This window comes from Colletotrichum lupini, chromosome 9 (assembly GCF_023278565.1).
Source record: "Colletotrichum lupini chromosome 9, complete sequence".
In the NCBI taxonomy this organism is placed as follows: domain Eukaryota; kingdom Fungi; phylum Ascomycota; class Sordariomycetes; order Glomerellales; family Glomerellaceae; genus Colletotrichum; species Colletotrichum lupini.
The window spans coordinates 15,113-557,047 of record NC_064682.1 but is presented as its reverse complement, the minus strand read 5'-3'; the positions used below and the strand labels follow the sequence as shown (position 1 = coordinate 557,047).

Here is a 541,935-nt window from a genome sequence, read left to right as displayed (position 1 = left end):
AGCTTCTTAGCTAAAGCATCACATCGCCCCCAGCTTCCAGTACTTCAATCAATCTGCAGCCCTAAAGTATCGCGCGATCCTCATGAACCTGGATCCGGCAAGCATTCCGTCCTCAACCTCTGACGTCCTCGACAAGACCTCAACCCCGTGTCTGAACCATTCAACGCCCTCCGCCTCCCACGAGTGGCACCAAGAAGGCTAAGCCTAGTCCCTTCCATGAGCACTGATTCGCCGGCGTGTATCTCACGGGTACCGCATTCGAGGCCCGCCGACTTCATGCGGTTCGAAGCAAGGCTGAGTTAGGAGGGGCGGCGGACAGTTCTGAATCTTTCCCAAACTTCGGGCTCGGTTTCGGCGTCGGTTTCGGCGACTATCTCGGCCAACGGCCCCCGAGTGCGCCTCGATGCGGAGTTCTGCCGTCTCCTCGCGACGACAATAACAACGGACTACTCCGCCCCCCTTCCGTCCCGGTAGAGTAGACACGGGGGAGGCTCGCCTTTGATGACCACGACGCCATCGTCGCCCATGTATCTATCTTGTCGGATACCCGGGACGAGACCATCACTCTTTCGACTTTGGTCAGCGGACTTTAGAGACGGAGCTCATGCTAAGACCGTGGCCAGTCAGAGGACGTCAAGGATTCGAATAGTCTGCTGCAGCATTCATAGCCAGCTCCGCCATTGTTGACAGTATGTCAGATCAGGCTAGTAGAAGGCATCTACAGCTCGATAACCCAGCGTCTGGCCGGCAAAGTGTGCCTCCGACAACAACGCCCCCGAGACCGATCCTTGCGAAGACGAGTCGACCACGAGGCTCGACGTAGCGTGAGGACTTCCGCAAGCCATCCAACGCTATACGACATACCGAAGAAGCATTCTAGGGCACTTCGTCAGCAACATGGAGATCACCAGGGATCAGCGCGGAGGAGGATGAAGATGCGGAAACATCTTTCGGGCACCAGAATCTGACATGATGCCAGCCCAGATGCGCGTCTCCGGATTGGACAACATACGGCTCATCTCAACATTTGACAGCTGAGCCAACAAACCTTCACACCCACAAAAGAGACACGCCTGATAGCATCCCGCCGCATCGAACTCACCCTACCCTCCCATCCCACCTACCGACAGCCCATCGAACACTAGTCTCCGACGCATGTAGCCAGCCCTGTGCCGCAGGAAAGCACGATCAACCACGTGAAGTCGAGATCCCCGATGTTCATCACCAACTACACAGCCCACCGGACCGCGTCACGCAACATTCGGGAAGAGGGGGGCTGACTGAGCACCACCCTCGACAGAGATGGCGGATCAAGGAAATGTGACGCCGTCCCTCTGACTTTCAGGAACCGTCATCATCGTCAGCATTCTGCGACGCTTACATCAGGTCTTGGGGATGCAACCCTAAGCAACTTGACTAAAATCATGGTCAGATCGATTCGAAAGAGCTTCTCCCACACGTCTACTGGCTATCGCCAAGTCCCATTTACGAACCCTCATTTTCGTCTCTGGTCCACCGTCCACTGGCCAGCCTTGCTGTCCACACGGGGCTCTTCACAGTCAGCAACCCCCGAAACACCTCGGAATTCCGCATCTTCCTCGCATCCCGTCTCTTGCGTGGTCCGACCATAGAGTAAGCCCAATCACATCGCCAATGGTCTCAGCCTAAGCCAAGCCAAATGAGAGACGGCGTAGAATAAGCTCCCTCTCAAGCGCTAGTTCAGACTGTCAGGCTGCCAGACAATTCCAAAGTCCCAATATCAAATGAACCAAAAAAAAAAAAGTGCCGGAGTTCCACCAACGCATCCCAACCTTCTAGACCAAATGCCTCTCACCCTTCACCCCGCAAAAACAAGAGCCTAGAATCAACACTAAACGCTCATATGATGGGTCTAGAGCGACTATAATCGGATCCGGACCCTACGGCCTTGGTCTCTCCCACATCACCCGTTAGGGCTGGAATGCCCGGCGCCACCAATCTCCAACATCAAGTCTCTATCCCTCTCCTGTTCCAAACCCACATCAAAAGTTTTGCATGATGACGACGTCCGCTACGGCCATAACATCCATAACCAAACAACAAACCCGTCCGCATCTGACAATAAACGTGCCTCCCTCCGCCCAACCACCGGACCCCCCCCCCCCCCCCCCCCCCCCCCCCCCACGGGGGGGGCACGGCCCCCCGAGCGGCACCCGCGGCACCAAACCCCCCCCCCCCCCACCCCCCCCCCCACCCCCCCCACCCCCCCCCCCCCCCCCCCCCCCCTTCCCCGTTCAGAACGGGGTGAGTGAAGATGTGGACCCGGTGTAGTCCCATAGCGCAAGAACACACGCCCACCATGTGAACGCATCAAAACGACCCAAAGACCACCGCCCTTCCGCACACCCTCCCCCCTTCACAGCCCAGTTGCGATGTCCCAGGTGCTAGTACGGGCCCCATCGCCCCATCGGAGATTATTTACGTAGAGTAGACTGGGCAGCAGGGCAGAATCAGGGCCAGGGCACCAGGCGAGCAGGAAGGAATACAGGACGCTCAAGGGTTGAAGGGGGTGCGGTGGCATGGACCGCATGGTAGGGCAAGGCGGCGAGGACGGTAAGGATTCTTTGGCTCAAGGGGGAAGGGGGTTCACTTTTTGCGCCCATCTTCATGATGAAGAGCCTTAGGGCGCAGGGTAAAGATGGGACATGGGGAACAAAGTTCGAGCCGTCCGTCCCATCGCCTACGCGCTCGAAACTTAAGCCGCGGTTGTAATGCGCTGGGGTGGTTCCGGGGGAGTGAATAGTGCCAAGAGGAAAGGGGGGCGCATCCTCTTCTTTCGCCGCAGTGTCGGACCAAAACATTATTGACCCCAGCACCAGGGCGAAGGAGAGATTGCCAAGACATTTTCATTTTCACCTCCAACGTCAACCATGGGAACGAACCCCTAACTTACGGAGTATGGAGGACCCAGTAGGCGATTGCGTACGCACGCTGCTTTGATATCGACGAGATAGTTTACATAGCAATCGGGGCTAGTGTTAGTCACGCGTGGGAAGGTAGTAGCGGCAGTAGGAAAGTTTAGCTTGGTGAGATTGATGTGCGGCGATTTGTCTAGGATGAACCAGGCCGAGAAGGGGGCCATCCCGATGAATAAATCGCGAAAATCGCAAATTGTCACCCTTTGAACGGCACTAGCAAACGGCACTACTGCTTCACACTACACTACATCCGAGACGAACCTCCGTTCCTGGTCCCGTCGTTAGAAGATCCCCATTTTCCCAGCATCTGGCTAGTTTTCTTGATTCCTCATGGCATCAAGTTAGCGGGAAAAGTACCCCTTCCCCGTTCCCTTGGATGCCTCCCTGCAAGATGCAGGATTGCAGTGGCAGGTTTGACAGGTTTACACGTACCATTGAGATAATGAGTGATACGCAGCCTAGTTATTACGGACCCGCGATATCTGACTCAAATGGCGAGCGTCATCGATCCCTATCGGTAAATGCTTACTTTCTATGAAGAAATACCGAACCACCCCACCCGCGCGCACCAAGAAAGAGTGGAACGTGATGTGAGTGACAAGTATCAGTAACATACGGATGCAAAGCAGTTTACAGATACATGACAAAGTCGACTGTTACGCAAGACGAACACGAGGTTGTACGAATCAATCGCTCTCTCTCTCTCTCATGCCCATAGACGAACCACGGTTGCACGACCTCATGGCAGGAGATGGAAAGGTTCCCGCAGTGGAACCTTCATTCCTCTTTTCCCTTTCGGAACTTCCGTCCGTGCCATGAATGATCAATAGAGACAGGCTACAAAGTCACACAGAGAGAGATGGAAAAGCCGGACAGAATATGACAGAGAGTTGTGAGAGTCAATTCTCTGTAAAAGTTGGGACGATTACACCCCCTCCGGAGCCATCTTACGAACCGTTGACAAAGCATTGTCGTTTGGAGGCTCCTGGTCAATGGAGCAGAGCAAAAGTAACAAAAGTAAGTAGTGTCCCCGAATAGCAATAAACACCCCCCAAATGGCAGCGGAGCAACCGCAAGTATCCAGCAAGGCTGCAACTCCACGGCACTGCCTTTTCGCAACCCGACCCAGAAAAGATGCACTCGCCTTACTCATTAACCCAAATCTACCCGCCCCCCTTCCACTCTGACAGGCACACGAACAGCGCTTGATAACGACCCACTCGACCCTCCCCCCTACCCCAGGCGGGTTGGATGCTCCTTGACCACCAGCTATACTTTTTCCCTGCCCTGAGAGTATCCGTACGGATTACCTGGGTCTTTTCTCTACCACCTTCCCTGAATGTTCGGTTAATGCCGAACAGAAATATTGGAACATCGCCAGATACGGCTCCTCTTCTGCCAATCTGCCCCTGGGGAATATGGCCCAAATGCAGACAGAGTAGGCGCAGCAAAGGAACCCCCCCGGTGGTATATCTCCTTCTTTAGGCAGAGATTTACATTCAAGTCCCGAGCCGATCGTAATGACGACACATACTCTTGATCCACAACCTCACATAGGAAATGGGGACGAGAAGAAGAAAAGATTGCAAAGGGGGAAGAGAGGGGATGGAAGACAGCGTAGACTGGAGAGAGGACAGAAGTCCCATTGTCAAATCAAATCGTCTCCATTAGACGGAATTTGCTCCGGACCAGGGCCAATTTACGGATACCCAGTTGAGCAGGAACTCAAGAGAGGCCAAGCCCATGCAGGACCCGTGAATGACAGGCTTCGGCATAATGCAGCCCCAGTAGTATCCTCAAGGTCATGTCCGGACTTCTTCAATAGTATTGAAAATGGTTCAATGCATGTCTTTTGACTGACGGCGGACGACCACCTGACATGGACTGAGCGGAGCTGACGAGAGCAAAAGCCAAAGGACAGATGGCCCAACAAGTAAATTCGATGAGGCCATGCCTGAACCTAGTCGTAGATGACTTGAAAGGGATGATCAAAGAACAACGAAGAATGTCGATAATGAACTGTCCCGTTGCTAAGTCGGATGCTTTGCACCGGCGAAAACGACATGCATCGAGAACTTGCCCGCCCAACGTAACGAGCCCCAAGCAGAAAGATTCGATGCCTCTCAAGAAGAGCGAATTCCGTATCATCTAAAGACAGAACGATCTGACAGGAAAATGCCTCTATTCAGTCTTAGATGCGAAGCCATCGTCACCGGAGTAGATCGCCAGCTCATTAAACACTACTTATCCGCTCCTATAAGCCTTTCACGATAGAGCCTAACCAGTCGATAACATTCAATGACCAAAACTTATCAGTAAGGTAAAAACAAAATCGGAGATCTAGAAAGCCACCTCCCATCGTGCGATGTGGCCGTTATCAAAACCGAGCCAGGGGAAACAGTATACTAGACTCGAGACGAACAAAGATCGACCTCGATCAATCAACAAAACTCACCAAATCGTCGCAAGCCGTGGGGGCCATCGCCGGGAAAACACTTTCTGGTCCGTGTCGTCGCGGTCATCGTGGTTTTGGTCTTAGTGTAAAAGCTTCAGAAAAACGTGTGCCGTGCGAATGGTTGATGAGACGGATAGTAAGTACCACACCATGTCCGATCTGAATCTTTCCACCCAGGGTCCGGCGGGCAGGGCTGTGTGGTTCTAGTGTACTTCATAGTGTAGAATCTAGATACCGTCTTAGCGTCCTTCTTACTTTGCGGCCTGCCTCATTGAACCTCGGCGATTCTTTGCCTGACTTGCCAAAAGTGCGGTGTGAGAGAGTTTTTTGTCGTAAGCAATGCCACTACTCGCGCTTCTTTTTTGCCATATTACACGCCGTCGCGGGCGGCATCTTCCGCAAGGAACATCCCCCTTGAGAGAATGCATGCCAGAGAATGCATGCCAGAGCCTAAAGAACAGTCAGCAGTAACAGGACCTGCAATGCACAGTACTTGTTAGGCCCTTGTGACGTAACACTCAGGATCAAGAACTTGAGCCCATTTGGGTAGTTTGTCCATTTCGCAAAGTCCTTATTACACATCTTGCACCAAGGGTCAGCGGTCAGCCAAACGGTGATTACCCTTTTTTGAACCCCGTATATCCCCGTGGGCCGTGGCTCCCGTGGCTCCGGAGATGCAAATTCGCGGAGAACCGTACTAATCGTCAAAAAAGAGACGGATGCTGAAGAATGTGGAGACTTATGGCTCCAATGCTCCATTCATCCTGAAAAAGGGCCGAGCATGCTTGCTTCTCAAATCTTTGAAAAAAAAAAAAGAGGCTTGAGAATCTGACGGTATCCTCCGTGTTACCAGCAGTCTAACACTGCACAGTAAGCTTGTCGCACCGCTGATCGCTGCGTGAAGTGTATGTAGTGTAAGTATCTCTGAACCTCTGAACAAGCCCGGGCCCCAAGGTAGAGAAAGGAAGCTTGTCCGTAAAAGGCGTTTCATCCTCATCACCAGCATACGGGATCATCGCCCTACGGATACGCAGGTTGCAGGCGCACTACATGTATGCCGGGACCGCGTTGCGCAACGGGACACCCCTTCGCCTGCTACGCTAGGGCGGTTCGTACTCGTTATCGTCGTTGCCCATTACCATGGACCATCGCATGGCATGGCATGGTATGGGAAGCGTGTATTCGTACGTCTGACCGGGTTCTCTTCCCCCTCCGTAGGGACTTAATCACCGTCTCTCCTGCGTCCCTCAGGCCTGCAGAAAGTGCAGAACTTCAGTCCTTCAGTCCGTCTCCCCTTGCCCATGTCCCGGACGAACCCTGCGGCCCTGCCTTGCCTTGCCTTACCCTGCCAGCCTGCCCTGCCCTGCCCTGCCCGTAACCTCGTTGAACTTGGCCCCCAAACTGCAACATCCACAGGGCGCAAACTCCAAAAGAGTGCAAGACCCCTTGGTTGATCCATCCGTATGTATCCCCGACGTGGGAACGGGGTTTTTGATGGAGCAGCAAGCCGTACCTCCGGACTGCTGCGTACGCACCCGGCCGGGACAGGCACCACGGACAGAGCCCAGGTCCAAGGTGAAGGCGAGGGAAAGAAAAGAAATGGCGCGGCGGCGGCAGCCCTCTCCCTCTCCCTATCCTATCCGATCCCGTCACCCGTGTCCGTACTCCAAGGATCAAGTCGAGATTTTCGCCGATTGATTACCTCTCGGCCCCCTCCCCGGTCGCCCCCAGAGCGTTCTATCCGTGTCCGTATCTTTACTCTCTAGACCGGACTGAACCATACTTACACCCACCCCTATGCGTGTTATGGCATCGGGCAGAATCAGCCTTGGTCAGAATCTGATATACACACTTCCGCAGGGTTCAGGTCTCCGGGCGCAGGTTTCGCTGACATGCCCTGACGATGGAGTAGTGTAACAGTGTGGAAAAAAAGCAGATTTGACAGCGGACGATACACTACACATGGGGAATAGTTCGTGATTTGGTCGTGTTCCGACTCCCCATGAGAGTTGAGCTGTGATGTTGCATCGGAGAATGTAATGATGGGAAGAACCCCGCGCGTAACGCTGCCTTGCTTCTCTTGTGCCGGCACTGGCCAGAGAAATGCTTACAGGATGCCAGTCGCCAAATGGTCAGCAGCAATTGTTTGGCCCTAAGCACCCCGTTTGGAATGGGCCTGTCTCTTGCTCCTGGGGGCGAGGCCCTTCAAGCCAGCTGAATCACGGATATTGCCTCGTCTTTGGCATTTCTTGTCCCCAGGCTCTGGTGGTCGACCCCTCGTGACCACCCCCCTTGGAGTCCGAGACTAGTTCGCATATACGACCTTCTCGTGTTCTTCCAGAAGACGTCTAGCAAAACCTCGTACAACCGATACAGGTTAAGTAAGCAACAGCACACAAAAACCGAGAACGGGTGGTGGACACTGGGCACTGGTCCCCGTGTCCGTCCCCCCGTTCAGCCGAACCTTGACCTGCTGCCGCTGCTGCTGCCTCTCCTCGTCATGTGGGGACCTTGGACGCTTGGGAAACCTGAAGGTTTGTGCTTTGCCAAAAAGCGTAGGCCTTCCGCCCTGCGCGGCCCTACAGGCGAAACGTGTGACATGTTCCCAACTGGAGGGTTAGCGCACTGCCCTAGCGGCAGACGGACCCTTGGCGTTGTGTCCCAGGCAGAGGAGTTACCTAGCTGTGCGGCGTGCCTGTGGCCGGTAGGGCGGAAAGTGCGGGATCATTGATCAGCGCGTCGTGGTTGTTGACGCTGCCAGAAGGTTGAAGCCTTTCCCAAACAAGAGGGCATCCCCGTCCTCGACCTCGGCATGTCAGGGACTGGCTGGGAAGAGCCGGGCAGAGAAGAAAGGGGGGCGTCAAAGGGGAGGAGGAGGGGGTGGGAAAAGGGGAGTTTTTTCTCAACTTCGCGATTTAGCGCAAGCTGTGAGAGAGAGGGACCAGGTCTATACCATGGTGTGTAAACCCAGGCCAGGAGTCGTGGTTAGTCGCCGACCGTCCCCCCTGGCTCTTGACCAGCCTGCGAGCGATCAATCGCTTCAGGTCAGTGACATCGTCGCCTTGCCGAATTGGGTTATAGATTCGGGACAGGGAAATGAGTTGCTATCGCGGCCTCTCAACCCCTCATTTTGCAGCTTCATTATCGCCGTTCTAAAGCTGTCAAGGAATGAGGTCCCAGGTACCAGATGGGAGGTTCTGCCGAGATTGAACTCAAAAATAAGCACATGAAACCCCGCCGTAGCTAAGCGCATTCAAAGCTTTCCCTCGACCGGGTAGTGGTCCAGAAAGGAGAAAGAAAGCGTGTGTGTGCCTGTCAGAAAGGCAAAAACAAGAAAAGGTTTATCAAATAGCGATACATCATAAAGGGAGCCCTCGCAATGCCAGGTTGGAGGTTCTACCAAAGGCTGAATATGACTCGTCGAGAACGCTCGCAACCTCCTGGACATTGCTTCTTGCACTGCCACACTCGTGCCGGTGATCCAATGTCGAATTCAGAGTAGAGGTATCCACAAACAGGGCCGGCCGGTCGGGGACAGAGAGGGGGCCACCGGGGGGACAGGGCCATGATGCCAATCTCCCTAAAACGGGGGCGTCGCGGGATTTTATGTAGTACCCAGCAGGAAGGGAACAGTTTAACAGCTAATACCTGTGCAATCCGTGGGAGAGGTCGTCGTCCAAGGATGGGGGCTGCAAGGATAGACGAAGGAGATGATGGTTAGGGCTTCCGGCAGTCGAGACGCCGGTGACGGGACTCCAAGAGAGCAATACCTCCGGCCGGGGCACCGCCGGCTATTGGCTGTGGCCCGGCGAGGAGCACGCGTAACCCATGGAACGCACACGGAGGCCCAGGGGCGGATGGGCAGCGCTTGTCCGTCTGGGCGGCCATCGACGAGCCGTTGCCCACCTGGTGCGACGCCATTGCGAACCCAATGCCGTGAGCGTGGTGCCTGCAAGGGGGACCATAAGGCTAAACTCTCCTCAGTCAGGAATTGTCCTTGTTGGATGAGGATGACTACTGAAATCTTGCTGTTGACAGAAACTTGCTTCATCATGGGCAGCTTGGTATGTATCCCATAGACCTGCCTGCCCCTTCGAAAGGGGCCCAGGGGGCTGCTGCTTTTGCAACTTTGTCAATGCTCCGTGTGTGTCCCCGCCGCCACTCTACCGTTACCTCCGTGGACCGCGTAAGCACCGAACGCCAGCCGGGAAAGCGACGAATGGACAATGAAGCAGTACGACAACTTCCCGGCCGTTCACAACAAGTGTCCGGACAGGTCCAGGAAACATGCGCGTCGCAAGTTGATCTCTGCTTGCCTGCGTTGTTGCACTCGCGCCGATGGGAGGTTCCATCCCGGGTGTTACTGCTCCGGCATGGCTGATCGCTGGGCGCAGCTCGTTTGAACTGGAGATCTCAGGGGTGGGTTCGGTTGGCATGGGACAAAGACCGATACTCCTTGACGACTGGCTCCCCTCTGCCATGCTTCCATGCCGCCGTGCCTCTCGATCGTCGCTTGATGTGAACCACCTTGGCCAGAAGAATGACACTCTGATGATCTCGGTTGACCGGAGACACCCATAGTGTGGCCGATGGGGGCACTAGTGTCTAGCCAGCCCAACTGGCCCATCTCCATCATCCCTAGGCGGCTGAAAAAAAAATAGTATAGGTGGTGTAAGTAGAGGCAGCCGCAGCCAAGATGAAATCTAGGTTTCCAAGACGCCACCACCACCGCCTGTTCGGCGCAATTACACACTTCAGAACCCGAGGCATGGCCCTGTTCGGTTTTTGTCCTAGTCATGCCCCTCGCCCGGTGCTACCGCGGCGCCCTTTGGGCTTTGGGGCCAGGACGGCAGATCATCGCCGTCGATCCAACCAAAAGTCTCCTACTGAGGACCACCGTCGACGCGCCTGTCGTGCCCAATAAGGCTTCTCGACAGCGAGTCAAACTGCGCGACCTTGTCATGCAACGTCGTAGACTTCATATACGGCTAGTCATTCTTGGGCCTCTGTACTCGTATACCCACTTTGTGGTACGTGATGGTGGCACGACGTCTCGCGCAACTTGGAAGCGATCTTGTTCAACTCCACGCAGGTTAAGCGTCGAGAGCTGAAAAAGCCGGTAACTAAATGCTGACTGGAAGGGATCACCGACATGAGCTGATGACAGGCAGCCAGGCGGGTAGGCCACGCAAACTTCCGAAATCCTTCTAGACCGCTTCCATGCGCTTGCCGAATGGGGCACTCCCTCCGTCCTCGCTCCGTGTCCCGATGAAGAAGCCATGCCGATTTTTAATTTTTCTTCACAATGCTGACAATTTGAGTGTAACGACCCTCGACTTCGCACAACGCCATGCGGGTTACACGCAGTGGCCAGGCTTCAGCCGCGGATCTAGATGCAGCAGAGCCCCGGAACTATTGGAAATGCTGGTAAAGACGTGCTGATGCCTATCCTCAAGACACGAGAATGACGAAACTCTTTGGACTTTGGAAAGTTATCCTCTTTGGTAGTGAAGTGGGGGCCCATATCCAAACCAGGTCCCATTCACCGGGAGTTCGTGCCGTTGTACCCAAGGCCACTGATGCTGCGAAATCCTCAACCCGTACTCCGTACTTGTTATGTAGGCTCTTGCGACTGTCAAGGTGGGCTTGATGTCGGATGTTGAGTGAGTAAGTGACGCAGCATTCCCAAATAGTCGTCTGTTGCTGAGGAAATGACTGATCGAGACAACGGGGGTGGCGATGCTGATAGGATGGGTCCGAAAGGCAGCAGATCAGCTTCAAGTAAAGAGTAACAACTCGGAAAGAGTCAAATCGACCAAGCTATCAGCCCTGTCAGGACCAAGTGGTATCACTCCGCGTGCCAGTTTGAAGTTCCGAACGCCTGCCCCCGTGCCCGCTAAAACCGACACCTCGGTACGGGCCCCGCTTCGCCCGGCGGACGACCGACTGATTCGGAAGCCTGACCGGCCACAAGATTAGCTTCACCTCCGTACGGACCTTGGCATCGTCTCGTGTTCCGGAGGCTCTGTTGTGAATCTACCGGACAACCATACGGCCGACACACCGCTTCCTCGATGCCTGTCTCTCATCACAGCGTGTATTCGCCTTTAGGTCACAAGGTGTGTACGAAATATGCCCGGTCAACAGTTGATATTCCCTGCTATAGCCCCTATCCGATGTAAGCTTCGCTACAGCGACGAAAGAGCCTTTCAGCACGAGGCGTAGCAAGCCGGATCGCTTGTGTGGCAGGTTGCGTGGGGAGGACGTCAATGTCCGAGGGCCGTTGGAGAGAGCGAACCAACCGTGCAGATCTTAGTAGACGCAAGGCTGATATGAGTGAGGCGCCTCTATCGTAGCTTGTAGCATTGAATAATGGCTTCAATGATGCCGGTGGAATTAGGACCCTAAGATAAGCTGCAGATTTTGCTACTATACTACAAGGATCTGACTCTGATGCGCATGAAGTGCAGAGTAGGAGTTCGCAGCTGGCCGTCACGGAGCAAGCCATGTGCCATCTGACAGATTCGAAAACCGATAAACGCCGTGGGCCATTCCATCGAGTTCCGGAGGGAGCTGCAGTCGATGTTGTCGAACCGCCTATACGTTGGCTGCGGATTCTGGCCACTCAAAACGTTTCCCCTCAATGCTAGTCCACGGAAGGACTGAGTTCCTCATCTTTTCGTTGGTCCAAATACGCACCAAGACGAATAAAGGATCTTGTGGACACGTCTATTGTACCGTAATCGATGCTGCACCTGAACGGCACAGTTCCTGCTGAGTGACAGCTGAGAGGGGTACGGAGCGGGGAGATATGCTGTCAGGCCTTAGCGGCCGCATCCCAAGGGAGACGGGTAGGTAGGTACGTAGGTAGGCCTAAGCAATGCGAAGATTCCCTCGCGATTCTCGTGCTGTTATGTCTGACTTCCTCGCATAATATGGCCAAGTGAGCGAATGGTGGCTGGGGTTATGATCTTGCAACTGGATCAAGTGTGAGTCAGATGAGAGGGGAGGGGGAATCGACGGGCGTCTGCATGCGCCGCAAGAGATATTGGCGTATTGACAATGGGAGCATTTATGCCGTGCCTTAGAGTTGCGAGACCTTGGGCTTCAAAATCGTGACGACGCGCATGGGTTAGTCTTCACGGCGCAACCTGAGTCGTAGCAATTGCGAATGCAGGTTGCCTCGGCCTTGCAGGCCATGTTGGGACGTTGGTGTTTTCGCGGCCAAGGCTGCAATTCTTCACCGCCAGCTGTTTGCCTGATATTATCCCAGTAAACAAAGGATGCTTCGAAGATGACAGCTTATAATCCTGGCAACTATCAATTGTACGCCTTTGAGTCATATGACCGCCGTAGGCAGCAGAAGAGGTCATAATGGAGGGGAGGTGGTTCGTGAAGGAAGTTGAAGTTACCGACACAGCGGGCATGGCCCCGCCCCTTGCTCGCCGGCCGTCTTGCAGACTGCGTAGACCAACTAGATGTCATGACAAGTCGGCCTGCTGTACATGTGGTGCCAGTAGCTCTGCTGAGCAGCGGCGTAGAATGCATCAGGGAATGGGGCATACAAAGAGAAAGAAAGGAATACCTAGACCGTTAGTGTTAAGGCGTCTGAGACATGGATACAAGCAACGGTGCGCCTTCATCCTTCTCAGCACGCCACTTTGATGGTACTCGTGGTACTCTACATACTTCAAAGTCGAGCCTTGCCGGCCGGCTTAGTCCACAATGTGCTGCCGTCGCATTGTCTCGTGTCAGCATGTGTATGCATGTCGCCGGAAAGGGCAACGCCACATCCATACCCGGCGATATCTGGTCGCTGTCTGTTCAGCCCTGTATCCGTAGGTACTCGCGGCTGCTTGCAGGTCTTCGGTCCCAGGATGAGACCGTAGCGCCCGGTCACCGCAGGGCGCGCATGTCTTGTATTTCATCGGGCTGACTACCAACCGGCATTGTTTGGGATTCCGATAAGCTGCCTGGACTTGTGGAATTGAGATGATCGTGCATGCCTACGTTTTCGCGTTCTCCGCTGCAACAGTACGACGTTGCGGGAGTCCTATTCATGGAGATATAGGTAATTCGGCTATCAGATGGGACACAGAGTGAGACTGGACCTGGCTTAGGTACAACGATGCCTCGGTGGGCTGAGAGTGTAATGAGTCGGTTCGGATTACCTCTTGTCTCAGCTAGGTATTGCCCGCGGCAATTTCCCTTTACTCGCAGGGCTTTAGCTAGATGTCGCGTGGCTTGTCGTGGCGGCCTAGACTGACATGTTGTGTACTTAGTGATGTATGTACAGAGGCGCCGACGAAGCAAGTTGATTGGGACTGCCTGGCAGCTTTGGTGGGCGATTGGATAATCGGCGAACCTCTTACAAGACGGACAGATACTGTAAACCAGGGGCCCAAGACATCGAAATCGCAGGGCTACCGTGTTCGTCCAAGTGGATGGTGTTTATCAGTTCGACAATGGCAACCAAACCGGCAGGGAAAGGCTCGATAGTCCTCGTCGAACTGCCAACACCCTTTAGCAGTGCTCTGTTATTGCCTCTCTTCCGCACCCTCCATAGCAAAAACCATGGAGCAGAAACCATGACCATCCTGGCGGGCACGACGGGTTAGAGATTAAGCTTTAGCACCGCCCCACGGGACTGTCCCTTCCTGTTGTCGATGACTCTGCTCGCTGGAATGACAGCCAGTCAAAGGAGGATGACGACGCCGGCACGGCGTATCGGGAACGCTGTCCAAACGCCACGCAGCCAGGTGATTGATTACCTGGGGACCTGAAAACTTCTCCGGAAGGATGGTGATGTAAATACAGGACCCTCTTCCGCGCCCGCACCCACCTTCCGAGATGTCGTCCGGGTTGCTCTTCAACCTGATGCGGGCGTGCCGGTTTTCAGCAACCCCAAGCCATCATGCGAACGGACCAGGCCGGAGGTGAATGGGACGTCCGCACACATCTGGACCTGCGACCGATCGATGGGCAGCTAGACATCGCAGGGAAACACTGCCCTCTTTCCATTGCCTGAGCTATGCCGCGACATTTGACATCCAAGTGTAGGTGAGTTGAAGACCAGGTTCAAAGTAGGATATTGGAAGCAGTGCCCAAAGAATTGGGCCCTTGGCATGGTCGCTAAACGACTAGAGCACTCGCTCTGAAATCAGCAGTCATGAACCAACAGTCCTGAAGCCCAACCCTCACTTTGCAGTCCGCGCCACAGTCGTCACCAGCCCTTGAACGTCATCGCCGTTGAAGAAAATTTGATCTTGGGCACGCGGCCCTGTCTTCGATCGAGGCATCGTGGCCATGACATCTAGCTACCTGTGCCACCCAGCTCCCAGCTCCCAGCTCCCAGCGATGTGGTGACAAACCACTCGAGTACTTAGTCAGGTGCTAGCTGGAAAGGTGAATCGTGGTCTTGGCTTGGTAACTTGACTTGAGACGGCTGTAGCCTTTGATGGCATGTAGTGATTATGGCGCCTAGTGAGCGTAACGCGAACGATACGGCCGAGAATGATGGTTGTGTGGATAACCAGCGTGCCTGTTCTGTTTCTCCCCCGCAATAGAGTTGTGCTTCTCCGATACCTCCAGAGGCAGTCATTTTTTGATTGGCTTCTGCCACAACTTGAGCTTAGGAGAAGCGCAGTTCGGGAGGCAGATTTGAAATTGTTCCCGAGGGATAGCGTCCTGCAGCCTGCTTACTGTCCATGGCAGTGGAGTCGATCGTTGCACTAAGATGCCCACGCTATTCTAGGCGTCCGTATCCATAGAACTGTTACTCGAGACAGCACCGGAGCACATTGTGTTTCTCAAGTCCACATTGCTTGCGCTGCACCACTCACATAGGGAATGGACCGTTGCTAAGAACAGCACTGGTGCCGCCTTCTCTTCGCTCAGCATCCTTAGCATCGTCCGTCTGAAGTTCTGCCTCTCCATCATTGGATCGCTTCAAGGTGAAGAGGGTGTAGACACCGCACGCGCTCTCGAGCAATCTGAGCTTGGCCGCTAGAATGGCAGATCTTGTTCGGCCCACAGCAAAGATCGGCGGGGGGTCTGATGCCCTACGGACATTGGGATTGTTGATTCCCATTGCTTGTCTTGGATCCTTAGCTGGGGCTTGCAAGACCTGGAAGTTTGAACCGTTAAACCTCGACTCTCTTTTGCGTTATAGGATTGACTGTTGAGATTTCGATATCGTGTCAGCACACCGTGAGAGCAGAAAACGGAAATTCTCCATGGATAGAGTCGACGTGGGTAAGAAGACCCGTTGGCGTGCAAGGAGGCACAGAGAGGTATGGAGTAGAGATGAGCTTCGTTCTCACCGAGGTGAGTTTTTTTTCTTTCGGTGTGCTTATGTTCTACAGGAGCTTTGGGCACCAAAGCCATCTACTCTGTATCCGTACGGATAGTGGTTCTGACTCGGCTGATCCCATGCCTAGTGACTCGTCTCGAATACGGATCGAAAGCCATGGTACCATAGAAACTCACGCCGTTCGAACTTGCGTTAGCCCGTGCCAACCCTGCTAGTGTTCCGTACCTAGCCCTTTCGGGAGGTCAATTTTCGTGATTTTTCAGCAGCGCTATACCCAATATAGAAGGCGGTAAAGGGTCATTTTTTAATTTTCCACTCCTTCCCAATTACCTTGCCTCGACGGCAAGCTCTCATTGGTCCGATTACCTGAGATGTTGGCTTACGCCAAAATTACGTGGCGGCTGCATTTGCCCAAATTGGGCAGTATTACTGTTCTGCCAAACCGCTAGCAGGGTTGGCACGGGCTAACGCAAGTTCGAACGGCGACAGTATCTACGGTAGGTAGGTATTGAGGTAGGTGTAGCGGGCATCGAGCCTTGCGGAGAGGCTAGCGGCTGCACTCACACCCCGTGGCTGAGAAGCTGTGGCGCGAATTTCAATGGCCTATTGAAGTGTCATGGAGGCCCCAGTCTGAGGAAGACATGCTTAGCCTATGGCGTGTGACTAAAATGGGCGATCTCAGCGTACGTAGGTATTCGTTCGCAATCAAGTGTACAAGTAGCTCATGCCGTCTGAACGTCGTGGTCCCCTTCGTTGAGTTGTAGGGAAGTCATGCGCCTAAACGCCAATTGCGAGGCTTCGGCAGTTGCAGCCTTTAAGGGGTAAGGCATAGCCAAGCTCCATTTTGTTGCCAGTTGAGTGAATGGGTGTGCCAGGCTCCCCCCGCGGGTGTCCGGGTACTGAATCAAGACAGGTGCCATGGGACTCATGGGAGGATACACTAGATCACAGGAGACGGACTGGAGCTTTTGGGTGGTCGAATCGTACGCTATGTGTGCAGTGCAGTAGACGAAAGCTTGGGCTTCCGGGGATGGCTGCATGGGTTGGCGAGCCTGGCAATGTTTCATGCCATTCTGGTCGTGGATGGCCCATTGGATGACGGGACTCGGGGGTCGCTCCAATACGGAAGCCATCGCCTTGTCGCCCATCGGAGCGACTCCATCAAGCTCCATTACACTGCGCTGCACAGCCTTCTTCCATTCTCCAGTTCTCCCCCAATCTCCAGTTATCAGGACGTCCGAACCCACAGGCCCCTAGGATTTGGGTCTGAATGTGCCGAGGCATGGAATTCCAGCTGTCCAAGGTCCGGCCCCTTTGCCTTGCATCTCCAACGGTGTCACACCATGATAATGGCCAATGAGGCCCCTTGAAAAGGCACAGGGCGGACAGGGAGGCCTTGAAAGGCTTCGAGTTGAGATACCAGAAGTAGCAAAGAGCCTCATTGTTGATTCTTCATACTCGGTAGGATTCTGAGTTCTGACAATGGGGTAAGCGTTGCTGCCTTCCAAGTCTGATAGGATTAGGAGGTGTGTTTCCGCCCGTGATCTCGGTGCTCTCGGTGGAAATGTGGAGATGCTCAATATGAGTCGCGGGCTCTGGTGACGTGCAGTCTGTGAGGGGCGATGAAGCACTGGCGTCTGGCGGCGGCGGTTTGAGGTTCAGTGGCGACGCTCTGGGGTTCTCGAGATGGCTGGTCTGGGGTCGTTGTCCTCCTTGGGCCTTTCAATCGGCATCCCGGTTCGTTCAGTACCTGCCATTGTCCATATGTCCCATTTGCATTGAATTTGCAATCGTATCCGTACGCACTTCATCACTTCGGACACGCAGTGATGGTTCACGAGATTCGTCCAAAGTGCCTCCCAGAAAGCTTCCCGAGTGTAGCCTGCGGTAATGTTGATTCAGAACATGTAGGCGCTGCGTGTCCTTAGCAAGAGCTTTTCTGCCATCGCGCACAGTGGTGCAATCCGGCTCGGTCAGTTCAAGAGGCCAAGCCTCCAACTCGATATCGTTGCTCGAATAGCTACAAACTTGTATAAGCCTCGCTGAAGGTTAACGTATTTTTGCAATGTTTTCCAAATCGTCGAAATTATGCTGGTTACGTCCGTGGTAGCCCCGTAATGCGGCGCCAATCTGGCGGCGCTATCTTCATGTATCCCGGCGGCGTATGTCTATTCTGCCCAGCGAACGCCATTCGCAAGTCGACCTGGATTCGAACTAGACCCTCTCATTAGAGCAGAACGCACAGAAGTAGCCGGACCATCGGCGTCCTCGCGGCCGTGAGTGCTAGATCGACGTGAGGTAGGCTTTGGAAACGTCAGTCCGAGTTTCGAAGCTTTCTTGACGTACAAAGTATGAGTAGAGCTGTCTCGTTCCTGGTCGAAAATGCAACCATACCTCCAGGATCCGAGTACCTATTCTCTAGTCACTTTCGAATGGCAATGAGCCTGCAGGAAGTTCTATTGCTGCAGCATTTTGCTTCGACATTGGTGAAATCCGTGTTCACGGCCTTGTCCGGGTCCTGACTAAGTATTCCGTACAGATACATGTTGAACCCACGCAAGCGTGTTGGAGTGGCTCGTGCGAGCAGGATCTACGCCCTATCTCCGCTTGGGGCACGAGGGAGTACGGATACCCCTGTCGACAGGCCGACAGACAGACGCCAAGTTGGAGGCACGAAGCTAAGCAAGCCGCGGCAGCGAGGCCCAAACGGTGTAGGGCTGAGGAGGTGGCTTTGGGGTTGGATTTCCGCCATCATACCGTCCTAGTCTATCCAAAGGCAGACGGGCTCTTGCCAACATTCCGCACCCAACCAGTAGGTATTCGTCCTTCTTGGATTGGCAAGCGCGCCAGAGCTGTCTTGTTGTGGCTGATGAATGTTCCAACAATGTCCATCCGTATGTGGTTTGCATGTGATGAGGGTTCGAGTCGTTGCATGACTCGTCAGATGAACCATCACCCACGTGCGCTAAGGACATGTCCTGTCTTCAGAGTCCAACCTCGTTGACCGTTTGTTGTTGTTGTTGTTGTTGTTGTTGTTGTTGGATCGTTGATTGACATGATCAGGGTATGGAGCATTGGAGCTGCAGCGTGGAGATTTGAACTGCAGGGCAGCAGGGAAACCCTCATCGAAGCCGATTGGCCCCGTTCTACCCCCACCTTGCCGATGCTCCAAAATCAAACCGCCTACGGTGCGGGGTATTCGTACTCGATTCGTTCCGAAACGCTCCAGGACGACTCTGCCTGGGCATCAACAGACTATCGACGGACGCGGCGCAGTCGTTGATAAGTGGTGCACCGAAGAAAGCCACTATCCACTGAAGGGAAGGGCTTTGAGCGTGCGAGCATGAGCTTTTGTCATGCTTACCGTACATGGCCAACTGCCACAAGTCTCGCGCCAGTCAGGGCTAGTGAAAGCGCAAGATTCCGAAAACTCAAATGTCACTCTCCCCTTTCGCGGAATTGCGAGGTGGTCTTCGGAGAAGACTCCGCAGCAAGTAGGGTCAGACGCCTCCCTTCAGTGGCGGACAACGGGTGGCTGGCTTTGCGTAGCGTAAATGTGACCGTAAGCAAAGTCTGGTTGATTGCTAGCCTGCACGATTCTAAGCGAGCTGAATGGAAGCGACGCTGGCTTCTATTAACGCGTCTCCCGGTTTGGAATCATTCTTCATGATTGGCGAATAGCATGTTCCAGTGCATGTCACAGGCCACACTTTGCCAGATCACAGCGTCTGGGGAGCCTCTTCGCCGCCGTGACTAACTTATCCGCGGACAAAAGCGAACTCGGCCTCGTTGGCGAGATTCGGTATTACCACGATTGCATCTGTAGGCATAGCGGTAGTGTCCGATGAAGACACAGGACCTGGCAGAATCACCATATTTGGTCGTCACACGCCGAACTGCGTGGGTTGTAAGGTGATCAGTACTGCGCACCCAGAATTGGGCACTCGAGTTCAGACGGGGATGGCCTAGATCGCTCGCGGCCGCCGGTGTCTTGGGCCTGCCGATGGGCCAGAAAGGGAACTGACAACGCACGCTGTAAACCTCGCTGCAAAGCCCGGACCACGACCCTCCCCGCTCTGTCAAGGGTGGTGGTGTGTGTGTGTATCCGTACGTACGAACGTTTAAGAAGGAAATGCGCAGGGAGCCAACGTCCAGGCCTGGACTTCCTCGATGGCCGTCTGCTAGGAAAGCATGCCTCTTCCCTTTAACAACAAGCAGACGTTATCCTTGGCGTGGCTGTTTCTTCTTGTCCATCTATCGCAACCTTAGTACTTTCGTATCTCGTTAATATAACACTCGGTTGTACCATTCAATACCCAGGGAGCTTGGTGGCGAACTGGGCTGCCCGGCGTCTTGGGTAAGGCGCACCAGCCTCCAGGTACGGAGATAGACGTCAGCCTGCCAGCCTGATAGGGCCAGGAGATACTGCTGGTCTGCCTGAGAGGGTTTACGGTACTCTCCTGCAAAACGTGGGCATGCAGGGCTGCCCTAAAAGTCTCTGTGGGAAATGCTACTAGCTCCCCGGACCCTCGGCGGTCTTGCCTTTCACGGAGGGTAGGGCCGTTTGTCTGACAATACTTTGGTGCCGGTACCAGCACGGTTCGGAAAATGCATCATTGTCAGCCCTAAATGACGGAACGGGGAATGGAACTCGCAAACACTTGGTATCCAAAGCCATGGCCAGAACCCAAGGCGGCAGAAGGTGCGAAGGCTTTCAGCCATGCGCCGGCGGGGGGCTGTAGGCGCTTAGTCAAAAGATGGAATGTGGTCCGAAAAGACTGACGCTGTCGGTGCTTCAGCGTTGCCAACAAGGGGCAGCTGGCGGCTCGTCAAACTTGGGGCCTTACGCCCTACTTTCCAGTAGCGGGAGAGAAATCCAAATAGCGTCGAATACTTCGGATCTCGACAGGGGCCACCCTTCCAAACGGAGCAAACCGAGGCCTGTACGAAGTCCGGGCAAGCTATCCGTACGTCTTAGCTCGTTCTAACGGACTCTTGGGTGTCCTAGTTTGAAGAGTAATGATGTGATACTCATCACCTGATCGCAGAAAGAGCGTGAAAGAATGACCCGAACCGACAGGTGAATACCGAGAACTGAATAGCCCTCCGCAAGGCAAGTCAGCGGAAGTTGGCTTGGACCAAAAGGACGTCGCGTGTTGAAGACCAATGGCAAGACAGCTATTCCTTGGTGACAGAGTTATGCTCTGTCGTCGTTGTCGTGGTCGTCGCAAGAGGAGAAGGCTGACGCAATTTTGAGCGTCAAGATTGGCCAAGGATCCGCTCGTAAACACAGTCATCCTGAACCAAGGGGTGCGTTTGTATCGCTGTGGGTGTGCCGTGCTCAGTCGGGCGACAAGCGGGCCTTGACTGACTGATTGGCATGAACATGCAAACGGTGAGCTGCAGCGCAACGGCGGAATGAGAGGAGGGTTTGGCGGCGAAATCCCCGACGCTCTTCGTTCCCATGATTGGCTGCTAGGACTAAGTGCCGACGTGCACAGCCCAGTCAAGAGATGGCCGGCCTGGCAGGCTGACCGCGCATCTGAACCCCGAGACTGAAGGTGCTAAAAGCGACCACGGATTTGAGATCTTTCGCGTAGGCGGGCTTGCTTGGCAGACTGAGCGGCTGCGGGAAGATCGATGTGGTTAGATCGAGATGCGAAAAGCAGCAGCAGTAGCAGCGCCGCAACCTGGAGATCGTCGAGTTAGCCAAACCCGGCCGGAGGCTTTAGACCGTGGAAATTGCGTTTTGCCATATTGAAGCTTCTGTAGTAGAGAATAAGGCACTGCCATTGTGAGCTTGTCAGTACGCAAGCCGAGTTGCCCTTCGGTGGTTGTCCACTCATTGTTTGGAGAGCTATTCCGTTGTCAAAGATTGTTGCGGTGCCTATCGATATCTGATTGTGAATACGCTGTGGAGAGGTTGTAACAAACAAGTGCACATAAATAAGCTTGCTCGGCGAGACGGCGCCAATATTCGGCATTGGCACCGTAGCTCTCTGCCTGCTTGGCTAAAGTGGGAGGGACTTTGGAAATAGTGGCATCAAGGGCCCTCAATTTTGCACCTGTTCCGTAGGCATTTGATCAGAAATCTGCGGGGATTGAGTGAGTGGGTTCAGATTATCGGTAAGCACCTATAGCAATTCTGAACAAGAGACAGGGCAGGATACCGACCCAAAAACGACATTTGCAATCAATGATAGTGACCAAAAGAGGCGACGATGGCGGTTGGAACTGCTTCTTGCCAATGTCGGACATAAAGAAAAACCACATGGAGCCGATTGCCTTGTGTTGTCGGACATACAGAGTGCAGGGATTTTGAGTATGTTCGTTCGCAGCGTAGACACATAGTGTAGGTACGTACGGTGGTGAGTGTACTTGTATGAGGTTAGGAAGACAAGATGGGTGCGGCGTGGAGTACCCTGGTGTCTGATGGCAGTGATTGGCGGTGGGGTAACTGGAGGGAGGGGTACGAATGGTTCGAGATCCATGCCTGTGTGGAGGCGGTTCGAGTCGAGGAGGTCATTGATAGATGCGGTGAGGTCGAAGTTAATGGCGTGGGCAGCAGTGCCGCAGACAACAGGTGATGGCTGGGAACAATGCCAATGTCTGCGTTAATGAGACCGAGCATCGTTGATGGTGTTTGCTTTGCTGTGCCTGGAGTGAAGAGTGGCAAGGCAGCTCCAAGATAGCATCGTGATGGTGGAACGACCCAAAGTAGCGGCGGTTGAACGCCGGACTGGGGAGTCAGTCTGTCGGCCTGTCTGTGGCGGGGAGGCAAGGTCGTACAAGCGTTGTCCCAGGATGAGGCGGGATTGGGCTGGATGGGAGGGGGGTCTGGAGTTGACAGCGAAGGTGCAGCAAGGCGTAGGGTTGGAACTTGGAACCTTGGAATTTGCCTCGATAGGGTGCAGTCATTACGGTGCGCCGCGGTGCGGTGCGGATAGTGTAGACTGCGGTCAAACGGTGTGAGGCAGAGAGGTGAGGTTGTGGAGAGGTGCCACTCCGGGTCTTGAACCATCGTTTGGCCGAATGAGACGAGAAGATGGGAGGACAGGCACTGCAGCGCAATGACACTGACATGCCGCACGACGACGACGACAATTTCGACATGGTCGGAACGGTGCACAGGAAGGTGATGTAGTGTAGGGAGGTGGATTGTAACCTGAATGCAACAGCAACCCAATGGAAGGCAAAAGCCAGAAGAAGTGATGAATGATGCAACTATTCTGTTAGGTAAGGCGAGGTAAGGTAAGGTACCCTCACCCAAAATGCCCATGTACCAGTGTATCCTTCGTGCCTACCTTCCCTTTCCTTAGCTAATGGTGCTCTCTTTTCTATTCTAGTCAACCAAGGAACCGCGGAAGGTGAGGTTCCCTCTGCACACCTTCCCTGTACGTCGTTGTTACTATCCTGTCTCAGAGGCAGGTTGGCGTAGTACCATATGTTGGAGCTGGGAACCTGCCCTACCTTACCTTACTACCTTGGCCCCTTAGTAACCTTACAGGAAGCTGCTGACTGAGATGGATGGGAAAGAGTGGTGAGTGCGTACTTGTCTTTCTAAATTTGTCGGATGCCATCTGTAGGTGTGTGTGCTGCAGACCAAGGTACCTTTTTTGCCTGGGTATCTCTATGCCGCCTGAGGTGGTCTCTATGTACGACGGGAGTCTGCACTTTGTAGTTCGTCTCCCATTGGGTTACGTTAGGTTCAACCTGAGGTCCGAGGCAAGGTACGTATCGGAGCGATCCATTCTCCTTGGTCCATCAGGTTCCCCAGTGCCAATCCCACCCTCGCTCCTGCCTTCCCGTGTGTGGGAGGTAGGCGCAGGGCCAGCAGGGCCAGCAGGGCTCAATTCTACACCCTCATTTTTCCTTCCATACCCCTTGCTCTGTTGGATGCTGGGGTGTGTGCATAGTAGCCATCCGCTTAGCGCACGCCCTGAGGTCTGTATGCCTGGGCAGAGAACATGATCCTGAAAGTGCTCACCCCTTTCACCCTTTCACCCCCCCGTCCCAAGTTCCTTCCCCATGCCCTCAGGGCCTTCCAGTCTTCCACTCAATCTTCTTCTTCTTCTTCTTCTTCTTCCTCCTCCTCCTTGCCTTACCGAGCAGCCCTTGTCTCCAGACTCTGACTCTTTTTTCCATCCAAATACCTCACACTGACGCTCTATCCGAACGGCTGCAGAGAAGGCCTCTCTGCGGGTAAGAGTACCGAGGAAATGAGACTCAAGATACCTCGCCGAAATAGTATCTAAACGCGTAATGCGCTTCTTGGCTGCAAAGAACAAACGAGCAGACAGAATGGAACGCCAGGATTGTATCTCGAGGGACTTACCTTAGCTTGGGCAGTGGACTTGTTGATGATACTTGGGATATTTGTTTGGAAGGAAGCACGAGAAGGTCGAGAGAGCCGTGGTCCTTGCCCTGCTCTCGGAGACCCTTGCGCCTGCCTTGTCTGCTCTCTCTCCCCTCCCACGGGCCACCATGCGGTGCTACCCCGTCGTCGTGGACCCGCGCTAATCCTGATCGGATACCCCTGATCTTTGCAGCCTCGACACTGGACTGCGGGAGGGACGCACCGGGAGTGCGCAGCAAATGGAATGATTCAACGGAACCCGCTTTCTGCCCTGTTCTGCCCTGTGTCGCCTTGGACTTGCATCTTTGGAGCACACTGCACACGCATTCCTCTTTTCAACGGAGAGACGGACGGAATCACGACGTGAGCCTGTGAGGGACCACAAGCAGGTAGCGCAATGCGGTACGTTTCTTACCTTATGGTTGATATCTGTCCCCTCGGTCGTGTTTTCTTGGGTGAGATGGGCAAGACCTGATGAAGTACGGAGTACGGAGTACCTACGGTTCTCAAGGACCCCACCCAGCTTATCTAAGCACTTGTTCAAGAGTCCAAGAGACCGTTGCGAGATCCTTTCACCCCGCTGCCTCAAGATGCTTGTGGCACTTGAGATATGCACTATGTGTGTTTCTTCTACACCTGCAACTTCTATGCCTGCAATGAGGCATGCAAGGCAAGGTCATCCATTGCCTCTTTTGCATCAGCATCAGCATCAGCATCAGTATGAGCCCAGCATCAGACCCCATCTAAGCCCGACCGACCTTACTTTTCATTGCTTACCCAGGCAGGCAACTCGGGCAACCCAAATGTGCCTTAGTCTTAGGTAGCTTTCTTTAAGTGAAGCCCAAAGGCTGCAAGATGCAAAAGCGAGATGCAAATCCACCAAAGTCCCGTTTCGCATCATTTCCCCTCTTGCTTTTCCTGACTCCTCCAGTTCCTCCTTGGCCTTGGCGCCAACCTGAATGTTCGTGCCTGCTGTATCCGTACGGAGTACTTGCCTCACCGACGTGTCTACCTACGGAAGGGAAGTTACGCCAAAGGTATCCAAGGTACCTATCTTAGCTAAGGTATGGATCTGTGCTCATCGCTTCGTGCGGTACCTCTTTCATTGTCGATGCGCATCGTTCCTGCCTTGCGGATAGTTCTCACGCCTACCCACTTCGTGATGCATGTGGCTTCGTCAACGGGGATTTGCGTTGATTTGGGAAGGAGAAAGGGGAGGTGGACATGTAACGATGAGGAGGGCAAGAGGCAGCAGCACTTCTGCCTGTCCTCTTCCCTTGAGATGATGCGTGTAATGTAATTCTTCGTATCAATTCGCATGGAAGGTACCTACCAAATCGTGCCTACCTACCTTACCTACCTTAGGTAGGTACCTTACCTGATGACTTAGTCAGACAGGAACATGCAGGTAGCAAACAAATGCTCCAACAGCCGAACAGCTCACCTCACGCTGCTTGGTCATCGTCCTCGGCTTCGGGATGATTTCCCAACTTCCATCTCATCAGTCGGACCACGAAACCTCAAATGCGCTGCATTCCCGCCTTGGTCTTTCTTCACACGCCATTCCATCTCGCGCACGGAGCGAGCGTCGAAGCAGTCTTCATCACACCTTACTTTACCTCAAAGTACCTACCTACCTAGGTATCTTAGGTATTCATCTACCTGAACGCAAGGTACTTTGACTGCCTTGCTTTCTCTCACCTACAACTCGTACCTTTTTTTGTCAGGTTCTGTGCTGATTCTTACTCAGGTGCCTCCGCGTCTCTGCTGAATCGAGCGAGGTTCCGTCGCGACACCTGCCAGACCGCCCGGACACAATCCCATTCTCGACTTCTTTTGTTCTACATTCCATTGTTGCGCTCCCCCGGCCCTCGTCCGGACGGACCCAGACCTGCGGATTCCCTTGGCTCATAAGGCATATTACTATTGATTACCTACGAATACCGTATTCGTACGTCAGGAGACTAGCACCGGGCAAAGGACACGACCCGGGCGCCGTCTAGACTCCACGGCTCGCCGCACACCGCACGCCGCACGCCATCACCGCCGTCTTATTACCCACACCTCTCCGAATATCACCAAGGAAGACAAATTACTGCATTTCTCACCCCGCCGTCCTTGACGCACTCCGATTCCTCCAACAACTCGATCCGACTCGGATGCTTCCTTGAGCCTTCTAGATCCATCGCCTCACCTTGCCCATTCAAGGTAGCCCACGCACGCGGCTAGTAACAGCACGGCATACACACCACACACACACACATATACGCACATATACACCTTGAGCTATCTATGCTTATATCGCCTGGGTGGCCTTGGTCGCATCAACATCAACGCACCTCATTCCGTCACCCCCATGAGTCTCCGTCCCCAGCCCTCCTTCTCTCTGCCATTTCCCCTCGAACGCTCGATCCGAGCAACAACCCCCTTCCCTACAACCATTACCGCTACGAATACCTAGTCTACACCACCTTGCCTACCTTACCTTAGGTGCTACCCACACCCCGACGCAGCGTGAAGGAAGGGCGACAAGAAGTTGACAGACAGGGCTGCATTGCTGCTTATGTGCTTGCATGGCACTAACTCAACGGGTTACAAGAAACAGCCACACGCCCAACGTCGTACTCGTGGTTCCCTGGTGTATGACTAGCCAGTCCCCATCCGCATCCTATTCCTTTTAGGGCTGCTCGCCGAACAAGCGTCCCGCTACTCTACCCGTCAACGAGAGAGATCCACCCCCCCCCCCCTCTCTTCCTTATCACCACTCCCCTTCTACTGAGTACATTCACTCCCTCTTCCAAAGCTACCCATCAAATCATTCCCGTCACCCCTCCCTTCTTGTCTTCCATTCGGCCTTCCTCTTCTCCACTTCCTCTTCTTCTGCCCTGCCCTGTAAGGCCCTGGGCTAAGGATACCTCAGGACCTAGTGTATCCGTTCACAGTAGGCGTGCTAAGCTAGGGTATCAGGTATTCTCTCTCTCAGTCAGGTCTCTTCTCTGCCTGGGCTGTCCTCTGTCTCTCAGTATCCCCTGCTACTGCCCCTGCTGGGGGCAAAAAGGAACCACCCGGGGGCTTCTTCTCCAATCCACGTTACGCCGAAGTTGGAGGTTTGGATGTGCCTCCATCTGGGTCCCTGGGCCGCTACCGCTACGAATACCGCTACCTACGGATACCGCTACTGCTGCCGCTGGAGCTTCGCTTGACGCTGCCGACAGCTTCCCTGGGCTCCCCCTCCACCCCCTTCTCCTCTCCTCTCCTTGACCAGGTCTGTCTCCTCCACTCGACTCGTTCTCCCGCCTTTGTTTTTAATAAGTACTAGTCGCCTCTTTCGCCTTGCCATACCTGGGGGTATCGATTTTATTTTATTTTTATTTATACAGCAGCTGGCGTCGTCACACAATCGCCTCTTATTTCAGCTGTCGTCTCCCCCCCACGACCTGACCTGACTTACGGATGTAAACTCTACCCACCCCAGCTCCGGCCACTCTGCTTCCTCCGACAACATTTGCTCCTCGCATTCCTCGACGCCGTCCGGACCTGATCTGTTTCTGCTTGTCCCGCGATTAGACCGCCGGACTCAACAATTGTACATCCAGTCCAACCACATCGACGTCTGCTACTTTTCCCTCTTCCACGTTACGACTCGCGCCGCTTTGCTCGATTCCGTCTAGTCTTGTCTTTCCTTTTTCAGTCTCCTCTCGGCCCCGACCGCTGCGTGACGCAAGAGAGAGAGACCGACAGAGACAGCCATTCTCGGCTTGCATTGGCCCCCGTTCTCAACCAACGGCGAACCCGACTGCCATCGCCACCCACGGCCTCCAAGACGACCGCCTTGGCCTCGGACGCTTCTCGTATCCCACCGCGATCAGAACCCTAGATATTTCCCGGCCCATCACTCATGACGCCCGTGCTTCCGTCACTATAAACCTTAGTGGCGCCGCTTCAGCTGGAATTGTCAATCCTCAGCCAGCAACTGCACAGATACAAGCCGACATCATGGAGGCACCTTCGAGATACAGGGAGCCTGCGGGTCTTCCCAGCATATTTATAGACTCAAACCCAAGAGACTCAAACCGCTTCGACTCTAGCAGTTACTCCTCCTCTGTCGCCATCCCAGGTTCCGGAGACAGAATCAACGCACCGCCGCCCTTACCACCACCACGACTTCCCTTTGACGATCCTCACATGCATCACCAGGAGCCCAGACAACACTACCGCGATCCCTCATCATACAGCCCTAGAGAACATAGTTACCACGACAGCTTGGGAAGTTTGGATGACAGGCCACACTACATGAGGTCCGGTTACAGGCACGATGAGGGTTATGCCAGCATGGGTTCGTCTTCAGCTTCGGCTTCCACAAGGTAGGAAATCCCCAACCTTTCAATCGGGCCTAGTTTGGTTCTAGAAGAAAAGAACTTGAGAGTGTCGAGATTTTGGGTGCCCATCTAACATTTTCACCTTGATAGATCTGAATGTTCCTTGCCGAGCATCTCGGCCGGGTTTGGTCTGCACCACAACCAGTTCCAGTTCCAGTCTGGCGCCGACGCTTTCACCGACATGAAGAAGAAGCTCGCTCCCCTAAAGACGTTCGATAACAAGCCGCCTGGCTCACTCCTCAGTGCGTCAAGCACATCATCAACTAGCGACCCTTTCTCGAGGAGGCTTTCTGGCGACATGCGGGTACCGCCGCTCTCCGTGCCCACCAGTCTTCCGTTGCACCTCAAGACGTCAAACCTACTAGACTCTCCCGACAGATACACGCAGACTCCTCACTCTGCCCTCTCACCTTCCCCTAGGAGCCAGCCATTCCATCTCGGCCAGGACTATAGGTCACCTCGGTCCGTCTCCGACCTCGACAGGTCACCGCCTACTCGCACCAGAAGGAATAACAGCGACGATGCATCATCGCACAGCTACGAAGTGGAGGAGATGGAAATGGAGGAGACCAATTCTATGAAGAGATTGCGGATAGAGGATCCCATGAGAGCACACTACGATGGTGCTGGGGCGAAGCGCCGTGCATCCGCTGATCCCGACGACAGCGTACCACTTGGTTTCACCACCCAGAGTGACTTGCTACGCCGTCGCGATGGAAACCAAAGAGGATCCCCCACGCCTCGACTGAGTGTCATCCCTCAAGGATCAATCTCTTCGCCATCCGGTCGCGCAGGGTCTTACAGCTCTAACCTATCACTACTCACCGGGAGCATTACCAGCATGGGCTCGTCGTCGTTTGGCCGAGTCTCTCCAGGGGGCCTTTCCCCAGGTGGAATTTCGCCCGGCGGAACCGACCCCAGCTGCAGCTCTCCCTACAGTGCATCAATGTCGCTCAACCCCTCGCCTCGCGGTTCCCTTTCCAGGGCACCCCACCAGCGGACCATTAGCGAAAGCCGGCCTCTCGCTTCTCCCCGCAAGCTTACGGAGGTGAGCAAGCCTGGTGGAACCAAAATTTCGGGATTCTTCATGTGCGATTGTTGCCCGAAGAAACCCAAGAAATTTGAGTCGGCTGAGGAGTTGGCGTAAGTACCGACCCTGCAAATATCATAAGCTTTTCGCTAACCGTCAACAGGTCTCATGAAGCCGAGAAGCAGTATGAATGTTCTTTCTGCGGAAATCGATTCAAGAACAAGAATGAGGCCGAACGCCACCAGAATAGTCTTCATGTTCGCAGACACAGCTGGTGTTGCTCAGCCCTGAATGGCTATGATCGTGCGTTCCACGACAGTACCAATCGCCCCGGTGAAGCAGACTCTTGTGGCTACTGTGGTGAGGAGTTTCCTAGAAACGGGAGAGGCCCTGGTGCTTCCGCACCGCGACACGCTACCGACCAGGATTGGGAAGAGCGCATTCGCCATCTCCAAGAAGTACACAAGTTCAGGGAGTGCAACAGCAGCAAGAAGTTTTTCCGCGCAGATCACTTTCGGCAGCATCTTAAGCATAGCCACGCAGGCACAAGCGGCAAATGGACGAACATGCTGGAAAATGCTTGCATGCTGGATGAAGATCCTACTCCGAGATGAGCATAAGCCAAGCTCCCAAGCTCGACTTACCGATGATTCGTTGGAGACCATGGCATTGGTTAACTGGCCATTCATTGAACGCAAATCTCCGGGGCGCGTAGCGCGACATCACTCGGATGCGTCCAACTAATACACCGAATGCGAGCGAACGATTGAGACTGGACAATCAGTCAAGATGAAGACGGCCGTTGACGCACGGGGCCGAGTGGAACATGTCGAGAAAAATCCAACGCCACGGTCTGGTTAGCAATTCCCTTGCCAGTGCCATGCGCCGTACAAAAAAGAAAAAATCAAAAGCATTTTGTTGAAGCATGTGGGCAGCATCCTCGGGTTTGATGGGCTGGCCATTTGGAAGCACCCATATTTTGGGGCCGTTGGAGTATAGGTGGTTGCCATGAGGGGCTTTCAGGCACCAGAAACATATCTGCAAGCTGTCTGTTGCGCGCATTCCATTTGGAGGAAATACCAGGCATGATCGGGCCAGTCAGTGGTGGGGAGGTGATACGATGAAATGATATTGGTATTAGAAGAGATGCAGCACATACTTCAGCCAGACTGAAGAGTTCAAGCTAGCAATGTATTTTGTAGGGTCAGGGCACACAGGTTGGACAATAGTGAGAAAAGAATAAAAAGCTACCAAATCTCGAACAAGTTACTGTTTCCCTCCATAACATGTCTCTGGCTTAGATTTGCTTTCTCGTAATTATGTGGTTGAGTACTTGGTTTCCGAATTGGCATGATGGGATCAAGAGGAAGGTAGTCTGACAGTCAATGGAGACTTGATCAGATCCACAGCTGGCTAAAGCCTACGAGTAGCTACAGTACGGAGTACCCCATGTTGGTGTCTGTTGAGCAAGGAACAAACGCATGCTCTGGTACCTTGTACGGCAGACTATAAGAGGCACTCCGCTAAAACCGTTCTTTCTAATAGACCTACGGCTACCATAAATTTAAAGCATTAATAGCGCGACTTTCTCATATATATAAATAAATATTATAATAAATCCCGTATATTATTATAAAGAATTACTTATAACTATAAGTAATAATAATTACGTAAGGGTAGTTACGCTACTTAGCGAAAATAGGGTAGCTAGGGGGCATATCCTCCCTATTAATTTTTATTACTAATCAATTTCCCTTTTTTTTTAACTAACTTAATATTTTTTAAATAAGGTAAGTAATCTACTTACGCCCCTATAGTTACTTATTAATAACTATATTTTGCTTTATTATACTTTATACCCTTTTCTATTTTACTTTTATTACTATTACTTAATTATATACGTAATTATAAGTATAACATTTGCGATTTACTAATTAGAAATATTAATTAGGTATAATTAGGCAATTTTATACGTAATTACTAGTATAATTTATACTAATTAGTAATTATACTTCTTCTTAGGCTAATATATACGCAATTATAAGTATAATTACGCATATATACCTATTCACAATTTAATTCTTTTTATTTACTTTTTTCTTTAGTATTAACTATTTATATATATATATTAATAATTTCGTATAGGATACTCTTTTTTTTAATAATTACGTACGCTATATAATACTTATAATAAGTGCTTAATATAGCGTTCCGGCCCGTATTAAGGGTATATAGCTCTTAATAATCCCTATATACTAACTTACGTAGTACCCTAATAACCTTACGTCTTATAAAATAACCTCTTACCTCCTTATTAATATATATACTTCTATATAATAGCTTCTTTATTATATAGATTTTTATATTATTTATAAGCTCTTTATTTTCCTTTTTAAAAACTTTTTATTAAATTTATAACCTTAGTATTATATAAGTTAGTATATACTACCCTATATTATCTAATATTACTATATTAACCTATATAATTTAGCCCTAGCGTTAGATTAAGCTTAACCCTAAAATTACTAAGAATAGCCGTTATATACCCCTAAATATCGCCATAACTCGTACTTAGGCTACTAATACTATTTAAATAACCGTATATAATAACGCTAAGACTAATACTAAGTCGTATACCTATTATAAAGCTAATAAAAGCATTTTTACTAATTACGTTACTTTTATAGGTAAGGGTTACTTTAATTATAACTATATATTTATTATATACGAGTATACGCTCGTTATACCTCTCGTTATTACTTATACGTTACTTTATATTACCTTATATTTATTTATAATTTACTAACGGTTCGTACTAGCTTATAATACGCTTATTAAGGTTATTAAGTATAGTCGTAATTATAAGGGTCGTAATAAAGTCCGTATTAGCGCTCTATTTAAGTTTTTAAATACTATTCTTATTATATACTTTTATATAATAATAAAAGCCTTTAAATAAGTAGTTAAATAGGCTAAAAATAATAAAAAGGGTATATATAATAGTATATAGGATTATAAAAAGTATTACTAACTTATATAAACTCTAAGTAAGAAGTAATTAATTTGATATTCTTATATAGTATAGTATAGGAGTTTATATAGGTATATATTAAAATATAGTACGGTTAAGCTTAATACTTAGGTAGTAAGGCCCCTACGGAGTTATAAAGTACTTATTAACTATAAATTAGAATATATGCGCTTAGTTTAGCTTATAAAAAGCCGTAACTAATTATATAAAAGCTCCCCCTAAAGTTTAACGTTTTTAATAAAATTATAGAACTTTTATTTATCGTATATTATCGTTATATACGTTTTTATCTTTTTTAGTATTATAAATCCTTATAAGCGTCTATATTTCTATATATATACTTATAAAACCTTATAAATAAAAGAATACCCCTATATATTGCTATAATTATATATAAACATTTACCCCTTATTTAAAATTTCTTTTTTAATTTCTTACTTTATATATTATTATTTTCTTAGAATAGTATAACTACGTATTAATTTTTTATTATATTAAACGATAATTATTATAAAGTTAGAGAGTAATTAAACTTATAATATAATTATTATATATATCTTTATAGTTTTTAGTACTAGAATTATAAAGCGAACTTTTAAACGTTAATTTACGAAATAGGACTTATAATAAGAAGAGCGTACGGTCTTTTTTAAGGATCTATTAATTCGTATTTAAGAATTATTTTTTTAATAATACTTAAATAATAAAGATATCCTTTTTTAATTCTAGTCTAAAGGATTTATAATTACGGCTATAGGATTATTATACCTTCGTTAATAAAATTAGCTTTAGTAATAATAAATACTAAAATAGCTCGTAATTATATAATAACGATTAGAAAAGTTCTTTTTTAGTATACTAAAGGTTACTTATTATACTAAAGGGTATAGTAAAGAGTATTTTTATATATAGGTTCGCTAATAAGCTTATATTATTAACCGAGATAAACTTTACTTTATATATTATAAAACCTTTTTATAATAAGTTTAAGATTAGTTAAGTAAAATAAGGTACTATTATAAAGGGCTTATAACTCTTAGACTAAATTATATTTAGTCTTTAAATACGTATAATAAGCTTTTACTATTTAGATTTAAAATCTATACTAATATTAATATTTATTTACGGTTTATTATATAGTTCTATATAAGGGTTTCTACTTATACGTCCCGGAATATATTTATATAATATTTTATTATTATTTAATAACGGGGATTTATGCTATTATGAGTTCGTTTAGATTAAGAAAAAGAAACCGTTCTTATATTTAGTATTTATTATTACTTTTTATAATACCGTTTAATAATAAAAAGTCTAATTATATTCTATAATTACTAAATCTTTAGTAAAAGTATCTATAACGTTAAGATTAAGAGTTAGTAAAATCGTTTTTATTAAAATAAATTGGTATATTAGTAAGTAAGTAATATATATCTTAGTATATATAAATATACTTACGTTTATAAAAATACTTCTAATTACTTAAGTTCTAAGGGCTATTTTATATAAATATACTCTCTAACTAGATTATACTTCTATTTATATATATATTACTAATTCGTTCTAATTTTATTAACTTTATATAAATTTAGAACTCTTATTAAATTCGTTATTAAAAAGGTCGCCCTTATATTATTTTTAATTAGCTATAATAATTATATTATTAACTTACGTTATGAACCGTATAAGACTTTATATAGCTAATTAATTAAAACTAAGTTTAATAACTATTAAATACTATTTAAAATAATAATAATCTAGACGTATATCTTTTTTAAACTACTTTATAAATTTATATTTTAATTATTAAGGGCTCCCTAACTATATTAGTTAAAAGTACGAAGTTTAGTAAGGCTAATTATCCTTATTTTAAAGCGTATTAATATTTTCGTATTTATTTAAAGTAGTATATACGTAATAAGCTCTAATTAGAAATTACTTTACTTAGTAAACTATAGGGCGGTATTATATAAGTTAAGTAGAGATTAAAAGACTTTAAAATTAATCTTAGAATATTAAATAGCTTCGTAATTACGAGCAATACTAAGGACGAAAAAGAATTATAAATATAATTATAGTTTATTTTAAACTATTTATTAACGAGAATGCTCGTTTTTATTTTTATAATATACTAAGTTATTTATTATTATAAACTTTATCTTCTTATTAAACTATTATAATCTCGTTTTTCCTATCGTTTTTATCCTTTTTAACCTTTTTCTTAGCCTTTACCTCCTTCTTAACGATCTCCTTTTCCTACTTAATTAATAATTCTTTTTTAATCTTTATTATTAATTTGATATTAATACTTATTAAAAGCCGTGTTTTTAGAATATTTTTATACGTCGTTTTACTTAAAGTTTTAGTTATAATTAGCTTTATATAACCTTTTCCCTTTTTTATTAGTTAAGGTTTAATAATTAGTAACTTAATTCTAGTTTAAGAAATAATAGAAAGTTAGTAATTATCTTTTTTATATAAAATCGTAGCTTTAGAAAGGAATCTCTTTAAACTTATAGCTTCGTACGCTATTTTACGGTATTTTAAAATATTATAAAAATTCTTTATATTAATTAGAAATACTATTTACTTTATTAAAAGAATTTATTAGTTTATTATAAAATATAAAATAATAGATCGTATTATATTTTAATATAAAGTAAACGTCGAGAAGTAATTAAACTAAACTTTTTTAATAAACTTCTTAATAACTTAAATATTAATATAAGTCGTTACTTAAAAACTATTAAGTTCGTTTTTAAAAAAGGATATATTATATAATATAATAAAGATATTAATTATTAATAATTACTTCAACTCCTTTTTCGTTTATTAAATACTTCGTTCCCGCTCTTTTAAGCTCATAAAAAAAGATTTTATTAATATCAAAGCTTATACGTTTATACGTTCTTATTATATAAAAAGGGTAGAGCTTATATAAATATTATTATTAATTAGTCGTTTTAAAATAGTTTTATAAGGAGGTATTATAAAGTCGATTAGTTTAGTAACGTCTTATATAAAAACTAGAAATTATTATAAATTTATATTATAATATTTATAAGCGAGCTATTAGTTTAATAATTTAAATAAAAAGTGATTTTTACTTATAAAAGGGTAAAAAGTAATAGTTATTTTTATAATAAAGTTATAAAAAGAAAAAAAACTTTTATATTAAAGTACGATATTATACGATTTTATATACTACCGTACGGTTTAATATATTACGAAATTAAAGTATTTATTAAGCCGTAAATCTCTATAACCCCTATTTATAAGTTATTATACTAGTCTAGACCCTATCCTAGGTAGTAGGGTAACCGTAAAATACGATTTCTGCTTTAACACATAAAAAAAGTGTTTTAGCGGAGTGCCTCTTGCAGTCTGCCGTACCTTGCTCTGTGTAAACGCCAAGTCGCTATAAGGCTTTATCAACGGCAATTCGGCATGCCACGGTGAGGCCGCCGGTTGACAAAAGGTCACATGATCTCAGCCCTATGAGCCACAGAGAGATGTGGCGGTGGCGCATGGCTTTTTCCTGTCTTTACCCAATATGCCAATGTACCCTACCTTAGTAACAATAAATAGTAGGCATGGGAAAGTGCCCTGAGGGGAAGGGGCAAATGACCTGGACCTGAGGCGGGGGAAAGGGGGGCCACACCGCGGGCACGAGGGAACAGGACGCCGGACATTTCTTTCCACCACACGGCCGAGTGGCAGGAGCCAAGAGCACGAGGGAACGAGGGTACGTACAACACAACGACTGAGGCGACGAAAACAAAGGTGGAGGCTTGGCTCTTTTCGGCAACGGCAGTATTCTGGGAAACAAAGCTAGAGCAACTTCAGGCCGAGCCACAAGCACAACTGCGTCATTCTCGTCACCACCACCCAACCACTACCACCAGCGTTCGTCGCATCCTGAGATTGGCACGCGAGAGGGGTCTGTCTTTCTGGTAGCTCTTGGGCTTGGGACACCGACATTGACTCTTTCGTTTCCCCCTTCTCCCTTTTCTCTCTTGGTCACACACCAATATCCGTAGACAGCAGGGAAACTTACACCGTCATACACTACCATACTACGCTCATGTATCTTGTGCCAAGCTGCCCTTTGAACCCTTCTTCGATAAAGCCACTCGCATGGTCCGTGGCCACATTTCAACCGAGGACGTGACGAAGCGATTGAAAGAGATCGAGTCAAGCTTGACGACCACGACCACGACCACGACGGCATTGCAGGACGCGGCGCAGGTGCTACCCCCCAAGGAAAAAGAAGCGCCGACCAATACGTTAGAGATCTACACAGGCGAGCCTGAAGGGAGCGAGGAAACTGAAGCTTTACACCGACTTTTGAAGAAGAGCTGCGTCGAAATGGCGATGAACCGTATCGATGGCAAGGAGGAGCTCTATGTCGGCGGGTGAGACACATTATCTCCGTCGTCATCTTCACTGTGAGGCTCACTAACGTTATTTACCAGCATATGGGCTTTGCGCCGCCCTTCAGCACTGAAGGAGCGCAACATCACCCACATTCTGTCCGTGCTGCGATTCGACCCGGCCGGTCTCAAGAGCGAGACCGACACCTGGGAGAACTACGGAAAGAGCTACAAGCACATGGTCATCGACATCGACGATGTCGAGGATGAGGACCTGCTCGTTCACCTGCCCAAGGCCGTCCGTTTCATCGAGGATGCGCTGTACCCCGGCAGCAGCAAGAAGAGCGTCACGGATGGGCCTGAAGAGGAGACCCAGAAGGGCAAGAGCTTTGAGGAGAAGGCCAAGCGCTTGAAGGCGGCTGTGGCCAAGGATTTGGAGACCGAGTCTGAGTCTGAGACGGAGGCTGCCTCGGCTAAAGCGGCGGCGGCAGAGGCGAAGCCCACAGATCCGGATGCCATCCTCCCCGCCCCCCTATTCGAGCAGCTGGATCTCAGTTCTGACGGGGAGAAGCCGGACCCCAATGCCCCAGGCGGCGTCTATGTCCACTGTGCCATGGGCAAGTCCCGTTCCGTCTCTGCCATCGTTGCCTACCTCCTCTGGAAACACCCCTCCCGCTTCGGCAGGTCCGCGGCCTCGACGGCCGCCGCGCAGAACGGAGCATCAGGAGGGGCGCCCAAGTCCGCTGAGGAAGCCGCAGCAGCGCAAGAGAGGGCTGCAGCCGCCGTCGCCGCCGCCGTGAAGTGGGTTCGCAATACGCGAGAGATTGCGGAGCCGAACCCGGGCTTCATAAAGCAACTCGAGATGTGGTGGATCATGGGGTGCCCTGAAGACGTGGCGTCGCACCCCATTTACAAGCGGTGGGAGTTCCAGAGGGAGATTGACGAGAGCCTTGCCGCGGGTCAGGCACCGACAAAGCTGCGGTTTGAGGACGAGGAAACGAGCAAGGAAGAGGCGGAGAGCGTCAAGGGCATGGAGGTGCGGTGCAAAAAGTGTCGCAAGACGCTGGCTACGCCGCGCTTCGTACTCGATCACGAGCCCGATGCCCCTAGGGACCAGCGGCAGCAACAGCAGCCGTGCGGACACGTCTTTGTGGAGCCGCTGGGGTGGATGAGGGAGGAGCTGGAGAAGGGGACGTTGGAGGGACGGCTGTCGTGCCCGAATCAGAAGTGCGGCGCCGCCGTGGGCAGGTACAGCTGGCGGGGATTCCGGTGCAGTTGCGGCGGGTGGGTTACACCCGGGTTCAGTCTGCAAAAGGGGCGTGTGGACGAGGTTGCTGCGAGGGTTCCTGGGGCTGGGGGTGCGGCGGCGATGGGGATTCGGATGCCGCCTGGTTCGGGGAGGTTGTAGATGCATAAGCGTTTAGTTCGCTCAGAGCTTGCGGTTTAGAGCTAGAGCTAGATGTAGATGGTGAGAATACATGGTGGGAGAATGTGCATTTGGCAAGGCGTTGGAAGAGGGGGCTTTGGCCTGGAGTTGGGTGGGAGAGGGAAGGATCGCATGACATATACGGTTGCATCAGCCTGGAACAGGGGAGACGGGAGGGTATTCCTAGATGGCATGGAGACTCGTTCTAGATGATCCTCGCTGACTGCAGACTCTTGAATTGCACGTACATCTGGCCCCATCAATGGTTTCTTACATGTGAATGGCTGGATACCTTGCCTATCTTTATGGTTGCCTTGGATCAAGGTATTGCCGTACGGATACTTATCCACGCTTAGTGTGCCCAAGGAGATTGTTGATGAATGTGACCTCGCTTCGACGCTGGCCATGAAGAAGTTTACTCGTCCCAGTAGTCACTGATGTTAGTCTCTATTCGTTGAATATGTTTACTTACTGACTGTGTAAGGTTCGCTTCAAACCAAACGCTCTTTCAGCGTACGACTAGCGACGATTCCTACTCCCAGAGTGCGCATGTATGCTCGCGTGCTCCCCTTGAAGCTTACTCCGAGCCGTTGCAGCGAGAGAGGGAAACTTGACTTTACCTTATCCCGAGCTTCGTACACCTAGGTACATGAGTGGATCGGACCACAGACGCAGGTTGCTATCGAAGCACTGTAAAGACACCCTGTCTCTTTTCCAAGATCATCTTCCTTTCTTGGGGCGTTGTATTGCTTCGACCCGTTTTTGACGCATGTACAGTTGGAGCCAGACTGGGATGCTTCTTGCTTGCAGAGGGGGTAAGAACGAGATGGAGATTTTCTAGGAGGTAAGATTGCTGCCTGGATGCACGAGATAGAAGAGCCGAGGCAGGAAAGGTGAGGTGAGGCGTGGTAGGTGATCCATATCCGTACAGTCGAGGCAGGCCAAACCCATCGACTGCTAGTGTTCTGAACGGCAGTTGGTCTCTTCTGTCAGAGTGTGGGGCGGAACCAGACGCACTTTGGATTCTAGAAGGAGGTGAAAATGCTGCCTGCAGTGAGCTAGATGCGCGAGATCTAATGTAGGCGCGAGGCAGCGTGAACAACTATCCGTAATATCCCGCGGAAAGAACGTTAGGCAGGCGAATTCTGGATGTTCGAGGGGGCAACGGAGATGATGCTGATTGTCTGCTTGGGGGTGTGGTAATGGTGCCGGAGGTTTGCCAAGTTGGTGTTGCCTACGTCTAGCTCTCGGCGAACGATGTTTTCCGTGGGGTCGATGGGAGGGGGTAGAGGTTGAATGAAGATCCCAGCCCCTGTTCTAGATCGCAGAGGAATCGTCGTAAGACTGGGAAGAGTGAAGAGCATTGTCATCACCCGCGAAACGGCGGACCCAAGGCTGATGAATTTCTTTCTGTTTCTTCCTGGTCTAGATGGAGCACTGTGAGCCCAGCATGATGGTTGTTGCCTTCTCGCCTCTGTCGATGTCGGGGAAGTGAAGGGCGCTTCACCCTGCTTTCGCTTACGGAAGGAGTTGGGAGTTGGGAGGCTGTACTGGGTCTCAGGGGTGGGCCCTTCTAGTCGGAGTCTGGAGATTTTGCGAAGACATGGAGTCTACGATGATGATGATAATCACTTCTGCGGCGCCGTTGCATTGTAAGGCTATGTTGGAAATTATTTCGACGTTCGGAGAAGAAGTGGCCACGGTTAGATTAAGAGAAGTTCTCCTAGGCGTGGTACGCATGGAAAGCGGAAGGGTCGATGAGCGGGACGAAGATCAGGACGACATCACGATGACACCCCTGAATGGCACTCTTCCAGAGGCAGTCATCCAGAGCGCGATAGAAATGCAATAAGGCCCTGTAGCTCGGATCTGTCTCGCGCGGCCTTGTACACGCCTTCTGGTCTCTTGACAATCTCATTCGAATTCTCGTTTACTAAAATCCAGCTTTCTACTGAATGGCTTGGTGTTGCTGATTATTCTTCAATAAGTGAGCGGATAACCCTGAAGACGATAGCAGGCGAGGTACAGAACTGAATGTCGCGAATCGTTATAAATTTGACCGTAAAGCAACCCGCCAACATACATTTGACATGTTTTTCATGCTCAAGCGAGCATTCTCATATCCTCCTCGATGTTCAACGTTGACTGCGTGAAAGAGTCACTGGGTTAGGCAGCAAGCCGCAGTATCCTCCCTTTGCGACCGCCTGCGGGTCTTTGAATGTGGACTGTTAGGTGTAAGTGTACGCCAAGCTCTACTCACAAAACGAGCGGAACAAGGTTTTGAGACTCTGACCAGCTCAAAAGCCAGACCAGGCTACATATCCGCAAATAACCAGCTACCTCCTGTCCTTAAGACTTCCCCTTCCGGATCTTCGCCCGTCCGCTGAGATTGAGGGCAAAACTACACATCAATCCATAGTAGGCCCCCTAGAGCTCACTAATCTCGACATCGATTGAGATCCCTCCTTGCTACATCCAACGGGCATATACTTGCTAGTGTTGGTCAATGAGGCGCAGCAGCGGCCAGCATACTGATGCTCCTACGCCGGATACCCAGCGGAACCTCCGCCGTACAGAGGACACATGAGCTCGCTACCTACTGTCCACACCATGCTCGACCGACGACGGGCCTGCAGTGGTGCAATCCTACGCTTGTAAGGTAGAGGGGGTGGGAAAGAAAACGCATATCGTAAGACGAGTCTAGCCTGTCACGATGCCGTTGGGAGCGAAGGAGCAAGGGGAGAGAAGGAGGGGGTATGATTTCTCTGAATGCTAGTGCTCTCTGGCGTACGGGGTTCTTCTTACCTGCCGCTCTAAGCGTCTGTGTATGCAAGGTATCTCCTCTCCATGTCCCTGTTGTATTCCTTCGACTAAGGGGGGGGGTATACTATGTAGTTCGTGGGCCTCTCGTAGGAGTCGAGGCAGATTTTGGGCTGATGGCGAAAGAAATAGCTCCAAGGCTGCAGTGAGGGTGTACGATCATCTTTCCCCTTCTCTCAGCTTGGTGTCCTTCTCTCAATCTCACAACGGGTATCCGTGCTCACGAGCGTCCGTGTGCGTGGGGGCTTCATTGTGGATGGATTCTCGGGCATGGATGAAGTTCCTCCATGTCGGTATGGTTGCTTTCATCTTGACCCTCAGCCGGGTATACTACATAGAGGAGCTGACAGTATTGCCCATTATAGATGCATCTGTCAGAGTGCTGCCGAAAGAAGATCTATTCCCTTACGGAAAGTAAGCGGTTTCGTTCGCGATGTTGGCGCACCAGTTCCTTCTTTCCCCAAAACGTTGACCCCTATTCTGCCATCCTTTTTTCGCAGCTCGAAGGATCACCATCCCGGCACGGACTCGGGCTCCGAAGACCAGAAACGCCGCCTAGCAAATTTCTTGGGAAGAAAGACCGCCCCGCGCGCGCACGCCCCGCCTTCTATTTCCAAGCTAGAGCGAGTCGGGACGGGAGGGGGTTGTTTGCTATCTTCCTCTATCACTCTCCCTGTTTCCCTTTGCTTGCTGGGACTGCGGTCTGTCCCGGCTAACGGCACTTCCGAGGCTGTGCAAGGAAAAGAATATTGGAGCCTGTAGGGCTGGAGGGACCCTCTTTCTGTTTGCTGAAGAGAATCGAGGTGGTCGTGGTGTGAGCATAAAGACCTGATGCCAGCGGGTGTGAGACTTTGAAAGGATTTATCTAGTGAGAAAAACTGATGCCTAAGTGTTTTAAGATCCCTTGAGACGAAAATGCCAAGTTCGTGACCATAGTGGCGCTTTATGTGTATATCTAGGCAGTGATTGGACAAATTAGGCCTATGGCTCTTAACAAAACGACCCATCTTGTAACCTTGTCCAACGAGCGTTTTCTTCCGAGAGGTGCGATATCTTCGGCTGTCGGCATTGCTTTGGCGCTTTTCAGCATTAGACGACACTCATTTGCTTCTTGCGGGGTCTTTATTTCGGCCAAGACTGGGTCGTAAGTATTTGTTAATAGAAAACAACCTTTGTAATTGTCTCCGCTTCGATACGCAGCTCCAGGCAGCAGCATTTCTCAAACAGTGACAAAAAGCAACTTGTAAGAGAAACGTACACGGTTGTGTCATAATTGGCAATACGAGGTTTGTAGAGGTGGCGCTTTTTGACTTTATGCGGAACTTCGATGTTGTGGTTTTCTAATATTTACAGTCAGAAGCATATTGCCGTAGCCGTTTGAATACCTTACTTGGAAGAGCACATGAAATTTAGAGTGTGAAGTAATAGGGCATCGTGCTTAGTTTGGTCAAATACTACGGATAGTGATTTGTGAATGATTCATCATATGGCATCAGTTGTATAGCAAGCATACGTTGAAGACTCTATCAATACTTACGAAGAAGGCGGCTAGACTTGACATGTAGCATAATGGTATAAATAGCTGTGGACCGCATGTCTAGAAGATGAGAACAACATTGTAGGTCTTAGGTGTTCTACAACTATTACCAACTCAAGCCGGAAAGGTTCCAGGCACGGTTAATGTAAACATGTTTCGAGGCACAACTTCGTATGACCCGAAATTCGTGAAGTCTGCCATGAAAATTGAAAGTTGACTTGTCTTAGACCTGGCTCCAATTTGCAACAAGAGGCTTTGATTGAGACGCACTGTTGAGACTATTGACAGAGCCTTACTGCAAGTCTGCTTCTGTATTCTGACAATTTCTGGGAAACGCACGAAATAGGTAAATGCCCAACTTGCTTTTGATCTCGTACCGAAGATCTCTTGATAGAATCGCGAAGGACCGCATTTCTTGACTTCTGATGATTGAACAATTACACAAGTCGTTGTGAGGTTGATACAGAGTAGTACAACACCAATATGTCTTACTACGCCGCCAACCACGTCGCATTGGCAGCAACTCCAATGCTAGATGTCTTGGCATGCCGCATCATTCTCCTGTACTCCTCAATCTTGGAAAGCCCAACCATGACAACTTCCTCGACAGCCTCCTGTCCAATATTCTTCTTCCAGACAGAAATCACACCATTGACTTGATGATCGTCAATCGTGACAGACAAAATCATCTCCGTCTCATTCCTCAGCTCCCACGACGCCCGTCCATACGCCTTCATACCCGTCGCCTTCCAATGCACATTGCCCAGCTCGCCTGACTCGTACTTTCCATCGCTCTCTTTGATATCGATCTTGAGCGCACGTTGCGAGAATTGGATCTCGGCCTGGGCAGGCAGGGTGTGGAAATCGATCACGGCCACTTCTTGGCCTCCATTCGAGGGTGATGTGACATAGCACTTGTCTCCCCAGGCTGCGAGGACTGCTTGCCGTTTTACTTCGTATCGCGGTATTGTGTCGCCCTTTACGCCGAGGACGCGGCGATGATCTTTGAGCGCGGTGTAGCGGATTTCCAGAGCAGGTGTCTCTTCGGTGCGGCGTTTGTCTGGGGTGGCGTCTACGCGGACGATGAACTTTTCAAGCCAGCCGGGAGCCATTGTGATAATTTTGACAGGAGGTAATCTGTGCAGTGAGAAGGTTATCTGGGTATGCCAAGGCTTCTGCGTATCGGTCAAATCTTTCGTCTTTCGACTTATGCTAGCAGGTGTCGGGTCACAGGGCTCATAGATATCAGCTTCATGGCTGTTGCCTAAATGACTCCATCGTACGAGGAATCATAGTGTTAATACCTCTGAAGTGGGACGTCTCAGCCCAGCTGGGCAAAGCGAGACTGGGTGTTGTTGAGGTCCCCATCATTGTCATGGGCATACTATTCCGATGGCGGAGTTGGCGGAGGAGTTTCCCGGGTAGAGATCCACTGTCAGAGCTTTAGGAGCCTTGTTGTCTATCTCAAAGTAGACGAAACGGTGGAAAGTGGGGGTTCTCCGGCTCAGACCCGTGATTTCGGGCCCCAATATCGTCTTCAGGGTCCATTATTGGTCCTTTCGGGCTCCATTTGTAGGGAAATTGAACAGAGCCTCAGGGTCCGAGGTCATCTAATGGTAGCCAAGCACCTGGTCGTCGGGAGAACGGCATACTTGAACTTGCGGTGGTTCTCCTCGTGCCTTATTACCTCCCCTTTGGGCCTGAATTCATGCAATATGAACACCAAGGCACGAGAATTGAATGATTCAAGTCCTATCGAGAACTTGAGGGAAGGTAGCTTGCCTAAGGTACGTCACAGATACATGCAACTCAGGGGAGCTCCTATACATGGTTTGGCTACTACTGTTTATTCCAGAACTACTCGGCTCTTATTGATCAAGCGGAAGCTTGGAAAGGCGTGCGCAGACATAATGAGAAAAGCCACTCGGAAGTTGGGATTAAAAGTTCATGATGATGGATGATGGATCAACAGCGCTGCGATATGCGTCAATTCCTTTTGGGTGAAAACTCTGGGAACTAAAGATGGGTCCTAATTGACAGCATGGTACATCGTTTGGTTTCTATTATCACAAAAGCATTGTAGTAAGTGAAGCAGACATGGGCGCCGGCAACACCTGAGCGGGCCAGCGCCGCTACGGCATCGTCCATAGCGCCGTCGGAAACCCGGGCCCGGCCGGTGTCACTCGGTCCGGCCGGTCACCAATTCGACGTTACGCCATCCGATCAGCTCTGCAAATGTGAAAGTCGAGAAGGAGACTATCTCTTCGGACAGCACGGGCATTGCCAAGATGTTGTCCAAGAACACTTGCAATTTCCGCCTCATTCGCATCGGTTATTTAGGCTCATTACCGGATGCGACGCTGATCTCCACCCCCTCAATTGGTGGAAACTCTGCTCCCCCAGTAGAGACTCATGAATGTTCACTTAAATGTCGAGAGTTCGGATTCGGGCGCAGGGTCACGGAGTAGCCCGGGCACAAAGTGTCCAGAGAACTCAACTTTGGACACATGTTTCCATCTTAAATTTTCACCTCCATGGATATCACTCTGGGTCAATGTGGCGTGATGCAGGGCTGCAGAAGCGACATGAGATAAGCATTTCGGATGCCACCTACAAACTGCACATGGCTCAACAGCTCTATCGGCTGAGACATCTTCTCAAGGTAATATTTTGATCGTTTATATTAATCACACCTTTTACCTTTCGGATGACAACATTGCGCGACTTTAAACTTGAATGGCGGGACTCGGGAGTTGCCCCTCTCAGCTTAGCTCGGCGCACCTGTCAACCTCCCGGTTCTCCACTCCCGGGGGAACACCCCGGACTCGGGAATCTCGGTGCAGCATCACTCCGCTCCAAGATGCAAACTTTACTGCCGCGCTTGAGACGATATGACCGGTCTTCTATTCCGTGCAGCTACAAAACATCTCATATATCCACCGGAGCTGCTCCAATGTGACCTTTGTGATCCTCATTGTCACTCTAGCTTAGAGCATGCCCTTGAGGTTCCTCAAAAGATCAGCATCCAAGCCCCCGGGTCGAAATCATCACATAAGTCATCAAGCTCTCAAACTTCTGCTCTCCTCCTCTTAACCATCCACCATGCGTATTCTCGCCGCACTCCTCGCCCTAGCCACCTCGACTATGGCAGAGACACTCCTATACAGCAACCCGCTGAACTCAACCGCCGACGTCGCAACCTGGGTGGCAGAGGGCCCCCTCACCGTAGCAGCCGTCAACGATACCCTCGAGCTCTCGGGCGGCGGCAACCCAGACGACTACTTCGTCTACTGGGTCCCCGAAGTCTTCCCCGACGGCATCCGCATCACTTGGGAATTCTCCCCGCGCAACGAACCCGGCCTGGCCATGTTCTTCTTCGGCGCCGCCACCGTCGCCGACGACGGCAAGGGGTCCATCTTTGACCCGTCCCTCAAGTCCAGGAACGGGAGCTACCCGCAGTACCACTCCTCCGACATACGCACGCTGCATGCGTCCTACTTCCGCAGGCGCTGGCCCGAAGAGAGGGCGTTCCATCTGGCGAACCTGCGCAAGTCACCTGGATTCCACCTTGTTTCTCAAGGCGCGGACCCCTTGCCCCCCGTCCCTGATGCCGCTGGTGCGTTTTACAAGATTGAGGTCATCAAGGACAAGCGCGAGGTGAAGTTCCGCATCAACGACTTGCCCATCTTTGAGTTTTACGACGACAAGTCCACGGGACCTATTATCCGGGACGGAAGAATTGGGTTCAGACAGATGCAACCTCTTGTTGCGAGATATCGTAAACTTCAGGTATGGAAGCTTTGAAGAAAGGACGATGACGGACATGGATAGATGTATTATGATGCCTTTATGTAATAAATAGTGAGCCACCACTACTACGGCCGCACTTCTCCAGCCTCCTTTAATCATCATGCTCCTGAACCCCATTCCGTAGCCTTGATCTCCATCGAATGGGTCGGCCCAGATCAGCCGACAACTTGGGCACAACCTCGCTCGTCACAGACCCCTCGTCGCCAATCTTATCCAGCTCCTCGATCAAATCAGCAACATCCGGCGGTGGCGCCGTATCGAACACGGCCTGGATGTCACCGTGCGGCGAAAATCCCGAAAGCTGCCACCCCAAGAACCTTCGGCGGCCACCGCCACCATTCATCTTCTTCCTCATCCGGCGCGAGAATTGTCGCCTCTCGTATAGACTGATGAGCAGCAGGGTCGGCAAATTCAGCGCGCGGATCAGCGCCACGTTGACCCTGTGAAACGTCTCGGCTGACACGGCGAACCGTAATGGCAGCAGCGTCGCAAGCGCAAAGATGTTGAAAGGCGGCGGGTACGCGAAAATGGCATCGCTTTTGACACCCTCGAAAGTCAGCACCGCGCGGCGGAAGCGCACCTCGGCCGCCTCGTCGGCAATGATGTTGGAAAAGGTGTTTGTCAGAACGGCGACGAGGATCGTCAGGAACAGCGTGTTGCCGAGGAACGCGAAGCCGACCATGAGCGCCGGGCCGAGAATGATGTGGAACTGCGTCGACTCCTGGATGCCGGTGCCGTCGAGACCGAACCAGATCCAGAGCATCCACTTGCAAATGGCGAACCACGAAGGCGTCTCGTTGAGGTTATCGTTGGAGTCGATGAGCCACTGCAGCGCAAGGAGGAAACCCATGAAGCACCAGCACGCGAGGAACGACAGCAGCAAGAAATCCTTCATCATGGCGTGCAGGGAGATGAGGACGATGTTGTCGGGTGCGATGTTGAAGGCGACGCGGGTGAGGAGGATCGGCGCCGCGAGCGGGAGGATGTGTAGGCCATGGCCGTCGGGGAAGTGTCCTGCGCCTACGTCGTAGATGCGCGCGAGGACGTATACAGCGTAGATTGCGGAAAAGGTGACGTCAAGCCAGGACCAGAGGTTTTGCGCGTGGACCTCCCAGCCATGTTCCGCGACGGCGGCAACTTCGTCGAGGACCCAGCCGGCGGCGTAGATGCAGAAGAGGAACTCGAAGACCTCGTTGCTGCTGCGACGGTAGAGCATAGCGAGGAAGTAGAGCATCATTAGGATGAGGAACTGAACGAATTCTATGGAATTACGGGAGCGCGGGACGATGAGGCGGTAGTGGTTCAGGAGGGGTGCTTTCCGCGGGTCGTAGAGGGAGATGGGGCGGTACTCGTAGTGGTCGGGCAAGATGTCGACAAAAGAGAGCGGGGTGTAGACGACGCGGCCCTCGTAGACGGCGTTGATGACGCGCTGGCACCCGGGCGAGGAGATAAAGGTCTTGCTCTCGGAGAGGATGGCCAGCTCGAGGGCGGTGAGTTTGCGTTCGAGACCACCGCGTTCCTGGGGTGCCCACTGCCGACGGCCTTCGAATTCCACAGCTTCGGGGGCGCCCTCAAACGGATCGAAGCCGCCGACGAGGAGGCGCGAGAGGAAGAGGAGGCCTTGGGAGCCCGGGTTGGCTTCGTGGAAGCGGCGGAGGACGCGGGCTGCTACGAGTTCGCAGAGCGTTGCACGGGCTACGTTGACGGGTTGATGGACTGAAGTTGCCTGCTGGCGGAGGAAGTAGAGGCGGTTGGCAAGGAGGCAGTAAACTTGTTTTGGTGTTAGTCATGAGTAGTACTGAAGAGAAGGGGGATCACATACCTATGGTGATGTCGTTGGGATGATACAGACGCTCAACCAGAGGCCGGACGATGAGAATGTTCATCCTGGGGTCACTCAACTGGCTCAGTGTGTATGGATCATCTAGATCTCAGTGTGAGTACACTTGTTTCCTGACATTGAAAGTTGGTCCTTACCTATACTTGCATTGATGAGCCGGCGGACGCTATCTCAAGGTCAGCATCTTGCTATCCCAATTTGACTGAGCATTAGATATTCCGAGCTTTGATGGACGTACCGATGCATTGAAACATAGATGGGCAGCTCAGAAACTGAAGACGGAATCCCTGGTTTCTCTTCATCGTCACCATCACCAAGACAAGCCTCAGTCTCGGAGCCGCCAGCGACACCAGGACCTTCGTCGTCCTCCTCCTCGTCACCACGACACCTCTGCCGACCCGTCCACAACTTGGCCTCTTCCGCCATCTCCTCCGTCGGCGACCGTCTCATCTCCAGCTTCTCACAGGTCGGTGTGGTCCGTCTGCGTCGCAAATACATTCACTTTTGCTATGGGATACATCAAGAGGCAAATGGTGACGGCACACAGATCAAAGGGCCGTGGACAATCGGAGAAACAAGCACCTGTCCTTATTGTCCACTGACGAATCATCCCCTTAAAAAGGACAATACGGAACAGCTGGGGTAAAGGGGCCCTGTTTTTAGTCATGGAATCTTGGCGATTCATTACAAGACACCAGCCGCGATGCCCAGGATTTGGGAGGAAACCATTATGTAAGTGCGAGTCGCTGCGCACGCGCGTAGCCGGCAACCCCTGACAAGGCGCCAAACACCGGAGCCGTGCTAAACGAGCCTCCCGGTGGAAGCAAATAACGAGGGACGAGGAGTCTAGAGAAAGAACAGAAGCTTGAGCTTCAGATGGGATCTTCAGCGAAAGCTCCGTGTGAGGCAGGAATGCATGTAGAAGGCACAGGGGCAAAACGGAGTAGCAATATATCCATTACATTTATCCCGAATTGAAGGCAATAACTCTGAAGGCTTTGGACCAGAGCAGACTGGTTGTGGGAGGAAGCATCCGACCCGAAGAGAGAGACAAAAAAGAGTTCACCGCCGGTATAGCTACACCTCTTGATGCTCATGGAATTTGCGCCCGGGAACTCTTAGCCTTCATATTCCAGGCTTGTTCGTGGACTTGAGCACTCCACCTTCCAGTCACTTCTGTCCCGATTGCAGAGTTTGATAGAATGTGACGAGGTCATCAGATATAGACTGGCAATCTGGAGACCGTTGAACAGCGGATATCCGGGCTTCAGCACTGTCTCCGCCAAGCCGGGCATGGCAAGAGTAAGGTAAGGGAGGTCGCGTTCGCGAATCCGGGGTCCACCGAGACCAAGCCTCTCGGAGCACCGGCCTTACATTTCTCCCCTTCGCCCAGCGCCTCAGCGGGGGCCTGCCCAACCACCCGCAACCACCACCCCGACCGCGGGGTCCTATCGATAACCGTCACCCAGCTTCATCACCACGCAACGTCATCCAGGCAACGACACAGACGCCCACCACAACCCAAAGATACTCACAACCTCACCAGGCTCACCACGCCTCCTCTCCGACACCCCAAGAGACAAAGGTACCCTCCCCCACGAACCTCAGCAACACACACAAATCACCAGCAGCCATGAACCGCCTCTTCGGCGCAGCCCCCAAGGGCCCAAAACCAACCCTAAACAGCGCAATCACAAACATCGACGACCGCATCTCCTCAATCGACGTGAAACTCTCCGCCCTCACCGCGGAACTAAACACCTACCAACAAAAACTCTCCAAGATGCGCGACGGCCCCGGCAAAAACGCGATAAAGCAAAAGGCGCTAAAGGTCCTCCAGCGCCGCAAAATGTACGAGTCCCAGCGCGACCAGCTCCAGTCCCAGGTCTGGAACATGGAGCAGGCGCAGACGATGCAGGATAACCTGAAAAATACCATGGCCACCGTCGACGCGCTCAAGACGACCAATAAAGAACTCAAGAAGCAGTACGGGAAGGTGGACATCGACAAGATTGAAAGGTTGCAGGATGAGATGGCGGATTTGATGGATATTGGAAACGATATCCAGGAGAGTCTGGCGAGGTCGTATGATGTGCCCGAGGACGTGGACGAGGCGGAGCTGGATGCCGAGTTGGAGGCGTTGGGGATGGAGGCTGAGTTGGAGCCCGAGATGGGCGCTATGCCGAGTTTCTTGCAGGAGGAGTTGCCCGAGTTTGTGGATGAGGAGCCGGCCAAGGAGGGTGCCAAGCTCAAGGAGGCTGCTGGCTAATATGCTTGCAGAGTGTCGCGTAGGAAATGAGATAAAGACTAGATGGGAGAGCAAAGGCAAGCTTTTGGAGAGTTTCGTATTTCGGCGTAATGGCATACCTCATATCCACTTCATCACAAGTGCCAGGCACTGTGGCTATTCATGTTCACAACTCGAATTCACTTCTTATTGTTCCGAAACTCCTCTTTTTCCCAAAAATAAAACCAACGAGCCCTCCCTCTGCCGATACGATTCGCTATGCCAGTGAGATGCTGCTACTACTACTACTGCTATTGCAACACGCCACGTCGTCCGCCTCTAGTCCACTGTCCCAAAGAACCGCGCAACCTCCTCCAGCTCCGGGTCATTGTTGCAAAAGTCCCAGCCCACAATGACACTCGTCTGACTACAACAAATGATCCTGCGGGCATCGTATTGCAACTTAAACACCCTTGCAGGGCCGTTGTCGCCGTTGGCAATGTGCGGGTGGTGCGCCGCGTCCGGCACAGGGTTTTGCGCACCTTGTACCGGCACCGGCGTCGCCTGAGTCTGAACAGGCGCTCCCGGCTGCGTCGGCTGTGCTTGATTCTGAGCTTGTCCCTGGATGTGTAAATGTCCTTGCACCTGGGGCGTCGCAGGTCCGGCGGCGGGTGTAGCGGCGGTGGCGGCGGCAGCTTCTTGTTCTTGAGCGTGTCGCTGGCGCACAACTTCCATATGAAATCTGGTAATAGTCGGCTGCTGAACCTGTGTGCTTGACGACGGAGCGAATCCATTCAAAGGTGGCAGCGATGGCGGATCAATTGTTTGCGTCTCGCGGTTCGCCATAAGACGGCGCGACTGGTTGAGTTGCGTCTCCAAAAGAGCAGCGTTGAGCACATTGCGGAGGTCGGCTCTGATGCGCGGGTTTGGCTCTCTGCTAATAGCAGCCTGAATGTGTGAATTGTACACCAACATTGTCGGGTAATGATGCAAAGCCTGGCGCAGCTGTGTCGGTCCCCGGGGCACAACCGCGTCAATCAGGTTCATAAAAGCCTGTGCCGAATCGGGCGTAATGGTGGCAATAATGGGATTGTCGACGGTCGTCCTGGGAGAAGATCCCCGAGTGCCGCGCGCCGTGGATGAGGAGCTTGACTCCAAGTTTGCCAGCATCTCTTGTGCGGTGAGCTGTGAAGCCGCTCTTGCCGCAGCTTGAGCTTGGCTTTGCGCTGCCGCGGCTCCCTCTTCCTGACGCAGATGTTGCGTGTCCTTCCAGACGCCCTCCTTATCACGGCGCCAGATGATGATACTCTGGTCGTAGGAGCCAGACACGATCCGAGCGTATTTGCCGCCACCGCCGCCGGGGGGAAGAATGGCACCATACGCCGTAATGTCCTCCGGTCGTTGACTACCCGCGTTACGGGCCTGGGCACGACCACGGCGACTGCCATGATCGCTAAAGGGGCTGACGACTCCATCAGCTACCGCCTTAAAGTAGAGCTCGTCAATCCTCTTGGCCTCAGCCTTATCCTCTTCAGCGCTGTAAGGAAGATCGCCGAAACCAGCCTGGACCGTTCGCACAAGGTTCGTGTGCGCGCGCAGACTGGCGACTTCGAGACCCGTGAACCTGTCAAACACCTTGACCTCGTTGTCACTGCTGCCGCTAACAATCCTCCGACCGTCGTACTGCACGCAGGCAATGCCCTTGCTATGGCCAACGACTGTCCGGATACAGACCTGCTTTGTCCAGTCCCAGACCTTGATGTTTCTGTCACCGCTGGCTGACACCACTTCGTTGCCATGGATCTGCACGGCGTTGACAGCCGCGCCATGTCCGTCCAGAGAACCAATAAGGCTATACGCAGGCTTGAGGGGCAGGTCGTCCATGGGATTGCCGTATCCGTAGTCTCTGACGCGTTTCGGGGCGTTGAAGACGACATCGCCATCACCGTAGCCGGGGTCACCGTATTTGAGGGGACGGCGGTTGAAAATCTTGATGGTCTTGTCCTTTGAGCACGTGACCAGAATCCTCTTGTCAAATTTGATGTTGAGAACCGACTCGGAGTGAGCATTCTTGAGCCTTTGAATCATCTGTCCTGTCGAAAACTTCCACAGAATGACGTTGGAGTCACTGCTTCCAGAGACGATCAAATCTTCTTCCTTGTCCGCATCGAACTGCAAGCAGAGCACAGATCCAGTATGGCCTTCCAGGGGCGGCCTCAACAATCGCTGGGTGTGCAGACTCCAGATACGAAGGGTCTTGTCACGACTACCGCTAACGAGGTATTCGCTGTCGAATTGCAGACTGTATATGCACTCTTGGTGGCCTTCTTGCGGGTGGTCCGGGTGGGGCAGCTGGAAGTTGGTGAACTTCCCAAGCTCCCAGTTTTGCTCCAGGCGGTAGCGCATCGTATATAGATACTTCCAGTCGAGCCTGTACCGTCGGCTAGGTGCGTCCCAGGACCATAGTGACGACCGCGAGATTCTGCCGAGAGCGTCGGTAGACATTATGGGCGGCAGCGAGTCTTCCTTGACAAGAGCGGCGCGCAACATCGGCGACGCTTTACCCTTGCCCTTGGTGTCGACGCCGAAATTTCTCTCTGTACTTCGACGTGTGGACCCCGAAGCCGACCTGTCCAGATCCATATCTCCATGTTGCGGCGTAGCTGAACTCCGAGAGAAGCCGAATGACGAGGCAGGGCTGCCAAAGATGCTGTTGCCCATGATCGAGTTCATCGAATCTTCCCTGGTGACCGAAGCCCCGGCGTCCGTCATCTCGAGATCGTTGTCTTCGGATATCGCACGCTTCTTGTGCGTGTGGCCGTCCTCGCATGATCGAACCCTGTGGAGAGAGCTGGGGGATTGGTTCTGAGGTTTGTTCGCATCTTCTTCCCACTTGTTGACTTCCGAGTAGATGGCCTTCCAGCCCTCCATATTGTACAGCTTCTCCCATAGCTTGCGGTCGAGGGCCAGTTCGTGCCAGGCGTGGCAAGCCTTGGCGACGTGGATGAGAGAGAGGGGATCGAGGTATCCGAGAATCTTCAGGCAAACTTCTGTCGGCAAGTAGTGAACGAAGTTGATGTACATGCGAGGATGTAGACGCTCGACTATTTCGACGATGGTCGATGTGGGTAGCTGGTCGAGAAGAGCAATAGCAAGCTCTGTACATTTGGCAAAGCGTCGTGTCAGTTGTTACCCCAAGGACTTTGAGCAAGCAGAGCAAACGTCTGCCCTGCTGCAGCTGCATCACAGGGCAAGGTAAACGTACCAGTCTTTTCAGAGGTGGACAGGCCGGGGAGATGCTGGGCGAGCCAGGCGGGCAGGTCTGCAGGTGGACGCGAGGCCGAGACATCCTGAGTGCCGCTGAAGCTAGGGTTCAGAGGGTCTTCGGAGTAGCCCTCGTCGGGCTGTTGTGAGGTAAAGGCAGACATGTCTGGCGAGAGTGTGTAGTTCGAGAGGTTATGGAGATGTCGCGCAGGACTTGGTCTCTACGGCTCTTCTCTAATGGCAAGGTATGCGCAGTCGCGGGCCATGCGTGCGAGGGGCAGAAGGGGTTCGTGCTCGGTCGCGGGGTGGACTACGGTCGATTGGCTTCTCTGGAATGCTTTGTGGTGGTGGCGGTGGTCGTCGTCGTCGTCTTCCTGGCCGAGAGTATGCAGCGGGAGAGAGAGGCAAGTGAGACTATGGGCGGACTGATATCCAGGGAAGTCTTTGGGCGACGTGATGCAAGTCGGCTAGGGTTCCTTTGATGGGCGTGGTTACGTATTGGTGGTGATGCAATGGTAGTGTAGAATGTTGTCTTAGTTGTGTCGCATCCAGAAAATAAAGCAAGGAATGGGTGCGGCTTGAAAGCTGCGAGTGTCGATGCAACAGCAGAAGCAAGGCAGGCAAAGAGAAGAGGAGATGGGACAGGGTGTGGGGTGGGAAAATGGTTGGATTGAGATTTTGGGATTGAGATGGAGAGTTGGATTGGGGAAAGGAAGGGTTGGTTGGATGATGTTGAACGGCGGGTTGAATGTTTGGATGTTTGGATGCTGGGCTGACCGGGGGCGGCAGGGCGGGTGGAAATGCAGCGGGAGCGCTTGGCCGTTGTTGGTTGAAGATGCCTGGATGTCGCCGTGAGGTAAGCAGGCAGGGCAATAATTACGGATGCAGGTAAGCGATCCAGACCTGCCGGATAATTAGGTGACAGTTCAGGTGAGCAAGGTGAACACAAGGCAATGGAAGGCAAGACGAGGCAGCGGAGTGCGGAAGGGCGAGAGGCGGCGGCGGGCGGTAAGAAGACGGGAACCTTAGGGAAGCCAAGTGGGCACTGGGCGGGGATTGCTTTGCAGCCTGGAAAGCCTGGTTTTTGGTCCCTGGGAATCACCTCAACCTGGAAAATTGGTGATTGGGATAGGAGAGGGGAACCGAGGGAACCATGGAACATGGAAACACATGAACACAGCACCACAGCATCACAACAAGTTGACCGCTGAGCAACCACGGTACTATGCATACGGATCCACGGATACCTCATGCAAACCAGTTTTTGACAGACTGAAAGAGGGCGGAGGTGGCGGGATGAGATGGGGATGATGGAGCAATAACAGACGGGTCCGGCGATTATCACTTATCCTTGTTCTCTTGTCTGAAGACATTGCTCCTCACACTTCTATTGCTATTTACTCCCCTCAGTCTCCATGTCTGTTGATCAGAGCAATTGACCAATATCATCATCGCATCGCATCCCCTTATCCCCTCGGCATCCTCTCGCGATGCCCATCTCCAACCTCTCATCCTCATCCCCCCATCGACCCCCTCTGATATCCATACTGAGTGCGGATCCCAGACCAAGTCAGTGACAAGAGGTGTGGACATGCAACAGACAAAGTAGGCAAGGACCGGCAGGCAAAAAATAAGCCGCAAGAACAAGGGGGCCGCCCAAGCAATGCGGAGCGACCACCGGCCGCGGGAGTCTGCCGCCACGTCCGTCCACCGCCCCGCATTCCACTCACTCACTCTGCGTTACTCCTAGAAAGCTTTCCAGCACTCACTTTACATGGTGCGGGCAAGGCATAGGGTCAGACCATACGCCAAAGCCGCCGCGTCCTCAGACAGCAGATTCTCCCAAACGCCTCCTGGAAGAAGAACGGCTTCCGGGAAGAATGTGAAAGGAAGCAAAAGATACTAAAGCATCATCCAGCCCTCTCACTCCCATCTACTTTCAAGTTGCCATACTCCTCAAATTACAACTTCCCCCCTCCCGCTTGTGCCTGCCGCTTCACTGCACGAAATACATACATACATACAATACCTAGGCTTCGCAAAAGACCCGCAAATGAGCAGCAACGGGTGGCAAAAATGCGGGAGGGGCTTTGAGTGGAGTTGAATTCAGAACGTGCCAGCAGAAAGCAAGATTCAAAAGTGAAAAAAGACCTCACCTCAAGCTTATGGGGAATCCTAAGTTTACTGACTATGGTTGGGCAAGAGTGTGGTATGACACATGTGTGCCTATCCAAATTTAGACACACCCGCTGCCGGCCGACGACTTGTCTTGCATTTTGTATATCCCCACGAGCGCAAGATGAGATCTTGTCTTTTGGAGAGTTCGTGATCTCAGATACTCGCATAGTACATGAGACACATATCTAGATCTTACAACTACCCAGAGATCCCAGGTTAGAAATGACCTTGATCTCATCCCCCTCAGCTTACTTGAAACATAATCACCATAATACCCATCCATATCATGAGCCGTAGCGTTCCCTCACATATACCTCATACCCGCAGATACACCTCCCTTCCCAATTTAAGCTTACAACTCAATCGGCCAAGAAAGTTTATATTTCTTCTCAGTGAATCCCCTTCTGTCTTGTTTGACTACCTACACCTACACATAAATAACATTCACGATTCCCCTCCTCTCCGGCGCCGACTTGTCCATCGGACAGCAAAGCCCATGTTCCCTCTTTTACCACTCCCATCGGGCTGCCGAGACTAGTATGGTTCATCGCAACATAAAATGCTAATTATGTGCCCAGACTCGGCTCTAGCTCTTAGGTTCCTGTATGTTACCTTCCAAGTTGTTTCCCATGCATCTTGGCTTTCATCACTGGCCGGTGCCATAGGACGCTTTTTTGATACTGGCCCATTCTACTTATTTAAGGCTGGTTGTACTTATTGTTGACTGCTTCATTATTCACTACTTAAGTAAAAGAAAAGAAAAAATTAGGTGAGGCAAATAATATAGACATTTTCTCGCCACCTACCTTCATGGTTCCCCTTGCGCCTACGAGCTGCTGTCGAGAGATCCGACAAAACGGAAAGCCGAATGATAAGTCAGACATACCTGTCACTGACACGTGTACGGTGCAGATCGGCGGCGGCGAACGTCCCGCCCTGATCAATAGTTTCCCCTTTCTCTTCTCTCATTCGTGATTTGAAATGGCCAATTCTCGGCCCTCCCATGAAAGTAGGTGGACATGATCGCTCTGCCGATTCATCCGGCTTCAGCCATGAGCCGACACCAGGTGCTTCTGCCCTCCCCGGTGAGCCTCCGAAAAGTGACAACGCCCGGTCCGGGTATCCGCATGACTGCGCCTACCTCTCAGGTACTGAAAGCGCGGCAAGAAGTTCAGGAGGCTCACTAGGACAAACACGAGGGATCCCTCATCGTGATCTCTAAGGGACTCTCCTGACAGATGCAGGTCGAGCACGAACAGAGGCGGCGGGAACGACGTCGCACATGACAGAAAACTCCAATGAGGAAGCCGGCTTGGCTTCAATGGCTTTCCCATCCGCCCGCAGTCATGTCGCACGAAACTTTTCTTGTGCGCGCGCTGTCCGGAGCTGACCTTGCCATTCTCCAGACAACCTCCGGGTGAGTTTCTTGGGTGTTCGCCTCTTCTGCACGTCAGCCCGGGACTCCCCTCTCTGAATGCTTGCCTCCGAAGGGGGTATGACGTTCTTTCTCTATTAGAGGTTGCTCGTGTGAGTGCAGGCGTGTCATTGCCGGGCGCATCGAGTCGCGCACAAGATCACGAGGCGACGCTCAATAATCAGATTGTTTCCCGAACTGCGATGAGTCAAGGCAAGCTGTGTCCGTAAAAGCACAGGCTCTGGATGAGTGCTCTCAGAATGGAACGCCTGTTTGTGACAATGGACAATCAGAATGAGGCGAAATAATCCCCGAGCTTCGTCAGTCCACTCCGTGAACAATCGGCCTAAAGTGATTTTCCGGGGTACTTCGGCTTTTGCGTGGATCCACCACGAGTCCTACGGTCCCTATTCGTATCCGTGAGGTCTAGTCCTACCAGTTAAGGGATGGGCCGCGAGAGATGCCGTGGTTTGCGTGGGTGCATGCACGAGAGATTTGTCCCGATAGACTATCCCCAGTTTGTCCGTCCTGTGTGAGCCTCAGCCCAATGGTGACATCTTGGCATCCTCTGCAAAATACCATTGGTGAAAACCTCATGCTATCATAGACTCTCACCTGTCTTTGTGATGTCTCGTCCTCAAACAATTTTCTGGAGGAAAACAAACAACGGGCAAAGAAAGACCGGGTGCCGCGGCTGATCTCCATGCTCTTTGACGGCGTCTGCTAAACTGCGAATGGCATAAACTGTGCAGCTCAGGCGCATCGCATCGGTCTTGAACTATCCAGCGGCCGCCGAGTCTCAACCATGCCGCCTTGAGACGGGGCCGGTACTCATCATCAAGCCACCGAAAACGCCTCTCGCTCCGAGCAGCTCGCACCACCGCCCCAGCCCGGACCGCCCAGGCCGAGAGTGAGACGCACCGTTGAAGCCTCCAAGCCTGGGGCTGAGGTGGCCAGCTGCGATACTGGACTTGCATAGGTAATTCTCTTTGCAGGATATGTACACGGGAAGAAACAAGGACCAGCGCCATGTTTGGCATCGACAGCCCATCCTACAATCCAGCACAGGCACAAGAGGTAATCTGAAGCACATTGCAGCGCATCCTGAAGGGTGAGAACATTTGCTCGGGACGTCCTTCGTTCGGAGTGGATTCCGCTCGCCTTTCTGGAGGCTAGCCGTCGTGACCCATGTCGGCCATCCCATGTTAGGCGTTGGTTGAGTGGTCCAGAAAATCCCAAAATAAATTCGTCATGTGAGGCTCCCATTGTTTCCTAGACCTTGTGGGACAGCCTACCAGGTGCATGAAGATGGTGTTTCAACGTCTTTGACGTGTTTTGGTCAGCCCATGGAGGGTGGCTTACCGGGACTTGATCCGCGGCTGTGGATTGGATATCCAGCCAGGACTTAGTTCGCAGGGAATTAGGTTTTATGGCCATAGAGCTAGACATGACGGTATGTACCTATGCCCTTCAACGGGCGGTCGGTAGCCGTGTGCCCGGACAGACTGACAGCGACAGTTGCAGGGTGAGCGTCGTCCTTGATAGCGGTGTGTGGGCGCAAGAGACCCTGAAGAGACTCGACAGCAGAGTCAGAAGAGACCGGGATGGCAGTGCGAGGCTGCACGGCGCATGTCCTGTCTGCGGCGTGAGAGCAGGGTAGTTCCGTGCATTGGAGCATCGAAACAACAGACGGATGGGAGACGCTCATGCGGTTGTCTGAGAACCCATCCACCGATCTCGTCTGCGTATGTGGGTGAGTGAGTCTGTCGGTCGGGCGGCTTGAATTGCTGACGGGCAGCATAGCACAGTGGTGTCTGGAGAGCGAGGGGGGCATATGTTTGTATCCCTCCTAGCAGCCGGCAGCGCAAGATGTGGTCAAAGTTTGCTAAGAGAAGACGCCTTGCGATATGTGCAGCAGGATATACGGCGGGCGAAGGGGGGAAGGCCCGAAGAGTGCAGACACGACCGGATGGCTGTGCTTGAAGGCGCCTGGCGCACCGTTAGTTTCAATGTTGGGAGGAGACCAACCGCGATGGACTGATTGCGACTGCAGCGGCAGTTGTCGATTGATGCAGGCCGGTCAGGTCTTGTTCGGGTCTTGGCCGAGATGGCGATGCGCATCGAGGTCAGTTTGTCGAATGCAACCCCCAAGATAGGGAATATGCGGCATCAAGTACGGACTGCGGAGGATGTAAAAGGGTTGGTCAGGATGTCTTTGCTCAGAGGGCAGGAGGGGGTCATGGAGATTTTGGCTTTGAGAGCGCAGGAAGGAACCCTTCTTTCTTGGTGCCTTCCCGAGACTCCCCAAGTGTCTTATCGGAGCACAGGCCGGTGCGTTAGCTGAGCCGAGATGGCTTATCTGTACCTTCTCAGGTCCCAATGTGCTCCGTACCTTCCTCACCTTACCTACCTACCTAAGGTACCTTACGCTGAAGTTGTTTCCAGATTCCCTTAATGTAAGGTGCCTACCTCTCCAGCTTGTTTTATTTTCTTTTTTGAAAGATATCAAGGTGCTCTGCAGTCCATCTTGACTGATTACCTAACTTGCCGAACAGCTCACCGTATGATATTGCCATCTCCGTGTCTCCTGCTGAACTTGACTGAGCAATACGAATCATGTTGGGCGCAAGTGGCCTGAGGGGTTTGGACCATCAAGTGGGCAGTCGGCTCATTGTGCAGAGCAACCATGGATGATCGATTTCTACAGCGGGGGAACAAAGGGCCCGGCAGGCATGTCGTGCAACGAGTACCTTGCAGACGCAATGGGGGCATGGCAATCAACCCGACACCGGCTTGAAGGCGCTCGAGCATATGAATACTGTGTAATTTCAGATACAGCTTGATGGTTGTGATTTGTTGGCTTGAAGATGTCTGTAATCGGCTCAAGACAGCGTTGGATTACGACTTCTGTACGGTATAGACTGCGGAGTACCTTATATCGTTGATACGATGCTTGTTAGTGGATGATGTACTTGCCCGTCCCCAGGAAAGGCCCGTTTCCTCCATGCTCGTCATCCAGGGCATAACAATGACAGCCGTCGGAAAACAAGACGCAGGATGCGGGACACGGGACGGGCAGAATGGAGGATCTGCTCAAGACAGTAGTTAGTCAACAATCCTCCTCAATCCGTATAGTTTGGATAGTGAGTTTTCAGGAAAATGTGTATCATTGAGTCTGCATGTGCTAGAGTCTGCCCCCGGTCTATCCGTACCCTCCATTACAAGTTTCCCCTATCTTTGTTCCATCAACCTTCTCGAACAATGCAGTGCCGGCCAAGTAGATTTACGGATGTGTCCAGGTCTTGTGTTCCTCTGCCTCGCGCTCGATAAACCCCCTCCTCTTTGTCAGTCCGAGTGCCCTCCTTCTTGTATGCCTCAAGACTTGTCCACTCCTTGTCTCCAAGGATCTACGTGTGTGGACGGTCGCTCTGTCCGTGATAGAGATCTCGATATTCCTCTGTGATGCTGCAGAGTTGTTGAGAGCACAGATGCTGATTCCTGATAGAGGTCTTCCTGGCCAGTGACGCACTCAAGATGTCCCCATTCCCATCCTAATCAATTGTTCCTTCCTTCCCCATCGAGGCTTGCCCTGCAATACGTATGTACGTACTCTCGCGCCTGAAGGCTGAAGGCTGATGGGATCGCAATACGTACCGGGCGCGCACCACGAGGGCAGGTTCAATCAATGGGAGACGTGAGTCTGTCCACTGCGACGGGAGACCAAGCCCAATCTGGACTAGCGCAATCACCCGCTAATTTGAAACGCCCAAAACCTCCATCAGATCAATGCGGCCAACCTGAGGCCGCCTCTCCACCACAGTACCGCGCAGTTGTACCTCCGCTCCCACTTGTGCCTCTTTCTCTCTCTCTTTTCGCCGGGCGTCTCTCTGCCTTTCCTTCACCGCGGTAGGCTCAAAGACTCAAAGGACGTGGTTCCGAATCTGTCATCCTCAGACCTCTCAGCCCAACCAACCCGTTCCCACTCACACAACATCCGCCCACCACCACTATCCCACTATCCCACCATTCGTACCCATCACCCCCTTGCTCCTGCTGCCAATACCTTACTCTAGGGGCCCAGGCAATCAGCAGAGCACGGGCGACGAGACACTGCACCACATTGGACCGCAACAGCAACTGGAGCTAGGAACTGGGGACTGGAAACCCGACCTGGCTGGCCTGACCTGGATCTTTCCCAAGCACCCAAGCAAGTTGAAGCAACCACAGAGACTCAGGCGCTTCCACACTCTGTATCCTCAGATCCTAAGGGTACGGATAGTCTCCCCCCCCCCCCCCCCTTCTGTCTTTGCCTTTGCGGCTTGCCTGTGCCTGTGCCTCTCGCCTTACCCCCTAAACCTTTGCTTTACGTTCCCCCATGCTGCCGTTCACTACCTAGTACCTAACCCAGCCCCCCTCCAGGTTGAATCAAGACACACCCTCATGCACGCCAACTGCATCAGCCTGCGTCCTGCAACAGCGTCCCCAAATCCAGCAACAACCTCGACTTGCAATTCTCTGTCGGCAACCTAGCACTCCTCAACCGACACTCCCAAACGATATCCATTTCGCAATACCTCTTGGCCCACGAAGGCTTGTTCGAGATACACGCTATCGCCCACCACTAGTGACACCTAATAGGAGGATCAAGGACCGGACAGGGGTCAAAAAGGCAACTTGTTTCGCCCCGATAGCCCGCATCGCTCCGCACCGCTCCGCAACTTCGACTCGTCGACTCGAAAAACAGACCCGCCCAACCAGCCCAACCTCCCTCCTCCACCGACTCTCGGCGCCGGCACTTCTGTCTCACACACACATACTGCCTTCTATCTCTCTCTCTCGCATACGCACACGCAAACCCCGTACACGAAGACGTCCCTATTCCTCCTCGTTATCCGCCTGTTCCAAGTCCGGCAAAACACATAGAGGGGGGCCCTATTCGATCACCACAAGGGGGGGAAATACTAGAGTCCGAACGCCCATCGCTCAAACCCCTTGTTCTCATTTTCGCCCTCCAAGAACAAACATACCCTTCTCCCGACGACGCCCATCGCCCACGAGAACCTTCCCCGACGCCCACCGCTACATTGTCGCTGCTCCGCCCAAGCACCGATATCCTGAACCCGAGTCCACTCGACCAGACCGACTCTCGAGAACCCCGGTGCCGAATGACGTGACCCTGTCTTCGACATAGGACCACGAACCGCTTCATCGATCCTCCACCGCCTCGCCCCTCGGTCCTCGCACGATCCCCGATCCTCTTCGTTGCCGTCGTCGTTGTAGTCGACCGTCGTGTCCTTCCATCCTCTCCCCTCCATTCACCGGATGGGTTAGGACGTCATGGCTCATGCTCCTCTCCTAAGAACAAACACGGCTCCTGTATTCCAGCAATCCAACGGAATCGGCGGCCTACCCAATACCATGAGTAATGCGCCCCGCGCCAGCCAGCTTTCCGGCTCGACAGCGTACACATCCTCTGGCTCTTTCGCCTCCTTCAACAGCGCATCCACGGTGACGCCCCCGCAAAATGGAGGTCCCGTTCAGGCTACGGCCAACATCATCAACCAAAAGGCCGATGCCTCGCGGTCCCTTTACCAGATTTGCATGTCGTTGAAGCAGCGATTATCACAGGTACCTGGCTTCGACCCCTATCTGCAAGAGCTCGACCCCAACGACCCTGTCGAATCACTGTGGGCCCTGTTCCGCACCGGTTATCCGCTACTCGACATTTACAACGCCCTGCAACCAGAGAAGCCCCTCGAGATCGAAGGCGCAAACGCCAGTGCCAGCGACAGCAAAAAGGCAAAAATTGCCCTCTTCAAATTCATTCAGGCGTGTCTAAAGGATTTGGGTATACCCTCGGCGGAATGCTTCGTCATCAGCGACGTACTAGGAAATGACACGACTGGTTTTGTCAAGGTATGCGACACGACTGCTGTCTCTCCTCCACGGTGACCTCTGATTCAAGATCACCATCAATCATGTAAATTGAAAATGACCAAATCTGACCTCGTCCTAGACAACTCAAGTCGTCAACTACGTTCTCGACATCGCTGAGCAACGGGGTCTCTTGTTGCAACTCCAGCCTTATCCCGAAGATGATCTTCCTATGGAACCAGGCTCCAAGCTGAGCTACCGGGATCATATCGTGAAGGAACTGGTAGACACGGAGCGAAAATACGTCCAAGATTTGGAGAACCTCTACGACCTGAAAAGTAGCTTGGAGACTAAGGGAATAATCACTGGCGACACCATTCATCAGATTTTCCTCAACATCAACGCTATCCTGGATTTCCAACGCCGTTTCCTGATCCGTGTCGAGACGACAAACTCCATGCCCAAGACTGTACAGCATTGGGGTGCTCCATTTGTCACATACGAAGATGCATTCGACATCTACCGTCCCTTCATCGCCAATCAGCGCAAAGCAGCCCAAGTCGCCAATCAAGTCTTTGACCAGATCAAAGCGAGCGGGCATCCCGTGGCCGCAGACTTCAACACTTTGGATGGCTTCCTCCTCAAGCCCATGCAGCGTCTCGTCAAGTACCCTCTGTTGTTGAAGGACTTGATGAAAAAGAGCGAGGACGAGGATATTAAGGCCGATCTGGCAGGCGGTATCGAGTCCGCAGAACGAGTTTTGTCAAAGGCCAACGAAGAAGTCAACCGAGATCTGTTGGACGAGGCTCTGGACGACTTGCGAAACCGCGTCGACGACTGGAAGAATCATCGCGTGGAGCAGTTCGGCAGGCTGCTGATGCATGGTGTTTACACTGTCGTCACAGGGAAGAGCGAGCAAGAAAAGGACGTAAGTTTTGCTCTACAAATTTGCCATCCCCAACCAGGACCAAACACTGATTTTCGTAGTACGAGATTTATCTCTTCGAATGCATACTACTCTGCTGCAAGGAAATTTCGGCGAACAAGAGCAGGGACAAGAAGGACAAGACTAGGTCTACAGGGCCCAAGATCAGGAACAAGAATGCGAGACTTCAATTGAAGGGCAGGATCTTCATGACGAACGTTACTGACATCGTCTCCCTCGCAAAGCCTGGTATGGAAAGGAAGTAACCCTAGTCCTAACCCTCGATTGCTAACCAATCCACAGGATCCTACATTGTCCAAATCTGGTGGAAAGGCGATCCTGGCGTGGAGAACTTCATGATCAAGTACACCAATGAGGAGCAGATGAAGAAATGGGCAGTCGCCCTTGAGGCGCAACGTAAGGAGAACACGCCCAACAAATCTGCTACGAGTCCCGACTCGGCGGCACCCGACTTTGCCTGGACACGAGAAAACGCTGGCAAGCTCGAGAACCCGTATCTTAACCAGCAAGACGATGACGATGACGAGGAACTGTGGCCACCAGCCTCTGCCCCTGCCCAGTTTCCCATGCCGACTCAGTCTACAGGAGGCAGCATGTTGCCTCGCAACGCATCGAGCACAAGCCTGCGGCAACGCGCCGCAACTAATGAGAGCCTTGCCGGTATGGTGAGGGCTCCGCCTCCTAGATTCCCTCTGCCGCAACCACCGGCGCCTCTCAGTCTTTCGACCCAGGTGCCTGCTCCGGGTGCCTCTTCACCTGGTGCCCGCGGCGGCGACTCTTACTTTTCACCCGTAGCCGATTCGCCTGCTTCCTCGCGCACGAGCACCGCCAGCAATATGTTCCCTAATCCAGCATATCAATTCCCCAAGTCGCTGACCCCTCAGCCTGGGTGGGAAGATCCCAATCAGAGATACACGGCCCCCGCAATGCCTCGAGCTCCTTCGAGAGATGGTTCTTCGCAGCACAGGAATCCTCGCGGGCCGTCTTTGCCGGCAATGGCTTCCAACAGTCAGACTGCAGCACAGCAGCAGCGCAGCAGATCGTACAGCACTCCTGATATCAACGCCCCCGGGAACATTCGTCGCACTCAAGGGGGCACTCCTGTTCCGGCGGTGCCTGGCATCCCGGCGCATCTACACCCAGCCCACGACCAGAATATCCCGCGGTCGCAGACCGGCTCGCCCAGGGTAAATGACGTTCCCATCAGATCAAACACGCAGAGCCCGGGCGCTCAGCGAGAACGCCAGTACGGCCACCAGCAATCTGGAAGTTACGGTGGCACCATGTCCCAGTTCCCCGCTCAGCCAATCTATCCCCGCCAGGGAACGCCAAACTCTGTCCATGACCGGCAGCTCAGCATTGATGCGGCTGCGTCTATGAATGCCATGTTGTCTCCTCCCCTTGGCACTGGCGGGATCAGCGGATCTCAGTCAAACCCGCTTGCCAGCCCCGACCTACCGATTCCCACGCAGTTGAAGGTCAAGGTGAACTTTGTCGACAGCGGCAACTACGTCACACTGGTTGTTGCATTCAACATCACATACCAGTCTTTAATCGACCGCATCGACGCCAAACTTGCGCGGTTCACCAACAGTAGTATCAGCAAGGGCATGCTTAAGCTCCGATACCAGGACGAGGATGGCGACTTTGTCACTATTGCCAGTGACGATGACATTCAGATCGCCTTTATCGAATGGCGCGAGGGAGCCCGCGCCACTGCGCCGGGAGGGGTAGGCGAGATTGAGCTGTTCTGCGTTGGAGAAACGGCCTAAGCGCCTCATTTCTATGTCGAAGTAGGTCTTTTGGGAGAACATTGGGACTCTCCCAGGCGCATCATACCCATATACCCACCGGAGGGCATTTCTTTGCATACATGGCGTCCGGAGCAGTTTATTTCACCTCATTTTATATCTCTCAGCATCGCATCAACAAGCACGTGGCTGCTAGACTACCATACATCACGGGGTTCGTAGCGGCAGCCATTTGCGGTTAAGAAGCATTCGGACTCGCGCACGAGAATTTAGACGGTTCCATCACGACCACATATTTCCTTGCCCTCAAGGACACGGTCCCCTATGCGGGGGTTGTATCCAAAGGCACTCATTCACCGGATCGCTCCTTTTCTTCTTTTTGGAAATACTTGACATCAAACTACCCTGGGCGACTCTGGATGTTGCTTGCATACGTCTCTATGGGGTTCTTCGATATCGAACTCTTCAGGGCAGATACATCCAGGGCTCCCATCATTTCACTTTCACTTCTTCTCTTGGTTGATTACTCTTTATGGGATGACTAACCTACTTTCAATCGTTACGACTTTGATGATGGGGGACGAATTGCGATATTTGGCTTTTGCCTAAATGGTTGGGTGCGGTTTGGCTGGGTGGCAACTGAGCTGCCATCAGCCAGGAGGGAATGAGAATGCCTGCCATGTCGCTCGTTACAGTTTTGGGGATCGGGTTCTTGACTGACGCTAGCTAAAGGTTATTCGAACAATGAACAGGCGTTACTGTTCCTTCATGATGATGTCGAGCCTCCCTTGCTTGGTGACGTTTGTTTGCTTGTCTTCCATCGTCATTACTAGGTGTTGAAATCTGTGAAATCTGTGATTTGTGATGTGTGGTTTGATATACTTCATGGACGATGATGATCCCAGCTTACGTGGTCCACACAAATTAGCGACGCTTAGAAAGAGATATCTGCCTGCTTGTGTAGTGATTGTTGATGTTTGGCTCGATTGTTTTCAATTCCTCCCCTGGTTGTCATGGCTAACCATTATCTTTTCTGCATGTCCTTGTCACGCAAGAAAACTTGGTGGACCTCTAGTTCCTTGGATGGAGGAGTCTATAAATTCTAGTGCCCTGATGTGATTCATGATGGATTGGTCGATCGTCTTCTCCAGGTCGTGGCATGGTGCTTCTGTACATGTTCATAGAATAGACCCCTGGAAGGGATAGTTGCACCATGTTGCACTATCAACAACCTTTTTCTCTCGCATTATTTTCTTGGGTTGACGAAAATAAGATGTCTTCTGCGATCGCACTCCTACCATCCGCGGTGTGGCCTGATCAAGTCTGCATATGATCTGTGTTTGTTTACATATCGCCTCGTGACGGGGGCGAAGACCACAATGACCCGGACATCCTGATCTGTAGGTACCTCAGGTTTCTTGAGGGTACGGCGAGGGGACAAGGAGAATGGGGAAACAAGATACAGCCTCTCCGTAGGGAGTTGAGCAAAAGTATAATTTAGCAATAGTTTAACGACAGCGCGAGGAAAAGTAGGACTCTTCCTAGTAGCCGGTCCTTTCACGACTAAGTCCAATAAGTACCTTACTAGAGAATACCTCAGAATAGGAAAGAGGGGGGTCACTGGACGCTCCTACCCGGGCCAGAGCAGCGTGTCCCTCAGCCAACCCGGGCATCTTTGAGGGCGAGAGAGTAGGTACTTATGTGCCTCCTTCTTCATTCCTATCACTCAAGTGATTCGGGTCAGTTGGTCGAGGGGTTCTTGGGGGAAGACCCGAGTGTGGATCTCAGTCCTCTTGGCTACTGATACGACACTTGAGCTTTTTGTTCGATTCTTCATAGAGGAGGTCTTCTTTTTTCCCCTTTTATATTTGCGGGCTTCCTAATCTTACCTGCCTCCTTCCCTCCTTCTGGCATATTCATTTGGGAGAACGCTGACCGCCCGCGGTCCGCGGTCACCTGACCTTTCACCTTCTCACCTCCCGCTGGGCAACCTAGAAGGTATATATTACTACTAAATGGTCATCCTGTCACTTGAGTGATTCGGGTGAGGTGGTCGAGGGGTTCATGGGGGAAGACCCGAGTGTGGATCTCAGTCCCCTCGACCATTGATCTGACACTCAAGTTTTTGGTTCGATTCCTCGTGGAGAACTTTTTCTTTTGTATTTTTTGGGCTTCATTAATGGCCTCCCTGGCATCACCTAAGGGCGTGGCGTTTCCTCTTCTTCTATCTCTCCTTTCGCCAAACCGTTCGATAGAAGGCGCCCATCCACGACTTCTGGTCACTTGGTTGTCCTTTGTCTGCCGTAGACAGCAGAGCTTACATATAGGACCTCCAATAATGTGCCTTCTACCACCACAGCAGCGCCTGTTGGGGTTGGGTCAAACGGTTTGCGAGGTGGTTGAGTGGTTGATGTAACAGATTAGTCAGTGAATCCCGCAGGCGTATCGAATATATGGAAGGTTGGTGCTTTAATTGGCTAGTTTGGGTGTTTTCTCCTCATGACTTGGGAACTTCCCATGGTAGCACGCGTGTAATGTCAAGGTTTTGTGTCTATGGAATGGAATAATCGCCCTCGCCATTTGGTTAAGCAGTGGCATATCAGCCTCATGACGGTAGTACCTACTTAATGGACTCCCTTACAGAGTGTTCTGATCAAACTACCTTCGCGTGTCCAAAGGCCTTTGGTATCTGAGTGCTTCATGAATTAAATCACAGCAAGTGATGGCGCTCTTTGTTGCGTTATGAAGGATACTGGTGTCGAAAGCGAGGCTGTGACGATAAACTCATGATTCTGATGCGGGCATGCTTTGGACAGAGGTATCAAGGCCCTCGTTGTACGCGTTCCTATGTATTGCGAGAGATTCGAGGTTGAGAGACGGGAATGCAGGCTCTTGGTATTGACGGATATCCGTAAATGTCTTTCCACACCGATTGACTACGTTGAGTACCTTCAAAGATCCCTGGCAAAAATTGCCACGTCTCAGAGATGCCAGTCACGAGGATTATGCAAACGATGTACAACTGCTCCGGCTATACATCAGGTTAGGTCATGATCCACGGCTGGTCGTCGAGTTAGTTCTGCCCGGCGAGTGGAAGTAAGGGTGGCCGAAAACCGTCGACTCATCAGATCAGGTCACAGATGAAGGGAGTCTGCAGGAATTGAAACGTGAAGGTAGCGAGTATTCTTTTTTATCCGCCTTGTATGGTACATAGTATACAACGTCGATCCTCTTGAACGCCAAATTCCGTGTGTAATAGTATGGTTGTACATCTCATATGCCACAAGCTGTGCTCGATTCACCACTTCCAGACGGATCAGATAACCGTCATCGGCCGAATCCGCCTCTGCTGCTGCCATGGTCGGTTCAGCTGTCGTGAACGTAGCGCCATCGCCCTCGCGGTCTTTCCCGGAATGTGCCATTCGGGGAAGACCTCCATCTCCATATGGTTGCCCTGGTCGCCCCCTCCATATTTGCAATAAGTTCGGTGTATGAGCTCCGTCTCCGCCGCGCGACCTGCTTTATTTGCCCTTGGAGTGTGGAATCATCTTGTCGTACATACGGCCGAGGTGGTAGTTGACGGTGGACGAAGGCTCCTTGGGCTTCTTGGGCTGATCCATGCAGCCGCGCAGGGCGTTCTCGAGGGCGGCGCAGCCAGAGGTGTTGTACCCTGCTGAGGCCCAGCATGCTGTAGGAGAAGAAGTGTCAGTCCATGTAGCGCAAGGGGTATGATGATGAAGACGCTGCGATGCCGTCCAGGGGTTGTTCATCTGGTGGCTGGGATGAGGCAATTCCATCGAGACAGGAGAATATGCCAGAGAGGAAATTGACGAGCGAACACAGGGTAGGTAGAATTACCAAGAACTGAGGTCATGACCTGCATGCAAGGCTGCTCTACCTTGCCGTTGGGGTTACGAACACGGAGGACCTTGACAGGTGGCAGGCGCATCGGTTTTTGCGGCATGATGGGCAATGTGCGTGTATCTTGAACGGTCAATTATGTCGTCGGGTCGTTTTGAAAGCTGTGCAAGCTATGCACCTGTCGTTGAATCGTCGGATTCGGTTGTCGAGTGGTGGATCTTTGCGTCCGTCGTCATACACCTCTACCAGGAAAGCTCCCCGATGCTTCGCAAATGGACGCCATCGCGAAAGCTTTGATGCGAGCCCCCCCGGAACTTTTTTTCACCAATCACGTGTCTTCAGCCTCGTTGATCCCTTGTAATGTTGCTGATTGGCCAAAAACGCGCTGTGGCGTCTGTATGGTGGGGCAAGGCACGGTAGCAGACAGCCGTGCCACCGTGCACAGCGCGCCTGGGATGCCCCCAGAGCTGTGACTGCAAGCGGCACTTCAATTGTGTGAGGGTGTGTGAGGGCCTCGGGAGCTCCCGATTGGCTGCCTTGCCTCGAATGTAAACAAAGGGCGACCTCGAAAGCGTCCCTTCTCTGCGTTGCCCGTTGCCAGCCCACCACACCGATTTTCACTTAATGGTCCCCTTCCTGCGCAATATCTGCCCTCCTACTCCCCCTTCCCGGTTCTCGATTTAGAAACCTGGAGGTACCTTGAACCTTTTTTTCTTCTTTCCCCAATCCATCCTCCAATTTCCGCGCCCAGGAACCACAACCCAATCGCGACACAAGCCGATACCTCACCCAATTCAGGGTATCGTACTCTGAAAACCCACGACACAGTCAACACTGCACTACAATCGTCATTCGGATTCTTCTGAGCCGTTTCCTGGCTTTTCAATCCGGTGGTTGTTCTGCATCCCATCTCTCCCCCCCCCCCCCCCCCCCTGCGCAGTCGCGCTTTGTTTATCTTCTTTTTTCCGCCCCCAAATCGCATCGCGCCTCCGCGGCCACTTTTCCCACGATCACGTCCGAGAGCCTTCTCCGCGCCGCGTCGCATTGAAGCCATAGCTCCCGCGCTAGATCCCTCCAACACACTTTAACCTCGTCATCCGGTCATCTGGTCAATGTCTCGCAGTCGCCGCCACTATACGGATACGCGATGAATTTTCCAAAGTTGACCTTTAACCCGCCCTCGGGCAACCTCACACCCTCCCCTACCGCGCGCTCCTCCCGCGACCGCACCGCCAGCCCTAAGAGGGCGCCGGCCGGTTTCTCGAATCTTGAGCCCACTCAGGACCGTACCGCTAATGTCGATATGGCCTTCTCTAACTTCGACTTCACCACGCCAACCAAGGGAGGCGGCGCACCCATTTCCGCGGCCACAACACAGCCCGCAAGATTCGCTCCGATGTCTTTCACTTCGCCAGTCAAGAAGTTCAGCACAGCTGAGACCCCGAGACTGAAGGCCGGCGCTTCAAGACTTTCATCGACAATGCCGCTAGATGCCCCGACCAAGACTCCATCCCCGAAGAAGGTGTCATTTGCCGACGCCAGTTTCCAATCCTTAACTGCGTCGACTCCCAAGCTCGCTCGCAATCTCTCTCCGAAGTCGAGTCCTTCGAAGCCTGCCGTCTCCGACTACTCAGTCATGTCAATTACCTCTCCCACAGCATCCCTCGTCTCCAACGATCGGTCCCCGCGCAGCGATTCCGATTCGAATCAACAGCAGGCCGAGTCCGCGGCAGAGGAGGAGGGACATGAGGACGACGATGAGGAGGAGTCTCAAACAAGCAGCAGGCCCGGCCAGTCGCCCCCAAGAGGTGTAGAGGAGGCTGGCGGGTTCGAGTCCCCTTCAAAGCTCGACATCACCATGGCCGATATCACCATGGTTTCTGACTTCGCCCCGTCGCCCAAGAAGTCTCAGCAGCCGTACACGTTCGCCACCATCGAACTTTCGGAAGCTGCAAAGGAGTTCTCGTATGCCTACCGCCTTCCCATTTGTACACTCCCTCACTGACTGACTTGCTCTCTCTAGTACCCCCTTCGACCCCGAGAGCTACGCCGATTTCGATATCATGTCTGCGCTCACCCCAGTGCCCAGCTTCGCCCGGCAACGGGCCCGTATTCCCCTCACAAAGCACCGGAAGCCCAGGGGCATTGTGTTCGAGAAGGCCATCGCAAGACAAGTTGCCGAGTCCCTCGCCATGGAAGAGCTCGAGGCCGCCGCCAGCTTCCGGCACATTGCCATGAAGGGCGGTCTGGCGTATGCCCTCTGTCCTCGAAAGAGGCAGAGGGTGGCCGAGCCCACGGCAGAGGACGACTCGGAGCCGTACTGGCTGGAGGATGTGGACGAAAGCGGCGTGATTAACATGATCGAAGCTCGCCGCGTCCTGCGCAACGACCTGAAGGCGCTTCCTGCCGGCCTCTCTGTTCACGAACAGCGCCGTCAATACCACGAAGAGGTGGAGAAGTACGGCGAACCCATCGTGCCGACCTGTGGGAAGAGGAACTATGACGGTGAGAAGAAGCGAGCCTATAACAATGGCCTGCTGACTCACACCATCATGGCGCCTCTTCTTGCGTTCCCGATGCCAGAGCTGAGCTTCGACTGGGTGCTTGAGACTGCCATTCGCGAATCCAATAGGGTTCATGGTCGCGAGCAGCCCAAGCATCGCAACGTCAGGCAGCCCATTGCCATCTTTGGAGAGTCTGACTTCTCAGTCATTGAAGAAGAGGAGGAGCCTCAAAGCCCGACCGCTAAGCTCCCTCACTTCCCGTCGACGGCGACACACCACTCGAGCTCAAGCCGAAAGACCAGGCTCGCTAGAGGCGCTGCCAATCTGGAGGCTAAGCTCGCCACGCTCCAATCTGTTATGGAAGAAAGGTCGCCTTCACCTTTGTCATCCCCCGTCCGACCCGGCTTCACCTTTGCAATGCCCTCATTTGTATCGACTCTCGAGGTCACCGAGACGGACCACGAGGCAACTGAGGTTGAACACGAGGATGAGCCCGCTGCCGTCGAAGTCGCGAGTCCAATGGTCTTCTTCAAGAACCGCAACGAGACTTCGCCCTTCAAGAAGCGCAAGTCATTGCCTGCTGCACGTCGTCTTTCCTTTTCCGCCCCTCTCCGCCGAGCATCTCTTCCTGCTGCCGGCTCCGCCCAGCTTCCTGTGGTGCAGGATCTTCAAGATCCAGCATCCGGGTCGCTGGTGGGTGCTCCCGATTCGTCGGTTGAGCTCCACGCGGTGCAGAATCCCCTCGAGGTTGATTCAGCATCTGCGGCAGCTGCCCAAGCTACTCCAGAGAGAACCCCGCCACCATCTCCTTTGCCAGTCGTTGTCGATGCCAGAGAGAACCCGGACATCTTTGGCTCCTTCCAGGACCACTCTGGATCCCCGATCCAGGCGCTTGCATCTCTCGCTCGCGTGTTTGAGGAGGCCAAGAAGACGGATATGGATGGAAAGGTTGTTGTCAGCAGAGAGGGAGGCCGTCTGATTGTCCGATTTAAGGTTTCGGACGAACATGCTGCCCTCTTCGCCCAAGAGCAAGAACCCGTCGAAGAGCTTGTCGACGCTGTTGACCCTGCCACCGAGCCGGCCACTGCTACCGCGTTATCGCCTATTCGCCTGACCACTGAGGCAGAGGATAAGAAGAAGACAGCAGAGGAAGCCAAGATCGAAGCGGATGAAGAGGAGGTGGCGCATGTGCCTTCGCAGGCGCCCGCCCCGGTTGAGGAAGACGACGATTCTATGGTCTTACTTAGGGGTTTTTTGACCAGACACAACGCTAGGAAAGCTGCTATGGCTTCTCTCCCCGTGCCCGTCGAGCCCGCCGAACCCGCGGTTCTTTCTCCCACTCCAGCGGTTGAACCAGTTGCTGCACACTCTTCGCCGGACCCTCTTGTATCCGCTCCAATCCTTCTGGCGGCCACTCCAGAGCGCAACCAAAGCATCTGGGCCGATACACCGGCGTTCTCGATCACGTCGTCGGCAGATCGTTCTCGTCCTCGTAGAAGGGCTTCTCCAGCTGTGTCAACCGGACGCCAGCCTCTTGGATCGCTCGACGTTAACAGCCCGAGCCCCAAGAAAGCCAAGCGCAAAGCTGAGGAAGTTGACGAACGAGAGGCATCGCCAGAAAAGCCGCAGCCGCCGAAACGCCAGCGCAGGGCCAAGGCTGACGTTCCAGACGCGAAGAAGGCCGCAGGCAAGGCCAGCGACAATTCCGCCGATGAGGATGAAGTTGCGCCTGTCACGAATGTGCGCACCAGACGTCAGCTCGCCGTCGCGCGTGGAGAGGCTCCGGCAGTTACCAAGATCCCGGTTAGAAACAAGGGAATGAGCAACATTAGAGCTGGGGAGAAGGACCTTGCGGCTTTGACTCGCCAGAATACTCGCAACAATAAGGGAGATGCGATTTCTGCTGAGGAGATGCTCGAGGCGATCAAGACTGCGCCGCCCAAGATAGAGACTCGGGCGGCCGCTGCTGCTGCTAAGAAGAACAGTAAGAGTGTTCAGTGGGCAGCTCAGCTGGCTAGAAGCCAGTCCGAAGACCCGTCTACGGCTCCAATTGATTCTGACGAGGCAAGCTCTAGCTCTGCTGAGCTCAGCCCCGATGAGGAGAAGCAGGTCGGAAAGGCGAGAAAGGTCAGGGCTTCTACAAGTAAGATCGCTACGACCAAGGCTTCAACCGCCAAAGCTTCGACCTCCAAGGCTGCGACTACGAAGACTGCGACGACCAAGACCGCGCCTGCCAAAGCGACCGCAGCCAAGGCAACCAAGGCAAGCCAGTCCAAGTTGGCTACTGCCCCCAAGACGGAGGGCGCGAAGGTGTCGAAGACTGCGAAGAAGCCCACTGCCGCGGCGAAGAAGGAGCTGGGCCTGAGTGCCAACGGTACTCCTGCCAAGCGTAGTGCTCGTACCACGAAGAAGTGAGCACTTGCCGAATGAGCATAATTGGCTTCGCCGTTTGAAGGAAAGAATCATGGATGGAGGAATTGCATGGAAGGGGAGGAACGAACGGCATTCGCATCGCATGGGGGACTTCAAAAAGTAAAGCATAGCTATGGGCGTTTGGGACTGTTTGATATTTTTTATTGGTCTTTTCTTGACCTTTGTTTGCATCATGGCCGCCCGGCGAGGCGAGTGTTTCGATTCTTGTTCTACTCCTGTTCTATACCCTATTGCTTCGTTGCGGACAGAGGCGGATGGGACTTTTATTATTATGAATGATGATGATGAACTTGAAATAATTCTAGAATCACTCGTGTTGTGTATTTATGTGACGCGCATTGGGGTGTTTACTGACACACCGCATGTGGTCGCAAACGTCGCCTTGACTCCGAATGTGGTGTCTGCTCTGCGATACCGTCGACCGGGAACTCGGATCAGGGCCCAAACGGGTCAAGACCCTTATTCACTGTGCAGGGGGAAAAGAGGGGTAGCAACGCCGAACATGCGTGGCAATGCCGGTCCCAAGTTCCATTGGACTGTTTTCTACGCATTTTGCTGGAAACGCTGGGTTATCTCGGCGGATGCCCTGCAATTCGATGTGAGCGGTGGGAAAACGGGATGCGGGCTAGCGAATCCCACGGGAGGACGTTTGACTCTTCTGCATCCGGGCGGTTTGTCGGGTCTGTAAGACTGGCTGCGGTCCATTTAGGCCTGCCATGCTTGTCCTTTGGTCCAAGTACGGATAAGGTTCCCTGCTGTAAGATGAACCCCTCAGCAAGCCACACATTGGCAGAGACATGGAAGGGAAGGGGGACCTGGAAACGGGCAGATACAAAAACTGGAGCTCCCCTACCTTACCTCTCAGACGGAGGAAGCCCAGTCTGATTGATCTTGCGCGTAGTCACGATTTATCTGCCTTGCTTAGAACAGTGATTCCGCGAAACACGGGAGACTGCGAGCAGCGGCGCGATTCACTAGTGTTATTCTCAACGTTTTCACATACCTACACTCATTTCATACCCGTGAGACGAAAAAGGCGCACATCATGGCTGAAGCACCGGGCACACCGCCTCCCACAACCGCACCCGCAGCCGGTGTCGCATCCGCAGACCCGGCACCGACGACGAGTCCATCGCGAGTCGTTCCGGCGGTGGCTATTGAACCAGCTCAGCAGGATGACCCCGTTGAAGCCGATGAGGGATTTGCAGTGCGTCGCAGCCCAGTTTCCCTTCTTGTAGATTGATCGGTGGTTTAGTAATACTTCCGGTGTAGAGCGATAACGACTCTTCGATTGATGATAGAATGTAATGGCTTTCTGAGATTCCCACCACCCCATCTCATTCATTGCGCCTTTTTGTTCCTGACCCAGATGAACGAGATAGTTCGAGTTACACCGCGTCCCTATCATCCAGCGTCATCGACTACCCGGAAGAATATGGCCGTCGCTATCATGCATTCAGGCCGGGTTGTGAGTCTTCCTTTCCTGCAGCATTATGATGGGAATGGAGGGAGACAGCCCATGTTCAGTCCACTGACGCTTCAATGTAGCGTATTCGTTCCCGAACGACGAGGTCGAAATGGAGCGCCTCGACATGGCTCATGCCATGATGGTGAGGGCGATTGGAAGCAGGCTCTGGCTGGCCCCGCTGGCCAAGGAGAAGGTCCATCGTATCCTGGATATCGGTACGGGTACTGGAATCTGTACGTCCCATCGCGCAACTTAGTGATCGTCGAAGCCATGCATTGCTAATCGCTTGCGGGCCGTAGGGGCCGTTGAGATTGGTGACATTTTTGAGAACGCCGAGGTGAGTTCGTGATAAGTGAGATTGGTGATGATTCGCTTTGCTAAGAGATGGGCAGGTTATTGGGAATGATCTGAGTGCTATCCAACCTGAATGGTGCGTCAAGTCTCGGCATGAATCCCTCTCTGATGATTCCAAAGCTCACTCTTCTTCTCTGGACTCTAGGGTACCCCCGAACGTCAAGTTTGAGATTGACGATGTCGAGAGCGAATGGGTCGGCGTTAAAAAGTACGACTTCATCATGTGCCGCTACATGGCCGCCTCCATCCAGGACTGGCCGAAGCTGATCGCCAACATTTACGAGTACGTAACCCTGTCCCCATTCCCTCTAACTTGTCCCATCTTCATTCTCATGACCCCCTCCACAGCAACCTCAACCCAGGAGGCTGGGCCGAGTTCCAAGATATGAGCACAGAATACTACTCCGACGACGGCAGCTACAAACCCGAACACGCAACCTACGAATGGAATCAGACCTTTGTCGAAACCCTCGACAAGATCGGGCGCGATCCCCGGCCCGGACCGAAGCTCGAGGGCTGGGTGCGCGGGCACGGCGGGTTCGAGCACGTGGCGCACCACAAGTTCAAGACGCCCATCGGGCCGTGGGCGCGGCACCGGCATTTCAAGGACCAGGGGTTGCTGAACTTGGCGCAGATTCTTGAGGGGTTGGAAGGGTTCTCGTTGAAGCTGCTGTGCGGTGTTTTGGGGAGGAGTAAGGAGGAGGTGTTGGTGCAGCTTGCGGAGGTGAGGAGGGAGTTGAAGACGGGGGTTTTTCATGCTTTGTTGGATTTGTGAGTTGTTATCCTTTCCTTGTTTCCCCTTTCATTGTTCACTGTGGACGGTGGCTCGAAGATTGATTGTGGCTAACAAGCTTTGTGCGCGTAGGCATGTGGTGTATGGGCAGAAACCTGCTCTACCGGCTGCTACAGCGGGGACTGAGTAAGTGTGGAAGTGTCGTCTGACATTGGGATGTGTAGCATCTCCATGTATGGCACTTAGGCCTGCAAAGTAGACTCCGTTCTTCATGGCTCATAGTATAGCGATGTGGCATTTTGATGTAAAGGCTTGAATCCTGCGCAGATGACGTTGTGTTTGACCTGACTGGCTCAAGCGTGTATTGATTATGCTGGAGCTGGTCCAAGTATGACCTCTCGCCCGCTCATCTCATTTCATCTTTCAAGGATTTGACTCTCACTCGGGTTCCTCTCATTTGAGTTCCTCACAAGTGATCATCGGCTGGGTGAATGAATGAGCGAGTGAGCGCACAGTCTTCAGCCCTATGAGATGAACGGGTGGTCCCGAGTGCCAAGTTCGGACGACGCAATGGAAGCGAGTAAACGTGGAGACGGTCAAACCATCAAGATGGAACCTGGAAGCGACCAGAAAAAGCCCAGAAAAATACCCGCCATCAGCGTTCCGATCTGCCGAAACAAACGGGCAGAAAGCCAATCTGACGTGCAGTCGCACCTGCAGCCCAAGGAATCCCATTACGAATCGCCCGTCACACGGCGCGCACCTTCTTTCCCTCAGGCGCAATTCGATCCCGTCGGGAGGCCCCCTTATTTTCTGACCTCAGCCATTTTCTTTTTTTCTTTTTCTTTTTTTGCCCCCTACGGCCCAACTCACCTCACCTCCCTGACCTTGGTCACTTGACCCCGCGACGACACGTCAAATCCCCCGCCAACCACGTGCAATTCTCTCTCATCCCTCCAACTCCCAACTGTCACTACCGAAAGAAAGAGAAGAAACACAACAGCCTGGAGTGAAAAAAAATGTCGCTCTTTGGCAACTTTGACGTCGCCAAGCTGGCATCACAGCTGGGCAACTTCAAGATCCCCGACGACCCAGAGATCATCAACCAAGGTGAGTGAGCGAAATGAGATACTTTGCGACAATCCTCCAACCTCAATCTGCTCTCGGCCCCTCATAATTTCGCAAGACCCCCACCTTCCTTATCTCCAAAAGCATCACAACAACGATTCCTAACCACACATCACAGGCCACCAGGACTACGGGTACAGCAACTACGGTTCCCACAGCCAAGGCTACGATAGCAGACCACCCGCGGGATACGCCGGTGGTCCGCAGAATGGCGCCGAGGAGTACAAGCGCGAGCACCCCGCCGCCTTCGGCTCCAGTGACCCCACGCGCTCCGCCTACTCCGACCCCGTCTCCGAGGGAAGTGCCATGTCGTCCGTCGCCGCTGGCGTAGCTGCCAGCGCCGCCGCGGGTGCTTACGGTACCGCGCCGCAGTATCCCACTCCACATCCCGGTAGGTATGGTGATTCCACATCATCTAGCCCATATCCTCAGCAGCAGCAACAACAGCAAAGCTTTGGACGACCTCCTTCACCGGGCTATGGAAGGCCCCCTTCTCCTGGTTACGGCAGGCCCCCTTCACCTGGCTACGGAAGACCGCCTTCGCCGCGACTGCCAGAGGGATGGGTCAAGCGGTTTGATGACAACAGCAGAAGATGGTACTACGTCAATCAAGCAACTGGCTCTTCTCAGTGGGAGGCTCCTCCGCCACCGTCGGCCATGTCTCCCCCGCCAATGTCGCCGCCAGGCCATGGAGTGTATGGGGAATCATCTCGATATGGCGGACACTCGCCACAGCCGGGATACTCGCCTCAACCTGGCTATGGAGGACATTCACCACAGCCCGGACACGGAGGCCCACCGCCTCAGCCGGGATATGGCGGACCCTCTCCACAACCTGGGTACGGAGGCCATTCTCCACAGCCCGGATACGGAGCCTATGCGGGCGGTGCCGCTGCGGCAGCTGCGGGAGCCGGGGCTGGGTACTATGCAGGACAGCAATACGGACAGAGCCAGCCCCATGGGGGGTACGAGCAGCCTCAACAGTACGGCCAACAGCCACCACAGCAGTACGGCCAGCCCTACGGACAGCAGCCTCAACAGCAGTATGGACAGCAGTATGAACAGGGATACGGCAGCGAAGAGAAGAAGAAAAAGAAGAAGAGCGGGAACAGCAACATGTTCCTCGGCGTGGCGGGTGGCCTCGCGGTGGGTGCGCTAGGAGGCGCGCTTATCGCCAATGTTTTAGGTAACGATCAATTACCTCTCCCGGGCCACGATCTGGACGATTATTGACCGCGAAAACTGACAATTTCCGCAGATTCCGATTCAGACTCTGATCATCACGAGCACCACTACGAGCGTCGTTCTTCGTCTGGGTCCTCGGACCATTATCGCGGTCGTGATGATAGCGATCGGGGGTCTGATAGGGGGGATTATGAGGAGGGCGGCGACTACTATGATGATTAGGTTGATCAAGTACCGCCGTCTGGGGCTCAACCGTTCCTGGACGAAGGAGATGAGCAAGAGGTCCAGGAGCAGACTTACAGGGGTCCAGAGGAGTATCGGGACGATGGCGGCGTTGATCATCTCGTGCACACCACCGGGTAAGACTCCACCCCACACGACGGATCACCCCCTACGACAGATCACCCAATTCGGCCAGATTCAGCCAAAACCGCTATTCCATATATATATGGATAATTAAAAAATAAATATTTTAAAAAATACACAAGCTATAAGAAAATATAATTAGTATAGAAAAATATTTAAAAGAAATTATTTTATATTATATTATATAACAATATTAGATTTAAAATATGCTTTTAAATGTTAGTATTTACTAATAGTTTTTATATAAACACTAACATTATACTATGTTATATAACTCTTTTATTTATTAGAAAAAATAAAATTTTAAAGTTGATTATTTTTAAAAGATTTAAATTAAACTTATATAAATAGTCTTTTATTAGTAATATAAGTATTATTATATAGAAATATTAAGTTATATTATAATAAGTAGTATTTATAAAAACTTGAATTTCCTAAGCTTATGTAATTAGTATAATGCTAAAAAAAGTATATTTAAGCTAAGAAAAATATTTGAAAAATTATAGTATTTTAAAATATTTAGGTTTATTTATTTTTCATAAAGTTAGAAATCGTATTTTTATATAGTAAAAAACGTTATATTTAATTTGATAATATCTTGATTATTATAATAGATTATAATTTATAAAAATTATTTTAGTAGGAAAACTATATATTCTATATCCAAAAGTAATTTTTATATATTTTTTATATTATAAAATGAAGTAGGTAGAATTAGTGGTTTTTGACTGAATTGTACCGAATTGGGTGATCTGTCGTAGGGGGTGATCCGTCGTGTGGGGTGGGGTCTTATGGCGAGGTTGTTTATGATGATATGCAGGGCGCTGAAGATGCCGGCATCGACGTCGACTGTGGTATCATGCACACCACCGGACATGCTGAAGTCATTTACGATGATGAGCCGGGTGCCTACGGGGACAGTATGGTGCACACCACCGGATATGGCGAGGTTATTCATGATGATGAGCCGGGTGCTGACGAGGTTCACAACATCGATAACTATGCTGGTAACACCTTTGATGACGGCTATGTTGATGACGGGTATGATGATGGAGGCGACGACCATAGCGGCAATGACTGTGGCGGCGATGACTATGGCGATGACTACGTTGATGAGTATGGCCACGACTATTATGACAATTAGGTTGGCCGAGAATGTATCTTGACTGAGAGTTGCCTTCCATCTGGAACAATCCTGAAGCGTTTGCTACGGACCATACATCTTACATCCTAGGCTTCGACAAATGGCATGAGATGAAGTTCTTCCATCCCCCTATGCATGTACATCTCGACCCTGAACAGTGCTAAACTCTATATGGCAATGGGTTTGGTCGGGTGATATCATCCGGTCTTCTGATTGTGAAAGCAAGAGATAGCAGAGAGCGACTGACAGCTTGGCAATCTCTTTTCTAGAATTGAAGCAAACCCGGCGGAGTCAGTCTGTCCTGGGCCCCGGCGCACTCATTTCGTTGCCGTCCTGACTGGGATGTGAATGGTGCACGCTCTCCAAGACGGCCTGCCCTGCCGCGTCTCGCAAGCATCACGGACCATAGAGCAGTATTTTACTCAGTAGCGTCGCGAGGCGTAGGAAGTGAGAAAGAGTATCGGCAACCAGTCCCCGACGGGAATATAAATCCACTGAGGGATGAATCTGAGTATTTGTACTCTGGAAGGCTCCACAGGCCGGGATAATGCTCGCAGAGTACTACTCTCGGCGGCGTTGAACGCAAACCGCCGGCAGTTGTAACCTACGGGGGCGAGCCCTGAAGCCGTGCGTCCCGCGGGATCGGACGGCACAGGGCATTATTGACTATGCTCATTGTGTGTTGGGCACTCGCCCCGTCTGATAATTGTTGCTGGGATAAACTCATCAATTAGAGTTTGAATAACACGTAGAACCGTGAACGTGCCCCCCAAGCCTCGTTGCGCGCGACTCAGTACAGAGTTTCCCGTTGTAGCTGGTTTCGGGTACGCGGCTTGTCCGTTGTCAAAGATCGTCACAACGGAGTACCCCATAATCATTCTTGATACTTATAGCTGGTCCGTCATCTTTCTGTGCACGCCTTGTTGTTGGAGTATTCCTCAACTGCTGTCAGTCTCTACCTTATATAACATCCTGTCGCAAATACCCTTCTAGCGATTGATTCTGGTACACAACTACGCAAAGCAAACATGAAGTTCCAAGCCGTTCTCTTCGTCAGCTTCCTTCCCTCAGTACTGGGATGGTGGGTATGTTGAAACCTCGAAGGAGTCTGATGACGCACTGTAGCTGACGGATGGGTATAGAACTGCAGAATTCCTAAGGGAGGTGACCTCGGTACATGCCTGTGGGATGGCGACCTGAAGACGGAATTGACTTGTGGCCAGGTAAAGCTCTCTCTTCTACTTTTGGACATGATTCTCACCATCTTTGTCCGGTTTGAACGGGTCAAGTTGCTAATTTGTTTGTGTAACAGGGCCACCCGTGCAAGACACTTGGCAACGGATGTATTCCTATCGGTTCGGGAATTGCGAACTGCTCGTAGACAAACAGAGGGTGTGCACTTTTGGATACGGAACTACCTTAGGTCCAAGAGGTGCTGCTGGATACTGCATGTGGTCTTAGATTATTACGGTGATATTTTGGAAAAGATTCCCTCCTAAGTTCTTACTTGGATTCGGCTGCAACATTGACTTCATTGATACTCAATCAATAACCCAAGTATGTAGCGAAGACAACAACAAAATATCTATTGCCAGAGACTTCGAACTCATTTCTAACTCCTACGGTATCGGTACACTTCCAAGATCAACCCAGTCATCCCCGCTCAGCATGACTTCTCTCACCAAACCACCTCAATAGATGGAATCAAGTACAATTGGTAAACGTTGAAGTATCAAAATTTCGAGTGAGGGTATTCGCAGGAATTCGAGCGATAGGTTCTGGGTGGAATCCGAACGTTGGCAGTCATTAGAGCTTTCTTCCTCTCATGTTTTCGAAAATGATAACAGAATCTAGAGGAGTCTGCACTTCAAGACGCTGAAGTAGAGAAGTAACTAGCAAAACAACGCCAGCCTCAAAACATGTCGAAACGTTGCTTCCTTCTGAGCCAATCAGCCCGATGACACCCTAAGAGTGCATTGGCTATAAGTAGCCAAGGCCGCAAGCTTTAATCATGAGCACAAATAGTAATGGCTCAAATAAACCACATGAGGTCTCCCTGATTCGGTATTTGCTGCAGGGAGCTGACCATACTTGTGCAACGCGGCAGCTGTCACCAATGACAGGTTAGAATGCCGCGACATCACGCTTAGTATGACATGGGAACAGACATTTCACACGTTCCTCTATCACTTTCGCGAGAGATCGTAGGTACTTGACCCTTGACGTATATGAATGTATCGCCTTGTACCGTCAATGCACACTTATGTATTACTAGAATTCTCTATATGTGGCCATTGGCCGTAATTCCGTCGCAGGAAGTGGGATTGGGACTGACAGATACCCCAACCACCTTATGCGATATATCATGCCAAGGCAACATCGCCTTTCCATTGTTGCTAAAAACACTTTCTAAGCAGAATTCGTGTTCGTATTGACAGGTTCTGCAGATATTTTACCGCAATTTGCCAATCAAGTGGCGGCTAATGAATATACCTGCGTGTACAGCCAGCTTTGTCCACCTCCATCTTCAGAGCCTGCCGCACGGCACAGCTTGTGAATGACAGCCTGCATAACTATTGAGAGCTTCGTCCACTCGTGACGTCACAATTGCCAGGCATACTCTCGAAGTGGAATAATAATCTTGTCTTGTGAATTTGTGTCGTGAGGCGTATGAAATTGCAGCATGAATGCTGGCCGGAACCTGCTGCTTAGCTATAAAGGGCCCAGAGAACAGCTGGTTTGCCCGAGTGCAGACTGATTGTATACATACATGTACACTCGAAATTCTCCTAAAAACGCTACCTTCCCATGGATTATCACGTCATAGGGCATCTTAACACAATTCTCCCACTACGGCGGACATTCTTAGTCGCACGGCAACATGGTTAATTGCGAAGATGATGCCAAGAATCTGACCGACCCTGATATCATGGGGTTTGGGGTAAGCCTTTATCTTTCAAGGGGTTTGTCTCAGTACTAACGCGAATAAGGTCCTGCTATCCTTCGTTTTCCCAGTCCTAGCATCTCATGTCATCATGACCATGGCCTACGTCACTCGCAGGGCGAACCCTGAAGGCTTTACACATATGGACACCATGATACACAATAGGCTAGGGGCATACGAATCGAAGATTTCTCGCTTGCGTAGCGTGAAATACGAGCATCTTCTCTTGACCATCAGCGATCAGCTTTCAGTCACTAGCTTCGCACTTCTGGTCGCGTTATACTCCCAGATACTCACGATATCGTCCTTTTCGTTTTCTGTGGGCGTATCACTTGCCTTTATATCTTTCGGTGTTCATACAAATTGCCTAATTGGTCTAGCACTGTTAGTATCCCTATTATAGGGTAGTTAGTTCGAACCGTAGTTAACGAAGAGATTAATTAAACTATCTGAATATCTGCGTAATAGGTGTAAAAAAGAGGTTCTAACTATAAGTTAGGCTAGCTATGATAATTATAAATAGGGCCCCTAATTAGCCCCTATATAGTCGGCTATATACCGCAATCGAATTAGACTTCTAATTCGATACTAACTTTCTCTTTTTTTTATTAATTTAATTATTATAATTAGAGGTATAATTCGACCTCGGGCCCGTTTATTAAATCGTCTCCTTTTTCCCCTTTTCTTTACTTTTTTTATATAACCTATCCTTTTATTTATATAATAACTTTTTTATTACTTATAAATTACTTTAATCCCTTATTTAATACTACTTTTATAAAAACGTTTATAAAGTTATTTTTATTATTAATTTAACAAATCTTAAGTATTTCGCACTTTTTATACGATTACTTAAGGGCTATAATATTAATTATAAGCCTCTTTTCTTTTATTATTCTTAATTTAATAAAGTATTTATATAGTAAATAAGAATCGGTATATATAACTATTAAAATAAGTAAAAGGCTAATTCGATTAGTAATCTTTTTTAGCGTTATTAAAATTATATAGGAGAGGTTAACGCCGTTAATTATATTATAAACCTCTAACGTTAATATACTTTTTATTACTTATTTATTTTTAGTTAATAAGTAGTAGATTATATTACTATATATAGTAAATTCGCTCTTATTTATACTGTCGTTAGCTAGGATAATAATATACTCTAATTATAAAATAAGGTCTTTATTATTTATAAATAACCTATTAATAAAGATATAGAGCTTATTAATTATAAGGTCGATTAGGTAATAAACAAGACTTTAATTAAGATTTGTTTATTACTACTTAAGCCGCTTATTAAGTACCTTAACGTTTTATTTAGTTAGATTTATAGCTTATACTACTCTAGCGTAATTAAAAGTTATTTTAAGTTAATAAATACTTATAATATATACCCCTTATACGAGCTTAGCCTTATACTACTTCTTAATATTAGTTATATTTAGATTTACGAAGTTAATCTTCTCGCCCTACCCCTTTTATTAAAAAACGATAGTTTTCTTTTTAATTATAAAAATCCCGCTATTAAATACTAAGGGGGTATTTATTATAAGGACCTCTTTTAGCTTTATTATAAAGCCCGCTTTTTAAAGCTCTTTATCCTCCTTTTTTATAAAGTTAATATCGAATAGGCCTAATATATCGTTAGTTTATATTCTAACGATTTTAAATTAATTACCTTCGTACTCCGTAACTAATAAGTACGGGTTGTACGTAGAGGTAACTATTAATAATTAATTAATATAAAAATCGTAATAAATAGCCTATTAATAAGTACTTAATTTTGCGAGCCTATATAATAGCTTAAGTATTTTAATAATCGTACTTTTTAGGTACTTACTAACTATTTCTTTTAGTAAATAGGCTAGGATTTTCTTTATAAGCCCTATAGCCAATTGAGTATAGGCCTAGGTAATATTACGGCTCTAAATCTCGTATCCCTTCTTCTATAGTAATACTATTAGTACTATTATTAATCGTTAGCTATAGCGCTATATAATAAGCAATTATATAAGTAGTATTGCTTTTTTAACGTTACTATACCCCTAAATTACGTATTTAAACTTCTTATACGGCTAGGGTGTTCCTTTTTTTTTAATCTTATGAACTATTTATAATTTAAATATATAAAGGTTTATATATTTTTCTAAGTTATATAGGATAAATCGATAGACCCCTCGATTACGAAAAGTGTTTATTTTAATAAGATCTAATCCCTTATACGGCTTTTTAATAGTTATAATTACGCCTTTTTTATATAGTTTAATTACTAGCTCGAAATCGGCTTTCTTTTTTATTATATAAAAAGTATTAATTACCTCGTTATTAGTAATAAATTACCGTATTAAGGCTTACTATTATAGTCTTTTATAACGTCTCGCTAGTAGTATTAGTGCTCTTTTAATAATTTCCTCTTCTTCGTCGTTTATTAGTACTACTATAACGATTTTATTAAGGATAATTTCCTATACCTCTGCTATAAGTTATATAGTTTCCCCTAGCTCTTCTTCTTTTTATAAGTTAAAAATTACCTTATTAAGATCTATATAGTACGGTCTAACTATTATAATTAATACTTCGAGTAGCTAATTACGATCTCTTATAACTATATAAGAGCGCTCGTTAATAAAAATTAACTTATATAGCCTAGCCTATTATTAAGTATTTTTGTGCTATATTTATATATCCGAATTTAGTAGTATATTTAGATTATCCCCTATATCGGGCCTATTACGTATAATAATTACCTCGTTAACTTACTTTTTTATACTTACTTTATATAATACTTATATTATTTTTTTAACTACTTAGGCTTATTAGCTTATACTTAGTAATAGTAGCGAGGCTAAGGTTATTCTTAAATATACTCTAAATATTAATAGCGTTAATATAAGTCCGTTAAGCCTTATAATATCGTTATAGTATTTAAGTACTAACTAAAGGCATTTGTCGTTAGTAAAATCCGGATTTTCCTCTTTAATAATTTTAAACGCCCTTTTTAACTACTAATATACCCTTTTTACTTTTTTAATATTATAGTACGCTTTAACGAGTACGACTTTTAGCTATATATTATAAGCCGTTATATTATCCCTAAATTTTATTAACTTAAAGCTAGTACTAGCGTCGGTTTTAATACTATTTAATAGTCCTTAGTATATATCGATCTAGCTTTTTTATAAGGCTACTTATACTATCTTTACTTATAAATCCTAAAGGAATTGCCTTATTTAAAAAGATATAGTTACGTCGATTATATATAATACTAGCTAACTATTTAAATAGAAAATGTTAACGACGATTTCTTAGTTAAAGTTAAGCTTATTACGCAATTTAAACTTAAATTTACGTAGGCTTTGCGTATTTATTTAGTATTAGTAATATACTTTCGTTAACTACTCTAGCGCCCCTATTTTAATATTATTATTATTTAATTACTTTAAGAGGTTATATAGCCTCGTAACTAACGGGTACCTAAATCTTTAGTATAGTTTTTTAAGCTTACTTTCCGTTAAGTAATTAATTAACTTTATATTATTAATAAGCTTTATAAACGTATGCCCCTATTGTTATTTAATTATTTTAAAGTACTTATTACTAGAGATTTTGTTCTTTATATTATTAAATATAATACTTAGTCGATCTATATCTTTTAGATATAAGAGAAATAGGGTATTAATAGGTAAAATATAAAAAGTTATCGTTCTAAAGTATATCTCTATTTTTATTATACTTAGGGCGACGATTTCCTTACTTAGGCCGAAACTAATCCTTATAATACTCGCTATTAACGTATTAAGCATTACTAGCGCGATTTTTTATAATACTTAGAATTACTTTTTTCTTCTAGTTAATTATTATAATACCCTAGTATTTAAGATAATCCTATAAAAATCGTCTAGGCCGTACTTTTTACTTATATAAAATATTTATACGAGTTTAGTATTTAAAAAATCTAAGTAGTATAAAAAGGACCCCTCTAGCTACCCCTAGATTTACTTAGTACTACGTTCTTTTTTTTTAAATATTAAAAAAAATAGCGTTTTCTCCTTAATTATTAAGAAAATAGGCTTTGGCCCTATTAGATTCGCCCTTTTAACTACCTCTATATTTATTATTTAAAGGACCTTCCTTTACTATTTATAAATAAAAGCTTACTTATTAAGAGCTTTTATTATTTTTTATTTATTTAGCCTCGTATATCCTCTAGAGGCTAACGGGGTAAAAAAAGAGTAGTTAATATTATCGATTTTATCGTAATTTAATTCGTTAATATAGGGGGTAAGATCTTTTTTATTTTCTAAATCTCTTATAGGGAGTATATACTTTAAGCCGCTACTTTAGCTACCGTTACTAAGTTCTATACCCCTAGATCTACCCTTATATATAACGAGGAATTAATTAAACTAACGAGGGCTAGTTTTACTATCTATTACCCTCGACTTTTTATATTATTTATACGATTTAGTACGCTCTTCTTTAAAATAGTTACTTAACTAATATTTTTTTTTTTTATAAATATAATATTACTTTTTTTATTACCCTATTCGTAAGTTAAATCTCTACTTATTTAATAAATCTAAGCCTCCTTATTAATAATTACTATATCTAGCCTCTTTTCCTTTTTTATTATATATTTAATTAATTTAATATTATTAATAAGGGCCGTCGTGTATTTAAAAGTAAGTTTAGTATAATATTCTTATTTTAATATTAAAGCTAGATTTTAGCCTCGAGTAGAGTGTTTCGTAGTTTTTAAGTACTTAGTATAAGGTTATTTTTATTTTTAATATACGCTAGATTACGGTATAAAAATATCCGACTTTCCGCTCGTTTATCCCTTTATTTAGCTAGGTTTTTACTAGCTTATTAATTCGATTAATAAGCTTTTTAAGGATCTCTATTTACGATGTACCCTTTATTATCTTAGTTATAAATACGAAAAAAATCGCTTATAGCTTAAATAAGAGCTTTAAGTTCTTATTATAAGTCTTAAAGCGGCTTTAAATTACGTTAATTATATTAAAAAAGTCGTTTTAATCGAAATTACGTACCGCTTTATAGTAATAATTAGAGGCTTTACTTACGAGTACGATATTAATTACTAAATAGTACTAATATTCCCTAATTCTAACTTTTTCGTAATAATTATAAAACATCGTTAGGGTTTTTTATAAGACCTTATACTTCCCTTTAGAATATAATTTCTCTTTTAAAAAGATCTTTTTAAGGTTTATAAATTGCTTCGTATTTATTATTAAATTTTTAGTATTTATATACGATCCCTACGTCGCTATATATTATTAATAACTTCGGGTCGTCTACTTCCTTTTTTATTAGCCGATCGGTACTAAATTTCGTATTAATAATAGTAACGAGTTATAGATCGAAATAGGTAGAATTATTAATTATCGTATTTTTAGTGCTATATTTTGCCCCGGTATATCCTTTTATAATAATAGATTTTTATTAATAATTATAGAGAGGAAATCTAGGTCGTTTACTCTTTTTTTAAATTCGTTAAAGCGATTATACGCTTTATTAACTTATACTTAGTTTTATAATACGAATTCCTCCTCTATAATTATTACTATTAATATTTCGTATAGCTTTTATAATTATAATTACGCTAGTAATACCCCTCGCCCATAAAGGAATTTATTAACTACTTTTATAATTCTTAAGCTTACGCTCGCGAACTATTTATTTAGTTAGTAGTTAAGGTCGTTTACGATTTTATAAAATAGGGGTTACCCCTATAGCCCCTTTTTTTTATAAACCTTAGTTAAATAGATTAATACTACGTTAATTTACTTACCGTTAAGCTAATCTGTAATTCTATATATTTACGTTCTTTAATAATCCGGGTTAATATTTACCTATTTATAAGGGATTAGGATTCTATTTAAAATCGGGTTTTATCCCCTTTTTCTTTACCCTAACTTACTAAGGGTCGTACTTTAGCTTATACTTATATTAATAGTCGCTAGCGTATTTAATTTTAATAAGGATATATTTAATCTACGTATTAGTTATAGTAAATCCGTGCTTTTATTACTTAATAAATTTATTAGGGTCTAGGAGATTCTCGCTTTTTCTCGCTATTTTATTATTACTCTTATTTTTATTATTTTTAATTATTATTACTACCTTTTTAAATCGCTAGCTATTATACTTACTAAGATCTTCTTTTTCGTTTAATATAAAAGGGTAGGTTTTAGTAGTTCTTTTTAATAATAATAGCGGTAAACGTTTATATTATTATAAAAAAATATAGTAATTAGTCTTAGGATCTTTATTAGTTATTAATTTCTATTATCCTATATACTTTTAGCTTCTTAAGCCTTATACTCTTTATAATTTTTAAATAGCTTCTTTAGTTAATTTCTTAAAATTAGTAATTTTGTATTAAGAACTAGTATAAAAAAGAAGCCCTTTAGTAGCCCTTTAGAAAATTCTTTTCTTTTCTTTTTAAATCCTCATCTTTTTAGCCTTTTTTAAGCTAATAATAACTTTAATAAGAGGTTATAGGACTACTTTAGAATAGCCGCTTTTTTTTTAAGTTAATTTCTGAGATCCGTAATACTCTTAGCTCGATATTATTAAAACCTTTAAATCCCCTCTTCTTTTATTAAACCGTCCTTTATATTATATTTTTAAATAATACTTAGGGGGTAATTAAAAGAGCTACGAAGAGGTTATTTAAATCGCAGGCTTAAAGTTATATTTATAAAATCCTTATAATAATAAACTTTTTTATATATTATAAATCTCTTAGTTTAATAACTCCTATAAGGTTATTTTTATTACTAAATAAGAATATTTATATTTAAAAATCCCTTTTTTTAATTACATAGTACTTTTTTATATTATATTATTAAGCTCGTTCGTTATACTAATTAATTAAGTAGGTAGTTATTACGTAAGTATTTCTTTTTACTAATTTAACTAGTTAATTTCTAATCGCGGGCTAGCTATAGAAAAGTCGTTTAATAAAAAAGCTACTCGGGGCGATAATAAAAAGCTAGTTACTTAAGTAGTTTTATTAATTAATATAGTTTAACGTAGTAAACGTCGACCTTTTATAAGTAATAAAGGGCTATAATTACTTAATTCCGTGCGGTATTTAAAAATCGCTTCTTTTTTTATCTATTTTTATAAGGTTAATTAGTATAAATCTCTTATTCCGTATAGTATTAAGAGGTCGTCTTTTTTATATAGCGAGATACCTTACTAATCTATAATAATAGAATTTAATTACTAATTAGTATTAGTATTCTTATTATAAAGTAGTTAGTTCGAACCGTAGTTAATAAAGAGATTAATTAAACTATCTAAATATTTACGTAATAAGTATAAAAAGGAGGTTTTAACTATAGGTTAGGCTAGTTATAATAATCGTAAATAGGGCCCCTAATTGGCCCCTGCGCAGTCGGCTATATGCCGCGGTCGAATTAGACTTCTAATCCGACAGGCACCATATTTAAGACTACATAAGAGGCAGGCAAAGTTACGTATAAATTTCCTGACATTACTAGTCAGCTGTCTTCTCGTCAGCAGCATCCTTGATAACTTATTCACCCCCGTAAGCTTAAAGCAAGTTGCCGCTTGCACAATAAGAGGTTCGGGAACCACTGATACGTCAATTCTCGCTGCAGTTGCACTTATCTGGATATTTGGCAAAAGTTACTACGACGCTATTGCCCGGCTTTACTTATTGCTTCCTCTACAAGACAACATTTTGCGCCTTCTGTGCTTCACCGAGGAGTCTAGAAAATACTTCAGGATTCTTTATCAGCAAAAGACACGAAAAGAAATCCAAAAGACCAAAGCAATGCTCCGGAAATTGTCTGACAAGCACACCAACCATTTCCAGACTATAAGACTAGCGACCCCTGTCTTAGTCGAAGACATGTTAGATTCTATATTTTGGAGTCTCTTCCAAGACATGTCATTTACGGTGTATCTACTTTACGACCTAGTCTCTATGATTGCTTTGGCGGGGAAGGAAGAAATCGAATCGTTGTTAGAACCTAAGTTTGGTCAGATTTTGCCTCTACTCCTCCTCATCGTCTTTATCATCAACGTGTTTGACGCCAAAGGTGAGTTACGTCTGTCTCTCTCTCTCTCAAAAGTGAATTTAGTAACAATAGGCTGACTGACAAATATGTAGAAGAAATAGAATACAGCAGAGTAGCATCGACAATTGAGATACCCGAGAGCCCTGAGAATTTCATGGAGAGCGATGTAGCACTTCACGCCGCTACCCCTTCGACAACAGAAGAGGCCATTCCAATGAGCGAAACGTCAAATACGACCACTTCAGCGGATTTCCAACGCCAACCGCACACACATGTCACGCTACCATTGCCAACTCGCATCACGGGGCGTTCGAATACTGCAATTAGACAGGTAGACGGTGTAGATCAGGAAGAGATGAACATGACAGGGCGATACAACCTTACCGGTCGGCAGGACTCCGGACTTTCGACACCCAACAGATCAAGGACCCCCTTGATGGAGTCAGGGGCTACTGTGAGTCTATTCTGTCTTTCCCCTATCTTTCACTTTCTCTTGTTTCGGAAAATCCTGTGTGAGAGCTATAGGACATCCATGTTGACCTGGCGATGCTCCATCTTGTAGTCCATCAGCTTTGACTTGCAGGATGAATATGAGGAAGATCTCAAAGCAGCACTAAAGATGAGAAATCTCAGACTTCAGCTGGCGGAAAAAACAGCAGAAAAGGTACCGTGGTGTGCGTGGGTGGTTCTGTGGAGCGCGGTGGCGATGCTCGCAGGCTTTTTGGCGCTGTTGGTGATTTATGGTGTGTGGGTGGCATTGTCCATTTTCGCTTTTGCTGTTATCATGTTGTTTGGTTCCATTTTGCGGGGGCTCTGGGAGATACGCAGAATCAGGGCCAGCGCCAAAGCGATGGAAACTCCAAAGGAGGGCAGACCGAATAGGCAGGAGAGATGAGTTGACAAAGTATCGTGAAGCCAGTGCATCGCGATGGACATGGAACTTTCATCAGATACAATGAATTGAACAGCGACTCACTGAGCGCGATAGTACTTCATGTATTCTTAATGTCTTGATAGATGAAGCCTTGAGCTCGCATCGTGTCAGTAGCTATTTAATGTCCGATGCGAGCGTAACTATCGGATTGGAAGTCCAATTTAACCGCGGCATACAGCCGACTGCGCAGGGGCCAATTAGGGGCCCTATTTACGATTATCATAGCCAGCCTAACCTACGGTTAGAACCTCCTTTTTATACCTACTACGTAAATATTTATATAATTTAATTAATCTTTTCGTTAACTACGGTTCGAACTAACTACTTTATAATAGGGATATTAATATTAATTAATAATTAAATTTTATTATTATAGATTAGTAAGGTATCTCGCTACGTAAAAAAGACGACCTCTTAATATTATATAGGATAAGAGATTTATACTAATTAACTTTATAAAAATAAATAAAAAAAGGGGTAATTCTTAAATACTATACGGAATTAAGTAATCGTAGCCCTTTATTACTTATAAAAGGTCGATATTTATTACGTTAAATTACGTTAATTAATAAAACTACTTAAATAACTAGCTTTTTATTATTACCCCGAGTAGCTTTTTTACTAAATAACTTTTTTATAGCCGGCCCGTAATTAGAAATTAACTAGTTAAATTAGTAAAAAAAAATACTTACGTAATAACTACTTACTTAATTAATTAATATAACGAACGAGCTTAATAATATAATATAAAAGAGTACTATATAATTAAAAAAGGGGATTTTTAAATATAAATATTCTTATTTAATAATAAAAGTAATTTTATAAGAGTTATTAAGTTAAAAAATCTATAATATATAGAAAAGTTTATTATTATAAGGATTTTATAAATACGACTTTAAGCCTATAACTTAAATAACCTCTTCGTAGTTCCCTTAACTACCCCCTAGGTATTATTTAAAAATATAATATAAAAGACGGTTTAATAAAAGAGGAGGGGATTTAGAGGTCTTAATAATATTAAGTTAAGAGTATTACGGATTTCGGAAATTAATTTAAAAAAAAAGTAGCTATTTTAAAGTAGTCTTACGACCTCTTATTAAAGTTATTATTAGCTTAAAAAAAGGCTAAAAAAATAAGGATCTAAGGGGGAAAAAAAAGAATTTTTTAGAGGGCTATTAAAGGGCTTCTTTTTATATTAGCTCTTAATACGAGATTACTAATTTTAAAAACTTAATTAAGTAATAAAAGGGATTATTAATAAGTAATAATTACTTAATTATAATTAAGTTATAAAAAAGACTACTTAAAAGATATAAAATAAGGTACTAAGAGGCTATAAAAAATAAAATCTCTAAGTATTTAACCTTATTATATATAAGTAATAAGTAAGTATTTTTTAATAAGTTTTTAAAATCTATAATTTTATAAAAAAAAGGGCTTAACTTCGTTAACTATACTTAACGGTCTATACGGTTCTTAATAACTTATATAGCTCTTTTACGAGCTACTTAGCGTTTATTTTTAATTATTTTTATAAAATACTACCCTAAAAGAGGTAGGTTAAGGAAAGAAGTTATTTAGAAATTATAAAGAGTACGAGGCTTAAGAAGCTAGAAGTATATAAGATAGCAGAAATCGGTAACTAATAAAGATCCCGAGACTAATTATTATATCTTTTTATAATAATATAAACGTCTACTACTATTATTATAAAAAAGAACTACTAAAACCTACCTTTTTATATTAAATAAAAAAGAGGATCTTAGTAAGTACGATAGTTAGCGATTTAAAAAAGTAATAGTAATTACTAAAAATAGTAAAAACGAGAGTAGTAATAAAATAATAAGAGGAAGCGGGAATCTCTTAAACTTTAATAAATTTATTAAGTAATAAAAGTACGGATTTATTATAACTAGCGCGCGGATTAAATATATTTTTATTAAGATTAAATATATTAATAATTATTAATATAAGTATAAGCTAGAATACGACCCTTAGCGAGTTAGGGTAAAGAAGAAGAGGACGAAACCCGATCTTAAATAGAATTCTAATCTTTTATAAGTAAGTAAATATTAACCCGGACTATTAGGGGACGTAAATATACTAAATTACGAATTAGCTTAACGGTAAGTAAATTAACGTAGTATTAATCTATTTAACTAAGGTTTATAAAAAAAAAGGGGCTATAGGGGTAACCCCTATTTTACGAGATTATAAATAACCTTAGTTATTAGCTAGATAAATAGTTCGTAAGCGCAAGCCTAGGAATTATAAAAGTAGTTAATAAATTCCTTTACGAGCGAGGGGTATTATTAGCGCAATTATAATTATAAAAGCTATATAAAATACTAATAATAATAATTATAAAAAAGGAATTCGTATTATAGAACTAAATATAGGTTAATAAAGCGTATAATTACTTTAATAAATTTAAAAAAAGGGTAAATAACTTAAATTTCTTCTCTATAATTACTAACAAAAATCTATCGTTATAAAAGGATATACCGGGGTAAAATATAATATTAGAAATATAATAATTAATAATTTTACTTATTTCGATTTATAACTCGTTACTACTATTAATACGAAATTCGGCGCTAATTAGTTAATAAAGAAGGAGGTAAATAACCCGAAGTTATTAATAATACGTAGCGACGCAGGGATTATATATAAATACTAAAAATCTAATAATAAATACGAAGTAATTTATAGACCTTAAAAAGATCTTTTTAAAAGAGAAATTATATTCTAAAGGGAAGTATAAGGTCTTATAAAAAACCCTAACGATATTTTATAATTATTATAAAAAAGTCGGAATTAGGGAATATTAGTACTATTTAGTAATTAATATTATACTCGTAAGTAAAGCCTCTAATTATTATTATAAAGTAGTACGTAATCTCGATTAAAACAACTTTTTTAGTATAATTAACGTAATCTAAAGCCGCTTTAAGACCTATAATAAGAACCTAAAGCTCTTATTTAAGCTACGAGCGATTTCTTTTATATTTATAGCTAGGATAATAAAAGGTAAATTACGAGTAAAGATCCTTAAAAAGCTTATTAATTAAATTAATAAGCTAGTAAAAACCTAGCTAAATAAGGGGATAAACGAGTAAAAAGTCGGATATTTTTATATTATAATTTAGCGTATATTAAAAATAAAAATAACCCTATACTAAGTACTTAAAAACTACGAGACGCTCTACTCGAGGCTAAAATCTAGTTTTAATATTAAAATAAGAATACTACGCTAAACCTATTTTTAAATATACGACGGCCCTTATTAATAATATTAAGTTAATTAAACGTATAATAAGAAAGGAAAAGAGGCTAGATATAGTAATTATTAATAAAGAGGCCTAGATTCGTTAAATAAGTAGAGATTTAATTTATAAATAAGGTAATAAAAGAAATAATATTATATTTATAAAAAAAATAGATATTAGTTAAGTAACTACTTTAAAAAAGAGCGTACTAAATTATATAAATAGTATAAAAAGTCGAGGGTAGTAAATAGTAAAACTAGCCCTTATTAATTTAACTAATTCCTTATTATATATAAGGGTAGATCTAGGGGTATAAAACTTAGTAATAATAGTTAAAGTAGTAGCTTAAAATATATATCCCTTATAAGAGATTTAGAAAATAAAGAAGATCTTACCCCCTATACTAACGAATTAAATTATAACGAAATTAATAATATTAACTACTCTTTTTTTACCCCGTTAGTTTTTAGAAAATATACGAGGCTAAATAAATAGAGGGTAGTTAAAGCTCTTAATAAATAAGCTTTTATTTATAAATAGTAAGGAAAGGTCCTTTAAATAACGAATATAAAGGTAGCTAAAAGGGCGAATTTAATAGGGCCGAAGCCTATTTTCTTAATAATTAAAGAGAAGACGCTATTTCTCTTAATATTTAAAAAGAAAGAATATAATACTAAGTAAATTTAGGGGTAGCTAAAGGGGTCCTTTTTATACTACTTAGATCCCTTAAATACTAAGCTCGTATAAGTATTTTATATAAGTAAAAGGTACGGCCTAGATAATTTCTATAAAATTATTTTAAATACTAAGGTATTGTAATAGTTAACTAGAGGAAAAGGGCAATTCTAGGCACTATAAAAAATCGCGCTAGTAATACTTAATACGTTAATAGCGAGTATTATAAGGATTAGTTTTAGCTTAGGTAAGGAAATTATCGCCCTAAGTATAATAAAAATAGAGACGTACTTCGGAACGATAACTTTTTATATTTTACCTATTAATACCCTATTTCTCTTATATTTAAAAAATATAAATCGACTAGGAATTATATTTAATAATACGAAGAATAGAATCTTTAGTAATAAGTACTTCGAAATAGTCGAACGACGATAGGGGTATACGTTTATAAAGTTTATTAATAATACGAAGTTAATTAATTATTTAATAAAAAGTAAGCTTAGAAGATTATACTAAAGATTCGGGTACCCGTTAGTTACGAGGCTATATAACTTCTTAAAGTAATTAAGTAATAATAATATTAAAATAGGAGTACTAAAATAGTTAACGAAAGTATATTATTAATACTAAATAAATATATAAAGCCTATATAAATTTAAGTTTAAATTATATAATAAGCTTAACTTTAACTAAGAAATCGTTATCAATATTTTATATTTAAATAGTCGGCTAGTACTATATATAATTAATATAACTATATCTTTTTAAATAGGGCAATTCCTCTAGGATTTATAAGTAAAGATAATATAAATAGCCTTACGAAAAAGCTAAATTAATATATATTAAGGACTGCTAAACGGTATTAGAACCGACGCTAGTACTAGCTTTAAGTTAGTAGAATTTAAAAATAATACGACGGCCTACGGTATATAGTTAAAAGTCGTACCCGTTAAAGCGTATTATAGTATTAAAAAGGTAAAAAGGGTATATTAATAATTAAAAAGGGCGTTTAGAATTATTAAAAAAGAAAATCCGGATTTTACTAACGACGAATACTTCTAAATAGTACTTAAATACTATAACGATATTATAGGGCCTAACGGACTTATACTAATGCTATTAGTATTTAGAGTATATTTAAGAACGACCTTAGCCTCGTTATTATTACTAAGTATAAGTTAATAAGCTCGAGTAGTTAAAAAAGTAATACGGGTACTACGCAAAGTAAGTATAAAAAAATAAGTTAATAAAATAATTACTATACGCAATAGGCCTAATATAGGGGGTAATTTAAATATATTACTAAATTTAGATATACGAGTATAGCGCGAAATTACTTAATAATAAGCTAGGCTATATAAGTTAATTTTTATTAACGAGCGCTCTTATATAATTATAAGAAATCGTAACTAGTTACTTAAAGTATTAATTATAATAGTTAGACTATATTATATAAATCTCAACGAAGTGATTTCTAACTTATAAAAAGAAAAAGAGCTAGGGGAAACTATATAACCCGTAAAAGAGGTATAAGAAATTATCCTTAATAAAATCGTCGTAATAATATTAATAAATAATAAAGAAGAGGAAATTACTAAAAGGGCACTAATATTACTAATAAAACGTCGTAAAAAACTACGATAATAAGCCCTGATATAGTAATTTATTACTAGCGACGAGGTAATTAATACCTTTTATATAATAAAAGAAAAAGCCGATTTCGAGCTAGTAATTAAACTACGTAAAAAAAGCGTAATTATAACTATTAAAAAGCCGTATAAGGGATTAGATCTTATTAAAATAAATACTCTTTATAATCGAGGGGTCTATCGATTTATTTTATATAACTTAAAAAAATATATAAACCTCTATATATTTAAATTATAAATAGTTCGTAAGATTAAAGGAAAAAGAAAATCCTAGCCGTATAAGAAGTTTAGATACGTAATTTAGGGGTACGGCGATATTAAAAAAGCAACGCTACTTATATAATTACTTATTATATAGTGCTATAGCTAATAATTAATAATAGTACTAATAGCATCGCTATAAAAAAAGGGATACGAGATTTAGAGCTATAATATTACCTAGGCCTATACCTAATTAGCTATAGGGCTTATAAAAAAAATCCTAGCCTATTTATTGAAGGAAATAGTTAGTAAGTACTTAGAAAGTACGATTATTAAAGTGCTTAAGCTATTATATAAGCTTATAAAATCGGGTACTTATTAATAGGCTACTTATTACGATTTTTATATTAATTAATTATTAATAGTTACTTTTACGTACGACCCGTGCTTATTAATTATAAAGTATAAAGGCGACTAATTTAGGATCGTTAGAATATAAACTAATAATATATTAAGCTTATTTAATATTAATTTTATAAAAAAAAAGGATAAAAAGCTTTAAAAAGCGGGCTTTATAATAAAGCTAAAAGAGGTCCTTATAATAAATATACCCTTAGTATTTAATAGTAGGATTTTTATAATCGAAGGGGAAACTATTATTTTTTAATAAAAGGAGTAGGGCGAGAAGATTAACCTTATTAATCCGAATATAACTAACGTTAAGAAGCGGTATAAGGCTAAGCTCGTATAAGGGGTATATATTATAAGTATTTATTAGCCCGAGGTAACTTTTAATTATATTAGGGTAGTATAAGTTATAAATCTAACTAAATAAGACGTCGAGGTACTTAATAAGCGGCTTAAGTAATAAAAAATAAATCTTAATTAAGGTCTCGTTTATTACTTAATTAACCTTATAATTAATAAGCTTTACGTCTTTATTAATAAGTTATTTACGAATAATAACGACCTTATTTTATAATTAAAGTATATTATTATCCTAGTTAATAAGAGTATAAGTAAGAGCGAATTTACTATATATAGTAATATAATTTACTACTTATTAACTAAAAATAAGTAAGTAATAAAAAGTATACTAACGTTAAAGGTTTATAATATAATTAATAATATTAACCTCTCTTATACGATTTTAATAACGCTAAAAAAGATTACCGATCGAATTAGCTTTTTATTTATTCTAACGGTTATTTATACTAATTCTTATTTACTATATAAATACTTTATTACATTAAGAACGACGAAAGAAAAGAGGCTTATAATTAATATTATAGCCCTTAGGTAATCGTACGAAAGGCGCAAGATACTTAAAATTTATTAAATTAATAATAAAAATAACTTTATAAACGCTTTTATAAAAGTAGTACTAAATAAGGGATTAGAGTAATTTATAAATAATAAAAAAGTTATTATATAAATAGAGGGATAGGTTATATAAAAAAAGTAAAGAAAAGGGGGAAAAGGAGATAATTTAGTAAACGGGCCCGAGGTCGAATTATACCTCTAATTATAGTAGTTAAATTAATAAAAAAAAAAGAAAGTTAGTATTAAATTAGAAATTTAATTTAATTATAGTATATAGCCGACTATATAGGGGCTAATTAGGGGCCCTATTTATAATTATCGTAGCTAGCCTAACTTATAGTTAGAACCTCTTTTTTATACTTATTACGTAGATATTTATATAATTCAATTAATCTCTTTATTAACTACGGTTCGAACTAACTACCCTGTAATAGGGATACTAATAGTAACCCGAAGTAAGGTAAGCACGGTTGGGCTAATGATGGGCAGTATGGTTTGCGTACAAATTTCATCCTTCTTTATTATAGACAATAGCCGGTGGATTAATGATCTTTAAGGTGGCGATGGTTCGTTTGCGTTGTGGAAGGATTGAAGGCAGTGTAGTGTTATATCCCACGGGGGCATGTCAGATTCATACATGATCTTTTTTATTCATCAACAATGTTCGTCATTTTTTTCAACCTTTGATTGCATATAGCAATCGATGAAGGATATGGCGATTTCAAATGATATTGAATTGTTTTCACTGCTAGTCCACAGAAGCTCAAAGCACCGAATAGTCTGGCTCCAAGTTAACGTCATGGGCAACTATTGAAGCTTTGCTTGTCTCCTGTTGTCGTAAATGATGACAGAATCGAGAAGTGTCTGCGCCCCCAAAGCACTGAATCACGCCAACCTTTAGTACAGAACTCCTTGCCTTTCGAATACGATCATGACTTACCAATCCTCCGGACTGCAATACTCTTCTGGATGATGACTGATACCGTCTTTGCAGGGTACAAATATCATCGTTGTTGGACAATGCTTGCTCGTATTCACACTATCGTGTGTCGCGCCGCTCGTCATACGAAGCCAGCCATCGTATCCCACGATACCGTTCGCTGCTGTTTCGACAGCCCACACACAGTCCTCATCAAAAGTGGTGGCGGGGGAGTCCACATCGATGCTCCAGCTCAGCTCCACGCCGTTTTCGCGGCAAATCTCCTGGAAAGAGGCGAGACATTGATCCTGGACCTCAGAGATGGTCTTATCATCTGGATGGCGAATATCCAGTGTGAACGTTGCCTGCGAAGCAACTGCATTGGTCGACGATCCCGGAGGAACTTTGATGATTCCTGTGGTCACGAAAGCCCCAGATGTCTGGGCCAGTTCATTCGAGGCCGCAATCATCTTCGCCGCAGCTAATAGCGGATCTTTCCTCGCTGAATAAGGCGTCGTACCCGAGTGAGCACTCCGGCCGGCTACGGCAAAAGTGAGCCATCTGCAGGCTTGTACGCCTCGAACAACTCCGATCTTTCTCCCTCTGGATTCCAACAAAGGACCTTGTTCGATATGTAGTTCAAAGTGCGCCCCTACCGGGTAACCTTGAGTTGCCGAACACGAAGTGTTCCCTAAGTATCCGTGTCTCTCGAGTTCTGACTTCATTGTGATGGAGGGATCTGAAACATCTCTCAGGTCCCAAGCCTTTTGTATTGGTATTTCTCCTGCCCAGACTTTGGAGGAGACTGTTGTGCCAGGAAACCTGGCGCCCTCTTCACTATGGGGCCAAGTCAGCGAATCTAAATCCATGAGGGGCTCGACGGGCGGAAGCTGGATTTGCGTACTTTGTCCAATTGATGACCCCAATATCGAATTTAGAGTGATAGCCATTCTCTTTCATCGTTCTAAGTGCTTCGATACCAGCAACGACCCCTAGTATGCCATCGTACCTACCGCCTTGGGGCTGAGTATCCAAATGGCTGCCCATCGCAGTCATGGGCAGTTTTGAGCCCAGTGATCCTCTTTGCCTAGCAAAGATGTTGCCCATCTGATCAACTTTAACATCGCAACCCAATCTCTGCGTCTCTTCTATGAACCATCGTCTCGCGGTGGCATCTTCATCTGAGAGAGTCAGCCGGGCCATGCCAGTTTCATTTGGGCCTCTGGTGAGTTGTCAGCGATTTAGGAGGCTCCCTCAGAAGGATGACTAGGCTTACCTGCCATATCGATGAGCCGCTCCCCATTGGCAAGTATGGTGAATTGTTTCTTGAAGACGATCGGCGTTGATCTTAAGACCTGACAAGCCTCGGGAAAAGGTCGACGACCGGCGCACGAAGTAGAATGCCTGAGGCGCTGATGGCCTTCTTGGGAACATCCTGTCGCGATGATTTGATATGCGACTTTGCCATATGTTCAATTCTGTAGACAAAGCATGCCGTTTTGTGGTTTGGACGACGATCATTGGGCTACCACTCGGGTAAAAGCCGTTATCTCGGAAGCAGTGCCGACAATCTGAGTGAGGGGTAGGTATCATGCCTCCCGGCAGTGGATTTCGGTGACAGCTTCACCGATTGACACGATAGCAGACATTGGGCAATAACAGAATACATGGGTAGAGTTACCGAGTTCATTCTCTCGATCCATTTTCAAAAAGTTTATTCAGTCTTGCCGACGTAATAATCTTTGATGGCACGGGAAACATGCGTGTTCCTCTTTTTTGACCATTAGTAACTTCAAGTCTAGCCAACCTGTCAAGCAGCATCGTAACAAAGGATACGTCCTTTATGCAAAAACAGTGATTGAAAGATTCTATAAAGATTGTTCTAAATTTGCGTTAGTTGCATTGGCGTAGATGTTGAGCTTGCATGCGTGCATACAGTTAATCAAGCATCAGCGGAGTATTTGCCTTGAGCCTTGCATATCGATGAGGCTTCCTTATTGGACGGTCTCTTTCGGTTCCTTCTGGCTGGAATGTCACGAAGAAGGCTACTATTTATTACATACTTCAACTTGGCTTTATACCCATCCTTGGTGGGCATTTCCAGTCCTCTCAACGCAACATCAACCTGCTTCTGGCTTTGGTTCATGCCCGAAACGGCCATTCTGGGCCTTTAACATACCAACAACAAATCAAAGCCAATTGAACTAGATGTGTCAGCAATGCCAGTTGGCCAGGTTCTCTCTCTTTGCCTGAATTGAGAGGAAAAAAAACAAAATTCTAACCATCCGCGTGATGCATCCGCCGGTAATCGAAACCGGGTCCCTTGCTATTCCGAACAAGAATGGAAGGCAAGGATGATAACCACTACACTACAGATGCGGATGTGGTGATGATCCACTCACCATTTTTAGTACCCATGTACCGACAGCGGTACCGATGACCGCCGAAGTGCGTCTCACGAGCGGCTGTATGCTACAGACGCGATTTTGAATCATTGGAGTTTACGAGACCTTCAAATCTCGCACCGTATCGCGTCAAACTTGGACGCGTTTTGGACGCGTTAGCCCGGTTTTGGCTCTTGAGTGCGCTCTTTAACAAGGTGCCTGCACGAAGGGTTACTGAACTAGAATTATCTTCAGGCCATCTTAACACGAAGCCAATAAAAGCATAAGGTGTTCTTCTCAGTTAGTTAATCCAACAGTGGGTGATGGTGCTTGTCCATTCTGCTTACAGAGTATCCTTGGCGTTTAGGCAGACATACTTCTTTATCGCTTACTATGGTCTGATTTCTCCCCCAAACCCATACCCTATCACAATTTGCAACGATCACCATCAGTCCGAGGGCACCCAAATCGGCGCATCTGAGCAGATCACCACCTTCAAAATGGGTCTGACGGACACGCCTCCCCCTCACGTCCCCTCGTGGGTCGTGCCAGCCTCCGGAGCCCTTCTCATCACAGGCGCCATCTTCTGGGACATGTGCTATGTACTCATGTCAATCCGCTCCCACAGAACAAAATCATACGGCATGCCCCTCTTCGCCCTTGCGCTGAACCTCTCCTGGGAACTCATCTACGCAGCTCGCGTCGCTGAACACCCTCTCGAACGTCTCGGCTTCCTTGTCTGGCTACTTCTTGACGTACCGCTCGTCTACACGACCCTCAAGAACGCGAAACACGAGTGGAGCCACGCGCCGCTTGTCGCGAAGAATATCGGCGCTATCCTTGCGATTATGGTAGCCCTTGGTTGCGCGGCGAACTACGCTGTCGCGGAATGGTGGCTGTCGGCGCCCGGTACCGGGTACGGAGACAAGAGTGGCAAGTGGTGGGCCGGACGGGAGGGATTCGATTGTACGGAGCTCGCGTTCTGGACGGCTGGTCTGGCGCAGTTCGCCCTTGGGACGGGATGTCTTGCCATGTTGCTCGTCAGGGGTCACTCTGGGGGCGCGAGTTATGCGATCTGGTGAGTGTTTTCCGTTTGTCTGGGCCTCCTTCGCTGTTTTTGCCTCATCCGATCGGTGGGCGGGTTGGCTTCTCTCGTCTCATGAGAAAACATCCATACGTGATGAGGGTCACCGACGTGTTGGGTCAGAATATCTCACTGTATGCCGTGTTTGCGTCGTCTCCCCTGCCACCGGTGTGCGATATACTCACACCCGCTCCTTTTCTCATCCTCGAAACGTGTCATCTTGACGCGTGTTGATGCCATTCCAAAAGAGCTATCCGCAGGTCATGGGTTCGAATGCTGTGCCGCTGGAGTTGCTTCGATGTGTGGGGTCTCTTTCCCGGTTCTCGTTTTCATCGTTCTTTTCATTCTGTCGTATTTGGACGGCCATGTTTGCTCAGTCAGGATAAGCACCCGCTGCGTTCGGTGAGAGGGGGTTTCGGGTCATATGAGCACACATCTTATGCTGATCACTTGTTCGAAAGGCTTTGTAGGGCACTTGGCACCCTCACCGGTTGGATTGGCTCAACCGGTCTGCTCTGGTGGTACTGGCCAGAGGCCCATGGTTTCTTCGTCAATCTCATGGGCATCTTTCTCATGACGACGTGTTTGGCTTGCGACACCGCGTATCCGTTCATTCTCGCAGGAGTGCGGAGAAGTGAGCAAGTCCTCCCGGACGGCAGGCTCGTTTCTGGAATATCGGTCAAGAAGTCAGCCGCGCCAATAACAAAGAAAAGGTTATGATCTCGGGAATAACAGGGAGGATCGCGATCCTCGTCGATGAAGAGTTCTTGGCCCGGGTTTCCGGCAGGCCGCATCACTTACTCAACGTCTGCCACTCCGATAGACTAGGACCCCTTGATCAAGACGGCGATAGAAATTTGGTAGAACCGTAGAAATTTGGAGATGGCTTAGGGATATTCGAGACCTCTCGTAGCCCGATCGAGGTAGCGTCGGCCGCCGAGACTTCAGACGCCCGTTATCTGTCACCGATGCAGATCTACTGGCCGGCTTGTAAACCGCGATGAGCACCAACAACATGGTGTGTGCCACGCAACTCTAGACCCGGGGTCCTGGAAACTGGCTCAACCACCATTGGAGGAAACCAAGATATGACGGCTTGGCTGTGAGGAGAAAATGTACAGAAGCTCTGTGATAGATTGCGGAAACTGTGTGATTTTAGCAGGGGTCTTTGCGTTTTGGTGGCTGCAAAATAATCCATCTCATCGTTGGGCTTTGGATGATTGCTGTGTTGGTTGTTGGTTGGTGGCACTTACATGAGATGAGCGGGATAATGTCTGTATTAAGACGATGACCGCAGCGGAACGAGGTGACATCGGGGAGTCGGTCAAAGGTCCGAACCTTTTCCATACTCAGATGGGAATTTATTGGATTCCCCAATTTCATGTGCCTCTTGATCGTCAACGATTCCCGTCACCCCCTGGGTCGTGTCAGCATCGTGATCTCATCGGAGCATAATTTAGCACATGCATCGGATCAACCAACAGTCTACCTTGCGGGCGTGTGCAGGTATGACTCCACATCAACAAAAAATGACGGTGTGTTCGTACGATAGATGCAGCAACCTGGACTGCAGACTTGTCAAGCTTGCATAAATACTAGAGCAAAACAGACAGCGGCTTGCAGCGAACCACCTGCAGAGCGCACCTTCTATCACGTCACACAAGCCAGTTATCACAAAACGCATCGAATCAAATGATGTTGGAGACCAAATTCTGCATGGATCTCCCGGGCTCCTAGCAATCAGCTCGTCTAGACAGCCAACAGGAGACAGCGCAAGTGAGCTTCACGGCTGTATTCAACGCCAAGTGACCGAGAAGCAAGCGCCCAGCCAGCCAATCTCATAATGCCATTTCCGCCTTTGTGTGGCTGTTATCTGGCTGGATGGGCTGAATTAGCCTGCATATGCTGGGAACGAACGATTCGTATCATGTTCGCTTCGAATAAACCTTCGTTCTCTTAGATTTGTATACCTCGCTCGTCTGAAGACGTGGGTATAGCCTGGACCAGTGGGGGTGTTAGAATAGAAAATGAACAACCAATATGAGTTTGCACCTCACAGATAGTCATGGGCGGTCGTCCCAGATAAAAGACTGGAGAGGAACCCAACTGCTGTATCTCATGAATGACCTGCAATTCAGATGCCCTAGCAAGTTTGGTCAGAAAGCGGACCCAGCTCGACGATGTCCAATTAACCAAATCTATGGATACATAAAGCAATGTACGTGTGAAACAGTATCAACACGATGTCGGTCTTGCTCTTGCGCAAAGTCGTGCCCTTTACACTATTTCCCCATTCACGATGCCGCTGGCGGAGCGGGATGTTGTTCCATTTCGGCCCCGTGCTCTAGGGCTGGATGCGCCGGTCGGTCCGGCTCGCCGTCCGGGCAAAATTGACTCTTCGGCTATGAGGCAGGCTGCATGATTTGGGTTTCAAGGGCCTTTAACGCTGGGGAATCGGGATTGGGAGTCCATGACAGCCGCAGGCCCACGCATTGAAGGAATTAACCCTCACCTGTCGACCCTTTTCCTTCAGTCAGTAATAAACACCTTCAGTAATTGACGGTAAGCCACGTTGAATATCAAAGCCAGCGAGAGTGAGGTGGAAGCTGATACACCTGATCCTTGTCCATTGTTCTTGAGCACTGTGCAAGGTCACGATATTTGGGCTGTACGGTTACTTTGCATGCACGAATACATTCGTCCTTAGCCAGGGGCGCCTCTATTGCATATCCTTCCGGACGTGTCAAAGATAGGAGGAGTCTGGCAGGGCTGGGAGACCCAGTACGGCCCTTTTCAAAAGCTCCCTTCAATCTGGAAAGTGGAGGACGGGGGCAATGGGCATATCCGTATCCATAGACAAGTGGCAGGATTGACGCCCAAACACCCACCCAAAACGTGCAAACTCTATATGTAGCATCCTGGCCGGAACTCGTCACATGAGCAATGACACCTGCGTGTCGCTCTGCGGAGACCGTTTCTCGAATGCAACGAGGAAACTCGTTGTTTGTCCCCGTTGCATTCGGTGCGGCCTCGACGTTGCGGCCCCCCTAGCAGAGTAGGCAGGATCAGCATATTGGACAGGGTGCTCTGAGCGGGTCGAACGGGGGGTTTGAGTCACATCAGCAATATCCAGGACCCTCCTGACAGCTGCAAGACATCAATTCAGGGCAGTCAAGGCCCCTAAAGCGGTTTTTGATGACCGGGGGAAACGGAGGCCATGGCGGTTCAGCGACGAAGAGCAGTGGGCGAGGCCTCGGGGATGAGGGGTTCTATGAAGCAGAATTAGTTACGCTTGGGCGTTGGAGATGGAAAGTGAATGAGGTTGAGCGGGAGTCTCCGACTGTCGAGCGGTCGAGCCCCGGTGGATTGCTGTCAGTTGGAGCCCACTCGTATCGGCTGCCCTGGCGTGCCTGGATCAGATTTGGGTGAGTACCGCGTAGGCTTGCAAAAGTTCCGGCTGTGCTATACTCAATTGGACCCGTAAAGTTTGAGGAGATTTGCTCGCTGGGCAGGGATAAGAAAAGGCTTGCCTGTAGCAGTGTCAAAGCCTTTGATGCTTGGTGATGAATTGAGGCAGAGCAGACCGCCCCTCAATATCTGGCTGGATGGCTGGTTCATTTGGGGCCCAACGTTGGTGCAAGGAAGCCAGGTGCCATTTGTGCATTATGCTGAGATGCATTTTGTGTACTCCGTAGTGCTTCCCCAAGTTGGGGATTTCAACAGGCATTGTACCGCTCTGATACGGATGGTCTATTCACGCATTCAGTCATACGGGCACTCTCTTCTCATCACCGTGAATAGCGTGTTCGGTCTCACCGCCAGCCGGACCCTCCTCCTGGCCGCCTGAGCGTCAACTTGAGAGGCACGCGGCGGTCGTATTGCTCATTTTCCAAGTTCGACACGTCATCTCCCTCACCGACTACCACCAACTTTGCTGCTGGCGGATTGCCGATCTCCATGCCTCAGCTGCTGCTGCGCCAGTCCAAGGGTAGAACATCAACCGCACGCAGTATTGGGGTACTCATGAAGTGGCAGAAGTATAAATGCACAAACGAGACCTTTATCCGCACGTACACATATATGGATACAGGGTAATATTAATAACCTCCAGTTGCCATTGTGGAGCAACGAGACAACAATGCAATGGCCCCTGGCATCCCCGTTTGTTAATTGAACCGTTTCTTCGCTGCCAGTACATAGTCGCCGGAAGAGCCACCGTGCGCTTGTGAGAATCTTAAATCCTCCCGGAGACCGATCCATGTTAGGGGACCATGATTGGCACTTGCCCTGGACTTAAGGGACTAACTGAGTTGAAGTAACCAAAGTACAGATACATAACACTCGGGCGAGCTCCGGTCACGTGTTTCTGTCTGTTGATGGATGTTGTAGGGGCACGTTTGCATAACAGACTCAACAGGGTGGTCGAACTATGGCAACATCTGCGGCGACGGCTCCGTGCCCGCCGCGCTCGGTACCAAGGCCTGCCCGTCTCAAATTTCCGCGGGATGGCCGGGCTACAGCAGACGATTCCCTTTCGAAGAGCTTTGCGTACATGCGGCGTATCGCTCGCCGAAGTTAGGTGACGGAAGATGACAAATGAATGTCGTCCATCTGTGGGTTTGGAACTCGCAGAGCCGCCGTCAAACTGTACGGAGTACCTAGGAAGGACATCTTGGGAGGGTGTGCAGAGCTAGGTTCGTTACTCCTGGGATGGGTGCAGCTCGTTGACGGTCGTACAGGTTCAGCGGGCATGAATGAGCGTGGCCGACATTCCCCTAGTTGACATTCACCCGGATCAGTACACCTCACCTGGCCTGGCTTGTCCAATTTTTGGATGGTTTGGAGCAGCCCGGAATTAGAGGGATGGCTCGGTGAGCAAGCTTTGCCAGTGGAAACCCTCCATGTTCTCATGCTACCCCTCATCAACGATGCTTCGACAAGTCAAATATCTTAGACCGAAGCGCTGCTAATATAGACCCCGGTTCTTCGAAGACTCGGTCGGTCGTAAAGTCCTTCTGAAGAAGGTCGGAATGGCCTTACGTCAACCCCTAAGAAGCCAGAGTCCGGAAACAAGATGAAGCTCAAATTCTTGATTCCGTAACTAGCACCTAGGTATCCCATCCTTTCGCATGTGTCGGCAACTAGGGTACTGTGGCCCCCAATAGAGATGGGGCTCCCGGTACGTTTTGAGTGATAGCTATCCACTGAACGTTTTGTCTGCAACACCGCGCGACGGGGCGTCTCGGGATGTGGATGTCGCTGGCGACATGCGGCTTGTCTGGCTCGTCACTTTGGAAATTTGCAGAAATATCCGTAGGTCGGATAACTAAAACCGCATTGCCCACTAACATTTCGGCAACAGTGGAGACCTGGGGTTCGGAGGCAACAGACCGTTGAGGAAGCTCGGCACGACGACAATATGACGAAGGGTCGATCAGCCAGCTCGGGATCGTTCTTCTCCAGTCAGAATATCTGCGGGGGTTTGTGGGTTTGCGGTCTTGGACGCTTGTACAGACCGACAGAGCCTTGCCATCTAATAAGCGGTCTGCAATGATGGACCATAGAAATCCTGTCTCAAGTTGGCGGCCACCTTGAACCGAACTACATTTCAAATACACAGTGACACAAGTGCTTCAAAGGCCCCGCACCGGTCAATCAAACGAGTGCTGGGAAGAACTTGAGAAGGGGAGGGGTCAAGAGTGAGGATGAGGGCGAGGGGGGAACGAAGTCCAGGGATGCCGATGAGCGAGTGTCCAGTCCAGAAAGCTTGCCCGTCGCAACCTTTTCGGGGGTGGCTTGCTGGTTTGCATTTCGGCCTAGATGGCGCAGCCAAAGTCAATCAGGTGACGGGCGACCACAGGAATCGTTTCAATGGGGAGGATTCCGCGCAAAACCACCAAATGCAGAGCCCGGGACGAGACACGCCGAAACCAGTCGAGGTGCAAAGGACCATCTCACACTCTCTCTCCCTTGGCAGATTGTTATCGCGGCCAGGTCAGAGGAAAGATGCTGTCACGACATGCCACTCAAGATACCACCAGTCTGATGATATCGACTTTGCCCGGCTAATCTTATCATAATTATCTTCAGCAATTAGGCGCATCCGGAGACGCTCTGTTCATCTTTGGGGGGGGGCTTTACCCTTCGAGAAGGTGACAAGAAGGCTGGTGACGGCAGATAAGCAGCCTTCAGATCTACTAGGGGATATGATATGTGACAGGCGCGGAGAGCAAGCAGGCCACCACGGGGAAAGAGGTAGAGAGAGGGGGGCAGATGCGACATTCTCGGCCTGTGAGGGTTACCCCTCGAGCTCTTCATCGGTTGCACACATGGCTAAGTTGCCATAGGCTATGACTGAGGGACAAACTCTTTCCAACGGCCCAAGCATCCAGATGAAGGACGACATCCCTGAAATTTTTGAACGAAACCACTCATCATCCCGAGTCACTGACTTTGCTTGCGTGTTTGCGAGTTGCGACATGTAAGCTTTTCATTTGTTGCGCCTGTATCCGTACCGGTCAATTTCTGACGACAAGATGACAGTCTTACCCCGGCATCTCATCTTACTTTAACTGCCGTTGCGACGTGAATGTGGGATGGGATGGGATGCAACGGCCCTGTCCGTCCAATGGCCATAGCTCCATGCAGCAGCGCATTCTCCGGGAAGGGTGTGAAGAGCTTCAGCAGTCTGGAAGTCAGTTTCCTCAGCTCAACCGGCGGAAACCGAGCATCGAGTACGGGAACACAGCAGGTTTGGGTATCTTGAGTTGCACCCTACCCTCCTCTCAACCCCACGATATCCGGTAGTGCTTGACTGCTACGTGAGCTCGTGTGCTTGGAAAGACACGAATCAGTGTATTCTACCTAAGCTTTCGAAGAAGGTGCCACTAGCTTTTGCCCTACAGATGTGCAATGCACTGTTGATCCGGCGCGAATGCAATCAGAATGCGGCCTCAAGAACTGGCCAACAACCATGAATGTACTTCACACAGTCTTACAATAATGGCAAACACCCCATTTTCGGCCCACCCTTTCTTTCATTCACTCTGGGGGGCCGATGATGCCTCATGACGACCGAGTTGCAGCACCAAAAAAAAAAAAAAAAAAAAGCCGTTTGCTTGCTGCGACGCGCAGCTTCTTTGACACCCGCATGCTGCTTGACAACGGATTTATCCAGCGTAGCCGGCTTGGCGTCGAATCAATCTGCAAACGATGAAGAGGGTGAGAGACTTCTCTGTACGGAGGGAGGAGACAAGATCCACACCTTCACCGGTCACCCAAGTTGAGCAGGTTGCGATATTGATCGCCCGGCGTGGCAGTTAGAACGTGGGCTAGGCTAGATTGCCATGTCTTTGAGTGCCATGTGCTTCACCTCTGCGGGCTACGCCGGACGGCGCCGTTGGGCCAACCGATGAAGCCTTTCATTGCCAATGTCGCTTGGCTGAAGGCCGTTAGAGTGGCCCGAACCGGCGTGTACTGCCAGAAGTTCACAACCCAACTTGACAGAGGTCATCTTGGAAAGGCCGAGTATTTCGTACAGTCCCGAGAGACTAGACTGGAAATCGGGACGAAGCGTGTGTTAGTGTTGATGCCCCATCGTCATGAGTGGGCATACCGAATGTTTCAATGCTCAGGCTCACTCTCACTGTCAGTCTCATGCTCATACTCATAGTGAGCGAGCTCACATGCACACTTTCCTGTACAACATACAGACTCTCACCCCTCACCCCCCTAAACACTTCTTCTCACATATCCCACGCAGACACACGCGCGCGCCTCACATGTACCTCGAATCATTGATGTGCCATGCCGACGCCCAAGACATTTTCGAAAGCCCTGCACCAAACGCCCCGTGGCTCATAAGACAGCTTAACGAGAGCGCCAGAGACAACATATAGTGTCGCACAGAGCCCAACAGGTACGCCAATGAGGGGCCCGTCGTGCCTGATGGGCTCTCGCATTTGCGTCGCAGCGCATCATCAAATGTAGGTATCCTTACATGACGTGTAGCCAGATATATCATTATCGTATCTGTAATGCTTCTGCTCTGCTGTACAATTGCGCTGGACGGTGCCCGACCCATTTTCTCTCATCAGCTGAGCTGCGATACGATGCACGGCATCCCAACTCCCAGCAGCCGCATTTACTTGAATGAGAGGCAGCCCATTGTCCCATGGTCCTGTGTGCCCAACTTGGTCTCTGGCGTGAAATCGCCAATGCCCACTTACACCCCACGACGCAAAACCTCACCTCACACCGTCCATCAATGTCGTTGACGGGGGCCAGCGCGCGGGAGGCACTTCGAAACACCTTCAGATGACCATCTGGTATACCCCGTCGTGCATACTAACTGCCACTAGCCCCCACCCCCCTCCCTCTCCCTTCTTGATCCCACGTTCTCCCACGTCGGGCAGGTCGAGCTGTTCCAAGTTCCGAAGCACCAAAAGACAGCCACCACGCTACTGCTCGAGAAAGGCGTGGTGGCTTGCGGGACCCTAGATGCCCAAATACGTGCCACGAGCCAACCTGGATTCGGTATCTATAGACGGGGAGGGGAGGGCTTCTTTTCTGTGACGGAATGGACAAATCTGAAGGGTCCCACGAAACGTTCTCTCACCCCACGCCAACAACCCCGTCTGATGCCGTGGGAGTCGCTCCTTCGTCCGGGACCCTGGCACTCCCACTCGTTCTACACCTGATCCCTCACCGAGGACGTCTAGTCTGTAATACCGGTCAGTCCAGAGTGGGCGGCATCGGGCCGCAAAGGGATGGCTGACGGCCGTCAGTGTCATGTATCGTTTGCGTGGTGTGTGTGCCATTGATTTCATCACCACCCGCTCAAAAGAAAACTGCCCGCCGCTTGTTTCTTAGCAACCCAAATTCGACCCGTTTGCTCACGGTCAAACGCAAGGCCCGGACAGCGTAACAGAACCCAAAATTGCCCGACATCACCATCTCGCTATCCTGATTCCCCTATCACTTGCCTCATTTCCCACCGGTCCCATTGTTCATAAGCTCGGTCTGCCTTTCTCACGCTTTGCTCGGCACATCTCGTAACACGACGACCAACGAGAGGACGGCGGGCCACTGCAGTGCAGCTTCACCGGTCAATCCTCCTCGCGCGTACATGCCTCCCCTCCCCTTGCACACACATGCAGACGGACAGACACACACACACTCTCTCTCTCAGTCGCTCACTCACACACACCCTCGCTCCTCTCTCTGGTCCCTCCCACACGTTACAGCACTAAGCACATCAAGCACCAACCCTGTGACGTGTGTGTACTTCGTAGTGGTCGAGCTAACCAGAAAAGCCCCTCTCCACTCTTCCCTGTCAAGCCCTGTCGTGTCTCGCCTTGCAATGAATGGTAAATGGCCCATGGAGGTACCTATTAGTCCAGTCCCACTTGAATCATCCCCTCCTAATTAGCACGCTTTATTTCACGAACCATGTAACCCTCGTTGCGTGTACCAAAGCGGTAAAATTTGCCCAGTCAGTGTTGCTCGGTATATGGAGACCCTGTTTTGCTCGAGTTCCTCTCTGGCCCGGGCGTGTTTGGCCGTGTCATCTCATGTTCGAGGATGGATTTCGGAGAGGGACGGCTATGGAGAGTTACTGGGTGGGCTAGATGAAATGGCGTCGGGGGTGGATGTACGTGTGTATACTTGCGAAGGTATGTATGTGTGCAGGGCGGTTGAACGCTGCAGAATGTCGGCTACTGCACGCACTTTGAACCTTTTCCTGCGCTTTCTTCCGTAGTGTGAAATCCCTCGAAAAGTATCACGGAAACCCACATTCTGCGAGGTACGAAGCCGCGCCTTGGGAAGCATTCGGGGCACATGAACACGAGAGACGTGAGCTTTCGCTAAAAGAGGCAAGGGTTTGATGAGGAGTGAACACGCAAGTAGTGTAAAGTAGGTATCTAAGTTTTCTCAAATCTCTTTTTTTTCTGGTATCAGCGCTACTGCGCCGTTTGTGCTGTGCTGCCAAAGTGCATCCATCTGTTTGGTGAAAAATGTGTGACGAGGTATTGGTGGGTATGTAAGTACAGGAAAATTGTTTGCGCTCTCTTCCCTCTACACCATCCGAAATGGTGATGGGTGGAGGGAACTGTAAGAGGCCATAAGCAAAAGTAACTAGAAAAGATGTGTATGCAAACTCCCGTTACCCAGTCCGCCGTGTGGTAGCAGGACAAACGATGAAAAACATGCTGGTGCCTTATCCCAAACTCCAATTCACTTTCCCTTGCTTTCCAATCAGAAACACGCCGAAATCAGGAACATAATGAATCATCGCCGGATGAAAATGCTGCCAAGTGTCTGCGGTTGAAAACCGTTGAGTGCTTTTATCGCAACACGTGTGAGTGAGAGTGAGAGTGAAGTAGGTGTGTGGAGGTGATAAAAGTCGGGAGCCGAGACAAACGCGGGCCACGTCGGCTAATGCACGACCTGACCGACCATGAGCAGACAGAGGAAAGACTGAGCGAGAGATGCCGTGATGGAGGGTAGACGGTCTCGTCTCGTCTTGCTTGACCGGGGAGAGCCGCCGCTAGCCCGGTGCCGTGGTCGGCGTAGGCGCCCGAATAAAGTTGAATAGTCCGCGACGCCGTCTCTTCTTCTGCTTCCCACCCTTGCGGACCCTCCCGTCCAAGTAACCCATGATTCCGCACTTTCTCCGCGTGCTGCTGATCCTCGTGTCCACACAAAGTTGCTGTTGCTGGCTGTGTGTGGCGGTTTGTTTCTCTGTGTTGTTTTCCCGCCTGTTGGTGCCTTTCCTCCTGCTACTCAGAATAATGAAGGAAATTGTTGAAATGCTCGTTTCCGTGTCAGCGCCGTAACTTCCTGTCCGCAATGCTCGAATTCGCAAACGCCGTGAGTGAGATGCAGGTTTGCACCTTGCTGTGTTTTCTTTTTTCCGAAAAAATCTCCCTCTTCCCTCCCCTCTTTCAATGATGATAAAATATTCCTCCTCTTACAGCGTGAGCCATGTAAATGTGTTGCTTGGCTCATCATGTGGGATCAGCATGGTCGAGACCCCTCATCCGTCCCCCTCTTACTGCGTGTGTGCAGCCATCATCCCTCCATCGGTCCCGTCGAAGCCATGCAGACGGGAATTCAAATTGGAGACGGCGTCGGTTTCTTGGTAAAAGGGCCCGTCCGTATGGACAAAATGTCGCGGAAGGCTGCCTTAGCGCGATGCAGCATCGTCGATGTGCCCAAGCCAAGGTTGGTGATGGCCCCGGAGCCAAATACACCGGTACCGTGTAATTGTCGTCTCTCGAACCTGGCCACCGCTCCCTTTGACTAGGGCCATGCTTGGCGTATTGTTTGTGTGGCTATGTGACGCGGCGCTTGCTCGAGGTTGCCAAGTATCAAACAATCGTTGAAGATGAAAAAAAAAAAAAAAAATTGGTATAGGCGATAGCTTTGACGAAATTGTCTTGCACAATCCTTCTCTCATCCCATCTCTTTGGTGTTGTACTTTGTCCCAAAAGGCTGGAGGGACAGAGCCAAAGCGGTCGAGGGAGAATGTGAGATGTGATAGAGAGGACGTGCTGCAGACTGGATCTGCACCCCGGGCGTGGGCCTTTCTGGATCGGAATGTTGTCTAAAAAATGGTGGATGAAGGGAATGATGAAAAAGGGTCTCGTCGGTTTGGTTCGACGATGACCTTATAATCCGACTGGCGTGTTATTGCGTCTGATCATGCTCTCCCACACGATCGGTGCTGAAGGCTTGCATTCGCCTACGATGAGACACATGTTAGCTCCAAAGTCTAGAACGGAAGTGCAGGGTAGTAAAGGCAAAAGAGAAAAGAAAGCTGAGAGAATAACCGCATCAACCGCCACATGGGAGAAGGGTTGCTGCTGCTGCTGTGTCTGTGATCGATGCTTTGGCTTGCTCTATGCTCTCTGGCTCTGAGAGGAGAGGGTGAACAGGGAGACTGGGCGGGCCAAATTTCCTTGCCATACACCCCCATGCCAGTCCCAATTCCAGGTGCTTGGAGTTAGAGTGGAGTTGGAGACACAATCCCATTTCCGTGGCAGCAGACAGACACAGCAGAAGCACGCACCCCTGCCCGGCGTGGATGAATGGGCGATGATCGACTCTCCAAGAGCAAAGGAAGGATAGAGGACGGCGTTGCCGTGGAGAGAGGACATACCACAAACTTCATCGCCCCTATTTTTGATGCACGTCAGTACATTGTCCAAGAGAAGAGTCAGAGAGGAAGGGCGAGGAAGAATGACTCGGTTTCATCCGTCAAGATCTGCAAGAGGGCGCCATGGTGAAGGGAAAAAGAAACGACAGCGGACGTACCTATACTCGAAATGTGTCACGCACGGGGGGCAGCGTCGTTGTGTGCGAGTGTAGACTGGGCACCACCGCGAGACGATCCAGCGGACGTGGCCGCAGTGAAATTCTCTCTGTGAGGCACCAAAATGTTAATCCAAAGTCCTGGCGTAAATAGCAAATATCCATCATCGTCGGGAAGATGCGTTGTTTGTTGGTCGAGACGTACTTGAGTGTAGTTGCACATTGCTGCTGCTTTCTGGGTGTTGTGTTTTTCGTGGGACGTGGTGACCGGAGGTAGATCCGAAGGGACAAGGAAAAAACCCAGGCGGCGGGTATTAGTCGAAATGGGTTGAGTACGGTGTAAACCAGTGGCGGCGGGGATCCGAGTCGTACAGTCAGGGGTGTGTGGTGGCCAGCAGATACGGGCTTTGGCGAGAAAGGTTCAAGAGTTGGTAGACGAAAACAACAAGGAGGGAGAAGTTCTGGTGGGAAAAGATCGATACAGAGCTGGAAATACGGTGAAGCCGTCGTCAAAGTCGAGAAAAGGGTGGGCGCGTTTGTATTTAAAGGTCGGGGCGAAGTATTGTCAAGAGTGTGGATTCGGATGGGGAACAAGGCGAGGAGTGTGAAGAGCGTGTGAGAGAGGTGCTTGGAGGTTCTGTATATAGATGGCCTGGGCGACGACGCTCAGGGAAATCCACGCAAAGAATGTAGCTGGGATTGTCATGCAAGGTCAGGGCCATACAAGTACCGCTACGTCGGAGGTATATGTAAGGTAAACGAGACGAAGGGGGGTGAGTGGGAGGGCCAGACCAAAGAGACAGACAGACTGAGGGAGAAGGAAGAGGGCAAGGCAAGTGAGAGTATCCGTAGGAAGAGACACAAACACGCTCCCACTGATGTACCTGAGTCCTAGTTAGCCAGCCAGAGCCGGCGGGGGGCAGACCAGACTGACGGGCAGCAAGCATCATGGTCCCAGAACAATGATTGCCCCCTTGGCCCTTGCTCTTTGGCTCCAGAAAGGTTAGAAACCCAGACCGTGGGCCACTGGAACTTGGTGCCATAGAGGTGGCTTGTGAGTGAGTGGGAGAAGAGAATGGACGGACGGATCGGGCAGAAAGATACAATTGATGCGGCAAGCCGAACAGGAAGGGTGCGCGCAGTGTTCAGGCTCTTGCTCGTCGCCATTTGGAGCACAATCCCTCAGGCTCAGGCCCGGTCCGAGGGGGTGTGCCTAGGTTTTTGGGCCGTCCTGGGGGGAGTGTGGTGCCTGAGTCTCCCCTCCTCCTCGTAGGAATAGTACATCTGTATGGATACATACATGGACGCACAGTTCGAGTCGCACACGCTGCCGCTGCACAGCACTGGATATGTTGTCTACGCAGTATCTGTTCGTCAGTCATACGTATGGGGTAGGTAAACTGACCCAAAGCCCAAGCAAGGAACCTACACAGCGAGAGACATGGGCGACTTCCCACCATCCCAGGTACGCATACCAGACCGGCGCCGCGCAGTCCCTACGTAACGATCCCTGGTTCCTCGACTCTTGTGGCTCCGTTTTCTCATCGGTTGCTCGGCCTGGTCTCGTTTGGTTTGGTGGCCAAAGGTCTTCCCTCCGCGCCAGTGTGCGTACGTGCTGCTTTGCAATCTTTGCCCTCATGCCGCCAGCCATTGATGCTCTCAGCGTCATGGTTTGTGGGAAAAGTAAAAGGGGACGGAAAACCCACTGGATGGACCCGTGCTATTCTACTGGTGGCTGGCCGGGCACCACGGGTAGCCAAACAAACCATAACGACGCTTGAGTTGGCTTTCCACGCCAGACGTACATGGCTTGCCATAGGGCAGTTTTGCCCCAAATTGGCTCTCGAGACTAATTGGCGCCAGGGGTGATCCTTCTTCACGGACGGCAACACGACCAGAGATAGCGAAACAGGCACCGGCTCGTCCCCAAAAACTACGTTGCCCTCCTCGAGCTTCTATTCGGCGAAGGCGCAAGATTTGAGGAGGAGGGCCACGCAAAACGGGGAATGTACTGGGGGCGATGGAGGACCAGCGAGCCAGAAGACAGCTGTTGAGCTGCTTGAAGTGTGCACTTTGGACGGTTGGTGATCCTTGGCCACCATCAAAGTAGCTGACGCTAAACACCAAGCCATACCAGAAGTAGGAGGGTAGAGAAAGAGAGTTTTCTCACAGTGAGTAAACTAACCATCTTGGGAGATTTGGTCGGGATGTTGCACGCTAGTGCGTCTTCACAGCTCTTCTCTCTCGACAAGGTGCCTTGCCTGGCGATGGGCTGGCTGTTGCCTCTCTACGGAGTGCGGATACGCTCTTTCTCTGTCGTCTCCTTGACCAGGTCTCTCTTCACCAATTACGAATCAGAAATAGGTCCCCAGACACATGACTTTCGAGCTCCCGGCAGGGATTATGGAAGCAAGAGAACGTGCGCTTCTCACTGCGTGCCATCAGTGACCAAGGCCCGGAAACCGTGGGACATCCACCGGGGACCCTCCCCCTTGTGCAAGGGGTCTGGGTGTGAGTCGTCACTGGACGTGGTAGAGCTGAGAAACGAGACGATCAAGGGGTGCGGAGGAGGGCAAGAACGCGTTCACTCAGAGACGAAAGCCAGATTGAAATGTAACTGAGGGGGGCAACAATGCAGCTTCCCTGATCTTATTCTCGTCACCTGGGCTGGGAACTTTAGGACCTTCGATGCTACAGAGCCGGACAGGGGCAATGACGAGACCCAAAGGTTAAGGGTACGGTCCTCTTGTGCATGGCCCTAGAGTCCGGTACATTGTACATTTGACAAGACAACTCCCCGCACTCGCGTCGAGGACGTGAAAGAAGGAGGCAGTTCTGACAGAGAAAGAGAAAGCGATGCAGCACAGCAAGGGTAGATGCAGAACGCAATGCTGGCGCAGCCGCGCGGTGCCGACGCAGGGCTTGGCTTCACGCACGAACGGTACTGACAAGAACGGTTCGACAGTCGACGTCGAGCAACGGGCAGTTCAGACATATTCCCTGGCGGAATCCGTACGGATAGGTGCCGGAGGTGGTGTAATGCGCTACTCGAGTCAAGGCAGCGTTTCCCACGTCTAATGAGACTCTGGAGTCTATCCGTAGAGCCCAGTCCTCTCTGCAACGGGCATCATGGCTGCAGTGTGACAGCTGAACGCTTTCCGAGAACGACTTAGTGACTCTGGGGCAGGCATTCAAGCTAGTTGCCTCACTTTCACCACGATGAGATGAGAGAGAGAGAAGTTCATTTAAGGATTTCAGTTGCAAAACAGACGTTGTTCTTGGCTTGGCTGAGGTCAAGAAATATTCCGCAAAATGTAACAAGAAGCGCGGGAACTCGAAAGTATCTGCCCAGACCACCCAGTCTCTGGATCTCGCACCGTCGCATGCAATGGGCATATACCGGGGTTCAAACTTATGCATGTCTTTGTGCGTCCGCAGTTCTGGCAGGGCCTGGGGGGCATAAGTACATCCCCATCCACATTATGCCTCGGCAGTCCACACGTCCAAGGCTCGAGGGCGTGCGGCGTGCCAGCCTACCAGGCCATGTCAGGTCACTTTTTCTCATGTATTCATTTATTTCATTTCTTCAACCAGATCGATGGGCGAGAGTTTGGGACACAGCCCATCGGTCTGCACGTGGCCCAGCCCCTGTCTTGCGGAGATCATTCAGAAATCGTTTGTCAAGGCGAAACGACGGAGAGGCGCATCCCAATGCCATTTCGTACCATATTACTCGCCCTGACCAGCCAGCACTCAAAGCAGTCTGCAGTGACTGTACATCAAGTGCGTGAGCCTTGTCTTTTCCCGAGCTCCAGCTACCTCTCAAGGTGCCGACGCTAGTGAGAACCTGGATCTTCCGATGCAGAGGCCATCATTTCCGACGAGATTGATAAGGTCACCGCTTCTTTTATGTGACTGCACTGACGACATCTTCCTAGCAAATATGTGCTGTTTTCTTTGGTTTAATATCGTATCCATCTTTTCGTCTCCGTTTTCCCCATCCAGGGTCTTTTGAGAGCCAGCGGTCAGTAGTTACAACTCGCAACTTGCAGCTGTTCGCGTGGCGTCGTCCACCCACTTCATGCCCATATTAGAGAACTTCTAGTTGATGAAGTGGCTCTACGTGGCTCTCCACTGCGGACATGGACTCCCCGCTAGGCGTTCCCAGACGGGTTGACTATCGTCCCATTCTCGGGGACGTTTCAAATTCGCCTTGTCTTTGTGTGTGTGTGTGTGTGCTCGTCTTCGCTCCGCAGCCTCCGCAAGCTGGCGTTTTCCCGACGGGGCTATCCTTTCACCACGTGGAAAATGTCATTCGATTCAACGGGGGAGCCACTGGTCGACGGTTTCTCCCCTTCCACTACTCATCAACCGGCGCAGCCCTTTCCGTCAGCCCCGGCCGCTTGCCGCCCGGCCCCGTCACCGGTAGTATCGCGGATGGATGGTAGCGCCTCGTGTTTAGCAAGGAGCTCGCCCGTTCAAACCCGTTGAGAACGTGATGGGTGTTCCCTTTCGCCAGACCGATGAAGATAGTTTGACGTCTGACCCACCACCGGTCAACAAGTTGAATGAAGGCAAAGGGGGGAACGACCAGTCGTTCTCTTTACATCCCACAGCAACCTAATTATCGCTTGGCCCTTCGAGTTCGTCTCGAGAAGTCTCGACTCTTGATAGATTTGCGGGAGAGTGATGCACTTGACTCATCATACCTGTCACCGGTTGATGCCGGCCTTGCTGAAGGCATCCATCCGTACGGGATAACAATTTGGGAGGGAAGCAATATTAGGTGACTATTTTGCCCATGTTCCATCCACCCTGGACCGGATCGACCGTGCGCTGCCTGCCAAATGCTGCAATGGAAATCTCCAACGATCCAAACCACCACCCCCTTCCCCTTCCTTCACCCTTACCCTCACTCATCCCCCTCGCAAAGCTTGAGCCCGCAGCAAGTTAACCTCATTATGCTTTTTGACTTTTTCGGCGATCTCGCCGATGCCGCAAAGAAGACGACAGCACGACGTCAGTTTGCCTGCCCCGAGAGCAAAAGAGCCATGTTAGCCAAGTGTCGGCAAGAGCTCAATGCTGCGGTCCGGGTCGGGGCCCATGGTTTTCCGCCTGCGTTGCTTCCTCGGGAACGACGATACTTTGGTGTTCTGGTCTTGGCTGGAGATGTACTCCAAGATCAATGACAGAGAGCCGCGGCTCGACATACCTGCTGCGCTGCGTTTCTCCGACGGTGTCTTCTCCGAGCGGATCCGACGTTTCTCTAAGCGCCAAATCCATACCAAGAGTTTTCTATCAGGATCGACAATGGGCAGTGCTTCACGTGAGACGTAGGTCTCAGTATGGCCCGGGTGCGTTTTTCGCTTTGACCTGAGCATGAACTTTGTGCCTCACTGACATGACGATGCCCGCAAACTCATCTCTGCTGCACGTCAACGCTTTGATGTTATGACATATTCGTACCCCCAACGTCGCTTCTTTGTCTTGTAATCGGTAGGCGACAGTCTCGACAGAGGAGGTGAGGCGGGAAAAAGTCAGCTGTTCTCTCGGCATGTCGGACGAATAGCTTCTAGTCGTCGCCCGATGATGAGATCGAATGTTAGTGACTTCAAGCTACGACCGATATGTATGACCGGTGTGCCGTAAACGCCCAGAACCCGATGTCTTGTGTGATAACTTCAGTAAGCTCATATGCGAGGAAACCGTTCTTTTCCATATGTCCGAGCCAACCGGTGAAATTCAAGAAGCCTTCCAGAGTACAAGACCACTAAGCATTCAACGGCTGAGTGAAGATAGCAGGCCCTTGGGCCTATCCCCGGCCCCTGGGCAGTTTAAACTTTCGAGGGGACCAGTGGTGCGGGCGTCTTGCAAATCCTCTTGACCGCAAAGAGGACTCGATGAAGGCCCTACTCCACACCGGTGAAGCTACGTCCAGGGGTTTGTGGCCCGCTAAAGATTGTCACGAGCGTGGCCCTGTCGGGGACGCAGGTTGTGAGATTGACCGCTGGACGAGTCAGGCGAGGGAAGGCCCTTGTCCTGACCTTCTGAAGAACTTGACATCCCAGGCAGAGGTTTCTAGCTCGCTTCTAGCGCGTGGGAGGAGCGGGTTGAAGAACCAAAGACACGAAAGACCTGGTTACCCTACGTTACTGATGTGTAAGGGTAGCAAAATCCTGTCCTTAATCATAATCAAACCCATCCTGTGATGCAGATATCCTGCCGGCATCACACTACTGCACAATAGACAGGGCGGGATAGTCCAAAATAGCCGACGCTGCTATCAAAGTATCGAACCAAACTTTTTGATAATTTTGAAACATGCTCCCACTGGCACGCAGGGAGACATTTTCGCCCTCATACCGCGCTCTGCGATGGCCTCATCGGTGGCCTCCTCCTTTCCTTTCCGATAGCTCGGTGCTGATCCAGCGGTCAACTCCGGGGTGGGACTCGAAGCAGCCGATCATTCGTTCTGCTCACTTTGGGCTGCCGGAGGGCGTAACCGTACAGATTCACCATCATGCTACTATTTTCAAATGGGTTGCGTATGTGACGGTGTGTCCATTCTCTCTGCCTATGGTGCCCTGCCTGAGCGTGGATTTCGCTTGATGAGTAGCGCCGTGGATCACGACCGGCGGTTCCGTCCCTCTGGTGCAGAGTTTTCTCTCTCCTCCTCTCTCAGCTGGCAGCCGGCGATGGCGTCCGTCATCTGGGTCAAGACTCGGAAGTGAGCAGGGAATCAGCGCCATTCGTCATCTCGTCCCTACAGAATACCCATTCAATCCCCCCCTCGTAGAAACTCCACGTCAGGGTCAAATCTCGCCTGCCGCCCCGGCAGCTATATCCAGGGCAGCAAAAAGTCCCAGCAGCCTGGCTCGGCTGGCATATGTGGCTGACGCCAGTACCGTTCTATCCCAGTGCTCCGAGCCGCTAGGCCAATCAACGCGTGATCCGCTGGGCTGTCTCGGGGGTTCCCAATGGCATGGTTCCGGAATCTGATTCGTAAAAGAATTGCAGGCTCTATTTCCGATATGGGTTCTTTTTGGCCCTGGGGGTGGAATGGGAGCGGGCTCTCATCAAACACCATAGCCGGGCTCCATTCCTGTGCGGTCGCTGTACTCCGTAACGTGGAATGATCGGGGTGCGACGTTGGCTTCATCTTGTTCTTTTGCTGAGGGGGCAAAGAGGTCGAGCGAGAATGGGGCGGTGACTGCAATGGAGATTTGACGTGGCCGATCGCGATGTGGATGTGCGTCAACACATCAGTCACTCCTTGACCCGCTGGCCTCGAGATGTGCAGTGCTGTTCGATGGAACATATGCCACGGATGGCTGAGGTATGCGGGAGATGCAGTCCAAACTCCACGCGCGCTAGAAACAAGTTTTCTTTCCCCTGGTCAGGCTCCTCGCGTCGCTACGCCAGCTAGGCTAGATCGTTAGAATCTATGTTCTTTTCAAGGAGCTGGCCCGGGAGTTTCGACCGTTCCTCGTTCGGGCCTATCCCGACGTCCTCCGTTTAGAAGACCGTGTGTTCGGAAGCAAATAAGCAGCGAGTTTGCGACTGTACAGAGTACGGATGCTCGTACATCGTCCCACCGCGCTGTGTGATAGAAAAGACGGCTTTGTGACTCGACCGAATTGCCGTCAACCGAGTCATTGCACAGCAAGCCCAGCCGGGAAAAAAGAAACCGTGTATGCGGGTTGATTATCCGTACTTTCCCATCTCTCGCTTTCGCGCCGGCACGCTGGTTCGCCTGAACGGTTCGTCCCACCGCCCGTTGCCGTCCGCATCTGTCTGGTCTGCCACTGTGGGGAGAGCTATCTAGAAAGAGAAGAGTGTGTGTGACTCTATGATCATTAATGACACCGCCCGGCGGGAATATTGCCCCAGATGTGCCATTCTGCCGGCAGGATACATCATTCACACACCCTTGAACAGGCCGCTGAAACGCTGTCCTCGTACCGAAGCTGCGAGAGAGGCGGACCTCTCCGATGTGTGCCTCGCCGCTGTCTCCGTTGATTGGTGACTTTGGTTATGCACGAATATACGTCGGGATCATATGGACCGACGCATCAAAGCTGATTGGTTTTGACCGGGTGCATTGCACCGAGATCGTCGTTTCGATCCTGTCGGTACCCAGGCGATGCAGACTGCAGCTTGCTGAAGAATGACAAGGGCTTAAGGGGTGGGTAAGGTAGGAGTACGAATCCTACCGTCCTCTGGCCTAGACTTTGAGGCCTCGACCGGTGATGCAGCAACGAGACCTCGGTAGACTTCTAACATGCCATAATATACCACTATCGGGCTCCGAGTATTGTCGAGGGTGTGCTCAAGGTCGCCCCAAAGACTAAGGGGAATTTCCCGTTCTAGATCGTTGAGGGATGCAGCCGCCCCGGCACGGCACAACTTCTCGGGTATCTCTACGTCTCCTCGACCAAGTTCTTGTGATTGAAGCATTCGCGCACCACCCCGTTTGTGATCCACGGCAGTCGAACGGCACTCATTGTCTTCTCGCCAGGTTTCTCCACCGTATCCCTCGGCTGAAGGATCGACCCACGCTGCCTTACGTTCGGGTCGCAGCTCCATTCAAGGCAGATACAGCAATGATAGGCGGTATCTACACCACACTAGAGCAAGTCTGCTACAACATGCGGGCAACACGCCTCCGCTTGCTAAGACTTTTGTGTAGCTCAAAGTCCCTGAAGATCTCTCAGCTCCACAGCCAGATAGATGGGGGCCCGAAGCTTGAAAATGGAGTAGTGATGCCCAACGTCTTTGGGCTGAGGAGACGTGAATCAGAAAGCTGGAGACGGCGAGATTGAAAGACCCATCTTTGAGGCGAATTCCCTATGTCTGATTGCAAGAGCAAGACGGGGTTTCTGGAATCATGGGCACAAGATGGAATTCTCCTATCCTGTGGAGGCTATGCTGTTTGACATGTTCCATCTTTGTCTGAAGATCGGGTCCAGGGTTGGGTAGCTCTCACAGCCTAAGCTCTTAAATGTGCATGCGATATAAGTAGGACTTTGTAATAATCTTTGTGCACATGCCGCATCTTGCATTCGACCTCATTCCAGATGAAGCGAAAAGGTTGAGTTCGGTCCCTCATCGCCCTGATAGGTGACTGTTGGAGAGGTTGGGTTGTGATGTCTCCGGGCCGATGCCTAGGCCGCCGTTTTCCGATTCGTAGCGACTCGTGTCAAGTCTTGTCCGATTAAGAGATGATTACTCCGTACATACAGATCGAGACATCTGAGAAGATAGTTGGCTTTACTCGGTCTCGTGTGTATTGTGTCATCTGGATCGTGAGTTTGGGTTTTGCAAAAAGGGGCTCCCGGTGCGCTCGCCGAACCGGCGAGGACGCCGACATGAACCAAACGAGATGACAATCACAAGACCTGTCCCAACTGAACAAGGAACCTAAAGTCCGGGATACCTAATTTGTTAATACGATGGTGTGCGATAGAATCAACCATTGCAACCCTCCCGCCGGAAGCAAATATCGGCAGTATTCTAAGCCTCATTTATCGGCCTCAACTCCGGCGGACTTTCAGCCATTTTCAAGCCCCGTTCATCCTGGCTTCGATGTTCTCACCCCAGACGATTCAGTGTATGCCGATAAAGAGTTTGGTGTCACGACACACCATATTCAGTAACCGTTATCTCTAGACTCAGGAGGAGGTCTATTTGAACACTGACCGTTGGAAACCAGCTCCCAAGACTCGTCAGAATGCATGCAGCCCTCGGCCGCGGATTTCAAGGTCATGAGATTCAGTGCGAGGCCTGTCGTGTCCTCAACCAGATAGAGAGCACTTCCCTCTTCGCATCCAGTCCCATGTCGAGCTTTCCTAAGCGTCTCGTTTAGCAACTGTTCGCTTGAATAAGCCCATTGTGAAGCCCCGCAAAGAAAGACGTGCAGAAACTCAATACCAGAGACAGCGCTAGAGATGAAGACGTTGGACAGTCAGACGCGGGTCTTGACGAAATGGATTCTTTTTGGTTTAGACCTCAAGACTGCACAACATCGACCGAGCCCTTCTGTCTAGCTCCCGTTGGCAGATCTTCTGAGCCGGTTAAATCTTATTTCCGCAGCCGCCAAACAAAGGAGGCTGGACACGGGAGGGCATCAGTCGACCGTGATTTTGTCTTCCCCCTCATCCAAAATGAGTCATCTTGACTAGAGCGACGAAACTTCTCGACGCCGAAGTCCATCCCGAGTATGACCACACATTCGGTGTCAATACTCATGTAAAGCTGGGCGATCCGTTACGGATGCTATTAAGCCATTTCATCCAATCTGGATATTCGTTCATTGGACGAAGTCTTCTTGGGCGTCCCTCGTTGGCTAGGGACTCTTACAGCGATAGTGCATACAAACGCCTTGCGAGAACTTGCTCTTAACATGATGAGGACGATGTGCCCAATAACCCCGAGACTAGGAGTCACATGCTGCCGGATGATGACCTTAAATAGCAGGGGAAACTGATCCTGTTCGATGAGTAGGTGCAAGCCGAAGCCAAGGTCCGCGGCTAGGGCCAGGGCAAACAGTGCGTATCATAGTGATGGACCTTTGAACGAGACACTGGTGGAAATAAGTCATGGCTTGAGGAGATTAAGCGTGATACTAATCTCTCTTTCTCCCAGATCAGCAATGTGCTAGACAATAAGCATCACCGTAGTCTGCTAGCTTATGTCGAAAAGACTCACATCGGCCTACCTAGCTGGCAAGTGCTTCGCAGTTCTTCCTATAGGGCTTTTTCATGGACGCAATTGGCAAAACCTGTTCTTCATCTTGTTTACACGGACGCCTCGAGGTTCTAGGCGGGCTGTTATGCCCTCGTAACTAAACTCGGCAATACGTTATTGTTCCGGCTAAAGGACTTTACTTTACTGATAAAACCCCTCCCGAATTTAGATTACTTACATGGAGAGTTCAATCAAATTATCTTGGCCCGTGGATATGAGGCTCTCAAGACTCGATAATTGCCACCATGCTACAGCCCTATCGTTCCTCGTCATTTACCCAGCATATCACATTCTCTACTGAAACCCGCCCAACACATCTGGCCCATGCCAAACCATCAGTATCTGATTTATCTGTTCCATATCATAACTGATTTTCACTGACTTCGATCCACTGCAGGAGACCAAAGGGCGTAATTGACGAGCGAAGAGACCTGGCCTAGGTACGTAGTGCTACCGATCCTTGACATGTAGACAGTGATCTAAGATGTGGTTCGACTATGGCCCGTGAACAGGATATGTAAGGCCCTTGTAGGGCGCGGTGAGTTGGTCTCTGGTTTTGGCTTTATCTACAGAGCTAGGAAGAAACCGCGAGAAACTGTCTCGATCATCACGTAGTTTGTTCTTCCCAAGATCGGGTACTGGTTTTTTGAGCCATAGCCAACGCAGCTTTAGCATGGCCTCATCTACCAGACACGGCCATAACTTGAGCAGCATGTTCCTCACTTAGAGTTCAGACAGCCTCGTAGACATATACATGGCTCCGTTGAGAGGGTTGTGGTAGTAAGGAGATGTTTCTTTGAATCCCTCCGATACATACAGTCTAACTGCAGTTGCATCTTGGCTAGGGTGTCGAGCAGAACCTCGTCGTAACCTTGCTCCTCCGCGCGCCGCAGTACCTCACAGACCAAAAGTCTGGCCACTTGCTTGCCTCTCGCCTCTGGGTAAACGAAAAATCGTTTGATTTCGCAGTATCGAGCGTCAGGTCGGCGGTTCAGGAGATAACGTGACTCGAGATGCAGAGGTCGCATCGCAATGCACCCAAGGATGTTTCTGCTTGTCGAGTCTACGGCAAGAAGTAGTGCGCCGGATGGAGGTGAGTATTTTCCAGGTAGATCTTTGAGCTCTTCGGCATAATTTTGGAAAGAGATATCTTCGTCCAGCCATTCCGTGTACGCTTCAAAGCATTTCCTGGCGGCAGTCATATCAGCTGCGCCTGTCGCTTGTCGAGCAATAACCGGCGTCGGTACATCTTGTATGGCAGGATTCCGCATTATGGCTGGAGGATCTGGCATCTTTTGGTAGTGAAAGGCACACAGTGTTAGCTGATGACAGGTGTTGACCTTAGCATCAAGGATTCAAAGGGTTTGTCGACCCTTTTGTCCTGTCATAGCAGGCTTATCTTAACGATTGCTATTGCGCAAAGACGACCAAACAGTAGTGGGCCGGGGCATATGCATTGCCGATGTGAACCGCTAGAATAATCTAGACAGCTCTGGCACTGGCTGACGGCCCATGTTACATGAAAGCGGAATGCTTCTTGGTCTATGCGGAACGTACATGTACGCTGACGACTCTAGTCCGACATCGGTCCTCCAGGCAGGAAATCGGCTAATACTTCCCAAGCGCTGCGGCTCATCTACGCAATGCGCCCTTGTTGTCGATCCAATTCTAAGATTGAATCAACTGGAAATTTCTTGTAAACATAACGGATGTAGTGATTTTTAGAGACAATTGTAACCCAAACACAACGCAATATTACGAGGCGAGCGAAACAATCGTGGAGGCTATCAAGTGTGCTGTGTGGAACAAGACATTCCGGTACCCAGGTTATAGACATCATCGTCATTGCGATAAATGATAGGCGGGTTGAGCGCATGTTACGACAAGAATCTTGGCTAGCTACTTTTAGGTATCTTCGATGGCCATGATTTTATTAGCTACTCTAAAGCTGCCTGCGAGCCACTAGTCCCCACGATATTCGCTCCCGTCTCGCCACCCATGATATGTATGTAAGCTACATTGGTGTGCAGCCATGTTTATACGAACCTCCAGACAGTGGCAAGGGCACTTACTTATGGATTGTACCATATTGTCCATAGATTTCTGCGGAACAGGCGTCAGACTTAGAAGTTTTTCAGCCAGCTATTTTCCGTCTCTCAAAGGTCAGATGATCTGAAGACGGAATAACATCTTTCTCGAGCTTCTTTCAGCGACATCATGATGAAAAGTTTTCCACTTTCGAATGAACCCTGGACATTCTATTAAACGAATTGACATTTTCCTAAATGCTTGAGGGTTAATCCTTCTTGTGTTTCTATATGGATAACGCGCCTATCAGGTAGCAAAGTCTGGTGAATGGGTACTAGTAGACTTAACAACTACCTTATGTAATAATCTGATCGGATTTGAATCACTTGACATATAATTTAGGTCCAAATATTAAAAGATTGCAATTCTAGATGTGGTGCCTCCTTTATGATACCTTTATCACTGTAAGACCTTGCTCGAACCGTTAATGTTCTTAGAAGGGTCCTACCTACGCCTTTCGGCTTCAACACAACCGAAAGGTCGGCTCTTGCTGACGTGTGTACTAACAGCACTGTCCCGCAAGACCAAGTTCAAGATTCAACTCAGTAGTTGAAGAGAGCGGTAATATGTAATTTGATTTCCGAGGTGGTCTGAGGCCGCTTCGCTCTACGGCCTAGCCAGTACCAAAGTCGGTTCGACATGTGGAACGAACAATTTGGCCTCAAAATAGACCTAGGGAGGACGGCAAAGGCCACAATTCAAGTATCAGGTACATCAATATTATTAATGAGATCTTCATGAGCTCGGCCGGAACGTTCGGACGTCGGTAGAATGAATGTGATGGAGATGTAAAGACGGAGCCTAGAGCCACCCGGTCGGCTGTGAGACAGTACCGAGATCTACGTTATGTTGTTAATAGCGCCCGCGTCTCGGGCCCGGCCGAGCTGGGAGTAAAACAATCTCCACTTAGTATTGCACCTACTCTAGGATGACTTTGGCCTTAAGTACGGCAGACTGCAAGAGGCACTCTGCCAAAACACTTTTTTCATGTGTCAAAGCAGAAATCGTATTTTACAATTACCCTACTACCTAGGATAGGGTCTAGACTAGTATAATAACTTATAAATAGGGGTTATAGAGATTTATAGCTTAAGAAATATTTTAATTTTATAATATATTAAACCGTACGGCGGTATATAAAATCGCGTAATATTATACCCTAACGTAAAAGTTTTTCTTTTTTTTATAACTTTATTATAAACATAACTACTACTTTTTACCCTCTTATAAACAAAAATTACTTTTTATTTAAGTTATTAAACTAATAACTCGCTTATAAATATTATAATATAGATCTATAATAACTTCTAATCTCTATATAAGACGTTACTAAACTAATTAACTTTATAATACCTCTTTATAAAGCTATTCTAAAACGACTAATTAATAATAATACTTATATAAGCTCTACCCTTTTTATATAATAAGAATATATAAATATATAAGCCTCGATATTAATAAAATCTCTTTTTATAGGCTTAAAAGAGCGGGAATAAAGTATTTAATAAATAAAAAAAGAACTAAAGTAATTATTAATAATTAATATCTTTATTATATTATATAATATATCCTTTTTTAAGAACGAACTTAACGGTTTCTAAGTAACGACTTATACTAATATCTAAGTTATTAAGAAGTTTATTAAAAAAGTTTAGTTTAATCGCTTCTTAACGTTTACTTTATATTAAAATATAATACGATTTATTATTTTATATTTTATAATAAACTAATAAATTCTTTTAATAGAGTAAATAGTATTTCTAATTAATATAAAGAATCCTTACGATATCTTAGAGTATTATAAAGTAACGTACGAAGCTATAAGTTTAAAAAGATTCCTTTCTAAAACTACGATCTTATATAAAAAAGATAATTACTAACTTTTTATTATTTTTTAAACTAGAATTAAGTTACTAGTTATTAAACCTTAGCTAGTAAAAAAGGGAAAAGGTTATATAAAGCTAATTATAACTAAAACTTTAAGCAAAACGACGTATAAAAATGTTTTAAAAACACGGCTTTTAATAAGTATTAGTATTAAATTAACGATAAAAATTAAAAAGGAATTATTAATTAAATAAGAAAAGAAGATCGTTAAAAAGGAAATAAAGGCTAAGAAAAAGGTTAAAAAGGATAAAAACGATAGGAAAGACGAGATTATAGTAGTTCAATAAGAAAATAAAGTTTATAATAATAAATAACTTAGTATACTATAAAAATAAAAACGAGTATTTTTATTAGTAAATAGTTTAAAATAAACTATAATTATATTTATAATTCCTCTTTATCCTTAGTATTACTCGTAGATATAAAGCTATTTAATATTCTAAGATTAATTCTAAAGTTTTTTAATCTTTATTTAACTTATATAATACTGCCCTATAGTTTACTAAGTAAAATAACTTCTAGTTAGAGCTTATTATATATATACTACTTTAGACAAATACGAAGATATTAATACGCTTTAAAATAAAGATAATTAGCCTTACTAAACTTCGTACTTTTAGCTAATATAATTAAGGAGCCCTTAATAATTAAAATATAAATTTATAAAGTAGCTTAAGGAAGATATACGTCTAGATTATTACTATTCTAAATAATGTTTAATAATTATTAAACTTAGTCTTAGTTAATTAGTTATATAAAGTCTTATATAGTTCGTAACGTAGGTTAATAATATAGTTACTATAGCTAATTAGAAATAATATAAGGGCGACCTTTTTAATAACGAATTCGATAAGAGTTCTAAATTTATACGAAGTTAATAAAATTAGAACGAATTAGTAGTATATACGTAAATAGAAGTATAATTTAGTTAGAGAGTATATTTATATAGAATAGCCTTTAGAACTTAAGTAGTTAGAAGTATTTTTTATAAACGTAAGTATACTTATATATACTAAGATATATATTACTTACTTATTAATATACTAATTTATTTTAATAAAGACGATTTTACTAACTCTTAATCTTAACGTTATAAATACTTTTATTAAAGATCTAGTAATTACGGAATATAATTAGACTTTTTATTATTAAATAGTATTATAAAAGGTAGTAATAAATATTAAATATAAGAACGGTTTTTTTCTCTCGGTCTAAACGAACTCGTAATAATATAAATCCCCGTTATTAAATAATAGTAAGATATTATATAAGTATATTCTGGGACGTATAAGTAAAAACCCTTATATAGAACTATATAATAAACTGCGAATAAGTATTAATACTAGTATAGATTTTAAATTTAAATAGTAAAAGCTTATTATACGTATTTAAAAACTAAATATAATTTAGTTTAGGAGTTATAAACCCTTTACGACGGTACCTTATTTTACTTAACTAATCTTAAACTTATTATAAAAAGGTTTTATAATATATAAGGTATAGTTTATCTTAGCTAATAATATAAGCTTATTAGTAAACTTATATATAAAAATACTCTTTATTATACCCTTTAATACGGTAAATAACTTTTAATATATTAAAAAAGAACTCTTCTAATCGTTATTATATAATTACGAGCTATTTTAGTATTTATTATTACTAAAGCTAATTTTATTAACGAAGTATTAATAATCCTATAGCCGTAATTATAAATCCTTTAAACTAGAGTTAAAAAAGGATATCTTTATTATTTAAATATTATTAAAAGAATAATTCTTAGATACGAATTAATAGATCTTTAAAAAAGACCGTACGCTCTTCTCGTTATAAGTCCTATTTTATAAGTTAACGTTCGAAAGTTCGCTTTATAATTTTAATATTAAAAACTATAAAAATATATATAATAATTATATTATAAGTCTAATTACTCTTTAACTTTATAATAATTATCGTTTAATATAATAAAAGATTAATACGTAGTCGTACTATTTTAAAAAAGTAGTAATATATAAAATAAGAAACTAAGAAAGAAATTTTAAGTAAGGGGTAAATATTTATATATAATTATAGCGATATATAAGGGTATCCTTTTGCTTATAAAGTTTTATAAGTATATATATAAAAATATAAACGCTTATAGGGATCTATAACGCTAAAAAGGATAGAAAAATATATAACGATAATATATAATAAATAAAAGTTCTATAATTTTATTAAAAACGTTGAACTTTAGGGGGAGCTTTTATATAATTAATTACTGCCTCTTATAGGCTAAACTAAGTATATATACTCTAGTTTATAGCTAGTAAGTGCCCTACGACTCCATAGGGGCTTTACTATCTAGGTATTAAGCCTAATTATATTATATCTTAATATATATTTATATAAACTCTTATACTATACTATATAAGAATATTAAATTAATTACTTTTTACTCGGAGTCTATATAAGTTAGTAACGCTCTTTATAATCTTATATACTATTATATATACCCTTTTTATTATTTTTAGCTTACTTAGCTACTTATTTAAGGGCTTCTATTATTATATAGAGGTATATAGTAAGGATAATACTTAGAGACTTAAGTAGAGCGCCGATACGGACTTTACTACGGCCCTTATAGTTATAACTACGCTTAATAACTTTAATAAGCGTATTATAAGCTAATACGAACCGTTAATAAACTATAAATAAATATAAAGTAGTATAGGGTAACGTACGAGTAATAACGGGAGGTATAACGAGCGTATACTCGTATATAATAAATATATAGTTATAACTAGAGTAGCCCTTACTTATAAAAATAATATAATTAATAAAAATGCCTTTACCGGCCTTATAACGGGCGCACGACTTAGTACTAATTTTAGTATTACTATATATAATTATTTAAATAGTATTGGTAACCTAAGTACGAGTTATAGTAATATTTAGGGGTATATAACGGCTATTTTTAGTAATCTTAGGGTTAAGCTTAATTTAACGCTAAGGCTAGATTATACGGGTTAATATAGTAATATTAAATAGTATAAGGTAGTATATACTAACTTATATAATACTAAGGTTATAGATTTAATAAAAAGTCTTTAAAAGGGAAGATAAAGAGCTTATAAATAATATAAAAATCCGTATAATAAAGAAGCTATTATATAGAGGTATATGTATTAATAAGGAAGTAAGAGGTTATTTTATAAGACGTAAGGTCGTTAGGGTACTGCGTAGGTTAGTATATAGGGACTATCGGGAGCTATATACTTTTAATATAGGCCGGAATACTATATTAAGCGCTTATTATAAGTATTATATAGCGTATACGATTATTAAGAAAGGGAGTATCTTATACGAAATTATTAGTATATATATATAAATAGTTAATACTAAAGAAAAAAGTAAATAAAAAGAATTAAATTATAAATAGGTATATACGCGTAATTATACTTATAATTACGTATATATTAGCCTAAGAAGAAGCATAATTGCTAATTAGTAAAAATTATATTAGTAATTACGTATAAAATTACCTAATTATACCTAATTAATATTTTTAATTAGTAAATCGCGAATATTATACTTATAATTACGTATATAATTAGGTAATAGTAATAAAAATAAAGTAGAAAAGGGTATAAAGTATAATAAGGTAAAATATAATTACTAATAAGTAACTATAGGGGTATAAGCGGATTACTTACTTTACTTAAGGAATATTAGGTTAGTTAAGAGAAAAGGGAAATTAATTAGTAATAGAAATTAATAGGGAGAATATACCCCCTAGCTACCCTACTTTCGCTAGGCGGCATAACCGCCCTTATATAACTACTACTACCTATAGTTATAAGTAATTCCTTATAATAATATACGGGATTTATTATAATATTTATTTATATATATAAGAAAGTCGCGCTATTAATGCTTAAAATTTACGGTAGCCGTAGGTCTATTGGAAAGAACGGTTTTGGCGGAGTGCCTCTTGTAGTCTGCCGTATTAAGCCCTCTAAGACGGCGGAGAGATCACTCAAAACCTTCATAGACTTAATGCTACCTCACATTAGGCTTCTAAAAAATACTTCAAAAACATACAAGAAGCAAACAACTCGTGAAAGAAAGAGGCGTCTTCCGTGAGCCTTCTACGTCAGTTGATGCCGTTGAGGGTGCTGGTGAACACCCGTACCGTACGGAGCGGAGGATCCATTGACCTCCGGAAGGCCGACGGACTTTTCGCTTGCGGTGCCGGCGTCCCGGATGACACACAAACTTGCTGCAACCCGCTCCGCACGGCTTACGCAGTCCAGTTAGTGTCCCTCAAGCTAGCCAGTCAAGCCAGTACCGCCCGCTCCCCATTCAGCCCTACACGAAAGCTTGTCGCGCGGGAAAGAAAGCTTGAGGCCTTTTTTTTTTTGCCACCGCGACGCGAGATGAACTCGTTAGTCTGGGGCCCGTTAGATGGGAGGCATGGTCATCGGCCGCGCGCGCCTTACTTTCTAATGCCGAGCGCGGCGCAGCGAGACGAGACGAGACAAGGGGTGGTTTAGGCTTGCTTACTACGCAAAAGACTGCATGCTCAGCGTCTCGCAGTGGCGCCGCCGCTAAGTGTCTAAGTGTGTAAGACGGGTACTTGAGTAGGACTATGTATGTCGAGGTAACTTGCCGGCCCTGGAATGTTGAACGATGCGGTTGGTTACAATGTTTGTCTGGCTTTCTTTGTTTAACTGTCGAATAGTATATAACTGTCTCGGTCCCAGACATCGTCTCAACTTTTCTAAACCCTCAAGTCAGTATTTAAGCAGCGCATTACCAACTTTGTCTTCTTCATCAAACAATCTCGGTCAAGTCCATCGATCACACCCATACACAATGCACGCAGCCCTCGTCAACACCTGGGGCTCACCCCCGACCTACACAACCGTCCCGGACCTCCCAGAACCATCCCCAACACAAATCCGCCTCCGCGTCCTCGCAACAGGCGTCCACCGCCTCGTTCTCTCCCGCGCCTCGGGCAAACACTACACCGCTTCCACACTCCCTCACCTCCCCGGTGCAGACGGCGTAGGCGAGGACCCGACCACCGGTCAACGCTACTTCTTCGCCGCCCTCGCGACAGGCACCTTTGCGGAATTCGTCAACGTTGACCGAGCCGCTGTATCACCGCTTCCAGAGGGCGCGGACGCTGCTGTCGTCGCTGCTTACATGAATCCCGTCATGAGTAGCTGGATGGCGCTGTCTGCGCGCGCGGCACCGCAGCAGAAAGGCTTCTCTGTCGCGATCTTGGGTGTGACAAGTGCTAGCGGGCGCGTGGCTGTTGATGTTGCTCGTGCCAAGGGTGCCGGTCGGATTGTCGGTATCGCGAGGAATGCTACTGCCATGGAGGAGATCCCGATCGACGAGCGCATCATTCTCAATGGCGAGGAGACGGACTGGTCAAAGCTGGGCGAAGTGGATGTTGTACTGGATTACGTCTATGGAAGCCCTGTGGTGGAACTGCTCAAGGCCTTGCCCAAGTCGGAGAGGGAGGTGCAGTATGTACACATTGGCTCCGTTTCTGGCGACGGGGACATCACTCTCCCTGGAGCTATCTTGCGAGGGAAGAGGGTCGCGCTCCGTGGTGCTGGACCGGGCAGCTGGCTCATGAGGGAGTATGCGAGCGAACTTGGTGGGATGATTGGTGTGACTGCTGGGTTGAAGGGCAAGGAAGTCAAGGTGATTGCAATGAAGGATGTTGAGAAGGGATGGAGCGAGGCGGGACTGGGCAAGACGCGTGTTGTTTTTGTGAGTGATGATCTTGTGAAGTCGTCTTGATCCTTGATGGACTATGAGCACCGAGATGGAGTTTAAGATACCTTACCTAGATTGTCAAGTTGAGATCATTATGTTAGCCAGGATATTCAAAACGCGTCACAAATTTGGGCAGTTCTCATCGCATTCGGTGCAGCTTAAATTTACTATCTACACAACTACCGTCCCTGCCAGCTACACAAAGCCAAGCCCAATCATGCTGCGTCTTTCGTCAGAACACAAGCACGTAATGCCGTTAAAGGGGAAAACTCACAAGTAAACCACGGCGAACCTACAGCCGCCGCAACAGCCTGCGCCACAAGCTTCTGGATCTGCACGCCAGGGTGGTAGTCGTTGAACCACAGGCAACTAACGCCATCAGCATTGTAGCACGTGGCGTCAGGAGCGCCGTAGGCGGTCGGGTTGTTAATGGCCTTGTCGAACGCGGGAGTGGTATCGACGACCCAGGATGTGATGCCCGAGTTCTTGGCCTTGAAGGCGGCGAGGTTGCTGGTGATAAGGTCGTTGTACTGCTTGATGGCAGCGGCGAGCTGGGCGTTGGAGTCGGCGCCGTTGGCGAGCATAAGGGGAGTCTTTTGGGTTGCTGTGCAGATGAGGTTGTTAGTTTGATATGTGGTCTCTGCGAGTGGTGCTTCGTATGACCAGCCATGTCGGACTTTCTGATCATCCTTCCAAATGGAGGGGACAGGAAAACGGGAAAAAGCTCACGCGGAACACCAAGCAACACAAACTTTCTAACCCCAGCATCATACAAGATCTGCAACTGATCAAAATACCTTCCCAAAACCTGAACCAACAATGTCTCCCGATTCGAAAGCCAAAACGCGTTTCCCACATCGTTGACGCCCATCCACACGCCCACCAAGGTATTATCCGCCGTCCAAGGCGCCCAGCTCGGCTTGGACGCCAGACTGCGCGAGAACTCAGCCACCTGGTCGATGAAGCTGAGCACCGTGGTGGCGTAGGGCGCGATGAGGCTCGCGTCCGTGGTGGCGCCGCCGTAGGCTAGGTTGTAGGAGTAGGTCAGGGAAGCGTTGAACTGGGTGACCATGAAGCCGACCCAGTCGAGGCCGCCTGAGGCGGTCCAGCCGGGCAGGTCTGGGTTGCCGAGGGGGTTTTGGGGGTTGGGTTTTGTGGAGTTGATGTTGAAGCCAGTCTGGGAGTAGGAGTCTCCGCTGTTTGTCTTGGTGAGCTTCGTTTCTCTTACTGTGGAGTATGTATGCGGTGTGACTTACAAGGTGATGAAGTACTTTGGCCCGGATGGAGACGGGACGGAGGTGGCCGTTGACGCCGGGGCGCGGGAGGAAGAGGTGGTGCGGACGGAGGTGGTGGTTGTCACGGCGCGGGTGGTCGAGGCCGGGACGCTGGTGGCTTTGGTAGAGGAAACGGCCGGCGCCGTCCCGGGAACACATTGGTCTACAGCCAGTCAACCCTAGGTGTCCAACATTCTCTCCTCTCCCAACGCGGAATTTACTCACAATACCAAGCATTCTGGGAGGAGCAATATGCTCCCGAAGCGCAGCTAGTCGAGCCTGTCCATCCTGTGCCGCCACACTGTCCCCAGACGGGAGCTTGCGCGTTGGCGGTGAGGGCCAAGCCGGCGGCGACGAGGACGGATGCCGTGATGCGAGCCATTGTCGTTGTGGATTGTGATTCCAGAGGGAACAGACCAACCTAGCAAATTCAAAGACCCAAGGGATGGGCAACAAGGCAGGTCGTCTTTATATAGACGCGAAATTTACTTCTTCTCTCTTGGCTGCTACATCACCCCATCCCGCTTTCAATATCTCTAGTGGGAACCTCCATCCGTGAACCCAATCCTAACCGGGAAGTTGATCGAGCGATGCTTCCGAAGCCACGAGCTCTCAAAAACTCGTCTGAACCCGAGGGGGTTCCCTACAGTCATTGGCGGGAAAAGGATCGACAGTATCTGGGGGACCCCTTCCCTCTGTCCCCGTTCGTGCGGAGATTCATCTCGTGCCTGGGAAGAAACGGCAAGCTCGCAGGACCCAGGTCCGCGGTTCGCTTTGGTAAACAACCAGACCATACGAGCAAACTGCCAAACATTGAAAGAAGGAGGGGAAGAAAAGCTTGAGAAGCACACTTGACAAGATGAAAGTGGATCATGGTGGGCCGGCAGGCCGGGTGGTAGCGTGGTTGTTGATGCGGGGACGCGGAGGGAGGGCATCCCCGACCCCAAAGAGGCAACGGGCGGGATCCACATTGGATGTCACGGCCGGATGAGCGGGATCTTCTAGGAAGTTGGGGTTTGGACGGTCGTCTTGTCAGGTGTCTAGCCCGAATGGTTGTATTGCAATATGTGGGTTTGGAAAGCTTAAGAGTTTGGGGGATGAAATGTTTTGATTCTTGATTCACCTTGGTGGGCTATTCCCGGTCCGTTTCCAAACATTCAATACCCGATTATTTATGGATATCCTGTGAAGAACGCCTCGTGTAGAATAGGTAGACTTCTTGTATGAGAATTAGAAAAACTCATCACGACTTCAAGATGGGGGAACGTCAAGGTCAAGAACAAAAGTCTTTCGAGTGACGCTAACTGACAGCTATGGATAATCGTAGGGACAGTGGTATATCTCAAAAACCAAATAACCAAACCAAGCATGAAGCAAAAACAAACGACTTGACGTGGCAAGTCACCGACCGAAAATCCAGTAGATCTCAACCCCAAAGTTTTTTTCCCATCCAATGTCGAGAAAGCCTTCCTTCCCGCCCAATACACCAAATCATACAAACAAATACAAAAAGATATCATGGCTAAAACAGACTTGACGAAGGAACACAAGATTTTTCCCCAACCGCGTCATCAAATTCATCCATCCACCGACACCCAAGCTGAAATGCAATAAAAAAAAGCAGAAAAAGCATACGTAAATGCAGCGCAGACATGATGGTACATAACATATGCTCAGAGGAGGTATCGTAAGAAGATTTTACAGCCCTTCTTGGTTCCCCTCTCACTCTCGGGTCTAGCCCGTAGAGTATAGTATCGGCATTTTATGCCTTGTTCTTCTCCTTGATGTAGCCGTCGGCAACCTCAAGACACACTAGGAACGAAAAGTCAGTCAAAGCCCAGAGAAAAGCAAAGGGGAAGAGAAAAAACTCACACTTTGCAACACTCGCGCTGCCCAGGATCTTCATTACAGAAACATCCCGCTCAATCACCTTCCAAAACCATCCCCTCACCTCCACAGCAACAAGCGAGTCCATACCCAGCTCGCCTACGCTGTGCTCCCCCTTGACGCTGCCCTCGCCCTGTCCGAGTACGACCTCGAGGTACCGCGCAAAGCCCTCGGTTAGTACGGCCGCAATTTCTTCGGCACCGCCCTCGACGGCCTTGATCTTCTCCTTGAGACTCTGCTTGCCCTGGCCCTCACCCTCGGCGCCCTCATCATCCTCTTCAAAGGTGAAGTGCGAGAAGCGTGGGTCAATCTGCCAGTGCAGCTTATCCTCGCGGTTGGCGTTGTACCGGCTGAGACCAGTCGTGATGTCGTAGATCTGGCCGTCGAGGGGGCGGCCCGCGACGATGGCCTCGAGGAACATGTGGTGGATGTCGCGCTCCGAGATGGGCGGGTAGCCATCCTTCTCTAGGAACGCGTAGATGTCAGTGCGCTCGCGATGGAGGAGACCGAGGCCGTAGATAACACCAATATTGAGGACCGAGCCAGCCAGGCCGCGGATGCGACGGTTGGCGGCGAGGCCGTTCATGTACATATTGGCTGCCGCGTAGTTGGATTGTCCGCCGTGGCCACCAGGCGCCGCGAACGACGAAGTCATGATGAAGAACTCCATGTCAGCCTCGCAGAAGATCTCATCAAGGTTGCTTGATCCAACAGTCTTAGGACGCATAACCCTGTTCCAGGTCTCGACATCCATCTGCGCGAACACGCGGTCGTCGAGAACCATGGCGCCATTGATGACACCAGCAACAGGCGGCATCTCCTGTGCCAGCCTTTGCTTGAACGCCCGCACGCTCTCGATGCTGGTGACATCGAGCCTCTCGATGCGTACCTCGCACCCCTTGGCGCTAAGGTCGTCGATCCACTGAGGCTGCATATTGGGGTTGCGGCTGGCGAGGACGACGTGGCGCGCGCCGTGCTCGAAGAAGAGGTTGCACAGACTCTGACCCATGTCGCGTGTCAAGCCGACGAGGACGTAGGTCTTGTACGGGCGGAGGAGCTGCGTGCCAAAGAGGGGCTTGGCAATGTGCTGCACCTCGCGCTCAGCGCGCCAGTCGAGGATCTGGAAGGGCTCGCTGCCGCCGGTGTGGTCGAGGAGCTGAGGGACGGAGATGGATTCCAGAGCCGGGAAGCCGATGCGGCTGTTCATGCTTCTGACGTTGGTGATTGCCTTTCCGATGGCTGTCTCCCAGAGGTGCTCAATGTCCATGGAGTCACCGAGGGCGACAACGTGCTCCGAGGTCAGCAGAGAGAAGCGAGAGTGGTACTCGCAGTTCTCGGGAAGGCAGTCAAGGATGGTCTCGGATAGCTCACTGCCCTCGGGCAGGAAGTCAATGACGGAAGCACCATGGGCAGGGAAGAGTGCCTTGAGCTCGCGGTTGCTGGCGTAAGGGTGAATATAGCGTTGATCAAAGGACTTGCGCTTTGATCCGTTTGTGGTGCAAGCAATGACACTCGCACCCTTTGCCTCAAAGACCTCCTTCATGCACTCCAAGAGAGCGGCATCGGGCTCTAGGAGAAGCACAGTTTGCTCCATCATGTCTTCGGCGACGGACAGGGCCACAAGGTATCTCAGGACGAGACCCAGGAGAAGCTTGGGCTCAATGTTGCTACTGCTGAGCTGGAAGACGCAAGAGTTGGGAACGGTGACGTAGGACGAGTTCGACTTGGTCATAGCAAGGCACAGCTCGCCTGATGTGACCTCCTTGCCAATGCAGATATGAGAGGCGTACTTGAGTCCAAAGTTGATGACTTCGACTGAGCTGTACTTGACTTGGATGACGCTCTGGTCGGGAATTGCCACGGCGTCATCAATGTCGGTCTCCTCGACGATGTTGGCAGTGTAGACGGCAGAGCCATCGCCAGACTGTGTAGAGATAACCTCGACGCATTGCTTCAGAGTGTTGACCTCGTCAGCGACAAGGCGGCGAGGGCAGTTGACACGATCATTACCTTCCTTCCAGGGAAGAAGACGAGGGATGAGCCTCTTGCCGTGTTCCATGAAGATCTCATTCTCGTGAGACCACAGCAACTTGCCATCCTGAGCAGCGCTGCGCAGCGTCTTCATGCTGAGACGGAGGAAGGTCTCGGCGACGAGGTCGCTCGAGTCCCGACGGGAGTCGAGGTCGAGCATCTGCAGCTTCAGGCTGGGGATCTCAGCAAGCATGGAGCGACAGAAGCCGAAAGTGGCCGCGTGCTCAGGGTTGCCAGCGCGCGAGTTCATGGTGACCCAGAGGACAACCTTCTCAGGCGCCATCAGGGCACGGAATAGATCAAGACGCTCGGGCGTCATGGAACTCATCATGGGCTCATCCAAATCCGCAAGGAAGATGACGGAGCTGATCTCGTTAAAGATGGCAGGCTGAAGAGAGTCCAAGTCGGCGATGATGTCAATGCTGCTGCACAACGGGTCCAGCTTCTGATGCACCTCGGCAGACAGGTCGGCCGTGTTCTCCTGGGCACCGATGATGAGGGTGTGGCCCGTAACCTTGGGAGCAGAGCTGTTGAGGGGGCTCAGAGCAGCCTGCTTGATGTCCGACTCGGCCTGTCTGACGATGAGGGAGAAGTCAGGAGCGAAGAATTGCTCGGCATTCTTGGAGACGCGCGCAAAGCCGCACTCGTCGAGAAGGTCAGGCCACTCGGGAGGAGTAAGCGGCAGATCAGCCTGCCTCCTCACTCCAAAAGCACGACGAAGTCTGTCACGAAGGGGGCTCATCGACTCATGGATGAGGATGAGGAAACCACCAGGCTTCATGAGGCTCTGGACCTGCTTGAGCTTGGAACGCTGCTCAGCACCCTTGACAATCGAGGTTGTCAGAACGACCATGTCAAACGGCTGGAGAGATGAGTTGTCTTCGTTGTCAAGGATTTTGGTGTGCTCGGTGTCAATTTTTTTCTTGATCGCATCGGATGAGAATCTTGCCATCAGGTCCGGCTCAGTCTCGTTGCCCAACGTGTAGGAAACGAATGAGCCCTTGAAGCCGTCAATGACGTGCTTTGTGAGCGCGGTCTCAGGGTCAGTCAAACCAAGCACTCGCATGCGAGGGTATCGGTGAGCGAGCTGGGAGACGACACGGCTGACATGGGAGCGGAAGCGATGAAGCTGCTTGGCTTCCTGGATGATGGTCGAGAGCATCGCAGGGAGCACATCGGGGATGTTTTCACCGAGCAGCCGGATGAAGCTGAGGGCGTGCTGGAAGGGAGACTGCAGGATGTATGCATCTAGTGTCTCGGCAGTGTCCTGTTGCCAAGGGCTGAGAGCAGCCTCGGACGGTCTAGCCTTGGGAGGCGACATGGGAGTGGCCGGCGGGGTGAAGAAATTGGGCGACGACGAGAGTTCCTTGAGCGAGTCGTCGTGGATGTAGAAGCGCGCGACTCTCTCGCAGGCCTCGAGCAAGATGCGCTCCGTAGCAACGTCCTCTTGGCTAAGGTCGGCAGCAATGATCTCGTGCTCAGGGTCCAGGTCGCACACGGTGGTGAGATAGAGTTCCTTGTCATCCTCGGGCTTGGAGTTGGCAAAGGAAGCAACCATGAGGCCCTCAACCTGGATCTCCATCTCGCCATCGGGGTTGTAGATGCTCATGTCACCCACAAACTTTGTCGTCGCGGTCTTGGTGCGAGGAATCTCCTGGGTGATGACCGAGTCGACAACGAGGGATGCATTGTCTGCAGGCTTGCCATCGCAGAGCGCGAGATTGAAGCGAATCTTCTCAATGCTCCTGGGGAGGAAAGAAGTCCAGAGAGACTTGTCACCGGGCGAAGCCACAGCGGCAAAGACGGAGTGGAAGCAGCTGTCCAGGGTGGCAGGGCTGACGCCGAGTCCAGTAGTATCGGTGTTGTGGAACTTCTGGAGCGTAGCCGAGCAGAAGTTGTATCTGCGATCAATGCTTTGCAGAGCGCGGAAGGGGCCAGTGTAATCCAAGCCGATGTCCAACATCATCTGATAGAAGGAGTCGGTGTCGGCAGGAAGAGTTTCAGCCATTGAGGGATCGCGTGTGGGGAGGGCATCTTCTGATGGCTCGCCGAGGTAGATGCGAAGGTTACCAGTGAAGTTCTTCTGCATAGGAGTGACACCATCAGCGTAGCATGATGTGATGGTGAAGACACCCTCAATAATCTTGCCAGCCAAGCGGCCCTTGGTGGAAGGGGGCGCGATGCTCAATGACACCAAGATTTCGACACCGTAAGTATTGGCCTCCAGGGAGATACCACTCATGAACTCGAGATCCGTGAGCTCAACAACCGAAGCCTCATGGCCATTGAGAACAGCCTTTGCAGCATCCAGTGCAAGCACGCAGTAGGCAGAGGCAGGAAGCAGAGCCTGGCCCTGGAACTTGTGGTGCTGGATCCAAGGGACAGTCTCAAGCTTAAGGATGTTGCGCCATCTCAGCTCAAACTCCGTGTCATCGCGAGTACGGACACCGAGAAGCTCATGAGGTCCCTTCTCACGGAACTGATACTGGTGGGCGATGCGAGACTCACGAAAATGCATTTGGCTGTGGTCCCAGGGATAGGAAGGCAGCTCGATTCTCGAAGACAAGAGACCAGGCTGGGAAGACTGTGCAACGAGAAGCTTCCAGTCGATGGCGTCGGTGCCAAAGTAGTTCCAGGTGAAGCCCAGGAACTCGGCGAAGGCGTGTCTGTCGTCCTTCTTGCGGTCAAGCAGGCCGGCATACGACAGAGCGCCACCAGTGGCAGCTTTGACGGTCTGCTGGACGGGACCCTTGAGCGCGGGGTGAGGACCGACCTCGACGGCACTGGCAAAGGGACCCTGGGAGCTGAGAGCAAGATCAATGGCCTCGTAGAAGGAGACGGCCTTGACCATGTTATCCTTCCAGTAAGGGCCCTTGAGCTCCTCGATGCTTGGCTCTGTGCCATCAGCATACACACTGGAGATCCAGACGGTCGAATTGCGCTGTCTCGGCTCAATGCCGCAACCAGCCAAGTCTTCCATGTACTGAGCCGCCGGTCTCTCCATGTGAGCAGAGTGGTAAGCAGTGTCGACGACGAGAAGACGAGCGAACTTCTTCTCCTCAGTCAACTCAACCTGAAGCGCCTTGACCGCGTCCACATCTCCAGAGAGAGTAACACTGGTCGGCGCATTGCTGGCAGCGACCCAGATACGACCCTTGATGTCGTCCCGGACGCAGAGAGCCGACGCCTCAGCGCGGGTCATACCGACAGCCATCATCATGCCCTTCTGGCCATCCTTGCCGCCGGCAAGGTGAGCAGACATACCCCTGTAGTAGGAGATGAGCATGGCATCGCGAGCGCTAAGCACGCCGGCGGCATAGGCAGCACTGATCTCGCCGGATGAGTGGCCGACAACAGTGTGGAAGGAGACATTGATACTGCCAAGTAGGTCGATGAGAGCAATCTGCACCGCAGTGCAAAGGGGCTGGGAGAGTGCGGCAATGTTGATGCGGGAGGCATCATCCTGATGGATGAGCTCCTCAACGAGGGACCACGTGGGCGGGTGGGGGCAAGACTTGAGAACCTTCTCGAGGTTCTCAATGGTGTTCCTATAGACGCTGCTGGAGTGGAAGAGCTTACGGCCCATGCCGGACCACTGCGCTCCCTGACCAGTGAAGATACCGAGAATCTTGACTTCGCCGCCGTCGAGCTTGGCGCGAACACCAAGCTCAGGGTTGGAAGGAGACCCAGCTTTGGAGAGAAGGTTGTCGAGGGCGGCAATGACTCCATCGCGGGAGTCCGCGCTGATGGCGGTGCGGTAGGTCAGGGCCGAACGATGGGCGTACAGGTTGTAAGCGACCTCGTCGGCCGACTTGTCAGTCGACGCCATGAAGTCACGAAGGGCCTGGGCCACAGCAACAAGAGACTTCTGTGACTTGGCAGAGATGACTAGAGGAAGGCCGACAGCGGGAGCTTCGGCGTCATAGGGTGTGGTGGTGAGCGACGAGACTGGTGCCTCCAGTGCTGGAGCGAAGTGCTTCGCGACTTCATCGTGGATGCTAGGCTCGTACTTCTCGAGGATGGCATGGGAGTTGGTGCCGCCGAAGCCGAAAGAGTTGACGCTTCCTCGGAGGGGCTGTCCAGTCGGGGCCTGGGGCCAAGGGACGATATCGACAGGGATTCGGAGGTGTCCGTAGAACGGCTTCACGCTAGGGTTGAGGGTGTTGAGATGCAGGTTGGGTGGAATGCAGTTGTTGATCATGGAGTGGGCCACCTTAAGTAGGCCAGCTAGACCCGCGGCGCCTTCCGTGTGGCCGATGACCGTCTTGATGGATCCGACTACAAGCTTCGTATCGTCACTCTCGGCAGTAGTCTTGGCCTCGTTGCCGAAGAATGCCGTTGAAATGGCCTCGGCCTCCCTGGGATCTCCGGCCTGGGTGCCAGTTCCGTGAGCTTCGAAGTATTGGGGTCTATCACTGGGATTCTGTGAGTCCAGGCCGGATCTACGGTACGTGTCCCGAATCAACTCGGCTTGGGCGAGGGGGCTGGGCATGGTGATACCCTGAGTGCGTCCGTCCGAGTTCACACCAGTCTCTCTCACGATGCTGATGATGGAGTCGCCGTCTCTCAAAGCCTGAGACAGTGGCTTGATGAACAGAGCCGCAAAGCCTTCACCGCGGGCGTATCCGTCTGCACTCACATCCCACATCTTTGATGTGCCTGTAGGGCTGAGCATATGCAGACTGGCCTCGCTGATGAATTGCTCGGGGGTGATCATCAAGTTGGCACCGGCGACACAGGCCATCTCGCACTCACCGGACCGGAGACTCAAGACGGCCTGGTGAAGAGCGACGAGACTTGATGAGCATGCTGTATCAATGGTCATCGAGGGACCACGGAAGTTGAAGAAATATGAGATTCGGTTAGAGAGAATAGCCCGTGAGTTGCCTGTTGCGAAGTATTGATTCGATGTAATGTCGTCTCTTTGGCATAATGAGTCGTAGTCTGCTGTCATGAGCCCTGCGTATACGGCAACCTTCTTGCCAGCGTATTTCTCGAGTGTATATCCGGCCGATTCCAAGGCTTCGTAGACGACTTCGAGGATGATGCGTTGTTGAGGGTCGATGGCCTCGGCCTCCTTGGGTGTGATGTTGAAGAATCCTGCGTCCCATACACGGTGATCTTCCTCGAGAAAGTAGCCCTGTGTTGCGTTGGTTGCTCCATGGTATTCGCCGTCTGGGTGGTAGAAGCCTTGGGCGTTAAACCGGTTGCTCGGGACCTCTTGTGATAATTGTCTGGGGTTGGTGAGAAGATCCCAGAGTTTTGTTGTTGATGTTACGTCGCCAGCGAATCGACAACCTGTGCCAACAATGGCTATAGGCTCTGACTGGGGTTTCTTGTAGGTAGACATTGCTGTCAGGGGTATTTCTAGGATAATTAGGTATTATGGGGGGGTTGGAGAGAGAAAAGAGAAGAGTATAAAACTCCGTGTAAGTCGTCGACACGTGGGCTGAATTGTCCGATGCGTGAAGATGGAGGTAAGAGGTATAACAATAGGGAAGAATGGGAAGGGCTGTGGTGATCAAGGGAAAGACATCATACTGGACGGTGCGATATGAAGGGATATATAGACAATCAGTTGATGGCAGCAACAATATCAAACCTCGCGATGGTTCCTCCCTGGCGGACAGTGTCGATTACATGACGCCTGTGCCCCCATGTCAAAAAAGTAAGGGGGCAAACCGCCTTACTCCGCCTAGACCCAAGCACCCAGAAACCCAAGACCCAAGATCCCAGATCCCCCACGGTACGGGGGTGTGCTGAAGAGGAACTGGGGGGGATCTGGGAAGGGGAGGGGCGTAGGGGGCGTGTGGGAGTGTGGGATGGAAGTTGAGTTGAGGTTCGGCGATGGTTTGTCTGTTGGTGGATCAAAAGGGGTGGTTCGGAGTTCCGTGGCCGAAGAATGTCTCGAACGGTCGCCGGGATTATTTGGCGTGCACGTTCGGCGTTGACTATTTTAGTTGCCAGCAAACAAACGGGATTCCGACTATTATTTAGTCAGCCAGTCTCTCGATCTCGGTCTCGCAGACGCCATCGGCCGCCCGGGAGGCTTGATAAGACGGCGCCTCTTCTTCAACGACGGCTCATCCAGCGTGTGTAAAAGTGACTTACGTCTGTTTCGGCGCTGGGAGCAACCGATGTCATCAGAGACTCAAGCAAGAGAGACCTAACGACGAAAACGGTCCTGTACTCAAGAATTTCGGAAGCGCGATCCGTTCCGTAGTGACTTTTAACTTTCACAAAGTCAATGTATCAACGTGCATATCTTCCTCGTGGAGAATATGGGGTACTTGCACATGAAAGACGTTTCTTTGTCCCGCGTGGTTCAGATTGAGGCTGTCTTGGCTCCTCATGTCTAAAAGTGACTCCATCCGATCCTATGAACTCCATGACACAACTCCATCCGTCGTCCAATTCTCCACACTAAGCATATTGAGCAGCAAACCGAGGCCATCAATACAGCAATTTGCACTATCTAACATGATTACACTCCTTGGCTTCGTCTTCATCCGTCGAGAGAAGTCTCCATTGCCTTCCGTAGATCCTTTAGTTCCTTGCCTAGGCTTTCTTCTTGCCTCTTCAGTGCCTGAAATGAGACATCGACTACTCCAGAGAACATTGAGGCTGCATCAGGGGCCTTTCCCGCTGGTGAACCATCCGATCGCAGAGTCGGATCGAGTGATGCAGATGCTCGCCGCATCTGTAAAAGAAACTCTTCCGCTAACTGAATCGTGAGAGACATCTGGAGGGACGGCGCCGAGTCGACGGCAAAGGAGCCCACGGTGACGCCAGGAAGTTTCCATGACTGAAACAGGTGACCCGACTCAAGCTGATTTAGCTCTGAGTGAATGCAGCTGAAGACCTTCTGGTACATGTCTAGAAGCCGAACATACGTCGAGAGGACGAAGAGACAGGTCGCCGGATCCGACAAGGAGTTGAGTCCTTTGGCTAGTACAGAGTTCCCGCCATCGCTTGCGGGAGAAGCGGCCTCCATCGGTGGAGACATTTCCGCAAGAAGGTCAGCAAAGTGTCGAGAGAGTTTGAACATCTCATCAACTGGGAAAGGCGCCGAGGTAGAGCTTCCGTCATCGGGCGTTGAGGCTATGCTGGATCGGCCGGGCTCCTCGGATGAGTCGATGTGCGCGGGTAGGTTTGACGAGAGCTCAAAGAGCCTGGAGTTGACTTCGGTGATGCGCGGCATCCACTCTCCAGTCGATGGTCCTTGGCCAGCAGCGTACGGCCGGAGCATGATCTGCCTTGTTCTTTGCTTGACACGCTTCCTTGCTCGCCGCGGTGGAGTAAAGTCATGCGGCTTACTCGATCTTGAAGAAGATTGCCTTTGCAACGCAGGGCTTCCGAGATAGACCCGGCCGACCTGGTCTGCTTGCGGTGCCATGGGTGAGGTGAATGCCGAGTCTGAAGTTGCCGAGTGGACTGGGCTCCACGGATGGGTAATGGAATCTCCATGTCCTGACATCAGATCGTCCATGGCTCCGGTGAAAGTCTGGGGTAATTGTTGTTGGTTTGTGCTGGGTTGATAGAGGCCGGCAGAGTTGCCGAAGCCAAAGTCGAAATCGACCATGTCAAGCATGGCCTCAGGTGAAACGACAGCATTGTCTCCGAATGCCGTGTTACCACAGACGGGACCACCATGTTGGGTCTTGACGATAACTACACGAGGCAAGAATCATCAGTAAAGGGAGGATTATTCTAGACAAGTCAAAGACAACTAAGACTCACCTTGATCGGACTGTGTGACTTGGGCGGCCCCGCTCTCTGTACGCTGCCGCTTGGGAGTCGGGATGGCTCTTCGTACAACCTCTCCTGTTGAGCCGTATTGGTGGTGGTTGTGGTTGTGGTGGTGGTGCTGCTGCTGCTGCTGACTGTGTTGCTTGCGATACCGCAGAGAAGGGCTCGAAGTGCACTCTTCCTTGAGTCTGATACAGCGCTCACAAGCTTCATCGCCGACGCGCTTACAGCTGAGCTTCTGCCTATGGCACCGATCGCAGGCCTTCCGAATCGGACCGTCAGCCATTGTCACTGCCATAGTTCGGCGTTTGCAAAACAAGAACAATTTGCGAGGGAATTCCAGAGAGTCGGGGGTGAGGGGAGGTGTGTAGTCAAATAGGCCTGGATCCATTCGACCAAGAAGTGGGCTGCTCCGATCCCTAGTCAATGAGACAGCTACACATGAATGCTTTTCTCTCGACCGGGGACAAGAGTACCGTTGATGAGGTGCAGGGCAAAAAGAGAGAGATCCAGCGAGCAGGCGAGGTACCGAAGAGCATCGACTACGATACGACCCGAGCTGATCCATTCCTCGCCGCAACCATAGCCCGCTCGGTCGAAAAAGCACTGGATGTGCCGGGCTACCTTGATTGGACAGTCATCGGCTAGCCTTGGAGCGAGATAGTAAAACATGGCGAATATGGGCGAGGATGCTGGACCTTGTCCTCTCGGACTGGAAAGAAATAGCATCTGGGCTAACCTCTCCAGAACTACGGACCGGGATATGGGAAAGGTATCCGTACCTCTGGCATGGAAGGTAGCCTGCCTGGTAGGTGTCCGTAGGAAAAAAAAGGACGACGAGGAGGGAGTGAAAGGGGGTGTACAGAACAACTACAGACAAGACTCAAGTCTCCTCCATCCAGTCAGTCCATCCAGTCTGGTTCGTTCGAATCGAGCAGACAACAGCACCACTTGCTCGCCTGGACAACCAATAGGCACTTCCCCGGCGGCCCAGCACCACGGTACAGACCTTGCCTGACTTCAGCGATCCGATGTTCATTACTAGACAGTATGAGAGCACGATGCCTGAAAGAAGAAACCTGCTCCACTAGCTCGCAGACAGAAAGACAGAGAGACAGAGAGAGATACACGTCTCCAGTCCCCCAGTCTCTAGTTCTCCTCTCTTCAATCTGCACACTGCACAGAGCTGCACTAACCAGCCCAGGATCACTTGCAAGGGGCCGGAAGATCCACCAGGGTCCCTGTCTGTGGAGACGATGAAACATGCAAAAACGAAGTGTCAGAACTCAGAAAAGGTTTGGACAGATGTGGCATGGAAAAAGGACAAAGAAAGCTCTCTCCAGAGAGAGAAAACATAAAGAGCTTTTTTTTCCCACCATGACGGGCCACCATCCGCCAGGCGTGGCGTCTGTCTGAGTCTCTTACCCACCGTCGAGTCGAGTCGAGCCGATGTTCCTAGGTACCAAGGTAACTCACCACTCCAATCCGCTCCCCCACCACCGCGCGGCATGGCCTTGGACCACTTGGTCTCCCATCGTCTCCTGTGGTCTCCTATGGTCGACAGGGACCGCAAGAGCATGCAGAACGTGGCTGAAAGGGCGGGTCCCCGAGTTTGTGTGCCAAGGAATGGCCTAGGGGCAAGTGGTGATCCTGCTTCGACGGCGTCGTCGATGGACGTCACATTTAGCACCCATCTTCTTCAGGAAAACGGTGCAGCGCGGCGCAGGCACCAGATGCTGTGCAACCTGTGATCGCGATTCGAGCTTTTCGACGCCTAGCCTCGGGTTCGAGTTGGATCGCTTGCCTCATATGTCAGATGTCACAGGGTGGCAGAGACAACGGCGAAGCCTTCCCCGCCGCCTCTGCCTCGTCCCATCGAGCCTTCTGGCCAAGATCCATCGAGCTATCAAGCAGCTTCGGGAAGCTCTTCAACGACCCAGCCGACCACGTAAGTAGACTCCACGACGGCTTGGATTAGTCTCCTAGTCTCCGTAGTCGCCGTGATTCTCGCAACGTAGCCAATGGAGAGAGCCGTCTTGGCTCGAGTAGAGTCCAGATTCAGTTCGATTACCAACTTGGTGAGCCGGCGGGCTCGGGGATGGGATGGACGACACGACCTGACACGACGACACGACACCGGGCAAGCGGGATGAAGCCAAGCCGATGTTGCTTAGCCGATGGATGGAGCAATTTCAGTCAAGACCCAGAAATCAAGCCGCAAAATAAAACTGTCTAACGGTTTCGTAGACATGTTTGCTCGTTATGCGTGGAAATTGTCAGGATTCGAGGGTTGTTTGCTTCCTTTGCTGGGCTGGCTTGCGTGGTTGTTTGTTACCAAATATTTGTTGGTGGCTGCGAACCCGGCAATCTGGATTTTCGACCAGGGTACCCCGTGTTTGCGCCGCAGTGTACCAGACGAGATGGGAGCCCCCAAGTGATCGATGCAATCTGGAATCCCACGATTGTCACAGTGCGTTACTGCCAGGGGCGGGGGGCACTGATGCCGTGCCGTGATGACCTCAGGCACGATGACCAGCTAAAACGAGAGGGGAGGCATCCCGCACCACCCGGGCGAAGCACACCTGCAGCTGGACTTCTGTGCCTCCTTTTGCCTCGCTCGGTGAAGCTCGGAGTCAGCGCCGGGGGCAACCAGGGCCGAAGTTGAAGATTGGGAGGCCCAGTGACAACATCTTCATCGGGGAAAAAAAGTAATGCCGTAGTCGACTAACGAAGTTATGGTGGGAAGTTGTTGTGGACTAGGAGACAGCCTTGCGACGAGAGGCCGTTGAGTAGGGCCCGTTGTGGGTTTAAGCAGGTTAGATCGGTAAGGATACGGCCGAGAAGGTGGCAGGAAGGCGCCGTCTCTTTGTCGTGCGGGAAGGCCAAGTAAGCGCTGTAGGCGGGCAGTTGGCGGGCGCGGTTGGATGGCAAGCGGGAGACGATGTCGATGATGAGCAGAGCATGAGAGTTCCTAGGCTGGCGCGCCGTCGACGGTGAGTAACGTGCATTCCCTTAGAGCTGCGTGCCGGATTGGGGAGAATGCAGTTTTAGTGCGCGATATCGAGGAGCTCCAAAGTGTGGGTGGCTTGATTGCTAGCAAGGATCACCGACACTACCCCTCAAGACGGACCCTTGCAAGCTTCTGGTATCCGCCGTGCCATGGTCAAATCCGGACGTCAGAGGGCGACCCGACGTGATGGCGCAAATAGCTTAAGGAAAGCTAGTGATCTAAGTACCTTGTTATCGAAGAAAGTTAATTCTTTCTGAGTCACAAGTACAAGAATACAGTTTTAATAAAACAGTGTAGTGCCCACCCAGCACTTGAATTGAGATGCTTTTTCAAGCTTGCCATGAGAGAAAGATGACTGTACTGCGAAAGCTAGTGATCTGGCACAGCTAAGAGTTGTTGTTTGGGTTGTCAGACCCTTGCCATTCGATAGGAACGGCGGGATCCCGTGCGGAGTATCCTACGGAGTACGGAGTAGAGGAGGATAATACGACGGACGATTGATACAGTCGAGAATTCCCGGGCCAAAGGTGCCCGTGTCTGCCCTGGCTAGAGACAAAACTGGAATCTCTTTTTGTGTCAAGGGAGGCTTTTGAGGGACACAACGAGACACGAAAAAAGGTACGAGAAACCGAGGTGCGTTGCACAAGGTGTGAAAGGCGGAAGAGGCCGCGTCGCCCAGCCTTCGACTCGTGGCAGCCCAGTCTCCATGACCACTCTGGGACTCTGGGGGATCACCAAGAAGTCAGTCAGCGGCGTCACCACACCAGTCTGTGAGACAGGACAGAGTGGGATGTTGTGATTGGGCACCGCGTAGCCCCGGGTTACGGGTAACGTCGAGGCTGGTTTGGAAGCCGATCAGAGTATGACGCCTTCCACCGTCTTGTCAATGCGATTGTTGTTTGATGTTCCTGCTTCAAAGAATAAGATTCTTTGTTTTAGTTGGTGCGGATTGCGATTGTTCAGGCGACTGCGGCCGAAACGAAATGACAAAAATTGGGTCGGATGAACTGGTGTTCCAGGTGGTCCAGACAGTGCCATGAGCAGTGCCGGCACGATGCAGCCAGCAGCTTAGCATAATAGTCGGCGGTCGCAGTGCCAGGTGCGCGAATGCGGGCCGTTCCACGGAATGAGGCATCAGATCATGCAACTGCCCGTGCTGTTGAACCACGACTCGCGTAGGTATGTTGACAGCTCAGCTCGAGTCCCATCTTCCACCACACTAGGCATTATCGCAGCGCCTCGGCCATCCGTCAGAACCGGTAGCATGGCATGGCATGGCATGACGGGGTTGCTTTGATTTTGCGGTTTGGTGCATTATGACAGCTGCCCTCCCTTTCGGACTTGGCTTGTCGTCTGTCGGGTCCTTACATGGCGGGATGCGCGCTCCCGCGGAAAATTTCTTCAGCTTCTCGGCAGAGACGAGAACTCTAGGCCAGTGCACTGCGACATCAGGTGAACGATATTGGCACCGAGGTGCAATATTGACGGGGGAGGGACCCAAAAGAGGTTCTTGGGCGGCTTTGGGGCCGGCTGGACGCGTTGGAATAATGGAGAGAGGCGCGCTGAAGGACCCTCACGCAGCGTGGGGTGCTAGATAGTCTGCCAATCCAGAGCCCAAATTCAAGTTCCGCGAGGCACACTATTCCATCGCCGAGGGGCGACATCCGGGCAGCAGCGGTTCTCGACCACGGAAGCCGTTGGTCCATAAACTCTAGAACAGGCGGAGGGTCGGTTGGAGACTGGTCATTGGAGAGACCCCATGCGGTACACGAATAATGTTGAGCTCCAGGCAGCCCCAGCTTCAGGTAGTTCTACCAAGTATACGAACAGCTCGCAGCTTCCAGGTGTCCCGTGATTGGGGGGGGGGACTGAAGAGGTGTGACCAAGATGCGCGGATAGAGTTTGAGTACCGGCATTCCACAGTGGCCATCCTTGTGATTCGTGTCCCCTGAGAGGGCGATGGGTTTCGGCTGGTCGCAGGATCTTGGGTGGCAGGACAGGGCGAGAGTGGGCATCACGACGGAATGCAGCTGACTCTTCCAGAACTCTGGCCCTTAGGCCCGTCAGGATTCCACTCGATGATTTCTTCCCGAGGCCCCTGGAATGACGACGATGGGTGAAAAAATGATCAATGTGAGTGAGATCATTGGACATGGGGGCCTGGCAATGCCGGGACAGTTCCGGAGATCCATCGATCCATCGAGCGAGATGCCTGGGTCGATGTGAGCAGTGAGCAGTCGAATATGACCGTGGTCGAGGCCATACCATGAGAGATTTAGCGCAGGCGATTGACTAGGAGAATAAGAGGTGGGAGGCGATAAATCTGATCGTCGGGACGGGCGATGGAGCCGAGTGAATGGCAAAGAGAGGAAGGGGAAGAGAAAGAAGAAAGATGATTGAGAAAGGAAAAGATTAGTGGTGCCAGATGGATGGGAATTGAGCCCCTGTCATGTCGGCGGGCCCCCTGTCCTGACGCAGGGAAGCAAGAATGGGCGAAAGAGATGGAGAAGCGGCGCCCAAGGGTACGACTGCACGCGCTCAGCCACGTATCGTACGGAATCTCTAGTGTGAGTTGAACATTCCAAAGGGAAAAACGGCAGTCTCGTCGACAAGTGGGCGGGAGGATGTTGGTGTTGGAATTGGGGCTTGGTGTTGGTGAGAAGTGGAAATGATTGAGGTGGCAGCGTTGAGCGGGAGGGAGACAGCACGCAAGATGGGAGGAAGGCACACCCGACCCGGATGGCAGCACAAAGTACGTACCTGTTTCCGGCCGACGGATCCGGGGACGGCGACGGCAGGCGGGGACTTGCCCGGAGGCCGAGGGCGGCAGGTGCAGCTTCCGTCTCCCACCTCAGTACTCCTCCACTGCCCTCGCAACTTCCTCCTCAGGCTCTAAGGTATTCTACCTCGAAGTTAAGGCAAGCAGGTACCTTACTTCTGTACAGCCGCGTACCTCTTGCCTCCCATTCCCAGAATAACGTGACCTGGCCGTACCTGGGCCACTGGTTTTGCCTGTTTTATTCTTAGCGCTCGGCACCGGAGCCCCGACTCCCCGGGCACGTGGTCTCACCAATCACGGCCGAACTGAACCCCTGGGCCGATCCAGTGAGGTCTTGCCTCGAGATGTAAGTCACTTACCGCGGTAAGGTACGGACAATCCTCACAGGTCTCGACGCCTCTCCATCTATTGGCCGCAAATTCTTTACTCTGACCTCACATCCATCATCTGAATCTCGCCCACCTCGCCCACCTCTCCCGTCTCGTTCATCAGCTCCATCAGCTCCATCTTAGGTCCCTCAAGACTCAGACATTGGAGACATATTCTACCATACTAGCATGACCCTTGATCCGGATCTATCGCCAGCCGCCTCGGCTCCTGCTCCCTTCAGGTCTACCGTCAAGTAGACTGGCTTTTCAGCCTATCTTTCTGGGTATATCTTCTTCTACACCCCTCCCACCCCTGCGCCGACGTTCATCGCATCTCACATTGGATCCGAAATCCCATCAAGGCGGACCCTGATGAACGGGGAATATGCAGCTGGCCTCCTCCTGACTATCCATGTCGATCCGATGCTCCATGGGTAGCTGCTGGATCGTTGGGTCGCTGCATCGCAGATCGACGGACCCAAAGCCATGATTCCGCCTCCCTGCTGGTCCCAATTCCATTAGCTGCCCTCCCGGATCGCACCCGCTCCCGCGCAAGCTCCCGCTCGGGGAGCCATCCCGCCTGCAAGCCGTGTCTCGAGGCCTGGTCCTGGCATCCATCGTCACGATGCACAACTTGGGCGCCAGAGCCAAGTTACTCGTCACTTTTCTGTGCTGAGAAAAAGCAAAGTATACCGGGAATACGACTTTTCTCTGTGTCACCCAACCCATTTTTTCTGGTTTCGTCCAGTCTTCCCTTCGTGAACGCCGCGAGCCTCGTCCGCACACCCTTCCGCCTTAACCTATGGACCATGGACGAAGGCTTCATCCCAACGGCGGGCTGCTTACTTGATGCATTATAGCAATGGCACGAACGAGTCGCTTGGCTGCTACACCGTAACGCCCAAGCTCAGAACCTCAAACTCTGGTTCACCAGCGGACCGTCCCGATTCGATGCAGTGCCTAGCCGATAGAGGGCGTATTATCAACAACGATCGTTGTTCGATGTCAATATCAACTTCATCTTCTGAATCTCATCAACTTGCTACATCCCAAGATTCGACTCGGCGTCTAGAAGCCTCATTTTTCAGCCTGTGCGCAAGATCGTGTCAAATTCTACACGTCAGAAAATTTTCGCAAAACCCATCGCCTCGAAACAGCGCAGCTGGGAAAAAGAAAAACTTGGACTCGCACGGCCGAGGGAGGACCAAGTCACGAAAAAAGGACACAAGGCAAAAAAGTAACGAACTCTCGACACACAACTTGTCGTTCACAATGACAAAATTGTTTGAAAATTTCAGAGAGGTATCTATCTATCAATACAATTACAATTCAAGCAAGGTGCGCGCGAGGAAAAGAACCTCTTTCAGTTCGATACCAAAACTTGTCGCCCCGCCCAATCATCCCTTCGCAAGATCCCAGCCAAATCTTTTTCTTTCCTTCTTTCTTTCTTCCTTTTCTCCCTCTCTCTCAGCCCTGTCTAATCTGATACTCAAATCACTGCTGTTGACTGACTACTGCTCGACGTCACCAGTTGCGAATAGCTCCAGCTTCACTCTCTCCCTCTCGACGCCCAAACCTTCCAACACAAGTCTCACCTTGAGCATCCAATCTCTCGGCCCGCAGACGTAGTACTCGGTTCTCTTATCGGCGAGGCCGAGCTCTTCTTCCGGCAATTGCTTCAGGTCGAGTTGCTGCTCGTAATCGTACTCCTGCCCCTTCTCGTCTCCTGGCTTGACCTCATTGAGGAAGATATGCGCGCTGACGTTCTCTCGCTCCCGCGTCAGGTTCCGGATGTGCTTGGCAAATACCAAGTTGCTGCTGTTGCGTGCGGCGTGCACCCACTTGATCGGCCGGTTCGGCGTCTTGGACTCCGGGCTCAGCACCGTGTTGAGGATCGACATGAGCGGCGTTGCACCGACACCTGCCGAGAGAAGCACCAACGGAACGTCCGCCTTTTCGGATTCTTTCGCATCCAGGAAGAAGTCTCCTTGCGGGTGCGACACATCGATCTCGTCGCCAACCTGGTAGCCGTCGTGCAACAGGTTGGAGATGAGGCCGGGAACCAGGCCCTTCTTCAGGTCATCTTCCGGCGCGTCCACCACTGTCGCCTCACGCTTGACACTGATGCGGTAGTACTCTCCTTGTGTCGCCGCGTCGCTGAGACTGTATTGTCTGGGCTGAGTGATGCCGCCGAGTTGCGGTACTGGGACCTGCACGGAGATGTACTGGCCGGGTAGATACTTGGGCAGGGGGAGCTTGCCGTCTGAGGGTGCGAGGTAGAAGCTGGTGACGGAGTCGGACTCGTCGATGCGGCGGATGATCTTGAACTTGCGCCAATTTGTCCAGGTGCCTGCTTCCTGGTACATCTCCTTCTCGCGGCGGATGAAAACCTGCGCAAGCTGCCCGTATGCTAGTGTCCAAGCCTCGGCGATCTCGGGTGTAAGTGCGTCGCCCAAGACTTCCCCAATCGCCTTCATAAGGTGGTGGCCGACAATGTCGTAGTGCTCGGGGCGAATGTACAGCGACGCATGCTTATGAGCGATGCGCTCAACGGCGGATTTGAGCTTGGGCAAATCGTCGATATACGTGGCATAGGCGAGAACAGACTGGGCGAGTGCCCGGGGCTGCTCACCGGAGGCCTGGTTGCGAAGACTGAAGATGTTCTTGAGTTCGGGATGAGTGTCAATCATGTCCTTGTAGAAGAGGGTCGTGATGGTCTCGCCGTGCACCTTGAGCACGGGCGCCGTCGACTTGACGATGTTGATTTGGTCTTGCGTGAGGCCCATTCTGGCGGATGAGATGGAGAATGCTCGGGCAAGGTTGTTTGTGGGGCGAGCCAAAGTTGGCAAAAGACGAATGGTCTTGAAGAGGGAGAACATCTACCAAGGGTGGTAAGTCGGAGGTGATGTTGAGGCTGACGGTGACGATGATGATGATGATGTGCTGCAGCCAGTGCTCAGCAGTCTGAAGTCTGAAATTTCTTATTGTCTGTGTGACGAAAGTCTGAAGTCTGATGTCTGGATAGGTAGTGATACTTCCTCTCTTCTCTCTTCCGTTTCAGAAGCGGGAGACTCGGGCAGTATTTATTTCCTAGGACAAAGGTGCACCATTTCCACGGGACGACGTTTACAATTGACAAATATCAGGCTTCTCAATGGTCGACGATGTGTGCGGACCGCTCATGGCCGCTGGCCTCCACAGAAAAACCGGGCGTCCCGTAACATGGCTCACTGCCGGTGGCCTGACATTCGGGTCGGAGTTCCACATGTCGTTGAATCTTGCATCTCCGCGGCGCGCACCCGTTCAATGGGCCACAACGTCGGCAACGGGATCCATTTCCCAGGACGGCCGGGGGTCACCCCTGACCAGAGGACCATGGACCACGCCGACGAGGGCGGAATCGTCAGCGGCCGCTTTCGCGTGGCTCGTCAGAGCTGCCGACTGGATTACAGGGTTGCAAATGCTAATCCGCGGAGAGTAAGTCTGGACCTTGGGGTTGTTTTTGGCATTTACTTTGCAGTTGCGTCACTTTTGGATCGCCATAGCGACACTGAGTCGTTACATCGTGGACACTCATTGATGAAGGAACCCACTGTGGATGAAGCGGCGACAGACTTGTTGCGTAGATTCGGTGAGAGCCGCCGACTTCAAAGGCCTCATTCACGTGCTACTCGTCACTGCGTAATGGCACTGACCTCTCTGCCCTGCCGGTAACAGCCGGTGGCAGCATGCAAGCTGCAAGATGGATCGAGAACCGCCCTCGGAGTCTCCAAGGTCTGAGATGTTGCAGACGCGCACTCTCTTCTGTCAAAGTTGTCACGAGCGCGGCGCGCGGCGGCCAAGCGTCCGAGTTCCAGAGGAGCCAGAAACATCAAACCTCTTTGGTGGCGTAGGTGGTTCCTGGCACTAACTCAATTAGCAACGCTGCCTCCCTCGCCTGTCAAAGCCTAATTCTGCAGGCGAAAACCAGCTGTGGCGTGTGTTGGAGCAGGGTACATGGGATGCTAGACACTGGTTTCTCTTTTTTCCTCTCAGTCGATTACAGTGGCGTCCCCAGCTATCGATTCTGTGCCTGGAATTGAGTCTTGACAGATGGTGAGGAAAGGGACGGTGGAACATGGAGGGTGAGGTGTACCGAGTGGCCGACGCCTCACACTCACCAGAGTTAAGAGTCAAGAGTCAAGAGTCAAGAGTTCAACAGGCGAGAAACATGGTTTTCAGAGACGAGAGACAACAATGTCGCACCGCCACTCCCGTTTTGAGTGGCTTGTAATTAGATCTGTTTGTATTTCGTCCGTACGGGTACAGCTAGGCATTTGCGTCACATTTCATGGGAATCACCGTCCTGCTAGTTTCGCTGAATATCGTTCGAAGCCTTAGTGGACGCCCATTTGTGGGTAGACTATAGCAAATATGACGAGAAAGGAGCACTGGGTTTTCCTGCTGACTCGATTCGGAAGCAAATTGATTTTTCTTGGACAACAAACAAATACGGATACTGTGGCTGGAAAAAGATCACCGCGAGGGTGCCCAGTTTCCAGTTCCCAGTTCCAACTCTCCCCGAGCCGACGGGATGAAAGTCTCCATCGGGACTCATCCCAGGTGCTGAATTCCTGTGCGATGGATGAGCCTCTATGACTTGATCAAGACTTTGAATCCGATATTCCTCGTGCCTTAAGCTATCCCATGACCATTAACCAACGAACCCCAACGGCGCCTATCCCCAGCCCGGCCACAACGCCAAGAAAATAATCCCGCTGCGCTCTCCCGCATCCCGCCGCCACATCAGTGCAGCTTTGCGCCGCCAGCTGACGCGCTGGGAGCAATTACCTAATACCTCGCGAGATTTCCCGGGATGACTTTGTAAGAAACAGGAAACGCACAAACGCGGAACCGCAGTGAGAATCCAATGCCCAAAGAAATGTCGTGGTTCCACGATCCCTCCCGATGATCCCACAGGGCTAGCGGAGGGGCCCATGACCTGGGACCTGGGGAAACCTTCTCCGCGGACCGGGTCGCGTAGGGCGTGATGCGTGTTCAGGGAAGAGGGCGGTGGGGATAGATCGTGGGTCGTGGCTGTGAGCATTATGGTACCCTTGATTTGGACGAGTGTGACTGCGTGTAAATGTTCTAGAACTATGCATGCCGTGGACGAAGACCAATCTTGCTTTTCTCATTGACGAGCGCAGAGAGTTTCGAGGTCGAGTATGGTTCGATAGAGTAGGTATTCTCAGCACGAAAACAAGTACCAGCACCCAGTTCACGTCTCCTACCTTTGGCTTTGGCGCAAGAAGCCCCAAACCGGCAGTGTAAACTCATGATACGCAGTAAAGACGTGCTTGCTGAAGGCACCGTTACCCCAATCTTGGCATGATTCCACTCTACCGCAGCTGCCTTGGTGCGTTTGGCACGTTTACGTCGTTACGCAGTATGCGCTGAGTCGTGACCTCGCAGATCTCGCTATTGCGAAATGTCCGAGGTGCGAGCTTTGTGGGACCATTTTTTCGGGTGAGCATGACCAACGCGACGACACACGACGTCAACCGTGGGTTGACTGGGTCTAGATTTGGATCTTGGGATGGAGATTCATGGGATTTGGAATTTTGATGATTTGGTTTTGAATTTTGCATCTCCTCGGTGAAGGATCTTATTTTTGAGATGGTTGAGGCGGAGGTTTATTTGCGGAAGTAGATTGAGGCCGAAAGTCCACCAGGTCAATGAGATGTCAGTATATTGTGTTCTTGCAAATGCCAACTCGACGTTGAATCTACGTGAATCCTTCGCAGTAGTGTGGCAATTGTCGTGGCACATCGCCTGTCGAGGGTTTTGCTGTGATCGGGATATCAACCTGATAGTTTGCTGCCATCTCATCCTTCATCACCACCAAATCGATCCCAAGAGGCGGCTCAACGGGAAGAAAACGCCGACGTTTGGATTGAAGGGACCAATTAACATGCTGTCACTCACGCCCTTCCGATATATCACCATCGCGAGAGTCCCATTGAGGCGAAATATGGCCACCTTGAGAACCTGCTCTGTTGGTAGATGTCAACCCGGGAAGTCAGGTGTCCATGGTGAACGAGCAGAATCTTAGATCGTTAGAGCTTCTCTGGGTCAAGTGACATTCACGTTTGTATGTTTCTCAAGCCGCGGTCGTCGTCGCCGCTGAGTGGCCATAAGAACAAGACGAAGACGAACAAGAGAAAGATCGCCTGTCCTGGCTAGGCTGGCATCACGAATTTCGTATACGAAATCGAGCATTGAATATAATAAAAAGAAACACACTGCCCTCGTCATGAAGAGCAGATGTACTGGCTAATTTAATCTGGTCAAGTGGTGCGTGATGCCCATTATCTGTCTCTTCACTTCAACAGCCTTATAACAATTTCTAGAAAGTTCACGAAAAGTCATTCCTCGATGTGGAATCGAACAAAAACCATGCGTCAGATCCGGTGGTCGAAGGGACTGAGATCCACACTCGGGTCTTCCCCCATGAACCCCTCGACCAACTTACCCGAAGCGCTTGGTGACAGGAACGAAGAGAAAGGTATTCAAGTATCCTGCCTCGTCGAGGTGAATACACATCACCGGCGTCGTATTCACTCTCCAGCAAAAGGTCCAAAACCAGCACGTATCAGAATCTCGATATAGAAGCGAGCTAGAATCTAGGAAACATCTCAATCCAGGACAAAACATCAAGGAAATCTACCCGCCCCTCCTATTCTATCTACATCACCACCCTCAAGGCCTAGGCTCCCACTCCCAATACCCCTTCCCAGTACCCCGTCGCCCATCCCTGCCCGCCAACGAACTGCGGTTATGACAGCTCGGATGGAAGTGATCCTCCTCCAGCCCAAAAGGCCACATGGCAATGAAGCAAATCTCCCCGACGTCGCACCCAGGCCTACACTTCTTCCACGCGCTCCACCCGAGATCCTCCTTCAGCGCCTGAATCACCTTGCGGCCCTTTGTCACCGCACCCTCGAGCTTCTTGCCGTCGTCCCCGTGACTGTCGTCGACCGCGCGCCGGACCTCCGCCTCGGAAACGGCCCCGACCAACGCCGGTAACGCCTGTAGAACGAGACCCCGGACATCAAAGAGATCTCCGCAGAGCCTCTGGACGACAGCCTCGACAGCAATGTACATCATCCCGTCCTCGGGCGTCCACTCGGCCTTCCAAACCGTCGCCGGCGTCAAAAAGTGCTTCACGCACCGCTCCCGCGCCTCCCTCACGTACCCATCCTCCTCCTCCCCCTTCTGCTCCTTCGCAACAACAGCAGAATCATCCGCATCCCTCGGATAATCCACAAACGTATTCGTAACAGTCAAAACCTGCGCCACAAACCCCTCATCCCCCCCATCAGCCCCCTCATCCGCCAACGTCTCAATCCGATCCCCATGCCTCGTAACAATCATATCAACAACGCCCTGCCAATCAACCCTCCCATCCTCCCACCCCGCCCCCTTCACAATCTCCCCAACCCGTCCGAGCATAACCCCCCTCTCCGCCTCCGTCAACCGTCCCAGGCGCGGCATATCGACCCTCCCATTCGGATTGCTCACATTCAAAGGATACCACAACCCGCTCACCATCCCCCCAAACCCAAGCCTCACCCGCCCGCCGCCGATGCCATCATACCGCTGCCCGACGGCCCTCGCCCACTCAAACATGTCGATACCGCCCCCTGCCTCGGGGACATCGTTCCACGGCCGCCGCAGCACGCTCTCGAGCGCAAGTCCGTCGTGGAAGTCGCAGTAAATCGCCTCGAAGCCGATTTCCATCCTAATCACACCGTCCAGACCCCACGCCTCGACGACATCACATATATCCGCGGCCCGGTCCCACTCCCCGAACCCGGGCGCCTCCTTGAGACCGCGCAGCAGGAAATCCTGTGTGTCGAGCGTGCCCATGCCGGTTTTACCGGCCGCCATGCCGTCGAGGTACAGCAGCTTCAGATCCCTCTTCGCGCGGTAGGTGTGGAAGTATCCCCGGACGGGCTTCCCGTCACCGCCGCCGGGTCCACCAGGTCCCTTCGGAGGAGGCTTCTTTCTGTCATCATCGTCGTCGACATCCGCCCCAATAGGCCGTTGACTTCCCTCCTGTCCCATCATGAGAATAGGCTCCGAGCCATGCGGTCCTTCAGGTGGTCCACCGCCACCACTACCCGGCGGACCCCCAGGACCCTTACCCTTCCCAGGCGGCCTCGGAGGCGGCGACCCCCTCCCGCCCCGGAAACTCCTCGCGAACCCCTCCGAGTGCTCCATCTCGAACGCGAGCCACTCGAAGCTGTCGGGGGTACTGTTCGACCTCGTGCCGTGATACAGCAGCGTGCCCTTGGGCACCGTGGCGGGAATGAGACCCAGCCCGTTGTGATGCAGCGAGGAACCCCATTGCCGCATGGCAGAGTGGACGGCGTTGAAGATGTGCACCGCATTCTCTCGCGCATGATCCGCGCTCGGCGCGAAGTCGACTGACGACGATGATGTCGTTGAAGGTGGTGATTGATGATTAGGCGGTCGCGGCGCCGAAATGGGCTCGGCCGAGACGAGAGCCGTCGCTGGAGATAAACCCAGGCCAGCAGATAGCGCCAAGACGGCGGCGGCCGAGACGAGGTGAACCATAATGTTCACCTTGGGACAAAGTTAAGGTACGGATTTGGAAAAGGAACACACCAGATCTAGAAACACTGTTGAGCCATGTTCAGTCGAGATTAAACGAAACGAAAAGATAAAAGATAAAAAAAAGACGCGCAGCTCGGGAGGTGGCAGCTTATGGCTGCGGCTTAGCTTATCAATCGGAAGGATCAGCTCCCAGAAAGGCCCTGGTTCGCAGCCCGGTGCGTTGGGTACGCGCGGCTGGCCGCGACAACTGACTGATTCAAGTGATTCGCGGTGAGACTGGAGATGTAGCAATCGGAAATCCGACCGGGGCTTGCGGCTTGCGCGGCGCTCTCGGCCGTCCGCCAGCTAAACCTGTCACCTGGTGTCGTCTGGGATCACCCCAACACAATTGTCCTCGTCGAAACATTTCATCCCCCAGCTTCACACCATCTCTCTGATCATCTCTCGCCTCTCGCCATCAGTTAAAGATAACATCTGCAGTTTCACAAACTAAAGTCGTACTAAAGTGGGGATATCAATTCGAGTACTGACGAAGAAAGCCATCTAGCAACCATACATCTCAGTTTATGAAAGACCCCGAGAACCGCCGTTTTTTCTTTCCACGATACCATGATTTCTTAGTGCCTCAAGTCCGAGCCGCAACATGCCACAACCTCATAATACGTTCATTCGCAGGAAATCAGCCCCAGACATTTAGTGGCCATCGTCACCGTTCTGGCCATTAGTCTTTCCAGAGACGACGGGAATCTCCTTCTTCTCAGTAAAGTGACGAGGTAGACGGTTCTCGCTGTCGCTGTAAGGCTTGCCGGCCTCCTCGCGAGCCATGTCATTGACCCAGCGCTCATTGCCGCGCAGACCAGGCTTGACGCCGACTTCGGCCCACTTGGCGGCAAGGTAGAACCAGCCCAGAGCATTGCCGACAGTGCCGACCTCATCGCTCACACCAGTGGCGGCGGCGTGGCTCATCTTCTTGTGCAGGTCAGCATCGGTGAAGAGGTTCAACAGATGACCTGCAACGGCCTTGTAGTCGCCGGGCTTGACCAAGAAGCCGTTGACGTTATCCTTGACCTGAAGCGGAATACCGCCAGCAAGAGTCGCAATGACTGGACGGCCAGCGTGCAGCGCCTCCGAGACCTTGACCTCAAAACCCTCGCGGGTAGAGAGCTGAAGGACAACGTGAGCGTTGGCAATGACGGTGTTGAGGAGCTGGTCATTGGGCTCGAGGCGCATGATGCTGCAGTCCTTGACGAGGTGAGGATAATGCTTCTCGAGCTGATTCATAGTCTGATCGTAGATCATGCTCGCGTCAGGGTCATCGACTGAGCCATTGCCACAGACAACGAGCTGAGGGATGTCCGTCTCGCCCTTCTCCTCCAACAAACGCCGGAATTCGGCATAGGAGTCAATCACGGTGGGGATTCCCTTGGACGGGTCGAAGCGAGCCACCTGGATGATGTACTTGCGCGCAGGCCACTCCAGCTCAGTCATTCCCTGGTTACGGCAGGCAGTATTGTAGATGTGGCCATAGTAGCCAGTATCCCACTTGTTAAGAGGCTTGTTTAGACCATCGAGCCAATCAGTGGTGGCCGGGAGGTAGACCACCTTCTCGCGAGGCACGTTGTGCGGAACGAAGATGGGAATGGGATGGCTGATGAACATGTCGGCATGCTGAATGTTGCTCCACAGGAAGTTCCAGATGTCCTCCTGAGGGGAGCCAGCCTTTCCAGTGAGGTCGCTGCGAATCTGGATGTGGGATCTATAGAGGACAGGACGATCCGGTGTAATCTTCTTGATTAGGGGAATCAAGCCAGGCATTTGCGGGTCATCAATCTGGATGGGGCATACAATGTTAGCAGCCGTCCATGATCGTAGCTGGGATGTGATGCAGTGGTGTCCTGTCAAGCAGTAGAGGGGTGGGGCGAACCCGACGAGCGAGCTCCTGTGGAGATGATTCCACATTGGATGCATCCGTGGAGGGGTAGCTGTGCAAGTGGGGGGAGGGGTAGCAAAACTTGGGGATAGCAGCTAGCTGCATCAAGCGGGGGGACACTGGGTTTGGGGAAATCTCACCATGACAACGTCGGCTCCGCCCTCTTCGGGGGGTCGCAGAGGACCTCCCTCGGAAAGCCAGTAACGGTTGGCATTGTCCGTGATCCAGTCGATAATGGACTGCTTCTCCTCAGCCGAGATGCGCTGATCGGGGTGGCTGACGCCCTGGAGGATGTTGTGGATATTCTTGGTCACCCTGAAGACGCCAGGCCTTGGCTTGGGCACTAGCTATGATGTCAGATCCGTACGATTCTCCAACAGCAACGTGGTCTCGGTCCAATGCGGAAAACAACATACCATACCAGGTCAGGTCGACACCAATAGTTCGAGCAAACCTAACGAGAGCATGTCGCATCAACGCGACTCCTCCACCTTGAGGGGTACTGCTGAAGAAGGCAATCTTGGTCTTGTTCTCGCGAAGCAGCTTGGCAAAGAACATGGTGGCATCCCAAGTCGGAGCACCGCAGGTATCCTTGTGGTTCTGGATAGTGTTGAGCTGCACACGGAAGCCCGCGTCGGTCTGGACGACACCTCTCCAGCCAACCTGGAGAAGAGGAACGAGGGAAGGTCCAAAATTCCTGCAATATTTCGTCAGTCACAAAGCACATGAGGCAACAAAAAAGTCGGTCTTACATGATGCACTTGCGGGCCATGGAATCGGCCTGCTCGTCAACGCGCTTGATGTCCCAGAAGCTCTTCTCCTTGTGCTCATCGTCAGGGCGCAAGACAACGGGGACGATGTCGAGCTCGAGCCAAAGACGGGAGCACAGAGTCTGGCTCATGTACTTGAGGGTCATGGGCAGACCAGCGCCAATGAACTTGGAGAAGTTGGCATGCTCATAGTCTTCAAGAGTATTGATGACATAGTCGGCAATGGCATCGTTGCCGGTCTGGGAGCTATCGTCAAGGTTGATATGCTTGACCGTGAAGTCCAAGAGGTAGACAGTGTCATGGATCGCAAGGGCAACCACAGCAGTGTGGGAGTCGGCGAAAACGGCAGAGATACCGCAGTAGAGGGTCTGTAACAGTATTGTCAGTGAAGTTCCTTTTTTCGTTCAAAAGCTGCACAGCAAGCAACTAAAGGAACACAGCGACGAAGTGAACTGAGTTAACAAACAACCAGGACAGAAATTCATCAATTGAGCGGAAGCTTCGGTTCATTGTCTCACAAAATGGGTGAAATGGACGCATCAGACCATGAAAGTGAGACATGCGGGGAAAGGCGATGGATATCGTGAATAGGCGGGAGGGGTTAACTCACAGTCAAAGCTGGACCAAAATGATTGCCTTGCTCGTGCATGTTACTCATCTGTCTCCTGCGGTGAGCGGAAGCTCCCAGTGAGAACTGGCGACCCGGCTGCTTAGGGTTCACCATGATGGGCGGTGTTTGGCGAGATTGAGCTTTGGGATCTAGTATTGAGTAGGTAAGGGAAGTGTCGCTGATGGAATCGATGCCTCTCGCAGGGCAGAGTCTGAGGTGTGCTGAGCACAATCGTCTACCTTACTGAGCGGTAGACTTGAGAGATGGATTGTTGACGGAGAGAAGAAGTGAAGCAGGGGGAGAAATTTTCGATGCGAGGGGAGGGAAGAGTTTTGTGATGAGGCAGGCTGGAGTAAGGTAGGTATGGGAGCGAAGGAGGTAACGTGGGCAGACACGGTCAAAAATGAGGCATGGCAAGCGTGGCAAGCGTGGCAGGCGTGGGAGGCGTGTCAGGCAGGCTGGGGGAAGGAGGGGGGCAGACGGGACGCGGGATGCTGGTAGGCGGACGAACATCAATGGGAAGGATCAATTGGGAAGCAGCTGCCGGACTAGGAAACAACTGAAGCGAACAGCAATATGGAAAGGCACGACAAGACGACCTCAGGAGGGTGGAAAGGCAGGAGGAGGTCAGGTTGCTAAAGAGGTTGACCGGGTTGGGGAAGCCACCATGGGACGATTCCTGCCGTATCTGCGCCTTCGGACAGGAGAAGACGTTGTCAGAGAAGGAGCGGTTGTAGGTCACCTCACCTGCCCTCACCTAGCATTTTGCGTTGGACTTGGATGTGTTTTGGGCCGTACCGACCGTACCGACCGTACCTGCTGCAGGCACAGGTTTAACATGCGGTATCGAGTGCCATGTAACAAGCGAGTAGAACGAGAGGCACAGTCATGCGAATGGCAGAGTACCTTATGGTATCAAGAGAAGGAAGGAGAAGGAGGGTGCCCTGCATGAATAGGTACCTACCTAAGCACAAAAGGTGACATGGAAGGTAAGGTAGGACCAGGAAGGAGCATGCAGTGGCTCTTCCCCGACCGGTACGTTCGGACGGGTAGCGGCCAAGTGGGGCCGTCCGCGAACGGTCACCGTGAGGTCACGCAACGTCAGGCCAGATTCGGTACGTATTTAAAGTAAGGTGCCTTAAGAAGGTACTCGACTTCCAGTTTCTTCCTCAAGCAGGTATGGGGAGACACCGAAGGACACCATCTCAAAATCTCAACTCGCAGGTGATGCATGAAGACAGGGGCGACACCCCGCGTGGGAGAAAGCACGTTGACATGGGTAAGATGCCCTGGCTGTGGGGGGAAACACCCACCCTGTCGTCTACCTCAAGATACCTTCCTGTTGTAAAGGGAATTTAGCATGACGGGGCTTACCAGCTAGACTTTACGTCCCTGCCTTCTTGTCAACCTCTATTCAAAGTGGCTTACTTGGTGCCTCGTCCGTTTACCGTATTTTCCTCTTGAAGTGCCGTTTGGTACTCCACGTTGAAAGCCACAGTTACACCACTTCTCTCACCTCCGAGTACTGCAGCACCTAGCGTTACCTAAGGTACCTTACCTAACATTAGGTACAGTAAGGTAGGTAAGGCAAGGCACATGAGCATGTTACCAGAAGTCCGAGGCGTAGGCTTGTTCAACGTTCAAACCATAGCCTTGCTCTTGTATTTGAACTATCGAGCCCTCATGGTTAATTCCTCCGCTTACTTCGACACTGCATCTGTACCTTTCAATATCTCCCCAAGCTGGTGAGAGTTGAAGTGCCTGGGAGACTTGGTGATACCTCCTCCCCGTCTTAGGTTGGCTGATGCAAGTACGTACTGTCCGATACCTTACGCCACTGTGCCACCACCCCACTTGCTGTTACCTTAACTTTCAGGTTCACGGAGATGCTTCCTCAAGTGCAATGTCAACACCGCCAACCTCCACCACCTGATCTGATCTCGATGAACACTTGAGTGAGTACCTTACTCCAAACACCAAAGGTGTATGTTTCTCCTACAACCTTCTCTTTCATATGCAAAAATAACAGCAGCGAGAACAACAAACGCCGCGTGAAGCAACAAACCCATGGCACGCCAATAGTACACCACCATGGCGACACGAGCCACCACGGCGGGACACACCTCCCACAAGCAGCACCACCACACCGCATCTCATCTCATACATCCTCAAAATCATCGCTGCAATCCAAGCGCTGCCTCGCCCACGGACATAAATAGTCGGTGAGCATATAGCCATCTTCAAACCACTGAAGTTCGACTTTATCAGCCGTGGGGGGCGCCGTCATCGAGTTACGAGGAATCTAGGAACTCATTCCTACTGGGCTATACCACCCACCAACATTGAGCTGGAAGAACAGACAGTTGAAAGGTAGAAATGACCACGCGCCTCGTACAGATTTTTCATCTTACATGAAGCCGACATGCGGCTGCCAGCAGCCATTTCGACCAAGCACACCCTCTTCCTTCTGCCAATCCGAGATTGACGAGAAGCAGATGAACATCACCGATACCTGCCACAGTCCGACACCGGAATTGCCCCTCTTCGGGGAACAGCGTCATGGAGAACGACAGAGAGTCCCTTGGCTGTGGTCGACATGACATGCCCTTCTGGCTAGCTACCCTACTAAGTTCTGCGACTTTGGCCATCAAGTCGATGAATTACAGTACTATTTTCAAGCGCCATCTCTTCCATTGACCATGTCAAACGTTGCAATAATAGACACCTTATTCCAGCACACCGAGGTGGAGAATGATGCGAGGGCCAGCTTAACTCGACCCCAACCTGTACCCCAATCGTTAGCTTGCCCATGCCAAACAGACCACGGCCCACGACGCTATTCTCGGCGCCCCGTCAAGTTTGGAAGCGGCTAGTTTTGGCTCCCAGGTATAACGGGTACAAGGGCCACGGTGGTTGCGGGGGTCATGCAGGTCGTTTAGAGGTCTCGCAGGAGTTCCTCCTTGAATTCGTGTCGACGACATCAGAGAACCGCATCAAAAGCCTTACAAATCATTGATCAAGTTGATCTATCATCGCCGACAGATTCTCTCATGGCGTTCGGGAATTTGAGGACTCCCTGGCCTTTGGAAAGCATGGCACGACGCCTTGAAGATGGTTCTTCAAGTACCCCAGACATGGGACACCTGGGTTCCACCGCCAGCGTGCTATTCCTGCCCCGGGCAACTTTCGCAACGGTTCTCCATCCCATCGACCCCGCGATCCGCTGTCGCAAGTGCTTATTAGGGAAGTTGAGAGGATCTCTCGACTTTTCCGATCTTTCTGACTGCCCTTGCGTGACGTTTATTCTGCTCAAAATCACGGTGAGAGAGATATTTTCAGACAGGTCTTATGCTGCTAGATCCACAGCAGCGTCATCACCGCGATGTACCGGACCAAGTTTCGCATGGTTTATGGTGCAGACTTCAGGGCTCACTGTTCTCAGGATCATACGATTGATGCGCACCTAGGTGACGAATCATCTGGGCTAAAGCAACACGAGGTTCCGATTTTTTCTCAGATCATGTCGTCCATCAATTTCGCTCCGTGCCCTGCTCTTTGCGTCGATGTTCTAGAACGTCCATGCCAGGGCACTCAAGTGGTGCGGGATTGACAGCGCGACGGCTCGGCCCCCATCTATGCATCACAAGCCAAGATTCGGGCGTCTTTGTCAAGAGCTTGAGTTGGCCCTTTGCGATGGGATACGTCAGCGCCAGCTACAACTAGAGTACCGCCCTTTCCAAGTCATGGTAACGATCTTTGGTCATCCTTACAGTGTTTTCGCCTTTCAACTTTTGTTAACTTTCCCACGAAAAGCTGGTACGTATAAGGGAGGTGGTTTGCAGGCGTTTCCATGCTGCAACATGAGCAAGAAAGGCCCACTACCGATCAGTGATGAAAATACCGGTATGCCTCTATTTTGGCTTCATTGGCCGAAACATCTGGGTCAAGGAATGTTTCTTGGTAGCGCTAATCATATAACGAGAACTTTTCGATCGAGCGGGTTCTCGGTGTTTGAAATGGAGACAATCAATGCGCTGTCTGGACCAAACCCGATAGACTTAAGAGAGCGCAGATTCCCAATGGCCTTGCCGACTGTCTATGAAAGCATCCGGTTAGGTGTACGTCAGGGATTTTGGGTATCCGAATTAGCCATGGCTAGTCACAATTCGATATTCAAACTGTAAGTCAGTGGAAACATACTTAGATCAGAGTCTTAATTTTCAAGGCGGCTTCTAGATTCTACGAGAATAGTGAATAGTTCATCCTATGCTTCGACACGACCAATGGTTCATCATCTGTACCACTGGATTGAGCGTATCATTGTGTTCGCACATGGGAACGGCCAAGCCGGCGCGTAAATTTGAAGATACCTTATCAAGGAGGCATGTGTGATATCCTACTTGTTTCGTGTATGTCGTGTTTTTCTTCAAAAGTACCTTGAAGATTGTTCATCCCATTCACCCATTCACGTCACACCAAACAAAGTCAACAACACACCAGAGCGCCATGCCATCCTCTTTTGAAGCACTCTCTCCTAGCACACAGACTTCAATGCTTCCCAAAGTCATCACCCTGTCCACCACCGTCACCAATCGCCAAAGACGCCGCCCCCTCCATCGCAAACCCAAACACACGCGCATACCACCCTTGAGACCAATAACTCATCTCGATATTATGCGGCGCCCCCGGAATCACGCTCCCCTCCACTCTTCGACTCTTCCTAAACGCCGCAGCATACTCCCTCACATCCTCCTCCCTCGACAACCACAGCCCGTCCCGCCCCGCAAGCCCGATCAACACCGGCACCGTAATCCGCCCCGCAAACTTTTCCTCCCAGTTCGCCAGCCACTTCCCGCGCAAATCCGCCATCTCGCGGTACGGCATCGGGCGGTCCAGGCGCGCCGTGTGCGTCAGCATCGCCGGGTCCGCCGTACCCGGCGGGAACATGAGCGCATCCTTGGCCGCTTGCGGGAAGTGCACGTGTGACGGAGGGGGATCATCTACCGGCGTGAAGTCCCCTGTGCGGCAGTTTTTGACTGCGTTGCCGAAGCCTGAGATGGTGAGGGCGGCGAGTGGGTAGGCGGGGGATGTCTCTTCGGACCAGAGCGCCGCTGCGACGCACGCGCCTGGCGCACCGAGGGAGTGGCAGTGCAGCGCGATGGAGGTGCATCCGTTCGGCACGGCGAATTTATCCCAGAGGGCCGGGAGGATGTCGCGGTGGAGCGTGGTGCCCCATTCCTCGTAAAAGGAGGAGGACGAGGGGATGTGCTCGCCGACGGGGGAGGTATCGTTGTACCCCTGGCGGTCGAGGGCGACGAAGGGCACGCCAGTCGCTGCGCTGGTGTGGCGGGCGGTGTAGGTGTCGTCGACGTCGAAGTAGGCACCCGAGTAGGTGCCGCCGTGGAGGCCGACGATGAGGGGAGGGTGAGCCGGGCGGAGCGGGTTGGAGGCCGTGGGGGACGGGATGCTGTGGAGCCCGGAGACGGTCTTGCCGTCCGAGAGGGTGAGTTTGAAGGCTTCCATTGTGCTGCTGTGCGGCTCCGTACAGGTACGGATACGAGAAGGAGACAACTCATGCAGGGAAACTTAAAGGGATTGATGCAGGGAGCATTTAGATTTATGTTCTACCTTACTCTACACTCAACGACCTTACGTCGCATCGTCTCTGGGCTAGCTTCATCATTCACGGTGAAGACTGGTGGGGGTTAGTGCCCCTGGGCTTTCCTCGGCTGTTAATGGCGGCGACATGGTTGTCTGGTTTCGGCATTTATGATTCGATTGTAAAGAAAAAGTAGTGGGCGATGGCGCCAGTAGTCTGCCCCCTCGAGACCTCAAAGACCCCGTCCACGGTCTCCAAGGGCGTCCAAGTTTGCAACCGCAGACTCCCGTCTATTCCGGATCGAGGCCCATTAACAAGACCATATGCTTACTTATAAGCTATCCATACCGTAGTAAAGGTATCCGCGGTTCTCCTCGGTCTAGTTCCCCCCGCCTCGGGGATTACCCATGCGTCCATTCCACAGTTTCTCAGAAGCTCCTCCCGAGCTCCCTTCCATTGACGCATCTCACGCCATCTCAACTCACCGTCTTCCTTTCGCGCTTTGTGGTTGAAGAACTGCAGAGTTCTACCGCAAGACAATGGCAGACAGCCCAGCCGCATCAGCGGCACCCAAAGACGCCTCGGATCCCTCCCCTGCGATATCAACACCAGCGCAACCGCCAGCAACATCTTCAACAACAGGTACTGCACCCGCCGCACCCGCCGCACCCACCGCGCCCCCCACTGCATCGCACCCTCACGATGCTCACAGCTCCACCACAACATCAGCACCAGCACCAGCATCAGCAGCCCCTGGTACCCCGATCCCAGCCGACGATCACCTCACCCCAGCCCCAGAACTAACCCCCGACCCGACCTCGCCAGGCCCAGACGACGGCTACGCAAGCGGGACCGAGTCCGGCTCCTCGCGGGCGTCGACGTCGCTGGCCTCCCACGTGCGCGACTACAGCTTCGAGAACCGGCGGCGGTACCACCGCTACAAGGAGGGCCAGTACCACTTCCCCAATGACGATGACGAGCAGGAGCGCGAGGACATGAAGCATACCATGGTCGTCCACCTCTGCGGCGGGCAGCTGCACAGCGCGCCGCTGAAGAATCCGCAGCGGATTATCGATGTTGGGACGGGGACGGGGATATGGGCTATTGATAGTGCGTACCGCTCACTCTCGTCACATCTCTTCCGTGGGTGGAGGTGATCTCGGGCAGCAGAATGACGGACTAATGCATATGAATAGTGGGCGACGAGTACCCCGAGGCCGAAATCATCGGCGTGGACCTGAGCCCGATCCAGCCCGAGTTCGTGCCGCCCAACGTCCGGTTCATGGTCGACGACGCCGAGGTGGAATGGGTCTACCCGGACAACCACTTTGACTTTGTCCACCTCCGCAACATGGCCCCCTCCATCAAAAAGTGGCCGGAGCTGTTCGCCGAAGCATACCGGTAAGCCCTAGCCGTCTCCAACGGATGGCCCGTGACGATGCCCCGGTCTACCGGACATACCAAACACAAACACGGAATAAGCAGATACTCTCTCACATGGACTAACACCCACCAGCGTCACAAAACCAGGCGGATGGATCGAACTCCAAGAAATGCGCTGGGTCTACGGGTGCGACGACAACACCATGCCCCCAACCTTTGCCCCCGTAAAAATGGTCGCCAACATCAAAGAAGCACTCGCCAAGCTCGATGTCAAGATGAACGCGGCCGAACTATACCCCGCGCACGTCGCGGCCGCGGGCTTCGTCAACCTGGCGCACGAGGTGAAGAAGGTGCCCGTTGGGCCCTGGGCGAAGGACGACGACCTGAAGAAGATTGGGGAGTACTGCCGCGCGGCGATCTATGATGGGTTGCACGCTATTACGATTGGGCCGTTTACGAGGGGTCTGGGGTGGACGCCTGAGGAGGTGGAGGTTTTTCTGATTGAGGTGAGGAGGGATTTGTTGGATCGGAGTGTGCATTCGTATGTGCATTTTCATACTCTTGCTGCGCAGAAGCCGCTTGATGGGTGATGATAGTGTGGGTATGGGTCGTGGGATGAGTGAAATGTTCTCGTAGGTTCTGGGTGTGGTATTAAGGCTGTGTATGATATCCCGAGTTATGGCGGGAAAGGGTCCAGAACGAAGAAGGGAAGACATCAGAGAGATTGGGGATAGCATAAGCCTTGTTTTGAATCTTAGTTACCTTTCGTGGGATTGTCATCAAGTACGAAGGAACGATGACGGGCGTAACACTAGGCAAATGATCCTCAACCAGAAGCCTCTACAATTTGCGTATGAAAGCTGCGAGGCTGGGGTTCTCTTAGACCTCAGCTACACTACTTGGCGAGCACTTTTGTCGCCTGTTCTACCAGTACGACATCAGCCTTGCTTGCTCCGAAGATCGGCAAGCTCATGGGGTATGAATCTAGATGAGTCTCTGGAGTGGAAATGCAACACCCAAGGCTGACCACACTACCGGACTACGTATAGTCATCAACGACATGACCCATCTCACCAACACCAGTGTGTGCCGTTGATGAAGGTTTGTCCAGCGCAACCATCAGACGAACGATACGCAGGGATGGCCGTACGGACCTGCGTCTCTTCATCGCTGGTCCCATGTCAGAGAAAGCCACATCATTCGATGGGAAACGGCTGATCGTCGATCCCCACCGATTTTCCCTCTCTATTGACGCCACTATGACTAGTGTCCAAGTTCTCGGTGAGGAACACTTTACCTGACCTCACACACCCCCACCTTCACCGAGCTTTTCATTTTTGAACCCCGCACACACCGGGGACCCTTACGCCGAAGCTGAAGAAAACGCCCAAAAAAAAAGTCTGAACGTGAACCACACACACCAGCACACCATTTGCCTGCCCGATGATTGAGAACCAGTCAATCTAATCTGCTGAAGAACGAGCTAACTCAAGAAGGGTCCAGAGTTCCAAGATCTGTGCCTTGAGCTTAGGCCCGGACATCGAATTACTCGCATTGCCGGCGCCAAAAACGTGAAGAGGCTATTTTAGCTCACACCCTGTCACTATCACGTTCACTCTCACAAACTCATTCGTTCACATCTTCACTCTCATCCACACAATCACACTCACACACTCATACTCATACAAAAAGCTATTCACTCACTCACATCTCCACTCACCCCCTCCACGTGCACACCAAGCCTGCCCAGCCAGCCACGATGGATGAGCTAGTCGGCTGGGCAAAGTCTCACGGAGCCGCCCTCCACCCGTCAGTCGACGTCTACAACGACCCCAACACCGGAAACTCCTTCCGCGTCTCCCCCGACGGCGCCGGCGTCAACCCGGGCGACACCGTCGTCACCTGTCCCCTGGCCCTGACCCTCTCCTACCTCAACGCCACCACCACACCCAACCCAGGCTTCCATCACGACTCTCACTCCCAAGCATTCCCTTCCTCGTTCCTCGAATCCGTCCCACCGCACGTCATCAGCCGCTTCTTCCTCATCAAGCAATACCTTCAAGGCCCATCCTCCTTCTGGCACCCCTACATCAAGACCCTCCCCCAGCCAACGAACCTCGCCGCCTGGGCCCTACCGCCCCTCTGGCCCACAGACGACATCGAGCTCCTCGAAGACACAAACGCCCACGTCGCCATCGCCGAGATCAAGTCCCGCCTCAAGGCCGAACACAAACACGCCCTCGCCGCCTTCGGCGACCACCCGGCCAGGCACGACTACACCCGCCTCCTCTACAACTGGGCCTACTGCATCTTCACCAGTCGGAGCTTCCGCCCGTCCCTCGTCATCCCCGCCCACAGGCAGCACACCCTCTCGCTGCCGGAGGGCTGCGCCGTCGATGACTTTTCTCTGCTGATGCCCCTGTTTGACGTGGGGAACCATAGCCCGACTGCCAGGATCGCGTGGGAGACGTCCGATGACGCTGTGAGGGATGAGGAGGCTACGGTCGGCCTGCGCACGCTGGACACGTACGCCCCCGGCGCACAAGTTTTCAATAACTACGGCACCACCAAGACCAACGCCGAACTCATGCTGGCGTACGGCTTCACCATCCCCGAATCGGAGGTCTTGCACAACGACTACGTCCATGTCCAGAAGCGCGGTGGCGGCGCCGAGGCTGCGGCGGAGAAAGGTGGTGATGGCGCCGGGGCAGCAGCATCCGGGATCAACAAGACCAAGGATTATTTGATTTCTCTGAGGCCCGTGTCTGATCCGAGCTCTGTGGCCGCGCGATATGGACAACTGCTTAGCGATGTCGATGGGGACGCGATCTTGCCTCCGTTTCGGCATGTGCAGGATGTCATGGTGTGGGAGCTGGTTCTCGCGCAGACGACGGCTGAGCAGCGGAGCGAGATGATTCCGGTGCCGGAGGGTAGTAATGACGACGATGGGAGCGAGGCAGATCTGGAGAGGTTGAGGATGATCTTGACTGGACGGGTCCCCGCGGCCACGCAGCCCTTGCTGTTCCAGACGATCGGCATCATACAGCACAAAGTGCTGCAGGAGCTCGAACGGCTGGACCAGTCCGAGTTCGAGATGGAGGAGGCCGAGGCGACGAGGAATCAGATTATGGCGTATCGCTATAGAAGGCAGTGCAGGAAGGTTTTGGAGAGTGTACTCGAGTCTATGGAGATGCCCGACGAGGCTGCCTCATGATACGAATCGCAGGTACTTCTGGCATAGTGCATAGACCTGGCATCACAAGCCTACGATCTCTTGAGAAGCTCGCCGTAGACAGCCCGCTCCAAATCATCATACAGCCTCGTCACAACCGGATCAGCATGAGGCTGCGACTGAACAAGAAGCACCCCAGCAACGCCCGTCTCCGGATCCAACCACCAGTGACTGTTACACATGCCGCTCCATTGCAGACTCCCCTTCTTGCGCTTCCCGGGCACGTCACGCATGTTGATACACCCAACCAGCCCGTGATTCAGCTCCATATCCAGCTCAAACTCCACCGCCAGCGATCCGCCCCATTCAGCCGTGAGCTTCTCGAATTGTCTCGCCTGTCGCTCGTCAAGCTGCGGCCGGAACATCTCGTCCACCGTCTCCTTCTTCACAAGCGTGTTATTTAGCAAAGCAGAGAGGAAGATGCTGTAGTCCTGCGCTGTAGTCCATAGACCTGCGCCGCCGCTATCAATTGCGTTGGGACCGACGTTGCGCGGACTAGATCCCGGACTAAGAGACGATCCGTCGCTGCCGCGGATCTGGAATGCGGCGGTCCGTTCGGCGACGTGGGGCATCTTGTCCGGCCAGAAACCCGTGTCTTTCATACCGAGCGGGCCAAAAATGTGCTCGGCGAGGTAGGCGCCCAAGGATGTGCCTGTGACGCGCTCCAAGGCCTGGCCTGCCCAGTCGGTAGCCGTGCCGTAGTACCACCCTTCTCCTGGGACGAAGAAGAGGGGTGTTTTGAAGCCTTCGAGCGTACCTGAGAGGTTTGTCACGGTGCGGCCGATGGATTTGGACCATTTCTGGAGTTCTGGCATCAAGTCGTAGCCCAGGCCCACGGTGTGGGTTAGAAGCATTCTGGGCGGTCTACGTCAGTATGTCACCCAGAGCAGTCAAGTGGCATTTTCCAATGATCCTGGTACCTGAGTGTGATAGGCGTGATGTTGTCCTCTAGGATAGGCTTCTCGTCTTCGTCGAAGCCGCGGAGGATCTGCATGTCTCCTAGCTCAGGTACAATCTTGCGCATGTCGTCGTCGAGCCGGAGCTTGCCCTGCTCGACTAGCTGCATGACGGCGGTGGAAGTGATGGCCTTGGTGAGTGATGCTACGTAGGTGAACGTGTTGAGTTCCCAAGGGCGCGCCTCGGTGGGAAAATCAAGGCGACCTGCTGCGTTGCTATATAGGGTTTCTGTGGCTGTCATCAGATGGGGAGGTCTGAGGAACACGACCGGAAGAAGTCTGACCATCTTTGTTAATGACGATGAATGAGGCGCCCAGCAGCTTGTCGTTTGTGTCTTGGCCAGAGGCGGTGTACTTGGCGAGGACGGCGTCTAGAGCAGCGGCCATGATGTCTGTAGTGTTGGGTTGAGAAGGAAGCAGTTGATATTCCGCTGAGCGATCCGAGCCAGGCACCTACAGTGATGGGCCAGCTGGTATTTATCGTAGTGCTCGAGATAGAAAGAAGACAAAAGCACAGAATGTGAGGGTCAACAAGAGAGGTCGCAAATGACACCCGAAGGACACGGTAGCAGGCCACGTTGTTGGGAAAGAAGACAGTTGACCGGGGGAAGTTGCGCTGGGCTCGGGCTGCCGAGTCCGGGGGCAAGTGAGACGGGCGGATTCGGTTGCCCCGCACCTGTGAACCCCGGCGTTCCGCCCACCAGACCTTAGTGCGCCTGGAAGGACAGTTTGCGTGAGCTGGCATTGGAGAGTAAGCAGTAACATCAACGTTCCACTTGGCCTGCAGATTACTCATAATGACACCGGCAGTATCGTTCTGCATGTCCATCATTGGCCTGTTTGGTCGATCGCGTTGAGTTAACTGTTTCGATCACACATCTCTTGGTGGTCCCCTTTGCACATGACTGAATAACATTGGTAAATTTGGACGCCTAGTCCTTATCATGCCAAGATGTCTCAATCTATTCACACTTGTGGTGTTTGAAAGGCAATTTAAATACGTTTCCATTGGAATGAGAAAAAAAAAGAAATGAGTTGAGTGAGACGTCGATGAGATGAGAAAACACGCGATGAGAGCCCTGTCGCAGGCTCAGGGTGAAAGATGCGAGGGTAGTTGAAAGTAAGCATAACTTGCTAAGTTCAGATGAACAAAGCCTGGGATAATGTGCCGTTCTCAAAATTCTCCGCCACAGACAGCCGCTGCCTCAAGACTGGGATTGCTACAATACATACAGTGTTCATTTCTTGAACCCTTGCCGTATTGCCCGCCGGGGTTAGGCGCGGTGTTCCCGAGTCCCGGCCCTCACTACGGCCCCACTCGGACCCTGCCCTCTCCGGAATCAGTCATATCGCGCACGAGTCAAACTTGCAATGAGAGCGGTTTCTAATCGTATGGGCTCCCAGTAACGACACCCTGTCGGTAGGACATACGAGCTGCCTCCCAGAGCCTGAGAGGTGCGGTCGTCTATTGCCATGAGACCATCCAGCATTTCTGAGGCTCTTATGTCACCATTCACCACGTATAAGTAGTTTCTCATATCTCGTTCCATTGAGTACCTTGGCGTAGATTACGACATCTCCATCAACATCTGCCGCTACCACATGTACCGGAAAGTTACGGCTCGATCACCCTGTCCAGACAGCTCCTCTGCAGTAAACTTGCTGTCCTCCCCAGCCGCCATCTTCCGGTCGCGCTTCTTGTTAATGCCAATGTAGCTGAAGATGAGAATCAGTGCTGCGATGATACCGACCGATATGAACCCGAGCTCGAGGGCGTGGCCTAGGATATATCGTGGGCCATCCTTTTGGCGGTAAAAGTTGGATGCCATGGCCTCCTCAAAGTTAGCACTTTTGCTCTCATCAATCCATACATCATATTGAGACGGGAGTATCTTACGCCACCGAGGTTTCCCACGCCGATCTGGAGCGCCATTCCTGCGCTTCGTTTGTAACTACCGGCGAGGTTGTTCGAGAGCCAGCTGATGACTCCTGGGAAGGCGGGGTAGATGGAACAAGCAGCTATGAAGACGCCTCCATAGACCACTTTGGGGTTCGAGCTTGATATGCACCTGCGTAGTGGGTTGGTCAGTCATGAAGCTCTCTGAGAAGAACACGATAGGCTACTAACATCGAGAATCCAACAATCATCATGCACAAGAATCCGACGATGAAGGGGCTTCTCTTGCCCACCCTGTCTGATATATACGCCACAATAACGGCGAGAATTGCAGCCGTGATATAAATCGGTACAGTCATCAGCTGCGCCGTGCTGGACGTGTAGTTTAGGTTTCGGATGATGGTCGGGAGGAATAGGCTGATTCCGTAGAGCGGGCATACAATCTAGTACCCAATGTCAGCATCCATACATCGGTGATAGTGGTCAAAGGAAGCCTTACACCCCAGTACACAAAGATGTTGATCCAAATCTGCCAATCAGTAAACGCGTCCACGACGTATTTCCACTTAAACTCCTCCGCTTCGGCAACTTGCACGCGGTTTTCCTGCTTGCTCTGCACCTGGCCCTGGTATTTCAGTCGGAAGACAATAAACGCTCGCTCCTCCTCAGTCAAGAACTTGGCCGTCTCAGGGAAGTCGTGGAGTGCAAAGAACGCCATGACGGCAACGAGGACGGTCACGATACCCTCAAGGATGAAGATCCAGCGCCATCCCTCCAGCCCACCGATGCCGTCCATCTTGGAAATCGCGAACGCGAGGAGACCGCTAAAGGCACCAGCGATGGAAGCCGCCGAGAAGAACATGGCTTGGCGAAGCTGGATTTCGTGGCGGCAGTACCACATCGTCAAGTAGTACTAATCATATATCAGCTAACACTGTCACTCGCGCCGACCGAAATGATAATTGATAGAAACATGTAACATAGAGAATACTTACTGCGACACCGGGAAATAGTCCGGCCTCCGTCACTCCGAGAAAGATGCGAGCTATCAATAGGCCGTGGTAGTTCTTCACGATGCCCATCAAGGTCATGACGAGGCCCCACGCGACCATGATGGTCGGCAGCCACACGCTCGGGCGGAGCTTCTTCAGCAACAGGTTGCTCGGGACCTCGAACGCGGCGTAGGTGAAGAAGAAGACGGTGAGGCACCAGTTGTATTGATCGGCCGTCATTCCCAAATCTTCTTGGAGTCCTTCGATCTTGGCGTTTCCGATGTTTCCACCTGGCCGGGCTGTCAGTCATAAGTCTCAAAAGGAAAGGAAGGATGGAAACTTGCGATCCAGGAATGAGAGTAGGTAGAGTAAAGCCAGCATCGGGATGAGTCGAATGTCCATCTGGAAGTTCAACAGTCAGTCTCCATGCATTGACGATGGTAATGGGAATGAGACCCTCACCTTTCGCAGGATCTTCTTTTCATCCAGATGCGCAAAGGAAGCTAGCGTTGTGCCTTGCGCCGTAGCTATTGCATCGATCCGCTCAATCTCCCCCTTCTTCGTGACAGTCTCATGCTCTCCATTTTCGAGCTCTGAGATTTCAAGTTTCTCGTGGCGCGAAGCGTACGAGGAGTCCATCGTGGCAATGCTGGATCGCCTTCTGTGTTGGCCTTGAGCTAGGTGTCGGAGGGTGCCAACATTCACTAGAGCTTCAGGCTCCGCAAGTCGATGAAGGTTGAAAGTTGGTCGAGTGCAATCACAATCACAATCACATGGAACGAGTGCGATCAACCTCCATTTTCGCGCCCTATGACCTGAATATAAACCTTCGGGTATCTCTCCGTGGTTCGGACGCAGCCCACACAACCCAAACAGGTTGCCAAAGGTTCCCGTCGTCAGCGGCTGGGGTACGTGTGAGTGTAAGCCCCATCGGCGAAGAAGCTCGGCAGATTGAAACATCCAATGGAGAGGAGGGGGTGCGGCTACTCTCCGTTCCGGAAAACGTCCGCAAGGTCAAATATCCATGCCCGAGGGCGGGAGTCTACCTACCCCGCGTTGCTTATTTCGACCAAGGTGAGCGGAACGTTGGCCGCACTGACAACGGACCCACGTGGTGATGTGAGGGAAGTTCTGGGATTGGGTAGCATTTGCCTTGATTGCAGTAGATCAATGTGTTGAGGGATCGGCGGAGCGGAGAAAAGACGGATTGTTTGCTTGGTTCGTCTTGGTTTGTCTTGGTTGGGATCGTGATGTCACTTGGAGAATGCGGGGGAGGAGGACGATGCTCGGCCCGCGGCCTGAAGCTCTCCTCACTTAGCTGCGTGCGGCGACGGCATTGCATTCCGTTGACTTGCATTGGGGTAGCTCAACGGGCTCAAGATCTGGGCTCCGAGAGAGGATGGGAGAAGAGCTGGTGAGACTAAGGTACTTGTAGGTAGGTCGAAGTCGGGCTATCAAACTAGCGAGTTGCAACTAGTAGCCGAGGTGAACAAATTCTCAACTTGATGTACAGAGTTCAGAAGTCTAAAGGAGTATCATCAAAGCGCCAATAATCCCTATCCCATGCCTTGCGCCAGCATAATCTCACAATCAGATTGGAAACAAAGCAATCCCAAAGTCTTTAAACGCTTGAATCCAATCAAACGTATCAACGCCCGCTTGCTCTAGTTCATCCCGTCTCTCCCACAAACGCTGAACCACCTTCCACTGCGTCCGGCTGTTGGCGACCCGGTAGCACTTGATCCTCTCCCACCAGTGCTCCCACGGTCCGCGATCGCTGGCGTCGCACGAAGCTACAAAGGCAGGCCACGTTATGGGCGCCATGAAGTTGGTCTTTGTGGACTTCGACCGCGTTTTGATGTCCTCGACGGCGTGCATGTGTTCGGCGATTTCGGCGAGGAGCTGCTGGTGGTTTTCACTGTGACATTTTTGGATGCGTCGGTGGTAGTAAATGACTGCAGCCAAGTGCCACGCATCAGCGTGGTGTTGAAAGATTTCCAGGGTTTCGGCGTCCTGGTTCATTGCTTGGCGGACGTCTTCGAGGTCTAGAGACCAGTTGCATAATCGATCGCCAAGACTCTCGCAGGCCTCGAGCAGTCCCTCTGGGATGGGCTCTTCGGTGCCTTCGTACCAGAGGAGATACTCCGCCAGTCGGCAGGTCTCCTCGATATCCACAGCGATGGCGGGTGTGATCCCGTACATGTAACCGAAGCAGCTGTCGGGCTCTGCCTGCGAGGCGATTGGTTCGTCTATATCCTCTGCGTCCTCTGATGGCCAAGGCCCTGGCGTGAAGGAGAATGAGACCGTGCGAGTGAGGAGGTAGAGAAAGTCGCTAATTTCATTCAGTTGCCGCGTGGCTCTGCTGATGACTTTCCATCGCCTTCGCGTTTTCCGCAGCTGTTTTGTGCCTTGAAGGTGGACCACAAAGTCGGCATCACTGCCTGTCGTGAACTGTGTGATAAAGCTCAGCATACTTCACACATCACATTTGGGGAATGGAATAAGGAACTCACGTTGCTAATGGTCACCATTGATAACATGGCCACCATGAGAAGCTTGTATTCCGATGTTGCCATGGCGGGGTTGATGGCGGACTGTAAGCAATGCAGCGCTACTTGGCGATGCTGTGACCCGAGGGCAAGGTATTTCGCCTGCTCGGGACCACAATTGCCGAGATGGAAAGCAGATGATGCTATAAGGGAGTGAAAAATGACTGAAGAAACGGTAGGTGTGGCCATTTTTGCTTTCGGCAGCCATTCCGATATTGCCTGGAGAGCTGCCGGGACGTAGAGCTTTCGATAAGGATTCTGGGGATGTGGAATGGGCTGGAGTAGGCTCGCGATGTTCTCCACGTAGTGATGCATAAGTCTATCGATGACTGCGTCGCCTGATATGCTGGTAGATATTCGTCTCGGTAGTCTCATGGATGAAATGTTATTTTGCGGCTGCATCGGCAACAACTCGACTGAGTCTTCTAATAGGTCTGCAATGTCGCCCAGCGAAGAGTTGAACTCTTCCTGGAGCTGGAATTCTGGTGTGGCATGGTCATCCTCCGAGGTTCTGATGAGCTCCACATCGAGCCCAATCTGATTTGGAGATCCGTCCTCTCGTGCTGTCGAGAATGAAGGACTTGAGCTTGCGCAGTCAGTGTAGATAGGTGAGGTCGTTGCGTCCTTCTGGGACCGTGTTGATTCTGAGCTGTGATGAGCATTGGTGACCAATGAGCAGTCCGAGGCTGCAATATCGGGACTTCCTAAGTCGTGACTCTGGCCAGATTCGTGACTACCGTCATGGGCTTGAAAAAGAGAGAAAGGACCTTCTTGTATGATGCCCTTTGAGTTTGGTGCTTCTTCAAGGGATGCCAAGAAGGAGTCAATGTCTCTCATCTGATATTCTGGCCCTGTATCACGGCCTGTAAAGGGCCCCAAATGTGCATCAGCCACTAATACCAGGACATGGGGGCAGAAAGGGTAAGTAATGGGATGAGAATCCTACCAATCCGTATTCTCCCTCTGCCATTACTGCTACTGCCAGGCTTCTCCTGCTCAAGAAATGGGTTCGAAACGTTGATCCACTGAAGCCTAATGCCGTAGCCTTCGCAAGGGATCTTCATCTTCTCGCAGTTCCCACAACCAGAAGACCTCTCATCACACTTCACCTTGCGCCTCTTGCAGGTCCAGCACCTGTTGTCGCCCAATGAATCGCGCACAAGTCAGTCCACACCCATGTCAAAGTGGTCCGAGACATTCTCCAAAACGTACCCGGTAAAGGTCATCGACCGCTGTCCCGATTTAGGCGGCGGCATCGTGGGGTCATGCTCGGAAGCGGATCGCCGGTGGCTGGCTCGGACGGGCTCCTCATCAAGGCGCCTGCGGTAGAAATTCCGGGGTAATGCCCACCCGTGAATGCAAGGTCAGCACTCGGAGACTTTGATTGAATGTGAGGAGAAGTTGGGCATGGCGCAGATGGCATACCGGGAATTTGCGGCAAGACACCACACCTTTCTCGGACCGTGTCGAGATAAGCAGGGCCTCTTGATGGATACGGTGTTATCACGGAAAGCTTACCCCGCTAAGCACTGTTTAGGTACGTGTTCAAGGTGAAGGTTTGCGCGAATTTGTGTTCCGAACACAGTGCGGTCCTTAAACCTTGTTGCAAGCTAGGTGACTAATGATCGCGATCACCTCATCCGGATTAGACTACGACGAGGCAAGGTGTCGCCTGATTCCGAGAAGAGAAAAAATACCGCGCAAAGGAGCGCCGTGAAGATTAAAGAACCTATGATAAGAAATCTTATTCTTATGACATATCATACACAATTTTCTCTTCCAATACCGGACTTCACAGATATTTTATTGCTGAAGAGCTTCACTCTCTAGTCCTTTAGAACTAGAATACGCGTAGCTATTGCCTACTCAGCCTCTGTTGGATACGACTCAGGAGTATCGTTAACTTGAACACCCCCTCTTTTAGCATACCGACTATCAGCAAACGGCAATGGCCATCCGCCCTCCTCTTCTGAGGTAGCAAGCCAAAGTCTCTGTAACCAGCGTTTCTTCGTGACATCGTTATCATCCTTGTACGTAGATCGCGCATGAAGGTTATGAGTGTTGGCGACAAATTGGATATCGCCCTGCTGCAGCGTCATTTCCAACGATAGTCGGCGGCACATCTCCTCCATCACCTGGATCGCCTCACGCTGGGCATCTGTGTACTGTGGAAGAAGCCCAGCATCCCAGAAGCGTTGTAGCGCTCCGACATAGTAAGAGTCCCACTTCATGCTGAGCTTCTCCTTGTAATAGTAATAGCACGGAGTACGCATCCACCCCTTTTCTCCCTCGCTCGTCTCCCCCTTTCTATCATAGAACCAGTGTGGCAGGCATAATTGGCGTAGCACATCTGGTCTTTCTCGTCTGAGAGTGTTGTAGATGCTGTGGCTGGAGACTACCTGTGACTCTCCGCCTTCCATCGCTTGGTGAAGGCAAAGCAGACCCACGATGTCGCTGTCATCCGTGTGATACGTCTGAGCTTTCTGCGTACGGTAGATTCTGCCTTCCCCGTTGACTTCTTTGCCTTCAGAAAGGTCTTTGATATGTCCGAGCATGTGTCCCTGACGATTTTGGCTCAATCGGCGGCCGATGTAGGAACCGATGCCTAGGTACGCGATCGAGGCTTGTCGGGTTGTCCAAGATTCGACGGGAAGACCACGTAGCACGACGAAGCCGATCCCGTTGATCAGTCGGTCTCGGATTCTGTATAGAAAGTCCACAAAGGGGCTAGGGAGCTCGAAGGTTGCCTTGTCGACTTCAGAGAGTTGAAAGCCTCGGTTTTCGATATTGCGGACGGCAGCAATGATGTGTTCTACCTGATCTTCGGTAAAACGATAAAGCCAGCGCCCACTATTTTGACTCAGCTCCTCCTTTACCCATACGGTTGAACCAGATATCTCCTCTGGCATGGCTTCGAAGGGCTGCAAGAGATTGTAGTCGGGTTCCCGTTGTCCGGAGCAGAGTCCAAGACCACGGCCCAAGGGGCCTTGGGTTGAAGCAGCTGTAGGCGTGATGCAGAATGTAGACATGATGTAGCTGAAAGATGGAGTATAAAGATAAAAAGTTTAGATGTATCCAAGTGACCGTGGTGACGATGCGCTGTGCCGTGCCAGCCCCAGCAGATGGACTGGCGAGGAAAGCATTGTGTCCGAGGAAACCGTCGATTTGTATTCGAATGCAAAGAAGAGTCGCTGGACAGATCCCGTCTCTTCTGTAATGGTACTGTCTTCGTCGTTTCCTTCCCTATAGGGACGACGTCTCAAGATGACCGAAGGAACAAATCACATCTTGCGATGGCGTTGTCTAATCTCGACTAACTTCTCAATGCTATTACGCTCATGTACCTACAGCTAAAGTAAGAATACAAGATACGAGATTGACTGGGACAATGAGCAGACAAGTGTTGAGTAATTCCGAAGTTGTCAATCATTGTTTCGCGCTGCGATAAGACAACGCCCGCAAGAATGTCATGGGGAAAGAGACTCCGACAGGATCCACCTTAGCCAATTTGGGCTGAAGATGGCGTCAAGATAGGGCGTCGCTGTCAGCTGCCCGGGCTAGTAGTTCCAGGTGGCTGGAATGATTCGGGATCTCTTGCAGTGATGCGCAGGGCAAATGTCTTGCATGGTTCCAGCTGGTCGGTTCGCCTCCCTGGGTTCGGATTTTGGGGGATCGCAACGGTAGTTGGAGCCCCTGACATGGTGCTTTCACAAGAGGCCCAGAACGATATCAGGATCGATCCAGTCGGTGTCACAGCTGTCTCGAAATTGACGATTTCTCAGTCAAACTATACAGAATTGAATTCATAACACTTCCAATATTCAGAGGAGTCAAATCTTTTGCCTTGAACATATTGAAAATGGCTACAACTACCACCGTATTGCAGTCCATCCAAACGCGAGCCTCGGTAACAGAACATCGAGGCACCGAGATGCAAGCACTCCGCCCAAGGGTCGAAGACACATTCATGGATGGCTTGTCAACTATTGATGGAACCGGTGCAACCATTGGCAGAAGTGCTCCTATCAAGGGCATTCCCAAATTCCCAGATCCGTATCAAGAACGCAAATGGATGCTGGAACGTATGGCCGGTGCCTTTCGAGTGATCGCTCGCAAGGGATATGTTGAAGGTACGGCGGGTCACATCTCGATTCGTGACCCGGTCGACCCTGAAACTTTTTGGATCAACCCGTAAGTTGCACCATTCTCAGCGACCTACAACACAGCTTTCTTACCATGTTTTGATGTTTCTAGTCTTGCTCGCCATTTTGGTCTGATGAAAGCGAGTGACATGGTCCATGTCAATATGAAGGGAGAAATTATTGGTGGAAATTACGTGAGTCCAGATTATCGTACCTTTGTCGTCCCGGAATTCGCGGATCAGCCAACTAACGTCGTCGGTTCTTGTAGGCATGTATTAACAACGCAGGTTTCAACATCCTGTCGGATTAGAAGTCTAATTCGACCGCGGCATACAGCCGACTGCGCAGGGGCCAATTAGGGGCCCTATTTACGATTATCGTAGCTAGCCTAACCTACGGTTAGAACCTCCTTTTTATACTTACTACGCAGATATTTATATAGTTTAATTAATCTCTTTATTAATTACGGTTCGAACTAACTACCCTATAATAAGGATACTAATACTAATTAGTAATTAAACTTTATTATTATAGATCGGTAAGGTATCTCGCTATATAAAAGAGACGACCTCTTAATACTATACGGGATAAGAGATTTATACTAATTAACCTTATAGAAATAGATAAAAAAGGAGGTAATTCTCGAATACTATACGGAATTAAGTAATTATAGCCCTTTATTACTTACGAGAGGTCGACGTTTATTACGTTAAACTACGTTAATTAACGGAACTACTTAAGTAACTAGCCTTTTACTATTGCCCCGAGTAGCTTTTTTATTAAACGATTTTTTTATAGCCGGCCTGCGATTAGAAATTAACTAGTTAAATTAGTAAAAGTACGGTATAAAAGAGTACCGTGCGATTAAAAAAGGGGATCTCTAAACGTAAATATTCTTATTTAGTAGCGAAGGTAACCTTATAAAAGTTATTAAGCTAAGAGATCTATAGTATATAAAAAAGTCTATTACTACGAGGATTTTATAGGTACGACCTTAAGCCCGCGATCTAAATAACCTCCTTATAGCTCTCTTAACTACCCCCTAGGTATTATTTAGGAATATAGTATAAGGGACGGTTTAATAAGGGAGGAGGGGATTTAGAGGTCCTAACGGTATCGAGCTAAGAGAATTACGGATCTCGGAAATTAAATAAGGAAGCTATTTAGAGATTATAAAAAGCACGAGGCTTAGGAGGCTAGAAGTATACGGGATAGCGGAAATTAGTAACTAATAAAGATCCTAAGACTAATTACTATATCTTTTTATAATAATATAAACGTCTACCGCTACTATTATTAAAAGGAACTACTAAAACCTACCCTTTTTTACTAAACAAAAAGGAGGATCTTAGTAAGTACGATAGTTAATAATCTAAAAGAGTAGTAATAATCGCTAGAAATAGTAAAAACGAAAGTAATAGTAAGACGGCAAGAGGAAGTAAGAATCTCCTAGACCTTAATAAATTCGTTAAGTAGTAAAAGTACGGATTTACTATAACCTACGCGCGGATTAAATATATCCCCGTTAAGATTAAATATATTAGCGATTACTAATATGGGCATAAGCTAGAGCACGACCCTTAGCGAGTTAGGGTAAAAAAGAAGAGGACGGAACCCGATCCTAAATAGAATCCTAATCCCTTATAAATAAGTAAATATTAACTTAGACTATTAGGGGACGTAAATATATAGAATCGCGGATTAGCCTAACGGTAAGTAAATTAACGTAGCATTAATCTATTTAACTAAGGTTTACGAAAAAAAGGGGCTATAGGGGCAACCCCTATTCTACGAGATCGTAAATAACCTTAACTACTAGCTAAATAAATAGTTCGCGAGCGCAAGCTTAGGAATCGCAAAAGTAGTTAATAAATTCTTTTATAAGTAAGGGGTATTACTAACGTAATTATAATTATAAGAGCTATATAAAATACTAATAGTAATAATTATAAAAGAGGAATTCGTACTATAGAACTAGGCATAGGTCGATAGAGCGTATAATCGCTTTAACGAATTTAAAAAAAAAGTAAACGACCTAGATTTCCTCCCTATAATTACTAACGGAAATCTATCGTTACAAAAGGATATACCGGGGCAAAATATAGTACTAAAAATACGATAATCGATAATTCTGCCTATTTCGATTTATAACTTATTATTACTACTAATGCGAAATTCGGCGCTAATTAGCTAATAAAAAAGGAAGTAAACGACCCGAAGTTATTAATAGTACGTAGCGACGCAGGGTTTATATATAGATACTAAAAATCTAGTAGCGAATATAAGGTAATTTATAGACCTTAAAAAGATCTTCTTAAAAAAGAAATTGTACTCTAGGGGGAAGTATAAGGTCTTATAAAAAACCCTAACGATATTTTATAATTACTACGAAAAAGTCGGAATTAGGGAATACTAGTATTATTCGGTAATTAATATCGTACTCATAAGCAAAGCCTCTAATTACTACTACGAAGCGGTACGTAATCTCGATTAAAACGACTTTCTTAGTATAATTAACGTAATCCGAAGCTACTTCGAGACTTATAATAAGAACCTAGAGCTCCTATCTAAGCTACGAGTAATTTCTTTTATATCTATAGCTAGGATAATAGAGGGCAAATCGTAAGTAGAGATCCTCGAAGAGCTTATTAATTAAATCGATAAGCTAGTAAAAGCCTAGCTAAATAAGGGGATAAACGAGCGGAAAGTTAGATATCTTTATACTATAGTTTAGTATATACTAAAAGTAAAGATTACCCTATACTAAGTACCCAAAGACTACGAGACGCTCTACTTAAGGCTAAGATCTAGCTTTAATATTAAAATAAGAATGCCGTACTAAACCTATCTCTAAGCATATAACGGCCCTTATTAATAATATTAAGTTAATTAAACGTATAATAAGAAAAGAAAAGAGGCTAGATATAGTAATTGCTAATAAGGAGGCCCAGATTCGTTAAATAGGTAGAGATTTAACTTATAAATAGGGTAATAAAAAAAGTAATACTATATTTATAAAAAAGATAGATATTAGTTAAGTAACTACTCTGAGGAAGAGCGTACTAAATTATACGAATAATATAAAAAGTCGAGGGTAGTAAATAGTAAAACTAGCCCTCGTCGGTTTAACTAATTCTTTATTATATATAAGGGCAGATCCGGGGGTATAGAACCTAGCGATAGTAGCTAAAGTAGTAGCCTAAAGTATATACCCCCTATAGGAGATTCGGAAGATAAGGAAGATCTTACCCCCTATATTAATAAATTAGATTATAACGAAATCGACGATATTAACTACTCTTTTTTTGCCCCGTTAGCCTCTAGAGGATATACGAGGCTAAATAAATAGAGGGTAACGGAAGCTCTTAATAAGTAGGCTTTTATTTATAAATAATAAGAGAAGGTCCCTTAGATAACGGATAGAGAGGCGGCTAAAAGGGTAAATTTAATAAGGCCGAAGCCTATTTTTTTAATAATTAAGGAGAAGACGCTATCTCTCTTAATATTTAAAGAAAAGGAACATAGTACTAAATAAATCTAGGGGTAGCTAGAGGGGTCCTTTTTATACTACCTAGATCCCTTAAATACTAAGCTCGTATAAGTATTCTATACGAGCAAAAGGTACGGCCTAGATAATTTCTATAGGATTATCCTAAATACTAAGGTATCGTAATAGTTAACTAGAGGAAAAGGGCAATTCTAGGCGCTATAAAAGATCGCACTAGTAACGCTTAATATATTAACAGTGGGTATTATAAAGATTAGTTTTAGCCTAGGTAAGGAAATCGTCGCCCTAGGTATAGTAGAAATAGAGACGTACTTCGGAACGATAACGTTTTATATTTTACTTATTAATACCCTATTTCTCCTATATCTAAAAAATATAGATCGACTAGGTATTATATTTAATAATATGAGGAACAGAATCTCTAATAATAAGTACTTCGAGGTAGTCGAACGACGATAGGGGTATGCGTTTATAAAGCTTACTAATAATACGAAGTCGATTAATTACTTAACGGAAAGTGAGCTTAGAAGACTATACTAGAGATTCGGGTACCCGTCGGTCACGAGGCTATATAACCTCTTAAAGTAATTAAGTAATAATAATATCGAAATAGGGGCGCTAGAGTAGTTAATAAAAGTATATTATTAATACTAAATAAATGCGCAGAGCCCACGCAGATTTAAGTTTAAATTACGTAATAAGCTTAACTTTAACTAGGAAATCGTCGTTAATATTTTCTACTTAAATAGTCGGCTAGTACTATATATAATCGACGTAGTTATATCTTTTTAAGTAGGGCAATTTTTCTAGGATCTATAAGTAAAGATAGTATAGGTAGCCCTATAAAAAAGCTAGATCGATATATACTAGGGACCGCTAAATAGTATTAGAACCGACGCTAGTACTAGCTTTAAGTTAGTAAAATTTAGGGATAATACGACGGCCTATAGTATATAGCTAAAAGTCGTACCTATTAAAGCGTACTATAGTATTAGAAAGGTAGAGAGGGCATACTAGTAGTTAAAAAGGGCGTTTAGAATTATTAAAGAGGAAAATCCGGATTTTACTAACGACGAATACCTCTAAATAGCACTTAAATACTATAATAATACTATAAGGCCTAACGGACTTATACTAACGCTATTAGTATTTAGAGTATATTTAAGAACGACCTTAGCCTCGCTACCGTTACTAAGTATAAGCTAACGAGCCCGAGTAGTTAAAAAAGTAATACGGGTACTGCGCAAAGTAAATATAAAAAGGTAAGTTAACGAGGTAATTATTACGCGCAATAGGCCCAATATAGGGGATAATTTAGATATATTATTAAATTTAGATATACGAGTATAGCGCGAAATTACTTAATAGTAAACTAGGCTATATAAGTTAATTTCCGTTAACGAGCGCTCTTATATAGTTATAAGAAATCGTAACTAATTACTCAAAATGTTAATTATAGTAGTTAGACCGTACTATATAGATCTTAACGAGGTGATTTCTAACTTATAAAAAGAAAAAGAGCTAGGGGAAACTATATAACCCGCAGCAGAGGCATAAGAAATTATCCTTAACGAAATCGTCGTAGTAGTATTAATAGACGACGAGGAAGAGGATATTACTAAAAGGGCACTAATACTACCGGTAAGACGTCGCAAAAAACTACGATAGTAAGCCCTAATGCGGCAATTTATTATTAGTAACGAGGTAATTAATACCTTTTATATAATAAAAGAGAAAGCCGATTTCGAGCTAGCGGTTAAACTATATAAAAAAGGCGTAATTATAACTATTAAAAAGCCGTATAAGGGATTAGATCTTATTAAAATAGACACTCTTCGTAATCGAGGGGTCTATCGATTTATCCTATACGACTTAGAAAAATATACAAACCTCCGCATATTTAAATTACGAATAGTTCGTAAAATTAAAGGGAAAGGAACACCCTAGCTATATAAGAAGTCTAGATACGTAATTTAGGGGTACGGTAACGTTAAAAAGGCGACGCTACTTATATAATTGCCTATTATATAGCGCTATAGTTAACGATTAATAATAGTACTAATAGTATTACTATAGAAGAAGGGATACGAGATTTAGAGCCGTAATATTACCTAGGCCTATACCTAATCGGCTATAGGGCTCATAAGGAAAATCATAGCCTATTTACTAAAGGAAATAGCTAATAAGTACTTAGAAGGCACGATTATTAAAGTGCTTAAGCTATTATATAGGCTCGTAGAATCGGGTACCTATTAGTAAGCTACTTATTATAATTTTTATATTAATTAATTATTAATAGTTACTTCTACGTACGACCCGTGCTTATTAGTCGCGGAGTACGAAGGTAACTAATTTAGGATCGTTAGAATATAGACCGACGATATATTAAGCCTATTTAATATTAACTTTATAAAGAAGGAGGATAAGGAGCTTTAGAAAGCGGGCTTCGTAGCGAAGCTAAAAAAGGTCTTTATAATAAATACCCCCCTAGTATTTAACGGCGGGATTTTTATAATTAAAGGGGAAACCGTCGTTTTTTAATAAAAGGGGTAGGGCGAGAAGATTAACCTCGTTAATCTAAACGTAATTAACGTTAAGAAGTAGTATAAAGCTAAGCTTACGTAAGGGGTATATATTATAAATATTTATTAGCCCGAGGCGACTTTTAATTACGCTAGGGTAGTATAGGCTATAGATCTAACTAAATAAGACGTCGAGGTACTTAATAAGCGGCTTAAGTAGTAATAAACAAATTTTAATCGAGGTCTCGTCTACTACCCGATTAACCTTATAATTAATAAGCTCTACGTCTTTATTAATAAGTTATTTATAAATAATAACGACCTTACTTCGTAATTAGGGTATATTATTATCCTAGCTAACGAGAGTATAAGTAAGAGCGAATTTACTATATATAATAATATAATCTACTACTCGTTAACTAAAAGTAAGCGGGTAACGAGAAGTATATTAGTGTTAAAGGTCTATAATATAGTTAATAGCGTTAACCTTTCTTACGTAATTTTAATAACGCTAAAGAAAATTACCGATCGAATTAGCCTTCTACTTATTCTAATAGTTATTTATATAGATTCTTACTCGCTATATAAATACCTCGTTAAATTAGGAACGACGAAGGAAAAGAGGCTTATAATCGATATTATAGCCCTTAAATAATCGTACGAAAGGCGCAAGATACTCGAGATCCGTTAGATTAATAATGCAAATAACCTTATAAACGCTTTTATAAAAGTAATATTAAACAAGGGATTAGAGCAATTCGTAAGTAATAAAAAAGTTATTATACGAATAGAGGGATAGGTTATATAAAAAGAGTAGAGAAAAGGGGAAAAAGGAGACGACTTAGTAAACGGGCCCGAGGTCGAATTATACCTCTAACCGTAGCGGTTAAATCGATAAAAGAAAGAGAAAGTTAGTATCGGATTAGAAGTCTAATTTAACTGCGGTATATAGCCGACTACGTAGGGGCTAATTAGGGGCCCTATTTACGATTATCATAGCTAGCCTAACCTACGGTTAGAACCTCCTTTTTACACCTACTACGCAGATATTCATATAGTTCAATTGATCTCTTCGTCAACTACGGTTCGAACTAACTACCCTATAATAGGGATACCAACACATCCACTCCGCCCTTCACGAAGCCCGACCCGACGTCAATGCAGCATGCCACTTCCACAGCATCCACGGCAAGGCATGGTCAGCCTTCGGGAGACCACTGGAAATGCTCAACCAAGACGCGTGCACATTCTTCAAAGATCATGCCGTTCACGACATGTTTGGCGGCATTGCATTCGAAACCTCGGAAGGAGAGAGGATAGCTACGGCTCTAGGCAACAAAAGGTGTGCCATCTTGAAGAACCATGGTCTCTTGACGACAGGGAAGACCGTCGATGAGGCGGCGTTCCTGTATACCCTGATGGAAAACTCCTGTCGCATACAGCTTCTTGCAGAGGCTGCTGTAGCATCGGGGATCGAGAAGCACCTTTGTCCTGATGCCGAAGCTGAGTATACATACCGTTTGACTACACCTGAGGCCATGTGGTTGGAGTTCCAGCCGGATTACGAATATGAACTGGCCATGTCAGGCGGAGACTTTCTCTCGTGAACTTGGCTTTGAAGAGGACTTTGGGGGAAGATCTAATTCCGTTGCATTGCATGACTTTCGGAGGCACACCAGCGACTTTCAACGTCTACTTACTGTTAGAAACACGTGCAAGCTACAGATAGTTTCTCGGTAGCCTCTCTAGCTTCGAAAATCGGATTAAGAATTTATTATAAAAAAAAGACGGGGAGTTTCTTCAATATAGTGAGCCCGAAGTTGCCATGATTGAAAGCGCACGGTTTGACGATTTGTGAATGTAGGCACAATATAGCGGGGCAGGTAGGGCATTTGTGCAGTCAAATGTCACCAAGTGCTATCAGTCAACATCGATTTTCTACACAAGGCAGATCGTAAATAGATAAATTCTGGCGAGGTGAAAGGGGCCTATGAATCATTAGATAAACCCTGCCTGCCAAGCCCTGAGGTTGACTATGTTTAATTCCAACGAACTCTGGGCGTAAGCTTCAGGTTGGACTTTTGGCCCCCAAATCAGAACGATTGGTTCGGATTGATGACTTTGATGCAAGCCGTCTCACATGCTGCAAAACGGACGAATAGATGCGCGAGATGCCATGATGGTGTGTAGCACAGTCTCTGCGCCTAATTTCAGCCTGCTTGATCCTCACAGCCCAGTGAGACATGTGCGCAGCTCTGGTTGGATCCCTGGTCTCCGACTTCCACAAATGTCGAGAGAGTACCAATGACCGCAAGATCCTTCGAGATCCTGTGTCTCCTTGTAAGTGAATGAGATACTACATAAGCCATCCCTTGCTGTTTGAGCGGCGTCAGTTTGCTTAACATGCGCTTTTCCTGTTTCTTCTTGCTCTTCTCCTCTTCTTCCCGGATGACGTTCGAGAACAAAGTCCATGCCTTTCCTTCATCCTGAATACAGAAGTTCCAGTACATGATGGACTCTTCCGGCCCCGAGACGTACGTTCCTCATATTTCCCACAAACAAGTAGTTCCCGAACAACCGCGGCAACATGAATCATCGTACTATGCGCCGACCACGCCTGAAACTTATTCATCGATTCCCGTCAAGAAAGAACGTACTATTTGCGGACTGAGGCCAGCGACATTTGTTCTTAGTGTTTTATTGGCTACAGTAATAGTGATAGCCGCTGTTGGTGGTGGCGTTGGGGGTTCACTGGCGGTCCAAAAAGCGAGAGAGTATGATCCAATGCCAATTCCCTTCCGCCACAAATTTCTGATGATTGGTTCTCAGCGATGCAATGTCGTCCGTAGCATCGCCAACTACAGTTGTCACGACCACAGTCACCGCGCTGGTCCCTGCATCGACGGACAGCGATAGCCCGATAGTAGTTCCAACACAAGGGAAAATCCAGCTTCCCTGTCCCGCCATGGAGGGCGAAACGAGAACAATTGCACTTTCTGATGTTGATGCCAAATTCGTTATGCATTGTGGCATGAGTTTTGGATCAAAAGGAGCTCTAGACATTGTTGCCGTTGTAGTCTATTCGTACTTGGACTGCCTCCGGGCTTGTGCATCATACAATCGCAACTCAGGGTCGAGAACATGCGTCGCGGCGACCTTCAATGCGAATCTGGGTAATGTTGGCCCAAACAATGGGAATTGTTGGCTCAAGAATGCGACTAGTCCCCGGTCGATATCTGATAATTCTGCTGTGGGTGGCATCCTGGACTGAGCATTTAGTCCCCTCCTCTTGTAAATATTATGATCGCTACACCTGAGTAGACCATTAGTTCTTACTCGGATAGAACCAAGGACTTCTACAGTTTATAAGCAACAGGCATCTGTTGACCTTCATACAACATAGTCGATAGGCTTTACTTACAAACAGTTCTGATCCTCCTTGTCACTCGTAGAAATGAAGGTTTGTCCTGCTGTATAGCGCAAAAGAGAGTGCGATGGAGTCACCCAGACTTTGAGGTTTTGACGTGCCTTGCGATGGTCGCTGCCTTTAAATAAGGTATCAATCTGCTGACGCAGTTTTCTCTAACATAGCGTGCGGACCTCGGCCCCTTCCAGTCCACCTCACCAAGTCGTGCAGGCCAACCCACTTCCGACTACAAACAAAACATGGACTTACTCGGCCTCCTTCGTCTCTAGAAGCGTGACAGGAATCATGGGGACCACCAATGAAACATCCCTATAGGTATGATGTACCAGCCGCCGGCAAGCGACTCGTCTGGACACACGCTCAGCGGCCATCTAGAGAGGTGAGCGTAACTCTCGCTCAACTACACCGGAATTCATGTGGATGATGTTTTTGCCGGACTATGGGTATGAACTGGCTTTATTACCCATCTAGGAGATTTCTATGTTGTTAACTAAGGTATGCCCCCGAATTATCATTGACTTCCCTTGTGGGTTTAAGATACGCACATAGGTTCACATCCCTTTGCTTATTAAGCCTCGCCGGTCAGGCCTCGTCGGTTAAGGGATAGCTTAGGGGGGCATAAAGAGGGGGACTAAGTAACAAAGGAGTAGCTTAGGCATATATAGAGCGCTAGTAATATACCTCGAGGGAAGGGCAGATTTTAATAATTCCTTTTTTAGACCCTAATAGTAGTTAGCCTCTATAAGCTTCTTCCTTATATTATATACCTATTAATAATCTAAAATCTCTATTTATAAAAGGGACTAGGCCGGAAGCTTAAAATACTAGTAAGAACGAGACGTAACGAGAGAGCGCAGTCGGCGCTATAATAATAAGAAAAAAACGACTTTTTTCTATCGGACCCCCTAGAGTTACCTCCCCCCTAGTAAATAATATAAAAACGAAGCGTAGCAGAACTATTAATATAGCGGCGACGTAAAAGGACCGTATTACTAAGAGTATTAACGAATTTCGAATAAAATAGCGAACCTCTTACCCTTATTTACTAATACCTAAACCGAACGATAAGTAATAAGCTAGTAGAACTATAGGAATAAGAACAATAATTAAAAGAAGAAATCCTTATTATAACGTATAAAGAGCGCCTACGCAGAAGATAAGTAGATTTAGAATGCTTATAGAGCTTTTTAAATAGCCCGGCCCCTGCGCTAAGGGCTACGGTCTTAGCTATAGTAGCCTCGGACGTTAACTTTAATATAAATAGAAACGTAAACCCCCAGACTAAGGATAGTTTAATAAGTAAAGCCGTACTTAAAGCGCCGCTCGAGCAATAATAAAGCGACGAGTTTATATTACCTAAGCCCCTATTTACTAGCTCCCTCCTAACTTAAATAAGCGCCGTAAATAGAACGTCTATATTTAGACTACTATCCCTCCTTAACTTATTATACGCTAATAAATTAGTACGGGATCTATAGAGCTTCTTTTTTAACTATTATTATCGCTTCGACTTATAGGCTTAATAAATAAGAATAGACCGTAATAAAGTGGCGTATACGGTTAGCTACCTAAATAGCGGCATAAAAACCTCCTAAATATACTATATTTTTAACTACTAAAGGACCCCCAGTTTTATAATAAACTAGGTTATATAAGAAGAACTAGAGACCTTTTTATAAAATAACCTATCCGATTCCGCTAGCTAAGGAATAGTAGCGAGTATATAACTAAATAGCGCCTCGCAAGGCTAGAAAGAGAAAGTTAACGAGTTCGTTAGCCGCATTAATAAGCTCGAGATAGAATTAGAATATATCCTAATAAAGAAATAGAGGATCTCTATACTAATAAGCAAGCTACGGCCCGAACTATACCTCGTAATAGTATTATAAATAGAACTTCTATAGACTTACCTATAGCTAGTATTACTAATAAGACGTATTAAATAATCCTCGCTATTAATAGGGAGCTTATAAACGTCCCCTAGGCAATATTCTAATTTAAACTCGAACGAGCTAGTGGGAAGATACTGGGGCGCTAATAAGTCGAATACGTAAGGAATACGCTATAACTTGCTTAGTAAGGATACTACGTACTATAATTATAAAGAGACTAGCTATATTATAAGGGATTACCCGCGACTGCGGGAGTAGTATTAGTAGTACTATAACTATAATAAAACCGGGCACCTTATTAATAACTACCCGAGCGTTATATACTATAGATATAACTAAAAGGGGCACAAGGCCGCTAGTTATTAATTAGACCTCGCCCTAGTTAAGTAGCGCGGACTAATAACGAGCTCGAATACTATTTTAGTAAGAAGAGTAGCTAGCGATTAATAAGGGCGGCGCTTAGACATCCCGACCTATATATACCTAAACTGCGCATAAGAGAAACTAAGCGCCCTTATTAATTTAGGAATAAAAGGGAACGTAGTTAGTATCGGGCTATTTAATAGCTTTAACGCTAATTTACGAATTTACCTATTGCCATAGCTAGTAAACGTCGAGGGTAAATAGATAGAGACGCTAAGAAGCTACTACTTACGGCTTCGAATTACTAATAGCGACTATATAATAGATATATAGCTATATCGCTTCGTAATAGCTAATATTATAGTACCTACGCTTATCCTCGGTTTCCCCTAGCTAGAGGATATTAACCCGCTAATTAGTTAGAAATAAAAGAAGTAGTAGTATTTAATCTACGAACGACATATCCGCTTAGACGCCCTAAAAAAGAGGTTACTAGATAACTTAGTTTCGGTAATACTTGTGTATATTATAATTAACTTAGCTATAAATAGCGACGTAGTACTAGCGAGCGTAGCCGAGGACTAGAAGCTACGTTACTAGGATTTTAATAACTTATTCTTAGAAAAGAAGGCTATTTTATTACTAAATAGAGCACTATATAACTACTATATTAAGCTAGATAACGCGGCGCCTATCCCCTAGGGACCTATCTACCCGTTATTAAACTATAAGCTCGAGATCCTACGCGACTATTTAATAAAAACAGAGGCTAAGGGCTAGATACGCCCCTTTATAAGCCCGGTAAGAGCACCTATCCTCTTTATACTTAAGAAAAGAGGAGAGCTACGACTTTACGTTAACTATAGAACGATTAATAAGATTATATAAAAAGATAGAACGCCGCTACTACTAATTAAAAAGATATTAAATAGACTATCTAATGCCTCTATTTTTACGAAGCTAGACCTTAAGAACGCGTACTACCGTATACGTATAGCTAAGGGCGATAAGTAAAAGACGGCTTTTTATACTAAATACGGGTAGTTCGAGTACTTAGTTATACCTTTCGGGCTAACTAACGCGCCCGCGACTTTTTAAGCGTATATTAATAACGTTCTAAGCGGCCTAGTTAATACTATTTATATCGTATACTTAGATAATATCCTAATATATAGTAACGACTACGTAGTATATAAAGAGTACGTACGTAGCGTATTATAGAGACTATAGTAATAAAACTTATATCTAAATAGTAGTAAATACGAGTTTTATATATTACGTATAGGATTCTTAGGGTATATCGTATTTAATAAAGGCGTAGAAATAGAACCCGCGCGTACTAAAGCTATAGCGAATTAGCTACTTCCGAGGAGTATTAAAGATATATAGACGTTCCTTAGATTTACGGGGTTCTATTATAGATTTATTAATAACTATACTAAGATAATAGCACTTCTAACAGACTTACTAAGGAAGGTAAAACCGGGATAATTAGAGCTACTAATACTAGCCGTAGAGTCGTTTAAGAAGCTATTAGTAATATTTATTAATGCGCTAATGCTACGATATTTTAACCCTACCCTACCCATACGGTTATAAATAGACGCTTTGGCTCGAGCTATTAGCTTAGTAATTACGTAATTATTTAAGGGTAATTAGTACCTAATTGCTTATAAGTTGAGGAAATTAACGGATACGGAGAGCTATTATAGTATAGGAGACGCGGAGCTACTAACTATTATAGACATACTAAGGAACTAGCGATACTACTTCGCTTATAGCCGAGATTAGGTCGTAGTATTTATAAATTATTTTAACCTATAGTTCTTAGATATAAAAAGGAGACTAAACGGGAGATAGCTACGCTAGCTAGACGAACTTATAGCGTTTAATATCGAGATTAGGTTTAAGCTGGGTATAAAGAACCTAGCGGATGGACTATTATAAAGACCTAATTATAGTAAAAGTAGTAACGATAGTAGAGCGGAGGAGCTACTATTAAAAATAAAAGAAGACCTCTATAACGCTAGAAATATATAGGAGCCCCTTAGAGTTATAATAATAAAGTATATAAAGACGAGCCGCGGGAGCGGCTCTTAAATAGAAAAGATAGTAAGTATTTTAGAAGCAGAACTAGTAATAATATAGAAAAGTAAGTAAAGGAGGTTAGGAGCTCCGGCTTAAGGGAACTCTAAGGAGTACCTCGAGAGGCGTAACGGGGCTACGAGCTTAGGGTATTAAAGTTATAGTATAGTACTTAGAGAGCTACTTAAGCTTATTATTAGAACTATAGATCGCGAGCTACTCGTTTTATAGAACTCTAATATAATAGGAGTACTTAAAATAGTATTTAGCGAGGAGGGGTTATTAATAATAAGTTAACTACGGGCTGCTTAATAAGAGGACGCTTTTATAAGGGATAGGTAGTGGACTAAGAAGAACTAACGGCCTTGCTTAGCTAAGAAAAAGTAATAATAGAACTAGGTATATGACTTTAGAGGGCTATTATACTACGGCGGCCGTGCTTATATATTACTATATAAGGGGCTAAGGAGGGAGGTTATTAAAGTATATTACGATATACCTATAGTAGGATATTATAATATAAAGCGGACGATAGCGCTACTAAAACGCTACTATTATTAAAATAGAGTAAGTAAGGATATAAAAAGTTATATTAATATTTATATAGTATACTAGCGGACGAAGCCTTATTATTATAAGCCGTATAGCTTACTACGCCCCCTGCCTACCCTAATTAGGCTATAGTAAGAGATATTATTAGACTTTATTATAAGCTTATTTATATCGACTACGCTAATTAGGAGGCGCCCCTGCGACGCGGTACTCGTTATAATAAACCGATTTATAAAGTATAGCGTTTATATTATTACGAGGACGACCCTTATAGCCTAGGGATTCGCAGACCTCCTATTTATAAAGATCTTTACTAAGTTTAGAATACCTAAAGGGATCGTCTTTAATAGGGGGTCGTTATTTATAAGTAAGTTTTAGACTTATTTTTACTACCTTTTAGTAATAAAGAGGCGTCTTAGTACTGCGTTCTATTTATAGACGGACGGTTAGATAGAACGGCAGAACTAATACTTAGAGTAGTACTTTTATTATTTTTATACCTAGGACTAATTAGATTAGGCATAGCGTCTTTACCTAGCCGAGTTTATATATAATAACGCCTAGTACTTAGTAATTTATAAAGCGCTTACTAAGGCCCTACTCGGGTTCCTATTTACGTACCCTATATTAATCTTAACGGGGACTCGAGATAGTATATAAAATATCTTGGCTAAGGAGCGTACGGCCTAACTACGAGCTAACTAAGAAGCTCTACGACTTTTTATATAAAAAGTATACGAGACGTATAAGCGATAAGCTAATAAAGCTAGGATAAATATATTATATAAAGTAGGTAACTAAGTATTACTATTAAGAAAGAATATTAGGAGGTAGCGTCCTAGCTAGAAGTTAGCTAATAAGTATCTAGGCCTATTCGAAGTTAAATTAATAGTTAGAACGGCGGGGGTCGCTTATTAACTAAACGTACTAACGTAGTATAGAATATACGATATATTCTATATATCCTTACTTAAGCTATATTAACACCGCAAGGAAGCCCCTTAGAAGCCCTTACTTATTAAGGATATAAATAGGGAGCCACTTTATAAAATAGAAAATATTATATAATATAGAGGGCCGAAAAGGAGGTAATAATACCTAATTTAGTAAAAGGGATATAGTAGTAACGAAGATACGTAGGAGCTAGCTAGGTATATTAAAAACGTAGCGTTAATTAGTATATATAAAAAACGAGTTTTAATTAGGCAGCGTGCCTTAGCTCTTAAGGAGCCTAATAACGTAGCGAACTAGTTATTAATAAAAAAAAAAAGGGGCTACGTAGCTATAACTAAGTAATATAAACGCGCTAATTACTAACCGTTTCCTTAATCCTTATAACGCGCGGAAGGACCGCCCTTATTTATAGAGGGACCGCCCTTATGTATAGAAGGGCCGCCCTAGCTATCGTCCTAGGGGTCGTTATAAAAAAAATAATCTTCTTACTATTAGCAAATCTATAAATAATTAGCTACGAATACGGAGCGTAGGCGGGGCGACTATATACTAATTAGAATATTATTAAAGCGGCGCACTTCGTTATAAATAATACGAAATAGTATAATTATAGCGTCGTTATAAAATAAAAACATAGCGCGGGAGGAGCTCGTAGCTATTTTATTATTATTATTATTAATAACGGGGGTCGAGCGGGCCTCTTTATTAGCGCGCTTAAGCGCCCTTTGCGTATTACTAGCGGCGATTCGGTAGGTTTATTAGAGCTATAGAGTAATATTAATAACCCGAGTAATAATAATAATAGAGCGATAATAGAGCAATAAACTTCTAAATTATAGACGTCGTTATTAAAAACGAGTATAGTACTCTAAAAGGTTCGTACTATAGATTCTACGGACTTAGGGACTTAAGACGTTATTAATATAATACTCAGGAGAAGTAATAAAATAGTAATAGCGCTAAGCGCTTACTATATTTTTATAAGAATAGTCCTGCGTAGTATATTTAATATAATATACGTTAGATCCTAAAAAAGTATTAGATAAAGGAGCGAACTAGGGGCTATAAATTACCGACCTAGCTAATTATAATACTCGGCTTTTAGATTAAGTGCTTTATATATAACGTAAGCGGGGTAAGGGAGCGGGCATACTTAGCCGACCCCGATCTTCTTAGTATTTACTTTCTTCTTTTTCTTAATAAGAGTTTATAATAATTAGTATAAGTAGCGTATAAGTAATAATATACGTACGAGGTTAAGGCGAGTAAAGGGGATATTAGGCTTTTTAAATAGACTATTACTACGGCTATTACTAAGTATACCCGTAGCGCTAACGACCGTTCTATTACTAATAATAATAACGCTACGATTAGGGGCTATAGTTATATTAGAACGAGTTAGTAGTAACTACGGAACGACTTTAAAAAAGACTTATTTAGGCGCGGGGAGTATATAAGAATAGGGATCTAGGAGATATTTATTAGCTATAATATCTACGTAATAAGGGAGTAGCGTAGACGCTAATAAAAGTAAGAGACTATATATAGAAAGGATAATTATAAATAAAAAAAAAGAAAAAAGGAATTCGGAATTATAATAGCTTAGAAGGGGGTTAATATTAGCGAATAAAAGTGGGGCGACGACTACCTAGGTACTAGCGGTTATAAGGACGGCCTATAGGTAGGAGCGACCTAGGTATAGAATTATGGGGCTATTATCCGGAGTAAGGGGTCTATACTTAGGCCGACGGGCGCCGCTTATACCTGCCCTCGTACTATATATCTAAGGACTTCTTAGGTAAGGGATTAATATAGTATATACGAACTATAAGCGGGCTTTAGGACGAAGCCTAGGGAAGGGAGCACCCTATTAGGCCTTATTAATTAGGCCTCGTTAGTTAAGGGATAGCTTAGGGGGGTATAAAGAGGGGGACTAAGTAATAAAAGAGTAGCTTAGGTATATATAGAGTGCTAGTAGTATACCTCGAGGGAAGGGTAGATTTTAGTAATTCCTCTTTTAGACCCTAATAGTAGTTAGCCTCTGTGAGCTTCTTCCCTGTGTCGTATACCTATTAACATTGCTATATAATTAATAGTTTGATATCGATAATAGCTGACGCGAACTAACACACAAGTATTGTTTAACTTGATGTTCCAGGATTGAGTATATCTTAGAATTACTGAGGTTTGTCGCACCACATCCGACTACTGAACGTTCTTTGTCTAGCGGGTGGTGTTTACTTCTCTATATTTAACAAATGTTTGAGGTATAAAGTATCGTTGTGTATCACATCCGGAATTTCTCTTATCTCCGCTTTCACGTTGCGACCTTGACTCTAAAACTTATGCGAGATCATTGGTTTGCTAGAATTCGCACATTGTAATTCAAATGCTCAGTTTTGTTTGATTCGATAAACGATTTTGACGCAAAATGGCCTGACACGCTGTCCAACTGATTGACGGTCAACGCGTACAAAGAACGATACACTGTGTAGTACAGCCCTAGCATTCAAGCCTAGCCGGCCTGATTCTCTTAGCACAGTCAGACATGTACAAGACTCTCTCCGAGCTTCAGGTGCTTGTACTTCCCCAAGTAAGCAATGCGCTACAGTAAGTGTGTTAGACTTCAGTCTCTTTGACGGTATGTCGTACACTTAGTTACACATAAGGGCAGTCCAGGTTGTACGAGCGATCATCAGGCCTCTCTGAAGGTCAGCAATGTTTCAAACCCCACGAATTAGTCGAGAAATTGTTAGCTCTTGATTTCCCAGGACACAAAGACTACACAGTACTGTGTGAATAACCAGCCGATATTGACACCATTGAGTTCATTATTAGCTCAATGCTTGGTCGTTGGTTCCCTCTATTCCATCCCTCCTATTTCTTCTATCGGTTCACTTTCCATTGACACCAATATCTGCTCCTATCTTCTTTTATGACTGAGAGTCTGAGACTTCATGCGCTGCTTTATTTAGGGGTACAAGAGCACATGATGGACTCTACCGGCCCTGAGGCTTACATTCCGGATGACCCCGAGGCCTGTTCTCCTGACAAAACCCATAAGCAAGTGTGTTAGTATCCCTATTACAGGGTAGTTAGTTCGAACCGTAGTTAACGAAGAGATTAATTGAACTATATAAATACCTGCGTAGTAGGTATAAAAAAGAGGTTCTAACTATAGGTTAGGCTAGCTATAATAATTATAAATAGGGCCCCTAATTAGCCCCTATATAGTCGGCTATATACCGTAGTTAAGTTAGACTTCTAATTTAATACTAACTTTCTCTTTTTTTTATTAATTTAATTATTATAATTAGAAGTATAATTTAACCTCGGGCCCGTTTACTAAGTCGTCTCCTTTTCCCCTTTTTCTCTACTCTTTTTATATAACTTATCTTTTTATTTATATAATAGCTTTTTTACTATTTATAAATTACTCTAATCCCTTGTTTAGTATTACTTTTATAAAAGCGTTTGTGAGGTTATTTTTATTATTAATCTAACGGATCTCGAGTATTTCGCGCCTTTTATATAATTACTTAAGGGCTATAATATCGATTATAAGCTTCTTTTTTATTATTATTTTTAATTTAATAAGGTATTCGTATAGTGAGTAGGAATTAGTATAAATAACCGTTAGAATAGGTAGAAGGCTAATTTAATTAGTAATCTTCCTTAGCGTTATTAAAATTATATAAAAGAGGTTAACGCTATTAACTATACTATATACTTCTAACGCTAATATACTTCTCGTTACTTACTTATTTTTAGTTAATAAATAATAGATTATATTACCGTATATAGTAAATTCGCTCTTACTTATACTCTTATTAACTAAGATAATAATATACCTTAATTATAAAATAAGGTCGTTATTATTTATAAATAACCTATTAATAAAGACGTAGAGCTTACTAATTATAAGGTTAATTAGGTAATAAATAAGACCTCGATCAAGATTTATTTACTATTATTTAAGCCGCTTATTAAGTACCTCGATATTTTATTTAGTTAGATCTATAGCCTACGCTACTTTAATAAAATTAAAAACTACCTCGGGCTAATAAATACTTATAATATATACTCCTTATATAAGCTTAGCCTTATACTATTTTTTAATATTAGTTACGTTTAGATTAACGAGGTTAATCTTCTTACCCTACCCCTTTTATTAAAAAACGACGGTTTCCTTTTTAATTATAAAAATCCTATTATTAAATACTAAGGGGGTATTTATTATAAGGACCTCTTTTAGTTTTATTATAAAGCCCGCTTTCTAAAGCTCCTTATCCTCTTTCTTTATAAAGTTAATATTAAATAGGCTTAATATATCGTTAGTCTATATTTTAATAATCCTAAATTAGTCGCTTTCGTACTCCGTAACTAGTAGGTACGGGTCGTACGTAGAGGTAATTATTAATAGTTAATTAATATAAAAATTATAATAAGTAGCCCCCTAATAAGTACCTAATTTTACGAGCCTATATAGTGGCTTAAGTACTTTAATAATCGTGCTTTTTAAGTACTTACTAACTATTTCTTTTAGTAAATAGGCTAGGATTTTCCTTATGAGCCCTATGGCTAATTAGGTATAGGCCTAGGTAATATTACGGCTCTAAATCTCGTATCCTTTCTTCTGTAATAATATTATTAATATTATTATTAATTATTAGTTATAGTGCTATATAGTAAGTAATTATATAAGTAGCGTTACCTTTTTAATATCGCCGTACCCCTAAATTACGTATTTAAACTTCTTATATAGCTAGGGTATTCTTTTCTTTTTAATCTTATAAACTATTTATAATTTAAATATATAGAGGTTTATATATTTTTCTAAGTTATATAAAATAAATCGATAGACCCCTCGATTACGAAAAGTATTTACTTTAATAAGATCTAATCCCTTATACGGCTTTTTAGTAATTATAATTATACCTTCTTTACGTAATTTAACCGCTAGCTCGAAATCGGCTTTCTCTTTTATTATATAAAAGGTATTAATTACCTCGTTACTAATAATAAATTGCCGCGTTAGGGCTTACTATTATAGTTTTTTATAACGTCTCGCTAGTAATATTAGTACCCTTTTAGCAATTTCCTCTTCTTTGTCGTTTATTAATACTATTATAATAATTTCGTTAAGGATAATTTCTTATACCTCTACCGCGGGTTATATAGTTTCCCCTAGCTCTTTTTCTTTTTATAAGTTAAAAATTACCTCGTTAAAATTTATATAATACGGTCTAATTACTATAATCAATACTTTAAGTAGCTAGTTGCGATTTTTTATAACTATATAAGAGCGCTCGTTAACGGAAATTAACTTATATAGCCTAGCTTATTATTAGGTAATTTTGTACTATACTTATATATCTAAATTTAGTAATATATGTAGATTATCCCCTATATTAGACCTATTACGTATAGTAATTACTTTATTAACTTATTTTTCTATATTTATTTTACGTAATACCCGTATTACTTTTTTAATTACTTAGGCTCGTTAGTTTATATTTAGTAATAGTAGCGAGGCTAAGGTCGTTCTTAAATATACTCTAAATATTAATAGCGTTAGTATAAGTCCGTTAGGCCTTATAATATCGTTATAGTATTTAAATACTATCTAGAGGTATTCGTTATTAGTAAAATCCGGATTTTCTTCTTTAATAATTCTAAACGCCCTTTTTAATTATTAATATACTCTCTTTACCTTTTTAATATTATAGTACGCTTTAATAAGTACGATTTTTAGCTATATACTATAGGCCGTCGTATTATCCTTAAATTCTACTAACTTAAAGCTAATACTAGCGTCGGTTTTAATACTATTTAGTAATCCTTAGTATATATCGATCTAGCTTTTTTATAGGGCTACTTATACTATTTTTATTTATAAATCCCGGAGGAATTACCCTATTTAAAAAGATATAACTACGTTAATTATATATAATACTAGCCGACTATTTAAATAGAAAATATCGATAACGATTTCCTAGTTAAAGTTAAGCTTATTACGTAATTTAAACTTAAATTTATATAAGCTCTACGTATTTATTTAGTATTAGTAATATACTTTTATTAACTACTCTAGCGCCCCTATTTTAATATTATTATTATTTAATTACTTTAAAAGGTTATATAGCCTCATAACTAACGGGTACTTAAATCTCTAATATAATTTTCTAAGCTCACTTTTTATTAAATAATTAATTAATTTCGTATTATTAATAAGCTTTATAAATACATACCCCCATCGTCGTTTAACTATTTTAAAATACTTACCGCTAGAGATTTTATTCTTTATATTATTAAATATAATACCTAGTCGATCTATATTTTTTAGATATAAGAGAAATAGGGTATTAATAAGTAAAATATAAAAAGTTATCGTTCCGAAGTACGTCTCTACTTTTACTATACCTAGGGTACCGATTTCCTTACCTAAGCCGAAACTAATCCTCGTAATACTTATTATTAATATATTAAGTATTACTAGCGCGATCTTTTATAGCGCTTAGAATTACCCTTTTTTTTTAATTAATTATTATAATACCTTAGTATTTAGGATAATCCTATAGAAATTATTTAGGCCGTACCTTTTACTCGTATAGAATACTTATATAAGCTTAGTATTTAAGGGATTTAAGTAGTATAAAAAGGACCCCTTTAGCTACCCCTAGATATACTTAGTACTATATTCCTTTTTTTTAAATATTAAGAGAGATAGCGTTTTTTTTTTAATTATTAAGAGAATAGGCTTTAGCCCTATTAAATTCGCCTTTTTAGCTACTTCCGTATTCGTTATCTAAAGGACCTTCCCTTACTATTTATAAATAAAAGCTTACTTATTAAGAGCTTTTATTACTTTCTATTTATTTAGCCTCGTATATCCTCTAAAAGCTAATAAGGTAAAAAAAGAGTAGTTAATATTATCGATTTTATTATAATCTAATTCGTTAATATAGGGGGTAAGATTTTCCTTATTTTCTAAATCTCTTATAAGGGGTATATATTTTAAGCTACTACTTTAACTACCGTTACTAAGTTCCGTACCCCTAGATCTACTTTTATATATAATAAAGAATTAATTAAACTAACGAGGGCTAGTTTTACTATTTACTACTCTCAACTTTTTATACTATTCGTACAATTTAGTACGCTCTTTTTTAAAATAGTTACTTAATTAATATCTATCTTTTTTATAAATATAATATTACCTTTTCTATTACCTTATTTATAAGTTAAATCTCTACCTATTTAACGTATTTAGGCCTCTTTATTAGCGATTACTATATCTAGCCTCTTTTCTTTTCCTATTATACGTTTAATTAACTTAATATTATTAATAAGGGCCGTTATATACTTAGAAATAGGTTTAGCGCAGTATTCTTATTTTAATATTAAAGCTAGATCTTAGCTTCGAGTAGAGCGTCTCGTAGTCTTTAGGTACTTAGTATAGGGTTATTTTTATTTTTCATATATACTAAACTACGGTATAAAAATATCTAACTTTCTACTTATTTATCCCCTTATTTAGCTAGGTTTTCGCTAGCTTATTAATTTAATTAATAAGCTCTTTAAGTATTTCTACTCGCAATTTACTTTCTATTATCCTAGCTATAAATATAAAAGAAATTGCTCGTAGCTTAGATAGGAGCTCTAGGTTCTTATTATAAGTCTTAAAGTAGCTTCGGATTACGTTAATTATATTAAAAAAGTCGTTTTAATTAAAATTACGTACCGCTTTATAATAATAATTAAAGGCTTTGCTTACGAGTATAATATTAATTACTAAATAATACTAATATTCCCTAATTCCCACTTTTTCGTAATAATTATAACATATTATTAGGGTTTTTTATAAAACCTTATACTTCCCCCCAGAATATAATTTCTCTTTTAGGAAGATCTTTTTAAAGTTTATAAATTACCTCGTATTTATTACTAAATTTTTAATATTTATATACGATCCTTACGTCGCTATGTATTATTAATAACTTTAGGTCGTTTACTTCCTTTCTTATTAGCTAATCGGTGCCGAATTTCGTATTAGTAGCGGTAATAAATTATAAATCGAAATAAGCAGAATTATTAATTATCGTACTTTTAATACTATATTTTATCTCGGTATATCCTTTTATAACAATAGATTTCCGTTAGTAATTATAAAAAAGAAATCTAAGTTATTTACTCTTTTTTTAAATTCGTTAAAGCGATTATATACTTTATTAACCTATACCTAGTTCTATAGTACGAATTCCTCTTTTATAATTATTATTATTAATATTTTATATAGCTCTCGCGATTATAATTACGCTAATAATACCCCTTGCTTATAAAAGAATTTATTAATTACTTTTATAATTCTTAAGCTTATGCTCGCGAACTATTTATTTAGTTAGTAACTAAGGTCGTTTACGATCTCGTAAAATAGGGGTTACCCCTATAGCCCCTTTTTTTTATAAACCTTAGTTAAATAGATTAATACTACGTTAATTTACTTATTATTAAGCTAATCCGTAATTTTATATATTTATGTCCCCTAATAATCTAAGTTAATATTTACTTATTTATAAGAGATTAAGATTTTATTTAAAATCGGGTTTTATCCTCTTCTTCTTTACCCTAACTTACTAAGGGTCGTACTCTAGCTTATATCCATATTAATAATTACTAGCGTGTTTAATTTTAATAAGGATATATTTAATCTGCGCGCTAGTTATAATAAATCCGTACTTTCGCTACTTAACGAATTTATTAAGGTTTAAGAGATTCTTACTTCCTCTCGTTATTTTACTATTACTCTCGTTTTTATTATTTTTAATAATTACTACTACCTTTTTAAATTACTAGCTATTATACTTACTAAGATCCTCCTTTTTATTTAATATAAAAGGGTAGGTTTTAATAGTTCCTTTTTATAATAGTAATAATAAACGTTTATATTACTATAAAAAAATATAATTATTAGTCTTAGGATCTTTGCTAGTTACCGATTTTTATTATCCTATATATTTTTAGCTTCCTAAGCCTCGTGCTCTTTATAATTTCTAAATAGCTTCCTTTTTTAACTTATTTCTTTTAGAGTAGTATTTTATAAAAATAGTTAAAAATAAATACTAAATAGCTTATAAAAAAGCTATATAAGCTATTAAAAACTATATAAGCCGTTAAGTATAGTTAATAAAATTAAGCCCTCTTTTTTATAAAATCGTATATTTTAAGGACTTATTAAAAATACTTACTTATTATTTATACGTAGTAGGGTTAGATACCTTAGAGATCTTATTTTTTATAGCCTCTCGGTACCCTATTTTATATCTTTTAAGTAGTCTTTTTTATAACTTAATTATAATTAAGTAATTATCGCTTACTAATAATCCTTTTTATTACTTAGTTAATTTTTTAAAATTAATAATCTCGTATTAAGAGCTAATATAAAAAAAAGCCCTTAAGTAGCCCTTTAGAAGATTCTTTTCTTTTCCCCTTAGATCTTCGTCTTTTTAACCTTTTCTTAGGTTAATAATAACTTTAGTAAGAGGTCGTAGGACTACTTTAGAATAGCCGCCTTCTTCTTAAGTTAATTTCTAAAATCCGTAATACTCTTAATTTAATATTATTAAGACTTTTAAATCCCCTCCTCTTTTATTAAACCGTCCCCTATATTATATTCTTAAATAATACTTAGGGGGTAGTAAAGAGAGCTATAAAGAGGTTATTTAAATTATAAGCTTAAGGTCGTACTTATAAAATCCTTATAATAATAGACTTTTTTATATACTATAAATTTCTTAGCTTAATAACTCCTATAAGGTTACCTTTATTACTAAATAAAAATATTTACGTTTAAAAATCCCCTTTTTTAATCGCGCGGTACTTTTTTATATTATATTATTAAGCTCGTTTATTATATTAATTAATTAAGTAAGTAGTCGTCGTATAGATATTTTCTTTTACTAATTTAACTAATTAATTTCTAATTATAGGCCGGCTATAAAAAAGTCGTTTAGTAAAAAAGCTACTCGGGGTAATAATAAAAGGCTAGTTACTCAAGTAGTTCCGTTAATTAATATAATTTAATATAATAAACATTAACCTCTTATAAGTAATAAAAAGCTATAATTACTTAATTCTATACGGTATTTAAGAATTGCCTCTTTTTTTATTTATCTTTATAAGGTTAATTAGTATAAATCTCCTATCCTATATAATATTAAGAGGTCGTTTTTTTTATATAGTAAAACACCTTACTAATTTATAATAATAGAATTTAACTATTAATTAATATTAATATCCTTATTATAAAATAGTTAGTTCGAACCGTAGTTAACGAAGAGATTAATTAAACTATATAAATATTTACGTAGTAGGTATAAAAAGGAGGTTCTAACCGTAAGTTAGGCTAGCTATAATAATTATAAATAGGGCCCCTAATTAGCCCCTGCGCAGTCGGCTATATGCCGCGGTCGAATTGGACTTCTAATCCGACAAAGTGGCTCTTGTATGTGATCATCCGGTTCAGCATGTTCTGGAATCGAAAATCCCAGACTCTTCGACAAAAAAGCGTGCAATCCTCGGATTGAGGCCAGCGACGTTCGTTCTTAGTGTTTTGCTGGTCGTGGTTTTGGTGACAGCAGCTATTGGCGGTGGTGTGGGTGGCACGTTGGCTGTGAAAAAAGCGAGAGAGTATGACTTCCTTTTCATAAAGTTGACAAGTGATGAGACGTCCAATAGACTAATGATCAACGACCAGGTCTGTCTTGTCCTCAACCACCGGAAACTCATCAGAGGTGCCAACACAACACATAGAGATACTCGACCCTCACTGCTCCAACATAGACGGCAGATCAGAAACAATAAAACTATGCGACGAAGAGGCAAAGTTTACGGTTCATTGCGGGACGAATTACGGACCAGGGGAAACGAACGACATAGTAGCCATTGTGGCCCACTCGTATTTAGATTGTTTGAGGGCTTGTGCGTCATACAATCGATATAGGGGGTCCAGAGTGTGCCTTGCAGCAGTTTTCAATCGAAATCTGGACACCACAGGGGGGTATAATGGGAATTGCTGGCTTAAGAAATCCTTGAAGACCCGCGAAAATGCTGTTGGGCTGTTGGGTGGCCTTCTAGAGTAGAAAGAGTTAAAATGTATCAGGGTTTTGGATTGTCACCGGTTATCTCTTAAAGTCCAGCATCAAACCACTTCTATCCAACTCTTACGTTCTTCTGGGGAATAAATAACATAGGAAGTGTACTTCGCTTGTTTTATGTACTTTTGGACTCTGTGAAGAGCTTACCTGGCCCCGCACTGGAAGGTTCTTGAGAGGGTTCCTCGCAGTCAGAACTGAGGGGAACAACTTGAAAAGTATCACGCTTCGGACCGTTTCAGCGGGTCCTTTCGCCCTATGCCTCTAAAAGCCAATTCCCCGCCCTGGACCTGCTTATTTCAACAAGTGCTGATACACCGCCACTGGGTCGTGCCGAGACCCATTCAACTTAATCTATGCCACCCGAGCGAGCCTATGGGAAACCTGCCGAGATCTCGGATTGCGGGTGCCTAAGTAAGATCCTCGCGTTCAATTGCGAGATGTCCAATTGGGCTCTTTCCGGCTCTGGTAACCATGGTAGTGTTCCTCGTATTGCTTATAGTCTAGCCCTAAGCTCAAGACAATGGCAAGTTGCCAAGGGTAGCCACTCTGACCCGTTGCTGCCGATGGGCTTGTTGATCTTACTGTGAGACTGGGGCTGCCAGGTCACAGATGGGAGCCGAGGCTTGGCGACCAGACATCAAGTTTTATTTTCGCAGGAAACGAAGACTTCATGTCAGGCAGAGAATGAATTGCGATAAATCAAGCTTTAGCAGATACTGGGGAACGAAAGAAATGCCACGTAATCACTTGAGTATTGGACAGAAGTAAGAGATTGCCAATATCCACGTCCAAGACTTTACCGGGTTCTGTGGTTTAGATATGAGCTCCCCAACGTGCTAACGCGGACTCATTGATGGTGAGTGTGAGGTGTATTGAAGTTGTCCGGTCAAGAGACTGAGCCGTGCATGTATTAGACTGGATTCCCAGTTAACGATTTGCGGCAATGTCAGCCCCATCGTGAGGATCCAACTCCTTGCAGCTGAGCCAGCCTTCCTCGAAAACTTTAGATCCTTCCTTCGACAGCGGTGCAGGTCTAGATGTCCATAAAACTTCCAGAAGTGGCAAGCGTGACATCCTCTCGTCTAACGCCCTCCTCAGTGAGTTCTCAAGGCACCTCGAGAATTTTATCTCGGTGGGTATAAATAGCTCCATCGCGGACACCTAGCTGCGTCATTTCTCTTCAGATCATTGCCACAACTCATCATTCTTCAAACAACCTAACATAATATCTCTTCACTGACAAAATGGTTAACCTCATCCGCGCCGCCGGCCTTCTGGCCCTTATCCCTCTCATTGCCGCCGCCCCTACTGCTGCCGAGGCCACCGAGCAGAACGTTCCCTTCTCTTTCGAGAAGTGGGCTGAGGATATCATTGCCAACCCCAACGGGCAACATCCTTCGCCCGAGGAGGCCATGGCTCTCGCATTCAACCAGACTTCAAGCGGTTCGTGATACATTGTTGTCTTAATGTTGCCTTGCAACTAGAACCACCAATGGCTGACTTGTCACTGTCTAGATGGTCTTGAGAAGCGCCAGCAGGATGTCAGCTGCACATTCAACGACAACGATAACGCTGCCTCTGTAAGTCACTCTGAGCTATCCCTCCGTCAGCCTACCACGAAAGGGTCTTGTAACCACCACACGACGATGAATCATGGTATTTTCATCAAAGGCATTCACTGACATTGATTGCCTATGATAGGTTGCTGATGCCGTCTGGTGTATCGACTTCATCGCTGCCCGCGCCAATGTGGAGTGCAAGGCCGTCGTCAGCGCCACTGTCTTCTGCCACCGTGGCCAGGCTCAGATCGCCGGTGTTGCTACCGGTGGCAACCCTCCCAGGGACACATCCAGTCCCTGCGGCAATGTTGCCCGGTCGGCAGGCCAGATCATGGACGCTTGCACCCGTGGCAGTCTCGTTTTCGGTCAGAACAACGCTTGGGGCAACGGGAACATGAGAGTGCACATCCGTCGCTAGGAGGCTTACATGTACTTCTTAACGACACAGGGAACGAAGAATGGAAAAAGCATATTTTTCTTGTACATAGGTTGCGATAAGCACATAAGAAATATGGGAAACAAGATTCACTCCTCCAAATTCAAGAAACTCCACTGCTTGGTTTGCAAAAGGCTGTAGAGAAATTCCAAAGTTGGAACCAGCACGCCAAGTTTCTTCGCGGTTTTGATAGGATTTCCCAAGATCACCTCGATCTCCATTGGCTTCTGCCTCACCGCGTCAACCTGCATACTCGGCTTCAGACGGGCTTCTTTGGGCGTGAATGCAACCATGTCATCCAAGATCTCATCGGAGAAGATATGCCCCGCTGCTTGGGCAACTGCCACAACATCTCTCATGGCTGGGCGGATCAGGGTGTCCAGACCACCAGCATCCTGAATGGCGCCCGAGTCCAAATTCGTTATGGCACAGACGGTGTTAAAAGAAGCGTTCCAGATGAGCTTTCGCCATCGGAACCAAGAAATATCTGTCTGGATGTTGCATTTGGCACCACCATTGTTGTAAATCCGAGCAAATGCGGCGCACGCGGTGCTCTGGTTCTCAGGTGTAAACTTTGGATTTGGCCAGTACGCAAGCTGAAGAATATCTGGGTCATTATGCAACATCTCGCGTCCGTTGAGTTCGCACCCTATCAGCGGGACGCCTGAGAGTAAGATGTTGTTCGGAAAGGCTTCGAGTAATGGTGGCTCAATATCAATGCCGTTCTGAACGAGCACGATTGACGTTTGGGGTGCAATCGCGGGACCAATGATATCTGGGATCGTGTACACATCAGGCAAGTTTTTCGTAGCCACCAAGACAAAGTCGAAAGGGCCATGCTGTAGTGCGTCTTCTAGATGTCTTTCCACTGTGGCGCGTCAGTATCATTACGTCTGGGACGGAATCGAACTGATATTAAGCGACTCACTGTGATGGGGTTTCCAGCCAGCAATTTCCCCGTGGTCAATGCTCTGGATGTGATAGTGTCAGTATCCCTATTATAGGGTAGTTGGTTCGAACCGTAGTTGACGAAGAGATTAATTAAACTATATAAATATTTACGTAATAAGTATAAAAAAGAGGTTCTAACCGTAGGTTAGGCTAGCTATAATAATTATAAATAGGGCCCCTAATTAGCCCTTACGTAGTTAGCTATATACTACGGTTAAATTAGACTTTTAATTTAATACTAACTTTTTTTTTTTTATTAATTTAATCGCTATAGTTAGAAATATAATTCGACCTCGGGCCCGTTTATTAAGTCGTCTCTTTTTCCCCCTTTTTTTTATTCTTTTTATATAACTTATCCCTCTATTTATATAATAACTTTTTTATTACTTATAAATTACTCTAATTTCTTATTTAGTACTATTTTTATAAAAGCGTTTACGAGGTTATTTTTATTATTAATTTAACGGATTTTAAGTATTTTGTGCCTTTTATACGATTACTTAAGGGCTATAATATCGATTATAAGCCTCTTTTCCTTCGTCGTTCTTAATTTAACGAGGTATTTATATAATAAATAAGAATTAATATAAATAACCGTTAAAATAAGTAAAAAGCTAATTTAATTAGTAATTTTCCTTAGCGTTATTAAAATTGCATAAGAGAGGTTAATGCCGTTAACTATATTATAAACTTCTAATACTAATATACTTCTTATTACTTACTTATTTTTAGTTAATAAGTAGTAGATTATATTACTATATATAGTAAATTCGCTCTTACTTATACTCTTATTAATCAGGATAATAATATACCCTAATTACGAAGTAAGGTCGTTATTATTTATAAATAATTTATTAACGAAGACGTAGAGCTTATTAATTATAAAGTTAATTAAGTAGTAAATAAGACCTCGATCGAGATTCGTTTTTTATTACTTAAGCTACTTATTAAGTACTTTAACGTCTTATTTAATTAAATCTATAGCCTACGCTATTTTAATATAATTAAAAGTTATTTTAAGCTAATAAATACTTATAATATATACCCCTCGCGCGAGCTTAGCTTTATATTACTTTTTAATATCAGTTACGTTTAAATTAACGAGGTTAATCTTCTTACCCTACCCCTTTTATTAAAAAACGATAGTTTTCTTTTTAATTATAAAAATCCCGCTATTAAATACTAAGGGGGTATTTATTATAAGGACCTCTTTTAGTTTCGCTATAAAGCCCGCTTTTTAAAGCTCCTTATCCTCTTTTTTTATAAAATTAATATTAAATAGGCCTAATATATTATTAATTTATATTCTAACGATCCTAAATTAGTCGCCTTCGTACTCTATAACTAATAAGCACAGGTCGTATATAGAGGTAATTATTAATAATTAATTAATATAAAAATCGTAGTAAGTAGCCTACTAATAAGTACCCGATTTTACGAGCCTATATAATAGCTTAAGTACTTTAATAATCGTACTTTCTAAGTACTTATTAGCTATTTCCTTTAATAAATAGGCTAGGACTTTTTTCATAAGCCCTATAGCTAATTAAATATAGGCCTAGGTAATATCGTAGCTCTAAATCTTATATCCCTTTTTCTATAGTAATATTATTAGTATTATTATTAATTATTAGTTATAGCGCTATATAATAGGTAATTATATAAGTAGCGTCGCTTTTTTAATATTATTATACCCCTAAATTACGTATCTAGACTTCTCGTATAGCTAAGGTATTCTTTTCTTTTTAATCTTACGAGCTATTTATAATTTAAATATACGGAGGTTTATATATTTTTCTAAGTCGTATAGGATAAATTAATAAACCCCTTAATTATAAAGAGTATTTATTTTAATAAGATCTAATCCTTTATACGGCTTTTTAATAATTATAATTATACCTTCTTTACGTAGTTCAATTATTAGCTCGAAATCGGCTTTCTTTTTTATTATATAAAAGGTATTAATTACTTCGTTATTAATAATAAATTACTACGTTAGGGCTTACTATCGTAGTTTTTTACGACGTCTTATTAATAGTATTAGTACCTTTTTAGTAATTTCCTTTTCCTCGTTATTTATTAGTATTATTATAACGATTTTATTAAGGATAATTTCTTATACTTCTACCGCGGGTTATATAGTTTCCCCTAGCTCTTCTTCTTTTTATAAGTTAGAAATTACCTTATTAAGATCTATATAGTACGGTTTAATTACTATAATTAATACTTCGAGTAGCTAATTATGATCTTTTATAACTATATAAGAGCGCTCGTTAATAAAAATTAATTTATATAGCCTAGCTTATTATTAAGTAATTTTATACTATATTTATATATCTAAATTTAGTAATATATTTAAATTACTCCCTATATTGGGCTTATTATACGTAATAATTACCTCGTTAACTTACTTTTTTATATTTATTTTATATAATACTTATATTACTTTTTTAACTACTTAGGCTCGTTAGCTTATACTTAGTAATAGTAGCGAGGCTAAGGTCGTTTTTAAATATACTCTAAATACTAATAACGTTAGTATAAGTTTATTAGGCCCTATAGTATTATTATAATATTTAAGTACTATTTAGAAATATTCGTCGTTAGTAGAGTCCGGATTTTCTTTTTTAATAATTCTAAACGCCCTTTTTAATTACTAATATACCCTTTTTACTTTTTTAATATTATAGTACGCTTTAACGGGTACGACTTTTAGCTATATACTATAAGCCGTCGTATTATCCCTAAATTCTACTAACTTAAAGCTAGTACTAACGTCGGTTTTAATACTATTTAGCAGTCCTTAGTATATATTAATCTAGCTTTTTCGTAGGGCTACTTATACTATTTTTATTTATAAATCCTAGAGGAATCACCTTACTTAGAAAGATATAGCTACGTCGATTATATATAATACTAACTAACTATTTAAATAGAAAATATTAACGACGATTTCTTAGTTAAAATTGAGCTTATTACGTAATTTAAATTTAAATCTACGTAGGCTCTGCGTATTTATTTAGTATTAATAATATACTTTTATTAACTACTCTAACGCCCCTATTTCAATATTATTATTACTTAATTACTTTAGGAAGTTATATAGCCTTATAACTAACGGGTACCTAAATCTTTAATATAGTTTTTTAAGCTTATTTTCTGTTAAGTAATTAATTAACTTCGTATCGTTAATAAGCTTTATAAACGTATACCCCTATTATTATTTAACTATTTCGAAGTACTTATTATTAGAGATTCTATTCCTTATATTATTAAATATAATACCTAGTTAATTTATATTTTTTAAATATAAGAGAAATAGGGTATTAATAAGTAAAATATAGAAAGTTATCGTTCCGAAATATATCTCTATTTCTATTATACTTAGGGCGGCGATTTCCTTACCTAGGCCGAAACTAATCTTTATAATACTTATTATTAACGTATTAAGTATTATTAGCGCGATCTTTTATAACGCTTAGAATTACCCTTTTCCTTTAATTAACTATTATAATACCCTAGTATTTAGGATAATATTATAAAAATTATCTAAGCCGTACTTTTTATTTACGTAGAATACTTATACGAGCTTAGTATTTAAGGGATCTAAGTAGTATAAAAAGGACCCCTCTAGCTACCCCTAGATTTACTTAGTATTATATTCTTTTTTTTTAAATATTAAAAAAGATAGTATCTTCTCCTTAATTATTGAAAAAATAAGCTTTAGCCCTATTAAATTCGCCCTTTCGGCCGCCTCTATATCCGTTATTTAAGGGACCTTCTCTTATTATTTATAAATAAAAGCCTACTTATTAAGAGCTTTCGCTACCCTCTATTTATTTAGCTTTGTATATCCTTTAAAAGCTAACGGGGTAAAAAAAGAGTAGTTAATATTATTAATTTTATTATAATCTAATTCGTTAATATAAGGAGTAAAATCTTCTTTATTTTCCGAATTTCTTATAGGGGGTATATACTTTAAACTACTATTTTAACTACCGTTATTAAGTTTTATACCCCTAAATCTACCCTTATATATAATAAAAAATTAGTTAAACTAACGAGGGCTAGTTTTACTATTTACTACCCTTAACCTTTTATATTATTTATATAATTTAGTACGCTCTTCTTTAGAGTAGTTACTTAATTAATATCTATTTCTTTTATAAATATAGTATTACCTCTTCCGTTACCCTACTTATAAGTTAAATCTCTACTTATTTAACGAATTTAGGCCTCTTTATTAACGATTACTATATCTAGCCTCTTTTCCTTTTTTATTATGAATTCGATCGACTTAATATTATTAATAAGGGCCGTTATATATTTAGAAATAGGTTTAGTATAGTATTCTTATTTTAATATTAAAACTAGATCTTAGCTTTAAATAAAGTATCTCGTAGTTTTTAAGTAATTAGTATAGGGTTATTTTTACTTTTAGTATATACTAAATTACGGTATAAAAATATCCGACTTTTTACTTATTTATCCCTTTATTTAGCTAAGTTTTTACTAGCTTATCGATTCGATTAATAAGCTTTTTAAAAATCTCTACTTATAATTTACCCTCTATTATCTTAGTTATAAATATAAAAAAAATCGCTTATAACTTAAATAAAAGCTCTAAGTTCTTATTATAAGTCTCGAAGCGGCTTTAGATTACGTTAATTATATTAAAAAAGTCGTTTTAATCGAGATTACGTACCGCTTCGTAATAGTAATTAAAAGCTTTACTTATAAATACGATATTAATTACTAAATAATATTAATATTCCCTAATTCCGACTTTTTTATAATAATTATAAAATATTATTAGGGTTTTTTATAAAACTTTATACTTCCCCCTAAAATATAATTTCTCTTTTAGGAAGATCTTTTTAAGGTTTATAAATTACCTCGTATTTATTACTAGATTTTTAGTATTTATATACGATCCCTACGTTACTACGTATTATTAATAACTTTAGGTCGTTTACCTCCTTTCTTATTAACTAATTAGCGCCGAATTTCGTATTAATAATAATAATAAGTTATAGATCGAAATAGGTAGAATTATTAATTATTATATTTTTAGTACTATATTTTACTTTAATATATCTTTTTGCGATAATAAATTTTCGTTAGTAATTATAGGGAGGAAATCTAGGTCGTTTACCCTTTTTTTAAATTCGTTAAAATAATTATACGCTCTATTAACCTATACCTAGTTCTATAATACGAATTCCTCCTTTATAATTATTATTACTAATATTTTATATAGCTTTTATAATTATAATTATACTAATAATACCCCTCGCTCGTAAAAGAATTTATTAACTACTTTTATAATTCCTAAGCTTATGCTTACGAACTATTTATCTAGTTAATAACTAAGGTCGTTTATAATTTTATAAAATAGGGGTTACCCCTATAGCCCCTTTTTCTTATAAACCTTAGTTAAATAGATTAATACTACGTTAATTTACTTATTATTAAACTAATCCGCAATTCTATATATCTATATCCCTTAATAATCCGGGTTAATATTTACTTATTTATAAAAGATTAGGATTCTATTTAGGATTAGGTTTCGTCCTTTTTCTTTTTACCCTAACTTATTAAGGGTCGTGCTCTAGCTTATACCCGTATTAGTAATTACTAACGTATTTAATTTTAATAAGAATATATTTAATCTACGCACTAATTATAATAAATCCGTACTTTTATTACTTAACGAATTTATTAAAATCTAAGAGATTCTTACTTCCTCTTACCGTCTCGCTACTACTCTTATTTTTATTATTTTTAATAATTACTATTACTTTTCTAAATTACTAACTATTATACTTACTAAGATCGTCCTTTTTATTTAATATAAAAGGGTAGGTTTTAATAGTTCTCTTTTATAATAATAATAATAGACGTTTATATTATTATAAAAAGATATAGTAATTAGTCTCGGGATCTTTATTAATTACTAATTTCCGCTATTTTATATATTTCTAACCTCTTAAGCCTCGTATTTTTTATAATCTCTAAATAACTTCTTTCTTTAACTTATTTCTTTTAGGGTAGTATTTTATAAAAATAGTTAAAAATAGATACTAAGCGGCTCGTAAAGGAGCTATATAAGCTATTAAGAACCGTATAGGCCGTTAAGTATAGTTAACGAAGTTAAGCCCTCTTTTTTATAAAATTATAAATCTTAAGGACTTATTAAAAATACTTACTTATTACTTATACGTAGTAAGGTTAAATACTTTAAAGATTTTATTTTTTATAGCCTCTTAATATTCTATTTTATATCTTTTAAATAGTCTTTTTTATAATTTAATTATAGTTAAGTAATTATTATTTATTAATAATCCTTTTTATTATTTAGTTAAATTTTTAAAATTAATAATCTCGCACTAAGAGCTAATATAAAAAGAAGCCCTTTTAGTAGCCCTTTAGAGGATTTTTTTCCCCTTAAATCTTCGTTTTTTTAGCTTTTTTTTAAGTTAATAATAATTCCAGCGGGAGGTTATAAGACTATTTTAGAATAGCTACCTTTTTTTTAAATTAATCTCCGAGATCCGTAATACTCTTAACTTAATATTATTATAACTTTTAAATCCCCTCTTCCCTTATTAAACCGTCCCTTATATTATATTTTTAAATAATACTTAAAGAGTAGTTAAGAGAACTACGAAGAGGTTATTTAGATCGTAAGCTTAAAGTCGTACTTATAAAATCTTTATAATAATAAACTTTTTTATATATTATAAATCTCTTAGTTTAATAACTCTTATAGGGTTACTTTTATTATTAAATAAGAATATTTATATTTAGAGATCCCCTTTTTTAATCGCGTAATACTTTTTTATATTATGTTATTAAGCTCGTTCGTTACGCTAATTAATTAGGTAAATAGTCGTTATATAAGTATTTCTTTTTACTAATTTAACTAATTAATTTCTAATTATAGGCCGGCTATAAAAAAGTCGTTTAATAAAAAAGCTATTTAGGGTAATAGTAAAAAGCTAGTTACTTAAATAGTTTTATTAATTAACGTAGTTTAATATAATAAACGTCGACCTCTCGTAAGTAATAAAGGGTTATAATTACTTAATTCCGTACGGTATTTAAAAATCGCCTCCTTTTTGTTTACTTTTATAAGGTTAATTAATATAAATCTCTTATCCTATATAATATTAAGAGGTCGTCTTTTTTATATAGCGAGATACTTTACTAATTTATAATAATAGAATTTAATTACTAATTAGTATTAATATCCTTATTATAAAGTAGTTAGTTTAAACTATAGTTAACGAAGAGATTAATTAAATTATATAAATATTTGCGTAGTAAGTATAAAAAGGAGGTTCTAATTATAGGTTAGGCTAGTTATAATAATCGTAAATAGGGCCCCTAATTAGCCCCTGCGCAGTCGGCTGTATGCCGCGGTCGAATTAGACTTCTAATCCGATAGATAGCCTTGGGTCTGGACTAGATTATAATTGGACCGGAGAATAGTAGTGACCTCGGCGTCTCCGGACTTCTGAAGAGCAAACGCACACATGGTTCCTATAGAACCGCAGCCTACTATGAGGACTTTGGCTTGTTGTATCATGGTAGTTCAGTTTAGTAGCGAGGCTAAGGTAGGTAAAAGGGACTGGAATGGGAAGATGGTGGCTATTTAATGTACTGAAGCCGAGAAACTTGTCTAATATCATTCATTCTCAATCTCAAATTACACAGTGTCTTATCAAGTACCTAAATCATTATGACTGTTAAGCCTCTTAGACTTAGCCGCCTATCGGAGTCGGGCAGGAGACTGCGACGCCCTATCACTCCTACATCTGTCATCATCCTAAGATCGACCTACATGGCGCTTGAACCGCGCTCGCAACCCTTCCTTGGGCTCCTCCAATGACTCTTCTGCCTCCAACTCTGCGAGTCCAGTCTTGAGGTCCACCTCATGAGAGGAGATGGCCCAGGAATCTGCGCGATGTAGAAATCGATGGACAAAGTAGATAACGATAAACAAAGGCAGTCCGATGTACGCAGAGAGAAAGTCTGCCACGGACCAGCGAGATGGGAAGAAGACAGTGAAACCGTTGAGAAGACACAGAAGTCCGAACATAATTAGCGAGATGTATGACCCAACAGGCTGCAAAAAGGATCGTGCGACAAGAGCTGATTTCGGTAAATTCTGAACGTCGCAGGCCTTTCGGAAGCGGATGTAGATGATTCCGCAACAGACCCAGGAGATGAAACCTCCAGTGTTGACGAGATTTAGCAGCCAGTTGAAAACGTCTGCTGCGTTGGAGTTGACGTTCATGTAAGCCAGAAGCGAGAATAACGAGCTGGCTATGACGGCGTAGATGGGAACTCCTTGCTTGGTGCATCGCTTGAAGATCCGCGGGGCGCTGCCTTCACAGGCCATTGAGTACAGAGATCGGCTTGCCAGATAGAGGAACGAGTTGCCGGCGGACCAGGCGGCCGTAACCACGACGGCGTTGATTACGCTATCGAGTCCTTTGATTCCAGCGTTCTTGATTCCCACAACCCAGGGAGAAGCCGCGGCTCCAGAGCTTCCGCTAGTAAGGGCCGGTGCGTTGGACGGGCAGATGACCGAGATGGCAATGGTACCACCAATGTAAAAGACAATCAATCGCCAGAAGAAGTTGCGGGCGATTTTTGGCAGGTTTCTGCGAGGAGACTGAACTTCTCCGGCAGTGACCACAACCATTTCGGGCGAAAAAGTGAATGGAAGCACGCTGCTGAGGAGAGTTGATAATGCGGCCACGAATCTGCCGGCGTCTCCTTGAACGGTCAGCTCTTTGGTAGCGCCGGGGTCCTTCCAGTACCGGAAATAAAGTCGCTCGTGGGATGGACCGCCGCCGAAGAACAGAACGATTGAGAGGATCAACAGACCAACAATGGTCAGGACTTTCAGTCCAGCGAACCAAAACTCCGTTTCGCCGTAGAACTTCACAGGTAGAAGGTTGAGGCCGACAACCATTACCAACATGATTGTGATCCAGACGGCGTTGTTGACATTCGGATTCCAGTACTCAATGACCAAGGCTGATGCCGTGAGCTCGAAGGGGACGAAGATTGCAAAAGAGTAGAAGTAGAGCCATCCCATCATGAAACCGAGACTTCGCGAGACATATCGGCTGCCGTAGTAGTTCATGGTGCCGCCTGGCAGCGGAAGGTACGTCGAGATCTCAATGACTGCAGTCAAGACCATGTAGATCAGGGCTGACATAACGACATAACTGCCAACGAGGAAGGCCGGTCCGCCACGGGCGAGGGTGCTGCCGGAACCGACAAAGAGTCCAGTGCCGATAGTTCCACCAAGAGCGATGAATTGTGCATGTCGGGCAGAGAGGCCGCGCTTGGTCGAGAGTTCCGCCGTTTCCGTAGCTTCAATGGATTCCGGATGAGATGATGCTGCAACATGGCCTCCGACCTTGTTGTCGCTGTCGCCTTCTGTCTTTGTTCCCATCATATTTGCTTGCAGATGTTCGCAACAAGGAGAGTGCGACGGCTCGAGAGTTAATGATGCAGAAGTTCGGAGACAGGGATGTTGATAGGGTTCATTGAACAAGCTTTCCCGAAAAGCTTCACCTTGAGTCTCTGACTACCATCAAACAACTTGACATGTTACCTCCCGGCTACATTTATATTTATACTCAAAGAACCTTGTAGATATTGGATTCACCATACTTTGAAGATATTCGCGACTCATTTGTCTAGCTCAAAGAGATAAGCCAACCTCTTATCTAAAGGCGCGCCTTAGCCCATGATAGCGCGTGAAACATCCCCAAAGATATCGGAGTCGACTTCCAGGAGTCGGCTTAACCGATGTGGGGGCCCTATTCCCGGCCGTTGGAGCCGTCGGAGTCTCTTGCCTTTGATTAACTCTAATCGTCTGATAGGTGCACCAAGGCTTGAACCTATCGGCCTCGAATCGGCGTTGGTTCTCCTCACTACGGTCGTCATCTGAACATGCGCGCCTTGTCGGATATTATTTAAGCAAATCATACGATGAGCATCATACAAAAATGTCACCCACCAAAGCCAGATCTATTGCGAAACATTCAAGCCAAGAAAACCAATACTCACGTTCACTATGCGTCTTGCAGATGCAATCCTACTCTGCGCGGGTGCTGACCTTGCAGCTGCCCTAAATGTTGGCCCGAACTATCAATATCCCCTTGAAGGTATGTTCAGCTGTCTCGGCGGCTGTTTGCAAGGTTCTCAGCTAAGCTTCTCCCCAGATCTGGACAAAGATCTGCCCTTTTCCCAGCCTGTGACATTTGCGCACTTGGAATGGCAACGTTGTTTAGCGGAGTCGCATAATAAGGTATATTATGTGCAGCTCAAATGCCATGTGAGGTTTCATCTGACCCCGAGTCCAGCCTCTAGACATTGCCGTTCTGGGCTTTCCTTATGACACCTCTACTTCCTACCGTCCAGGCGCTCGCTTCGGCCCGAGAGGTATTCGGGCTGGATCGTCCAGGGAGAAGAAAGGGCGTAGTTATAACACCGTGTGGGAGGTTGACCCCTACGAACAGGGGCTGGAAATTGTGAGGGCTTATCTAACTGAACATCTTCATGGATCACGTAGCACTAACACAATGCCGCGGTGAAAGATCGACTGTGGAGACGTGCCCATCACGCCATTTGATGCCAGCCATGCGTTTAAGCAGATGGAACAGGCGTATCGACAGATTCTCTATCATCCGACCACCGATCAGAGTAAGTCCACTGATGTTGGCAACAACAGACATGCAAAGTAGTCACAACCGCTAACCTACATTCTAGATGAATGGGAACATCCCCGCATCATCAGCCTTGGAGGAGATCACTCTATAGTCTTGCCAATTCTTCGCAGTCTGAAGACAGTTTATGGTCCCATCTCCGTCATTCATCTCGATTCGCACCTTGACACGTAAGACTCCTCACATTCAGCGCTACTGGCTTAAGTCATCAGCCACTAACAACACTCATGCGCAGATGGGATCCTTATGAAGGCTATACGGGAATCGTTTCGAACCAGTCTGCCATCACCCATGGAACCTTCTTCTGGCATGCGAGCCGAGAAGGGTGTATCAGCAAGGGCACCAGCGTTCATGGCGGTCTGAGGACCAAGCTCTTCGTGAGTAGCGACTCATTAGTTTTACAGTGATCAACTTATCTGACATAGTGCAGAGCCCGAAAGACTATGAAATTGACAGAGATGTTGTCGGATTCACCATAATTGAAGCTCATGAGATTGACGATATTGGCATGAGTGGCATCGTCAAGAAAGTCAGAGACGCAGTTGGCAATACGCCAGTGTATCTTTCCATCGACATTGATGGCAAGTTGGGACCGCCCCATCATGACGAATGTTTGACTAACAACGCTACAGTCCTCGATCCGAGCATTGCTCCAGCTACTGGAACGCCAGAGTCAGGCGGCTGGACAACGAGAGAGTTGAAGCGATTCCTCAAGGGTCTTGAAGGACTCAACCTGGTTGGTGCTGATGTCGTCGAAGTCAGCCCGCCTTATGACTCTGTGGCCGAGACAACTTCCGTCGCTGCCGCTGACTTGATTGTCGACATCCTGGCTGGCATGACGAAGAAGAAGAGTTTTGATCCGCCCAGAAACGAGAAAGACGAGTTGTAGTCACTGCCTGTCAACAAGGAGAGAAACGCCAGTTACTCGCCGCAAAATCACTGCGACAAAGTAGAGAAACTTGGCTGCTTGAGAAAGACGAGAAGAACCGGACCATTGAGGCCATGAGCTGATAATATTTTTGAAAAGCCAGTCATATTTTTTGCTCGCTCACCTCTCCCCGTTTTGGCAAGTTACCCGTAATGCCAGGGGGTTTGCTGACGGTGCTTATGGCGATTTACGTAAACTCGTCCTCCCCCTGCTCCCTCAACTCAGTTGAATGTGAGGATGCTTGGAAGTCTACAATTCATTACCATCAGCCCTATTGGGAAATATCATTCTAGGACGAGGAAAAATCAGAATCTGGGGAAGAGAAGTTCATCCAAACTTTGAAAAGAAGCATAAATGTGCCTGGGGCTGAACTCCATAGGAGATCGCTGCAACATCACCGAAAATCCGTTGTAATGGGCTAATCCAGAACGGTCTTCAGTGGGGTTGACAAGGTCTCGAGGTCGTATTTTGTAATTAATATCCACTTTGAAGAAAACGGTGCTGGATAGCCATCTCCTTTTCTTCCGGGAATCCCATCGTGTCCATATGCATTTCACGTTCTCTACATCTTGAAGGTATTGGCCGATTGACACAATATGCACTTCAACGACATGTCGCCATCAGTTGCGGCCCTTGCCATGTTGTTCTCTGGCTTGTTGCCCTCGGTCCTGGCAAGCACTTGCAGCAACGCAACTCAATCTGCGCCTCACGCCCGCACATCCCAAGGTCTGGTCAAGGGGTACCATGACGCAAGTTGCAACTCGGTATTCCTAGGCATCCCCTTTGCTGCCACAACAGCTGGCGAAAACCGATGGAGGACGCCGCAAGATGTGCCAAAGTCCAACACGACGGTCATCGCAACTTCCTATGGTCCTACTTGCCCTCAAGCGATTTCTGGCACTCTCTACAGCCAGCAAGATGAGAATTGCCTGAACCTCAACATCTGGGCACCCTCGACAGGCGAGAACTTGCCTGTGTTCGTATACATGTACGGAGGCGCAATGGTCACTGGTTCCAGCAGCAATCATCAACTTCAAGGGTCCAACTTTGCCCGCAACGGTGTGATATACGTCAACTTCAATACCCGCGAGAGTATCTTTGCCTCGCCGCACTCGTCGGAGCTCAGCGAGACGTCTCCCGAGGAATCACAAAACTTCAGTATTTTGGACGTCGAAAAGGCACTTGACTGGGTCCGTGACAACATCCATGCGTTCGGAGGCAATCCCGATCACATTGTGTTCGGCGGTCACTCGTCCGGAGCAGTTCAAGTCGATCACTACCTCTGGAACCACCCAGATTCGTGGCTCAAGGGAGCAGTGCAGATGAGTGCGAATGCCATGTCTGGACCAGGATACGCGCCAGTCAACCAAGGACTCGACGCCGTAGCGGCTGAGGCTGGCTGTCCGAAGGCAGGGGATAACCAAGTCGAGTGCCTGCGCAGTGTCGACTCGTACGCTTTCCAGACAGCTGACTTCAACTCGACTTTCAACACGTGGTTCACTCCCGTTTCAACTGCGCCGTCGACTATCTGCTTGACCTGCGCAGTGCCAAGCAAGACACCTGGGTCTATAGATTCTTCGGAGCTTACGACAACGTGGTTGGGGTTCCGGGCACGGCACCCACACACGGAACCGAGGTGCCCTTCTTCCATGGAGGCAACGAGTGCTTCGATTCACTTACGGGCGTAACTGAGGCCCAGCAGGCGTTGGCTGATTCCATCCATGGTTGGTTCGTGGACTGGATCAAGAACCCGGCTGCCGGGCCTGGATGGGCCAAGGGGTCACCTCAGTCCGGGCCTTTGGTCAAGCTCGGAGTCCCTGGAGACGAGTTGTCTGCCATTCAGGGGTTGACCGGCGATTTCAATGCTCGCTGCAAGTCGGTACGTATCCTGCAATATCTTACTTCCTGTATAAGACATCTTACTGATCACATTTCAGGTCTACGCACCTGCATTTCCCAAGTACCCGGTCATTCAGTCTCCTCTCTGAGGGGTGTTCTGGCGTATCTGAGCATGCAATTTCAGCACCGGCTCCGGAGATGGAGGCAGGACTTCGGAAATATTAATGAAGAGGGCTAGATCGCGAGCATGTATGCATTTCTGATGATACTTAGACTGCGCTGTTCATGTACCTACTGAGTTCGAAGCTACCACATCTTCCTTCTTTTAGAACAGTAGACCCGAAAGCGTCATGTTGCAGCAACCTAAATTTGCCCATACAGCTGCGTCTTTCACTTATAGGCTATAGCAGATCACATCGTGATATTATTCTCGCTTCCAGTACACAGGGTGGCAGGCTTCTTAGAGAACTGATTATTCTGTTCATGGTCTGTGGAGAAACCAGATGAGCACCGAAGATCCTTTAGGAGCCGGTACCCTGCCACAATGCATCGCGAGCTTCCGACCCAGCAGCATAATAGGAGAGGGGACAGTCACTGGGTCTATCTCTCGGCTAAGTAACGAAACTAGTGTGATTATCTTTATAACAGTTGAAATCCAATCTATAAGGTTATGTCGGATTGGAAGTCCAATTCGACCGCGGCATATAGCCGACTACGCAGGGGCTAATTAGGGGCCCTATTTACGATTATTATAACCAGCCTAACCTACGGTTAGAACCTCCTTTTTATACTTACTACGCAGATATTTATATAATTTAATTAATCTCTTTATTAACTATAATTCGAACTAACTACTTTATAATAAGGATATTAATATTAATTAGTAGTTAAATTTTATTATTATAAATTAGTAAGGTATCTCGCTACGTAAAAGAGATAACCTCTTAATACTATATAAAATAGGAGATTTATACTAATTAACTTTATAAAAATAAACGAAAAAGGAGGTAATTTTTAAATACTATACGGAATTAAGTAATTATAGCCCTTTACTACTTACGAGAGGTCGACGTTTATTATATTAAACTACGTTAATTAATAAAACCGCTTAAGTAACTAGCTTTTTATTATTACCCTAAGTAGCTTTTTTATTAAAATAACTTTTTTATAATTAGCCCGTAATTAAAAATTAACTAATTAAATTAATAAAAAGAAATACTTACGTAACGACTACTTACCTAATTAATTAGTATAATAAACGAGCTTAATAATACGGTATAAAAAAGTACTACGCGATTAAAAAAAAGGATCTTTAAATATAAATATTTTTACTTAGTAATAAAGGTAACCCTATAAGAGTTATTAAGCTAAGAGATTTACGGTATATAAAAAATTTTATTATTATAAGGATTTTATAAGTATAACTTTAAGCTTACGATTTAAATAACCTCTTTATAGCTCCCTTAACTACTCCCTAAGTATTACTTAAGAATATAATATAAAAAACGGTTTAATAAAAAAAGAGGGGATTTAGAAGTTTTAATAATATTAAGTTAAGAATATTACGGATCTTAAAGATTAATTTAAAAAAAAAGCGGCTATTTTAAAATAGTCTTATAACCTCCCGCTAAAGTTATTATTAGCTTAAAAAAAGGCTAAAAAAACGAAGATCTAAGGGAAAAAGAAAAGAATCCTTTAGAGGGCTATTAAAGGGCTTTTTTTATATTAGCTCTTAGTACGAGATTATTAATTTTAAAAAATTAACTAAGTAATAAAAAGGATCGTTAATAAGTAATAATTACTTAACTATAATTAAGCTATAAAAGAAACTATTTAAAAAATATAAAATAGGGTACTAAGAGGCTATAAAAAATAAGATATCTAAAGTATTTAACCCTATTACGTATAAGTAATAAGTAAGTATTTTTAATAAGTCCTTAAAGTCTATAATCTTATAAAAGAGAGGGCTTAACTTCGTTAACTATACTTAACGGTTTATATAGTTCTTAATAACTTATATAGCTCTTTTATAAACTACTTAGTATCTATTTTTAATTATTTTTATAAAATACTACCCTAAAAAAGATAAGTTAAGGAAAAAAGCTATTTAAGAATTATAAAAAGTACGAGGCTTAAGAAGCTAGAAATATACGGGATAGCGGAAATTAGTAACTAATAAAAATCCCGAGATTAATTATTATATCTTTTTATAATAATATAAACGTTTACTACTACTATTATAAAAAAGAATTACTAAAACCTACCTTTTTATATTGAATAAAAAAGAGGATTTTAATAAGTATAATAGCTAGCGATTTAAAAAAGTAATAATAATTATTAAAAATAATAAAAACGAGAGTAATAGCGAGATAGTAAGAAGAAGTAAGAATCTCTTAAACTTTAATAACTTCGTTAAGTAGTAAAAGTACGGATTTATTATAACTAGCGCGCGGATTAAATACATCTTTATTAAAATAAAATATGCTAGTAATTATTAATACGAGTATAAGTTAAAATACGACCCTTAGTAAGTTAGGATAAGGAAAAAGAGGATAAAACCCGATCCTAAATAAAATCCTAATCCCTTATAAATAAGTAAATATTAACCCGGATTATTAAGGGACGTAGATATATAGAATTACGGATTAGCTTAATAATAAGTAAATTAATATAATATTAATTTATTTAACTAAGGTTTATAAAAAGAAAGGGCTATAGGGGTAACCCCTATTTTATAAAATCGTAAACGACCTTAGTTATTAACTAAGTAAATAGTTCGCGAGCGCAAGCTTAGGAATTATAAAAGTAATTAATAAATTCCTCTATAAGCGAGGAGTATTACTAGCGTAATTATAATTACGAGAGCTATATAAAATATTAATAATAATAATTATAAAAGAGGAATTCGTACTATAAGACTAAGTATAGGTTAATAAAGCGTATAATCGTTTTAACGAATTTAAAAAAAGAGTAAACGACCTAGATTTCCTCTTTATAATTACTAATAAAAATCTATTATTATAAAAGGATATACCGGGGCAAAATATAGTACTAAAAATATAATAATTAATAATTCTATTTATTTTAATTTATAACTCGTTACCGTTATTAATACGAAATTTAGCCCCGATTAGTTAATAAAAAAAGAAATAAACGACTTAAAATTATTAATAATACGTAGCGACGCAGGGATCGTATATAAATACCGAAAATTTAATAATAAATACGAAGTAATTTATAAACTTTAAAAAGATCTTCTTAAAAAAGAAATTATACTCTAGGGGGAAGTATAAGGTTTTATAAAAACCCCTAACGATATTTTATAATTATTACAAAAAAGTCGGAATTAGGGAATACTAATATTATTTAGTAATTAATATTATATTTATAAGCAAAGCCTTTAATTATTATTATAAAATAGTACGTAATTTCGATCGAAACGACTTTCTTAATATAATTAATATAATTTAAAGCCGCTTCGAGACCTATAATAAGAACCTAGAGCTCTTATCTAAGCTACGAGCGATTTCTTTTATATTTATAATTAGGATAATAAAGAGTAAATTATAAATAAAGATCCTTAAAAAGCTTATTAATTAAATTAATAAGCTAGCGAAAACCTAGCTAAATAAGGGGATAAATAAGCGGAAAGTTAAATATTTTTATACCGTAGTCTAGCATATATTAAAAATAAAAATAACCCTATACTAAGTATCCGAAAACTATAAAATACTCTACTCGAGGCTAAGATTTAGTTTTAATATTAAAATAAGAATACCGTACTAAACCTATTTCTAAGTATATAACGGCCCTTATTAATAATATTAAGTCGATTAAACGTATAATAAGAAAAGAAAAGAGGCTAAATATAGTAATCGCTAATAAAAAGGCTTAGATTTATTAAATAAGTAGAGATTTAACTTATAAGTAGGGTAATAAAAGAGGTAATACTATATTTATAAAAAAGATAGATATTAATTAAGTAACTATTTTAAAAAAGAGTATACTAAATTATATAAATAATATAAAAAGTCGAGGGTAGTAGATGGTAAAACTAGCCCTCGTTAGTTTAATTAATTCTTTATTATATATAAGAGTAGATCCGGAGGTATAGAACTTAGTAATAATAACTAAAGTAGCGGCTTAAAATATATACCCCTTATAAAAGATTTAGAAAATAAGAAAGATCATACCCCTTATATTAACGAATTAAATTATAACGAAATTAATAATATTAATTACTTTTTTTTTACCGCGTTAGCTTTTAGAGGATATACGAGGCTAAATAAATAAAGGGTAGTAAAAGCTCTTAATAAATAGGCTTTTATTTATAAATAATAAGAGAAAGTCCTTTAAATAATAAATACGGAAGTAGTTAAAAAGGCGAATTGAATAAGGCCAAAGCCTATTTTCTTAATAATTAGAGAGAAGACGCTATCTCTCTTAATATTTAAAAAAAAAAGAATATAGTACTAAGTAGATTTAGGGGTAACTAGAGGGGTCCTTTTTATATTACTTAGATTTTTTAAATACTAAGCTTATATAAGTATTTTATATGAGCAAAAGGTACGGTTTAAATAGTTTTTATAAAATTATCCTAAATACTAAGGTATTATAATAATTAATTAGAAGAAAAGGGTAACTTTAAGTACTATAAAAGATTATATTAATAATACTTAATACGTTAATAGCGGGTATTACGAAGATTAGTTTTAGCCTAGGTAAAGAAATCGTTACCCTAAGTATAATAAAAATAGAGACGTACTTCGGAACGATAACTTTCTATATTTTACTTACTAATACCCTATTTCTTTTATATCTAAAAAATATAAATTAACTAAGTATTATATTTAATAATATAAAAAATAGGATCTTTAGTAGTAAGTACTTTGAAATAGTTAAATAATAATAGGGATATACGTTTATAAAGCTTATTAATAATACGAAGTTAATTAATTACTTAACGGAAAGTAAGCTTAGAAAACTATATTAGAGATTCGGGTACTTATTAATTACGAGGCTATATAACTTCTTAAAGTAATTAGGTAATAATAATATCGAAATAGGGGCGCTAGAGTAGTTAATAAAAATATACTACTAATACTAAATAAATACATAAAGCCTATATAAATTTAAGTTTAAATTACGTAATAAGCTTAACTTTAACTAAGAAATCGTTATTAATATCTTTTATTTAAATAGTTAGCTAATGTTATATATAATTAACATAGCTATATCTTTCTAAGTAAGGTAATTCCTCTAGGATTTATAAATAAAAATAGTATAAGTAGCCCTATAAAAAAGCTAAATTAATATATATTAAGGACCGCTAGACGGTATTAGAACTAATATTAATATTAGCTTTAAATCGGTAGAATTTAGGGATAATACGACGGCTTATAATATATAATTAAAAGTTATATTCGTTGAAGCGTACTATAGTATTAAAAAAGTAAAAAGAGCATACTAGTAGTTAAAAAAGGCGTTTAGAATTATTAAAAAGGAAAATCCGGATTCTATTAATAACGAATACTTTTAGATAGTACTTAAATATTATAATAATACTATAGGGCTTAACGGACTTATACTAACGTTATTAGTATTTAGAGTATATTTAAGAACGACTTTAGCTTTATTACTATTACTAAGTATAAGCTAACGAGCCTAAGTAGTTAAAAAAGTAATATAAGTACTGCGCGAAGTAAGTATAAAAAAGCAAGTTAACGAGGTAATTACTATATATAATAGGCCCGATATAGGGGGTAATTTAAATATATTACTAAATTCGGATATATAAGTATAGTATAAAATTACCTAATAATAAGCTAGGCTATATAAGTTAATTTTTATTAACGAGCGCTCTTATATAGTTACGAGAGATTATAACTAGCTACTCGAAGTATTAATTATAGTAATTAAATTATATTATATAGATCTTAACGAGGTAATTTCTAATTTATAAAAAAAAGAAGAGCTAGGGGAAACTATATAACCCGCGGTAGAGGTATAAGAAATTATTTTTAATAAAATCGTCGTAGTAATATTAATAGATAACGAGGAAGAGGAAATTACTAAAAGGGTACTAATACTACTAGCGAGACGTTATAAAAAACTACGATAATAAGCCCTAACGTAATAATTTATTACTAATAACGAAGTAATTAATACTTTTTATATAATAATAAAAAAAGCCGATTTCGAGCTAGTAGTTAAACTACGTAAAAAAAGCGTAATTATAACTACTAAAAAGCTATATAAGGGATTAAATCTTATTAAAGTAAATACTTTTTATAATCGAGGGGTTTATTAATTTATCCTATATAACCTAAAAAAATATATAAACCTCTATATATTTAAATTATAAATAGTTCGTAAGATTAAAAAGAAAAGAATACCCTAGCTATATAAGAAGTTTAAATACGTAATTTAAGAGTATAGTAATATTAAAAAGGTAACGCTACTTATATAATTACCTACTATATAGCGCTATAGCTAACGATTAATAATAATATTAATAGTATTATTATAAAAAAAGGGATATAAGATTTAGAGCTATAATATTACTTAGGCCTATACCTAATTAGCTATAGGGCTTATAAAGAAAATCCTAGCCTATTTACTAATAGAAATAGCTAGTAAGTACTTAGAAAGTACGATTATTAAAATACTTAAGCTATTATATAAGCTTATAAAATCGGGCACCTATTAATAAGCTATATACTACGATTTTTATATTAATTAACTATTAATAATTACTTTTATATATAACCCGTATTTATTAGTTACGGAGTACGAAGGCGACTAATTTAGGATTATTAAAATATAAATTAACGATATATTAAGCCTATTTAATATTAATTTTATAAAAAAAGAAGATAAGGAGCTCTAAAAAGCGAGCTTCGTAATAAAGCTAAAAAAGGTCTTTATAATAAACACCCCCTTAATATTTAATAATAGGATTCTTATAATTAAAAAGGAAACCGTCGTTTTTTAATAAAAGGGGTAAAATAAGAAAATTAACCTCGTTAATTTAAATATAACTAACGTTAAAAAGTAATATAAGGCTAAGCTTGCGTAAGGGGTATATATTATAAGTATTTATTAACTTAAAATAACTTTTAACTATATTAGGGTAGTATAAGCTATAAATCTAACTAAATAAAATATTAAAGTACTTAATAAGTAGCTTAAGTAATAATAAACGAATCTCGATTAAAGTCTCGTTTATTACCTAATTACCTTTATAATTAATAAGCTTTATATTTTTATTAATAGGTTATTTATAAATAATAACGACCTTATTTTATAATTAGGGTATATTATTATCCTAGTTAACGAGAGTATAAGTAAGAGCGAATTTATTATATATAATAATATAATTTACTACTTATTAACTAAAAGTAAATAGGTAATAAGAAGTATATTAGTATTAGAAGTTTATAATATAATTACCGGTATTAACCTCTCTTATATAATTTTAATAACGCTAAGGAAGATTACTAATTAAATTAGCCTTCTACCTATTCTAACGGTTATTTATACTAATTCCTACTCACTATACGAATACCTTATTAAATTAAGAATAAAAAAAAAAAAAGAAGCTTATAATCGATATTATAGCCCTTAAGTAATTATATAAAAGGCGCGAAATACTCGAGATCCGTTAGATTAATAATAAAAATAACCTCACAAACGCTTTTATAAAAGTAATACTAAATAAGGGATTAGAGTAATTTATAAATAGTAAAAAAGCTATTATATAAATAAAAAGATAAGTTATATAAAAAGAGTAGAGAAAAAGGGGAAAAGGAGACGACTTAGTAAACGGGCCCGAGGTTAAATTATACTTCTAATTATAATAATTAAATTAATAAAAAAAAGAGAAAGTTAGTATCGGATTAGAAGTTTAATTTAATTATAATATATAGCCGACTGCGCAGGGGCTAATTAGGGGCCCTATTTACGATTATTATAGCTAGCTTAATTTATAGTTAAAACCTCTTTTTTATACTTATTACGCAAATATTTATATAGTTTAATTAATCTCTTCGTTAACTACGGTTCGAACTAACTACCTTGTAATAGGGATACTAACAGGTTGATTCAAACGTATGAGTCCTCTGTTTTTCTACTTCATAGTGATTTGAGCCATTAGAGCACTCCTTACATGCGAGTACCTTGTTGTAAGTACTGCCTCCTGGTTCAAGCACAAATTTGACGACAGATAGGTACTAGATGGACATGGACCCTGGTCACCTGCTGCTCAAGTATACTGACGAGCCTCCTCTTTGATCGTATCTGTGTTCTTGGGATTGTTCTTTTGCTAGATGGCTACGTATATCTAACTTGGCTGACGCTCTTGTTTGTCATATCCGAAAGCTGATGTACTACGACTGCCCTCGTTTGTTTTCTTTCTTTCTTTTTTCTCTACTCAGTAACCATACGGAATGTATCCGTATCTATGAGCAGACATTGATGGTCCCCGGTACAAAAGGCTGGTGAAATAGAAATGCCCCCGGTTCCAACAGAAAACGGTCTGCCAGGGGTTTGCGTGGTCCTTGTCCGCATGCAGAATCGAAAGACACTCCACACCCTTCACTATCCCAAGCGGAAAGACTTTCCGAGAGGTCCCTTTGCAGACTCCATTTACTCTTACACGCAGTGATGAAATTGGCCTTGATCCCCACGACCCTTGCTGCAGAGCCCAACCGGAGAGACGGATATGGCCTCCGTCGCCGCGGATCCACTTCCGCCTGGGGGTACGACGGTAAAGTGGGATACAACTACGACCGCATATGACCCGTCATATTCGATGCTTTGATTTAAGAACAACCAACAGCACATTCTCCAAGTTCAGAACATATTCCGCAAAGCTGCCGGGAGCCTTGTTGCCACTATCGCCAAGATCCTACAAGTCATTTCTCATCAAAGAAAAGAGAGAATAATTAGCAGCACATTGCCAACGAGCAAAATGCACATGAGTGGGAAGTAGACTTGCGGATGACACGCGGCCAAGTGATGTACCAAAATTGAAGAACCAACACATCTACTGAAATATTACATGTACTTGGGTCTCCGGTAAAATTACTCTATACGGCAGGTTCCTCTCTCTTGCAGAATCTAAGTTGAGATAACTGGTGGATTTCCACCCAGGCCCTACAGGTACGACTCAAAAATTTTCTGGAACTTTTCCCGCGTAGCCTGACTTCCTACCCACACATCCTGCTTCCCATCAACGATCTCGATGTCGGTACCAACAAATGTTGCGACCATGCCGTTACCAAAAGCACCCTTGTCGATGAAGACATGTTCGTCAGGCTCAACAACAGCAAGGTAGTAAGGGTGAGAAAGCATTGCCGTGAGGACCGCGGGAGACTTGTACAGGAACATGGCAATGCCGTCAAAGTCAACGGGGACGGCGGATGCCGGCACGGTTGAACCTGCCTCGGTGGGAAGAATCTGGCCCCCGACTTGGATCTATGACAGAATCAGTTTATGCTCATTGCCGGCCCGCAGCAATGCAAAAGCCAAGGCTACAGTTTACAAACCTGCTGGTAACGCGTGATGTTGAAGTGCACAGCCAAGGGGGCGACCTTGGGGGCGTGCTGGGTCTGCCAGTAGTCCCAGAATTGCTCCTGGGTCAGGTTGGTCGCTCGCTTGACGTAGGTGACCATCTGAGCCTGCCCAGTGTTTGAGCATGCGGCCATGCCGCTGGCGATCAGCGTGGCTGCGATGGTGAGCGGGACGGAGAGGCGGACCATCTTGGCTGATATTAGGTTGAAGATGAGAGTGAGAAAGGATGAAGAGGTGCCCGGGTACCTGGACTTGATTTGTGTCTCCTGGGGTTTCAGAAAGAAAGAATGGAATGGATCTGAGCCTTTATGTCTTTCGATCTTGGGTGGGTTCCTGGCCGGGGCTCCAGTTCAGGTTGTCAGAATCCAATATTGTTCACAACACCATGCTCCATTAAGATTGGTTTTCAAGGGTTGCTATTGTTTGCGTCGTTTGCATGATGAGTATCTCATGGTTCGGTTCTCGCGGTTGATTGATAGACCGTCTAGACTCGCGGCCCAGAATCTACCAACTGTGCTACTCATGCTCTCACAGGACGGTCATTCGATCCATTCCGGTTGAGAACGCAAGGGTTTGAGTAACCAGGTATCAGATCGGTCCGGATGTTCAACTCACATTGGCGAAATTTGCTGCATGTAGGCAGCCCTGTCCTGCGTTTCTTGGCCATCTGTTGTGTGAGAGTGCAGGCCAAGGTCCATCCGAAAGCCAGGGCCCATGCAGTTCTCCAGGCCAGGGCCGGTGCTCGTGTTGGTTGACAGAAAACGGGAATGTGATAGCTCGGCCCGCCTCAGAGTCTTTTCCAGTCGCATCAGTCATGTTTAATATGATTCAAAGAGCAAATCCTCGTCATTTTCCGTGATAAGGTTAGCACAATGAAAAAAGAGCTCAAGCAGATCAGAGGATGGAATGTGCACATGTTTAAATATTGAGGGTCGCAGCTGTTTGTTCGCATAGTATGCAGGGATGAATTTGTCGCCAGTCTGTCTTTTCTGATTTTCCATCTTCTCTTCCCTTGGCCTTCTGAGGACCGTCAACACTTGGTCATTCTCATGGCCGAGTTTCCGATCACTAATGGCACCACAACTGTCATCAAGGCCCCCGAGGGCTACTTGGTAGACTTTGAGCATCCGCAACAACAAAAAGTGCTCGAACATTACCTGGTGTTTGGAATCTTGGGGTCCTTGGCATTCTTGACTCTGATCCAGAGATTCTACACGAAGTTCCGTCTATCCGATGGCCCAAAGATCGACGATTGTGAGTGACTTGGCATCACACAGCCATGCTGTTATTGACGTTCATTCCCCACAGTTCTAATATTCTTCGCATGGGTAAACATCTGACATAGGTACCGCTATCTGAACCCGAAAGAAACTGATTCTCTCAAGGTTTGTTCTATTGTCATGCAGTCGGTACAGATATGTAAGATGCTATACCTTCAGGTTCTCGGGGCTCGATCAAGACACTGACATCGTACTTCAGGGTCTATATCAATAGGGGGTTTGGGTCACCACGCCTTCGAGATGTCCATACAGATATACGAGAAGCATATGCTAGTGAGCGTTCCGGTCGATGTCGAAATGGATGCTGTCGATGTCAATTTGCCTTCAATTCTGACGTATCCCTACAGAGCTCTTATATTGTTGCCCCTGTGTTTATCACCTGCAACGGCTTGACGAAAACCTCACTTTTGACCGCCTACCTCAATATTTCACCCCAGAGGTGGTACCGAAACGCAATCTTGACAGCCATTGCGATGGTTTCTGCATACACTATCATTATCGCATCACTTCTCCTTTTCCACTGCCATCCGATTCGCACAAACTGGGACCCGTACACCTCCGGAACATGTCTAAACTCAGCAGTACTTTACATGGCCATCGCCGTTTCCAATATTGTTTCTGACGTCGTCCTTTTCATCATACCAATACCCATGGTTCTTCGCTTGCAGATGCGGCCGGCTGTCAAAGTGGGAGCCGTGCTTATGTTTGGCGTTGGATCCATGTATGTATACCATATTCCAGCCGTCTGAGGGGAAACATACTGATCCCCTTTCCAGAACTGTCACAACATCTGTCGTCCGCATGGTTTACTTGCAGTCGCTCCTTTCATCCAATGATATCCCATGGGTAGCAGCCCCTGCAAATGTCTGGTCGTACGTCCTCAACCCTGTCTTCTTCCAAAGTCCTCCATATGCCATACTTTTAACTCATGACTTCCCGCTCACAGTTTCGTCGAGGTGAATCTATTCATAATATGTGGCTCAATGCCTACCCTACGCAGATTCTTCAGGGCAATGGCACCTAAATTGATCGCCTCGGAGGGATCGAGAGTGAAGGAAAGCACGCATGCCAGTGTTTCTCGAGGGCCGCGCAGCAGATACTCACAGTTCGACGTTGAGATGGAGAGCCTTTCCAGTGAAAGCGGAGTTTTGGAAGAAAGCAAACAGCGCCAATCCAAAGCGGGAAATTGATTTGATAGAATTTCTATCGTCGATAGCCTTCGATGCAAGCCACCGAATTCGAAATTTCGAATCTCCCTATAAGGTCTGGTATCTCAATTCTATGAGATCCTCCAATGTCAGTATAAGCTTTGATCAATCCACATTCGACCGACAACGCCCTAGCCCACAGCTCTCTTCCTGATTCCGTGACGATCTGATTACTTTTCCTTGCTTAATACTCAAGGATGTCCTTGCTGAATAGGTAATTTGTTTCCTGTCAGTCCTCCCTATTCGATCGTAACCTTGGATAGTTGAGGCGAGGTGGGGGCTTCGAGCAAGTTCCTTAGGCCTCTACGATTCGCAGCTATAATGGCCTGCGCGGAACTTGATTAGCTTATTATCTTATGGAATCAATGCCCCTAGCATGGAGCCTACCTGTGCGAGCAGTTGTCCAACGCTCATCGGGTGTTGCACATCACAATACAACACCTTCATTCTTAGATCAAGGAAGAATTTCGCGATACGTCCCAACTCAGCATCGCCATGCGGTGCTCCACGGTTCTTAGACGTCCCAACCAGAAAACAAAGGGCGTCTGGTCGCGCTCTGGAAACCTCGTTCGCTAGGTCTTGGATTTCGACCCGCGCCGCGCTGTCCACGCCTACGAGAATCAAGAATGCGTCGTCACATTTGTATGACTGTTGCCTGAGAGAGCGATCATCTGCTAGTCCTGTTGTATCGTGTAGTTCAAGGCCCAGTATTTCACCACGCACACTATCCATGTCAATAGAGAGTTCACGGACCGTTTTGACAGACAAGACTTTTTGGTGTTGCCAAAGACACGTACCGTACTGCGTATCGAGAATAGTGAGCACGCCCGGGGATATGTACATCTTTTTCGAGTTTTAACCATGGTGTTGGGTTGATGAAAGTATTGATCATCTCACTATTAAGCGCTTTGGAGTCCCCGACTATCATGATACTACGAGTTTCAGAATAAAACCGATTTGCAGAGAGAGACCAGGTACTCACGTGAAAGTTGTCAATCCTTCTTGTTGAATTTCGGGCTCTCTGCACGCGACGTCGCCAGACTCATCAAATTTGAAAGACAACGTCCCTGCCAATCTTTCGTCCCTAATGGGAGCTCGTGACAGTGAGTCCCTGCACTCAAATGGATTGGATCGAGTCTGGTCTTCCATAGATTGATAGTTCATCAAAAGACCTGAAAATGTTGACCCCGGTGCAATTTTATTGATATCCTTGAGAGTAATTGGCAATCTAAACGCTGACACTGTGGAAATGTCGCCGATGGTGAGACCTGAGAGCATACTCCAAGCACTTGTCGGGGCGTTGGATGTTGTGAAAGAGGATCTGTCTGTTTCGCGGTCTTGGGCCCGTTTATAAACCCTCGATTGACCCAAGTCGAGCTCGAAATTCCTTTTTGATAGCGTCATGATCATCGATCCCTCCAAAGACTCTGGGGTCCGAAAGGCGGCTGAAGGGGATCTGTGGATAACACTTTGGGTAGACACAGGTCTGCTGATTATTGAGGACGCGTTGTCCATGAACTTGACGGATCTAGTGTCCCACGACTTTCCGTTGTCGAGCAGCTTCAATTGTTCGGCTAGTGTTCGGTTTTGCTGAAGAATTTCGTCCACTTTGGCCAACATGGTGATTTGTGAGCGACTTGCTTCTTCTTGAGTCTCGCTATGACATGATAAATAAATCTTCAAATACCTTGTGCCTTTGGTTGTCTACTACTCACCTATTGAGAAGTGTGATCATCACAGTCAATGTTGACTTCTGAGACTCCAACCGGGGAAGAAGAGCTAGAATCTTCTTTTCGTGCCACAGCGCCCATTTCATCCGAGACCGCAACCCATCCTGCTGGCAGACGATGGATTCGAGTTTTGAAAGTGTTAGAACGGAGTGTGTGATGACAATGGAGAGGTAATCGAGCTGGATCATGTTTTTGCGGGAACTGGGGAAGGTGTCGAGGGATTAAAGCAGCTCGTGGACAGAAGACAGGGTTATTTTTGTCTCTTCAATGAGTTAAAACATTTGTATCGCAGACTCGAGGGCATCGATTATATCAATAGGTGTACGACATAGGGAAGAAGCTCACAGAGGCCAACTGCTATTAGGGTCTAAAAAAGGAATTACTAAAATCTACCCTTCCCTCGAGGTATATTACTAACGCTCTATATATACCTAAGCTACTCCTTTATTACTTAGTCCCCCTCTTTATGCCCCCCTAAGCTATCCCTTAATTAACGAGGCCTAATTAGTAAGGCCTAATAGGGTGCTCCCTCCCCTAGGCTTTATCCTAAAGCCTATTTATAGTTCGCATATGCTACGTTAATCCCTTACTTAAGAAGTCCTTAAATATATAGTATAAGGGTAGGTATAAGTAGTACCCGTCGGCCCGAGTATAGACCCCTTACTCTAAATAATAGCCCTATAATTCTATACCCGGGTCGCTCTTATTTATAGGCTATTTTTATAACTACTAGTACCTAAGTAGTCGTTGCCCCACTTTTATTTGCTAATATTAACCCCCTTCTAAGCTATTATAATTCCGAATTCCTTTTCTCTTTTTTTTTATTTATAGTTATCCTTTTTATATATAGTCTCTTATTTTTATTAGTATTTATACTACTCCCTCGTTATATAGATATTATAGCTAACGAATATTTCCTAGATCCCTATTCTTATATACTCCCCGCGCCTAAATAAGTCTCTTCTAAAGTCGTTTTATAGTCGTTACTAACTCGTTTTAATATAACTATAGCCCCTAATCGTAGCGTCGTTACTATTAGTAATAGAACGGTTATTAGCGCTATAAGTACGCTTAATAATAGCCGCGGTAGCGGTCTATTTAAAAAGCCCGATATCCCTTTTACTTACCCTAACCTCGTATATATATTACTACTTATACGCTACTTATACTAACCGTTATAAACTCTTATTAAAAAAAAGAAAAAGGTAAACGCTAAGAAGATCGGGGTTAGCTAGGTATACCCGCTCCCCTACTCCGCCTACGTTATATATAAGGCGCTCGATCTAAAAGCTAAGTATTATAATTAATTAGGTCGGTAATTTATAGCCCCTAGTTCGCTCTTTTATTTAATACTTTTCTAGGATCTAGCGTGCGTTATATTAAATATACTATATAGAACTATTCTTATAAGGATACGGTAAGCGCTTAGTACTATTATTACTCCGTTACTTTTTTTAAGTATTATATTAATAGCGTCTTAGGTCCCTAAGTCTACGGAATTTATAATACGAACCCTTTAGAGTACTATACTTACCTCTAATAATAACGTCTATAATTCGGAGGTTTGTCGCTCCGTTATCGCTCTATTATTATTACTACTCGGGTTATTAATATTACTCTATAGCTCTAATAGACCTACCGAATCGCTACTAATAATACGTAAAGGGCGCTTAAGCGCGCTAATAAGGAGGCTTACTCGACCCCCGTTATTAATAACGACGACGATAAAGTAGTTACGAGCTCCTCCCGCGCTACGTCTTCGTCTTATAATAATATTATAATCGTACTATTTTATACTATCTATAACAAAGTACGCCGCTCTAATAATATTCTAACTAATATATAGTCGCCCCGCTTGCGCTCCGTATTCGTAACTAATTATTTATAAATTCGCTAATAGTAGGGAGATTATTTTTTTTATAACGACCCCTAGGATAATAGCTAGGGCGGCCCTTTTGTATACAAGGGCGGTCCTTTTATAAATAAGGGCGGTCCTTTTGCGCGTCGTAAGGATTAGAAAAACGGTTAATAATTAGCGCGTTTATACTACTTAGTTATAACTACATAGCCCCTTTTTTTTATTATTAGTAACTAGTTCGCTACGTTATTAAGCTCCTTAGGAGCTAGGGCGCGCTGCCTAATTAAAACTCGTTCTTTATATATACTAATTAATACTACGTTTTTAATATACTTAGCTAGCTCTTACGTATCTTCGTTGCTACTATATCCTTTCTACCGGATTAGGTATTATCGCTTCCTCTTCGGCCCTCTATATTATATAATATCTTTTATTTTATAAAGTAGCTCCCTATTTATATCCTTAATAAGTAAGGGTTTTTAAGGGGCTTCCTCGCGGTATTAATATAGCTTAAATAAGGATATATAAAACATATCGTATATTTTATACTACGTTAGTACGTTTAGTTAATAAGTAACCCCCGCCGTTCTAACTATTAATTTAATTTCGAATAGGCCTAGATACTTATTAGCTAACTTCTAGCTAGGACGCTATTTCTTAATATTCTTTTTTAATAGTAATACCTAGTCGCCTACTTTATACGATATATCTATCTTAGCTTTATTAGCTTATTATTTATACGTCTCGCGTACTTTTTATATAAGGGGTCGTAGAGCTTTTTAATTAGCTCGTAGTCGGGCCGCACGCTCCTTAGCTAAGATATTTTATATACTATCTCGAGTCCCCGTTAAGATTAATATAGGGTACGTAAGTAAGAACCCGAGTAGGGCCTTAGTAAGCGTTTTATAGATTACTAAGTACTAAGTATTATTATATATAAACTCGGCTAAGTAAAAACGCTATGCCTAATTTAATTAGTCCTAGGTATAGAAATAGCGAAGGTACTACTCTAAGTATTAGTTCTACTATTCTATTTAACCGTCCGTTTATAAGTAGAACGCGGTACTAAGACGCCTCTTTATTATTAAAAAGTAATAAAAATAAGTCTAAAACTTATTTATAAATAATAACCCCCTATTAGAGACGATCCCTTTGGGTATTCTAAACTTAGTAAAGATCTTTACGAATAGGAGGTCTGCGAATCCCTGGGCTATAAGGGTTATCCTCGTAGCGATATAGATATTATACTTCGTAAATCGGTTTATTACGACGAGTACTACGTCGTAAGGGCGCCTCCCGATTAGCGTAGTTAATATAAGTAAGCCCGTAATAAAGTCTAGTAATATTTCTTATTATAGCCTAACTAGGGTAAGTAGGGGGCGTAGTAAGCTATACGGCTTATAGTAACGAGGCTTTGTCCGCTAGTATACTATATAAGTATTAATATAACTTTTTATATCCCTACTTACTCTATTTTAGTAATAGTAGCGTTTTAATAGCGCTATCGTCCGCTTTATATTATAATATCCCGCTATAGGCGCATCGTAATATACTTTAATAACTTCCCTCCTTAGCTACTTATATAGCGGTACGTAGGCACGGCCGCCGTAGTATAGTAGCCCTTTAAAGTCGTATACCTAGCTCTATTATTATTTCTTCTTAGCTAAGCGAGGCCGTCGGTTCCTTTTAGTTTACTACTTATTTTTTATAAAAGCGTCCTCTTATTAAGCAGCCCGTAGTCGACCTATTATTAATAACCCCTCCTTACTAAATACTATTTTAGGTACTTTTATTACGTTAGAGTTTTATAAAACGAGTAGCTTGCGATCTATAGTTTTAGTAATAGGCTTAAGTAGCTCTCTAAGTACTATACTATAACTCTAATACCCTAGGCTCGTAGCCCCGTTATACTTTTTAAAATACTCCTCGGAGTTCCCTCGAGCTAGAGCTCTTAACCTCTTTTATTTACTTCTCCGTATTACTACTAGTTCCGTTTCTAAAATACTTACTATTTTTTTTACTTAGGAGCTATTCCCGCGGCTCGTCCTCGTATACCTTATTATTACGACTCTAAGGGGCTCCTAGATATTTCTAGCGTTATAGAGGTCTTTTTTTATTTTTAATAGTAGCTCCTCCGCTCCGCTATTATTACTATTTTTATTATAATTAAGTCTTCGTAATAGTCTATTTGCTAGGTTTTTTATACCTAGCTTAAACCTAATCTTAATATTAAATACTACGAGTTCGTTTAGTTAGCGTAGCTATCTCCTGTTTAGTCTCTTTTTTATATTTAAGAACTATAAGTTAAAATAATTTATAAATACTACGACCTAATCTTAGCTATAAGCGAGGTAGTATCGCTAGTTCCTTAGTACGTTTATAATAGCTAATAGCTCTACGTCTCTTATACTATAGCGGCTCTCCGTATCCGTTAATTTCCTTAACCTATAAGTAATTAGGTACTAATTACCCTTAAATAATTACGTAATTACTAAGCTAATAGCTCGAGCCGAAGCGTCTATTTATAACCGTATAAGTAAAGTAGGGTTAAAATGTCGTAGTATTAGTACGTTAGTAAATACTATTAGTAGCTTCTTAAATAACTCTACGGCTAGTATTAGTAGCTCTAATTATCCCGGTTTTGCCTTTTTTAATAAGTCTATTAGAGGTGCCGTTATCTTAGTATAGTTATTAATAAATCTGCGGTAGAACCCCGTAAATTTAAAGAACGTTTATATATCTTTAACGCTCCTTAAAAATAGCTAATTCGCTATAGCTTTAGTACGCGCGGGTTCTATTTTTATGCCTTTATTAAATACGATATACCCTAGGAATCCTATACGCGATATATAGAACTCGCATTTGCCGCTATTTAAATATAAGTTCTATTATTATAATTTTTATAGTACGCTACGTACGTGCTCTTTATACGCTACGTAGTCGTTATTATATATTAGGATATTATCTAGGTATATAATATAAACGGTATTAACTAGGCCGCTTAGAACGTTATTAATATACGCTTAGAAAGTCGTAGGCGCGTTAGTTAGCCCGAAAGGTACGACTAAGTACTCGAACTACCCGTATTTAGTATAAAAAGCCGTCTTTTACTTATCGCCCTCGGCTATACGTATATAGTAGTACGCGTTCTTAAGGTCTAGCTTTATAAAAATAGAGGTATTAAATAGTCTATTTAGTATCTCTTTAATTAGCGGTAGCGGCGTTCTATCTTTTTATATAATCTTATTAATCGCTCTATAATCAACGTAAAGTCGTAGCTCTCCTCCTTTTTTAGATATAAAGAGAATAGGTACTCTTACTAGGCTTATAGAGGGGCGTATTTAGCCCCTAGCCTCTACTTTTATTAAATAGTTACGTAAGATCTCGAGCTTATAGTTTAATAATAAGTAAATAGGTCCCTAGGGGATAGGCGCCGCGTCGTTTAATTTAATATAATAGTTATATAGTACTCTATTTAGTAGCGAGATAGCCTTCTTTTTTAAAAATAAGTCGTTAAAGTCCTAGTAACGTAGCTTCTAGTCCTTAGCTACGCTTATTAATACTACGTCGCTATTTATAGCTAGGTTAATTACGATGTGCGCGAGTATTACTAAAACTAAGTCGTCTAGTAGCCCCTTTTTTAAGGCGTCTAAGTAGATATATTGTTCGTAAATTAGATACTACTACTTCTTTTACTTCTAACTAATTAGCGGGTTAATATCCTCTAGTTAGAAAAAACCGAGGATAAGCGTAGGTACCGTAATATCGGCTATTATAAAGCGATATAGCTATATCTCTATTACGTAGTTACTATTAGTAATTCAAAGCCGTAAGTAGTAGCTTCTTAGCGTCTCTATCTATTTACCCTCGACGTTTACTAGCTACGGTAATAAGTAAATTCGTAAATTAGCGTTAAAGTTATTAAGTAGCCCGATACTAATTACGTTCCTTTTTATTCCTAAATCGATAAGGGCGCTTAGCTTCTCCTATACGCAGTTTAGGTATATATAAGTTAGGATATTTAAGCGCCGCCCTTATTAATCGCTAGCTACTCTTCTTACTAAAATAGTATTCGAGCTCGTTACTAGTCCGCGCTACTTAGTTAGGGTAAGGTCTAATTAATAGCTAGCGGCCTTATGCCCTTTTTAGTTATATTTATAGTATATAACGCTCGGGTAGCTATTAGCGAAGTGCCCGGTTTTACTATAGTTATAGTATTACTAATACTATTCCCGCGGTTATAGGTAATCTTTTATAATATAGCTAGTCTTTTTATAATTATAATACGTAGTATCCTTACTAAGCGAGTTACGGCGTATTCCTTATGTATTTAACTTATTAGTGCCCCGGTATCTTCCCGCTAGCTCGTTCGAGTTTAAGTTAGAATATTACCTAAAGGACGTTCGTAGGCTCCTTATTAATAGTAAGGATTATTCGATACGTCTTACTAATAATACTAGCTATAAGTAAGTCCGCAGAAGTTCTATTTATAATACTATTACGAGGCATAGTTCGGGCCGTAGCTTACTTATTAGCGTAAAGATCCTCTATTTCTTTATTAAGATATATTCTAATTCTATCTCGAGCTTATTAATATAGCTAACGAACTTATTAACTTTCTTTTTTTAGCCTTACGAGGTACTATTTAGTTATATACTTATTACTATTTTTTAGCTAGCGGGATTAGATAGGTTATTTTATAAAAAGGTCTCTAGTTCCTCTTATATAACCTAGTTTATTATAAAACCGGGGGTTCTTTAGTAGTCGAAGATATAGTATATCTAAGAGGTTTTTATACCGCTACTTAGGTAGCTAACTATATACGCTACTTTATTACGGTCTATTCTTATTTATTAAGCCTATAGGTCGAAGCGATAGTAATAGTTAAAAAGGAAGCTCTATAAATCCTATATCGATTTATTAGCGTATAATAAGTTAAAAAAGGATAGCGGTCTAAATATAGACGTTCCGCTTACGGCGCTTATTTAAGTCGGGAGGGAGCTAGTAAATAAGGGCTTAAGTAATACGAACTCGTTACTTTATTATTACTTAAGTAGCGCTTTAGGTACGGCTTTACCTATCGAACTATCCTTAGTCCGGGGGTTTATATTTCTATTTATATTAAAGCTAATATCTAAGGCTATTATAGCTAAAACCGTAGCCCTTAGCGCAGGGGCCGGGCTATTTAAAGAGCTCCGTAGGCGTTCTAAATCTACTTATCTTTTATATAAGCGCTCTTCGTACGTTATAATAAGGATTTCTTTTTTTAATTATCGTTCTTATTCTTATAGTTCTACTAACCTATTACTTATCGTTTAGTTTAAGTATTAATAAATAAAAGTAAGAGGTTCGCTATTTTATTTAAAATTCGTTAATATTCCTAGCGATACGGTCTTTTTATGTTACTATTACGTTAATAGTTCTATTACGCTTCGTTCTTATATTATTTACTAAGGAAGAAGCGATTTTAAGGGGTCCGATAGAAAAGAGTTATTTTCTTTTTATTATCGTAGTACTAACTATGCTCTCTTGCTACGTCTCGTTCTTATTAGTATTTTAAGCTTCCGGCCTAGTCCCCTTCGTAAGTAAAGATTTTAGATTATTAATAAGTATATAATATAGGGAAGAAGCTTATAGAGGTTAACTACTATTAGGGTCTAAAAGAGGAATTACTAAAATCTACCCTTCCCTCGAGGTATACTACTAGCGCTCTATATATACCTAAGCTGCTCCTTTATTACTTAGTCCCCCTCTTTATGCCCCCCTAAGCTATCCCTTAACCGACGAGGCCTGACCGGCGAGGCCTAACAGATTGCACTGGATACGAAATTAGAGGTAGTGTTGTACACTTTGACCGCCGTGGCCAGCAATCCAGCAACCGAGCCAGCGATACTAAGAGGGTCAGCCATTTTGGTCACTCTAATTGATAGAGGATACCTGAAAGAGACGGGAGCGACTCTAGAAGAAGGCGTTTGGAAGAAGTGATGCTGTCATGGGATGCCCGCATTGAGATGCTGGTCACCAGAGTTTACGAGAAAGGAAACGCCCCGGCAAAACAACTTTAGGGATCGAGGCTTCCAAATCTCTCAGCTCCGTATCATCCCAGTTGTTGGTTATGCCTGGCGCCAGGCGAGATGGAGGCTTAGGCGCGCTTACCCCTGGCCAGATAACAAGGCAGACCTGCAGGTCAGCTTTTTGGTCAATTCCGCGGGCATCCATTACTGGCTCATTATGCTGGAACTAGCAGACAGGCCTAGGCGGGTGCCTTAAAGGCTGCATACTGGCGAACCACATCTGCGGAAAAAGCCTTGTGATGATTTGCCAAAAGCAATGTAATTTTCAATAGCAACTACACCGCCACACCTCAGCCTTTGAGGATCGCGAACGCATATGACCGTGATGGAGTTCACACTGTTGATGATTCTCACTTTCGTTAAAGTGACATCTTTCTCGGTCGTACCACTGTTTGAACGGCAGTGGGCTCAGAAAGGCCTTATGAGCTACTGCTACATGTGTAAATATCACCAGAACACTCTGAGCAACCAGCTAACATTGTCCGGAGATCAATTTTGTTATAATAGGACATTAATTGTATTCTTTGGGATGAAGTCTTTTTCGATATACGGTGATGACTGTTTTGATTGCCTTGAAAAGTCCAATCGGCCAACTCAATAACCAGGCTTGCGCCAGAGTTCCGTCGTAGCAACAAGGGAAAGGGGAGATTTTTAGCCAAAACTGAGGATCAAGCATTTAAGGCTGAAAGCTTGGTCAAGTGCAACTAACTGTAATAAACTAGGAGCGCAAATCAACGTCGGCTCGCAACTTATCGCCCGCATCAGGCGGGGCCGTAAACCCGGCGTCCCCTCTCGGCATCCCGAACCAAGCTTTCTCACCCGGACTTCCTAACGTCAAAGCTCCTCCCTCCTCACACAATGACAAAGTCAAACAGTCCACCGACAACTAAAGTAAGGGAACCCCCACCGACTTCCAAAACCTTCCAACACGCTCAACGCACCGAAACCACACACATGAGTTCGAAAGTTGGTCTGATGTTCCCGCCACACGATGACCTCACCTAAATCCCCAGGCAACCGTCAAGAACCTTTCGCAAACCCCTCTCTTGAGCCCACGACCCCCGGCTTTCGAGAAGACACTCACTACCTTGCTGTGCAGGATATATACCTCTTGAACTTACCGACTAACCTTTCCCCGGCAGTCTGCAGCCAGAAGGTGTCAAAACTGGCAGTCAATGACACTTGGCACCGTTGTGGCCCGCACGTAACGCACGCGGCACGCCCGCACCGCACCGCACAGGTGCAAGTTGTTTGGACTGTCGTTGCGATCCCCTCTTTATCCCGATCCCAACTTTGATGCGGCCGGTGGAAGCATGGAGAAAAGCTTCTTTCGTCTTCGGTGGGTGGTATAAGTCCCTGGGCTCTGGGACTCCCCCACCACCGTACCACTTAACACCACTTAAGTCCAAGAAACTGCAACAGTTGTCATTGTCACTCGACTTTGAAGCCATCATCACGACAATCAGGCAACTAAACACCAAACAATGCATCTACCAACATCCCTCCTCACCCTCTTCCTCCTAACAACAACCTTCGCCCTCCCCACCGCAAAAGACAACAAAGTCTTCGCTCCCACCCCCGACTCACCACCCCCCCACGACCTCGGTATCCACACGGGCAAAATCGGCGTAGACAACGTCGACCTCTCCGCCCTACGCGTCGATCCCGTCCGCGTCATCAGCAGGATCAAGTCATCGTCACAATTCACCTCGTCTCTCCTCACAAAACGTCGAGACGTGCTTCTCGAGGAACATGATGGACGGATCAATATCGCGAAAGATAAACGCTCGCACATTCAGGTCGATCCGGTCGAGGTGAATGTTCACATTATGAGGCCTTCGGTTCATACGATGCCTGTTGGTGGGAAGAGTGCCAAGGTGGAGGAGGCGCAGAGGGAGACGGGCAAGGGAGAGAGTGAGGCTGTGAAGGACATGGAACCGAAGCCCAAGTACATTCCAAAGTTCATGCTGGATTATAGTACGGCTGGGTGGTTTAGGCATTTTATTCGATTCTAAAGGTGCGGCTTCATATTGGCTTGAGGAGTCGAGTTGGGACAGTCAGGCTTGGTTGAGGGCTGTCTCGACTTGGATTTCTCGGCTACTACGCAACATTCACTTCTTCCCATGTTTATTGGCTTGGTCAGCGAGGAATTTGTGTACATTAAGCTTGGGTGGTGTATCGTCGTGTACCTCGCGATTTGAAGGGTGCTTTTGGTTTTTGGGCGCATTGGAGAACTGGATGGGAATAAGTGACAGGTTTCTAGTCAACTACCACTGATAACAATCCTTACCTTCTAGTTAAGTACGATGCTAACGGTGCGATGAGATCGAGAATGACACGCTTGCAACTGCCCAAGGTATCATGCTTCCATGGTGACTGGTATCGCAGACTCTTATTCATAATCATCGTTAATTAAGTACACTCGCGCCCCTCGAGGTTATACAAGCGAGCCGACAATAGAGGTGAAAATGCATAACTCATACAGACGAAAATTACCTATCCCAACTGCAGGCCGGAGATGAGGTATGGGGTATGCTTCCGACGCCAGTGATATGCAACCAAGAACACGCAGGATTTCCCCCCTTTGAACCGTGACCATTACGGACCCCAAACAAAACCCCTCTTCATGTTCACGTCAGTATCCAGCGGGCCATCTGGCACCGGGTGGTTCGGCGGTCGAGCTCAAGGACGGGCAAATCCTTGTTTCGCCTAAGAATTGTTAGTGATGGGAAACAGATTATACCAGATCAAGATGACAACTGACCTTCATTTGTTCAATCCTGGCTTTCAGTTGGCTGGTCACTTCAGCTGCACGCTTCCAGCTTTCCACACCGTTGTTATTCGAGTTCATGCCACCGCCTCCACCGCCGCCGCCAGACGAGTATGACGGGGCCGGTATATCATCAACGGGGGTGGCCGCAGAACTCCTGTAGCCTCTAGCAGGGCTGCCACGTCCGGAAGATGCACTGCCCGTATACCTAAGCTCGGGACTGAGTGCCTTTGAGCGAGGGTAGTGATGGTCTCCGTTCTCCTTCTCCTCAGACATGTTGCTGGCGTAACTAATACGGTTGTGTCGAGCAGAAGATGAACCGTAGGATGCGTCGCGGTAGATACCGGCGTCGTCGTGCGTAGGCGAAGCAAGACCTGCGATTACATCAGTACATGAACACTCACTGAAAGAAGAAGCTGCTATCTTACCTGGGCTGCCCATGCCTGTCCTTGAGTTCAGGGCCTCGGCGTGGTTGAGCGCTCTCTTAAGGCGATCCAGCTCCCGTCTGAGGCGATCGTTCGTCGACTCCGTGGCCTCTGCATCACTTCTTGCACGAACCAACTGCGTCTCCTTGGCCTTGATGCTGAGGACATCACGGGTATGGTCTTCAATCAAACCCGCATTTTGGTTCTTCAACTCTTGAATCTCAGACATGTACTTGCTCCTTTCATGCCTCATTTCCTCCACTTGGCGTGTCAGGCGCTCGTTTGCCGATCTGAGTTCTTCGAGCTCAGCCCGCTCCATTGCCGTGAGTCCGCTGGAAGGCGGCGGCGATGCAGGAGGCATCTGAACAGGAGCGGCAGCAGGTTTCGCAAGAGATCGTCCTGCAAGACCACCTCTGCCAAGGCCAATGCGAGGCTGAGGCGGGGGAGGAGCAGGCTCATCATCGTCGGGCATAATTGGTGCGGCAGCAGGGCGTCGAGGGGATCCGGCCGCCGCTGGTGCACCGAGAGGGCGCTTGGATTTGAGGCCGGCCAAGCCCGACGGCTTCGGCATGCCCATCTTGGTGCCTGCGGGTTTGGGACGAGATGAAGCTTGTGGGGAGAGGGGTTCCGGGTCGGCGGGCGGCGGAGCGCTTGCCGCCGGCATGGCCGGTCTCTTCATGCCCAGGGGCTTCTTCCCTCCGACGACCTTCTTCGGGGGCGGTGCCTTGGCAGCTGGCGGGGGTGCCTTCGGCTTCTCCTTTGCCTTGACTTCAGCCGTCTCGAAGAATTCTTTGATTTTCGTCTTGCGGATATCATCTAGGCCTTCCATGTGCGGACCCATACCGCGCTCGCCAATGATCTTCATGACAGTGCCCAAAATCTCAGCACCGCCTGAACGGAGGCCCTCGCTGGACTCGGTCAACAGTTTCTTGCCTGCCTCGACAATGGACGCGATCTCAGGCTTGCTCGGCACATCGCGTGTCGTTCTGAGGCAACGAATCAAGAACTTCATGGTGCCCTCCTTGATCTGGGGGTTCTTGTGGACGAGGTAGGTATTGATGTCCTCAAGACAGTCAGTCAGACTTGTAGCCAGGAAGACTTGGTCAAGCGCAGCGCCGAGAGCATCTGCCACCGTTGCCTTCTTCTCCTTCAAGCGTTCCATGATGGGTTGCATCACAGTAGTGCGGTGTTTTGCGTAGCCTTGCCGCAATCCCTTGGCCAAGACCTCGATACACTGCGCGGCTTGAGTCACAACAGCAACGTTGGCGTCCTTCATGCACTTTGCCAGCCCTCGGTTGATCTCGTTGAAGTCGCCATCCTTGATTCTTGGCACGTTGATTGCCGCGTAGAGACCTTCCACTGCTTCCTTTCTCTCCTTCCATTTGGACGAGGCCAAGGCTTCGTTAAAGTTGGCGGGGATCTTGCCAAAGACATCCTGGGGTTCCGCCAGGTCGAAGGCGTCCATCTCGGCTGGTTCCTCGCCATAGTCTCCACCATCATCGTACTCGTCGTCGGCTCCGGGTGGGGGCGCACGTGCCATGGCGGCTTGTTGTGAGCGCAAGAATCGTTCTTGCTTCGGAGCTGGCTCGGCCTTGATCTTTTCGAATTGCGCCTCGAGGTCGGTCTGCTGAGTGGGTTTCAAGTCGCCCCAGAACATGGGCTTCATGGCTTCGCGCAGCCATCGGTAGAATTCGACGGCAAGGTTCGTCGCGGCAGCACGGACATTCTTGTCGGCATGACCAAATGCCTTGGGGAGGACCTTCAACACGGGCTTGGGGTCGACGGTCTTGCATCCGAAGTTGTGGTAGATTGCGGTCAGGGCGGTAATAGCCGCGGCGACAACCTTTGGTTGCTTGTTGGCAAGCGCCGGGATAATCTCTTCGATGACTGGGGCGGCAACATCGAGTTCGACGAGTAGTAGAAGGGCTTCGAGAGATGACTCCTTGGCAGCGGCACGCGTTGACGGCAAACCCTTTTCACAGATAGGCCCTATCGTAGTTCCGCGCGTCCTTGTGCAGTGTTCCTTTCCTCCGAATTTGAGAAACGCGCAGTACGCCGCCAGACCATCTTGTTGGGCAGCAACGTTGGAATCGGCGACGGCGCCTTTCCAGAGGCCCGAGTCGGAGAGGAAGGGTCTGAAGGCATTATCGTACTCGTCGGCAGTAGCAGCGAAGGCTTTTGCGGCGTCTTCATAGGCCTGCTTTCTGACTTTCCAAACCTGCGGCGCGTCAGCGCATCAAACACGGCGCAGCAGAGGCGGCAACGTCATACCTTGTGGGTAAACCTATCCTGGAGGGGAAGGGAGCTAAAGTCTTCTTCTTCAGCCATCGGAATGGAGGCTTGCTGGCGGGGTGTAGTAGGGGCCGGTTTGGGTGGTGGAGGGGTTGGAGTAGGAGGAGGAGGAAGAAGAGCTGAATCGGGGGAGCAGTTCTCCTTGTCGTGGATGTCTGGCTTTCTGAAGCTAGCTACACGTCTGATTAGCCTCGAGAGGGAACGAGTATGTTTGAGATGACGGTCCATTTTGAGGAAGGAGGACAGTCACAAGCTGCAGAACGCAATGGTATGCAGGCTGCCGGCAGCTGCAGGCGCAGTGACTGGCGATGTCTGTGGTGATATGGGCGCAAGAGGCTGGCATGACTTACAGAATGATGGCCAAGCTGAACCAGATCAGGTGAGTTTGAGGTTGTCGCAGCAGCCAAAGACTTGTTGATCGTCAAGCCAATGTGGGATTGGCAAGGTACCTGGCAGTGAGCGAGGCGGGTGGGAGCTGTGAAAGTATCCTTCGAGGTAATGGAGATTGCGAGGAAGGTTCCTAGCAGTATAGGAATAGCAATAGGTATGGGGAGACAGAGAGATGTGAGGTATGTGCGGTGATGGTTCTCGTGGAAACAAGGGACCGGGACTGGAGGAAGTCAAATCAGGTCTTTGAGATGACAGAGAAAAGGAGGCTAGAGGTAGTTCCCGTAGTGTGGTTGTTGCAGGTGAAGGTACAAAGCCAACGTCGCAAGTCTGAGGGCTGTGGAATGTGGAGGAAAAGTATGGCTGGGGTTTCTTTTGTTTGTGCTGGTCCGAAGAGCACAGGGAATTTTGGTTGTCGGGACAAGGGCGGAGGGGACGGGCCCAGCAGGTGCTTTGCTTGGATTTGGTTCACCGTTCACCTCAAGGCTTCTGTCAGGGTTGCCAGTTGGTGGGCGCCTGCATTGGGCGCCCTTTTCTCCCTGTTCCTGGCCTGACGTGTTTGTGTGTGGGGGGAACACAGCAGATGGGCGCGCATCGGGCAATTGGGCATGAATATGATTGGGTCGCTGGTCTCCTGGGTCAACACAGATCACATGATGACTTTCAATTCTCTACCACTCGATAAGATTTGATAGCATGGATAGCGGGGCATTGGCTATTCACCTTCCTTCACCTGCCTTCACCTTGGCCTCACCTTGGGCTTACCTTGTGTGCTTGTTCCCTCAGAGCCTTAGTCATGAAAGCCAGGGCCGGCCATCTGACCAAATTGCTTCCTTTTTCCTCTCTGCTTTCAGGCCCAAGCACCCAACATGCGCTTGCTCAATTTGCGCATTAATGGCCGTTATAAGCCACTCTAACATATCCACTCATTTAAAGATAGCAAATCATGCCATGAATCAGGCATTTCCACCCTGAGGCTTGCACGGTAGTGTAGTAGTTTGCCCCCTAATATTTAAGCAATGATGCTGAAAATGTCTTTTTGCCAAAGAAATAATTGACCGAATAGACTGTTACGGCTGGTTGGCTGTGACAGCTGCAAAAGTGGCTGAACCACATGTTGACGCTGAAGAATCTCAGGCCAATGAAAGCTCTGTCTATTGCCATAGAAACGGTCCAACACTGTGATGTCATTGGGGGAAAGAGGGACGTACAACTTCAGCCCTCCACAGTGGTACCTGAGAGAGACCAGCTGGCAATGCACCAGCCACACTACCATCTCTCAAGCCCCATTAGTGCCTATGCGCTGCACCAGCCACACTTCATTCCACCCCACCAAACAGGGTTGACCTCTTCTCTCCCATCTTTTCCCTCTACCATTTACGGAGTAGTGCCACACGCATTGAACACTCGTCGTCGTCGAAGAAGTTTCCCCAGGGTCCCATACGCCTATACAGATACAGCGTACTCCATACAGAATATCTGGGACTCGCATATTGGAGGGCCCCCCGCCAGTGCCATACGCACCGCCTCATCTCCCACCAATTCTTCAGGGAGTTCCCTACGCAGCCAACGCAGCCCGAAGCACATGAAACATTTCGCCTTTCCGGCTCATGCCCACCTTCAAGCGTCATCTTTTGGCCGAGCCTCGCACTTGCACCCCTCGTCTCGTCTCGCCTCGCATTCTTGGACATATTGTCTCCCCTCCAAAAAGTCACTGCTCCTAGACATACCCACGTACTCTGAAAGAGACAACTCGATTCAATCCTGCAATCTGCTGTTGTAACGCACAAAGATATGCTGCCCAACGCCTGGGAGCCCAACCCCTGACTGAAAACACCCGCTGAAGGAAAGATACACACACAGAGAGGAACTATCCACCCTTGCACAGCCAAAGAATATCGAGAGCTTGGACACCAACAACACCGACACCGCCTTTACAACTCCGCGAATATCTGCCACTTGGCCCTGGTCCCCGCCAATTCGACCCTGACCTGCCTGACCTCTGCATCCTGCCGTCGCTGCAATAAAATATCCGATTAACGAGGCTACCAATTCCTGTCCTCCCCGACCGCCTCCGAATTTCCATCAGCCTCGTCTTTACTTCCGGCCAGCTTCTGCCACCTCCGATTGCACGTGGCGCGCCCATCGCGGTTGCTGCGATACCACCACCACCACCACCACCGACAGACGGAGCCCCGAGCACCGCCTTGCAGACGCACCTCGATAACAAACCACCAAATCACACATCTTTCGTTTCCATCTGCTCGTGTGTGCCATCTTGTGCCACCAGTGCCTCTCAACTTTGTAATTACTTGCAAGCAATCCGTTACTTACGTAGCTTCCACCGTCTGTCAGGATGAGCCAAATCCTCACCCCTCGGCAAGCAGAGGAGCTGTAGGTTCCCACCCTCTTCGCCCAAAGAGTGGCCATGGACGCGACATACTGACCAGCCGGTGGCAGGCACAAGGCCATTATCGCGTATCTCTCCTCGAGCAACCTCCCTAATGCTGCAAATGCCCTCAGAGAAGAATTGCAGATTGGCGACTCTTTCGATGCCGCCACTTCGAAGAAGTATGAGGGATTGCTGGAGAAGAAATGGACCAGTGTAGTGCGACTGCAGAAAAAGGTTCGTGCCGTCCGTAATGGCCTTGGATGATTGCTTCCAGCGGCGCTGACCAACATTTTACACTCTAGATCATGGAACTCGAGTCTCGAAGTGCTTCTCTGCAATCAGAACTCGACAATGCGACACCAACCTCACTATCTCGACGGAATCAGGACCCCACCAGCTGGCTGCCACGTTCCCCCGCCCGACACACCCTGCAATCCCACCGCGACCCGATCACCTGCGTAGCATTTCACCCCGTCTTTTCGTCGCTCGCCTCTGGCTCGGAAGACTACACCATCAAAATCTGGGACTGGGAGCTAGGCGAACTCGAGAGGACGATCAAGGGACACACAAAGGCCGTCTTGGATGTTGATTTTGGAGGGCCCCGCGGTGCGACGCTGCTTGCCTCATGCTCGAGTGATTTGACCATCAAGCTATGGGACCCCTCAGACGAGTACAAGAATATTCGGACGTTGCCTGGCCACGACCACAGCGTCAGTGCGGTTCGCTTCATTCCTTCGGGAGCCGCAGGTGCCACGGGAAACCTTCTCGTGTCGGCGAGTCGTGATAAGACACTACGAATCTGGGATGTGTCAACGGGTTACTGCGTCAAGACACTGCGCGGGCATGCGGATTGGGTACGAGACGTCTGCCCATCGTCGGATGGACGCTACCTCTTGTCAACAGGGAACGACCAGACGGGCCGCCTTTGGGATATCAACGCCTCAAATCCCGAAGTCAAGTTGATGCTGGTTGGACACGAGCACGTTGTAGAATGCTGCACGCTCGCACCGCCGACGGCTTACAGTCACTTGGCGTCATTGGCCGGCCTGAAGAAGGCTCCGCCCGCAACGAACACGGCCGAGTTCATGGCAACGGGCAGCCGTGACAAGGCAATCAGGTTATGGGACGCTCGTGGAAACTGCATCAAGACTCTGCTGGGACACGACAATTGGGTACGCGCGCTGGTTTTCCACCCCGGCGGCAAGTACTTGCTTAGTGTGTCTGATGACAAGACTTTGCGATGCTGGGATCTGGCGCAAGAGGGCAAATGCGTCAAGGTTCTGGACGACGTCCACGGCCACTTTGTTTCTTGTCTGCGCTGGGCCCCTGGCATTGCAAGGGAGGCGGCCACCAACGGCGATGGTGCCAATGGTGCCAACGGCACACCGAGCAAAGCGGTGACAAAGCCCCAGGATGTCTCAATACGCTGCGTCATCGCAACGGGAAGTGTCGACCTGAATGTGCGCATATTCGCCAACTAAACAGCACCCTCACTATGAGGTCATTTGACGACAGATGACATATGGGGCAGATGACACCACAAGACAACGTCACGACGATTGCCGAGGGCGACTCGCGCCGTGGTGTGTACATCGTGTGTACACGGGATGCTGAGTCGCCAACTTGAGTAATCGCGACGGGAGCAAATACAGGATCATGGCGTAACGATTCACACGAGAAGCATGGGCAAACCGGAGGCAGGCGTCAAAAGGGGTCAAAAGTACGGCGTACGATCTGACGATTACGTGATGCCTTCGCTGATGATATAGATTTTAGGAGAGCTTGTACATGATCGAATAGATACCCGCAACATGTCCTCGCTGGGCTTTCAATTTGGCTCTCGCCTCAGATGAGGACTAGTATTTGATATGATGTTGAAAGGGATGATACACGGTGGACGACTACTGTATGGATAAACTGCATGGAGAATGATGCCCCGTCAACGACATCCCGGCTGTGGCCATACGCTCGGCGCCCAGCTCTAGAGGTTGAGTGCATACAACGGCAAAACTGTAGCGCCAGCAAGTGGAAACCTTTGAATGAAATATAATGCAGCCGCTTCAAGCGCGAATTCGTGTTCTTAACGAAAAAAAACTAGAATGGGTATCCTTTACGCCTCGCATAATCAGACTGGTTCGACCCCCAGAATACTGCTCTAGCCCATCCACCTCAGCCTGGGTCAAATTATCCGCCGGCTTTCGTAGCCCAACGACCGCCCCTGACTAGATATGTTGCAGGCTCCTATCCTGCTCGGGCCATCGCCTAGGCATTATAAGCCTGGTGCCAATGAACCTCAGTTCTACCGCTGCGGTGATATGTCGCCAACGGAATTCCACACTGTTACTTTGTTAGCTGACGACCCTCCTAACCACTTCAGAATACAGACGAAGGAACATACCTTGGAACACTTATGCCTCGCATCCTTCAACGAGGAAAAGAGGTAGGGAATACACCCCAAACAGCTCACAAAGCACACCAGCGCAGCGAGAGCGTGCGTGAAGCCGCCAGAGGAGTACTCCACCGCCGTGACGCCGCGGGCGTGACACTCGGGACACTCGACGGGCGCCGGGTGGGGGCCGAGGGAAGGCAGCGGGGTGCCGTAGGGCTGGAAGTTTTGGGGCCCGCCGGTTTGGAGGGGGTAGCTTTGCGGCGGGACGTAACCTCCGTAGTTCTGGGGAGGGGGCGGGCTGTGAGGGGATGGGCCGCCGTATTTTGGCATCGAGGTGCCGGTGGGTTGGGCGTTGAGGTGTGCGTGTTGGTGTTGGTGTTGTTGGTATTCTGGGGGCGGGCCGGAGGTCGCGTAGTTGTCTGACGGGTTCGGGTCCGGTGTTGGGATGTTGGTTGGGGCCGGGGTGGCGGGGCTGTGGGTTGGTTTGTCCATTTTCTGCTTGGGTCGAGGTTTGTGTTTTGTGTTGTGTTGAGAAAGAGTAGGCGAAGGGGGTGAGTCCGAAGAGAGGGAGTGACGTAGAGAGGTGAACCAAAATCGACCTGGAAGTGGAAGAAATGAGAAGCAGGTGACGAGGCAAGAGCATTCGGGCTGTGGTGACTTATATCCAAACTCTACGATGGGTGGCACTGCCTTCCTCACTCTTCCTACGCGCACTCCGCCCAATGACACGAATAGAAAAGTAAACGGGTAAGGGATGGTGCCGTAATAACCTTGTTTCTCTGTTGCCTGTCTCTACTACTGTGTACACTCACACCGGCGTACCCGGGCACCGCCGCCGCCGCTTGCTTCCTTCGCTTGTCTACTCCATTTTCCGCTGGAAGATCAGATGGGAAGGGTAGGTCGAGGGGAAGGGGGGCAAAAAGGCGTGCATGTGCATGTGCTTGTGTGCATGCGAGCGAGCTGCACCGGACGCAGGCACCGCGCAGCCCTGTTTGGATGTTCAGATGGGATGGGAGTGGATGGGACAGTAACAGTGACACCCCGACACTTACACGAGTCCCCTCACTCACGGAACACAACCGGGCCTGGGTGGATTTTTGCGGCTACATATCATGTTGCAATTGTTACGAATGGCGAGACCGAAGAACTCCTGCAGCCTTCTTTGGCACGAGATGGAAACAGAGGGAGTGATTGAAAGTGGGCTCTGCAGAAGCTGTAGAAAAGCAGAGAACACAGAAAGGACCGGGCAGTCGGGGGGTATGGACGCCGTCGGCCGGGGGTGGTCCTTGTCTGGCAATCATGCTGAGACGGGGACGGGCACGATGGACGGGCGATGCTGCGGCCTGCCAGCGTGGTAGAAATGCGAGACGAGACGGGTGCGTGCCAAGTGGACGGGTGATATCATGGTCTCCTTGGTCTGATATCCCCAGTGTGCTAGCAGACGGACTGAGAGAAAGACACTGGCAGGACTGGCGGTCGAGGGAGCTTTGGACGTGGCGATGTCATACTCGCCCGGGTTCCTCTCGTTCCTTGGTAGGTTGACTGGAGATGATTGGAGCCAAGTGTGTGATGTGCAGTTCGGCGGCCTGGGCGCGGGACCGGGCTCCCAAGTACTCCTGTACCTTTATTACCTAATTGGGCACGTGGTGGTGTGGAGTGCAGAGCTCAGCCACAGTGAGGTGCGTCAGCCACTTCTTCACTCGCCACACTTGAGACGATCTTTGGGCCGGTCGAGACCCTCTCCTGTACCTTCATGTTCCTTCATAGATTGCCTATGGCTTGATCGTTATCACCTAGTTTTGGTTGAGAACGATAGATTGAACTCGGTTCTTCCACTAATCAAAGTATTCCTTGAGAGGGTCGTTGCGATAAAGCAGTGTTTGTTACATGCTTGGGCAGAAACCCGTTGACTGATGGCTTGTGCTGACTTCAGTGCAGTGTCGTGGATGCCTGGATGCAAGAATCCTTCGATCCTTATACTACGAAAAGACTAGAAGATGTCTGGTGACATTGGGCGCTTCTTGTTGTACACGAAGTACTGACATGGCTTATCTGAGATAGCCATACACATTGCAGCTGGTACCTTATACTAAAATGGCATCAAAAACAGATGAAACTTGAACTTCTGATGAGCCGCAAGGCCACTTCTCTTGATATATTTCCAACATTGGGATGATACTATCACAGAACATCCTTCAGTGAGTTACAACAGCCGAATGGCATAGACCACGCTCATCACCGTTGGTACATGAGACGTCTGTACATGTACTATAGCTGCAGTGTGCAAGAGAATCTCTGCATAGTACTCAATTGAAAAGCCAGACAGTCGATTACATCATAAAAGTTACAATTAATCAATTCGATAACATGCTACATATCACGCCTGCGCTACTAAACCCATTTTCAGATCGCTCCCTACATACTCATCTCTCCCCAGACCATCCGAGTCTAAAACGTTGGCGCAACCCTCATCGGCTCCTGGTTCGCCACCAACTCCCTCAACTTAAACGACCTCAGCGTGCTCGTCGACCGGTTCCGCGGGTTATGCGCTGAAGCAGCCGTCTGCGCAGACATGCGCGCCACCCGGCCCTTCTCGTCCAGCGACAAGGCCGGTGACGCGGGCGACGACCCGGCAACGCTCCTCGACTTCAGGTTAAGCCTGCTGACCATGGACTGAATCGCCGTGTTGGGGTCCAGCGGCGGCGTCGCGATAGGGGAAGGCGGGTAGTGGTGAGGCATGCCGCCGTGCCCGTGGTGCGCCATCATCATCGGCATCGCACCATGCTGGCCGTGATGACCGTACTGGTGATGCGAGAGCGACGAGCCGGACCGCGAACCCTCTGAGCTGTTTGTGCCGCGCCGGTTAAGCGTGATGCGGTTCATCGACTCTTCCGCCAACGACGGCGTACGCGAGCGCGCGAAGCCCTGGATATGTAGCGCGTTTGCGGCCGGGAGACGGCCCCGAGTAGGCGAGCGGCTCGAACCGCGGCTCGAAGGTGGCGTCGTGACCCCGTTGGCGTGGAACTGCGGCTGGTTGGCCGCGACCATTTGCTCAAAGGTCATGTTCAAGGGCATCGGTGGCATTTTTCTCAGGCGGCGGATGGCGCGCATGTTCTTGTCGATGAAGGTGGACATGCGGTTCAGGGCGTTGCTATTTTGGTGGGATTCGAATGCCGTGGCGCCGTTGAGGGGTGCTTCCGTACGCACGCGATGTCGCTCGTTGAGATGCATTGTCTGCTGCTGCTGCTGTTGCAGCGGCGGGCTGGGGATATGAGGCGCGTTGCGAATCGTCTGCTGGATCTGCGAGAGGACGTTGTCGAATACCACCGTCTCACCCACGGCCGCGGAGGACTTGTAGGACGGCGCGCTTCCGATGACGGTGCTCTGGGTGAGGATGAAGAAGGACCCGTCGCGGACGCGGCGCTTGACGAGGTCCCAGCGCGTGCGGGCCGGGTTCCTCTCGAGTTCGGGGTGGTAGATGGAGCACTGCGCCAGCTTGGAGTAAAAGACCTCGAGGCGCTTGGCCATGCGCTCGAGGGTTTGCATGAGGAACTGGCAGAGAACGGTGACGCGCTGGGACTGGGAGGAGGACTCGAGGTTCATGACCGTGTCGAAGGCGTCCATGCCGTGGCAGGCTTCCTCGCGGATGTCTTCGAGGAGCTCAATGTCGAGCTGGACTGACTTGTTGGCGTAGTCCATGATGCCGCGCTCCATGAGACGGGCTGGTTCGCTGTCGCAGATGAATTGGCCGATGCGCGAGACTTCCTTGGAGGTTGTTACGGCATCGGTGGAGGTTTTGGCCCTGGCGATGATGCCGAGAATGTTGGGGAGTTTGGTATCCGATCCGACGGAAGCGGCGTTGGCCATCGTGAAGGAGAGCTTGAGGACGAGTTCTTGGAATTTGGGTCCAAAGAGGGCAGAGAAGCCTCCTTGGAGGAGGCGGGATTGGTATTGGTAGAAGATGCGCACACCCAGCATGTTGATGAGGCTGCCCTGGAACCAGAGCTTCGACGAGCCGAGGATGTCGTCCATTTCGAATTGCTGGGAGACGAGTGTCTCGACGGTCGTTCGCAGGTACGCCGACCACATATCGTACAGGCCACTGATCTCTTCGCAGTCGTGATACTCGGGTTTGGGGGTCAGATGGCCGATGAAGTACTTTGTGAGCAGGCTGGCCACCTCCGGGTTGTTCGTGTGCGCCAAATTGTCGAAGGATTTCGTGCAGTCCACGCCCGCATTCGACCTCATAATCAGAGTGCCTCCCGGGTGCATAGGGGAGAAATCCGTAACGTCATACACACTGCCATGAACGGCAATCCACATCCTTCCTCCAGGCCTATGTCCTGTATGAACGGACAGCTGTGAGAGTGGGATGGTGGGTCGATTACAGGGGAGCGGCTTCGGAGTCATAAAGACGTCCAACATGATCCGCCGCTCGGCAAAGGCGGTGTTGATGATCAGATCCGTAGACTCCATAGTCGCCGTCCGATGGTTATAAATGGCCTTGCGCAGCCCGCTCATGACGGAGTCAAAAACATCAACGGAGCCGCAGATGTACAGATACCCTCCAAGGCCACCTTGCTTCTTGGACATGACCAAGTCACACACGCTAGCTCCCTGCTCTGCGATGAGCGAGTCGATGTATCGTGGCTCAGTACGGCGCTCGATGAGGTCTCTCATGATGGGGTCATACGCAAGACCGCGGCTATCACGGGAAAACGCGAGATGAACCTCCATGAGCCCCGCATTGACGTATTGACGGAGCTCATCCTCGTAGCAGAACTTTTCCCGGTTCTGGACACCGAGGAAAAGCATATTCTTTCCGACTGAGCGGCCAGCACGAGCCTGCCAGAAGCTCCTAAAAGGGGCAATGCCACTGCCACCGGCGAAGAATGCGCAGGGGGCGGCGCCATCAAGAGGTAGCTGGAAGGCGATGGGTCTGGAGATCCCGACGAGCAGTTCGTCTTCGTCGGCGATGAAGTCATCTGGTGAGCCTACGGGTGGGTTGAGGTAGCCACTGCTCACGCCCGATCGTGAGATGTCAGACTTTCCGGCAAACGTGGCGCAGAGCTTGTATTCTGCCCGTGAGATTGTGAGGTCGACGGTGCTTGGGAGAAGCTCCTCGGGGTAGTTGGAGATGGAATATGTGCGCGGGATCTCGACCGAGATGAGGTCGCTGAGCCATGCCACATCGTTGGAGAGGTCGAATGCTTGGTCCCAGATGTGTGTCGGAGTATCCATGACTGCGGCTTGTAGAAGGTCACCCAGTGAGCCACGGACTGGCCACTCCTCAGTCGCCAATACCTGGAGCACAGTGTTCGACGAGGCTCTCAGCATGGCGTGGATCTTGAGGACGAGATCCTGGGTCAGCGGTGCCAGGTGACCTCGGCGGAGGATATCCTTGACCATGAGTTTCCTTGTCTTTGTGGAGGTGCTCGCAACGCCGTGATTAGAGACCGTCTCCAAGTGCTCCGCAAATCGAGACCACTTGCGGTCGAGAAGAACAGGGCTTTCAAGCATCGTGTCCAAACCGAGTGCCGCAGCTACCTTGGCACATTCTTCCCAACTGTTAAGGGGCATGATGGCGAGTCTGTCACCCGGCTGGAACGTGATGCCAGTGTTGTGTAGGTCAAGCGTGACCATGGAGATTGACCGATCGTGATCCGAGTCGACAAAAGATCGAGAGAGGATACGCGACTTGTACCGACACTCCTCAAAGGTTCCGCGCATCTCATGGGGTTCGACGGGAATGTTCCCACGGTAAGGCTCCAGGCGTTCCTTCATGGCATCCGAGAATTGGCGGTGCACCTCTTCCCACGGCCTTCCCGAATCATCAGAGGCGCCAGAGGCACCGTTCGTTTCCGTCCGGCCAGTCTTGGAGGCGACTTCGAGGATACCAAACACCTTGTACCTATGTGTGCCCATAAAGCCTCGCTCGCCCGTGTACGCCTCGATAATTCCATCCAAGACGCCCATGAGTCGTGGATCTCCAGACTCTCTGACATACTCTGGAATCCGATAGTGGTACTCAACAGAGGCGATGAAAGCTCGCAGGTTAGACGGCAGCCATGCGCGTAGGTGCAGACCCTCGTTGTCGAGGAACGAATCGTACTTCTTGCGCCCAAGGAAGGCGTCCATGAGAAGATACGGGGGGAACTGAAGACCGGAAGCGGCAGGGCACCTCTTGGACAGCGGCGCGGAGAACTTGCCCCATCGCACCCACTCGGCCGCCGAGACGTAGTTGTCGCCCGAGTTGGGGTTGGTTGAGATGGAGTGGAAGGCGTTCGGCATCCTCTCGAGGATTTCCTTGAGTCTGATCATCTCCCTCAACAGGCCCTCGTTGTTCCGGTTCATGACATGTTCTTGGCAAGCGGCTATGGCATCTGGGCCGTGTTGGAAGGATGCTGCACACATATCAGGTTAGTGTCTTGGGGAATATTATGATATTTAGACTTACCCGAAGTGGCGGCACAGCCCTTCAGGAACGCAATCTCTGTACGCTCTCCAAACATGGGCCATCGGAGATCGGTGTTGTCGAAGCGGCCAACATATGGGTAGACGGAAGTTGGATCGCGCACTTTGATGTTATAGGACGCTTGGTCGAAGAAGGTCAGGTGGGGAATAGCACGTCCCATGCGTCGTGAGACCTGCCAGTATGGCAGTCCGATAGTCCGCGGGATTCCTACCAATTCCGGTCCAAGGTCGTCGCTCATTTCGACGCGAGGCTTGGTAGAGATCGAGTTGATGCTGACACCGTCGTATCCATCGTTCTTGTCCTCATACCGATAGATGGAGCACAACATGCCCAGAGCCACGATAGCAGCCCAGAGGGCTTGATCCGGGACATATTCTTCGGTTCCTTCGACGAGGGGAAGAGCAGCGACCGACTCTCTGACGCGTCCTCGTGAGACACAACCGGGCATCCTCTCGCAGAGATCGGACCAGACGCGTCCAGGGCAATTGGCGAGGGCTCCGGCAGCTTCGTTTGAGTCGGGTGCGTTGAAGCCATACTCGGCGCTGAGGTATCCGTCCTTCCATCCACTTTGAGATCCTACCCCTTCGGCTCGAAGAATGACTTGTCGAGCTGGTGCGCCCAAGGCAACGGCTAATAGGTCTCTGTCATCCGCAACGAGGGTATCGACGTTCTTCACTTGGGCGATGTGGTCCGCTGACGGAATGTCCGAGTATACAATTTCGTTGATGGCTTTTCTCTCCCTTTGTCTTGTAAGTAGCCTGTCCGTAATAACCCAGGGAGGAGGTCTCACCTAGCACGCAGCCACTCATCAACGTCCACTCCTCGTGGTATCTGATGCTGTTAGCTTTGATGAAGGTCCATGATCGAGACGGCAACTTACATCAAAAGCAGCATGAAGGTCTCCTTGCTGAGTATACCCTGAGAAGGAACAACCTCGCGGTCCAACCCGTCGATTCGCTGTTTGCCCATGTGCACCCGCGGGACATCTTCCACCACCCATGGACCCAGACACGGGACACGATCGCTCAGACATGATTATTAGAATAAAACACCAGGGACCTGCCTCTGGACTACAGAACCAGATTAGAATAGCAAAGCCGCCTGGGCAAAAAAAAAAAAAAAAAAGGAAGGTAAAGTGCCGTCAAGGCAGGATGAAGAGAAAAAGACAGACGAAAGGTAGGCAAAGCAAGCAAACTCCCACGAGACGTCAGCCCTAGAAGACTCAAGATCATCTCTCAACACCGAACGGGTCGACAGACGGGAAGTCATCGATATGTACCCCCTAGACAGCTTGTCAGATGTCCCAAAGGCAGGTTGGCTTGGCCGGGGTATGTCGAGCTAGTGCCAACTTGGCGGTACTGGGCCCAAACACGATCCATGTTGCGTGGAATGGCACCGGTAGGAGTAGACCAATACAGCCTCACGCTAGTGAAATAACCGTATTTTTGAGACGGGGATGGGGTGAGGAGTTCTCGGCCGGGAAGGAAGGCCGCTCCTGGCCGGTCTCAAGACGCGGGAGACCATGTGGTCACCGAGACAAGGGGGATGATGGCAAGTGCCGTGCGATCTGGGGATGACAGGATTGGACAGCTAGGAGCGCCACAGAATAGAGACATGAAGCTGAAGCCCGGGAAGCAATTTCAGGCGGAGAGAACACACAGAGAGAGACGCCAATGAAGCTATTCGGGGGGCTAGTCTGAACCCCCGCCAGCCCCTGTTTTGGGAGACGATGAGACGATGCCAAGTGCCGCACAACGTTGTAGGGGGCCGTGCTGGTGGAGCCTCAACGATGGTCTGAACTACAGATGACAGGTCCGTGGCGTTTGTGGGAGACGCGCTGAAGGTGATCATAATGATGCTCGAGTATCATCGATACATGCTAGACTCAGGTGGCGGGTAGTCTCGTTGAGCAACGTCTTGCTTCTCCATGCTAACTGCACGTCCGGCTGGCGCCTTGTCTTTTTGCCAAGAGCTTGATGCACCTATCAGTCCTGATCAGGTCTTACTCGCCGGCCGCTGAGCTCAGCGGGAAATGGTGTTAAACGGGGTTCCATCCCAAAGCCATACTGAGATTGTAAACCCAAAGTCACTGATGGCTGAACTGGTGATGGCCGCGTGCACGCTTACCGCCGTGTCTTGCCTTGGCTCTATGCGCTATTGGGGGCCAGAGCTATACTCTGTACCCTTCCTGGTTTGGGGGCTTTATCGTCTGGTACGGAAATTTCTGCGGGACATCATCACGTCGGGTCATGGAAGTATGATCATCAGATATTCACTCGTCGCTCGGCCTTGGGTGGTGAGTTGATGCACGCAAGCCCCGAAGGATTGTTTGGTCAAGGACTGGAGGTATACCTGGTGCCATGATCCATCGACTTTGGCGTTCGTTTCTCTCATAACTATCCTCCGCGTTTCCGAAGTTGTCCGTCGAGCCGGACTTCGAGATTGTCAATAAACCCCCAAGGACGCGGGAGTAAACACCCAAATAGGCTCATGCCGCTGTTAAAAGTCTTGTCTTGCGGGTCTCGTGGAACCATATTGACCCGGAGTATCGCGCTGCCGGGCGGAGCGAGATCTGGCATGGGTTATATGGGCAAGCCATCGCATGTTCAAGACAGTGAAAAGGGGCAGTGCCTGTCCGATGTCGCCGTCAACTGAACATTCATTGAAGAGGATTTCCAGAATCCCAGTGGCTCGTGCTAGTGTAGACTGGGGCTCATCCGAAGACAGTCCGTCTGGGTCAGAGCCAGGCTGGGTAGAGCGCTCCGCAGGTTTCATGGTTGTCGATGTTTCGAAATGGTGACGTGGGCTCGAAGAGAGGAGGATGAGGACTCGGGTCCTGGGGAGAGAGAGAAGAAAAGTGACCAGGGTCGAAGACGTGGTAGCCTTTAGGTAGGGGTGGTAGGGGTGATGGAGGGATGAGGCTCCCACTTCCCGAACCTTGATTGCTTTTAGCTCTTTGGCTTTTCTTCAGCTCCTCCTTTCCTGATGAACGGGTGGCATTTACATGATCGCATGTGATTGGCCCTTGAGATCGCCATGTCCAGGGGTTCTCGTCTCAAACCGACTTCAGAAATAGGCGCTCACCTCACCATCTTGACCGAATCGGATATCCTGCGTGAACTAACACTGACCATAGTTAGCAAGTGACAGCCTTCAGAAACTTCCCTTTCCCCTCTTGAAGTCGGTCGACGGCCGCCGGAAAAGCTTGCATTCTCCCTCGAGGACATGTCGCACTGCCTAAGCTCAACGAAGCATCTCCGTCAAGGAGTAATCGCGCAGAAGCATCGCTCAAAAGCCAAGGTTCTCCCTCTCATCACCATTGACACCTCTGGGCGTTTCTGTCACGTTCACCGACGATCAAGCTCGCGTGTCACAGCGCCAAGGAAACGCCCCAACTTCAAGTGCCGCAGGAAACTACCTATAGACCGCCAAGTCCAGCCATCACATCTCAAGGAAGTCATCAAACGGTTTGTCTTTCTCTACTCAACGATCATGGCCTAGCGGATGAACCTTCACCATGAGCTTGGCTCGTGCTTGACTGGTGCTTGGCTGCAACGACACCCGTGTCCCACGTCTATGCTTCCTTGCTTATCCTGTTTCTCTAAAAGCTTGGCCTCGAGCCTGCTTGTCGTGTTTAGCTAATGGTAACTCCAAATGTGATCATCACCCCGGTCGTTGGATATGTAGGGAGGGGTCATATCCGGGAGAAATGTCCGGACAAACTCTGTGGGATCAAGCTTAGATGGCATGTGCCATGTCAACTGCATCCGTGCGAAACGCGATCGAAGAATTGAAAATGGTTTCGAGATCAAGCTCTCTTGCATGGTCACAATAACATAGGTTCAATCCAAATCGATAGTCCAACTACGTCGTAAGATGGGCACTTCCATGTGCGGCACTACATGAATTAAGGCCATACCATTTCGTCTCACGACTGACTGTATCCAAGTGAGAAAGGGTGCTGTCATTGCGCGTTGCAAAAGATACCTTCTAAGTGATGATCCTAAAGCTTAAGCTGCGACTTCGATGCCAGCGTCATGTTTTACAATGCCTTCTCAATAGTGCCCATGCCCTTGTTGAACTCTGCTTGAACCGACTTCAAGTTCTTCACAGAGTCGGGCAAAACGTCGTCTCTCCACCACTCATACCATGCCATGATCTCCTCGAAATTGGCATCCTCCAGACCAAGCCACTCACTCAACTTCTCATGCCACAAGGGGAACACCTCTGTAACAATGACCTCGCCCAGCACCTTCGGCGTCAAGATATCAGACCACTCGAGAACGCCTGTGAGCATAGGCAGGTATGGCTCCTGGTCGCTCGGGTCTACTCTAAAGTTCTTGCGCAGGTATCGTCCCATGGCCGGCAACACATGGCTCATGATCAAGGAGCGCCATTGGTCACCAAGCACATCACGCCACTGTTCCAGGCCAGGGATCACGCCGCGATCAAAGTCCCAAACATCAATGAGCTGTCTGTACTTCCTCCGTACTTCGGCAACCAAGCCGGTGCCCTTGGGCTCCAGGTGGTACGAGGGCAGGTACTGAAGCCAGGGAAAAAGCCACAGATGAGGCAATTTATGGCTTTGTCTCTTCTTTTTCGGATTCCATTCCGCTACGGCTGTTTCCAACTTGCGGACGACGGCATCGAGGAACTGGGCGCGAACAAAGGGAGGCAGCAGGTCTGCCCATGCCTCTAATACAGCCAGTAGCGGTGCGGGGTTAAAAACATCCCAATCCCGGATGGCCGACATGGCTCTTGTGTACCACAGTTTGTACATCATGGTTTCGTAAGGTGTTGTCGCTTTTTGATGTTGCCGGTATAGGTCGTTGCTGTTCAGACCAGTGGATTCCCACTTGTGCAAGGCTTTGTTGCCCTCGCCAGGCCTCATCAGTAAACTTCCAAGACCCTTAAGCTCAGTAGCAAACCGCGTAGGGTCCTCCAGTAGGTTCCAATCGGGGTCGCGGAAGAAGGGGTAGATGGCAGCCACCGCGAGGTCCGAGATTTCGTCCGTCGCTGGTCCAATATTCTGAACGGCCTTCTCTAGACAGCGAATGACGTCCTCCCATTCAGTAGCCAACGGAAGCTCGTTGGTGACAATGTTGGAAAACAGTTGCAGTCTTCCCAAGTCTGAGGCGAGCTCCGCCATCTCCTGCTCTCTTTCGCGCAGTTCCAGATCTACCCAAGTCTTTCGCTCTTCCAGGTTTCTCCACTCTTCCGAAAAGGCTGCTAGGTCGGCATGTGCTCGCTTCACCAGCTTCCGCGCAGCCACCAGCTCGGGAGATTCGACAACTGCGGCAGAAGTGGGCGTCAAGAGTCCAGAAGCAGTCGTCAGAAGCTTGTTCCCGGGTCCTGTCATATCCAGTATAGGCGCAAATGCCTCGGGGATGTGGAGTCCTGGAGCAGACTTCTTGATCTCCTCCGCCGTCATGTACTTGGGCTTCTGTCGTTTGGGAGTGCTGACGCTGCTGCTGCCGCCTGCGCTTGCGACCTTCTTCTTCCTTTCTCGCTTTCTTTTCCGTTCCTCTTCCTCCGAGTCGACTACTTCCTCGCCTCGTAGTTTCGCCTGTCGCTTCTCCTCCTTCCTCTCGTGCTCTGATTTTTCTTTGACGGCACCTAGACCGACACCCTGTGGTCTGAGGTGAGCTTCGATAATAACGCTTCGACCTTGTCCTTCTTTTCCGAGACCTGTTCCTTCTTGATAACCCATCTTGGCCATCATCCGCGCACCGAATGATTTCGGGTTCGGCTTTCCTTTCGCTCCCTTTGCGCCAAATGCGCTTGGGCGGGCCATCTTTGGCATCGAAGGGGTGTCCTGGAGGTCGGGGTTCAGGACCGGCACGTTCGCAGACGATGGAACGAAGCCGCGGCCGAGGATGTTTTTGCCATCGAACTTTGTTTTTGCGAAAGATCGTGCTGGGGCGCCAGTTGCCTTCTCGTCCTCGTCACTCTCGTTATCATTCTGAGCGGGCTGAAATCCCAGGCCACCGCGGGCTCCACCAAATCCAAGACCAACCCCTCCGACGTCATCCTCGTCGTCTTCATCGTCATCGGCATTGGAGTCGTCCGAGTACTCCTTCGTATTGGTGTCCCTCGCGTCGTCATCGTCATCTTCGTCGAGAGTAGTTGTGCCGGTAGAAACAAAGTTCATGCCCTTGCTGCGGAGTGTCTTTTTCTTCCATCGCTTCCCAGGGCCGTCATCTTCGCTATCTGACGCAAAGATTCCGAGCGCGGCGCTTTCCTTGGTGTTGCCGACGCGACGGCGCTTTCGTGGGTTCAAGTCGCTGTAATCATCGGCTTGCGACGGGTCTGTGACGGGGGCTAGGTAGTCGTCTTCTTCCTCGTCCTCTGATTCCGAAGAGTAGTGAGCAGCCGCCTTCTTCGTCAGGCGAGAAGGGTCGAAAGTTGGAAAGCTGGCCATGCTGTTAGCCAGGCTCAAAGCGGCGCAAAGAGGTGTTCGTACGTGAAAGACGGCGCGTTGCTACTTTTTTGGAGGAAATGCATCATTCAAGGCACCGACTCCGAGCTTCAGGCGGGTCCTTTCTTTATCTTATCTACACGTGACCCGACGCTTACCCAAGGTACCTCACCTCAAGCAGTCAGATATCGCGACTCATGAGGCCAATCGCTTTACCTACCCCCGGAAACAAGTCGAGGCAAGGTATCTTTAGTAACAAAGTTCATCGTCAATGCTCCTCTACATTGTGGTTTAATTATAATTTCGGAACAGCTTCACTTTCGGAATGCAATATCTACAGCGAAGTGAGTTAGTTTGACCATTAGAGCCCTCTTAGACCCAAAACTATCAAATCTCGAAGGAATCTAGGAGAAAAACTATCCATATATAAGTAGCCATATCTTAGGATTTCTCGAGCTTTCAAGTATCGCAAACATCAAGCGTACGTATGTGGAATAGCATTTGTTCAAAATTTGTGAACATGGCAGTTCTTGGTCTAGGTATTCAGATATTCCCGTTCTCTTTCCACCTGATCCTCGCTGCCGAACCCGAGCGAAGGCCATTTAAGAAAACGTTTACTACTCGTCGGACATCGCAACCCCGCAAGCCTACAAGTCACGAATTCCCGCAGCCAAACTCTCCTTCAGCGGTGTCCAGCCCTGACCAAAGTACTCCTGCAGCAACTTCTCAGCCTTGGCCGCTGGGGGAAGCTCGCTGATATCACGCCCCTCGTCCGCCTGCTTCTCCGGGATCAGCTTGTTGTCCGGTCTCAGCTCACGGAAAGCATCAATGAAGTCGGATGCGTTGACGGGGTCTGCGGAGGCCCAGATCCTCTGAGACTTGACGGGCTCGGCGAGCAGGGCGATGGCGTGAAGACGTGCGACGTCGATTACGTCGACGTACCACTCTGCCAAAGTCGTTAGTCTGGCGTACATGAAGATGTGCCGGATGAAGGCCAGGTGAGACTTACGGGGCATAAAGGCGTTGAGCATGCCGGCCTGTCCCTTGAGCAGATCACGAGCGAAGCCCATGGTTGAGCCACCGATATTGGGGTGGAGGATCTCTCCAGTCTACGAACCGGTTTAGCGCTGTCATCGCAGTGATTATGGACATAATACTCACGTTAAAGTTGGGCAGGATGGTGTTGAACGAGTATCCAGGCTTGTTCTCCTCAATCTACTTCCACGCAGCCCTCTCGCCCTCGGCCTTGGAAGCAGAGTAAATCGCGCCGGGCTTGATCTCCTTGGGCGTGTTCGGGTCCCACGCTGCCTTGATGGCAAAGTCGTTCCAGGTACCTGAAGGAAAATCAGTCAGCATCACGGGAGGATGAAGTTCAGTTTCTCATGGCACAGCGTACTTTCGTCAATGTGCATCTCCTTGTTGGGCTGAGGAATGACGGCGGCAAAAGCAGAAGATGTGAGGACGAAGCGCTTGATGCTCGAGTGCTTTGCCGCGGCGGAGAGGGCCGTCTCAGTCGCCTTTACGACCCAGGGGATGACGGCTTTAGGGTCATCACTCATTGAAATGTCGGACGCCTATTCCGCATGGATCAGCCGCTGGTTTCCTTACTCTCTGATTGATCTCTCAGACTCTCTCGATAATCACTTACCACATGTGCGACACCAGATACACCAGCCATGGCCTTGCCGAGAGCCTCCTCGTCCTCGAGATTGGGGACGAGGATTAATTCAAAGGCGTCCTTGTCATATTTGCTGTGGAAGAACTCGCTGAGCCACGGCTTCTCTGATCGAACTGTGCCGCGCACCCGGTACCCGAGTCCGAGGAGGACGTTGATCGTGTGAGATCCGATGTATCCATTAGCTCCGGTGACGAGGATGAGCGAGCCCTTCGGAAGTGCGGTGAACCCAGACATGATGTTCAGCTACAATCGAGAATTGGGTATGATAGCAGATAGGGAATGTTCAAGGGAGATCTAGATAGATATGTATGCTCAGGATACTTTGAAGTTGAATTGACGGTTTGACTAAATGGACAGTGCACATATATATTCATCTCATGTTGTAAACACCGACGGGTTTAAATCCCATGCAGGCGGTGGGCCGTGGAGAACGGCAAGCGGTCCATTACTAACATTCACAGATTCCACTAGAAGTGGATTTGCTTAGAAGACAACGACCCCTCCCTCGAAGCGGTGGTCTAAAATGCAACCAAAGACGCAGATGTGGACGCCAAATCGACGCTTGGATAATGACGTATGCATGACCACCCTGTCTAAAGCTCCTGGTCTGCCGTAGCCTAAGCCTTTTACTATCGGCTTAATCGTCCTATCGGATTGGAAGTCTAATTCGACCGCGGCGTACGGCCGACTGCGCAGGGGCCAATTAGGGGCCCTATTTACGATTATTATAGCTAGCCTAACCTACGGTTAGAACCTCCTTTTTATACCTATATAGATATTTATATAGTTTAATTAATCTCTTTATTACCTATAGTTCGAACTAACTACTTTATAATAGGGATATTAATATTAATTAGTAATTAAATTCTATTATTATAAATTAGTAAGGTATCTCGCTATATAAAAAAAATAACTTTTTAATACTATATAAGATAAGAGATTCGTATTAATTAACCTTATGAAAGTAAATAAAAAAGGAAGTAATTCTTAAATACCGTACGGAATTAAGTAATCGTAACCCTTTACTACTTACGAGAGGTCGATATTTATTATATTAAACTACGTTAATTAACAAAACTACTTAAGTAACTAGCTTTTTACTATCGCCCTAAGTAGCTTTTTTATTAAACGACTTTTTTATAACCGGCCCGTAATTAGAAATTAACTAATTAAATTAATAATAAGAAATACTTATATAACGACTACTTATTTAATTAATTAATATAACGAACGAGCTTAATAATATAATATAAAAGAGTATTACGTAATTAAAAAAAGGGATTTCTAAATATAAATATTTTTATTTAATAGTAAAGGTAATTTTATAAGAGTTATTAAGCTAAGAGATTTATAATATATAAAAAAGTCTATTATTATAAGGATTTTATAAATATAACCTTAAGCTTACGATTTAAATAACCTTTTTATAGCTCCCTTAACTACTTCCTAAGTATTATTTAAAAATATAATATAGGGGACGGTTTAATAAAAGAGGAGGGGATTTAAAAGTCTTAATAATATCGAGTTAAAAGTATTACGGATTTTAGAAATTAATTTAAAAAAAAAGCGGCTATTTTAAAATAGTTTTACGACCTCTTATTAAAGTTATTGTTAGCTTAAAAAAAGGCTAAAAAGATAAAGATCTAAGGGGAAAAGAAAAGAATCTTTTAGAGGGCTACTAAAAGGCTTCTTTTTATATTAACTCTTAGTATAAAATTATTAATTTTAAAAAATTAACTAAGTAATAAAAAGGATCGCTAATAAGCGATAATTATTTAATTATAATTAAGCTATAAAAAAGACTATTTAAAAAATATAAAATAGGGTACTGAGAGGCCGTAAAAAATAAGATTTTTAAAGTATCTAACCCTACTACGTACGAGTAATAAGTAGGTATTTTTAATAAGTCCTTAAAATTTACGATTTTATAAAAAAGAGGGCTTAATTTTATTAATTATACTTAATAGCCTATACGGTTTTTAATAGCTTATATAGCTCTTTTATAAGCTATTTAGCGTTTATTTTTAACTATTCTTATAAAATACCGCCCTAAAAAAGGTAGGTTAGGGAAAAAAGCTATTTAGAAATTATAAAGAATATAAAGCTTAAGAGGCTAAAAGTATATAAAATAACGGAAATCGGTAATTAGTAAAGATCCCGAGACTAATTACTATATCTTTTTATAATAATATAAACGTTTACTACTATTATTATTAAAAAGAACTACTAAAGCCTACCTTTTTATACTAAATAAAAAAGAGGATCTTAGTAAGTATAATAGTTAGTAATTTAAAAAAGTAATAATAATTACTAAAAATAATAAAAACGAGAGTAATAATAAGATAGTAAGAAAAAGCGGGAATTTCTTAGACTTTAATAAGTTTATTAAGTAGCGAAAGTACGGATTTATTATAATTAGCGCGCAAATTAACTATATCCCCGTTAAGATTAAATACGCTAGCAACTATTAATATAAATATAAGCTAGAGTATAACCCTTAGCGAGTTAAAGTAAAGAAAAAGAGGATAAAACCCGATTTTAAATAGAATCCTGATCCTTTATAAGTAAATAAATATTAACCCGGATTATTAAAGGACGTAGATATATAAAATCGCGAATTAGCTTAATAGTAAGTAAATTAACGTAGTATTAATCTATTTAATTAAGGTTTATAAAAAAAAGGGGCTATAGGGGTAACCCTTATTTTACGAGATTATAAACGACCTTAGTTATTAATTAAATAAATAGTTCGCGAGCATAAGCTTAGGAATTATAAAAGTAGTTAATAGATTTTTTTATGAGCGAGGGGTATTATTAGCGTAATTATAATCGTAAAGGCTATACGAAATACTAATAATAATAATTATAAAAAAGGAATTCGTATTATAAAACTAAGTATAGGTTAATAAAGTATATAATCGCTTTAACAAATTTAAAAAAAAGGTAAACGACCTAGATTTCCTTTTTATAATTACTAATGGAAATCTATTATTATAAAAAGATATACCGGGGCAAAATATAGTATTAAAAGTATAATAATTAATAATTCTGCCTATTTCGATTTATAACTCGTTACCGTTATTAACGCGAAATTTAGTACTAATTAGTTAATAAAAAAAGAGGTAAATAACCCGAAGTTATTAATAATACGTAATAATATAAGGATCGTATATAAATATTAAAAATCTAGCGGTAAATACGAGGTAATTTATAAACCTTAAAAAGATCTTTTTAAAAAAGAAATTATATTCTAAGGGGAAGTATAAGGTCTTATAAAAACCCTAACGATATTTCATAATTATTATGAAAAAGTCGGAATTAGAGAATACTAATATTATTTAGTAATTAATATTATACTCGTAAGCAAAGCCTCTAATTATTATTACGAAGCAGTACGTAATCTTAATTAAAACGACTTTTTTAGTATAATTAACGTAATCCGAAGCCGCTTTGAGATTTATAATAAGTACTTAGAGCTCCTATTTAAACTACGAGCGATTTCTTTTATATTTATAGCTAGGATAATAGAGGGTAAATCGCGAGTAGAGATTTTTAAAGAGCTTATTAATCGAATTAATAAGTTAGTAAAAACCTAGCTAAATAAGGGGATAAATAAATAGAAAATTAGATATTTTTATACTATAGTTTAGTATATATTAAAGGTAAAAATAACCCTATATTAAGTACTTAAAAACTACGAGACGCTCTACTCGAGGCTAAAATCTAGTTTTAATATTAAAGCGAGAATACTATACTAAACCTACCTCTAAGCGTATAACGGCCCTTATTAATAATATTAGGTTAATTAAATATAAAAATAAAATAAAAAAGAAGCTAGATATAGTAATTACTAATAAAGAGGCCCAAATTCGTTAAATAAGTAAAGATTTAACTTACGGGCAGGGTAATAAAAGAGGTAATATTATATTTATAAAAAAGATAGATATTAGTTAAGTAACTATTCTAAAAAAGAGCGTACTAAATTATATAAATAATATAAAAAGTTAAGGGTAATAAATAGTAAAACTAGCCCTCGTTAGTTTAACTAATTCTTTATTATATATAAGGGTAGATCCGGGGGCATAGAACTTAGTAATAGTAGCTAAAATAATAGCTTAAAGTATATACCCCCTATAAGAGATTCGGAAAATAAAAAAGATCTTACCCCTTATACTAACGAATTAAATTATAACGAAATTAATAATATTAACTACTCTTTTTTTACTCCGTTAGTTTTTAAAAAATATACGAAGCTAAATAAATAGAGAGTAGTAAAAGCTCTTAATAAATAGGCTTTTATTTATAAATAATAAGGGAAGGTCCTTTAGATAATAAATACGAAAGTAGTTAAAAGGGCGAATTTAATAGGGCTAAAGCCTATTCTCTTAATAATTAAAGAGAAGACGCTATTTTTCTTAATATTTAAAAAAAAAGAATATAGTACTAAGTAGATCTAAGAGTAGCTAGAGGGGTCCTTTTTATATTACTTAAATCCCTCGAATATTAAGCTCGTATAAGTATTCTATACGAGCGAAAAGTACGGCCTAGATAATTTTTATAAAATTATCTTAAATACTAAGGTATTATAATAGTTAATTAGAAAAAAAAAGTAATTCTAAGTATTATAAAAGATCGTACTAATAATACTTAATACGTTAACGGCGGGTATTATAAGGATTAGTTTTAGCCTAAGTAAAGAAATCGTCGCCCTAAGTATAATAAAAATAGAAACGTACTTCGGAACGATAACTTTTTATATTTTACTTATTAATACCCTATTTTTTTTATATTTAAAAAATATAGATTGACTAAGTATTATATTTAATAATACGAGGAATAGAATCTTTAGTAATAAGTACTTCGAAATAGTTAAATAACGATAGGGGTATACGTTTATAAAGCTTATTAACGATACGAAGTTAATTAATTACTTAACGGAAAATAAGCTTAGAAAATTATATTAGAAATTCGGGTACCCGTTAATTACGAGGCTATATAACTTTTTAAAGTAATTAGGTAATAATAATATTAAAATAGGGGCGTTAGAGTAGTTAACGAAAGTATATTATTAATATTAAATAAATACGCAGAGCCTACGTAAATTTAAGTTTAAATTACGTAATAAGCTTAACTTTAACTAAGAAATTATCGTTAATATTTTTTACGTAAATAGTCGGCTAGTACTATATATAATTAACGTAGCTATATTTTTTTAAGTAGGGTAATTCTTTTAGGATTTATAAATAAAAATAGTATAAGTAGCCCTACGAAAAAGCTAAATCGATATATACTAAGGACCGCTAAATAGTATTAGAACCGATATTAATACTAGTTTTAAATTAATAGAATTTAGGGATAATATAACGGCCTACGGTATATAGCTAAAAGTCGTACTTATTAAAGCGTATTATAATATTAAAAAGGTAAAAAGGGCATATTAGTAATTAAAAAGGGCGTTTAGAATTATTAAAAAAGAAAATCCGGATTTTATTAATAACGAATACTTTTAAATAGTACTTGAATACTATAACGATACTATAGGGCCTAACGGACTTATACTAACGCTATTAATATTTAGAATATATTTAAAAACGACCTTAGCCTTACTACCGTCGCTAAGTATAAGCTAACGAGCCCGAGTAATTAAAAAAATAATATAAATACTACGCAAAGTAAGTATAAAAAAGTAAGTTAATAAGGTAATTACTATATATAATAGGCCCGATATAAGGGATAATTTAAATATATTACTAAATTCGGATATATAAGTATAGCGCAAAATTACTTAATAATAGGCTAGGTTATATAAGTTAATTTTTATTAACGAGCGCTCTTATATAGTTACGAGAGATTGTAATTAGTTATTTAAAATATTAATTACGGTAGTTAGACCGTATTATATAGATCTTAACGAAGTAATTTTTAATTTATAAGAAGAAGAAAAGCTAGGGGAAACTATATAACCCGTAGTAAAAGTATAAGAAATTATCTTTAATAAAATCGTCGTAGTAGTATTAATAAATAACGAAGAAGAAGAAATTATTAAAAGGGTACTAATATTACTAACGAGACGTTATAAAAGACTACGACGGTAAGCCTTAACGTAGTAATTTATTATTAATAACGAGGTAATTAATACTTTTTATATAATAAAAAAAAAAGCCAATTTCGAGCTAGTAGTTAAATTATATAAAGAAGGCGTAATTATAATTATTAAAAAACCGTATAAGGGATTAGATCTTATCGAAATAGATACTTTTTACGATCGAGGGGTTTATTAATTTATCCTATATAACTTAGAAAATATATAAACCTCTATATATTTAAATTATAAATAGTTTATAAGATTAAAGGGAAAGGAATACCTTAGCTATATAAGAAGTTTAGATACGTAATTTAGAGGTATAGCGACGTTAAAAAGGTAACGCTATTTATATAATCGCTTATTATATAGTACTATAGTTAATAATTAATAATAGTACTAATAGTATTATTATAAAAAAAGGGATACGAGGTTTAGAGCTATAATATTACCTAGGCCTATACCTAATTAGTTATAGGGCTTATAAGGAAAATCCTGGCCTATTTACTAAAAGAAATAGTTAATAAGTACTTAAAAAGTACGATTATTAAAGTACTTAAGCTATTATATAGGCTCGTAGAATTAGGTACTTATTAATAAGCTATTTATTACGATTTTTATATTAATTAACTATTAATAATTATTTTTACGTACGACCCGTATTTATTAATCGCGGAGTATAAAAGTAATTAATTTAGGATCGTTAGAATATAAACTAATAATATATTAGGCTTATTTAATATTAACTTTATAAAAAAAGAGGATAAGGAGCTTTAAAAAGCGGGCTTCGTAGCGAAGCTAAAAGAGGTTTTTATAATAAATACCCCCTTAGTATTTAACAGTAGGATTTTTATAATCGAAAAAGAAACTATTATTTTTTAATAAAAGGGGTAGGGTAAGAAGATTAACCTCGTCGATCCGAACGTAATTAATATTAAAAAATAATATAAAGCTAAGCTCGTGCGAGGGGTATATATTATAAGTATTTATTAGCCTAAAGCGATTTTTAATTATATTAAAGTAATATAAATTATAAATCTAACTAAACGAGACGTTCAAGTACTTAATAAGCGGCTTAAGTAGTAATAAATAAATCTCGATTAAAGTTTTATTTACTACCTAATTAACTTTATAATTAGTAAGCTCTACGTTTTTATTAATAAGTTATTTATAAATAATAATAACTTTATTTCGTAATTAGGGTATATTATTATCCTAGTTAACGAGAGTATAAGTAAGAGCGAATTTACTATATATAATAATATAATCTATTACTTATTGATTAAAAATAAGTAAATAACGAGAAGTATATTAATATTAAAAATATATAGTATAATTAATAGCGTTAACTTCTCTTATATAATTTTAACGACGCTAAGGAAGATTACTAATCGAATTAGCTTTTTACTTATTCTAATAGTTATTTATACTAATTCTTATTTATTATATAAATACCTTATTAAATTAGGAATAAAAAAAAAAGAGGCTTATAATCGATATTATAGCCCTTAGGTAATCGTACGAAAGGCGCGAGATATTTAAGATCTATTAGATTAATAATAAAAATAACCTCGTAAACGCTTTTATAAAAGTAGTACTAAATAAGGGATTAAAGTAATTTATAAGTAGTAAAAAAGCTATTATATAAATAAAGGAATAGGTTATATAAAAAAAGTAGAGAAAAGGGGGAAAAGGAGACGACTTAATAAACGGGCCTGAGGTTAAATTATATTTCTAACTATAGCGGTTAAATTAATAAAAAAAAGAGAAAGTTAGTATTAGATTAGAAGTTTAATTTAACTATAGTATATAGCCGACTACGCAGGGGCTAATTAGGGGCCCTATTTATAATTATTATAACTAGCCTAACCTATAATTAGAACCTCTTTTTTATACTTACTACGTAGATATTTATATAGTTTAATTGATCTCTTCGTTAACTACGGTTCGAACTAACTACCCTATAATAGGGATACTAACACTTACTTCAAAGCTGAAAGCTGAAAGCTTATGCAAGCTGTCTAAGCATGACGATTGCTTTGGCAGTCCTAATAACTCAACTATGAGAGATTCGATCGATGGCTTCAACATGAGTCTGCAAGGTATGTCTCTCAGAGCTGAAGGCTCTGGTTTAGATTGGTAGAGAGACAGCCAGACAGCCAGTAAGACACGTCTTTTGCAAATGACTTGATTGACAAGCCTACGCTGTCTGTCCTGTAATATATTACACTTTGCATGGCTTCCGCCTGACCTGTCTAATACTTTATACAGTTTTTTGCATCAATGACTCGGAGTAGATGTGAAGCGGACTTTTCTCCGATACTTGGGCTTTTTACTTGAATATTGCTTGTCCGTGATAGAAAGGACCTCCGTCCTCTGAACAGAAATAGAATAGGCAGCCAGCTACTGAACAGTATTCTCTGTCATTCGTCAAAACGTTTCTTGACCCGGGAAATATCATGCACAACTTGAGTGTTCTGCATTGAACAGGCATCCCGACTATCTAGTTGCCTTATGATGCTGGGAATCCCATCCAGTGTTGAATGACGTTAGTGTATTGACCTCTGGTTTTCTCTAGTACCAATACATTTTTGAGTTTTCAATTAAATGTGTTGAAATAACTTAGAATGATGATAATATGGATTATGAAGGAACAATCCGTGATCTGTTATTACGTTACGTGCTGTGGCGATGCATTGACGCTGACGCTATCTAGCAGTCGATGGGATACTGGTGCGAGTTGTTTGATGGCTCACAGGAACTTGGGATGACCAGGCATAGCTATGGCCATGAAATTATGCAGACATGCTCATGTTGTCTATAAGATCCTCCAGTTGCCAGAGATCGGGTATGGATCTGTGCTTCACGAAACTCGATCGTCTCTGTAACAATCTCACGTGCCCCAGTTGAGGAAACGGTAGCGGCGCTCCAACGGCTAGCTGGAAGGGTCGCTTGGACCACTTACGTTGGGGAATGCCAGGTGGTTGGGGAAGTTCGGGGAACAAGTCTCGGGGGGAGCATCGGCTGACAACGTGGGAAGGATTCTGCAGGGAGGGCTGGCAACGTGGCAAGCCGGGGGTTGCAGAAGAATGATGCCCGGCGGGCTCAGGATCGAAAGGTCCAGCCCATTTTGTAGGTATGCTGGTCTCGATTGATAATACATTCCGTCCGCAGCATTCTGGAGTGATGCGGGAGAGCGAGAAGTCTTGATCCCGTTGGGGCTAATTGTACGGAAATAATGTAGATGGAATGCGAGCATAGTCGCATTCTTGGGTGTGTGTAGGTATCGGGGTGTGGAAAGAGCTCACATGCTATTTGGGTAACGTAACGGTACACATGACAGAATGGACAGAATGGTACAGGAGGGGATGAGCAGACATGAGATGAACAAGGCCAGCCCCTGACTGTCGACGAAATCTACACCGGCCGGCAAACGAGCAGTGACACGAAGAAGAAATCCTACAAATTTCTTCTTCCTGGATTTCTTCTTCCTCCATCCCTTGATCCCCTTTTTCTCACAAGAAAACAATGGATCTGATGTGCTTGGAGCAAAAGTAATGTAGGTAAGACTTGACGCTGTTAGTAGACTCGTACCCGGTACAAACGGCCAGATCCACATCCAAGAAGTGTAGCGGGGCAGCAGTGCAACTTCCGCAACCGAGGAACCTCCGATAAGTACCGCACGGGAGAATGAGGGGCACGAGACTTGGCCTGCTATCAGCAACTACTGTAAACAAATTGGCACCTGGGGCAGATCCCATCTCATGGAAGCAGGCAATTCCTTATCGGAGATCATCTTCAGTCTTACACTAAAGGACTAGGGACTCTGCCTTGGGTGTGTTTCGGCACGATTCGATTCAACAAGAACCCTGGCCTAGCACACAGAAACCCAACACACACAGAAACGAAACAAGAGAAAAGAGAAGAGTCGCTACGCAGTACTGTTAGGTGTTTGAGGGTATGAGGGCAAGGAGGGGCTGTCGAATCACCAATTGAGTCACACTGTGACACAATCACATTCACACATGCACATATGCATCTCATGCTCCAGTTTCCCCCCTCATACTTCAGCCAGGCTGAGCCCGTACGGTTCCGGAGCAGAGGGCAATGGAGGGGCATCTCAGGCCTGGCCTGGACGCCCACGGTCCGCGAATAGACAGAGTTGCGGGTAATGGGAGGACCCTTGCCTTGCCCTCACGGCTCCTCTCCACCGTCCACGTCCTTGGGCTGGATTAGGCGAAAATCCAATCCCACTGTGGGCAAAGCACGCAAGTTAATAATGGAACGGAGTCGGAAGAAGGCCACAATTCGAGATGGCCCTCGTGGTCCTGTAGGGCTGGGCGTTGTCGAGGACCTCGGCGATGTTGTACAGACTCTCTTGCTCATGCTGCTGCCGCCTTGGAGATTTCTTTGGGAGCACCGAGGACAGTCTGATCATTGCCCAACCATGTCGCTGATATCTGCGATCGGAATAAAGCAGTCAGTTCAGTTCATGCCTCGGTCTTTTTCAGAATAGGCACCGGAACCTGAATGAGGCGGCGCCACAATCGCTTTGAGTATTTGCTCGCCTTTAGCTTAGTGAGTTTCCTTGTCTCGCATTGCGCAAGTACCCGTGCCGGGGCTTGACTGGACAGAGAGTCCTGAGAGGAATCCATCACCAACTTGATTGGGGAAGATGAACACCACAGCCCAGCATTCAGAATCTTTTCTTATCAAGATGGAACGGGCGAGGATGCAGATAAGAGCGTTGATTGTAGGTGCATGTCTGACCGGACTGACCTCATCAGACATGAACGAATGCACTCCGTACCCTGCTCTGCTCTGCTTCTGCTTCGCCTCTTGGGTTCCGAGAGACAGCAGCCGGTCGGCGGCACGTTTGGTAGCAAGCGGGAAGCAAGGCAACCCAATCTGGGCCCAATCTGAAAGCATGACGATGTTTGGACAATAATGAATGGGTGAGGTTCATGACGGTGAATGTAATACGAAGCAACGGTATACTTGATCATTTTTTCCACTGCATTTTACCGCAGTGCACCCGTACCGTACCTACCTTAAATGCTGTTTTGGTAGGTAAGTAACGGAAAGAAAGTACCCGACCGCACCATCCTTTCTCCCCTGAACCACACGGAACAAGAGGTATACGCAAGGTACCCCGTGACATTCGTTCAATGTCCACTGTTCAGTGTTTCCGTCAGCTTCTTCGACCCCAGAGAGCTCCGAGGGTGCGCGCGCGCGCACGCACACAAACAGAGCCAAACATCCGTAGCCGCAGCCGCAGCCGCACGTCAGCAGCAAAACAACCGCTGCCAGACTTGGTGCACCTGAAAGTACGAATACCTACCTACCTACCTTACCTGACCTGAGTACCTGACGTGCCGACTGGGACAAGAGTAACAAGGGCCGTCCTTTCTTTCACCAGGGCATACCCGACCTCTTCCTCTTCCTCCCACTGCGGCCAAGCCAAAGTGCCAACCTGGGAACTCCGACGACCGACCCTCCGACTCTTAAGTCCCTACTGCGTAGAAAGCCAGCGATTCCATTGGGCCAAAAGAGCACCTTTACCTTACCTAAGGTAACCGTACCTCAAACCCACCGCTGCGCAATCCAATCTCGACGACGTCCGGTGGCCCATCTCACCCTCACCACAGCCATTCTTTCTTCCCGAGTCCAAAAACCACCACGCATCCACGAATCCACACCCACACACACACACACCACCCCTCCTCTCCCCCAACACCGACAAGGAGAGAGAAAGACAGCGAGACGTACGGAGGACAGAACCCACGCGACCACATTCGAAGCGTCCGATACATATCTATCCGACAACCGACAACCGACGACAGGCTCCGGCTTCAGCCCGTTCTTTCCATCGCTAATTCTCCTTGCACACGAGGCTTAGAACGCCAGCGCGCCCTCTGTACAACAGCAATCACCGTACCTTTTCCCGCTTTTGTACGTACCCTGGTCCTCTGGCTACTGTCCTACTCCTCCTCCTCCCCCCGAACTCGTTGCCTCACTGCCTGGGCTCGCTGCTCCCTACTGCTTTGCTTCATTCGTGGTGCTTCCTGTTGCTCTCCGCTTGCCTGGAAAGAGTACGCGCGTTGCGAGCTGGATTGACTCGAATCCCCCTCTGTCGTCCATCGTTTCGCGGCTGGGTTTTCCCCTCTCCTTCGAGACTGGATCGTCAATTTTCCCTCATCTCTTCCCTCCCCCTCTATTATCAATCAGCTCCTCTTTTCTGGGCCCGATGCGCCGGCCCCTCCACTCCGCCGGCGACAACATCTGCAGACCTCACCACCACCACCACCATCAAGCCCTGCTTTTCCTGCTCTGCCTTCGCTTGTCAGCAAAAGCCTTCTAGACAATCTCTTTGCTGACACTTCCTCCTCGCTCAGCCGCCAAGTCATTCAAGCGACCGATACCCCCAAACCCGTCCTTCGCATGCGTTGAACCTAAGGTATAGAGAAAACGATTGGCCATTTATCACTCTCGCTACGATTCGATTTCTGCGGCCGATACACGCCCTTTGTCTATTCCATTAAGACATACGAATTTCGCATGCTCAATCATCGGATTGCTGCCCAGTTGATTGTTTTATCGCTCTTTGTCCATCGTCGCCGCGACTCGTCCGGCGCCGTGACATAGACAACCCACAAATACCGCCACCATGTTCTGGAGATTTGGCGGATACGCCAACATATCCACCATCGATACTATCCTCGAAAAGCCCGAATTTACCGTCGAAGACCTCCTCGACGAAAGCGACCTGATTCAAGAGCTCAAGCAGCACAACACGAAGCTTATCGAATACCTCCGCGAGGACAATGTGCTCAAGACTCTGCTCGAATATGTCGTCGCACCCAAGTTAGAGCCCGTCGCCACCCCAGAACCAGATGAACCCGCCGAGGAGATCAAGGGCAAGGGTCGCCTCCTTCCCTTTTCAAGACCTCGCGCCTCATCCCGAGCTACCGATACCGACAACGAGGAGGAAGAGCAGGAGAAGAAGCGCAATCGCTATGCCTACGTTGCTGCCGAAGTCTTGTCATCCGACACGTGGTCCATTTACGAGGCCATGATGGAAAACCAAGACCTGGTGCGGGAATTTTGGCAGTTTCTGAAGCGCCCGACGCCTCTTGACCCCCTGCAAGCCAGTTACTTTACGAAAGTCAACGAGGCTTTGTTCGACAAGAAGACGGAGGAGATGGTTATCCTTCTCAAATCTCTCCCCGAGGCCGTGCCCGACTTGCTCCGTCATGTTGAGTGCCCTATTATTATGGATCTGCTTCTCAAGATCATTGCCCTAGACCGCACAGAGGGCGGCCAGGGTGTTGTAGAGGTGCGTACAGCCCAGCAATCCCCCCTTCCCCCATCCCCGCCGAACAAGGTTGAGAGCTAATCGTACCCTTTATTGCAGTGGCTATACGGCCAAGACGTTGTGCCGACGCTGCTATCCTGCCTCAGCCCGGAGCACAGCTGGGTTGTTCAGACAGCTGCAGGCGACTTCATCAAAGCCATCATTACCATTTCGGCCAATGCATCGCAAAACGAGCAGCAATGCATCGGCCCGAACGAACTCACCCGCCAGCTGGTGTCGCAACCCTGTGTGGAACAGCTGATCAAGTACATGTTAGGAGGTGGAAACCCGCTGACTGTGGGTGTCGGCATCATTATCGAAGTCATCAGGAAGAATAACTCGGACTATGATCCAGACGTTGGCACCGAAGCCAACTCTGTTCCCTCGAGCCGAGACCCCATCTATCTAGGAACCCTCCTCCGCTTGTTTGCGCAACACATTCCCGATTTCGTCAACCTGATTATGAACATCCCGGTGCAGAAGGGACCGTTGGAATCGACCTTTGGCGAAAAGATAGAGCCTCTTGGCTTCGACCGATTCAAGACGTGCGAGTTGATGGCCGAACTGCTTCACTGCAGTAACATGGGCCTACTCAATGAAGTTGGTTCCGAGGACGTTATTGCAGCTCGAGATGCTGAGCGTCAGCGCTTAAGAACGGAGGGTAAGCTTACCCCAAACCGCGGAGAAGAGCCGCCATCATCTACGGATGACTTGACGATGCGCATCGGTCGTTCTTCTCCCGAGGAGGGACGTCGTTTAGAGGTAACCAATATCTCAGACGATGACGGATTCGAAGAGGTTGAGCCCAGCCGCGAAATGAACGAGGACACGTCCCACGAGTTCGTAAAAGCCGAAGAAGAGATTCCTGTCGCTGCACCAGCCTCGTCCTTCCTGGACAGAGACGAAGACGACTTTGTGGACGAGCCGCTCAGCTCGCCCAGACTCAACGTCGCAGATGACAAAATCAAGGAACAACGATTTGATGACCCCGATCTGGTGGTCGCTCCCCTTTCGCCGAACAAGCCAAAGACTGCTTCCATCGATGAGACTGCTGCTGCAGCAGCGGTTTCCGAAGCCAAGTCCGAATTGGAGGCGAAGCCGGATTCCGTTGACGCCAAGAGTGAAGAGCCGGCTGCGAAAGAATCAGAATCTGAGAAGACTGAGAAGACTTCCGGCGCAGACGACCTGGCTGACAAGACCTCGGATGATGCTACCATTAACAAGGTAGAGGAACTTTCGCTTGACGAGAAGGCTGATCAAACGGTTGTTCCCGAGGACAATCAGAAGGGTGACGAGTCCGACTCTTCTGTTGTCTATACGCCTAGCGTCACCGATTCTGAGGCGAAGCCCGAGCCAGCAGAGACCGCGCCGGCAGTGCCTGAACCTCCCCAGCACCCCGAAGACATGCCAGCCCCTCTGTTTTCCAAATCCACCACTGATCCTGATGCGACTGCGGACAAGGACGCTACTTCCAAGGAGACCGAATCCGAAGTTGAGCCAGCTCCGGAGGTTCCCATGGCCCCTCCAGTTCCCGAGGTGCCAGAAGCCCCCGCGGCTCCAGGAACTGACGACGATGCGACAAGGGAGGCTGGAGACCTACCGCCTGCTGTTCCCGATCGGCCTGACCCGAACAGCGTGAAGCCTGTTGTCGGCGACTACCTCAAGGTGCAATTTGTCGAATACCGTGTTGTGCCCACGATTCTGGTGAGTTCCTCGTGATGATGCGTCATCAATCCAAGCTAATCAGAGTTTAGTCCTTCTTCTTTGCTTACCCGTGGAACAACTTTCTCCATAACGTGGTATATGATATCGTTCAGCAGGTTTTTAACGGGCCTATGGACAGAGGCTACAACCCGACCTTGGCAGTTTCACTGTTTGAGGCTGCGGATATCACGACGGCTATCATCAAGGGCCAACTCGCTAGTGACGAGTCACAGGCCAGGATGAAGACTCGCATGGGTTACATGGGACATCTCACTCTCATCGCTGAAGAGGTGGTGAAGTTTACGGAACGTCACCCTCCCGAACTCTTGTCTGAGACTGTTCTTGAACGGGTTATGGACCCGCGATGGATCAGCTATGTGGAAGGCGCCCTCGCCGAAACTCGTGAGCGAGACAACGCCATTCTCGGCGGAGTCCGTCCCGAGGTGGCTATGGGTAACCGGGCCGGCATGTCTGGCAGCGGGCTCGCAGCAGTCGGTCTCTCTGGCCTGGGATCGTCCTTTTCCAACTCCCAGAGCAATACTGGCTCCAACGCGCTCGCTGATGCTGGACTCAACGGTAACGCAGACCTTCAAGAAAGCAGCGGTAACGGTATTGGGCCATTCGCCATCAGCTCAGGCACTCTCATGTCTGGCTTCGGCAGCTCCAGTGATGAGGAGGACGAGGGGGAAGAAGAGAACGAAGACGATGTCAACAATGAGGTGAGTGATATGCTCTCAGAGCTCCGTGAGATGGAACCACCTGCATTGGACCCTTGGACGCAATCTCTTATCGACGACAATAACCCCGACGAGGACGAGGAAAAAGACCGGGAAAAGGATGCGTAGTGCGCATACGAGGACGGAGGACCCCATGACAGTCGAATATCCCAAGAGGATCACACCGATGGCGCCGGCGATGACTTTGGACGTAGGATAGATGTAGAGGACGTAAGCAACGATTCGCCGAACCTTGTATCTTGGGACGATAAGGGGGTATGGGGCAATGAGTTCGGAGATCTTGAGTCTGATGAGGAAATGCACATGATTCGGCCTTCCCTCAATTTCATGTCATGGCTTAGAAGGAGAACGGATAGACATATCGATGACGAGAGCCTGGGAGAAGGGTAGAGAGGGCTCGGGGGCTATATAGGAGAGGGTGGTGTTGGGCGTATTCATGACATATCTTGTGGCGGCGAGTAGTGTAGGATTACACGTCCTTGTTCGTGCCGGCGTCGATTCCTTGGGATACCAGACAACTTTGGACTTTTCTTATCCACTTCAACCACTTGCGAGCCGGGTCATCTATAACAGCAAAACGACAATGACGAAACTTGCCTCCGGGATCTTTCTTACAATCGTGCGCCAATGTCGGAATGAATCTCACCAGACTAACACGCATTTACTAGTTCCGGGCTTATACCGATCCATTGAACAACACCTCATCGTCTCTCAACCCGCCATCGATCCCTCCGCCTCCGCCGCCGCCGCCGCCATTGAACAACCCTCCTTCTAGAGCGCGGTTGCAGCTTGCGGCTCGTTTGGCTATGCACCAGAAGAACCAGGCCGCTGCTTCTCAAGAAGAAGACGACGACGACGACGACAAGGGCGAGTCTGGTGAGGGCGAGCGGCTAGAGAACCCGTTTGCCGATGACGAAGACGACGAAGAAAATTCGAGCGACGAGGACGACGAAGACCGTCATGGCCCAGGGGCAGCGGCAGCTGTTGCAGGTGCCTGGGGTCAACCTGGAAGTGGGTCGTGGTGGCGAGGGGTGGGACGTCAGGGGCGGCCACGATTTGACGGACAAGATGATTCGGACGAGGAAGACGACGATGAGGAGTTTGGTGATTTTGCCATGCCCGAGGTGGAGCCAGCGCCGGGTACGGATCCCAACGAGAAGGTGATTCTAAAGCCTCTCGCGGTACACCCGCCGCAGGGTGCTTCGGGAGGCAAAGCCTTTAGCGGTCTGTGGCCGTTTGCAGGTAAGAAGGATGGCAAGGACGATGGTGAGAAGGGGCCATCGGAAGAGACGGCGACGGGAGACGACGAGAAGCCGATCCAGGCGGCCGTCGAGGCTGCTCGGCGGACGAGCATCGAAGATCCGGATGACGATGAAGAGGTTGTGGTGCAGAAGCCGACAAGCCTCTGAGACGAATAGACGCGCCCATGGCTTAATGCGATGCGTAGACGGTCAGGAGTCACCGTTTTGTACAATTACGTGTTTGGTTTACGCTGCATCTGTAAAGTATGATTGAATGGAGAACATGCACGAATATTTTGTCTAGCTGTGAGGTCGTCTTTTCTCTTCCTCTAGTCTCCAGTTGCCACCGCTTCACGTTTTCTTTCACGTTTTCTATCATTATGGGAAAATCAGCAATGATCACGAGACGCTGTAAGCCATTATGTGAGCATTCCAGCTCAGGCATATGTTTGGCTTGTTGTGTTCGCGGTCCCAAGTCCGGCCATGCCACCGGAGCTCCGGCCGCATTTCGGGGCGCCATGCCGAGATCACTTTTTGTTCAATGACTGAATGAGACCTGTGAAAAGCAAAAATTGTCCGCTTCTGGACGAGACGAGAGTCACCGCCTACCTTTCCAATGAGTCAGACCAGCCATCTGAGCTGACTGATTCGGCTGCCTGACAGATGGGACGGGGCCAGGGACTTTCATGCTCTCTGAGGAGCTTGGGGCCAATACCCCAACTACCTTTCCTTACCTTACCTTTCCTTGTCTTGTACCGGAGGCGATAACGATAAGAGGTGATAATATAGAGGTGTTATTGTTGGAGGGAGGGGAACCTCGACCCCCGTCGATGTCTCGACCAGCAACACCAGCCAAAACCAGAAACACGCACTGGAGTCAAGCACAGGCAACATGCATCCCGTCCGACAATGCGCAGGGCCATGTGCCTGAGCCCTGAGCCCCTCCAAAACCTAGCTGTTTGACGTGCCGGGCAAGCTTAGCATGAACGTGTGGCCAACGTTCCCTGCACCCCTGGACCCTCTCACTCCAGCCCCTCTCGTTGTTTCTTGGTGGGAGAAGGAATGGGTGGTGCTTTCTGAGGACTGCGGTGCATGACGTTGAGTGGGAGGGAGCTGGTGTTGAGCAAGGTAGATGAATTCGTGAAGAATCCTCGAGCTGGCTGACTACGGTGCTGAATTATACCATAGGACCTGTCTGGCTCTGCATCTTTTCATTCGTGCCGATTCATCTACGCCACCATCTGTCGTCATGTAAGTCCAGCCGTGTGTGTTTCTCTTGACTTCACCGCCATCACCGCCTGTGCTCCTCTTCCTTCCTGTGGCCATCGTATGTCCGGGTCCTCGGCGTCTCTGCGATTCCCGGACGCAAGCAAGCTCATACATCAGGCTACACCATTCTGCCTCGTGAAACCGAGGGTCCGGCACGCCGAGTAGGCCTCCTTCTCCTTCTCTCTCTCTGCCTCCAAGTCACGTCAAAACGCACGATGACGCCTCTCTGTGGCTCCTGCCGCTCTCTGTCGCCGACTCCCTCTGCCGATTACCGTCTCGTCCCAGCCTGAAGTCGTTCGTCTGTTTGTGAGAGAAGACACGTCGCGGCTAATGCGCTCCGGTGTTCTGGCAGATTCTTTTCTTTTTGGTCGTCTCGGGACCATCGACCTCTCCGACTCCGTACCTGGGCCATCGTCGTCACCGGCGAAAAAGACTGCCAGGCTGTTCCGTTCTGCGAGTTTGAGCGGGCATTGGCGGTGATCATATAACGCCGACATCACCCTTTGTCGCAAGAGTGTGAAAGACTTTCTTCCGAGACATGGCAGATATGGGTGTCGCAGGGAACGCAGAGTCCGGTAAGCCGGTTTACCAGCAGGCGCCTTCGATGCTCAACCGCATCGTGTACGGCACCAAGATTTCGACACTGCAGCATTGGTACTTTCAAAAAGCCGGCTTCGAGGCGTGGAAGTCGTACTTTTGGCCACCCGCCATACGGCCCGATCTCATCAAGCAGTATGACTGTAGGAAGGCATTGCCAGTTCGGTATGGTGTTTTCCCCTTTTGTGAAAACGAAAACGCTGCTAACCAATACGCAGCATCTTCTTTCCCTCCGACTACGACCAAACCTCCCCGCAAACCCTCCCGACCCTCTTCACAATCCACGGAGGCGGCTTCTCCATCGGCGTCCCCGACGACGACGACGAATGGAACCGCACCTTCGCCGACCTCAACAACTGCCTCGTCGTCGCCCTCCACTACTGGAAAGCCCCCTGGGCCCCCTGGCCGCACGCCCTCCACGACTTGGAGGCCCTCTACCTCGCCATCGTCGACGACGAATCCCTCCCCATTGACAAGTCGCGCATCGCCATGGGCGGCTTCAGCGCGGGAGGGAACCTTACGCTGTGTCTCTCGCAGATGAAGAGCATCAAAGAGCACAGGACGGCTCCGCCGAAGGCGATTGTGCCAATTTACCCGCCTACGGATTTCGTCACGCCGACGGCGTCCAAGAGGGATCGCAGGCCGTACAAGGTTGGCAAGTTACCCGGCATCCGCGGCCAGAAGAAGGACTTTGTGCTGGATTTCGCAGAGGTGTTTGACTGGAGCTACATCCCCTACGGCACGAACCTCCGCGACACGCGCATCTCGCCTCTGTACGCCGAGAGGGGCGATTTCCCGGATAACGTGTGCGTCGTGGCCGCGGAGCTGGATTACCTCGCCTACGAGGCGTGGGAGCTGGCGTGCAAGCTCGGCGGGAAGGGAAAGCCTGGTTCGGGAGTGGTCGGGCGGAGCGAGGTGGCCAGGACGCAGGAGCTGGTGGAGGAGGGGGACGAGAGGTTCGGGTGGGAGGTGAGGGACGGGAGGGGCAGTGTGAAGTGGCTGCTTGTGCCGGATGTGATTCACGCGTTTGATTTTCACGAGATGGGGGCCGCGGTATCGGATCCGGTGAGTGTGAGGGATGGGAATGCGAAGGCGGTGAAGGTCATGAGGGTTGTTGGGGACTGGTTGAGGAGGACTGCTTGGAAGGTGTGATTTGGACGGGGGAGAGCTGGCGTGGGAGATGTTGGATGGGGTGTGTTTGAGGTCTTGTTGGCTTGGCTTGCTTGATGATGGACTACGGTTGGCGTTGGGGGCGAGCTATGACAGAGACGCATGACTTACAAGATAGAACTGATTACGAGCGACAAGAAATAACTCACAAGATTGAAGTTGGTCAGACGAACGGGATGCTTTGAGGCCAAAGTGAGCATGGTCGTATCATGGCAAGTGTGGCTGTTGGTTGCTGAGAAGACTTCCAACTACTGCTTTCACCAACATCACCAACATCACCAACACATAGCCAGACCCCCGACTTCTTTAGCCGCCTGGGAGAAGCGGTTAGACTTGAAGTTGTGGCCTTCGTCAAGGATGTGTCTCTATCAACCGCTGTGATGCGGCCGCGGTGCTCTTAGGTTACCTAGTAAGTTATGGATACAACTCTGCAGCATACATATCGAGAATCACCACCGCTGGGTTACCAACCGCTTGAACATCCTTTATACTACCTAGTGCCCCAAGGATCTGACTGGTTGGGAACTAGGCCCATAAGTTACACTGGTTGAGTTGGTTGAGTTGGACATCACGATTCCGAATGTGGGTGGTTGGGTTGCAACTTGCGAGAGACCTGCTGAGAAGTGATGAGTTGAGTAGTATGAAACGTCATAGAGACACTATTTTTATATGTTCAATGGTAGTTATACTGTTATTTATGAGAGGTATCTGTGTCGTTTTCGAAATCCATCGACCTGCTGTGTCATCGACGCAAGCCATCTACAGCAAGTCCATGGTTGAAATGCTGCCGAGCATAACGGGCTACGAGGATCTCTCATAGGTATGAGTGATGATTTGCCGACCGAGATTGCCACTTAAGCGCCAGAATAAAGGCAGTATGGGGTGGTTTTTACGAAATTCGGCGGGAATGGTTGGCTTCTAAATGGATACATTCATAATAGATGTATGACTGCCCATGGGACGCTCGAGCATGACAGACGTACTAGAAGTAAAGTGCCTTCTGATCGTGGAAAGATGCCGAATATACTTGAGGAAACTAATTTTCAGTCTCGTGAATCTCTGGGTGAACTTAGATAGGAGAAACTGGCCATTGTTGCGTAGGCACATGATCAATCAATATGTCTGCTTTTGGCTTCGATGTTCCCATCACCAAACATCTGGATGTGTACCTCTTTGCAGCAAGTTCTTCAGCCACAGGTTTGATCTTGATAGAGAATACAGCAGAACCCGGGTTGGCCACAAAGAAGGTTGCATATACTGCGGGAGGAGCAGCAGAGGGGCACTGCAGGTCCCGCAAACTTGTTTGTCAATTCATCGATATTGCATCATTTGACAATGCTCCCAGCCAAGATGAACCGGGATTGTGGGACATGACCCTCAATAGCTTTACAAAACGGACGTCATGAATAAGGCACGAGGAAAGGAGATGTGCAGCACCTGTGGTTTTGTCGGCAGGACGACAATCTATAACCTCGCCAGTTGGGATCTATTCATAGTCGAGATAATCTGCGCCCTGAGACATCATCTCTTAACTCCATTATTTCGTAGCCGATGTGGTTTCCACCCGGGCTGGAGCGTTTTCGGGCAAGCTTGTGCTTCAGATGAGAGTGTATGCATTCCCGCAACAGACAGGAATGAGAGGTTTCACCACGTTGATATTAGCAACCCAAATGAAGTACCATGTTGTCCAAGAGACAACATTGCCCCCTGTCGAATGCAGACAGCAAACATGACCGATTTTCATCATGGCTTCCTGCAATCGTAAGTGTGACTGCCTCAATACTCTCGATATCACCGTTGCTGGTACCCAGCGATGAACCCGTGGTCGATGACAAGAACTCGCGATTGCAAAGACAACTCCACCCGACGATCTGATTGCTCAACCAGGCGCGTCCCCGTCACCGTACATGTACGTAGGGTGACACTATACACACCCTATCAAATTCAATGCTACTGCTGCGCCGTCTGACTGCGTCGATCTTCGGTGTCCATCCCGTCAGCCCTGCACTGGGATACAATTGTCCCCTCCCGCGAGTGGGCAGCTTACCTGACCCTCTCTCGGGCGGTTCGATCGTGCCGTAGGAAACCCCCAACGCGGCGGGCGCACTGCACACACACGCACTCGATAACCGCCCTTTACCGCGGAAGCCTGGCGAGATACCACTTGGTTCAAATTGCTTTTACGCGCTTCCGCGGGGGCGGTCGTGAGATTGCCGCTTGGCGTGGGAAACTCATTCGGGAAAAGCGGCTTGTTCGTAGTTACGTGGGGGCTAGACAGTAGTACGTGCTGAGTCGGTGTCGCGTGTACATGTGAGCCTAGCTGGATGAAATACGACACAGTTCAAGCGTGCAGTGTGGATGAACGTCAAATGTGCCTTTGCGAGGTTTGTTCAGAGGGAGGACTTGTGTACGGGTTGTACACATGGCGACCGCCGGACTTCCGTGTGGGAGCGGGGCGGAGGTGAAGGGGCAGGAGGACGGATGCGCTCGGAGGTGCGGGAGCCGGAAGGCACTGAGAGATCGACAGTGGAAGGATTTGGGTATGCTCTCGCTAACGGGTTGGTCAAGTCGCACATGGAAGTGGATGAATGATGGTCTGGGGTGTCCCTTGAGATCTCATTCGTATGTCATGAATCTTATTATCCTATGAGGATGAAGCAGGCGTTTGGCATCATTGCAACGAGGGTGAACACGACTTACACGGCCGTGTACAAGCTCACGACCGAGGACGCGGGACTAAGGACTGAACAGGACCTCGGCTGACTCGCTTGTACAAGCAATCAGTTCAGCTCAAGACGATTTAAACGACAGAGACACCGATCGGTTCGACGAGTCCGTCGGATTGGGGCGGCGACCTACCATGTAGCTTGGCAGTTGCCCATCATGTGGCGAGCTTGTGTCAAGGATAAGTTTTTTGAGCAAAGTTGATGCTGTTCTTCTTCTTTGGGGCATGTGCTGCTTATCATAAGGTTGGCCGACGATGGCCGAGACCAATCCTGGAAGCTCCTTTCGAGTGAGAGTTCTGATTACAGTCTCAGGGGTTTCCCCTTTCTCTTCGCGATCAGCCTGTTTTGGGGGCGCTTCATGATATTTACTATTAGTCACCTGGGTTGGTAGGTGCCTCGTCTCTGCGCAAGATGGGAGGAACAATGCAGATGGATCTCTGGAGCCCCTGCCGCCGTCGGGAGATGGAGCAGAGGGCGAAAGCCCGAGAGTCGATGTCGGACGGGAGTGTCAAGCTAGAAGGGGGAATTGGGCCCGTGTGGTGGTGGAGGACGCTCGCTGGGTTAGAGCTGGTGGGTAAGCTTGGAAGCTCTGCTCAACTGGCTGTCTTTTTCTGTTTTAATCCTTCTTCTGTTGCCTCGGTCTCAGGCCTACCTGTGTGTGAAACTTTTTGGTCAGATGGGTCAGATGAGCTTGCACGCGTGTTTCGTTGGAGATTATTTTCGTCGACTTTTGCTGCCACCGCTACGAAAGTTCTCTTGCTGGTCTGTTTCTGTTGGAGTCGTGGTGAACTGAGTGTTGGGGGTTTGTGAGGCGGTATAGGGTGCTTTGTTCTCGCGGGGCCATTTGTACACGGTACCTGACATTCTGTTGCTCTCGTTTGATAGAGCTCAGAGCAACGGTAACATCGTGCCTTTGGGGTTTGGTGTTGGTGTTGGTGGTTGACGTTGACAGCAGTCCTCAAGCGGCTGAAGGGTTGCTGCCGCGTACGCCACATACGTCTCAATGGCATAAAGGTGGCAGTGACAAGAAAGAAAACCGGGGTAAGTGGGAGGCGTTGAAACATGGAGATTGAACAGCATCGCAGGAAGTGGATGCGGATTATGAAGGTGAAGATGGAGAGGCCTCATTGACATTGCCATTAAGCAACAGGGTTGGACCTGAATTGAGGGAGTTCTGGCCACTGATGCTGACTGCGCAAAGACGTGCCGAATACACGAGATTCCGTCCGATCATGAGCGGAAGCGGTTATCTGAGGGACACACAGAGGCTGAGAGAGAGAGAGAGAGAGAGTGAGAGATAAAAGGTAAAATGGAGGAATTGATTACGAGAGTCAACTGTTCCTGGTTCCCAAAGTTTGCCATCCTGCGAATTATGCTGGGCCTTTCGGGGCCGGGGCCGAGGGGGGAGGGTCACATTTAGTAATACCCTTAAAAAGTTGACAGTCTGACTGCGTAGAAATGGCGACCTTCACTTCAGCCTTCTAGCATGTGTAAGACGGAGGAGGACGCGAGGTTTGAGTTTCAACGGGCGGGTGAGCTGAGTAGAAGGTAAGAAAGTGAGTTGGGGATTTGAGTTTCGGACAGGTGAGAATGGAAGCAGGTGATTGCTGGTGGAGATGTTGTGAAGGAAGGTTACCTTTTCAGGACACCGAAGATGAGAGAGAAAGAGACAGTGAAGCAAGTGTCGTGTCAAGCTTTCTTTGGTGATGCTTCTGTCCAGCGATTCCAGCCCCCGTTCGGCGAGGGGGGAGACGGCGATAGACCGGCGTTCTTCACCGGAGATGACACAGCTGGAGGCCGCGTCTTCCAGCATGATGCCGGTCTACCGTTCTTGCATGTAGACGGGAAACAAGCAAAGACCAATTAGTGGGCTGGGCCGTTTCTATTCCTGAAGAGGAGGAGAGAGCCTGCGAGCTGCGTAGTGCATAGTGCACTGCACCACCAAAGTCACCTTGAACAGACGCCATAAGCTGGGGAGGGGGGGGGGGGGACTCAGCCCCCTTGGCTAACGCAAGGCACCACGAGCATAGCCGCAGCGCACCCAAGTTCCGTCAATGTGAGAGCGTCCCGGCGCTTGTTGGAATTAGCAGGCTGCAGGCTGCAGGCTGCATAGTGGTGGATGGGTTGATGGGTGACGGGTGATGGATGTTCTGTTAATGTCCAATGGCACCCTGCAACTCGCGAATCTCGCTGATTTTCCATTTGTGGCTAGTGCAGCTTGTGCTGTGTGGCTGGAGGAGCACTGACCATTTTGAGATACTTTCCTGAGTTTTTGATTGGCTCAAGAAGATAGCTTGAGGCCGTGGCTAAGCGAGGAGTACGTACTCAGCTCAACGATATGTGCAGTTTCAAAAGATACGTACCCACGTTGCTTCGTTTCTTCCTCTTCCTCCTCCTCCTCCTCCTCCTGGTTGTCTTCATCTCCGTTCCTCATCTACGACAAGATCACCAGTGTCTGGACGGATATAGTCGCCAGACAACGCAAACGCAAGCCGAGCTTCAACGTCCGCACCATCGCGGCAAGCTACAAACTACTCCACTGTTACCAAGCAATCGTTGCCAGAGATGTCTGTCGACTGTTTGGGACCACACCGTGCACCACTGGCACCAGCACACCTCCTCTCGTCTCGCTCGGCTCAGCCCAGATCCAAAATGGGCATGCCCCAACCCTGCTGATTAGACTCTCCATGCCGCGTTTCCCACCATCTGTTTGATTGCAGACAACGGCTGCGTTCCTCCCCGTGTGGCTCGGAGACGGGACAACACACTCTCTCTGAGGCTGCATAGCCATTTACACAGCAACGCAACGCTTTTCGAGGACAATGACCAAACAAGATACTGACGAGGCGGAGCAAGCGTCTTTCGTCCTATCCTCAACCTTTCTGTCCAGTACATAGTACATACATGGTCACTGCCGAATCACTCCACTCCCGAGTAGCATCTTTGCACATCACCAACATCTATCTACTGCGTACGAAGTATCCGTACCTACTTGTGAGGCCCAGGACTAAAGAATATCGGTCTCTCTTCGCGGATGCCTGGTCACCCCCGGCCCCTACGTTGCGTTCCACCTCCAGCAAGACGCGGGTATGCAGATCCAGCCCGCGGCAGGCCGTGACAAGGCATGCCATGGCGTGGCGCGGCATACCTGACCTCAGCACCTTTTTCGTACGCACCCAACTGACTGGACGTGGTCGCACTCGCACACACCATTCACAGCTCGCTTTCCTCTCTCATCCATCCTGTCTTTCGTCCCGTTAGTCGCTCAGTCACTCACCCAGTCTGCGTGTCTACCCACCACCGCCTCTCGCTCCCCCACCTTTCTTTGGCTCTCCAAGCTGGACCCCAGCACGTCAGAATGGGCCGGGGCCAGGGAAGCTCGACCTACCGTCTACGATGTACATGATGGTAATAGCCTGGCAGTGACCCAGGAACCGGCATCTCACTCACGTCTTGCCCTGCCTCGCCCGTACGGTGCTCGGTACTTACGTTGCCGACTTTTGGTCTGTTTGCAAACCAAAGCTCCCCCCGGCTCGCTGGTCTTACTGTCTCTCTCTCTTCCTGTAGTGAGCAGGAAGGATCTGAAGGATGAATAGAGCTGCCAGAATGCTGTCTCTTTTGCATTATTTCACCCTCCATATCTCCCACCTCCCCGCCTCTTCTTCTTCTTTTGTGATCTCTTCTTGCTCCGGCCCTTGAATCATCTTTCCTCTCGGCCTTTGTGTGTAACATTCCTTCGCCCGTTGGCCCTTTCATCACCTTGCATCTTCAAAGACGGGCTCCAACAAACACGCCCCCAGAATCGGCGCCCCCCAAGCTCGAGACTGCAAGCTCATCTCGTCCGACCAACGACATCACCTTTGAGCATCTTTGACCCTCGTCAGAGACCAACCTTTGATCCGTGTTACTTGGTCACCTCTGCTCGGTCGTCTCCTTTATTTGTGTTCATGCATCTTTGAGATACCCCTCCCAAGCTATCCACCCAGCTCTACCCTTCTTCTTCTTCAGACCAGACCGAGCGAGCGAGCACTTACATACACACACGTCCAATATGGCAGACTCAGTCAGCCCAAAACAACTCCCCAAAATCGACACAACAATGTCGTCATTCCACACAGAGTCTGTTGAAGATAGACTTCTCTCAGCAACTGCCACCGTGCTAAATTTGCCGAGGAATAGCATAGAATTGTTCGACTCCTTCTCAGACTTGGGCGGCGACAGGCCCACAGCTGTCGCCCTCAGGAAAAGGTGCATGAGCCTCGGACTTGGTCTGAGGACGAGCGACATTCTACGCTGTCAAACCTTGGCGGAGCTTCAGACCTGCATCACCCCCTTGGTTCAGACCGCGCCTGTGTCCAAGGACAAGGACTCCGAAGGAGAGAGCAGCACCTCTCCCTCCGATGTCTTCAGCTCAAGTCCCAGACGAAACAGCGCCTGCTCAACTTCCTCGTGCGATTCCAGCAACAGCTCCGATGCGGCACCAATAAAATCACCACATTCCGAAATCGAACAATTCATCCAGTCTACGCCCCAGATTAGGAGTGCAGCCGTCATCAGGCCAAAGGCTGGTTTCCTAGAGGGTAAGCTCGTGGCCTTCTTGACGTTGGCGTCGGGCCGGATATCGCAAACCAGCCTGTCCAGCATCCGACTCATTCCCCAATCACAGATGCACTTCGCCGGAAGCCAGGTCGCAGCTGTCCGACTGGCTCTCGAAACCTCGGAAGGTTCTCATTCTGTGCCAAACTCATGGATCGTGCTTGACCAGATGCCTTCAAACGGAGAGGGCTCCGTCGACCGGAGACGGCTCCAAACATGGATTCAGAACATCAACGAGGACATGTATCACCAAATATCCAGTCTCGAGTCTCACGAGCTCTTCCAGGAGCCCTTGACCGAGATGGAACGAGTTATGCAAAAGAAGGTCGCCGATGTTCTCCGCATACCACAACGGCAAGTCGGCATGAACTTCTCATTCGGTCAACTCGGCGGCGATGACATTTCCGCCATGATGCTCGTTGCGGCATGTCGGACCGAGTCCATCACGGTGAGACCCGAGGACGTTCACCAATGCCCTACTTTGGGGCAACTAGCATCACTCGCATACCGAAAAAACCACCGCACCGACACATGGAACGAGGAATCCACGGAAGGCTTCAAGCTGTCGCCAATACAACAGCTTTATTTCGATACCGGCATTGGCGGTCGCATCGAGCAACGAATGGGATCAGACGGGGGCTACCGGTTCAACCAAAGCATATTGCTTCGCGTCAAGAACAACTCGACGTTGGAAGATATCCACGCCGCCATTGCTACCGTAGTTGGCCATCACTCTATGCTACGCGCTCGTTTCCGGCCTGGCGTAGATGGCTGGACACAGCGGATCATTCCAAAAGTCGACGGGTCTTATGGGTTCCGCTATCACTCGGTGAGCACGACGGAGGAGGTCATGGGCATTATCGCACAGTCACAGTCGAGCATTAACATCGAGACCGGGCCGGTCTTCTCAGTCGACCACTTCCGCACTCATGACGGCCAGCAGCTTGTTTACTTGCTCGCTCATCATCTGGTCGTAGACATGATGTCGTGGCGCATCATCATTCATGATCTTGATGAGCTACTACGAGAGGGCACACTGTTCTCTGAGCGTTCCATGCCGTTTCAACGGTGGAATGAGCTTCAAGAAGAATACATCAGCAGCAACCCGGATCAGCTAGTGATGCCTTACGACTTGCCCAGCGGCCAGTACGGATACTGGGGTCTCGAGGACTCACACAACACCTACGCCGAAATCTCAGTCGCCAGCTTCACTCTCACCCCGGAACTTACAGCAATTCTTCACACAGCATGCAACCAGGTCTTCAAGACTGACATGTCAGATATCTACATGGCGGCACTCCTCCTTTCATTCAGCCAGACATTTCACGATCGTAGAGCACCCGTGGTGTGGAATCAAGAGCACGGCAGAGAACCTTGGAGTCAAGACATTGACATCACAGAGACCGTCGGTTGGTTCACGTCACTGTGCCCTGTGTCTATGCCAGTTGACATGGCCGACGACTTCCTTCACATCTTGCGCAAGATGAAAGATACGAGACGATCAATACCTCGTCGTGGGTGGAACTACTTTGCATCTCGATATTTTGGCCCCGAGGCCGCGACTCGAAGCACCGAAGGTTGGCCTTTCGAAATCATGTTCACGTATGCAGGGTCGGTTCAACAACTCGAGCGGGAGAAGGGCGTTCTTGAGCAACTCACCATTCCTGGAAGGCTGTGGTCAACAGATGCCGCCGACATTGGCTCGAGCGTGTCTAGGATTGCTCTATTCGAGGTCTCCGCCATGGTCGACCAAGGCTCGGCTTCCGTTCAGATCGTCTATAACAAGAACTCCAACCACCAGGATAAGATTGCTGACTGGATTCAAATGTATGAGCACCTGCTATACGAAGCCATCGGCAGGTTGCGATACCGTGGCCAAGAACTCACTCTGTCTGATGTCCCAATGCTCGACACGACGTACGAGGGCCTGGCGAAACTCAATACCGACCGATTGGTTGCACTCGGCTTATCTAGTGCTCGGGATATCGAGGACGTCTTACCCGTCACAGCGCTGCAGCAGGAGATCCTCATCAGTCAAACCCAAGATTTGGAGACCTGCCACAACAACGCCATCTACGAGTTATCATCGCCGAACGGAGTCTTGGCCGACCAGGCTCAAATTTGCACCATTTGGCAGCAGATCGTAGCCAAGTACCCTGCTCTGAGGACTGTCTTCATAGACAGCATTTCCGAGAATGGTTTATTCGACCAAGTCATCCTGCGGAAGTGCTCACCAGATATGCTTTTTGTCGACGCAGAAGCAGGAACAGACCCTGTGGCTGTTCTCAATGCCTTGCCACCGATGAGTCCGACGCCGTCTAACCCGCGCCACCGAGTGTCAGTGTGCAAGTCGCACGCGAGCACTTTTCTGAGGCTTGACATTAGCCACGCCCTATGTGATGTGAGTTGTGAACTCGCTTGATTGAAACATCCACTGACACTTCCCTAGGCCTTGAGTCTTCAAAATATCGTTTGGGATTTGAAGAGAATGTACAACTCAAGCAAGCTGTCTATGAAGATGCTTGACCCATCGCATGCTGCTTGCGTTCAATACATCTCATCTGCTCGGCAAGAAAACAGCCTCAACTTCTGGATCGGCCGCCTTCAAGAGACCCGGCCATGCTTGTTCCCACGCCTGATGACAGTAAACAACAACACCATGCAACACACAAACTTTCATATTGAATTGCCGGTGACTCAGATCGACGAATTTTGTCGATCGCAAGGCATCAGTCGATCGACTGTGATGCGCATGGCCTGGGGGCTTGTTCTACGCGCCTTCACCGGTTCTAGCCAAGTCTGCTTTGGCTACCGCTCATCAGGCCGAGATACAGGAAACGCCCCCGAGGGCTTGATTCTTTCGGTCGGCGCGTTCGAAAACACCACAGCCTGTACAGTCGGGCTCGAAAATCACAAGTCCGTCGCAACAGTCCTCAAATCCGTCGAAGATGATTCTGCTGTTTGCAGCCGGCATCAGAACGTACCAATGTCGGAAATTCAGCACGCGTTGGGTCTCAAGGGCGACAAGCTCTTCAACACGTGTCTGTCATACCAAGAAGAGCCTCACGAGCTAAAGAGCCGGTTTAGCTCTACGCGTCCCCCCATGAGGCTCTCCTGCATTCAGGCTTTCAACACCCCCGACTTCGACGTTACATTTTCTTTGACCCTCGTGAACGGTCAGCTTGTCACAGGAGTCTCTCACAGGCTCATGACTCCTTCCCAAGCTCAGAACCTTACGAATACTTTTGGGCGTGCTGTTGTCGCCATAATCGGAAGCCCGGAAGGCGCGCTCAGCAGTATCGACCTTTTCACCGACAGAGACTATGCCCAGTTACTGATCCGGGACTGGGGAGCCGAGAATACGACCGAGCCTTTACCTGGCTGTGTCCACGCCCTGATTTCTCAACAAGCACGACTTCGACCAGATGCTCAGGCGATCTGCGCCTGGGATGGCGAGCTCTCGTATAGACAGGTCGGCCGCCTTGTTTCCCGCCTAGCCACGTATCTTACTCAATGGGGTGTTCGCCCCGGCGTTTCTGTTCCCGTCATTCTCGACAAGAACAAGTGGGCGGTCATCAGCATCCTGGCCGTGTTGAAGGCTGGTGGCTGCTTTGTTCCCATTGACGCCGAGGATCGAGCCAATGTTGAGACGTTCGTCCGCCAGCTTTCGCCCAAGGTCGTCATCGCAACGGACATGCTCTGGAAGAATCTGGAGGCCATTGTCGATGGAGTCGTAGTTGTGGATGATACGCTTTTTGAAGTTGACTTCTCTCTGGAGGCGCCTTTGCCCATGGCCGCGCCCAATGATGCCGCATGCATTCTTCTTTCTCCAGGCTCGTCCCGAGGCAGGGAGGCAAAGGGAATCATCTTCCATCATGCAGCCCTTTCTTCAGCATTCCTCACACAAGGTCGCGCTCTTAATCTTAACCAGGAGAGTCGTACAATGCAGCTATCGTCTTTCAATGTCGATACCGCCTTGATTGAGCTACTGTCGACGTTGGTGCATGGCGGTTGTGTGTGTATCCCTTCTTCCGTTGAGAGAACCAGCGATATCGTCGGCGCTGCTCGAAGGATGGAAGTCAACTGGTCTTACATGACACCAGTCCTGGCACGGAAGATTTCACCCGCTGCGATCCCCAGCCTGAGGACCATCTGCTTCAGAACGCGACGTCTGGACGAAGATACTTGCGCGCCCTGGGTGGCTAAGAAGAAAGTCCTGCTGGCCTACGGTGCTCCTGATATCTGCCCTCTTGGTGTTTCCGTCTTGGAGGTCAAGAAAGCTGCCGATCTCACCCGAGTCGCGCCTCCATTCCTCGGGAGGTTCTGGATTGTCAACCCTGAAGATCATCGTAGGCTGATGCCCATCGGTGCCATTGGCGAACTCATCATCGAGAGTCCCACATTGGCGCATCGATTTGTCCCCGGCCAGCCCTTGGCGCATCTTCCCCAGGACTCCGATGTGTCACTCGAGGATGGCAAACCTCGGACACGTTACTTCAAGACGGGCCATCGCGTCCGATACATGGAGGATGGTTTGCTTGACTTCGTCTCCAGTGGCCGTGACGACGTTGAGATCAACGGGCAAGTCATTCCAGTTGCTGAAGTCGAGCAGAAGCTCCGCCGATGTCTCGGCCAAGGCGTGGATCTCGCCGTTGAATCCATCATCAGCCGCGATGCGCAACCGTCCCTTGCCGCTTTTGTCGAGCTTGGAGAGAAGTTATTTGAAGGATCGGAGGACCTTACGAGGATTACAATCACCACCAAGGAGCGCACCTATATTGCGAAGAAGCTCATTGAGTCCTCGTTGGGAACTAGTCTGCCCTCACACATGATGCCAACCATTTTTGTTCCTGTTAGACACCTTCCCGTCACACCGTCATTGAAGGTCAACCGTCGCAAGCTCCAGAAGATGGTCGGTTGGCTGTCGCAAGAACAGTTACAGGCTCTCTCCTCGGTCACATCGCCCGATGAAGTCCGCGTGGTGGGCATCAAGCCTCTTCCGCTGACCCAGGTTGAGGAGCGCATGAGATCGACCTGGGCGAATCTCCTGGGAGTAGAGGCTTCAGGCATTCGAGGCAATCAGAGCTTCCCTATGCTGGGCGGCCAGAGCTTTCTCGCAGGCCAACTGGTAGTCGCATGCCGCAAACAGGGACTCATCATTGCTCTGCCGGATGTCCTGCGTGGCGCCACTCTCACAGAGCTTTGCCAAGGCGTAACACTGAGCTCAGACTACGCTCTCGAGACTGCGGAACCGGAACGCAATGCTGTTCCATCCCTGGGATCCTCCTCGGAGATCCTTTTCGAGGAGCAGTTCATCAACGATGTGATTGCTCCGAAGCTCAATGTCGAACGAGACGCCATTAACGATGTCGCAGAAGCCTCTGCTACTCAACTCAAGTTTCTCGAGACCGGCCTACTCAAAGGGAGCTCAAGCCTCACTTACTTCACCTTCAGCTTCACCGGTGCAATGCAGACGAAGAAGCTGGAGGCCGTCTGCATCTGTCTCGCAAAGATCCACCCAATCCTCCGGACCGCATTTGTCTCCCACGAGAGGCGGGTCTACCAAGTTGCCTTTAAGTCTTTCGTCCCAGAGTTCAAAAGGATCGAAGTCCCGACATGGAGGGTATCGGCGATGACGGAGAAGTTGATCAAGAGGGATCAGACTGGCTCATTCAACTTGGAAGTTCCCATGACCAAGTTCTTCTTCGTCGATGCTGGAAAGCAGTCCAATCTTGTCTTGCGACTTTCTGGAGCGCAGTACGACGACGCTTCCATCTCGCTTTTGCTGCAGCACTTGAAGAGCATTTACATTGCGCCGTCCTGTCCGCCACGGAGGGCGACCTACTTTGACTTTGTGCGCTCTGCTCAATTGGCTCATGCTACTGGTGCACAAGATCACTGGTCTTCCATGCTGGATGGCGCCAAGATGACTCAGGTTGTTGCCCACAGCAGGCCACCGCCAATGAGCACGAACGTCAAGACGATCACTCAGAAGGTCTCGGTTATGTCCTTGGCCAACTTGGGCATCTCATTTGACACTATTGTCAAGTCAGCTTGGGCCATGGTCCTAGCTAACCTTTCCGGCTCAGGCGACGTTCTCTTTGGTGAGATTGTCGAGGGAAGACACCTTAGACTGTCGGATGGATCCGATGTTTCTGGCACCCTTGGCCCAGTATCAAACGCCATTCCAGTCCGCGTCCGATTTGCAGAGACTCTGAGCAGCCCCCTCGAGCTCCTCAAGTATGTTCACGGCCAACGTGTTATGAGCATTCCGTTCGAGAACATGGGCTGGCTCGAGATCGTCGAGAAGTGCACCAAGCTCCCGTACTGGACGCGCTTCAGCACAGTCGTCGAGCACCGCCATCAGGATGCCGCCAAGGAGGCAGCAGTCTTCAACCTCGGTACCATCAAGTGCAAGTTCAGCGTTCAGGAACCCATCAGCAGGGACGTGTACGATCTTCACGTCATTTCCACGCAAGAAGATGCAAACAGCGGCGACATCTCCATCACCTTCTGCGAGAACCGCATCCCGAGTTTGTTTGCCAATGAGACGCTAAAATCACTCTGCTCTAGCATCGAGCTTCTCACCTCGGTTTCTATGCTTCACCCGCTCATCCCCTCCTCGATCGACTACTGTGCCGTTCCGCCCCAAATTCCCTTGCCTCAGCTGGACATGGAGACGAAGCCGACCAATGCAGGCTCCAGCATGTCTGAAGACCACCGCAAAGCCGTGCAGCTCAGCATCTCAGAAATTTGGACAAAGGTGCTAGATCCTAGGTCACTCGGTGTTCCCGAAACACAGCTTCCCAACGCGGCGTTCTACGATCTTTGGGGTAGCATGATGCCCGCATCCCAACTCGCCGAGTCTCTCACCCAGGAGCTGCCCAAATCAGGTCTTCCCGGGACTCACAACCTGTCAATCTCGATGGAAGAAATCATGGCGCACCCTACAATGGCGGAGCAATTCGAGCTTGTGGCCCGCAAGATGCGCGACGCCAAGAGAAGGACCATTGCCGACGTCCTCTCGCCAAAGTCCCACCCGGCATGGAGTCGCGGGCTGAAGCGACTTAGCACAACGGTGATTCGTGAAAAAGCGTCTCACCAGAGCGGGTTGAGCAGCACGAGTGCCAGCTCGTCTAGCTCGGTGGACGCTTATCGCGGCCCGGCCGCACAGCCACTACCGCCTATGGACTCTATCGCCGAGGGTGCCGTCAGCGGTGTAGGCAGCACTCGCACGGGGAGACCAGCGTCGGCTGTTGAGCTGGAGGGCCCGAGGAGGCCGAGGCTGAGCCTTGCGGTTCAGCATGACGGGAGCAGCATGGAGAGCATGACGACTGGTAGCAGTCGAACGGACGAGGAGGGTGATGAGAATCGCGAGGTTGCGGAGAATGAGAATGAAGACGGCGATGTAGTTAGTCCTTTGAGTGTGTCGACTGCCCCGACTCCGGTCCGGGAGAGCAGGATACGGAGAAAGGCGGGGAGTGTACTGAGCAGGATCAGCCTCGTGAGTCCTGTGAGTGTCGCCGGGTCCAAGTCTTCTGGACATCATTGAGTGGGCATGTGAGTGTACGAAAAGTGTTGTTCGCGCTCGAATAGCATGGCCGGGACGTCGCGGGCGGAGAGGTTAACGCCTTGAGAGGCTAGAGTAGTATACCTCGGAGGTTTCCTTTGTTTTTAGCGAGCAGATTGTTGCAAGATATCCAAGAAATGCAATCTACTTAGTAATGTTTGTTACAATGAGCCTCGAGCTACAGCCTTATTCACTGCTCGACTCCGCCAATCGTGAAGTCGGTCATCTGTTCCCTCCTACAACCTAGAATGAACCAATAGGTTTCTCGCTCCTGGTCAGCAATTTGACGGGCGCGTCATCGCGCCCTTTGGTTGACACATTGACTCCCGATCTCCACATCATTGAAAGAATGAACGCAGTACTCCGTGAACGACCTCTTATACGACCACGTTTACCTTTCAATGTAACCATCAGTTGGATTACTCTTCTTCATTTCAAGTAACATTCACAAGTCATTCATAATGTCCAAACTCCCTCTCAAATCCCTCTCCCTCATCCTCTCCCCTTACCATGTCGGCCTCCTCAACAAAGGCCCCGGCGCCGGCCCAGCATTCCTCAAAACCTCCGGTCTCGACTCCACACTCCGCTCCCTCGGCCTCCCCGTCCACGAAGTCCAAGTCGAGCCGGTCGACGACCACGAAGGTGAAATCGGACGCAGCTTCGAGGCCATCAGACGAACCGCGAATCTAGTAGCGCAAGAACGCCGCAGGGGTTCGTTCCCGATCATCCTCGCCGGGAACTGTAGTTCCGCGGTGGGCGTCGCGGCGGGGCTTCACGCGTCGCGAGCGTCTGGAGATGAGGGGCTGGGGTGTGTGTGGTTTGACGCGCACGATGATTTTAATACACCCGACACCGTTATGAGCGGGTACTTTGATTCGATGCCGATTGCCATGCTCGCGGGGCAGTGCTGGAAGGGTCTATTGCGGACGGTCCCGGGACACGAGGCGATGGATTTGGAGCGGTTGGTGCATGTTGGTATGAGGGACGTGAATGACTTGGAGCGGGCCAGGGTGGAAGAGGCAGGGTTCGATGTCGTCTGGGGCAGCACCGAGAGGAAGGTTGATTTCGGTGCCGAGCTTGGGGTGGTGCTGCGGCGGAAGAAGCTTGGTGCTACGATGGTTCATTTTGATGTTGATTCTTTGGATACGTCCATCGGGCACGCGAACCGGTTTGCTGCGCCGGGGGGCTTGTTGAGGGAGGATATTATTGGGTGCTTTGAGGGGATCTCGGAGACGACTGAGCCGATGTCTCTTACAGTGGCTTCGTTTGACCCGTCGTATGAGGGGGCTGAGAATCTTGCGGCGGTTGCGGTTGAGGCGATTAAGGTGTTTTTGCAGTCGTTGGTCAAGTCTGGTGTGCTAGCTAAGCCGTGAGCTGTTTACATATCAGCAATATGATAACTCAGGATGCCAATGTTTGCTTTCCAGCAGGCTTTTGTCTCATTTCCTGCTCTCATTTGATAGTGGCTTTTCTTGATGGTTGGTCATATCACCAGGTCTCTGGCGCTCCGGGGCCTCGGATCGATGCCGGCATCCGATGAGTCTCGCTGGGGAAGATGTCAACGCTTAGCGAGGTCGAAATACCCGCGCGAGGAGCTCATTGGTTAATGAGCGGCGAGTCCGGTTCATACTGGTGTAGGTCTCGACTGCCGAAGAAAGATCCATGTATGTTTGCCTCCAAAGACTTTCGTTGACATTGAAGCTTGGGGATTTTAACAGCCTTACTCCCATGCTAATGCATGCAGACGAGCGCCCACCAGAATGCGCTACCCATGTATTGGGAGAGATGTCAGTGACATGGAGATTAACATTGATGATTTGAATTGGCGGTTGCAGAGTAGGACAACTGTGTTGAAGGGCGTATCTGCTCTTGTCTTCTCATAGCGAGGTGACACTTGTGAATAAGTACTTGGCCATATCACGATCGCCTCCAAAGGGAGTTGGTTTACATGGAGTCTCGTCCCCAGCGAGCCCACGATGTGCTCGCCTTCCTCTCGATGAATACAAGCAACGGTTACCAGGTTGCCAGTGACCACCCCTTCCAGTTTGGCATTGTCTGCAGCGATATTATGCAGTTTGCTACTATTTGTTTGTCGCGCCTAATCGGCATCCCTGTTCCAACGAAAGACAGTTGGGTCGAGGTGTTTGCTTGTCAATTCCACCAACACCAAGCTGTCGACTCTTCCCCGGTATAAAATGGCGGGTCCCGAGTATGTGACTTGTTTCTCGCGTAACTTTCGTCTCATCATCCTCGAAAAGTAGTAAAACAAAGTCCCCGATCGGCCGTCAGACTACTTCGTGAATATGGAGGCAATCGCGGCCGAAGCCTCTTTGGAGCTCAGAAAGCTCGCGGTGGATCTGCTCAATGAAGTGGATGCGTATGACACAGCCAACGTCTTGAATCCCAAGAGCGATCGCAACTTCAAGTCTAGTATTATCCAAAGAGCACAAGCCATCATCGACAAGCTCGAGGACACTCCACGGGAGAGGGCTATGAATGATTGCATCAAGGTCGGCGAGATGACTGCAAAGCAGCTCTTCAATGCCTGGGGGGTCTTCCAAAAGATCCCAGTACAGGGTTCAATTTCATACAAGGAGTTGGCTAATATTGTTGGATGTGAGCTGCAGCTGCTCGGTAAGATTACCACCATACCCCTCGGTTTCAAGATGAAGGACTCATTGTCGACTTTCCCGTTCTAGTTCGCCTCGCGTGGATGTTGAACTCCACTGGCATCCTGAAGCAAGTCGGTGAGGATGCTGTGGCCCATACTGAAAAGTCCAAAATGTTCATCAATGACAACCCGGACGGGGATCTCACCAGAATCGTGTAAGTGCTTGATTACGGCAATCCACGAGTCTTCTTACGAAAGGCTGACCTGTAAGCTTCGTACATGGCATGGTTTCATACGCCCAGTTCGAGAAGTACTTCCATGCCTACGGGCTCCAAGAACCACGAGGCCGAACACACGTTCCATACACCTTTGCGTACGGCCAGCCAGAGAAGAACGTTTGGGAGGTCTCTCTCCAGAATCCTGATGACAAGAGGATTTTTTTGCGTTCAATGAAGGCAATGGGAATGCTTCTTCCGGCCTGTGGCGTCTACGACTTCTCCTGGATCTCAGATGCCGCGCACTCAGGACCAGCTGACAGGCCCCTTTTTGTTGATGTTGGAGGCGGTAGCGGTCATGCCATGAGGATTATCTGCGACGACTATGATATACCATTCGATCGATGCGTTCTCCAAGATCTTGACACAGTCATCGGCGAGGTCGCCCAATCTCAAGATTCTATTGCCTCACTAGGAACGAAGTTGATGGCAATTGATTTTCACAAGGAACAGCCAGTCAAAGGTTTGCCGGTACTCTCCCACTTCTCCAGAACGATGGCTAATATGAACCAGGCGCACTTGTGTACTATATTCGTTATTGTCTTCATGATTACAGTGATGACTTGGTGGTGGAGATCCTGGCCTGTATCGCAAGCGCCATGGCGCAGGATAGTCGTCTGTTGATCGCGGAGCAAGTCACGCCGAACCCGCCCTCGGCTCATACGGCAGCCATTGATCTTTTGATGCTGAGTGTCGGCGGTAAGGAACGGCCGAGACAGGTGTGGAAAGATGTTCTCGCCAAGGCCGGGCTGGGAAGAGTCGAGTTTTGGACATCACCGGGCAACCCGCATGGCATTATTGAGTGCTTCAAGAGATCTTGAACTGAGGTGGTTACCTGCTTTGAACATGAGGCCTGCGTCGATTCGTTACTTAAAGTACTTTGCTTTTGAGACTAGTCTTATCAAATCTCTCCGCGGTGAAAGCTTAAGCCATTGAAGCGCGTGTGAAGCCGGGGGCCTAATCCAACTTTCTAAAGAGGATCGATGACTTAGTCTTCGAAGATTGGTCAGCCAAAGATTATAGCCACTACCTGCCAAGCCATTGTGAGATCCGATTACTGATCAAGCATTTGGACATCACGTGTCTGGCGCCCTTCTCAAGACAATCACTTGGCAGAAAGGAAAACAGGGTACTTTGGATGTTTCTGCTCCCTTTGACAGCGAGCCTCGTTAGTTGCTTCCATCACCAAGGATCGTGGAATGGCAGCGCACATACAATTGATGGAGCGTACCAGCTTTGGCAAGGATATTGGAGCAGAAAAATATGCAGCCTTAATTGTATTTCTCATCCTGACAGTAGCTCTGGAAGAAGGCTGTAAGTGTCTTTGAAGCATTTGGGCCCGTGCTTTGTTTGCTGTCTGGTCATGTTTCCAAAACACCGTCTTCATTGGTGGTCGAAGGGATCACTAATCACCTAATGTTGATTGAATAACTAATCAGTGAGAGCAAGTCTAGGCTGGTCTTCTGACTTCACGTTGCTTATAAACTACAGGTAAAATTACGTAGGGGATCCGACGGGAGGAAGCGAGGAAGTATCAAGTATCGCTTGTAAGAGAGATTATAAGAAAATGCCCCCGGCACCTTGCAGTGAGAAGAGCAGCGTGCATTTGCGGTAATTGACAAGGATCACTATAGTAAGCGCAACTCATAATTCTCAAATCACTTATATATCTCACCAATATGGCAAACCGCCGTATCTTCGTCATTGGTGCCACTGGTGCCCAAGGTCTCCCCGTCTGTCGAGGTCTTGCCAAGGATGGAGGCTACAGTCTGCGCGTATTGACGCGTGACTCCAGCTCTGTGAGGGCGAAAGAACTCTTGAAACTCGGAGATGTTGAGTTCATTGAGGGAACTTTCGCCAACGAAGATGACCTACGCAAGGGATTCGCCGGATGCTGGGGTGCTTTCATCAACATCGATGGCTTCAACTGCGGCGAGAAGGCAGAGACCTACTGGACGATCCGCTGTTACGAGCTGGCGGTGGAGCTCGGGATCAAATTCTTCGTCTTTGGAAATCTCGACTACGTTTATAAGAAGAGTGGCTATAACCCAAACTTTCGGTGCGGACACTACGACGGCAAGGGACGCCTGGCCGAGTGGATGCTACAGCAGAGAAAGGGCAATAACATGGGTGTCGCCATCTTTACTACCGGCCCCTACATTGAGATGACAATCTCTTCCAAGACGATCATGACGCCACGGGTCGAGAATGGGATTGTCACATGGAGAGTACCTCTTGGTGCAGGCGCAGTTCCCCACGTTGCCCTCGATGATTGCGAATACTACGCCCGTTGGCTCTTCGACCACCCCGAAAGATCTGATGGGATGGATCTGGAGGTGTCCATTGACCATATTCACTACGAGGACCTAGCAAAAGCGTTTGAAAAGGTCACGGGAAAGCCAGCTCAGTACATTGACACCCCCATGGACGTCTATTTCGACAATTTCCCAATCTCCAGCCAACCTGCGGGTTACAACGCTGATCCCACAGACCCGGCGACTATGTCAGTTAGAGAAAACTTCTCGGGCTTCTGGACAATGTGGACAAACTCTGGGGGCAACAAGGGCGTCATTCAACGTGACTACGCGCTCTTGGACGAGATTCACCCAGAGAGAATCAAGACGGCGGAGGAGTTCTTCCGCAGAGAGAGTGAGAAACGTCGCCTCGCTGGTCTTGGGGAGCTTTTTGAAGTCATTGAGGCAAACAACCTTGCATCCATTCTGAAGCTTGGCGAGGATAACCGCAAGGGGAAGTTGTAGTTGATTGGAAGGGGATTGTGACTTGCGTAGCAAAATTGACGAGAATCGAGCAATTTACTTACCTTTGAGAAAGAGATCAAAATTGGCACCTTCAGGCTCCAGAACTATGCATATTAGTTTGAAGTTTCCGTGATAAGTGTTGAACTTTCGCGTTCGAGGCATTCGAATACACCTGACTTGGCATCCGGACATTGCGGAGATTAGGTTGTGCTCAATGTCCGTGACGCAGACTCACTCAAACTCCCCCCGTCAAACCACTTGTACAGCATTCTGAAAGTAGATCTGCATACGTCAATCTATCGAGATACGCTTTGATCCTTTTCTTTGAACGTTGAATCAATTGCAGACCACAAGGAGTCGGTAGTTCAGGTTTAGCTGTTTGTGACCACCACGTCAAAATGCCGCGCAGAAAGATGCCTGATGCGAAGGACCGTCGGAAGCGCCAAAACGCCGACGCCCAGCGGGCATACCGTATGCAACCTAAGAACCCTTATATGATGTATTCTGCTTACTGAAAAACCAGGCGCGAGGCAGAAGACCAAAGTCCGGCATCTGGAGCAGATGGTCGCCGCTGCGTGGGTAACGCAAGAACCAACGGAAGACTGCGTCAAGGAGGTTGTAACCTACCCTCCTACTCGCTATGCGGTGGACGAGCCATCGAATAGCAAGGCAGACACATATACTGCTTCATGCAATATTACAGCTTCGGATATTTACCGGGCGTTGCTATCCCTTTCAGCCCTTGAAAATAGGAAAGGCTGGGGCATCATAGTGAGGGAGAACTTTACACTTCGTGACGTTGTCAAGTACGGATTGATAGCCATGGGATACTCCATGGACCCTGTACTTTACGATAGCGCTTTGTCGCTGTCATCGCGTGAGTGGATCGCAACTGTGAAGGCGCGATGCGGCAGTGTCGACATGAGGCAGGTTGTCATTGCCGGCCTCAGGATACTGGCTCATCTTACGGCACCGAATGAGCAGCCGGCACTTGAATGGCTCCAACCAATTTGGCCCAGCCCCTCCAGAGGCGTCCTTCACCTAAGGTCAATTTCATACGCGTCGGCAATGCGTGCGATAGCAGCTCAGCTCAGCATAACGACAGAGTATCTGATGGACGAGGACGCGCAGTCACCATTCTACAGCATTGCATATAGTCCTCTGAGCGAACACGACAACAACTCGAGCGACAATGACACAAATCTTCAAAAGATCACTCCGGATCTGAGGCCGACTTTCATCCAGCGTGCTCGGGCTCATCATCCTTGCTTCGACTTGATCCCCTGGCCATCTTTCCGCTCCAACGTCATCGCACTCGCTTCCGGGGTCTCACCGCAGATAGACGAGGACGACCTCTGTATCGACATGCTGGGCGGAGGAATTCAATGCTGGGGCTCCGTAATGGGCTCCATGCATGGGCGTGGGAACGGTGTGCCGTGGGATGGCCGCAGCTGGGAAGCGATGCCATGGTTTCTAGAAAAATGGAAAGGAGTAATAAGAGATGACCAAGACGGCATAATACATAACAGTGCTTGGTGGAGGAGTTTACGGGGCTGTTAAGAGGTAGGGAACCTTGTAAATGACCATATGTAATGGACCTGTATACAGATTTCGCAAATTTCTCTGGAAAGGTAGGTTCTAGTTGTTATACACAGGGGAGAATAGTAAGGAAGACCAAGAGCAACATGAGAAATCAGGATAGGGCAGCGCCAATCCATCACGAAGTAGTATATGGCTTGAGCTGTTTCTCCGTCCACTCCCAGTACTTCTTGCCTAGCTCTTTGTCGCGGAGATCCTGTCGTCCAACTGCGAGTTGACCAAACGGTACCACTAGAACTGTCGTCAGCATTACATACAACTATTCCAATATCAGAGTAGCTTACCCCAGCCACCGTTGTTCTTCTCCGTGATGGTAGGGCTCAAGCCGGCAAAGAGCTCTGTGTATGCGCCATTGATCGGCTTATGCGCTAGGAATTTCTAGAGGACACATCAAAAGGTGGTTAGAAATAGAAGAGTTACAGGTTTTTGCGGGCACAATTTACCACAATGATCCGCTGCCACAGGGGCATGGTACGCTGCAAATCCGTCATAAAAATCCCGGGGTCAAGACTCTGCCGTCGCTATTAGTAGCCGCATACATCCAACAGCTCAGGGATGGCCACCAACTTACAACGCTAATGATTCCTTCGCCAGATACTCTTCTCGCGAATTCCGTTCCGTGCAAGACGTTACCGGCCTTGCTCCTCGCGTACTTTTGCACCTGGCCCTCGTCCTTTGCATAATCCATATTACTAAAGTCGATTGGCGGCTTCGGTGCCATGGCCGCCGTGCTAGAGGATACCCAGACAACTCGGACGGAGTCTCTGGGTGCAACCTTTGCCGTGCCGGATAGCACTGGGCGGAGGAAGTGGGTAAAGAGGAATGGAGCGAGATTGTTGGTGCCCAGTTGCAGCTCGTAGCCCTGGGCAGTTTTGGAACCCGGCGGTGGGGTCATCACACCGGCGTTGTTCCAGAGGACGTCAAGACGAGTTTCCTTGCTAAGAAATTCCTGGGCGGATTGCTTGATTGTGGTCAGGTCGTTCAGATCCAGATGGAGGTACTCGGCATGGCCGTGAGAATTGGGATACAGTTCCTTCAGCTCCTTGATCACGGCTGCGGTCTTGGCTTCAGACCGACACGCCATGTAGATCTTGGCGTTCTTCTGGTAAAGGATCTTGGTAAGTTCTTTTCCGAGGCCACCTGAGCTTCCTGTGACAATGAAAACCTATGTATGTCAGTTCGAACCAGTATGGATAAGTGGTATAGAATACGGAAGGTACCTTGTCGCTCTGATCGGGCAAATTTGCTTCGGTGAAGCTGGCCTTTGGCGGGAACATATTGCTTAATGCGCTACCCATTTTGCTGGATTTCGAAATGCTTGAGACGTTTACAGGGCTCGATGACGACTCGTGTCAAATGGATCATGATCGTTCACGTTTTATATACGACTCTGTAATGTATGATGGTCTTGGGTCTACTTTCAGTTCCGGCTGGCTCAGCTGCAGTCAACGTAAGCATCTATCAACAATAGGGCCGGGTAAGTTGGCTAGAGACGGAAACGAATCGTACAGCAGGGAGGAAACAAGCGGCATGCCACTATGCAAAGCTCCATAATATGCAGTCAACGTAAGCAAGTAAACCTTAATTCAAAACCTCTTGGAATCCCGGCTCCCGGTCTTTGGCTGGCCCGCTTATCTCCGGACTTGCACCCCGGGACCCCGTGCCTTAGATTTGGGCCGGGGCTGCAGCGAAATAAACCATTGTCTATGGTGGGATGCCCATAGGCTTGATACGACAGCTTTATGACATCGTTGCGAACCGACACCCTCCTAATACAAGGCAAAAACTGCTGTCAATGATGAATTGATAGAATGATTGGGTATCTTGCGTACTACATCAATGGAAAAAAAGGAGCAATAAGAGTCCCGCAAATGGCGCAACATGCCCATCAGCTCATGGAAGGTAGCTCAGAACGCTCGCGTCTATCCTCTGGCTATTTGGATCTTGGTAGCCTTCTAGTCCGTAGTATGGCAGATCGTGTTGCTGTGCCCTGAGCAACTCCATCCCAGGTGTGATCGTAGCCGGTTCTTGAGTTGCAAAAGACTGATTGAACTCCAAGCCCAAATTCTGCCCCTTAGAGGGCGACTGCGACTCTGGATAAGGAATATCGGCAAGAAAACCAAAGTCGAAGTCCGGAATAGCGGGATCACCAAATATGTCCAACGGATCCGGAATCTCTGGCGTTGTGCCGCCAGTCGTCATGGTTGACGGCGAAGCGTCGGTCGCCGTGAAGAAAGACGCTGCCATCTGGGAGCTTGAAGACGCATCAACACTCAGCGGTTCTTGCAGTCCTCTCTCTTGGTTCTCAAGCTGTTGGTAGCCCTTGAACAGCGTGAGCTGGAGATTTCGAGCAATGTCGATGACCTTTTGCTTCATCCCTTCCTCGACGAAACTCAGCTCACGCTCGACCTCTTTTTCAAGCTGTCGGCGGACCAGCGGTGGAAGTTCACGGCGAAGATAATCTTCGTAGCCTCCCAGATTCGTCTCGGCGTCCTCTGCATTATGGTCTGCAAGAATTACAGTCAGTTCCTGCTCCCATCGGTAGGGGCATAAGCTTACACGGTGACGGAATTTCCCGCTCTCTCACGTCGGGGAAGAGGATACGGTAGACTTGAATCCACTTCTCCGCTTCGGTGAGTTCTTTGACCGACGTCTTCTTCCGAGAACGAAGCTTCTTCTCTTGATCCTGCGTGATGCCATCCAAGACCTCCGGTTCGCGTACGTCACAGGCGTCCAGCGAGCGGGCGTGGGCTTGCAGAGCCAGTTGGGTCTCGAAAGACTGAGAGCATCGTGGGCACGAGAACTTTGGCAGAGAGTGCTTGCGATAAATGTGCTCCCTGATGAGTTGTTAGCAATGAGCTGATGTGAGAAAAGAGGAGAAACGTACTTGATACGGTGGACTTGGTCCCAGCCTGGACCGCAGCATGGTCGCTGGGATTTGTACTTCCTTGGGTTGTACTTGAAGAAGGGACACGCAAGTTTTGCGCCCTCAATCGTGTCTTCCTGCACTTTGGACAGTTTCGCTCGGGGCAGTCCATCCTCATCGCCCTCTTCTTCTCCTTCGCCCGGCGCTTGGCTGTCTGTAGACCTGTCGTGTTTTCTCGACGGGGGTCTCATCTTACTCACCCTTCCGAGTATGTGTCTTTCATTGATCCCGTTTTTGAGCATAGAAGTCAATTTGCTGGTGCCACCCGCCCCTTGCTCTGCTGGTGGTTGTCGTGAAGCTATTGCCCGGTGCGAGCGTCCGGATGCTCTTATAGTTTCAGACCCTTTTGAATCGAAGCAAAAAGGTTGCGGTATGCGTGCTGGAGCAGCACTTCGTTTGCTAGAACTTTTGAATTCTTTGACCTCGCTTGCGCTCCTAACAGTGTAGCCCGATCGCGACTGCACCTGCTGCGGTGGTATGAGTCCTGGGACTGGTGCTTGTGCCGCTGATGCCAGTGGCGGTATCCCCGCAAAATCTACCATTGAATCGGAACTTGGCACATAAGTCGCAGAAATTTGCGACTCTCTTCCCGCTGGCGGCGGTGGCATAAACGGAGCCAGTGCTCCAAATGCAGCTCGTGGCGGCGGCGGCGGTGGGAGAGAAATGTTCGAGTTCCTGTGGCGAGTAACAGGTGCAGGAGCACTGGAAGCTGGGACTTGACGAAACATGAAGCTTTCGAGTTCATGTCCTCTGGAAGAGCTCTTCGCGCTACTAGGAACACTTCCTAGCATCATTGAACTGGACTTGGAGAGAGCATCATCTGCAGCATCGCCGCCAGGGGCAGCTCCAAACAAGTCTTCCTCAAATTGTGACGCACTCTCATGCTCCTCCTCCTCCTCCTCCTCTTGCTTGACGTGCTTCTTGATATCCAGCCAACTCATGAACGAGGACATGACCCTATCAACTATTAGGCGTTGGACCTTCTTTGTACGGTCTTCGTTCTGATTCTCTGGCTCATCCTCTACATTAGATGCGCTGCCCTCGGTTTCGCCTCCAGACATCGCGCTTGATCTCTCGGGCGATGGATGACCAGGGGGGCGCCCAAGCTGGACCGTAATCTCATTCTGTGCGAATTCTGACTTGACCTTTTGGTCTGCATAGAATGAGAGATTTTTGGCGTCTTCCCCCAGCGCAGCTGCATAGACTGCGTCAGGTCCATTAGCGCCCGTCTCCTTGACCTTCTTCTTCTTCTTTTTCATCGTCAAATCTGGAGGCGAGGAAGATTTTTGGCCAGTCTGCGAATGAGAAAACTCGGAATCAGACGCGGCTGAGTCTGTACTGCTGCCTCGCTCTGGACCTAGTGAAAGTTGTTCGAGCTTGACAGATTTATCGCCATGCATCTCCTGCGTGGCCCACAGAGAGCCTCGAGACGAGGGTTGAGCGGAAACAGTCGGATTTGGCATTTCGTCTCCTGCTTGAGATCGAGAGGAGATGACTTCGGCATCGCTTGGTTGAGATGAGCTGTCGGATAGGCCTCCGTCATCGGTTAAGGGAGCCTTGCCCTTGTTCGGGGGCGGGGGCCTCATTGTGGCGTGTCGTGTACAGACAAGGTCTGTACAGCGAGGTAAGCTGAGAACGATTCAAAGAGAGATAAAGTCGATATGCAGACGTTAGATCGAACTGATCAGGTTGGAAAGTAAGATAGTTAAGGAGATTGAGATGCTCATCTTCGAAAGGGAAAATGGCCGTGCTGAGTTGTGCGCCGCTGCGCAAAACTCGGAGGCGCACTGCGGCTGACGGGACCCACATGGCCGCGCCCCGCGCCCCACTCCTTGCAATTGTCGGCCGGTTTTCTGCCGTTTTGACGCCCGCGTTATGGTGGAGAGGTGAGGTTATGTCTTGCAAGAATGATATGCAGTCGCGGGAGAGTAACGATTTTATTCGCCTTCAGAGCTGCTAATGCTACATGAGCCCATGTTACATGTTTTGGTCTGTCTGTCGTGAGGAGAGTACTCTCGAGGCACCTTTGTCTAGGTTGTTTATTGTGTATTAGTAGGCATGTATTTCACACCTCAAAGCTTTCTCAGTAGACTCTCGTGTTCGCCTCGTGTAAGCTCGACACATCCGCGAATATTGACGACACCGAAAATTCATCCATTTCTTGCCAGACAGGCTTCATTTTCATCATCCATCTCATTCATTTGGGTGCCACCTAGCAAGGTAAACGACGCTTTCCAAGGCATACAGATGGGCTCTTCATCAGGGTGGACATGCCTCTAAAGGGAGGAAACCTGAGCCAGTCAAACAAATTTTTTATCGTATCACATCGTGTACCTTAGATAGGGATGCTTGATGATAGGATTACATTACCTAAGCATTTGGCAGCAGTGTAGTGAAAGTCATATCTGGAAGCCGGGGCTAGCAGATGTCTCTACTTGTATGCTTGGTACTAAGTGCGCCATTCCTGAAGCACGTCGTCCTCTCATCTTACAAGTGCCGGATTAAGATTCCAGAAGCAATTGCGACTATCAGTGAAAGCTCAGCAGATGGGTTGAACATTGCCTGTCTCCCATCAAAGAGGCAATTCAGTAAGTTCAGCCGTGGGTCTGACATGTTCTTCAGCGGGGCGTTGTGGGGAGACGTGTGTCAAAAGGGCGCCGGAATGACATGTAGTCAACGCTATGCTGTGCTAAGGCGTTTTTGTCACCCTGTCACGCAGATTGAGCGTTGTTTAAATGAACCCCAACAGCCGTCTTTTGATGTTTTTGTAAGGTAAAAGGCCACGATGGAGCAACCAGAGCAAGGCTCTTTCCTGGTATGCCATTTACTCAATGGCACCTTCCCTCGAAAACCTGGAATCATTCCATCAATTCTTTCCGGCCCGGGGATACTCCGTCCGACTTCCATCGCAACCTATTGCCCGACTGCCTCCAACTACGACTGATAGAAATGTCTAATACTCACCAATGCGGCAACATCTATCTTGTTGTAACCAGCCCGACAATCCTCACGAGACCTCAGAATCACCGTGCCGCCACCCGATATCGCATTCCGATTTTATCAGGTGTTCTTCTGGCCCTGTCAGTTCCTCGGGATGGGTCACTGAATCCGGCTAGGCCTTCTTCCCAAGAACTATCTGTCGACCGTGAACCCCCTACGCCGAGAGATATCAAACAAGCCGGACCAACCATCTCCAGTTACCGCTGTCCGACAATCGGGCATCACCTGCTCTTCTGGGCTGGTCGCCCTTATCTTCACAAACAACGCTCGCCTACCTTGTGTTATCGCTGCTGTTGGCATGGGCCACTGCTGAACGGCCGCTGCTCTCCGAGATAAGGCACACACTATCCCTTGGCATTCTCTTGGTTGGCGGCACAGCTTCTGGGCTTATAACTGCGCCATAACCCACAGCTCCAGAGATGCCAACCAGATCTTTTTTGAGAGTGGTTCACGGCGGAGTACACAGACAATCCCCATGTTGCTGTCCTAGCCAATACACAATGAGAGCATGAATTGCAACTGGTACTTTCAACGCATGGTAGAATATGAGTATGAAACAGATTTGATATCAAAGCAATTGTGGTATCTTCATTTTGCTAACAATTACCAGGACGGTAGTCCCATCCCGATCATCCTCAAGGCAGGATTTTGATTAAAATATACATGAATGCGGCAGCACGTAGTTCCCCCTTTGGCAACAACAACAGCGTTTACCACACCTTGTGGAGTGCGCGCCTCCATGCGGGGAGCGAGGCGATGTGTGCACGGTATGCGTGGATCTCGTCCCAGTCAAGCTCACGTCGGCCAGTGTCGACATCCATCTGGGCAGTGCGGAGCCAGCCAGTGCGCTTCCAGAAGAAGCCACCAAGCCAGAACACGATGACGACAGGAAGGGCGAGATACGACTTGAAGAAGCCTTCAGCGTCGTTGAGCTCGGTCGTGCCAGGGGGTGCGATAGCAGTGTAGAACTGTGGATTCTTGTTAGCATGCAATCTCTGATCCCGCCAAAGGAGTTTTTATTTACCTGAGCAGCAAGCACAATGAAGCAGAGGAAAAGTCCGATCCAGGAGCCGGTAACGCCACCGATGGCCTTGAACGGAATCTCGTCGACGGTGTGGCCGTGGTAGGCCCACGCCTTGCGGAAGCGAATGTGCGCCAGGCAAATGGATCCCCAGGTGAAGACCGCAGCCAAACCGGAAAGAGCCAACAGCCAGTCAAACACTACAGGACCGCTTGCGCTGAGGTTGATATACGCCAAGGGCGAGAAAATGATGACAGCTAGCACGGAAGGCAGCGGGCGTCCCGATCTATCGATATAAGTGAAGATCTTGGGCGCATAACCCTGCTGGGCGAGAGCAGTGAGGGTACGCGAACCACCGTAAACACCAGACACACCAATCGACACGACAGAGACAAGGATGACCACGTTCATGAAGTGGTCGAAGCCAACGAGACCGGCGTACTTGCCGACCAACACGAAGGGAGAGGCCTTAACATCAGAGTAGGCAGATTCGGAGAGCAGCGCAGGGTCGTCGGAGGGGATCAACAGACCGACGAAGAACAGGCCCAGGATGTAGAAGAGCGAAATACGCCAGAATACCTGCTTAATGGCACCGGGAAGTGTTTTGACCGGGTTCTTAGCCTCGGCGGCAGCAAGACCGACCAACTCTGTACCGGAGAAGGAGAAAGCGGCCGTGACGAACACAGAGCAGAATCCCTTGAAGCCGTTGCGGAATGCGCCAGGATCATACCACGTCTTCGCACCCTGGTACTCGCTGTATCTGCCGCTGGACGGTCCGCCACCGAGGACCAGGACGAGGCAGATGATCATAAAGACGACAGTAGCTCCGAGCTTCAGGCAGGACGACCAAAATTCCTCCTCGGCGTATCCTATAGATCCGAAGATGTTGATGATGATAATGACGACGAGAAAAAGTGTGATCCAAACGGCGACGTTGACAGTGTCATTCCAGTATGCGACAACAAGACCAGAAACAGTCAACTCAAGCGGTAGTACGATGGCCCACTGGAAGACGTAGTTCCAGCCCATGGCGAAACCCCACGAAGGATCGATAAAGCGAGTCGAGTACGTGTAGAAGCCACCAGAGACGGGATACATAACAGCGAGTTCACCCAAGGCATACACTGCCGAAAGTCAGAATCTCTCGCCTTTGCGGGGTTGGCAGGGGGTTGAAACTTACCGACGTTGAACATCATGATACCCACGAGAACGAAGTCGATCAAGAGCGATCCTGGACCCTACTTCTGCGTCAGTAACCGCTGCCGACAGGCGAGGCACTGTACTTACACCCTTACTCAGAGCACCACCGGAACCGACGAAGAAACCAGCACCAATGGAACCGCCAATGGCAATCATGTGGAGATGACGGGAGCTCATGGCGCGTTCGAGCTCGACAAGGCCCAGACCATATTCCTTCTTCGTGAAGGACTTCATGTTCAGGCCATTGCGTGTTGCCCAGCTGTCCTCGCTGATATCGCCTCGGATCTCCTGTCCACTGCCGGTGTCGTAGCCAGGAAGGCCACCGGTGGCCTTCTCATCGGCCTCAACCTTGGTGGGCACAACCCCTTCTGGTGCAGCCATGGCGATGGATTTCGCGGCTTTCTGGGGTATGCAGACAGGCAATGTCTGTTACAAATGAATGCTGCGGGAGGAGGGCCCGAGAAGAACGGAAATGACGGAGAAAAATGGTTGTCAAAAAACGAGACAAACCTGATCAGACGGGGGAAGGGGGAGGTTTATGAAGGAAATGCCAGTCCAGAGCACAGGAACCGGCGCGCAAGGACTAAGGGTTCTTGTCAAGGGCGGCAAGCGGATCCAGTCATGCATGGAAAGCCGATAGGCTGAACTTGGTTGACGATGGAAAATTACACACAAGAGAACGAGGGAGAGATGAGGGTCCAGGGCCGATCGAGTATCAAGCTGGTCTATCCAACTTTGCCCCCCTCTCGACGGGCGACAGACGCAGATCTTGGCAAGGACAGGATATGGCAGGCTATCCTGGCAGCAACCCCCGTTACTTGTTGCATACGACTTGGGGGAGGGATGGAGGCGATTTGGCTTTTGGTCGTGCTTCGATACGTACCAAGTCCTAGGGCAGGCCAGCGGGAACGAGCGAAACCTTCCCCGTCGTTGAGTCTACTGCGTAGGTACTTCTCTGTGTTCGTACGGAGCACTACTGTCTGGGCGAGCTGAGGACGAGGTACCTGGTGAGTTAGGCGGGCTGCCTGCGGACAGCTTTCCGGTATGCATGATGCACTAACGAGGAACCCAGGCACGGGTACAAACCCATATTCGGCCGAAGAAAGGGCAAGCTGTCGCAGTCGCAGTCGTAACGAAGTGGATTTGGACGAGACCCCGTCGCCAGCGACCGTGACCTGGGGGAGACGAGAACCACAGCAATGGGATGTCACCCTGCTCTCCACCGTGGCACCGAGACATATGCGTACGCCCCAGCCGGGCGATTGAGAAAGCCTGAGAGCCCCCAGATAGCGTGGGTTGTGCTGGTTGGCCAATGGGCGACTTGTCACTTGAAGCCGTTAGTAAATGGCTCCGAAAAAGTGGCCGCCCCTCCTAATGTCCATTGCGCGCTGCCTCCTCAACGTTATCTCAGGATCCAGTCCGACCCTCCTCCTCTCGAACCTGTCTATGGGACTGGGGCCCTGGGGGGCATATGTGAAGTGGAGAGTACGAATCTTTGGGCCCGGGTCGGTGAGGGGAGATGGTCCACACAGAGGTCCAGGTCCACGACGCTGGAGACGAAGCCAGGAGGCTAGCCTGCATTGCAATCTACGTGCTATAGTACACAGCAGTCTCTGCTGCGATTCGGTCACTCTGTCTTCCCGGTACACTGGAAATCGTCGAAGTCGAGGAGGCTCATCGGGAAGAAAATCCTGCAGGTAAGCCACACCAATGATGTCCAACCAGGCTTCTTGCCAGGGTTGCAGCTGCTTTTACTACACTTCTCGGCGCGGCATTCACGGAAACTGGCTGTTCCCTAACTTCCCTTTCAAGAGCTTGGGTTGCCAAGAAGTCGACTGCGGCCAGACAACTGGCTGGTCCGAGAATGCATGTGGTGTGGGTGGACCAGGGGGGCTGATCTTGGCCGCCCCAGGTTTCCATCATCCTTGAAGAGCCCCGACGTCGTGCAGCCGACGGAGCCAACGACCGCGGCTGGCACAAAGTCTGACCTCGATGCCTCAACTTTAGCGTACTTGCTGCACTGGCAGCGCTACCGCATGATGGCTTGTGATAGTGCAAGTTACCCAATGCGACAGATACACGCACCGTCATCGCTTCTTTTCGAATGAAGAAATCCTGTCGAGCCAGTATTTGCGCAAGAGAAATGGAGGAGAGGTTCCAAGGGCATACGGTCTGCCAGTTCAGCACTGCGTTTCGTTTCGATCACAGATAGTTGGAACGGGGAGTTTTCTCTTCTGCAATCAACAGGGGAAGAGTACTACCTAACGCAGCAGGTGGAATCGGTCCCACCCCTGGTCGATAGCTCCTGGTGTTCCCATCCCTCCCTGCAGAACACGACAACTTCGCATCGTCGCCGGCGTAGGCCCTATCGCGCGGCTGTGTTGGTTGCGACAGTTGGTTATAATGTAATATGGTTGACTAGACATGATACGTCTGCGACAAAACCCCCATCCGGTAGAGGTCCTACCAGTTCCCCGGGTGAAGAGGCGCAGGTGACAATAGCCACTCCTCTTCGACAACAGGGTTGATGACAGAGTGTCGCCTTTGCGTCTGGTGATGTGCCGCTGCGTGTCGATGGAGATGCGGCGCTTTCGGAACCAACATCAACCGACCTTGACAAGTGGCAATGCGATAAGCTGTTTGATGGTGTTCTCGGCTCATCCCATAGGCCGGCACGTTTCGAACCAGCCATCAGTGCGCCGTCAGCTTTGCCTACTTGTCTGCCTACCTTACTTATGTGCTTACTTTTACCTACTCTTTGGTTCCTAGTCATCCAGTATGAACGGCAAAGGGGGGGGCAGAACTTCTAGTCTCTCGCGCGAGGAAGGTCGATGGTGGCAGCACCACATGTCTGCGACCCCCCCCCCCCTCACCCCTTCCGCCAATTCTAATAACCTGCTTGACTCTGAATATCGGTCATTTCGGTCTCTAGCCATTGGCGATTGCCAACGCCCTATCGTCCCCTGCGACCACCATTCTGCAATGGCTGCAGTAGGTCGCATCCTTTGGGCGGCGGGTGACAAGCGAATCCCAGCATCGCTGCATGGCCAGGCAGATCAAGTCCTTCTACTCGTCCTTCTAGCGTCCTTCCATCGGGTCCTCCCTCCAATAATGTCACTCACACGCTTCGCTGCATCTCGATTTGTTACTCTGAGGGGCATTGTGATTCTGGCTGAGACTCCCGCGAGTCGCACCCACAAAGTCAGCATATGAAGTCATTTGCTTCGTTATCTATACTTCCGGTATCAAACCGGTGGAAGTTCGAAACGGGATGCTTATCTACGCCGCAGGATTATGGATCCCACTGCCAACGCCAGAAGCACCACACATATGCGGATCCAGTTCGAGCATTGGGCTGCCGTACCCACCATGTATCCGTACCCTTGCTCGAGGAACCTAACTTGGGTCCAGTTTAATTGGGGTGAACTCGGGGAAACAGCCAGGAGCGTGTGCTGACCCAGGTGAGTCCGCGTGCGGTGTCGGTCAGGGGGAGAGGGGAGTGAGGGGGAGACTCGGGAGAGGGAATTCCCTGGGCCTGGGATGAAGCCGCAAGCGCGAATTTCCCACGCAATTGCAGGCAACCTAATCTTCCATTCGTACGGCCGCCATGAACGCGCTGAATGGACTGGGATTTGAACGACATGGAGCAATGAGTTCCCGTACACGACTCATTACATCCGCATCGCACATTGCTACATACAGCTCTTGTCAGAGTAGTCATCTTTCGAGCGAGCTCGCTGGGATTCATCTAGACTTCAACGTGGCCGCATCTCAAGAAACATCTTCGTCAGTTCGATGAACAAGTACCCTTTTTTCCCTCTTTTTCCTTGCGGTCGGTATGAAGTGAACAGCTCGTCCGAACAATCTCGCCGAACTATTTAGGCCTGCAGTATAGTCCGCGTCTGGTTGCAGCGCCAACGCGACCATAACATTCCCAGCCCCAGGAGGCAGGCAGTAAATGATGAGAAATTACCCACATTGGCGGCACGGCAGTCGCAGACGCCCCGTATTCAAGATTACTCCGTGTCAAGAGGCCTCGAAGCGGCAACTAGCTCCTTTCCATGCCTCCTTGGCTGCATCAGTCAGTATCTACCTTACGGATGCAAATTAGCGCTTCTTTTGCTATGCAAGCTCGCGAAGTTTATGGGCAGATTTGATGAGGCGGCGACGGTCCATCCCGACTGCGTACCTACTGCAGCCACACGGTAAGCGAACAGCCCTGAGCCTGGCGAACAAGGCCAAGAGTAAAGCGCGCTTGATGGCGTGACAAGGTAACAGTGGTAGGGATTTCGATTCCTCGGTTAGGGCCGAGAGGCGCTGCGCTACCAGAAACACACCATCAACGTCTTGTTGGCTTTGGAGTTGGCGGCAGATTGACTTTCTCAAAGACAAGCTGTATTCGTACCTACGTGATGCGTGGTGAAGCCATCCACGCCGACGCCGTGTCATGGCCCACGCTTTCTTTCGACAGCAGGTGTGGAGGAAGTGGGCAGTGTCCGGACCATGAATCCAATCCATGGTGATGGATTAGCATCCCCTGGGGAAGCCAAGTGAGGTGCCCATTCGCGCGCGAGAAGAATTTTGTACGTAATGGCGTGCGTTTGACGTTGGCCTCTGCTCTCGCTTCTTATCTCTCCATACTCCAGTTTAATTGTAGCACTACGGACATGTGGGTGGGACGAGAGACGAGACGAGGGTCTCCTGCATTCGGACTGACCGAAGATCGCAACGAATGGATTCAAGGACCCGCTTCGAATTGGGGGACTCTTCCCCTGGGTGGTGGGACAATCTCACATGGCTACGGGGTTTGGCTGATATCGGAAATCAGCGTCGACGACTGTCAGCAGAGCAGCCGCGCCCTTCATCCGTGCTGGTTCCTATCATGAACTGATCGACATCCGACGAGAACGAACGACTCGGAGTTGTCGCGAGTAAAACCTCGAAGACTCGCATTCGGGGGTAGAGTCCACGACAAACGATGTCCGTGCAGCAATTACCTTATTTCGATTGATTATCTAATTATTGGTGGTCCGTTGGAAACATCATGTCCAGCAGACTTCGTTTGATGCGTCGTTGATGTTGCTGTTGCCGCACACCAATAGTAGCATCACCAGCTGAAAAACAGGCGTTGAGAAGCGACGGCTTCGGACATTTTACTCATGCGCCAAGATCACGTCAGACTCGATCGCCTAGTCTCTTCCATACTACGTAATCGAAGCTGAAGGCGAGGCGACCGTGGTCCTGGACACTGAAGCCCTGGCTATCTACCCGTTCGTCTGCGGCCTGCGGTCTTTGAGAGTGCGATGACGAAGAAGGAATGCCGCTGCCAGCCCAGGCTTCCCCCCCAGAGGCTTGCGCCGTTTGATTGATCGCCGTGGCATGGCCAAGGGCTGCTGCAGACTGATAAGGCACACGCACACAAACACTCTAGGCTTGGAGGAGGAAAGGTTTCCGGTTGGCAAGCTCATCTTCCAGGGCTGAACGCCCGCAGCGCAGCGTAAAGGGCGGCGGGAAGGGAGGACGGCTTGGCCGACGATGCGCTTTCCTGGCCTTGCCTTGCCTCCCGGTCGATTCGGTAGCATAGCGGCGGCTTCTTATCTCTTGATGCTCACTCGCGCCGAGCGGATGACTACTTTAGATAGGCAGTAGAAGCCAGGCCTCCCCTCCCCCTTCAACCCCCCCGGCGGACAAGTTGTCTAGCATGATTTCCGAAGCCCTATGAGGCTGCAGGGCGCAGAAAGACGTTGGCTATCGACTATTCACATTTGGCCTAGTCTTGGCTAGGATATTTTCGATGCTTTCCGTGAGGGGAGCCCAAAAGTCGAGCTTCATCCGGTCACCGAGATGAGGTAGCCGGGTGATGGGTGTACCTACCTCAAATCCGGCCGGCCTTGAGGTGTGGGAATTCCCTCTGAGACAAGCACCAAAGAATCTACGTCTGCGTCAATGGATCGGCGACCTATGAGGGCAAGGCACGTTGAGATGAAGTCGCGTCAGGATTGTAGGTATCTATCGGAAAACGTTAGTCGGCATCGGATGCAAGCGAGATGGATTTGATTTGCGTCACCCATTTCATTCAGCCGCCAATGAGCACCAACACCAACGGGCCCGGCGTCGAAGGCTGATTCTCTCGCCGTGCCGCTCTTTTGCAGCAAGCCACGTTTGAAGAGCGCGGTCGCGGTCGCAGTCGCAGTCGCACTTTATCCCAGACAACAGACCGACAGACAGACAGACAGACAGACTGCCGATGTGGATGATATGAAAGAAGTGAGAAGACGTTGCTTTTCGCGGCAACGGCATGAACTCGGAATTGACAAACAGAAATTGACGCATACTTCGTTTATTTTACCCCGGAAACCACTTTCCCCGCGAATCCACGGCTTGGAAGTTTGGTAACTCCAGCAAAGAAACTCCATCCATTACTTGATCAAAACCACTTTTGCCGACATCTCATTACGTACGGACTTGAAGAGTCGAACCCGGGACATCTCCACATCGGCATCCCATCTCGCTGCCCGTCTCCAGTTTCCCACGTTCCCGTCTCCAAAGGTTCCAGACTTCCAGACTTTCCAGCGAAAGGAAAAAAGGAACCCGCCAGCCCGCACGGCGGCGCATTGCGCACGCACTTCACGCACGCGAGCGCTGGAGCAGAGAGAGAGCCGAGCTCCGTTTCCCCGCGATTTCCACACCAAAATGGTCAGGTCGTGACACATCCGAAGCTGGCCGCGAACGAATCAGTCTCCGGGCAATCGGACAGACGAATACCTACGTACTAAGGTACAAATCTAAAACAATTACGATTGACTTATCTGTACAGAATTATGGATCCATCAGAGACATTTACGACAAATCGCCCGGATTGAGGACCCGCGTGACGTTCAGCGACAGACGATCCCTCACGCATGGGGACGATGACGAGGAGCAGCACTTTCGAGTCTATTGTCCCAGTCTACTCTCGAGTGCATCAACTCGCCTCCGCCGTGTGAGCCGTCTCTGACCGGCTCCGCCTCCGCACCCGCGAAGCTCGCCCCTACCGCTAATCGACCTTACCCCGCCTTTCTTCCTCTAGTAACCTAGTGTCCGTCGATCAGTTCGGCGAGGAGCGATAAAGAAGCGCTGAGCGCACGCAGTCGTTTCGAAGGCGACGAGGACGAGGAGTGTGGAGGTGGTCGTGGAGGGGGTGGAAGCTCATGCCGCGGCTCGGGGTGCAGGAGACCAACGGCGCTGGCGGCCACGGCGATGCGGGGGTATGCGAAGACACTGCTGATGAATGTTGGAGGCGACGACGAGGATAGGTTGGCGGCGCTGAGGGATGCTCTTGATTGTTGTGGAATTGAGAGCGGCGGGTGTCTATCTTCTTTTCCATTAGGAGAGGATGCTGCTTTCTCGGGTGCCGGTAGTCCGATACAAATGGGTACTGCTTGTCGAGTGACGGCGCGTGTAGTTTAAGTGGTACGAACGGGAAGCCGCATCTTTGGTGTCCTCGATCCTAACGTTGCTTTTTCACAGGCGAGTTTGTGGTCGAAGGCTGGCTACCTCGTAGACCTGCGGGTTGTCCTTCCCCGTGGGTGCACCGCGACGATGGGCGCAATTTGTTGACTTCTGTGGGTGATGTGATACTGGGCGCGTTGATGCATCACACAGAGACGGCGATGTCTTTATAACCTCGAATATTACTAGACCATCTACCTGAATAAACATGGTGTCTAGACTAATCTTTTCAACTCAATCTCGCGACTGCTTTACTTAACGCATTCGTCTCTTGCATGAGCTGAAATGCGGCGATGCTCACATCCTGGTGTTTGTATAGCTGCCGCCATCGAAGGGCATTTCTACGTGACTTCCACCCACGTGAAGGGAAACCTTCAGGAATGAAACCTCCAGTCTACTCCATTGGCTTTTTCTGGCAACGCTCAAATGCCCAGTGTGAAGTGGCTTGCCTCTTCTGCATAGCCCTACCCGCGCTGCGCAGGCAGGGTGAAGGCGATCATGCGATCCAGGAGCAGCACAGGTTCCTTTTCCTCTCGTCTACAATGGCATCTATTATGATGAAATGCCAATGGGTATGAGTAGCGTACAGAGGCGCCGATGCCTTGGATACTGACACTCTGTCCTACAGTTGATCCCGTGGTAGCAGCTCATCTCGCTTCAAAATCGTGGTATCCCGCGCGAGCTGGCATTGCGGAACAACGCTGGCGACAGACAGTGGCTCTTGGACCGATCCAAGACAATATCCTTGCTCTTGATGGTCGGAGAGTGGACGTGCTGAACCCCTTCTGCCTTTGCTGTTGTCGGTGGCCGGCTCGGTCGCCGTGAGCTTCATCTGGTTTCCGGGCTTGATGAATTGACCTCTGGGGTAAAGTCGTCCTGCCATCAACAGTGTCGCTGGGTGGTTATGGCATTTTGCTTCGGTTAAAGGGTGAACGTGCCGTAAAACGATAGGTAAGCGGATGACTGATGCTGTGTGTGGTGTAGAAGGTTGAGAGGGACGACTAAGTCGGCGAAAGGGTGGTCACGAGCTTGGATATATACCTGCGTGACGGCATGATCACAGGTGAGGTCTCGAGAGGTTTTCTATCTACTTTTTCTTGAATTGGATGTTCATCATTTTTATGCCATTGGGTTCATGCCAGATCAAGGCCTGACGGGGTTCGGTTCTCAGTGGGTATCTGATGGCCGACGAATGCTCTGATCAAGACATATCCCTGGATTGAAGGAAGAAAGTCTGGAGACTCCAGCAAAATCTGGGAAGATTGAGAGCTGCCTCCGTGACTCTGGTGGGACTGAACTGGCTGCCTTACTGTGAGGAAAGGGCGATGCCTCCTCCGCCGCTGCCTCACTCAAAACCTAGGTATGGGTGTCCCAGGCTGTCCTGGCATGGGATCTCAATACTCACGAGACCATGATATCATGGATAATCAATAGGTCTTGCAATTTACCGTATGCCTTGTATTGTGGAGAGGGGCTATTGGACTTGCGACGGGCATATAAGAAGGACGGCCTTGAAACCGGCCTTCACCTCTGATGGCCAAACTTCCATGATGTTCCTCTTTAACTCTCACCAGTAGACGCCCCTGAAGTAAACGACTTAGCTCCGAACGTTTATGCTTGGCATATCTCCATGACTGCAGCGTGTCTATTCCATAACGTGGCCTCGTTGATCGTTGCTCGGCTCGGGCGATTTCGACCGTTGCTTACTTGTAAAACAAAGTACCGCCAAGGCAAACTATTGCCCTTCTATAAGATAAAACGATATTATGTATGCTCCACGAAGCCTTGGCGTCCTGGAATCAAGCGTTATCGACCTGCTCGGGCGGCCCAGTTGTGCTCGCCGTGGAGTCTGCCTGATGATAAGCCCCGTCCACCTCGTCGAACCGGAGCAAATCCGACTATCAAGACTGTTAAAACGGGCATCAAAGACACACACATGGACTCAAACAGCTCATAAGTCGCAAGGGCAATGCTGACGGCTCGGTAGTCGCCCGGTGAGGCAGTCAGCAGCCGAGACGCCCAATGTAAGCCGGGCCAACGTTGGTCCTAGAATATCGTCAGTGTACGCCTTGATTGGTTTAGCTTGTGACTTTGTTAAATTGCTGGATTGGTCCATGTTGAAGAGGCTTACTCCTTTAAACGGACGTTCCCGTTGTCATGTTTGACTATTTGGGTTGATATCTGCTGCCGGTATTACTTGCACGTTCATCTCATGCTTGGTGTTAACTTGAAGAAAGCATCGACGGCTTCAATGAATCTCCAAAGCCCCCACAATGCGTTCAACAAACACCCTTCGATAGATATTAGGCCCAACTCGATGGCACCAGGCCCGCTCAAAGTCGATGATGGGGAAGACGAGGCATGAAGAGAAAGCCGTGGTGTCTCCTAAGGCCTGTTAGGCATGGACAGCCAAATCACAGAGACGGAGCCGGAGCTTTCCTTGCGTCACGCATCTGGTTGACTTCGTCGTCGTCATCCCACGGAGGTTAGTATAGTGTCTCGTTTTTTCTTCCTTTGCACGCAGCGAGTCGTCGAGAGTATGCGTGCTTGTGCTTCAATCAAATCTATTGCCGAATAACGTAAGGCTGACACAATTTAGGGTGACGACAACTTCTTGACACACCTGGAGCTTTAATTTCGTGTCTTAATTATCTTGGGAGTCATGTCGCCAACATCTCCAGATCCAACATTTCAGTAACCTGTCTTCAAAGTCAGCAAAGTCTCAGAGATCAGTACCGAGCCTGATCAGCGAGTTCGTGGATTGATCGTGGACATCGTCTAAGCGACCCAATGAGGCACCCTTTTCCCAGCATAGCCACGCCGGCCCGGCACCGAGCGACTGCCGACCCCGCGGCATCGGCGTTGGCAAATCTCGTTATATACGGCCCAGGAGATACGTGAGCTCAAGGGGGATAGAGATGTCCACGACAAGCATGAACCATTGGGGTTCGAACGCATAAAATGAGGCGAGTGCCTCCCGAGAACAATCACTGGCAAGTGTTACTAGATCGACATGTTGAAATGATAAGAATGCTGGGATAGAACGACCGAATAGCCCTCAACTTCGATACGCATAACACGGCATCAAAGAACATTGGGCAAAGACTAGACTGAGCTTGCTCAATGGGGGTATAACATTCTTCCACTAAGTCATAAATGAATGGTTGGGTATTTCTTCATCCTTCAAATCGTTACATCCGCTGATTATAACACCGCTTCTAGGTACGTGTCCACGATGTCTCTAGTCTCCATGCTCTTTTCATCACATCATACATGCGCTGAAATTCGAAATAAAAAGCCACAAGCACAACTTGGTTGTGCAATATGAAAAGAGGTTCCACGTCTAGTGGAAGTCTCCAATGCGGGGACCGAAGTACTCGCCCTTTGCAAGAGTAAGCAGACGGCAAGCCTTGCCTTCGCAACCCTGGCTGACCTGTGAAGATGGTGATGTTAGTAGTGTTCCTTGAGATCAACTTGGGAGCCGGAAAAAACTTACGACTGAGTTGCCCCACCAGTCGATCTCGATCTCCTGCCATTGAAGGCCGAAGAACATGATGATGGAGGAAACGGCGATACCGCAAGAGAAGGCGGCGGAGAGAACGAAGTTGTACTGAAAGTAAGTGTTGGCGTCAAAATGCGACTACCGGTGGCAGTGAAGTAACTGACCTTGGACCACAGACCCAAGAAGCGGCCCTTGAGGTAGACCCAGGAGAAGTAGGCAATGGGGACGGAGGGCCAGACGAAGGACATGTTGTAGGGGGCCCAGACGAGACCTCCGTACATGATGGCGACGGGATGAATCTGGCGAACCCACTTCCACTTGGGGAAGAACTTGTTCAAGCTCCAGAAGAAGAGCACGATGGCGACACCGAGGGGAAAGCCGAGGAGGGTGGCAGTGTACTGGCCGCCAGCACCCCAAATCTTCTTGGGACCAACGGTGCCCCAAAGGACAGAGGCGGTGAAGAAGGTGTTGATACCGGGGCAGGTCATCTTGAACTTGGCGTCCTCGGTGCAGATACCCGGGATGCTGAACATCTGGAACTTCAGAACGCCGAGACAGACGAGAGTGGACACGAAAGTCGCAATGATCTGAGCCCAGAAGGTGTGGCGAGGGGGAATCTTGACGTAGTGTGCGAGCTTCAAGTCGTTGGAGAACCAGACGGCGTGAGCGCAGGTAACGTAGCCGAAGGACTTGAAGTAGTTCATGGCCAGGGCGTTACCCTCAACCCAGGAACCACCGATGAACTCGGCAAGCACGTTCAGGGTGACCTCGATACCCGTCATGGCCTTGATGATACCGACCGGCACGACGAAAATCATGCAGAGGATGATACCATAGAAGACGACACCGACGGTGGTGTACGTGGGCCAACCAGCGATACCGCCACAGCCCAACGCAATGGCAATGACGAGGACAGTGAGGTAGTGCCATTCAGGGACCTCGGGGTATGCCTTCATCAGACGGCTGTGGACATCGAGGACCTGGTCCTTCTCAATGTCGCTGTTCTTCCTGAAGCTACCGATGAGAGCCTTGAAGCCAAGGGCAATCTCGTGACGGTGGTAGAGAGCGGCGTAGGTGATGGTGGCGGTGTAGATGGCGAAGAAGAACATGTAGATCATGACATTGGCAGCACCCAAGAAGGGGGGAGAGTAGGCCTCGTACGCCTCCTTGTCGAACAGACCGTGCTCGTTGACGGCGCGGGAGACGTTGTACAGAGCGCCAAAGTGGTCGTAGACCTTGTTGGAGTTGATGGGCAGGTATCCAGTGTTGTAGGTGTTTGTGTACCAAACAGCCAAGACGACGAACATGGAGATGAAGGTGCCGAGGAACTTGTTGAAGGTGGAGAAGAAGGGGACCATGAGAGGGTCGGTGTTGTCGTACAACAGGATGTTCCAGTCAAAAGTAGGGAAGGGGTTGAGACCAAGACCACTGTTGAAGCCAGTGATTGTCGCGAGGTTGCGGTTCTTGGGGGCGATCCAGGTCATCCAGCTGAAGGTGGACAGAGCCGTGAACAGGTAGTTGGGGAACCAGAACCAGACGAACATGGCGGCAAAGGTGATGTAGAAGAACTTTTGTCTGCTCCAGCGCCAGATGCTGTTGAAGGGGCCATCGACGACGGAGTTCTTGTCGGTGTGGAACGCAGAGTTCAGCGCAATGGTCACCAAGGATGCCGGCCACACGCAGTACGAAGGGTAGACGAGGAATCTTCTGCAGAGACCCGCAAGACCGTATCCGATGAAGTTGGTCGACAAGGAGATGAGAAGCTGGTACCCAAAGTTGGCAGCATAGGATTGGTTAAAGTACTGTGAAAGCACTTGGGTCCAAATGATGTAGTTGGTGTAGGGGATGTTGTAGGCGACGTTGGCCATGATGGTGATGAGCATGTGCTCCTTGCGGTTGAATGGGCCGGGGTTCAGCGAGTAACGGTGGCCGGCGACGGTGAAACCAACATCAGGCAGGGACTTCTCCCACAGCTTACCCAGGGGGTAGGCGAGCAACTGAGCAACGTTGGCCAGAATGGTGATGGATGGGTAGCGGACGGAGAAGAGCTGATTTACGAAGGCGAGCAGAGCAGAGAAGACGAGACCGATAACCCAGGCGCGGAGTGTCGAACTGGGCATGGTGGGGTCGTCGTGGTTGTCGACGACGGCGCGGACCTCGGCGTATGGCGAGTTACCGGTGATGAGGGCGGCCTCGAGCTTCATCTCCTGAATGAGAGTCTCATGCTTCTCAGGGTTCTCAAAGACATCGTCGTTGCTGAGGAAAGCCTCGATCTTCTCGATAATGGCGAGAGGGAAGTTGGGGTCCTTCTCGTGGATCTTGTGGACGTTGAACATCATCTCGCGGACCTCGTCGAGGGACATCTGCGAGGCGAGCTCCTTGGCCTCGAGCAAATCGTCTTCGGTAACGTTGAAGTCGTGCTCAACGTGTTCGTTATAGTCGGCCCCATCGGGGTGGGCATCGACGATCTGGGGGGGAAGCATCAGCATACGGTTCATCAAAGGAGAGGTAACGTGATGCTCGTCGACATCCCGACCAACTTACAGGAGCAGCCTTTTCGGTCGAGACCTTCTCGTTCGAGACCACACCGCCCTGGTGGACGGGGGCGCGTTCTTCACGAATGTCGGACATTTTGTTGCACTGGGTCAGGATTCTTCACCTGGGGAAGGTTGTAGAAGCTTGATTCGGTGGACCCGTGGACGCTTGGGCTGGGAAGTTGCCAGTGACCGAGAAAGAGACGAGAGGCGGAAGGAGGGAACCGAGGACATGTCAACCTTTTAATATCCAAGAGCCACGAGGCGGCCATCCTTGTCACACGCCGGATGCTTATCGACGGTGGAGCCAAGGGTTCCCAACGGCCTGGCAACGAACGGACACGACGGTGGTCCCAGTTTCGCCACGAGACGATCCCCGAGGATTACAGGTAACAGCAGAGATCCCTATGCGCCTGGTATAGATGGGAAGCCGAGATGGCACTGGGCCAGTCGAACCAGTGAGCTTCCCCTTTCTGGAATCCGAGTCGAGGTGGCAGGGATGATCATATTCAGGGCTGGAACTCCAGCCCGTCACCCTCCCTCCTCTGCTTGTGCGTCCGGAGACCCCAGTGCAACGCTTGTGACAGGGAGGTCTACCTTCTGCATTGCGACAAGACCGATATCAAAGGTTCTGGGACGCGGTAGGAGGGATCGGTCTGCATTCGCACTAGAACCGCTTTGGGCGCAATCTACCGGGGGGCGGCTGCAATGAAAGAATAGGATGAGATGAGAGGTTGTGAGACGATGATATGGAGGAAGTGAGAGGGTGGTGAAAAAGACCAACAAGAGGGAATCACAGCGTCTATCCCAGTACATGCAGAGACACAAACTTCCTTCGAAGGAGGACGGCTATCCCGCACCCAGACTAGGCCTACTTGAGCAAATGGTGGGCTGCGCTTGACTATACTGCCAAAGGGTAGTTACGTTTTGGGCTATAGGTGCGCGCCTTCCCATAGTTGGCATTGTAGAAGAGGGTAAAGTGGAAGGTATAGTAGGAGGTAGTGGAAGGTGCAGTACGGAGTAGAGGAAGCTACCTACGCCTTCCTCTCCTCTAGAAACTGCAGGAATAATAGAGATACCGGGTCGAATGTGGCTGCTGCGGCGGTGTAGTCACGTGATGCCCAATACTTGCTTGAGTAGGCCTAGTCTGGGTGCGGGATAGCCATCCTTCTTTCGAACGAACCATATGCCTGAGATGTCGTTCTAACATGCCGGTTCAGTTCGTCCTTTTTTTCTGCCTTCTTCTCCCTTGGTGTCCTTCAGACTCCAGTTTCCTAGTCCTGGGCCGATGGGCGGAAAGGAAAACCCCACCTCCTCCCACTCCCTCCCACTCCTCCTCCCGGCCACCTACCGGGGTCCAGTTGCATTCGGCACCCACTGACCCAGGAACCCACAAAGTGGATGGGCCTTCAGAGATGAGGGATCCTGGTGCGCCTGGCGACGAGGAGATCATGCCCACCAGCTGCTGGACTTTCCCGTCGACCAGGCAGGGCCGCCAACACGCAGGAAACCGCCTGTTTAGGAGATCAAGTGCGCTTCCGCTGGTGATGCCAAGCAGTTGGGCCCTCGAGTGGCTTGATCCAGTATGGCAGGTCCAAGATACCAATAGCGGGGAGACCTCTTTTGGGGACTTTTTTGAACGTCAGCGAATGCGGCTGCAGTCCTCGCGAGATTTGGTTCTGCCAATGGTACCTTGGACGTTGGGCCATTCACGAATCCGCCCCCCGTCGTAATCGCGATGGCTTCGTCGTGGTGCGACACACCAGCCAACAGAAGAAGGAGCAGCCCGTCTCTCACACGCTTTGGTCGATCGAATCTCTGATGAATAGAGTTGGTACGCATTTACTCCGTACGCCGTGTAGAGACATTTGATCCACGCTGGCCCCCCATCAATGTCCAATCTCAGGCTCTGAGCAGGCAATATGGCAGTGGCGGGGATGCTGGTGGCATGGCGAGTTTCCGACTCCGTATACGACTACCAATCCGGGGATCCCTCTCGGCATTGGCCGTGCACTGTCGCGTGTGAAAGTGCTGGCCTTTCACTGTGCTCCCGCCAAGAAGCATATTTGGTGGGACTGGCATGTGGGAGGGAGCCGCTCCGGAAGAATAAGGACAAGAAACTCTGTGTGGTGGTCCAAATGAGACCACGATAAGACGTGAGGGCCGGGATGGAGAGGCATCCCATCCACCAGCCTGGCTTTCCATTGTGATGGCATCGATCAATCGATCATGTCGCTGTGGAGTATCAAGACCTACACAACCGTACCCGTACCATTGCTTGGATTCCTACGAATGGGCTCTCGGTCGTTGCAGCTTATCACTGGTTACATTGCTGCGCCGCTTCGCTTCCCTCAGCTGGTACCTTACTACGTAGGCACGACAATGCAAAAGCAAAAGCACCTCACCAACGCACGAAGAGACGAGCTAGTCGGAAGCCACGACGTTACACTACAACTATTCCAGCGGTGTTTGCCGCAGCCAGGCGAGGGCGGGAGGCACCGTCAAAACGGCGTCGAAGAAGCACGGAAGGTTGGTGGAAAACGGTTAATTCGTCCTCTAGCTGGATGGTGTGGATGGCTGATTGTTGACGTTGGAGGGAACGGCCACTCGACCTATTAGCCCCCGCCTCGGCCCTTTTTGCTACTTCTCCCTTTACCCATTGACGCGCTAGTCGACGGCAAAGACGACTCGGGGCCCTTGGTAGCTCGCGGCGATGACTCAAAAAGGATATGATCTAAGGACCCTGGACGTGGCGTCCCTCTCCCAAGAACCCCCAAGACCCCTCAAGCTTTGCCCAAGCCCGCTGCCCAAGACTTTCACGACATCCCCCCAGGTCTCCCAAGAGCGTCCAAGACGTCCAAGACCTGCCATCAAGAAGGACAAGAAAATCAAGAGATCTTGCCCGAAAGCTTGTCACTATCCGGGGAAATGCACACCATCTCTGCAGCCTGAAAGAGAGGCGCTGAAGCTACCAGAGCCTCACGCCCATCCAACACCAGAGTTGACTCTTGAGTCTCGTGAGTGAGACAGAGGGTATTGGTATTGTTCCTCCCCATCCAACAATGCAGCCCTGCTCCGTTACGGAGACCAACCCCTGTCTGTCTGTCCCTTCCCCCTCTCTCTCCCCCAGCCCATCTCTCCAACTCTTATCAGCCAGATGGACGGGGGATTTGCAACCGAATTGACCACTCAAGAGCCGTGAACAAAGAGGAGTCGTATCATCCGACCAGCCACAAGGTGGCAAGTTGATTAATCTGTGTAATCTGTGTTCAGAACTTCAGCTAGGTGTGCGGGGGCGGAGGGACGCAGAACACTGCTTCTGGAGGAACTTTTTGACGGCCATCATCCATGCTCGAACCAGACTGGCGCCAAACATCGGCAGCTTATTAGATGGATCAAGCAACGCGTCCTATCAGTCATCCCTGTCAGTCTTCTGCCGTACAATTGGCTAGCCACTCCGTGCGATTTGGGCCAGATTGCTGTCGATTTTGTGGTCTATATCCGTACCTTTTCACTATACCACCTAACCAGCATTCGACATGCGCTCACGGATTTTTCTTTGCGCTTATTCTTCCCAGATCGCTCGCCGATAATGGGCACTTCACTTCTCGATTTCAAACGGACATCAGACTTGCATCGGATACGATACACACAACATAGATGTTCGCCGGTAGGATTGCCGGCGCGCGGAACTCCCTGCGGAACATGATGCTTTCGCGCCAGCTTACGAGCCGATGATAAGCCCTCGAAATCACAGCCGGCCGCGGCGTTTGCCCTGTGACATTGAAGTCTTGGCTTACAGGGACTAGCCACCCGCCATTTTCAAGACCGTCCACGCACAACAGGCCAACAGCTTTTCCGTACGGTGTCTTGTCGTTCGCGCAAGAGCACACTCCCGACCGGCACTGGTCTTCTTTCGGCAGGTCAAAAACCGACGCTGCGATTGGGTACACAACGCGTTGCGAGCTTGATGTTGCATCAGGGATGCTGGCCAACTCGACATGGTGTAATTCCCTCCACTGTTATCGCAATAGGCGCGTGATCTCTTATCATTCATTATGTGCTCGAAACACAGCAGGCACTTTGTTAGGCGTGCCAAGAGACGTCAGGAACGTTTGTGCGGCGCGACTCCGCGCTGGGCCATCGCAAGCCATGTCCTGGATTCCATTTCTTGCTCTTCGGGCGGCGTGGCGGCAGATGTGGCAGCCCGTGAATAAGTCAGGAACTACGCGAATAGCTTGCTTCCTCATGGTCGAAATCGTCAGTCATGCGCCAGGGCGACTGTTAAGAAGCTTCCGTATTCAATGTGAGTTCGAAATGGTCTCTTGGCGCAAACTAACCCAATGACTCGCCTTTAACCAATGATCTAGACGGCTGTTTCCAATAACGATTACCGTCACGAAACGATGATTGAAGGTTCTTTTAAACTTTCCCTTGATAAATTACATTTTTTACGTTCGTCAGAACTCTCATGTTGTAGACGCTGGAACGAAACTTCTTCCAAGAACCACGATGCGTAAACCACTGCAGAAACCTCGGTTCGCGGCAACTTGGCTTTCTCCTTGGCGATGCCAATGCTTCGTATGGGCGCATCTTGCCGTCTTGGAAAAGTCTTGGGAGATACTCCGCTGGGCGAGCTGAGGAATCGCCGCAGATGTTTTGCGCCTGGAGTCGACAGATGTCCATCGCGCGGAATCGCCAGGGTCGTTTGGCTCTAGGGTCATCCGCAGCGATCCCCTGGCTCGGGTCCTTCTTAGTTTGCGGAGTGCCAGTGAGGTCTGTTGGAACTTGGACGCTTTCTATGTACAAATAATGCGGCGTCTTGGCAGCGGGCGCAGGTCCAGAAGTGGTCATCATACCGCTTCATCGCTCAGCTACGTACAAGTCAAGGGGGGCACGAAGAGAGGGCTGGAACCACACGCCGGTGACGTTCGGCTGCAATATCACTTCCTTCTCAGGACATAGAGAAACCCCGAGTTAACGCATCCGACAGCTCGGCGATGGCACTCAACCGGTGATACCCTATCGCGAGCCATCCAAAAGGTAAGATCGCCAAGACTTGAGGATCGTTTGCTAGTTCTCACGGGTCGCTATGCCATTGTTCTCCTGAGTGTTGTAATGCAAAGGTGGAAGCTCACTCATCGTTGGAGGGGCCGAGCCTAGCCCCCTTCAGTTGGGATAGCAATACAACGTACCATCTCAACTAAGAAGGCGCCTTGCCACACCGACCGTACATAAGTGGTGAGGCACCTTGGCATAAGCTGTCATGTCAAGCAGGAAATTGCCGTAGCCAGGCTACAGGATTCTGGTACCGGGACCAGACCTTCGTGGACTGCGAGACGGCGTTAGATGGTGTCCGCTGCACCGATGAAGACGCAGTATCTTGATGATCTTGCGCCTTATGGTGAGCTCTCGCTTCGATCTACACACCTCTTCCGCCTTCTTGCATCCGCCAATTGCGCCGTAACGGACGGTTCATCCGATTTGAAGGATTGGGACTTCAGTAGATGAATGTCAGCTTGAGATTTATCGTTATCTCTAAGCCTTCGAGATAGATGTCACGTACTCATTCCCTTGTTCGTGGATCACGGCTTGCCACCATACCAGCTCGCCACAGCATCCTGACGCCACCACTTGCCAGACATAATGATGGGCTGCCTGCGGTTGAGGCGTTCACAAGCGGGTGTTGTTGGAACTGACAAATCGGTAGAGAAGTGAGACTGCCAATTAATTACTCTATGTAGACCAGAATACCCATGGAATGACCAAAGATGATACGAGATATCTAAGCGAAGCCCATCCACCCAAAACACCTTATCGGAAACGGAGCAAGAAAAGCAGGCAGACTGACACCAGAAACTATTGCATCCATCCGAGGCGACTGCATCAATCAGCAATTAGACTTTCTGCATACGACCCAACATGTTCCCCAGGTAATGCCAAGTCCCAGGCTGACGGGGCAAAAGGGCCCGGAAGGAAGCGAGGTCCTTATCGCGAGTCCTACTGCATGGAGCGAAGGATCGAGCGCACCCCGGCAAAGTCCAATTCCTGCAAAGTCTCCTCCCACAATTGCTCTCGGGCGGTCTTGCCCTGTGGTGTATAGATGATGTTGGCAAAGCTTTGTCAGCGAGCGGTTAGCGAGGTCCATCGGCGAAAGGGCGTGGGCAGTCAGCACTTACGGAAAGATTTTCCAGTCCATCAAGTAGCTTCCATGAGTCTCTTCTCCTCGGACGACAGCGGCATCAAGGTATGTTGACGCTCCGACGTCGAGAGTTCTCCCCGTCAAGCTCTTTCCCACCTCCGCTATCGTCTTGATGAGGCTGCCGACGTGGCGGTGAAGTCCTGATCCTTTACAGAGACCCGGGTCGACGAGGTTGACGACGACGTCTTCCCTTCGGACGTGTTCGGCGAGCTTGATGATGAAGAGGTGACCCAAGAGCTTCGACGTCGAATACCGATCCGTGGCATTGAAAGCCTTCTCGTCGTCAAATGCGGCTATCATGGGGATCTTGTCCTGCTCCGGGAACTTGGCCATAAAGGCCGTACCCGAGTTGACGATTGTCAATCTACTTGGCTGGCCTGAAGCTTTCTTGGACTTCAAGACTGGCAAGAGAAGGATGGCGAGGAGGGCAGTCGACAGATAGTTCACCTGGAAGACTTGCTCATGGCCTGCCGGCGAGAGCCTAAAGTCTTCCTGAACCATGCCGGCATTCAGAATGACGTAGTCGATCCGGGGCAAGGTGGAAGAGCGGTTGGCAAAGTCCTGGATGGACTTGTATGAGAGCATGTCTAGAGACCAGACCTCGACCGTAGCGTCGGGGTGGCTTTCTCTCAGGGTCTTTGCGGCAGCCTCTCCTCTTTCAGCGGATCGAACGGCGATGATGAGGCGTGAGAGATTGTGATCGAGCAGCTGGCGTGCGGCAGTGAAGCCCAGCCCGATATTGGCTCCAGAAACGATAGCCGTCTTCCCGGAGAGGGAGAGGTCCTTTGGTGGTGTTCGGACTGTGGCACAGAACTGGGAGTTAAGGAATAGTCTGCCTGGCCCCATTGTCAGGGGAGTGAGTTCAAGTGAGCTCGTCATGATGAGTTGTGAGGTGATGTGAGAAGAACTAAGGTGTTGTGGTTGTTGCGGTTGTTGATGTGATTGCATTGATCTGTGCAGAGCAGCATGTTGAGACTCATCATCGGATTCGTGCTGAATATATAGCTTTCAAGTCGTCTGAGGTATGAGCAGCTTCAATCTTGGGACGTAAGGCGTTTGCACTCTTGAACGCGCGTAGACCGGAGGGCAGAGGCACTGAAACGCTAGAGATGGCTGAAGTTGAGGCATCGTGGATGCCTGGTGATGGATTGCTGTCTCGAAAGGGAAGACCGACTGGTTACCTAATATGGGCATCAATCAAGTGTGAGAAGCAGGGCTTGTCCAAGACCGGAAAGCAATCGGTGTGTGGACGGCGTGTACGGATCCCCCGCCAGTGCCTTGGCCCACTAAACCGCCGGATATCACGTGGCGGAGCGGCCGCCAGCGAGCGGGGCTCAGGCCGGAAGGATCGGCGCTAGGCCGGAAGAAGGCAACAATCAGTACTCGGCGAAGGGACTTTGGTCGTGTCGTGCCAGCTTACTTTGTCGTAGTGAGGGGGGGAATTGGGCCAGGATAAGGCAAGATTTCAGGGTAAATCCGGCCGTCTTACGCTTGGTCTTCGTTGCCTTTGAACGCTCCGTGACCCGTTTCCTCGATTGTTTTCCCCTTTGGGTAAACAGTTCTTCCTCCCTACCGGTCTTCTCACCTCAAACTCAGCTCGAAGAGCATCCCAGAGCTCGTTTCGACTGCACCCTTAGCTCCGTCAGGTCTCCATCAAGCCATTGCTGATTACATACGAGAACTCCACTCGATCATTCACTGGAAGAGGCAATAGGACCCTTGAGATCCGCTGGGTTGAAGATGGGAAACCAGAAACGGCCTAGTATGATCTCTAATCCATCTACCCATGATCGTCCACTCTAACATTGCTACTGCAGCCAGCAAGGGATTTGCCTTTGTCATCACAGATACATCTGGAAAGCCCACGACAGACGATCGGAAACTCATACGCAGTCATGTCATGCGAGGCAAGAATACACGCCCGTCTCGTGGCGGCCAAAAGCGCTCGACCAAATGGGTCAACCAGACTAGTCCTCAACCCCCACAGGAACCAGAGGAACCACCTGCGCCCAAGTCACTCACTGCTCTCGTCAAAGAGCCGAGAAAACAAAAGCTCTACAAGATTGCCTGGTACGAGCATGTATTCCGCACACCCAATGACCTTTACATGTTCCAATTTGCCGACGATATTGACGCGGCCTCTCGAGGCATGCTATTCGAATGTGGGTTTGGCCCCTGCTCCGAGTTTGTCGTTATGCTCACCTGGTCATAGTTTACGCCGTCGTTAAAGAGACGATGTACCCCATCGAATGGTGCCTGCAGTACGACGAGAGCAAGACGCCGTGGTTCTACTGGCTTCTAACAGATGCCGCGTTTCTGCACTCGATTTTATTCACGGTAGGATTGATGAACGACACTGTCAAAGGAGACAGCCCAAGCAAGCACACCAACTTCCATATTTGGAAGACACTCCAGCTGTTGAACCAAAATATTGCGGACCAAGACATGGCTTTGGCCGACTCGACCATCGCCACGATTGTGTCCATGTGTATGGTGGCCGAAATCTTCGGACAGCGCGACAATGCCGCCGCACATATCCAAGGCATGCGTCAGATAGTGAAGCTAAGGGGAGGAATCGAAAGCTTCTCTCACAATCTTCAATTACAGGTCAAGATCTGCCGGTACGTGCCATTCCTCGATATCTCATGCCCAACATCTGACGAAGCAAAGGGTGGACATTGGCTGGAGTTTATGCACCGGCGAGAAGCCGCTCTACTTCCGGGATACCTTCTCATGGGAGCCTGCTTTCTCCTCTATACTGGGCAAAGTCCCTGTTGGCTCCGAGGTCTGCCCTGGCTCTTCAAGCATACGACTTCTCTTAGACGCCGCCGACAGTCGCTTGGGCAACGTCTTCCAAGATCTCCACGACTTCTCCCGCCTGGCGACCGCACTATACCACACCAATCGCAAGATTGACCCGAACCTATTTCAAGAGTTCATGACTTGCGTTCAATACCGGCTGTTGTATTCGGAGACGACAGCACACAATGCCTTGGCCGAACTAGGTCGCCTTGGGATGATCAGCTACATCACCACCCTCTTCCTCCAGGTACAAGGTGCAAAATTCCAGTTCACCTCCTTGACTACCAAGCTTAGGTCAGCATGCAAGAACTTCGAGATCTCAGCCTCCACATGCGCTGCCACGAAACTCCTACTGGCCTGGAGCCTTGTTATCGGTGCCATATCCGTCTTTGAAGAGCAGGACGACCGTTGGCTTTTGCCGAAATTGGCCAATCTGCGAGACTCTCTGGGACCTACATGGCCCGAAGCCAAGGCCAAGCTCGAGGATGTCATTTGGACCGAAAATGTCCATGATTCTGCCGGTATCAAGGTTTTCGAAAAGCTAGTACTACACGTCGCCAGAATTCCGAGAGCCAGCACATAGTGATGGTCTCGAGACGCAAGCACATGCCACTTGAACAGAAGTCGGCGAGCTTCACTCCGGCTGGATAGGTGTCTGGGATCTGTCGAGTTCTAATGCAGACAATGCGAAGCGGTTGGAGGCCGTCGGAGGCCGTCGATTGCCCATCTACCATGTCTAGACCGCCACGTTGAATCCAGGAGTTGATTACACCATCTTACCTTCTGTGAACACCTAGTCCAGAATCCATCATCGGTTTCAAGCGCATCTCGAGCCGCATAATACACAACTCACGATTTTGAGCTACTAGTAATGCCAAGCCCAGCCTATCGTTACCCCTCTCGAATATTAACAGCTCAAGACCTCGACCTATTACAATGGCTCTTTCCTTCTGGATCCTTCAGGGAGCATCAAATTGACATGAGATTGACAGCTCCTCAACTAATCCGCGGCTGTTACCGATCGCGACGTGGCCATACGTCCATCTGTACGCGTCCTCTCTTGGGGACTTTCGTCAAGAAACCATATACTGCCCTGCTTAAATCTCACGTCAGCCTAGCCGACCCCTCCCCCACGGTAGCATGGCTAAATCTCTCGGGTTCCTGTCCAATTAATAGTCACTGTTTAGATTCTTAGATGAGCGCTGCGCGCTTTGGCAGCAGATCCCCTTCCGCGCATAGCATTTACGGGACATACATAAGCGCCGTTGTGACCTCACACTTCGCAATGTCAACCAACATTCCATATCGAGAAGTCAACCACAATGGCATCACTTGAGGCTTCACCAGAGTTCCGGGGGTCTCACCCCGCAGCATCGACGCTGAAGCAGATCGCTTCAGATGCACCCAAGCTGAAAAACCTCACAACGAACTGCTCCAATCTTTTGGTATACACGAACTCGGCCGAGAAGTATGAGGAAGTTCGAAGCTTCTTCAACGCGAACATGACCCAACAGCCGTTCGCAATCATCAGGCCGAGGACCGAAGCTGAAGTCGTGGCCGTCATCAAGGAGCTGAAAGCTCAAGACATCCCATTCGGCCTCAGGAGCGGTGGGCATGACTTGACATTCGGGCAGGCACAGAGCAAAGACGGCGTCATCTTGGACCTGAGAAGTCTCGACAGCATCCTCATCGCCGAGGATAAAAAGTCCGTCCGCGTTGGCGGCGGCATCATGGGCATCAAACTCGCGCGCTTTCTGCAACAGCACAAGCTCGTTACCCCCCACGGCTGGTGTCCGACTGTCAGCATCGCTGGCTGGGCTATGGGGGGTGGTTACGGATACACGAGCGCTTACCATGGGCTAGGCGCTGACCAAATCCTCGGTGCGCGTGTTGTTCTCGCGAACGGCGACATCGTCGACACGAACGATCATCCTGATTTGCTCTGGGCTCTTTGCGGCGCTGGCAACGGCAACTTTGGTGTTGTAGTCAAGCTGCAACTCAAGGTGTATCCCCAGACAGGCTTCTTGGCGGGCTTTCTCGGATTTCCCAATGATCAGGTTGGCGAAGTGTTGAAGAAGTTTGGTGAATTTGAGAGGAATTTGCCTGTCAATTTCACTGGCGAAGCCACTCACATGGCTCTCCCAGGCGTTGGTCCCGTATTTGCCTGGCTGTTTGCTTGGACGTCAGAGAATGATGACCTGGAAGAGGGTTGGGCTTTCTTTGAGAAGATGAAGTCTCTTGGTACGCCTGTTCTTAACACGGTGGCAGAAGGTATGTACCGCAGCCATCCCATACAGACGACAATAACTTATTAGGCCTGCAGTGGACGACTTTACGTTTTTCAATGCAATCCCCTCGCCGACTAATGTCCATTGGTATCCTCGACTGAGGATGTTCGAATATTTCACTCCAGGAACAGCCAGTGCGTTCGGCAGCAATTCACCACCGGGTGCAACCTCGGCTACTGTCATCCATGCCGCTCATGGTCGAGCCATCGAGGCGAACCCGTCAGTGTGTTATCCTCTGCGCAAGAGGCATCGCATAGCAGCTCCCTCGGGTGGTGTCATCGATACCACCGCACAGGCGGCGGAATATGAAGAGTATAAGAAGTGGGCGGATGATTTGGTCGACTCCCTCTCAGAACAAGGCCAAATGCTTCCATACGGGAACCGTAACCTGGGCCCTGAAAGGGACATGGATTGGGTATCAACATATGGCGAGGACACCCTGTCAAGGCTCAGGGAGATCAAGCAGAAGTTCGACCCGGAAAATGTCTTCAAAACGGGGTATCCGAAGTTAGCATAAGTTGCGATTACGGTGCGACTTGAAGCTACCACATATGAATAGCGTTGGTGTTGGTCGTACGGTGGTCATAATTGTTGAATGAAATACAGTAGGCGAATGTTAAATACCTGTGCCTCTTAGCACAACCAGCGGATTGATGACTAGTTTGTCTGTGGCACTTTGTCTTCTGAAACGACTCAGTCAGCCACTTTGAAGTCCCTGATGCCCCCAAAGAATTACATGCCGTCGTTCAAGGCTTTCTCTTGTCACCTTGATACGCAATAAAGCGAACCATGAGCCAGGAGGCAAACCTCATTCCCTAAAGTTGTCGATGTGGTCGGCCATTATCATGGCTGGTTCTTTACCGCCTCCAGTATTCAATGAGACGACTCTGAGCAACGTAAACTTTGCTACAAAGCAAACAAGCTAGCCATCTGACGATCTACTGCATGCGATTTTATCAGGAGCCATGTATATGTAGGCCTGTCCTAAACTCCGATTTGTCATGATCATATAGTGTGTCCAATTCACAGTTGGGACTAGACTTTGGGCCTCGAATCGCATAGTAAATGCAAATAATTACAATCCGTGTCAAGAGCACCACTGAATTGCAGCTTAGTCTCATTCAGTTGGACCAAGACAATAGAGCGTAGTGGCAGGTTCCTAACTTCCCTTGCGACGGTCATTAAAACTGTTGTCACGAGTCTTTTGTTTCTGGTGCCAACCAAACGCCGCAGATAGCGTATGACTTGACACTAGCATGCGCCTGTTTTCGGCGAAGAGAGCGAGAAAAAGAGCGACACCAGCCGAGCCTGGAGAAACCGTTGCAAGTAGAAGTTGGATCGGACCATCGTGATTGCCCATGATGGCGTTCGTTTCTATCGTATCGATGGCCGGACCTGGTTGGGGGTTGGATCTTGACGGTCAGTCCGTTCAAGTCCAAGATGGCTCAGACGCTGGCATCGGGACACAATCCTAAAAGAGCGAGCCGCAGCTGCGGGATCAGATAAATACTGATTCAAAGTTTCGAGGTGTTTACGAAAAGCGTGCCCGGTAGAAGTGAGGTGGGTTGAGTGAACGACTTGAGGTTGAGGTACAAGTGCCAGAATGCCAGGAGCTTGATAAGACTGGAACTTTTGTTTCCATCAAGGGGAGCGCTATGCTGTCGCTACTCTGTAGCACCTGTCCTAATAGAAGACAATCCGACATCAAAATGTCAGACCAGCTACAGCATTACAGATGCACGGCTCAAGCAGACAGGCTTTGCATTACCGATACACTGTGCGTACTTAGCTGCAGACGCGGACGGCCTTTTACTGTCAATGGTTAGAGTTTGGAGAGCTGTGCGGGATAAGCTAGGTAGAAGCATCTCCAAACCCCTCACTTCTGGGACTAGTCCGATAGCCGGGTGAAACTTGTGCGGAATAGGCCGATCGGCCCGGACGGAGGACCATCTGCGGTTCGAGTTTCGGCTCTAGCTTGTTCCCTCGTGACTGTACGCTAGAGATTTGCAGTAGAGTGATACTTGAAGCCAATCAGCTGACGGTGGGTTAGCCAAGTAAGGGAATGTCAAGAAGAGGCAATGACCCCAGTTCTGAGTGGCATGATTGAGCAGTTGCTCTAAACCCCAAAGTGTGACTACTCGTTGCCGGCAACTCAAGAGAGTCAACTGCGCCACACCTCCTGTGAGAAGTAGGGTAATGAGTGGCACGGGTGGAAGAAATTGGAGAGGGACAAGGACAGAAACTTCAATGTCAGTGGAAATTCGTGGAGATTGTGCTCCGAAGAAGATGATAACCCATGCGCTAAACTAGCGTCGAGTGGTGGTCCAGAAATGTGATCGCTAAGCAGAATGGGATTCCTTCAAATCGAGATCAGGAATTCCATCGGAGTTTACAGGGTCACAGACAATCTTTGCTCCTGAAAAAGGCTCGTCCATTGGAGCGTAATGCACCACGGAAATATTGGCAAGCCGCAAAGATAGGACGATGCAGTCCCAGGATTCCAGAACTCGAATCGTAACTGACAATTCGATTGACCTAGGAACCGTCAGGATTGGGCCGCGAAGAAGAACTCCCGTCTTCCAACGAAAGGTATCTCAATGAAGCAACCCAGTGATGACGCGGTGGTGGAGAATCGCCAACAGCCCAGAGATTTCAAGGGCCATTTGACGCTCACCAGCTCGTGGCTGCGACGGCACATGTAAGATGAAAGCCTGTTTGACCTGCCTCGCGGGGTCGAAACTGTGGCTCGTCGTCGCGTCCAAGCCGGGGCTCCGAGGCACACTGGCACACTCCTCCTTGCAGGTTCGCCACTTCAAGGCAAGCCACATTTCCGATTTGCTTCCTCTGGTAATTATCCAATGGCATACCTCGGACACTCGGGATGGTAGATCAAAGTGGCACAGTGGGTATGCCACGGGAATGATCGAGCATGGACAAGAGAACAAGAGGGAGATTCCATCTTAATTAGTGGATTACAAGGGCCCAACTAGCCAAGCACAAGTAAGCAGTTCCTGGTCGACCCGGCATGCCTCTGATCGAAAGCTAGCCATTGAGACATGTCTATTGGTTCACTTCTCTACGGAAACAACTCCGTGAGCTGAGATTCGACTCGTACCACTACAAGCCCGGAGGAAAGCTCCCGCGCCCCCCTGCCTTACCAACGAAAGCAGGTTACGGAAACCGTGTAGGATAGTGCCTCTCCGTCATCGTACATGTTGACGTCGCAAACACCTCCCCTTATTTTCTCTACCCCATCGTTCCTGGCCAACACATAGGCACCTAGGGTTCGTTGAAGCCGCTTCCCTTCGTGCTAGCATTATGTTGGTATAGCCGAGCCAAGCCAAGCCAGGAGGGACGGGAATCTGCACACTACCTAGACGCTACTTACTCTCATAGTGGCAAACACTCTTTGCATCCCGCACCTCGGCAGCTGTTATGTGACAAGGCCTCAAAAGTCAAGGCTCACGGGAGTCAAGGCCCCTCTTTGACCTTGTTGAGCTCGGCCGAAGCCACCCCGCTAATTAGTCCATGAGCTTCTCAAGAAGCACTGCTTACCCGAACTGCGGTACGCTGATCTTATTACTGGCGCTGGTTCCACCGTACAGGATCCCTCTTCTTGGCTTGCCGTGTCTTGCCTTGGTGCCGCCGTGCCATGAGGTGCTTGTCCTAATCGGGCCCAGGGACAAGACCACAGACTCTTTGCCCCCCCACCTCGTCTTCCGCGAATTAGTGCTGTGTTCCTTTAAAAGGATCGTAGGACCTCGTCACGAACCCCTTGACGCGGTACGTGTGTGTGTTTCTCGTTTCTAGCCACTTTCGACTTTCTTCAAATCGTTATTGTTCTTCGCCAAAGACAGGCTTATCGTCCATCTAATACGCACAATTAATCAGTAACACCAAGAATTACCTTCGTGATACCACCATTGCTTGCTTAAGCTTTCGTCTCCAGCCAAGGCTAGCCTAGCCAGTCGAGACAACCCTGTTCTCCCCCTGCCGTCCCCTGTAAGAGTCGCATCGCAGCGAAAAGAGAGCTCGAGATGGCATTCTCCGGCAGCAGTGTAAGCATACCTCAACAAAGTGGGTTATCCATTAAATATTCCTCAATTTCAGGCCGTATCCTAACTTGAACATGTAGACCAGTCTATAAGTGACTTCGAGCAACCTCAATCACAAACAGAGCAGCAGCACCAGCAGCAACATTCACAACAGACATTCGGCAGCAATGATCTACAAGCGACTTTCGCCTCGTCCCGGGTTCCAGCCGCGAATCCTCCTTTTGAAGTAGACCGCCGGTCTTCGGCCTCAACACAAGGGCAAGGTCCTCATTCATGGCAAAATTCTCCTGCCAGCAATCAGGCAGAAGGATTAGCGTCACCAATAAGCTCCGTCATCTCACCACATAATAACACAAATTCACCGAAACTCCCACCGATTGATCCTCTGGTTTTCGATTCCGCAAGTGAAACGAAACCATCTTTACCAATCGAGGCGATAGAATCTCCAAAGCGACGTAGGGGGCGACCGAGGATTTCCGAGGATGCTGGACCAGATGTTGTCGCACCAAAGACAGGCGCGGAAGCACGGCAGAAAGGCAGCACCCGACGAGCCTCAAACACATCAACGAGCGGCGCCATCGACACAGGGGACAAACGCAGCGGCGCCGAAGCCAAGAAGAACAAGATCCGAGCACGGAATCGGGAGGCAGCTTACAAGTGCAGAAAGAAGAAGCAAAAGGGAGTCGAGGAGCTACAAACCCAGGAGGCGATGGCCGAAAACATCAACAAGAACCTCAACGACGAGGCTGCGTTGCTCCGAGGCGAGATCCTCATGTTGAAGACCATGGTGCTTCAACACGGTAGCTGTGGGTGCTCTTTTATCGAGGAGTACATTTCTGGCGCGGCCCAAAACTTGGTATCATCGAGCATGGCCGGGGGCGCTTCGGCACCGGCGTCTGGCGGAGGAGGGATGCAAATGGATAACCTACCATGTCCAAACGGTACGAATGAAGGGGAATCATACGTCGACTGGAAGATGTTCGACGCGGATACGGAACAAGGAGTCCCCTCGATGGGCGCAGAACACAGCTAAGAGCTTCTCCGGTCTTGACGACATCACCGCCCAGTGCGCGAGGGTATGGTTCCGGATGGAGGAAGTCGCGGTCAGGATGTATCAGGGACAGGTAAAATTACATGGAAAAGGCGTTCGGGACAAGGTAGAAAAAAGGCTGTTTGCTCAGGCGATCACTCGAGGGAGGGATGAGAACAAGATACCCTACGTACGTGAGCTTAGTAGGCCATTACTGGTACATGTATTTGACGCTCAATAAGCTACTGAATTTGGCAGGAATAAATATGTCAATCGTCGTTGTCTGTGAGACAAATAGATGAACGAAATCAGAAACATGACGTCTCTCTACCTGCTGATTTGAAAAGAGAGTTCTTCCTAGCGAGTAGAAACAGCCGTCGTGGAAAGTCCCCGGTAAGCTTTGATCTAGCTGCTGTAATAACGTTTTCTCGTGTCCCGTAGCGCCTTCTCTTGACTGGCTGATACGACGTATCGCCATCTTGAAGAAGATCATAGTATTCTGAGTTTGTGGTGGTTGCTGGACCTAGCATTGACCATTCTTGAAGGCTGTTGTGAGGCGCTGCCTCCAACTTCACTTCAAATGCCAGTGCCAAACTCACCGTACTATGTTGATATACTTTCCGTCTCTTCACGACTCAGGCTCCTCGTCACATGCTATGTGAGAACGCACTATTCTTATCTGTCCGTTTAATCGTTGATGATATTCATTAGTTCCCGTCGCAATCTCATCTCCCAACGATGCTTAGCCAATTCGTAGGTCATGTTCGCGTACACTGGCGTACACTGTCGAAGAAGCTCCAAGTTGTCTCTCATACATATAGAATTGAACATGATGGTCAGCTCTGGAGCTGCTGGGACTCGATGGCCTGCCAGAAGTCTGGTATGGTCATCGGAGTCAATTCCGAGTGTCCCTGACGTGGACTTATCGGCCTGAAGCCCGTCGTCTTCTTGGCATTTCCCCATCATCATGGTCTCGCCCGTCTCGGATTTCTCTGCTGAGACCCGTCTGCATCGTGCCGCAGTGCTCTTGACGGAAACCTAGCAGGATTCAAAATCGCCACCAACGTATTCCTACCTCTCGCTCGACATCGGCCTTAGGCCCAGTGAACGGATTGAACACGTGCAGTAGTCCCTGATCTTTGGACAGGGTGCTTCCCTCCCTTCAGGCTCGATCCAAAAACATTTTGGAGAGAAGCGGGGTTTGAACATGGCAATGAGGTGCTCTAAGCTTTCTGGGGAGTCCGAGGTGTTGTGCCTCGAACTTTAAAGCTCAACTCTGGTCGGGGAATCGGCAGCCAGTCGCACTCACGGGTTCGTCGGGTCGCAGCCGCTGTGCCATGACAAATTCCGCAGACAAAGTAGTACCGTATGCCAACTTCATCACTGAAGAGGATAAGAGGCACACAATAGGTAGGTAAGCCTTGGGGAGCACCAGAACGAGAATTGAGCAGCCTTCTTCCGAAGATTTGAAGCACAGGGCATTGTCCCATGTTTACGAAGTACCGGGTTGGAAATAGGTGCACCTTCCGTGCATATTTCCGATGTTGAACCCTGGAAACTATGAGGATTGAAGCAGAGGCCAAGCCCATCATCCTTAGGTTTGACGAAAAACTTCGGCCACACTGGTTTGCGACAAGGGTAGACCATGATATACACGTCTCGAACGCTCCTAACATCACCAAAACCTGCCGGATTGCGAAATGATTCGCCTTGTGCCGAGCGATTCGCAAGGCAGAGTTCCAGACTGCATGCTTCTGACACCCTGCCGCCGAAAAATACCAAGTCGCCCTGTGAGTTGAACGCCGGTCAATGCCACTAGGTTTGCCAGGCAGAGAGTATTAAGCGCGAGACTGATCGTAGAGCGTTCGCGACAGACGATGCTCAAGTTATCTCTCACATCCAACGGCCATGCGACAGTTGAGTAAATATTCAGTTGCTCAAGTTGCGCCAACATGTCGACGCCGCTCCTTCCGGTGTATTTCGAGCTAAGCTGGTCGATTTTGAGTACCATCGGTGCCACCAACGTTATGCTTGGCTTCCTCATCGCCGGGATCACAACCTTCTCCCAGATAACCGCGGTGCCAATCGTATCGTCAGCTGCTGGCGCTATCGCGAACGGACTCTGCTACTACGCATTCTACGATGAGACGTATTCCCTCAAGAGCAAAGCAGCGGCGTCGGTGTTTGGTGATATCTTCTGGATGGTGAGATTAGAAATCAAAGGTGTCCCGCGTACTTTTTGTTAACATTGCATATAGATTCAGGAAGTCGGTTTATCGTTCTACAGTTACGTTCTTCTCCGAAGAATCTTAAAGGACTTGGGCTGGAAGATCTTCAACAGCTTGTTCTGGATCATGGTTCTCTCAATCATATCGATACGCATCATGATCGCCGTCTCGCGCGCCAAATTTATCTTAAGAGGCAACACGAACCTGCAGAGCACCGTCAACAACCTACACATCGGCTACTTTGTTCTCATAGCTTCGCTCGAGTGTATCAGCTCCTTTTTCTTGCTCAAGACGTTCGCCGAGGTCAAGTCGACATCGTTAAGAGCAGCATTGAAGGGAGGTCTGTTCAAATATCTAATGCGAAGCACTGAAGTCCGGCTCGCGACGCTGGCTTTGGTTGGAACAATGAGAGCCGTCACATATTCTTTTCAAATTGCTGCTCAGAGTGCTACAAACGCGGCAAGTCAGATTGACCGCTTCGCTTATACACTTGAGTGCCTATTCCCTGTAGTCATGTTGTGAGTTATACCCCTATACTCCCACGTGTTGCATAGTGCTGCTGTCTAATATTACCTGTGTAGCATTGACATCCTAGCATCTAAACTCGTCTTCACGACACAGGTCTATCACCCTACACAGCCAAGTCGATTGCCTACCCGAGGATTTGCATCATATCAGAAACAGAATGATTGGTATGCTGCCACACAACACAGCGAGAGACTAGTCGAGGTTCGCGGTGGCAGGCGGACAAGCTCCCAGGAAAACATCATCAGCGCTAGCTCGTCCAGATCCAACATCGGGCTCGACGGAATTGAACCGACGTCGCTGGGAGGGATCAACAAAACGGTGGAGATCAGCGTGTTGCACTCAATGCCGGCGAGACCAGACACCCAGGCGCACTTCTTAACATCTCTATAGCAGTTTTTCAACACGTGGAAACCTACCTTAACTACGTAGCCTTTGCCACGTAGTCGATACGATCTAGCAGAACAGCATGGCGTACAGGCTGAAAATATATTGATGATACCCTGCACTTCGTTACCCTCTTCACTTTTCTCAAGCAAATCATACCAAGGTGACAACAGACTTTGCAGAAGCCAGTAGGTCCGCCCCAAATGCTGCTCCGTCCTGGACGAGCATCCCGATTCTCCTCATACAACCAGGTCGATCCTCCGAAGGGACCACAAGTAGCGCATGAGCACATGGATCCTTCCGCTCGGGATCTGCCTTGAAAGGAGTGCCGTAGGTGAAAGCCAGAACGACAGCACTCAACTCCACTGAATTGAGGAGACTTCCGCTAGCAGCGTAGTCCCGGTCAATCGTATCTAGCATTGCGTAGAAGTCAGTCGCGCCCTTCTCGGTCCTCAGAAGTATGTGTCCTGTCGGGCCTTTGTTGTCGGACACGACCATCTTCACAAGCGGAGCTTCGAGCTTAATCCAGCCGTCTTTGACACGACCAAATGGATTTTCGCCGTCAATCTCGACCTTTGCCTCAATAATCTCTGCATGAGGTACACTCTCACCCAAGAACCCCGTCGCAGGAGTACCATCGACAGAGGCCCATGACCACGACGGAGCGCGGTAGCCCCCCGAAGCAGGCTGGCAGCTCAGTGGCTGCCAACACAACCCCTCGATTAAGGAACCTCGCCACAGTCCTGCTAGATACTCGTCGTCGAGTATCTTGCTGAAGGTCTTCGCCACACCGGAGAATGCAGGCAGTTTATCAGCAGGATTTGTTAGCTCCCTAGTTCCGTACTCGCGCAAGAGGTGAGACCAGGCCTTGAGAGAGGATGTGGAGCGGTTGAAGTCTTTGTGAAGCTCTGCCTGCTCCTCGGCGCGCTTCTCCACATGGGCAATCACTTCTGGGTCGGGATTGACACAGGGTAGTCGGCGTGGGAGTTTGAGTCCTTCTTCGGCGTGGAATCCCTCGAGACATTCCCAGTACATTTGTTCGCTTCCAAAGTGTAGTATTCTTCGGGCAAGAACACGCTCTTGGAAGCCCCAGGCTCTTCTTGTCAGAGGCTCCTCCCTCATTTGCAAGTGGTACTCATGGATGATTTCTTTGTGGAGAGGTAGAACAGACGCAAGGATGAATGTGTCTTCGTTGCTGGAACTTGCCCGAGGAAGCTTGAAGTATGTCCTTTTCTTCCGAGGCGAGAGGAGGCCTCCACTAATGTCAGAAGACTTTGTGGCCGCAAGAGTGAGGTAGGAATTAGAGTAGACTGCAGCCATTTGACCCGACTCTCGCTCCCAGTCTTTGAGATCATCCTGGCAGATGCAGAGACTGTCGATCCAGAGGTACTGAACTCCGAGTTTTCGAGTAACGAAGACTGCATCCTGAAGGGTCTGTGGTAAGGAGTCCAGCAAGAAACCCTCCTTTCGTGCTTGCATTGTTTCGTTTGTTGTAGTGAACTGCTTCGATCCTTGACCCCAGCAGTAGCTTAGAGTAATGTATCGATCGCGGAGATCAGCACCTGGCTCGATGAGTTTGAGGACGGGACCGGACTCCAGTGTTCCAACGTCAAGTACACGACTTGGTAGAGGTGACATCCCGCGAGTACTACAATAATCATGTTCGTTGCACTTCTCAAGCCAGTCAACAGCTCGACGGAGTATCGCCTCGTCTGGAACTTCTCTCAACACGCGACCAGAAGAACCGGTGGTGCGAGGATCATCTAAGTCACAGATGAGCATTAATATCAAGAAGTTGAAGTTGAGTAGGCAGTGGAGAGAAACTCACCTTCATCCGAACTGAAGCCGATAGACGCAATCGGGACGAGCCACTTGTCACTCCCCCACGAGCTTCTATTCACCACCCAGAACCCATCGCCGGATATTTCAGACTCTGATCGCTTCGTCAGCCACATATCCCAGCTGGGCTCGGTCTGCATCAGACCGCGTCTCGGCTGGGGAAGGCCTGCGATCTCCTCCATCAGTGCATCGGCTTCTCCCTCGATGATCCGACAGAGTTCGTAACCGCCAGAGGCAGCTTGGCGGAGACTCTGGAGGCTTCCATGGTACTGGACGCCGAACCTTTTGATGGGCGTGTCTTTCTCAATCAGCTGACTCTTCAATACTAAGTGATGAAAGCGTGGGTAGCCGCTTAAAGTCTTCACGAAGTTTTCATTCGGAAAGGGAGGGAGATCCTCCCATGGGATGGATTTGCAGAGGTCGCAGAGGGGCATGTTGAAGGTAAGATTACTTCTCACGACGGAATACAGGCAAGTGAAACGAGTTGGACGGAACAATATATAAGCGGTATGTTATCTTGATGTTTAAGTATTGAGATTCGATAATTTAGAGTAGCTTTTTCCGTTCATTTTAATCTCGATGAAGCCTAAACGTGGCGGACTCGCGAACCATTTGGTTCTGCCTAATACGCACACGTGAGGAGCAATCTGATGCGAACTAAAAGTTCTTTGGACCAATCCTGTGCCGATCGACCCGAGATGCGGTTCTCGTGCATTTAAACTATTTTTTTTTTCTTTTTGACAGAGAGATGACAGAACCGCGAGTTTCGCCGTCCAGCAATCACCGCGGTCAACGATGAAGTCAAGCGAAGCTTTCTCTAATGTCGTACAAGGCCAGCTTGTTTAACAGAGGGCGCAATCCCGGGAAACTGGAGTCTGGGATCCAAGGTTGCAACACCAAGTAGAGCAGCATGCAGTAATTGGCCTCAATCATTCATGGGACTGGAGAATTAACCCCCAAAAGCGAACCCACGAATCATCATCCAGTCTCAGACCCGTTCTCAGTCACAAACAAGGTTAATTTAGTGTTGTCAGCTCGTTGCCTGTCGGCCAATTAGCCAGGCTCCCGGTCTGGCGCTTCAAGTCCCTGTCCATGCTCTCCTTCATCAAGACCAGCAAAGCGATGGCACGCTGGCAAGGGACTTTGGTATTTCCAGTGCAGCCGACGTCTGGCAGTGCATGAAGCTCTGCGTTATGAATCGTCACATCAGTCAGCCCAGCCCTATTAGCTGCAGGATACCAGAGGCCGCAATTAGAGACCCTGCTGTGCCGCCTCCTTGGCGTCAACGTCTTCCAAGTCTCATAGAGTGTATGGAGCCTGATGATTGCCAAATTCATGTCTGTTATCCAGTCTGAGGTGAACTTGAGAATCCTACGCGTCAATAAAGACCCTATCATTGGACGGGGGAAAATTCTGACGAGGCCACCTTGGACATCAATGGAGCAGTGGGCATCTCGATGTCGGCTGTCACCTGGCATTGCTCCTCCAGCGGGCGAGAAGGCACAGTCGCAGATCTTGGCTCGTGTTCTGACGTCGAACCTGGGGGCCGATTCGGTCCTCAAAGTAGGTAGCCTCCAGAGTGGGTAAGAAGGACACGAGACTTTAGAGCCCTTGGATGGTCTCCCGTAGATTTGGAAAGTATTGAAACAAGATGAAGCGAAGTGAGTAAAAGCCTCGCCTTAGCGTGGGGTCGGGTGTAAGCCCAGGTATACATACGGCAAGAGATCCACGAAACACTCTCACTCGTTCTCTTGAACTCTTGAAACTTTGGTGTTTTTGTCATCTCGTACTCCCCTACGCTCGTTCTGAACTGGAACAAAGGAAACTCCTCCCTCACAAGCCGCTCACCATGAACCGTCCAGCCGAGGCTGTTCAACCAGGGCTTGAAGTAAGCACACACTACGACAACACTCCTATAGCTATCGCCAATGGAGCAAGTCACTGGCAATCTTCCTCACAAAACGGCTCGGGCTACAGTGAGCACAAGACGTTGGACAATGGCTACTCCTCGCAAGCCCCTGAAAGCCATGTTGGAGGACAGAGAGATCAGCGGCCGGGTCGGCGATTCCCGTGGTGTATCGCAATCACGGTGGCTCTAGTCGTTTTGGTTCTTGGAGGTGTCATCGGCGGCGTGGCTGCATGGAGGGTGACGGTGAACCGGAGCGCACAATCACAAACGGGTGGTCCGGGATCGGTAAACGGCGATGCGCCATCGACGAGCGCTACTAAGATTATGCAGAACTCGGCTGTATCTGCTGTCGGATGGCGATACGATTCCGACATCACCCTGCAAGTCTTCTTCCAGGGCGCAGACGGTTCATTGAGACGGTCTCAATACATGACCATCTATCAAGCCTGGACTCCCCCGATGGAAGCTGGGGCGGCCCCCAAAGTGGGCTCTCCTTTCGGCGCCGGTCAGCTATGGACCAAGCCCGATGAGGTTCGTATTTACCCTTTCTTCGTCGGTGGACCTTTCACTAAAGACGTCTTGTGAAGCCCTTGCCTGTAATCCCGCAGTCCGAAGTGTTCTATCTTGGATCGCCAGACAAGATTCTCGGCGTCAATTGGCGTGAAGGTTTCTCGAGAGGGGGTCTGACAGACAGCGTCAATGAGGCAGGTTACACCATCAGCAACACGGGAACACAGATGGCATCATACTGGCCGTCCACCATTATCCAGGCAAGCAACGGAGACGTCATGGAGGTTTTTTTCGATTACAAGTCGCCCAGGTTCCAAGAGCCCAAGATAGTTGGGGTCACGGCGTCTCCGGGCTCGGCACTGGTGATTCTTCCTCGAGAAGTAATCCACTCAGCTGGAGACCTGACATCCGCATCAAGCGCACGCATCATATACCGTAGCACCGACGGTCATCTACAAAACTATGATCGATCATCTGGTGGCCAGCAGCTCACCTCGACGGGCCAGCTACCGGTGACTGTCGACTCGAACTTTACCATGGCTGGCTTCGCGGTAGCTCGGCTTGATTCTGGCGGCCAAAAATCAGAGGCCCTCAACACATGGGTCCTGTACCAGGACTCCAAGACTGGCAAGATATCCTACGTGTATGAGGACGACACGACAGGGTGGAAAGGGCCAGAGTCGGATTCCGTCTTCGATGGTGCTGACAATCCAACACATATCGCCTGCGTCACAGCTGCGTCGGCAAAGATTCCGGAGGTGCCTCTGGAAGCATCGCATGACCTCAGTCATTGCTTCTTCCAAGCGAACCGGCAGCTGAAGCATGTCCACTTTGATGGCAGCAAGTGGGCAGATATGGGGTTCCTCCCAATACCATGAGATGGCGTCGAACCATTGTTGAATAGAGCGAGGAGTTTGGGACTTGTTTCTGTCGGTCAAGGCCGTAGTGCTGCCATTAGTACCATAGTTACAAAACTTGTTAATTTCATCCTAGAATGTCTAACGTTTGAGGTTGAGATGGCTGTCACAGCCTGGCACGTTGTCGTCCAACAGGCTGGCATTGGTCAAACACGGTAAATTTTTGTTAGGTATCAGCAGTTGCATATCGTACATGTGTCCCTTGTTTGCTTATTTCTCGAAGCGCTTGGCTACAGTCTTCCAGTTGACAACGTTCCAGATGGCGTCAAAGTACTCGGCCTTGCGGTTCTGGTACTGCAGGTAGTAGGCGTGCTCCCAAGCATCGATGCCGAGAAGAGGCTCGAGGTTGCCGGTAACGGGGTCCTGGTTCGCGCGAGTGACGACGCCGAGGGTGCCGCTGGTCTTGTCCTTGACCAGCCAGGCCCAACCGCTACCCTGAATTCCGGCCAGGGAGGTGTTGATCTGCTTGCGCAGGGTGTCGAAGGAGCCAAAGTCCTCCTTGATGGCTTGCTGTGGAACGTGTCAGTATCTTCTCAATGCAGAGTGTGGACTTGTTTCGAAGAGGTCTCGTACAGCCAGTTTGCCGTCGGGCTCACCACCGCCATCTCTGCTGGCAGGGGCAAGGTTCTCCCAGAAGAGAGAGTGGTTGACGTGGCCACCGCCGTGGAAGTTGATCAAGGGAGCTTGAGCAGCAGCCTTGGCGTAGTCACCCTTGGCGTTGGCATCTTCGACGGTCTCAAGAGCGGTGTTGAGGCCGTTGACATAGGTCTGGTGGTGCTTGGAGTGGTGAAGCTCCATGATCTGGGCCGAGATGTAGGGCTCGAGGGCGCCGTAGTCATCTGCGTAGGAGGAGGCATTAGCGCGTCTGTATCCTCGCAACGAATACGATGACAATACCGGCGTTACCTACAAGAGATATCGGGCAGAGTAGCCTTGCCGCGAACGAAGCTGGTGCTGGCCAAAGCAGCAGCAGCAGGCTTAGCAGCACCAGCTCGCAGAGCTGTGCGGAGGACGGGCGCGGTACGGAGGAGAGTGGACGACATTTTGCGTATTCTATGTCTTTTGATTAGTGTCAATGGTTTTGATCAAGTTTTCCGAGATGATAAAGACCAAAGGAGCGAGGCAGTAAGGGCGTAAAAGTACCTTTTGACGTTGGATTGGCGGGTTGACAAATGCTGGTGCAAATCTCAGAATGATGTCAATTGCGGGAGGTTCGGTCGGCTATTACGTGAGGGAGCTCGGATCTCCAGAAAAGCTGCCCCCCGGGCTACGGCTACCGAGCTGTTGTTGGCCGGGCTCGCTCTTCAGCGCTTTTGCGCTTCTCCCCGTGTTCCTCCAGCGGTTCCCCCGTCTACTGCTTTAGGTACTTAATCACCTAATCAAGCTTTCAGCGAATGAGAGACGTGGAGAAATGTCGTCATCCACTAAAAGTGGGGAGCTGTCACCTCCAGCTTCCTTGGAGCTTCTGGTACACTCTTAGGTAATCCATCACGTCTCATTGGGTGCTCTTCTGCCTCCGCCTTACTCATGCACACACAGCCACAGCCTCACTCAAGGAATGTGGCTTGACAGTGACAGACATGGCGGGGTGATGTGTGGCTGGGCTCCAAGAACCGCGTCTGCTGCATCGCCAGACGCGTCAAGCTTCACTAGCAGGCCCCCTCCCAGGTTCGATCTCATATCCCAGTTGTGAACACCCAGTCAAACGAAGCGAGGATCTAGTCAAAGTAGCCAACATGTCTTACTACGACATTGATTCCATTCTCACAGATGCCGAGGTATGCAGTGATTCCCTATATCATGCCCCTCTACTCATACCATTACCTTCACGCTTGGCATAATCGATGACAAAAGCTAACAACCGCCTAGAAAGTCCCCTGCAAATTCGAACTCGATGTTGCCGACCTCGGATATCTCGACAATAATCCCTCGCATGCTTTAAAGGCAGGAACCAACGTCAGCCTCCCTCTCTGGCTCGCAGAGATGCTTGCCCTTGCCAATGCAGGCACCGGCGACGACTCCAAGGCGCCCGTCACCTTGAACCTTCCTCCCTCACTCTCGAATCAAGTCGTACAAGCACTCAAGGCTGATGCGCGCTCGGTGCCGGTTAGAGACCAGAGCGCCCACTTCTACGGACTCGGCACTCGCATCCTGGATCTCTTCGACGAGCGCGACCTTAGCGACACCATGAGAAAGACGTTCATAGCGCGCGCGTCTGAGATCGCATTGCACGCCCGAAAAGGAGGTGATGATGGTGTTGGAGGCTCCGGTGAGGAGTTCCTCCGCGGCCTGGATGAGTGGGAGCGAGGACTTTTCCGAAAAGCTCACGACGGCACAAAGGCTTCCAAGGAATGGATGGACAAGGTCAAGAAGCATTGAGTAGCCAACTACGCTATCGACTCATATTTCAGACGCAACGATATCGTTACGGTCTTGTCCAGGCTTGCTTTGGTTTGCCAACAACAGAGGACGGCTACAGGTAGTCACTGCCACGGATGCATAGTCTCCAGACCTGCAGTTGGCCTCTGGCAGAGACGACACGCTGGAGCATTGAGAACACTCTCCTGCCGCTTCCCTTCCGACAACATGGTCCGCTTCGGACGGCGCAAGAGCGGAGACCGACGCAGCCATGCCAGCCGCGGGCTTTGAAGAGATGGAATGCACCAGTGCGCACTGAGTGGCTGCCACGCGAGAATCTGTAATATTTTGGGCACAGCTATCAAAAATTCGCGGGATTCTGCGCCCGTAGGCCGAGTCGCGGGCGGAAGAGATGGAGGGGTGGGATGGAGGGGTGGCTGGGTGACTCGCGGGTTCGGCGTTGGGTTTTCGAGCCGATGTTGGTTCAAGGATGGAGTCATGTACCTTATTAATTGGGGTACGCGAGCAGCCAGATGTTGAATCACTGTCGACAAGAGGCTGACGGTACTGCTTGAAAGGTGCACAAAGTCCCAATCCAGAATCTTCAACGAGTCGACAGATATCGAGAGTATTCATCCAATAACACCAGCCGAATACAAACCGGAAATGCGCAATCCAGTGTTCTACGCCACAGCCTTATCGAGAAACCCCACCATCTCTACATCTAGTCTCTCGAGTGCGGGCGGGCCGGTGCGGGTGAGATAACAAACTCACCCGCAGGTCATCGGCGGGATCCGAGTTGACGACTCCACCACAATATCTTTCACAAGACATAAAACCCTCTTCAGGGCCACCGGACTGCTACATGAATTCAATTTAGACGTTGGAAGACAGCTGCCATTCGAAACAAGATCAACGCACTATCAAATTAAGAACCAATATTACTCCGAACTCTAGCTCGAAAATGGCCATCTCACAGACTCCGTCTCGCATAACCGTCCAGCCAATTGTCCCTGCTGCGGACTCGGATGTTGACTTTGGCGCTACTATAAGCAACGCTGATATTGAGAATCTCACTGGTAAGATATGACGCGAGCTTGATGCGTTGAAAGCGATGATGTTGTACAAGTAGTGGGAGAATACCCGTGAAATCGGTAACCTCCTCTGGTAAGCTTCAAGTAACAAGACTCACAAATTCAGACCATTGGCTGACGATTTACAGATGCCGACTTTGATGTCATCCGTGAAGCTCTCTTCAAGCACCAAGTTCTCGTAATCAAGAACCAGGGACATGCATCTCCCAAGGCACAGTTTGAGATTACACAAAAGTTCGACCCTGATTCTGGTGAGAACTACGGTCACGGCAAGACCCTGGACGCCAAGCGCTCCATTCTGCACCCTGACCTGAAGACCATCCCGCACCAGCCTCAAGTCCAAGTCATTGGCAATGGCTTCGTCGAGGAGTACGAGGGTCTGAAGAACATCCAGCTCAGACACCCTCACCACCGCACATTCCACGCCACAACCATCCCTGATGAGGATGACCTGGATTTCACACGTTTCTACCGCTGGCACATCGATGCCGCGCTCTACGGTCTCGCACCGCCCGTCGCCACGACTCTCCTGGCAGTTCGTGTGCCCGGCGGCCGCAAGCAAACCCTCCGCTACGACGACGGCACCGACGAAGAGATGACGGTCCCTCTTGGTACTACAGCCTTCGTGTCCGGTTACGCAATGTACGACAACCTCTCGCCCGAGGACCAGGAGTTCGTCCGCACGACAAAGGTGGAGTACGCACCGCATCCCTACGTGTGGATGAGCAGCGCCAAGTCCCGCTCCACCGGTCTGGGCATGGTCTCGGAGGGCAAGGAGGTCCCGCTCGACGACCTGCCCCCCATCGACGAGGAAAAGATCCAGATCCTGCCCATGTGCTGGCGGAACCCCGTCACGGACCGGCTAGCGTTGCAGGTCCACCCCTCGGCGGTGCGGAAGCTGCACTTGGCGGACGGCACCGTGGTGGAGGACCTCGCCGAGGTGCGGGAGACGGTGCACCGCCTGCAGCGGCCGGGCATCTCGCCCAAGAACGTGTATGCTCACGACTGGGAGCAGGGCGACTTTGTCATTTTCCACAACCGCGGCGTGATCCACTCCGTGGTGGGCGCCTTTGCGGAAGATGAGGTGCGGTTGTTCCGGCAGTGCAACATTGCCGCCGCCCGGCTTCCTCAGGGACCTGTCGAAGTTGCCGCGGCTGTGTAGATCGACTATTGCTTTGGTTTCCGCTTTGTTTTGTATGACCTTGTAATGAGAGTTTAGCCCAATGAAATGATTTTCTTACGACGATCTTCATGAGTGATGCTCTGCGCTATTGAAGGCTAATTCTGCAATTTGACTCGAGAATCGAGACATGCTGCGGATACAACGGGTCCCCCATTAACAGTCTACTAACGTCACTGCACTTTCAACATCGTGATGAAATACCTCCTGTATACCCGACAAGTACGGGTAAGCTCGCAGCTACCTTAGCGTCACACTTGAGTCGACATGTCAAAACGCTCTGACTCACCGGCCTACTTGACGTTTTCCCCGCGATGTAATGGCACATGCATGTCGTGTCACACTGGTGAGCACGCCAACAAACGATCGGCATTCACGATCCGGAATCGGAGCCGGCGGCCGTGAGCTTCTGCCGAGACCTCTAACACCCCGCACCGAGCATTCCATGAGATGTCGTCTCGTACGATATGACGAAATCGTATGAGTGAACGGGCGGAATCCACTACGAGAAACATGAAGATGGAGGAGTAAAGGTTTCAAAGTGTGTCAAATATGATTTGCGTGATGAATTAAATAATTTAACAGAAATCCGCCAATGCCTCCAGAGCCACCAAACCCAATGTGAGTAGTTGAACCAGGGGATATCCGATGAGACGCCTGACCCTAAACCGAGACTTTTGTTATGAGAAAAAAGAAGGGGGTATCATTCTAATCAGAGCAGAGAGCTCTTCGCTTCGCTGAAAGAAAGGATGAATGCAAGACTTGTGCAAGAGTTGAGCGGTCCATGTGCACAAATCTAGAGGTGTTTCCAGAACTTCCACTTTTGCGATTTTTGGGCGTGCTCCAGGTCGGTGATGAGGAACTTGCTGAGCTTCTTCCAGCCCTCTTCGGGAAGGGACTCGATGGAGTCGTTGAGCATGTCCATGCAATACTTGGTGGCTGAACAAGGTGTTAGCGAAAGGAAACTCTTGTAAGAGGCGAAAAGTGGGTGTGTCAACGTACGCATCATGTCCATGGCGTCCTCCCTATCGGCAGCAATCTCCATACGCGTCGAGTTGTAGCAGTGATATTGTTGCTGGAGCTCAAGCATGCATTCCCAAAGCTCTTGCAGGTTGGTATCCTCGGCGGAGGCGCGGCGGCCGCTGAGAGAAGGCCTGGACTGAGAAGTCTGTTCCACCGCCGTCGGGCCCGGAACGCACTCGGTCATGGTGACTGTGGCATCGGCCTTCTCGTTCGTGGCGCAGGGCCTGATGACGATATCGTCTTCGCTGTCGCTCTCGGGCCACGAGTAGCCTGAGCTGCTTCGCTTGGGGAACTGAGTTTGTGACTGACGGCCAAACATGTTGGGATAATGTTGAGGTGTATGTGATCCTTGCGTGTATGAAAGTACAATGTTTAGTTGTTGATAGTTGAGATCAAGGTGATATGTGGTAGTAGCACGTCTGTGTGTGCTGGGTTCCGTCGTGTTGGTATTTGTACTCCTTTGAGGTGTGTTGCTGTAAGTGTCTGTGCTTAATGTTGACGTGAGGTGTCGATGGGTGCCCGATGTAAATATAGGGGAACCGTTCAGACGAAGAGCCAAGTGCCGTGCCAGGAATTGGGATCCGACGAATATGACGAGAGAGCAGTTCGAACGGGATCCCAAGCCCACTATATAAGCCGCGGGTGCCGGAACCCTATGCAGTGATCACCAATCTAAGGCTCAGATCGTTCGAGACGAGGCGCCCTAAAAATCTGAAGAGCGATGGCGATCAGACCCGCGGCGGCGCCCAACGGAACAAGGCCGATCCTTACTTACTCATGCCAACGCCCATGGACATTATTATTACCACCAGCCCATCAGGCCAAGGGAACTTGGGATGTGTGTGTGTGTGTGGCTCTGGGCACACTCGTGGCACACTCGTGGCACACTCGTGGCACACTCGTGGCACACCTCTCAGGGCGCTGAGGGTACAAAGCCAGCCATGGCCGCATACATCTCTGAGACTAAGGAGTAGCTACTAGTACGAAGTATGTATAGCACTCTGTATAAAGTAGTACTTCTGAGGTAATTGGACCTAGAATGAGTAATGACGATGGGGCCGGGAGGGTTGCGCTGTGAGCTCCGTCTGGCCCGGGCAGTGTCCGGAACTGGGCATTAAATGGGTCCAACCAAGCAATTTTTTCTTCTCTTCTCCTTGAAGTCCTTGCTTCTTGGAGCTACTTTGGGGCCTTTTGGAGACGAGGCCTTTCTCCAGCACTCCAGCTACGAATCACTGATTCAAGGGAACTCAACGGGAAGAATGTGCAAAAAAAGGGCCGAACCACGTAACCAAAAAGGGGCCCTACGCGAGAAAAAAGAACTGGAGCTACGACGCAGGAGTTTTCGTTTGTGACGTCGAATTGGTCCCTGGAAACAATTAAACGAGAGGGACAAGAAAAAATTATGATGGAAATTCTCCGATGTGTCAACAAATTTTCAGTTTCGTGTCGATGAGGTACTTGTTTGTGTACCTCGTTGTGTACATACGTAAAGTGTGTGTGTGTGTGTTGTACGAATAAAACCTGCACGCCCGACTTACACTACGTGACTACATTATCAATGCCTTACCTACCAAGTATTCACCTTGCGGAAGAGTGTCATGCGAATGGAAGAGAGGACCCTCTCCCCTTGCATCTCGAATTGTGGATGCCACCGGATGGCGCTGCAAGAAACTTTCCCGCGCCCCTGGTCTTGTCATGATGTTATGGCGGTGTCAGCTTCGCGTTTCTGAGTGGATGAAAACAGCTGGCCGACGTGGACGAGCGTGGCTGCGTGGTCAGGCGATGAAAGGCCGTGGCATCCGTCCGCGCCCGCGGGATGGCCATCTGCCGGGCGACGAAGAAACTCAGAAAGAGAGAGAGAGAGAGAGAGAGAGATGGATACGACATTGATAGTGGCTACGGTCAAGTGTTCTCTCTTCCCGGGCACGCATGAGGCGTAAGGTAGCGTTGAAACCTTTTGAATGTTTTGTTGTGGGTTATCAACGGGCCATGATGATGGGTGTGTTTCTCCCTGGCGACCAGTCAGTGTCAGTGTGACTGGATGATGCGATACCACGCTGATATGGAGCGATAAGGCCATCATCGCCCGTCCAGGGCCCAGATTCGCCCAGGGCAACACTCTCAATGGCTTCATGACCTGCGGTGAAGGGGTTCACTGTGCTAGTCTGTGTCTTGGACACTGAGACATGCGCCCTAACCCAACCTTCTTCGGTACTTGCGTGCCTTGGATCAAATGACGGTGACGGTGCGGGATGGGCGCGGGAAGTTTGGGTGTGCGAGACATGTCAGATGAGTCTTTTGGTGGTGTCTCCTTCAACCCTACCTACTTTCATGAGTTCTTGATTGTCAAGTCAAGATACAAACAACCATGAACCAACCTCCTTGAGGCTTGAAACCCTCGAAGCCCACAGGGCTGCTGCCGCCTGCGTTCCCTCATTTACCGCCGACGGGCCTCATCTCAAAGTTCCCGTCTATTCCCGCGAATGGGACCACTAGAGAGGGTTGCCCTGCAGGGACCGATTCCGCACCGGACTCACTGATCGGCGCCCGACTTTCGGTGAAGTGGGCGACTTTGGCCGAAGTCTTTTTGAGGGTGTAAGGGCACGCAGTACGTAGGTATGCGTAATAAGAGACCAAGGAACTTGGGGAGAGACTTCTAGCTGAGATGTAAAAAGAGGCTACTACGGAAACCGGCAGTACCGGTCGTTAGCTAACCTTGCCTTGCATAGGTAACACACATTACCTTGTTTCTTACGGTAATCAGATCCTCTCACGCCTCTCTTGAAATAGGTCAAGGAGGGATCACTGTGGCGCTCTGCATGGTGCCGTGGACACATCAGAGACGGACACATCGGACGCCGTCTAAAAGATGACCGGACGGCACTGCTAGCAAAGTCAAAGACCACACAGTCTGACGAAATTGAATCCTTTGGTCAAAGCTTGGTTTGACGTCCAAGAGGTCTAGACTGTTGGGATGACCTTGTCAATGAGATGAAGCTCGTCTGCCATGTCTGCCAATTCTCGAACAGCAGGAAACAGCTCATCACTCGCTCGGTCAGTGCGTCATTCAGACGCAACTCTTGTCATCTCATTTGTTCGCATTTCATCGCATCTCAGCTTTGATCTGATTCACTCTCCTCTGAGCCCTCTCATCTTCACATGCCCACAGCCCCGTCACCAACACTTGGCTCCTTGGCCTGGTCCTCTGCTGACCCCGCAAAGCCACTCATGATTCTCAGCGCCAAGTGTCCAGCCCGTTGCGCCTCTGAAGTCCTCTGGGCTGTTTGCGCCCCGCCGAGCCACTTTGGCTGAGAATTTGTCAATACAGCTGACGCCCGCACAATCCCTTTGTCACGATTAAACTCCAGTGACGGAATGGTCCTCGGAAAGACAGCAAGCAAAACTTACAGCTCCTCGATCCGCGAAGCTGCGACCGGTGAGGGGCTTCCAAAGCTCCCGTCCCCGGTCCCGCGGGGCTGTCGGCCGGAGCGCATTCCGTAGGCAGTGCCCGCTCACTTGACCAAGATGAGGGGGCTACGATAATAACGAGGCGTCAATAAGAGCCGGGAGCCGAGCCTACTTTTCACTTTGCATAGCCGCGTTACAAAAGTCCTGTTGCTCCAAGATTGCAGCTCAAAGTCTAGAATGTCAAAGTCTCCCTGCTCAGTGCACTCATCCAAGTATCCTGCATATCCGAATGAGCTAAGCCACCGCAAGAAAGCCGAGAAGCCATCACGTTCGCCCGGCTGAACCTTTTTCTCGTTGCTTTCAGCACTGCATCCTGTCCACTAAACGCTCGCGTTTTTCGTCAAGGATGCCTTACCCCGGCGACACGGAGAGTTCTTGGCCGTTGTCCCCTCAACATACGATCCGGAATCCGCAAGGTCATTTTCTTGTACATCAGCTATACCCCGCATGTTCCAACGCCTGGCAGGCGTCCGAGGCGTCACAGGTCCATGATGAGATATAAGGTTGCAGTGGTCTGATGGAACTCTGCAGATTTACACATCGGATCTGGCGCAAAGCTTGCTGCGCCGCGGCACACTCGGACGACGGAAATGCCGGCTCCGGCGGAATGGACCGTTTCTCAATCCCGTTCCCGGCCGATACACTACGCATCGCCCTGCTAGGAAGGTCTCGATGAACGACTCGTCTCCGGACTATCCAGCATCTGGCCGCTTAGGAGCGATGCGAGGGCAATGATTCCTCTAGAATCTTGCACGTGATGCAATAGGCGACTGAGGGAACAACTTCCGAGAGACACTGTTCACACATGGGACTCAAGACCTGAACTTGGAAGAAACTCTTGGCGTACGTTTGATAATGTTGGCCTCGCTCTTGCAGTCGTCAGCCTGCGGCTTTACTTGGTGCGAACCTCGCCGACGGGTATAATCCTATGCTTCCATCCGGGATTTGAAGCTGCACTGAGGATTGGTCTTGGATCATTTCATAAGCAGCACCAATCTCCTCACTTACGTTCCTGCCACCTTGACATCCCCTGCGCTTGAACGTTGACGTGAATCATCCTGTATCTGTGAGACTCCAATCTTTCGCTTTTGGGTGGATGACCTCGGCCGGAAAGACGCTGGTCCAGTTTCTACCACGTTTGTAACCACGTAATGAAGAGCAGAACAAGGGCAAGGGTGGCAAAGCAAAAGTTCGCCGTCATTGATGATTTACTTGAGTATCAACAGACCAGATTCTTGCACACTAGCTGTAGCCATGACGGGGCTCCGAAAGGAACAGTTGAACCATCATCACGGATGATTGACAAGTGCATGCGGGAAACAAGGACTAAGGGGGCGGTTAACTTGTTATAAAACGGACTGACTATCGTAAATAGCATCAACAGCTTCCATGTATGCCACAGGGTTAGATCTCACTCACGGAAGAAAGCAGCTCTGGCTTTTTGAGGCGATAGAAATCAAGCCGTGAAGTCTAGATTGCGGTTGGTTGATGATTGACTAAGGGAAGGAGTTACTAATGTTGTCTATGGGAAGGGCTACCACTGCCTTTGCGAATTTGACGTATTTCACTATATGGCACCCATATTCAAGATGGGATCCAAAACAGGTGCTTCTGAGCTTTACCATGTCGGTCGTTCAAGCACGATTCTCCAGAGCGTTGTCTTCTCAGTGACACGACAAGCCTAAGTCTACTCTCCTAAACCCAATCCTCACTACATTTCCTGATGGAATTCAGACGCAAGCACCATAAGTCGACTCCGTGATCGGGTCTCTAAAGAACAGCAACAGCATTCATCACCTGTGACGAAACAGCTACTCAGACCGTGAAGTCTTCTAATTGAGGATGGCAATTCATGCACCAAGTATGATCATTCGTCTGTCAGGCTCCGCGTTCGACGTACTTCGGAGGGTCCCGGCGTTGAACATCGTATGCCTCCCTTAGAGACATTGCAGAACATGGTGTGAAGTGACTTTTGTCCATGAGCAATAGCGAGCAGCCGCTCATGTTACTTTATCCCAAAGAGAATTGAGCAATACACATGAATGGGTACCAAGCTGCGAATTCTCGCACACACCCAGCCCGCAAAGAAACCTGTTCTATCTTCCTGATCCAAGTGAGCCCATAGCGAACAATCACTGCAGCGCTTCAATGCGATTCAGCTTGGATAATCTGGACACATGGGCTCTCGCTGGAGAGTCTTCATCACGCTGCTACGTACCGTCCACGACCTTACCGGGCTAAAGAGGGTAACACGAAGTGCCCCTGACTCCACGGTCACAGAGCCACGCCCCTTTAAGTACTAGAGCTATATTCAGCAATTCAATACCACCGCCACCGACTCGGCACTCAATCATCTGCTATCAATTCCGCCTCTCTGTGTCACAACCACCTAAAACGGGCAGAGGTTCACAAACACGTTGTTCGGCCGCCAAGAATCTTACGAGTTGACTACCATGCGAAGCATACATTCGCTTGGGTCAAGTGGTATATCACGAGGGTTTATTAAAGGATTGTTGAAGCAACCTTGATCATTCTGTACGTCCTTCATTAGACCAGGACAAGAAGACGTTGGTCAATCTTACCTACCAGCTGTCCCAACCAACCAGGGAGAATCTCCGCAAAAGGTAGCGCACGTCTTTACTGTTCAGGCATTGCCTTTGCTGCTTTGCCTTTTGCCCTTGGGCCTTGAGCTTACCCGATCATTATTGCAGAGAGTGTGAAGAAGAGTTGGGATACATACGGTGAGTGTCCTTTGCCCGTGAAAATTATATAAGAAGAACGGGAGGGTAAGGAAGAACGACGACCTTTGAGCCAGAGTCAACAGGCCATCGACGAAGCAAGAACCCCCGAGATCTCTTCGGGAGAGAGTAAACTATTAAAGAAAGCACCTTCTGTTTCGAGCTGAAGTTTAGCTTTCGGGAAGCAGCAGCGATCTCAGCTAGACACATTTTCTACTCTTCAACACGGACAATAATCCCTAGCAACATCAACAAGAACCACATTAGTCTCCGAGCCAAATTGATTCTACCACCAGAAGACATCGCCGAATTCATTTTCCAAAAATGTGCACCTACCAGTACAGTCAATATTGGTGCAGAAATGAGAAATGCGAGAACGAGAGTGGAAGTCATCGGCATCTACATACGAAAGTCGAATGCGCGGCTGTGAAGGAGGGAAGAGAATGTGCAGGGCCGATCGATATATTGTCCGCCAATCCCAGGAGGGGTTATTGCGGTAAGTGCGACGGACGCTTCAGCTCAGAGCAAAGCAGCAATTAGGGGCTGGTCGCTTTCGGCAGGCATATGAATCTATACAGCAGGGCAATGAAGATGAATATGGTCGAGAACGATGGGCAAGGTCATCGTTTGGAGGGCACCTGATTGTATGTCCAGGAAGTTCATAGGCAGCCCAGCGACGGATGCCAATGTTAAGCAACGGGTAGCTCTTCGTGACTGAGCAGTTTCGTGAAAGATAAATCACAGTTTTCAGTCACAATGACATTTGCCCGCATCATTGTGCTGTGCCTTCTGGTGACCGATTCAGATCTCAGGAAGAAGCAGCGACTCGGCGTCACATCAGGGTTCGAAGGGTCCGGAAGGAAGTTGACTGATTCACCTTCCCAAGTACCATAAGCTACGATATCTCGAGTGCCGGACAGCATGATTCACTTCCTGTCTTCGAAATCATATAAAAGGGTCGATTCCTTTTGCTTCAACCAGAAATTACATCTGCTCCTCAAACCACGCACTTTCAACCAAGCAAACTACAAGACAAACTGTCATCACTGCCAAGTTCGACAAGAACCCAAAAGCAACAAAATCGAAAACAAACACAATCCTCATCTGCCGCCATCACCGTTACCAGAACGTCACTGACAACATTCGCAAAGATGTGCACCCGACCCTATGTTCGGTACCACTGCGTCAGGTGCGGCACAAACCATAAGGAGAGAAAACTAGCGAGACAGCCATGCGCCCGGAAGAAGGCAGGTCACCCCTGCACAGACGTGCCTGTACTGGCATATGAGCATCGATCGGGCTACTGCGAGAGATCGGCTTGTAATCCATAGGCATCTGGTGGGTGTCTGCAAGAGAGTCCGAGTTGGGCGTCTAGCGCTCGCGTGTAGCACTTTGAGAGATGCCAGTCTTCAATAGCGGATAGCTATCAGTATCTTAGTTCGAAATAAAAGCTACCTGGTAGTTTTCAGTCATTCTAACAGTTGCCCGTATCGTAGTCCTTGTTCGTACATGTGCCCTTCTGTAGTTCTGTGCCGGAATCCCTTGTGCCAATTTCCAGAAATAGCCTGCCTGGATTCGCGGAAGTCTCGCGATGAAGAGTTCTGATAACCCCTGTGTGTGTCTATGACCGGATTTACGACTTGGAAAGCTAGCTTCAAGGCCATATGGTGCCAGCATTTAGATATTCAAGCGCCAGAGTGCGGTCTTTAAAACCAGAGAGTCGAGACGGAACCCCGTGGATACTCAATATTCTATTTCAAGCTAGCAATGATGTCAGTGAGCAGCAGGCCAATATAAATCGTAAATCGTCAATTCTTTTCTCTCGTGTTAGAGTCCTACTGATAAGATAAGTCATCACATCCCCAGAGCATGTCGATGCTCTCTCATTCATAGATACTATACTCCGTCCGTGAACAAGATCAAAGATATCTCTAAATTTGCGATTTGAACTAGATTTCTGTTCCTTTGGGATAACACTACCCTGGAAGCTGGAACACCCATTTCGCGCCGCGCCGAGCGGCATGACCAGAAAAGCCATGTTGTCGATGAGCAGTCCTGGTTGTCTTGTCTTCACGTTGGAGTTACCAGAGTACTGCTCCGTGGCTGAAAATAGTCCATGATTCCAACGGAGCATCTGCCACGTTCTGGTGGATTTCAGCAAGGACACGGCATATTGGAGCATTGATGATGCCAGTATTTGGACGTGGTGTATGCCGATATGCCGTGTATAAGTCCACGTATTGCTGCCACAGTGAAACCGGCAAGACTCTTGATAATAGCGAATCGCATGTAGCGAGGTCGAGATGATAGCTCATAGTCTTGGAACAACACCAGGTTAGTAAAACAAACCGCACCTCTGGACATGACTTTGTGTCCTCATATAAAGTTGCCAAGTGATCTTCAAGTGATCTCTCGCCCATACTTTTGGGGCTGCTAGCCAATGTTGTCCGTCCATATGCACCTAGTCCACCAAACTTATATATCATGCCTCCTGAAGCATTTTGGCATGCAATCAGAAGCTGAGGGATTTGCAATTTAAGTGTCTTGTTCCATCCCGGCTTGCCGTCGTCAAGTTCGCGCATTGGATGAGTTTGGTGCTGTAGAGGTCAGAACATGGCTCCCAAATCACCCGCTTCTGGCCCAGATTGGTCTGCGTAGCTATTATGCGAGCCAATGCAACAGGCGCGAGAATAAAAGGGGCAGTGTCTCCTCAAGATGCTACTGTTTAAGGAGTGGTGCAAGCCCGTGATGCTGCCTGTTGTCTTTTTTTTCTCTCGTAGACTTAGGATGATTTCGAGAGAATAGTCACGAACTTCCAGATCGGAGGGAACTAGGCGCTTGAACGGCTTGTGGCCACATCTTTGGTGTGCGGGGACTTGGTCACTTTACACGAACGCTTGGTTAAGGTATGAAGTTAAGCTTAAGGTAGTAGTGGGGAGAACCCTTGAGGCTCAACTCGAAGACAACTTTTAAAGTTATGTTACGTGATCAGTCAAGATCAAACCTGCCTCAGTAGGAAGACGAAAGTGCCAGACACTGCAAGAAACAATGACATCTTGGGGCCAGGTCTATCCATTCGATGTAGCACTTGAGCGCAGCGCACATCACTCAAGTATCGAGGCGTACACTCGTACCAAGACGGCAACATCGCGGCTATCAGAGCCACACACCACAAACCACTTCGTAAGTAGACCACGACGTTGATGTTAAAAGGGCCAACAGCTTTGGCAAACTAAGTCACTCGCCAACGAGTCTATCGAGACGACTGTCCGTACTCAAGTCTCTGGTGGCAGCCACTCGCCGACATCGAGTTACGGCATTCGGCATTGCCCAATCCATCCCTCACACCATCTCTCAATCTCATAAAACTTTTTCAATGCCGACATGGCCGATGCCGGACACCTCAAAAAGATTCAAACACACAAAGAAATGGAAGAGAAAACGGAACGACAAGAGTCACGAACACACCCACCCAGACGTCCCCGAGTCAGGCTCTGACCCCCATCTGCCTGCCACTGGCGCTCTCCCACTCTGGCGCTCTGGCGCTCTCCATGCGCGCGCCCCCCCCGGCACCAGCCGCCGGCCGTACCCGAAACCACGGGCAGTAACCCGCGCACGACCAGGGCCTTCATCCCGCGCAGAAGAAGAAATCGCGGCAGACAGAAGGACACTAGTTATCCGTAGCGCGCATGCATGTGTGTGCATGCAACGCTGCTCTCCAGACTTTGCCGTCTCTGGGCTCCTGGAGTCCGGGACACAAGCCTAGACTTGCACTGCGGGCGAGGCAGCTGCAGCTTGACTACGGTAAGGTAGGCTCAATTCTCTATTCCGGCGCTGGACCTGCAGAGGAACACCACTGACGGAACCCGTCTGTTGGATTCGACTATGACTATGCATGTGCCTCAACTGTTGAGCGTGGGGGGGGGGCAGCACTGCTGTGCATTGTTGGCCGTCATGACCGTCAAGGACTCAGACGCATTGCAGACATTTTCCCCCAATAATAATCACTCACTGCATCATGAAATAGGCACAAAGATATACTTTAACTGATTTGTATTCATTCTCGCGGGCCCCATGCTCTGAGCCGAGGCGCAGCTCTCACCGCTACTCAGCCCAAGATGAAGCTCCACTGCTCGCCTTCGTTGCCTCGCAACAGTCTTATCTTGCTAACCTGTAGCCACGCCGTCCCGCAACGGGGTACAGTACGTGTATGATGCCTCCGCTGCACAAATCCCCCGAGTTGACATTTATCCACTCATGCAAAATAACAAGTCAGCTCTCGACGTTCGAGTCAGAGAGTCTCTGGTGATAATGCCCCAAAACCATCTAGATGCGAACCATGACGCTATCGCAGGCCGTTGCGATCAATGCAATAACAATTAAAACGAAAGGCGGTGCCGTAGAAATGCGGATTTCTGCTTTGGCTCCCGTGATTTCCATGCTGGTTGCTGTCCTCTCTTTGGACATGAAGCCGTTCTAGTGACCCAGCGGAACATGCAACGCTGATAAAAACAAACGCCAGTGTACCCAATGCCACACAGAGGAGGGTATCGAGGTGAGGAAGGGAGGCGAGAAAGTCGACACACGTATCCATGCTGGATAAACAGAGTCGACGTGAAAGGGGTATGAAATTCAAGCGCTCGCAAAGAGTATCGCGATGATGGCGATCTATATCAAAGAAGATGGAGAGCTGAAAGAGGGCGCGCTTAGTGCTTCTTGTCGGAGCTGGCAGAGTGCTGCTTCGAGGAGTGGTGATGATGCTTGTGAGAAGAGTGGTGCTTGCGGACCTTGAAAAAGTCAGTGGCGTTCGCGAGCAGGCTTCACGAGGCATTGTGGCTTACCCGTTGGCGACCGCGGTGCTCCTCCTCGTCCGAGGAACCGTTGCTCAGGCGTCTCCTCTCCTCCTCATACCAGGTGCTCAAAGACTTGCCGCCAAACATGAGATCGTCATCTTCGATTATGGTGGCCTGAATCCAGCCTTGTGAAGCGAGGTCAAATTCTCTAGCGTTGGGATCCATGGCGCTGGCGTTGGGAACAACGTAGTAATATTGGTCTTGTGCTGGTGACATTTTGTATGTAGTCTGCTAGTGGCGGCTAGTTGTGGACTGGAAGGCGGGTAGGAATGCAAGATGGGATGGAATGCGCGGGTCCTTTATGGTTGTGTTTTGTGTAGACGTGAGATAAATGACGCGTGATGCTGGTTTTCGCGTAGATGAGTTGCTTGGCTGATGGTGTTTTGAAAAAGCCGGGGTGATCGCAGCTGGAGTTATTTAAGCCTCCAAGACAGGGACCCTTGAGTTATAGCTGGGACGGGGTGGCAGAGAGCAGGGAAGTCTGGACTCTGGAATTCGGAATGACGGGAGGGTGTGCTGGAAATATCGACGAAAGCGACAAAGAATCCAGGCGGGCGGGCGTTCGGATATCCAAGGGTCCAGTAAAAGAATTTACTGGCAGAGTAGGAAATGTTCGTTTTCCTTTGTTCGGTTGCCGATGAGAATGAGGCAGGGCGAGACAGCACTAGACGGTGTGGGCTGGATCGAGTAGAGGGCGGATCGGCGGAGCGGTAGTGAGTGGAGGCGTATGTGTGTAGACTTGTATGAGGCGGCGGAGGAGGAGGCCTATTGTGAGATCGTTGAGGCGCTTTGAAAGTTCGGTCACTGCGGTATGGCGGGATGTCAGAGTCGCGGAATAGAGTAGAAAGAGAATCGGGAGGAGGCCGTCACGATGGATGGATGCGGGTGAAGGCTGGGTTATTATGGATTATGGGATTGTGGGCTGCAAGGCAGCAAGTGCGTGGGTGCGGTCCTTTCCCCGTATTATTTCAGGTTGGCCTCGCGTGGCGGGAAGGAGCACCGTAGGTACCGAACCCGCTGTGTGTGGGTGTGGGAAGGAAGGGGGAAGGAGACAGAGTGACATGTGTGAACTTGTGAGAAGGAGGGAAGGAGGGGGCAGGGGTGGACTTCCCGGTCTGTGCAGAGTGGGAAGGAAGTGGGCGACCCCCTTCCCAGTGGAGACCGAGTAAGGTAAGGTAGGGCAACCGCGGGCAGGGGTGGAGAGAACAGGCGAGGGCGCAAGGGGGGGGGGGGAAACGGAAAACGGAGAGCGAAACGGTGCGACGGCCTTTCTTCGATGACTTCCAAGTCCGTTTTAATGGGTACACGCACCTAACAAATGGAAGTAAGTAACTCACCCACGCCTCACCGAAATGGAAGCAAGGTAGAGGTAGAGGCCAGAGAGAGCCTAACGCGAAAGTCCGGGTGAGCTGGACACACATCGGGTCGAGTTCAGCCCAGCTGCCCAGGTCAGGACCAAAGGGACTGTGCAGCTTCAGTGCCAGCTGCTGTGTGTTGGCACTGGTAGGTAGGTCCTACGTGGTCGGCTGGCTTCACCTCTCAGCTGAAGACGCGTCTTCTCGGTGACTCTTGTCTCAAATCTTGTTCCTTCTGCCCAGCAAGTCGGAATGGCGGAGGCAGGGGGGTCGCATTCAATAGTCAATAGTCGGAGGGCAGGCTGACTGAGAGAGTCTGAGGTGAGGTGAGGTGCGTGAGCCTGATATTGGATTGGGTACGGTGTACGGAGTGCAGAGTATTGGTCCATTTGATGCACGAGTGCCACACTGCGGTGGTTTGCTGATGCCGAGACGATGGTATTGGTGCTGATGGCGAGGCCGATACCGAGTATTGAGACTGCTGATGCGGCCTTGTTTCGGCTCAGCAGGCCGCGAAGTGTCGGGTCTGAGTTTTGTGGGTGAAGGACTTGTTGGACTTGAAGATTCCCGTCAGAAGAAAAGAGTCCGAGTCGGAGGAATCAGACTGGTGGTGCCCGATGTTGATGGTGTTGGTGCGGGGGGTTCCGGAAGTGGAAGCGTAGGTACTTTCATGATACCACCGGCTTCGGTCGTGATGATTCAACTACCTTATTGCTGGACTCCTTCGCTCCGTCCAAGTCGGCGACGTGGCTGTAACTCTAGCCCGTTGCAAGCTTTGCTCCGTGAGATGGCTTGGGGTAATCTGGACTGCCGACGTGTCGGTGTCCGGAATGAAGGCTACCATAGGAGCTTGGATGGACCATCGGAGAGGTCTGGACTCTTGGGGTATTTGCAACCTCAAAATGTGCAGCCTGCTTCTGGATGGCCTGGGCGGCCTAGATGGCCTGGATCGTGGACCACGACGATGCGATTGGGGGAGAGGGTTTGAAAGTCTACACTGTCCGTAGGCACTACGGTGTTTATCTGCCCGGCAGCTGAACACTTTGGAATATCCGTGAATGGCGTTGGCCGTGCGTGAGATACAGATACATCTGGAGACATTGGGCAGCTGAGGCATATTGCCGAGAGAATACACGAAAGACAGCGCTAAGTCGGTGCAGGTCGTGATTTTACCTATAGATCTGAGATTGGTATATCTGTATCGATCGAATGTCTGGCTAATCCCCTCACTCCCTGCACTCTGGTGTTTCTTCTTTCTGCCGAGGGCCCCGGGGATCCGTTTGAAACGGAAGAATAAAGGACAAGGCAAAGGGCGGGTATCCGTAGAGCAAGATATACCAAGGTACTGCGTAAGGTAGTAGAATCATGGATGATGATGGCGAAAAGGCGGAGTAGCTAGGTACCTACAGGAGCTGACCTTTGCGAATTCAAGATTATCTGTAATCTTGTGTCATTCCCGGCCTTCTTATCCGTGCCTTATCTGGCGGCTGTCATAAAATAGGACCGCAGCACGACCGGGCGGTATTGGATCAAGCTGACGGGAGGCCAAGATAAAATGACAGAATAACAGCCACAAGCACATCCTGATGGGAGTCGATTGCCGGACTACGTACTTGATATTCAAACATTGAGCCATGAATGAGTCCATGACACGGCCGAGGATTGCAGCGATGATACAGCACTCAAAACCTGGGACCGGCGGCGAGTAATGACGCGGATAACAGTTCACTGTAAGCCCTGGGCAAGTATCCGTACACGCCGAGAACGGAATACGTCCGTTCCTGTCAGCACCAGGGCGGCCGTCCGTGGCTGAAGGCCAAAGTACCTTTACACTGCCATGATCTGCAGATGCACATGTCGACCCTCTCACCTCTTACACGGAGGGGAAACCTTGGGGTGCATGGCCACCAGGCAAGACAGGGCTCCGGGGGAGGGCACTGGCACATTGCGGGCTGCAGGTTACCTCCTCAGGCGGGAGTCAGGCACCCTAGAAGGCAGGTCGCGGCGTCGCTTCGGCCATGGCAGGCAGAAAAGGCAGAAGACCAACCAGGCCCTTCAACACGATCCCATCTCTTGTCTTTTTTGCTGAGGGGATTTTTGAGAAACAAGATGGGGAAAAGGAAGACACGGCGCCTCGGGCGGACCAGGCGTGGATTTCTCGGCTCGGCCGTCTTCCGTTGAGATAACGAAGCGAAACGGACTTTGAGGCCAGGCACGGGTGACCATGACCGAGGCAAGACGGTTCGTAACTACCTAAATTCGGATACGGCGTTCAGGACTGGACGAGATACGGATGATAGGTACGGAGTACGCAGGTACTTTGCTTTACGAGACCGGCTGACGGCGAATGGAAGGTGACCTGCCGCGAGGAGTGAGAACTCGCTGAGGATGGAAGGCAGCAGGGGGTTCGATACTTACCTTACCTTACTCTACAAGGCATGGAGCGACGGATACGTACTCGACGTACCTGCCTTTACCTTCTTCTTGTTTTGCACTTGCGATCCCCTAATTTGCAGGGCTGCACCACCAGGGCACCTCGGTTCCACCAATGTCTCCGTCCAAAAGATGGGGGGTTCCTTCCACTTTTGACACTGACACACCGACCGTCAGTCCGTCGCCCACCGTCCCAATCTACCGTCTACGCCATCTATACCGTCTTTCATCTCACCGAGTGAGGTGAGCGTCTCTCCTTCAAGTTTCTCGTCCAAAGGCTCCAACTTTGTGCATTTGTCTCGCCTGCCAGATTATCTCCGTCTTCAGCCCGCCAATGACACGCCAACCTGCTGCATTTCTCCAGTCACTGGCTCCCGCTGTCTGTTTCGTCAAGAATAAGGTCTTTACTTTTCAACCAAACGCACGCTCGAACCTCGCAGGTTATTGTTTTTCTATTTACCTAATCGACGCCTCTACCCGTAAAGAGTATTTCCGTCCGTCGTCGCCTTTGTTGATCGTCTGCCTCGTAAGTATTCCCGAGGCCCCTGGTGTGTCAAGAGTCAAGATACCAAAGGGCTGCTGCAGATCATGTCAAGCTTCAGATCTTGGCTCTTGTCCCTTTGCAGATACCTACAAGTGCCAGAGTACATTGGTACCACACCCGCAGCGTTGTTGAGCCTCGAATACCTGACTCGGAAAATGATGTGCGCCAGCCAAGCATGTGTATCGCCTCTTGGATCCTATGGCGGAACCTGGCCGACAAACACGTCATATCAAAGATGGATGAGACGCGCGAGACTGACACGAAGAAACACTCGATACGACATCGCCATCAGCTCGTCCGCTAGAGAACCTCACGAAGTACTGCTATAGCCAGACATTGTACAAACACGCTGGGGCTCCTATGCTCGTCCTGCTTGCGTGTCCATCTCGCACTCTGAAGCATTAGACCGACAACCTTGATAAAAGGGCCCGAATCTCGAGACAGGGCAGCGTCGACGACGGTGACAAGGCTCCGTCAAAGGGACTGATACGGTGATGGATGGACGGCACATCCTTCTCTTGGCTTGGCCCCTCTGCCCCTTGGTCTGTGGCCTCTATCGTTTCCTCCTCCTGGATCTTGGCAGGCTGTGCCAAAGGACCAACCCTGCAATCAAATACGGACGCTACCCGTTCTGCCCTGAAGGCCCGTCCGGATATTGCTGAATGTAATGGGGACCTCGGATGCTGAACCACGGTTACACAGTCCACAGCCTTTTTAACTGGGCACCCGTCAGTGTCATCCTTGAATCTGGATATCGAAAAAAGAACGAGCTGCCGATTGTCATCTCGCCATCTGGGGCATCTGGGGGCATACGCGCATCGGTATGCGACGCGCAATTTTATCGGTTCATCGCCAACGATCAACTCATTTAACCCCCAGAATATCATCACGCCAGACTGATGCATCGCCCCATGCCCCGTACCCAAAGTCTGCTTCTGGACAGACTTGCTCGAAACTGAAGGACCTGACAGCGGAATCCGTCTGTGAAGCCACCATCCGTGCTCTTCTTGAGCCGTTTTTGGCTGCTCGTCGCGCCAACACTCCTCCCCTCTTTCAACCCCAGACGTCCCCTCATTTCATCAAAACAGCCATTATCAAAATAGCTGCCGCAGTATGGATGGACCGCCTGGGTATCAAAGCACAACCTCGTCTCATATGCCCGCCGTTGACCACGCCAGCGGGAAGAGGCGCGATAACAAAATAGAAGGAGGGGGGAAAAAACATGGGATGCCTAGTCGGGCAGTCAGCCAACACTTGCAATATCCACCAGTCGCACGAAGGTCTCCTGAGTCTAGAGCTAGAGTCCAGTCATCTGCATCTCGCCATGCATTTCAAATAAAGGAAGCCAGACCATGTCATGTTGCGGTACTTGGAACCCGAGACGGATGGCGCTCTCGACCCCGTTGTTCCGTACCCTAATGTTCATTGTTCTAGATTGGTACCCAACACTAAATGTCCATGGTGCGAAGTATCCCGCGCTGCTAGCCAATTCGCGAAAACGCACCCAATCGCCATGCTTTGGTCATGGAATATGGCCCAAAGCCCATCCCAGGTGTCTAGGTTTGCATTCGGAGCCCCTCCATTGGATCGTCTGCCTGGCTACTAGGCCCCCAACGAGGATGGATGGATGAGTCGGGCTTACTTTTGTTTCTGTAAAAGACACACGCATGCTGCATCTCGTACCTGTCACTCGCGTGTAACCCCATCGCAGGCCCGACAAATGGGCTGCGTTGAGGAGACGATTTAGACTTTAGCATCTCGTCTTCGCGTTGGGCGCGGAACGTGGTACAACAAGAATACAAGAGCACGCAACTGAGTAGTGGCATCACAGTCATCCTTGCCGTTCTGGCCTTTCATCCACGCGTTTCCCGCGCTGGCCTCGGTGACCTCCTTTGGCCTCTCTGGATCCCAAAAGTGCCATGAACCCCCATATTACGACTCATCACCGAAATACTAGGCATCGAGCTCAAGTGGGTGGTCTGTCAGATGCCAGATGTTGGGGATGTAACCTTTGAGCAAGACCATCAACCCCTCCTCCCCCCTCACACTCCTAAAGACAAGAGTATGTGTAGCCGCCGAACCGTTTGGCATGGCATCCCACCACGACTTCGCAGTGTCCTCCTGCCCAAACCGGTCACGGGCGGCGGACATGGCGAGAATATCACGGCGTGCTCACCTGGACTCGTCAACGGTCCGGCGAACCAGAGCCTCGTGACTTTCCGGCCAGTCACCCGCTTCCCACCCACCCATCCCGTAGCCGCATCTCCCGCCAGTGCGGAGCCCAGATGGAGGGACCAAAGACGCACGACATGGCCCCTTCTCTTGGGTTGTTGGTTGGGCTGCTCACCAAGGGTGGTTGCTGATGCTCGAGCTGTGCCACGATTGCTTCCGTCAGCAACACCCCGACTTTTCCACCAGCAAAGACGTGAGTTTTCCCTCTTGTATCTGCTCCAAATGGCGGCACAGGCATCGGCCCGGTCATGTCATGTATGGAACCTCGCCTGTGGCTGGTGCTTACCAGATGCGATCCCCAGAGGCACGTTGTGCGTCCCAAAGCTACCCACGGAACGTGAGTAAGTCGGGTTACAGCGGATTCGGTGCATCAGGGTCCTTTGCGGCCGGGCGATCGCTGGGTACCCCGCGTCGACAGAGAGGGGGCGCCGAGGCCACGGGAGGATGGAAGCGCGCAGCGAACCTGGCCTTAGGGTAGATGCTACAGAAGATGGCACGGAAGACTACGTACGACGGGACTGAGGACTCCAGACCGCTGACCGTCCGGCCGGCCATCCATACACCCTCCGTTACAGTTTTCCGTTGGCCATCTCAGAGTTCTAGGTACCGTATCGGAAGACAGGACTACCTAGATGCCTAAGCCCAAGTGTGCAGGATTAGTCCCAACATGAATCTTTACGGTTCAAACCAAACACGCACACACCGTATCCGTAGTGTACAGCATGTCGTCTCAAGTCACCGAATTCCACGCGACAATGGAGATACGTACACCGACCGACTCGGGCATAGCCGAAAGAGCACCGACTCATTCACGCACATTGCGACCATCCCGTATGAAACGGCCTGAATCAGTTCTCGCGGGATCTACTGGCCTTCTTCGACTCGGCTCGAGTCCTCGTAGCGGTCACGGCAGCGTCGCGCATGCCATCCAACCGCATGGGGAAAGCCTATTGAGGCCACAATTTGCACCAAGAGTCGAAGAAGAAGAATGTTTTCCCGCACTCGATGCACATCCTCATCCTCGGACCAAGTCCGGCAACGGCAATACTTTGGCGTTTCTTGGGACCGGCTCACCGGAGCAAGGCACGGCGTTTCGAGGAAGGACTCGATTGACCAACTGCAACTGTATCTCGTCTTGTACCCGGAGTATCGCTTGGCACGCTGCAGAAAACCTAGAATCTCTCACAGAAGAACTCTGATCGTCGCGCATGCCGTATAGACACACGCATCCACACTTTCGTAAACCGGGCGCTTCAAGTAGGTATACCGGCAAAAGTGTCGGCTCCTTTCTTTTGAAGTTACGGGCCGCGCCAGACGCACGGAAAACGGTCGGTGAGGCCCGCCACAAGGAGATGGCCGCCGGGCAGAGAGCCACATGTCAAAAAAAGTGTCAAGAGGATGGAAGATCTCGATTTGCGGCTTATCGCGGGGATGGGGGTTAAGTCACCAGCTGCGATCTCGTTCAACCAATCCTCGGTGAAGAGGCGGGGATCAGGGTTGGTTTCCAGAGCCATGAGGCAGCAGTCACGAGGACCCAGAGCCTTGCCGCAAGTTGCAACGCATACATCTATTCAGTGCTCTATAGACGATTGCCGTGAAGAGTGAGTGATTGGGTTCGAGTGCCGGCCAACGGCGGGCATCCTTTGTCCAGTTGTGGCATGCCGCATGACGGGCGCCTTGCCGGTCGGCAAAGGCCATGTGACCGGTTCGCTCTCTGGTAGGTACCGGCGCCGGACCAATATGGGCATTCCTGAAGGTTTGGATGTTTGATGCACACTTCACCCAGACAAACAGAAACATCATTGGTGATGTTATGTTTTATGCACGATACCCGCCGACGGCGCGGCGGCGACACACTACAGTCGATTCTACCGTACATGTTATCAAACGGCGGGATGTAGTATACAAAGGGTACTTGGTGAGGTGTGAAGATAGGCGTTGCCCTCGGGGTATTTCTCGCGTGTGTTGGCTGCGGCGAACGGCGATCGTACATTGCTTCGGGGGAAACGTCTCCGCAGCTTTCCCACCAAGAGATCTACATACGGCCGAGGAAACACGAAAGAAGAAGCACTGGCGGCTCCGCTCACGGGTCCATCTGTTGCAAGTTGCGGGCTTGTAGCGCACATCATTGACCAAAAAGGCTTAAAGGTACAGAGGACCGGGCACTGTTTAACTCCATCGTTTTGCATTACTAGAGGATTGCCGCAGTACATGTAGACGCTACCCTGCCCTCGAATTCCGCACTGTTCAACCTTAACCCTTTTCTTACCCATTCTTTCCTCTATTCTACCCTCTCCCTCGTCAAGGGATCGCTAGAATCGCAGTTTCGATAGCTTATTAATAGGCTAGTGTTATATACGGCCCTGTCCGTCTCGTTAGTACTAATAATGCCCTTCTTAGCGTAGGATATATTAGCAATGCTCTATAGCCGCGTTACTACGCTTCGTAAATCGTACTTAACGTCGGCGAGGATTCTAGTATTATTTACTAAGTCTTTTATTAAGGTCGTTATTATAAGGTTAGTTTAGTTATTAATATTTTAATAAGTATTTTAACTTAACTTAGAGGCTCTTATAGCTCTTAAAAAAAGGCTTTTAAAGGACTTATAATTAAACTTTTTATTTATTATAAATAAAGCTATTATAGTTAAAATTATAATAATTAAAGCTATAATAATTAAAGCTATAGTACTACTTACGGACCTCGATAATAAGTAGTTAGTAATATAATTTTTTTTATAGTAAGCTTAAAAAAGTATTTTAATTTAAGTATTAAATAGGTACTATACTATTTTATTAAAACTATATTCTTATACTTATAACTTAGAAAGAATTAACTTTTTTTTGATAATAAGGTACTTAGTACAGAGGACCGGGTCGCGGCGGCGAAACATGTGCAAGAGAAGAAAGAAAAAAAAAGGCATTATTTTGACAAAGATGGCAAATTTTTTGCCTTCCGTCATGACAGTGCTATCTTGCATCGGCGGAGAAGCTCCGGGTTGGGAGGCGAATGAGGTTGCGACGAGTTGAAATGCGCGAGTCGTCGCAAGTTTTGGTGATGGAGTCAATCAACGTTTTAGTTGCTGCGTATGGAGGTGTGGATGGTGTTCATGCCCCTCGTCTTTTGGGTCCGATGCAATACGGTTGAACCACATGGTGACAGAACACACTCACCCCCCCCCCCCCAAAGGTTCCGATACCGCACGCACACCGCACCGGACCGTCGAACTTGATGGTTGTGTGGATGTCAAGCAGGCCGAACTGTGGGAAAACGGAATCATCAGATCAGCCAAACCGACGGAGAGTGAGAGTTAGATTCATGGGGTGGTTGTTCCACAAGGCACAAAGACGGTGAGCATAACAGACAGGTTTCGCCACGGGATGGAGTCATGGTATCGTGGAAATCGCGACAAGAGGTTTTCCATGTCGTTCATCAACTGAGACGCGGCGCGTGGTCCGGCGTCGTGGCGATGACGTCAAGGTTCGATGGAGGGGCAGAAAGGGGGGGGGGGGGGGGGGTGGGGGGGGGGGTGGGGGGGGGCGGGTCGGGGGGGGGGGGGTGGGGGGGGGGGGGGGGGGGGGGGGGGGGGGGGGGGGGGGGGGGGGGGGGGGGGGGGGGGGGGGGGGGGGGGGGGGGGGGGGGGGGGGGGGGGGGGCGGGGGTTCGTCCTCTTCTTCTTCTTCTTCTTCTTCTTCTTCTTCTTCTTCTTCTTCTTCTTCTTCTTCGTCTTCTTCGAGTTATCCTTGCCGGCTGCTTGGGTTTCCTGCTCGGGAGGGACCAACCCCGCGCACACTGTCACTATTACGCCACGGATGCACTACTTTACTCACTTTTGTACGCACAAATACTGTGCCCATTGACTAGCAAAAGGGTACTCCGTAAAGTAGTTGTGTCTTGCTTGGAGCGGCGGCGAGAGGGGCAACAGGAGCCAGTGACAACATCGTGTCCGCTTCGGAAGCGACGTTTCCAGGGGGTTTAGACTCTTTGGCAGCTCCATCCGCGCGGGAACCCTGGGAAAGGAAAAAAGAGGCTTCGCGGCGTGGCGTGGCGTAGCGTGGCAGGCAATGACATCAGCGAGGAAAAAAGATTTCAACACCAAACTGATTCGTGGCGGAGGGACTTACATAGATGCCTGCGAGAATCCTTACCTTGCAAGTTGCCAGGCCCGGCCCAGTGACGGTGACAGAGCAACTGGAGCCGTGTCAGTCGAACGCAGCGGGATGCAAAGAACCCGGAATCCTGGGAGAGTTTAAACGGTTTCTCAGGAGTCAAGGGGGCCATTGGGCCGTGGGTTGTTGGTGATTACACACATACAGAGAAAGGATAAAAAAGACAAAAGGTAAAAAGCTAGAATGAGCCCTACGACGAAGTTACGTCGCCCGCCCCCCCCCCCTCTGATCGGGTCTCCCCTTCCACCCTAACGCAAATCACTTTAAAATCAAGGCATCTCGTTTATGTAGAGGGGGAGGGAAAAGGCTCTTTCTGGGAGTTTGCCATGTGGCTGGTCGCCTGGCCGCTGGACTCAAACTGCTTGCAGAAGACTTCCGTGCCTGACTGACCCTGACGTGGGTGACGTTCACCTTTGCTGGGGTAGCCAACCCCCACCACGTCACTGGCGATGATCTTCAAGGGTTGCTGAATCGTATCGTGCAGCGAGGTGACTACGCTTTCCGCGGGAGTATGTAGAAGATTTGCCATGCCTGTCTATTTCGGATTGGATAGTATGGTAAGCCCGGGGCGGTGTATCACAGTTTGAGAGTTCTTCTAAGCTGCGTCTCGTGATGGTGAGGCGGTACTGCTTGGTGCTGATGCGGATGCTGATCAGGGAAGAGTCCGTCGTAAAACCAATCAGTCTCGTGTCGGTTGGCGCTTTTCTCATACCTTATTCTACCGTGTAAGAATTCTCGGATTTCCAAGTCACACCCTGCAGATCTTGGGATTACCCGAGGGATCGTAAACGGTATCAAAGCAAAAGAATCAATGGCTGCGAAAACGGATGGCCGAAGGACACCGGGTAATGCTGTTATCCCCCCTCGGACCCCCTCCGCCTTGGATTATGCGTTCTTGCCGGGCTTTTTTCTTTCTTTTCTTTTTTTTTTTGGCTCGCCTTAACTCGCGACAGGGGAAATGGGTGAACCGTGCTGTGCTGTATTGTCCTGCTGTCGATGCCGAGGCCGTCTGCCGCCTGCCCTGAATATGATTGAAACGCCAGAAACTCTTCCGTGGGGACAAAAATCGTGTGCCTGGACATACTTGCGACACGGCTCGCGCGTATTGGAATACGGACCGCGGTGCGCCGCAAAACGGTCTGGCGGGGTCGAGGCCCGTAAAAGCAGTGAGGTCATTGCGGGATGTAGGATGCAAATGACAAGACGGCAGGTGGTGTCCAGGGGGAGGGGGGAAACAAGAAGGCCGCGGTCTTTTTTTCTTCAATCTGGTTTCTACGGGACGATTCGGGTAGTTCGGCCGGGAGAATTCATGCAACTTCTGAGAAAACGTCAACGATTAGAAGGCCTCTCGACCATCGATCGTGCGGATCGGACGGGATCGTGGACGGACTTGGGAGGGGCCAGTCGGGAAAATAAATGGGGCTTACGGGACTGCCGGTGCCGTCCGGGATGGGCGGAGTGGTTTCCTGAATTTGCTTCGGCCTTTTGTCTTTTTTTCTCTTGCGGCCATCTCCTGGCAATCCTCGTCGGACTTTGAGCCGTGGATGTCGACATGATACACCAGCTTAGCTCGAGTTGGAATGGTTGGGATACTAGACGATGGGTAATTTCGGCCTTGAAGGGGTCTAGCACAGATGAGTTTCCTTCGTGGAGTACGAGAACCAGAGTTGTCACAGCGGTTGGCAATGTGAATTGAAGTCGGTGCGTGATGAAGTTATACGGGATTTTATAGCATCACAACCGCGAGAGGACGTTGGGGCTATGATACACCTCACATCATGATAAAGTAGCAATGACTAATGTAGATCGTCCATCCCTTTGGTAATCGATAGCTTGCTTGAATATAGTGCTCGCTTCAACGGTGTACATGAAATGCCCCAAACGCCTTGCCCATTTAACCTGGCTCGCAATGTTCTTCCCCCACGCAAATACAACTACAGTACAGATAGGGAAAAAGTAATCGGGAGAACTCCAGACTGCTGTGGGAATCAATCCGACAACGCCTTTACTCCTTCTTCTCCTTCTTCTTGCCCTCATCCTTGGACTTGGACTTGGACTTGCCCTCATCCTTGGAATCGTCCTTATCCCCATCCTTTGAGTCATCCTCAGACCCGTCCTTGTCCTCAGACTTTTCTTCCTTTGAGTCATCCTGCTTGTCGTCCTTGTCTTGCTTATCCTCCTCCTTCTCCTCCACCTTCTCATTTTCCTCCTCCTCGGAGTCGTCCTTCTTGTTGGCACCGGAGTCCTTCTTGTCATCCTTCTTGCTCTTGCTCTTGGAGTCGCCCTTCTTGGCATTCTTCTTCTCCTCCTCCTTTTGCTTCTTCTCTTCTTCCTTCTTCTTCTTCTCAGCCTCTTCCTTCTCCTTTTTCTGCTTCTTTCTCTCCTCCTCCTCGAGCTTAGCCCAGTCCTTGGTGGTGTCGGTCTTGCCCAGGTGCATGCTCTCAGCTAGGCCTTCGCCAATATGGGGTTGTGCGTTGCCAATCTTGGTGCGACCAACCAAGCTGACAAAGATGGAGACTCCAACAATGGCAGTCAGGACGAAGCGGTAGATTCCGTACCATTGTGGGGTCCAGCCCTTGTTCTTGGCTCGGGTGTCGGCAAGGTAGAGGAAGGTGAAGGCGGCGAATTGAGAAGTGAGGGCGTATTCGACGGGCATGAGGAGGGATGGCCAGGCAATCATAGGCGCGACGACACCCATGCCGTAGCGGAACTTTGTTCGGGTGGGATGAGGCGTCTTTTCGGCGTATTCCATGCCCTACAATAGCGTTAGCCCGGTCATTCCATCGCAGTTGACGCGCGGATGCTGCTCACCCAATGGACTGCTCCAAGGAAGGAGATGATGATGGCGCCGTATCCGAGCTGGATGGGCTCGAGGAGGCTCAGCCAGTATTGCGCTGAATCATGATTCATGTAAATATGGTTTGCAAATGTCGACGTAGAGGGCCATTCGAGGTTCAGGTCCCAGCTCAGGTAGACTGTGCTCAGGGATGTAGCAAGGTAGGGCAGAGTGCCTGCAAGACCGAGCAAGTAGGGCTCCCTTGGCACTTCGCTAAGATTGAAGGTATCCTTGACAATGTTCTATCGGTAATGTGTCAATTGGTGTGTACCGTATGGTATCTGGGGCGGAATAGGCTGGAGCAGACTTACCAACTCCTTCTTGAGTCCTCCCGTGAGATCCTCTTCCTTTTGTGTTTTTGCAGGTTCCGGCTCAAAGAGGTGAATCCTAGACGACTCGGTCGAAACCGCCTCGGGATTAGACTCGAGCTTCTTCTTTGCAATCTCGGCCTCGGCCTTCTTATCGATCTTGTCGTAGGGCGAATTGGTGTATCGCGCTTGGAGGGACAAGGGAATTAAACGAGCTTGGAGGGCCGAAGCAGGTCGCCTGGGGGTGTGAAGAGCACTCGACGGAGACCTCGTCGAGAAGGGTGTTGACGGGATTGCTGAGGGAGCTGCGACTTTGCGTGGAGCAATCCGCGCGAGTTGACGCGAAGAGCGAAGCATCGTGAGGGAGCTTTGGCGTATGTTTTCAGGAGCTATCTTGTGTGCGAGGATGGCGAAGTTGGTATGGTTTTGGACAGTTTCAAGTTGTAGTCCAAATGTATGAACGGAAGGAATCAAGGTCGGAATGAAGCCAGCAAACAGTTGTATCCTCTCTGGGAATTGGTGGTATCAATGCCTGTGGGAAGTTGTTGTTGATGATTGTTGAAGCAAATCAAGAGTCCGGCCGGGTGTCTTGAAGGCCTCTTTTGGTGTCGCCCGAGAGGACCAATTAAATTCGCAAAGTGCCTACCTTATCCGATTGCCTCAAGTTGATGTAAGGCTCGGGTCCAGAACTGGAACTGGACGTGGAAAACCAAGGCACACAGCTGGTCCACGGTAAGGTCCTCATTGTTCGCGTTTGCATGGCCATCAGATCGCACGCAGCCCAGGCCATCGAGGTTGCCAGAGCTCCAGCTGCCGGATGGTGACGTAATGTGGAGACCTGTCCCATGCCCAAGGTGGTAGGCACCCAGTGACGTCCGGGCCAGAGGCTCCGCATTGGACGAACCAGCAGCTGAGTGGGGTGGAGTACCGCTACTGCTTAGTGGCCCAAGCTCCTCCTCTTCTATCCCCCGCCGTCTGTGCCGATGCGATGCCACGCCTTGGGTAACTACCCTAGGTACCTGTCTCACCCCTCACCTTACTTACGCAGCCCGTACTCCGCTCCGTACCTTAGGTAGGTAAGTACTGAATTAAGGGAGCACGAAAGGCAGCTGAGTGCATTTCCTCAGTCGTAGGTATTTACCAGACGTAGGTATTTACCATCGCAAGCGCATATGTAGCAATTAACACAGACATTCCAATGTTGTAGTTCGTCCTAACGCACCAGATCATGATTGAATTTCCAAAACCGAAAAGAGAGAGCACTTGATACTTGCCTACCGTAGCCAAGACTCATAACCTCTATTCCTCTTTGATGATGGGAGTCGAGTCCCGCTTAAAGTATTGATACAAATACGTACAAACCTGAGTGAGGGCCTTACCGAATCGGGCTATGATGTAGGTATGTACCTAGCTACCTACCTTGACTGAAGTCCGGAGTACTGTGTAGTCGGTAGACCCACCCTGCCGTGGCTCAACGGGTCCACTAGGATCCACTTGTAGACGTCTGTGACGGTCCATTCGGAGCAGGAGCACCTGAAGTTCTGGCAAGAGGCAGCGGGCAGCCACACAGTCTGCCCTGGGCCGAGCTGTTGCCCTGGCCTGTTTCTGGCTCTGGTGCGGGGGAAAGCACTTTGGCAGCTGGCTGGCGCTCACCCACTTCAACAATCAGGCAGCGTCATCATGCACAAATCCGCCGCTCCCTCAGTCCAGACCCCAACCTGCCCCGACACTGTGACCAAACCAACCCTGCCAACGCCCACCCCCCAGTACCAGCACAAGCACAAGCACAAGCACCAGCTCAATATCGACAACGCAGACGAGCCTGCAATCTGTCAAACTTGAGCTGGCAAACATTCACTTTTGGGCAAATCTGCGACGCGGCATTCTCTTTCCCATACCTGCCTACCTACCTTGCCCTACTTCGCCGCCAGTACACCTCAGACCCGGAGTCACGGCCGACGGCACGCCATCCGAGAACACGACATCCACCCCTCGATACCCAAAAATTCCACATCACCCACCGTTGATAGTACGCTTGATATTACACCTACGTCGAAAAGTAACGACGCCCAAAAACCGAGCAACCCACCAAGACCGCGTACACGATACCATCCTACAGCGCGCGTCACTTTGATGACGGCAGAGCCTTTCCGGCGGCTACTGATCTGACCTGCGCCCTGCCCGTCGTCATCGAGCTTTCCGACTTTCCGAGTCTCTCCCTTCCTATGCTTCCCATTACCGACACACGATAGAACACCAACCTGACCCTCCCTCGCCAGGGTTAAGGCGCCACATACAGACAAGATGTTGGAGGGACTCGTTGCCGGCCTGCTCAATAGGTTCCTGGGCATGTACGTCAAGAATTTCGATCCAGCACAGCTCAAGGTTGGAATCTGGTCTGGCGATGTCAAGCTACGCAACCTCGAGCTTCGGAGGGAAGCTCTCGACCAGCTGAAGCTTCCCATCAACGTCATGGAAGGCCATCTCGGCGAGCTCACACTCATAATCCCATGGTCCAACTTGCGTGGCGCGCCCGTCAAGGTCTTCATCGAGGATGTCTTTCTGCTGGCCTCCCCCCGGGAAGAGGCTGCGTATGACGAGCAAGAGGAAGAGCGTAGGAAGCAGAGGATCAAGATGGAGAAACTCGATTCTGCCGAGCTTCTCAAGGAGAGGTCTCAGGAGGGTATGAGCCAGGAGGAGCAGAAAAAGAGCCAGACATTTACCCAGAGCCTGGTCACCAAGATTGTCGACAACCTGCAAGTCACAGTCAAGAACATCCATATCCGATATGAAGATTCCATTTCCGCTCCCGGACACCCCTTTGCACTTGGTGTGACTCTCGAGGAGTTCAGTGCTGTCAGCACCGACGGCCAGTGGAAGCCCACCTTTGTCCAGGACTCGACCAAGAGCACCCACAAGCTTGCAACCCTCGGCGCCCTCGCCGTCTACTGGAACACAGATACAGAGCTGCTAGGCCCGGGCCGAGAGGTCGATACTGGCGACAAACCACCGATGCCGCATGATGAGATGGTTGACAAGTTCAAGAGCCTGATAGGGTCGACCGAGGACACAGGCCTCAACCACCAATTCATCCTGCGACCCGTCAACGGAAAGGCAAAGATTGTCCTCGACAAGACGGGGGATGTCCATGCTCCCAAGGCCAAGGCCAGTCTACTCTTTGAGGAGATTGGTCTCGTAATCGATGACGACCAGTACCGTGATGGCTTGATGATGGTTGACCTTTTCCACTACTTCATCCGCCACCAAGAGTACAAAAAATTCCAGCCCAAAGGAGTTACACCCAAGGAAGACCCCAGGGCCTGGCTCAAGTTTGCTGGTGACTCAGTCCTCAGCAAGATCCACGAGAAGAACCGTAGATGGTCATGGGAATACTTCAAAGAACGACGTGATGACCGCCAACGCTACATTGAACTCTTCAAGAAGCGCAAGCAACAGCAACAACTCAGCTCCCAAGAGAACGAAGACATCAACAAACTCGAGATCAAGCTCGATTACGAGGATCTCCGATTCTGGCGATCTCTGGCACGGAACCAGCTTAAGAAGGAGAATGCCGCTGCCCTAAAGAACCAGCCCCCTAAACAGGAGCAACAGGGCTGGCTGGCGTGGGCCTGGGGTAGTGGTCAGAAGCAGCAGGAACACCATGCCGAAGATGATGAGAACACACAAATCACCGAGGAGCAGCGCAAAGAGCTCTACGACGCCATCGAGTTTGACGAGAAGACTGCCTTGGCAGAGTCAGTTGATGTTCCTCGGGACTCTGTCAAGATGCAAGTTGAGGCATGGCTGAGCACCGGAAGCTTCACGCTGAAGAAGAGCCATAATGGCAAGCGGAGTGATCTTCTGAGCCTGCACTTTGATGTTTTCAAAGCCAAGGTGCTGCAGCGTCCTGATTCCTTTCTGGCTGATCTCAGTCTGGGTGGACTTCGTGTCAACGATGGCACCACGCCAGACTCACTGTTCCCCGAGATTGTCAGAGTCAAGGACGCCCCCGAGATCCACGACCAAAAACGCCTAACCATCGAAGAGCTCGAAGATAACGACGACGAACCCTTCTTTCGCTTTGAGGTCGAACAAAACCCCATCGATCGCGAAGGCGACATTGCTCTCAGCGGATCCCTCAAGCCACTCGAGATTGTCTGGAATCCAAACTTCGTCGTAGGCGTGGCCGACTTCTTTAGACCACCAGAACGACACATGGAGTCCATCACGGCGCTGATGGAAACCGCCGGCGCCACCGTAGAGACCTTCCGAGAACAGACGCGGGCTGGTCTGGAATTCGCTCTCGAGGAGCACAAGACCATCAATGCCCAGCTTGACCTGCAGGCCCCGCTTATTATTGTACCGGTCAGCATCAACGTCAAAGAATCTACTTGTCTAATTCTGGATGCCGGTCATATCAGCGTTAACAGCGAGCTGGTGGACCAGGACACTATGAAACAGATTCAGTCGAAACAACGCCAATCGTACACTGACGAAGACTTCAAGCGCTTAGAGTCTGTCATGTACGACAAATTCTTGGTCAAGCTCTCCTCCACCCAGGTGCTGATTGGTCCCTCGATCGAGGCGACAAAGGCTCAAATATCGAACAAGGACGACACACAGCACTTGCACGTGGTGGAAGAGATCAACGTCGACTTTGTGGTGGAGACTTCGATTCTGCCCAAGGCGCCAAATCTGACCAAACTGAAGGTCTCTGGCCACCTTCCCATGCTCCATGCAACCATATCAGATTCCAAGTACAAGAATTTGATGCGAATTATCGATGTCGCCATCCCCAAGTTTGGCAACCAAGAGCTGCAACAGGCGCAAATCAAGGACTCCCAGGACCAAGCAGTGACAACTCGCCCACGTGGCCTGAGTACCGCCTCTAACCGATCGCGTTCTCGCAAGGACACCAATAGCCGCCGGAAGTCTTCTCAATTCCCTTTCATGCAGCAACAAACTGCCATCGTGATTGACGAAGATGACGACGATCAGGACGAGTTTGAGGACGCCGACGATGGTGGCAGGAGCAACAAGGAACAGCTCAAGCTCCAACAGCGTTCTTTCGAGCTCAAGTTCAAGGTCGACACCCTCAAGGGATCCCTCTATCGGAGCGATCCTGACAGGAAGAAGCCTGATCAGCTTCTTGTCGAGCTTGTTGCTGAGAATTTCGACCTTCTTTTCTATCTACGTCCCTATGACATGTCTGCAGAGGTCTCGCTTGGTTCCGTCATCATGGACGACTTTGTTGACAACCCTCCTGCGGAGTTCAAGTCCATTGTTTCATCTGGAGACGTTGAGGATCGAGAGCAGAATCGTAGTCTTGTCAGCGTCAAGTTTACCAAGGTTAATCGACTATCACCAGAGTTCATGCCTGTGTATGAAGGTGTGGAGACGAACGTTACCGCCGCAATATCGACTATCAACCTCATCGTTACGCGGAAGACGCTTCTTACCTTGCTTGACTTCATCCTGGCAACTTTCACAGGGAACAACAACGAGGCAGCGACGCCTCAAGAACAGAAGGCCATCTCCGATTCGGAGGACGATGACGAAGGTGTTGAGATTGCCGTTGATGCTCCTCCCGAGGACGGGCCTACGAACGCAGGCTCCATTAGAGTCAAGATCGACCTGAAGAGTATCCGTCTGATCCTGAACAACGATGGAATTCGCCTAGCAACCCTGTCTTTCAATCACGCCGATGTTGGAGTCTTCCTTCTGGGCAAGACGATGCGAGTCAATGCTAGACTGGGCAATCTCAATCTGGTTGACGATATCAATCAAGGTGTCTCGGAGGATTCCAACCTGAGGCAACTCATTTCTATTCAAGGCGATGAGCTCGCTGACTTCCGCTACGAGACGTTCGATGCTACCAACAAGAAAGCGTATCCTGGATACGACTCATCGGTCTACCTACGGGCTGGTTCCGTCAAGCTTAATTTTCTCGAGGAGCCCTTCCGGAAGATCATTCAGTTCCTCGTCAAATTTGGCAAGATGCAAGCCATTTACAACGCCGCACGTCAAGCCGCAGCGTCCCAGGCCACCCAAATCCAACAAAGCACAAACAAGTTTAAGTACGACGTTGTGGTCAAGACGCCAATTGTCGTCTTCCCTCGGGTCGTCAATCACGGCCAGCCCAAACGGGACGTTATTACTGCCTACTTGGGTGAGATCTACGCTCAGAACAAGTTCGCGCCCTTGGACGATTCCCAAGACTCCCAAATTGCGACCAAGATCTCCGCAGGCATTCGCAATATTCGTCTGACGTCCGATTTCAACTATCCTGGTGACCTTTCAGAGGAGTTGGAGTTGATCGACAAAGTTGACTTGGGCTTCAATGTCACGTATGCCGAGCACCAAGATGGCACAAAGCGACCCGAGCTCGAAATTGAAGGAAGCATGTCGGATTTCAACTTGAAACTTACTCAGTACCAACTGAGGTTCCTGATGGAGATTTCGAAGGCAGTACCAGCAGCGTTCGCCACCGATTCAGAAGAGCAAGATCAGGAAGCTGAGCGAGAAATAGACAAGGACACTCTTCAAAGAGCAAGATCCATACCACTTGACAAGAAGGGTAGCGAGGAGGAGAAGCAAGTCGATCTTGGGCCCGAACTGTCACCCAAGAACCAGACATGGACAAAACTAGACCTTGTCTTCCAGGTCAACACAATTGGCATGGAGCTATTACTTGCTCCGGATGACAAGCCGATCGGCAAGCTTGAAGATGCCAGCCTGTCGCGCTTCTCTTTGGACGTCACCAAACTCAAGACGAGAATGCTCAACGATGGTTCGCTCGAAGGCGAGTTCCTGATCCACTCATTCACGATTTACGACAGCCGTCCGCGTGAAACAAACAAGTTCCGACGTATCATGACTTCTTCAAACAAGGAGGTTCAACAACTGATGGCCAGCATCACAATGTCTGGCGGCCAAGACAGAAGCCTAATCGCAATCGTCACCGTTGACAGCCCACGCATAATCTTTGCACTCGACTATCTCTTTGCCATCCAGAACTTCGTCATGGTTGGCTTGCAACCGGAGGAACCTTCTCCGGTAGACGATGAGTCTCTGTTCGAGACCCCCGACGAATCAGAAGCCGACGCCGACTCAATGCAAGTCACTTGGTCCAATAAGCCCAAGTCCCAGAAGAGCAGTAGAGAGGGCGCGGAAGAGCCGCAGGCAGAGACGGAGGAGAAGCCACAGAGCACCATGAGCATTGCGTATAGGGTGAACATTGTCGATGCACAGGTCATCCTGATCGCCAACCCCCTCAGCGCAAGCTCCGAAGCCATTGTTCTGGGTACTAAGCAAGTTTTGCTTTCTCAGCAACATGCTCTGACCTTCCAGGTCTCCGAGATCGGCATGTTTTTGTGCCGAATGGATCGATTCGAAGACTCGCGTCTCCGACTCATTGACGACTTTTCAGTCCAAATGTCTATGGATAGCTCGAAACCCAACATTACAAGCATCCATGCTGATATTGAACCCCTGATTTTGAGGTTGTCCCTAAGAGACATTCTGCTCGCACTTCAGATCGCAAGCAAGGCGACTGAGCTGTCAGATCAACAGCAAAAGGATCAGAAGGAGAGCAAGAGCGCATCGGCAGCTGACGAGAAGGCGAGAAAGCTGCGTCAAGCAGGTCTGAAGCAGCGGACTGCCAGTGGCAAGGGCCCTTCAACCATTGCGAATAAGACTATGATGTCCAAGACTGCATTGGTAGCAGCATCCCAGGCCAAACAAGCCCATAGTGATTCCAATAACACAGCTGTTCAAACTCAGCCGAAGCGCCACGAGGAACTTTCGGCAACAATCGAGGGCATCCGCGTTGTCCTTATCGGCGATGTCCACGAACTTCCCATTCTGGACCTGGGTATCAAGAACTTTACCGCCACGGCCGAAGACTGGTCTTCGAATCTCAAAGCTGAAACTGCGATCGATATCTATACGAACGTGTACAACTTTTCAAAGTCCGCGTGGGAGCCTCTGCTAGAGCCTTGGCAGGTCGGATTTGGCATTGCGAGAGAGCAGCAATCGGGTCTTTTGTCCATTGATGTCGCTTCCAAAAAGATCTTTGATGTCACAATCACGACAGCTACCATCGCTTTGGCGTCCAAGTCCTTCGCTTTCCTTAGCAAGGATGAGGATGTTCTCGGCAAACCGCGTGGTGTGGACGCCCCTTACCGCATCCGGAACTATACCGGATTTGACGTTGTCGTACAGTCAAAGAGTATGACGACGGACGACAACATGACCGCGCGTCTCGAGGACGGGCAGGAAGTCCCTTGGAGCTTCGAACCGTGGGAGAAGATGCGAGAGAACCTCTCGACCGAGAGCAGTACTGGTAGTGTCGGCATTCACTTGGAAGGTAGTGGCTTTGACCCGGTCAAGAACGTCAGGCTGAACCGTGAGGGTGAAGCGATCTACGGCCTCAAGCCGAAGACTGACAACATTTTGCACCGACTTCTCGTGGAGGTCACCCTGGGCAAGGACAACGTCAAATATGTCACTTTAAGATCGCCCCTCGTAGTTGACAACCTCACCCAGATCCCAGTCGAGCTCGGTGTCTACGACGCGCAAGAGGGCCATCTGCTCAAGATTGAGAAGATCGCGCCCGGTGAAAGCCGCCCGGCTCCTGTGGGTGCTGTGTTCTTGAAGTCTCTACTGGTACGGCCCGACTCTGGATTTGGCTACGCCTGGTCCTCTGAGACCTTGTGGTGGAGAGATCTCTTGAAGCGGCCAACCCGGACCATGGTTTGCAAGGGGGAAAACGGGGACCCGTTTTACTTCCAGCTCAACGCCACCTTTGATCGGTCGAATCCTTTGACCAAGTAAGTCTGCCATCATCTTAACATGATCCTTGACTAATCTCTCGTTCAGAAACTATCCTTACATGCGCATCAAGCTTTCGCCTCCAGTCATCCTCGAGAACTTGCTTCCTTACGACTTCAAGTATCGCATCTACGACAAAAACACCAAAAAGGACTGGGCAAACTTCCTCCGCAAAGGCGGTCTTAGCCCCGTACATGTTGTAGAGCTATCACACCTCCTCCTCCTCAGTGTCGACATGCAGGACACTGTCTTCAAACCCAGCGACTTTGCCATCATCAACTCCGGGGCTTCGGATGATTTCAAAAAGGAAGACAGGCTGCTCTGCAAGGACGAGGAAGGCTTGCAGCTCAATCTCAAGCTCCACTACCACAAGATCCCTGATAGCGGTGGAGCTTTCCGAGTCACGGTCTACAGTCCCTACATCATCCTGAACAAGACTGGTCTTGACCTGCAGATCAGAGCCAAGGGCTTCTTGCAGGGCGCACGACCTGCAGCCGGACAGTCGACTCTGTCCTCCAGGTCTGGCAATAACCGTCCTAGAGCTACGCCATTCATGTTCTCCTACGGCAACGACGATCATAGAAACCGAGCCTTGCTGCAGATTGCGGATTCGGAATGGAGCAAGCCGCAGAGTTTTGACGCCATCGGAAGCACAACCGAGGTGGTGCTGCCCTCGCCCTCCAGGAACACTGAGGTGCACATTGGCATCACCACCGAGGCTGGAGAAGGCAAATACAAGATGACCAAGGTCGTTACCCTCGCACCACGATTTGTTCTGGAAAACAAGCTTGGAGAGGAGATCAACGTACGCGAGTCTAGCTCTTCTGGGTTTATGACGCTGAAGCCCGGCGCCCATGAGCCACTTCACTTCATGCAGAAGACCTCCATCAAGCAACTTTCGTTGTGTCATCCCGGCATGAACAACCAGTGGACCTCTCCTTTCAACATATCAGACATTGGAACCACCCACGTCAAGATTGCCAAAGCAGGCCAACGCCAACGTCTGATTCGCGCTGAGATCTTAATGGAGGGTGCAACGATCTTCCTGCATCTCAGCTTAGAGACCAAGAATTGGCCCTACCAGATGCGAAACGAGAGTGATACGGAATTCACATTCTACCAGGCCAACCCTAGCCTGGACGATGATGGAGTCGAAGACAGATCCGGCTGGAGGCCAATCAAGTATAGGCTGCCGCCTAGGAGCATCATGCCATACGCATGGGATTTCCCGGCTGCCAAGTTCCGTGAGATCATCATCAACGCCCATGGCAAGGAAAGACATGTCAAGCTCGCGGAAATCGGCAATCAGATTCCAATGAAGTTTGCGACAACATCCGGACAACAGAAGATTATCGACATCAATGTTGCCGCTGACGGACCTACCCAGACGATGATTCTGTCCAACTTCAGGCAATCCAAGAGTCTGTATCGACAGAAGTCCAAGTCCGGATCTCGCACGAGCACCGATGGCTTTGAGGTCAAAGACCAAGAGACGACAGCAACCTTCCGCGCTCAGCTGAAGCTTTCGGGTATTGGAATTTCGCTCATCAATTCACAACTAAAGGAACTTGCATACGTCACATTCAGAGACGTCTCTCTTCGTTACCACGATTCTCCTCTACATCAGACTATCGCTCTATCTGTTAAGTGGATTCAAATAGACAACCAGCTGTACGGTGGTCTGTTCCCGATGATCTTGTACCCGAGTGTCGTGCCAAAGAGGGCTCAAGAGGTCGACGCACATCCTTCGCTTCACGCCATGGTTACTCGCGTGAAGGACGATTCCTACGGGGTGCTGTACATCAAGTATGCAACACTGTTGATGCAGCAGATGACAATCGAGCTCGATGAGGACTTTGTTTACGCTGTCTTGGACTTCTCCAATATTCCTGGGGCCGCCTGGTCAGACACCAATGAGGAAGGCAAACTCTGTGACGAGGAGCTGGACATCCCAGAGCCGCAGCGGCAGCAATCTGGCCAAGACATCTACTTCGAGCTGCTCAACATCCAGCCCATGCAACTCGACCTCTCCTTCATGCGCACGGAACGAGTCAATGCCGAGGACAAGACGTCGTCTCGAAACCCTCTCATGTTCTTCCTCAATGTCATGACGATGGCCATCGGTAATATCAACGACGCGCCGATTCGCCTTAATGCACTCATGCTAGACAACGTTCGCGTGTCCGTAGCTGCCTTGACACAAAACATCACGAGTCACTACAGCCAAGAAGTTCTCTACCAGGTTCACAAGATCCTCGGGTCTGCCGACTTCCTCGGAAACCCCGTTGGTTTGTTCAACAACATCAGCTCCGGCCTCACGGACGTGTTCTACGAACCCTACCAAGGCCTCATTCTTTCGGACAAGCCCGAGGACTTTGGTATCGGAGTTGCGAAGGGAGCCGCGTCACTTGTCAAGAAGTCTGTCTACGGCTTCACCGATTCCTTCTCCAAATTCACTGGGAGCTTGTCCAAGGGCCTTGCAGCTGCGACTCTCGACAAGCAATTTCAAGATCGTCGTCGCATTACACGTGCACGCAATCGACCCAAACATGCTCTGTATGGGGTCACCACCGGCGCCAACTCTTTCTTCACAAGCGCCGCTTCTGGCGTGGGTGGACTCGTCCGCAAGCCGTTGGAGGGTGCTGAGCAGGAGGGCGCTGTTGGATTCTTCAAGGGAATCGGCAAGGGTGTCGTCGGATTCGCTACCAAGCCCGCTATTGGCGTTCTAGACATGGCCTCGAATGTCTCGGAAGGCATCCGCAACACGACCACCGTCTTTGACGGCTCAGAACTCGATCGCGTCCGCCCTGCTCGATTCGTGCCCTCTGACGGTATCGTGCGACCGTACAATGCCCGGGAAGCCCTTGGCCAGTCATGGTTGAAGCAGGTCGACAATGGCAAGTACTTCAACGAGAACTACATTGCCCACCTCGAACTGCCACGCGAGGACATGGTTGTCATGGTCACTTACGCTCGGATTTTGCTTATTCGTAGCCGGCGACTGACGTCGGAATGGGATGTGCCCCTCAAGGACGTACAGACAATTGCCAAGGAGCGGACTGGCCTGAGCCTGACGCTGAGGGGAGGCACGAACGGTCCGTTCCTACCTGTTGGCGATGAAAGTGGCCGCGCCTTTTTGTACAAGATGGTGGCCGTCGCTGTGGAGGAATTCAACCGTCGGTTCAGGGGACTCGAGTAAGGCGGGAGGTGGATGGTGTGACACTGTGGCCGGGTAACAGGCCGAGGCTGGTTCGAATACATGAGGGCGGGTCTTTTTGACTTGATTCACCATTACTTCTCTTCTTTTTGTGAGGCCTGTAAGCATAGCCTCGCGATTTCATTAGCAATTACATATACTTTATCTTGTCTTGTGTTAGCACGTTAGGACCCTTTACCAGCAGCCGTGAGCTCACAAAAGATCTGCTGACGAGGCCTTTGTATAAGAGCGACAAAGTACATGGGCAGTAAATACCCCTCCCTCCCTGGTATCAGTTGTCACGTTCATCACTTGCCAGCGCATTTACATTTCAGTCATAGCAATCGCAACAAGAAAGGAGTGTGGGTGTATTATCTTCCAAGTGACCAAGTTCAACCAAGATGCGCTATTATACTAAAATCAGAAAAGAACAAACGCCCTAATGCTATGCTCAAACTCCACCCTGTGATGCCATCTATACCATCTTCCATCCTCGGATGCTCATCAATCACGATTGACGATCCGTCTATGTATGTCCAACTCCTTGTTAAAAACCAACCCTTTAGTTGGAGGGGCAGTAGCCGATAGTGCAAGCGTCAGACTTGCAGCAGCCGCGGAAGCCGTTGGCGCACGACTGGAAGGATCCGGTGCCGGGGGCGCAGACAGTGGGATCAGCGTTGGCATTGGACTTGCTCTCGGGGGTCGGGGTGGCGGTCGTCTGAGGGGCCGTCTTGGTCACCGTCTCAAAGGTCTTGACGTCCGGGCAATAGCCAATGGTGCAGGCGTCCTGCTTGCAGCAGCCGCGGAAGCCGTTGGCGCACGACTGGAAGAAGCCGGTGCCGGGGGCGCAGACTGTAGGGTCGGCGGCGCGCTTTGAGGGGGAGGCGATGGCCAGATCGGGGCAGTATCCCAAGGTGCAGGCGTCGGATTTGCAGCAGCCGCGGAAACCGTTTGAGCAGGACTGGAAGAAGCCGGTGCCAGGGGCACAGACGGTGGGATCCTGACGCTTCTCGGAAGCAGAGGTAGTAGGGCAGTAGCCGAGAGTGCAGGCGTCAGACTTGCAGCATCCACGGAAGCCGTTGGAGCAAGACTGGAAGAAACCAGTGCCGGGAGCGCACACCGTCGGGTCCTGACGCTTCACAGAGGCCGAGGGACAGTAGCCAATGGCGCAGGCGTCCTCCTTGCAACATCCACGGAAGCCGTTGGAGCAGGATTGGAAGAATCCGGTGCCGGTAGGGCAGACGGTGAGGTCGGTGGATTGCTGGCTGGCCGAGTGGCCGGGGTTGACGGGGGTGGTCTCGGCCGGAGCGTTGGCGGAGGTTTCGGTCACGCCGGGGCAGTAGCCGATGGTGCAGGCGTCGGCCTCGCAGCAGCCGCGGAAGCCATTGGCACAGGACTGGAAGAAGCCAGTACCCGGCGCGCAGACAGTGTCGTCGCGCTTGGTGTTGAGGGAAGGGCTTGCCGAGGCAAGAGTTGCGACGGCAGCGAGGAAAGTGAGGACGATGGAAGAATGCATTGTTTGTTGATTGATAAATGTGGTGGATTCGAGTTTAGATTAAGCAAAAGTTGACGATTGTGAGAGTGATGGAGTCGAGGTTTGCAGATTGAACGATTGTCCCAAGGAAAGAGAAACCGACAAAGGAAATAAGGAAATAGGAAATAGGAAAGAGGAAAAGAAAATGTGAAGTTATAAACGAGCTGTTTGAAGTGATTGTTGATGAGAAGAAAGAGACGCCATATCGGGGGAGGAACCAGGTTGGATTTATACACATCTGACAAAAAGTGAAATACAGGTCGTTTGCACGGAAACTATTTTCATTGCCATCTCTCAGAGTAGCCTATGCCTTACCACAACCGGCTGTGCGTTCAGAGGGATCTCGCAAAGAGGCCGCGACGTGCCAGTAAGCCCGCCATTATCGTGACCAAGGCGTGTCGTTCCTCCTAAGCCGAAATTGGTGTGTAAATCAAGCAGCACGTCGGAAGTCTGCTGCGCATACGCACCGCCCGCTGAACTCACGGAGCTGAAAGCACGTCGCCCTACGGAATAAAGTATGGCATAGGCTATGCAGAGTGAGACGGGCATCTGCATCCCTTGCATCCGGGTGTGATGAATCCTCCTTCATCTTCTTCCCCCGGACTCGGACCTTTCCGAGCAAATGGGTAGCTAAGGATGCAAGCTGCAGAACCTTGTGGTAGGCAGAGTAGCACCGTCAGCCCCGATTGACAAACGCGATAGGCGTGCGTCGCAGGGCTGAGCTGCAAACCGAGTCTCTGCTGAGCGTCTTGGTGCTGAGGGCGGAGGGACGAGTCGCCGACTAGGACGGTTCGAGTCAAGTCGATGGCCGCCGGGAGGAGAGCCAAAGGAGTTCCAGAGGCGGCGGCGCAGTTGCACCTGTCAGACGCCAGAGGGCTGGGTCTCACAGACGGTCTCACTTGGACCTCTGGGCTCTCGTGGTTGGTCCCATGCCTTTTGCTGACATACCGCTCATTTTGCGCTGCAGTGGTAAGCTTATTCTTGGCTCACAGGATGTTGAGGGGTCGTGCATATCGAGATCTCAGAAGCTAGAGGTGGATGGTTAGAAACGGAGATAGGAAGGGAGAAATGGTGCTACTTTGGCATCGTGGATTGCTCATGTAGTAGCCACGTAGCTTCGTCACCACATGTGCGAAGTACAAAGCATGTACGAATATCAGTCTCGGGAACAGGCTGACAGCAGCCGCAGCGTTGAAGCTGTTACCAAGGTACATTGACTAGCCTCTCTATGTAGTATCCATCTGCTCCTAGAACCTCTAACTGCTAAGGGTTGAGGTTAAGAAGCGAGACCGCTGATTAACCCGCGTTTGCCGTCCCGTGATCATTGACGAACTCACGAGTGGAGGAGGTTCCGCTCCATTTTTGTGGCTCTTTGCGTGGGCGAGTCAAGTGCCGGCAGTAGCCAATAAATGGGAGTTCCTGATCAAGAAGATCTTCATCTAGATTCTCGAACTACTGCACAGCGGGTCACATCGAGAGAGCTCTGAAGAAGCTGGAAATGGTTCGTGGCGGGCCGAGTCCCGAAAGAGAAGGAGGATGGAGAGAACATTCTCCGAACGGCACGCATAACCCGATAGTAGTCCCGATCTGTTGCTTCAACGTCCCCGTCTTGGCTCACGGAGCATCGCCGTTATGGCACGGCGCTTGGCAGTCCGAATGGGAGCAGTTCCAGAAGCATTGGTTTTTGGGCCAGTTCGGAGGACGGTACACGGAACTGCATACCCGGACGTTCTGTATCTGATACGAAGGCTGCGGACACTGTTAATCAAAATAAGGACTTGGGAAATTCTCCCCCTAGGCCGTTTCCAACTTGGCCCCGGCAGTGGGATGCCGATATTTTCTCGTTGGGACGTGGGACATGATGCTGGGTAGAATTTCTGCCGCGCCTAGATCATCAGTCGTCAGCCCCCCCAGTTTAGATCTTGATATGATCATACCCAAAATGCGGGATGATGGTTGAGACAGTTTCTTAACTTGTTGGGCAGAAGATGCGGCTGGGTCATCTCTTTTTAATCAGTCTGTGGCCCTTGCCGTGGGCAGCGTGTGCCAGACAAATGGAATATACTTTGAAGTTTTGACCACGACGGGACGAACTGCAACCATGACGCGGCTCATCTGTGCCGTTTCCTTTTGTTTCACCAAAGCTCACCCCAGCGCCGCTCCAGGTCGCCCCCTGATGGCCCTGGTTCATCGAGAAGATTTGACCTTGGGTTTTTGCATAGTAGGGATGCTGAGGTAAAGCAGTCCGGCAAGCAGTACCCCTGACAAAACTACCGGGGGTAAAGAGAATGGTCTGGCGGCCAGGCCCCGATAGCGCCACCAAGTACTCTATTTCATACCTCTAATACCCATTCGGGACGGCATTTGAGTGAAGCGAGCTCGCTCTTAAGCCCACTGTCTGTGTTGTTCTTTTAATTAATTAACACGGCGTCAGAATCCCGGGCGCAGAGGGTTCGATTTTCATGATTCGTCAAACAGCCACTCTCCAGAGCACCTGTTCCGTTCAATTTCCCACAAACAATGGGACGGATCGTGGGGTCGCTGGCGGAAGCGGCGTGGGCACTGCAAATGGCGAATCGACCACAGGAGTCGAGGACTCGAGGTAAGGCTGCTGGGCCCATTGGTGGAGGAAGTTAGGGGAGATCTGAGGAAGGGATTCCTTTTATCATCTCATCAGGGCCCTTTTTCTCAAAGAGATACAAACTGATTGTTTTCCCTGATCATTCCGTCGTCCCATTCCGGTGCCTCTCGTTTTCTTTTTTGCTCTTCCAGTTCTCGACATTTCTGTCGGTATTCACTCGTTTTCAAAATCAACAAACATGAAGTTCGCTTCCTTTTCACTCCTTGCGCTGGGCGCTCTTATCCCGGAACTGGCCAACGCCCAGCTGTCTGGCACCGTTGGACCTACCACCAAGGCCGCGACCAAGGCCGCCAAGAAGACATGTAACATCACCAGCTACGGCGCCAAGACCGGTGCCACCGGAGACATCGGCGCGGCCCTCAAGTCCGCTTGGGACGCCTGCAAGACCGGAGGTGAGATCCTCATCCCCGCCGGTGAATGGGGTCTCGGCACTTGGCAGACTCTCTCCGGCGGAACTGGTGTTTCCATCAACCTCGAGGGTACCATCTACCGCACTGGAACTGCTGGCGGCCACATGATCATCGTCCAGAAGTCAACCGATGTCGAGTTCTACAGCGGCAACTCCAAGGGTGCCATGCAGGGCTACGGCTATGAATTCCACAAGCGTAAGACATTCCCACTCCAAACCAATCGCCACCACACAATACTGACGATTTGATAGAGGGCAGCGGTGTCTACGGACCTCGTCTCCTGAGGTTCGTCTCTGTCACCGACTTCAGCGTTCATGACATTGCTCTCGTTGACTCTCCGGCTTTCCACTTCGTCATGGACACCGTCACCAACGGAGAGGTCTACAACATGATTGTCCGTGGTGGCAACCAGGGCGGTCTTGATGGCTTCAACTTGATGGCTGCCAAGAACGTGCACGTTCACGACGTTGCCGTCACCAACAAGGACGAGTGCGTCACTGTCAAGAACAAGTCTAGCAACATTCTCGTCGAGAACGTCTTCTGCAACTGGTCCGGTGGCTGCGGCATCGGCTCATTGGGCGTTGACACTGGTACGTCTAGGCTCCGAGAGGAATCTCTCTATTACGACGCAATCACTAACAAGAGTTGTTTGTAGCCATCTCCGACATCCACTACCGCAACGTCTACACCTCCAACTCCAACCAGATGCTCATGATCAAGAACAACGGTGGTGATGGTGCCTTCCAGAACGCCAAGTTCGAGAACTTCATCGGTCACGGCAACGCCTACTCCCTCAAGATCGACTCTGCCTGGACCGGCCAGAGCAAGGTCGCCGGCAACGGTGTCGAGTACAAAAACCTGACCTTCTCCAACTGGAAGGGCACCGCCGCCAACGGTGCCGCTCGCGGTCCCGTGGTCGCCCTCTGCGCTGCCGCCGTCCCCTGCGAGAACATTGACGTGTCCGGTATCAACATCTGGACCGAGTCTGGCTCTTCCATCGTCGACAAGTGCAACAACGCCTTCGGCACCGGTCACTGCATGCGCACCGGCTCTGGGACCTACACCAGCACTGCTACTACCAAGACCGTCACCAGCTACTCCGCTGCCACCATGCCCGGCCTCGTCACCGCCGGACTCGGCATCACCAAGTCCATCGACATTCCCGCCATCCCCACTACCTTCTACCCTGGTGCCAAGCCCGCCAGTGCTCTTGCTGGCGCCGCTTAAGCGCGAGAAGGCCGTGAACGTGAAGCAACCAGGACCCGGCTCGACAAGAAACGAGCCAATCTCATTTTCCTGTACATACTTACTTAATTGGAAAAGCCAAGCTGCACATATCATTCGGGAAATGATTATCAATTTTCTCTGGCGTCTATCACTTGACTCAAATTACTCTAATCACCGACTAACTGCTGTCTTATTGACTCCCGACCTGTGACTTGATCCAATGTTCGTCCAAGTGACCCATGGTGACCGATTTCGTTTCCTTGACGCCGACAAACTCTCTCAGCTTCCCCCTTAGTAGGTACGTCGGGGTACAGCTCCAAGCGTGACAGAAACTGTTGTTTCGAGCATCTCCGTAGGGACTTGCCCGAGGGTCTTCCGGGTTGTAGCATTCCCAAAAAGTGTCTGCACCGGCGCGGACCATACCTCCCCAGTAGCTGGTCATGATCTCCACACACTTATCGAACAAGCCCACGGTAGCGAGGGCATCGCACACATGGTGCCATAGGTAAGGGGTCAGGGGCTTGAGAGCATCAGGGTGTGCAAGTGTGTTAATCAGGGCAGCCTTAGCGGTTTCCTGAGGATATGCTTCTGCAAGAACAAGCCAAGACGCCGACGCAAAGCTAACCTGTCCCTTGGGGCCAGACACGAAGACATTGTCTGGAGAAAGGAACACCTTCGCTGCTTCGGTCATTTGGGCCACGAGGTCCACAAAAGGGGCCTCCTTGCCGAGAACCGTGGCCAAGGAGTTAGCTGCTTTCAGACAATACAGCAGAACCCCGTGTAGTCCTGCGCTGTGTTCCAGCCCAGGCTGCCAGTCAAGGAACTTCCATCCTTCACCCTTGGACTCATCAAACACGTGAGTGTTAGCATCGAGATGCGTAAGAGCCCGCTTCACGCAGCCGAGGACGGTGGGCCAAAGGCTGTGACCCGCAGCTTTGTCGCCCGATGCCACCACGTAGTCATACGTAATGGCGGCGAATAGCGCGTCGTAGTCTACAATGTAGTCGGTCGAAGGCGTGAGCTGAGGCTGTTCAAAAATGCAAGCTGGCACAGAGTCATCTTCGCGCACCACGGCAGCAAACTGGAAGATGCAGCGCTTGACGAGGTTGAAGTCCCGGAAGGTGCTGTAGTTTGCAAGTGCTTGAAGACGAAGATCTCCGCTCCAGAGCCGACGATCCCTTCGAGGTCCGTCCTCAAAGACGGTTTGCATGCAATCTCTCAGTGTCGATATGCTAACGTGGTCAATCTGCTGGAGGAGAGGATCGTTGAACTGCGGAGCCTCCAGGGCGTGGTTCTGGCTGATGGCGCTAACACATTGACATTTGACTTCGGAAAATGTAACCTTGTATTTGGGTGAGGTGTCGATGACTTCAACTCGAAGGAAGCGGAACGAGTATCGTCGAGATAGAGAGACCTCCTCAGGGCACATGTCGATATTGATGATTTCGTCCGGAAGCCAGCTGGTGCTGATCCATGTCTTGACATTTTCCATGCCGAGAGTCACGTCCAAAGGAGATTCGCCGAATGTGAGGCGCAACCTGCACGGGGCGTCCATGTGCGAGCCCCGGGACTCTAGTCTCATTGAGAGATATCCCACCATGTGAATACCAAAGTCGAGAATGAAGCCATCTCCTTTCCCCCAAGTCTTGGACGGCAACTTGTCAATGGAATATTCCGCAGGCACGGCACGGACACCAAAGTATTGGCCCTCGTCTTTGTCGAATGTGATGACGCGTTGAGGTGTTCGTGTCCATCGCTGCAGCTGCGGGCACAGATCATTGGCAATCTTTTCAAAGTCCCGGTTCCAGCGCGTCGGAAGCACGCTCTCGACCATGTCCTCGGGAGCATCTGCCATGGTGGGCGAATGGCTTAGAGTCGACTAGGGAGGAGAGACTATTGCAGCACTCGGAAGGACAAGGCGCGTGATTGGGGGCTGAGAATGAACTTGAGATTTGTGTTTCGTCTGTGGTTGCCAGCAGAACATGGGCTTAGGTCCAGGTCGTTGGAAATGCTTTTGAAGACGCCACGATCCCAAATAGAATCCATAAACGCTTCGGTGTGACAACCACCCGAGAAGGGCAATCGAAAGCACCGAAGCTCGAGATGAGGGGAATGTGGCTGACGCTTCTGATTGCTCAATCGGGACTTTTCAGACCCATGGCGATGTCGGCGTGGAGACCATTTCTGGGGCCGGTGCGGGGATATACCGAGGAAGAGTCAGGATTCATGACAAGCTGAATCGACAAGCGTCTGGAACTCCAATGGCCCAGGTCAGCTGGACGCAAGAAGATGGTTCAACAACGGCAGAACTACGGATGAGCTGCGGCCGGACTAGCATAGTCTTCGTCTCGTAAGGTCCTTGTTCAGGTTTTGCGAAAGCCTTTGCCTCCTTGGCGGCACCATTAGACCGAGGAACGGCCCCAAGCTAGAAGAGGCTCCTTTACGCAAATGCCGAGCTGCCACCAGTTCATAACACGCCTGTGCTCTCGATTTGCTGGCCACAAGAGCACGTCGTACTGGGTGCTGGAATACGGTAGTTGTTGGTCGTCTCAAGAAATAAGAAGCATATACAAGCACAACTTCCATAGCGATAATAATAACCACCACCTAGGTCCCCAGAGACTCGCAGCAAACTGCGATTCTGATGATGCTCAGGTCAACCCCCCCGCATCTTTCATCTGCATTTTTTTCATGCACGAGCCGGGGTATAGCCGTGTCTGTGGGGTCCCCAGACTACACTACCGAAACGGCGGGTCAATGACACCTTTGGCCCAGGCCAGAGTCCATGTCCAGAACCTGACCACCACTGGCGTGGGCGACTGGCATCGGCACCAAGTCCAAGTTCATCTCATGGCTCAGTCTGACTTTCACTCTTTGGGTTAGCAGCCATTCAGCCACAACCAACCAAAGCCCACAGGTTATTCTTCGGGACATAGACTGACTCGAGAGGCTATCTAACGCACCGCGCTATTGACAACCTCCATTGGTAACCACTTGCCGGCAACATGGCAGAACCATGAGTGAAACGCACTCTCCGGCTCCCACTATGCAGACAGCCCGGCCCCTCCCCCGCAAAAGTTAACCAAATGGTTGGGTGAGGAGGCGGGCCTACCTTCAGGACCATCACGCCTGACCTCGGACCTGACGAGGAATGCCACCAAGGAGAAAAGGGGCTTACGCTATAGACTATGGGTTATTGTCGGCCGATCATTGAGACGACGTTGATCCGAAGAAGTGCCTACAACTGCCTCCATCCGAAAGGCTTTTGAAAAGTTCTGGACAATAAGAACCGGGGACATTCCCGGCTGGGTTGCACTTTGCCCTAGTTCCCCAGTCTCGAACTCCTCAACTTCCCCAGATCGTCGGTGCTTCCCCAGATTTTCTCTCAACTTTAAGTTGTTCGGCCCGACGTTTTCACACATCTTCGATACTTCCATTTCCTCACCCAGAGCTGACAGGAACGGCGATCATGGACGACAAACACCTTGAGGCGCACCCGACGTCCATCGTCGACAAGGACGACATCGCCGCGGCCAAGGGCGAGCACGTGGAGGAGATTGGCCACGCCGCGACGGCAGAAGATCACGACGAAACTGTTTTACAAGCCATCAAGAACCAGCCGTGGGCGTTTGTGTGGTGCATTTACGCCATATACGTCCTCATCCTCACCAGCTTTGACAACCAGGCGGGAGGAACGGTCATTGGAATCCCCCAGTTCCGCAAGGATTTCGGTTCCGAATTCAATGGCAACTATGTTCTCCCCGCAAAGTGGCAATCTGCCTACAGCGGAGCCCCTGTCGCATCGTATGTGCACTGTTCCTATAGCTTCCCGTCATGAGCTGACGTTACTCTCCATCACAGTGCCGTCGTTGGATCCCTCGGTGCTGGCTGGGTGGCCGACCGCATCGGCCGCAAGTGGACCTACTTCATCAGCTACGCCTTCATCTTTGCAGGCATCACTTGCGAGACAGTAAGCACCACCAACGAGATCTTCTTCGCGGGCAAGTTTATTGCCGGATTTCCCATTGGCGCTTTCATCACAGTCAGCATGACATACATTGGCGAGATCGCGCCCCTGGCTCTCCGCGGTATCTTGACCGCCGCTGCGGCTATCGCCTTCACGATTGGTCCATTCATCGTCAGTCTGGTTGTCAACGAGACTGGAACTAGAACCGACCGCTGGGCTTATCGCACAATCTTTGTGTCTCAATACGGCATCAGCGGCGTTGGTGCCCTCTTGCTGTTTTTCATGCCCGAGTCACCGTGGTGGTTGGTTAGCAAGGGCAAGATGCAGAAGGCTGCCAAATCCCTGAGCCGTCTTGGCTACGATGCGGTCCAGGTCGAGAAGCGCCTATCTGTTATTACTCTCACCCTTGCTGAGGTACGCAAGGAGACCGACGGCGCCAGCTTTGCTGAGTGCTTCCGCAAGTCCAACCTTCGCCGTACCATCATCTCCGTCGCACCTTTGAGCATCCAGGCTCTGTGCGGTACGTTATTCTTGTCCCTTCACAATTCTGCCCTTGACTGACTCTGTTTAGGTGTCTTCTTCGTTGCATCGTACTCTACCTACTACCAGCAACTGGCCGGATATAGCACAAAAGAGAGCTTTACACTGGCTATCGTGCAGCAGGTCATGTCCATGCTCGGTAACGTCACCGCATGGTTCCTTATTGATCGAGTTGGTCGCCGCGGCCTCACTCTTTGGGGGATGTGCATCCTGACGGTCCTTCTCATGATTACTGGTGGTCTTGCGGTGGCTGCCACACCTGGTGCCGTGAAGGGAACCGTCGCACTGCTGCTGGTGTACTGCTATATCTACAACGTCACCATTGGAGCCACGGCCTATTCTCTCTTGACCGAGGTTGCAACTTCGCGTCTCCGTGCCAAGACTGCCTCAATGGCTTTGGCTTTGCAAAACAGTCTCTTTGTAAGTCGAATACTGCCACCAATTGTCAATCTTGATATGGTTGATATGGAAACTAATCCCTTCTTCCAGACCATGTGGGCCTTTGTTATCCCCTTCCTTTTCAACCCCGACCAAGCCAATCTCGGTGCCAAGGTGGCCTTCATCTTCGGCGGCCTTGCCGTTCTGTCCACTCTCTATCTCTGGTTCTACCAACCCGAGGTTGCTGGACGGTCTTACGAGGAGCTCGATGAGATGTTCATCAAGCAAGTCCCAGCACGGAAATTCAAGGGCTACAAGACAGAGGTGCAGGAGAAGAGTGAAAGGGCAGTTGCGCACCAGCAATGATCTGTCACACAGTTCATTGATCTTTGACCTGATGTAGTTAAGATGATTTTAGGGGCGCGGTAGTTAGACGACGATTGGTTTGATTCTCGAAACGATACACGAGTAGGCAAGAAGCGTCAGATATAAGAATATAGTACTTAATGGAACTCCCCAAGACCACACGAATTTCCGCTACTAATGTGATTGACGCCAATAACGCCTGATAAAAGGCAAGTGAAGCAGCTGTCAATACTTAGCAACGCTCAGGAGACATATGCCCCATCTTTAACAATAGTTACTACTAATATATCAGGAGAAAAGCTGGTTTGTCTTCTGTCGGCACACGAAGGCGGAGTTGAAGACATTTATTGACCAAGTTCATCCTGCAACATCTCATCTGGAAGCATCTTCGAATCAGAATTCCAGCCAATGACGCTAGCCTGAACCGGCTATTCATAGATTTTACGTCTACTTCAGCCTCGGAGGTCTCTGGCCCCTGGCGCTCAATGTCTCTTACGGATCACGCCGACCTGCGTCGTCCCAGATAATGATCAAGGCGGTAGCTGGCCGAATTTTGACATACTTACCAACAAATACCATTACTATGAGCCACTGCTCGCCTCGTCTGTTGCATTCATTTAGTCACCTCGGATGCAAGGCCATGGCCGATACCAGTCGGCCTGTCTCGCAATCTCTCACGTATCATTCTGGTCCATCTCTGGGTGCAAACCTCATTCAAAATAGGGTACCTGCTTCGAATAGCTTATCTAAAATTCAATCTCTGCATCGCCGGCTCCCATAAGACTCTGCATGTGCCATCAGAGCGACTGTATCTCGTTGTCCTTATCTACTTGGCAAAAGTGAACCTTTATTGCATGTGATTTGCGCGGCACTCACCAGTTGTAGGCATCGTCGTTCGCCAAATGTAGATTCAACGGTACGGCCCGGGGAATATGTAGTAGAAAGTAGTTCGTAGGATCTTAGGACGGAGGCCTGTTCCTTCGCGATCAGTATGACTAGCGCACATACAGGATGCACTTTCAGAAGGTTGGTGATGGCATCATCTCAGCAATACAGACTTTTTCATCCACATCCTGGAGAAAAATAAGTGGATAAATTACATTAATGAAAATGACGTAACGATCATTGAACAGAATTACTTGAACTTGAGTGACAAGTGGAATTTCGTATCCTCATATGAAGACTGTCATGTTGGCTAGAAAATCCGCTTTGGCAGCTGTCATTATATGAAACTTTACAAGGATCATAGTACGTAGGAGGTCAGGTTTGGGGGGGGGGGGTGGAACCTGTACGAACATGGATAGATGTCAATTCGTGGGAAACTGATCGTGCATCTGTGTCCGTGGACTTGTAGAGACACGGTTGAACAAACAGGGTTTACTCTGTTTCCCAGTAGTCAAGAGTGAGACCCAGCGCCCGTCATGTGCTTGCTGTGTATGGAGTACGAAAATGTGATCCGAATATCCGGGAGTGGAGTTGCGAGTTCCTAAGGCTCTATCTTTACGGAGTACGGAGTAAGGTAATGTCGTTGCCACTCTGCGAATGCGGCGGTCCGCGATGTTGGATCTGGGGGCGGAGACCACACGTGGTAGCGTCTCTGGATCCGCGGTCTTTTGCTGACCCAGTTGCGCAGCTAACCAGCCCATTGATAATCATTTCCGCTCTCAATGCGGGAGCCGACGGGGATGCTGGGCATATCCCTTTCTCGCATACTGCATCGAAGGCGACACGACGCCAAGTTCCCAGTCCGTTAGTATCACTATTTCTGATAATGGTCACTTGGCTCTTCCGTAACGGGCATCGAGGGATCAGTCTTGCGCGCGCAAAGACTCAATTGTAGATAGATGACTGTCGGAGGACAGCGAAGGAGCCAGGCTGGCAAGCTGTGAGCCAGGCTCAGTTTCGCATTGGCGTCGTCGGAGCTCACCTTAAGCTTATCATCAGACACACTTCACGTGCCTGTAAAGAGTACAGAGCTATGCTGTAGTCCCCAGGTTCCTAGCCAACAGACTCAATTGGAATGGCGGAGCCGACCGAAGCTGAAAAGCGAAAAGCATGGCACTTTTGTGCTGGGCCAATCTCGACAGCCGAGTCGCACGCGCTCGTTGACTGGATTGGGCACACAGATACGACGGCTGCAATCCGCAACCTAACAGGCCCGTCAACCTTGCTCATGTTCCCCAGGGTGGCGTGGAGCACATCCTCTGCCCGCCCGGCGCCTGGCACCCTTAGTGCGCGCACTAAGATGCGGATGCTGAGGCATGGGAGTGAGAGGGGGGGACGGACTGGGGATGCCAGATGCGCCCAGGCCCAGGCCCTTTTGTGTTGGTCAATTTGGTGCTTGTGCTCAAGAGGAACTTTGGAGTTCTCGTCTGTCAGTGACGATCTGGCAGATGTTCATCCCCAGGTCCCTTCTTCTCGGCCCTGTCCGACGACACAGGACCAGACGAGGAGCTGAGGGCACTGATAGAGAGGGCCGGGGAAAGCCTAAGATTGACTTTCTGTCAACACTACCTATCTACGACCCTCCAACAGTTTGCACTTGCTCTATCAACTAAATCGCAAGAGTGCGGTCCGGGTCAGGAATCCGAAGCATAGGGCTCGCTTACTGCTTGCAATTACGAATGACAGGGCTAGCTCGCCAATCTTGGCTTTTCATTCCGCTCATTGCTCCAGTAGTGCGCATGGCGAAAGGGCACATTACTGAGAGACCAATTGAGCATCCGCATCCGTACAACTTCGAGGTAAAAACCTACGGATGAAGTAGCAGGGATTGCTCTTATCGTTGATCTCACGGTACTGTATTGCAAGGTCAGCAGCCATGCGTCTCTTTGGCAGCAGGCTAATTTCCTGTGCCTCAATCAAGCGTCAGACATTGAGACTTTGACAGTACGTCTCGAGCAGGTGTCAACTGTCGAGCCTTCGCATCTCAACTTGTGCCGTGGGCTTGTGTGCTCACCGGCCTCTAGCGGCTCTTTCGATCAATGGCTTGTGGCGCCGCGGCGGCTGATGCAGCTATCGCCAGCCAGTCCCGATTCTCTGCATGTCTCCGTGTCTCTCTGACAAGCTTGGGGGTCACTTCGTGCGCCTCTTAGGGTCTTGGGCGTCGGCCCCTTGGCCATGTCTGCGCCCAGCAGAGCGGAAGGATCTACCACACACCTTTCCATCGTACAGAAACAGGCCCGGTCTTGAGCCTATCAGAAACCCCTTAATGATCTTAGTCAAAGACACCGAACGCGATCCCCAGGAACCCACTGCCTCGACATTACTGGAGGCACCGGAGTCTCAAATCCTTTAGATGACGGTGCTCCGTACTTTGTCCGAGTATCTACGAGTCTACGGAGTACATATCCGCTGGCCGCTGCTAGTGCTTGGCCGTGATACATGACAGCAGAAGAAACGAGCAGATCTCATCATGAGATGGTTCCAGGGCCATGATTCGTGCTTGGACTCGGCCGACGCGTCTCGCCCACGAGTTCGGCCAGTCTCGATCCTTGCCAGGGCCGCCAATTGTTTTTCCAACGAACCCGGCAACCTTTTCGCACCCACACGCTAGCCCTGCCCTTTTGCTAGACCATCTCTCCCACGTCCAGTCCCGTCTCTCCAATCTCAGTCGACTCCACTGCAAGTATCCATCGTTCCATCAACCTTCCAGAACCGGAAGCACGCCGTTAGCTTTGCCACTCACGTCGAGAGCTAAAGGTCTTGGCCCGGCTCTGATCGAGAGTCCGTGCCGTTGGGTGCGGCGACTATCCCTGTCCAGCTACTGTCAAAATGCAGAAAATAAAAAAAATTGCATTCCTTATCGCAAGCACACCGAGCAACAATCAAAGGGTTCTCAAGACTATACTTTTTTGATTAACCCAACCGGTATCTTGACCCCGTCAACTTAGAGTATCGGTGGGCCTTGGCGTACGCGAGTGGGTTTGGTTTCGATTGCTTGACAGATACCTTTTCCCGTCACAACACCGTCTGGCTGGCCCAAGTGGCCGGCAACAGCTTCACCATGGGTCCAAAAACCCGAGAGAGTATCAATAGCGTCGTACTACGAGGATACAAGACCAAAAAGTGCTGCTGATAGACCCCAGAGTATCCGTATGGTCCGTCAGCCTGGCACTTCACGAGAACCGTTGGCGGTCGGCCCACACACAGGTTGGGCGGCTTGCCACTCTCTCGTCTGCCCGTCTCCAAAGATATCGTCTTACCTACTCTTTCAATCTGCTCCAATCTCGTCCCTGATTCTCGCGTTGGCGTCCTTCGGACCTGCTCCCCTCCCACACTCCCTTGCTACACCCCGGCCACCCATTATCTCTGGTGCAGCAGTTGTTCGTCAATCCCACACCCGTGAACCCTGTCGCCCATCCCATCCCGCACCCCTCGTTGGCTAGCCGTTCGTCCAGAATCTGGGTCAATCCACCGAGATGGGCACCGAACCGCATGAGGGTTTCCTCCTCCACACCACAAGGGCGGCGAACTCCATCCTGACCTGGTTGCTGATAAGGTCGACGAGTCGTAGGCATTGCTTTACTTACCTAGCCTAGCCTCGGCACTACTTTCGGATTTCTTGATCGTCGCACTGGGGCTTTTTAAAGAGAGCTTCCCCTCGAGACTCATCTATTGTAAGGGTCTTGTCTCGTGCAGCTGCTTCCCGAGTCTCTCGCCGTCAACTTCCCCAAAGTACGCCAGGGCGCCTTCAACTGCGTGGCCCACGGTCTCCTCGTTACGGCAGACCACTGAAAGAACTGGTTGTCAAACCGCTCAACGCCTCTTTCAGCCCTACTTTTCCCCCATCTATACTCCTCTTTATCGGTGCGCTTCCAAGAAGCATATTCTCCAGCCATGTCTTCCCAGGTCACCGAGGTCAACCAGACCACCACCACGGCTGGGAGCACGCCCCCCCGCCGCAACTCGGACCCGGCGCTGGAAATTCACAACCAGCACCAGCATCAACATCTGCACCACAGCGCTCGTGTCGATGCCAAGGGTCACGACGACAATGTAACCTACACCAGGACCGGAGAGACAACTGTTCCGCACCAGAGCCATCTACATCAGCACTCTGTCGAGCCCCACGACATTGAGAAGGGCGACAAGCTCAGCGGACCCCCTGATTACGATGGCGAGAAGACTGGCGTCGTGGCCTCCAACGAGGAGGAGGAGAATAAGCCCTCCAAGTTCAAAACCCTCTACCGCAAGTACAAGTGGGTTTTCCACATCCTCCTCTTCTGCTTCTTCACCGGCTGGTGGATTGCCTCGCTCATTGAGCACCGCAATGACAAGAACTGGGTCATTCCGTTCCTTGTCTGGCTCTGCATCTCCCTCCGCCTGTTCTTCTTCTACGTCCCGAGCTCCTACGTCTCCCGGCCGATCAAGTTTGTGTGGCAACACACCGCTCTCGTCATCTACAACGCCATTCCTGCCAAGTTCCGCACTATCGCTGGCGCTGCCGTGACGCTCGCTGTCATGCTCGTTGGCTCTTTCGTCTCGGAGGAGTCGGCCGACAACAACCGTGAGAACCGTGCCGTTTCCATCTTCGGTCTCATCGTCATCCTGGCCTGCTTCTGGGCAACTTCGAACGATCGCAAGCGTATCAACTGGCGTCCCGTTATTGGCGGTATGCTTTCGCAGTACATTATTGCGCTTTTTGTCCTTCGCACCGGCGTCGGTTACGACATTTTCAAGTTTATCGCGGATCGAGCTGGTGACTTGCTTGGCTTCGCCAACCAGGGAACGGCCTTCCTCACTGCTGAGAGTGTGCTTGATCTTCACTGGTTCATCACTGGCGTCATTCCTCCCATCATCTTCTTCGTCGCCATCGTCCAGGTCCTGTACTTCATCGGCTTCCTCCAGTGGTTCATCGGCAAGTTCGCAACCTTCGTCTTCTGGGCCCTTCGCGTGTCTGGTGCCGAGGCTGTCGTCGCTGCTGCCACCCCCTTCATCGGCCAGGGCGAGTCTGCCATGTTGGTTCGTCCTTTCGTCCCTCACATGACCAAGGCCGAAATCCACCAGATCATGACTTGCGGCTTCGCAACCATTTCTGGTTCCACTCTCGTCGCCTATATCAACTTGGGTCTCAATGCCCAGGCCATGGTGTCATCCTGCGTCATGTCCATCCCCGCCTCTATTGCCATTTCCAAGCTTCGCTACCCCGAAAAGGAGGAGACTTTGACTGCTGGAAAGGTCGTCATCCCTGACGACGATGAGCATGAGGCCAAGAACGCTATCCATGCCTTTGCAAACGGTGCTTGGCTAGGTATCAAGATTGCCGGTACCATTGTTGCATCGATTCTTTGCATCTTGGCCTTCATCGGTCTCGTTGATGGTCTGCTGACCTGGTGGGGTGGCTACATCAACATCAACGACCCTCCTCTGACTCTCAACCTGATTACCGGTTACATCTTCTACCCGGTTGCGTTCCTCCTGGGTGTTCCCCGTAACGGCGACCTTCTCAAGGTTGCCCGCTTGATCGCCCTCAAGGTTATTGCTGTAAGTGCAACTCCTCATCTGGATATCGCTTGACCACTTGACTTCAGGTACTGACTGGTATATGAATAGAACGAGTACGTTGCCTTCACCGAAATGAAGACGCCCGAGTACCTCGATCTCTCTCCCCGTTCCCAGCTCATTGCGACCTACGCTCTTTGCGGTTTCGGTAACATTGGATCCCTTGGTATTCAGATCGGTATCCTTGGCCAGCTAGCCCCCAGCCGTGGTGGCGATGTCAGTGCCATGGCGATTTCTGCGCTCATTTCTGGCGTCATGTCGACTCTGACGTCGGCCGCTGTTGCAGGCCTTGTTGTTACCCACCAGGTAACGAACCTCGCTGCTAGTGCTTAGGTCACTAATTGGTCTTGAGAATCCGAACTGGATAGATGTCTCCGTTCGATGGACATTGTTGAAACGAGAAAAAATGACTGAAAGATGTACGATGTTGAGGAAGAAGTGTGCTTGTACAGCGCCGGTTGATGAGAGAAGAATATACACAGTAGTTAGTAATACCCAGTGCACCTGCCAGCAAGCGAGCTGGATAATTCCACTCGTAATATCAACCAACTATGAACTGAGATGAGAAAACAAGGTGTCAAGGAGTCCTCATATACCACTGTTGCCCGACTGGCAAAGGCGTGATCGAAGACTGTCTTGCGCAATCCGTTCTCTTTAATAATGCGATCCTCCCAAAAGTTTTCCCATGTTCTAGCGTTTCGCCCCGCCGCCGTCTAAATCCGGCTGATCTCCGTGAGTCAGGCCGAAGTAGTATCCGCCATCCCAAGCCTAATTGGATCCGCATCGAGCAAAAAATTTTGCGTACCAAGGACGACAGGCATAAATCCGCCGGTCTCCAGCGGGCATCGGCGCCGGCCGTAGGCAGCAAGAACGGCTTTGCGACTGGCATTTGAGCCTCACCTTCTCGGCCTCCGCTGTTTATGGTTTCAAATGCAAGTAGGAATGCTCCACGCTTCCATCAATCCAGCTTGGTGCTTCTGGCTTCAGTCGCGAGTCACCGGTCGGAAGTTTCTCAAGTGGGCCGAGGCCGCGATGAAGCCTGTTCCAAGTCAAGGAGGATACCACACGACGTGCCATTAACATCGTCTTGAGCCGCATCCAGAGTCCAGGCGCATGAGCTTCTTAAGCCAAGAGATTTGTGACCTCCGCTGAGATATTCGTTTACTTCAAGCGTTCTTGCTTAGCAACGTCCCGTCGAGTGCTGGATGCCGTCATTACATAGTCTTCCATTTTATACCAACGCTGATCCCTCTTTCAATTCCAATTGAGTGCATCGGCGAAAAACGATACGGTATTAATACGAAACAACGCAAAATGTTAGGTGATTCGTTACCGCCCCAACTAGCAATGTACTGACGCCATTCGGATTCGGCACTCGACAGGAGACTTACATCGGAACCACACTACAACGATCCTGCTACGAGAACGCCTCGGGCTCCATGCCGACCTACGCCAGCTGTCGTGAAGTGCCGCGTCGTGTGGATTTAAAGTCTGTTGAAGGGATGCACGGGTATTGCTGTCCACAAGACAGCAAACTCTCCGTGACTGTTTCATAAATTCGATATCGATCTTTGACTGTGGAGATCTGATTGTCTTCGGCTTGCTCCAGTAAACTTTGGGTATTGTAAACTTCATGGGCCGGTCAAGGTCAGCCCGGGCGAGATCCCTCGCGCTTTGTCTGGGATAATAGTATTGTAGTAAATAAGGCGTGATTGCTGGCTGGCAATTACGATTCCGTGTTTGTACACCAAGTATGATATTGTTAGTCATAATCCTGGACATCAACCTCATCTCACACATAGCAGAGTGATACTGAGCGAAACAGCAGCTATGTGCGCGTTCTTACATGTCTTATAAGTTATCTGAGTTGCATCCTAATTATCTCCAATACCTTACCTTGACGTAATTTGAGCTACTATTCCCGCAAGCAAACAGCACGTCTCGTCCGGCTACCTTGCATAGCGTCAGAGCATCTAACAGGAGTTTCATATCTGTGTAGATGTTGCCGAGGATACAATCGCAGAATCGTCTTCAACTTCAAGCATCAGACGTCAACCTCAAGAGCAGCGCCAAAGACCAGCAAGCGGCTGCTTTGGCCGGGGGTATTGTTTGCTCGCACTCGTTCGATCATCGGTAAAAACTACCGCAATGCTTGATTACCATACAGTGACCGGGCCGAGACCTAGCCTGACCTGGAGATTTGATAGTGGTTTCATACAAGTAGTCATGGTTGAAGTATCACGTGGAAGTGTGAGAAGAAAGACACATGGGCTCAGTAAGACAGTGAGATGGTGTTGATTATATACATGTATGTACAGAAGAAAATGGGACCTCAGGGGTCGAAAAATGCCTATAGACAAGAAGTCCTCTTGGGAATTTGAAAAGGTTTACTGCATGTGTCCAAGCATTTAGCCAACAAGGAGCTATGGGACCTTTGATGTAGGGTGGGCATGCAGTTCGAACACGCCAAAGATGTATGTATCAGATTCATGCAGAAAGGCACTGGGAATACCACTCGTTGGTCTTGACACACTGGAAGCCGGAAACGCACGCTGTTGCGCCCGTGTAACCAGAACCACCGCACTGAGCCCAAGCGCCAACGGTTGCTCCAGAGTTAGCTGGTTGAGTCGGGACGGCGGCGGCAGTGGTGGCGGCAGCGGCAGCGGGGGCAGAGCTCAGTGCCTTGGCGGTGGGCTTGGCGGACACAGTGCTCGCGGGGGCAGCAGAGCCGGAGGAACCAGAGCTCGAGGTGCCGGACTGCCATCCACGTTCGCGGGAGAGCTCGTACCACCAGTTGCGGAGCATCCATCCGTCGAAGTCGGTGATCTGAGCGGCAGATCCAGCGAGCATAATGAAGCTGGTGACACCCGTCGGGGTCCAGTCTATATTAGGGTCAGCATTGACACGGACGATCGTGTGTATGTTATGGTCTCATGTCGGCAAGCTGAGTTGTATGTGTCATCACGTACCGTAGACTGGAAAAAGAGGTTTGTCAGCAAAGTACTTGCAAGGAAAGTCATGGCAAATAATCAAACTCACAGTCATCAAGGCCATAGGTGTGTCCAATTTCGTGCTGGAGGATGTGGGCACTGGCAGAGTCAAGGGCGCCCATGAAGTACTCGCGACCAATACGCTGACCCCAGTCGCCGCCAGCACCACCGTTCATGCCATCAGTGAGCCAGAGAGACTGGTCGTAGTGCCGGTCAGCACCAGCCGCGCACTTGCTGTAGTCGCCGTTCTGGTTGAAGAAACGACCGCAAGACTCAGCGCACTGGGGGATCCCTTCGGCGTCCTTGTCAGTGTAGACCTGGATGCCAGATGTAGAACCCTGAAGAAGGCTTTTGTCACGAACGGCCCAACCGACAACGTTGACCTTAATGTCGGTGTAGGGGAAGTTATCATAGCCATAAAGCCACTTGTACCAGCCTTGGTGGGCAGTGTTGAGGGCCTTGGCGACTTGAGTGCGCTGAGCCTCTGTGACAGAAGCACTCGATTCCCAGCGGACACAAACGTTGATGGTGCCCTTGGTGGCGATGACTTGATCCCAACCGTAGTTTTTGAAGCCGAAGAAATTAGAGTAGGTGCTCTTGCAGTGATCCCAGACCTCTTTGAGGGGAGTGACGATGTTGGAGGGAGGGCTCCAGCCGGATTGTCTCTTGATAGGACGGTTACGGGGCATATCCTCAAAAGTTCGGGCCTGAACGGGAGCGAGGGCCTGCCACACAGATCCGTCAAGGTCGGAAGTAGTTGAGATGTTCATAGCTTGGGAAGAGGCCGCAAGCGCCACAACGGCGGCAGATGTGGTAGAGAAGCGCATGGCGATGGATGAGAAAGAGAGAAAATTGACAATGTACTAAGAGAAAGAAGCGAATTTGGATCAAGAACGAATGACAAGACAATGAAGTTGGTACCAAGGACCTTGTGAAGCTGAAAATGGATGGACATAGGAGGAAAGTTTAGACGGGAAGCATCCGAAGATATACACAAACATCAACACCAGACTCCGTTAGTAAGTCATCATCGTATCAATCCAACCGAGAATTCCAAGACTCCACCTATTTACTGAGAATGTCGAATTGATTGCTGATTCGTGTATCTGCCGTGTTGGCGGGCATGGCCAAGACTTTCAACGTTCCCATTTGCTTTTCCTTGTGTCCTCGGAGCACTAAGGCCTCCGTAGTCAGAATCAAATGCGGTTGTTCCGCCTAAATTCATTGGCGGGAGAATAAGTCAGCGGGGACTGAGTGACGATGGAAGATTAAGGACCGCTTCAAGGGTGGCGTTGGGTGCCCAAGTTGGGGAACAAATCCTACGGTGTAGAGAGGGGCTTACTGGAAGTCCTTCCTTTCTCGAATGGCTGGCCGGAGATAAATAGTGCCAAGCCTGAGTGAGCAATTCTGGTGTGACATGCGGGTTCTGAATAGAGCACACAAGACTTGAGAAATCCGGGGAAGGGCAAACATGCATGAGGTGCCAAGGGGACGTTCAGTATCCCTAAAAGGCTGAGGTATCTGCCGTGAGGTGTTGTTGGCATAATTTGAAGGGCTCAAGACTAGCTCGTGGACGGCTTTGTGTTACATTTACCCGCGGATCTTGGGGTCGTCCAAACTGTCCCCAAGATCCGATGTTTACACTAACGGGCACAGAGGATGTTCTGTGTTTTCGGGTCGATCATCCGACCAAGAAAACAGACGACTGCCAGGACTCAGCTGTCTGGACTCCAATTAGAGGGGAGAAGGGCAGAAAAACAGTCCATAGACGACTCAGAAGGGGCGGAGAGCAGTTTCAACCCCATCGAAAACGAGTAATGGTGAAACAGATGATTAGAATTTGCGGGACTGACATCCACAAACCTGGTAGTTCCCTGGTCATTGCTTTTTAGTCACGTTACATAAACCAAGCGTGCCGGCATGGAGTCCCATCTTGGCAGCTCCATGGCCGAATTTGGATGGAACTCGGCGGTCGAGCGATTCCAGGCTCTTGGCGTCAACATGGTTTCCTCTTCATTGCACGATCCGCTTGGCCCAAGCAGACCAAGACTTACTATCAACGCCCATTCGTACATGTACATTATTTCGCTCTCTATGCCCAGTTGTGGTAGTAATATCCATCGGAAATGTTGCAATGTATTTGTACGATTTTGGAAAAGTGGATGGCCTCTGCGATACAGGTTCCGACGCACGAATTGATGCTGATAATCGTCTCTGTACTTGATAGGGCTGACTTTGTGCGCAACTCTCGGAATTCCCAGCACCATCGGCATCTTAGCTGGGTTGGAAAAACAGATTGAACAATCTTGATGCTCTGCAGCCATGCAGTAGTAGTAGTCAATCAGCCTCATGAACTCTATTCCGTCCGACGTCCATTAGGTAGTTGGAAATCCACGTGTGGTCTTACAATTAAGCATAATGCTTGACATTTTCCCGACCAGACTTCCACGCATCAGCTCTCGTTAAAGTTAGGCTTCTCCATTGAATCCGGAATCCGAATGCCCCACATCGACTGCATTTAATCTACACTAGTGTACTCCGTAATAATGATCAAACTCGAAAGTCAAGGGGTTTCCTCTTTTGAGGGCGGGAATCATTGCCTCTGTACCAATCACAATTGCACGTAAACGGAAACTTCCCGGGTTTAGAGGCGGGGATTCTTGAAAGGATACGAGATGCATGGGTCGAGACCCGGGAAAACCTCAATGGAATACGGATACATTTCCCGTGTATTATCTCCAGCACCCCGTCTCGACCTTTTAAGAGTAAACGAAGGAAATTGATCACTTTCATCAGAGCAAGACAACGCCACCAATGCATGACCTGAGTCTCCTGAATCTTCTTAAAGACGTTAGAGACTCCGGCATTTTCTCCTGATTGCCTGCTTAAGTAAGCTGCTGCAAGGAATTCAGCCATCCGCGCTGTCGATACAATAGCCAGATTGCAAAGCCACGGACGCACCGGACACTAGATGGGAACAACTGCACCCGTGAGGTTTTCCATGTGCAAGGGTCGATGGGATCAGTGCAATCGGTGATGGTCTACTCAAAGCTAGTCACCATGAGTAGTGTCCATCCTCAACCGTGCATCCCAGTCCACGCTTGCTACAAGCCTATATCGATATCCTCATTCTGTTGATACTGACTACTGCGCAGCGTCGGCTGACAAAATTAGTCAATAAGGGTATGCTACGGCCCAATAAAGAATCTGCAGAGGGCCTGAACCGATTAGGTGACGATAACTTCGACCTAACAGAGACTTCTCCCGTTGTTGCGTGCAGAGCGGCAAACAGGTCCTAAACGCGGTTGGTTTCGAGGTGGCTGCGAGTGTTTCCGACTGAGCTGAGTCAAGTCCTGGCATCAGGCACGAAAGGAGATGAGCAGAGTTACGAACAAGGCATAAGCTTCGAAGTGCCTTCGGTTGATAGCGCTTGATCGACTCTTCTTTCTCGGCTCACACAAAATTCGGCGACTTGTAAAGTTCAATTACTGTCGCAATCGACGCTCGGTCGTTGTGTCAAGGGCAGTTTTCCTGTTCTCGCGATTCCTAGCAATTCTCGATTACCATTCACGATGAGGAGTAAACACGATAAGAGTCACGGTTAGCTGCGACGTCGGTGACGGGGATGCGGTTTCGTCATTGTTCTCATTTTGTGCCTAAACTGTCTCCTGTGCATCATCTCAAGACATGCCGTCCGATTCTTACAGGGAAACCCCAATAACTTGCAAGGTATGTCGATCTTATAGTCCAATCATGTTGTCGGATTAGAAGTCCAATTCGACCGCGGCATATAGCCGACTGCGCAGGGGCTAATTAGGGGCCCTATTTACGATTATCGTAGCCAGCCTAACCTACGGTTAGAACCTCCTTTTTATACCTACGCAGATATTTATATAGTTTAATTAATCTCTTCGTTAACTACGGTTCGAACTAACTACTTTATAATAGGGATATTAATACTAATTAGTAATTAAATTCTACTATCGTAGATTAGTAAGGTATCTCGCTATATAAAAAAGACGACTTTTTAATACCGTACGGGATAGGAGATTCGTACTAATTAACTTTATAAAAATAAACGAAAAAGGAGGCGATTCTCGAATACCGTACGGAATTAAGTAATCGTAGCCCTTTACTACTTATAAAAGGTCGACGTTTACTACGTTAAACTACGTTAATTAACGGAACTACTTAAATAACTAGCCTTTTGCTATCGCCTCGAGTAGCTTTTTTATTAAACGATTTTTCCGTAGCCGGCCCGTAATTAAAAATTAACTAGTTAAATTAGTAAAAGTACGGTATAAAAAAGTACTGCGCGATTAAAAAAGGGGATCTCTAAATATAGACATTTTTATTTAGTAGCGAAGGTAACCCTATAGGAGTTATTAAGCTAAGAGATCTATAGTATATAGGAAAGTCTATTACTATAAAGATCTTATAAGTACGACCTTAAGCCCGCGATCTAAACGACCTCTTTATAGCTTTTTTAACTACTCCCTAAGTATTATTTAGGAATATAGTATAGGGGACGGTTTTACGAGGGAGGAGGGGATTTAGAGGTCCTAACGGCATCGAGCTAAGAGTATTATAGATCTCGGAAATTAACTAAAGAAGCTATTTAAAAATTATAAAAAGCACGAGGCTTAAGAGGCTAGAAGTATATAGGATAGCGGAAATCGGTAATTAGTAAAGATCCCGAGACTAATTACTATATCTTCTTATAGTAATATAAACGTTTACTGCTACTATTATTAAAAGGAACTATTAAAACTTACCCTTTTATATTAGATAAAAAGGAGGATCTTAGTAAGTACGATAGCTAGTAATTTAAAAAGGTAGTAATAATTATTAAAAATAGTAAAAACGAGAGTAATAGCGAGACGGCGAGAAGAAATTAAAATCTCCTAGACCTTAATAAATTCGTAAAGTAGCGAAAGTACGGATTTATTACGACCCGCGCGCAGATTAAATATATCCTTATTAAGATTAAATACGCTAACGACTACTAATATAAGTATAAATTAGAGCACGACCCTTAGCGAGTTAGGGTAAAAAAAAAGAGGACGAAACCCGATCCTAGATAGAATCCTAATCATTTATAAATAAATAAATATTAACCCGGACTATTAGGGGATATAAATATATAAAATTATAAATTAGCCTAACGGCGAGCAAATTAACGCGGTATTAATCTATTTAACTAAAGTCTATAAGAAAAAGGGGCTATAGAGGTAACCCCTATTTTACGAAATCGTAAACGACCTTAGTTACTAACTAAATAAATAGTTCGCGAGCGTAAGCTTAAGAATTATAAAAGTTATTAATAGATTCCTCTACGGGCGAGGGGTATTACTAGCGTAATTATAATTATAAGAGCTATACGAAATACTAATAGCGATAATTATAAAAAAGGAATTCGTACTATAAAACTAAGTATAGGTCGATAGAGCGTATAATCGCTTTAACGAATTTAGAAAAAGTATAAACGACTTAGATTTCCTCCTTATAATTACTAACGGAAATCTGTCGTCGCAAAAGGATATACCGGGGTAAAATATAGTACTAGAAGTACGATAATCGATAATTTTACTTATTTCGATCTATAACTCGTTACCGCTACTAATACGAAATTCGGCGCTAATTAGCTAATAAAAAAGGAGGTAGACGACCCGAAGTTATTAATAGTACGTAGCGACGCAGGGTTCGTATATAGATATTAAAAATCTAGTAGCGAATACGAAGTAATTTATAAAGCTTAAAAAGATCTTTTTAAAAAAGAAATTATACTCTAGGGGGAAGTATAAGGTCTTATAAAAAACCCTAACGATGTTTTATAATTATTACGAAAAAGTCAGAATTAGGGAACATTAGTATTATTTAGTAATTAATATCGTATTTATAAGCAAAGCCTCTAATTATTATTACGAAGCGGTACGTAATCTCGATCGAAACGACTTTTTTAGTATAATTAACGTAATCCGAAGCCGCTTCGAAACTTATAATAGGAACCTAGAGCTCCTATCTAAGTTACGAGCGAGTTTTTTTATATTTATAGCTAGGATAATAGAGGGTAAATCGCGAGTAGAGATCCTTAAAAAGCTTATCGATCGAATTAATAAGCTAATAAAAACCTAGCTAAATAAGGGGATAAACGAGTAGAAAGTCGGATATCTTTATATTATAATTTAGTATATACTAGAGGTAAAGATCACCCTATACTAGGCACCCGAAGACTACGAGACGCTCTACTCGAGGCTAAGATCTAGTTTTAATATTAAAGCGAGAATGCCGTACTAAACTTACCTCTAAATATACGACGGCCCTTATTAATAATATTAAGTCGATCGAACGTATAATAAAAAAGGAAAAGAGGCTAAATACGGCAATCGTTAGTAAAGAGGCTTAGATTTGTTAAATAGGTAGAGATTTAATTTATAGGCAGGGTAATAAAAAAAGTAATACTATATTTATAAAAAGGATAGATATTAATTAAGTAACTACTCCGAGGAAGAGCGTACTAAATCGTACGAATAGTATAAAAAGTCGAGGATAGTAAATAGTAAAACTAGCCCTCGTCGGTTTAACTAATTCCTCGTTATATATAAGGGTAGATCCGGGGGTACGGAACCTAGTAACGGTAGTTAAAGTAGCGGCCTAAAGTATATACCCCCTATAAAAGATTTAGAAAATAAAGAAGATCTTACCCCCTGTACTAACGAATTAGATTATGACGAAATAGATAATATTAACTATTTTTTTTTCGCTCCGTTAGCCTCTAGAGGATATACGAGGCTAAACGAATAAAGGATAGTAAAAGTTCTTAATAAATAGGCTTTTATTTACGGATAGTAAGGGAAGGTCCTTTAAATAACGAATACGGAGGCGGCCGAAAGGGCGAATTTAATAGGGCCGAAGCCTATTCTCTTAACGATTAAAGAGAAGACGCTCTTTTTCTTAATATTTAAAAAAAAGGAATATAGTACTAAGTATATCTAGGGGTAGCTAGAGGGGTCCTTTTTATATTACTTAGATCCCTTAAATACTAAGCTTATATAAGTATTTTATGCGAGCGAAAGGTACGGCCTAGATAATTTCTATAGGATTATCCTAAATACTAGGGCATCGTAATAGTTAATTAAAAAAAAAGGGCAATTCTAAGCGCTATAGAAGATCGTATTAATAATACTTAATATATCGACGGCGGGTATTATAAAGATTAGTTTCGGCCTAGGTAAGGAAATCGTTACCCTAAGTATAGTAGAAATAGAGACGCACTTCGGAACGATAACTTTCTATATTTTACTTATTAATACCCTATTTCTCTTATATTTAAAAGATATAGATCTACTAAGTATTATATTTAATAATACGAGGAATAGAATCTTTAATAATAAGTACTTCGAGATAGTTAAATAACGATAGGGGTATGCGTTTATAAAGCTTACTAATAATACGAAGTCGATTAATTACTTAACGGAAAGTGAGCTTAGAAAACTATATTAGAGATTTGGGTACCCGTTAGTTACGAGGCTATATAACCTCTTAAAGTAATTAGGTAATAATAATATCGAAATAGGGGCGCTAGAGTAGTTAACGAAAGTGTGCTACTAATACTAAATAAATGCGCAGAGCCTACGCAAATTCAAGTTTAAATTGCGTAATAAGCTTAACTTTAACTAGGAAATCGTCGTCAATATCTTCTATTTAAATAGTCGGCTAGTACTATATATAATCGACGTAGCTATATCTTTTTAAGTAAAGTAATTCCTCTGGGATCTATAAGTAAAGATAGTATAGGTAGCCCTACGAAAAAGCTAGATCGATATATACTAAGGACCGCTAGACGGCATTAGAACTAACGCTAGTACTAGCTTTAAGTTAGTAAAATTTAGGGATAATACGACGGCCTATAGTATATAGCTAAAAGTCGTACCTATTAAAGCGTACTATAGTATTAAAAAGGTAGAGAGGGTATATTAGTAATTAAAAAGGGCGTTTAGAATTATTAAAAAGGAAAATCCGGATTTTATTAACGACAAATGCCTCTAGATAGTACTTAAATACTATAACGATACTATAGGGCCTAACGGACTTATACTAACGCTATTAGTATTTAGAGCATATTTAAGAACGACCTTAGCCTCGCTACCGTTACTAAGTATAAGCTAACGAGCCTAAGTAATTAAAAAAGTAATATAGGGACTGCGCGAGGTAAGTATAAAAAAGTAAGTTAACGAGGTAATTACTACGCGCAATAGGCCCGATATAGGGGATAATCTAGATATATTACTAAATTCGGAGGTACGAGTATAGTGCGAAATTACTTAATAGTAGGCTAGGCTATATAAGTTAATTTTTATTAACGAGCGCTCTTATATAGTCGCGAGAGATCGTAACTAGCTACTCGAAGTATTAATTACGGTAGTTAAACCGTACTATATAGATCCTAACGAGGTAATTTCTAACTTATAAAAAGAAAAAGAGCTAGGGGAAACTATATAACCCGCGGTAGAAGTATAGGAAATTATTCTTAACAAAATCGTCGTAGTAGTACTAATAGACGACAAGGAAGAGGAAATTGCTAAAAGGGTATTAATACTACCGGCGAGACGTCGTAGAAAACTACGACGGTAAGCCCTAACGCGGTAATTTATTACTAGCGACGAGGTAATTAATACCTTTTATATAATAAAAGAGAAAGCCGATTTCGAGTTAGTAGTTAAACTATATAAAAAAGGCGTAATTATAATTACTAGAGAACCGTATAAGAGATTAGATCTTATTAAAATAAATACTCTTTGCGATCGAGGGGTCTATCGATTTATCCTATACGACCTAGAAAAATATATAAACCTCTATATATTTAAATTACGAATAGTTCGTAAGATTAAAGGGAAAGGAACACCCTAGCCGTACGAGAAGTTTAGATACGTAATTTAAGAGTATAGTAACGTCGAAAAGGCAACGCTACTTATATAATCGCTTATTATATAGCGCTATAGCTAACGATTAATAATAATACTAATAGTATTATTACGGAAAAAGGGATACGAGATTTAGAGCCGTAATATTACCTAGGCCTATACCCAATCGGCTATAGGGCTTATAAGGAAAATCCTAGCCTATTTACCGAAGGAAATAGTTAGTAAGTACCTAAAAGGTACGATTATTAAAGTGCTTAAGCTACTATATAGGCTCGCAGAATCGGGCACTTATTAGTAGGCTACTTATTACGATTTTTATATTAATTAACTATTAATAGTTACCTCTACGTACGACCCGTGCTTATTAGTTACGGAGTACGAAGGCAACTAATTTAGGATTATTAGAATATAGACTAATAATATATTAGGCCTATTTAATATTAATTTTATAAAAAAAGAGGATAAGGAGCTCTAGAAAGCGGGCTTCGTAGCGAAGCTAAAAGAGGTCCTTATAATAAATACCCCCTTAGTATTTAATAGCGGGATTTTTATAATTAAAAGGGAAACCGTCGTTTTTTAATAAAAGGGGTAGGGCGAGAAGATTAACCTCGTTAATCTAAACATAACTAATGTTAAGAAGCGGTATAAGGCTAAGCTCGTACGAGGGGTATATATTATAAATATTTATTAGCCCGAAGCGATTTTTAACTACGCTAAGGTAGCGTAAGTTATAAATCTTACTAAACGAGACGTTAAGGTATTTAATAAGCGGCTTAAGTAGTAATAAACGAATCTCGATCGAGGTCTCGTTTATTACCCGATCGACCTTATAATTAATAAGCTCTACGTTTTTATTAATAGGTTATTTACGAATAATAACGACCTTATTTTATAATTAGGGTATATTATTATCTTAGCTAACGAGAGTATAAGCGAGAGCGAATTTACTATATATAGTAATATAATTTATTATTTATTAACTAAAAGTAAGCGGGTAACGAGAAGTATATTAGTATTAGAGGTCTATAGTATAGTTAACGGCGTTAACCGCTCTTATACGATTTTAATAACGCTAAGGAAAATTACTAATCGAATTAGCTTTTTACTTATTCTAACGGTTATTTATATAAATTCCTACTCGCTATACGAATACTTTATTAAATTAGGAACGACGAAGGAAAAGAGGCTTATAATCGATATTATAGCCCTTAGGTAATCGTACGAAAGGTATAAAATACTTAAGATCCGTTAGATTAATAATAAAAATAACCTCGCAAACGCTTTTATAAAAGTAGTACTAAATAAGGGATTAAAATAATTCGTAAGTAATAAAAAAGTTACTATACAAATAGAGGGATAGGTTATACGAAAAGAGTAAAAAAAAGGGGGAAAAAGAGACGACTTAGTAAACGGGCCCGAGGTCGAATTATACCTCTAACTATAGTAGTTAAATCGATAAAAAAAAGAGAAAGTTAGTATTAAATTAGAAATCTAATTTAACCGCGGTATATAGCCGACTGCGCAGGGGCTAATTAGGGGCCCTATTTACGATTATCGTAGCTAGCCTAACCTATAATTAGAACCTCCTTTTTATACCTATATAAGTATTTATATAGTTTAATTGATCTCTTCGTTAACTACGGTTCGAACTAACTACCCTATAATAGGGATACTAATATATGTTGATGATCTTGTGATTGATGTGCCATATGCTTGGTTCTTCAAGGTCCAACCTCAAACACTCCCGTCTAATTTTAAACCATCCGAAGAGCCGGAGGCACTATGTTGATCGCCATTTGCCTCAGAATAAGGTAGTCTGAGCTTCTATCGTCTTCCAGTTAGTGAGTCACGATATGACTACATATTACAAAAGAGATTGATTCGTCGAATACTGCCAGAGTGATGTGGTTCTAATTACCCTAATATCTTTATTCTCATCATTGAGTTGAACTCAGTTTGTTCTCAAGGTTCTGTGAACCCCGTTTCAACATCATCCGCTCCGCGCAGCAACCCCAGGGACTTTCTTTTTTCTCAAGAAGCTGAACCATTTCTACATTTCCACCATCGCTCCAACTCATTTAAAATTTGGGAAGAAGTGTCAATAATAGTCTAACAACCTGCAACATGCGACCCACCAAGGCTCTTTTCGTACTATTCGGCGCATCTAGCGCATCGGCTGCCACCATTCTGCGACAGGCTGACGGTATTGATTTCGGCAAATGCACGCCAACAATGGATTTTCAACTGGGCCGCACTGGGCGCAAGCCGGATCAAGGCACCTTCTTACCAACTGACCCTCTCGTAGCCAAGGATCAACAAGACGCGCTGAATCCAAACATTATCACAAACCGAATTCGCGATCAGCTCACCAACGTATGTGAGGCGACTCAGGCTGCAAAAGACCAGTGTCAGCAGGCTAAGGCTCAGGTCTCTGCGGCAGGCATCAAAGATGCTTCTGCTGCGACCATGTTCAACAGTGCCATGGGTTTCTAGGGAGGAAAGCCAATGGTCTGATTACTTCGTTGGGGGTTGCGGGATGAACTGGAAAGTTGGGTTGTACTCTGACCCCCCAATCGCCTACATTTCAAGTCTCAGAGTCAGGTCGAATGGCTCGGCTGAACAGTCCGTAACACATTGTATGCAATTCGGCGGCAGTTCAAATGTTCTAAATGCAGAAGCTTGGGTGCGGATCTCACACGGAGAGAGCGGATGCAAGGGAAAGCACCATTGGACATAGGTGTGACTTGATAAAGGAAACGAATCAAACTATTGCCTGCATATACAGTCAAGCCCTCCAAACCCAGGAATCAGTTATCTAAGGCCTCAGTGTGTGAAGATGTTGACAAAAGTACAAAGGTAAGTATTTTTCCCTTTCGAGTGTGACTCAGCTTGTTCGAGGACATGGAATAGATGTTTCGTCCGCGAGATCAAAATCTTGGCTCTTTTAAGCCTCTGATATTTCTATTAATCAGACGAACCATGTTTAAGAGGAGCGATCTGCGTTGAAAATGCTATTCTCAAAGATTTCATTTGACAGGATTCTTAGTCCAAGGCGAAGCATCCTACTATTGCCGTATATTGAAATATGGTTAACCGAGGATAAAATGCAGGAAACCCTTACTTATTTATTGGAAAGCGAGGATCATGAAATCTCCCCAAAACAGTAGTGTTCCATTGCTTGTGGTGGTACATGATCTCTAAGCTATTCCATCTGATACTTTTGTCAAAGGTCGTGGGCTCAGTGCTGTGTGGATTTGTGAGGCATGCAGACGTGTACGTTATTTCTGAAGTTGTCGTCGGGGCGCGATGCTAGGACCTTCCACCTAGTACATCAAGGCGAGTCTGGGCGAGTTATCAATTAGCTGCCTGGTCAGAAAATTAGACCCGATAGGAGAGTATCGAAGTGAGGAGAGAGCTTCAAGAGGAGAATGGGAAGGACAACGGTTCCAGAGGACCCACGAGATTTGAGGGCGGTGAATGCACATCAGTGTTGGTGCCATCGTTTCATCCACCATCCGATATTCATTTCATTGGAAAGCCCCAAGCTGGTCCAAACTGGTGGAAATCCATCAGCCAAGCGCTAGAGACTCATACTTGTTCGGTCGCATTCATTAGAAGTCCGGTGGCTGCCTGGACGGGACATGCTCGTAACCCCGCTAAACCCCGCGCACTTCGTGTGGACCAGACAAAAAGTATTGAACGAGACAACAGACAAAACAGTTCCCGGACTTCTAGCCACGGCGCTAATGCCTTTGCTTCTCGAACTATTACATTCTTCAATGCTCAAACTGTTCATGCCAGATGCTAAGAACATAATTGGAATTGGGACCGTTATGATAAGTCAAACCACCCACTTTTGGCCCACCCCCCCTTTTGGCCCACCCTATTTTGGTAGGGCTACACCAAAACCTACTATTTTTAATTATATACTTAACTAGCTTATTTATTTGTTTTTTTTTATTCTGCCTTTGCTGGTTGCTCGGGCGGTTCTCAATATCGATTACACAGTATTAATACACAGTATCAATGGATACTCCCACTATCTCGATAGACCATTTTTTTTAGATTTTCTAACTTTTTAACTTTCCCTCTTATAAAGTTCACAACCACGGATCATTAACGGCGATCTAGCTTATTTATATGTATTAAATTATATCAAAAATACATTAAGTAGAACATTAGTTAAATTTAAAGAGTATAGTATTTTTATAATTATATACTAGGTCTTTATTACGTAATAATACTAAAGCCTTAAATACTAAAAAGTATATAGTTAAGAAGTATTATTTTAAATCTAAATAACTTAAGTAATGCTCAGTTATATACGCTGAAATGTAGCTATATATAACTTATTTATATAGATTTTTTAAAAATATCTTTTTTTAATTAGTAGTATTTTTTCTCGCTTAGTAATATTAAGTTAAAATTTCCCCATAGTAAATTTTGTATGGGGAAAATTAAACTTACTATAGCTATATAAGTATAATTAGATAATATGAATAACTAGTATATATAGTACATTTAAGTATAAATAACCTAAATAAAGTTAATTTTTCTTTTTTTAATTATAAATAAAAGATTTATGTAAGGTTTTTAAATGTTAGTATATACTAGTAATTTGTATACAAACACTAACATTTCTCTAACTTTAGCTTTAAGTTACTATAACTACTTTGATACTTATTACTACGTAATATAGTATTTTGTTATATAAATAATATCTATTTTGCTACCTATATAGTAAATACGATAAATAAATATATAAAAGTGGATTTATTAGACGTGTAATAAGATGTAGAATATTTGGTGTAAAAGGGGGTAAAAGGGTGGGCCAAAAGGGGGGGTGGGCCAGAAGGGGGTCTTTTGACTCAAATGATTCACAACACCATACAGGGACGATATGACGAGCAACCCATCGTAGAACGCGACATGGTAGGCTTATTTGTTGCTCATGGCTCCGAGAAGGAAGCCGCGTAAGGAGAAGCACTAGACCAGCAGGATCTTCTACGATGCTGTTCTTGATCATATTTCCTCACGTAAAGTAGTATACGCTCACTTGCAGGCCGAAATAGACACAGGCATCATCATCGCCCGCTTCTGATAATTGAAGCAAGAAAGCCTCGTATCTCTAGGCACTCATTAGGAAAGGCTATAGATTATGGCCGCCCGCAACAGCTTTGCTGCCCAAGGTCTCCGAACAAGACGAGGTGTGTCACGTGTGTGGGATTCACGTTTCCCCAGAAACCAACGTCGTATGGCCACTTTGGACCATTACGAGAAATAAGAAGGTCCTTGGATAGGATTTCGGTCTTTGACCTAATCTGGTGAGTTGCTATTCCTTCAGAGATATGGCGGCTGAGGTATTGGGCCAGCAGGTTATAATTGGCTTTGTTTCTGGAAGTCGATATGAGTGTTTGAGCAAAACCATCGCCAGAATTGAGTTGAACAAAGTTATTGTTCAGGTGAGTCTGGCTAGAACATTCTTCGAGTCTTTCCTGTTCAACTTGACAAGGGCGAGCGCTTTAATTACCAACTGGACTTGGCTTCACCAATCATAGTTGATGTCCTGGAAGTTGGAATTACCCTTCTTGGACCCTACAGACTGTTGGGATTCCTCGGACGTTCTATTCTTCATTCAAAGCGACTTGTATGTGAGGGTCGCACGACGAGCCTAGATCGCCCAAAGATAGATTCGTTGAAGCTGGTAACATGAGAAAGTAATTTTACCGTGGGGTGCGTTAATGGTCCGAGCAATCGATCGCGAGAAGGTATTCCAATGAGTAAGGTTGTCGGATTGGAAGTCCAATTCGACCGCGGCATACAGCCGACTGCGCAGGGGCTAATTAGGGGCCCTATTTACGATTATCGTAACTAGCCTAACCTATAGTTAGAACCTCTTTTTTATACCTATATAAATATCTAGATAGTTTAATTAATCTCTTTATTAACTACGGTTCGAACTAACTACTTTATAATAGGAATACTAATACTAATTAGTAATTAAATTCTACTATTATAAATTGGTAAAGTATCTCGCTACGTAAAAGAGACGACCTCTTAATACTATATAGGATAGGAGATTCGTACTAATTAACCTTATAAAAATAGATAAAAAAGGAGGCGATTCTTAAATACCGCACGGAATTAAGTAATTATAGCCCTTTATTACTTACGAAAGGTCGACGTTTATTATATTAAATTATATTAATTAATAGAACTACTTAAGTAACTAGCCTTTTACCGTCGCCCCGAGTAGCTTTTTTACTAAACGACTTTTCTATAGCCGGCCCGCGATTAGAAATTAACTAAGTAATAAAAGGGATCGCTAGTAAGTAATAATTACTTAACCGTAATTAAGCTATAAAAAAGACTACTTAAAAAATATAAAATAGGGTACCGAGAGGCTATAAAAGATAAAATCTTTAAAGTATCTAACCCTATTACGTACGAATAATAAGTAGGTATTTTTAGTAATTTTTTTAAAATATACGATCTTATAAAAAAGAGGGCTTAATTTCGTTAACTATACTTAACGGCCTATACGGTTCCTAATAGCCTATATAGCTCTTCTACGAGCTACCTAGCGTTTATTTTTAACTATTCTTATAGAATACTACCCTAGAGGAGGTAGGTCGAGGAAAGAAGCTATTTAGAGATTATAGAGAGCACGAGGCTTAAGAGGCTAGAAGTATATAGGATAGCGGAAATCGGTAACTAATAAAGATCCTAAGACTAATTACTATATCTTCTTATAGTAATATAAACGTCTGCCGCTACTATTATAAAAAGGAACTATTAAAACCTACCTTTTTATACTAAATAAAAAGGAGGATCTTAGTAAGTACGATAGCTAGCGATTTAAAAAGGTAATAATAATCGCTAAAAATAATAAAAACGAGAGTAGTAGTAAGACGGCAAGAAGAAGTAGGAATCTCTTAGACCCTAATAAATTCGTTAAGTAGCGAAAGCACGGATTTATTATAACTAATATACGGATTAAATATATCTTTATTAAGATTAAATACGCTAGCGACCGCTAATATAAGTATAAGCTAGAGTACGACCCTTAGCGAGTTAGGGTAAAAAAGAAGAGGACGAAACCCGATCTTAAATAGAATCTTAATCCTTTATAAATAAGTAAATATTAACCCGGATTATTAGGGGACGTAGATATATAAAATCGCAGATTAGCCTAATAGTAAGTAAATTAACATAGTATTAATCTATTTAACTAAGGTTTATAAAAAAAAAGGGCTATAGGGGTAACCCCTATTTTATAAGATCGTAAATAACCTTAGTTACTAAGTAAATAAATAGTTCGTAAGCGCAAGCCTGGGAATTACGAAAGTAATTAATAGATTCCTCTATAGGCGAGGGGTATTACTAGCGTAATTATAATTATAAGAGCTATACGAAATACTAGTAGCGATAATTATAAAAAAGGAATTCGTACTATAGAACTAGGTATAGGTCGATAGAGCGTATAATCGCTTTAACGAATTTAGAAAAAGGGTAAACGACCTAGATTTCCTCCCTATAATTACTAATAGAAATCTATTATTATAAAAGGATATACTAAGGTAAAATATAGTACTAGAAGTACGATAATTAATAATTCTACTTATTTCGATTTATAACTCGTTACTATTACTAATACGAAATTCGGCGCCGATTAGCTAATAAAAAAGAAGGTAGACGACCCGAAGTTACTAATAGTACGTAGCGACGTAGGGTTCGTATATAGATATTAAAAATCTAGTAGCAAATACGAGGTAATTTATAGACCTTAAAAAGATCTTTTTAAAAGAGAAATTATACTTTAGGGGGAAGTATAAGGTTTTATAAAAAACCCTAACGATGTTTTATAATTATTATAAAAAAGTCGGAATTAGGGAATATTAGTACTATTCGGTAATTAATATCGTACTCGTAAGTAAAGCCTTTAATTACTATTATAAAGCGGTACGTAATCTCGATCGAAACGACTTTCTTAGTATAATTAACGTAATCCGAAGCCGTTTCGAGACTTATAATAGGAACCTAGAGCTCTTATCTAAGCTACGAGCGATTTCTTTTATATTTATAACTAGGATAATAGAGGGTAAATTATAAGTAGAGATCCTTAAAAAGCTTATTAATCAAATTAATAAGCTAGCGAAAACCTAGCTAAATAAGGGGATAAACGAGCAGAAAGTTAGATATCTTTATACTATAATCTAGTATATACTAAAGGTAAAAGTTACTTTATACTAAGTACTTAAAGACTACGAGACGCTCTATTCGAGGCTAAGATCTAGTTTTAATATTAAAGCGAGAATACTATGCTAAACCTATCTCTAAGTATATAACGGCCCTTATTAATAATATTAAGTCGATTAAACGTATAATAAAAAAGGAAAAGAGGCTAAATATAGTAATCGCTAGTAAGGAGGCCCAGATTTATTAAATAGGCAGAGATTTAACTTACGGGTAGGGTAATAGAAGAGGTAATACTATATTTATAAAAAGGATAGATATTAGTTAAGTAACTACTTTAAAAAAGAGCGTACTAAATCGTATAAATAATATAAAAAGTCGAGGGTAGTAAATAGTAAAACTAGCCCTCGTCGGTTTAATTAATTCCTTATTATATATAAGGGTAGATCCGGGGGTATAGAACTTAGTAATAGTAGCTAAAGTAGTAGCCTAAAATATATACTCCCTATAGGAGATTTAGAAAATAAAGAAGATCTTACCCCCTATACTAATAAATTAGATTACGACGAAATTAACGATATTAACTACTCTTTTTTTACCCCGTTAGCCTCTAGAGGATATACGAGGCTAAACGAATAGAGGGTAGTAGAAGCTCTTAATAAGTAGGCTTTTATTTATAAATAGTAAGGGAAGGTCTTTTAAATAACGAATACGAAGGTAGCTAAAAGGGCGAATTTAATAGGGCCAAAGCCTATTCTCTTAACGATTAAAGAGAAGACGCTATCTCTCTCGATATTTAAAAAAAAGGAATATAGTACTAAGTAAATCTAGGGGTAGCTAGAGGGGTCCTTTTTATACTACTTAGATCCCTTAAATACTAAGCTTATATAAGTATTTTACGCGAGCGAAAGGTACGGCCTAGACGATTTTTATAGGATTATCCTAGATATTAGGGTATCGTAATAGTTAACTAGAGGAAAAGGGTAATTCTAGGCGCTATAGAAAATCGCGTTAGTAATGCTTAATATATTAACGGCGGGTATTATAAGGATTAGTTTCGGCCTAAGTAAGGAAATCGTCGCCCTAGGTATAGTAAAAGTAGAAATATACTTCGGAACGATAACTTTTTATATTTTACCCGTTAATACCCTATTTCTCTTATGTTTAAAAGATATAGATCGACTAGGTATTATATTTAATAATACGAGGAATAGAATCTTTAGTAATAAGTACTTCGAGATAGTTAAACGACGATAGGGGTATGCGTTTATAAAGCTTACTAACGATACGAAGTCGATTAATTACTTAATAAAAAGTGAGCTTAAAAGACTATACCGGAGATTCGGGCACTTGTTAATTACGAGGCTATATAACCTCTTAAAGTAATTAGGTAATAATAATATCGAGATAGGGGCGCTAAAGTAGTTAACAAAAGTATATTACTAATATTAAATAAATGCGCAGAGCCTACGCAGATTAAAGTTTAAATTGCGTAATAAGCTTAACTTTAACTAAGAAGTAGTTATTAATATCTTCTATTTAAATAGTCGGCTAGTACTATATATAATCGACGTAGCTATATCTTTCTAAGTAGGGTAATTCCTCCGGGATTTATAAGTAAAAATAGTATAGTATTAATAGGTGTACGACATAGGGAAGAAGCTCACAGAGGCCAACTGCTATTAGGGTCTAAAAGAGGAATTATTAAAATTTACCCTTCCCTCGAGGTATACTACTAGCGCTCTATATATGCCTAAGCTGCTCTTTTATTACTTAGTCCCCCTTTTTATACCCCCCTAAGCTATCCCTTAACTAACGAGGCCTAACTAGCGAGGCCTAATAAGGTGCTCCCTCCCCTAGGCTTCGTCCTAAAGCCCGCTTACGGTTTATATACGCTATATTAATCCTTTACTTAAGAAGTCCTTAAATATATAGTACGAGGGCGGGTATAAGCAGCGCCCGTCGGCCCGAGTATAGACCCCTTATTCTAAATAATAGCCCTATAATTCTATACTTAGGTCGCTCCTACTTATAAGCCGTCCTTATAACCGCCGGTACTTAGGCAGTCGTCGCCCCACTCTTATTCGCTAATATTAACCCCCTTCTAAGCTATTATAATTCTAAATTCCTTTTCTTTTTTTTTTTATCTATAGTTATCTTTTTTATATATAGTCTTTTACTTTTATTAGCGTCTACGCTACTCCCTTATTACGTAAATATTATAGCTAATGAATATCTCTTAGATCCCTATTCTCGTATACTCCCCGCGCCTAAATAAGTTTTTTTTAGAGTTATTCCGTAGTTATTACTAACTCGTTCTAGTATAACTATAGCCCCTAATCGTAGCGTCGCTATTATTAGTAATAGAACGGTTATTAGCGCTACGGGTACGCTTAGTAGCGGCCGCAGTAGCGGTCCGCTTAAAAAGCCCGATATTCCCTTTACTTACTCTAACTTCGTATATATATTACTATTTATATACTACTTATACTAACCGTTATAAACTCTTATTAAAAAGAAAAAGAAAGTAAACGTTAAGAAGATCGGGGTTAGCTAGGTGCGCCCGCTCTCTTACCCCGCTTATATTATACATAAGGCGCTTAATCTAAAAGCCGAGTATTATAATTAGCTAAGTCGGTAATTTATAGCCCTTAGTTTACTCCTTTATTTAATACTTCTCTAGGATTTAGCGTACGTTATATTAAGTATGCCGCGCAGAACTATTTTTATAAAAATATAATAAGCGCTTAGCGCTATTACTACTCCGTTACTTTTCCTAAGTATTATACTAATAGCGTCTTAGGTCTCTAAGTTTATAAAATCTATAGTATGAACTTTTTAGAATACCGTACTCGCTTTTAATAATAACGTTTATAATTTAGAGGTTTATCGCTCCGTTATTACTTTATTATCGCTATTACTTAGGTCGCTAATATTACTTTATAGTTCTAATAGACTTACCGAATCGCCGCTAGTAATACGTAGAGGGCGCTTAAGCGCGCTAGTAAAGAGGCCCGCTCGACCCTTATTATTAATAGCGACGATAATAAGGTAATTACGAGCTCCTCCCGCACTACGTTTTTATTTTATAATAACGCTATAATCGCGCTATTTTATACTATTTATAATAAAATACGCCGCTTTAATAATATTCTAACTAGTATATAGTCGCCCCGCCTACGCTCTATATTCGTAGCTAATTATTTATAAATTCGTTAATAGTAAAAAGATTATTTCTTCCATAACAACCCCTAAGATAATAGCTAGGGCGGCCCTTTTGCGCACAAGGGCGGTCCTTTTATAAATAAGGGCGGTCCTTTTATACGTCGTAAGGATTAAAAAAACGGTTAGTAATTAGCGCGTTTACGCTACTTAGTTATAGTTATATAGCCCCTTTTTTTCGTTATTAGTAGCTAGTTCGCTACGTTATTAAGCTCCTTAGGAGCTAGGGCGCGCCGCCTAATTAAAACTCGTTCTTTATATATACTAATTAACGCTACGTTTTTAATATACTTAGCTAGCTCCTACGTATCTTCGTTACTATTATATCCTTTTTATTAGATTAGGTATTATCGCCTCCTCTTTAGCCCTCTATGTTATATAATATCTTTTATTTCGTAAAGTAGCTCCCTATTTATATCCCCGATAGGTAAGGGCTTCCGAGGGGCTTCCTCGCGGTATTAATATAGCTCGAGTAAGGATATATAGAACATATCGTATATTCTATACTACGTTAGTACGTCTAGTTAGTAAGCGACCCCCGCCGTTCCGACTATTAATTTAACTTCGAATGGGCTTAGATACTTATTAACTAACTTCTAGCTAGGACGCTACTTCCTAATATTCTTTTTTAATAATAGTACCTAGTCGCCCACTTTATATAATATATCTATCCTAGCTTTATTAGCTTATTACTTATACGTCTCGCGTACTTTTTATATAAAGGGTCGTAGAGCTTCTTAGTTAGTTCGTAATCGGGCCGTACGCTCCTCGGCTAAGATATTTTATATACCGTCTCGAGTCCTTATTAAAATTAATATAGGGTACGTAGGTAGGAACCTGAGTAGGGCCTTAGTAAGCGTTTTATAAATTACTAAGTACTAGGCGTTATTATATATAAACTCGGCTAGGTAAAGACGCTATGCTTAATCCGATTAGTCCTAGATATAAAAGTAGCGAAGGTACTACTCTAAGTATTAGTTCTACCGTTCTATCTAACCGTCCGTTTATAAGTAGAACGTAGTACTAAGACGCCTCTTTATTATTAAAAAGTAGTAGAGATAAGTCTAAAACTTATTTATAAATAACGACCCCTTATTAAAAACGATCTTTTTAGGTATTTTAAACTTAATAAAGATCTTTACGAATAGGAGGTCTGCGAATCCCTAGGCTATAAGGGTCGTCCTCGTAGTAATATAGACGTTATACTTCGTAAATCGGTCTACTACGACGAGTACCGTATTATAAGGGCGCCTCCCGATTAGCATAGTTAATATAGGTAAGCCCGTAATAAAGTCTAGCGATATCTCTTATTATAGCCTAACCGGGGTAGGTAGGGGGCGTAGTAAGCTATACGGCTTATAATAACGAGGCTTCGTCTACTAGCATATTATATAAGTATTAACATAACTTTTTATATCCCTACTTACTCTATCTTAGTAATAGTAGCGTTTTAGTAGCGCTATCGTCCGTTTTATATTATAATATCCTACCGTGGGCGTATCGTAATATACTTCGATAACCTCTCTCCTTAGCCCCTTATATAGTAGTACGTAGGCGCAGCCGCTATAATATAATAGCCCTCTAGAGTCGTATATCTAGCTCTATTATTATTTCTTCTTAGCTAAGCGAGGCCGTCGGTTCTTCTTAGTCTACTACTTATCCCTTATAAAAGCGTCCTCTTATTAAGCGGCCCGTAGTTAACTTATTATTAGTAACCCCTCCTTACCGAATGCTATTTCGGGTATTCTTATCGTATTGGAGTCCTATAGAATGAGTAACTTGCGATTTATAGTTCTAATAATAGGCTTAAGTAGCTCTCTAAGTACTATGCTATAACTTTAATACCCTAGGCTCGTAGCCCCGTTATGCCTCTCGAAGTGCTCCTTAAAGTTCCCTCGAGCTAGAGCTCTTAACCTCCTTTACTTACTTCTCCGTATTATTATTAGTTCTGTTTCTAAAATACTTACTATCCTTTCTACTTAGGAGCCGCTCCCGCGGCTCGTCCTCGTATACCTTATTACTATAACTCTAAAGGGCTCCTATATATTTCTAGCGTTATAAAAGTCTTCTTTTATCTTTAATAATAGCTCTTCCACTCTACTATTATTACTACTTTTACCGTAGTTAAGTCTTCGTAATAGTCTATCCGCTAAGTTTTTTATACCTAGTTTAAACCTAATCTTAATATTAAACGCTACGAGTTTGTCTAACTAGCGTAGCTATCTCCCATTTAGTCTCTTTTTTATATTTAAGAACTATAAGTTAAAATAATTTATAAATACTACGACCTAATCTCGGCTATAAGCGAGGTAGTATTACTAGTTCCTTAGTACGTCTATAATAGCTAATAGCTCCGCGTCTCTTATACCGTAATAGCTCTCCGTATTCGTTAATTTCCTTAACCTATAAGTAATTAGGTACTAATTACCCTCAAATAATTACGTAATTACTAAGCTAATAGCTCGAGCTAAAGCGTCTATTTATAACTATATAAGTAGGGTAGGGTCGAAATATCGTAATATTAGCGCGTTAGTAAATACTACTAATAGCTTCTTAAATAACTCTACGGCTAGTATTAGTAGCTCTAATTATCCCGGTTTTACTTTCCTTAGTAAGTCTATTAGAAGTGCCGTTATCTTAGCGTAGTTACTAATAAATCTATAATAGAACCCTATAAATCTAAGGAACGTCTATATATTTTTAACGCTCCTCGGAAGTAGCTAATTTACTATAGCTTCGGTGCGCGCGGGTTCTATTTTTATACCTTCGTTAGATACGATATACTTTAAGAATCTTATACGCGATATATAAAACTCGTATTTATTACCGTTTAGATATAAGTTCTATTACTATAGTTTTTATAGCACGTTACGTACGTGCTCTTTATACGCTACGTAGTCGTTACTATATATTAAGATATTGTCTAAGTATACGATATAGATAGTATTAACTAGGCCGCTTAGAACGTTATTAATATGCGCTTAGAAAGTCGCGGGCGCGTTAATTAGCCCGAAAGGTATAACTAGGTACTTAAACTACCCGTATTTAATACGAAAAGCCGTCTTCTACTTATCGCCCTTAGTTATACGTATATAATAGTACGCGTTCTTAAGGTCTAGCTTCGTAAAAATAGAGGTATTAAATAGTCTATTTAGTATCTTTTTAATTAGTAGTAGCGGCGTTTTATCTTTTTATATAATCTTATTAATCGCTCTATAATTAACGCAAAGTCGTAGCTCTCCTCTTTTTTTAAGTATAAAGAGGATAGGTGCTCCTACCGGGCTTATAAAGGGGCGTATCTAGCCCCTAGCCTCTGCTTTTATTAAATAGTTACGTAGGATCTTAAGCTTATAGTTTAATAGTAAGTAAATAGGTCCCTAGGGAATAAGTGCCGCGTCGTTTAGCTCGATATAGTAATCGTGCGGTACTCTATTTAATAATAAAATAGCCTTTTTTTTTAAAAATAAGTCGTTAAAGTCTTAGTAACGTAGCTTCTAGTCCTCGGTTACGCTCGCTAGTACTACGTCGCTATTTATAGCTAGGTTAATTACGATATGCGCGAGTATTACTAAAACTAAGTTATTTAGTAGCCCCTTTTTTAGGGCGTCTAAGTAGATATATCGTTTATAGATTAGATACTACTACTTTTTTTATTTTTAACTAATTAGCGGGTCGATATTTTCTAACTAGGGGAAACTAAGGATAAGCGTAGGTACTATAATATCGGCTATTACGAAGTAATATAGCTATGTCTCCGTTACGTAGTCGCTATTAGTAATTCGAAGCCGTAGGTAGTAGCTTCCTAGCGTCTCTATTTATTTACCCTCGACGTTTATTAGCTACGGCGATAGGTAAATTCGTAAATTAGCGTTAAAGCTATTAAGTAGCCCGATACTAACTACGTTCCCTTTTACTCCCGAATCGATAAGGGCGCTTAGCTTCTCTTATATATAATTTAGGTATATATAAGTCGGGACGTCTAAGCGCCGCCCTTATTAATCGCTAGCTACTCTTCTTATTAAGATAGTATTCGAGCTTATTACCGGTCCGCGCTACTCGGCTAGGGCGAGGTTTAATTAATAGCTAGCGGCCTTATGCCCCTTCTAATTATATTTACGGCATATAACGCTCGGGTAGCTATTAGCAAGGTACCCAGTTTTACTATAATTATAATATTACTAATACTACTCCCGTAGTTATAAGTAATCCCTTACAATATAGCTAGTCTCTTTATAATTATAATACGTAGTATCCTTACTAAGCGAGTTACGGCGTGTTCTTTATATATTTAACTTATTAGCGCCCTAGTATCTTCCCGCTAGCTCGTTTAAGTTTAAGTTAGAATATTACCTAGGGGACGTTCGTAGGCTCCCTACTAATAGCGAGGATTATTTAATACGTCTTACTAGTAATACTAGCTATAAGCAAGTCTGCGGAAGTTCTATTTACGATACTATTACGAGGCATAGTTCGGGCCGTAGCTTACTTATTAGCATAGAGATCCTCTATTTCTTTATTAGGATATATTCTAATTCTATCTCGAGCTTATTAATACGGCTAACGAACTCGTCGACTTTCTTTTTTTAGCTTTGTAAGGCGCTATTTAGTTATATACTCGCTACTATTCCTTAGCTAGCGGGATTAAATAGGTTATTTTATAAAAAGGTCTCTAGTTCTTCTTATATAACTTAGTTTATTATAAAACCGGGGGTCCTTTAGTAGTTAAAGATATAGTATATTTAGGAGGTTTTTATGCCGCTACTTAGGTAGCTAACTATATACGCTACTTTATCGTAGTTTATTTTTATTTATTAAGCCTATAGGTCGAAGCGATAGTAATAGTTAAAGAGGAAGCTTTATAAATCCCGTGCCGATTTGCTAGCGTATAATAGGTTAGGGAGGGATAGTAGTCTAAACGTAAACGTTCTGCTTACGGCGCTTATTTAAATCGAGAGGGAGCTAGTAGATAGGGGCTTAAGTAGTACGAACTTATCGCTTTATTATCGCTCGAGCGGCGCTTTAAGTGCGGCTTTACCTATCGAACTATCTTTAGTCTAGGGGTTTACGTTTTTATTTATATCGAAACTAATATTTAAAGCTATTATAACTAAAACCGTAGCCCTTAGCGCGGGGGCCGGGCTATTTAAAAAGCTCCGTAAGCGTTCTAAATTTACTTATCTTCTATATAGGCGCTCTTTATATATTATAATAAGGATTTTTTCCTTTAATTATCGTTCTTATTCTTATAGTTTTACTAGCCTATTACTTATCGTTCGGTTTAGGTATTAGCGAGTAAGGGTAAGAGGTTTACTATTTTATTTAAAATTTATTAATACTCCTAGTAATGCGGTCCTTTTACGTCGCCGCTACGTTAATAGTTCTACTACGCTTCGTTCTTATATTATTTATTAGGGAGGAGGCGACTCTAGGGGGTTTAATAGAAAAGAGTCGTCTTCTTCTTATTATCGTAGTGCCGACTGCGCTCTCTCGCTACGTCTCGTTCTTATTAGTATTTTAAGCTTCCGGCCTAGTCCCCTTCGTAAATAGAGATTTTAGACTATTAATAAGTATACGATATAGGGAAGAAGCTTATAGAGGCTAATTACTATTAGGGTCTAAAAAAAGAATTACTAAAATCTACCCTTCCCTCGAGGTATATTACTAGCGCTCTATATATACCTAAGCTGCTCCTTTGTTACTTAGTCCCCCTCTTTATGCCCCCCTAAGCTATCCCTTAACTAACAAAGCCTGACCGGCGAGGCCTAATATATAGGTAGCCCTATAAAAAAGCTAGATCGATATATACTAAGGACCGCTAGACGGTATTAGAACCGACGCTAGTATTAGCTTTAAGTTAGTAAAATTTAGGGATAATATAACGGCTTATAGTATATAGCTAAAAGTTATACCCGTTAAAGCGCACTATAGTATTAGAAAAGTAGAAAGGGTATATTAGTAATTAAAAAGGGCGTTTAGAATTATTAAAAAGGAAAATCCGGATTTTACCAACGACGAATGCCTTTAGATAGTACTTAAATACTATAACGATACTATAGGGCCTAACGGACTTATACTAATACTATTAGTATTTAGAGTATATTTAAGAACGACCTTAGCCTCGCTACCGTTACTAAGTATAAGTTAACGAGCCTAAGTAATTAAAAAGGTAATACGGGTACTGCGCGAGGTAAGTATAAAAAAGTAAGTTAACGAAGTAATTACTATACGCAATAAGCCTAATATAAGGGATAATCTGGATATATTACTAAATTCGGATATATAAGTATAGTACGAAATTACTTAATAATAGACTAGGCTATATAAGTTAATTTCCGTCGACGAGCGCTCTTATATAATCGCGAGAGATCGCGACTAGCTACTTAAAGTGTTAATTATAATAGTTAGACCGTATTATATAGATCTTAACGAGGTAATTTCTAACTTATAAAAAGAAGAAGAGCTAAGGGAAACTATATAACCTGCGGTAGAAGTATAAGAAATTATCCTTAACGAAATCGTCGTAGTAGTACTAATAGACGACGAGGAAGAGGAAATTGCTAAAAGGGTACTAATATTACTAGCGAGACGTTATAGAAGACTATAATAACAAGCCCTAACGCGGCAATTTATTACTAGCGACGAGGTAATTAATACTTTTTATATAATAAAAAAGAAAGCCGATTTTAAGCTAGCGGTTAAACTACGTAAAGAAGGCGTAATTATAACTATTAAAAAGCCGTATAAGGGATTAGATCTTATTAAAGTAAATACTTTTTACGATCGAGGGGTCTATTAATTTATCCTATATAACCTAAAAAAATATATAAACCTCTGTATATTTAAATTACGAATAGTTCGTAAGATTAAAGGGAAAGGAATACCTTAGTTATATAAAAAGTCTAAATACGTAATTTAGGGGTACGGCGACGTTTAAAAGGCGACGCTACTTATATAATTACCTACTATATAGCGCTATAGCTAACGATTAATAATAGTACTAATAGTATCGCTACGGAAAAAGGGATACGAGATTTAGAGCCGTAATATTACCTAGGCCTATACCTAATCGGCTATAAGGCTCATAAGGAGAATCCTAGCCCATTTACTAAAGGAAATAGCTAGTAAGTACTTAGAAAGTACGATTATTAAAGTGCTTAAGCTACTATATAGGCTCGTAGAATCGGGTACCTATTAGTAAGCTACTTACTACGATTTTTATATTAATTAATTATTAATAGTTACCTCTACGTACGACCCGTGCCTACTAGTTGCGGAGTACGAAGGCGACTAATTTAGGATTATTAAAATATAAACCGACGATATATTAGGCCTATTTAATATTAACTTTATAAAAAAAGAAGATAAGGAGCTTTAAAAAGTAGGCTTTATAACGAAGCTAAAAGAGGTTTTTATAATAAATACCCCCTTAGTATTTAACGGCGGGATTCTTATAATTAAAAAGGAAACCGTTATTTTTTAATAAAAGGGGTAGGGCGAGAAGATTAACCTCGTTAATCTAAACGTAACTAACGTTAAGAAGTAATATAAAGCTAAGCTCGTGCGAGGGGTATATATTATAAGTATTTATTAACTTAAAACGACTTTTAATTACGCTAGGGTAATATAGGCTATAGATCTAATTAAATAAGACGTCGAGGTACTTAATAAGCGGCTTAAATAATAATAAATAAATCTCGATCGAGGTCTCGTTTACTACCTAATCGACCTTGCGACTAGTAAGCTTTACGTCTTCGTCGATAGGTTATTTACGAATAATAACGACCTTATTTTATAATTAAGGTATATTATTATCCTAGCTAACGAGAGTATAGTATAGAGCGAATTTACTATATATAGTAATATAATCTACTACTTATTAATTAAAAGTAAGTAGGTAATAAGAAATATACTAGCGTTAGAGGTCTACGGTATAATTAACAGCGTTAACCTCTCTTATGCAATTTTAATAATACTAAAGAAAATTACCGATTAAATTAGCTTTTTATTTATTCTAACGGTTATCTATATAAATTCCTACTTACTATATAAATACCTTATTAAATTAGGAACGACGAAGGAAAAGAGGCTTATAATCGATATTATAACCTTTAGGTAATCGTATAAAAAGCGTAAGATACTCGAGATCCGTTAGATTAATAATAAAGATAACCTCGTAGACGCTTTTATAAAAGTAGTACTAAATAAGGGATTAGAGTAATTTATAAATAATAAAAAAGTTATTATATAAATAAAGGGATGGGTTATATAAAAAGAGTAAAGAAAAGGGGGAAAAGGAGACGACTTAGTAAACGGGCCTAAGATCGAATTATACCTCTAACCGTAGCGGTTAAATTAATAAAAAAAAGAGAAAGTTAATATCGGATTAGAAGTCTAATTTAACCGCGGTATATAGCCGACTGCGCAGGGGCTAATTAGGGGCCCTATTTACGATTATCGTAGCTAGCCTAACCTACAGTTAGAACCTCCTTTTTATACCTACGCAGATATTCATATAGTTTAATTAATCTCTTCGTCAACTACGGTTCGAACTAACTACCCTGTAATAGGGATACTAACAAAGGTTTTAATACTCTTGCCACAGGTACTGGAAGAAACCGCACCTGTGGTTTTGGCCCCTGATACACATTCCAGTACTTGTCATCAAGAGGCTTCCACAACGGCCAGTATCATACTAGCCAGTATTGTTACTCAACAACTGAGCAGAACATTAGGGGGCTCTTGACTCAAACATCAAGCCAAGGTTCACGCTGTGTCCACCTGCGAGTGTCACGTGTCTCTTCATAGGTGCCAGCCGTAACTTTTGGCGCCCTAGGGCGTGAAGTCCATATATTTTGAGCTTATCAATCTTCACGCGTAAGAGGCTCTCACTCAGGTAAGCAGGGCAAATGGAGGATTTTTGACATGACTGTGCATGCCATCTTTCCTCCCCTTGCACGTCATGCCATGTCGATAGCATGCCGAACTCCCCACGCTCATCGCCCAATGGGACTCACCCCAGACTCATGCCCCAAGTCACCGGTGGCCAGGACGGTGAAGTCGCTTTGACATATCAGGGAGGCCTTATATCCGCACAAGCTATGAATGCTGTCACAGAGCAAGTAACCTTGAATCACCCTCAGCCCAATGCGCTGGACAGACTCGCAAGAACTCAACCCGCGACAGGCGGAACTTTCGGGCCGCCCTTTCTGACTGCAGGGTCGGGCCTGGACCCCGGATGCGCTCCGCTGGATGATAACCTCCCGACTGGCACCTCTGGCCAGATTTGGCCTTCGATGTTTTCCACGGCTGATAGCGATCCCCAAGAGACACCGATATCCTAGATATATGACGGAAGCAGTGAGGCGGTGGATCCGAATTATGCGCTTGGCGATATCTCGTGGTCTCTACAGTCTCCGGCTACGACGTTCAAACCACATTAACTGGCCGATCCCCTCCAATGATGAGCTTGTTGGCCAAACTGTGTTCAACACGAATAAAGGCCTCCCAAGAAGACGGAGTCGTTATCGATTTGTGCATTCCGAGAAGCAGGCCAATCCAGTACCAATTCCTGTATCTACAAGCGTTGGGGAATTGAGTCCTATGCAGCGGTGGAGGAGGTCTCCCCCGCAAGATGAACCAACCTCCATCACTGCCATACATGACGCGCTGAAGAATAGTACTGCTCGCCTCGACGTCAGTCGAACACCGAATGTTGCTGATTATGCCCGCACTGAATCCAAAGCCAGCTTGGGCAGTGGCGAGAGCAGTTCATCTATACAGTCGGCAAACTCAGTGTGGTCAGCAGCATCAGACACGTCAAGAGGTCGACAGAACGAAACAAGTTTACTTGATCGCACCAGGCGGGGAAGAGTGTCTAAGAAACGCGCAGCCGCCGCTTCCAAGAAAGACGATCGCCCCTTCAAATGCACATTCTGCAGCGATAGCTTCAAGACTAAGTATGATTGGGCTCGGCACGAGAAATCGAGGCACCTTAACCTGGAGTCGTGGATTTGCGCACTGCGGGGAGGTTCGGTCATGTCTACAGTGACTGGCAGACCTCATTGTGCGTACTGCAGCGAGGTAGACCCGTCAGAAGAATATCTTGATGGTCACAACCATAAAGCATGCTACGACCGACCGATGGAAGCACGATCATTTGGAAGGAAAGATCATCTTGTTCAACACCTCCGCGTTATGCACAAACTAGACATAATGCCTCGATTCGATGGATGGAAGGCTGAAGCTGTGCGGATCTCTTCTCGATGCGGGTTCTGTGACGTGGAGTTCATGACTTGGAACAAACGCGTTGACCATCTCGCCAACCACTTTCGCCATGGTGCAATGATAAAAGACTGGAAGGGAGAACACGGATTCAGTCCAACAATTGCGCAGCAGGTCGTGCATGCCCTGCCTCCCTACCTCATAGGTTCAGAGTCGCTGAGTGTTGTCCCATTTTCAGTCACGAATCAGAGCACCAGAGACCATTTTGCTCAGAGATCGTCTCGTACACTTGAGTCACAACAAGAAAATGGAAAGAAGACCGCTGCAATAGATACTGCGACGTCTTTACTGTCAGAATCAATCCTCAGATCCAGGGCAGCAACGTCAAAAGCTTTCACAGAGATCCTGGAGCAACATTTGAGGCATTTTGTAAAGGAGCGCCTCTCTCAAGGGTTCGACATCACAGACGAAATGCTTAGACAAGAGTCGAGGCGTGTGATTTACGACTGCGACGACGAATGGAATCAGACTGTTGCAGATAATCCCGAATGGCTAGAAAAATTCCGTCAGCGCCATGGTATTGGCTGCGGTGGTGGTGGTGACACTGCCGCCGAGGAAACTCTTGGATCATCAAAAAGCACTTGAGAAAGAATTTGATATTTCGTGTCTCTACAGAAAAAAGACAAGTATCCCGCACATTCATCGCTCACTTTCATGCTTGTATGTCTCTGTCAATGATTCTCATGGCGTTTAAACACTCTTCATCATAAAATCGAGGAGCAATGACTTGAAGCGAACACGGGCGCCGTCGGTTGCTTCTGGATCATCTGTGTTCGGTTTAGCACTAGGCACGAGAAGAACAGCAGAATTAGAACGCACAGTACTTACAGTCCGCTTCAAAATTTGAGGCCGCTTTCTGGTAGTTGGGATCTCTCGTCTTGGAGGATACCCCATATGGTATTATCCCTGCTGGATACTGCCCCCCCACAGTTAGTTGAATTGTTGGCTGCAGAGAGGTGATTGCACTGGCTTACGTCTAACACATTCCACATCAAGGTGTAGACAGGGATGCTATAGGTATCGTGGGGGACCGCGGTGCTGATTGCTCCGGGGCCGACGACAACATCGAGGTGATACTCGGTCCAAATGTTCTTCCAGCTGTTGGCATAAGAAGCCTGTAAGCCAAGAAATTCATCCAGTTGGTGTACTGTGTCCAGCTCCGTTGAAATAAGAGGCTTTGAAGTTGTGAAAGGATGAACGCCTCGTTTCACTGAATGTACCAGTGGTTCACCAATCTCACTCGCCAGGGCATCCAGACCGGAAGATCCTAGCCCGAAGTAATGGAATCCCAGCTTTCCACCAACACTGGCACTGCAAGCGGGGTTTGCTGGTAATTTGACGATACTGTGCCCTGCACCAGTCAATTTTGAGACTGCGTCTTGAAGCGCTCGTCGAACAGGCGGCTGCAAGGGATATTCCGGATCTTCGGGAAGGATACCGATGGTCAGGGTCTTGTTGCTTCCATAGGAGCTTCTCCAGGGGGCGTTGACTGCAGATGCGTCATAATGCCAAGGCCGACGACCGATCACTGTTTCCATGAACAAACTGAGATCATCAACTGAATTTGCCATCGGCCCAGCGACAGGGGTGACTCCAGGAAGCTGGAGTTTGCGGAAGGGATAGTTAGCTTGCCCTCCAAACGGCGTTCGATCCGCTGTGGGCTTGAAGCCATAAATGCCGCAACAAAGTGAGGGGATCCGGATTGATCCTGCAATATCGGAGCCAACGCCTAATACTGAGCCTCTGAATGCTACAAGAGCTCCCTCACCACCGGTTGAACCGCCGGCGGTAAGAATCGTCTTGTGCGGATTCAAAGTTCGACCGAAAATGTTGTTCTCCGAGTCGGCAGTCTATTTAAATCTCGTCAATATACACTCGACCAAAACTTTTGATCGATACAGATCAGCAGGTCACGAACCATCATGGTCTGCGGAACGTTCGTTTTACAGAATAGGACGGCTCCAGCGTCCACTAGGAGATCGACCATCGCCGAGTTAGAAGTAGGCAGTGGCCTTTTCAAAAACTCGACATAACCGACAGTAGCGTAATGACCTCTAACGACGAAAGAATCCTAAATTCATCAGTTCTACAGGCCAAACAGGCGGACAAGTTTTCCGGATGGGGATACCTTGAGGCTAATTGGTAGGCCGTGCAGTGGCCCTACGAGCTCTCCAGTACGCTCTAGGTGCTGGTCAAGTTCTCGAGCCCTCTTGATTCCTTCATCGAAGAATATTTCAGTTAAGCAAGAAGTCTAGAAGATGTCAGTACATGTGATTCGGCGTTCGGGAGCTCAGCCACAACCTACGGTGACGGAGCGAGATGGAAATGTCCTTACAAGCTGTTGAGCGAGAGCAGCGCGCTTGCAAAACGCCACTGCCACTTCTTCCGATGTGAGTTTCTTGTGATGAATCTTGTCGAGCAACTCTCGCGCGTTGTAGCACTCTGTGATGTCGAGTTCCTTTCCCGTCATCAACGCTGATTTCCGAGCAACATCTTGGGCTATTAGTCGACCTTCTTCGGCAGTTCCCTTGCCTCGAAGCTTGGCTAGCTGATCATCAGAGATTCTCCATTCCTGAGGTATGTTCCGCTGTTGCTCCAACCGGTGACGAGAAGCAATCGCTTCCCATTCCATTACCGCGGGCATTGATACTACGCCTTATAGGTTCAGAAGGTATCGTGGAAGAAAGAGGTTTCATAGGTTGCATGCGCTATTGTTTAGATTTGGATGCGATAGTCGAGTAGACCGAGGGCAAGAGACAGAGGAGAAAACTGGACTGTGTTGTCTTCTTTTCAACCCCAATGCACCTTGATGCTAGAAACGTCGCCGGAATTGCGGACGATGGCACGCATCCCGGGCGGCTTGTTGGCGCGTCCAATGGCCCAATGGGGAAGGAGATGCCGCCAGATCTTGGCTGGCAGAGTTGCCGATGCCGTCGGCTGCCGGGAGTCGAAAGACTGATGCGTACTTAGGCTTATAATTCTGAGGAGTCGGCATCTGCGCTCGGGAGATGGATGGGTGACAGCTCTTTCGACTCTGCAACAATTGCGTAACAAACCCCCTCTTATCAGCCTGCGAATACATTGATTGTGAATAACTATTTAAAACTCCGCCTCGAGCATTCGGCACATGTCTCAGCACGTCGTGCCAATACCAAAAGCCATTCACAGTTCGATTCTCCATCTACTTACTTCGATCCAGGATACATTCGGCAGGTCGACCCGCGCTCAACTTACATCCTAGTCATGGCACCCGCGAGAAGCTCCGATCATGCCCCCTCCCCCGGAAACGCCTTCTCGCCAAGTGGAGTCGCTGTGCCATCCATGCGCATGCCACATCTGGACTTCATCTATCGTATCGTCTGCGATATGGACCCCAACGTGTCCGAAATTGCAAACGTTGATAACACGGGCGTCACTCGTCTTGTTCTGCCTATCTTGAGCGGGTCAGTCAAAGGCCCTAGGATCACGGGCAAGATTGTGGAAAGAAGTGGTGCAGATTGGGCCGAGCGCATTAGGCCTGACAAGGTTAGCACGGTGCAAACAAGTCACCCATGAAGGGAAGTTCATACGGCTTACCGCTCTCTAGGCGTTCTCAAGGTTGCATGCCATGTATACTCTCCAGACTGATGATGGTGTCTTCATCCTCGTCAACGCCCAGGGTGTTTTCCGCACTGGCCCTGGTCGAACAGACAAATCGCCTCGATCTTCAATCAGTCAGGATGACGTTGAGTACTTCACGCACATTAGGTTTGAAGCACCAGGGGGAAGCCCTTACGACTGGATGAACGCTGTGGTAGCACTCGGGGTAATGACCATGTTTGAGGGGCGCCCTATCATCGACTGCTATCGACTCACAAACTTCCCTGGCGTACTGGCAGAAAAGCTTTGACCTGGATAGTGTGCAGAATTGTAGATCTGGCCACTATATGTAGGTATCCAGCAAACAAACAAAGACTTCGACTTATCTCATAGCTGCTTGTGTAAATGTAGTGAGACACCAGGTCAACCACGACGAGCCCAGCCAAGTTGAACAATTTAAAACGCAGAAGTATTCTGTAAAAACTAGAAAGACGGAATCTAAATTCTTGCCATACTCGGGAGTGGTGCCAAAGTTCGTACATACAAGCAAACCTCTGGTCAGGCTGGCAAAATAAGATACACGTACTCAGCACACTAAATCTGCATGCGCCTCTCCACAAGTCGCAAGTATCGGGGAGCCAGAATGGTGCGAATGCGCTTGCCCCAGATGATCATAGGAACATACAAAAGACCGATGAGAAGAGAGATAACCCCACTCAGAATGTACATATTGGTAAGGCCCATGTTTGACATCCAGGGCACAAGCGCCGAAGGGACATCTACGCTGACAGCATTACGAACAAATGCGACACCAACAAAGGCTTCGGCAGTCAGCTGTGGAACCATATGTTAGTCAAAGTCATTGAATCGAATATTGATGCATTCACCTCTCGATAAGTATCAATAACAAATGTAAAGGTGATGTCTCCATTTGCACCAAGGCCAAATGCGAATAGTGCGCCGCCGATGCTAGGGAAGATCCAATGCATTCCCTAGAGCTGTTAGTTTAACCAGTCGATGGAGCAAAAGAAGACATGTGGCGCAAAGGTGACTTACTCGATCCGCGGTGACTCCAAACATGACAATACCACCAGCCATCGTGATCACGGGTAGAAATAAGGGATACAGTCGCATTTCCGGCTCGAAAACGCCCCCATTCCTCTTAGCCAAGCGCAAAACAGTCCAGTCTGCTAAAGGTCCGCCGTAAATACTGCCGAAAATGTTTCCAACAAAAGGTCCGAGGTTCATATATCCGATTGCTGCAGTATTGAAATTGTAGGGGGGCGCAGAAAAGACGACGGATACAACCGACATGAACAGTACTAACCAGCATACACCGGATGCAAACTGTAGAGCAGTGAACATGACGTGTGGAAGAGTAATGACATGAAGTGGCAAGATGAAAACTCGCAGTAAGGATTCCGAGGTTGGTGTCAATAATCGCATGCGTTCGCGGTAAGAATTCAGTGGGACATCCGTAGCGGGATTGGACCGCATGTAGTTCAGCTCCAGACCGCCTTTATCAAGGCTTCTGACTTTTGCCATATCATTCCCGCCAATCGGTGAGTTGTCGTCTGTAAGGTCGCTTTCGCCGAGGCTTATGGGAATATATTTGGTCTCTTCATACAAGAAAACAAACATGAAGAAGAGAACTGTCAGAGAGATAGAGAGGGCGTAGTATGACCAGCGCCATCCCTGAGTCACGGCTTGGGAGCCGGCAGCCAAAGGCGTCAAAAAGCTTCCTGCCATTACGGCAGTAAAATAGAGACCGTTGGCAGAACCTCGCTGGTGAACGAAGAAAATATCGGCAATCTGTGCCAGGAAAGAATCATTAGCGAAAAGGCGAGATAAGACTAGGGGATTTTGATAAGTATTACAGTCATTTGCACCGCGGTCTCGTTTATAGCGCCAGCTAGTCCCGTGATTACAGCTGTGGCAATAAGTTCTGCGTATGAATGCATAGAAGATGTCCACCACGCTGCTGCAGCAAGAATCGCTGTGGAAACTAAGTACGTTAAGCGACGACCATACTTGATTGTGAACGGAATGAAGAAAATGCAGCCTGTGGCAAGTCCTGCAAGCTGAGCGGACTGCGCGTTGCTGAGTTGGTTGATAGACACATCGAGATCAACGGTCATCTGTTGCCAGAAGACGGTTTGGATCGAGAGGCTATGGAGGAAAGCAAACAAATCGTCAGCCGGGGAGTTGGTCCGCGAAGGGCAACAGATGGATTGGAAAACCGATGTGGCTCTAACGTACTTGGTGAAAGCGGCCACGGTGACGCCCATGGCAAGACTGTAGTTAAGATACTTTCTCCATTTGCTCCAGTTCTATTTCACGCATTCAAAGAGTAAGAAGATGTCATTACCGGAGCATCGCAAACAGCAGAATCCGTACCAGTGGGTCGTTCGGGTCTGACGATGGAGTTGGGGATAGAACAAATATTGGGGACTCTGTAGCGTCCTCATCTGGGGTAGAACGCAGACGTCAGCACAGGACTTCAAAGACTTCGAGTAAGAGGCATACAATTGAGCAAGTGAACTGTTCCCGGAGGAAGGGGTGTATGTTGAGCCATTGTCACTGCTGGGACGTCCATCGGGAACTCTCTACCACAGCGTTGAGGCGAGAGCAGAAAGAGACACAAACAATAGTGGGCTTATGGGCTAGATGTGGTGAGGTGCTGTTGCGTTTAGGAACCAGCCTAGAATATTGTCGCATTTGATGCAGACACAGCAATGAGTCGAGCAGGCAACGGGCATTTAATATAAAATACGAAGGTAAGTTGACCTTCTCAGGAGACTTCTATTTCGGCCTGGATACTACTCGAAGTTGTGTGACAGCTGGGATTTTGGTGTGTGCCACGATAAGCCACGCGCCCAGGTTAACCCTTTTCAGTCATAGGAGACTGAAGCACCTGCACCACGTTTAGATCAGGATGATAATCTTCGAGAGCCCCGGTCGTAATCGAAGACGATGAAGACCATGGCGAGAATGACCAATATCGTTGTGATAACAGGACTGGGGACTTGATTACAGTCCCTGTGAGTGTACACTAACCAGCAAGTCTGACGAGGTCTTGACGCCATGTACTGGCAAGTCCCTGCTGGACCCTCATCCCTTTCTTTCCGAGGGCATTCCGCATGGATAACAGAGAACTCTATTTGTCTTAGCGGCCTCGCCCCCGCATTTATGAAGCTGCAACATGATTGCTTGGACCCCAGAATCGAGCGTCTGAGCCATGCCCTATTCGGCATATATATGCGCTCGCGGCCCCGTCTGCCTTTCTTGGGAAGTTGAAATCTCAATTCTTCATTCATCGTCGGCAAGGTCGGCCATTTCGAGAACTCCGCTGAGCAGTCAACTGCAAGGCTTGAACAGATAACGATTACGCTGACCTCACTCGACAGCCATCAGTAGGTTATCGATGGGTCGCTCTAGGGGAGGATGCTCCAATTGTAAGAGGCGGAAACGGAAATGCGACGAGACGCGTCCAGATTGCCGAGCATGCCAAAGGCGTGGCATTCAGTGCGAGGGCTATAACACCACACTCAAGTGGACCAACGGAATAGCCTCGCGGGGTCGATTTGCTGGGGCCGCAATCCCTGACCTTGCTGCGAACAAAGCGAGCGCCAACTCAACTACTTTTGATAGCTATCTGCCGAACGCTGAAGATCCACTACACCACACTGGATCATCCTCAGCATCTCCCGGGGCCGATACACCGAAGCTGTCCGGGGCCGCTCAAAAATCAGATACACCGGGGTCACACTCTGAAATCTCATATTTGGCACCATCGCCCGGCGGCACCAATGACCCGAAACGGCAGCTTTTCCAGAAATGTAAGTCATTCGCCGCTTGGCTCTGTCACGTATAGGTATTCGAGTACTGACCCTGTCGCAAGTTCTCAACGCGGGGATGCACCGACTCTACACCACTGAGAGCTCTGGTTGGATGAAATCTCACTTTGTCTCAATGGCAGAGAAAAGCCAAGCATTTGCTATCGTCTGTGGTGCTATCCAAGCATACCTAGACGACGGTTTCTCAGTCTCGTCAATGGAATACGTCGATCACGCGCTCCAAACTTTCCGATCGGAATTAGAAAGCCGACACAACTCCTTCGATGGATCCACTGTCTCTGCTGGCCTGCTTCTCTGTAGTCTATGTGTAAGTCTCGAAAAAGCATAGCTTCGCCGTATGCGAATCGGCTACCCATATCTCACGCGTACAAACGTCTCGAATCTGATATCCATTACTAACTCACAGCCATTATGTAGCTGCTTCAAGCTCGCCCTTGGACGATGTATCTTCAGCTCATGGCCGGCCTGTACCATCTAGAGACGAACTTGAGTCATCTGCTGCCCTCAGCCGACCATGAGTTCACCATCCGGCACTCCATCGAAGTCTTGTCTATCATGGACATGGATATCATGGTGATTGGTCGAATAACACCGAGCATGAATGTTTGGCGCCACCTACGAAAAGTCCAAGATTCTTGGAAAGGCGGTAGGCTCGGTGGGGTAGAGACCGTATCGGGACTGCCCAGATCGCTACTAGATATTCTCGCTGATATGAGGGAGAGCAGCGCGAGTGACATAGAATCCCAGCTCTGGACTTGGCCGGGAGAGATTGGTGAGCATGCCCAATGCATGCTTTGGGACTGCTGGCGGTATACAGCGGTCTTACATGTGAGGCGATTATACCGATCCAGAAGAAAGTTGGCATCGTCCGATGATGAGAACCGGCCGGGACCTCACTCAGGTGACCTGACATCATTCCCGTCAAGAGAAGTCGTCATGTGTCGTTTGGCGGCATCGGTTTACGCACTATACAGGGCAGTTGAAATGCCCGCCAACCACCACCTTCTGGTTCACAACGGGCTCATGTATCCTTTAGTGATAGGCAGCCTCGAAGTCCCCATCCTAAATGCTCATCCAGAGTGGAAGCAGGTTTTCGACGATGTGCGGCCATCGTTCTTGAGGAAAGACTCATTTCGGCTCATAAATATAGTTGACGAGGTCCTTGAAGAAGCATCTAGGGAGGGAACTGATACATTTGACATAGAAGAAGCTGCTAAGGCTCGAGGTGTTGAGATCGCAGTCTTTTAACCTGTTGAGGAAAGCGGTCCGGGAATAGGAAGAAAATTGCTCAAACGCCTGAGTTCGTCTTTCTAAACTTGCTGCCCTACACACGCACTTGTGCAGTGATTTGCCTGTCGCTTCTCGTTCATCCGTTTGAGACATCAAGACTGGAGTTGGGTGGTATGATGGGCGCAGACAAGATATCTCGGAAAGATAGGTGGAACATAAATGACATCCAGGTTTTTGCCTCGTGATAACCCACTCTTCTCAGAATACTCGAGCTGTACAAGGATACGGTCATTGACGAACTCAGTTCCTTGCCCGCACATGATATGGTGACCTGAGCGATGAAGAGTAGTGATGACAAGAAGGTCAGGCCGATGCACTCGGACATCTCGAAGTGCCTTTCCGATGGAAATTAGTTGGGTTCGAGGTTGCAGGCAGTTAAAGTCGGTCTCTAGAATAGTTTAGTGATTCAAATTGAGAAAGCGTTGATTAATTCTATACGTGCTGTGGGTGCTAGTGCCTTGATGAGATCCGTAGTCTCTGAGAACGGCGTATGTTGTGCCGTCCGCAAGAACAAGTCTAACTCATAATTCGAGACTTTCATGTTCTGACCGTGGATGAACGAAGTCCCCAGGTATGTGATGTCGCGACTTGATTTGTCTCCTTCTAACGTCACTCCTGTTGCGGATCGAAGTCTGAAGAAGAAGGTAATGAGTACTAGGAACCTTGAATCTACGAAGGATGACTTCCGGCATCTGCTAAGTGAATCCACGATACCGTAGGTACATCAAGTAACGCAGAGCGAATGTCTATTCCCAAAGCAATAAAGAAGTCATAGTTGAAATTCTCAGAGCAGGTCTTATTCAATCCTCATGTTTCAATCAGCCTAAGGTATTTATGAGAGGCAATGTTTTACGCATTTCCTTGAATATTACCGATTAACGTGAGCCTTGAAGACTGCAGACCTGCTTATATATACGTGGGTATAACTGCATACCATGTGAAATATCAAAGTTGAACTTTAAGGGATTCTAGTTTTGTTCGGAAAATGTGATTCACTTGAGTCCTATCTATGCGCTGGCGATCCCATTTGTCCCCGCGATCAGCTACGAATATGGTTTTAATCATGTGAGTTTCATCTCTCCCTTGAAAATGGAAGTCAGAACTCGTGCGATGTCGGATTAGAAGTCCAATTCGACCGCGGCATACAGCCGACTGCGCAGGGGCCAATTGGGGGCCCTATTTACGATTATCGTAGCCAGCCCAACCCACGGTTAGAACCTCCTTTTTATACTTACGACGCAGATATTTATATAGTTTAATTAATCTCTTCGTTAATTACGGTTCGAACTAACTACTTTATAATAAGGATACTAATACTAATTAGTAATTAAACTCTATTATTATAAATCGGTAAGGTATCTCCCTATATAAAAGAGACGACCTCTTAATACCGCACGGGATAAGAAATTCGTACTAATTAACCTTATAGAAGTAAATAAAAAAGGAGGCGATTTTTAAATACCGTACGGAATTAAGTAATTATAGCCCTTTACTACTTACGAGAGGTCGACGTTTATTATGTTAAACTATATTAATTAATAGAACTGCTTAAGTAACTAGCCTTTTACCGTCGCCCCGAGTAGCTTTTTTACTAAACGACTTTTTTATAACCGGCCCGCGATTAAAAATTAACTAAGTAATAAAAGGGATTGCTAATAAGCGATAATTACCTAACTATAATTAAACTACGAAAAAGACTACTTAAAAAATATAAAATAGGGTACCGAGAGGCCGTAAAAAATAAGATTTCTAAGGTATCTAACCTTATTGCGTACGAGCGATAAGTAGGCATTTTTAATAAGTCCTTAAAATATACGATTTTATAAAAAAGAGGGCTTAACTTCGTTAACCGTACTTAACGGCCTATACGGTTCTTAACGGCCTATATAGCTCCTCTATAAGCCGCCCGGCGTCTAATTTCGACTATTCTTATAGAATACCGCCCTAGAGGAGGTAGGTTAAGGAAGGAAGCTATTTAGAAATTATAGAGAGTACGAGGCTTAGGAGGCTAGAAGTATACGGGATAGCGGAAATCGGTAACTAGTAAAGATCCTAAGACTAATTACTATATTATCTTATAGTAATATAAACGTCTACTACTATTATTATAAAAAGGAACTACTAAAACCTACCTTTTTATACTAAATAAAAAAGAGGATCTTAGTAAGTACGATAGCTAGCGACTTAAAAAGGTAATAGTAATTACTAAAAATAGTAAAAACGAGAGTAGTAATAAGACGGCGAGAAGAAGCGGGAATCTCTTAGACCTTAATAAATTCGTTAGGTAGTAAAAGTACGGATTTATTATAACCCGCGCGCGGATTAAATATATCTTTATTAAGATTAAATATACTAGTAACCGCTAATACGAGTATAAGTTAGAGCACGACCCTTAGCGAGTTAAGGTAAAGAAAAAGAGGACGAAACCCGATCTTAAATAGAATCCTAATCCCTTATAAATAGGTAAATATTAACCCGGACTATTAGGGGACGTATATATATAGAATCGCGGATTAGCCTAACGGCGAGTAAATTAACGTAGTATTAATCTATTTAACTAAGGTTTATAAGAAAAAGGGGCTATAGGGGTAACCCCTATTCTATAAGATCGTAAACGACCTTAGTTACTAGCTAAATAAATAGTTCGTAAACGTAAGCCTAGGAATTACAAAAGTAATTAATAAATTCCTTTATAAGCGAGGGGTATTACTAGTATAATTATAATTATAAGAGCTATACGAAATACTAATAGCGATAATTATAAAAGAGGAATTCGTACTATAGAACTAAGTATAGGTCGATAGAGCATATAATCGCTTTAACGAATTTAGAAAAAGGGTAAACGACCTAGATTTCCTTTTTATAATTACTAACGGAAATCTATCGTCGTAAAAGGATATACCGGGGTAAAATATAGTACTAGAAGTACGATAATTAATAATTCTGCCTATTTTAATCTATAACTCGTTACCGCTACTAATATAAAATTCGGTGCCGATTAGCTAATAAAAAAAGAGGTAAACGACCCGAAATTACTAATAATACGTAGCGACATAAGGTTCGTATATAAATACTAAAAGTTTAGTAGCAAATACGAGGTAATTTATAGACCTTAAAAAGATCTTCCTAAAAGAGAAATTATACTCTGGGGGGAAGTATAAGGTCTTATAAGAAACCCTAACGATATTTTACGATTATTATAAAAAAGTCGGAATTAGGGAATACTAGTACTATTTAGTAATTAATATCGTACTCGTAAGTAAAGCCTCTAATTATTATTACGAAGTAGTACGTAATCTCGATTAAAACGACTTTCTTAATATAATTAACGTAATCCGAAGCCGCTTCGAGACCTATAATAAGAACCTAGAGCTCCTATTTAAGCTACGAGCGATTTTTTTTATATCTATAGCTAGGATAATAGAGGGTAAATTACGAGTAAAGATCCTCGAAGAGCTTATTAATCAAATCGATAAGCTAGCGAAAACCTAGCTAAATAAGGGGATAAACGAGCGGAAAGTCGAATATCTCTATACCGTAATCTAGCGTATATTAAAAATAAAGATTACCCTATACTAAGTACTTAAAGACTACGAGACGCTCTACTCGAGGCTAAGATCTAGCTTTAATATTAAAATAAGAATACCGTACTAAACTTACCTCTAAGTATACGACGGCCCTTATTAATAATATTAAGTTAATCGAACGTATAATAAGAAAAGAAAAGAGGCTAGATATAGTAATCGCTAGTAAGGAGGCCTAGATTTATTAAATAGGTAGAGATTTAACTTCCGGGTAGGGTAATAAAAGAAGTAATATTATATTTATAAAAAAGATAGATATTAATTAAGTAACTATTCTGAGGAAGAGCGTACTAAATTGTATAAATAGTATAGAAAGTCGAGGGTAATAAATAGTAAAACTAGCCCTCGTCGGTTTAACTAATTCCTTATTATATATAAGGGCAGATCCGGGGGTACGGAACTTAGCGACGGTAGCTAAAGTAATAGCCTAAAGTATATACCCCCTATAAGAGATTCGGAAAATAAGGAAGATCTTACCCCCTATACTAACGAATTAGATTACGACGAAATTAACGATATTAACTACTCTTTTTTTACCTCGTTAGTCTTTAGAGGATATACGAGGCTAAACGAATAGAGAGTAGTAGAAGCTCTTAATAAGTAGGCTTTTATTTATAAATAGTAAGGGAAGGTCCTTTAGATAATAGATATAGAGGTAATTAAAAGGGCGAATCTAATAGGGCCGAAGCCCATTCTCTTAATAATTAAAGAGAAGACGCTATTTCTCTTAATATTTAAAAAAAAAGAACATAGTACTAAGTAAATCTAGGGGTAGCTAAAGGGGTCCTTTTTATATTACTTAGATCCCTCGAATACTAAGCTCGTATAAGTATTTTATATAAGCGAAAAGTACGGCCTAGATAATTTTTATAGGATTATCTTAGATACTAGGGTATTATAATAATTAACTAGAGGAAAAGGGTAATTCTAGGCGCTATAAAAGATCGCGCTAGTAATATTTAATATATTGACGGCGGGTATTATGAGGATTAGTTTCGGCCTAGGTAAGGAAATCGTCGCCCTAAGTATAATAAAAGTAAAGACGTACTTTAGAACGATAACTTTCTATATTTTACTTATTAATACCCTATTTCTCCTATATCTAAAAAACATAGATCGACTAGGTATTATATTCGATAATACGAGGAACAGAATCTTTAGTAATAAGTACTTCGAGGTAGTCGAACGACGATAGGGGTATATATTTATAAAGCTTATTAACGATACGAAGTCGATTAATTACTTAACGGAAAGTGAGCTTAGAAAACTATACTAGAGATTCGGGTACCCGTTAGTTACGAGGCTATATAACCTCCTAAAGTAATTAAGTAATAATAATATCGAAATAGGGGCGCTAGAGTAGTTAATAAAAGTATATTATTAATACTAAATAAATGCGCAGAGCCTACGTAGATTTAAGTTTAAATTGCATAATAAGCTTAACTTTAACTAAGAAATAGTCGTCGATATCTTTTACTTAAATAGTTAGCTAGTATTATATATAATCGACGTAGTTATATCCTTCTAGGTAGGGCAATTCCTCCGGGATCTATAAGTAAAGATAGTAAAGGTAGCCCTGCGAAAAAGCTAGATTAATATATACTAGGGACCGCTAGATAGTATTAGAACCGACGTTAGTACTAGCTTTAAGTCGGTAGAATTTAGGGATAATACGACGGCCTATAGTATATAAATAAAAGTCGTACCCGTTAAAGCGCACTATAGTATTAGAAAGGTAAAAAGGGCACACTAGTAGTTAAAAAGGGCGTTTAGAATTATTAAAGAGGAAAATCCGGATTTTACTAACGACGAATACCTCTAAATAATACTTAAATACTATAACGATATTATAGGGCCTAACGGACTTATACTAATGCTATTAGTATTTAGAGCATATCTAAGAACGACCTTAGCCTTACTACTATTACTAAGTATAAGCTAACGAGCCCGAGTAGTTAAAAAAGTAATACGGGCACTGCGCGAGGTAAGTATAAAAAAGTAAGTTAACGAGGTAATTACTACGCATAATAGGCCTAATATAAGGGATAATTTAGATATACTACTAAATTTAGATATACGAGTATAGTACGAAATTACCTAATAGTAGACTAGGCTATATAAGTTAATTTCCGTTAATAAGCGCTCTTATATAGTCGTAAGAGATCGCGACTAGCTACTTAAAGTATTAATTATAATAGTTAGACCGTACTATATAGATCCTAACGAGGTAATTTCTAACCTATAAAAAGAAGAAGAGCTAGGGGAAACTATATAACCCGCAGTAGAGGTATAAGAAATTATCCTTAACGAAATCGTCGTAATAATACTAATAGACGACGAGGAAGAGGATATTACTAAAAGGGTACTAATACTACTAATAAGACGTTATAAAAGACTACGACGGTAAGCCCTAACGTAGTAATTTATTACTAGCGACGAGGTAATTAATACTTTTTATATAGTAAAAGAGAAAGCCGATTTCGAGCTAGCGGTTAAACTACGCAAGGAAAGCGTAATTATAATTACTAAAAAGCTATATAAGGGATTAGATCTTATCGAAGTAAATACTCTTTATAATCGAGGGGTCTATCGATTTATCCTATACGACTTAGAAAAATATATAAACCTCCGCATATTTAAATTACAAATAGTTTATAAGATTAAAGGGAAAGGAATACCTTAGCCGTACGAGAAGTCTAGATACGTAGTTTAGGGGTACGGCGACGTCGAAAAGGTAACGCTACTTATATAATCGCTTACTATATAGCGCTATAGCTAACGATTAATAATAGTACTAATAGTATCGCTATAAAAGAAAGGATACGAGATTTAGAGCCGTGATATTACCTAGGCTTATACCTAATCGGCTATAGGGCTTATAAAGAAAATCCTAGCCTATCTACCGAAGGAAATAGCTAGTAAGTACTTAAAAAGTACGATTATTAAAGTGCTTAAGCTACTATATAGGCTCGCAGAATCGGGCACCTATTAGTAAGCTACCTACTACGATTTTTATATTAATTAACTATTAATAGTTACCTCTACGTACGACCCGTGCTTATTAGTTACGGAGCATAAAAGCGACTAATTTAGGATCGTTAGAATATAAACCGACGATATATTAAGCCTATTTAATATTAACTTTATAAAAAAAGAGGATAAGGAGCTCTAAAAAGCGGGCTTCGTAGCGAAGCTAAAAGAGGTCTTTATAATAAATACCCCCCTAGTATTTAATAATAGGATTTTTATAATTAAAAAAGAAACCGTTATCTTTTAATAAAAGGGGTAGGGCGAGAAAATTAACCTCGTCGATCTAAACGTAACTAACGTTAAAAAGTAGTATAAGGCTAAGCTCGCGCGAGGGGTATATATTATAAGTATTTATTAGCCCGAGGCGACTTTTAACTATACTAAAGTAGCGCAGGCTATAGATTTAACTAAACGAGACGTCGAAGTACTTAATAAGCGGCTTAAGTAGTAATAGATAAATCTCGATCGAGGTCTCGTTTACTACCTAATCGACCTTACGATTAGTAAGCTCTACGTCTTCGTTAATAAGTTATTTATAAATAATAACGACCTCACTTCGTAATTAAAGTATATTATTATCCTAGCTAACGAGAGTATAGGCGAGAGCGAATTTACTATATATAGTAATATAATCTACTACTTATTAACTAAAAATAAGTGGGTAATAAGAAGTATATTAGTATTAGAGGTCTATAGTATAGTTAACGGCGTTAACCGCTCTTATACGATTTTAATAATACTAAGGAAGATTACTAATCGAATTAGCTTTTTACCTATTCTAACGGTTATTTATATAAATTCCTACTCGCTATACGAATACTTTATTAAATTAGGAACGACGAAAGAAAAGAGGCTTATAATCGATATTATAGCCCTTAGGTAATCGTACGAAAGGTATAAGATACTTAAGATCTATTAGATTAATAATAAAAATAACCTCGCAAACGCTTTTATAAAAGTAGTACTAAATAAGGGATTAGAGTAATTCGTAAGTAATAAAAAAGTTATTATACGAATAGAGGGATAGGTTATACGAAAAAAGTAGAGAAAAGGAGGAAAAGGAGACGACTTAGTAAACGGGCCCGAGGTCGAATTATACCTCTAACCGTAGTAGTTAAATCGATAAAAAAAAGAGAAAGTTAGTATCGGATTAGAAGTCTAATTTAACTATAGTATATAGCCGACTACGTAGGGGCTAATTAGGGGCCCTATTTACGATTATCGTAGCTAGCCTAACCTACGGTTAGAACCTCCTTTTTATATTTATAACGTAGATATTTATATAGTTTAATTAATCTCTTTGTCAACTACGGTTCGAACTAACTACCCTGTAATAGGGATACTAACATGCGAGTTCAATGCATCATCGTCATTGTCTTAGTCGAAACAAAGTTTCCCTGACTTTCCTCGTCGCTTTTTAGCAAGCAGCACATGGGGTCGTCGTTCTACCTGGTCGGATTTCCAGGGTGCCTTCTAATACGGCGAGAAATCCTCGCAAATGTAATTAGCATACGCACGTTCCAAGACGCTCAGAAATTACGAAATCCAAGTATTTTGCTGCATGTATCGATACAGTTCGAATTGGATTTCATCTGACTCACATGTGTGAAAGTACGTTGATGAGTCTATCTGTCTGCACACAATGTGCTCACAGCGTTACGACTATGATTTTCATACACATTAGTACTTCACACCTGAAGATGAGCGATGTCGCAGTCAGTCAGTCCTACAGGATGCGAGGATCTTGCAAGGGAGAGTTCAACATCAGCTCATGCAGATCAACGAAACTGAGACCTGCCTGCCTACGAGATAGCAAAGCCTTCGCTCGCTGTTTGCAAGACTGGCTTCGTCGATCAGTTTGGCGTACTGGCAACTACATGCCGCACTCCAGCTTGGCGGTCGATGACTGCAGGGAGAAGTCCTGAGTAGTTCAGTGTTGTGTTTTAGTGAAATGCAGGTGGAGAATTATGAATCCAACGGGCAACATCAATCACACACCGTTGGTCAGAACTATGTGGCTAAACTTAGGATTATGGGAGCACTAGGAATGATCAATCGAAATAAAGGTAGATCAGCGGGGGCGGCATGCTTCTGGGGCGATGAAGCCTCGGGGCAATCGGAGGCCCGAAAGCAGATTAGAACGTGGAGTCGTGCCTTGTTTAGGTTAATCAGCCCCGGCAGATAGCGCTCGTATTAATATCGAGGTTACATAACCTGCGTCATGTGCCTGGAATTCAAGTCAGAAATGAGAATGCATGCGACCCTGAATACGAGAATCTTGCCTCGATGGATTGGAGGATTCATTGTGCAGTGGTCTTGCGAGCCATCATTCCACCGAATGGTAGCTAAAGGAAGGACCATCCAGCGGATGCGTATGCTTCTAAGCCACGTATGACCGACGGCTTGAGCCGACTGAACCGCGAGGCGTATAGGCAATTACCTTAAGCGATCAAAGTGACCCGGAAGGCAGGTTGTTATGACCGCATAGGAACTTTTTGGCTGGACTATGACACATTGCTGGTTCACATCCGCACTAAGCTGCTGTCATGATGGATCATGAAATGGGGATCGAAGACAGTCACGGGGAACTTAGCGAGAGTCCAAGGTCCACCGACGCAGGGAGAGGGAATACGATGGCAACGTCACTTTCTCAATCGTTTGAGTACCCACGAGCTTGTTGTCATACCATTGATCTGTGCTCATTTATTTGATGGCCTCTAGTAATACAACCTTGACTCTTGACTGGTATAAATCCGCTCGTCCGCCGCCACTCCGGACGGTACTTCAACTCAAAACATCACGTCGTCCAATACAAGCCAATAGTTACAAACAATCACTCCCTTCTCAATTTAATTAACAACTCAAATTGTTTCCTCAAGACCTCGCGATAATGCAGATCACCCACCTCTTCCTCACAGCCCTGACTGCTGCCTCTGCCGTCTCCGGCTCACCCGTTTCGAAGCGTGAGGTTAAGTCAATGATGGCCGCGGGTGTCGCGGAATGGACCATTGAAGGTTTTACCCGCACCTGCAATGCTGAGGATACCTCTTGCGACTATAGCTTCAACATCAACACCCACATCGCAGATCCCACAGCCTGCAAATTCATAACTACCGGCGCACCTGCAAGCCGCGCTGCCTCAAACGCCAAATGTGGAGCTTTCTCTGTTACATCGGGCTGGAGCGGACAGTTCGGTCCGGATGCGGGATTCACAACCTTCTCTGTCACGGACCAGAAGCTTATTGTTTGGCCCGCCTACACCGACAAGCAGCTGGTGAACGGCCAGGCGGTAAACCCTGACCAAAGCTACGCTCCCCAGAACTTGCCTTGATCAGGTCGCCACGACATTCAATGGAATGAAACGCAGAATTTTATGCCATAGAGCATCAGAATACAGGATATGTCAATATTGTAGTAATCGATTGTCTTAATCCGTCGTATTTTGATGTTTCGAAGCTGCGGTTCGCGAGTGCATACGTGACTACCACCGCAAGTGTTCGTAGGCCTCTCTGTGCATCAGCGACCGCTGTAGACGAATAAAATTGAGTTGCTTACCAAACAATCACAATAAAAAGCAAATTGCCAATTAATAACATAGAGTTTTGGTGTTACCCATGTTCGGGCTCGCGAAGACCTATTTTAGGTACGTTGTCTTGTCAATCCTCATAAAGTATCAATATCACAAGTCTCCGCGCTGTTGCCAGTCGCATGAGCATCACCGAACGATGTCACAGAGGCTGTTAACAATTTAACAGCGATTATCATTTACTGGTTCATAGAACGTCCCAAGCGATGTGCGAAGGGCCAAGATCATCACCCGCCCACCCCCCAGTATCTGTCTTGTCTAGATATTCCAATACTGGGCTAGGCTCAGTCAATCATTAAGGTACCTTACTTTATTAAACCCCGGTGGGTGTATGCATTCGGCGGCCCCGCGTGCGGGCGTTGCGGGAGGTGGATTTAATCGATTGCGAAATTAAGTAACGAATGCTCCTGCTCCACTGCCAAAGCTCATCGATTACTCGACCTTAAAAGAGGATATTGTATCCTCTCGTGACGGAGTAGATATCCTGCTCTTCTTTATCCCTCTCACTCGTACCAGGTTCAAAATGGCTCGAGCTCGTATAAACATTATGGACGACCTTGGTTGGTCCCGTGCCAAGTCATTGATTGCCAAAAGACGCGCCAAAAGATGTGAAGTTGACACAAAACTTGGTTGTCATGTTCCAATTGGATGTCGCACCCGAGATGGTTACGCTCAGGTCAGCTTCCCAGAAGTCTGCTCTAGCTTCAAACACTAATCGTACTTCTACCATAGATATGGACAAAGAGCAATGGCAAAGCGAAAAAAGGCCTCACTGGCAGGAAAGCTTCGAGAGCGTACCTACTTCACATCGTCGCCTACGCGCAACTTCACAAGCGAAACCCAAATGATCACGTGTCACACCTATGTGACAATCCCGCTTGTTTCAATCCTACACATCTGGTCGATTAAACGGCAAGCAACAATAATAGTCGGAAAGGCTGCCCAGGTCCAATCTATTGCTCTGACCACGGTTATTTGATTGTGAATCTCTGCAACCACAACCCTCCTTGTATTCGACCTCCACGCCAGGATGTGCAATGCTGTTTGTCGCACAAGGAATTTCAGCCCTAGAGGATGCTATAGAGTGTAGATCGGGCATTGTGTTGTGCCAAATTTGAGTTTCATCACTGAACTATGAACGCTTACTTCAATGTCACTGCTCAAGGCACCTGTACATTATGTTGCAATTGCACCACAGCCTAGATGTTCATCAAGAGTATGATCATTTTAAGTGTGTGCCACTGTCGATTGACTGATGGTGACGCTTACGTAGCCACTGGCTGCTACTTTCCACTGGAATGCCAATTGTAATCTACAATATCCAAGGCGCAATCAGGTCATTACGATCGTGAGCGCGATGAGAACTTAAGGACAGTCGTAATATTGCAAGTAGGAAGTTATACTATCCTTGCCACTGGCTACAAGTCTACAAATCCTTCTCACCTGATGTGATGTTGACTAGGTAGACAACTAGACTGGAGAGAATGTCGACAAAAGTCGCTCGATAATCCTTCCAGTTAATTAATGCTCCCACTCTGAGAGCCCGCGGGGTACTTCACAACTTGATACTAGGGTCAATTAGCTGAGATTCCTTGACTTGAACTTTAGTAGCAAACATGATCCGACTAACCGACAGCGAATAGGTGCTACACGTCCCTTGTCACTTAGTAGTGGACAGATTCCAAAAATTCGATCGCAGGCTCAGCTGCAGGCTCAGCCTGCTTCTTGTAATGGACTGATTCGAGGAATGAAATTGATGGCTCGGCGTCCGCCTTGGGAGAGCGCTTGTAGTGGACAGACTCTAAAGGTTTGGTTACTATTAGTATCCCTATTACAGGGTAGTTAGTTCGAACCGTAGTTAACGAAGAGATTAATTAAACTATATGAATATCTGCGTAGGTATAAAAAGGAGGTTCTAACTATAGGTTAGGCTAGCTACGATAATCGTAAATAAGGCCCCTAATTAGCCCCTACGTAATTAGCTATATACCGCGGTCGAATTAGACTTCTAATCCGATACTAACTTTCTCTTTTTTTTATCGATTTAACCGCTGCGGTTAGAGGTATAATTCGACCTCGGGCCCGTTTACTAAGTCGTCTCTTTTTCCCCCTTTTCTCTATTCTTTTTATATAACCTATCCCTCTATTCGTACGATAACTTTTCTACTACTTACGAATTACTCTAATCCCTTATTTAGTACTACTTTTATAAAAGCGTCTACGAGGTTATTTTTATTATTAATCTAACGGATCTTAAGTATCTCGCGCCTTTCGTACGATTACCTAAGGGCTATAATATCGATTATAAGCCTCTTTTCCTTCGTCGTTCTTAATTTAACGAGGCATTCGTATAGCGAGTAAGAATCGGTATAAATAACTGTTAGAATAAGTAGAAGGCTAATTCGATCGGTAATCTTCCTTAGCGTTATTAAAATCGCGTAGGAGAGGTTAACGCCGTTAACTATATTATAAACCTCCGACGCTAGTATACTTCTCGTTACCCGCTTACTTTTAGTTAACGAGTAATAGATTATATTACTATATATAGTAAATTCGCTCTCGCCCATACTCTCGTTAGCTAGGATAATAATATACCCTAATTACGAAGTAAGGTCGTTATTATTCGTAAATAACCTATTAATAAAAACGTAGAGCTTACTAATCGTAAGGTCGATTGGGTAATAAACGAGACCTCGATCGAGATTCGTTTATTACTACTTAAGCCGCTTATTAAGTACTTCGACGTCTTATTTAGTTAGATCTATAGCCTGCGCTACCCTAGCGTAGTTAAAAGTTACTTTAAGTTAATAAATACTTATAATATATACCCCTCGCGCAAGCTTAGCCTTATATCGCTTTTTAATATCGGTTACGTTCGGGTCGACGAGGTTAATCTTCTTACCCTACCCCTTTTACTAAAAGACGACGGTTTCCCTTTTAATTATAAAAATCCCGCTATTAAATACTAGGGGGGTGTTTATTATAAGGACCTCTTTTAGCTTCGCTACGAAGCCCGCTTTTTAAAGCTCCTTATTCTCCTTCTTTATAAAGTTAATATCGGATAGGCCTAATATATCGTCGGTCTATATTCCGACGATCCTAAATTAGTCACCTTCGTACTCTACGATTAGTAAGCACGAGTCGTACGTAGAGGTAACTATTAATAATTAATTAATATAAAAATCGTAGTAAGTAGCCTACTAATAGGTACCTAATTCTGCGAGCCTATATAGTAGCTTAAGCACTTTAATAATCGTACTTTTTAAGTACTTACTAGCTATTTCCTTCGGTAGATAGGCCAGGATTTTCCTTATAAGCCCTGTGGCCGATTGGGTATATGCCTAGGTAATATTACGGCTCTAAATCTCGTATCCCTTCTTCCGTAGTAATACTATTAGTACTATTATTAATCGTTAGCTATAGCGCTATATAGTAGGTAATTATATAAGTAGCGTCGCCTTTTTAACGTCGCCGTACCCCTAAATTACGTATCTAGACTTCTCGTACGGTTAGGGTGTTCCTTTTTCTTTAATTTTACGAACTATTCGTAATTTAAATATATAGAGGTTTATATACTTTTCTAAATCGTAGAGGATAAATCGATAGACCCCTCGATCGCGCAGAGTATCTACTTCGATAAGATCTAATCCCTTATATAGCTTTTTAGTAGTTATAATTACGCCTTCCTTACGTAGTTTAACTACTAGCTCGAAATCGGCTTTCTCTTTTACTATATAAAAGGTATTAATTACCTCGTCGCTAGTAATAAATTGCCGCGTTAGTGCTTACTATTATAGTCTCCCGCGACGTATTAGTACCCTTTCGGTAATTTCCTCTTCCTCGTTATCTATTAGTACTACTACGACGATTTCGTTAAGGATGATTTCCTATGCCTCTACTGCGGGTTATATAGCTTCCCCTAGCTCTTCTTCTTTTTATAGGCTAGAAATCACCTCGATAGGATCTATATAATATAGTCTAACTACCGTAATTAATACCTCGAGTGGCTAGTCGCAATCTCTCGTAACTACGTAAGAACGCTCGTCGATAGAAATTAATTTATATAGCCTAGCCTATTATTAAGTAATTTCGTATTATACTTATATATCCGAATTTAGGGGTATATTTAAATTAACCCCTATATCGGGCCTATTGCGCGTAGTAATTACCTTATTAACTTACTTTCTTATACTTACCTTGCGCAGTGCCCGTATTACTTTTTTAACTACTTAAGCTCGCTAGCTTATATTTAGTAACGGTAGCGAGGCTAAGGTCGTTCTTAAATATACTCTAAATACTAAAAGCGTCGGTATAAGCCCGTTAGGCCCTATAGTATCGTTATAGTATTTAAATACTATCTAGAGGCATTCGTCGTTATTAGAATCGGGATTTTCCTTTTTAATAATTTTAAACGCTCTTTTTAACTACTAGTGCGCCCTTTCTACCTTTCTAATACTATAATACGCTTTAACGGGCACGACTTTTAACTATATACCGTAGGCCGTCGCATTTTCCTTAAATTCTACTAACTTAAAACTAGTACTAGCGTTAGTTCTAATACTATTTAGCGGTCCCTAGTATATATCGATCTAGCTTTTTTATAAAGCTACCCATACTATTTTTACTTATAGATCCTATAGGAATTACCCTACTTAGAATAATATAGCCTCGTCGATTATATATAGGACCGGTCGACTATTTAAGTAGAAAATATCGACGACGATCTCCTAATTAAAGTTAAGCTCATTACGTAATTTAAATTTAAATCTGCGTGGGCTCTGCGCATTTATTTAATATTAGTAATATACTTTCGTTAACTACTTTAGCGCCCCTATTTCGATATTATTATTACCTAAATACTTTAAGAAGTTATATAGCCTCGCGACTAACGGGTAGCTAAATCTCCGGTATAGTCGTCTAAGCTCACTTTCCGTTAAGTAATTAATTAACTTCGTATCGTTAGTAAGCCTTATAAACGCGTACCCCTATTATTATTCGACTATTTCGAAGTGCTTATAGTTAGAGATTCTATTCCTCGTATTATCGAATATAATACCTAGTCGATCTATATCTTTTAAATATAAGAGAAATAGGGTATTAACGGGTAGGATATAAAAAGTTATCGTTCCGAAGTACGTCTCTACTTTTACTATACCCAGGGCGACGATTTCCTCGCCTAGGCCGAAGCTAATCCTCGTAATACCTACTATTAACGTATTAAGCGTTACTAGCGCGATTTTCTATAGCGCTTAGAATTGCCCTTTTCCTCCTATTAACTATTATAATACCCTAGTATCTAGGATAATCCTATAGAAATTGTCTAGGCCGTACCTTTCGTTCGTATAGAATGCTTATACGAGCTTAGTATTCGAGTAATCTAGGTAGTATAAAAAGGACCCTTCTAGCTGCCCCTCTATATCCGTCGTCTAAGGGACCTTCCCTTACTATCCGTAAATAAAAGCCTACTTATTAAGGGCTTCTACTACCTTTTATTCGTTTAGCCTCATATATCTTCCCGAGGCTAACGGGGCGAAGAAAGAGTAGTTAATATCGTCGACTTCGTTATAATTTAATTCGTCGGTATAGGGGGTAAGATCTTCCTTATCTTCCGAATCTCCTATAGGGTACGGGTGCTTTAGGCTACTAAATTAGCTACTTTCGCTAGGTTCCGTGCCCCCGGATCTGCCCTTATATATAATAAGGAATTAGTTAAATCGATAAGGGCTAGTTTTGCTATCTACTACTCTCGATTTTTTATATTATTCGTACGATTTAGCACGCTCTTCTTTAGAGTAGTTACTTAACTAATATCTATCTTTTTTATAAATAAAACATTACTTTTTCCGTTACCCTACTCGCAAGTTAAATCTCTACCTATTTAATAAATCTAGGATTCCTTACTAATAATTGCCGTACCTAGCTTCTTTTCCTTTCTTATTATACGTTCGGTCGACCTAATGCTATTAATAAGGGCCGTCGTATGCCTAGAGGTAGGTTTAGCGCGGCATTCTTACTTTAATATTAAAGTTAGATCTTAGCCTTGAGTAGAGCGTCTCGTAGTCTTTAAGTGCTTAGTATAGAGTTATTTTCGCCTCTAGAACGCGCTAGACTGCGGTATAAAGATATCCGACTTTTTACTCGTTAGTCCCCTTATTTAGCTAGGTTTTCGCTAGCTTATTAATTCGATCGATAAGCTCTTCGAGGATTTTTACTCGCAATTTGCCCTCTATTATCCTAGCTATAGATATAAAAAAAATCGCTCGTAGCTTAGATAGGAGCTCTAGGTTCTTATTATAGGTCTTAAAGCGGCTTCGGATTGCGTTAATTATACTAAGAAAGTCGTTTCGATCGAAATTACGTACCGCTTTATAATAGTAATTAGAGGCTTTACTTACGAGTACGATATTAACTACCGAATAGTATTAGTATTCCCTAATTCCGACTTTTTCGTAATAATCGTAAAACATCGTTAGGGTTTCTTATAAGACCTTATACTTCCCCCCAGAGTACAATTTCTCTTTCGGGAAGATCTTTTTAAGGTCTATGAACTACCTCGTATTTATTACTAGATTTTTAGTATCTATATACGATCCTTGCGTCGCTACGTACTATTAGTAACTTCGGGTAGTCTGCCTCCTTTCTTACTAACTAATTAGTACCGAATTTCGTATTAGTAACGGCGACGAGCTATAGATCGAAATAGGCAGAATTATCGATTATCGTACTTTTAGTATTATATTTTGCCTCTATATATCCTTTTGCGACGATAGATTACCGTTAGTAATTATAAAAAAGAAATCTAAGTCGTTTACCCTTTTTCTAAATTCGTTAAAGCGATTATACGCCCTATTAACTTATACCTAGGTCCATATTACGAATTCCTCCTCTATAATCGTCGCTACTAGGATTTCGTAAGGTTCTCGCGATTATAATTACGCTAGTAGTACCCCTCGCCTATAGAGGAATCTATTAACCGCTTTTATAATTCTTAGGCTTACGCTTACGAACTATTTATCTAGCTAATAGCTAAGGTCGTCTGCGATCTTATAGAATAGGGGTTGCCCCTATAGCCCCTTTTTCTCGTAGACCTTAGTTAAATAGATTAATACTACGTTAATTTACTTACCATTAGGCTAATCCGCAATTCTATATATTTACGTCCCCTAATAATCTAGGTTAATATTTACCTACTTATAAAGGATTAGAATTCTATCTAGGATTGGGTTTCGTCCTTTTCTTTTTTACCCTAACTCGCTAAGGGTCGTACTCTAGCTTATACCCGTATTAGCAGTCGCTAGCGTATTTAATTTTAATAAGGATATATTTAATCCGCGCGCTAGTTATAATAAATCCGTACTTTTACTACTTAACGAATTTATCGGGATCTAGGAGATTCCCACTTCCTCTTACTATCTCGCTACTACTCTCGTTTTTACTATTTTTAGTAATTACTACTACCTTTCTAGATCGCTAGCTATCGTACTTACTAAGATCCTCTTTTTTATTTAGTATAAAAGGGTAAGTTCTAGTAGTTCCTTTTAATAATAGTAGCGGTAGACGTTTATATTACTATAGTAAGATATAGTAATTAGTCTCGGGATCTTTACTAATTACCGATTTTTCAAAATTAGTAATCTTATGCCGTAAGCTAGTATAAAAAGAAGCCCTTTAGTAGCCCTCTAAAGGATTCTTTTCTTTTCCCTTAGATCCTCGTTTTTTTAGCCTTTTTTTAAGCTAATAATAACTTTAATAAGAGGTCGTAGGACCACTTTAGGGTAGCTACCTTCTTTTTAAGTTAATCTCCGAGATCCGTAATACTCTTAACTCGATACTATTAGGACCCCTAAATCCCCTCCTCCCTCGTTAAACCGTCCCTTATATTATATTCCTAAGTAATACCCGGGGGGTAGTTAAGGGAGCTATAAGGAGGTCGTTTAGATCGCGGGCTTAAGGGCGTACTTATAAAATCCCCGTAATAATAAACTTTTCTATATACCGTAGATCTCTTAGCTTAATAACTCCTATAGGGTTACTTTTATTACTAAATAAGAATATCTACGTTTAGAGATCCCCTTTTTCGATCGCGTAGTGCTTTTTTATATTATATTATTAAGCCCGTTCGTTACGCTAGTTAATTAGGTAAGTAGTCGTCGTACGGGGAATTCCTTTTACCGATTTAGCTAGTTAATTTCTAATCGCGGGCCGGCCGTAGAAAAGTTATTTAGTAAAAAGGCTACTTAAAGCGACGGTAAAAAACTAGTTACTTAAGCGGTTCCGTTAATTAACGTAGTTTAACGTAGTAAACGTCGACCTCTCGTAAGTAGTAAAGGGCTACGATTACTTAATTCCGTGCGGCATTTAAGAATCGCCCCCTTTTTCGTCTACTTCCGTAAGGTTAATTAGTATAAATCTCTTATCCCGTACGGTATTAAAAGGTCGTCTCTTTTACGTAACAAGATACCTTACCGATCTATAATAATAGAATTTAATTACTAATTAGTATTAATATCCCTATTATAGGGTAGTTAGTTCGAACCGTAGTTAATAAAGAGATTAATTGAACTATATAAATATCTGCGTAGGTATAAAAAGGAGGTTCTAACCGTAGGTTAGGCTGGCTACGATAATCGTAAATAGGGCCCCTAATTGGCCCCTGCGCAGTCGGCTATATGCCGCGGTCGAATTGGACTTCCAATCCGACAGTTATAGGTTCGGCTGCAGCCTCGGCTTCGGGGGTCCTCTTGTAGTGAACAGAGTCAAGGAACTCAATAGCAGGTGCCGGCTCTGCAGCAGCGTTAGGGGATTTCTTGTAATGCGTAGACTCGAGGAAAGAAATGCTGGCTTCGCGTGTCTCTTCGTTCATAACACCGGTAGGGGCAGCAACAATCAAAGAGGCTCCTCCGAGGAGCAGAACGTTGAAAATTCTCATTGTGTTTCTTTTTTAGGGGGAGACTGAAGTTGATTCTTTGACAAATCTCTTTGGAAATGGAAAGGCAGTGTCTTTAAATAGCCGTTTCCACAAGGCGAACAACAGTGAATTCAACCTGCTGCTATCGGCGCACTTATCTCAAGTAACCGAGCCGAGGCGTGGTATGAACGCGATTTCAATCACGTTATCACTGCAGCTAATCCAGGCCTGGGAAGGCGCAAGCTTCATCCGCGCCATAGTACATGGAAACTTCTCCGACTATCCACGTCAATCTGGTACATGGCGCGAAGTCACTGATTGCTTCACGTACATCGACATGGGTTATCCCACATGTTTGGAACTTCTGCTGCGGAGCCTACAGGCATCAGAACGGTGGTGAGTTCGCAAATGAATTTAATCTGAGTAATGGAAGGAAATAGAGTAAACACATTGACTTTGGTGCCTGCCAACCTGCGAAGCTCGGTGATGGACTGAGCTGCACGGAGAAGTCTCAAGTAACTCAGTAAAGTGAGTTGAACTAGCAGCTTGAATAAACATGAGCAAAAGACATTGCTTGCTCATAATGTAGGATTCGGGATCTATGCTGGCTTATCGGTTGGCTTGGTGGTCGAGACTGGTTCATCTAGATGTTTCCTTCTAGAGAAACAAGCTTTTGAGACCCGCGTTAGCTGCTGCGCATTTTCAAGGAAACCTGGTGGTCAGTTGCATATTCGAACAGACAAATTCGTGTTGATGGAAGAAAACAAGCTTTCTAGATCCGTCCGACTAGACGAATGCAGAAGGTCGATTAGTCGGTGCCGAAAACTGACTCATTGTGTCCTGTGCAGCTGTCGGGCCTCAATGATGTTTTCCTTATCATAAACTCCCCTTGTCTCAGAGATAGAGAAATCCACCCTGTCCGATGGCGAGTCATGTTTGCAAGGAGCCCCTCGTCTGTCGCTTCACATCAGTGAAAACTAACTAACGGTCAGCTCTCTGATTTTGAACAACCACAGAGCTTAAGAGAGCACCCTAATAGTTGATACTTGCAATTTCCTTCCATTTTGATTGTCACTTTTCATGAAGAATCGGCGTCAATGATGTTCAGTAAGACAGGACAGTCTCGCCACGAACGAGACCTCCAAGCAGAAGAAGAAGCATTTTTCTTGGATGACGATAACATGCAACTGCCCGCTAAAAAATGCAAAACTTCATTCGAAACCTTTTCTTTTCCTTTCTTTTGGATAAGCTGTGTACTTCTTGGGCTCTCGACTTGGTTCCACCTCAACCCAGCAGAGCCATCGGATTTGCAGTGCGTCAGAAAGCTTCATGTTTTGTGTGAGTCCAGCATCGCACCTCTTTAATACGATTGGTAGAGCCCCAGACTCATGAGATACACAGCACCCGTTCAAGATATTTTGGAATACGAAGATGTGCAGTTTGACAATGCATTCTGGAAGACCAGCCCTTATAAAGGAAGGCCGACTCCAGAGTTGGAAGCAAAATGGAAGGATCTGTGGTATTGTAAGTCGCACGAACGGCCCCTAGTTTATTTCAAAATGGCCTACTGATCCAGATTGGTATTAGATGGATCATTCGACTTATCGGATGAATATTTACCAGCATTGAACAAGACATCACATGGTACCAGCGGTGACTCCTGGGCACGCACAAAGCCAGGCTATCTTTTGGCTGGCCTCGAGGTTTTCCACAACCTTCATTGCTTGAATCTCGTACGTCAGTTTGTGCACAGATCCGAATTCGATTATAGCGACGATCCGGCCTTCCACGGTGGAGAGGATCTTGTGCTTGCCGTAAGCGCTCCCCAAGTCCAAAACTTTGCATTGAGTGACTTGACTGGACTGATTTGCTGGTTTGCTTCCGAAGTTGACTTCTTCTACAGCATGTTGATCATTGTATCGAGGCATTACGTGTACGACTGCAGTGCTCGGCTGATGTAACCCCGTTCTTACACATAAATGGCTCTCGGGGTATTCAGCCAGACTTCAACTCCCAGCATAGGTGTCCCAAGTATGATCGCATCGTTGAATGGGCAAAACAGCGTCAGATCATGGTGGATACTCCGAAATAACATGCAGGTCACCAAGTACCTAAGAACCACATGCGGTCCTGAAACTTTGTGCTTCATTACTAGGAGCTAGATGATTCAACTTTCATTCTAGTCATTTTTTGGGAAGCGGATGACGGACGATTGAGTTAAATCGCTAAATCCTAGCGAGACGAGTAAAGGACAAGATCAATGTTGGGCAATATTGGGCGATTTTGCTTGGCCTTCAGCACAGCTTGCGAAGCTGCCAAAGGCACCCAAGTGGTTCATTCCATGTGCCCAAGCAAGGTTGTGAAAGACAGAATTTGAGGCTATACATTCGTTTATGTTCGATATGGACACATTTGTCCCAATTCTCAACGCTCGGGTCGACTTAATCTGAATAATCTTCACTGTTCAAACAAAATACAAAGACTCCCATCTCCTGCCTTACAGGTTCCAAATTCGAGCCATACCTAATCGGGGCAACTTATGCCTGTGAAGCAAAGGGTGACTTGTTGCAAGGCGCAATGTCGTGTCGCTCTGCACCATTTGATGGACAGGTTCCTAGTGACTGGCCACTCTTTGTGATTTCCGTGCGTGCACTTCTCGTCGTAGACCACGGGGCTTTGGTATAAACCAACAAGGATGTCACCACGGACGCGAGCAGTCAAGTGAACCTCGGCTTCCAGGTCCAACTTGATGCCAACCATCAGAGCAGCTTTGGTCAACTTCCCGTTCTCATCAACAGGACCTCTGAGCAGGTTACCTGAAGTCGTATTAGCAAAAGAGGAAACTTGAGCCGCGTATTGGAAATCATTGGCATACCAACAGGGCCATTTGCGGTGCCAGACAGGTTGGGCATGGGGACAGGGAGGCCTGGTGCGGGCATGTTTCCCCTCATCCCTGTGTTGGCTGGTGGGTAGGATGTGGGATAGGCAGGCGCACGAGACTGCTCTTCCGCTGGGGTCTTTGCTCTAGATGACAGTGAAGATTAGACGTCGAACCCAACAAAACGGAGCTAATGTTGAAGCTTACGGGGAAGACATTGTGGTTAGATATCTGACAACTTGATCTTGCAATGAATGCTGGAGCTCCTCAGGTGAGCTTGTTTCGTCTACTGGTTCGGAGTTGAGTAGGCCACGTTCTTTCAGAAATTGCTCTGAAAGTGATTTGATCGAAAGTGTCGGGCTGGTGGCTTGCGGTTCTTTCGGGGCCTCTGCGGTCGTTTTCTCCCCTATCGATGAAAGAGAGCCTCGTTTTGGGTGATGGTGTTGATGACTGGGATCGTCAGATTGGTGTTCCTGTGGTAGTGACTGAGCACGAGAGCGGTTGGCTGGTGAAAGGTTGTCGGTTGCGACTCGAATGGGGATCTTGAAAGAAAGGGATCTTCTGAGGGCTCCTGGCACAGCAGAGTAATCCTCGAATGGCTTGACCGAGGGTTCTATAGGGACAGCGACAGCAGATATCCGCTTTGACGAGGTGCTTGAGGATCGCGACGCGTGATTTGGCCTTCGTGGAACAGGTGGTGGTTGCTGCTGTTTGGCGTCAAATTTTGCTGATATTGTGGCGATGGGGGAACCTGTTCCCGCTGGCTTCTTTTCAGTGATTGACGTGGTGCTCTGTAATTTGGATTGAGATGTGACTTGGTTGGCCATGATGGAGGGGGAGCATGGTGAGCTTTAAGCTTCGATCCCGAACTCGGCTGACAGTGCCCGGTATAATTACTTGATGCTATCCTCCTTCCCCATCTATGCCTCTGGAATCATATTTGCTACAGAACCAGCGATCAACTTGGTAGCAAAATGACATCGTCTGATGTTGAAACCAGCCGCTCGGATCGTATCTTGCGTCGTGTTTTGTCGGTCTTGGCCAGAACGCGTCGGTCGGCGCGGTTCGCTCATGCGGAAAGGCACTCTTGTTTCCAGAACATCTGAAAAATGGTTCGCATGGTACGATGTGGGTGAGTCGATAGAACGTTTGTGGGTTGCATTGGGGTTCGCCTGTGTCTCAGGATGTCTTCATGGGAGCTTTGACAAGGGTCCTGCAGCCACTGGACCCTGGTCATGGTCCTTGTGCCGGAGAGTTTCAACAACATCAATCAGGGACCACCAGGCACTATCGAAGATCTGCAGCATGGGCATTGTATCTGACATCTCTTCAAAAGGCATAGAATGCCGTCTTCTGTCAGAAGCTGCCAGGAAGCTCCACAGGCATCAGCCGATGATCTCCAATCCTTTTTCTAACGTCTCTTCTGATCTTTCGAGGTTTCGAAGTCTGAAACACTCCAAGCATTATTCTGACTTATGGGGTTGAATCGAACGATTTCCCGAGACTATCGCTACCACGCTGTCCTCAACGGCCTGAAATGAGCGGCAAAACGATTGCCTGGTCATCCACTCACCCGTGTGAAAGAGACAAATCGCTAGGACTACTGGTGGGCAGAGTCGCATCTCACTGACGAAATCCTTCAAGTCATCGTTACGTGGAATCAGAGTTCCCGCTACAAACCATCTCTCAACTGTCCACAGAGCTCTAGATAACACTATTATCTTCCACACAGCCTTAGCAGATGCAAAGGGAGATGGCTCTCTCACTACTCATCAGCTTCGCCACTGCTGTGGGCGCCTCTGAAGGCATTAAGGCTTCCATGGCCAGATCGCGTCGAGAAGAGCATCGAAGTCGAAAGAACAACCTTGTATTGCACTGTCCCAAGTCATCACAGTTCAGCCCTTACCTCGAAGGACGTCAAGTCGTCCTTTCTGGCGATAGAGTAAGCTTTCTCCATCTCCTTGCGTATCAGAACCCTAAATAATTGGACAGCTATTTGTGGACACCGGCACAGCTCATGATGTTCCTTTCGGTCACCCGTTCGAGGGCTATTATCTTCCTTACCCGGACTCACGCTTCTCGGGGCTAGTGAGCACTATTACCCATGAGGCACCTATCATGAATTGGATATTCGTCGATCCCGTTACATATCAAGTCCGCTTTGGCAACCGTGCCATTGCGGATGGTAATGTGACTGGGCCGTGGGAGTGTACTCGACAAGATCGTAGGCTTACCTTTTGTGGATGGGAAGGCTTCTGTGCAGTCTTGGAAGATAGTGGTATTTGGGGATTGTATTTTGACTGTGATGGTGACAGCCTACGCCAAAAGATAAAGCCCGAAGGACGCATAGTCATCGAGATTGAGCTTATACGAAGAGAAATGAGGACGGGAAAGCCAGAGTATCTCGATCCAGAGGGGGAGGCTACGGATCATGAGCAATTGACACCGCAACCGCCGACAGATGCCGAGGAAAACTTCGTATGTGGGCATAAAGACGTGGAGCCAGAAGTCAAAGAGCACGAACGGTCTTCGGACATGAAATTTTTAAATCACGACGACGGCATGTTTGCATATGATTTGATATCAGAGAAGAATAACGTCAAGGTATGAGGTTGAGGAAAATGTCACGTCAGCTCACATAAATAGGCAAGGACTTGGGCATCACTAATGTTATCGTTGCCAAAAGCATTGCAAAGTTCCCAACGTTATGTACTTACAAGTACGATGAACGCCAATTCATTTCATATTACAGATATCAAAGATAAGCTAGGATATGTGAGTGTATGCCTTAAGTCGACCCACCCCCTTTTGGCCACCCCCCCCTTTTAGCCACCCTATCAAAACATAGTATTAAAACATCGCTACTAACTACACTTAATTAATTAACTATCTTCTACTACTATAATAATATAGTTATTATTCTCCTTAGGTAATTCGACCCCTGCGAGTCGACTAGGACTAACTAGATAGTCGCTAGAGTCCTCCTAAGCTCTCTATATATCCTAAATGTTCGCAAACCTAGTATTTAGGTCTATTAATATACTCTTCTTTTTCCATAGCCTTAATTAGTTAACTTTAGCTTTTAGAACTCGAATATAGTACTAAGATATTACTAAATAATAGGCCTGCTCGCTAAATACCCTTTTTACTTTTTTAAATAGTAGTCGTTAAGTATTATAGTCTAGACTAAGCTCTATAAATAACTTTGACTAATCGCAGAGCTCGCTAACCTTCCTAAGTATTAACTAGTTAATAATAAACGCCGCTAATACCTAGTTAATAGCTTTTTTAGTATTACTAATTACTTACTTAGCATCTGCGGTCTTTTTAGTTAGTATAATTAGGTTAAGTAGGATTATTAGATTAGTAAGTAGTCTAGCTATATTAGGGGGATATAGTCTAGTTACTTTCTACCTACTTTATATATTTAATAACGTTAAACTAGCTAAACGAGCTTTTTAATAGTAGCTTAAGAAGTACCGCTTTTTAATAATAATAGAATTGTTTACTATGTCCTCCTTACTAAGCTCCTTCTTATACTTAGACTTAATAAGTCTAAAGATAGCTATATCTAATAGCTAGAGGACATAGGAAGTATATAGTAATAAGAATAATAAGTAGACGTTATTTTTATAATATTCCTATATAAATTCTATTATCGTATAACTCCTATAACTATCTAGAACTAATAGTTAAAGCTTATTAAGTATACTAAGCCCCCTAAGGGGGGGGGTCTTAGTCTATAATAAGAATACTATTTTTAACTACTTAAGGGCAGTCTTATCGGTCGTCTAGCTATTATTTATTATTATAAACTCCTAACTAGTATAAGGGTTAAGTTCAAATAGAAACTACTACTACTATACCGACTTTCCTTTATATATAACTAATAGTTTAATAACTCGACTATTAGTAGAGATATACTTAATTATAAATACCTAAGTACGCGAACTAAGCTCTTTTTTTCGCACTATTATAGTCTCTACTTTACTTAAAACTAGGCTATTAAATCCCTTACCCTCTAGGATACTAGTCTTATTTATATTATACCTATTAGCCTATTTAATATTACTAATCTCTAGTATATTAAGTAATCTAAACTATAACTTAATTATATTAGTAATAGCCCTATTTAGATACCTCGAATCGATAGTACGACTTCTTTAGACCTTAATTAATAAGTTCCTCCTTAAGAAAGCGTCTATCTATCTTTTCTTAAGAGGATTTATATCCCCTTAGGATCTTAGAACTCGCTTAGCGAATTTTATAAGCTATTCGTAAGTTAATATAACGCCTAGATTATACTAAATATAAACTTACTAAGCTAGCTAGTTTTCTTATTATAGAGGAAGCCTCTAGAGGTCTATAAATACTATTACCCTCGTCTAGTAGCCTCTCCTACGGTTACGAAAAGTTAACCTTAGAACTCCGAACTTAATCGAGGCCCGATTAACTAAGAGACCTCTTTTAATAGCCTTAAGAGCCCGAACAACTTCATTTTCGGTATACGAGACTATTATATATTAATAAATAAGTATATAAAAAAGAATTATATTTGGACGATTTTTGTAATTATTATAGTGGTTTGAAAATCGTGGGTAGGGTTTTAATGCGGTAGCTAGGATAGAGAAATGGGGTGGCCAAAAGGGGGTGGGTCGACTTACCATATGTCAGGGTGGCATGAAATGTATTGGAATGCGTTTCGGGTAAGGGCCTGGGATTTACCTTCTCCACGATGAATGAACAATGCATCTCGAGTAGAGATAAGGCAATTTAGAAGGAGATAGAGCCTGCTAGATGAAGTATGTTATAAGGAATCACATGTTTTGTATATCTACTCATCAGCTTGACGGTTCATAGAAGCCATATTGAATTGAAAGTGGTGGTACACTTGTCAGTAAGACAACCTTCCGGCAAGGGAGAATTATAGCACTTTGCTGTATTTTCTCTAGGTATCTGATGCACATCAACCCCTCCAAGATGGAAGTAGGTCTCTGCAACAGCCCGAAGAGCCCTACCCCCCCTCTTCCTATAATGGATAAATGAGGATAAAGACTGGCGAGGGATTGCCACGCAAATCTTCACGCCATCAAACCCTCAATGAGAGATAGATATGAAAGGAGAAAAATAAGTTTACACTTCCGTAGTTATGTGATACGGAAGCTTGTCTAAGACCATGACAGGACTGGTTCTGTCTTTATGGTGATGATGCGCTATGCACAGCCAAGGCCTCGCCGTGTTGTTCAAAATTATAGTGGCTGCGCCTGTCCTTATGGCATTGCCATTATTCAAGAGATATCTTCAATTGAATTAGGTTCAGAATTTATATTTTGCAGCACATATCCATCTGTCTTTCATTAGCCACCTTAGCTGTCAGGCACCGTGATTTTAATAGTCAAGTCTTGTCATCCACTGCCTGGCAGGGGAGAATCGCATGTGATTATTGCACATTCGTGTCAACTGATGGCCCTTATTATGTTTATATAGTCAATAAGAATAAGTAACTGCGGGTTGTCCCGTTAACTATGGCTCGAACAGATCGCTCTATTAAGACTTCGTTCCGAAAGAAACCCCCTTAATGCAGGTGTAGCATGAGACCAAGAGTGCCATTTCGTAGCTCGGCATGAATCTCCTTAAAGCAAACTAAAGATTTCTGAACGCCTCACAGAGTATGTCTTTGACATCCACTTTAGTCTCATCGCTCTTACTAATCGCAAGTTGGACAACGATTCTCGCTATCCAGGGGCTGAGGTTGTTCCCAGAAATGATGCCCATCTTCTTGTGGTCTTCACTGTCGGTAACATTCCCAGATAAAACTCGTACCGACTGAACCACCACACAGCCACCTTTAATGGCAACATCAAGCCCAACTTTCTCTGCCGGTGTTCCTAGTCCAGGCGCAAAACCCATGGATATGATCCCCCTTGCTTCAGCCTTGACATACGCGTCGATGCCCACGCTATCAGCACCCACGTAGCTGCACACTATGTCGACGCGCGGAGCCTTGGCAAGCATTTGGACAGTGAACCCAAGATTTGTGGGAAGCTTTGGCGGTTCCATCTCGTCGAATTTGACTTCGCCCTTGATAATGCGACCGATGGATTTGAAATTTGGCGACTTAAAGGCGTCGTGATTCTGGGTGTGAGTTTTAGTGACAAAACGGGGCAGATGTATTTCGTTGTTCAACACCACCAAAACCCCCTCATAATCATGTTTGGACATGTAAGCAGCCACGCGGAACGCGGCGATGAGATTGGCCGATGCATCTGAAGATGTTCCATTCAAGGGGCTCATGGAACCAGTGACGATGACTGGAGTCCTCAGTCTCAAGACCATAGATAGAGTGAATGCAGTCTCCTCAAGGCTTGCTGTTCCATGGGTGATGATGATGGCCTTGATATCTTTGTCTCTAGACAACCCTTCGCACCTTTGACCAATATCGTTCCAAACTTTGGAAGTGACCGCAGTACTATCGATGGATTCAAATTTCTCAGGCTGGATGCCGACGTCGAGCTCTCGTGCAACTTCATCGATCCCGGTATTCTTCCGGAGTTGATCGATTGTAACATATTCACCGTGTCCAATAGAGCCGTAATTTACATCGTTAGGGTTTTTGGCCTTAGTTCCGATGGTACCGCCCGTGGCAAGTAATGTGTCGTGATGGCTTTAACTATCCATGGCCTTACCGCACGTTACGTGACCTCGGTTATATAATTACCGAGGCCTACTTCGCTCGTACCCTCTATATTAGAGCGAGCTTCGTACCTATTTCTTATTTCTAATAGATAACCGTTCTCTTTATATACGTCGATGCCCCTATAGTAACTCTACGATAGTTATAAGCCCAGCTCTAACTTAGACCCCTATACCTCTATTAAAAAGTTACTTCTTAAGGACTACGGTTTACCGTATCCTTTCTTATAATATTATTTAACCCCTATTACGTTCGTTAACCTTATTCCTAAACGAACTAATGTTTTTTAAAAAGACTACCGATACTCCTAGGCGAAAGCTTAATTACTAATAAGACTAGCCTAAGTAGTACCTCGCTCTACGAGTTAAGGCCCGGTTAAAGGACGTCTAGGACTTATTAGATCTAGACGACCTTATTTCCTTATTAAATCCGTTACTCTTTACTAAGTCTATTCCTTTAATTAAGGAGTACGTTAAGATATAAAATACTACTTAAAATTAAGTATATAAGACGGCTTTGACTAAATACTAACAAAGACTCGAGGAGTTTACGTAATAATAAACCGAACAGTTAGGAGGCGAGACTATAATCGAACTAGTAACTAAAAACGCTTAAATTAAGTAACTAGTTACTCTAACGAAACCGAAGGCCGTAATAGCGAATTAAGTACGTCTTATTAAGGAATACGCCTCCTTTATTTAGTAGACCGTATCTAAGACGATCTCTCGCTTAAAAAAAGAGAGATCGTACGAATTAATAAATCGCTAGATCTCCCTTATAATTACTTAAGAAATCTTAGAAAATACGAAGGAGGAGCTTATCGATTTCTTAAACTACTCCCTTCGCGCCGTAATTAAAGTTCTTAAGTAAAAGTACGTACTAAGCGACTCTAGTTCGCTTATAATTATAAAAAAGGAATTTAACGCGGTTATAAGTAGGGCGAACTTTAGCGTTAGCCTATTAACCTAGATTAAAAACTTTTTCTTAGCCTATTATTAAGTAACGTAGCTTAAGCTACCCGAAGTCTAGGGGACCCTCGCTTCGAAAACCTTTTTTTATATAACTATACGTCGCTTCGCCCTAAACTAGTCTAATTAAGAGCTTGCTAAGATTATTAAACTAAAGTAAAAAGGGGAAGCGATTCTTAATATAAAGTATTATACCGAGATCTTTAACGACTTTTTATATAAAGAAGCGGTATATAATAAGAATCGTAAACGAACCCTTATAATATTCGTAATATTAATAAGTCGCTCAGATTCCCTTAAGTAAAACGAAGCGACTCCTAACTCGTTTACTAACTACCTTTATAAGGGGACCTACTACTAAAAGCTAATAAACTGTGCGAAGGTAGAGCTTATTTTAATAAGTAAGATAAAGTTAGAATATATTTAACTAGGCGCCGACGACGCCCAGAAGATAATTTCCCGCTTAAATTAAGAAAGGTATACCGACCTCTATACCGACCTTATTTAGAAGGGCTAGATCTATACGAAACCCCTTTCTAAATAGAATAATAGTAACCGAGGTCGCTTCGGAAAGACGACTAAAACCGGTAAGCTAAGCAATAAGAAGAACTCTAAGGGAACCTACCCCTTAAATATCGTAACTATAATTATTAACGTTAGTCTACTCCCTAAGCTAAGTACGGAGGGGAATAAGAATAGTAATCTTACTATCTTCTCTATCCCCTTTACTAACCTATACCTCCTTTCTAAGAGCATAGTTATAGATAACTACGGTACCGTCTACCTCGTTAATAACTAATCGCTTTTAGAGCCGGATTCTATTTAATAGAGCAATAGCTCGGAGAATATAGATTTTAGAACGGCCTCCTATCCTATTATTACTAAGGGAACGAGGATTATGCGTAATATCCTTATAGGACCGAAGGGGCCTAGGATAGAGCACCTTACTCTTTATAATATCGGTTTTATTAAGAACTTCTATATAAACGTCGTATTAAAAGCTCTTTTCCGAAAGACTAGTATTTAGTACTTAGGTTTTAACTATACCCTTCGGTTCGGTAGCGAATCTAAGAACGTTACTATTAAGTAGCTCGAGAGGAAGGTTAATCTAGTCTTCTTAAAATATAAGCCCTATTTGTCCTATTTTCCGCCTAGAAGTTAGTCTTCGCTCGTTAATATAATTCTAATACGTAGCGCTCAGCGCCCACGTTCTTTATACTAATTAAGGAACGACCGATTAGATATAGCCTAGCTCTAGTACTTTAGATTTAGATATCTCGCGCTAGTAGTACTTAAAAAGCTCGTCCTAGCCGCTCGGGGGGTAAGGATTAAAGGACTAAGCTATTTAGAATGCTAATACTATGCGACTACTTATACGAAATAAGTTATCTTACGACGTACCTTAGAACGAAGAGTAACCCGACCCTATTATAGGATCTTATAGGACCTTTTTAACTACTTACTAGCTTACGAACGAAGTAAGTAGCTAATGCTAATTAAAGACGAGTATTCGGATAGGATCTTCGTCTTCTTACGAGTTACGAAGACTTACGACATAGTATTTAGGGTCTTATACCTTTTTAAACGATAAGTACGTACGCAAAAGGGCGTAGCCGTTTATAAGATCTAATAAGACGTAGAACGTATAGTAATCGCAATTAACGGCGAAACTCGTTTTTAAATATAGGTACGGGAACTAGGAATAGACCTAGAGACCACTCCTCTATATATAAAAGAACCGAACGGAGGAGGGGAACGAGCTAGCTAGGAAATTATTAGTAAAGCGATTAATATAATATTAGTAGCTAGCTTACTAAACGAACTCTAGGTAGAAGCTATATTAGCCGCAGCCTACTTATATAATATTAGCCCTAGGTAACGTATTAACTAGTTATTGCTAGTTTAAACTAAAGAAGTCTAGTTCGCTTATTATTTTAAATAATAATAACCGATAAATATGCCGAAGCTCGCCCGCAATTTACGTCCCTATTAAGAGTAGACGTACGCATACGGCTATAGAGCGTACCCTCTTAAGAAGGACCGTAAAAAAGGAATTAATAAGAGACGCTTTAAAGTAGAGTAGAGGGGATATATTAGGTACCTCGTAAGTTACGTACCGAACGCCCATAACCTATATAAGATCTAGATCCCCTCGCTTTTAAAAGTTATTATTACCTAAAATATAACGTTCGACGAGATAGCTTTTTACTTAAAAAATAATACTAAAACCGTAATTTATCTACCCGAGTCGAGGGCCGTAGCGGATAAGATCTAATAGCCGCTTAAAATAATCGAACCTAAGCTCTAATTACTTAGAATCGTAAATAAAGAGGAGGCCGTATTAATTAATAACGAAGAGTAGCTATTACTACTTATACTCGTTCTATAAGAGGCGAATAAGGCTATAGAAAAGCTTAGTTCGTTTTTAAATAAACGAGGCGAGTAACTACTTATTTTTAAATTAACCCTAGATTTTAAGAGTCCGGAGTTAAATACGAACCTTACTTAGCTAACTAAGGTTATAAGCGAGGCCGTAGAAAAAGTCGATCCTCTTATTAAGAGGATCGAAAACGTAATATACGTATAAATAGAAATAAAGACTTCTTAGAGCTCTTATAAAGAGGATCCTTCTACTTAATTAGACCCCGACGAACCCCTTTAATAAGCGAGCCTATACTAAGAAGTAGGAGTAGTAAACGACCTAGCTAGCGACTTTAATATAATTAGTATATACGGCTAAGAAGAGAACGGGCATACTAAACGAAGCTAAAAATTAAAAAACTAACCGCTAGAGGTATTTATCTAAGACCCGAGTCGACGAGAGCGACTCGGGTAGTACTCTTTTTATACTTAAGTAAAAAGAGACTAGGACTCCTTTTTTAATACGTATATACCTAATTAGTAAAAAGTAGTTAACGAGGCGACCTAGGGGTATCGGACGTTATATTATTACGTTTATACCGTAATTAGCGAAACGAAGTACGTTCTACTAACTGCGGTTTAATCTAACCGAATCTATGCGGATTAATTAATTACCCCTCTAGGGAAGTAAAAAGATATTCTTAAAATACTAAAACCTCTAAGAAGTTAATTCGTAGAAGTAGTATAGTTAGAAATCTAAAAGCTAGAGGAAATAAATACTTAAAAAGTAGTTAATAGGGCGTCGGTTATCTCTAAGCCGATACCCCTTAAATAGGTATTTAATTATAAACTAAATAGCGATAATTACTTTAATCGCTATAAAGCGAGAATCTACGTTAGGGGGGACCTTTAAGAACGATACCCCCTAAAAAAGACCTACGTAGCGACGCTAGCTACTAAGACGTTTAGGGTAGCTATAGCTATCGCTACCTAATTCGATTTAGAAGTCTATTAGTATAATATCGTAAACGCCTTTCTAAACGTAATTAAAAAGCTAGGCGACCCCCCTATTATTTATAAGTTTTTAAACGGCTTTTGTAAGCTAGGAATGTATATCGAACTCGAGCGGGCCCTATACGGCGCCCGCGACGCTCTACTATTATAATACGAGGAGCTAGCGTTAACTCTTAAAAGTCTAAGTCTCTTACTTACGAGTAAGGACCCGTACCTATTCTAAGATTTTATTAAAAGGGTCCTAGTCCTCTTTTACGTAAACGATATCCTCGTTCTCTATTATAAAAACTACGTTTACGAGGCCGGTTAAGTAACCGAGGGACTTAAAAAGAAGTATAAGATAAAAGACTAGGGGCTAGTCTCATAGTATTTTAAAATAAGGGTCGTTCGTAATTAACTAAATAAGAAGATCTACTTAGCTTACGATTAGTATCTCGAGAGGGTAGCTAAGAAGTTCGATCTTACCGACTTTACTACTCTTACGACCCCGTTACTAACGGTCCCGATCGAGAAGAACCTAGGGATTATATCCCTAAGCGAGACTAAGTCTTTTTAAGAGAAGGTCGGATCGATATTATATATAGCGATTATAATTCGGCCCGACGTCGCTTTTATATACGCTCTACTCTCTCGGTTCTTAACGAACCCGTCCCGTTAGTATTATTTTATTATAAATTAGGTTATATAATATCTTTTCTATATACGATACTTAGTAATATGCTTCGGGATCTCGGGGGGTAGCTAGGTACTACTAATCGTAGGCGACGCTTCGTTTATAAACGATAAAGAGACCCGAAGATCCTCGTAAGGTTTTATAATCTCCCTTTTTAATAGCCTCGTTTAGTAAAAAGTAGCTCGTTAGAATATAGTAACTACGTTAACTACGGAGGCTAAACTACTAAGCCTAGAACATATAGCTAAGGAGATATTCGCTCTTAAACGCCTTTTTAGAAATATCTCGCTTAAGCTTAGCGACGTATAAAAAGTATACTACGATAATTATTAAATAATTAGACTTATAATAAAAGAAGGGGAACGTATTTTAACTCGTCTATGCTACGTTAATATCTAGAATATATAGCTACGATAAGAGCACTCGAGAGGCTCATTCTAAGTAGTCTATATACTAACGAATAAAATACTAGCCGACGGTCTTATAAAGAACCTTTTTAGAGCGAGGTTCGAGTACTTCGTATCGCTCCTAAATATAAGAGATATATAAGAGATAATTATACTAAACGAGGGGACGTTTAAAAAGTAGTAAAACGGCCCGGGGGGCCCGGTTCTTAATTAAAAAACGTAGCCCATAGCTAGGGAGTATAAAGTCGCTCCGGCGACCCCGTTAGGTCGCCTAGGAAGAGGCTATTTACTTAAGAGGGTAAGCGCGTATTTATTTAAAAAAGACTTTAACGCGGGCTATATACCTAGAGGGATATATAAACCGATAAGAGTATCGATTCCGATTTAAATACCGTCTACTTTCGTAAATAAAGTAGCTAATACTATTACGTCCTTAATAAGTTCTTTTAACGACGCTTTTAGTATAAAGAGAGCGCCTATAGACGCCTCTCTTACTAGGGCCTTATTTATACGAACCCCCTTACCCTTTTTCTTACCTAAGAGACCGTCGTACTTAAGGGCCTTATATAACGCTACTATTATACGAGTTAGGGTTTATATATTAGATTATAAATAATAAATAGAACGAGGATAGCTTAGAACCTACTTTATAAAGTATAGGCAGTTCTATATTAGTAACTACGGCTATTACTAACTTTCTTATTACCTCCCGCTTAAGGCATAAGAACTTTACGCTTAAGAACCGTATATACCCCTTAGGAATAGGGGCATAACCCGACTTCTTATAGGTCTAGTAGCGTTAGTATTTACTACTAATACGCGAACCTAAGAGGTACGTACCGTCCGAACGGCTACTAAGGGCGCTTTTAATATACTTAAAGTATTTATAACCGGACGGGGGAGGTAGAGGTACCGGCTCGTATTAAACCTTAGTACTAGGGATAGTACTAAGAAGGTCCGCTACTAAGAATTAGTTCTATAAATAATAATAGTTAGAAAGGTATTATATATACGGTTAACTATTTTATGCCCTCTAGGAGGAGGCGAGGGAGGGGGCTATAAACCTACCTCACTTTTCTAATCTTCTTAGGAAAAGTCTTTTTTTTTTCTTTTTTTTATCTAAGAGGAGGTAAGGGAGGGGGCTATAAACCCTCCTCGCTTATACCGTCCTCTTAGGAAACGAGGACGTCTTTTTAATTTCTAAAAAGGAGCGAGGGAGGGGGCTATAAACCCTCCTCGCCTCTACTACCTTCTTAAATAACTCGTTTAGCTATAAGGCCGCTACCTATTAAATAAAGTAGTTAAATTAATATTAAATAAACGAAGGCCGTATTACGACCGAAGTATAGGACGAGGGAATATTACTTACCTATTTCGGGCTTATAGGGGGGGCTAGGGGAGCCGCCGCTCTCCCCCGAGGCCGTAGCCTTAAGCTTACGCTTCTTAGCCTCCCGCGCTATAGTAATATAAGTACGGTTTTTAGCCGATCGTTTTAGTAATATCTAAATAAAAACGATACTATTAATAGAAATCCTTTCTTAACGATACGTATACATAAGAACGCGGGTATAAAAGCGAAAAGTAAGGGTATATACGTACGGTAGTAATATAAATATAGGTTAAAGAGGGAAGGAAAGTTAGTACCGTGGGCAGTAGCGAGAAATTTATATATCTACTACCCTTAACCTATAGGTCGATTATTTAGCTAATAAGAGGCCGTCCCTTAGTTATACCTTCCGTTAATAGTATAGCCTTAAGATTACCTATAATAACGAATACGGAGGTTAATTTATGGCTAATTTACCCCTCGCCCATAACTCTACGCGCAGACCAATTTATTTTATAATTCCTTTTATAAATAGATTCCTATATATTAGTATTTAGCTTTCCGCTTTTAGCGGACTTTTTTATAATAATACGGGTAGTTAGGTGCGCTTTTTCTAAACGTATATTCGTTTAGGGGGGTATGTTATAATAGCTTTAACTATCTATAGCCTTACCGCACGTTACGTAACCTCGGTTATATAATCACCGAGGCCCACTTCGCTCGTACCCTCTATATTAGAGCGAGCTTCGTGCCTATTTCCTATTTCCAATAGACAACCGTTCTCTTTATATACGTCGATGCCCCTACAGTGACTCTACGACATAATATAAATTTCTTCGAGGCGGCGACTTCGGTCATTTTATAGATTGAAGTGAGTGGGATCTTGTGGAGCTGAATGAATCAAGAATGTTTCATTTTCGGCAAGGTCTTGCTCGAAAACTTAGGGAGGAGGAAACCGCGAGAACATATTTATACCTAATCCAAATCAGATCCAATCATTTAGTCTTGCTGTCGCTACATTCAGTAGAATGGAGATACTTCAAAGAGGCGCCAGAAATACATCGGGAAAAAAGGAGGACACGACTTCATGAACAGCCATTGGAGAATTACCGCTTTGAGAGCCAATACTGGCTCAGGAATCCACAGGTTAGCCGGGTTTTGCATCCTCCAAACCAACACAAGCAAACCTTGATATCTTTAATCAGCCCGTAGGGCGCTTAAGGTCGGTCGGCAAACAAGCGCTAGCGCCGGTGAAGAAAACTCTTCCAACCGCCCAGTGAGCTAGATACGCTGATGCACACCCCCAGAGACTGTTGCTTTGTCCGAGTTGGCACGGTGGCGCAATGACGTGGTTGATAACATCCTACGCATGGCTGTTCTTGATAAAGGAATCCTGACTGTGCCATCAGCCACTGCGGAGGTGCGCAAGCGACATGCTGAAAGCTCAATGTTCTGTGAGAAGATTTGGAAGGTTTGGTAGATCTTCAGCGCACTGCCATTCTGTTCATACGCAAGCAGAAACCTGGTTCATCGCGTTTGGTGAACAGCTCATCTTCTGATTGCCGAGCACAGGATGCTCTAGTACTTTGTCATCGTGAACACCAGTGGCATGCCGCGTGATAGCACAACGAAAAGCGGACGACGAGAGTAGAAGTGGAAGTTTGCAGAAACTTCGTTATCAGTCAACGAACAGCTAGATTGTCCTTTTCTACGCTGCCGACTTTGTTCCTTGAAAGTGATCGAGGCGGCTGCGACTTGCACAACAAACCAGTGCTCAACGCGCTCCTTGAACACATGGATTGATTGCCAGTCCAGTCCTTGCAAAACGCCGGGAAACTGCTTGCCTCTGCAGGCATTGCTAGAGAGCGATCCCAATCACTCTTCCTTCTCATCCTCATCGTCATACCTACCCAACCGTCCAAGCGGGCTCACCATGAAAACATCCTCCCATCTGCCGCTAGCAGCCTTCCCATCCCAGTCTCCACCACTGTACAGAGGTAGACGCAATTTGCCTGTGCAGTGCTCGTCGATGAAGCGGCAGACCTTCTGCATATCGCCCACAGTGAAGTCATCCATGAACCACAGCATTGTGCGGGGGACGTCTGCAGGGCTCAGGCGCTCAGCGTCGACAGATGCTGTGGGTTCAATGGAGGCTCCTCGCGTATTCTTCCGTCGGGGCAGAGATTGTGATGGTGCAGGAGATGCACCGACTTTCTTGCTATCATCGTTCGGTATCTTGGATTGCTTTCGGATCGAAACAGTTGCTCTGGGGGTCGATAGCGACTGGGGGTCGTCTTGGGGGATTTTCGATTGTCTTCGCTTGGATGCTGACGTCGAGGATCTGGGCAGGGAAGCTTTTGTGGCTGGTGTTGATTCATGTCTCGATGCTAGGCTTTGAGTCAGCCAAGGATTGATCAACCATCGTCGGTTGGGAATAGGAAGGGCTTACAGCGTCGTCGTTTGTCGCTGGTAATTTCAGAAGGCTCGACCAGACTATCCCTCTTCCTCTTCGCTGAGTGTCTTGCGGCGGCAGGAGATGTGACTTGAGGCTTGGGCTCATTTGATTGACCCTCTTCCTCGCCACTTGCATCCCCTCGCGCCGTGGGCCCGAGTAGCGCAGCATTTACACTCTCATCGTTTACGTACCCGCAGTAGTCTGTCAACACGTCCGGCGCATCAGCGCGCATTTTCACGACTGGCTCCCAAGAAACATCCTCTCCCTCGCTCGTATACCCAAGCCATTGCACTAGTACTTGCCATTGGCCCCGAACACGTCGGTGGCGTAGCAGACGAAAGGGATGGTAAAGCTCTCCGATTCCTAGAACATCTTGGCGCGTCTTGCCCGGAAAGCTGGCCCAGTAGTCGCATAGCAATGTCGGTTGATGCTCCTGGACATCCCATTCGGAAACATCTAGGCGGGAGCCTTTGGCGAGAACGGTAAGGGTCACGAGCGCGGTCTCGGGATCAAGGGTATGCGCTACGATTTTACTGATCGCGTCATAGGGAATGTCTGCTCGAGGTTTTGGGCGTCAATGAGGGCGCAATAGAATGGGAATGGGAGCGCATGGGGAATATGAGAGAGCTAGGCAGAGAGACTTTGGCAGTTGGAAATTCTTCTTACCTTGCTTCGCAAGCTTCGACGAGGGTCTACCTCGAGGCATGGCTACAGGCGGAGAAGAATTTGAATGCTAGTATTGAGGGCAGACACAAGCAAAGAACGGAGTCGTGATCGGAGAGCAAGCAGGATGCTGCGGGAAAGTTGCGCTGTCAATGAGTTGATCGCGTGTGAGACGCGTTCGCGTCTGGCAAGGTAAGGTAAGGTAAGGTAGCACTGCGTCAATATTTTTTCTGGGTCCGGGGGCCCGGCTCCGATGTGGACCCCTCTTGCTGCACCCGATCTCTGCGGCCGCTCTGCGAATTTCCCCTCCCAGTCCGCAGTGATGGCCGTTCTTAGAATGAAGTTCTCCATGGGGTACAGGTAGTTAGCAGGTTTCTACCGGTGCATGGGTCAGAATTGGTCTGGTTCGGCATGGGCCTGGGGTCGTTACTCGCTGCGATACCGGCGTGACGGTGTGGTCAAGGGCCGAACCCCGCAACACGGCATCAGTCCCGGGGAAGAACAATCTCGACTAGAGGCATCGTTGCATGTAATTGAAATAGAGATGATCTGCAGAACCAGGCAATTCTGAGTTACGTCGTCAAGAATATTCACTTTGAAGCCTCAGGCCGGCCCAGCTTTCGTAGGTGAGCTGCAAATGACTAGTCAGCGTTGATGTATGCATATATACATAATAATCTATCTATACTCTACGCGAGGGCGGACATCTGCAATTTGTATGCTGATATGTATGCACTCGCCGTGCAGACTGTCTATGATGCTCGCCTCCTTTGTTTATCATCTATCTATGTAGTCTCTATGATCTATTGGAGGAGAATGTCGTGTGTCTCGTCTGATCGCGCCAGGCCCATCTATTTCATCGTCTATTCGTAGGCCCATCCAATTCGGAGAAGCTTGTAGCCACTCTCATCCCCTCGTCCCACTCCGCTCCGTTTTAGCAGTTCTTCTGATTGCAGGATGGCAAGCCTCTTGCCGTCTGACCGCTTGGGGCTGTCGCCAGCCGTGAAGGCAGACTCTACGCTGTCGCTTACGCCGTTGAAACGGCCATTGCGCCGCACTGTGACCAGGAGCCAGAACACGCCAGAATCTGCGAGTAGACAAGTCGCACAGTCACGCAGCCAGAAAGCGTGCTCCGGCGCGTAGATGACGTCGGTCGCGATGATGATGTCGGCGGGAACATGGAGCGGTGCATCCAGGACAGGTGCTGCCCAGTCGAGAGCGGCGGTCTGTACGTGGGCGGGATTGGCTGTCGCGAAGTTGAGGGCAACATTGGCGCGTAAGTTCTCAAGCACAGCCGGGTGGTAATCAGTTGCCACGATGGTCGGACTAGATGCTCCCAAGTGAGGCAGCGTTTTGCCGAGCATGAGACTCACAAGCCCCGTGCCGGCGCCGAGTTCAATGATGCGCGGCGAAATACCGAGTCCAGGTTGGGAAAGACCAAAGCGCTCCGGCGAGGCACACATGATGTCCGACAGGACGATGGAGGCGCCCCAGCTCTGGAGACCGACATCGTCCGGGTCAGCCGAGTTTGTACCCGCTAACCTGTCGTTGAGTCGGATGGTGACTGGAACACTTGCTGATGGTGGTTTGGGGAGCGAGAGTTGGAATGCGAAATCGCGCGTGTAATCCTGATCCTTCTCGGCCGAGGCATCATCGTCTGGTGGGGCGGCGAAGAATGATTCGAGGATGCAAGAGGCCTGGTCCAGTGCGTTTTGACAAGCGTCCTGGGATTTAAAGCAAGAAAGAGTCTCGGCTCTGGCGATTAAGCCAGTCAACCAGCGCTCGGCGCAATTGCGCTCAAAGACGTCGACTTTGAGAGCGGCTATGTGGTGGTCTAGGCCGTCAATCTCCTCATGATCGTCGTCTGTCTCCGACACGTAGCCAGAGTCGGCGAGAGATGAATCGTGATGAGCAAACTTTTGCGTCTCGGGGCTAAGCTGAAAGGCGACGGACACGGCCAAGGGGCAGTAGATGACGGAGAGGTTCTGTAGGGCGGCGGCGACATCGGCTTCGGTGAGCTGGTTCAAAGTGCGCAAAGGCGGAAGACTGCTTGAGGGCGGCAGCGGATGCGCAGCGGGGCTCATGGGTCGCGACTCGCCTCACTACGCGGAGGCTGCAAGCGAGAATTGTGCTACTCGACAATACTTCATGGATGGAGAGAAGCACAGGTAGGGCGTGGGTTCGTGGAGAAGCATCAAATCGCGAATGAGTTTGTATCCCTCATGGCTTGAGATGAGGCAACCTGGGGGAGGTCTTTGCTTGATGAAAAAGGATAACGACTGCAGGGTTCCGAGTCCCCTATCTTAGCGTGTCTGACACGAGCATGGCAGACCCGCTTTTGCCTAAATGAGGGCATCGTGAAAAATTGTTTTAGTAGCCCTATCCTTGGACTGTTAGTCCTTGCCACCTTGGGAATCGGGACCGGGCAGCTGGAGAAGAACTTAGCGGTACCCTCAGGTTAGACCGGTAGGTAGGTGGGTCGGGGCCCTCTGTTCCGGCGATTCCCGTCAAGGAACAATCTCCCGGCTACCTCCATGAGGTAATCAAAGAGAATCCAAATCGTACCCCAGATCAGCCCGCCCCATATGCACTGAGAAATGCCGGAAATCACTCCTATGATAAGAGTGCTGGCAAATACCGCAGTGAAGGAGTATGGTGTTTTCGACGCCGCCCGTCCAGACCTGCCAACCACCGGCCCATTGCCCTGGGGGAGAAAACCATGAAAGGCGGCAATTTCCATTTCCTCCAAACAAGTCTCTTTGCACGTGACGAGTCAGGACCCCAGACCCACCTGTCTCACATACCTTGCTATGTATTTGCACACCCCAGAGGCTCAGTCCAAGTCCACGCATCCACCAATTAGCACCTCATTATCCAATTTGAGACTGGTTGGCTGGATGCCTATCTTGACCTAGGGTTAGCAAATTAGTCGCTTAGTTATTAGTTATAGTTATAGTCTGACTAATATAGTCTGACTATAGTCACTGAAAAATCCTAACTAGACTAGACTAGGCTAGTATTAGTCGCTTATATAAGTGACTATAGTCAGACTTACTTAACTAATTAGTCAACTAGATTAGTTAAAAGTATTCTTAGTAAATTAAAAAAAAAAGTAATAAATTATAGTAAAAATAGTATTATACTAAGTAAAGAATCTCAAAAAATACTATATATTAATGTATATATATATATATTAAAGCGTGGTATTTATTAAAGTTTAATTAAAGTAATATTAATTAAATAATAATTTTTACCTAGGCGTTTACTTATAATAACTAATAGTTATATTATAAGGCTAATTATTAAGGACTTATAATTACTTTAATAAAGCCTATATAAAGAGTAGTATATATATATATATATATAGTAGTTTTTTTCTAGCTTTATAAGTATAAAAGATCGACCTTAACGGGATTACGTTTTTAAGGGAAATTATACGATATAGTATACTTTTTAACTATATAATACGCGTAATATATCCTAAGTACGTGCTTAACGTAATATAATAATTTCGATATAAAAACCGTTATTTAATTTAAGATAAGTAAGCTACCCTACGGCGGTACTAGTTAAAAAGGTTAACGGTAAAAGTTAGTCATAATAATTAGCTATAATAGTTAGTTATAATAGTTAGAGGCGGCCCTTAACTAAAGAGGTTCTAAACTTTAATAGCGACGTAGAGGTTTTTAGAAAAAGGGCTAAATAGGCTAATATCTATTACTTAGAGTTATAAAGATTTTTTTTATCCTTATTACTTTTAATATTACCTAAAGCTGCTCTCTATTTAAACTAAATAAATCTACTAACTAAATTTACTAAATAAATTTACTAAATAAACTTATTAATATATAAATTACTACTTAAATAGCTAGTTAGATAACTAGTTAAGAGGTTAGCTAGTTAAAATACTACCTCGATAAGAACCTATTCTCTTAGTATATAGTTAGTAATTAATAAGCTAAAGATGCTTATTAATAAGTCTACTCCTCTTGGGCTAGGCGCCCTTAGCTAGCTTAATACTATAGCTATTATAACTAATATAAGTATACCTAAGGATTAGTAAAATACTTTTTAATAATACGGAATTTAGCTAGGTAATAGTACGAACGCTATAAATAGCCGGGCTAGTACGGACGTTAAGATCTAGTATATTAATATTAACTTAGTTATAATAATTATAATAAACGGGCCGGAGGTATATAGGGTTAGGGTAACAAGTTAGTACTTTAAATAGCTTTTATAGGACCCCCTAGGTAATAATAATACTTATATAAAAGAATAGATTATATTAAACCTAGTTATTTATATAAGTTAGTATTAGGAGGTCTTATATATATAAGAATAAATAAAACTCGCCCTATAAGCGGGCGGCAGAAGGTTAGGAGTTATTAATAAAAAGGAGATAATAGTCGAGTTAGTTAATTACTATTTTAGTTAGTAATTAGGTATAGAGCGTATTATACTTAGTTTTCCCTAATGCGTAATATATAGTACGGCCCCGGCGGATTGCTCCGTCGGGGGGATATATATATATATATATATTTTAAAAGAGTTATTATTATTATTATTATTAAAAAGTAAAAATAAGTAAAGTAAAGGGGGAAGAGTAAAAGTATATATAATTAAGTTAGATTTCTAGAAGATTATATAGATTACTAATTAGTATTTTACTTTAAAACTCTTTTTACTATTATATTTAATAATAATTAGTTATATTATTAATATATTTCTTAAGTATTCTAGTAATTTCTATTATATTCTAGAAGTTTCTACGAAATTCTAGAACTTTCTATGTATTCTATTTATAGTAATAAGACTTATATAGTAGTATAAGTATATATAGTATACTTATAATTAGTAATAATACTAATTACTATAAGTAGAAATAATAGAAACGTCTAGAATCTAGTAGAAACGTCTAGAATCTAATAGAATAGAGTAGAATAATATTAATAATAATTAATGATAAAGTAATTCTAGATTATTCTAAAGAGTAGTTTATTATTAATAGTATTATTAATTATATATAATAATTAGTAATATAATAGAAACCTTTAGAATCTTATAGAAAAGTAAGAAGAATATAAAAAGACCTTAACTCTACCCCCTAAGGTCTAGTTTTACTTTTCTTAACTAAGTAATTATACTACTAAACACTATAACTAATACTAAAAACCTCTTTTAATCTCTTTTTATTATTATTATATTATTATATTCTTTTATTTCAGACTCTTTTCAGGCTAGTAGCCCTATTTCTACTACTAGTAATATTCCTATTAGTAATACTACTAGTACTAGCTTTATAGACTCTTTATATAATAAAGAGGACTATAAGTTAGAGCCTAATAGCGAATCTAGTGCCTATATTTTTAAAAATAACTTATTTACTCGAAATCTTTTACTTATTAATTATATAAAAGAGAGAGAAATACAAGTTAAATATACTACGTAAGTAAATATACTTTTTTATTATATATTTAAATATACTAATTAGTATTATAAGTTTAGTAAAAACTAGATTATTAAAGTTAAAGGTTTCCAAACCTCTAACTTTATAAGACATTATAAGCAATCTTACCCTAATATTACTTATAATAAAAAATCTAAAAAAATCGAGCAAAAAGTAAGTAATATTATTATTATTATATATTTATATATACTAATTAACGTATTATAGAAACCGATATAGTACTTATAAAAGAGTCTTTTTTTAATAATAAAAGACCTCGTACTAGGACTATTACCGATTTTAATAAGGAAGAGGCTTATTTAAAGATATTAGATTTTATAGTAAAAAATAACTTACCATTTTCTACTATAGATTCTAATTCTTTTAAAGACCTTTTAAACTATTATAATAGGTATATTTTTCATTATTATATTATAATACTTTATTATTTACTAATATTATATTATAGGTCAAATTCTATTATTAATAGAAAGAGATTAGGAATTTATTAAATATTACGTATAATAAATTTCTCTCTTTAATTAACTTAGAGATAACTAAAAATATTAAAAACTTCGGAAAACTTTCTTTTGTTTTTAATATATAGACCTCTAAGTCACAAGATGCCTATTTAAGTATTATTATAAGCTATATTAATAGCGATTTTAAGCTTATTTATAAGCTAATTAGTAAGTTATTATATATAACCCTATTTTAATATATATACTAACTAATATTTATAGTATTTAAAGACCTTACTAAATTATATACGGGTCTTTATATATATAAAGAAGTTATAGATAGTTTAGCTACTTATCTAAACTTAATTACTAATAACTTCTTTAGGTAAGTAATTATACTTAATTATATTATATTATTATACTAACTTATATAGTTATACTAGAGATAATGCATCTAATAATAATACGTTTTTGGATTTTTTTAAAGCTAATTATAAATTAACTTTAAATAAAGACTTTAAAAACGATATTAGATATATTGCTTATATTAATAATATAGTAGTATAGGATATATTAGCTAACTATATATCTAATACTACTAAAGAAAAAGAATTGTTAAATTATACTAATAATAATATTAGTATAATTAATAATAATCTCGTAATTAATAAAGATACAACTACTAAGAATTTACTTAGTAGTAAGTATTCTTTTATTATATATATTATTATATAATATATATTAACTATATATATAGGTCTTATTAAACATATCTATAGAATTATAGTTATAGTTAAATATACTAGCGAGATTAAACGATTATTATTAGAAGGTATAAAAAGTCTAAAAGAGACGAAACTTTACTTTTTAATTTTAATAAAAGAATTATTCCTCTAGGTAAGTTAACTAATATATATATATATATATAAAGGGTTTATATTAATATATTATAAATAATAAAACTAGATAGAATTCTACTTATAGAATGATATCTACTACTCTAGAACTTAAACTAGCTTTAGAGTATATATTTAGAAATACTAGTAATTTAGAGTATAAAAAGCTCTATTTTATTACTAGCGAGTATAAGGCTTTAAAAGATTTAGAATCTATATTCGAGATTTTTTTTAAAACCTAGTACTCGTTTATAATCTTAACTATATATTAACCTTAATAAGGGTTTATTATATATATATACTATATATAGTAAACTTAATAATTTAGTTATAAAGTTTAAGACTTTAAGAGAGTAGCTACCTGAGCTGGTAAGTACTATTTTATTATATTTTAATATTTAAATTATATACTAATACTTTAATAGGCTATATATTATACGATTTTAGTAAATAGTTTAACTAACGAAATAGTTAAACTATTTAATTACTTTCTAAAAAGATTAAATCTATTTGATCTAGATATATATAAACCTTATATATTAGGTTTAATTTTAAATCCTAGATTTAAACTTATATATTTTAAAAGAAATCGTTTATTATATTATTATGAAGATATAAAAAACGATATAAAAGAGTTATTAAAAAAAGAATATGAGTTATAAGTATTTTATTATACTTATTATTATACTACTTTACTAATTATATACTTTATAGAGTTAAAGAAGAAAAGTATGGGTCTAATATTACTAAAGAAGTATTAGAGTCTACTACTTTTAATAACTCAGATTCTAATAACGACTTTTATATTAGTAATACTAACATAAAAGTAGAGTATATTAGTTATTTTGATAAAGGCCCTTTAACTCAAGAGGTATATATTTTTCTATATAATATTTAAAATACTTATTTACTAATATATATAATAGGCTAACCCACTATTATATTAGAAAAATAATAACTATAAATATCCTATTTTAGCTATTATAGCTAGAAGATATTAAGCTATACTAGCTACTTCAGCTTTAGTAGAGAGGGTTTTTTCTATTTCTAGTAATATTATTACTAAAAATAGAAATAAACTACATCCCTCTACTATATCTAAATTAATTCTTTTAAAATATTAGTAAGTTAGTACTTTAAAGAAATTAGAGGATATTTATATAAATAATAAGGAGGATAGTAATATTTTAGAAGAGGAAGAGGAATAGTTATTGTTTTTATAGTTTTTAAGTTAGTTTTAATTTATTAATACTTTTACTATTTTCTTTATTTTACTATTTTATTTATATTATAACTTTTTTCTTTATTATTACTCTTTATTACCCTTATTATTACTCTTATTATTACCCCTACTACTATTACTCTTTATTACCCCTACTATTACTCTTACTATTACCCCTATTACTACTTATTTAACTGTATAAAAGTAATATCCTAAAGACTTTACTATATAATATAATAGTTATTTAGCTTAGTAGTTTAAGTCTTTACTTTATTACTTCTTAAGGTCTAGAGTTCAATTCCCCCTTTAGTTACTAGTTTTAAGTCTTTTAATACTTAATAATTTAAATAAACTATAATTATATATAATATATAAATAAGTATTACTATTATTACTATTACTACTATTATTATTACTATTATTATTCTTATTATTATTATTATTATTACTCTTATTATTACTTTTATTATTACTCTTATTATTACTCTTATTATTATTCTTATTATTACTCTTATTATTATTTTTATTATTACTTTTATAATAGTTAAATTAAAGTATTTAAAGTATTTAAGGTTTTATTTATTTATTATATATAACTAATTTAGTCGACTAGTTAGTTAACTAGACTAAACTAAGCTAGTATTAGTCAGCCCCCTAACTAAACTAGGCTAATATTAGTTAACCCCTGACTAGACTAGACTAGACTAAATCCCAACCCTGTCTTGACCCAACTTGACGACGTTTTCATGGGGCCGGAAGGGACCGAGCCTAGCTGCCGAGGCACGGAGTACGTAGACAGCGTCCGATCACAGCTCCGTCCAAACCGTCAGCTTTCCTATCATGAAGACCGTCCAGTGACCTAGCCTACCACTGCCATTTTCTCCAGCTTCGCAGTGCTAGACCCCGATAGATCGAGTCCATAGTCTCTCTACTTCGGATACCAACCTTGACGCAAAGCTCAAGTCTAGAGTTTCTGGGCTACTCTTTTTGACATGCAGAAAGGGGTTCCTAAACAGGGTCTTGATGTTGCAGGGCTGCTCACACCCTTTCTCCCGCGCCCGGCAATCCATCATACCTCACCCCACAAAAGTAATTATCTTGCAATGATACAATGGATACCCGACTATCCTACGTTCAATATATCTTTCCCCAACTAGCTGATTACAAGCATAGTAATGTCGGTATCTGATGTGGCACACTCTGCATCCAATTACGGCAATTGAAGCACGTTGAGCGCGCGTCCTTTTTGGACGCGTTCATGGCGTAATATCGTCAATGACCGTCCTACAGTGAGACTTCACCTCCATCCTGATTTCTATTTCTTTAAAAGCATCGTTAATCGCCATCCGTACCTTGTTCTTATTCTTCAAACCATAGTTCATCCATCTCTTACCTTCTAATTCCGACATCTTTACCATGGGACGCGGAAGGCATGCGTCGCCTCCGAAACTCCCACCACGGTCTCTTTCGCTTACTCCAGATTCCAATGTCCCCTCAACTTCCAAAGCTTCAAACCCGCATAAGACCATCAAAAGATGTTCCGACACTATGTTCGAGCTTTGGCGTTGCTCTAGGAAGAGGGCTTTCACAATACGGCCATCGATTGGCCATTGTTGCTTTCCATCGAAGGGCTACCAAAGACCGTCTGTTGGATTACGAGGCAGAAAAGGGGCCCTATTAGGTAGTTAGGTAGGGGTAGTAGGTAGGCAGTCTGGGCCCGTGCAGACGGACCCTTCCACCTACCTATACCCACTAAGGGACCGCGGGCTCTGCCCACGATCTTCCCCTCCTATATATACGCAATAGACCTATACTAACCTATTAACCTAGTCGCAACCCAAAAGGTCTAACCTACCTACGTATATACTAATACTAATTAGTAGTTAAATTATATATATATTTCTACTACAGGTTAGTAAGGATATAACCGCAAAAGAGATAGCCTCGACTTACCTCGCTAGCTATTCCGATTTATTAACTTAGTTCTATCTATTTAACTAACGATAAGCGGCCTAGTCTATACTACCTTAGCTCTCCTCTACTACCGCTAGCTAACGACTAATCGACTAGTTATAGGCCGTCGAGAGCGCGCTCTATTATATATAATCTCTTTTACTAAGACCACCGTTATAAAAAGATTAACTACTTTACTACTATTATTAACCTTACCTCTACTATTAATATTATTTCCGCTAGCCTTATTACTACTACTAACTTTTCTCTAATCGAACCGCTCGCAAAGGAATCTATTTTAAATATATTATAGCTAAGTGCTATTTTAAACTAGTAATAAGTAAGAAAAGATTAACCGCTAAGAGATTAATCCGACGATCGCTAGTATACTAGCGCTTAGTAATAGCAAGACCTTTAGAATTATAAATACGTTAATAGCAAATCTCTCGCTAATAGCGAAGTATTCTAAAACACTAAGGAAAAAAAAAGATCTCGATAATATTAGTAATAAGGATCTATTTTATATTACTAATAAATCCACCTCTTTCTAACCTAACGGAAGCTCCGAGACTAGACTAGTAAAATAAGGTACGAGAGGTACTAAAAAGAATTACTAATTAGTAGCTAACGGAATCCTCTATTTACTATTAAAAGTACGGTTATAAAAGGCCTTTCTTCCCTTTCTATAACCTTCTGCCGACCTTAGTAACCTTTCGTTTATATACCTCGTTAAAAGAACAGAATTTTCTAACTAGTAATAGCAGCCCGCTCACTACTATTAAAACGATCGCTACGACCGACCTATTACTCCTTTTAACCTAACTAACGTTATACTATAATTATAATACGACGATTATATCCCACGGTAATTTTCTACTATATAACTCACTTTATAAATATACTATAGTAACCGCCGGCCCTAGTAATAAGTAAAAAGGGTCTAATAATTAGTTAATATTACCTCCGGCCTACTTATACTCTTAAATTACGGAACTATACCTAATTCTAATTCGCTAGTAGGACTACGTTAACCTAACTTAATAGGGCTTATTTAATATTATACCCGCCCTTACGAACGATAAAAAGCTTAATACCTTTATCTTCTATATAATAGGATATTACTATCGAGACGGCCTAACGAGCGAGGAGCTATAGAAGGACTTTAAGACCGACTTCTAAAGCTAGGAAATAGAGGACTTTTTAAGAGTAAAAAGTGCGATTCTTAAGAAGCTAAGAGACTTCCTTATAAATAACGGTATTAATTTAATAATTAAAAATCGTAGTTAAATAGTAAAAAAGATCGCTAGCGCCCTTAATACCTAATACTTCCCTACCTAAACTTTTAAAAAGATCGTAGCCTATCGTAGCCGTACTAAATACTTTAATATATTATACTACGATCCTTACTTCCTTTACTTACTACTCCTATAGCTAGTAAATATTAATAATCTTATTTAATAAGCTAGAGAGATAGTAAGGGAATCCTTATAACCCTAACTCGCTCAATCCTAGTAATTAAGATTCCGATCTTAGCCTCGCTATTAACCGACCGACTTACTACCTCTTTAAAAAGAAAAGGAGGAAGAACTAGAGAATAAAGTTATTATTACTTAATAGCGAAATCTACCCCGTTAGATACCACACTTTAACGTAGAAACTAAAAATAATATTATACCCGATACTTACTAATTAATTAACCTTACTAAGCTCTATAATAATAAAAATAAGTATAGTAGCGAAAAGTACGATATTTTTAATAAAAAGCTTCGGATCTTTAAGGTACTATGCTAACGGGCGGGAATTAGCGGACGATACTATTCTAGTGCTTTCCTAAATATACTTAAGGGAAGGGCGTTAACCTTCTATTTTAACTAACTTAGTAGTACCTCTAACCCGCTTAGCTTCGACGTAATATACTAAAGGACCTAAGAATACTTCGAGCTACTTATAAGCCGTTAAAACTACCTCGCTAAGCTCTATAACCTCTATTAGTACTCTATAGTTCGTAAGAACCTAGGTAAGTCGAACTAATAAATTCTATAGGCGCTAATTAACTATATTATAATCCTCTACGAGGTACTAGCTACCTAGGGATCTTTTTTTAATATAAGTAACTAACTCCTCTACTACGTAAGTAGTATACTAGAATATAGACTTACTATACTTAACCCGGTACCTATATTTACTAGTATCTACTACTAGCTTAGTACTTTAATTAATACTATAGAGAGAGAGCGTAACCGTAATAAGTAATAGTATCTCTAAGATAGTACTTATAATAAAGAGGTCCCCGCTACTTATTAAACCGACCGTATTTATAATAGCTCTAATAGAGAGACCCGATTTAATAAGCAGAATTAACGCGGCCGCAGTATTACTAATAAAAAGTGTTTTGTCTATTATAAGGCCGGCTATTAATTAACTAAGTATTTAGAAGAAGAGCGACGTTAAGTATATAAGAAGTATAAAAATAGTAAAGAAAGAAATAAGAGATCTATACCGAGCTTATACTTATAGTTCCTCGCCTTTTATAAGGGAACCGCCCTTACTAACGACGACGATAATAATACTATAATCTAATACTTTAATAGCCTCGACTTTAACTATAAGGATAATTACGAGGATAAAGTCTAGATCTTAATAGCATACTTTACGACTACCGCTAGTAGCAGAACCCTTATAAATATCCTCACTACTTAGGTAATAGAGCATAGCCTTACTAATACTACCTCTATTAATAAGTTAACTAAACTTATAGAACTAGTAACCTCCTTCTCGTTAGATAGGAGGTACTTATTAAGGGACTTTTAAAGTATTATACTTAATACTAGCGCTACGGAATTCTTAACTACGGGCTACCCTTAACTCCTCGTATTATAATAATAACGACCCGAAGTTACTTTTAATATCTCTAGAGCTAGCGAGGTAGGTATTCGATTTAGTAATAGCGAACCCGTAAGGTTATTAAGATCTATGGTCGTTAGTACCCTATTTAGTAATATTACTTTTTATATCTTACTAACTAATACTCCTTTCTTATACTACCTAAGGGATATAAATAAGCTAGGAGTATACTTTAATAATATTAATAACTTATTAATTAAAAGAGATATTATAGTACCTATTATTCGTAAATAGGGACACCCTTAGCTTCTGCTCCTCGACGATAAAAAAGCTATTACTCACTACTTAACGGAGGGCAAATTACGCTACCTATATCGGCGCTTTAGCTACCCTTCGGTTCCTCGTCTCTTAAAGCTACTCTAGTAGTCTAGTAATAATATAAAGATCGCAGCCCTCGAGAAGCTTACGAAGATTTATTAATAATACTAACTTAACGCTACTACCCCTAGCTAATTTAAATTTACCCTACGAGATAATTACGATTTTAATTATAAAGTCGTAATTAACGTAATATACCTAATAGATTATAAGGGTACTAACCGACTAGTGCTTTACGTCGTTAATACTACTACTTCTTTCTAGGTAGTAAGGTTCCTCGCGGACATAACTACGAAGTATATATAGGAGGCTCTTCGGCTATATTAAATCGACGTTTACCTCGGTCCGCCGGACTAGATTATTATAAATACTAATAAGAACTTTAGTGCCGCAAAGTTTAAATCCTCTACTAAATTTATATTTATTAAGGTTAAAGAAGTACTCGTTAAAGCTTATAATAATATTAGTAAAGCTAAGAGATACTACGCAGTACTTAAAAGGGTATACGATATTATTTAAAATAAGTACTTATTAATAAGCGCGGAGGCTATACTTTAGGCCGTAATTAAGGTAATTAACAATATAGTTAGCCTAAATAGCCTCGTTCTTATACTCCTCGTTTTTCGGAGCTTTTTTGCATATTTCTAATAAATCTCTACCGTCGCTAGATATTACCTAACGTATAAAAATAATTAAAAAAGTAATAAGGGAAGTCCGCAAACTTTATATTAGTAGGTAAGTAAGCGAGGTACTAGCTACTCGAAACGGACTAAATATCTCTTATATTATTAATTTATTACTATAGTTAGACGTTAAAATCTAGCGAGAAGGTAAGGGATAGAAAGGCCTATTTAAGCTCGTCTTAATAAATAGTACTACTTATGTAGTAAAATTACCTCACGGCCTAATAAGCTTCCGGGCTACTATAGTTAAACCCTAGTACTTAGAAGAGGTCGACCCCGAGCCGCTAGCTACGATAATAGAGCACGTCGACCGCTTACTAATCCCCGCGGTTAACTAGCTAACTAATAATAGCGCCGCTATAAACAAAGTCCTCGATAAGATCGTCGTCGTAATTAACAACGACCTTTTATTACGGAGTAAGAGGACTAAAAAAATATTAATACGGCGCGGCTATAGTAATACTTTTATAACTACGACCTATTTTATATCTAAAGAGGAGGTAAATCTTAAGCTAGTTACTAAGCTCCGTAGTAAGGGTATTATTACTACCCTAAGAGCACTTTTTATAAAATCTATTAGTAAAGAGCTTTTAGGACTAGTAAAGAGAGGGGTAATTAAATTCGTTTAACTTAGCCCTAAACATAGGGATATAAAAATATTTAAGTCTCGATTTATTAATAAGATTAAGAACCTAGGACTTAACCTTATTAAAAAGTCTCGCTTAGTTATATAAAGGTATAATAACGAGGGGAAGAAGGAGATCCTTACGTAGTTACCGATAATCTAAAGAACTAGTTAACGTCTAATCCTCGCCCTAGCCCCGACCCTAATCCGGAAAGGCCACGTTGTTTAGTTATAAAATATTACCTAAGTATATATATAATCGAGCTAACCTCTTTACTATAAGGTTTTTACCTAATTACTAGTTCGGATCCGTTATCTATACCTTAAGGGCACTATTTTATACGTCGTATAGCCACTATATAGTCTCGTAGAATCTAGCACTTACTAGTAGGTAATATATAGTAAGTATTATTTAAAAATACTTTAGATAATAATATCTACGTTCGATCTATACTTACTAGTCTTAATAAGAGAAAGCGGATTATTCGGTATTATTAGTATATAGACCGATAATACTATTAGATTATTAAATAAGACTTTTAGTTAAAAAGAAAAAACCGAGCTTAAGCGCGCTAAGTTACTAACTAAACTAAAGTAGTAACTATTAGCTAACGAGCCGCTTATTTTTAACGGCGGGATTATCTTATTAAAAGGTATTAATATAGTGCTTAGATAGAAAAACTAAGGGAAGAAGCTTAAGCAGGTTAACCCCTTAGTATTAGACACTAAATAATAATTCGTTAAGTAGCGAGCTCGAAGTACCTATATCGTATTAATTTACTAACTAGAAGTAGCTTTTAATACGTCGTTTACCGCTTAATACTAAGTAGATCCGTCGTTTACTAACTACGCTATACTAAACCGTCGTATTAAATAGTAAATAGAATACTTAGACCGAGGGCTTATATTCGTACTATTAGATCTAACTATAGCTAAACTCTTCGTCTTCGTAAATAGGTTATTTATAAATAACGCTAATTATACCTCATAGCTAGGTTATATTATTATCCTTACGAATAAAAAACAGACTAACGAGAGCTTTATAATTAATAATAACATTATCTATTATAGCTCTACGAAGAGCAAAAGGATTACCTAGAGCGTATTAGTATTAGAGGTCTATAGAATAGTCGTAGGCATTAACGTCGCCTATACTATCTTAACTACCCTAGACCTTATTACTAAATAACTCGACGTTCCGAAAATCCTTACTATAGTTTATATAGATTTATACTTACTATATAAATACCTCGTTAAGCTAAGTACTACGAAAGAAAAGCGCCTTATAATAGATATTATAGTACTTAGGTAATTATATAAACGCCGCGAGCTTTGCGAGATTTATTAAATTAGTAGCGACGATAACCTAGCTAACGGGTTTATAAAAAGCACACCGAACAAGTCCCTCGAACGATTTATTAGCGAAGGAATTATTATAGTTAAAATAGAAGGATAAGTAATACGTAATTAAAATAGTAATATATTATAAGCGGTAAGTCGTCTAGCGAACGTATACGCCTCTCGGGCTTCGGCTTAGAGAGAAACGTACGTGTTCGGGGCATAGTTAGACTAATAAAAAGCTCTTTTTTAACTACGCTAAATTCGACGATTTCCGAGGAGTTTAGGTATATAAATTATATATATTAGAGGATTAAAAAGTAATCGAAAGGAGGGGATACTAAAATTTCTATATGAATAATTATAGTAAAAGCTATACTAAAATTTTAGTATACGGCTTTAGGCACTTCTAAATAGGGGATTAACTATAGATTCTATTACTAGTTCTCGCTAGCGGGGGACCTAGCCCCTATTCTAGCCTTTTCTATTATAAAAGTAGAAGACTGCTAATATTAGATTACGAGGTAGAAAAGGGGCCCTATTAAGTAGTTAGGTAGGGGTAGTAGGTAGGCAGTCTGGGCCCGTATAGACGGACCCTTCTACCTACTTATACTTACTAAGGGACCGCGGGCTCTGCCCACGATCTTCCCCTCTTATATACACGCAATAGACCTATACTAACCTATTAACCTAGTCGCGACCCAAAAGGTCTGACCTACCTACGTATATACTAACACCGTCTATTAGAGGGGTTGGACGTAAGCCACCTATATAGATAAACTAACTATATCAACCCTGGGCATTTAGTTATCGAGTCGCACGCTAATAATTATATAAGGAAACGGTACCGCGCTGCTATAAGTATTCACTAATTTTATTTTGTCTTCATTTAGACTCGAAAGTTGATCATAAGTTAGCTTATATTTACTATTATCGGAGACAAGGCACGCAGGAAAAGCTAGAAAGGCTGGAAAGGCTGGAAAGGCTAAGAAGGCTAGTAAACCCGGGAAGGGAGAAAAGGCTAGAGGGGCTAGAAAGGGTGGGAAAGGAGAGGGAAGGAGGCTTCCGATATCAAGCCTAAGTTTAAAGCAGCCTCGACTTTCGCCTATACCCATAAACTAAGATATGTAAAGTTCGTAGAGGAAGAGTACATATATTAGTTACTAGAGTCTAGCGGTCACCGCTTTCACTTTTTACACATACAAGTTACATCTTCCTTTATACAACAAGGTAATATAGGGTAGTAGTTCCATTAGCGTAAAGATAGCTCAATTTAGGAAAGACCTAAAAAATATATAGAGATTAAGCTTCCTAGTTCCGAGAGCGCAAATATTACTAAGACTTAATAATTAGCAATAGCTAGAAGTCGGCACCGTACATACTATTTGTAGGCAAGCGGCGTAGTAGCGTAGCTATTAGAACGAACTATTAAGTAGGCTAAATGGGCTTAGGTTTAGGAAATTTTAAGAATTTCGCATACTTTTTACTTAAAAAAAGGTATATTTTAAAAAAGCGAGAAATTAATAAAAGTATTACTATATTATAACTACTTAGTTATTACTTTTTAATATATATAAATAAATTATTTTTTTTATTTATAAAATATAATATTACTTAACCACCGTGGCTACTAAATATTACTTTATTACCGTGGCCACTTAATATTACTTTACTACCGTAACTACTTAATATTACTTTACTACTATAGCCGCCTAATATTAATAAAAGAAAGTTTTTTTAAATAATTTAATATAAATAAAAATAAGTAAAGAAGTTTACGGAATTCTTTGAGCTATTAAGTAATTACTAAAAAAAATTAAATAAAACTTAAGAAATTCTTTTATTTAAGAAGTAATGCCTAAAAGATCTTTTATTTAATAAGTGATAACTAAAAGAATTAACTAAATTTTTGAAATTCTTTTGTGCGCTAGGTCGCTAACGAAAGAATCGAGTATTTATAAATTCTTTTATATACTAGGTCGCTAACGAAAGAATCGAGTATTTATAAATTCTTTTGTGCGCTAGGTTATTAATAAAAAAATCGAGTACTTATAAATTTTTTTATACGCTAAGTCGTAAATAAAAGAATCGAGTACTTATAAATTCTTTTATACGCTAGGTCGCTAACAAAAGAATTGAGTATTTATAAATTCTTTCGTACGCTAGGTCGCTAATAAAAGAATTAAGTACTTATAAATTCTTTCGTTCGCTAGGTTACTAATAAAAGAATTAACTAAAATCTTAAATTAACTAAAATTTTAAAATTCTTTCGTTCGCTATGTGGTATATAAAAGAATTAGGTAAAATACTAAAATTCTTTTGTTCGCTATATAGTGTACGAAAGAATTGGGCAAAATCTTAGTAATTCTTTCGTTCGCTATATAGTAAACGAAAGAATTAACTAAAATCTAGAATTAACCAAAATCTTAAATTAACTAAAATCTTAAAATTCTTTTATTTACTATATCGTGAACGAAAGAATTAACTAAAATCTTAAATTAACTAAAATCTTAAAATTCTTTTGTTCGCTAGGTTGCTAACGAAAGAATCGAGTACTTATAAATTCTTTTATACGCTAGGTCGCGAACAAAAGAATTAATTAAAATCTTAAATTAATTAAAATTTTAAAATTCTTTCGTTCGCTAGGTCGCTAACGAAAGAATTAAGTAAAATCTTAAATTAACTAAAATCTTAAAATTCTTTCGTTCGCTATATAGTAAACGAAAGAATTGACTAAAATCTAGAATTGACCAAAATCTTAAATTAACTAAAATCTTAAAATTCTTTTATTTACTATGTCGTGAACGAAAGAATTAACTAAAATCTTAAATTAACTAAAATCTTAAAATTCTTTTATTCGCTAGGTCGCTAACGAAAGAATCGAGTACTTATAAATTTTTTTATACGCTAGGTCGCGAACAAAAGAATTAATTAAAATCTTAAATTAATTAAAATTTTAAAATTCTTTCGTTCGCTAGGTCGCTAACGAAAGAATTAAGTAAAATCTTAAATTAACTAAAATTTTAAAATTCTTTCGTTCGCTAGGTTGCTAACGAAAGAATTAACTAAAATCTCGAAATTCTTTCGTTTACTAAGTCGCTAACAAAAGAATCGAGTATTTATAAACTCTTTCGTACGCTAGGTTGCGAACGAAAGAATTAACTAAAATCTTAGTAATCCTTTCGGTCGCTAAGTATTAAATAAAAAAATTAACCAAAATCTTAGTAATCCTTTCGGTCGCTAAGTATTAGACAAAATAATTAACTAAAATCTTAAAATTCTTTCGTCCGTTACGTAGTAACTAAAAGTATATAGTAAACTTACGATATTTTTCTATCCGTCGCGTAGTGACTAAAAGAATTATATAAACTTACCGTGTTCTTTCGTTTATTACGTAGTAACTAATAGAAATAAGTTAACTTATAAAAATAATAGCCTAATACGACGTAACGCGATTCTAATCGATTAAACTTAAAAGCAATTGAACTTAAAATAAAAAATAAATAGAACATAAGTTATAAAAAGCACCTACTATTAAGAAGACTTTAAAAACTATAGAAAGTGTTTTACTAAAACATTACAACGTGTGTTTTATTTAGGTTATTACGGGCGTTATAACGTATAAAAAGTAGTTATTATTTTTTAAAAGTTAAAAATAAGAGCGAGGTATGCGTTACGATAAAAGACGCTAGCGAGTATAGATCTTAGTAATTATATTATCGGTATTATATAAGATATAGTCGGGCTACGGGAGAGTAGCTATAACTACGTTTTATTAAATTAAAAAGCCCCTTTAATTACGATATTATATTTCCCTTAAGAGGATAGATCGTCTAAGGCAACTCCCCCCTTCTTAACGTAAATAAGAATATATATAAGGCTAGATAGTCTTATAACCCCGACACCCTTCTTAGCTATTATATATAAATAGGATAAAATATAATTAAGTTAATTAATATAGTTATAATAATAATAAACTTATAAATATAGTATTAGATATTTTAAAATAAAACCTTATAAATGTCTTATTTGCTAAATGCTAATTATAAGAATTGGCTAAAATATCGGAAAGTTGAGGTTAGTAAGTAGTAACCGAAAGAATTGGGCAAAATCTCGAAGTTCTTTTAGTCGTTAAGTAGTAACCAAAGGGTTTGAGCAAATTTATAACATTCTTTCGTCCGTTAAGTAGGTAAATTCTAAAAAACGTTTCGGCCGTTAAGTAGTATACGAAAGAATTAGGCAAAATCTTAGTAATTCTTTCGTTCGCTATATAGTATACAAAAGAATTAACTAAAATACTAAAATTCTTTCGTTTACTATGTAGTATACGAAAGAATTAGGTAAAATACTAAAATTCTTTCGTTCGCTATATAGTATACGAAAGAATTAGGCAAAATCTTAGTAATTCTTTCGTTCGCTATGTAATAAACAAAAGAATTAACTAAAATCTAGAATTAACTAAAATCTTAAATTAACTAAAATCTTGAAATTCTTTTATTCGCTATGTCGTGAACGAAAGAATTAACTAAAATCTTAAATTAACTAAAATCTTAAATTAACTAAAATCTTGAATTAATTAAAATCTTGAATTAACTAAAATCTTAAATTAACTAAAATCTTAAAATTCTTTCGTTCGCTATATAGTAAACGAAAGAATCTAGTATCTATAAATTCTTTCGTTCGCTATATAGTAAACGAAAGAATCGAGTACTTATAAATTCTTTCGTACGCCTAGTCGCGAACGAAAGAATTAACTAAAATCTTAAGTTAACTAAAATCTTAAAATTCTTTTATTCGCTATGTCGTAAACGAAAGATAAGATAGCACACCCCCTTTATTATTACTATACTACCGTGGCTACTTAATATTATCTTATGATAAAAAAGTCCTTTTTTTCTCTAATAACAGAACTTTAATTACCTTATAATAAATAACTAAAATAAGGAAGGATCTTATAAACTCTATAAGAATCTTCGTATAATAGAGGTTAGCCCTAATAGTATTTATACGGTAGCCGATATATTTTACTTAAACTATCTATCGTATCGTTTAGGACCTCTAGATACGTAAATAGATTCGCTACCGCATTTTTATAGTTTATTTATTAATTACGCTCTTACTTAAGCTAACTAAGAAAAGGGCGAATTAAGTCTTAGGGGAGTCTAGCCGCGTTATTAAGTCTCTTAGTATACGTCTCGATAATAGTAGCAATTCTATAATAACGTACTTCTTCGTATCGTCTCCGTATTATTCTAGTATTTAACGATTTTTTAGTATTAAAAGATATTAAGCGTCTAGGGTTCTTTCTATTTAGGCCGGCATTTACGACGCTCTTTTATAAATAGTACAAAATCCAGCTTCGGTAGTTCCTAATAGACTTACTACTCTAAGTAAAACTTTATAAATTAGAGACGTAGAACGAGAGTTCGTTTAGGTTCTACGATACCTAATTTATTAAAACCGTTACGTAAATATAGTCGTAGTAGTTCTTATATATATCGTAGTTAGTATTAAAGCTTATAATAAAGTCGATCGAAGTATTTATAGGTCTCTGTTTTATAAGCGTAAACTAATCTTAGGCTCGGTTATATAAATAGCTAGCGGATATACGCACAAGTAAATATAATTTTCTCTCGTTATCTAAGTCTCTTACTACCGGTTTTAAGAATATAGAGGTAGAGATAATCGTATTCGTTATAGTTTAAACCTTATTATAAGTAAGACGCACCGCTAAGTAAGTAGTTATAGTACCGTTAAGGTCGTTTATAATACTTACGATCCCGAGGGTATATAGCTCGGTTAATAAGTTATATATACTAATATTACTTATTACGTACTTAAGCTATTTAGCTTAAACCTTTGTTAACTATTCGGTATTAACTATAGTAAGGTCGTTATTCATTTTAATATTAGAAATAGGGCTATTTCTCTCGATTAGCGCATTTAATGTTTTTTACGAGATAGATTACTCTCGACCTACTTACCTATTCACTATACCTCTCTAATAGTGGCTTACGAGGCGTACTAGACGTAAATTAGATACTTAATAAGAGCGTTAGAGAATCGACGATAAGTAGTACTATTTAATCGTATAAAACGGTCGGGATGCGACTTATGATCTTAGCGAGGGTCTTATAAAATATTTAGTATTAGTTAAGTTTAATAGTTAGTAGGATTCGTGCGATCGGGACGAGTAAATTAGGACGTTTCGGCTACGTTATTATATTAATAGTATATTAACTACGTTCTTATCGACGGTCTATTCTTATCCGAGTCCTTATAACGGTTTAGCTTTTATAAAAGATAACTATTATAAGTACTCTATAAATAATTATATAGTTTATATATTTCTTTCTACCCGAGTAGTATTATAGATACTAATGCTTTGTCCTAACGTTATTATCCTTATATATCGCGTCCTATTTTCCTAACGAAGATAATACCGATATACTATTATAAAGGTATTAATATACGGCGTAACTCGTTCTCTTTTTAAAAAAATAACGGCGTTACTAAGACGCGAGGATATTAATTTCTTAAATACTAAACAGACTTTATAATTATATTATCTTACCTAGCCGAACCTCTCTATAAAAAGGCCCATATCTCCCGTTTATATCTCCTATTTATTAGCGTTTATACCCACATCGTTACTACTATTATTATACTCTAACCTTCTTATATATTTAGCTCTTCTACGCACGGTCTTTTATAATACCAAATAGACGTCCCCGTAAATAACCTAAGAAAATTTTAGTTAGATAGTAGGGGCCTAGACTTAAGGTTTATTAATAATATAAATATCGTACCGGCGTATACGAGGCCGTGTTACTAAAGAATAACCCAAAAGGCCCAGTAATTATTATAAGCTAAGAGCATAACGGACGGCTTTATCTCCGCGTCCTTAAGAGGAACTAGTCCGAGGAGGCAATAAACTAACTACGAACATATCTAAAACGGGGTCTAATAGCTATCGACTACCTTTATATTATTTAGAGCTCGACGTTTTATTATAATAGCTACGTAGGCTCGAAGTAAAAAAAAGTAATTACTATATCCCCCGAGGACCGGCGCTTAATAATTATAAAGTATCTAAACCCCGCGACGTTAAATAAAGAGCTAATATATAACTACGTATTTTAAGGGTTTAGTATTACTAACGACGCGTAGGGCTTTTAAAAGAGTAAGACGAGTCTCGTCGTAGTTACCGCCTTATTCTTATCGGTCTTCTCTAAGTTAGTAATTATTTTAAAAAAATATTTTTATTTACCCTAAGCTCTACGGGTTATTTAAGATATATACTAGGCTATTTAGTTAGTCGTAGTTTCATTTCGGCTTCGTACCCGGATATAGTTAAGGATATAGCGGGTCGTCTACTGGGCGTTCTTTTTAGGCTTTAGGCCTGGATTTTATTTAAAAAGAATTACGATTTTTAGATATAGACTTATACGAGGGGAGCAGTCCCTTACGAAGGTAAAACTTTAGCTACTCGGTCTAGGAATAACTTGTATTTTAATATAACTATATACGTCCTTCCCTTAGTAAACGTGTTTATATATAAACCTTATTACCCCCTCGCTAATCCCGAATCGCCCTATGCCCGCTCGTATTACTTTAATAGTTTAGCCCTTTAAATAAAACATTTTAAAAGACGTATTATTATTAAAGGGATATAGCTTTATGGGTTAGTATTAATAATAGCGAGAGCTCGAGCTCGAGCTCTACTCTCGGTATAAGAAGATATTATAAAAGGACGTAAAAGTCTATAATAGGGGTTATAATACCTTAGTAAACGAGGTAGATAGTAAATAATCCTTTATTTCGACTTTCGAAGCCGGGGTTAGCGGAATATATATAGTTAGTCCTAGTTTATTAATATTCCTATCCTAGAGCCGACTCGATTTAGTAAGTAAGGGCGACGTGTTTATGAGGATATAAGCCCGTTTTAGTATTCTTATTACGGGGATAGCTAGGTTAGGAAATAAGCCGCCCCTAGCTCGCTCGCTTACCTTAAAACTATACTTTACGACCTTAATATCTATAAATACGGGCTCTAGGACGCCGTTTATAAAAAGTAAAAAATACCGTTATATACTATAAGTAATAATAAAAATTAAATACGAAAACGCACGTACGTTTATACCTTATTACGAGTCGAGGTTAAAGCGATAATACTACCGTTACGGGATTACTTAATACCGTTAGTCTTAACCCTAAAAAAGATTAATAAATAACTAACTATAGACGTTCTCGCTCGTACCTCTTATCTTATATAATAAATATCTATTCTTAAGTACTCTACCTCCTCTATATTACTCTATATTATACTTTTTAACGTTATTATGGCTTTATTATTGTTTAATACTTAAAATGCCTAATAGCGCCTACCGTTTAACCCTTAGGATACCCTCGATCTTAGTATTAAGGACCCTAATATAATTATAACCCCAGAGTTTAAGAGAATAGTTAGAGTAGCTTACTACCGTACTATAATTTATTATTATACCGATATAATACGATTTAGTATTAAATTCCTATCGGCTTAGTAAATTAATCTCGCACGCGACTTTCTCTCGAACGATAGTAATATATAGTAGTTATATAACGAAGAGTATACTAAACGGACGTACCCGTTTTACCCTAACCTAAACGTTAATAACCCCGACGTCTTTAACTTAAACGTCTATCCGAACGTTAATAAGCCTAGGACGCGAGGCTATATTCCTATCCCTATTTACTTAGTACTCGATTCTAAGCTTAACCTAATAGCCTAGTACCTCCCTAAAGGTAGCTAACAGAACCCTATTAATACTAACGTACCCGGCCCCGCCTCGGGCCTAGCCCCGAGCCCTTAAATTAGACTAGTTAATAAGTAAGTACGCTAACTATATAGGGCCCTAGGAATAAGTATAAACCCGTATAGTATTAAGGATAATACGCTTCTAGCCTAGAGGCCTCGTTTAGTAAGCCTAGGACGCGCTAGTAACCTAATCGAACTCGATAACGACGATATCCTTAATAACCCCGAGGTTATTATTAAAATAGATAAGCCTAGATACCGTACGAGGAGGGTAATATATATTTATAAAGACCTTAGTGCCTTTATTAAGTAGCCTACCCGCGCTATAGCTATCCTTATAGACCTACGACCCGTTATCCTTACTAAGTTTACTACTACTAAAAGCTTTATTAAATACGTTAAGAATCGCAACTTAAGGGGCTTAGGAATTCCGAGGGATAACGAGCTACCCCTAAATATCGTAATTAACTAAATTATTTTTAATAAAATATTTAAAGCCTATTAGGATATTAATTACGATATCGCTAGGAATAATAAGCTCTATAATTTAGTCAAGGCTCTTTTTAGTAACAAAGATAACGCCGAGGGTATTATCTAAGCGAACTAAATAGGCCCCGTGCCCCTACTATATATAGTCTACTTCTTTACTCTCTATCCTTTTTTTATATCGTACTTATTTCTTTTTTTTCCCGTTGCTCGCTACTTTTTCTTTTTATTACTTACTACCCTTTTTTCCTATCGCTCGCTACTTTTTCCTCCCGTCGCTCGCTCGCCCCTCTTATTAAGTTATATAATAATCGCTTATTTAAAATTTAAAAATTAGTAGATCTTATTAGTTAGGTACTTATATATAATAAAATTAACTCCTATTTTATAGCCTTACTCTACTTAAGTATATTTTATTATCGTCGCTAGATATCCGTAAACTTATCCAAAACCTTTATAATCTCAGGATAGTAGTTATTTTAAGAATATATTATTACTTACCCTCGTCTACGTATATCACTAGGGAAGCGTAGCCGACTCAGAAAATATAAGATATTATTACGTAATCTAAGAAGCTAATAAAAAGATTATAACGACGCTCGGGTTTAACTTAGATATATATTAAACGTTATTTAAAAACTAGTAGCTATTATCTTTTTTAAAATTAAGGACGGAGCGCGAACTTTTTAGGATATATCTAGGCTAAATATAAATAGAATTAAGTAGCTGCGCAAAGTAAAGCTTAAATATATTCCTTTTTAATTTCTTAATAGCTCGAGTTCGAGTATCTTAAGCATTAGGAGAGATTTATGTTTTATAATAAACCTCGCTAACGAGATACTTAAAAAAACGTATAGTATAACGCTACTAAAGCCTACTCCTTACGAAACGCTTTTTATAAGTCGTTATACCCGCGAGGTATAAAGTCGCTTATATACTATACTAGGACCTATTTAGATTTAAATATAGAGGTAAATAAGATAAAAACGATAGTTTTAGCAATTTAAAATAGTAAAATCGGTTAATAATACGGGCTTAGAACGAGTCGTAGCTATACGAGGGCCGGTATTTATAATAATATCTATCTCCTAAGCCCTCTCGAGGTATTCTTAGAGGTCGTAAATGTTCCCGGGAGCCTCGCCCAGAATCTTTAAAATATTATAGATTATATATCTCCCGAGCTCGTTTATAAACTAAATATAGTATTTAATATCCGGGTCAACGACTTTTTTAAAAGAGCCGTAAAGGAGAACGCTATAAATAACGGCTACGTCCGTATCGTCTTAGTAAATAATAACTATAGTACTACTATAGATTATATAAGCGTTAATCTTTTTACTTATTACCGAGGCCTAGAGGGCCTCGTTTATAGTAATAGCTACTTTATAGAGGTTATAAATTATATAGCGTAATAAGATTTAGTAGCGGGTATTACTAGCCTAGTAGCTAGTAAGCGGATATAGGACGAGCGGCATTTTTATAAAAGACGGGTATATAACGTATAATAAAAAGGTCGTCCCTATATAAAAAAAGAGATATAGAGGATCTAAGTATGCTACGAGACTCCGGTTAAGCTCTAAGTAACGTAGTAATATAAGTATTATAAGTACTAGAGACTATGCGGATAGTATAAATATAATAAACTATAGGTACTATAAACTATAGATATTATAAACGGTAAGACTAAGCTTGGGTAATAACGATATAGAGGCTGGGGATAATAGCTCGTATTAAAAAAGATACGGCGTAATTAATATTTTATTCCCGTCGGCCTGCTCTAAGCTAGTAATTATTTTAAAAAAAGATAGTTATTTACCCCTTTTTAATAAAACGCCGTAGTATATTATTATTCTTATAAAATAAGTCGCGGACTAATAATTAACTCGTTTACGCTATCTCGCTATTGGCCTTATTAAATAAGTAACTTACTATTCCGTATAAACTAGCGTATTACCTAGCTACGGTATCTATATAATAGTATCCGATAGTAAATCGATCTAACGAATTTAGGGTAGGGGCCGGTTTAAAAAATACGTATTATAGCGCAATTTAAAAATTCTTTTTAAGTTACGCTCTACGGGTCGTTTAATATTTAATAATAATAAATTACGGGACGCGACGTAGGCTAGAGCTATGCCCTTTTAATAACTATTTTATAAAAATATAGTTATCTCTATACGATCTTTAGACTACCGTAATATATTAATATCTTACGTTCTTTTTAAAAGTGTGCGCCGGGCCGTGAACGTTCGGACCTACTCCGCGAATTACCTAACTATTAACTTTAATATTACCGTTTTTAACCTCTTACTTAGCCCTTCTTACTTTTTCTACTTTTATAGCTTTATAGCGGCTCTGGGCTTTCGTTTTCGTAACATCTCTTCTCCCACTTTCTTTCTTTTTATAAATAACTTATATATAATATAAGTCTTTTTTATTTCTATCTTACTCTCGTACACCCCTTCTTATTTTATTATCTTTATAACTATTTATTAACCCGGCCTTCGCGTGCCCTATAGTACTAAGTTTCCTTAAATAACTTATATATAATATAAGTCTTTTTTATATTTATCTTACTTTCGTATACCTTTTTTTATTTTACCTATTTTTATAGCTATTCCTTACCGCGGCCTTTATATACCCCGCGTCGCTAACTTTTTATATACGGCTCTTACTTAGATAAGTATTTTTTAGTAAGTCCTTATATAGATCTATATACTTAGTAACCTTACTAACGATTTCTATTTAGTACCTCTATTATACTACTCTAGATCTTTTAGTTCCTAACGGAGCTAAAGCTTACCGTTACTAAGTAGCTTAATTACGAGAGCCTAAGTAACTTATACTAAGTTAATTATAAATAGTAGAGCCTCGCCCTACCCCTTTTCTTATTAAAATTAAAATAGCCGGAGAACGTTTAGTAAGTAGCTAAAGAGCGACGCTATATTTAAAAATAGTTTATTTTAGGGATTAAATACGGCGCCGTAGCTAAGTATTTCGGGCTACGCTTCCCTAAGCTCTAGGTCCTAGATAACTTCCGTAGTATATATCTCGAAAATAAGAGGTAGATTTATAATATAATAATATAGGGAATACTAAGAGAGCTCTGCGTCCGTTAATAGTATTATTAAGAGAGCGCCCTAGGTAATAAGCTAAGCTTACTACTCTTTTTTTATCTCGGCGAGTTTAAAACGTTAAAAATAATTAACTTTAACTTTAGCGCTTTTACCTCGCTATATTAAGGCGAGTTCGTATTAAAATAGCCGGCCCTATGCGTAGCGCGTATTACTTAGGGTAAGGATATTATTATACCCGGGCGCTTAGTATAGTTATTAAAGTATGCACCCGCGCTCTACGAGTTAGCTCTACTTAGCTCCCGAGTATAGGGCTACTAGCTTACTCTTTAAATAAGTAAAAAGGCGTTCTTTTTTATATTATCCGCCCTAGTAATCCTAGTAACGACTCCTTATATCGTAGCCGCTCTCGAGTATTTTACTAAGCTCGCTTATTTATAGCTCGGTATCTCTTATATTACTAATACGAGGGGGCTTGCCCCCTTTAAGAAGCTCGCCGGGCTAGTCTCCCTCTTTTTTATAAGGATCCTTAATAATATTAATTAGAAGGTTATTAAGTAAACCGCGGAGGAGTTTACCTATTTACTATTCGCACTACCCGGCTTACGTATTTTTTAATATAACGGCGTCGCCCGCGTTAATAATAATAAAGACCTATTCTATACGTTAGCATACTAAGTACCTAGCCTCTTAAAAATCGACCTTAAGTTCGTATATACGTATCTTAACTAGGGCTTAACGCTCCTTAGCCCGCCCCTCGTTACCCTATTCTTATAGTAACTCTTAATAAGTAGTACGATTATAAAAGATTATAAGTAGTAGGACGACCTAAGCGGTAACGAGTAGTTCTATAAAAAGGAGCGATCGCTCGAGGCGTATAAGACTATATTCCTTTAACTTAACTTTTTTTATAATACGGGCAATAGCTACCCGGATCACTTTAACTATATTAAATAGGTATATAACGGCTTAGAGATTGTTTATTAGTAGCCCCTAGTATTATTTTAAGTACTTAAACGGCGTGTTTATCTAGTTTTTTATTATTATTTAGGTTAGTATCGCGGCGTTTCTTTAATACTAATATAATCCTCGTAGTAAGTTGCGTTATAATAGAAATCCTCCCCTTTCTCTCTCGATAAATAATTATCGGATTAGAAGTCTAATTCGACCGCGGCATATAGCCGACTGCGCAGGGGCTAATTAGGGGCCCTATTTACGATTATCATAGCCAGCCCAACCTATAGTTAGAACCTCCTTTTTATACCTCCGCAGATATTTATATAGTTTAATTAATCTCTTCGTTAACTACGGTTCGAACTAACTACCCTATAATAGGGATACTAATACTAATTAGTAATTAAATTTTACTATTACAGATCGGTAAGGTATCTTATTACGCAAAAGAGACGACCTCTTAATACCGCACGGGATAGGAGATTCGTATTAATTAACCTTATAAAAATAGACGAAAAAGGGGGCGATTTTTAAATACCGTACGGAATTGAGTAATCGTAGCCCTTTACTACTTACGAGAGGTCGACGTTTACTACGTTAAACTACGTTAATTAACGGAACCGCTTAAGTAACTAGTTTTTCGCCGTCGCTTTAAATAGCCTTTTTACTAAATAACTTTTCCGTAGCCGGCCCGCAATTAGAAATTAACTAGCTAAATCGGTAAAAAGAATTCCCCGTACGACGACTACTTACCTAATCGACTAGCGCGACGAACGGGCTTAATAGTACGGTATAAAAGAGTACTACGTAATTAAAAAAGGGGATCTCTAAATATAAACATTCTTACTTAGTAACGAAGGTAACCCTATAAGAGTTATTAAGCTAAGAGATCTATAGTATATAGAAAAGTCTATTACTATAAGGATCTTATAAGTACGCCCTTAAGCCTGCGATCTAAACGACTTTCTCATAGCTCCCTTAACTACCCCCTAGGTATTACTTAAGAATATAGTATAAGGGATAGTTTAACGAGGGAGGAGGGGATTTAGGGGTTTTAATAGTATCGAGTTAAGAGTATTACGGATCTCGGAGATTAACCTAAAAAGAAAGTAGCTACCTTAAAATAGTCTTATGACCTCCTGCTAGAGTTACTATTAGCTTAAGAAAAGGCTAAAAAGACGAGGATCTGAGGGAAAAGAAAAGAATCCTCTAGAGGGCCGCTAAAAGGCTTCTTTTTATACTAACTTACGGCGTAAGATTACTAATTTCGAAAAATTAGTAACCGGTAAAGATCCCGAGACTAATTACTATATCTTATTACGGTAATATAAACGTCTGCCGCTACTATTATTAAAAAGAACTACTAAAACTTACCCTTTTATACTAAACGAAAAGGAGGATCTTAGTAGGTATAATAGCTAGCGATTTAGAAAGGTAGTAGTAATTACTAGAAATAATAAAAACGAGAGTAGTAGCGAGACGGCGAGAAGAAGCGGGAATCTCCTAGACCCCGATAAATTCGTTAGGTAGCGAAAGTACGGATTTATTATAACCGGCGCGCGGATTAAATATATCCCTATTAAGATTAAATACGCTAGCGACCGCTAATATAAGTATAAGTTAGAGTACGACCCTTAGCGAGTTAGAGGAAGGAAGAAGAGGACGAAACCCGATCTTAGATAGAATTCTAATCCCTTATAAATAAGTAAATATTAACCCGGACTATTAGGGGACGTAAATATATAAAATCGCGGATTAGCCTAACGGCGAGCAAATTAACGCGGTATTAATCTATTTAACTAAGGTCTATAAAAAAAAGGGGCTATAGGGGCAACCCCTATTCTACGAGATCGTAGACGACCTTAACTATTAGCTAGATAAATAGTTCGCAAGCGCAAGCCTAGGAATTATAAAAGCGGTTAATAAATTCCTCTATAGGCAAGGGGTACTACTAGCGCAATTATAATCATAAGAACCTTACGAAATCCTAGTAGCGACGATTACGGAGGAGGAATTCGTAACATAGACCTAGGCACAAGTTAATAAAGCGTATAATCGCTTTAATAAATTTAGAAAAAAAGTAAACGACCCAGATTTCCTTCCTATAATTACTAACGGCAATCTATCGTTACAAAAGGATATATAGAGGTAAAATATAGTGCTAGAAGTACGATAATCGATAATTCTGCCTATTTCGATCTATAGCTCGTCGCTACTACTAATATAAAATTCGGTACTAATTAGCTAGTAAAAAAGGAGGTAGACTACCCGAAGTTACTAATAGTACGCAGCGACGCAAGGATCGTATATAAATATTAAAAATCTAGCGGTAAATACGAAGTAGTTTATAGACCTTAAAAAGATCTTTTCGAAAGAGAAATTATACTCTAGGGGGAAGTATAACGTCTTATAAGAAACCCTAACGATATTTTACGATTATTACGAAAAAGTCGGAATTAGGGAATACTAGTACTATTCGGTAGTTAATATCGTACTCGTAAGCAAAGCTTTTAATTACTATTACGAAGCGGTGCGTAATCTCGATCGAAACGACTTTCTTAGTATAATTAAGGCAATCCGAAGCCGCTTCGAGACCTATAATAAGAACCTAGAGCTCCTATCTAAGCTACGAGCGATTTCTTTCGTATCTATAGCTAGGATAATAAAGGGTAAATCGCGAATAGAAATCCTTAAAGAGCTTATCGATCGAATTAATAAGCTAGCGAAAACCTAGCTAAATAAGGGGACTAACGAGTAAAAAGTCGGATATCTTTATACCGTAGTCTAGCGCGTTCTAAAAGTAAAAATAACTCTATACTAAGTACTTAAAAACTACGAGACGCTCTACTCGAAGCTAAAATCTAGCTTTAATATTAAGGTAAGAATGCCGCGCTAAACCTACCTCTAGGCATACGACGGCCCTTATTAATAATATTAAGTCGACCGAACGTATAATAAGAAAGGAAAGGAAGCTAAGTATAGTAATCGCTAATAAGGAATCCTAGATTCGTTAAATAAGTAGAGATTTAACTCGCGAGCAGGGTAATAAAAAAAGTAGTATTTTATTTATAAAAAGGATAGATATTAGTTAAGTAACTACTCCGAAGAAGAGCGTACTAAATCGTACGAATAATATAAAAAATCGAGGGTAGTAGATAGCAAAACTAGCCCTTATCGATTTAACTAATTACTCGTTATATATAAGGGCAGATCCGGGGGCACGGAACCTAGCGAAAGTAGCTAATTTAGCGGCCTAAAGTACCCGCACCCTATAGGAGATTCGGAAAATAAAGAAGATCTTACCCCCTATACCGACGAATTAGATTATAACGAAGTCGACAATATTAACTACTCTTTTTTCGCCCCGTTAGCCTCGGGAGGATATACGAGGCTAAACGAAAAAAAGGTAATAAAAGCCCTTAATAAGCAAGCTTTTATTTATAAATAGTAAGGGAAGGTCCCTTAGACGACGGATACGGAGGTAGGTAAAAGGACGAATTTAATAGCGCAGAATTCTACTCTCTTAATATCTAAAGAAAAGAGATAGGGTGCTAAGCAATTCTAGGGGCAGCCAGAGGGGTCCTTTTTATATTACTTAGATTACTTAAATACTAAGCTCGTATAAGTATTTTACGCGAACGAAAAGTACGGCCTAGATAATTTCTATAGGATTATCCTAAACACTAGGGCATCGTAATAGTTAATAAGAGGAAAAGGGTAATTCTAAGCGCTATAGAAAATCGCACTAGTAACGCTTAATACGTCGATAGTAGGTATTACGAGGATTAGCTTCGGCCTAGGCGAGGAAATCGTCGCCCTAGGTATAGTAGAAGTAAAGACGTACTTCGGAACGATAACTTTCCATATCCTACCTATTAATACCCTATTTCTCCTATATTTAAAAGATATAGATCGACTAAGTATTATATTCGATAATACGAGGAATAGAATCTCTA

The 541,935-nt window shown here is 46.5% G+C and overlaps 168 protein-coding genes and 1 non-coding gene across 169 annotated transcripts; 95 read left to right on the top strand and 74 right to left on the bottom strand.

Moving 5' to 3' along the window:
• Window positions 1-2,489: 2,489 nt before the first annotated feature.
• CLUP02_16084 (uncharacterized protein) lies at window positions 2,490-2,840 on the bottom strand (the record flags this gene model as incomplete). The annotated part of the gene is made up of 1 exon (XM_049295008.1): window positions 2,490-2,840. The coding sequence occupies one exon, from the start codon at window positions 2,838-2,840 to the stop codon at window positions 2,490-2,492; it is 351 nt and encodes a 116-aa protein (XP_049152155.1).
• Window positions 2,841-3,348: 508 nt separating this feature from the next.
• CLUP02_16083 (uncharacterized protein) lies at window positions 3,349-4,166 on the top strand (the record flags this gene model as incomplete). Its single annotated transcript, XM_049295007.1, has 6 exons — window positions 3,349-3,385; window positions 3,457-3,547; window positions 3,594-3,636; window positions 3,676-3,716; window positions 3,788-3,965; window positions 4,020-4,166. 6 exons carry the CDS (start codon window positions 3,349-3,351, stop codon window positions 4,164-4,166), a joined length of 537 nt encoding a protein of 178 aa, XP_049152154.1.
• Window positions 4,167-4,208: 42 nt separating this feature from the next.
• CLUP02_16082 (uncharacterized protein) lies at window positions 4,209-4,578 on the top strand (the record flags this gene model as incomplete). Its single annotated transcript, XM_049295006.1, has 3 exons — window positions 4,209-4,250; window positions 4,319-4,395; window positions 4,515-4,578. The coding sequence occupies 3 exons, from the start codon at window positions 4,209-4,211 to the stop codon at window positions 4,576-4,578; spliced, it is 183 nt and encodes a 60-aa protein (XP_049152153.1).
• Window positions 4,579-6,574: 1,996 nt separating this feature from the next.
• On the top strand, window positions 6,575-8,892 carry CLUP02_16081 (uncharacterized protein; the record flags this gene model as incomplete). Its single annotated transcript, XM_049295005.1, has 11 exons — window positions 6,575-6,715; window positions 6,829-6,921; window positions 6,981-7,157; window positions 7,233-7,293; window positions 7,386-7,428; window positions 7,512-7,680; window positions 7,754-8,116; window positions 8,174-8,292; window positions 8,384-8,592; window positions 8,656-8,686; window positions 8,736-8,892. The coding sequence occupies 11 exons, from the start codon at window positions 6,575-6,577 to the stop codon at window positions 8,890-8,892; spliced, it is 1,563 nt and encodes a 520-aa protein (XP_049152152.1).
• A 154-nt stretch (window positions 8,893-9,046) lies between these two features.
• Window positions 9,047-10,045, bottom strand: CLUP02_16080 (uncharacterized protein; the record flags this gene model as incomplete). The annotated part of the gene is made up of 3 exons (XM_049295004.1): window positions 9,047-9,539; window positions 9,607-9,720; window positions 9,777-10,045. The coding sequence occupies 3 exons, from the start codon at window positions 10,043-10,045 to the stop codon at window positions 9,047-9,049; spliced, it is 876 nt and encodes a 291-aa protein (XP_049152151.1).
• Window positions 10,046-10,208: 163 nt separating this feature from the next.
• On the top strand, window positions 10,209-10,595 carry CLUP02_16079 (uncharacterized protein; the record flags this gene model as incomplete). Its single annotated transcript, XM_049295003.1, has 3 exons — window positions 10,209-10,442; window positions 10,505-10,531; window positions 10,584-10,595. 3 exons carry the CDS (start codon window positions 10,209-10,211, stop codon window positions 10,593-10,595), a joined length of 273 nt encoding a protein of 90 aa, XP_049152150.1.
• Window positions 10,596-10,619: 24 nt separating this feature from the next.
• Window positions 10,620-14,711, bottom strand: CLUP02_16078 (uncharacterized protein; the record flags this gene model as incomplete). Its single annotated transcript, XM_049295002.1, has 20 exons — window positions 10,620-10,664; window positions 10,726-10,801; window positions 10,871-11,232; window positions 11,320-11,437; window positions 11,505-11,517; window positions 11,629-11,788; window positions 11,862-12,020; window positions 12,068-12,183; window positions 12,335-12,390; window positions 12,556-12,886; window positions 13,043-13,126; window positions 13,212-13,228; window positions 13,313-13,438; window positions 13,507-13,553; window positions 13,627-13,669; window positions 13,785-14,009; window positions 14,084-14,286; window positions 14,339-14,398; window positions 14,454-14,544; window positions 14,614-14,711. The coding sequence occupies 20 exons, from the start codon at window positions 14,709-14,711 to the stop codon at window positions 10,620-10,622; spliced, it is 2,430 nt and encodes an 809-aa protein (XP_049152149.1).
• A 451-nt stretch (window positions 14,712-15,162) lies between these two features.
• On the bottom strand, window positions 15,163-15,502 carry CLUP02_16077 (uncharacterized protein; the record flags this gene model as incomplete). The annotated part of the gene is made up of 2 exons (XM_049295001.1): window positions 15,163-15,184; window positions 15,255-15,502. 2 exons carry the CDS (start codon window positions 15,500-15,502, stop codon window positions 15,163-15,165), a joined length of 270 nt encoding a protein of 89 aa, XP_049152148.1.
• A 944-nt stretch (window positions 15,503-16,446) lies between these two features.
• Window positions 16,447-17,497, bottom strand: CLUP02_16076 (uncharacterized protein; the record flags this gene model as incomplete). Its single annotated transcript, XM_049295000.1, has 3 exons — window positions 16,447-16,977; window positions 17,183-17,414; window positions 17,475-17,497. The coding sequence occupies 3 exons, from the start codon at window positions 17,495-17,497 to the stop codon at window positions 16,447-16,449; spliced, it is 786 nt and encodes a 261-aa protein (XP_049152147.1).
• A 578-nt stretch (window positions 17,498-18,075) lies between these two features.
• CLUP02_16075 (uncharacterized protein) lies at window positions 18,076-19,278 on the top strand (the record flags this gene model as incomplete). The annotated part of the gene is made up of 6 exons (XM_049294999.1): window positions 18,076-18,239; window positions 18,296-18,618; window positions 18,695-18,730; window positions 18,788-18,912; window positions 18,979-19,059; window positions 19,123-19,278. 6 exons carry the CDS (start codon window positions 18,076-18,078, stop codon window positions 19,276-19,278), a joined length of 885 nt encoding a protein of 294 aa, XP_049152146.1.
• A 2,834-nt stretch (window positions 19,279-22,112) lies between these two features.
• On the bottom strand, window positions 22,113-23,304 carry CLUP02_16074 (uncharacterized protein; the record flags this gene model as incomplete). The annotated part of the gene is made up of 2 exons (XM_049294998.1): window positions 22,113-22,889; window positions 23,230-23,304. The coding sequence occupies 2 exons, from the start codon at window positions 23,302-23,304 to the stop codon at window positions 22,113-22,115; spliced, it is 852 nt and encodes a 283-aa protein (XP_049152145.1).
• Window positions 23,305-24,329: 1,025 nt separating this feature from the next.
• CLUP02_16073 (uncharacterized protein) lies at window positions 24,330-24,850 on the bottom strand (the record flags this gene model as incomplete). The annotated part of the gene is made up of 3 exons (XM_049294997.1): window positions 24,330-24,449; window positions 24,496-24,608; window positions 24,844-24,850. 3 exons carry the CDS (start codon window positions 24,848-24,850, stop codon window positions 24,330-24,332), a joined length of 240 nt encoding a protein of 79 aa, XP_049152144.1.
• Window positions 24,851-24,935: 85 nt separating this feature from the next.
• Window positions 24,936-25,219, top strand: CLUP02_16072 (uncharacterized protein; the record flags this gene model as incomplete). Its single annotated transcript, XM_049294996.1, has 2 exons — window positions 24,936-25,126; window positions 25,192-25,219. 2 exons carry the CDS (start codon window positions 24,936-24,938, stop codon window positions 25,217-25,219), a joined length of 219 nt encoding a protein of 72 aa, XP_049152143.1.
• Window positions 25,220-27,773: 2,554 nt separating this feature from the next.
• Window positions 27,774-30,103, top strand: CLUP02_16071 (uncharacterized protein; the record flags this gene model as incomplete). Its single annotated transcript, XM_049294995.1, has 3 exons — window positions 27,774-28,444; window positions 28,550-29,602; window positions 29,653-30,103. Coding segments are annotated over 3 exons (2,175 nt in total), but the record flags the coding sequence as incomplete, so codon positions are not given.
• Window positions 30,104-36,047: 5,944 nt separating this feature from the next.
• CLUP02_16070 (dual specificity phosphatase) lies at window positions 36,048-38,301 on the top strand (the record flags this gene model as incomplete). The annotated part of the gene is made up of 4 exons (XM_049294994.1): window positions 36,048-36,081; window positions 36,289-36,460; window positions 36,561-36,935; window positions 36,996-38,301. 4 exons carry the CDS (start codon window positions 36,048-36,050, stop codon window positions 38,299-38,301), a joined length of 1,887 nt encoding a protein of 628 aa, XP_049152141.1.
• Window positions 38,302-43,167: 4,866 nt separating this feature from the next.
• CLUP02_16069 (uncharacterized protein) lies at window positions 43,168-43,788 on the bottom strand (the record flags this gene model as incomplete). The annotated part of the gene is made up of 1 exon (XM_049294993.1): window positions 43,168-43,788. One exon carries the CDS (start codon window positions 43,786-43,788, stop codon window positions 43,168-43,170), a length of 621 nt encoding a protein of 206 aa, XP_049152140.1.
• A 1,990-nt stretch (window positions 43,789-45,778) lies between these two features.
• CLUP02_16068 (YesU protein) lies at window positions 45,779-46,480 on the top strand (the record flags this gene model as incomplete). The annotated part of the gene is made up of 1 exon (XM_049294992.1): window positions 45,779-46,480. The coding sequence occupies one exon, from the start codon at window positions 45,779-45,781 to the stop codon at window positions 46,478-46,480; it is 702 nt and encodes a 233-aa protein (XP_049152139.1).
• A 97-nt stretch (window positions 46,481-46,577) lies between these two features.
• CLUP02_16067 (nonselective cation channel) lies at window positions 46,578-49,055 on the bottom strand (the record flags this gene model as incomplete). Its single annotated transcript, XM_049294991.1, has 5 exons — window positions 46,578-48,256; window positions 48,309-48,410; window positions 48,464-48,492; window positions 48,565-48,807; window positions 49,015-49,055. The coding sequence occupies 5 exons, from the start codon at window positions 49,053-49,055 to the stop codon at window positions 46,578-46,580; spliced, it is 2,094 nt and encodes a 697-aa protein (XP_049152138.1).
• On the top strand, window positions 49,030-50,595 carry CLUP02_16066 (Snf7 family protein; the record flags this gene model as incomplete). Its single annotated transcript, XM_049294990.1, has 3 exons — window positions 49,030-49,058; window positions 49,463-49,628; window positions 49,720-50,595. 3 exons carry the CDS (start codon window positions 49,030-49,032, stop codon window positions 50,593-50,595), a joined length of 1,071 nt encoding a protein of 356 aa, XP_049152137.1.
• A 297-nt stretch (window positions 50,596-50,892) lies between these two features.
• Window positions 50,893-53,981, bottom strand: CLUP02_16065 (WD domain-containing protein; the record flags this gene model as incomplete). The annotated part of the gene is made up of 2 exons (XM_049294989.1): window positions 50,893-53,711; window positions 53,819-53,981. 2 exons carry the CDS (start codon window positions 53,979-53,981, stop codon window positions 50,893-50,895), a joined length of 2,982 nt encoding a protein of 993 aa, XP_049152136.1.
• Window positions 53,982-54,038: 57 nt separating this feature from the next.
• Window positions 54,039-60,424, bottom strand: CLUP02_16064 (uncharacterized protein; the record flags this gene model as incomplete). Its single annotated transcript, XM_049294988.1, has 27 exons — window positions 54,039-54,259; window positions 54,313-55,161; window positions 55,258-55,364; window positions 55,463-55,546; window positions 55,592-55,719; window positions 55,842-55,905; window positions 55,974-56,005; window positions 56,064-56,128; window positions 56,192-56,242; window positions 56,444-56,529; window positions 56,608-56,644; window positions 56,802-56,821; window positions 56,882-57,068; window positions 57,137-57,504; window positions 57,566-57,678; window positions 57,740-57,782; window positions 57,846-58,024; window positions 58,092-58,187; window positions 58,256-58,581; window positions 58,705-58,788; window positions 58,871-59,047; window positions 59,112-59,398; window positions 59,438-59,495; window positions 59,555-59,768; window positions 59,838-59,874; window positions 59,970-60,269; window positions 60,342-60,424. 27 exons carry the CDS (start codon window positions 60,422-60,424, stop codon window positions 54,039-54,041), a joined length of 4,296 nt encoding a protein of 1,431 aa, XP_049152135.1.
• Window positions 60,425-60,489: 65 nt separating this feature from the next.
• On the top strand, window positions 60,490-66,525 carry CLUP02_16063 (CDC24 Calponin; the record flags this gene model as incomplete). Its single annotated transcript, XM_049294987.1, has 16 exons — window positions 60,490-60,552; window positions 60,598-60,686; window positions 60,765-60,929; window positions 61,034-61,259; window positions 61,364-61,678; window positions 61,870-62,033; window positions 62,101-62,314; window positions 62,377-62,567; window positions 62,601-62,688; window positions 62,741-63,325; window positions 63,426-64,211; window positions 64,271-64,457; window positions 64,512-65,983; window positions 66,058-66,107; window positions 66,163-66,194; window positions 66,254-66,525. The coding sequence occupies 16 exons, from the start codon at window positions 60,490-60,492 to the stop codon at window positions 66,523-66,525; spliced, it is 4,899 nt and encodes a 1,632-aa protein (XP_049152134.1).
• Window positions 66,526-69,296: 2,771 nt separating this feature from the next.
• Window positions 69,297-69,944, bottom strand: CLUP02_16062 (CHCH domain-containing protein; the record flags this gene model as incomplete). The annotated part of the gene is made up of 3 exons (XM_049294986.1): window positions 69,297-69,445; window positions 69,543-69,668; window positions 69,839-69,944. The coding sequence occupies 3 exons, from the start codon at window positions 69,942-69,944 to the stop codon at window positions 69,297-69,299; spliced, it is 381 nt and encodes a 126-aa protein (XP_049152133.1).
• Window positions 69,945-70,988: 1,044 nt separating this feature from the next.
• Window positions 70,989-74,760, top strand: CLUP02_16061 (uncharacterized protein; the record flags this gene model as incomplete). Its single annotated transcript, XM_049294985.1, has 2 exons — window positions 70,989-71,806; window positions 71,865-74,760. 2 exons carry the CDS (start codon window positions 70,989-70,991, stop codon window positions 74,758-74,760), a joined length of 3,714 nt encoding a protein of 1,237 aa, XP_049152132.1.
• A 561-nt stretch (window positions 74,761-75,321) lies between these two features.
• On the bottom strand, window positions 75,322-75,483 carry CLUP02_16060 (uncharacterized protein; the record flags this gene model as incomplete). Its single annotated transcript, XM_049294984.1, has 1 exon — window positions 75,322-75,483. One exon carries the CDS (start codon window positions 75,481-75,483, stop codon window positions 75,322-75,324), a length of 162 nt encoding a protein of 53 aa, XP_049152131.1.
• Window positions 75,484-75,823: 340 nt separating this feature from the next.
• On the top strand, window positions 75,824-77,523 carry CLUP02_16059 (methyltransferase; the record flags this gene model as incomplete). Its single annotated transcript, XM_049294983.1, has 8 exons — window positions 75,824-75,985; window positions 76,051-76,082; window positions 76,161-76,246; window positions 76,327-76,479; window positions 76,546-76,583; window positions 76,687-76,883; window positions 76,949-77,371; window positions 77,466-77,523. 8 exons carry the CDS (start codon window positions 75,824-75,826, stop codon window positions 77,521-77,523), a joined length of 1,149 nt encoding a protein of 382 aa, XP_049152130.1.
• Window positions 77,524-78,352: 829 nt separating this feature from the next.
• Window positions 78,353-79,868, top strand: CLUP02_16058 (WW domain-containing protein; the record flags this gene model as incomplete). Its single annotated transcript, XM_049294982.1, has 3 exons — window positions 78,353-78,443; window positions 78,580-79,647; window positions 79,720-79,868. 3 exons carry the CDS (start codon window positions 78,353-78,355, stop codon window positions 79,866-79,868), a joined length of 1,308 nt encoding a protein of 435 aa, XP_049152129.1.
• A 2,316-nt stretch (window positions 79,869-82,184) lies between these two features.
• Window positions 82,185-82,655, top strand: CLUP02_16057 (uncharacterized protein; the record flags this gene model as incomplete). The annotated part of the gene is made up of 2 exons (XM_049294981.1): window positions 82,185-82,241; window positions 82,299-82,655. 2 exons carry the CDS (start codon window positions 82,185-82,187, stop codon window positions 82,653-82,655), a joined length of 414 nt encoding a protein of 137 aa, XP_049152128.1.
• A 1,382-nt stretch (window positions 82,656-84,037) lies between these two features.
• CLUP02_16056 (uncharacterized protein) lies at window positions 84,038-93,079 on the top strand (the record flags this gene model as incomplete). The annotated part of the gene is made up of 5 exons (XM_049294980.1): window positions 84,038-84,097; window positions 84,147-84,484; window positions 91,661-92,205; window positions 92,280-92,638; window positions 92,747-93,079. 5 exons carry the CDS (start codon window positions 84,038-84,040, stop codon window positions 93,077-93,079), a joined length of 1,635 nt encoding a protein of 544 aa, XP_049152127.1.
• A 4,187-nt stretch (window positions 93,080-97,266) lies between these two features.
• Window positions 97,267-97,500, top strand: CLUP02_16055 (uncharacterized protein; the record flags this gene model as incomplete). Its single annotated transcript, XM_049294979.1, has 1 exon — window positions 97,267-97,500. A coding segment is annotated over one exon (234 nt), but the record flags the coding sequence as incomplete, so codon positions are not given.
• Window positions 97,501-101,045: 3,545 nt separating this feature from the next.
• Window positions 101,046-102,678, bottom strand: CLUP02_16054 (hydantoinase/carbamoylase family amidase; the record flags this gene model as incomplete). Its single annotated transcript, XM_049294978.1, has 4 exons — window positions 101,046-101,118; window positions 101,179-101,994; window positions 102,062-102,379; window positions 102,434-102,678. 4 exons carry the CDS (start codon window positions 102,676-102,678, stop codon window positions 101,046-101,048), a joined length of 1,452 nt encoding a protein of 483 aa, XP_049152125.1.
• A 421-nt stretch (window positions 102,679-103,099) lies between these two features.
• Window positions 103,100-103,318, bottom strand: CLUP02_16053 (uncharacterized protein; the record flags this gene model as incomplete). The annotated part of the gene is made up of 2 exons (XM_049294977.1): window positions 103,100-103,178; window positions 103,221-103,318. 2 exons carry the CDS (start codon window positions 103,316-103,318, stop codon window positions 103,100-103,102), a joined length of 177 nt encoding a protein of 58 aa, XP_049152124.1.
• A 132-nt stretch (window positions 103,319-103,450) lies between these two features.
• On the bottom strand, window positions 103,451-103,536 carry CLUP02_tRNA291. Its single transcript has one exon. It is a non-coding gene; the product is annotated as a tRNA-Gly (tRNA).
• A 505-nt stretch (window positions 103,537-104,041) lies between these two features.
• On the top strand, window positions 104,042-105,345 carry CLUP02_16052 (uncharacterized protein; the record flags this gene model as incomplete). Its single annotated transcript, XM_049294976.1, has 2 exons — window positions 104,042-104,619; window positions 105,096-105,345. 2 exons carry the CDS (start codon window positions 104,042-104,044, stop codon window positions 105,343-105,345), a joined length of 828 nt encoding a protein of 275 aa, XP_049152123.1.
• A 1,236-nt stretch (window positions 105,346-106,581) lies between these two features.
• On the bottom strand, window positions 106,582-108,243 carry CLUP02_16051 (uncharacterized protein; the record flags this gene model as incomplete). The annotated part of the gene is made up of 7 exons (XM_049294975.1): window positions 106,582-106,768; window positions 106,848-106,969; window positions 107,173-107,267; window positions 107,321-107,672; window positions 107,744-107,765; window positions 107,916-108,035; window positions 108,104-108,243. 7 exons carry the CDS (start codon window positions 108,241-108,243, stop codon window positions 106,582-106,584), a joined length of 1,038 nt encoding a protein of 345 aa, XP_049152122.1.
• A 55-nt stretch (window positions 108,244-108,298) lies between these two features.
• On the top strand, window positions 108,299-109,579 carry CLUP02_16050 (uncharacterized protein; the record flags this gene model as incomplete). Its single annotated transcript, XM_049294974.1, has 6 exons — window positions 108,299-108,373; window positions 108,427-108,695; window positions 108,758-108,842; window positions 109,015-109,199; window positions 109,258-109,364; window positions 109,425-109,579. 6 exons carry the CDS (start codon window positions 108,299-108,301, stop codon window positions 109,577-109,579), a joined length of 876 nt encoding a protein of 291 aa, XP_049152121.1.
• A 465-nt stretch (window positions 109,580-110,044) lies between these two features.
• CLUP02_16049 (uncharacterized protein) lies at window positions 110,045-110,179 on the top strand (the record flags this gene model as incomplete). The annotated part of the gene is made up of 1 exon (XM_049294973.1): window positions 110,045-110,179. The coding sequence occupies one exon, from the start codon at window positions 110,045-110,047 to the stop codon at window positions 110,177-110,179; it is 135 nt and encodes a 44-aa protein (XP_049152120.1).
• A 796-nt stretch (window positions 110,180-110,975) lies between these two features.
• Window positions 110,976-113,997, top strand: CLUP02_16048 (uncharacterized protein; the record flags this gene model as incomplete). Its single annotated transcript, XM_049294972.1, has 17 exons — window positions 110,976-111,106; window positions 111,169-111,210; window positions 111,264-111,391; window positions 111,452-111,506; window positions 111,570-111,604; window positions 111,760-111,906; window positions 111,966-112,230; window positions 112,298-112,477; window positions 112,524-112,543; window positions 112,636-112,883; window positions 112,986-113,160; window positions 113,220-113,357; window positions 113,412-113,431; window positions 113,497-113,644; window positions 113,699-113,748; window positions 113,816-113,901; window positions 113,940-113,997. The coding sequence occupies 17 exons, from the start codon at window positions 110,976-110,978 to the stop codon at window positions 113,995-113,997; spliced, it is 1,926 nt and encodes a 641-aa protein (XP_049152119.1).
• Window positions 113,998-114,136: 139 nt separating this feature from the next.
• Window positions 114,137-114,385, top strand: CLUP02_16047 (uncharacterized protein; the record flags this gene model as incomplete). The annotated part of the gene is made up of 1 exon (XM_049294971.1): window positions 114,137-114,385. The coding sequence occupies one exon, from the start codon at window positions 114,137-114,139 to the stop codon at window positions 114,383-114,385; it is 249 nt and encodes an 82-aa protein (XP_049152118.1).
• Window positions 114,386-116,297: 1,912 nt separating this feature from the next.
• Window positions 116,298-117,163, bottom strand: CLUP02_16046 (uncharacterized protein; the record flags this gene model as incomplete). Its single annotated transcript, XM_049294970.1, has 4 exons — window positions 116,298-116,371; window positions 116,699-116,805; window positions 116,944-117,050; window positions 117,146-117,163. The coding sequence occupies 4 exons, from the start codon at window positions 117,161-117,163 to the stop codon at window positions 116,298-116,300; spliced, it is 306 nt and encodes a 101-aa protein (XP_049152117.1).
• Window positions 117,164-118,228: 1,065 nt separating this feature from the next.
• CLUP02_16045 (uncharacterized protein) lies at window positions 118,229-121,388 on the top strand (the record flags this gene model as incomplete). Its single annotated transcript, XM_049294969.1, has 17 exons — window positions 118,229-118,335; window positions 118,406-118,614; window positions 118,697-118,805; window positions 118,845-119,004; window positions 119,069-119,079; window positions 119,162-119,434; window positions 119,499-119,522; window positions 119,579-119,675; window positions 119,730-119,812; window positions 119,841-120,012; window positions 120,088-120,139; window positions 120,210-120,366; window positions 120,435-120,727; window positions 120,785-120,834; window positions 120,879-120,964; window positions 121,055-121,139; window positions 121,197-121,388. The coding sequence occupies 17 exons, from the start codon at window positions 118,229-118,231 to the stop codon at window positions 121,386-121,388; spliced, it is 2,160 nt and encodes a 719-aa protein (XP_049152116.1).
• Window positions 121,389-121,787: 399 nt separating this feature from the next.
• On the top strand, window positions 121,788-122,129 carry CLUP02_16044 (uncharacterized protein; the record flags this gene model as incomplete). Its single annotated transcript, XM_049294968.1, has 1 exon — window positions 121,788-122,129. One exon carries the CDS (start codon window positions 121,788-121,790, stop codon window positions 122,127-122,129), a length of 342 nt encoding a protein of 113 aa, XP_049152115.1.
• A 5,083-nt stretch (window positions 122,130-127,212) lies between these two features.
• Window positions 127,213-127,341, top strand: CLUP02_16043 (uncharacterized protein; the record flags this gene model as incomplete). Its single annotated transcript, XM_049294967.1, has 1 exon — window positions 127,213-127,341. The coding sequence occupies one exon, from the start codon at window positions 127,213-127,215 to the stop codon at window positions 127,339-127,341; it is 129 nt and encodes a 42-aa protein (XP_049152114.1).
• Window positions 127,342-128,181: 840 nt separating this feature from the next.
• CLUP02_16042 (uncharacterized protein) lies at window positions 128,182-129,774 on the bottom strand (the record flags this gene model as incomplete). Its single annotated transcript, XM_049294966.1, has 4 exons — window positions 128,182-128,408; window positions 128,504-129,008; window positions 129,660-129,700; window positions 129,759-129,774. The coding sequence occupies 4 exons, from the start codon at window positions 129,772-129,774 to the stop codon at window positions 128,182-128,184; spliced, it is 789 nt and encodes a 262-aa protein (XP_049152113.1).
• A 928-nt stretch (window positions 129,775-130,702) lies between these two features.
• On the top strand, window positions 130,703-130,807 carry CLUP02_16041 (uncharacterized protein; the record flags this gene model as incomplete). The annotated part of the gene is made up of 1 exon (XM_049294965.1): window positions 130,703-130,807. The coding sequence occupies one exon, from the start codon at window positions 130,703-130,705 to the stop codon at window positions 130,805-130,807; it is 105 nt and encodes a 34-aa protein (XP_049152112.1).
• A 5,708-nt stretch (window positions 130,808-136,515) lies between these two features.
• CLUP02_16040 (quinone oxidoreductase) lies at window positions 136,516-137,457 on the top strand (the record flags this gene model as incomplete). Its single annotated transcript, XM_049294964.1, has 1 exon — window positions 136,516-137,457. The coding sequence occupies one exon, from the start codon at window positions 136,516-136,518 to the stop codon at window positions 137,455-137,457; it is 942 nt and encodes a 313-aa protein (XP_049152111.1).
• A 191-nt stretch (window positions 137,458-137,648) lies between these two features.
• CLUP02_16039 (fungal cellulose binding domain-containing protein) lies at window positions 137,649-139,089 on the bottom strand (the record flags this gene model as incomplete). The annotated part of the gene is made up of 5 exons (XM_049294963.1): window positions 137,649-137,659; window positions 137,708-138,085; window positions 138,163-138,629; window positions 138,690-138,870; window positions 138,933-139,089. 5 exons carry the CDS (start codon window positions 139,087-139,089, stop codon window positions 137,649-137,651), a joined length of 1,194 nt encoding a protein of 397 aa, XP_049152110.1.
• A 1,380-nt stretch (window positions 139,090-140,469) lies between these two features.
• On the bottom strand, window positions 140,470-147,975 carry CLUP02_16038 (beta-ketoacyl synthase domain-containing protein; the record flags this gene model as incomplete). The annotated part of the gene is made up of 2 exons (XM_049294962.1): window positions 140,470-140,519; window positions 140,580-147,975. The coding sequence occupies 2 exons, from the start codon at window positions 147,973-147,975 to the stop codon at window positions 140,470-140,472; spliced, it is 7,446 nt and encodes a 2,481-aa protein (XP_049152109.1).
• Window positions 147,976-149,130: 1,155 nt separating this feature from the next.
• CLUP02_16037 (uncharacterized protein) lies at window positions 149,131-150,660 on the bottom strand (the record flags this gene model as incomplete). Its single annotated transcript, XM_049294961.1, has 2 exons — window positions 149,131-150,296; window positions 150,366-150,660. The coding sequence occupies 2 exons, from the start codon at window positions 150,658-150,660 to the stop codon at window positions 149,131-149,133; spliced, it is 1,461 nt and encodes a 486-aa protein (XP_049152108.1).
• A 140-nt stretch (window positions 150,661-150,800) lies between these two features.
• CLUP02_16036 (uncharacterized protein) lies at window positions 150,801-151,022 on the top strand (the record flags this gene model as incomplete). Its single annotated transcript, XM_049294960.1, has 1 exon — window positions 150,801-151,022. One exon carries the CDS (start codon window positions 150,801-150,803, stop codon window positions 151,020-151,022), a length of 222 nt encoding a protein of 73 aa, XP_049152107.1.
• Window positions 151,023-151,751: 729 nt separating this feature from the next.
• On the top strand, window positions 151,752-153,039 carry CLUP02_16035 (uncharacterized protein; the record flags this gene model as incomplete). The annotated part of the gene is made up of 7 exons (XM_049294959.1): window positions 151,752-151,780; window positions 151,834-151,984; window positions 152,062-152,121; window positions 152,200-152,322; window positions 152,393-152,452; window positions 152,549-152,808; window positions 152,898-153,039. 7 exons carry the CDS (start codon window positions 151,752-151,754, stop codon window positions 153,037-153,039), a joined length of 825 nt encoding a protein of 274 aa, XP_049152106.1.
• Window positions 153,040-153,107: 68 nt separating this feature from the next.
• Window positions 153,108-154,519, bottom strand: CLUP02_16034 (uncharacterized protein; the record flags this gene model as incomplete). Its single annotated transcript, XM_049294958.1, has 7 exons — window positions 153,108-153,385; window positions 153,482-153,516; window positions 153,696-153,753; window positions 153,880-153,970; window positions 154,029-154,107; window positions 154,167-154,253; window positions 154,353-154,519. The coding sequence occupies 7 exons, from the start codon at window positions 154,517-154,519 to the stop codon at window positions 153,108-153,110; spliced, it is 795 nt and encodes a 264-aa protein (XP_049152105.1).
• A 3,014-nt stretch (window positions 154,520-157,533) lies between these two features.
• On the top strand, window positions 157,534-158,160 carry CLUP02_16033 (uncharacterized protein; the record flags this gene model as incomplete). Its single annotated transcript, XM_049294957.1, has 1 exon — window positions 157,534-158,160. The coding sequence occupies one exon, from the start codon at window positions 157,534-157,536 to the stop codon at window positions 158,158-158,160; it is 627 nt and encodes a 208-aa protein (XP_049152104.1).
• On the bottom strand, window positions 158,043-159,317 carry CLUP02_16032 (globin; the record flags this gene model as incomplete). The annotated part of the gene is made up of 1 exon (XM_049294956.1): window positions 158,043-159,317. The coding sequence occupies one exon, from the start codon at window positions 159,315-159,317 to the stop codon at window positions 158,043-158,045; it is 1,275 nt and encodes a 424-aa protein (XP_049152103.1).
• Window positions 159,318-159,837: 520 nt separating this feature from the next.
• CLUP02_16031 (uncharacterized protein) lies at window positions 159,838-161,108 on the top strand (the record flags this gene model as incomplete). Its single annotated transcript, XM_049294955.1, has 6 exons — window positions 159,838-160,162; window positions 160,249-160,420; window positions 160,451-160,575; window positions 160,632-160,786; window positions 160,844-160,924; window positions 160,992-161,108. The coding sequence occupies 6 exons, from the start codon at window positions 159,838-159,840 to the stop codon at window positions 161,106-161,108; spliced, it is 975 nt and encodes a 324-aa protein (XP_049152102.1).
• Window positions 161,109-163,272: 2,164 nt separating this feature from the next.
• CLUP02_16030 (uncharacterized protein) lies at window positions 163,273-165,153 on the bottom strand (the record flags this gene model as incomplete). The annotated part of the gene is made up of 1 exon (XM_049294954.1): window positions 163,273-165,153. One exon carries the CDS (start codon window positions 165,151-165,153, stop codon window positions 163,273-163,275), a length of 1,881 nt encoding a protein of 626 aa, XP_049152101.1.
• A 182-nt stretch (window positions 165,154-165,335) lies between these two features.
• CLUP02_16029 (uncharacterized protein) lies at window positions 165,336-165,627 on the bottom strand (the record flags this gene model as incomplete). The annotated part of the gene is made up of 2 exons (XM_049294953.1): window positions 165,336-165,521; window positions 165,580-165,627. 2 exons carry the CDS (start codon window positions 165,625-165,627, stop codon window positions 165,336-165,338), a joined length of 234 nt encoding a protein of 77 aa, XP_049152100.1.
• Window positions 165,628-165,846: 219 nt separating this feature from the next.
• On the bottom strand, window positions 165,847-169,227 carry CLUP02_16028 (glycosyl transferase group 1; the record flags this gene model as incomplete). The annotated part of the gene is made up of 6 exons (XM_049294952.1): window positions 165,847-166,983; window positions 167,224-167,426; window positions 167,500-167,780; window positions 167,836-168,221; window positions 168,464-168,612; window positions 169,221-169,227. 6 exons carry the CDS (start codon window positions 169,225-169,227, stop codon window positions 165,847-165,849), a joined length of 2,163 nt encoding a protein of 720 aa, XP_049152099.1.
• Window positions 169,228-169,475: 248 nt separating this feature from the next.
• CLUP02_16027 (uncharacterized protein) lies at window positions 169,476-170,401 on the top strand (the record flags this gene model as incomplete). Its single annotated transcript, XM_049294951.1, has 6 exons — window positions 169,476-169,578; window positions 169,641-169,742; window positions 169,841-169,985; window positions 170,038-170,208; window positions 170,275-170,302; window positions 170,363-170,401. 6 exons carry the CDS (start codon window positions 169,476-169,478, stop codon window positions 170,399-170,401), a joined length of 588 nt encoding a protein of 195 aa, XP_049152098.1.
• A 153-nt stretch (window positions 170,402-170,554) lies between these two features.
• CLUP02_16026 (uncharacterized protein) lies at window positions 170,555-172,821 on the top strand (the record flags this gene model as incomplete). Its single annotated transcript, XM_049294950.1, has 10 exons — window positions 170,555-170,685; window positions 170,811-171,019; window positions 171,116-171,207; window positions 171,284-171,349; window positions 171,448-171,783; window positions 171,822-171,962; window positions 172,036-172,279; window positions 172,333-172,351; window positions 172,446-172,643; window positions 172,722-172,821. The coding sequence occupies 10 exons, from the start codon at window positions 170,555-170,557 to the stop codon at window positions 172,819-172,821; spliced, it is 1,536 nt and encodes a 511-aa protein (XP_049152097.1).
• Window positions 172,822-173,011: 190 nt separating this feature from the next.
• Window positions 173,012-173,986, bottom strand: CLUP02_16025 (uncharacterized protein; the record flags this gene model as incomplete). The annotated part of the gene is made up of 1 exon (XM_049294949.1): window positions 173,012-173,986. One exon carries the CDS (start codon window positions 173,984-173,986, stop codon window positions 173,012-173,014), a length of 975 nt encoding a protein of 324 aa, XP_049152096.1.
• Window positions 173,987-174,601: 615 nt separating this feature from the next.
• On the top strand, window positions 174,602-176,035 carry CLUP02_16024 (TAM domain methyltransferase; the record flags this gene model as incomplete). The annotated part of the gene is made up of 3 exons (XM_049294948.1): window positions 174,602-175,172; window positions 175,259-175,463; window positions 175,579-176,035. 3 exons carry the CDS (start codon window positions 174,602-174,604, stop codon window positions 176,033-176,035), a joined length of 1,233 nt encoding a protein of 410 aa, XP_049152095.1.
• Window positions 176,036-177,204: 1,169 nt separating this feature from the next.
• CLUP02_16023 (SET domain-containing protein) lies at window positions 177,205-178,659 on the top strand (the record flags this gene model as incomplete). The annotated part of the gene is made up of 1 exon (XM_049294947.1): window positions 177,205-178,659. The coding sequence occupies one exon, from the start codon at window positions 177,205-177,207 to the stop codon at window positions 178,657-178,659; it is 1,455 nt and encodes a 484-aa protein (XP_049152094.1).
• Window positions 178,660-178,709: 50 nt separating this feature from the next.
• Window positions 178,710-180,465, bottom strand: CLUP02_16022 (beta-lactamase; the record flags this gene model as incomplete). The annotated part of the gene is made up of 4 exons (XM_049294946.1): window positions 178,710-179,532; window positions 179,598-179,862; window positions 179,918-180,025; window positions 180,198-180,465. 4 exons carry the CDS (start codon window positions 180,463-180,465, stop codon window positions 178,710-178,712), a joined length of 1,464 nt encoding a protein of 487 aa, XP_049152093.1.
• Window positions 180,466-181,228: 763 nt separating this feature from the next.
• CLUP02_16021 (major facilitator superfamily transporter) lies at window positions 181,229-183,161 on the bottom strand (the record flags this gene model as incomplete). Its single annotated transcript, XM_049294945.1, has 6 exons — window positions 181,229-181,465; window positions 181,531-181,702; window positions 181,762-181,973; window positions 182,030-182,443; window positions 182,526-182,789; window positions 182,985-183,161. The coding sequence occupies 6 exons, from the start codon at window positions 183,159-183,161 to the stop codon at window positions 181,229-181,231; spliced, it is 1,476 nt and encodes a 491-aa protein (XP_049152092.1).
• A 951-nt stretch (window positions 183,162-184,112) lies between these two features.
• Window positions 184,113-188,100, bottom strand: CLUP02_16020 (taurine catabolism dioxygenase TauD; the record flags this gene model as incomplete). Its single annotated transcript, XM_049294944.1, has 5 exons — window positions 184,113-184,973; window positions 185,036-185,934; window positions 186,051-186,205; window positions 186,284-186,391; window positions 187,001-188,100. 5 exons carry the CDS (start codon window positions 188,098-188,100, stop codon window positions 184,113-184,115), a joined length of 3,123 nt encoding a protein of 1,040 aa, XP_049152091.1.
• Window positions 188,101-188,673: 573 nt separating this feature from the next.
• On the top strand, window positions 188,674-189,523 carry CLUP02_16019 (L-fuculose-phosphate aldolase; the record flags this gene model as incomplete). Its single annotated transcript, XM_049294943.1, has 4 exons — window positions 188,674-188,852; window positions 188,897-189,262; window positions 189,326-189,407; window positions 189,482-189,523. 4 exons carry the CDS (start codon window positions 188,674-188,676, stop codon window positions 189,521-189,523), a joined length of 669 nt encoding a protein of 222 aa, XP_049152090.1.
• A 3,423-nt stretch (window positions 189,524-192,946) lies between these two features.
• CLUP02_16018 (uncharacterized protein) lies at window positions 192,947-193,180 on the top strand (the record flags this gene model as incomplete). The annotated part of the gene is made up of 1 exon (XM_049294942.1): window positions 192,947-193,180. A coding segment is annotated over one exon (234 nt), but the record flags the coding sequence as incomplete, so codon positions are not given.
• Window positions 193,181-196,466: 3,286 nt separating this feature from the next.
• On the top strand, window positions 196,467-196,850 carry CLUP02_16017 (L-fuculose-phosphate aldolase; the record flags this gene model as incomplete). The annotated part of the gene is made up of 1 exon (XM_049294941.1): window positions 196,467-196,850. The coding sequence occupies one exon, from the start codon at window positions 196,467-196,469 to the stop codon at window positions 196,848-196,850; it is 384 nt and encodes a 127-aa protein (XP_049152088.1).
• Window positions 196,851-197,547: 697 nt separating this feature from the next.
• Window positions 197,548-198,514, top strand: CLUP02_16016 (uncharacterized protein; the record flags this gene model as incomplete). Its single annotated transcript, XM_049294940.1, has 3 exons — window positions 197,548-197,583; window positions 197,740-198,017; window positions 198,073-198,514. 3 exons carry the CDS (start codon window positions 197,548-197,550, stop codon window positions 198,512-198,514), a joined length of 756 nt encoding a protein of 251 aa, XP_049152087.1.
• Window positions 198,515-207,064: 8,550 nt separating this feature from the next.
• On the top strand, window positions 207,065-215,358 carry CLUP02_16015 (uncharacterized protein; the record flags this gene model as incomplete). Its single annotated transcript, XM_049294939.1, has 6 exons — window positions 207,065-207,126; window positions 207,196-207,227; window positions 207,324-207,368; window positions 207,492-207,583; window positions 215,042-215,272; window positions 215,329-215,358. 6 exons carry the CDS (start codon window positions 207,065-207,067, stop codon window positions 215,356-215,358), a joined length of 492 nt encoding a protein of 163 aa, XP_049152086.1.
• Window positions 215,359-216,109: 751 nt separating this feature from the next.
• Window positions 216,110-216,893, top strand: CLUP02_16014 (uncharacterized protein; the record flags this gene model as incomplete). The annotated part of the gene is made up of 7 exons (XM_049294938.1): window positions 216,110-216,137; window positions 216,201-216,255; window positions 216,315-216,344; window positions 216,435-216,475; window positions 216,540-216,573; window positions 216,657-216,769; window positions 216,838-216,893. 7 exons carry the CDS (start codon window positions 216,110-216,112, stop codon window positions 216,891-216,893), a joined length of 357 nt encoding a protein of 118 aa, XP_049152085.1.
• A 23-nt stretch (window positions 216,894-216,916) lies between these two features.
• CLUP02_16013 (uncharacterized protein) lies at window positions 216,917-217,649 on the top strand (the record flags this gene model as incomplete). Its single annotated transcript, XM_049294937.1, has 3 exons — window positions 216,917-217,115; window positions 217,188-217,252; window positions 217,374-217,649. The coding sequence occupies 3 exons, from the start codon at window positions 216,917-216,919 to the stop codon at window positions 217,647-217,649; spliced, it is 540 nt and encodes a 179-aa protein (XP_049152084.1).
• A 107-nt stretch (window positions 217,650-217,756) lies between these two features.
• On the bottom strand, window positions 217,757-218,293 carry CLUP02_16012 (uncharacterized protein; the record flags this gene model as incomplete). Its single annotated transcript, XM_049294936.1, has 1 exon — window positions 217,757-218,293. One exon carries the CDS (start codon window positions 218,291-218,293, stop codon window positions 217,757-217,759), a length of 537 nt encoding a protein of 178 aa, XP_049152083.1.
• Window positions 218,294-226,449: 8,156 nt separating this feature from the next.
• Window positions 226,450-228,096, bottom strand: CLUP02_16011 (amino acid permease; the record flags this gene model as incomplete). Its single annotated transcript, XM_049294935.1, has 1 exon — window positions 226,450-228,096. The coding sequence occupies one exon, from the start codon at window positions 228,094-228,096 to the stop codon at window positions 226,450-226,452; it is 1,647 nt and encodes a 548-aa protein (XP_049152082.1).
• Window positions 228,097-228,720: 624 nt separating this feature from the next.
• On the top strand, window positions 228,721-230,261 carry CLUP02_16010 (agmatinase; the record flags this gene model as incomplete). The annotated part of the gene is made up of 6 exons (XM_049294934.1): window positions 228,721-228,811; window positions 229,068-229,177; window positions 229,244-229,349; window positions 229,416-229,542; window positions 229,608-229,749; window positions 229,803-230,261. 6 exons carry the CDS (start codon window positions 228,721-228,723, stop codon window positions 230,259-230,261), a joined length of 1,035 nt encoding a protein of 344 aa, XP_049152081.1.
• A 635-nt stretch (window positions 230,262-230,896) lies between these two features.
• Window positions 230,897-232,288, top strand: CLUP02_16009 (acetylcholinesterase; the record flags this gene model as incomplete). The annotated part of the gene is made up of 3 exons (XM_049294933.1): window positions 230,897-231,795; window positions 231,846-232,179; window positions 232,238-232,288. The coding sequence occupies 3 exons, from the start codon at window positions 230,897-230,899 to the stop codon at window positions 232,286-232,288; spliced, it is 1,284 nt and encodes a 427-aa protein (XP_049152080.1).
• A 9,007-nt stretch (window positions 232,289-241,295) lies between these two features.
• On the bottom strand, window positions 241,296-242,521 carry CLUP02_16008 (uncharacterized protein; the record flags this gene model as incomplete). Its single annotated transcript, XM_049294932.1, has 3 exons — window positions 241,296-241,616; window positions 241,688-242,045; window positions 242,328-242,521. The coding sequence occupies 3 exons, from the start codon at window positions 242,519-242,521 to the stop codon at window positions 241,296-241,298; spliced, it is 873 nt and encodes a 290-aa protein (XP_049152079.1).
• A 63-nt stretch (window positions 242,522-242,584) lies between these two features.
• CLUP02_16007 (uncharacterized protein) lies at window positions 242,585-244,182 on the top strand (the record flags this gene model as incomplete). Its single annotated transcript, XM_049294931.1, has 8 exons — window positions 242,585-242,620; window positions 242,651-242,966; window positions 242,990-243,005; window positions 243,058-243,131; window positions 243,192-243,265; window positions 243,340-243,713; window positions 243,769-243,864; window positions 243,939-244,182. The coding sequence occupies 8 exons, from the start codon at window positions 242,585-242,587 to the stop codon at window positions 244,180-244,182; spliced, it is 1,230 nt and encodes a 409-aa protein (XP_049152078.1).
• Window positions 244,183-244,439: 257 nt separating this feature from the next.
• CLUP02_16006 (uncharacterized protein) lies at window positions 244,440-253,697 on the bottom strand (the record flags this gene model as incomplete). The annotated part of the gene is made up of 6 exons (XM_049294930.1): window positions 244,440-244,526; window positions 244,588-244,855; window positions 244,924-245,001; window positions 245,183-245,857; window positions 245,916-246,131; window positions 253,636-253,697. The coding sequence occupies 6 exons, from the start codon at window positions 253,695-253,697 to the stop codon at window positions 244,440-244,442; spliced, it is 1,386 nt and encodes a 461-aa protein (XP_049152077.1).
• Window positions 253,698-253,785: 88 nt separating this feature from the next.
• CLUP02_16005 (uncharacterized protein) lies at window positions 253,786-254,752 on the top strand (the record flags this gene model as incomplete). Its single annotated transcript, XM_049294929.1, has 7 exons — window positions 253,786-253,974; window positions 254,036-254,049; window positions 254,117-254,184; window positions 254,266-254,300; window positions 254,370-254,413; window positions 254,468-254,555; window positions 254,585-254,752. The coding sequence occupies 7 exons, from the start codon at window positions 253,786-253,788 to the stop codon at window positions 254,750-254,752; spliced, it is 606 nt and encodes a 201-aa protein (XP_049152076.1).
• Window positions 254,753-255,346: 594 nt separating this feature from the next.
• On the top strand, window positions 255,347-255,877 carry CLUP02_16004 (uncharacterized protein; the record flags this gene model as incomplete). Its single annotated transcript, XM_049294928.1, has 1 exon — window positions 255,347-255,877. One exon carries the CDS (start codon window positions 255,347-255,349, stop codon window positions 255,875-255,877), a length of 531 nt encoding a protein of 176 aa, XP_049152075.1.
• A 667-nt stretch (window positions 255,878-256,544) lies between these two features.
• On the bottom strand, window positions 256,545-259,577 carry CLUP02_16003 (spindle pole body component alp14; the record flags this gene model as incomplete). Its single annotated transcript, XM_049294927.1, has 4 exons — window positions 256,545-256,571; window positions 256,627-257,006; window positions 257,061-259,275; window positions 259,329-259,577. The coding sequence occupies 4 exons, from the start codon at window positions 259,575-259,577 to the stop codon at window positions 256,545-256,547; spliced, it is 2,871 nt and encodes a 956-aa protein (XP_049152074.1).
• A 1,529-nt stretch (window positions 259,578-261,106) lies between these two features.
• CLUP02_16002 (uncharacterized protein) lies at window positions 261,107-261,427 on the bottom strand (the record flags this gene model as incomplete). The annotated part of the gene is made up of 1 exon (XM_049294926.1): window positions 261,107-261,427. The coding sequence occupies one exon, from the start codon at window positions 261,425-261,427 to the stop codon at window positions 261,107-261,109; it is 321 nt and encodes a 106-aa protein (XP_049152073.1).
• A 665-nt stretch (window positions 261,428-262,092) lies between these two features.
• CLUP02_16001 (WD domain-containing protein) lies at window positions 262,093-263,755 on the top strand (the record flags this gene model as incomplete). Its single annotated transcript, XM_049294925.1, has 4 exons — window positions 262,093-262,130; window positions 262,197-262,362; window positions 262,431-263,588; window positions 263,660-263,755. The coding sequence occupies 4 exons, from the start codon at window positions 262,093-262,095 to the stop codon at window positions 263,753-263,755; spliced, it is 1,458 nt and encodes a 485-aa protein (XP_049152072.1).
• Window positions 263,756-264,390: 635 nt separating this feature from the next.
• On the bottom strand, window positions 264,391-265,009 carry CLUP02_16000 (LITAF-like zinc finger domain-containing protein; the record flags this gene model as incomplete). The annotated part of the gene is made up of 2 exons (XM_049294924.1): window positions 264,391-264,465; window positions 264,527-265,009. The coding sequence occupies 2 exons, from the start codon at window positions 265,007-265,009 to the stop codon at window positions 264,391-264,393; spliced, it is 558 nt and encodes a 185-aa protein (XP_049152071.1).
• Window positions 265,010-266,965: 1,956 nt separating this feature from the next.
• CLUP02_15999 (sulfite reductase flavoprotein alpha-component) lies at window positions 266,966-271,961 on the bottom strand (the record flags this gene model as incomplete). The annotated part of the gene is made up of 4 exons (XM_049294923.1): window positions 266,966-270,921; window positions 270,975-271,685; window positions 271,783-271,823; window positions 271,873-271,961. 4 exons carry the CDS (start codon window positions 271,959-271,961, stop codon window positions 266,966-266,968), a joined length of 4,797 nt encoding a protein of 1,598 aa, XP_049152070.1.
• A 1,123-nt stretch (window positions 271,962-273,084) lies between these two features.
• Window positions 273,085-273,297, top strand: CLUP02_15998 (uncharacterized protein; the record flags this gene model as incomplete). The annotated part of the gene is made up of 1 exon (XM_049294922.1): window positions 273,085-273,297. The coding sequence occupies one exon, from the start codon at window positions 273,085-273,087 to the stop codon at window positions 273,295-273,297; it is 213 nt and encodes a 70-aa protein (XP_049152069.1).
• Window positions 273,298-274,128: 831 nt separating this feature from the next.
• CLUP02_15997 (uncharacterized protein) lies at window positions 274,129-274,453 on the bottom strand (the record flags this gene model as incomplete). The annotated part of the gene is made up of 2 exons (XM_049294921.1): window positions 274,129-274,279; window positions 274,356-274,453. 2 exons carry the CDS (start codon window positions 274,451-274,453, stop codon window positions 274,129-274,131), a joined length of 249 nt encoding a protein of 82 aa, XP_049152068.1.
• A 581-nt stretch (window positions 274,454-275,034) lies between these two features.
• CLUP02_15996 (tuftelin interacting protein 11) lies at window positions 275,035-278,480 on the bottom strand (the record flags this gene model as incomplete). The annotated part of the gene is made up of 3 exons (XM_049294920.1): window positions 275,035-277,473; window positions 277,729-277,744; window positions 278,062-278,480. The coding sequence occupies 3 exons, from the start codon at window positions 278,478-278,480 to the stop codon at window positions 275,035-275,037; spliced, it is 2,874 nt and encodes a 957-aa protein (XP_049152067.1).
• Window positions 278,481-278,625: 145 nt separating this feature from the next.
• Window positions 278,626-279,670, bottom strand: CLUP02_15995 (NAD dependent epimerase/dehydratase; the record flags this gene model as incomplete). Its single annotated transcript, XM_049294919.1, has 6 exons — window positions 278,626-278,744; window positions 278,807-278,984; window positions 279,059-279,331; window positions 279,410-279,433; window positions 279,479-279,555; window positions 279,619-279,670. 6 exons carry the CDS (start codon window positions 279,668-279,670, stop codon window positions 278,626-278,628), a joined length of 723 nt encoding a protein of 240 aa, XP_049152066.1.
• Window positions 279,671-289,443: 9,773 nt separating this feature from the next.
• On the bottom strand, window positions 289,444-290,099 carry CLUP02_15994 (uncharacterized protein; the record flags this gene model as incomplete). Its single annotated transcript, XM_049294918.1, has 2 exons — window positions 289,444-289,630; window positions 289,981-290,099. 2 exons carry the CDS (start codon window positions 290,097-290,099, stop codon window positions 289,444-289,446), a joined length of 306 nt encoding a protein of 101 aa, XP_049152065.1.
• A 239-nt stretch (window positions 290,100-290,338) lies between these two features.
• Window positions 290,339-291,620, top strand: CLUP02_15993 (uncharacterized protein; the record flags this gene model as incomplete). The annotated part of the gene is made up of 5 exons (XM_049294917.1): window positions 290,339-290,497; window positions 290,560-290,742; window positions 290,819-290,935; window positions 291,070-291,512; window positions 291,566-291,620. 5 exons carry the CDS (start codon window positions 290,339-290,341, stop codon window positions 291,618-291,620), a joined length of 957 nt encoding a protein of 318 aa, XP_049152064.1.
• A 217-nt stretch (window positions 291,621-291,837) lies between these two features.
• On the top strand, window positions 291,838-296,374 carry CLUP02_15992 (SIT4 phosphatase-associated protein; the record flags this gene model as incomplete). The annotated part of the gene is made up of 6 exons (XM_049294916.1): window positions 291,838-292,506; window positions 292,585-294,228; window positions 294,279-295,069; window positions 295,106-295,351; window positions 295,428-295,584; window positions 295,634-296,374. The coding sequence occupies 6 exons, from the start codon at window positions 291,838-291,840 to the stop codon at window positions 296,372-296,374; spliced, it is 4,248 nt and encodes a 1,415-aa protein (XP_049152063.1).
• Window positions 296,375-297,115: 741 nt separating this feature from the next.
• CLUP02_15991 (uncharacterized protein) lies at window positions 297,116-297,640 on the top strand (the record flags this gene model as incomplete). The annotated part of the gene is made up of 2 exons (XM_049294915.1): window positions 297,116-297,163; window positions 297,395-297,640. 2 exons carry the CDS (start codon window positions 297,116-297,118, stop codon window positions 297,638-297,640), a joined length of 294 nt encoding a protein of 97 aa, XP_049152062.1.
• A 373-nt stretch (window positions 297,641-298,013) lies between these two features.
• On the top strand, window positions 298,014-299,224 carry CLUP02_15990 (alpha/beta hydrolase fold protein; the record flags this gene model as incomplete). The annotated part of the gene is made up of 2 exons (XM_049294914.1): window positions 298,014-298,237; window positions 298,291-299,224. The coding sequence occupies 2 exons, from the start codon at window positions 298,014-298,016 to the stop codon at window positions 299,222-299,224; spliced, it is 1,158 nt and encodes a 385-aa protein (XP_049152061.1).
• Window positions 299,225-300,311: 1,087 nt separating this feature from the next.
• CLUP02_15989 (uncharacterized protein) lies at window positions 300,312-304,759 on the bottom strand (the record flags this gene model as incomplete). Its single annotated transcript, XM_049294913.1, has 26 exons — window positions 300,312-300,540; window positions 300,642-300,706; window positions 300,763-300,837; window positions 300,891-300,949; window positions 301,026-301,120; window positions 301,177-301,221; window positions 301,290-301,348; window positions 301,404-301,512; window positions 301,581-301,617; window positions 301,673-301,754; window positions 301,817-301,849; window positions 301,943-301,978; window positions 302,102-302,289; window positions 302,348-302,557; window positions 302,621-302,632; window positions 302,697-302,757; window positions 302,826-303,091; window positions 303,161-303,236; window positions 303,295-303,349; window positions 303,441-303,790; window positions 303,819-303,938; window positions 303,988-304,176; window positions 304,216-304,274; window positions 304,336-304,402; window positions 304,473-304,499; window positions 304,577-304,759. 26 exons carry the CDS (start codon window positions 304,757-304,759, stop codon window positions 300,312-300,314), a joined length of 2,787 nt encoding a protein of 928 aa, XP_049152060.1.
• A 338-nt stretch (window positions 304,760-305,097) lies between these two features.
• CLUP02_15988 (uncharacterized protein) lies at window positions 305,098-305,229 on the top strand (the record flags this gene model as incomplete). The annotated part of the gene is made up of 1 exon (XM_049294912.1): window positions 305,098-305,229. The coding sequence occupies one exon, from the start codon at window positions 305,098-305,100 to the stop codon at window positions 305,227-305,229; it is 132 nt and encodes a 43-aa protein (XP_049152059.1).
• Window positions 305,230-306,019: 790 nt separating this feature from the next.
• On the top strand, window positions 306,020-314,208 carry CLUP02_15987 (AMP-binding enzyme; the record flags this gene model as incomplete). The annotated part of the gene is made up of 3 exons (XM_049294911.1): window positions 306,020-308,965; window positions 309,050-314,077; window positions 314,161-314,208. The coding sequence occupies 3 exons, from the start codon at window positions 306,020-306,022 to the stop codon at window positions 314,206-314,208; spliced, it is 8,022 nt and encodes a 2,673-aa protein (XP_049152058.1).
• Window positions 314,209-314,595: 387 nt separating this feature from the next.
• Window positions 314,596-315,507, top strand: CLUP02_15986 (uncharacterized protein; the record flags this gene model as incomplete). Its single annotated transcript, XM_049294910.1, has 1 exon — window positions 314,596-315,507. One exon carries the CDS (start codon window positions 314,596-314,598, stop codon window positions 315,505-315,507), a length of 912 nt encoding a protein of 303 aa, XP_049152057.1.
• A 930-nt stretch (window positions 315,508-316,437) lies between these two features.
• Window positions 316,438-317,841, top strand: CLUP02_15985 (O-methyltransferase; the record flags this gene model as incomplete). Its single annotated transcript, XM_049294909.1, has 4 exons — window positions 316,438-316,768; window positions 316,834-316,960; window positions 317,017-317,483; window positions 317,534-317,841. 4 exons carry the CDS (start codon window positions 316,438-316,440, stop codon window positions 317,839-317,841), a joined length of 1,233 nt encoding a protein of 410 aa, XP_049152056.1.
• Window positions 317,842-318,219: 378 nt separating this feature from the next.
• On the top strand, window positions 318,220-318,635 carry CLUP02_15984 (uncharacterized protein; the record flags this gene model as incomplete). The annotated part of the gene is made up of 3 exons (XM_049294908.1): window positions 318,220-318,334; window positions 318,460-318,493; window positions 318,608-318,635. 3 exons carry the CDS (start codon window positions 318,220-318,222, stop codon window positions 318,633-318,635), a joined length of 177 nt encoding a protein of 58 aa, XP_049152055.1.
• A 64-nt stretch (window positions 318,636-318,699) lies between these two features.
• Window positions 318,700-319,779, top strand: CLUP02_15983 (NmrA-like family protein; the record flags this gene model as incomplete). The annotated part of the gene is made up of 1 exon (XM_049294907.1): window positions 318,700-319,779. The coding sequence occupies one exon, from the start codon at window positions 318,700-318,702 to the stop codon at window positions 319,777-319,779; it is 1,080 nt and encodes a 359-aa protein (XP_049152054.1).
• Window positions 319,780-320,177: 398 nt separating this feature from the next.
• On the top strand, window positions 320,178-321,339 carry CLUP02_15982 (uncharacterized protein; the record flags this gene model as incomplete). The annotated part of the gene is made up of 2 exons (XM_049294906.1): window positions 320,178-320,250; window positions 320,303-321,339. 2 exons carry the CDS (start codon window positions 320,178-320,180, stop codon window positions 321,337-321,339), a joined length of 1,110 nt encoding a protein of 369 aa, XP_049152053.1.
• A 157-nt stretch (window positions 321,340-321,496) lies between these two features.
• Window positions 321,497-325,890, bottom strand: CLUP02_15981 (uncharacterized protein; the record flags this gene model as incomplete). Its single annotated transcript, XM_049294905.1, has 11 exons — window positions 321,497-321,609; window positions 321,663-321,756; window positions 321,822-321,890; window positions 321,950-322,543; window positions 322,599-322,724; window positions 322,797-322,817; window positions 322,888-322,914; window positions 323,028-323,147; window positions 323,293-323,885; window positions 323,938-324,215; window positions 324,266-325,890. 11 exons carry the CDS (start codon window positions 325,888-325,890, stop codon window positions 321,497-321,499), a joined length of 3,660 nt encoding a protein of 1,219 aa, XP_049152052.1.
• Window positions 325,891-326,045: 155 nt separating this feature from the next.
• On the top strand, window positions 326,046-326,520 carry CLUP02_15980 (uncharacterized protein; the record flags this gene model as incomplete). Its single annotated transcript, XM_049294904.1, has 3 exons — window positions 326,046-326,190; window positions 326,276-326,304; window positions 326,395-326,520. The coding sequence occupies 3 exons, from the start codon at window positions 326,046-326,048 to the stop codon at window positions 326,518-326,520; spliced, it is 300 nt and encodes a 99-aa protein (XP_049152051.1).
• A 209-nt stretch (window positions 326,521-326,729) lies between these two features.
• CLUP02_15979 (uncharacterized protein) lies at window positions 326,730-327,956 on the top strand (the record flags this gene model as incomplete). The annotated part of the gene is made up of 5 exons (XM_049294903.1): window positions 326,730-326,945; window positions 327,024-327,055; window positions 327,109-327,442; window positions 327,502-327,669; window positions 327,795-327,956. The coding sequence occupies 5 exons, from the start codon at window positions 326,730-326,732 to the stop codon at window positions 327,954-327,956; spliced, it is 912 nt and encodes a 303-aa protein (XP_049152050.1).
• A 58-nt stretch (window positions 327,957-328,014) lies between these two features.
• On the bottom strand, window positions 328,015-329,906 carry CLUP02_15978 (amino acid permease; the record flags this gene model as incomplete). The annotated part of the gene is made up of 4 exons (XM_049294902.1): window positions 328,015-328,272; window positions 328,329-329,449; window positions 329,506-329,563; window positions 329,613-329,906. The coding sequence occupies 4 exons, from the start codon at window positions 329,904-329,906 to the stop codon at window positions 328,015-328,017; spliced, it is 1,731 nt and encodes a 576-aa protein (XP_049152049.1).
• A 956-nt stretch (window positions 329,907-330,862) lies between these two features.
• CLUP02_15977 (uncharacterized protein) lies at window positions 330,863-331,203 on the bottom strand (the record flags this gene model as incomplete). Its single annotated transcript, XM_049294901.1, has 2 exons — window positions 330,863-331,119; window positions 331,173-331,203. The coding sequence occupies 2 exons, from the start codon at window positions 331,201-331,203 to the stop codon at window positions 330,863-330,865; spliced, it is 288 nt and encodes a 95-aa protein (XP_049152048.1).
• A 35-nt stretch (window positions 331,204-331,238) lies between these two features.
• On the top strand, window positions 331,239-336,522 carry CLUP02_15976 (uncharacterized protein; the record flags this gene model as incomplete). Its single annotated transcript, XM_049294900.1, has 22 exons — window positions 331,239-331,381; window positions 331,438-331,577; window positions 331,653-332,017; window positions 332,060-332,243; window positions 332,458-332,726; window positions 332,786-332,930; window positions 332,992-333,121; window positions 333,180-333,311; window positions 333,416-333,610; window positions 333,666-333,769; window positions 333,831-333,999; window positions 334,057-334,304; window positions 334,354-334,456; window positions 334,516-334,553; window positions 334,628-334,699; window positions 334,744-334,823; window positions 334,957-335,100; window positions 335,310-335,374; window positions 335,455-335,501; window positions 335,617-335,802; window positions 335,847-336,262; window positions 336,343-336,522. The coding sequence occupies 22 exons, from the start codon at window positions 331,239-331,241 to the stop codon at window positions 336,520-336,522; spliced, it is 3,555 nt and encodes a 1,184-aa protein (XP_049152047.1).
• A 76-nt stretch (window positions 336,523-336,598) lies between these two features.
• Window positions 336,599-337,848, bottom strand: CLUP02_15975 (uncharacterized protein; the record flags this gene model as incomplete). The annotated part of the gene is made up of 4 exons (XM_049294899.1): window positions 336,599-336,879; window positions 336,986-337,014; window positions 337,485-337,553; window positions 337,643-337,848. The coding sequence occupies 4 exons, from the start codon at window positions 337,846-337,848 to the stop codon at window positions 336,599-336,601; spliced, it is 585 nt and encodes a 194-aa protein (XP_049152046.1).
• A 1,380-nt stretch (window positions 337,849-339,228) lies between these two features.
• CLUP02_15974 (uncharacterized protein) lies at window positions 339,229-339,981 on the top strand (the record flags this gene model as incomplete). Its single annotated transcript, XM_049294898.1, has 4 exons — window positions 339,229-339,354; window positions 339,437-339,501; window positions 339,712-339,772; window positions 339,832-339,981. 4 exons carry the CDS (start codon window positions 339,229-339,231, stop codon window positions 339,979-339,981), a joined length of 402 nt encoding a protein of 133 aa, XP_049152045.1.
• A 378-nt stretch (window positions 339,982-340,359) lies between these two features.
• CLUP02_15973 (OPT oligopeptide transporter) lies at window positions 340,360-343,149 on the bottom strand (the record flags this gene model as incomplete). The annotated part of the gene is made up of 4 exons (XM_049294897.1): window positions 340,360-340,449; window positions 340,513-340,626; window positions 340,683-342,986; window positions 343,063-343,149. 4 exons carry the CDS (start codon window positions 343,147-343,149, stop codon window positions 340,360-340,362), a joined length of 2,595 nt encoding a protein of 864 aa, XP_049152044.1.
• Window positions 343,150-343,340: 191 nt separating this feature from the next.
• On the top strand, window positions 343,341-346,254 carry CLUP02_15972 (uncharacterized protein; the record flags this gene model as incomplete). Its single annotated transcript, XM_049294896.1, has 10 exons — window positions 343,341-343,441; window positions 343,512-343,706; window positions 343,812-343,938; window positions 344,163-344,188; window positions 344,323-344,740; window positions 344,826-344,886; window positions 344,959-345,178; window positions 345,245-345,581; window positions 345,757-346,069; window positions 346,121-346,254. The coding sequence occupies 10 exons, from the start codon at window positions 343,341-343,343 to the stop codon at window positions 346,252-346,254; spliced, it is 1,932 nt and encodes a 643-aa protein (XP_049152043.1).
• Window positions 346,255-346,329: 75 nt separating this feature from the next.
• Window positions 346,330-348,194, bottom strand: CLUP02_15971 (uncharacterized protein; the record flags this gene model as incomplete). Its single annotated transcript, XM_049294895.1, has 7 exons — window positions 346,330-346,461; window positions 346,560-346,827; window positions 346,893-347,071; window positions 347,135-347,293; window positions 347,508-347,913; window positions 348,014-348,074; window positions 348,137-348,194. 7 exons carry the CDS (start codon window positions 348,192-348,194, stop codon window positions 346,330-346,332), a joined length of 1,263 nt encoding a protein of 420 aa, XP_049152042.1.
• A 153-nt stretch (window positions 348,195-348,347) lies between these two features.
• Window positions 348,348-350,202, bottom strand: CLUP02_15970 (short-chain dehydrogenase; the record flags this gene model as incomplete). The annotated part of the gene is made up of 4 exons (XM_049294894.1): window positions 348,348-348,384; window positions 348,483-348,550; window positions 349,083-349,170; window positions 349,232-350,202. 4 exons carry the CDS (start codon window positions 350,200-350,202, stop codon window positions 348,348-348,350), a joined length of 1,164 nt encoding a protein of 387 aa, XP_049152041.1.
• A 161-nt stretch (window positions 350,203-350,363) lies between these two features.
• Window positions 350,364-353,157, top strand: CLUP02_15969 (uncharacterized protein; the record flags this gene model as incomplete). The annotated part of the gene is made up of 9 exons (XM_049294893.1): window positions 350,364-350,394; window positions 350,463-350,683; window positions 350,892-351,016; window positions 351,076-351,416; window positions 351,467-351,875; window positions 351,925-352,577; window positions 352,678-352,790; window positions 352,854-352,924; window positions 353,049-353,157. 9 exons carry the CDS (start codon window positions 350,364-350,366, stop codon window positions 353,155-353,157), a joined length of 2,073 nt encoding a protein of 690 aa, XP_049152040.1.
• A 221-nt stretch (window positions 353,158-353,378) lies between these two features.
• Window positions 353,379-355,224, top strand: CLUP02_15968 (FAD/FMN-containing dehydrogenase; the record flags this gene model as incomplete). Its single annotated transcript, XM_049294892.1, has 5 exons — window positions 353,379-354,327; window positions 354,380-354,842; window positions 354,904-354,934; window positions 355,006-355,105; window positions 355,166-355,224. The coding sequence occupies 5 exons, from the start codon at window positions 353,379-353,381 to the stop codon at window positions 355,222-355,224; spliced, it is 1,602 nt and encodes a 533-aa protein (XP_049152039.1).
• Window positions 355,225-357,047: 1,823 nt separating this feature from the next.
• Window positions 357,048-357,308, top strand: CLUP02_15967 (uncharacterized protein; the record flags this gene model as incomplete). The annotated part of the gene is made up of 1 exon (XM_049294891.1): window positions 357,048-357,308. One exon carries the CDS (start codon window positions 357,048-357,050, stop codon window positions 357,306-357,308), a length of 261 nt encoding a protein of 86 aa, XP_049152038.1.
• A 1,073-nt stretch (window positions 357,309-358,381) lies between these two features.
• Window positions 358,382-359,432, top strand: CLUP02_15966 (bZIP transcription factor; the record flags this gene model as incomplete). The annotated part of the gene is made up of 2 exons (XM_049294890.1): window positions 358,382-358,421; window positions 358,480-359,432. 2 exons carry the CDS (start codon window positions 358,382-358,384, stop codon window positions 359,430-359,432), a joined length of 993 nt encoding a protein of 330 aa, XP_049152037.1.
• Window positions 359,433-361,381: 1,949 nt separating this feature from the next.
• On the top strand, window positions 361,382-362,575 carry CLUP02_15965 (uncharacterized protein; the record flags this gene model as incomplete). Its single annotated transcript, XM_049294889.1, has 3 exons — window positions 361,382-361,633; window positions 361,688-362,175; window positions 362,239-362,575. 3 exons carry the CDS (start codon window positions 361,382-361,384, stop codon window positions 362,573-362,575), a joined length of 1,077 nt encoding a protein of 358 aa, XP_049152036.1.
• Window positions 362,576-362,722: 147 nt separating this feature from the next.
• CLUP02_15964 (HET domain-containing protein) lies at window positions 362,723-364,842 on the bottom strand (the record flags this gene model as incomplete). The annotated part of the gene is made up of 2 exons (XM_049294888.1): window positions 362,723-364,332; window positions 364,398-364,842. The coding sequence occupies 2 exons, from the start codon at window positions 364,840-364,842 to the stop codon at window positions 362,723-362,725; spliced, it is 2,055 nt and encodes a 684-aa protein (XP_049152035.1).
• A 1,003-nt stretch (window positions 364,843-365,845) lies between these two features.
• CLUP02_15963 (uncharacterized protein) lies at window positions 365,846-367,705 on the top strand (the record flags this gene model as incomplete). The annotated part of the gene is made up of 3 exons (XM_049294887.1): window positions 365,846-365,971; window positions 366,249-366,848; window positions 366,926-367,705. The coding sequence occupies 3 exons, from the start codon at window positions 365,846-365,848 to the stop codon at window positions 367,703-367,705; spliced, it is 1,506 nt and encodes a 501-aa protein (XP_049152034.1).
• Window positions 367,706-367,954: 249 nt separating this feature from the next.
• CLUP02_15962 (iron/manganese superoxide dismutase) lies at window positions 367,955-368,787 on the bottom strand (the record flags this gene model as incomplete). Its single annotated transcript, XM_049294886.1, has 3 exons — window positions 367,955-368,254; window positions 368,318-368,583; window positions 368,655-368,787. 3 exons carry the CDS (start codon window positions 368,785-368,787, stop codon window positions 367,955-367,957), a joined length of 699 nt encoding a protein of 232 aa, XP_049152033.1.
• Window positions 368,788-369,480: 693 nt separating this feature from the next.
• Window positions 369,481-370,123, top strand: CLUP02_15961 (DNA replication complex GINS protein psf-3; the record flags this gene model as incomplete). The annotated part of the gene is made up of 2 exons (XM_049294885.1): window positions 369,481-369,522; window positions 369,614-370,123. The coding sequence occupies 2 exons, from the start codon at window positions 369,481-369,483 to the stop codon at window positions 370,121-370,123; spliced, it is 552 nt and encodes a 183-aa protein (XP_049152032.1).
• A 943-nt stretch (window positions 370,124-371,066) lies between these two features.
• Window positions 371,067-372,358, top strand: CLUP02_15960 (TfdA family Taurine catabolism dioxygenase TauD; the record flags this gene model as incomplete). The annotated part of the gene is made up of 2 exons (XM_049294884.1): window positions 371,067-371,181; window positions 371,325-372,358. 2 exons carry the CDS (start codon window positions 371,067-371,069, stop codon window positions 372,356-372,358), a joined length of 1,149 nt encoding a protein of 382 aa, XP_049152031.1.
• Window positions 372,359-373,172: 814 nt separating this feature from the next.
• CLUP02_15959 (uncharacterized protein) lies at window positions 373,173-374,051 on the bottom strand (the record flags this gene model as incomplete). The annotated part of the gene is made up of 2 exons (XM_049294883.1): window positions 373,173-373,315; window positions 373,379-374,051. Coding segments are annotated over 2 exons (816 nt in total), but the record flags the coding sequence as incomplete, so codon positions are not given.
• A 3,333-nt stretch (window positions 374,052-377,384) lies between these two features.
• Window positions 377,385-377,907, top strand: CLUP02_15958 (uncharacterized protein; the record flags this gene model as incomplete). The annotated part of the gene is made up of 2 exons (XM_049294882.1): window positions 377,385-377,533; window positions 377,634-377,907. The coding sequence occupies 2 exons, from the start codon at window positions 377,385-377,387 to the stop codon at window positions 377,905-377,907; spliced, it is 423 nt and encodes a 140-aa protein (XP_049152029.1).
• Window positions 377,908-377,963: 56 nt separating this feature from the next.
• On the top strand, window positions 377,964-380,323 carry CLUP02_15957 (uncharacterized protein; the record flags this gene model as incomplete). Its single annotated transcript, XM_049294881.1, has 15 exons — window positions 377,964-378,007; window positions 378,042-378,173; window positions 378,243-378,258; window positions 378,299-378,330; window positions 378,400-378,534; window positions 378,602-378,625; window positions 378,696-378,827; window positions 378,922-379,086; window positions 379,171-379,271; window positions 379,329-379,343; window positions 379,424-379,581; window positions 379,683-379,734; window positions 379,806-380,031; window positions 380,129-380,224; window positions 380,260-380,323. 15 exons carry the CDS (start codon window positions 377,964-377,966, stop codon window positions 380,321-380,323), a joined length of 1,392 nt encoding a protein of 463 aa, XP_049152028.1.
• Window positions 380,324-382,981: 2,658 nt separating this feature from the next.
• CLUP02_15956 (uncharacterized protein) lies at window positions 382,982-383,371 on the top strand (the record flags this gene model as incomplete). Its single annotated transcript, XM_049294880.1, has 1 exon — window positions 382,982-383,371. The coding sequence occupies one exon, from the start codon at window positions 382,982-382,984 to the stop codon at window positions 383,369-383,371; it is 390 nt and encodes a 129-aa protein (XP_049152027.1).
• A 940-nt stretch (window positions 383,372-384,311) lies between these two features.
• Window positions 384,312-384,674, bottom strand: CLUP02_15955 (uncharacterized protein; the record flags this gene model as incomplete). The annotated part of the gene is made up of 2 exons (XM_049294879.1): window positions 384,312-384,392; window positions 384,447-384,674. The coding sequence occupies 2 exons, from the start codon at window positions 384,672-384,674 to the stop codon at window positions 384,312-384,314; spliced, it is 309 nt and encodes a 102-aa protein (XP_049152026.1).
• Window positions 384,675-388,580: 3,906 nt separating this feature from the next.
• CLUP02_15954 (uncharacterized protein) lies at window positions 388,581-388,922 on the top strand (the record flags this gene model as incomplete). Its single annotated transcript, XM_049294878.1, has 1 exon — window positions 388,581-388,922. The coding sequence occupies one exon, from the start codon at window positions 388,581-388,583 to the stop codon at window positions 388,920-388,922; it is 342 nt and encodes a 113-aa protein (XP_049152025.1).
• Window positions 388,923-389,470: 548 nt separating this feature from the next.
• On the top strand, window positions 389,471-389,994 carry CLUP02_15953 (uncharacterized protein; the record flags this gene model as incomplete). Its single annotated transcript, XM_049294877.1, has 2 exons — window positions 389,471-389,611; window positions 389,686-389,994. The coding sequence occupies 2 exons, from the start codon at window positions 389,471-389,473 to the stop codon at window positions 389,992-389,994; spliced, it is 450 nt and encodes a 149-aa protein (XP_049152024.1).
• A 1,379-nt stretch (window positions 389,995-391,373) lies between these two features.
• CLUP02_15952 (uncharacterized protein) lies at window positions 391,374-391,577 on the bottom strand (the record flags this gene model as incomplete). Its single annotated transcript, XM_049294876.1, has 1 exon — window positions 391,374-391,577. The coding sequence occupies one exon, from the start codon at window positions 391,575-391,577 to the stop codon at window positions 391,374-391,376; it is 204 nt and encodes a 67-aa protein (XP_049152023.1).
• Window positions 391,578-395,473: 3,896 nt separating this feature from the next.
• On the bottom strand, window positions 395,474-396,744 carry CLUP02_15951 (uncharacterized protein; the record flags this gene model as incomplete). Its single annotated transcript, XM_049294875.1, has 4 exons — window positions 395,474-395,721; window positions 395,771-395,838; window positions 396,159-396,508; window positions 396,565-396,744. The coding sequence occupies 4 exons, from the start codon at window positions 396,742-396,744 to the stop codon at window positions 395,474-395,476; spliced, it is 846 nt and encodes a 281-aa protein (XP_049152022.1).
• Window positions 396,745-397,195: 451 nt separating this feature from the next.
• CLUP02_15950 (uncharacterized protein) lies at window positions 397,196-399,242 on the bottom strand (the record flags this gene model as incomplete). The annotated part of the gene is made up of 4 exons (XM_049294874.1): window positions 397,196-397,945; window positions 398,002-398,268; window positions 398,338-398,841; window positions 399,045-399,242. Coding segments are annotated over 4 exons (1,719 nt in total), but the record flags the coding sequence as incomplete, so codon positions are not given.
• A 482-nt stretch (window positions 399,243-399,724) lies between these two features.
• Window positions 399,725-400,586, top strand: CLUP02_15949 (uncharacterized protein; the record flags this gene model as incomplete). The annotated part of the gene is made up of 5 exons (XM_049294873.1): window positions 399,725-399,729; window positions 399,789-399,812; window positions 399,874-400,065; window positions 400,102-400,363; window positions 400,428-400,586. The coding sequence occupies 5 exons, from the start codon at window positions 399,725-399,727 to the stop codon at window positions 400,584-400,586; spliced, it is 642 nt and encodes a 213-aa protein (XP_049152020.1).
• Window positions 400,587-400,638: 52 nt separating this feature from the next.
• Window positions 400,639-410,365, top strand: CLUP02_15948 (uncharacterized protein; the record flags this gene model as incomplete). Its single annotated transcript, XM_049294872.1, has 2 exons — window positions 400,639-407,165; window positions 407,215-410,365. The coding sequence occupies 2 exons, from the start codon at window positions 400,639-400,641 to the stop codon at window positions 410,363-410,365; spliced, it is 9,678 nt and encodes a 3,225-aa protein (XP_049152019.1).
• A 559-nt stretch (window positions 410,366-410,924) lies between these two features.
• Window positions 410,925-411,878, bottom strand: CLUP02_15947 (uncharacterized protein; the record flags this gene model as incomplete). The annotated part of the gene is made up of 1 exon (XM_049294871.1): window positions 410,925-411,878. The coding sequence occupies one exon, from the start codon at window positions 411,876-411,878 to the stop codon at window positions 410,925-410,927; it is 954 nt and encodes a 317-aa protein (XP_049152018.1).
• A 312-nt stretch (window positions 411,879-412,190) lies between these two features.
• Window positions 412,191-413,110, bottom strand: CLUP02_15946 (uncharacterized protein; the record flags this gene model as incomplete). The annotated part of the gene is made up of 3 exons (XM_049294870.1): window positions 412,191-412,453; window positions 412,507-412,881; window positions 412,975-413,110. The coding sequence occupies 3 exons, from the start codon at window positions 413,108-413,110 to the stop codon at window positions 412,191-412,193; spliced, it is 774 nt and encodes a 257-aa protein (XP_049152017.1).
• Window positions 413,111-413,192: 82 nt separating this feature from the next.
• Window positions 413,193-414,517, bottom strand: CLUP02_15945 (uncharacterized protein; the record flags this gene model as incomplete). The annotated part of the gene is made up of 8 exons (XM_049294869.1): window positions 413,193-413,315; window positions 413,368-413,483; window positions 413,515-413,645; window positions 413,707-413,782; window positions 413,834-413,901; window positions 413,979-413,989; window positions 414,046-414,237; window positions 414,323-414,517. The coding sequence occupies 8 exons, from the start codon at window positions 414,515-414,517 to the stop codon at window positions 413,193-413,195; spliced, it is 912 nt and encodes a 303-aa protein (XP_049152016.1).
• A 198-nt stretch (window positions 414,518-414,715) lies between these two features.
• On the top strand, window positions 414,716-416,174 carry CLUP02_15944 (rhamnogalacturonase A precursor; the record flags this gene model as incomplete). Its single annotated transcript, XM_049294868.1, has 3 exons — window positions 414,716-415,142; window positions 415,199-415,537; window positions 415,603-416,174. The coding sequence occupies 3 exons, from the start codon at window positions 414,716-414,718 to the stop codon at window positions 416,172-416,174; spliced, it is 1,338 nt and encodes a 445-aa protein (XP_049152015.1).
• A 190-nt stretch (window positions 416,175-416,364) lies between these two features.
• CLUP02_15943 (alpha-L-rhamnosidase) lies at window positions 416,365-418,029 on the bottom strand (the record flags this gene model as incomplete). Its single annotated transcript, XM_049294867.1, has 1 exon — window positions 416,365-418,029. The coding sequence occupies one exon, from the start codon at window positions 418,027-418,029 to the stop codon at window positions 416,365-416,367; it is 1,665 nt and encodes a 554-aa protein (XP_049152014.1).
• A 1,614-nt stretch (window positions 418,030-419,643) lies between these two features.
• On the top strand, window positions 419,644-421,425 carry CLUP02_15942 (MFS hexose transporter; the record flags this gene model as incomplete). The annotated part of the gene is made up of 4 exons (XM_049294866.1): window positions 419,644-419,978; window positions 420,036-420,661; window positions 420,713-421,101; window positions 421,171-421,425. 4 exons carry the CDS (start codon window positions 419,644-419,646, stop codon window positions 421,423-421,425), a joined length of 1,605 nt encoding a protein of 534 aa, XP_049152013.1.
• A 746-nt stretch (window positions 421,426-422,171) lies between these two features.
• Window positions 422,172-424,248, bottom strand: CLUP02_15941 (uncharacterized protein; the record flags this gene model as incomplete). Its single annotated transcript, XM_049294865.1, has 12 exons — window positions 422,172-422,210; window positions 422,302-422,420; window positions 422,480-422,569; window positions 422,712-422,747; window positions 422,807-423,022; window positions 423,064-423,137; window positions 423,186-423,374; window positions 423,437-423,679; window positions 423,712-423,782; window positions 423,864-423,912; window positions 424,035-424,128; window positions 424,182-424,248. 12 exons carry the CDS (start codon window positions 424,246-424,248, stop codon window positions 422,172-422,174), a joined length of 1,287 nt encoding a protein of 428 aa, XP_049152012.1.
• A 1,598-nt stretch (window positions 424,249-425,846) lies between these two features.
• CLUP02_15940 (NupC family nucleoside transporter) lies at window positions 425,847-428,262 on the top strand (the record flags this gene model as incomplete). Its single annotated transcript, XM_049294864.1, has 3 exons — window positions 425,847-425,937; window positions 426,200-427,911; window positions 427,981-428,262. The coding sequence occupies 3 exons, from the start codon at window positions 425,847-425,849 to the stop codon at window positions 428,260-428,262; spliced, it is 2,085 nt and encodes a 694-aa protein (XP_049152011.1).
• Window positions 428,263-430,416: 2,154 nt separating this feature from the next.
• Window positions 430,417-431,746, bottom strand: CLUP02_15939 (cellulose-binding family II protein; the record flags this gene model as incomplete). Its single annotated transcript, XM_049294863.1, has 3 exons — window positions 430,417-430,811; window positions 430,899-430,904; window positions 430,969-431,746. 3 exons carry the CDS (start codon window positions 431,744-431,746, stop codon window positions 430,417-430,419), a joined length of 1,179 nt encoding a protein of 392 aa, XP_049152010.1.
• A 238-nt stretch (window positions 431,747-431,984) lies between these two features.
• Window positions 431,985-433,348, bottom strand: CLUP02_15938 (uncharacterized protein; the record flags this gene model as incomplete). The annotated part of the gene is made up of 8 exons (XM_049294862.1): window positions 431,985-432,094; window positions 432,262-432,326; window positions 432,391-432,440; window positions 432,508-432,562; window positions 432,623-432,691; window positions 432,816-433,011; window positions 433,066-433,233; window positions 433,315-433,348. The coding sequence occupies 8 exons, from the start codon at window positions 433,346-433,348 to the stop codon at window positions 431,985-431,987; spliced, it is 747 nt and encodes a 248-aa protein (XP_049152009.1).
• Window positions 433,349-441,967: 8,619 nt separating this feature from the next.
• Window positions 441,968-442,336, top strand: CLUP02_15937 (uncharacterized protein; the record flags this gene model as incomplete). Its single annotated transcript, XM_049294861.1, has 1 exon — window positions 441,968-442,336. The coding sequence occupies one exon, from the start codon at window positions 441,968-441,970 to the stop codon at window positions 442,334-442,336; it is 369 nt and encodes a 122-aa protein (XP_049152008.1).
• A 2,855-nt stretch (window positions 442,337-445,191) lies between these two features.
• Window positions 445,192-445,401, top strand: CLUP02_15936 (cytochrome P450 86A1; the record flags this gene model as incomplete). Its single annotated transcript, XM_049294860.1, has 1 exon — window positions 445,192-445,401. The coding sequence occupies one exon, from the start codon at window positions 445,192-445,194 to the stop codon at window positions 445,399-445,401; it is 210 nt and encodes a 69-aa protein (XP_049152007.1).
• A 7,725-nt stretch (window positions 445,402-453,126) lies between these two features.
• CLUP02_15935 (uncharacterized protein) lies at window positions 453,127-460,602 on the top strand (the record flags this gene model as incomplete). The annotated part of the gene is made up of 4 exons (XM_049294859.1): window positions 453,127-453,138; window positions 459,914-460,033; window positions 460,095-460,135; window positions 460,236-460,602. 4 exons carry the CDS (start codon window positions 453,127-453,129, stop codon window positions 460,600-460,602), a joined length of 540 nt encoding a protein of 179 aa, XP_049152006.1.
• Window positions 460,603-460,639: 37 nt separating this feature from the next.
• CLUP02_15934 (uncharacterized protein) lies at window positions 460,640-462,127 on the top strand (the record flags this gene model as incomplete). Its single annotated transcript, XM_049294858.1, has 1 exon — window positions 460,640-462,127. One exon carries the CDS (start codon window positions 460,640-460,642, stop codon window positions 462,125-462,127), a length of 1,488 nt encoding a protein of 495 aa, XP_049152005.1.
• A 105-nt stretch (window positions 462,128-462,232) lies between these two features.
• Window positions 462,233-464,174, bottom strand: CLUP02_15933 (amidase; the record flags this gene model as incomplete). The annotated part of the gene is made up of 6 exons (XM_049294857.1): window positions 462,233-462,309; window positions 462,371-462,458; window positions 462,517-463,392; window positions 463,461-463,613; window positions 463,671-463,793; window positions 463,848-464,174. 6 exons carry the CDS (start codon window positions 464,172-464,174, stop codon window positions 462,233-462,235), a joined length of 1,644 nt encoding a protein of 547 aa, XP_049152004.1.
• A 611-nt stretch (window positions 464,175-464,785) lies between these two features.
• On the top strand, window positions 464,786-465,431 carry CLUP02_15932 (uncharacterized protein; the record flags this gene model as incomplete). The annotated part of the gene is made up of 2 exons (XM_049294856.1): window positions 464,786-465,067; window positions 465,165-465,431. The coding sequence occupies 2 exons, from the start codon at window positions 464,786-464,788 to the stop codon at window positions 465,429-465,431; spliced, it is 549 nt and encodes a 182-aa protein (XP_049152003.1).
• Window positions 465,432-465,715: 284 nt separating this feature from the next.
• On the bottom strand, window positions 465,716-467,717 carry CLUP02_15931 (major facilitator superfamily transporter; the record flags this gene model as incomplete). The annotated part of the gene is made up of 7 exons (XM_049294855.1): window positions 465,716-465,955; window positions 466,009-466,113; window positions 466,178-466,933; window positions 466,999-467,290; window positions 467,381-467,451; window positions 467,519-467,589; window positions 467,648-467,717. The coding sequence occupies 7 exons, from the start codon at window positions 467,715-467,717 to the stop codon at window positions 465,716-465,718; spliced, it is 1,605 nt and encodes a 534-aa protein (XP_049152002.1).
• An 848-nt stretch (window positions 467,718-468,565) lies between these two features.
• Window positions 468,566-470,226, top strand: CLUP02_15930 (uncharacterized protein; the record flags this gene model as incomplete). Its single annotated transcript, XM_049294854.1, has 4 exons — window positions 468,566-468,576; window positions 468,635-468,960; window positions 469,023-469,285; window positions 469,396-470,226. The coding sequence occupies 4 exons, from the start codon at window positions 468,566-468,568 to the stop codon at window positions 470,224-470,226; spliced, it is 1,431 nt and encodes a 476-aa protein (XP_049152001.1).
• A 4,608-nt stretch (window positions 470,227-474,834) lies between these two features.
• On the top strand, window positions 474,835-475,047 carry CLUP02_15929 (uncharacterized protein; the record flags this gene model as incomplete). Its single annotated transcript, XM_049294853.1, has 1 exon — window positions 474,835-475,047. One exon carries the CDS (start codon window positions 474,835-474,837, stop codon window positions 475,045-475,047), a length of 213 nt encoding a protein of 70 aa, XP_049152000.1.
• A 4,725-nt stretch (window positions 475,048-479,772) lies between these two features.
• Window positions 479,773-480,213, top strand: CLUP02_15928 (uncharacterized protein; the record flags this gene model as incomplete). Its single annotated transcript, XM_049294852.1, has 1 exon — window positions 479,773-480,213. The coding sequence occupies one exon, from the start codon at window positions 479,773-479,775 to the stop codon at window positions 480,211-480,213; it is 441 nt and encodes a 146-aa protein (XP_049151999.1).
• A 778-nt stretch (window positions 480,214-480,991) lies between these two features.
• CLUP02_15927 (uncharacterized protein) lies at window positions 480,992-481,447 on the top strand (the record flags this gene model as incomplete). Its single annotated transcript, XM_049294851.1, has 3 exons — window positions 480,992-481,028; window positions 481,063-481,144; window positions 481,201-481,447. 3 exons carry the CDS (start codon window positions 480,992-480,994, stop codon window positions 481,445-481,447), a joined length of 366 nt encoding a protein of 121 aa, XP_049151998.1.
• A 171-nt stretch (window positions 481,448-481,618) lies between these two features.
• On the top strand, window positions 481,619-481,942 carry CLUP02_15926 (uncharacterized protein; the record flags this gene model as incomplete). The annotated part of the gene is made up of 3 exons (XM_049294850.1): window positions 481,619-481,684; window positions 481,742-481,816; window positions 481,931-481,942. The coding sequence occupies 3 exons, from the start codon at window positions 481,619-481,621 to the stop codon at window positions 481,940-481,942; spliced, it is 153 nt and encodes a 50-aa protein (XP_049151997.1).
• A 7,191-nt stretch (window positions 481,943-489,133) lies between these two features.
• On the bottom strand, window positions 489,134-489,397 carry CLUP02_15925 (uncharacterized protein; the record flags this gene model as incomplete). The annotated part of the gene is made up of 1 exon (XM_049294849.1): window positions 489,134-489,397. The coding sequence occupies one exon, from the start codon at window positions 489,395-489,397 to the stop codon at window positions 489,134-489,136; it is 264 nt and encodes an 87-aa protein (XP_049151996.1).
• Window positions 489,398-489,560: 163 nt separating this feature from the next.
• Window positions 489,561-491,468, top strand: CLUP02_15924 (uncharacterized protein; the record flags this gene model as incomplete). The annotated part of the gene is made up of 7 exons (XM_049294848.1): window positions 489,561-489,772; window positions 489,922-490,156; window positions 490,225-490,346; window positions 490,485-490,714; window positions 490,778-490,900; window positions 490,964-491,333; window positions 491,399-491,468. The coding sequence occupies 7 exons, from the start codon at window positions 489,561-489,563 to the stop codon at window positions 491,466-491,468; spliced, it is 1,362 nt and encodes a 453-aa protein (XP_049151995.1).
• Window positions 491,469-491,633: 165 nt separating this feature from the next.
• Window positions 491,634-493,081, bottom strand: CLUP02_15923 (uncharacterized protein; the record flags this gene model as incomplete). The annotated part of the gene is made up of 4 exons (XM_049294847.1): window positions 491,634-491,755; window positions 491,914-492,192; window positions 492,252-492,400; window positions 492,462-493,081. 4 exons carry the CDS (start codon window positions 493,079-493,081, stop codon window positions 491,634-491,636), a joined length of 1,170 nt encoding a protein of 389 aa, XP_049151994.1.
• A 93-nt stretch (window positions 493,082-493,174) lies between these two features.
• On the bottom strand, window positions 493,175-493,579 carry CLUP02_15922 (uncharacterized protein; the record flags this gene model as incomplete). Its single annotated transcript, XM_049294846.1, has 2 exons — window positions 493,175-493,426; window positions 493,478-493,579. 2 exons carry the CDS (start codon window positions 493,577-493,579, stop codon window positions 493,175-493,177), a joined length of 354 nt encoding a protein of 117 aa, XP_049151993.1.
• A 416-nt stretch (window positions 493,580-493,995) lies between these two features.
• Window positions 493,996-494,864, top strand: CLUP02_15921 (uncharacterized protein; the record flags this gene model as incomplete). The annotated part of the gene is made up of 2 exons (XM_049294845.1): window positions 493,996-494,196; window positions 494,247-494,864. The coding sequence occupies 2 exons, from the start codon at window positions 493,996-493,998 to the stop codon at window positions 494,862-494,864; spliced, it is 819 nt and encodes a 272-aa protein (XP_049151992.1).
• A 3,033-nt stretch (window positions 494,865-497,897) lies between these two features.
• CLUP02_15920 (asparaginase) lies at window positions 497,898-498,590 on the bottom strand (the record flags this gene model as incomplete). The annotated part of the gene is made up of 1 exon (XM_049294844.1): window positions 497,898-498,590. One exon carries the CDS (start codon window positions 498,588-498,590, stop codon window positions 497,898-497,900), a length of 693 nt encoding a protein of 230 aa, XP_049151991.1.
• Window positions 498,591-507,573: 8,983 nt separating this feature from the next.
• CLUP02_15919 (uncharacterized protein) lies at window positions 507,574-509,167 on the bottom strand (the record flags this gene model as incomplete). Its single annotated transcript, XM_049294843.1, has 4 exons — window positions 507,574-508,061; window positions 508,148-508,708; window positions 508,820-508,886; window positions 509,078-509,167. 4 exons carry the CDS (start codon window positions 509,165-509,167, stop codon window positions 507,574-507,576), a joined length of 1,206 nt encoding a protein of 401 aa, XP_049151990.1.
• A 512-nt stretch (window positions 509,168-509,679) lies between these two features.
• Window positions 509,680-510,900, bottom strand: CLUP02_15918 (methyltransferase domain-containing protein; the record flags this gene model as incomplete). Its single annotated transcript, XM_049294842.1, has 1 exon — window positions 509,680-510,900. The coding sequence occupies one exon, from the start codon at window positions 510,898-510,900 to the stop codon at window positions 509,680-509,682; it is 1,221 nt and encodes a 406-aa protein (XP_049151989.1).
• Window positions 510,901-511,209: 309 nt separating this feature from the next.
• Window positions 511,210-511,668, bottom strand: CLUP02_15917 (uncharacterized protein; the record flags this gene model as incomplete). The annotated part of the gene is made up of 3 exons (XM_049294841.1): window positions 511,210-511,245; window positions 511,347-511,573; window positions 511,641-511,668. 3 exons carry the CDS (start codon window positions 511,666-511,668, stop codon window positions 511,210-511,212), a joined length of 291 nt encoding a protein of 96 aa, XP_049151988.1.
• Window positions 511,669-541,935: the final 30,267 nt, after the last annotated feature.